General features: G+C 39.9%; 1 protein-coding gene and 1 long non-coding RNA gene across 4 annotated transcripts; one reads left to right on the top strand and one right to left on the bottom strand.

Moving 5' to 3' along the window:
• Positions 1 to 46,662: 46,662 nt before the first annotated feature.
• Positions 46,663 to 494,253, bottom strand: LOC134213159 (uncharacterized). Of its 3 annotated transcripts, none has more exons than XM_062691822.1 (9): positions 493,472 to 494,253; positions 482,462 to 483,033; positions 344,850 to 345,207; positions 344,520 to 344,766; positions 290,243 to 294,719; positions 77,016 to 77,590; positions 74,582 to 74,788; positions 74,340 to 74,515; positions 46,663 to 47,882 (listed from the first exon to the last, which is right to left on the bottom strand). In XM_062691822.1, the coding sequence occupies exons 3-9, from the start codon at positions 345,160 to 345,162 to the stop codon at positions 46,678 to 46,680; spliced, it is 7,200 nt and encodes a 2,399-aa protein (XP_062547806.1). In that variant the 5' UTR covers positions 345,163 to 345,207; positions 482,462 to 483,033; positions 493,472 to 494,253; the 3' UTR covers positions 46,663 to 46,677. The 3 variants fall into 3 exon arrangements, with proteins under 3 accessions (XP_062547806.1, XP_062547807.1, XP_062547808.1); XM_062691824.1 differs by lacking the exon at positions 46,663 to 47,882 and adding an exon at positions 61,961 to 62,824 and having other exon boundaries at positions 493,472 to 494,246; XM_062691823.1 differs by lacking the exon at positions 482,462 to 483,033.
• On the top strand, positions 209,966 to 210,524 carry LOC134217324 (uncharacterized). The gene is made up of 3 exons (XR_009980995.1): positions 209,966 to 210,038; positions 210,113 to 210,266; positions 210,323 to 210,524. It is a non-coding gene; the product is annotated as an uncharacterized LOC134217324 (long non-coding RNA).
• Positions 494,254 to 505,565: the final 11,312 nt, after the last annotated feature.

Here is a 505,565-nt window from a genome sequence, read left to right as displayed (position 1 = left end):
CCGATAACAATCAAAAGCTTTTTTTTTTTTTTTTTTTTTTTTTCTTTATTAGGTTTTCAACTGTAAAAGTTCTTAAACTGTGCCCAGTTGACTATGTAGTGAATACGATAAGTGTAGAGTGTTGTGTATTAAAATTAATTTACTTCAATTGTGATCATTACTTAATAAAGCCCTATTTGACCAACCACCACTACTACCAACCATTGACCACACCTGAATTTACGGCGACATGATGGACATCGTTTAAAGTGCAGCAGACTGGTACCATTTCCCTACCTTGCATCAGCTTAGTAGGAATACCAACAACCTTAGGAGCCCAGATACGTAGGATAATGACTCCGGATGGAGTCCCGCGCCTACACGCGTTACTTTTGATTATCCTAAGGCGGCAACACTGAGACTAATTTGTTTGCGCTTAATAGTATGTTTAGCACCTAACCAACGATAATCGTACCAGCTATATACAGCACGGTTTCTCAATTGAGAAAGGTACTAAAACATACTGAATTGACTAAGATAAGTGATTAAACAGATACGATCTTAATTTTGATTTAAAAATATTGAACGAACGCTCATCTTTAATACTCTGTGGGAGGGAGTTGTATAACTGAATCCCTTTAGATATGACACTATCCCTAGCCATACTAGTTCTTGATGGATGCACATGTAGGTGCGTACGTTGTCGCGTATTATGATTATGCACCTGAGATACTGAAATCAGTGTGAAATTGCATTTTAATCTTCCATTGATAACTTTATAGAAAAACACACAAATCTCAAATTTATTGAGCTGTGACAGTTGTAGCAATGTTTCTGAATACAGTTGATTTGTTGGGAATAGCCTAGGAAGCTTTTTTATAGTTTTTATGATTGAATTTTGAATTCGCGCAAGTGAAAATCTCACAGTAGTTTTAGAACAACCCCATATTGAGTTCATGTATAGAAAATGAGGATGAATATAAGCATAATATATATTCCAGGCTACGTCTAGTGATATATATTTTCGAATTTTTCGCAGAGCAAAAGCAATAGAGTTTATTTTACTTGTGACTTTCAAAATGTGCGTTTTCCACGTTAAACCTTGATCGATCCATAAACCTAAGTAATCAACACTAAGTCCTAAGTCAACTTGAGAAATATTAGTGTCATTCAATGATAAATTGATTAAAGGAGGTGCACCTCGTAAGGAAAACACAACGAAATTTGTTTTTTCTAGGTTCATGGATAATTTGTTTTGCTCAAACCATGAGTTTATAAGATTTAAATCGTGGGTCATAGCATTCGTTAATTCATTGACATTTTCAGCGTCGTAAGTAATAGCTGCATCATCAGCATACAGCTGCAATTTACCCTTCAGTGGTAAATGAAAAATATCGTTTATGAATATGATGAACAATATGGGGCCCAATATCGATCCCTGTGGTACACCATATTTAATAGCGTTGAAGGTAGATTTAGAATTACCTATTTTAACGCACTGAAGGCGATTTGATAAATAAGACCTAATCAAATTTACAGCATTGATGGAAAATCCAAAATTTGACAGTTTATTCAACAATAGTGTATGATTTACACAATCGAAAGCTTTTCGCAGATCAATGAACAGGGTTGATACGGTTGATCCACGATCAATGCTGTTTATGATTGTGTTCATTAAACTGATTGCTGCAGCAGTTGTACTCGAGTTTCTCACGAAGCCGAACTGACTCTGATGTATCAACTTGTTTTGATATAAATAGTTTTCAATTTGATTGTACAGTACTTTCTCGAAGGGTTTTGATGTGGAGTTTAAAACAGATATTGGTCGATAGTTAGAAACATTCGTTTTATCACCACTTTTATAAATTGGAGTAATCTTAGCAGATTTTAGTTCGTCAGGAAAAGTAGCTTGATCAATGCAACTGTTTATTAGCTCAGTTAGTTTTGGCAAAAATATATCTTTAAATTTAATAAGAAATTTGCTAGATATTACATCAATTCCGGTTGCGCTTTGAGGCTTTAATTCTTTAATATATTTAATCAGTGTTTCTTCTCGAACCATAGTGAAATTGAATCGAGCTGTGTTGGTGTTATAATCCATATGTACAATAGACTGTGCGCTATGGGGTACTATAGATTCGACTACATCAATAAAATACTTATTGAATTCATTGCAAACCAATTGCTCATCATTAATAATCCTTCCAGCACTCTTTAAGGTGAAAGTTTGAACTATTGATGTTTTGTTGAAAACTAATTCTTTAATAACCTTCCACAGTTCAGCACAGTTCTTCGAATTAGTGATCTGACGCTCATAATATCTTTTTCTCCCACTTGATGCGATTACTCACGTTGTTCCTCAATAGCAAATATTGTCTACGCAAGGCCGGGTTTACTCTTGAAGCATTGTACAGCTCATTTTACGTTTGATCATCTGAAGTAAATCAGATGTAATATACGGCTTACGCATTGTATGCTGCTTTTTAATTTTGAAAGTTCTAGTGTTTTCCATTATTCTAGTTCTAAGATGACTAGTAAAATCGCCAAAACTATTAACTCGCGAGAGATCTAAAGCTCTCGCGGATATATTTTCATATGATAGAACTGTTTTCAATTTATGATTTTCCGAGATGCAGAATCTTGATTTTTTTACTGAAACCATAATCGTTCTATGATCAGAGAGATCAGGATCACTGTCCAACAAGAAAAATGCATAGTCATGTGAGCAAATGTCCGAAAAAACATGATCAATTAGTGTTTTAATACAATTGGATTCTCTAGTATAAAAATTGCTAATCAAAGGATTAAGGAAGAGGAACCCATTATTTTGTACAATAGATGTGTAAATCGAGACAATATTGTCTGTGCTGTTCAACAGATTTATATTGAAATCGCCAAATACGAGCATGTTTTGATGTGAGTTTAAAATGTTATCCAGTTCATTGACGAATGCTGTCTGTTCTCTACCTGGGTTATAGACAGCAAAAATTTTCAAATTATAGTTTATCAGCTCTACTATCAAATAACTGTTGATACCTTGTTGAGTTTTCAAGATTGTATGCGAAGAGAGAGAATTGTTCACAAATATTGAAACTCCTCCACCGCGATCTGTATCACGGGTACAGTGATAGGAATCATATCCATGTAGATTAAATAATTCTCCTTGGTATAACCACGTTTCGGTCAATACAATAACGTCTACTTTCGTATGTAAAGTGTTTGTGTTTGCTAATAGACATTCAATAGCGTCAAGTTTGTTCCTGCAGCTCCGAATGTTCATATACATGCAATTAAGAGAGGAAGAGCTCAAGGTGTAGATATTTAGATCAGCGTTTACAGATAGATGTGGTTCTACTTCCATTAGCTAGGCATGGGAAATAATTATTGAGGAGGTGTTGTTTGGAGGAGTGGAAAGATTCTGGTGTGGTCGTTGTGGCAGCATTTGTGGTTGGCTTTGTGTTCGAAGTTTTACTCTGAATTACAATTTTGTATGGGCGTGTGAGATTCAAAATGTAAATGTAGACATGATTAATAAACAGGAGTAGGTGCCTTACTATAACGGAAACTCGTTGAATGTTTCTGGGTGGCTGTAGATATTTTTCCTGGCATCCGAGACACATGATCGTTGACGTAGATGCGTCCATTCTGTTGAATTCCCAGGTCGGAAACGTCGACGCGCTGATTTCCCAATGCTTGAAAAAGTCGTTCCTTCGATCGATGAGTGACCAGTTTCACTAGTATAGGTGAAATTTTCTTCCGATTCGTTGATTTGATACGCTTACAGTAGACGACATCATTTGTATGCATCGGTAAGCCTACCTTCTCGAATAATTTCCTCACTATCTGATGGCAATCTTGCGCGGCTGTTCTGGGGACGTTTGAAATGAGTATGTTGTTTTTGCAATTCCAACGTTCTAAGCGATGCAGATCTTCTTCCAAGTGATGTATGCGGTTTGATACTGTTCCGAGTTCACGTAAACGGTCCTCATGAGCCAAGTAACGATCATGTAGCTGCATGACATCCTTACTTGAATTCTGTACCTTCTCGATAATAGATGATTGCATTGATTTGATTCCGTTTATTGACGTTTTGAGAGAATGGAGCGTATTGTTGAAAGTTGCAAACGTATCATCCACTTTCCTGACTACCTCATCGAACACCTCCTGAGCAAATCCTTTGAATTCCTTCATCAAAAATCGCGGTAGACCGCAGTGACTTCAGTCAAAACGGAGTGATCTAGACGTTGATCCATTTCCCAGCACGGTGACCCAACAGCAACAACAGCAACTCAACGGCGTAGCAGCAACACAGTTATCCAGAACGTATGTGGTAGTGATGGAAGCCAAAGCTTGGCGTGGGTGTTCCAAACTTTCCTTGGTATTTCTTAACGATTCGCACTATTAGCCAAAATATAACGATTCTTGTGGTCAGAAGAGATTTACTGTAGCTTATTTAACTCTTAACATATTTTATCGAATGTTTTTCATGAAGAAAATATGGCTTAGACTTTCCGAGTGTTAAGTAGTGTAACCGCTAAAACAGACACTCCTTTCATTTCTGTTCATCTCATTTAGCTCATTGTGCTTTGCCAACAGCAGTGGAGCTTTGTCCCGGTTAGGAAAATCAAAACTATCGTAACGACTTTCCTTTTAAATTGCACAAACTCTGAACAAGTGCCATACTCAAACTGTCGAACACATACATTGCCATGAGATGGCTCTACAGTGTCAAAGGCGTACCTTATTTCAAACAGTTTGAAAACTTTTTCTTGCATCGGCACCGTCAATCGGCAGTAATTGTGTATTTTACTATCTTTCCCAAGAGTAGTTCAAAATATTACAATAACGAAATCTAATTCTGCTATTTCGTTTCGTCAACTCCAGAAAAATAGCTTTTAATATATGAATTAACATTTCGCGGAATTACAAAAGCAAATTATATACAGTTCCATATGTCCCCAATACCCCTCTCCTTAACAAAGAAAACAATACTAGAGATCCCGTTTCTTCACTTGAATGCAGGCTACTGATCGATACCTTTGCCAGCAGCTGTAACTACACTGAAAACCAAAACTACCCAAAAGTAGGTTGTTTGCACTCAAAACAGTGGTTTGGGCCAATAACCCAAATTTGAGTAAAATGACTTTTCTGGCACTAGGTAGTTTGCCTTTAATCCCATGTAAACAATTTACCCAAAGCTGAGTTTAATTTATCCAAAGCGGATCTTGATCAACTCAAAATTGAGAATATTGAATTTACTCAAATTTGGGTTATTGGGCTGAGCAACCCCGGTGAGGTGTTTACATCTTGCTCTAGTTTTGGCAACAATCATGGGAGAGAAAGGGAAAACTACCCAAATTTGGGTAAATTTTTTCTGCGATATTCTCAACAATGCGTATATTGAACTCAAAGTTTGAGTTGATTTATCTGTCCATGTACCTTGAAAAACACCAGGATTATTATACCATTACAACAGAAAACAAAATACTCGACGCAGAGTTCCTGATAAACGTGAAGTAGGTCAATATCAATCTGGAGACAACTCATTGGACGTTAGCTGCAATCAAGTGGTTTCTTGGAAAATTCGAATTAATCTGAATTTTAATCAAAACAAAGTATTTATTCACAAAAATTCTCGAAATATTATTGTATACCGAGTTCGGATTCGTTTTTTACACCTAGTCACGGTACCATCTCTCGATTATTGCGCACGTTATGCACTATATGGGAAAACTAGTTTCCTGTGCCATCATCAGCGGAAAAGAAATAGCAAAAAATCATGATTCATTCCGGGCTGGCAGCTCTCCTCCTCGATGGTGTGGCGATAGAAGCCGCTTCATTTGTGGCTCGCGAGAATCGCATTCGCATCCTTCTTCTACCCATACGTCGCCAAAGCCTTCCATATCCGTATGCCAGGATTTCCGTTTTCCATGATTGCAAGGCGATGTGCGATGATGCGATCCAGTTCAAAGGTATAGGGAAAAGCGGTAGCGGTACATGGAACGGGCAACCGGGAATGACCGGGGCTGGAATGGTGTAAAGGACATGACCATGGCAATGGAAAACTTTGAAGGGTTTGTTTGACCTCGTTTTATGATGGTTTGTCGCTCGTCACTCATGAAGTATGTCAAATCAGGTCAAATCAACCAATAAAAGAACAGTAGGCCATTAACACTAGGATTTATTCGCTAAACTTTCGCGGATACATTCGTGCAGAAAATCGTTGTAAATAAATGTTTAAATGGCTATATGTCCGGGATTCCGCCAAATCGCACCAAGCGCCATCAAAAAATTACCCATTTTTTAGCCCGAGCTTTTGTTTTGCAGATTTATTTGATCGCAAATCGTGTCGAATATATCTCAACTCGATAACTGAGGATATCCTACAACAAATGTACGTATGAATTGATATAAAATGCTTTCCGTTTTTCTTTTACGAACAAAAAAAAATATCACAATTCAGTCAAAAGCTACGGTTTGGCTGAACCCCGACCATATCTCAGTTTTTTCACCAACCTCTTTGCCATCCCTTCTAGTTTCTGGACATTACAAAATATTGTATCTAGGCTTGTTCAATTATTCACTAGGGCTGTGGGAGTAAAGCAACGGATTTAGAAAAATGCGATTTTGGAGATATACTACTCATAATTCATTACCAAAAATGATATCTAATCATGTAGTGATGATGGAAATATTGAAACAACACATTGAAGACATCACCTAGAACATAAGAACACATTTTGAGCATCCCTACTATGCATACGATGATAATTCGGTGCCTGATGGAACCACTTTGTACTACAGGATGTATGAAGCTTCAGAAAATGTTTTCAAGCATGTTGTCTTCTGTGAACATGTTGAAATAAATGATGTTCTAGGATCTCCGAACTGTCCTGGAATTTGAATCAAATGGTCTATCGGATCAACCAAGGCGTCCATGGTGTCCCCAGCCGCGGTATCAACCAAGTTCTGTCCTTCAAGTATTTATCTTTCATTTGCGTCTCAGATCCAGGCATTTGAAATGTTGTAAGATCTCCAAATTGTCCTGGAGTTTGAGTTAAATGGTCTATCAAATTGATCAAGGCGTGCATGATGTCCCCAGCCTCGGTATCAACCAAGTTATGGCCTCTTAGTATTTGTTTTCACTTGCGTCTCAAATCCAAGCATACGAGATGTTGTAAGATCTCCAAAATGTCCTGGAATTTAAATCAAATGGTCTACCGAATCAACCAAGGTTTTCATGATATCCCCTGCCGCGGTATCAACCCAATTATGTCCTCCGAGTATTTATCTTTCACTTGCGGCTCAAATGGTCTACCGAATCTAGCAAGGCTTCCATGATGTCCAAGCCCATGCACATGTTTTGTACATGAAGATGCGAGATGCGATACTCGGAGGACATAATTAGGTTGATACCGCGGCAGGGGATATCATTGAAGCCTTGGTCGATTAGGTAGACCGTTTTACTCAAACTCCAGGACAATTTGGAGATTTTACAACAGTAGGGATGCTCAAAATGTGTTCTCATGTTCCAGGTGATGTCTTTTATGTGTTATTTCGATATTTCCAGCATCACTATATGAATTTTGGTAATGAAATATGAGTATATCTCCAAAATCGCATTTTTTTTCAATCCGTTGTTTTACTCCCACAGCTTTTGTGAAAAAATGAACAATCCTAGATACATATTTTGTAATGTCCAAAAGCTAGAAGAGATGGCTAAGAGGTTGGTGAAAAACTGATAAAATTGGTTGAAAAACCACTAAGATATAGCCATTTGAAAATTTAGTTACAACGATTTTCTGAACGAATGAATCCTAGTGTTAACAATGTTTATTTTTTTAACATGACAATAAAGAACAGAGCAACTAGGCACAAACAATCGGTTCATAATAAAATTGATCCGTTTGTTTGAGGAACTGCATATGTGACATTTTGGCCAAAATGTAATTTTTATATATTCTGATTCCTCGTCCAAAAATACATATTCTGACAAAAAAAAAACGAAAAAAAAAATGTTTAGGAATGACTGAAATATGTTTCCTTTGTTTGAGAAACTTCATATGTGCACCCACTTTGAAGAGCAAATATGGAGTACTGTCTGCGGTTTTCGCGCTGAAGTACCTCAGGGTTTTGTTTTTTGCCAAAAACTATTGATCTGTATAGAAGAAATCGTAAGATTCGGTGCCAAATTGTTCAAAAACATTTTTTTGTTGTTTTATCGAAATTATGTAAAAAAAGACGAACCAGCCCGATCTCGCTCGTGATTTTTTTTTATACAAGGGATCGTTAAAAAGTTAGGTCCATCGTTTCTCGGCATTTTTGACCCCCTTTCCCCTCATGCCACAAACTGTCACAAACCATTGACTCCCCTTCCCCTCTACGTGCTTGTCTCATTTTTATTCTGGCGATTATTTTGGTTTTTCTTTTTCGTACACTATTTTTACAATAACAGTGAGTTATGCCTCTTACTAATAGTTTTAATATGTTTTTAAAATGCAAATTGTTCCTAAAATGCCTTCAGGATTTTTTCTTGTTGATGGACGTCACAAAATGCACACGAATGTCGCGCATGAACGATTGTACCCAATACAATTCCAGAGATGAAGAATCGTGAATGCAGAAAATATTTCTATAGATGTTCTAGGTTTCATAATGCCGTAATCTGAAAAAGTGACGTACACGCCATTTTCTTAAAAAATTGTGTTAACGAGTACTCATAGAGCTCTTTAACAGAAAAATAGAACTTACGTCACTTTCTCAGATTACGGCAGTATAGATGTTCAAGGTTCTCCAAACCATTCTGGATTCCAGAACCTTGGTCAACCAGGTCAATTACAGTTGAGGACGAGACCAATAGCAACCCATAATGCCCATAATCCACGATTTAGTCCAAACCGGATGTTCCAAGTTCTCCAAATAATTCTGGAGTTCAGACCAATTGATCTACCATGTTAACTGAGCTCACTTCATAGTAGGGGTTCCATTTTTCCCGGGAATCAACTTTCCGGGAAACGGGAAATAAAATGTAAACTTCCCGGGATCCCGGGAAATAAAACAACTATGCGAAACTCAAAATCATTACTTGAAATAATATAACTTAGGATAAAAATGTACTCTCGACCTCAGGGGATTGATATTTTCTACATTGTGCTTAAATTATTAAAGAGTTGTTGAAAAGTCTGAGAATTTTCTCAGATTAGTTCGAAAAGCGTTACCTCTTTCTGCAAAACGTTCGCTATATCACGAGCATTAGATGGCAAAGTTTCAGCATCTGCTCTCGTTCAAGAGTAAGATCTGCTGTGTCCAGATGATATGTGCTACATTTCCATAATGTTTGCATTCTTCCTTTATATGGAGGAGAAGACGGCTTTGACAGGATTTGTTCTGTTATTATCATAAGGTTCCTAACATCAAACATTCTGGTACTCGTCCATATATTTTTCTAATACAAAGAATATTCTGGTCAAATTTGGTTTATAATACGAACCTTGATACGACACTTGTGCAGTGTGCACATTTTGCCTTCGAATTTTAGGTATTAAAGGAGATAAATGAAATATTTTTTCGTAAGTAAAAAAAATCCTTTCGGACGATCGTTTTATGGTCGTACCTTACAAATCCAAACTATTAATATTAAATAATTCTTTCTGTCAAACTTTGTTTGAAATTCAGAGTAGCATCAGAAACGCATAAAATTGCATAAGTTTGGCGAGTTTTTGTTATTATTATTGTTAACTTTTGTACTCTGACATGTACAGACAGTAAATTCGCAATAGTTCAATATTATTTAGAAAAAAAAGACATATCTCTAAACAAAAACGAGTGTTTTGAACATGAGTCTGTTTGGAACACGAGTCGGGGTATGATTCAAAAAGTATTGAAGGTCTTAAAAAAACTTCTGACAAAAAACCTACCAAAGCCGTCACTGCCCTTGCCTAAATATCTGCGATCTGGAGAAATCTTGTCGCTGTGCACGAATCTTTGTTTTTGCATTTGAGAAATTTTATCAAACACTAGATTTTTATATCGACTTCGTAACACCCACCGGTGATTGGGCCTACTTATTATTTATAATATGGAGTGTAATCTACTTTGAAAGCAAAATATGCTATTGAACAGAAGTTTCATTATGGGAACAGTGAAAAAATAAAATATAATTGATAGGGACACGGCAGGTATTTCCGTCCATCGTCATAGGGGCTAAAACCAACGAAAGCAACGTACATTTGCTAGAACTCCACTATAGCAGAACGTTTCTCCTGAGCTTACGATTTGGTACGTATGAGTTTTAAAAAAAGGCGTCTCTTTTATTGGTTTTCGAGACTATGACGAACAGACGAAAATACCTGCCGTGTCCCTACTTCCTCATCAAAATAAGAAAAGGATTTTCAAATACTTTAATATAATAATTTCCCGGGAAATAAAAGAAACTAAACTAAAGTGTGCATCCCGGGAATTGGGAATCCCGGGAAAATTGATTTCCCAGGAAATCGTATCCGGGAATGGAAGGCCTACTTCATAGATAACAGCTACCCACAGACAAACAGACGTAACACATTGAACATTCACTCATCATCAGTGAGTGATTGGCCAACTAACGATTATTTTAATTAACCAGTAAATCAGTGAACGATGAGAATTTCATGAGTTTTATGTCTGTTTGTATGTGAGCTACCCATACATACCGTAGATGCCATCTGCATGATTAACGATCTGGATATGTCTGAACAGGATGTTCTAAGTTCTCCAAATAATTCTGGACTTCGAACCAATTAGTCTACCAAGTCAACTGGGCTCAATACAAAGTTAATGGCTACCAATGGCAATCATCTGTGTGGACATCATGAGTTGCCGTGGGCTTTGTATTGAGCTCAGTTGTCTTGGTAGACCAAATCGTCTGAACTCCAGAATGATTGATTTGGAGAACTTAGAACATCCGGTTTGGACATATCCAAATCTTTAATCATGCACATAGGCTCTAAAGGCGTGTATGGACACCATAGGTTGCTATTGGGTTGGCATCGAGCCCAGTTGACGTGGTAGACCAATCTGCATTATTTACGATCTAGATATGTCCAATCTGGATGTTCGAAGTTCTCCAAATCATTTTGGAGTTCACAAAAGTTGGTCTACGGGTTCTTCCACAAATTACTTAACGCTAAATTTGATGATTTTGGACTCCCCTCGTAGCACTTTTTGTATGAAAGGTTTTTTTGTATGGATCGTAACGCTCGGCCTGACCAAGACAACTGGCCTCAATAAAAAGCCAATAACAACCCATGGTGTCCATACAGACCCTCAGATGCCATGTACATGATTTACAATTTAGGCATGTACAAACCGAATATCTTAAGGTCTGAGGGAAGCTCTCTCGCGGTAGAGCGCTATTTTCGTACTAAAATGTCTATAACTCGGAATTGGGAACGAATTTCGCTTATCCCAACTGACAATCTCTTTGAAATTTATCAAGGAATGTTCCTACAAAATTTCATGGACCTACTATTTCCCAAATTTGAATGAATGTCTCAATATTGAGCTATTGTACAACTGAAATTTTCGCTTCTCAGTACCTCTCTCCGATGATTTGAGGCACAAAGGAACCGAATTTCGCAAAACCCAACTGACAAAAGTTTTGAATTTTTCCAACGATCATTTTGATGTAATAAAAAGTATATGTCACCGCAATAAATTTTGCAGGAAGCTCTTTTTACTTCAACCAAGTTTTTTAAATTCCATACAAAAGTTACCATTTCGGGAGAGCAGCCAACAGCACATTTTCTTGTGGCGCACGGCAGGAAAGGAGCGATGAGAGCGGTAGAAAGTCCGTCAACTTTGTATCTAGCGTGACACTAGAAAAAAGCGTATTCCTATTTGGGAACACGAGGATACCAAATATATAAATTGAAATCAAATATTGGAATTTGATGAGATAAATAATCGAAAATAAAAAAAACAAATAAGACAAATAGAACAAATAAGCAAAATAAAAGAGACAAATAAAGCAACTAAGACAAACAGAACAAATAAGATAATCAAGACAAATTCCTCCGGAAGTTCCTCCGTAAATTCCTCCAGGAAATCCTCCAGAAGTTCCTCCAGGAATTTCTTCTGAAGTTCCTTCAGGAATTACTCCGGAAGTTGCTCCAGTAATTCCTCCGGAAGTTCCTACAGTAAATCCTCCTGGAATTCCTCCGGAAGTTTCTACAAAAAATCCTCTGGAAGTTCCTCCAGGAGTTCCTTCGGAAGTTTCTCCAGGAATTACTCCAGAAGTTACTCCAGTAATTCCTCCGGAAGTTCCTCCTGGAATTCCTCCGGAAGTTCCTCCAGTAATTCCTCCGGAAGTTCCTTCTGGAATTCCTTCGGAAGTTCCTCCAGAAATTCTTTCGGAAGTTTCTCCAGGAATTCCTTCAGAAGTTCTTCCAGGAATTTCTTCGGAAGTTTCTCCAGGAATTTATCCCAAATTTATCCAGGAATTCTTTCGGAAGATCCTCCAGAAATTCTTTCGGAAGTTACTGCAGAAATTCCTTTGGAAGTTTATCCAGAAATTCCTTTGGAAGTTTCTTTCTCCTCTTTGGAAGTTCCTTTCTCCAGGAATTCCTTCGGAAGTTTCTCCAGGAATTCCCTCGGAAGTTTCTCCAGGAATTCCTTCGGAAGTTTCTCCAGTAATTCCTTCGAAAGTTTCTCCAGGAATTCTTCCGGAAGTACCTCTAGGAATTCCTCCGGAATTTCCTCTAGAAATCCTCTCCAGAAATTCCTTCGGATGTTCCTCCAGGAATTCCTTCGGAAGATCCTTCAGGAATTCCTTCGGAAGTTCCTCCTGGAATTCCTTCGGAAGTTCCTCCAGGAATTTCTTCGGAAGTTCCGCCAGGAATTCCTTCGAAAAATCCGACAAGAGTTCCTTCGGAAGTTCCTCCAGGAATTTCTTCGGAAGTTGTTCCAGGATTTTTTTCGGAAGTTCCTCCAGGAATTCCTTCGGAAGTTCCTCCAGGAATTCCTTCGGAAGTTCCTCAAGGAATTACCCGGAAGATTTTCCAGGACTTCATTCGGAAGTTCATCCAGGAATTTCTTCGGAAGTTCTTCCAGGAGTTACTTCGGTAGTTCCTTCAGGGGTTCCTATGGGAATTCCTCCGGAAGTGCCTTCGGGAGTTCCTCCGGAAGTTCATTCGGGAATTCTTCCGGAAGTTCCTTTGTGAATTCCTCCGGAAGTTCCTTCGGAAATTCTTCCGGAAGTTCCTTCGGGAATTCCTCCGGAAGTTCCTTCGGGGATTCCTCCGGAAGTTCCTTCGCGAATTCCTCCGGAAGTTCCTTCGGGAATTCCTCCGGAAGTTCCTATGAGAATTCCTCCGGAAGTTCCTTCGGGAATTCCTCCGGAAGTTCCTTCGGGTATTCCTCCGGAAGTTCCTTCGGGAATTCCTCCGGAAGTTCCTTCGTGAAATCCTCCGGAAGCTCCTTCGGGAATTCCTCCGGAAGTTCTTTCGGGAATTCCTCCGAAAGTTCCTTCGGGAGTTCCCCCGGAAGTTCCTTCGGGAATTCTTTCGAAAGATCCTTCGGAATTCTTCCGGAAGTTCCTTCGGGAATTCCTCCGGAAGTTCTTTCGGGAATTCCTCCGGAAGTTCCTTCGGGAATTACTCCGGAAGTTTCTTCGGGAATTCCTCCGGAAGTTCCTTCGGGAATTCCTCCGGAAGTTCCTTCGGGAATTCCTCCGGAAGTTCCTTCGGGAATTTTTCCGGAAGTTCCTTCGGAAATTCATCCGGAAGTTCCTTCGGAAATTCATCCGGAAGTTCCTTCGGGAATTCCTCCGGAAGTTCCTTCGGGAATTCCTCCGGAAGTTTCTTGGGGAATTCCTCCGGAAGTTCCTTCGGGAATTCCTCCGGATGTTCCTTCGCGAATTCCTCCGGAAGTTCCTATGAGAATTTCTCCGGAAGTTCCTTCGGGAATTCCTCCGGAAGTTCCTGCGGGAATTCCTCCGAAAGTTCCTATGAGAATTTTTCCGGAAGTTCCTTCGGGAATTCCTCCGGAAGTTCCTGCGGGAATTCCTCCGTAAGTTCCTTCGTGAATTCCTCCGGAAGTTCGTTCGGGAATTCCTCCGGAAGTCCTTTCAGGAATTCCTCCGGAAGTTCCTTCGTGAATTCCTCCGGAAGTTCGTTCGGGAATTCCTCCGGAAGTTCTTTCAGGAATTCCTCCGGAAGTTCCTTCGGGAGTTCCCCCGGAAGTTCCTTCGGGAAATCCTCCGGAAGATCCTTCAGGAATTCCTCCGGAAGTTCCTTCGGAAATTCCTCCGGAAGTTCCTTCGGAAATTCATCCGGAAGTTCCTTCGGGAATTCCTCCGGAAGTTCCTTCGGGAATTCCTCCGGAAGTTCCTTCGGGGATTCCTCCGGAAGTTCCTTCGGGAATTCCTCCGGAAGTTCCTTCGGGAATTCCTCCGGAAGTTCCTTCGGGAATTCCTCCGGAAGTTCCTTCGGGAATTCCTCCGGAAGTTCCTTCGGGAATTCCTCCGGAAGTTCCTTCGAATTCCTCCGGAAGTTCCTTCAGAATTCCTCGGAAGTTCCTTCGAATTCCTCCGGAAGTTCCTTCGGGAATTCCTCCGGAAGTTCCTTCGGAATTCCTCCGGAAGTTCCTTCAGGAATTCCTCCGAAGTTCCTTCAGGAATTCCTCCGGAAGTTCCTTCGGGAATTCCTCCGGAAGTTCCTTCGGGAATTCCGTCGGAAGTTCCTTCGGGAATTCCTCCGGAAGTTCCTTCGGGAATTCCTCCGGAAGTTCCTTCGGGAATTCCTCCGGAAGTTCCTTCGGGAATTCTTCTGGAAGTTCCTTCGGGAATTCCTCCGGAAGTTCCTTCGCGAATTCCTCCGGAAGTTCCATCGGGAATTCCTCCGGAAGTTCTTTCGGGAATTCCTCCGGAAGTTCCTTCGGGAATTCCTCCGGAAGTTCCTTCGAGAATTCCTCCGGAAGTTCCTTCGAGAATTCCTCCGGAAGTTCCTTCGCGAATTCCTCCGAAGTTCCTTCAGGAATTCCTCCGGAAGTTCCTTCGAATTCCTCTGGAAGTTCCTTCGGGAATTCCTCCGGAAGTTCCTTCGAATTCCTCCGGAAGTTCCTTCGAATTCCTCGGAAGTTCCTTCGAATTCCTCCGGAAGTTCCTTCTGGAATTTCTCCGGGATTTCCTTCAGGGACTCCTACGAAAGTTCCTTCAGGAAGTCCTCCGAAAGTTCCTTCGGGAATTCCTCCGGAAGTTTCTTCTACAATTCCTCCGGAAGTTCCTTCGGAATTCCTCCGGAGTTCCTTCAGGAATTCCTCCGGGAGCTTCCTTCGAATTCCTCGGAAGTTCCTTCAGGAATTCCTCCGGAAGTTCCTTCAGGAATTCCTCCGGAAGTTCCTTCGAGAATTCCTCCGGAAGTTCCTTCGAGAATTCCTCCGGAAGTTCCTTCGGGAATTCCTCCGGAAGTTCCTTCGGGAATTCCTCCGGAAGTTCCTTCAGGAATTCCTTTGAAGTTCCTTCGAAATTCCTCCGGAAGTTCCTTCAGAATTCTTCCAGAAGTTCCTTCTAGAATTCCGCTGGCAGTTCCTTCGGAAATTCCTCCGGTAGTTCCTCTGAAAATTCCTTCGGGTATTCCTCTGAAAATTCCTTTGGTCATTCCTCCGGAAATTCCTTCGAATTCCTCCGGAAGTTCCTTCGAATTCCTCCGGAAGTTCCTTCAGGAATTCCTCCGGAAGTCCTTGGAATTCCTCCGGAAGTTCCTTCGGGAATTCCTCCGGAAGTTCCTTCGGGAATTCCTCCGGAAGTTCCTTCGGGAATTCCTCCGGAAGTTCCTTCGGGAATTCCTCCGGAAGTTCCTTCGGGAATTCCTCCGGGAGTTCCTTCGGGAATTCCTCCGGGAGTTCCTTCGGGAATTCCTCCGGGAGTTCCTTCGGGAATTCCTCCGGAAGTTCCTTCGGGAATTCCTCCGGAAGTTCCTTCGGGAATTCCTCCGGAAGTTCCTTCGGGAATTCCTCCGGAAGTTCCTTCGGGAATTCCTCCGGAAGTTCCTTTGGGAATTCCTCCAGAAATTCCTTCGGGAATTCCTCCGGAAGTTCCTTCGGCAACTCCTCCGGAAGTTCCTTCGGAATTCCCGAAGGAACTTCCGGAGGAATTCCTGGAGGAACTTCAGGAGGAATTTCTGGAGGAACTTCAGGAGGAATTTCTGGAGGAACTTCCGGAGGAATTCCTGGAGGAACTTCCGGAGGAACTTCCTGGAGGAACTTCCGGAGGAACTTCCTGGAGGAACTTCCGGAGGAATTCCTGGAGGAACTTCCGGAGGAATTCCTGGAGGAACTTCCGGAGGAATTCCTGGAGGAACTTCCGGAGGAATTCCTGGAGGAACTTCCGGAGGAATTCCTGGAGGAACTTCCGGAGGAATTCCTGGAGGAACTTCCGGAGGAATTTCTTTATTTTTCTTCTTAGTCTTGTCTTATTTGTCTTATTTGTTTTATTTGTCTTATTTGCCTTATTTGTCTTATTTGTCTTATTTGTCTTATTTGTCTTATTTGTCTTATTTGTCTTATTTGTCTTATTTGTCTTATTTGTCTTATTTGTCTTATTTGTCTTATTTGTCTTATTTGTCTTATTTGTCTTATTTGTCTTATTTGTCTTATTTGTCTTATTTGTCTTATTTGTCTTATTTGTCTTATTTGTCTTATTTGTCTTATTTGTCTTATTTGTCTTATTTGTCTTATTTGTCTTATTTGTCTTATTTGTGTTCTTTCACCGAAATCTCAACAGCAGAACTGTTCGGTAAATAATTTTACAGATTTTCGGTGTTTTTGACAGTTAAACAAAGGAAAAATCGCAGAAAATTTGGTGAAATAATTACCGAACAGTTCTGCTGTTGAGATTTCGGTGAATTGAAGCAAAATTCACCGAAATCTGTGAAATGATTTAAGTGTGTAGGGAGGGAGATTTGATCCCTTTTCTATGATGTCTACTCGATTAATATTTTTTTCGAGTCAACCCCTCATCGAATCTTTCAAATCTACGAAAAATTAGCTGCATGAGGACAAAATTATTCTTCAAATTTTTGTATAGTTGACTAATCAGGGATCAAGTGTCCCCATACCGTGCGGTAAGATGCGTGGCTACAAAGCAATAAGATGCTGAGGGTGGCTGGGTTCAATTCCCGGTGCCAGTCTAGACAATTTTCAGAATTGTCAATTCTCCCAAGCGATCAAGTCGCCCCACCTTCCCTTCTGGAATGCTAATGGCACTGTTAGCATATTTGTTGTGTTGAGAAAATTATTTTGAGCTTTTTAGTGGAATGTCTTCACTTGTCTTATGACAAGTGATATTTGTTGTCACAATATTGGCTTCAATATGTGAAAAAATGTGGCCGTTCATTGTGTGTCTTATTGTAGAGAATGTTTAGTTTTGCCAACCACATTACATAGTTTGATACTTTAAGGTCACTCCTGACGGAATCTAAGTTTCAAAGTCCTCGCGTTTTCGGGGGCACACCACTCGATATGGAAGCAACGCACAACTGTCATTTTTATTATTTCACCCATGCTGCGACGCACCAAAGCTTAATCAACAAAAATGACAGTTGTGCACCGCCTCCGTATCGAGTGGTGTGCCCCCAAAAACGCGAGCACTTTGAAACTTGGATTCTGTAAGAAGTGAACTTAAGTACCGGTACTTTGGCTGTCAGGCCGCGGCAAACTAGATGTTGGTCATGCGATTTGGAGAGACATTAGCATTCTTATGCTTTAGAATGAGCTAGAAAAACGTACCCAGATTTAAATATGAGTTCGAAACGAAGACTAATTAAGACGTAACTGTAGAGCCCTTTTGAGAGACCACTTCTAGTACTGCATTCGGTCCATTGGTACCCAAGTTTGACAGTTCTGATGAAACCCCACTTTTCATCTATCAAGGTAGAGTACGAGTTCTATAAGTAGTAGAAAGTAGTAACCTATAATAACCAGACAAGCTTGTGTACGGTATGTAAGTTTGCTTTCGTTGAAGTAAATTCCCAGCAATTTATGTTTATTTCATTCTGATCATTTAACATACCTATTACCTATTGATTTTTATCGAAGCTAAATGTTCGTAAGAAGATTGGCTACACTGAATATTCGTCTATTCATCATTGCTCCAGATCAATTTGCATCCTCAACCTTCCGCAACTCGCTTCAACTTTCATAACACGAGAACTCGAGTGTTGTAAAAAGTACAACAGTCCGAAAATCCGTTATAGTGAAGCCAATTCAAATGATACCAACGTAATTTTTTTTTAGGTTTTCAGCCCTGGGTTTGTTCATCTCAGATCTGTGGAAATTAGAAAGTTGCCGTCTTCTACACAGTTGTTCGAGGATTGGAAACCAATATGTCGAGAAACTGTTAAGTTTAGAATTCATCCGAAATTCGACGTTAGTGTATATGAGAGATCAGTTTAGTTCGATATCTCGAGATCTGTGAGATTTAGAAAATTTTCGTCTTTTACAAAGTTGTTCGAGGATTGGGAACCAATATGTTGAGAAACTAAATAATTTAGAATTCATCCGCAAAGAGGCGCTACTGCATATGAGATATCGGTTTTTCGAAATCTCTGGATCTGTGGGACTTGTTCGGGGATTGTAAACCAATATGTTAAAAAAATTGTAAAGATTGAAGTTCATCCGTAGAGTAGTGCTAGTGCATGTGAGACCACCAGTTTGGTTATATATCCCCGGATCTGTGATATGAGAGAGTGGTCATCTTCTACACAGCTGTTCGAGGATGAAAACCAATATTATGATAAACTGTTTAATTTGGATTACATCGGTTAGGTGGTGATATATGGGTCAACCAGTTTTGGTAGATATCTCAGGATATGTGGGATTTAAAAGTGCCGTCATTTAAAGTTATTTGGGATCCGTAAACCAATGTGGTCAAAAAAGTGTGCTTAGTAGACAAGCTTTGAAGCCGGCTTCCGTAGATGAATACCTTTATGAAGATCTGCACCTTATTATGTCGAAAGCTTGGAAAACGAGGAATTGTCTGCCAGCTGGTTGGACTCTCTTATTAAGAAGGAGCAACCCTATTTAAGAAAGGTAACAGACTGGAGTACGCTATTTATCGAAGAATAACCCTTCTTAATTTGGCGCACAAAATTATATCACGTGTTCTGATCACCAGATTGACATCGCTTGAAGAGTCCTTTGTCAGTAAATACCAGACAGGTGTTCGTGAGGCCGATCAACGACCGATTGAATGTTTACCATGAGATAATTTCCCTTGATGTAGTCGGGAAGTACATCTTGCAGACATATTATCTGTTCATTGTAAGTAAAATCATTAAATGAAAAGCTAAAAATTTGTAAAACGAATACTAAAACTAGAATCATATTAATTCCACGGTGTGATCATCCTTTTGATTGATTCTCACACCACACGTATAGTTGTGGAAACGTAATCTGTAAACATGCATTAGACTAGATCACAGCTGGACATTGCTGCAGAGGTAGATCCAGAGGTCATGGTGCCGTAGCCTCCATGAAGAAAAACAAAGAAATTATGCAAGTTGAACCTGGCAATAGGTTAAAGGGATAACCTGCAATCGCCAGGACGGAGATCTTTCAAGTCGGTTTTTTGCACCACTCGGAGAGCAAAGGATTCATAAATAAAAGTATAAGCTTTCAAATGCCGCCACTGAAATAGGTATAATGCACAGCACGGCATAATCCTATTTCTCGTCATTTCCGAACAGCCGTAAACCTAAACGTACTCAAATATGTACAACCGGAAATTAAATATAAACGCCAGATAATCCATATCCGCGACGAAATCAATGGGGAATCGTTTTTCATATTTTTTTTTCGTTTCCCAATCCGTCTCATCCGTTGCTCAGCATCCCATCCAGTAGGTGGTGAAGTCACGCGTTCGAAGCAACTGTGGAGTATGGAAAAGACAAACATCGAAATCGTATTTTCGGCGGAAACAGTAGGAGTGCATGGGTATAGATTTGAGTGGTTCCGGAGCGCAATAAGGAATGTGATACCTCACTCAGAAATAAAATTGAAATGGAAACGGTCGTTTCTGCTTTTGGCAATTATTCAACAAGTATTATAATTTTCCCTTTATTTAAATAATAGTAAAATACAATGTTTCTAAATATATCATTGGTTGGATTTTGGTAGCAGTAATAAAATTGGAATATCCTAAAATATATTAAATGTATTGTGTTATTTTTCGCATGCTTAGAGTATGTCTTTTTTCCAGTTTAATTTCATCTAATGTTTTCACTTTTGACCAGTACGTTTTTTTTTTCAATTGGAAATATTTAGTTTCTTATTCTATATGACTTATTACCTTGTTTCTTTAAATTTGTTTTTTTGTTGAATTTTATCGTACGTCTAGTGACAATGGTTTGATCGGCTTCAATAGGAATGATGAGAAGTAAAGCGACTTGAATATTATAATGCTTGATATAGGTGAAGTTGTATAGGAAAGAAAGCGTTTGGTTTCTTACAACTGATTAGCACCACAAAATTAGTTATATTTGATATCCAACAAATTGTCACCACAGTTTTTAACAAATCAAGCGTTTAGAATTATTTTGTTCTTTTTTATCCATTCATATGTTGATCAAGAAAGGCAATATTTATATTATAGAATCTTCTTTTCTCAAAACACACAAAGAAGCTTCACAAAGAATGAGATGGTTGAATGTTTCTTATTATTAAGATTTGAGAGGTGATATCGTTAAAGAAAATTTTACATTTGCTAGAGCGATTAAACCAACTTAAACAATCACACCAATAACTCAGTTTCTGAATGAAGTTTGCTGCACTTTACAGTTATATAGCACACATACCCACGCGCGTTTAAAGCACAAAAGCTCTTATCGTTATGGTGTAGGATAGTTTGTTGCAAGGTAAATGTTCCACTGCGCTACCAATAACGGAAATGGAAAACGGTCGGACTCCTAATTTCGGTGCTACGAGGACGAGCAAAAAACGCTCCAGTGGATTTATTATTTTGATTTCACTTTCCTCTTGTACCACTTGTTGTTTTTCCTGCTTGTTGCGTCTACCAACGACCGGCTAGCATTTGTAACTTTCGGTGACAGTTTTGAATTTAATTTGCCTCACTACTTTGTTGAGTTTTACTTTCATTTTTTCTTTGGAGTTTGTTTTTATTTTTACTGGTGACTCTAGATTTCCTTTTATTAATATTGTTGCTCATCTAGCACAAGCGCATAAAATAAAGTTTCTCTGTTGCGGAAATTATTTGAGTTGCATTATGAGTTCACATTCTTTTCTTGCTGCTTTGCTTTGCTTTTTCTAGAGACACCTCATGGTTATTGTCTATAAATTTATTCTTGCTACAAAAAGTTGTAGAAATTAACTGGGGGTATAGAACTACTAGATAGTGATATGAATTCAAGAAATATCTGAAAATACCTCAATATAAGGTAGGTCCAATTTAGTTTTATCAGATTCATAGCTAATCAACAAATTCAATATATTTCGAACAAATCACTGAAATGCACAGACAAAATACACATTAGAAGTTTAGGGCGTTTTTTTTCATTTGAAATTAAATTAAAAATCATAAGAAGTAAAGTTCTCCAAGACGAAGAAACATTAAACAATGAACTAATAAAACTAATGCGGAGCAATGACAACTGCATGAAACCTACAACCAGAAATTACAGTGTAGGAAATATCGCAATAATCTTCAACCGAACCAGAAATCAAAACCCTATTACTGGTAACGGTGAACATAGAAATAATAAAACATTGTTGAGAAGAAAATGTTTTTACGATGACATATTAAAAAATTAAACGTTTTGTGAATTAATCTTTTACAAAGGATAGATCTTCAATTTGAATAGTTTTCTAATTTTAACGTCATAATTATAATGAATACTGTCCATACTAAAACGACTCCCGAATTGTTGACAAATTTTTATTATGAGCTTTTTAGTAGAATGTTTCAGCTTTCAATAAGATGAATTAGTACTACATATGTATTTCATTTATTTTCTCTAATACATGCCCAATCAAGTGGTGGTTTAAAAAGGAATAGTCTTACTCGTCTTACCTATGACAAGTTCCGGGCGGATGCTATTGATTCGAAAGAATTTCTAATTACAGTCGCCTCTCCACATATCGATATCGAAGGGACCATCGAGATATTGAGACATCGATGAATGGTCCGAAAATTGAAATGGGTACTAGATCCAAAAAAGCTCGTTACTTTGAAAAACGAGAACAAGACGAATGTCCTTCTTATTGTTGTGTTTGTTATTGTCCAAAGATGGTCTAGTAGCCTTAAAATTTGAACATATTGACATTGGGAGAGTGAATCCTGGACTAAATATAACAGGGAGATTATCGAGATGTAGAAAGCCAAAACGTATGTAGATTGAAGGGACCGAGGAAACCATCGACTAGAGAGAGATATCGAGATGGTGAGATGGTCGACTGTTAAAATTCATACATGTGAACACTCTTCAGGCCTTCTTGTTTTTTCAGACTCAACTTCCTTTAGACTGAAGAATCTTCCGAGGAGTTCAAGGATTCTCTAAGCTAAATCATTTTTTATTATTTATTTTTATTTTTAACAAAAAATTTGGAAGAGGGAAAAACCTCTTTGAGTGAATCCTTAAAGAATTACTTCTCAAAAAGGCGCAAAACCTCTTCATCTTTTTAAATAACGTTACAAAATTAAGCTTAAAATCATAAAAGTCGTCAAATCCAAAAATCATTTAACTAAATTATTCCTCGACTAGAAGGAAGTGAAAGGAATGTTGGATTTCTTCATCTCATTCCTTTAATTTGTATGCCATGAATGAGATAGGAATTGACATGTTTTTGTAATAAATATAATATATTTTATAGAGAATTGTCCATGCTTCGAATCGCGATTTGTATCATTGCGTGATTTTTGTGTTTTCTTTTTCGTTAAATTCATCGGAATAACTTTCCTTGCTTAAAAAATGGATAACAAATCCATAACAAAATACGCTTCGATTGTCTATTGACACTTTTTGGAGCCAAATCATTTTTCGGCGAAACGATGCGTTTCTGCGTGAAAAACTCATGCGCGATGCTCTCCATGCAGAATCGCAAACGAGTCAGCTAGTGCATGAGGCTTCGGTGAGTGAGATTTGAGTATGATTCTACCAACACTGAATTTCCTTAGTAAGTTTTGTGTCCGTTACACGTTCTTGTGTATTACCCACGGCTACACCATATGGAGATCATATGAAGTACATACATTTTTTCATCAACATTTATTTTTTACTAGTCGACCCTGCATAGTAGGCGAAAATGCGCGTTGTGAACTGCCTAGGCGAAATGCCCATATGAATCCTAATTTTAATTTTTCACGATTTACTCAACCTTACTCGTTATTTTCGCATAAAGAAATCTCATATAAACCCGTCGGAAACGATAACGAACGTATCTGCTGAAGGAGTGAAGTAAATCCATCCAGCCGTTTTCGAGTTATGCGGATACGAACACAGACCATTTCATTTTTATTATATAGAAGAAGATTATTTACCATCAAAAAAGGGTATTTTTTATATATTAGGAAAAACAAGTTCACGAGTGTTATCGACAACAGTCGCATTTTTAAGTGGTTTTTATAGATAAAACATGCTTTTCAGCTAATTTCAATTATCAAAATATCAATTATTATCCAACATTTTCATATCAAAAGGCGCTTTTCTATGATACCTGACCTGTGCATAGAAGTTATGAATTAAATTCCGTGTTTAAAGTTTAATTAATCATTATGTCCGTTGTTGCCGCGCACACCAAAATTAGTTTGTCATAAAAGCAGCACTGCAACGCGTTGGTCTAAGCCATACCGGTGTTGATGTCATATTCAGAATTTCTAAGTAGAGCAGTAAAGGCATAACTAATTTACATAATAATAGGCTAGATGTACCAGTTGTGGCTATAGCACCAGTTGTCGCACTAGTGCTTTATATGCCAAATGGCCAATCAAATCACCGCAAACCAAGTTCATATCGATAAAGCATATTCATATGATACGATAAAACCTTTGATCTCCTCCAAAACAAGCAAAGCATAATTGTAAAAATTTATTTTGCTTAGTTTTTGACTAGTGGTCCCTATTTGGCCAGTCCCATAAGAAAACAATGGGATTTGCCAAATAAGGAACCAAAATTAAGAATAGTGCCACAACTGGTGCATGCGTTCCTATTATGGATTAATCAATTTTGATGATTATAACAAATTTTATTGTGGTTTTCACAGCTGTTCTAAGGAGCAGGAAGTAAAACCTTTCGCATGATATATAAAGTCCACCCACATGCCTTTTACTTATTTTTTTTTTAAATAGTTGTTCTTATTAGCAACCCTATAACCAGAGACCGGCGGAGTGAAAAACTGACGAAATGGCAACGTATGAAAATGCATGAAATCGTTTAAATTATACTGGCAGCACTTGAACTTTTTGCTTGCTTCTTATGGAAGCCAAAAGTGAACAAGTCGAATTGGAACCGCTTTTGACGGTTCGATTGGAAACAAGATGGCGTCTTCGCCGATCTCTTATTCTAGTATTTCTAGTTCTTATGTATGGCGACAATTGGTACACCCACCCTAGCTGGGAACGAATATCATACACAGATTAGACGATAAACACTACCACGCGTAAGCGCATGTGGCAATAATCACTTTTCCTTTCTCTTTCGTCCTGCCTGAATACAGACCTTTAGCAGGAACGACACAAATGTGTTATCATCTTAGAAGCAAATGTTATGCAATCATAGAAGATAAGCCACGCCCTAAATTGTGAGTAAAATACCAAAAAATAATACCAAAAACTCATATGCAGAATACTTGAGGCATAGCATGCTTAGATATTTCAATACCAAACGAATAATAACTTGTTATTTTTATGGCTGAAGTATTGGGCATATTAATTTTTGATATTATTCCTGTGGTATTTTACTTCTTATGCAGGACTAGTTCATAACAGAGTATGGTATCAATAATCGAATAAGGTATTATTTAGCCAATCTCTTCTGCTCGGGGATCCCGACCAGGCTGTAAGAACAAGGCGTAGATTACTACACATTCAAGAATGACATCAGGCGCAAAATGGAAAGACCACCACACATTAAGAAATAATTGTAATGTTGAAATAAAAATATATTTGTAATTTAGTAACGAAAGCCCGAAAGAGATCAAAGATGTAACTCGAATATTTGCAAAATTGTAAATCACTAATGAATTATGTAGAAGTGAGACCCTTATCCTTGTGAATGTCTCAAATAAGTAAAGTTCGAGTTTTACTCCCGTTTCTTTTATTAACTCCCTGATTGATACGAAAACATCTTTCCATAAAGGAGAAACAAGTAGATTCATAAAGGTCTTTTTGATTTGATTTCTTGGATCGAAACAAGTTTGTCTGTAACAGGAGTAACAAGTAGTTCCTTGGAAAAATAATTGCGGTGTGCATTTGCGAAGGTCATCTCCCTTACCGAAGAAAGAAGTAGCTCATGCATTCAGAAAATCCTCGACAGTCCAGCGCGGTCGTCACAACTTCGTTCCTTGGATCGTCTTGGAAAGTCTCTCCAAATCAGGAGAAACAAGTACAGTCAAACCTCCATGAGTCGATATTGAAGGGACCATCGACTTATGGAAATATCGAGATGAGGAATGGCAAATATTTGGAAAGCAGTTTGAAGGGACCATCACAGTAACCCAGAAAATATTTTTTAATATGACATAATTTGCTTCCTTGAGTCGATATCGAGTCATAGAACATCGACTCATGGAGGTTTGACTGTAGTTTCGAGGATTATTTTTTTAAAATCTGAAGTGTTTCACTTCTTTATGTAAATTTTCACCATAGATCTGTGATGGACCGAAATTGTACAACTGAACTGTGTTAGTAAATTCTCGCTTCAATTTTCCATGATTCAATACAGGAAATTCAGATAGGTTAAAAATTTCAGGATGAAAATGTCATTTGAAGAAAACGAAAAAACCCTCATAACTTCCAGAACCTTCCAGTATAAGATCATTAGTCCGATACCTTAATCTTTGAGAACTTCATGAGAAATCCAAAACTGATGATTCTCTAGCCTGAACTTTAGAGGTACAACTATTGTCAATAAGGCTTCTATGGTCTACTAGATTCAATTTTTTTGCCTTAAATTTAAAGAACCTAGATTGTAATTTTTGAAACTCAAGTCAATTGTTAAAATGTCAACTTGTGAACCATAACCACGAATATAAAGATGAATTTGTTTTAACTCGGAATATTGTTGTCTGGATTATTCCTCTCGACGTCCATCTGCAATCCCATTTTATGTTTTGACACCCAACAAGGCTGTTGACATGGAAACTAGATTTTGGAATTGGTTAGATGCCGACTGAGGGACGAGGAGACAACGAAAGAATCTTCAACTGAGCGCTGTAAGTACTGGAGATGGAGGAGGTGATTTCTCAGGAGCAAAGAGGTATGCGAAGGAAAAGAAAGTTTAATTTTTTGGCTCTACCCAAGATGCTCGCAAGAAATAATATTTTAGTTATAAAATAAAGATTGTCGCTGTCGTCCCTGTCCGGAACATCTTTTTCTGGCGAGGCGAGGATAGGGCGCTAAATGTCAATGAAGGAAAAATCCATATGATTTGACAGTTCTGTATTCAACAGGGCTTTATTCAGGGGCCCACCTTGGCCGTGTGGTAAGACGCGCGGCTACAAAGCAAGATCATGCTGAGGGTGGCTGGGTTCGATTCCCGGTGCCGGTCTAGGCAATGTTCGATCTGGAAATTGTCTCGACTTCCCTGGGCATAAAAGTACCATCGTGTTTAGCCTCATGATATACGAATGCAAAAATGGTAACCTGGCTTAGAAACCTCGCAGTTAATAACTGTGGAAGTGCTTAATGAACACTAAGCTGCGAGGCGGCTCTGTCCCAGTGTGGGGATGTAATGCCAATAAGAAGAAGAAGTATTCAACATGTTCCGGACAGCAGAACAAAGGGAACCAAATTATCTTGTAACTAAAATATCTTTTCTCACAAGTTATCTGAGGGCCCAACCTTTCCCGTAAAACAATGCATCTTTGATTATTTCAATCGATTCTCTCACTTATTTAAGGTCAACTTTTCCATAGAACCCATATTTTCAAGCCTCTAACTAATTTAAAAATCGAAAACAAAAACTGGAAAAATGCTTTACGTGTGAACTGGTCTAAGAAATTGGCGTGATGTTAACATCAGGCAAACGTTAGGCGAAATCCAAAAAACATTACTTTTTCTATTTTTTGTTTTAGTTTTAAAAATATTTAGAGACGTCGAAAAATATGGGTTCTTGGGGAACCGTGAAACAAGTTAATTAACTGGATCTGTTGATCCCTGGTCCTCCGCATGACACCTTCTAGCGCAATATTGAACAGCAACGAAAGCCCATCCCCTTCTCGTAGACCCTGCCGTAATCTTCCCGGGAAAACTGTTCTCGTCCATGTTTTCCATAGCTACTATCGTATACCGTCTTAAAATCGATTAACAGATGGTGCATTGGGTTCAGATATTCAAGGCATTTTTGAAGGCTTCGCCTTACAGTAAAGATCTGACCAGTCGTCGAGCGGCCGTCAACGAAGCCGGCTTGATAACTTTGCACGTACTCATTCACTATTGGTGATGGACGACGGAAGATGATCTGGGATATCACTTTTCAGGCGGCAATTAGAATAATAATCTCTCGATTAAGTTCTCACACTTAAGCTTGTCATCCGTTTTATAGATATGGGGGGGGGGAGTTTTGATCAGTTCAGTTGATATTCGAGGTAGAACTTTCTCACAAAATATGTAAGCAGTATCAAAATTGCCATTTTGTGTCTAGAGTCAGTCTACGGACCGCAGTTGTAGCCGTACAACAAACTGATGACGACATTGTAGAGTCGACAAGATTGAGCGCATGCATCAGCAGTTGTTGGACGAATGTGACTGACCATGGAAAAGCTAAGAGTTTCCGGTGACGTGAGAATGATGCTCGAGGTGTAGTGTCTTGTGAATCCTTGTTGTAGAAGAGAATGAGGCAGAAGGTGGATGGTGTTTGTTCGAGTAATAATGTAGGTATTGACTTTGTGTATGTCAGACGTTGCGGCTTTGTGTCAAGTGATTATGAGCATGAGGGTTTGTTGAATATTAAGCCAGCTTGATCCCTTAACAGCCCTGTGAATGTATGTACTGAAGAGTGAAGACTATTTCGTTCCAGGAAAGAATATACGATCTTTTATTTGTATTTCTCATGAGATTCTCGAGAGCTGGAGGTATCAGACAAATGAATTTTTACACTATTAAATTTTTTCCTCTTTCCGGAGATCCTAAAAGTATCAAAATATGTTATAGTGGGGATTCCGGAAGTTCCTGAACGTGTTACATGGTCGCCGGATTATCAGTGTTTTATGCGTCTATTTCCGTGTTCCGAATCATAACAAGCCATGATAACAAAATTATCAAACTTGTATACAAGTGCGAAATAACAGAATCGGATAGGCAGCCCCCACATAAAATTGGTGATTTTAGCTTTGTTTTCGCTCATTCCGTGTTGGTTGTAGAATAAGTTGAAATGCATCATCAGAGCTAGTCCTCCCTGCATTTGGAGCTTTCTAAAAGAAATTTATCATGGGGTATAGCCTCCCGAATCAATTCTCTATCATGACAACTTGCGAAAAAAGTCTCTCGCGGTATGCTACATATCGTATATGTATACAGAGATGATAAGTGAGAGGCTTGTTCATTCTCTTTAGAATTCAATCCCTGATCTAGAGCCTGTTTAGCGGCCACTTAAATTTTTAATGATTCTTAAATTCCGAGGAAGCCAGAACATTACCTTACCCAAGCCAAAAGGAAGGAAGCCGAAACATTACCGTGATTACCTTTCCAATACAAAACCATGGGAAGTGTTTAATTACTGATGAAATTATGAAAGGTTTGGTGTGTTGGGTGGATGTTTTCCTCCACTACGTAATTTGGAACGGTCCATTAGACTGATGTGCTGGAACGCTCTTTGATCGATACGTTTTCAGACTTTTCAGCACAAAAACATAATAATATTGAATAGGAATAGGACATCCCTTAGGATTGAATCGCTCTGAATAGAAACGTCTTCAAATTATATTGTTCGTAGAAAGTCTTCAAACTGAGTAAAAGTACATTTCAAACTTAGAAGGCTTCTGAATAAAATAACTTCAAATACCTGTCCTTCCTGTCTTAAAATAGTTCGAACATTCAAATCTACATGCATTCACTTCTGGTCAAACGTGTTCCTTTGTCTGTGCATCTACTACAAAAGAAAACAAATATAATATGAGAGCAATTTTGATTAAAATAAAATAACTCGTTCCCTTTGTGGTATTATTGACCTCGACGAACATCAACAGCGAGGTGCGGCAGTCCTTCGCTGCAACGCTGAACTGTTAACTCAGGTAACCACTTAGCTCGTCTATCGGGTTATTAAGCGATATTGAAATGTTAACATAAACATTTAAACTTTATAGCAGCACTGCATTTTGTAAAAAAAAATTTGCTGCTAATTACACGTAGGGAAAATGGGAGGATTACAGACACTCTAAAAAGTAGCATTAACATAATTGTTAGAATGAAATTAGATTTTTAAGGAAAACGCTTTTAATTGATTAAAACTTGTAAATGCAACTTTTCGTATATCTTCATGAAAAGCAAATTTATCAAATTAATTATTATTAAGTAATTAAACTTTACACCTGACTGAGTTACACCCACCTTCCTTTCTCTTGTAATCCTTCCCGTTCAAATGAGGTTCAACCAAATATTCAGAGCCCGAAAATACAAGCATTGTGCTTCATCTGTTTTCTCTAAGTAAACGAATAAATCATTAGCAGCTTTTTTCTTTCACTAAATTACCCGTGTTCTTCATTTGTGTAGTCATTAATCGAAATTTCTTATAACCGCAGCCTTTTCAATCGCCCGCTCTGAAAACGACACCCCATCGAAAATAACTTTCCTTTTGAATTAACTGCTCACCTCACCTGCTCTGCCTCTAACTCAGTTTTCCCAAGATGATCCGAGTTTCCACATTGTTTGTTAACTGTACCTACCGAAAATAACTTTTCCGCTTTTCGCTTGAAATGAATAATTTAATGAAGTTATTACGCCGAACGGTTGCTATTGTTTGTTTCCGCCTGCGAGGACCGACCTTCGACACGTCAAAGCTGTTTTCCACTTGAATCACTTAAAGTTGCATTTTATCATCTCTTGTATTTTTTTTCTTTTTCCCAGTAATTTGGAAATTGCTTTAATTCATCTGGCTTTTCTAGGAAGGTTATAATGAAATCTCATTTTTTAATAAGGGAACCGCTTCGCTCGCCGGATTTCAATCCGCTGTTAACACCTTTGTACGTTTCTTTATCCTCTTCAGCAATCAGCTTATTTTCATACCTTGCATATTTCAGCTCGAGTTAATTTTTTGCCTTCCCAATTGTGGTGGCTTCTGCGGTTTCGCCTTGATTCGCCGTGAAAAAAGTGCTGTTGGAATAATATTTCGCGAAACATTCTATTTGGCTTTCCGTCGAAATTGGATGTCAACGATTTGACAGCGGACGATTTCCACGAACGGCGGTAAGCTGCTGGAAGCGCGTTTATTGACATGTGGAAAGTGAGAGACATATTCGGCCACTTTCAATTGCGACTGAGAATCTAGAGAAATGAATCGATTGGGAATTTACTGTGGAGAAATTCTACGAATTTCATTTTTTCATATTTGTCACAAGCTAACGAATAAAATAAAATTCCTGGGGTGGTTATTTGGGAACTGATAACTTTGATAGCTTCATTTTTTATTCAGATCTACAATTATATTATCTACAGAATCTGCTGTGGTAAATAGTAGTTTGTGCAACTAGTTGCAAAAAGATGATTTTTTCAGCACGAGTTGTACGTTTATCCAACGAGGCTTGCCGAGTTGGATAAATACTACGAGTGCTGAAAAAATCGAGTTTTGCAACGAGTTGCACACGCTATTTTTTGCAATGACGAAAAATGGGCTTTACTATGATAAATATATACCAAAATTGTTCAATCGAATTTACTCCACATGATCATTCATGCCAATAAATTATGTTGCGGCAGAGAACAATAAGATTCCATCTTATCGTGCCAAATTGCATAGCTTGAAAAGCTATGAAGCGATGAATGCAATTGCCTTTGGAAAATTGTGATGTTATGTCCAACAAACCATTTCATTTATTACGAGACGCTTAGAGTACACTATTTAAACACTCACCCAAACTAATTCAGCTAAATGTAGTCAAGTAACTATTGTCCCAATGTAGGTTTTTCATTATAGCACCCAAATGAGTGCTATAATGAATATTATGCAACCCATTTGAGTTGCATAATGGTCATTAAAGCACCCATTCTGTTGGTATGGAAAAGTAGGCCGTTTTATCACTCAAATGACAGCTGTAAACCAGGTATTATGATCAGGAATTGCAAAAATGATATTTTGTTATTCAGTTTCAGAAAAAAACAAAGAAAAAATAATTAAAAATAGAAACATTTTTTTTCCAAATTATCCAAAATCCGAAGTTTGCTTTGAATAATTAGTTTTAATCTTTTTAATGTTTTATAATGCTGATGATCTGAATAAAAAGAAAAAAAAGTAATCGTAGTCCGGCAAATAAATCTAAAGTATTAAAATTCAGCAATTCAAAAGAAAACGTGATTTTCAATCCTACCTACTAGTACAATAAACAAATTTAGCGATTATACTGATAGAAGCTTGTGTAACATTTCGAGACATTACCGCCCGAAGCGTCTCAATAGACTTTTATTCGGTTGTAATCGATTTCTTCAACAACCTTCGTCTCATTTTAAAAACAGAAAGTTTTCTAAATCCATTTTAACCAAAAATAAACATTCTCCAAGTGTTCAATGCAAACCACCAACGCGTGTCACGGGACTGGCCCGAGGACAAATTTTATTTTTATGGTTACAAAAATACTTGTACTTCTTCAATTTTTTTTTATTTTGGGATGTCATGATCATTGTTGCCTCCAACGCGCACTGCCTGCGGTTGGAAGCAAGGGATTCGGTCATAAAGGGAATTTTCAAATTACGTTTGAGTGACGTGCCAAATTCGGGTTTGTGTGGGTGTGTCTGACTCATGTGGCATGTGTGTGCGCGTTCGTACGTGTGCTTACTTTTCTCGGTTGAATGATGTTGGATATGTGTGCCAGCTAGCTCACGCGGGTGATGGATCTGGACTAAGGGAATATGTTTTCTAAATCTACATTGTTTGGGTATTCGGAATAATGGATAAGGTTAAGTGACGAAAAGTTTAAATGAAGAAGAAGATATTGGAACGAGATTCGATTTCAAATGAAGAAAGGTGTACGTTTGGGAATATGTGATGATATTTTTGGAATAGAAAATACTAAAACACTAATTGAAATGGTCAAATTTACTGTGACTAATGAAAGTCATTCTAATTATTTGACTACCACAGTGTGCATCATATCCAGTTCAAAAATATGAATACCTATGAATAATTACATCCGAATTCTGATTGCGATTCACACAATCTACATAGTCATGAGCTACCAACTTAAACCTGACTTACATTATGTATCGTTATTCAAGTTCAAGAGTCACGGTACAGTAACCTTTCGTCATTTTAAAAGCTTCGTTGAATGTTAGCAAAAATTGCTCAAAAGATTGCTGCTTTATTACTATCGATCTAGATGAGTTGAAGTTCAAGCTTGTTGCCCCTTTAATTTAAAAGTTTTGGAACAAAAATGTACTTTAAAGATGATTCTAAATAAGTTGTATATGTTTACAAAATTCTGAACTCATTCTTAAGATATTTTAGATTCTTGATGGAGTTTTGAGATGCATTGGATTTGCTATAATTCCTTTCAGCTTAATGTTTTACATAATAATGAATACCCGTAAAGAACGCCCCTAAAAAAACGAAAATTTTATTCGTAATTGATTGATTTGCCTATGGAATTACCAGAGGAAGTTCTGAGTGAATACTCGGCGAGCTTCTTTATTTAGAGTAGCTTTCAAAGTAGTTACGAAAATCAGTGAGTAGACTTGAAAACTCCTGTTGATGGGCTTCGATTTGCCCAGCATAGTTACCAGACTGTTTTTAACAAGATGAGAGAAATTAACCATTTTTTAGTAAACAACTGTGCCGAAGTGTGAATTTTATATAAAAAGTTTGAATGCTGGATAATAAAAGTTCGACGTGTTGATTCTTGCCTTGCAACTTAATATTCATGTCATTGAGATGTTTGATGATATCTACTAGTAAAGCTGGAGTTGGTGGCCATTTTATTTCTTGAAGTTTGTTGCCAAAAATAGTAAAAGGATTCTTGGGAATGATAGGTATTGATGCCTAAGATAAATTACGGTGGATAAATTACGGGGGCCCTCGGAAGATAAATTACGGGGGCCCTCCTTAGCCGTGCGGTAAGACGTGCGGCTACAAAGCAAGACCATGCTGAGGGTGGCTGGGTTCGATTCCCGGTGCCGGTCTAGGCAATTTTCGGATTGGAAATTGTCTCGACTTCCCTGGGCATAAAAGTATCATCGTGTTAGCCTCATGATATACGAATGCAAAAATGGTAACTTGGCTTAGAAACCTCGCAGTTAATAACTGTGGAAGTGCTTTTTTTTTGTTCGGGATGAACCACTGCGTCCATGGAGGTGCTTAATGAACACTAAGCTGCGAGGCGGCTCTGTCCCAGTGTGGGGATGTAATGCCAATAAGAAGAAGAAGAAGATAAATTACGGTGGGACAGCAGTCAGCACACTAGTAAATCAATTACAAGATTAAATTTTAACAGAGTGAAGAGAGTATAGGAAATAAGGCAAGTGTGGGAGATGATGATAGTCAAAATAGAAAAGTCTTACGAAATGATAATTTTGAAACGAGCCGATCCGAGCATCCGCCGCAAATTGAACAAATTGATTGAAGACGGTTTATATAAACTAAGAATCGCAAAGATCACAAAGAATCGATGCATCCCAAATTATGGCATGAACGTTTTGCATGTGTGAACCTAGAAAAATATCCTGTTTTGCGCTTATTGTTGCGGATGACCGTCGAGTCTGAAAAACTCGCACAAGTCACGACAATGGCAAGTAGAGCAGATTTCGTAACACTAATAACGCCCGCTATGTTAAGTATGTGAAATGCGTTAATTCCTACCATAAATCAATCACAGAGGACGACAATATTCTTAAAAAATCGCAAAAAGTTTGTCCGAAAGCTGCTAAGTAAACTAAGCTGCCCTGTAAACAAGCTCTGTGAACTATCAAACTACGTCATCATGCAGTACTCTATTATACCGCAAGAAAAAGTGACATTTCTCCCATACTTGAGCAACTGTCAAATTTGCTTAAAAAATGAAGCAAATTTTCCTTGATCGCTTGCTTACCTTATAATCCGCGTAGGCTACGCTTTAGCAATCAAACGCTGCACCGCATAGAAGGCCATGCGTCTCCATTAGTTTGCTTACACAATCGCTTTTAGCTGTTTGACGTAGCCGGATAGGTAGTCAAACAGGTATCTGGCACCCCCACCCCAATCCTTACCCACTAAGTTTGATAATAGCCAACATCTTTAAGTTTCCCATTGTTTGGTTGAAATTGGGTTTCCCACTGACAATTCTATTTTGTAAACAAAACCCTATTCCGTTCCGAGTTGATTTTTTTTTTCCAAATATACGTAATTATTTCTCATTATTTTTCGAGATCTTGTGCGAAAGTATGTGTATTTCAACAAGAATTTTGATGCCTTTCATAAATTTTCATATTTTGATCGGCACCAAGTGCTCTTCTTCTTCTTCTTATTGACATTACATCCCTACACTGGGACAGAGTCGTCTCGCAGCTTAGTGTTCATTGAGCACTTCCACAGTTATTAACTGCGAGGTTTCTAAGCCAAATTACCATTTTTGCATTCGTATATCATGAGGCTAACACGATGATACTTTTATGCCCAGGGAAGTCGAGACAATTTCCAATCCGAAAATTGCCTAGACCGGCACCGGGAATCGAACCCAGTCACCCTCAGCATGGAATTGCTTTGTAGCCGCGCGTCTTACCGCACGGCTAAGGAGGGCCCCACCAAGTGCTCTACGTCGCCAAAATAGCATGATATTTAAAACATATTTTCAATGACAGGTTTTCGAAGACTATGATTACGCCTTCGTAAAGTTAATCGATGCTTTTGATGCTGGCATCAGAAACATGGCCGCTTCGCAGACAAACAAATCCTACTATACATGTGCATTTTTAAGAGCTCCACACACGCTCCGACATGTTGTACAACTTTGACTCTGCCGCCAAGTTATTCCAACCAATTCAGTCTCACGCAATTTTCTAACGGCGACGGCGGCTCGGATCGGCGCGTTTCAAAATTATCATTTCGTAGGTGTTGACGAACAATATTTTTTTGGAATATTATTTGCATGTCTCGTGCATTATTGCCAATTAGCATAATTTTTATTGTACGCTGTTGAATAGATCTTCAGGAATACAATATAAAAATGCACCTAGATTCGATGAAAACACATTAAGGAATTTCTTTATTATCTCTCCACGAATTCTTCTTGAAATTTCTTCATGAATGTAACAGTTCGTCCGGAAGGGTTTGTAATTCCTAGTAAAAATACCATAAAAAATCCTGAACTATATTGTAGCAGTCAGGAATACTGTAAATAATTTTGTATGTTGTTTTTACAAATAAGGTAGATTGTAAGAAATTCCGTCTTGCAATCGCCAGTTAATGTAAATAATTTTCCCTGGACATAGGCAAGCGGGCATTTACTAACAAGCCAAGCTCTCCAAGGTCTTATTTTGTGCCAGTCGTAGACTGAAGAGCCATCAAATCTACTAATAGAGCCGCCAAATCGTTTTTCGCGAGTCGGAAAGCCTGCCGACCATCGCTTGGGTCCACCATCACAGACCCGTAAAAATATGCGTGCGTGAGCCCGTTCCACCGCCACACAAAATTAACTTGGGCCGTGGTCTCCCTTGTGGAGTGGTGTTTAAGCCACGTACTTGCTCATACGGATCGCTCTTTGCCGGCTACAATGTCTTTCTTAGCCTGGCGGCCACAAAACAAGGCCATGCTGAAGGAGACTGGAATGCTAACAAAAAAGATCTGATGATACAATTCTTGAAGGTCAGAAAATCCTACATACATTTACAAGAACTGATGATGAAAATTTTCCATGAGTTTCCCATCCAGAAATTCTGGGACACGTTTTATTCATTCCTCAGAATTTTAAAACAAGGGAGTCCCTAAAACTCATAGATAAGAAATTCTTGGAGAGAAATAAAAACTGGGAGTATAAACCAGCCTCCCCCTACAATTTCACAGGAACTCCTGTAGAAGAAACATTTTAGAAGTCCTATCGAAGGGATTCCCCAGAATATAAGAAAAGAAGTTTCCTATAATTCATAGGAGAGGCAGAAATTCCCCAGAGTTATTACAGAGAGAGATAGTGATCTAGAAATTTTTAGGATAGGATTTTAAGGATTCTTGGGAATTGGGTTTTTTTAATTTAAAAAAAAAACATGTTGTTTTTTTTATTTACTCGATAGAACACCTTTTTCTGACCTACAACATATTTTTTTCACATCCATAGACCTTGAATTTGATGTTAAAAATCCATTTTCAAAATTTTTAAAAATTGACTACTTGGCAGTTAGTTTACAGGTTGACAACACGGCTCATCCAGTTTTCCGCGAGCGGTAATGGCCGCCAGCTTCCCTGCAGGTTAGTCTCTGATATGACGCTTCTGGAGGCCAACCGTTCCGAGAATTCTGACCAATGTGGCATATAAGAAGGTGCTGAATCAGTGAATTCAAGCCTTCTTATATACCACATCAAAATGTTTGAATGGTGGGTGCAGTTGACCTCCAGAAACATCAAATCAGAGACTGACCCGCAGGGAAGCTGGCGGCCATTACCGCTCGCGGAAAATGTACAACGATTTCTTGAGTTCTGAAGAAAACCATCCAGCTCAAACTGAAATCGAACTAGAGTGCGACTAAATGATAATCAGATCGAAAATGAAACCCGAGCGAGATCGGGCAGGTTTGTCTAATAAGGTATAAACCATGTATCCTTGAAATATGAGTTTCCCAGAATTTCTGAAGAAGTCATAGGGTTTCTTACCCCATTCCCGGCCTAACATGCGTACGACTGCATTATTTAATTGATATTTATGACAGGAAGCAACTTTTCCTGAATTTTGTGGGCTGTATAATACTGCAATGGGGTTCACTTCTGCTTAAAAAATAGCTATTCGTGCTAAATATCGTTCAACAAAGCTTTTATTTGATTTAAAATAACGAGGTGCAGCACTCATTTCAATCCTACCGATTTCCCATTCCGGCACCCGTAAAACCAGTTCCCGGCCTAAACAAAATTTTACTCGATCTCTCAACATTTTACTCTCATTCTCTCTCGGGACGGTAGAAAATGAGACGTAAACAAAAATATGCACGTTCCACGACAACAAGATGCCAGATGGTATTATTCATAATCATTTTTATTTGGTTGAGAAGATATATTTACTCATCCAAATTTCTTCCAAACACTTAAAAACAATATTCTTTTCACCTTTTGAAATCGAGAGAATTATAAATAACATGATAGCGTCAACGTATTAGATAGTTTTCCTGTTAACGATGAAGGACCATTTTCATACTCCTGGCCTTTTGGCAGCATGGTGCGGCTAGAAGTTTTTGGGCCGAAGTGATTTTTTGTTCGGTTTGAGAATACAATTTCAAATGTATTCTAATATGGTTAAATAAGTTCTAGTGAAACGAACTAATAGGATGAATTGAAGTGCGTGTGTTTAGAATTATGGTGTGGTGATTAACAACTTAAAGCAATGGTTGTATCGAACACTGTGACGATTTTCAGGTAGGTGTTTATTTGATGATACCGTTTTGTAAAAGTGGAAAGAATCACTCCGGCTCAGTGGTGTGACAACGGAGAGCGAAGTTTTGAAATCTACATTTTTATTTTCTACAATTGGTTCAAGTAGGAGTAAAACAAGTGGTTGAAATATATTGAGTATTGTGAAAGATAAATGGGAGACTTTTTAAAAATTATCAATCATAAACCTACGGCTTCCAAACAGTATAAATCATTAGTTTTCTGTGCAGTGAGCCGGGAATCGGGTCCATAGGCCCAAGTAGTGATTTACCCTATAGCACAGAAATGTCGAATTCTTGGAGAAACTTTGAATCTCCAGAACTTCTGCAGAAAAAATCGTTGGTGGCGGAGTGCCTAGAATTTCAGAATCCCAGAAATGAATTTTCTAGAATTCCGGGAGAAGAAATTTCCCAGAAAGGGTTAGTTAAAAATGTATCTGGAGGATTTCTTGGTCTGATACCAGGTGCTCAAAAATATTTCTAGCTCTCTTGTGTGTGGCATGGCTCAAAAGTGGTTTTGTCATTGCCAGAAATGCTATGCTTATCACCGTCTTCTTCTTCTTCTGTGGCTCTGCATTCAAACTGAAACTTGGCCTGCTGTTCTGTAATCAGTTATAAAATCAGATTTATTCAAAAACGATCCTGCAAATTAGTGGAGTCATCAGAAAATTTCGTTGTTGAAGAGAAGAGCGACTTCTTTATTGAGTTTGATTAAGCAACTATGCCTGACTGTGTGTCCCATGTCGCTGAAATACAATGATCCAGAATCTTTTTATTTTCTAAGCTTCTCTAGAGCAAGTAAAATATTAAGCGCAACGGATGGTTTTCCAGTTTTCAAGATAATTAGAAAAAACTCATCCCTACCGATAAAGATAAAACATGCATCCTAGTGCATACGAGAATTGTCTGAAGTATAGGCCTTAAGCTTCTTGAGAGCTGCTTGCTTTATTTATTCGTTCATGCTGACTGTGGTCCATAGAATTGAATTGGATGAGCGTTCAACAATTGTTCCATTACAGTTCATCCAAGAATTCCCTAAAGTTTAGGTATGAAGGTCTGCACTCGTATCCGAACGGCCCACAGTGCTTCGAACGTAAGGAGCTACGGGACAAAAATCATTGTAACTCAATGGTGTCTTTGGGAAAATGGTTTTAAACTAGTTTTTCTACTAGTTGCATTACTGACCTATGTTTAATTGATAATCGCTTAAGTGATGTAAACGCCAATTTTCATAACATATAATATGCTTCGTATAATCGAGATTTATTTGGGAAAATTGCCACGTATAATAAAAACTAATATTTGCGTAATTGACCTATGTTGAATAGATAATTGCATAAATGCCATAAACGCCAGATTTTACGATATTCCTCAAAGAATCAGGATCTTTTTACGAAAAATATGAGGTATGATAACAGTTTCTATTACATCAGTTGACCAATTTCAAATTAATCATCTCATAAGTGACGTAAACGCCAGCTCTAATGTTTTACACTATAGAATCAGGATATCCTTAGAAATGATTTGAGGAATTGTATCAGAAATCATTGGAATTTGTTAATTTTTTTTCCAAGTTCGTTTATTTTGTAGGCTCAGGCGTGTATAACACTTAACGGAGCCATGGTTATTGATACGTACAATCAATATCATCTTATAAAGTTAGTAACAGAGGGGTAGAAGCCAGCGTATTCGTGGAGACTCGAGTTTAAGTTAACAATGTTTAAGGGTAGGGATTAGGATTAGAATCATGGAATCATCATAATCAGGGAATTTAAGCTGCTCATTCGGTCATTTGGCATCAGGGACGATGTTATTAATAGAGCAAATAAGAGCAGCTGGAATCACTTCCATTCTCTTAAGAATACTATAAGTGTGCTCCGGTGCGATTTTCAGAGAAGTGTTTTGATGTACTTTTTTTAAACAGCTGTTTGAAGTTGTAGATTATTTCTTCCTATATAACTTCATGCCCATGACTTGGACGCTTTACTTATTACAATGTTCGAAATATGTCCAACTGAAGCACCTTCAATTGGATCTTACTTACTTGTTTTTACCCTTTCCATATCGATTTTCACAGTGAAAGGTACCGTTCGAAAACTTAGACAATGCAAAAGATGCTTTTCACTAACAGGTGATAAATCGTCCACTTTCAGCGATGGAAATGTTTACAAACACGAATTGTTTTGATCGTCCTAGTGACCTCACAAAGATACTAATGCGCATACAGCAAAATTGAAACAATTGTAATATCATGGTCTACTTGATTCGACGAAATACGAGAGTCGATTTTTCATTTTTGTCCAAGAGACAAAGCACTGTGCGGCTGTTATCTCTTTCTCAAATTGAGTAGTGTGCTTTGCAATTTGGTTCTATAAATTGGATATGCCCTCAAAATTATTTAATTTCATGTCTTTCGAGAATTTCTTTGATTATACGCCCTATTGGCTGTTAGATCTTTCCAAAAATGGTTTATGCTCTATGTGATCCATATAACCAAATTGGAAGAGTCTTAAACAAGAAGTCAAATGCTATATGACCCAAAACATCACTAACAGTATGTTCATTTCAAGAAGGAGCTAATAGGAATTCTTGGATTACCTGTAATAAAACACATGTTGAATGTAATGTCCAATTTGATTCATAAATCGTTAGGAATATTGATATATAGGTCATAAGATATTAAATTGCGCGTGAAGATCTGAAAGTCTAAACTTCAGGCGATAACATATTTAAAAATTTGGGTCCTTCGATTGCTATATATCATTTTTAGATTAATTCGAAGATCTAATTAAATAAAAAAAAAGTAATCTGAACAAAAATTCTTTCTGCATCCTCCCAAAAGAGGCTCTGCACGCCCGTTTCAAATCACTCAGAAACTGAGTAAAATTGCATTGCCCTCTCTTTTTTTCTCACAGAAATCTAACTCATTTTTCGTAAAAACTACTACTCAAACTTTGAGTTTAGTTCCACTTTTTACGAAAATTGAGTAACATATCCTTGTGAAAAAAGAGACGGCAATACAATTTCACTCAATCTCTGAGTGATTTGAATCGGGTGTGTGTATCATAATTAAAAGTAAACATGTATCATTTTAAAAAGAATGCGAAGATCTTATTATAAATAAAAAACAAGAAATCTGAACAAAAATTCTACTTGCATTCTCGCAACAAAGTGACATAAAGAAAGGTTCGAGTGTACATGTTCTTATCAGCGGCGCATAAATATTGTCAGAGGCCGCGGCGCACAGTTGTAGTAGAAGGGAGTGCTAGTAATGGACCCCTTAACGACTAAAATTACATTTTATGTGGCAAAACCCCGACTTATCACTTGCACGCAGCACCAGCGTACGTTTAAGCGTGCCAGCGTTTAAAACACGTTGCAATCGGACGGCAACATTTATCAAGAACAGATTGGTGGACCTCAGAAACAGTGATTTCTCCAATAAGCTCAACGCTCTTCTAGACAGTGTTAAGCCATTCTGAAAATTAACTAATTTAAAAAAAGCAAAGCCATTCAACCTTTGATTCCAATAGATGAGACTGTAGGCATCACTTGATCGCTCCTGAGTAGGTCGCCAATTCGTCAGTTCGGAGAGAACATCGTCACTTCAGATGAAGCAACGAACGACATCCACCTCCCTCCCTACCAAATCCCAACGACTACTTGGAGGAGTTGGAAATCTCAGCAGTCTCATTGAGGCTTATACCACAGCATCGAAAAGTATGAAAGCCCCAGGCTTTGATAACATCCTGAACTTCGTAAACACGGGTGCACAGTTTTTCAAGCTCATTTAGCTGATCTTTAATTTGTATTTCCGTTTCAGCAACTTCACGTCGCCCATGGAATCCTCATCCTCAAGCTTAGGAATGATCCTTTCTCTCCATCAACCTTCTTTCAGGGTTGTCCAAGCATTTTGAAAATGCTATTCACCGTTGGCTGCACCGAGAATCACAACAACTTGTTGGTAACATTCTCAGATGAAGCTTATTTTTCTCCAAAACCCCCACCATGGCCTTACTAGATGTCGAAAAGACTTTTGACAAATGTTTGGAATGATGGCCTGGTGTGCAAACAACAACACTACAATTTTTCCAGCTACGTGTTTAAAATCATCAACAACTACTATCTGTCGACCAGGAGATTCCGGGTCTTAATCAACGGGGCGAGTTCGCACGACATCATCGCAGGCCAGTATAGTCCCCAGGGCAGTATACTTCGAGCCTTTGCTACAGTTTGAACTGTTCACCTTCAACAGGCTAGAATTCTCAGAAGGGCACATTCTGTCTCTGTTCGCTGATGACACCTCTCTCGTCTACAAAGGAAAATCAGAGCACTAGTGCACTAGTTGCAAAACTCCAACGAGGCTAGGATGAAATAGGAAGTTAAGCCGTAGGTCCCGGCCCACGTGTTGATGGGTACGATATATTGGGTCCCGGTGGAGTAGATGTCAGTGGATGTCTTCGGGAGAAAATAGATCGAATAAATTAAATAAAAATTGTGCTTTAGCTCTCCAGTATTGCATTTTTTTTTGGCACGCTTTGGTGGTTCTACTCTACCCGCTACCGAAGAACTCGCATTGATTTTGATATTAAATTATGCCCTCAAGGGTATTGAGGACTGTATCAAAAATAAGTTATCCACATTATTTTTTTTAAATAAAATTGGATGAATTTTAAAAATTTATTAAAAATTGCCTAGCAATATATGTTGAATTTGTTTGTTTAGTTTTATAAAAAAATATAATACTGAATAAATATTGCACCATTCCAACATTTATCCAAGCCTTTTTCTCCTAGTCACAAATCGGTATAAAATTGCTTCGTTTTATAAAACTTATAACTTTTTGGTCCAAATTCCGGTGACTTGATTTTGATTTTTTTTTCTTTTTTTCGACAGGTTAGCGAACATGTAGTATGTCACAAGCTTGATGGCCTTGCATTTTTTCCTTTGCACGGGGTGGATAACGAAACGCTTGGTTAAATTATCCATTTGTTCAAAACTCGAATTACAATATCACTTTCTATTTTCGATACATAGGCAACAACAAATTTTCAACATAATAACAAAATAGAACAAACCAGTACCTCCATGAGCTTTTGAGTAGTGACACTTTGAAAGTGGATAACTTGTTTCAGATACAGTCCTTAAGATAAATAGTATATAAACTTTTAATAAATTTTATTTAAAAAGAAACCCTTTAAACTAAATATCAAAGCTGAAGCTATGTGGCCATACACTTAGAATGTAAAATTATGTGTGAATCAAATACAGTAGAAGAAAACATGAATTTAGAATATTTTGCTCATTTATTACACACTAAGTTGCAAGCCAGAGTGAACGCGACGAGCGATGCGACGCGACACGACTCTCGTAAAAGAATATCAAATTGCACTATCGTGTCGCATCGCACGTCGCGTTTACTCTGGCTAGCCCCTAAGAAGGTTTACACATTATTGTTTACTTTGGACGGAAAAAATGCGTTCAACAATATCAGTTGACTACGGCGAGTACACTGCACTGCCTGAAAGTCTGTGTAAGAAGTATCTGTGTAAGGATCTTACTTATAAAATAGGATACTATCGTCTCATCCTTGTCTTGAAAAGATATTTTAGTTGCTAGATAAAGATTGTCGCTGTCGTCGCTGTCCGGTAAGGGTATGCGATAACACACTTTTTCCTAATGAAACGAAACGAAACGAAATTTAAAATGTCTATGTTGATTCGGATCGAAACGAAACGAAATATAGATTTACTTTCGAGACTTCGAAACGATACGAAATCAAGGTTCATTAATTTCGAAACTTTTCGAAACGAAACGAAATTTTATTTTATTTCCGCGGAATTTTTATTAAATTGATTTTACATTATGTACGCAATTCTGATTTCACTTTTTCGAATTCAAATAGCTGTTTTGCGACCAATAGAGTTATAATAACAGAAGAGGCAGTCTGTGATAAATCGCCGCATTCTTGCCGCATGTGATTGATCGGCAATAAGGCAATACCCCAGCATTTGTGCTGAGCTACGTCAAAATTAAAAAATGAATGCTTCATTTTTTTATTTAGTGGGATACTCAATTATGTATCCACATCTGCCAGGCGTAAACGCAGATAGAGAACTGATATTACTAGATCAACATTTGAAAAGGGCGTAACAGCCAAAACTTATTTCTTCATATTCGTCCACATATATATATAACATACTTTTTCTCATTAGAAGAATCCTGTGCACCTTTCTAAAATAAATAAAGTTATGTATTTCAAATTAAATTTCACAGACCCATAGTCTTATATACAATCAGCTCGACGAATTGAGCTATTGTCTGTGTGTCTTTGGCAGATGAGAACAGTTGTTATGGTCAGTATGAGCTGAAAGCTTTGAGCTTTTAGCAGTTTTAAGGATCTTTCAACCCGTTCTGGATTTTTTTTTGCAAATTCCATGCGAAGATCTAGAAATACCCACAAATCTGCCATGTTCCTTACATTTTGTGCAAATAGTCAAAGAAGAGCTTATCTTGATTAACTGTAAACATCGTCCCTTGGTAAGCGACTAAATATTTATTGTAAAGGAAAATATTTTGAAAACACGAAGACGAAGACTGTGTTTCAAATCAATCTAACGCAAGATCAATGTGCTACGTTTAATAAGCTTTTACAATACTATCGATTCCGCACTAAATAATTTTGGGCTCTTCGATGCAGACATTAGTTTTATCACTTCGCGTTCTCCAACACTAGCTGGCGTGATCAACATCAACACGGTAGAATGTTTTTAACGAATGTTTTAAAGCATTACTGATCAAACAAATTTCTGCTACGCGAGGAAGATTTTTTTCACTTCGCGGACTAGCTGCCGTCCCACGATCGATTCCACATTCATATTGTGCAAATAGTAAGAAAATATCACCAAATTTAAATGTGAATCTTGGAAACACTGAAGACGTTTTATACAGGAAAACTACATACGTATTTGTCGACTAAGAATGCGGTTATGTAGTAAGCGTTAATAGAAAAAATTGTATAACCTTAAGTTTTGAAAACAATTTAAAGATTTCTTTCAGCGGCGCAGCCAAAATTTTTGATAATATAAGGTCTGATTCAAGTTTAAATTTGTTTCGAAATTCCGCGAAATTCCGTTAAATTTCGTTAGAAGCTTGCTTTTTCTAGCGAAATTTTTGCAATTTTACGAAACGAAACGAAATCAAGAAATCAGATTTCGCCATGCTCAAATTCCGCGAAATTCCGCGGAATTTCGTTTCGAACCACCTGAAACGAAATTTTTCGAAATACCGCATATGCTTACTGTCCGGAACATCTTTTGCTGGCGAGGATAGGGGAGCTAAATGTCAAAGAAGGAAAATCCATACGATTTGACAGCTTGGTACCCAACATGTTCCGGACAGCAGAACAAAGGGAACCGAAGCGAAAATCTTTATCTAGTAACTAAAATATCTTTTTTGTCTTGGTCAATCCTTGGTCTGATACTGTGAACAAGGGATAATTCCACCTGAAGCTTCCACCAGGTCCAAATATAAGGTCTGACGGATGATATAATGCTGGAAGCGGCCTATGCGACCAGCATAGTAACGTATTATTGAAAGTTATTCAAAATTTGATTTAGATATGTGCACACTGTGATAGTATAAAAAGTGATTTCCATTGAATGAGAGAATATGAAAGCATTGATTAAATTGTATATTGTGGAAAAGTGTTCAAAAAGTAAATATCCGTACCGAAAAAGGTTTTTGCTATGAAATATCGATACATAAAAAGGATAAGACATTTTCTTATTAAATGCATAGTTTTATATCGACTTTGGGCCGAAAGTGGTCGTTTGGATTACGGTTTGCTCTTGTTGTGGTTTCTGTATATACGCATGTCATCGCTCGATATGGATCAGTAAATTCACGTATTTCGTCAAACGTGGACTAAATTACGGAAACTAATCTATTCTTCTATCTCTTTCTATCTGTCGCTTATTTAAAAAGTTAACTATGCAAATAATGTCATTTATCAACATAACAAAATACTTACATCAAAGGTTTTGTGTTCAAAAGACTTCATGCTTCCTTAAATATGGGCGGGTTAATTTTGACTTCCATTCCTAAACTCAGTTATTTCCAACATTCTTGCGTAATCTAATGTTGTTCGAGGGATGATATCATTCGCACACAGAAAGAATCACAACGAATGACGTTAACTCATTTTCAATGATTTTCAACTATGTAACTCTGACTTATTGCTATATTGACTAGAAAAAGAGCAGCTCAGATAGAGTTATGAGTGGATTCAGGCGAGGAATGGGAAAATAATCACTAGGAACATTCAAACTTACGATCAGTTTTTTTACAGGGAAAATGTACAACTTGTTTGATAGATACTAATTCTTGAATGACAAAAAACTAGCTCGTAATGTTCATTATTTTACATTAACATCTACTGGTTTGAATACCCACCGGATCGAACTATAACCTATTCTACAGAGTATCAAAAATTTGGCGTTATTCAGTTGTTGGTATATACCCTTTTTCGTTTTCAATATCATTATTGTGTAACACTTACCTGATCTTTGCCGTTTTCATTGTAGAGACCCAAAACCCATTCTCGTTGGACATTAATCATTGTTCGGGGTCGAAGCGAGAGATTATATCAGTTCTTAGAACGCGGCCAGTACAAAATCTACGCCAGTTCTTATCATACAACCAATTTGCTTAAACAATGACACGTTCACAGAATAAAAATCTATCCAAACTTACAGATTGCTTGCCGTTTCCATCACTTCCAGTTCCGCCCCGACGTCCATCGTGACCACCCGATCATCTTCGCCATTCTCTGAAATTGGAAATTGTAACTTTTCCGCGTCACCATAGTTGGGCATAATTATGCAAACGAACGGTCGCCCGGTAACGCTGTCCCGTGGATGGACCGTCACCGGTAGAAAGCGATCGGTGGACCCTTCGACGAACGTGGACAGCCGCTGGAAGACCTCGGGATAATGCTTCCGCAGGGTCACGCCCCGCTGGCGCAGCACGGCCTGAATGTTCTGCGACACAACCTCGCGACTTTTTTGAGTGGTTTTTGACAGAATGTTAAACGACAAGATTAGCACGTCGGTGGTGGATTCTTTCTTTGGAATCTGCTTATCGATGGGCGAGTTATTGATTTCGTTGATTACCGATTTGCAAAGTTTAAGCTTGGCGCATCTGGACACCAGCTGGCGTTCCCACTTGACAGGGGCGGTAGCATTACCCGGGGCTTCCGACACGACACAAATGGCCACGTAGATCAACATCTTGGAGTCGGGTTTGTATTCGGTGCTCAGCTTAAGCAGCTCCGAATACAATTCCGGACCCATCTCCGACGGGAGCAAGTCTGGCCAGCGCACGTACGACACTTCACCCAAACACTGAAAACCCTGCTTTATGAATGAGTCCGCGTTCTCTGGACTGCGAAATAATATTCTAACAACACCTCGTCCTTGCGACAAGTAACCGCGCCTGGCCAGGTGGCTCAGATGCCTTAACGTGTCGGGGTCGTCCTTACAGGTGGACAGCACCAGCCTACACAGAGCGGAAATTCGCGAATGCAAGCAAGCTTTTCGATGCTTCTCCCAGTGAGCCCTTCGGCACTCCCGGGAGCAGTACAGATGGGAACAGTTATGGCAGCTTTTGTAGGACTTTTTGGCCTCGGCGATCGTGGCCGTGGCGTCACACTTCGGGTAGCGACATTTGAGCGGTTCTCCGTGGTTTTTGTGAGTCGTATCGCAGGAATCCAACGACACCCGTCGGCTGTGGGCATCCTTACTGCTGGCAGCACCGCTTACCACGCCGGAACCGCCGCTATCGTTGCGTTTCCGACCGGCGTCTCCTTCACTCCGTCTGCGGATCTGTACGGGTTCGATCTGAAGCGTGTGGTTACTGGAAACTGTTGGCGTCAGACAGGAATTAGCTGAATCCACTGCATGGCGAGGGGAGAGAGAAACAGTGGGGAGTTGTTTGGGGGCGGTTTCCAAGAATTTTCGGAATCACATTCATTGTTCGGTGTCGGTGCAGGAGGTAAGTAGTGCATGTGACGTAGACGAATGAAAGCAGGAAGAGAGAGAGAGAAGAAAATTCAAGGTGACGGCGAGGCCAATTGGGGTTATTTGGAACTGATTATATTGCAAACCCGATACAAAGTAATGAACAGCAAAACAAATGAACGTATATGAGATTGTACAACATTTATAAACGGAATCCAGTGTCATTCGAACAAAGTTGTAACCATTAACATATTTCATAAAGCACGTATTGCGTCATTTACTCCTATTTAGACTTACCCTGAATAAATGATCATCACAGTCGAATGTCGAACACAATTTCGCAGTGCGTCATGGTTACTGCACAGTATGGTTATCTAATTTTTCCAAACAATATTTATTTTGAAATACCTTATTTTTATTGGCCTTGCATCTGACAGTCAGCAAATTCGAAAGCCAACAATAAAAATAGTTTGTTTTCATCATCGCCTCAAAGCGTTTGACAGTGCGAAGTTCGAAAACGGGGTGAGAAGGATTATCACAGAATGCCAACCAATTGTGAAAAGAGCAATATATAATAAAGACAGGTTTATCACGCCATCGGTCCTATAAAATATTACAGAAGCATGGTGTCTATACGTCCGAGTTTCAATCATGTTGTCTTGAGCCGCAATACAGATAGGGGAATTGCTCCATTTTCCATCTCACTGAACATATATTCATCTCATCGCAAAACAAAGGAGTACAGCACTAATCTCGTCGCTTTTTTTGCTAACATACGTGCTCATTGCTGAAAAAATCACAAAAATAAGAAACAAATCAACTTCATTTTCATTGCTTTGTTTTTAATGGGATGAACATATGAACTATATATTCAAGTGCCGAACCGTTCCCCTATTTATTTGCGTTTATAAGAAAAGAAAGCTATGACGAAACGTTTTGCGTTCCAACATATTGTACGTTGTGATAAACAGAATAGGGTAAATTATGGCAGGTTTCATAAGGACATAAAAATAAAGTAAGTAGTTCTATGTGCCTTGAGCATTAAAAGAGTCAATACTGTACTACGGAGAGATTTTTCCATGAATACTTGAAACATACTCTTGAAAAAATAAAGATAGTAATTGGGGAATAACCCTTGCACAATTTGTAAATCTTGTAAATATTTTGAAGAATTTCTCGTGGAAAATCCGTTAAATTCCGGGGAAGTCCGTTGAATCTTGTAAAGCTTCTACAAATCCCTAGGGAAATTAAAAAAAATCGAAGGATTTGAGAATAATTTCTTTTAATTTTTTTATTTTTTTTCTAGTTAATGCCGGAAAATAATCAAAAAAGTGGAATATTTCTCTTGAAAATAATTAAAGAAATTTTCTTGAGAATTTCATTCGGTTATTGATTCTTGCCAAGATTACTTCTATATTTTTATTCATTATTAGCTTTCCGTCAAAATTCATCTCGCCCGAAATCATTTGAGACGATGAAGTATTCAGAAGGGGCTAATGCAATCGTAGAGCAAACGTCAATACTTCTATTTTTTCCAGTTTTTGACTTATGCAGAAATGTTTGTTATATTAGTATGGGAGCCCCTTCCCCCTTTAGAGCAAGGAGGGGTCACATTTGGTTTCATTTGCTTGATTAGTTCTCGAACTATGTCGAAATTTGTGCTTCAATTGTATGGGAGCCCCCCTTTCCAGAGGGTCTTGAACCATCATAAGAACCTTCCCCGGCTCGAAACAAAATTTCACGGTGCACCGTTTTGAGTCAAATCCCAAGCATGACCCATATTCCGAACACTGGCTTTATAGCGCGCTTAAACAAATTTTTTTATCGGTTTGTCGTACTGAGAATCAAGATTACTAACGAATTCAAACTCCTGCGGAGAAAATCACAAGAATTATGTCAAAATGGACATTTAAAAGCCAGTGTTTGGAATATAAGTCATTTTCGGAATTTGAGTCAAAACGGTATCAGGTATCAGGTATCAGGTATCAGGTATCAGGTATCAGAACGTCGGCTCAGGAGGCACGTTCCCCTCAATTTGGGAGATTTGTGCCATCGCCTTCACTGGCCTTTCTCATCATTTACCTGACGGAAAAGAAAGTGAAAAGGGGAAAGGAAGAGGAAGTGAAGTTGGAAAGGAGAATGGAACCATTTATAGGAAAGCCAATTATGTAGACTCACACGCATTCAGCTAGGGACTAAAGAGAGGTCACAAAAACACAGAGGATGTAACAATGGACGAACGTCAAAGACGAAACACAGAGTGCACTGTGAAAAACGCATAATGCGAATCCATATAGGTGACAATCACAAAGTACATTGTAAAAAAAATGCATAATGCGAATCCATATAGGTGGAAGTTTGTTGAAAAACTAAGTAAAACACATATTCATAACCCCACACTCACGTTGAGGATGAACAAGAGTAGCCAAAGCCGAACGTCAAAGACGAGACACAGAGTACACTGTGAAAAATGCATAATGCGAATCCATATAGGTGACAATTTGTTGAAAACTAAGTAAAACACGTATCCATAACCCCACTCTTATTTAACCTCACGTTGAGATTGAACAAGAGTAGCCGAAGCCGAACGTCAAGGACTAGACACAGAGTACACTGTGAAAAACGCATAATGCGAATCCATATAGGTGACAATTTGTTGAAAACTAATTAAAACACATATTCATAACCCCACTCTTATTTAACCTCACGTCGAGATTGAACAAGAGTAGCCGAAGCCGAACGTCAAGGACGAGATACAGAGTACACTGTGAAAAAACGCATAATGCGAATCCATATAGGTGAAAATTTGTTGAAAAACTAAGTAAAAAACATATTCATAATCCCACCCTTATTCAACCTCAAGTTGAGATTAAACAAGAGTAGCTGAAACCGAACGTCAAAGACGAAACACAGAGTACACTGTGAAAAGCGCATAATGCGAATCCATATAGGTGACAAAACACAAAGTACATTGTAAAAAAAATGCATAATGCGAATCCATATAGGTGGAAGTTTGTTGAAAAACTAAGTAAAACACATATTCATAACCCCACACTCACGTTGAGGATTAACAAGAGTAGCCAAAGCCGAACGTCAAAGACGAAACACAGAGTACACTGTGAAAAACGCATAATGCGAATCCATATAGGTGACAATTTGTTGAAATCTAAGTAAAACACTTATTCATAACCCTACTCTTATTTAACCTCACGATGAAGTTGAATAAGAGTAGCCGATTATCTCGGAGAAGTAAAAAGTCAACTACGCCATAGCTCCGGTTAGCGCAGCGAGGGCTAAAATACCCTGGGTGCCCTGGTGCTTCACAGGCTCCGTTTGCGGTTAGGTTCTTATTAGACCCCCCTAACCATTCATTCGTAGGCACGGTAAGCATAAAGCCGCATCACACCGAAAATTAGGGGTCACCTGTATGGTGGACTTTTACCACTGGAACAGGCAATCCGTAATGTTATTCTTAGCCAGATAACCAGCTGCCGACACCACACGGCTATCTAGGCTGTTCGTGGAGAGAAGTTGACATTGACTTTACGTCAACTCTCAATGTGGCCGAACAGCCGCCTGCGGAGAAAATCACAAGAATTATGTCAAATGGATATTTAAAAGCCAGTGTTTGGATTATAAGTCATTTTCGGAATTTGAGTCTAAACGGTATACAAAATTTCACGCTAATCGGTTCAGTAGTTTCGAGGGTCAAACAGATAGAAATTCATTTTTATGTGAATCAATTCTGCCTGCTTGCTTCTTTCTTTTTCTTTTTTGTTCTTTCCATATCTGTTTTTCTTTTTACTTATTTGTTCTTCCCTCTTCTATCTTCCTACTACCTTGTTCCTTCTTCTATCCTTTCTCTATCCTTTTTTTATTTTTTTTCCTTCGTTTCTCTTTCTTCTTCCCTTTTCCACCTTTCGTTATACTTTTTCCTAGTTCCTTTTTCTTTCTTTCTTCCTGCCTTCGTCTTTCTTCCTTTCTTCTGCCTTCTTTTTTCTTCCTTTCTTCTGCCTTCTTCTTTCTTCCTTCTTTCTTCTCTCTTTTTTCTTCTTCCTTCCCTTTCTTTCATCTTCTAACCTTCTGTCTTACTTTTTCCTTCTTCTTTCATCTATTTTTGTTCTTACTTCTTCCTCCTTCCTTCTTCCTTTTTTCTTCTTTCTTCTTTATCCCTTCTTCTCTCTTTGTTCTTCCTCCTTCCTTGTTCCTTTATCATTTTTTCTTCTTCCTTATTTCTTTCTGCTTCCTTCTTCCTCTTCCTTCTTTCTTTTTTGTTCCTCCTTGATTTTTTCTTTTTTTCTTCATTCTTTTTTATCCTTTTTTCATGTTCTATCTTCCTTATTCCTTTATCCAACTTACTACTTCCTTATTCCGTCTTTCATCTACCTTCTTCCTTCTCCCCTGTTTCTTTTTAGTTCTTTCCTACTTATTCTTTCTTCCATTTTTCCTTCTTCTTCCTTGTTCCTTTTTTCTTTTTCCTTGTACCTTCTCCTTATTTTTTTCTTTCTTCTCTATCCTTCTTCCTTCATCCTATCTTTTTCCTTCTTATTTCTTCTTCTCTCAATCTTTGTTCATTGCTCTTTATTCCTAATATTTTATCCCTTATTATCTATTCTTTATTTTTATTCTTCATTTATTTTTTCACTACTCAACAACTCAACTTGTACCCCAACTTGAACATCGTACCGTTGGGATTCATTGCATTTCAGCAGTTTCAGCCTATCAATTATTTTTAGCCTTCTGATACTTTACAGCCTTTTGATACTTTGAGCCTTGAAAGTATTTCAGCTTCAGAGATTTCAGCCTTATGTGTTTCAGCCTTTTGTAGGACACCGGCAAGACGTTTAAAGACATTCTTCAGATAACAGGGGAGAACGAAGAACCATCAAGGACCAGGTTTTGCTGCTTACGTCCATGGATAGATCTATCTGCTAAAATTGTAGGCAATTTGATTAGCAAAAAAAGTTTTTTATTTTTATATAATTTTATATTTTTTATTTTTTTAACTAATTTTATTTGCTAATTATCTAATACATGCATTCATCCCTTAGACTAGGTGTTCCGTGTTTTCTTAACACTATCATCCTTATTTGCTATGTCATATTTTTAGTTATTATTAATACATTTCAATTGCCTCTGGCAGTTAGGATTTTTCCTCTGGTTTAATTGAACCATGTAGGAATTACAATGTTTTTAACTTAAACTAAACCTAACCTAATTTATACTAAGGGTACAAGGAGCTAATCGTTGCAATAGAAGATTGCAACGATTTTTGTCTAAAATTGGAAATTATTTTGTTGGACATTTGTTGCAATGTCTCAATATTAGAAATTCTATGAAGTTCATTGGTACTATACCACGGAGGCAACTTCAGAATCATTTTCAAAATTTTATTTTGAATCCTCTGGAGTGCCTTCTTTCTGGTATTGCAGCAACTAGTCCATATTGGCACAGCATACAACATGGCAGGTCTAAAAATTTGTTTGTAAATCAAAAGTTTGTTCTTAAGACAAAGTATTGATTTTCTGTTTATAAGTGGATATAGACACTTAATATATTTGTTACATTTGGCTTGAAGGCCTTCAATGTGATTTTTAAAAGTTAATTTTTGATCTAGCAGAAGTCCTAAATATTTAGCTTCGCTAGACCAATTAATTGGAACCCCATTCATAGTGACAATATGTCTGCTAGAAGGTTTCAAATAAGAAGCTCTCGGCTTATGTGGGAAAAGCAAAAAAAGTATTTTCAGACACTGATCCTTTTAGATGTCAGGTTTGATTTGGACTAGAAATGCCGTAAGTATGCAATGTATGGCTGAAACTCCATTTACGTGTGTTTCATGTGCGGTTACTTATACACGCCATTTGATAACTTTTTCTTGATGATTGGAACTAAACGATACAGCAAAGCTTAACAACGGAAAATTATCTTTATTAAAGTAGTTTGAGTGGAGCTTTGAACAGGAAGGAATAATCTTGCACACTTGTTAATTTTAAGATAACTTCGGTTGCTGAGGAGCCAAGGAGATCATTAGATCATTAGTTTTTTCAATGATCAACATGTAATTATTGTTTATTGGTCATCATGAAGCGATCATGTAGTTCCAAAATAGTTTAATAATTTGCCCGTGGCTCTTCATACCAGAAACGCAGGAAGATGTAGGTTTTCTTCTGGAGATTGTTGCACTCGTGTCTCTTGGATCAATCACAACCGACGGTATAGGCAAAGACCTGGTCACTTGCACAACCTGGTCTGAGGCCAAGTCCCAACATTTAATTTGGTTATCAGCCGATGCAATAAATATTTTACTGCCATCGTCGACCCAGCAAACTGAACTCTATTGCAGAAACTGTATCCTCCGGAGAGGATATCACTTGTTTCATAGGACTCAGTTGGACCGCGGTGGTTCCACCGAAGGCTTAGGTGCCGCCAAGGGTTGGACCGAATATAGTGATCTTAAAAACAGGAAGATTGAAGAAATATTTGCAATAAACTCATCGGAAAAATCACCGCGTTTGAGCTTTGTTTAAAATTTTCTGACGTTCTAGGAGGGCAATCAGTTCACGAGAACGTCCAGGTTCCAAAGGCTTGGTGCATATTGTGCCGCATGATCACGTGGGGAATGATGTTTCACATCTATGTGCATCACTCGTTTGATTTCCGTATTCGTAACCATCGCTGGTCAGGATACTGTGTTGCCAAAGACCCTGAAAACATAGACGCTAATTGATTTTCTATCCTCAGCATTCGATACCCAGTCGGCATCTGCGTACCCGAACAGTGCTTCAGCATCGTCGTTTCACTGGCTGCAAATTCTTCGATCCCTTTACGTAACGGACCATTCTCTTCAATGCGTGCCAATGGGCTTCAACGGGCTAAACTTGGAAGCGCCCCAGGTATCCAACGGCATAGCATATATCAGGTCGGACACATAGAATTGTGTACATCAGGCTACCCAGCCATTGACAATATGGATGTGATGCGGGATTCTCACCTTGGATTGGCCCTGCTCCACTGGGGTCTTGCATTCCGAATTTCTTCAGTACATGGTCCACCGCAGCTTCTTGCGTTAGGAACATGCATCCGTAAGCCACCACACCGCAATCCGTCATCTAAAGCTTCTTGGAAAGTGCACCCTTGATTTCCTTTACTAGCTCCAGCCGATGTCCAGTAGATGATGATGTACACCTCCCCTCGATCGTCGATCAGCTTGCAGTCACCACATCGAGTTGGTAAACATGCATCCTTCGGTGGTGCAAGCTGCAAGAACTCCGAGTAGGGATTTGACCGCACATAAGTGACAGCAACTCGTTTATGACAAATGTGCTGCTTGGGACGGTTTGTATTGTGGCCAACAACGGGAGAATATGTTTCATTGTTGTTGATTCCGGCCTTCTGCTGGAATCCCTTCGCCATCTAGCGCGCCTTGTAACGAACCGGTTCGTCATACTCGCCTGTCTTGATTCGGAAGACCCATTTAGATTTGAGCGGAACTACTCCAGAAGGACGTCTCAGCAATTGCCAAACTTGGTTGAACTCTAGCGACCGTTATAATTCCTCACTGACGGCTTGTTGCAAAAAGGTTTCGTCGGCTCGTCTTTGTACGCTTCATGAACATCGAAGATTAAACGCTTGGCATCATCTCGTCCTATGGAGTCATCGAATGGCAAATCAGGAACGTTTCATACTTCATCTTTAGAATAAGATTTTGCGGTAGAGAACATTTTTTCAAACAGAAATTTTTAAAATTTACCGTTAATTACCGTTCACTGCGCCTCGGTGTTTTCATTTCTAGGTTTGAACCACGGTCTGATTGCGAAGCGAGCGCTCCGGTTCCGTCAACACCGTCTTCAAACTCGTCATCTTCATCGTCAGTCACGATGTCAGCTTGTTGAGGCACCAGCGGTGCATCGGGTTGAACGGATTGTTCAGGAGGCCATACGTCTTCCACGTCTTGATCCTCGTACTCCTACGGAATAACCACCACAGAAGTTTCATCATGGATCTCGGGGGCAAACGGAAAACTACTCTCATCGAACATGGTATCTCTGGCCAGGAATAATTGCTTTTTCTTTTTTTCCTCGAGCAGTAGGCGTTCGGCGCATAGCTGTCCATCCAGCCAGTTTGCTTTTCGGGTTCTATTAATTTCTCTGTGACGTAGGCACCCAAGCAAACGCTTTGCAGCTGAAAACACGTAATTTGCTCAGAACTTGTGTCCAGTTGACATTTCCACAGGAGTCTTCCAGCCAGATACCGAACTGGTTTGACTTATGTTTGTTATGTAAACAGCCGCTGAAACCACTTCGTGCCACATAGTCTTCGAAACTCGGGCTCCAATCAGCATCACATGTACCTTTTCGACGATTGTCCGATTGAGCCATCCAGATACCCCAATTTGCTGTGGTGGGTATGCTGAGGTTGGCTCGACTTTGATCACCTTGGAGCGTAGAATTCTCACTGGTCATTAGAGCAACACTCGCGGCCTTGGTCGAGAGCTAGCTTTGAAACCGAGTGCCCTAGAGCAGCACTGGCTATGGTCTCATACTCTCGGCACTTTTGAAACACCTCTGACTTCTTCTTGATAAGATATGTTACTGCCAAGTGCGTATAATCATCGATAAAGGTGACGAAGTACCGAGAACCATCCCATGCCGCTGGTGTGATCAATCCGCATGTGATTGCACTCGCTGTACAGATCTTGCAGCACGGGGACTAGTACACTAGACGCCGCTTTCCGAGAACATAAACACAGTATCTTCGCGCAGATCAAGCTCGTGAAAATTGTCCCGCGGGGAACATTTCGCAATCAGCTCTCAGGTTCAGGTTGATTTGATTTTCTTCCTTATTAACTCCCTTATCCGTGCCTCGGTGCCAAGAATTTAGGGATTGGTTATCTTTCGCCACGTTTGATGATGATAGATTGAAGGGGACCACATCTTCTTCTTGCGTGACCTCGGCCAATTTTTGGCCTTGTGCCCCTTCTTATGGCAGCGGTTGCACTTTCCAGTGAACTAACTTGGCTTCTGCTTTGATCCTTGAAAAGCTGTAGGGTCCGCAAGAAGTCGCCTGCGAACAACATCCAGCTTCAAATTTTACTCATTCAAATTTCCCAGCGCAGTAAACTAATAAAGATCGAGCGATTTGGGAAGAGTAGCAAACAACTGGGACACGATCTCTTCAAGCTACGCTCCAGCCAGTTTCAACTACCGGATCAATACTTCGAATGTCTTGAGGTGATCTTTCACGGACATAAGTTGCTTCCTGGCGAACGTCTGCGACTATACAGACTTCTTGACGTATACGGCTTCAAGGCTTCTCCGTTGCCCTAAAACAGCGGGATACCGTGCACTGAATCCTTGCTTGAGTTGCCTCTTGATGGTTGGAATAAAACTATATAGCAGAACTTAAGAGCGGAAAAATAATTTATTTAACTAGTTTGAGTCGAGGTTTGACCAATATTGTACACTTGTTCATTTTAAGAAAACTTTGGTTGCTGAGGAGACCTTAAGTCTCGAAGAAAGTCATTACTACACTTCGTTGTCGATTCATTACAACATTTGTCAACAACAACAACCGGGAGGAGCCAGTAAGATCAAGTATCATTGTTGGTATTATTTGGTAATATTAACGATAGGAAGGCCCAAACGTAGCGTGATGGGAGCTCCACATTTCAGTACGACCCGTTTTAAAAACCACCAGAAATACTTGAATCGCGTTTTGACGTAAACTACTTCTAAAGGGAAGACTCGGATACAGGGTGTAAGACGGAAACTTGCAAATTCGAGACGAAATTAGGAGATATTTGAAACGCTAATAGCGCGGTCGATGGGTTGGGTTGGTGAGGCAAATAATTTAAAATAAATCGGTTCTTTTCAGGACCTTCTTCATATTTGTAAAGAAGGTAAAGTTGAGATGAATTTTCCGAAGTGCAACCGCTAACGACTAGCAAGTTCTCCAGTGAATTTTTTCGCATGATTCTGTGTTCGGTTATGTGACTAACAAGTGAAACTTGATTCTATAGGTACTTTTTTTACAGAGCAAAACATAATAGCTTGACGTCGATAGCGGAAACATGGCGTCAGTGTCGGTCCGAGCAGCGACCATCGACGGGTGGTTGCTGAAGTGATTGGAAATGAAATCGGTTTCGAAATAAATTTTATGCAAAGTGCAAAGCATAATCGATTGGCGCTGGCACAAAGTTGCCATCGGTAGCAGAATCTCAATCACGTGTCGGAATGAGACGATGCAATAAATTTATTATGATGACTGAAGATAAATCGATGGCGTTAGTATCGGTCCTAACGTCAGCCGTCATCGGGTGTTTTCCCTCGAAAATGTATTCACTGTGGAGAATCCCTGCAAAAATGTATCCATTAGAGAAGGTTAGTCCGAGATTAATTTTCTTTGAAATACAAAAATTAATCACTTGGCGACGGCAGAATGATGCGTTGATAGAAGAATCTCAAGTACCTGCCGGAAAAAAGGCTTCAATGAACTTATTCGTACAATGACTGAAGAAAATTCGATGGCATCAGTATTGGTGGTCGTCTGAAACTGATTGCTGCAGAACTTTTTTTTCGGACGACATCCAAATTTTGTTCAGTCACCAGGCGAATGAATTTATTGCAACGCTTCTCACCGACACTCTCGTGATTTTGCTACTGAAGGCATCATTACATCCGAACTGTCGGATTAACGAATAGGCTAGATGTACCAGTTGTGGCTATAGCAACAGTTGTCGCACTAGTGCTTTATATGCCAAATGGCCAATCAAATCATCACAAAACAAGTTCAGATCGATAAAGCATATTCATATGATACGATAACACCTTTGATCTGCTCCAAAACAAGAAAACGACGTCCTTTGCACCAGTTGTCGCTCTAGTGGTCTCTATTTGGCCAATCCCGTAAGAAAACAATGGGATTTGCCAAATAAGGAACCAAAATTAAGAATAGTGCCACAACTGGTGCATGCGTTCCTATTATGGACTAATCAATTTTGAGGATTATAACAAATTTTATTGTGATTTTCACAGCTGTTCTAAGGAGCAGGAAGTAAAACCTTTCGATCGATATATAAAGTCGACCCGCATGCCTTTGACTTATTTTTTAAAAAACAGTTGTTCTTATGTATGGCGACAATTGGTACACCCACCATAGTGGTCCTGTAAAATCGAATTATGTTCAATAATGCACACTTTCAATCCCTAATAGCAACAGAACCAAGCTCAGAATATTGCAAGAGAATTTCAGTTTTCACCGAAAAAAGCCAAAACGGATAAAACGTCACCCAACATAGTAAAGACATTTTCAACTATCGTCTGCGATAAAATTGATTGATTCAACAAACTGTCTGCCGTCGCCAAGCGATTGTGTTTTGTATTGTGATGAATATTCGTCTTGGATCAACTTTCTCTTTAATAAATCATGGCCCTGAGCAACAAAACCAAAGTCAGTATCTTATAAGAAAATGTTAATTTTTGCTGACGACAACCAAATCGATGGAGACGCCACTAGCTGCAGCAATCATTCGCTGATTGCCTCCACTCTAACCGACATTAAGGCAATGATTCCGCAACCCTCGCTAAGCGACTTTTTATAGTTTGTCTCAGATCAATTTTCTTGTTATTCGTCTCAATAATACGCACTACACCACTACAGTATATAATGGTGGTCCTGATAAGAACAGTTTTGTTTTCAATAATATCTCCAATCACTTTCAGCAACCACTCATTAGGTTGCTTCCTGCGAGACGAATCTCACTTGAGAGCAGGTTCCTGATCACTCACTTCTTCCACCGATGCAAAAAAAAAACACGAGTGCTGTTACCTGCCCGACTGCTGATTATTCACAGTTCTAACACCAATGACCGCCACTCGGGCCATTGATGCCACTACCGACGCAATCGCTACGTCAAATTTTCTGAAGCAACGACGACCATTACGAAAATCTCAATTGATGCTGCTGCTGGCTGACCTATCGATGATTTACAGTTAAACGGCAGAATGACGAGCTCGCGCGAGATGATAGCTTTCTTGTAGTAACACCGTAAGCCCCGCCCTTTCGACAAACGATGTGGGCGCACATTTTGATTACGCATTTCCACAATCACTGTTAAAGCGAGGCTAATGACCAACCGCTTTCGTTTTCTTTGTGCATAAAAAGAGCCTTGATGCGAGCGCGCGTCATTTTCGTTCAAGATTTCAAGGAGGCCAGTCGACGGCCCTTGGTAGCGATTCTATCCGCAGCAGGCAACAATGTATCAAATTCATTGCCAATAAAACATTCTGGCTAGATTCTGAGTTGTTAGCGATATAAAATGTGTATTGAAAATTAATCGGTCCTTTTCTTAATCTGAGCAAACTTTTTCGAAGTACAAACCATAAGCACTTGGAGCGCATCGGAGCGAGACTCTACAATAAATTTATTCGCATGGATACTGAAGAAAATATAATGGCGTTAGTATCGATTCGAGTGGCGGCCGTCGGCAAGCGGTTGACTAGTACTGAATATGATAGCATATTTATCGATTTGACTGTTGTCCGCGAAAAGTTAAATTGGCTCACTCTGAGTTTGGTTTTGCTGCTTTTAGTAATTGGACAATGGACATGCATATTATTCAAAATAAATTGGTTCTATTCAGAACCACAATTTTATACAGGATATATAGTACAGGATAAGTCTGTAACGGAATTACAAGCCATCGTTTGAAGCCATTGACGCCATGAACATTTTAACGTGTTTAAGTTTCATGATGTGCTATTGTTTCTATTATGTTAGTACAATTCAAAATGGAACCCAGAACATTTTTGAAATCCACGTTATTTTATTCAGCATTGGGCCATCGAAAAGTGAATTAATAAGTGTGCGACCGAATGTGTTTTTGGAATGCAGAACGATCTGGATATATGGACAAATAAAAGTTTATTATGCGTCTGACCGTGTTTTCTCTGGCACGCAAAACGATCACGCTATCATCGAAATGTTTGTCCTGCTTTGTGCGTTCGGTGAAAAAATTACCGTTTTAACTCAAATTTCGAACATGACTCATACTCCAAACTCTCGCTTTTAAATGGCCATTTTAACTTTATTCGCATAATTCTTTCCATATGATCTTGTGCTCACAACTACATACATGATTTTGGGGTCTTTCTTAACCGTGCGGTAAGATGCGCAGCAAGACCATGTTGAAGGTGGCTGGGTCTAATAAATTTTCGGGTTGGAAATTTTCTCGAAGTCCGTTGGCATAAAAGTATTGTCGTGTTTGCCTCATGATATACGACCGTAAAAAATGGTAACTTCGCTTAGAAAGCTCGCAGTTAATAACGGTGGAAACGCTTAGTGTTCAAGCTGCGAGGCGGCAATATCCCATTGGGGGATGTAAGCCAATAAAAAGAAGAAGATGATCGTGAAAAGAAGATCAACCATTGTGTAGATGAAAAATTACATCAAATTAGTTTTTTATTTCATCTTTAAATTTTGTAATTTTGAAATCGCTCTGGTCAACGTTCCACAGAAATCATCTGATTTTCTGGAATTCCTTTATTGTCATCATTCTGAATACCAATGGAAATGTTTTAATTCTGGCAACCTTTGAAAATGTTTGTGGAAGGAATAAGTATGACACTGGAAACCGCATTATTGTAATTATTGTGAACAACACATTCAAAAACAACTTTTTATAATGAAGCAGTAAACATTTCACATAACATGGTTATACACAACTGAACATATTTCATTCTCATAAAGTACTACAGCGCAAATTAACATAGAACAACAACAACAAAATAAAAATAGAACTCATCACACACAAGTCAAACTAAAATAAACATTAACAATCGAGCACCATACAAGATAAATAGAAACTGCTTCGAAGGGAGCAAGCTTAAACGGTTTAAAGAAAACAGCGCTTTTAATATTGCTTAGCTTTTTTCTTAGCTCATAATTAATGCATTTCGGTTTATTGACAACTTGGCATACGATTTATTCTTATACTAGTTTTGTTATGTTTTGGGAAAGATGTTTAACCTTTGGTTTCTTATCACGTAGTTTGATATTATCTTAGTTAGTATGATTTTTAACAATGTGGTAACAATTAGTCCTAGCTCTGATTAGTCTATATTTAACGGATATACATCGAAACATGGAACAAATGTTATTTTGAATATAAAAAAATAATATAAAATTGGTTACATTCACAACTAATTGCTATCTATCTTAAAAGCTACACATGTCTAGAGAAGGTTAATACAAAGTGGTAAAACGGTTTCACGATATCATAGGTATGATGAAGCTCTTTTCATATACTGCATACAATAGTATATCGCATAGGATTCTGATTTCAAGCAACAACATATGAGTTACGATAAGGCATCCACATGATTGACAAAGCATTGATTTTAGAATACGTTCAGAGCATAGCTATAGGAATAAAAATAACGGTACAACATCCAATTAGTACTATCTAGAACCGAACCAAACTACAGCACGATTATTTTAAGATGCATTTCTTAAGTCTTTTGATTTTCTGTTTTTGAAGTTTGTTTTTCTTTCATCCTAAGTACAAAAATCTAGCGTTCGTGCTCCAAGAGGCGAAGCCACGAGTAACGGTTCGAGCGCACATTCACCTAAGTTACAATTTTGAGAGCTTGATTTTTTTTTGTTTGCGTTTAGAATAGTTTAGAAGTTTGGATGCACGTTTAGCGGGTTTGTTTTAGTTCCATTGATAGTTGGAGTAAAACTTACAGGTTCATACCTGAGGACCTGTGTGTTTCGGTCGGTAAGCCCAGCAGCGACGCGAGCACGTCTTCGAGGGTGGCTGATCCGGGCGATTGCAGGTGCTCCGGCGGCAGGGAGAAGGTCGGAACCGTTGGTGTCACTGTGGAACGCGATGCGGGCAGTATTTGAGGGACGAGGTTGGAGACGGGATGGGATATAGGGTTTTAGTGCGGATATGGCGATGTCAATGGCGGTTGCCCAATTTCAGAAACGCAAGTACGGTCGATATCAATGATTGGGAATAAGGTGTTGGGACGAGGGTAAATCGAGAATAAAAAACGCCATGAGTAAGGTGGAACAACGTGAACGAAGTTTGTTGGTTGTTTGTTTGTTGTTTTATGGGTGAAACTTTCAGGTATCTTATCGAGAAAATGAGCAGAATAATCAAACTAAACCAATGCTGGTGTATGAAGCAAATTAAGGTAATTGAGCGAACATTTTAATTGTGAAGAAATCAAGCAAACAAATTAAGGGGCTTAATCTTATCAATCATAGTTAATTATTCAGCTTTCTTGAATTCGAATCCAATCTAATTCTGTAACGCAAACGGTTTTAATTTCATCAGCCAAATAATGTTGTACTGGAAAAAGGTACTCATTTAGGAGGCTGTATTTATTAAAAATACACATACTTTTTTAGCGATTAATGTTTGTTCAGCACATCCCATCGACTGTCCATTTTTAAAATAGCAATCAGTTTTAATTTAGTACCAAAGGATTGATAATTGTTATTATGTTACTTAAACATTCAACCAATCCGTTGACCAAACTTTGAAGAACACATACTACCACGATAATCAATTGTTATGCACCGACCGGTGCTCGTAGGTTACAGGTCGAGGAGAATTATTACAATGAACAGAAGCCGTCGTGGATGAAGCTCTGAAGGAAGACATCCTAGATCTTTAATGCCATCAACACAAAATATAAGCATGTCATAAGATGTCATGATCCTGGAGAAATTAATGAATACGGTAAGCTGTTTGCAGAATCTTGTGGTAATACCGATATGATCGCACTTTCCTCATCGCCCGGTGCACGTAATCCGTGTGGGTCTTTCTTGATGAACATACTGAAAATCAAATCACCACATGTGCAGACGCTGAAAACAGAAACAGAGTCTTCTTGATGTCCGGAATAAAGGCAGCGCTGACATCGGCTATGCATCATTTGGATTCAGCGGCAGTCGAAGTAGTTTGGACAGTGATTCAACACATGCCAACTAGACACGACTCTCTGTGGAAATCTGTGGAACGATCTTTGACGCAAGGGAGCTCCGGGTAGAATCGTCGACAAGTGTTGCATACTGGAGCTCCGTCTGGCCCCATCTGGGTTGTTTGGGCGTAAGATTCGAAGACTGCGGAGAAGTCCAGATCCATGCAATCCAAACACCTACAACCAAAGGACGAATCACATCCACAATTGCCGTATTTTGGACAAACTGCTAATTTCATAAAAGCAATCACTTTTTATTTTAAAGAAGGGACCGAATTCGCAGTAGTGCGGGCAATCGACTACTTTTGAAGAAGGAATCACATCTACCATTGCCCTAATCCGAGCAAGCGCCTGCTTTTAAAGAAGTGATCACATCCACCCTTGCCTTAATCCGAGAAAGCGCCTAGTTTTAATGAAGGGATCACATTCACCTTTGCTTTAATCCGAACAAACGCCTACTTAAAAAAAGGATCATATCCACCATTGCCTTAATTCGGCAGACACTTACTTTTAAATCAGGGATCACATCCACCGTTGCCTTAATCCGGACAAACGCTTACTTTCAAAGAAGGAATCATATCCACTATTACCTTAATCCAGGCAAGCAAGCATGAAGAAAAGATCACCTTCTCAATTGCCTTAATTCAAGTAAACGCCTACTTTAAAAAAGAAGTTACATCCATCGTTTCCTTAATCCGAGCAAGCGCTTATTTTTAAAGAAGGAATCACATCCACCATTGCATACTTCTGAAGAACGAATCACATCCCCCATCGGCTTAACCCGCAAACGCATCTCGATAGATGCTTTATTTCCAATGGAGAAATGACATTTATCATTGCTTCTTACTCGGCTAACACATGCTTTCTTCGAAAGGATTATGTATTTTAATTATTATTATCGGGCTGTGCTATATTCAGCATTCCAGGTTTTTCTCACCACCACTTAGTCTGATAACTAATTTTATGAACAAAATAAATTATGCCAAATGCCCTCACTGTCAATTATACCAGATGTCCGTTATACCAAATGACCTTTATACCAAATAGTGTTTCTGCTGAATGACCTTATGCCAAATGGAGTTATGCCAAATGACTTTATGCCAAATGACCCGCTCCTGCTGCTGGTGAAAAAAATCCATAGATGCTAATGAATTAAAAAACTCAGATTAATTCACTTGACGGCGATTATGCCTTTCTCATGCATCCTAAAATGTATTAAAAAAATCACATAAAAATGATCAAAAAAGCACTTTAGGGGAATAAATCACTTTTTTTCGATCATTTTGCATGTTTTAACAATGCAACCATTCTTGAATTTTTTTTTCAATTTTGATTTTTTTTCCAAGGTAAAAATAAGGACCAAGGAGTTCTTATAATAATTGGAATCCGCAGGAATTTTGTAAGTAATCTGGAAAGGAATTTCTGAAGAAATTCTTAAGACGCAAGTAATCCTTAAGGATTTTTTAGGTTTTTCTAAAGGAATTAGTGAAGGAATATCTTGATGCATTTCCAAAAAAATCTAGATATATCTCCAAAGTATTTCCTGAGAATTTGAAGCCTGTCCACGTTAAATTTCGGACAGTTAGATAATGTACAATTGATTTATCTCCATTTCATCAATTTGGACGAGAGCTAAGATGGCATGAAAGCAGCAGTAAAGCGAAGAGATTGAGCTGTCATGTAAATAGATCGTCTCAGTGGTTGATACAAATGTTTAAAAATCGCGTTGGACGATGGGTGTCCGAAATTGAAAGGGGGCAGGCTTAACTAAAAGAACCTCTGGATCAAAATTCCGAAGAAATTCTTTGGGAATTCCATTTGTTTGGAAATTCTTCCGTCAATAATTCATTTGGAAATTCTTGTCCCAAATCTATTCTGGTTGTACTAAATTCTTCCTGAAATACATTTCAATACTTCTAAAATTTCTCCAGTAAATCCTTCGGAAAATATTTTGGGAACTGTTCGGAACAGGAATAATTAATAAAATTCGATTTGTATCTTCAGGAAATTTTCTAGAAAAAAAATCATACGGCAAATTATGGAAGAATGAAATAGGAGTTCCTAAAATATTTTTTGGAGGAGTTTCTACGGAAATTTCAAAGGATTTCCTGAAGAAACTTCGTAAGGAATTTCTAAAGAATTCTCGAAGAAATTCCCAAAATAATTTCCAAATTAAATTTACGAAGGATTCTTAAGAGAAATTCTAAAGGATTTTCTAAAGAGAGGAATTTACGGCGCAAAGGAAATTAGGAAGGTGTAAAGGAATTTCTGTAAGAATTGCTAAATAAACCCGAGGGAATACCTAAAAGAATTATCGAAAGAAATACTGGAGAAAGTTTTGAAGAAATTCCTGAGGGAAATTTCGAAGAAATTTCACGATTTTTCTTCCTACAGTTTCCGAAAGGAATCGTTGAGAAGGTACTGACAGAGTTCGTAAAATTTATTCCGAAGAAACTCTAGGTACTGAAAAAAAAAATCCTAAAAGAAGGATCTTTAAAAAAATCTTAAAATTACTTCTGTGGTAGGAATATTATAAGGAATATCCGAAGAAATTTCTGGATTTATCTCCGATGCAATTTCCGGAGGATTTTCAGAAAAAATCCCAAAACATTCCGAATAAATTCTTGAAAGAATTTCCAAAGAAATTCTTACAGAAATTCAAGAATGTCGCAAATTTCTACATAATTTTATTTGGGAATTCCGTTTAGAATTTTCTTCACGAATTTGATTTAAAAATTCCTTGGGAAATTCCCTTCAGAATTAATTCGGAAATAGCTATGGAAAATCCTTCGGGAATTCTATCAGGAATACCTACGGAAATTGTTTTAGGAGAATTCATTCAGAAATTTCTTCAAAATATCTTCCGTCCACATTATTTCCTTTAGAAATTTCCTCGGAAATGCTTCTAGAGAATTTTTTCGATAATTCCTTTACAAATTCTTCAAAGATTTTTTTCGAAATTCTTTAAGAAATTCCTTCGATAATTCTTTTAGAAATTTGTAAATTCCATTATATTTTAAATTTGTTTGGAGTTTGGAGTTCCTATGGAAACCTCTTCAGAAGTTTCTTTAAGAATACATACGTAATTTGTTTCAGGAAAACCTTCCAAAATTTCTTTTATGAATTCCTTTGGAAATTCCTGCCGAAATTGAATAAGCATTTCCTTCATTTTTTAAAATGATTGTCATCAGCAATTATTCCAGGATTTCCTCAAACAATTTTTTTCAGTAATTCCTAGCTAAAAAGGAATTCTTTACATTCAAAGTTAATTGCTTATTATTCCAGGTATTAAGCCACCCGGAGTGGAAATTAATGATGAAACTCGATTATGCATTTGCACAACATGTGATAAATTTAGTTCTGAAAAGGGATTGGAGGGTAACCGCGCTCCCTTCGGTGGGGTTTGATCCCACGAAACCAGTACGATAGACAGGTGCTTTCCCTACTTCCCTAAATCCTTCAAAATTCAATCCCAATTGCTGCATAATTTAACCCAGGAATTCATGAGAAAAATTAAATAAAAAATCATCTGGAAATATAATTAGAAATTCCTTAAAGCTTTCGAATATTCCTTCAGAAATTCTTTTGCAAATCAGAAATTAATTCAGACATTCTTTTAGGAATCATTCAGAAATTACTTCAAGAGTTCCGTCGTTAGAAACTTTTCCGAAAATTCGATTAGGATTTTCTATTTCAATCTTTAATAAATTTCAGGAAAAAATATTCAAACAAAATTTCCGAAATAGCTCCTGCAGCAACTTTAGAAGGAATTTTGTACGGTTTTACTATAAACAAAAACATAATTCCTCTTCACGTACCTCTTTACTGTTACGTGGCAATAGCTGCGGTGAAATGCGTCTGAAGATGGTTGAAGAGAAGAAGTAGACCGAAACGTCATGCAGCAATAAATGGTGTTTTGATATTTTTCACCGAAAAACAACTAAATAGTTACATACTAAGTAACGGTGATTAAACCAATTGAATAACTCCTCAATACCGCCTACAAGGTAATCTCCCGAATTCTGTTTAGCAGACTGCGACCGTTTTTCGGAGACCTTTGTCGGCGAATATCAAAGCGGTTTTCGAGAAGGGCGATCAACAACGGACCAGATGTTTACTCCGCGACAAATCCTTGATTAATTCCAGAAATACAGCTTGCGGGCTTATAACCTGTTTGTGGATGTGGAACTGTAACATATAATGCTGGACGGTGGATGGAAGCAAATCAAGCGTCAGAATATCTGGTAAGACATCCGATTCTTTCGTGACGTTAGATGGATTGAAGCAGCGCGATGCGCTCTCTAATCTGCTGTTCAACATAGCTTTGGGAGGTGTAATTCGAGGATCTTGTGTGCAAAGATACGGAACCATCATCAACAAGTCTTACATGCTCTTTGGTTCCGCGGATGACATTGGCATCATTGCACAGTGGCAAAAATCATGTTTTTGGCGCGTTTATTTAATAGTACCTTTATTATGTGATTTAGCGTAATGGCGTCTTCGAGACATTTTATCAGTAAGTCGACGCGCTTCTTTGAAGGTATTTAGCCTTATGATCAACCTCCTTAAAGTGAGATGAAAAATTTATTTTTTCCGCTTTACAACATGAAAGGTGTACGTCTTCGCGAGAGTTGTAGCAAAAGTTCTCTCGAAAAACTTTGTCGAAGACACCAAGTTTGCAATTTCATTACTTTTGGAGATTTGTTGATGCCAACAAGTTTTGAACATGTTCGATGTGTAATTGTACAAATATATGGAGACGCATGGTGCATTGGTTCAACTCCTTGATGGGTGATTTATTTCTACCTTGCGTAGTAGGAAATGGTTTTTGATGAAACGTTCCTTACATTCGCTTATAACTCTACAGCTCAGGTATTAATGTAAAGTTACTCAAAATTGAGTAAATTAAACCTCCGGTAAGGTAAATAAATTTTCCGTTGAGTACTTTTTTAACTTGGGAGTAAAGGCAAACTACTTCGTAGTTTATTTCTTCCGTGTACAGACATGGACAAAACTAGTTCTGCATACATCGTTGATTCGTCCAGTACGGCCATGAAGCATGAACGTTAAAACATGCAGACTATCAAATTCTCGGAATGTATGAGCGGAAAATACTGCGAGTTGTACCAAGTATACATGCACTACATGTATACCGTATGCCGGAAGAAAGATCAGCAAAAGTCATGTTTAGCAGAGAACCTGGAAGAGGACGTGCGCTCCGGGGTAGACCCCGCACTTGCTGATCTAATATAGTGCTTCAGCGATGAAGAAGTACGCGTTTGCTAGTCGCTCCTTGGAATTAGTGCTTCAGCAATTCAAACGAATCCTATGAGTCTCACAACACTAACTCGAAAAGCGATCGTTGGTTGTCCAAAAATCAGAAAAGGTACGACAAATAGTACAGACATATTCTGGGGGAGAAGGGCGGTTGTGCTATAGCAAGGTACCTTACAGAACGCTTTAGACGAAGAAAGAGACAGCAGACCCGCCTCTTTCAGCTAACAGCTATGGCGTCGAAGTGACAAAAGGTCGAAAGACAAAAAGTCGAAAAGGACAAATAGAAAAGTATTTCCTTCTTCCTTCCTCCTTCTATATCCTCGCCCTCGGGTTTATACGCCCCCTTAACAAAAGGCGACAAGTTGGAGCGTGAGAATTTTCGAGCGATCACCATTGACAGAACATACTCGATTGAACTAGTACAGCACCATTCGAAATCTTGTACTGCGACTGAATGAAGTCGAACGAAATACATAACGCCGCATTTTTTTTCGAAACGAATGCAAAAACGTACGAATCGAGTAATTCGATTCGAGATGCGCAATGCCACCCCTGGTTATTTTCTGTGAACGGTTTTTAGAGGAAAGTTACAAGAATTCAATATAATAATTTGTGCAAGCAAAAAAAATTACCAATCCAACTTTCCAATCTCGGCTGTTCGGCCACATTGAGAGTTGACGTAAAGTCAATGTCAACTTCTCTCCACGAACAGCCTAGATAGCCGTGTGGTGTCGGCAGCTGGTTATCTGGCTAAGAATAACATTACGGATTGCCTGTTCCAGTGGTAAAAGTCCACCATACAGGTGACCCCTAATTCTCGGTGTGATGCGGCTTTATGCTTACCGTGCCTACGAATGAATGGTTAGGGGGGTCTAATAAGAACCTAACCGCAAACGGAGCCTGTGAAGCACCAGGGCCCCCTTCACAGTATTTTAGCCCTCGCTGCGCTAACCGGAGATATGGCGTAGTTGACTCTTTACTTCTCCGAGATAATCGGCTACTCTTATTCAACCTCATCGTGAGGTTAAATAAGAGTAGGGTTATGAATATGTGTTTTAATTAGTTTTCAACCAATTGTCACCTATATGGATTCGCATTATGCGTTTTTTACAATGTGCTTTGTGTATGTTACCTATATGGATTCGCATTATGCGTTTTTTCATAGTGTACTCTGTGTTTCGTCTTTGACGTTCGGCTTCAGCTACTCTTGTTTAATCTCAACTTGAGGTTGAATAAGGGTGAGATTATGAATGTTTTTTACTTAGTTTTTCAACAAATTTTCACCTATATGGATTCGCACTATGCGTTTTTTTTACAATGTACTTTGTGTTTGTCACCTATATGGATTCGTATTATACGTTTTTCAAAGTGTATCTGTGTTTCGTCTTTGATGTTTGGCTTCAGCTACTCTTGTTTAATCTTAACTTGAGGTTGAATAAGAGTGGGGTTCTGAAAATGTTTTTTTTACTTAGTTTTTTTTCAACAAATTGTCACCTATATGGATTCGCATTATGAGTTTTTGTAACGAATGAGTTCACGGATAGTGATCAAGCCGGCTTCGTTGACGGCTGCTCGACAAATGATCAGATCTATACTGTAAGGCAAATCCTTTGGAAATGCCGTGAATATCGGGTTCCAATACACCACCTGAGCCGGTTGTAATAACCTGGGTACGATTTTCAACAGTTCAAAAGTTGGACTGGTAATTTTTTTTTGCTTGTACAAATTATTATATTGAATTCTTGTAACTTTCCTCTAAAAACCGTTCACAGAAAATAACCAGGGGTGGCATTGCGTTTTTGCATTCGTTTCGAAAAAAAATGCGGCATTATGTATTTCGTTCGACTTCATTCAGTCGCAGTACAAGATTTCGAATGGCGCTGTACTAGTTCAATCGAGTAAGTTCTGTCAAACGAAATGTAAACAGAGAGAATAAGAGATAGCTGTCTCCGTGTTTAGTATGCCGCCCGCTGGAGAGTGGAGAGACAACCTTCAGCGCATAGCGAATGTGAGTAAACAGAGAGAATAAGAGATAATTTCATCTGCGTGTATCATGTTGCCTGTTAGAAAGGCATCCTTCAGGACATGAATTGGCAGTTAATTTATAAATAGTGCTCAATTACTATAAAAAGCAATATTATTTATTGACCAGTTGCAACCGATTTAAACATTATGCCGATACAATATGTTTTGTAAATTGAGATATTGTTACGACACAAATTATAAGTTTTATGTTCATTCGAGTTTATGCCACAAATTCAATGTTGAGCTAAATAATTGAAAGCTAAAGAAGGATTCAATAATAAATTACTTTGATGTTTCCATGTGTTTTAGATAAATGCACTTAGGTCATCTCTTGCGTGTTTTGTTTTTTATTTAACTCAACTATATTACGTAAATTTTGGAATATACACGTTTTCAAGCAGATTTACCCCATAGATTTTTCACAAAACTGGCTTTGAATGGTACTGATTTGCTTTTATGCAAACTGCCAAAGCCTAAAATGACCACTGGAAAATGGTTGGCGTTATAGTAACCGCAAAATGTGTTACCAACTGAAAACAGATTGTAATTCTATGATTCGTGATGTAAGTCTTAAATGGAACTACTGACAATATTTTGTGGTTCTGAACACACAAACATTGTATTGTATAATTGTTTGATACCAAATTATTCGTCTAGATTTTTTCTGATCGTGAAAAAAATTGAAAATGATATGAAATGAGAATACTTACTAATACAACAATAAGTCAGGGAGTTGGGAAATCAAGAAAACCAAAACACAAAGCAAAAAACGCAAACTCAAATGCGGTAATAAATTGAAAGGCTGTTTCCAATTTTATTTAAATAATAATACTTATACACAAATTACAGCTATCGTTTAAATAATAGTATAATAATTCTTTTTTCTTCCTCTCGTAATTACATGATAATATATTAAAACTTAAAACAATTAGCGCGTACAGTAAGAACTAAGGGGTAAAATATTACAGATGCTTGCTTTTAATGTTGATGACAATAGCAGATAACAAAACTAATAACTAATTTTCAGATGAAAAAAGAGTAATCAAGTCAAATAATAATTCCAATCGATGTTTTAGATGATGATTCAAAAGGGTTAGACTGTTTCATTGGCTACACAGAACGTTCCCGACTCACATATCACTACTTTGCGTATTTCAACTGAGAAATAATTCCAACTAGCTAACTCAACTCATGCAAACGATACGGGGAAAAACTAGTGCCTAGCATGGTGTGTATTTTACGTTCTCAAAATCAGCTCTTCGCTGCTATCCTACTGCTTAACAGTTTAAACACAGTATGTATCAAAAATAGACTTAACTGGAACAGGTTGCTTTTCAATGTTTAGAGTAGCTAAAAGTTAAACATTAACAGAATCTCTACTACATAGATGTTAGGCACTCTACTGTGACTTGATTCCATCGGATTGAAGATGTTCGATCGATTTTCGAATTCGCGGATTCGTTCGTTTTGTCTTATTTTTGCTGCACGCAATGCAGTTCGAAAGTATGCCATTTGACTTCACGCTTGGTGCTTGGCTGGTAAAATTAAGCACCACCTTCGAATCAGATCTGTAAAAAAATTCTCCTTCTAAAGCTTTAAGGCACCGCTGGTTATGTATCACATAAGGACGACTCAAATGATTCGTACCGCCAATCGTCGGATGGATGATGGAAACGTGCGATTAGTTGGAAGTGATGAGGGTTCGAGCACAAGATGAAAAGCGGGAACTCTACACGGAGCTTCGAATGTGTAGAAAAACTTTTCACCATTCAATGAAGTTGCTTTTTATTGCGGAGATGGAAACGCGCGGATGTGGTCCTCTAGCGGTAAAGGACGGCAAGCTTCTGCTGGTTAGTGGCTCGAGTTAGGTGAATTAGTTCCGAGACTGATGGGTGGATGGATGATGTGTCTCGGCTAATGGTGAGTAGGGAGGGCTGTTCAAACTTTTAACTCTAACGATGCATAGGGCACGTCTGACAATAATCACTCTTGTAGGAATTGGGAAGCAAGTTGGAAAAACGATGAAAGAATTTTTTTTTTGTGTCTTTATTAAAGAGACTTTCAGCCCGAGGCTGGCTCGTCTCCGAACAACGATGAAAGAAGTTCCCACAAATCAAAACGCTCCTTAATTTAATTTGTCGTTTAAATAAGAGGAGGTGATTAGTAGAATGATGGAAATGGCAATGGGAAAATCAAAAGTGATTATATGCGGAAAGCCATTAGGATGTTTGTGCTGTGGATTGCCGTTTTCTCTAGTTTCACCTGGTGATGAAGTCAAAAAACACACCTTTTCGTCGTCTACATTATTTCTAAGGATTTATGATCAGAATAATGGTTTATAAAGGTCTATATCAATCGTTTTTTACAATTTTCAAAACGATACCCAATATCGTTTAATATCTGAACCTGCCTTAAAGGTAAAGCTATACAAAGTAATGTTTCAAGTTTCACAATGAGTTTCGAGTGATTGGATATGTTTGATCCCTATAGGTTTTAGTCAATAATCGGAAATGCATTCTTAATGCAAAAACTTGCGTTAGCTCATTGCTTTTTAAATTTTGAATTGCAAAATATTTGCAAATAAAAAGCAGTTATTCGAAAACATACTTGGAATCGTAATGATAGAATCTCGTTCTGACTGCTATATCAAAGCTTTACATGATTCGGAGAAAATAGAACGAAAGTAAGGAAACGCTGACTAAAACGATACAAATCTCAAATTAAACCTAAAAAATATTTTCAATCAGCGCCTCACATCATCTTATTGCTTTTTGCTAAATTATAACCCAAAAATATGATGTAATCGTGAACGAGCGCGCAAACTAAAAACGGAAAATCTAAAGAACCAATATCGCTAAACAGTAGTAACAAGATAGAGAGAGAGAGTGTGTACTAAGTGTATATAAATGTATACAATTGTAGCTCAAACATAAAAGCATAAAACACGAACAAAACTTCAAACGAGAACGATCAATTATAGAGAACTCTATCTCTAACTATCTCTCTCAGTGAGTGTGGTGTATAGTTGTATGTCTAATGTAAAAGTAGAATATCAAAAACTGATCCGTTTTCTGGAAATTCAGATCAGTGTCGACTCACCGACGCCATTCATCCGGCCGGCATTGTACCGATAGTGGTCCCCGGCCATCGTACTACTACTGCTGCTGTTCTGCTGAAGGACGACGACTTGTGCTGGGCCGCTGCTGTTGTCGATCATTGGCGTCTGCGGGGAATCCAGCGGTTTGGTACCAACGAATGAGCTTTCTAGCCAACATCTAAAAAACGGAAACGGTCTGAGTTGATTGAATCTATGGAACGGATTTGATCTGAAGGATGCTCACCTTTGGCTTGGACTAGTGGATCTACTGCGTGAGTGTCGGTTGGTTTGGTCATTTACATAATGTACAATTGCGGAGGTGACCTCTTTGATGGATGACTGGATCTCCGGTGTTACTACTGGTTCTACGTTCTTCTGGTTCTGATGTGGATGTTGTTGCTGCTGTTGTTGCTCTTTGAGCTTCTGCTGGGTGAGCAGTGAAGATGCTAGCCTATTTGTAAATTAAACAAATTTATTCATGCAAATGCCACGAAAATCTTTCACAACTGAACATAACCAATAAACTAGTCTTGAAAAATTTGAGCAAACTCAGTTAAAATTCTTTGTGGATTTCAGATAACCTCTGGGAACTCTAAGCGGAATTCGAGTCGGAATTCTTTGGGTATTCCATTAGATTTTTTTAAAGATTCTGGCTGAATTTCATTCGGAATTCTGTAGAGATTGGAATCTAGTTGGAATCCTAACGGGATTTCAGTCGGAATCCTGACGGGATTCTAGTCGGAACCATGAAGGGGTTCCAGTCAGAACCCTAGCGGGATTCCAGTCGGAATCCTAACGGGATTCCATTCGGAGTCCTGACGGGGTTCCATTCGGAGTCCTGACGGGGTTTCATTTGGATTTCTCAGGAGATTCCACTAACATTTCTGAAGGAAAAATCTTCGGAATCTTCATGGGATTCAATAAGGAATCTTTTTGGGATTCTATCCGGAATACTAACAACCTTTTATTCAGAATCCACACGGAATTTCATTCGAAGTCATTACGAGATTCTATCCTGACTCTGCACAATAAAATCTTGATTCCATTCGGAATCCTAACGGGATTCCATTCGGAATCCAGACGGGATTCCATTCGGAATCCAGACGGGATTCCATTCGGAATCCAGACGGGATTCCATTCGGAATCCAGACGGGATTCCATTCGGAATCCAGACGGGATTCCATTCGGAATCCAGACGAGATTCCATTCGGAATCCAGACGGGATTCCATTCGGATTCCAGACGGGATTCCATTCGGAATCCAGACGGGATTCCATTCGGAATCCAGACGGGATTCCATTCGGAATCCAGACGGGATTCCATTCGGAATCCAGACAGGATTCCATTCGGAATCCGTACAGGATTCCATTCGGAATCCGTACAGGATTCCATTCAGAATTCACATAGGATTCCATACGGAAGCTATACAGGATTCCATCCGGAATCCAGACAGGATTCCATTCGGAATCCAGACAGGATTCCATTCGGAATCCAGACAGGATTCCATTCGGAATCCAGACAGGATTTCATTCGGAATCCAGACAGGATTCCATTCGAAATCCAGACAGGATTCCATTCGGAATCCAGACAGGATTCCATTCGAAATCCAGACAGGATTCCTTTCGAATTCAGACGGATTCCATTCGAATCCAGACGGATTCCATTCGAATTCAGACGGATTCCATTCGAATTCAGACGGATTCCATTCGGAATCAGACGGATTCCATTCGGAATCCAGACGGATTCCATTCGAATCCAGACGGGATTCCATTCGGAATCCAGACGGGATTCCATTCGGAATCCAGACGGGATTCCATTCGGAATCCAGACGGGATTCCATTCGGAATCCAGACGGGATTCCATTCGGAATCCAGACGGGATTCCATTCGGAATCCAGACGGGATTCCATTCGGAATCCAGACGGGATTCCATTCGGAATCCAGACGGGATTCCATTCGGAATCCTAACGGGATTCCATTCGGAATCCTAACGGGATTCCATTCGGAATCCTAACGGGATTCCATTCGGGATCCAGACTGCATTCCATCCGGAATATTGACGGGATTTCATTCGGAATCCAGACGGGTTTCCATTCGGAATCCAGACGAGATTCCATTTGGAATCCAGACGAGATTCCATTTGGAATCCAGACGGGATTCCATTTGGAATCCAAACGAGATTTCATTTGGAATCCAGACGAGATTTTATTCGGAATCCAAACGGGATTCATTTAGAAATCCAGACGGGATTCCATTCGGAATCCAGACAGGATTCCATTCGGAATCCAGACGGGATTCCATTCGGAATCCAGACGGGAATCCATTCGGAATCGAAATTCTCTCAGGATTCAAATCATCAACGTTCATCCTACGGATATAAACGCTTTCACCCTCAATATTTACGTCCGAAAGTTAGCCAGTTAGTTACTTTGTTAAATGTCTTTGAATAAATGCTCAGATAATTTGTATTGTCAGTAAATACCATTCTGTTGTCATTTGTATTACAATTTATTAAATTTAATACAAAAGCAGGCATTTCGATGCGCGATTGAGTGTAATATACAAAATAATGGATAAACTGCAAACCAGGACACAAAACTAATTTCGTTGGCCTTTGAATTTCCCTGTACAAAAGCGCATAAGATTCTAAGAATTATGTACTAATACCCCAACAACATACCTCTCTGCGGGTGTTCGTGGCTGCGCCAATTTTTCCTGACTTCTCCACCCTAGGTACGGCTGCCGGAACGAGTTGCGGATTGCACTGTTGGCCCCAGCCGCGGAGCCAGCCGTCGTCGAAGCGGTCGAATAGCCGGAAATCACACTGGAGTTGAGTCCGCCCCGGGTGAAGGAGCCCCTCGTCGAAACGCTCGGTGACGTCTGGTTCGAGTTCAGGTGCGAGGTGGACCACCGCGAGAATCCCGTCTGACCACCGTGGTGACTGTGCGCCGAGGGGCTAAGCATGACGGGACTCCGATCGGACCGGTGCGAACCGAGCGAGCTGAGCGAGGTCGTTTTCGAGCTGAGGCCGGTCCACCGGCCGACGTCCGAGTTTCGTTTCCGCAGGATGCCACCGGGACCGACGACGGCCGTCGTCGCGTTCGGCATCGTTTGGTTCGGTGCGCCATCTTTGCCCGAGTATTGCTTGTACCAGTCCGGGATGTTCAGTCGCTGCAGGGAGGCCTGCACTCGCAGCTGGTGCTCGCTGAGGTTCGTCCCGGTTTCGTGCGATTTCTGGAGCTCGTTTTCCGGTGGCTGTAAGAAATAGAAACAAGGAACAATAATTAGTCTGAGATAATGCTAATAAATAAGGGTAAAGCCCCAAACGCAATACATCGGAACGGCGACGGAAACGGAAAATTTGACAGTTAGCCCATATATTTTCTGTCTTTCCGTTTCCGTCGCCGTTCTGTTATATTGCGTTTGGGGCTTAAGATGGTATATTGCGCCCCACATGACCAAAAAGGCCCCTTTTGATTTCTACAAAACTAACGAGGGGTAAAACCAGTTGGTGCCTTAAAATATTTGTAAAACCATCAAACTATGTGAATGAGGAAGTATTTTTGTATTACATAATGAAAATAATGGCAAAATACAAAAAGTAACAGTTTTGATGTAACTTTCAATGTTCGTTTGCTCAACATTCTGAAGCGACGCTAGTATACTGTATACAAAACTTGGACTGGAATAATCATTTGGGCAACAAAATAACTTTTCTCAGTGGTTAATCTTCTCCTTCTATATAGGGAAACTGTTCCGTTTTCCATCCCACTGAATATATAGGGGAACGGTTCGCCCCTTCATCTCATAGCTCCTATTTCCATCCCATCAAAAACAAAGCAATGGAAAGGAATTTGGTTTGTTTATTATTTTTGTAATTTTTTTCAGCAGTGAGCACGCATGGAGCACAAAAAGGAGCGACAAAATTGATGCCGTATTTCTTTGTTCCGCGATGAGATGCATATATGTTCAGTGAGATGGAGATCGGAACAGTTCCCCTATATTCATCTAATCGCAAAACAAAGAAATACAGCACCAATCTCGTCGCTTCTTTTTGCTAACACGCGTGCTCACTGGTGAAAAAATCACAAAAATAAGAAACAAACCAAATTGTTTTTCATTGCTTTGTTTTTGATGGGATGGAAATAGGAGCTATGGGATGAAGTGCCGAACCGTTCCCCTACATAAAAATGAATTTCTGTCTGTCTGACCCTTATAGACTCGGAAACTACTGAACCAATCGGTGTGAAAATTTGCATTTGTATGCAGGAGTTTTTGGGGCGAAGATTCTTGAGATGGTTCGAGACCCCTCCCCCCTTTGGAAAGGGTGGCTTCTATACAAATGAAAGAGGAATGTCTACATAACTAGAGAACTAATCAAAGAATAAATCAATTTTAGGCGAAACCAAGTTCGTCGGGTCTGCTACTATGATATAAAATTGATTCAATTTTTTTTAATTTATTTGGTAGGCACTCTGTGTTCTCAACCGCTACTGTGCCGTGATCTACTGTGGTATTCTGCTGCACAGAATCCACACAGAATCTATTTTTAGATATCCCTGATTCGTTATTGTTGTCGTTTGCCAGTTCATCGCATCGTGAGTCCATTGTGTCCATTTGTCCGTATGGTGTATCTAATGATCGTTGCTTTGTCCGGTTGCCATTTATCGAGGATCGTTGGAGGAATGCCTCCGAGAAGAACAGTTTTGTCAGTCGTCATCAGGCAGCCGTGTCGGTTAGGCGCGTCTCCCAAAACGCCACCGTACGAACTGCGCTTCCGGCGACTGACAAGGGTTTTTGTGGAGGGCCTGGGAATCGAACCCATGACCATTCGCTTATAAGGCGAACATGTAGCCAACTACGCTACGGGACCCCCCTAAAATTGATTCTATCTTCAAAAATGTTAAGTTTTTCGAAAATATGTTTCAATGGTCAAAACGCCCTAGCATAGGCAGAACGATATGTCCTTTCCAAATGGACACAAGCGCTGCGAGCCTGCAGCAGTTGCTTCCAAATTTTATGGACACTATTGAAATGTAATTCAAACCTGCTTAATTGGACTTATTTTGGTTTTTTAATGTCAAGCACATAAGGATTTGTACCCTTTTTATTATGGGATTGATGAAATCTAGACCAACATTTGAAAAGGGCGATACAGCCAATATTTATTCCTCCTGATTCTTTGTTCACATATATGTAGACGAAGAATCAGAAGGAATAAATTTTGGCACGGCAAATGCTGGGTAAAGCGTACCATTGGTACTTCGCGTACCTAAAGGAATAAAATAGACCCCATCTCGCGGTCCTTAGCCTCTTACCCAGCAACTCCTATCCCTACCTCCTCGTGGTGCTGGCCGGGATACGAGCAACCTTAGGGAAGATCGGGTAACCAACCCCGGTGGGAACTATGGTCGTATGCTGACAGGAAGGGGGGTTTGCTCCTCTCCGGAGGTGCAAATCTTATTGAGCGTCTGTTCTCCATGTCAGGATCGGCTCACAACAGCGTCTGTTCTCCATGTTAGGGGCGGCTGATCATCGTCCGAGTGCCAGCGAGGGACTCTAAGTGAAACTGTGCACCATGGTCCACCGGAAATAAGGAGGAATGGTCCTCCGGAAATTTAGGGGTTTGGTGTCAGGCCCTGCAAGCCAGCCTTTAAAAAATCATAAGCAACGAACAATCAACAAGAGAGTACGGACCGGAACCATCGGCGAAGACCACTGCGACGAAAAGGGACTAGCGATTGGAAACTCGGTTCGTGGAACTGCAAATCTCTCAACTTCATCGGGAGCACACGCATACTCGCCGATGTGCTCAAGGACCGTGGATTCGGCATCGTAGCGCTGCAGGAGGTTTGTTGGAAGGGATCAATGGTGCGAACGTTTAGAGGTAATCATACCATCTACCAGAGCTGCGGCAACACACACGAGCTGGGAACAGCTTTCATAGCGATGGGCGATATGCAAAGGCGCGTGATCGGGTGGTGGCCGATCAATGAAAGAATGTGCAGGTTGAGGATCAAAGGCCGGTTCTTCAACTTCAGCATAATCAACGTCCATAGCCCACACTCCGGAAGCACTGATGATGATAAGGACGCATTCTACGCGCAGCTGGAACGTGAGTACGACAGCTGCCCAAGCCACGACGTCAAAATCATCATAGGAGATTTGAACGCTCAGGTTGGCCAAGAGGAGGAGTTTAGACCGACTATTGGAAAGTTCAGCGCTCACCGGCTGACGAACGAAAACGGCCTACGACTAATTGATTTCGCCGCCTCCAAGAATATGGCCATTCGTAGCACCTACTTCCAACACAGCCTCCCGTATCGGTACACCTGGAGATCACCACTGCAGACAGAATCACAAATCGACCACGTTCTGATTGATGGACGGCACTTCTCCGACATTATCGACGTCAGGATATATCGTGGCGCTAACATCGACTCTGACCACTATCTGGTGATGGTTAAACTGCGCCCAAAACTATCCGTCATCAACAATGTTCGGTACCGACGACCGCCGCGGTACGACCTAGAGCGACTGAAGCAACCTGATGTCGCCACTGCATACGCGCAGCATCTCGAGGCAGCGTTGCCGGAAGAGGGTGAGCTCGATGGGGCCCCTCTTGAGGACTGCTGGAATACAGTCAAAGCAGCCATTAACGACGCAGCGGAGAACAACGTCGGGTATATGGGTCGAAGTCGACGGAACGATTGGTTCGACGAAGAGTGCAGACAGATTCTGGAGGAGAAGGACGCAGCGCGGGCGGTCGCGCTGCAGCAAGGTACCCGGCAGAACGTGGAACGTTATAGACGGAAGCGGAGACAGCAGACCCGCCTTTTTCAGGAGAAGAAACGCCGCCTGGAAGAAGCGGAGTGCGAGGAGATGGAACAGCTGTGCCGTTCTCAAGATACACGCAAGTTCTATCAGAAGCTCAACGCATCCCGCAAAGGCTTCGTGCCGCGAGCCGAAATGTGCCGGGATAAGGATGGGAGCATCATGACGGACGAACGTGTGGTGATCGAAAGGTGGAAGCAGCACTACGAGGAACATCTGAATGGCGCTGAGAGTACAGGCAGTGAAAGACAAGGCAGCGGAGGAGATGACTACGTCAGTTCAGTGGACGATGGAAGCCAACCAGCTCCCACCTTGAGGGAAGTTAAGGATGCCATTCAACAGCTAAAGACCAATAAAGCAGCTGGTAAGGATGGTATCGGAGCTGAGCTCATCAAGATGGGCCCGGAAAAGCTGGCCACTTGCCTGCACAAACTGATAGTCAGAATGCCCCATCTACAAGAAAGGCGACAAACTGGAGTGTGAGAACTTTCGAGCGATCACCATCCTTAATGCCGCCTACAAAGTGATATCCCAGATCATCTTCCGTCATCTGTCACCATTAGTGAACGAGTTCGTGGGAAGTTATCAAGCCGGCTTCGTTGACGGCCGCTCGACAACGGACCAGATCTTTACTGTATAGCAAGTCCTTCAAAAATGCCGTGAATACCAGGTCCCAACGCACCATCTGTTTGTTGATTTCAAGGCGGCATACGACAGTATAGACCGCGTGGAGCTATGGAAAATTATGGACGAGAACAGCTTCCCTGGGAAGCTTACCAGACTGATCAAAGCAACGGTGGATGGTGTGCAAAACTGTGTGAAGATTTCGGGCGAACACTCCAGTTCGTTCAAATCGCGCCGGGGACTAAGACAAGGTGATGGTTTCGTGCCTGTTGTTCAACATTGCGCTAGAAGGTGTCATGCGGAGAGCCGGGTGTAACAGCCGGGGTACGATTTTCAACAGATCCAGTCAATTTATTTGCTTCGCGGATGACATGGACATTGTCGGCCGAACATTTGCAAAGGTGGCAGAACTGTACACCCGCCTGAAACGTGAAGCAACAAAAGTTGGACTGGTGGTGAATGCTTCAAAGACAAAGTACATGCTTGTGGGCGGAACCGAGCGCGACAGGGCCCGCCTGGGAAGCAGTGTTACGATAGACGGGGATACCTTCGAGGTGGTCGAGGAATTCGTCTACCTCGGATCCCTGCTAACGGCTGACAACAACGTTAGTCGTGAAATACGAAGGCGCATCATCTGTGGAAGTCGAGCCTACTACGGGCTCCAGAAGAAACTGCGGTCGAAAAAGATTCGCCACCGCACCAAATGTGTCATGTACAAGACGCTTATAAGACCGGTTGTCCTCTACGGACATGAAACATGGACAATGCTCGAGGAGGACTTGCAAGCACTCGGAGTATTCGAGAGACGGGTGCTTAGGACCATCTTTGGCGGTATGCAAGAAGCCGGTGTGTGGCGGCGAAGAATGAACCATGAGCTCGGCCAACTCTACGGCGAACCCAGTATCCAGAAGGTAGCTAAAGCCGGAAGGGTACGATGGGCAGGACATGTTGCAAGAATGCCGGACAGCAACCCTGCAAAGATGGTGTTCGCTTCCGATCCGGCAGGTACGAGACGGCATGAAGCGCAGCGAGCGAGATGGGCAGACCAGGTGCTAAACGACTTGGCGAGCGTGGGGCGTATCCGAGGATGGAGAGATGCGGCCTCAAACCATGTATTGTGGCGTCAAATTGTTGATTCAGTGTTATCTGTTTAGATGTTAACTAAATAAATGAAAATGAAAAATTTTGTCTATTACGCCCTTTTCAAATGTTGTTTTAGATATATTCATCTCATCGCAAAACAGATAAATACAACACCAATCTTGTCGCTTATTTTTGCTAACATGCGTGCTCACTGCAAAAAATCACAAAAATAAAAAAACAAATCAAATTCCTAAGGAAGGTATTTTGGACCACCAGTTCGACGGCTCATATTTTGGACCACTGAGTGCAAATTCCTCTCGGTGGTCCAAAATAAGAGCTCCCGTAAGACCACCCTTAAAAATACAGAAGAAAATGTTCAAAACAAAAGCACGTGGTTCTCACGCCGTTTGCTTTCGTCTGACACTTATCGATGTCACAATCCATTGAAATCGACATCGTCACAGTCACACTTTCGATCACAATTTGGAACCGTCACACTTTTAAACTGTGTTGTTCGATTTAGTGTGAATTAGTGTGATTGATATCGCAATCCCAAAAACAGTTTTATTGTTTTGGTATGGCAAATGCGCATTAAAAGCTATTTTTTTTTTTAAATATTGGTGCTCTAATACGTTTTAGCTGGAACAATTGATTTTTAGAAGAGTGCCCTTCTTGCCCCGTAGGAATGTTCATCTTGCCCCGTAGTATACTTGAGAACAAGTCAGAAACAGAATTTCTGTTAAGTAATATTTATTGGGATTTCCGTTCTTTTTGAAATCCGCGTTGTATTCTAGATGTTAGATAAGATGCAACAGAAAAGAACTGCTTGCGAAGTGAAAAGTAGGAATTAGTAGTGAGGAAAACATAAGCAAGAGGTGAAAAGTGATAAATGATAACTGGGATGAGAGAAGCGAGATCCTGAGAAGTGAGAAGTTAGGGAGATATAGGACAGAAAGAGAAGGAAGGAAGAAAAAGTAAGAAAGAAAAAAGGAAGAATAAAGAATAAAAAAGGAAGAAGAAAAAGACGAAGGAAGAAGAAAAAGGAAAAAGGAAGAAGGAAAAGAGATGAGGGAAATAGGAAGATAGGAGGAGAAAAAAATATGAAAACGGGAGAGTGTAGATGGGAGAGGGAAGAAGAAATAAGGAAAAGAGTGAAGGGAGGAGGAAGAAAGTTGTTGGAAGAGAGAATCAGGAAGATGAAAAAAGGTAACAGGTAAAAAAGAAAGAAGGAAAAAGGTAGCAAAAAGTGAAACAAATGAAATTAGAAAGAAAAAGGATTAATTTCACAATTTTCAATTCTCACTTCTCTCCACTTGTTTAAACTTAGTCAATAGTTTAAAAATAGTTGAAAATAGAGACTTTTTGCGAGAAAAAGTGACTTTAGTAACTTGAGCTCGAAAAAAAGATACTTTTTAGTGACTTGCCCGAAAAAATGATTATGTCACTGTTTGAGGTGAACCGGTCAAGGGCCGAAAACCTCATTAATAAAGACAATAAAAAAAAATATTATGTCACTAAAAAGTGACCTGCTATCAGGCCTGCAATACACGTGTAGATACAATCACTGCCGAACAAATTACGCCAAATTTGGGACTCTCAATCGAATGATGGCTGTTCACAATCAACACTGCGAAACTATTGACTTAACAATGTCTCGGCATAACATTAGACAGTATTTTCAAAGAGCAAACATTACAAATTCAGCAATATAAATTCAAAATCAAAATTATTTTTTAATTATACTATAGCATTACAAAAACAAACATGTATATGTATATGTACTAGTCTACGTTGGTTGACGAAATAAAATAAAATAAAATTTTAAAAAAATACTCTTCAAATTTTCCCAAGCAATATTATACAGGGTACAGCGGTTCAGGATCAAGGATACATCGAGATGTGTAACAGAAGTTCTTTGGAATTCGACCAAAAGCATTCTCAGGGTAATAATCGAGAAAATATGTTTAATATGGTATTATTTGTGTTCATTAGTCGATATCGAGCCATATAACATGGACCCATGGAGACCCTCCATGTGAAAGCAATAAAAGATTCTCTGCGCCATGAACCTCACAAACCTAAATCTAGTTTTGATCATTTTGTTTTCGTCTAGTTTTAGCTTTTGAAGATTTATTTAAATAAATTTTTCATAAATAGTGAAAAAATCATGCGCCCTCGGAAATTTCCCACAAAGTAAAAGTAATTTCCCTGGCCCATAATACAACAACACTGCGGGGGATGACTATTGAGCATTGTCCTCCCGCATGATGTACATTGTACACAAGTGCACGAATGCGCCTCATCTCTCCTTGTACTCCCCATGCACCACATGTGGCCTAACACTCACCCGCTTGTGCTACACGAGTAACTGCAAGGGTAAGGATGAAGCCAGAATAAACGTGACAGTTTATAATAATATGTTATAATATATAATATTATTCTTTCGCGTGAGTCGCGTCACGTCGGATCATTTACTTTATTCAAGACCTTCAGCGTCAATAATCAAGCTTGATAAATCATGAACGTTTAAATAACAAACAATAAATAGAATAGATATAAGTATATACTCTTTCGACAGCCGGCTGGCAAGATTTTAAATTAGAAACATATAAACAACATATGCTATGGGTCGAATTGCCAGCTTGAGGCAAACATCCTTGACCTATCTTACCCTACCCAAACACCAACTCCGTAGAACTTATGAGGGCGTCGCCAAGTCGGGAGCCTCTCACTAAGTAAGTTCTACATCAACATTTCCTTCCGTATCCCAAGTTACGGTAAAGATGGGCGGCTGAGCAGTGATCCTCATGCTTTTGTTATTTTGTGTTAGACTGAAATCAAGAATCCTCCCTTCTTGATTTCTGATAGCATTCTACACAGGGATTTCAAAAGAAAAACATGAGTATCATTAGTATCCAATCTACGACGTATACCGTATCAACGCTAACGCTTTAAGACCTTCAGCGTCAATAAAACAATGAGTTAAAAATTCACAAACAATCAAAGAAAATTCAGGGGATATTTAAAAAGCTGTGAAAGTTCAGGTTAACCGAGAAATTAATGAATTCCAACCACGTAAAAAAACCTGGATGTATGGTGGTCACTCCATATTGCAACAAGGTGGCACCACGTGTCTGCCAAGCCGGGCGGTAACTCTAGGGTGGTGACTCTTATGCCAGTCCTAGCTCAGCTACGAGGCAGACCCATTCATACTTTTCGTTCTGTCGTGACCAGACAGAGTGGAGTGGTATCACAGGCTCCGTTAACAACCTGACAATTGTTTCACCTCTCAGGTCATGCATCCCTTCGGCACGGGTTGCTTAACACCTTGGCGTTTGGGACTAGGAACGCCATATTTTCAGCTTCAGTATTGAGCCGAACCTGTCAATACGGCCGGATTTACACCGTTACGCACTACTTCAGAATCCAGTTTTCCGCAAGAGGTAATGGTCGCCAGCTTGCCTGTGGCTTAGTCTCTGATTTGACGTTTGTGGAGGTCAACCTGTATCCACTGTTCCGAGAATTCTGATCAATAAAGTGGTAAATGAAAAAGTGCTGATGAAAGGGATACACGCCTTTTTAATTACCACAATAATGATCAAAATGCTTGGAACGGTGGGTGCAGTTGACCTCCACAAACGTCAAATCTGGAACGCGAAACTGGATATCCATATCCCAGCGTCATGGGGAAAGGGTTGCTATTGTGTGGCAAGTAAATGGATGCACTGCCACTGAGCATCGAATTCGCCATCTCCGAATTGACAATTGCTCGGAAGGCTAACTGGAGACCCTTCAACCATCGGCTAAATAGGAGTGAGAATGGGTTGGTGTAAGAACGTTGTCTTTGAGTCAAAATAGCATGCTGGCGTGTAGCCCACCTCTGGCATTGTTTCCTTTAATTATTATATTGTAAATTAATTGATTGTATCTGAGTATCTGAAAATGATAAAACTAAATTATAAGAAACCTCACCCAATAGGCCCATTATTTTATACCAGAATAACGATATTTTAAAGATTTTAAACTTCAAAATTTGTCTATCTGTCTATATAAATAAAAAAAAGTTGAGGTTTCCTTTGTCACGATTAAGTTAAACTGCGACAAAGTTCTATTGATATTGACATTCTCAGTGTTTATATTGCTCGATTCACTTATAATCTGAACTCACGGATTATTTACACCACTGCTAATAAAACCGCTATCAAATCTTTTTACAGCTAATTGTTTCCTATTTCAGTGATAAACATTTTGTTACAACCCGTTAATATTTTAAAAAGTTCTTACAGATGGAAGCCGAAACAGAAAAGTGTGGACACCCAAAGCGGTCAAGTTTAAAAATTGCGCTTTGGCAATGATTTGGCAAGCAATTTCCAGCTACGGCCAAAAAATGTCTAGTTTGCCAATGGAAATGTCAGTTCGTCAATGGAAAAGTAGCTGAAAAAGTACATTCTACTATTCCTCAAAGCAAACAACAGCCGATGGATATGTCAGTTGTACCGGATTTCATCGAAAAAGTCATGCCACCAAATTCCCTAAAATTTGCACCATTGAGAGATATTGAGCAACTCTTTAGTTGAAGTTGTAAATTACTCTAAAAGTAATTCGGGACGTTGCTGAAATAAAGAGACTGTCGAGTGAAAAGGCCGCAAGTGGACGAACAGAATATTAAAAAAATCACGCGAGTTGTTTCAAGAAAAGTTCGTAAATTTAGCAGAATAAAATGGAATAAGACTGTTCATATTTTGTTCACGAAAGTGCAATAAAAACTATTATTTTGGATACTAAACTTATTTCATCAAAATAATCCAAAGGTGGAACTGATTTCGCGGGTACAATTTAAGTAAATTAAGTTTTGTCTTGTCTTGTCTTGTCTTAGCACATGCACAGCCAGTATTGAAAAGCATTCTGGAAATGTCGGTTGTATTCCCGAGCATTTTCTTGTCTGCATTAATATTTGCAGCATATCATAAATATGATACAAGTATTAAAACGGCCAGGCACACCGTGCAGGCTTGAATTTGGAGAAATCCAAATTAAGTAAATTAAGTTTTATGCACAAACACATTTGTTGAGTTCATCGAGAAAAAATAAGAAAAATCAATAAAAAAAACTTCGTGTTAGCCGTTAAGAAAAACATTACAATTGGGCGGAAAGCACCTGAGCAAGACTGATTTCTTTTCGTTGAATCTAAATTAACAATAAATAAATGCAAAATCGCCCACAAAATAACAAATACACTTCATGTACAGAAAAATTGTTTTTTTTTTAATTAATAAAAAATATAAAATGTGCAATAAAAACGCAAAAAATTCATCAATACAAAGAAATGAAAAATGCAAATATTTCCATGAAGTGATATATTTACCTAAAAAATTATAAAGCCGTAGATGACTTTTTTTTGGAAAGCACCTACTTTGATAAAATTATGACATTGCCATTACTATTTCAATATGGGTGAGTTAAGATCTTTGCCAAGCTTCTGGCGTAACATTTATTGTTCTAATGTACCTATGGTAAGAAAATATATTTTTTAATTTTTTTTTTTGGTTATTTTCATAATTGTTAAATATTAAATTAATGGGTCACTAAAATTTAAAAAAAATGATATAAGATAACACATGACTGTGTATTTTTTATCAAAAACCAAACTTATGATAGGAAGTGTCCCTATTTTGACACTAGAATAAGATGTGAAACTTTAATGAAAACAATTAGTTTATTTATTTTGGAAATATTGAGCTCGAAATTATAAGATTTCAAGACATTTCATGCAACTGATAGTGATCAGGTAGAACTTCGTAGAACTTTTTCCGAAATGCATGTTTTTTTTAGTTTCCTGAATATTAGGCGAAACAGACTTATTTAGTCCTCTAAACTTAACTCGCTTAACTTTTCAAAAGCACCTAAGTAACATTTGTTCATTAATTCATTTGAATATAGCAATCAATAGCTTTCATGTTGTTCTGTTGATTGCGATTGCGATTGTTGATTCATGAAAAAAATGTTACTTAGGTTCTTTTGAAAAGTTAAGCGAGAAATCAATTATACATTAAGACCTAGCAAAGACTGGAAAACATCAATGGTTTGTGGGGAAACTTTGTAATTCAAACATATTTCAAATTCAAGTTGCCTTGTTCGAAGACTAAACAAACAAATCAGATATTGAATTAATCGCATACCTCAAATCGCATCCGCACGGTAATTTGAAAATCACCATCCACATTTTGCTCCCCTAGTGAATCCGCTTCGCCGTTTTGGTTGCCCCTTTCCTTCATCGGTGTTGTTGACTCGCCATTGATTTCAATTACGAAAAGAATAACGATCTTGATCGATGGGCTGCGGTTGGTGGGGGCGGTGGAATCGTCGACGGCTAGAATTTCCACAACGACACAATTCTCACGGATTGTGCTGGTAGCCATCGAGTCGATCCCGTAGGACCCCTCGGACATGGTTTCGACGAAGCGGTTGTACTCGGTGGTTTGCAGCTCGACGGAGACTCGACTGCCCATCAGGACGTTTTCGCGGACCAGCGACAGGACCATGTGGATGAGGCCTGCTGGACCGGTTGAAAACTTTGTCCAGGTGGAACAGTTGATTCCTGTGGGCCGGAGTCATGTGCACAAAGTTTTCGGTGTCAATTAGGCTACGCATCTGGATCCGGTAGGTTTGGTTTTGCAAGCGGAAGTGGATTTGCTGGGCGGTTTCTTCGTCGGACTTCTTGCGGGCGGGTTTAGCTGGCTCTGGTTGGACCTCCATAGGTTTGAGAGATTCGTACGTTTCCGATTTTTCAAGCTGTTGAATAGCTTGCTCAACCTGGTGTTGGTCTAGGAAGGACGATTCTTCCTGTTGTGTTCTGTAGCGGAGAAACAGATCGTTGATGTTACGCACAAAGCACTTGTCGCGTTCGCGGTGATTTACGGACTTGGCCGAGTTTGGGTTGCCGACCGGACGTGGAAGGTCTACCTTTCGAATGGAGTTCACGATCTTCACTGTGGACGACACTCTGTCGGTGGTCTCGACCGGAGAGGTCTCGTTCGCTGCCTGCAGCTTCGGACCGTGATCGATGATCGCGTCATTATCCACTTTCCTCTGAGATTCGATGAGATGGTCAATTTTTTTGCACATAATTGGCGCCTTCCTCGGCGATGGAATTTGTAGTTGATGAATTGAAAAAACTGGCGGTTGCAGCGCCATCTTTCTTTCATTTGGTTGTTGGTTTTCACTTTCGAAAATCTTAAGTAGATTTTTGTCCAACCGGCCAGGAGTTACTGGCTTTGGTTCCGCAAGTGTATTTTTATACAACTCTCGGATTGGATTTTTAATAGTTGCAATCTGCCTCGGAATGATTGCTTTTTTCGGAGTAGGCACTTTCCTTTCACTCGATGCCATATTTTTCCTTAAACCACTGATGAAAGACTCCTCTATTGAGTCGATGGAATCATCGTCCGATCTTATTGTTACATCTTCGTCAAAGTAGGAGAAAATGTTCATCAAACTCGGACGACTACTGATGATTGATTGCTCTTGAATATCAACCAAACTTCGAATATCTGATCCTTCAAAAGATTCCAGCGACGATGAACTTGCAGTGTACAAAGCTTCAGAGCTTGTACCCACATAATCACTGATGCTACTCGTTTTGCTCGAGTGAATCTTTTCATACAGACTATCGTCTTCGGAATCATATTCTTCCGCATCCATAATCGGAGATAATCGACCACCCGAATAGGTCTTCTCCAGCGAATTGACAAACAGATCGAAAGCTTCCGCGCTAAAAGTGCTTGTGTTGATATGAAAACTGAAGTTGGGTATCTTCTCGATCACATCGTAATCCGAAACACTTCGAACTTCGACAGCCTCCATAGTTCACTAATTAGTTCTTTTTGAACGTTCAAAACAACTTGCACCCTGAACAGATCACACTCCAGCCAGTTCAGATCGAAGAACCACAATAAAAGTTCGCGCCACCGAAAGGGGCACGCAGTGTACTGGCTTGGTAATTACTTAATTTCGGACCCCTTCCCTCACGATTCTTTGGGTGGCTTTTAGTGCCCCAGTTCAGCACAAAACGTAACCACCGATTAGACGTTTGCACTCAGCGTGGTGTTCCACAAACGCAATTAACACAGTGAAAAAAACGCGAACAAGTATTGATAACACATTCACTGCATCGCTGCACTCGTCTTTGAGACCACGCCATATAAGCTACACGAAAAAAAACCAACAAAGCGTAATTCCAACAAGATTAATTGGCGCCTCAAGGCACGAGGTCTCAACAACAATTGAAATTGGATTCTTGTTTCTATTTCTTGGGGCCTCTCGAGGGGGGCGATCAAAGGCGTGATCGTTTGCAAATTACTGTTTACAATTGTTGTTTCCCGCACGAATGACAAAGTTGTACTGCTTCGGTTCACATTTAGCGAGCCTGGCTAAGGGCTGGGCAAGGCGTGGTGACGGGACAACCTCCCTGATCGGTATTGGCCGTCCGTGGGATCCTCCGCCGGGTAGACACGAACGACGATCAATTTTTGCGCTGCTTGTCTTGTCGGATCTATCCGGGTCGGCGGGTGAGTGGAGTCGATGAAAGCGAATGTGAGAGAGTCGGGAATTTTGGGCTATTTTCTCAATTGCTGATCTCCGGATTAGGGGAGGATTGAGCTTTGCGGTATGGGGATAGAGGAGGCATTCTTTTGTTTTCGATCAATACTACCTGATTTTGTCGGTCGATGGACGAAATTCACTCGGAGCTGAGCATCTATTTGAAACTACTCTGATCTTCCAGTGTAAAGCATTTTAGACCGTACGGTAGCATTGTGAAGCATCACTGATCGAATGCTACCAGAGTGCGACTCAACTAAGCAACTAAGAATTGCATTGGCAATGGTTTTGAACTCAATATTGATGATTGCTGATGCGTTATATACTTTCAAAATCTCGAACAGCAGCTTGACCGCTGGTTAGTGCCATTGGGTGATCAACTTGGTCCACTTTTCGGAGTTGCTTATTTCTAATCTGCTCTGAGCTAGGTCGATAAGATCTGTTCACATTGAAGTTTGCTTCATTTTTCGTATTCGGAGCGTAGCATTGTGTACATCGATGCTTGAACAGTTGATGTTGACTTCAACATAAGATATAATGGCTGCATAATTAGTATCATAAATACATATATGAATGTTTGTAGATGCGCCAAGTACGACAATGTAAGGTTGTTGAAGTCAAAATACGGGTTAATTATGGGTAGCATTTAATACAGAATTGATGCAGAATCGAATCAAGAAATGGATACGAAATTATTTCAATCCAATTTCAATTTTTTTCAATTTAAACTCCGATCAAATTATTTACTACGACAAACATTTTTTAATTTGATTTAATTCTCATTTAAATTTAGAAGATGTAATTAAGCTAAATCGTATAATTAAATTGTATATTTACTGATAAGCGTATTTTCAAATGCACTTTATTTCAATTCCAATTTCAGTGGATTTATGATATAGGCTAGATGTACCAGTTGTGGCTATAGCACCAGTTGTTGCACTAGTGCTTTATATGCCAAATGGCCAATCAAATTACAGCAAACCAAGTCCATATCGATAAAGCATATTCATATTATACGATAACACCTTTAATTTCCTCCAAAACAAGCAAAGCATAATTGTAAAAATTGATTTTGCTTAATTTTTGACGTCCTTTGTACCAGTTGTCGCACTAGTGGTCTCAATTTGGACAGTCCCATAAGAAAACAATGGGATTTGCCAAATAAGGAACCAAAATTAAGAATAGTGCCATAACTGGTGCATGCGTTCCTGTTATGGATTAATCAATTTTGAGGATAATAACAAATTTTATAGTGGTTTTCACAGCTGTTCTAAGGAGCAGGAAGTAAAACCTTTCGCTTGATATATAAAGTTCACCCACATGCCTTTTATTTATTTTTTTAAAAATAGTTGTTCTTAGGTATGGCGACAATTGGTACACCCACCCTAATTGTAGTTTTATTAAAAGAATTGAAAAATTAGGTCTACAAGTTGTATTTTAAATGCTTAGTAATAGGATGAGATGCAGGTGGACTGGAATTCGATTGGAGCTGGACTGAAATTGGATTGAAGTGAAATCCGAATTTGAATGGATGATTTTTTTGGATTCGAGTATGATTCATTGACATCCCCTTTTCAGTGACGCATGAATCCAACATTCTTCAATTTCGAAAAGAAAAACCACAAAGTTCAACATTTTATTTCCAATGCCACTAACAGGCAAGGGCATCCCAAAAAATGGTCTGATGGCATTAATATCAGAAAAAAACAATCTTAATTCGACCGAAATGTGAAACTTGATTGATTTTTATTTGGATTGTATTGAATGGCACTTCCATTTTGACTAATTTAGAAATCTCTCTGAATATTGAAAAACTGGAATTATGAACTTTCACAAATTTAAAACATTGAAATTCTATTATTTTAGAATATTGAAATTATAAAAACTTTAAAAATAAAATTTTTTTAATTTTGGAATTTGGAAAATGGTTGACATAATATTTTTTCAACTTTGGAATATGTTGGAACATGGAAATACTTGACCCTTGAAATTTTAAAATTTTTGGGCTCGTGAAATATGGGAATGAGAAATCAATAAATTTTGGATTTTTAGAATTTTAGGTTTTTTTTGGGTATTGGAATTTTGAGATTCAGAATTGTTGAAATTTTGAGATTCTTGAATTTTGGAAGTTTGTAATTTGAAAATCGAGGAAAATTAAAATTAAATTAATATCAAAATTGGAAATTGACGGATTTTGGAAGGCTAGATTTTAAAAATTTCGAATTCAGAAGACCATAAAATTTTTCAATTTGAAAATTTGATTGGAGAATTTTAGAATAATGAATATTTTAACTTTGGTAGTTTTGAAATTTAGGAAATGAAAATTTGAAATTTTGTAAATTTTAATATACTGAAATATCGAAATTTTGCAATTCAAGTATTTTAAAACTTGGAAGTTTCGGAATTTCAAAATTTCGGGAAATTTTCAATAGGAATATTGGATTAAAATAAGTTTCAAATATTCGAATTTCAAAATTTTGATTCCTAATTTTTTTTTTTGAATTTTGCTTTTTTTAATAAATTTTGTAATTGTTCTTTGAGAAACTTGATTTTTTTTAAATTTGTTATATTGAATTTTGTAATGAACTCGGGAAATTTGAAATTGTAAAATCTGAGATTTTAAAATTAAAAGTTTTAACTTTTTGTAAATTTAGAATTGAATAGTTTTGATATTTAAGAATTTTTGAATATTGGAATATTGAACTTTTGGAATGCTAGATTTTCGAAATTGTGGAATTTCAAATTAAGAACTTTGAAAAAGTAGAACTCTGAAATTGCTTAACTGTTGATTTTGGAATCCGGGGGTTCATCTTGAAATCGCGATATGCATAATACTTTCGAATGTTGGTACTGTGAATGTTAAGAATTTTATAACATTGGTTTTGGAATTTTGGAAAATCAGTTTTTGAGTTTTTAATACTTTGAATTTTAGGAATGGTAAAATTTTGATATTTGGATGTTTTGCAAAAATGATGAAATTTGGAATATTGGAGTTAAGCGATTGAGGAATTTAGGTATCATGGAATTTTGGAATTTTGAAAATTGGGGAGTGTGTTATTGAATAATTCCTGGTTACAGAATATTTTGAATTCGGAAATTTTGGAATTTGTTTATTTGGTATAATTTGAAAATTCTTAAATCGTGGAATTCGAGGTAGTGAAGTTTAGGAATTTAATATCGATTTTAATTACAGTACCTCAAAATTCTAGAATTCCAAAATTCAAGAAGAATTATTTATAAAATCATCGAATTCGAAGTTTTCTAATTTAAAAAATTTGATGTTTCCAAATTATGGAGTTTTAAAATATTAAAAAATCCGAATTTTTGAGATCTTAAAATTTTAAAACTCCGGAATTTGGAAAATTTGATGTTTTGTAATTAATTTTGAAATAAAATTAAAATTTGGAATTTGGAACTTGTAAATTTGTAAATTTTAAAATTGGGTAATTTCGAAATATTGGAATATTAAAAATTTGAAATTTTGTAGATTTTGGAATAATGAAATTTCGGGATTTGGCAGTTTTGGCATTGTGAAATTTGGAAGTATTGGAATTTGGATTTCAGGGTATTTCGCAATCTAAAGAGTTTGGAGTTTTGTAGTAAGGGATTTTGATAATATTTGAAATTCGGAATTTCTACATTTAATAAAATTTTAAACTTTATGTGCTGCAAAATTAGATTTTCAAAATTTTGTATTTTGGGAAACTTGAAATTTTGTCATTTGAAACATTTAAAATTTTATGATTTAAGAATATTGAATTTTTAGAATTCAAGGATTGAAGGAATTTAGGAATTTTAGAGTTAAGTAAGTTTGAATCGGAATTTTGATGTTGGATGTTGGATCGGATGTTGGGAGTTACAAAACATTCAAAATTTTGGAATAACATTTTTTTTGCAATTATGAGTATTTGTATTTTTAAAACATTAAAAATTAGGAATTGGAAAATTTTGCAAATCGAAATTTTAAAATTCAAAGTTTCAGACCTTGGGAACCCTTGAGTTTAAAAAAATAATTTTGGAACTTTTTATTTATGAAATTTGTAAAACTTGAAATTTTGCAAATATTGCATTTTTTTAAACATCGAAATTTCGGTCTTGAAAAATTTTGGAATTATAAAGTTCTTAAATTGTAAATTCAGAATTTTTTGAAATTTAGAATTGAAATTGTTTAAGATTTTTTTTAAATATAGGCATTCCAGGATATTGACATTCAGGATTTCTGAAAATATGCAATTTTTAGTGTTTGGAATTTAGAAATCTTGGATTTTTGAAATTGTTGGGTTTTGGAATTTTAGAATTTAAGAACTTGGGACTGTGAAACTGCAGAACGGTTAAATTTAAAATTTCAAGTCCTTCAAAGTATGGAATTTTTTGTTCCGAAATTTAGAAATTTTGGAAATGTGAAATATAGGAAATTATAATTTTGAATTCGAATAATTTAAGAATTAAAGAAATGTGAAATTTTGAAACTCTGGAATGTATCAATTTAGTAATTTTGGAATTTCGTAACTAAAAAATTTTAGAATTTCGAAACCGTGGAATTTTAAAAAAATTGTTTAAAAATTTGGAAATATGATTTTTTGAATTGTGAGATGTTTAAATTTAAAGGTTTTAATTTATAATATTAAAGTTTTAAAATGAAAGAGTTTTGAAACCTTGGAATTTTATGATTTTGGGATCTTGGAATTTTGAAATTTAGGAATAATGAAATTTTGGATTTTTGGAATTGTGGAATTGCTAAATTTTGAAATTGTGGTAAATTTTATGACTGTGAAATTTTTCGGAATTCAGGAATTTTTTCAATTTAGGAAATGTAGATTTTTTTCCTGACAAAATTTAGTAATTTTGGAACTTGGGAACCGTGAAATCGAAGAAATTTAGAATGAATAAAATAAGAAAAAGAACTCAAAGGTGCAGCCCAATCGGGTTGTACGCAAAAGTGACGTAGGACTACGTAGTTATACGGAATGGATGGTATTTGTCATCATAGTTTGTGTCTCTCTATTAACATATTTCACTCTTCCTAAAATCTCAGTATAAGCTCTTTTTTCCTCATCAAAGATGGTCCATAAAATGATGGTCCTGAGAAGAACCAATTTTCTTTCCCCAATGCGCCTTTCCAATAACTAACTGCATCCAAACGCTCACCTTGCGTTGAAACTATCCGACCACCACTCGATGATTTTTCGCCTCCACCATTTGTATTCGGAGAATAACAAATTCTAAGAATCTTATGAAATTTTCTCGCAAGAATCTGAATTTGGTTATGAGCTGTTGCTTATCTAAAATGCGTATTGCTGTGAAGAATAACATCAGAAATTTGACTCAAGACGAAGTTTGTTCATATTTCAAAACATTATCTCTTGGTATCTGTCTGTCCGAGCGACGATCGCCGATGGGTGGTTGCTGTAAATAGCTATCACTGAGGAGGCGTCTCCATTGATTTTATACAAAAACCACAATTTTATACAAAATAAGGTTGATCAGACTATCCGAAATAATCTTTCTTCAAAGTGCAAAACTCAATCGTAAATAGCGAATTTGATAGCGCGTCGGAGGGAGATGATGCAGTAAATTTGAATGGATGGAATCACTAACAGCAACCAAGCTACATCGCCAAACCCGATGCCACCGAATAGTCCATTTTCGCAATTACTCTTTCTATCCATAAAATGTAGGTTCTGAGAAGAACTAATTTTCTTTTTCCAATACGCCTTTCCAAAAACTGCATCCAAACGCTTGTCAGCATCTTGCGTTGGAACTGTGCGACCGCCAGTCGATGATTTTTCGATAACCCTCCACCATTTGGAATAAATTTTCAACATTGCCACTGCCACCCACGCCTTCGTGCTGCTGTGTCCGCTGCGCTGCATCAACTTTCGAACCGCTCTTTGTGGAATCACGATCAAAATGGCTCGCGCGCGCCGGACAGCAGCTTTCTTGTATTCAAATTAAGCCCATTAGCCCCGCCCCTTTGTGATCTGATATGGATGTAAATATAATGTGCACTCATAACGATTAATGAAGGGGCGGGGCTAATGGAGTTACTTCATTAGATATAAAAAAAACTGCTTTTCCGCGCGCGCGAGCCATTTTGATCGGGATTCCGCAGACAACGGACCGTTCGGTAAATGTTATTTGCCACTGCCTTGCAAACGGGAGAAAATGCAACAAAAATAAACAAAAACCTTGTTCAAACTGAGGATTAGATCCAAACTCGCAAGTGATTGATTTTTGATGTCTGTGCTAGTGATGCATGCACGTGATTGGTTGGTTTACCTATTTCTAAACTTTTTATCAATTAACGATAATAAATAGTTAAAAATCAGTATTTTCATAAAAATACAAATAAGCGTTGACTCATCCTTGATCGAACGGTCCAAAAAAAAAAAATGAAAATTCACCGAGAAACGGCTGAAATATTAAAGTTTCATGTCTATCGTATTTTCGTGACGGTCCCCGATATTCGCAATCGTTAAGTGTACCCCAATATAGAAAAGACAGCCGTAGTTCTACGTCAAAAATTCGGAATTTTGGCACTTGACTAAGAATTTCAGAATTTTCAAATTTGGGAAGTTGGGAACTGTGGACTTTTGGAATTTTGAATACATGAATTTTGAAATTTTTAAGCAATGGAACCTTAGATTTTTGATATTTGGGATACTTTTGTGTAATTTTATTTAGGAATTAAGAAATCTCATTTTTAATATTTAAGTTCTACATATAATTTTCAAACTTGAAAATTTGAAATTTTAAAATTTTCTAACTTTTCTTGGACATTGAAATTTCAATTTTTAAATCTTAAATTTGTGATAGTTTTAAAACTAAAATAAATAAAATTTTGATATTTTCAAAGATTTTTAAATTGTAAAATTTTGGAATTTTAGTGTTTGAATCGTAAGTAAGTTTGAATCGAAATTTTGTAATTTTGGATCCGTGGGGTAATGGAATTTTGAAGTTAAAACATATTTTAATTTTAGAATTTCTTGGAATTATGCAAATTTAGAGTTTTGAAACTGTGGATGTTAGTATTTTGTAATTTTGAGAACTTGCCAATTTAAAATTTTAAAATTTTCAAACTTCAAAAGAATCTCGAAATATTACATTTGGATTTTAGTTATTTTAAAACAAAGCGTACTGGGGATTCAAAAATTTCGGAACTTAAAATTTTAAATTAAAAATGTTTGTTTGTTGATGACCTCAAAACTCGAGAACGGCTGGACCCATCTTGACGATCTCTTCGGATGATTTGTTCCGTTTCGCTCAACGAAAGAAATATTGAAAAATTGGAAAATTGAAAAAAAAGTGTCTAAAATATACAAATCATTGTTGTGTTTTTTCGTTCTGTTAATTAATTTATTATTTTTAATGTCCAAAATAATGGAAAATTATGGTGCATACAAGAAGCCCAAAAGCATGAAACAGATATATCGAAAAACGGTTGACTGATAATTTTACCTTGAAAAAGGCAGAATACATTCTGCCGAAACGTCGGGCAATTCAAAATTTAGCCGTTTTGATCAACCCAGAGGCTGAGAAAGTCAGATCCTTGATGCAACAATTTTTCCAGTCGTTAATTAATAACAAGTGTTTGAAGGTTTAGGATAAAAGAAGTTGGAAAATTCCCAAGGAAAAACCGGAAAATTGTAAAAATTGATAAAACTGCGTTTTCTATATTAAAATAAATCAAATTTTCAGTTTTGGCATACGAATGTTGTCCAACGAACACTACCAACACCACACAAAACACCACGTAGTAGTAAATATCGAAGTAAAGGTCGAAATCCGATATATTGAATCGATTTTTGAGCATTCGCATGCAATAAATAAATATTGAAAAGGACAAAATCCGTCGGGTCAACTGGTATGAAAATATATGTTTGAAATTGGTTTGAAATAAAAGAAATTAAAATTGGATTGTCAGGCATATGATTGAAATCGGAATGGCATTGGATAATCTGATCTTTCACAACTTTTTAAATGCCATCAGTATTTGATTTGATTTTTAATGATTTTTTCGTGTGGTCATTTTATTATTTCATTAAAGCTAAAAGTCTCAATTGACTCAAATCAAAACGCATAGAAAAAAAAACCGTGTGTATAAAAGATTTTAAATTGGATTGTAACTCGATTAGAATTAGAAATTACAATTCACAATATACAGAAGTTGAATTTCAAAGAAAAAACTCTCATCGGATTGAGTTGATAATTCATCTAAAACATGCTAAAACCCATTATAAAACTAAATGATGCCGTGGTTACACAAAACCCAGCAGAGTTTATGTTATCAAGCTGAAAGCTAATTAACGTGATATCGGATGTGCGCTTTGCCGTGCCTTCCCAATCTGATACGTACGACCCGTTTAACTTTCCACATGGTCAAACCATTTACCGGCAAAAACTGATTACCTTAATTGGAAGACCAGGGCGGACACTGCTGAACTTGACTCCAGCGTCTGTCTGTGCGCTGTCGATGACAGACATCTCCGGAATAATTTACATGTGGAACCTACCTTTGCCACAAACCCATACTCATGCCTTTTCATGCAGACGAACACTTGAGGCAGAATGTGTGCTACCAAAATTTCAACCATAGTCCCAATGGAAATTTACCTCCCTGGGCACCGGCAGACTGTGACTACCCGTTTTCGGTTCGATACCATCACAAAAGATGGGAATGTTATTTCAGCTGTCCTCGAGCGGAGCAAGTCGACCGAAATCTTTCAGTAAAAATTGGCAGAGCAGAATTTGGATTCTTTTGTGTCTTTAGAGAAGTCGAGCAGAATAGAACAAAAGCTGGACTGCCAATGCAGGTTGATTTTCTGGTTACGTGCCATTGGGAATCGAGCTGAAGTCAGGCATAATTCCAGTGGGAATGGAGTGTCTTGAAATTGTCCAAGTTACGTAAGGATGTGTTATATTTGGAGGATGATGACGATGCTATCGTCATCATTCATCCTACACCACCCGCTCTGTCGTGCCAACAACGCGGCGGTGACTGTACGTGAGCCTAGCGGTTGAGTTGGGATAGGGTAGGAATCAGGTCAGGTAAACACTACTGATACTGTAGGGCGCGCAGTGGACTGTGTTTTCATAGTTGTAGGAGTCTAGTCGTTCTGTCGAATGGATAGAATAAGGGGGGCGTGCCGGGTCGGTGCTGCAAATTGCACAGCGCAGATGTAAGATATTGGGGTAGGCTAATAATCCTCAGGCAAAACGGTGTTTCCTTCGAGGATGATGATGTTGACGACAAGCACTAAGTTCTTGTTGTCTCGCTTGAAGCTAGAGATGAATAATTTATTTTGAATTAACATTTCTGGTATCAGGTAAAAAGTTTCGATGTCCTAAAATACATTTGTGAGAGTCGAAAATTAATCTTTGTCTTAACAACTATTATTGTATTGATTTGAACGAAGCGTATTTTCCACATTTTTTTGTGGCAAGGCACATTCGTATGTCCAGAGAATCGAGAATCCTTCTCAATCGAAATGATTGCTAAACCTAGCATAGTCTTTACCAAATCCAACGTCTTTGAATGCAACTTCACTAAACGAACAATCCGTAAGTGTTGTTTTTTTTCTACCTTTAATTTTACTGCATTTTGAGTCACAATATAATACACTTTCAACAAATAACCATTTCTGCTTTTAATTTCACCTCGCCTGACGTCGACATCATCCAGCATGAAAAGTCGCTAGAAATGCAGTTACGTTTCAGCTCAATCCAGGGGCTCCCACTCTCAGCCACACCACCTTGTTTCTTCTCGACCTTACTTTATGTGTATGATGGAGGCGAAAAAAAACTACAACTGCTATTTATATCAGCAACTCTTTTCACGATCCACTTCGCGCACTCGGAAAAGCCACTGCATCTCTACTTGATGGGATATTATTTATGTTTCCTTCTTGTTCCATTTTCCGGGGCTGAACAATAAAAAAAAACAAGGCTGATAAAAAAGAGCATGTTAAAAGCTGCTCCTTGGGCGACAAATGGCATAATCGTGTTCAACAGACGAAGAATGGATGTTATCTCGCACGACCTTCTTCCTTGAAAATGTGACTTTTTATGGAATCACTCATTCCATTCGAATACTAGGAATCAATATTGTCCACATATATGCTGGTTGAAATAGAACAGCAACTACGTAGAATAATGTGACTTATCATCATCATCATTATCCTACGTTTATTGTCCTCGTTGTACATAATGGCTCAATTTGGACATGACCTTCCTGACAGTTGTCGCTGTGTTCTCAGTCAACTGAGTGCACAGAGTATTGATGTTGAACAGTATTCCATTTGTTCAAATAACAGAAGCTTCAAAAGAAGCAGACAGTTCCCCGGCATTTTCGTCTAAATGACTTTTCTGACCATAAGCTTTTCGGCCGCACGACTTTATCACCCAACAACATTTTCGGTGGTCCTGGTCTGGTCTTTCAAACGGCTATTTAGGCCAAACGACTTTTCCGATCAATTATCCACTTCGACCGAACAACATTGTCGGCCATTTCTCCAATCAAATATGGAGCAAATTAAATCAAATGAAAAGGAGTACACAGACAATCCACCATAAACACACCATCTCTCACAGAAATTCAAAAAAGTGAAAAAGATCCGAAGTTTTCCAAAATGGTGGCGTATGTCCAGCTGGAACACCATATTCTTAAATATCTCGAAGAATATTTGAAAATTGAAAGGAGCGCTTCTTAACGATAATCTACTTTGGAAATATTATCTGTCATCCGGGACAACGAGCAGTGCATCAAGCCTTCGTAGTTCCGGCAAGCATTCGTGGTGCTTAGGCATCGGCACTCGGCCAATAGTGTGTTTTTTCGGATATGGATTTTTTTGTGAGATTGTTCAAAAATGTTCCTTACTTTGTTTCAATGCCTAAAACTAAATACTCGCTGAATTTAATATCCTGAAGTGTGCATATGGATCCATTATCCAATTGATAACAGTAGCATAAACAGGCGGAGCTAATTGTTAGCAATAGTGGTCATAAAATACCAGGCACTGATTTAGATTTAGATGATTTAGAGCTAACACTTTCTAAATCCTCTACTAAATCTGACTGCCTTCCTCTTCTTCAATGGCTCTACTTTCCAATTGGAACTTGGCCAGCTTTTCAACTTATTATTCTATTAGCATTTTCTCACTTATTAAATGAAAGTTTTTCTATGCCACTTGTGGACAAGTGATTCGATAGTCGTGGGTGTTCCTATTAAAGTCGCTAGATATAAAGTCTGGCGAAGACACTGACAGGTCACCAATCTAACTGTCATTTTCGGGATCCAATCGAACATGACGCTTCAAATGGGCTTGAAGCAATGGAGAGTATTGAGATAGTGCTGATAAAAATATTGGAAAATTATTCCAAAAATATAAAAAGCTACAAAGTGAGTATCTAGTGACTTTACTGTCAAACGGTATGGATGGGGATACTTTTCTTATAGGAATCTAGCTTGGGGTAACGTCTGGATTATTATTTCTTTTATTGATAGGTCAGTCCATCACGCTATCGCCAACATGATTGTTTTGATTTTATAATTGATGTAAGTAGAAAAAATCCAAGTGCTAATTGATAAGGTTTGCAGTTTATTGCAAACCGTATTGATCAGCACAAGATTGCTAATTTAACCTTGAGCGTATGACATGAAAGTACGGTTGAAGATGGAATGATGTCATTCCAATATTATGCATATGGTTTCCACAGGCTAGTTGTTCAACAAACAGTCAATTTAATATTTTGTTGGATGATTTTTTTTAAACAACAGATACGTCTCTTCTTCATAATTTATGTTAGTGGTGGTTTACCTAAACTTGGAAAATCTATACCATGAAAAAAGGAGAATATTCTACTCAATCAAAAATTAAATTACTTCTACTTGGTTATGAGGCTTCCTTATGGCATCGACGATGCCTATAAAAAACATTAGATTGTTTATTCCTTTAAGTTTTTTTCTTCTTTTTTTCATTCAATCACATTCATTCATCGTCAATAACATCTTTTTATTCAATGGTTTTACTTTACTGTTGAGTGTAGTTTTCAGTTTCAGTATTTTAGAATACAGTGATCGGTAAATTTAACTTTATCAATACTATCTTTTAGTCAATGCATTATTGAAACACAATGACAGAATGAGTCTAAAAATGTCGGGTGTTGTAATCAAATCCGATAACGATAAACGTCATAAGTAGATTTAAAAATTCGAAGCACTCTTTAGCCTGTGGCAGGCTTAAAATTAATAACAAAATTTTGTGTTCGATCCACCAGCAACACATCTTCTAGAACACAGGTTCCCAAACTTCTTGGATATGCGACTCACCTAGCAGAATCCCACATTGCTTGGGACCCGCGAGGTACCAAATGCATTGATTTTTAGAAATTGTACAAAAATGAGTTCACGTTAGAATGAACAAATCATAAAAAAATTGCTTCATACCCCATCATTGTGGTTGCAAAAATCTAGACATTTTTTTTTCTTTTTGAATTGGATTTGGATTGGATTTGGATTGCATTTGGATTGAATTCGGATTGGATTTGGATTGGATTTGGATTGGATTTGGATTTGATTTGGATTCGATTTGGATTCGATTTGGATTGGATTTAGATTGGATTTGGATTGTATTTGGATTGGATTTGGATTGAATTTGGATTGGATTTGGATTGGATTGGTTTTCGATTGGTTTTCGATTAGTTTTCGATTGGATTTAGATTGGATTTGGATTTGGATTGGATTTGGATTGGATTTGGATTGGATTTGTATTGGATTTGTATTGGATTTAGATTGGATTTGGATTGGATTCGGATTGGATTTGGATTGGATTTGATTGATTTGGATTGGATTTGATTGATTTGATTGATTTGGATTGATTTGGATTGATTTGGATTGGATTTGATTGATTTGGATTGATTTGATTGATTTGGATTGATTTGGATTGATTTGGATTGATTTGGATTGATTTGGATTGGATTTGATTGATTTGATTGGATTTGGATTGATTTGATTGATTTGGATTGATTTGGATTGATTTGATTGATTTGGATTGATTTGGATTGGATTTGGATTGGATTTGATTGATTTGGATTGATTTGGATTGATTTGGATTGATTTGATTGACTGATTTGGATTGATTTGGATTGATTTGATTGATTTGGATTGGATCGGATTGATTTGATTGGATTGATTTGGATTGGACTGGATTGATTTGATTGGATTTGGATTGATTTGATTGGATTTGGATTGACTGGATTGATTGATTTGATTGGATTTGGATTGACTGATTTGGATTGATTTGATTGATTTGATTGGATTTGGATTGATTTGGACTGACCTTGATTGGATTGGACTGATTTGGACTGGATTTGACTGGATTTGGATTGATTTGATTGGATTTGATTGATTTGGATTTGACTGGATTTGGATTGATTTGATTGATTTGGATTGGATTGGATTTGGACTGGATCGGGCTGGAATTGGATTGATTTGACTGGATTTGATCATTTGGATTTGATTTTGATTGGATTTGGAATGGATTTTGATTGGATTTGGATTGGATTGGGATTGGATTGAATTCAGATTGGGTTTGGATAGGATTTGGATTGGATTTGGATTGGATTGGATTTAGATTGGATTTGGATTTGGAATGGATTTGGATTTGGATTGGATTTGGATTGGATTGGATTGGATTTGGATTCGATTTGGATTGGATTTTGATTGGATTTGGATTGGATTTGGATTCGATTTGGATTTGATTTTGATTGGATTTGGATTGGATTTGGATTGGATTTGGATTGGATTTGGATTGGATTTTGATTGGATTTGGATTGGATTTGGATTGGATTTGGATTGGATTTGGATTGGATTTGGATTGGATTTGGATTGGATTTGGATTGGATTGAATTCAGATTGGGTTTGGATTGGATTTGGATTGGATTTGGATTGGCTTTGGATTGGATTTGAATTGGATTGGATTTGGATTCGATTTGGATTTGATTTGGATTCGATTTGGATTTGATTTTGATTGGATTTGGATTGGATTTGGATTGGATTTGGATTGGATTTGGATTGGATTTGGATTGGATTTGGATTGGATTTTAGATTGAATTGGATTGAGATTGTATTTCGATTGGATTTGGATTGAATATGGATTGGATTTGGATTGGTTTTGGATTGGATTTGAATTGCATTTGGATTGGATTGGATTTGGATTGGATTTGGATTGGATTTGGATTGGATTTGGATTGAGTTTGGATTGGATTTGAATTGGATTAAATTTGGATTGGATTTGGATTGGATTTTGATTGTATTTGGATTGGATTTGTCAAGATTTGTCTTTCGCGCCCCAGCATTGATCAGCCCACGACCCCCCTGGGGGTTGCGACCCTAAGTTTGGGAACCCATGTTCTAGATACAGTGGTTCTCAACCTGGGGTACATGTACCCCAGGATACATGTAGATGGATTTCGACTGTGGATTTTGTAATTCGCTCTTCGGAGTCTTTCAGTCGTTCGGATGGGAAGCCCTGAAGAAGATCCCATCCACGGATCGAAACGTCGGCGATGAAATAAAATTGTCAACGCTATTTTTTACGACTGAAAGGAGTGGCTTTCAGTCGTAAAAAATGGCGTTGAAAATTTTATTTCATCGACGACGTTTCGATCCGTGGAAGCGAACTTATTGATACAGTTTTGATAATTGTGCAATTTTAGATTCCAATACATTTTATTGTACATAATATACATGGCAAGCAGTTAATATAAACATTTTGAATCCAGCCCATTCTGACGAGCATAGTGTATGAATGTCTCTGGAACAAAAGATCGAAAGGAAAAAAAGTTGAGTGACCAAAATCTAGAATCAAAAGGTTTGTAAGCTTCCATTTGAAAAGCTTGAATGCTTTTCCGAGAGTCTCAATAGCTTTGTTGAAAAAGGCTTGGAAGCCTCCTTCCAAAAACTCGTAAGCTTTCATTCAAGAGACTCTGAAACCTCCCTTCAAGAGGCTCGGAAACCTTCTTTCAAGAAGCTCGGAAACCTTCTTTCAAGAAGCTCGGAAACCTTCTTTCAAGAAGCTCGAAAGCTTTCTTTCAAGAGGCTTGGAAGCCTCATATCAAGAAACTGAGAAACCTCGTTTCAGGAGGCTGGGAATCCTCCTTTCAAGAGGCTCGGCAGCCTCCTTCAAGAGGCCCAAGCCTCCTTCAAGAGGCCCGGAAGCCTCCTTTCAAGAGGGCTCGGAAGCCTCCTTCAAGAGGCCTGGAAGCCTCCTTCAAGAGGCCCGGAAGCCTCCTTCAAGAGGCCCGGAAGCCTCCCTTCAAGAGGCCCGGAAGCCTCCTTTCAAGAGGCCTGGAAGCCTCCTTCAAGAGGCCCGGAAGCCTCCTTCATAAGGCCCGGAAGCCTCCTTCAAGAGGCCTGGAAGCCCTCCTTCAAGAGGCCCGGAAGCCTCCTTCAAGAGGCCCGGAAGCCTCCTTCAAGAGGCCTGGAAGCCCCCTTCAAGAGGCCCAAGCCTCCTTCAAGAGGCCCGGAAGCCCTTCAAGAGGCCTGGAAGCCTCCTTTCAAGAGGCCTGGAAGCCTCCTTCAAGAGGCCCGGAAGCCTCCTTCAAGAGGCCCAGCCTCCTTTCAAGAGGCCTGAAGCCTCCTTCAAGAGGCCTGGAAGCCTCCCTTCAAGAGGCCCAGCCTCCTTCAAGAGGCCCGGAAGCCTCCTTTCAAGAGGCCTGGAAGCCTCCTTCAAGAGGCCCAGCCTCCTTCAAGAGGCCTGGAAGCCTCCTTCAAGAGGCCCAGCCTCCTTCAAGAGGCCTGGAAGCCTCCTTCAAGAGGCCCGGAAGCCTCCTTCAAGAGGCCCGGAAGCCTCCTTCAAGAGGCCTGGAAGCCTCCTTTCAAGAGGCCCGGAAGTCTCCTTCAAGAGGCCTGGAAGCCTCCTTCAAGAGGCCCGGAAGCCTCCTTCAAGAGGCTCGGAAGCCTCCTTCAAGAGGCTCAGCCTCCTTCAAGAGGCCTGGAAGCCTCCTTCAAGAGGCCTGGAAGCCCTCCTTTCAAGAGGCCCAGCCTCCTTCAAGAGGCCCGGAAGCCTCCTTCAAGAGGCCTGGAAGCCTCCTTCAAGAGGCCCAGCCTCCTTCAAGAGGCCCGGAAGCCTCCTTCAAGAGGCCCGGAAGCCTCCTTCAAGAGGCCCGGAAGCCTCCTTCAAGAGGCCCGGAAGACTCCTTCAAGAGGCCCGGCAGCCTCCCTCAAGAGGCCCGGAAGCCTCCTTCAAGAGGCCTGGAAGCCTCCTTCAAGAGGCCCGGAAGCCTCCTTCAAGAGGCCTGGAAGCCTCCTTCAAGAGGCCCGGAAGCCTCCTTCAAGAGGCCTGGAAGCCTCCTTTCAAGAGGCCCGGAAGCCTCCTTCAAGAGGCCTCAAGCCTCCTTCAAGAGGCCCGGAAGCCTCCTTCAAGAGGCCTGGAAGCCTCCTTCAAGAGGCCCTGGAAGCCTCCCTTCAAGAGGCCCGGAAGCCTCCTTCAAGAGGCCCGGAAGCCTCCTTTCAAGAGGCCTGGAAGCCTCCTTCAAGAGGCCTCGGAAGCCGCCTCTCAAGAGGCCCGGAAGCCTCCCTTCAAGAGGCCCGGAAGCCTCCTTCAAGAAGCCTCGGAGCCTCCCTTCAAGAAGCCCAGCCACCTTCAAGAGGCTCAGCCTCCTTCAAGAGGCCCGGAAGCCCCTTCAAGAGGCCCGGAAGCCTCCTTCAAGAGGCCCGGAAGCCTCCCTTCAAGAGGCCCAGCCTCCTTCAAGAGGCCCGGAAGCCTCCTTCAAGAGGCTCAGCCTCCTTCAAGAGGCCTGGAAGCCTCCTTCAAGAGGCCCGGAAGCCTCCTTCAAGAGGCCTGGAAGCCTCCTTCAAGAGGCCCCAGCCTCCTTCAAGAGGCCCGGAAGCCTCAGCCTCCTTCAAGAGGCCTCGGAAGCCTCCTTCAAGAGGCCCTGGAAGCCTCCTTCAAGAGGCCTGGAAGCCTCCCTTCAAGAGGCCCGGAAGCCTCCTTCAAGAGGCTCGGAAGCCTCCTTCAAGAGGCCCGGAAGCCTCCTTCAAGAGGCCTCGGGAAGCCTCCTTCAAGAGGCCTGGAAGCCTCCTTCAAGAGGCCCGGAAGCCTCCTTCAAGAGGCCTCGGAAGCCTCCTTCAAGAGGCCCAAGCCTCCTTCAAGAGGCCCAGCCTCCTTTCAAGAGGCCCGGAAGCCTCTTCAAGAGGCCTGGAAGCCTCCTTCAAGAGGCCTGGAAGCCTCCTTCAAGAGGCCTCGGAAGCCTCCTTCAAGAGGCCTGGAAGCCTCCTTCAAGAGGCCTGGAAGCCTCCTTCAAGAGGCCTGAAGCCTCCTTCAAGAGGCCCGGAAGCCTCCTTCAAGAGGCCTGGAAGCCTCCTTCAAGAGGCCCGGAAGCCTCCTTCAAGAGGCTCGAAGCCTCCTTTCAAGAGGCTCGGAAGCCTCCTTTCAAGAGGCTTGGAAGCCTCCTTTCAAGAGGCTCGGAAGCCTCCTTTCAAGAGGCTCGGAAGCCTCCTTTCAAGAGACCCGGAAGCCTCCTTTCAAGAGGCTCGGAAGCCTCCTTTCAAGAGGCTCGGAAGCCTCTTTTCAAGAGGCTCGGAAGCCTCCTTTCAAGAGGCTCGGAAACCTTCTTTCAAGCGGCCTCCTTTCAAAATGCAAAACATTTTGGAGAGCCATATATTGCGTTAGTTTGCAGATCCGTTTTACATATATCTTAACAGTTATGCTTATTTCCATTAACATCGAACAAATAGGGGGTACCTCAATAAATGTAAAAGTGCGAATGGGTACCTCTTAAGAAAAAGGGTGAGAACCGCTATTCTAGAATAACACAAAGATGACAATTATTCACAGCCCCGGGATGGTGCAGTGCAATTCTAATAAGATACCGTAACGAGTTTTTGTTTTTTTTAATCTAACATTTACTGCTGGAATTAATGAAGTGGTAGATATATGATGGAAGATGAAAACGTTTATGAAGTCCATTTCCAGTTTTAGTGATTGCTAGAACATAAGAAATAGGTCTATGGAAAAGATTTAAAGTAGGAAGAATGGAATGAACAAGAGTTCACCATGTTAGTCACATTATATACGAATTCAAAAATGATGACTTGGCTTAAAATCTCCGTAGTTAACAAGTGTAGAAGTGCCTGATAAAGAGGCCACGAGGCTGCTATATCCCAGTTGGGATGTAATGCCAACAAATAAGAAGAAGAATAATAATCAAGAAGATCAGAGGAAAGTTCATTATAACATCATGGCGAATTGCCTTTCTAGTTGAATCCTCCAGGCCTGAACTCGAACGATTCATCAATGAATAAATTATTTGATTTTCTGTCTAGATTATTATTGGTATGACTGAAGGTTGCACCCTGGATGCCGTGTCTACTTCCTACAACACAATCAATCCATCGTAAACGAGACGCAGCTTGATTGACGTGGAATGGGAACATTAAACTGGTGCACCCATCATCCCTTTCATCACTTCATATCGCAATTATGCATTTATGCTCTTTTTATAAGCACCACAGCACAGCAGCTGCAGCGCCTTAATGTCTATGCATGCAGCGTAGATACATCGATACACACTTTTGTTTGCCACGTTATATAACGATGGGAGCGATTGCATAAAAGCTTTTCCCTCTGGCGTTTGTTGTTCGCTGTCTTGTTGCTCCGAATGACCGAATGGAGACGGATGGTCCGCCAGTGGCGTCGCACTTGAGAAGAAAGACTCTTACTGACCAACTTTTGCTGCTACCGAAATGAACAATTGTATCGCTGCAAGACAAGTGGGTTACGAGGGAAAAGTTTTTGCATTATAAATTTTCACGATTCTCCCCTTTGTTGACTTGTTTTCCCCGCGGCCGTAGTCGTAGGGCTGAGCGCAAACTACTCGACATTAAAGGGACTCAGAGTAGCATTGGGCAGGATTGGCAATGTTCACGGGAAATGAGACAACTTGTTGTTGTCATATTGAACTTAATACTATAAAAGAATTTCCATGAACACGTCACCCATTTGAAAGGAATGTAACTGATTTTTGTATGTTTGTTTCAACTTTATGGTTCAATAAATCAGAAAAAAAATATATTTCAGGTATAACTAAACACGAATGAATGTTCGTGAACATATTTCGGCGGCTTCCAGAAATTTTGAAATATTTTCAAATTTGACAACGCTATTTTTTGCGATGTACCTTGTTTTGGAACAAATATATTTCGGAAGGATTTTGCGAAGCAGTGCTTGAATTAAAGATTAAATATTAACACACAATCGAATAAAAAATCGATCCTCGAAAATAAAATCGCCCAATATGACAATTCCTAACGTCCAGCCGGGAGCAACTACATTTTGTATTCACGTACCTCCTCAAAAGTTGTTGTGGTAATCATGATGGAAACTCGGCTTCTATTTCCGCGCTTTGTCAGCACCGTTTTCTTCTTATTATCTGCGTTTGACGTACGCCGCAAGACGGTACGCACTTCTGCTATTTTTTTTCGTACACTCACACAACCACTCCGGAGGCAGATATTGCACAATTTTTCTTTCGCTAAAGCTTTTCAGGGGCATCGATTTTAGCATTGCCACCGCGGAGTAGCAGCAGCTGTCGCTGGAACTGCGGACCATCGATTCCTTCCGACACGTGATCCGGACGATTGCAGGAAAAGACGCTGACTCATTGCCACCGACGGTTCCGAACCTTTTCCACTAGCATCGGAGGCAGCGCTCGGCATCGTCGTCGACGTCACGAATCAATCGCTGTAAATTCGATTTTTTAGCTTTACAAAACCTTACTTCACTGATATAACACTCATCACTGGAAAAAAGAGGATAGCGAAAAAAGAAGACAGAATAGAGAGCAACAGAGGAACTCTACAAAGGACACAAGAAAGGATATTCACGAAAAGATCTGCAATGATATCGAATAAGAAAATCTAGAAGTAAATCCACAAAATTTCAATATTTTCCAGCCTTCACACTCATAGAGTCCGACCCAAAAATCCTCGAGGGAGGATTTTCACTGCACCACTGCACTGTATTTTGCGATGGACGACGGAAATCAGGAATTTTCACACCGTTTTTCAAGGGAACCGTAGCGCAGAGCACACCGATTACAGCACCGATCCGATTGGAACAGGTCCGAGAAAAAAGACGAACGGGAAGACAAACTTCTTTTGCGAGATGTGTAGTTCGATGGAGACGACGGCGACGATACGAGGAAAATTTCCCGTCCTGCTGGCTGTCACTGACGTTTGAATGACCTCGAGAAAATGTGGAAAACACGGAGCGTGCGAGCCAAGTTGAGACTCTACTCGAACAATAATGGTGGTGGCAGTTTGTTGGGCGAACGCGAGTGCATGGGTGGGCAGCGCACCCCCGTTTATGTGTGGGGCTGAAGAGAAAGAGAGCGTGCCGACGCGGATGCGAGTTTTCGTAGTGTGAGCTTTTCCTCGGCGATGTCTAAACGATGGAGAAGGGTTTGCGACTGATAAGACCGAAGAAGGGAAGCGCGCCCGTGTGAAGGGCATCGCGTTTGGGGCGCTCGAGCAGGCAATGGTTAAGAACAATTACGGCAGGGGTGGGTAAGGCCGTTTCCGAATGTTGTGGAGCATTTTCCAATTTGGGATTTGAACCAGGTAGATAGGAGTTGTTCATCAGAATAGATCGCAGAGCAAACATTGAGAATGAGAGAAAGATTTGGGTGTATGAAAAAATAAAAATAAAAACACAGCACAGTTGTGTTGAAAACGGCACAATCTGAAATTTCAATATTTTTTTTTTTAATATTGAATAATGTTATAAACATTGAATATTCTGGTTTGCTGTTAAGCATTTATTTAGAAGATTTATATTTCATATTCTTTAAAATATAATAAATAAATGCTTTGATTAGTTTTCAAATTATTTCTTCTATTTTTTCAAACTCTTTTTTCAGAATTGGTTGGAATCTTTCTCAAGCATTCGATTTAATTCTTCCCAATGGTTTTTTTTAAGTTCTTCTGAAACTTAATTGAATTCGATCAAATCATTCAATAAGCTAAGTTAGAATGCGTCGCTAAGACTCAGTGGAACCTTTTTATTAATTCGATCGAATTATTTCTTGTGAGCTAGGATTAATTTATTTGAAATTTCGAACCTTTACGTAGAATTTATATGATGTCCCCTGAAGGACTTCTTTCAACTCGTTCGAATAATTTCACCGGAATCGTTTGAGCTTTTAACAAAATTGTAAAATTCTTTTCCAAATTATCGTTTCATCGTTTAGTTTCAGCTCCATGACTGCTTATTTTTCCTATTGATTTTTTCGTAGGTCAATTCAAGCTTCAAAGTTTCACCAAACAAGAAAGTTTTAGCTGTCAAAACCAATGTTCTCGTGTCAATTCACGTTCCTCTCTATGGCTTCCGAAATGAACTCAGCTGTGGCGGGAGGTCATACACACTCCAGCTGACCGTAGAAATGACCCACTTTCGCACTGCGCATGAGCATGGTTTCTCAAATTCCCATGCTCTGGCTCTCTCCAGACTCCAGAACACGGTTGCTCACCGCAGAACGACAACAAAAACAAATCCCCATCCATCGGAAAGAATTGAACTGCTATGCACGCACAGCCGTCATCGTGGAGTTGTGTCCTTGATTCGACTCTGCCGGACGGCTTTGGCTATTGAAGCGTCCGGTGTTGTGTAGGGAAAAGATTACTAACAAAAAGGTCGGTCGGACAGGATCATTAGCCGTTCATTTTATTCTCGAATTCAGACTCATTAGGTCGTATTTTTTTAAATTATTTTCTTCATTTAAAATCCGTCAGCATCATAGCGGAGATACTTTTATGTTTGGTCAACTTTTTCAACGAAGAAACATATGTTGCTGAAAGTCTATCGTAGATACTCCTTTTTGAAATAATGAGCCAGAAACGATTCGGTAAATGAACAAAATACTTTCGCATTGTCATGAATAATGAAAGCATAAATGAAGAGGATGAAGGCTTTGATGAGATATAACTGCATGTGGGCAAAAGACTGAACTAATTGTATGTGGGTAGCCATTTCTTGTCTGGATAAGAGTGGGAGAGCCCACTGGAGTGAGTCAAATATTATTACTACAGAATTGTGTAATTTTAAACAGAAAATTATGTAAGATCATTTAATGTCATCACTTGTCGTAGTACGAGATAGTACTTTTCCATTTAGTTCCACTAATAGCAAGACCGTCTTCAGTATTTTGTACTTGACTCGACCTTTCTAACGCAATTTTTCGCTAAAAAAGACATTTTTGAATTCTGATAGCAGCAATTTTATTCTGAATTTCTGAGAGAAATACTCTTTGGAATTTTCCGTGAAAATTTGTTTTAAAGTTCCATTAAAATTCATTTGATAAACAATTAGAATGCGCATATGCAGAGCATATGTTTCTGAAATGGACAAATTGAAACTTATTTTGTGAAAAAGAATCGAAGCTCTACAAAACCACTTAAAGGTCACGTTTGCGGAAAAGTTATCAGAATTCGAGTTTTTTTTTGTACAGCACATGTTTCTGAAATGGACAAACTGATATGAAAGTTGCGAAGAAGAATCCACGTGTCTTGGAGGGACTCGAACCCTCAATCTCCTACTCTCTAGATAGGCGTGATAACCCCTACACAATAAGACCACTCAAAGGTCACGTTTGCGGAAAAGCCATCAGAATCCATGTACCAACCTCCACCGTGGTTCGCTTTTTTATTTAAAAATTAAATATCTTTTGGATGCTTGATTTGCCCAATCGCCGCATGTGCTTTACTGTTGCATATCCACAGTCAAGCAAGTCAACATTATTATTATTATCGAGAACTTCACACACTATGCCCCCAGCAACGCACAGTGGGAAAATTAAGCAGAAAAATGGATGTTTTACATCCGCCAATTTTAGTTCACCCAAAAATGTGTTCCTGAATCTTAAACAGTCAGATAAGCCTTTTGGAGCGGATTTTGTTAGCTGGAAACAACTGAAAGTGATTCATTTTTCCCCATTTAGACCCGTGTTGACCAAACTCAGCTCGGTTTCGAAGCAATAAAAACGTAACACCGTATTAATAAACTAATTCTGGTGGTGAACAGTTGAGATATGCATGGCAGGTCATTAGCAAGTAACAAAATGGCCCATTTTGCCCAATTGACCGCAAAATTAATAAATATCCAATACTAGTCGACCCGGCAGACGTTGTCCAGCGTAGTAGGTGAAAATGCGTGTTATGAACTGCCCATAGAAAATTTCCATACGAATTTTAATTTAAGCTTTTCATGTATTAGTCAACCTAACTCGTGATTTTTGCATGATGAAACATCATATAAACCCGTCGGAGCCGATAATGAACATATCTACTGAAGGAATGATGAAAATCCATTCAGCCGTTTTCGAGTTATGCAGATACGAACACAGACCATTTCATTTTTATTATATAGAAAATTCTACTAATTCTACTAAAACTAAATTTCTTGCAGTTGTTGAAGTTGAATTATTTTATCGGTAATTTCACAATTGAATAGCTTTTTACGCAATTTTTTATGCGGGTCGTATTTTACACAACTATTTTACCACGGATTTTGGAATCTATGCGGTTTTTACGAAGTTTTCATTTACACGGTACTTTTCCCTCTCGTAAAAACCGACTTCAGTGTATTGTGATTGACTTTGAAATAGAGATCTAAACTTTCTGCGTGACGTTAAAAATTACTGATTTTTTTATATTTGCTACATTTAACTTTCCGAGACTCGCACCGTTGTGTAAAGTACAACACTTTAGGAAAAAGTAGGCTTATCGTTCATAATACAGGCAGAACTACGTGATGCAGAACCATGCGAGTCCCGCATGGTTAAAATAAATTGGGGCAAAATGAGACAGGATATAATACGATTTTATTACCATGTCTGAAACTCGATTTATGCATATGCACAACATGTGATAATTTTTTTACGAAAAATATAGTGGGAGGTAACCACTTCCTTCGGTGGGAGTTGATCGCATGAAACCAGTCGCTGGAGTCCGTCTCCGAGGGTGGTGCGTGAGTGTGGTGATAATTGTGTAATTCTTTTATTTCAATATTTTGTCTTAATATGCATGGCGATCAAGGCCTCAACCTCAACCAGCACAGTGAATGAAAGGCTGTGGGACAAAAAATCAAAAGGACAAAACGTCAAATGATTTATTTATTTATCATCAGACTAAGGCCGGAGTGGCCTGTGCTGCACATAAAAGACTTCTCCATTCAGCTCGGTTCATGGCTGCACTTCGCCAACCACGCAGTCTGCGGAGGGTCCGCAAGTCGTCCTCCACCTGATCGATCCACCTTGCCCGCTGTGCACCTCGCCTTCTTGTTCCCGGATCGTTGTCGAGAACCATTTTCACCGGATTACTGTCCGACATTCTGGCTACGTGCCCGGCCCACCGCAGTCTTCCGATTCTCGCGGTGTGAACGATGAATGCTTCTCCCAACAGCTGATTCAACTCGTTATTCATTCGCCTCCCTCACGTACCGTCCGCCATCTGCTCTCAACCATAGATGGTACGCAACACTTTCCTTTCGAAAACTCCCAGTGCGCGTTGGTCCTCCACGAGCATCGTCCAGGTCTCGTGTCCGTAGAGAACTACCGGTCTTATGAGCGTTTTGTAGATAGTCAGTTTGGTACCGCGGCGAACTCTATTTGATCGGAGCGTCTTGCGAAGTCCAAAGTACGTACGATTTCCAGCCACTATGCGTCTCCGAATTTCTCTGCTGGTATCGTTATCGGCGGTCAGAGCCCAAGTACACGAATTCTTCAACCACCTCGATTTCGGCTGGTCACCACCGATACAAACTCGTGGTGGGTGGCTCACATTGACCTCTCTTGAGCCCCCTCCTATCATGTACTTCGCCTTCGACGTGTTGATGACTAGTCCAATCCGTTTAGCTTCGCTTTTCAGTCTGATGTAGGCTTCCTCGATCCTCTCAAAGTTACGGGCCGTAATATCAATGTCGTCGGCTAAACCAAAAAAGCTGGACGGACTTCGTGAAAACTTTACCACATGTGTCAATCCCTACCCTTCGTATTACTCCCTCCAAAGCGATGTTGAACAGAAGGCACGATAGACCATCACCTTGCCGTAACCCTCTATACGTTTCGAAGGGACTCGAGAATGCCCCTGAAACTCGAATTACGCATATCACCCGATCCATCGTCGCCTTGATCAATCATATCAGTTTATCCGGGAGTCCGTGTTCATCCATTGCTGTTCCCGATCAATTGTATCATATGCGGCTTTGAAGTCGATAAACAGATGATGTGTGGGCACGTTGTATTCGCGGCATTTCTGCAGTGCTGGACGTATGGCGAACACCTGGTCTGTGGTAGAGCGTTCACCCATAAATCCCGCCTGGTACTGCCCCACGAACTCTCTTGCAATTGGTGTTAGTCGACGGCATAAAATTTGGGAGAGTACCTTGTAGGCGGCGTTCAGCAATGTGATTGCGCGGTAGTTGCTACAATCCAGCTTATCGCCCTTTTTGTAGATGGGACACACGACACCTTCCATCCACTCCTGCGGCAGAACCTCATCCTCCCAAACCTTGGTAATCCCCCAGTGCAGCGCTCTAGCCAGTGCTTCACCACCGTGTTTAAACAGCTCTCCTGGTAGTTGGTCAACTCCAGGGGCTTTGTTGTTTTCAGCCGGCCGATCTCCTCCTGGATTTCCTGGAGATTCGGAGCCGGAAGTCGCATGTCCTGCGCGCATGCTCCTAGGTTCATTACCATACCGCCACCGTTGTCTGCCATATCGCCATTCAGGTGCTCTTCGTAGTGCTGCCGCCACCTTGGGATCACCTCACGCTCGTTCGTAAGAAGGTTCCCGTTTATGTCCTTACACATATCGGGCTGTGGCACGTGGCCTTACGAGAACGGTTCAACTTCTCATAGAACTTTCATGCGTTATTAGCGCGGTACAGTTCCTCCGTCTCTTCACGGTCTCGATCTTCCTGCTGGCGCTTTTTCCTCCGGAAAATCGAGTTTTGTCTGTTCCGCGCCCGTTTGTATCGTGCCTCGTTCGCCCTCGTGCGGTGTTGCAGCAATCTTGCCCATGCTGCATTCTTCTCCTCAACTAACTGCTCACATTCGTCAAATGAATCAATTCAAAAAATCGGAAGCCTTCCTTTGAGATACATTGAGGCCTTTTTCCGAAAAGCTCAGTTGCTTCAGCATCCTTCTAAGTTGCTTCAAGCAGCTCGGAGGTTTACTTTCAAAAAGGCTCGGAGGCTCGGAAAGGTCGGAATCCTTCTTTCAAGAGGCCAGGAATCTTCCTTTCAAGAAGCCCGGAATCCTCCTTTTAAGAGACCCGGAAGCCTCCTTCTAAAAGACTAGGAAGCTTATTTTTTCAAGAGGTCCGAAAGCAGCTTTCTAAGAGGCCTGGATACCTCCTTTTAAGAGATTCGGAAACGTTTTTTTTTTTTTTCAAGAGGCCCGCAAGCCTTGTTTTATGCTTTTTTCTTCAAACTTCCTTTCTCTATTCTTTTCTCCTTCTTTCAAAAGCCTTGGATTTTTTCAAGAGGCTCGGAAGGCTCCTTTCCAGAGGCTCCGAAACCTCATTTCAGTTGCACCTCCTTCAAGAGGCTCGGAAGCCTCTTTTTAAAAAGCTTGGAGGCCTCCCTTCAAGAAAAGCTCAGAATTCTTCTTTCAAGGCTTGGAAGCGTACTTTCAAGAGGCTCTGAAACGTCCTTACAAGATACTCAGAAACCTTTTCTAAGTGGCTCGGAAGGCTTCTTCTACGTGGCTCCCTTAAGAAGGCTTGGGAGCCTCCTTTGAAGTGGCTCGGATGTATTCTTAAAGACGCTCGAAAGTCTCGCTTCAAGGAATTCGGAAGCTATCTTTCAAGAGGCTCGGAAGCCTCCCTTCAAGAGGCTCGTAATTCTTCATTCAAGAGGCTTAGAAGTGTCCTTTCATGATATTCAAAAGTCTATCTTCAAAAGGCTTGGAAGCCCCCTTCGGAAGGATCGGAAGCGCGGAAGCCTGCTTTCAAGAGACTCGGACACCAATCGGTTCAAATATGGTCCAAGAAGTACAAAGTTATCATAAAAATATCACTTTTTTTGAAATCACAAAGTTTGATATATTTCATGATGGTATTTTTCCAAATCGACCCTTGAATCTTTACCCGGTCAACATGACTATTCTAATCGGTTCAAATACGATCTAGGAAGTACAAAACTACCATATATTGCCATAACTAATGGAATCATGAAGTTTGATGTGTCGCATGATGGTATTTGCCTATTTCCGTAGAGTGACCCAGTAACAGGTTCCGACAGAACGTCCGGAATCCGGAATACCGGCCATATTTTGGACCGATCAAATTTGGCATACTTTATGCGTCTTTTCAAATAGAAATATCAGAAAAAATAATTTCCAAAGTACGCGTTCTTGAAAATGATCAAAAGTTAACACCAATTTTATTGATAAAAGTTTCGAACAAAAATGTTGAAAAACAAAAAAAAAGTTACATCTAAAAAGATTTTTATTTTCGTTTTTAAAAGGGGGGGTTGGTAACGGTAGGGTTAACGACCATTCGATTTCTACCATCAACATGCTAAAGTTGGAAGTTTATTCCAACCCTAGTTTAGGTCAATGCCAACGCTTCTCCTCCGAGCATCTCTAAGAGGTCGCGATGGCACTATGATGCCGCCGCTAACGCTTCCTGACTTCTCCAAGATCGCCCTCAATGCCACTGGTACCTCTATCCCACAAACCCAGAACATCCCAGAACACGGTCTATACATGAAGCTCTTCATTGGTGGGCGGACAAAACGCGTCGTGTTAAGGCCAATAGGAAGGCCCTCCGAGCGCTCAGAAGACTTCCTCCTAGTCATCCGTGAAAGGTAAATGCATTAGAAAATTGTAAGCAAAACACGACGACAAAGGACATTCAAGATGCCAAAAGAAAGCAGTAAGAGGACTTCCTTTGACTTGGCAAACTGGAGCAATCCGCTCCCGAACTGTACTGTCCATGATTTCATAGTTGACGTAACAACCATTCGCACGTATTTCGAATAATTTAGGGACAAATATCACACATTAAAAACATTTCAACCCGTAAGCACTTAAATGAGGCTTAGAACAAGCAACGTATCGATGTTGCAGCGCTCGAATTACTTTAGTAAGCGCTTCGCTGAAATTTCGAATGGTTGATACGTCAACTATGAAATCATGGGCAGTGTAGAGGGAAGTCAACGCGCTTAGTTGCAAACGTAGATCTTCCCCCATAGCTCTCGACCTGCAAACTACCATTTCCGATACGCCGAAGAATATTTTACATTGCTCGTGTCGGTTAGTGGCTATCCATCCGATTTGCAAAGGCTCGTAACCACTCTGGATCCTTGTAGATACAAAACTTCTTCAGTCAACCAGTCTTTTTTGTTTGCCGAACTGTCCTTCGCCCAGGGCCGGATTTATGGGGGGACGTTGGGGGCCGTGGCCCCGGGCCCCCAAAAATCTTATGTACCAAAACCAACCTGTTTTATACATTTTGGGGCCCCCATAAGCTGTCGGCCCCGGGGCCCCCGGCTAAATCCGGCCCTGCCTTCACCCTTTCCAGAAGTAGCGGAAAGTCTTCTGACCCGGATGGAAAAGGGCCAAAAAATCTTATTCTTTGTATCGTTTAACGTAGCCTGGTCTAATCAAAGCTTTCCCGCCGAGTGACGGCTAAGCCACGTCATTTTTATTCTGAAGAAACATTTTTCATTCTGGAGAAAAAAAAATTCCTGGGACGCTTCCAAATTCCGGGTGAGCATCAAGTAAAGGAACTTCCCACCCCCAAAAGTAAAATTGTTACAGTGCTTGGTGCCTCTAACGACCGGGGTTTGATCTTCCTTCCTGCTGTAAAACCAGGGTTAATTTGGTGCGAACCCTGTCCAAGTCCCACAAGATCAACAACAGGGGGCTCCGCCTGCGAATAGGACAGGCTATCATAGATAGCCTCCTACGATACTCGATCTTCAAACAGTACGTGGGAGCTACTTCTGGCTTGCTCCCGTTCACACTTGCCATTCTACCACCGTTTTTTTGCCGGCCAAAACTGCCTCGTTCGCCTCTTTCACATCCGGAAATCATAGGACCCTGACGATCCACTTCAGCCATCATGAACAGCTACATAGCGCAACGATTCAGAAGCACCTAGATGATCGGTGGCAGAACTCTTGTATGGCGAATCGAATAGAGAAACCATGAAAATAGGTTTGCAGATGGGTCAGTTTCATGCCGTGGAGTTGGAATCGAGGTCACCGGTCCCAACAACACCATCTCGGACAGTCATCACATTTACATGGGCACTGCGGAGTTTGCGACAACTGTCCCCCTGGTGGACGCAAAGACATAGATTGGAAAGGTTGTCTGGGAATATTGGAATCGTAGCTGGAGTCTACTGCGCTGCAGCTTCACAAAATTAAATATTCTATCAAGGCTTGGGCTGACTTGCCTAACCTTATGGACCAACAGATTAACGAGAATCAGGACTCCAGAGAAGCTTACGGATGCTCTCGTGGATGATCTGGACATCCTTGCATCCTCCATCTCTTTCTTCAAAGATGACTGGTTATATCGCCTAATCTTATCATGGGCCTCTCGAGTTTCATAACTTGGGCTGGAACCATCCCCAAGCTCTCCAATCACAGTCTCAACAAGGTCAGCTGGGTGGTTTCCTTCACCAACTTCACCACGTTTCGTATCCATCATTCCGACTTATATTTACCGGCAAATTTCATTTTCATTTCAACTCAAGAAAGGTCATTTTCAGAACATACTACACGTTCTGATACAGTTTTTGGTAGGCAGCGTTCTGAAGTTTTGTTATCGCTCCCACCTTCAACTTAAACTGGCGTTCTGATTAGCGTCATAACAGAAATTCTCCGCTCTAATTTTTTTGACGCTTTGATGTATCCATGCCGTGTGTTTTAGGCTTGGATGCCTTTGTCTGGATACAATTACTCACCTCCGGAGAACAACGCCTTTTTTCATCGTTCGTACTTCCGGAAAATCATGTAAATTCCATTGCTGGCCCTTGGAATTGGGATTCCCCACCTTGGAAAGCGATTATTCATACTATGATTGATGTAGTTTGTCCTCTATGCTAATCAAGCTTCGATTCGCCAACTAAATTTTAATGCTTTTAAAGTATTTAGCTCTAAGTATTGCTTGTTGACTTATTCTGCATTGTTTTTTGTTCCAAGCAAAACTACAAAATACAGGTTGAACCATCAAGAACAACAAGCTTTGAAAGTCGCAAATTTATCAATTTATATTAATCTCGATCGGCGTGAAATTGGATCTTTGTCAAGACTCTTCCCTCAAACGGCGAATGCTGGTTGGCTTGATAACCCCGGCAGGTCGAGTAGCTCCCTGTTCTACACAAGCGCAAGCATGGAATTCAACCGGTTCGTGCGGGCACCCGATGATTCAAGAACTGAAAATTACGACAATGGCGGTTATCAATCGGGGGATGTAGCTACGGGTTGGGGGTCGATGCTGACACAGCTGTTAGTTTCAAAATTGGACGATTTGACACAAAAGGACTGGCTGAAGAAGCAAGATCCTGTGTTCTTGCACGTGATGGAGTTTCTCGAGTTCTGGATGCTATTGCGATCGATCAGTGCTCTGAAGGTAATTGAGAATTAGCATCCGAACATGGTACTAGCAGATATATCTAGGTTTCAACAAGTGAGCTCCTATTAACTGGAGTATTATTGCGAGTTGCTATTCCTGAATGGTGTCTCGACACAAGTTCGACGCGTGAAAGCAAGTCTTCTATTTTTTTGTCAACACCACATTAGGTTGAATCTCACCTGAAAAAATGGATTTGTGTAGCATCATTCCATCCAGTACCGTACCACCATGTATTGGTGGGATCAATGCTAGATAAAAGAAATCGAATGAGAAGTTGCCCGATGTTCACGACGGCCTCAAGAAGAACAGGACAGCGAGAAATTTTATCGAGCCACTTACGAGCCACGTAATTGTACCAAAACCACATGACACTTGTATTGAAGGAGGAGGATTTGAATCAAAACAATCGGTTCAACTGCTACACGATTTTGTTTTTGCTCGTATTTTTGATCGTGTGACATCAATTGACCAACAAAATCTTCGCATCATGTTTCAAAAAATCCTGAATAAATCAAAGAAAAATCACATGATAACTAATATGCGTTGAACATTTAGGATGAGTGGAAAATGTAAATCGTGTAAAAACAGAATCCAGTAGATTTGTCCGGTGTTCAACGGTTCTGCCCAGTGCTGCAAAGTGTCACCGTTCAAGTCACGCAAAGCGTGACAATAACAAAACCCAGGTCATGTGTCAAGTACTCAATTGTGATGCTCAATGTGGATCTCACATGCTTGGTGTAACGATCACCATGAAAGTGACTTTTAGCAACTAGCGCTTGGTCACTCACCATGTCTTCACTTCTTCTGCCTGTGATCACCAGCATGAATGATAGGAAAACTTTCCTGATGTTGTGGTTGTCATATCCATGTCATCTTGACTATCGTGATGATCACTTGACCTATGCGGTGTTTGGTTCTGAAATCATCGCTCGACAGCAATGATCCACTTAGCGGAATTAATGGATTTTGCTGTGATAAAATGCATGAAGCCAAAATAGAACTTTTGGAAACATTTATGTTCTTATTGTTTATATTGACTTTTGTGCAATATTTTAAGAGGTGCTGTTAAAAGAAAAGTCCATACATAGTTTTTCCAAATTTGATTCAACTATCTTTTGAAAGGCCAAATTTTTTAATTGATTTTCAAATGGATACAATTAAAAAACGACGCATCCTACAAAAAAAGTTGTATGGGTGACTATCGCAAATCAGTCAAAGTTTCTAATAAGATATCGAAACAATTCAAATTGAGCCATACACTGAAAAAATCAGTTTTAAAAATTAAAACTCGATTTACGAAAACGCTTTTTTTGATTTGTCTGAAATTGTGTCTCAAGATAGGTGATTATGTTCCCTACCAACCGTCCATACATCGCAAGCTTGACACTTTTAAGGGAAAAAAAGTTTTTCTAATAAAACATTTTTCTTGTCGGAATTGATTTTTTTTCAGTGTCAAGAAGTGTCAGTGGATTTAACATATGCATACATATATTAAAATATTCCTGTACAGCCAACCAAAGTACAATATTTAGGTCGTAACTAATCGCAACGGATAAAAATACACTGAAAATAATTTCGACAAGAAAAAGTTTTTGTTAGAAAAACTTTTTTTCCTTAAAAGTGCGCAACTTGCGATAACATAATCACCTACCTTGAGACACAATTTCATACAAATCAAAAAGCGTTGCAAATCGAGTTTTAATTTTAAAACTGATTTTTTTTCAGTGTAGGGCTCAATTTGAATTGTTTCCGATATCTTAATTAGAAACTTTGACTGATTTTGCGATAGTCACCCATATAACATTTTTTTGTAGGATGCGTCGTTTTTAATTGTATCCATTTGAAAAAATCAATAAAAAAATTTGGCCTTTTTCAAAAGATAGTCTGGATCAAATTGGTAAAAACTTAGTTAGAGCCATTCACAAATACGGCCCATACAAATTTCAGAACCCTCCCATACAAAATACGTTACGAGAGGGTGGGTGGGGACTTTCAGCCCCCAGGTCCATTTTTAGCGTTATGTAATTTGTGAATGAACCCTTAATTTAATCTATTGATTTATCCAATTTATCAATTAAAACGACGTCAGTCCAATCAAACGACAACAAAATCAATCAATAACGGTGCTCACTTGCACTTTTGACAGCTGACCGACCTGATGCTCTGTATGGCTCTCATCTTGTGGTTGTCAATCTGGGTGTCACGCTTACCTAAGGTTCTCACGTGTCAGCTTCTACATGTCACGATGCGCTTGCAGTGATTGTCAGTAAAGAGCATTGTTTAAAAGCGTGGTGGTTTTGTTTTCATATCTGATCATCTGATGATGGTCACGACATTTTGCAAGACTGGTTCTGCCAAGACGACATCTTTCGTAGCGTGAGACTATCGCCAGAAGAGGTGGTTGTGACATAAGAAATGGGTTTCTCGCAACGCGGTATTTCGCATCGGTTAGAAGAATACAAAGGTGATAATAATCCACGCTGCGCTCGTCAATGATTTCTACGTCGATGGTTACATCCATATGTAGAATCCATAGAGAAGACCATATAGCTATGGTAGATTTTCGAGCAGCTGATGCCCAAGAGCGGTTTCAAGCTGCGAAAATGGGTATCCAAGGCTAAAGGTGTATTGGACGGTCTTCCGGTGGACGAATCCACGCTGAATTTCGACCAAGTGCAAGTGAAGGCGCGAGTAAACGGGCGATGAACAAGATGTAAGGTGTGGTATTACGGCTCCAACCATCTCTTGGGCTAAGATACGAATATAGCTGATGTGGGTAGCAGTGCAAGGTTGGAATGACCATTAGGGCTTCCCAAGCAGCACAAGTCAGACGAAAATAGTTGCAGCAACTTGATTGTGACTGAATCCAGTCACATATGAGTTGCAGTAAACTATGAGGAATTTGTGTGCTGCTAGGGTTAGGTGTACATAGTTTTACTCAATAAAAACGACCTGCTCTCTCAAACATCGAGTTGGAAAGGTGTGCTTTCACCAACCGTCCCATGCTAGTCCAGTGTCAAGTCTTCATGGATGCTTTGGAAGCTGCTACCGAAGCGTGTATATAAGACCAGGTTGAATGCATTTAGCAGACCTCGTCTAACGAGGAATGTGCTAACGGATCTCGTCGACAAGCAGCACTAGTTCCATGACCCGTCTTTACTCGATTAGTACTGGAACACCGCTACGCATTTGGAGTACGAGCAGCCATCAGAAACATAGCTGGAGCAGAATAAAAACGTTCGGCTTTCATCTGCGGATAACTGCATACTGTTTGAGATTCATCCGAAGTTTGACTAGAACGAGGCTCGTCTCCCGTGACCCCGAGACACACTATTGTAGAACTGAAAGATTTAATACGATTATTGTAGATAACCTCCTTAGCCGTGCGGTAAGATGCGCGACCACAAAGCAAGACCATGTTGAGGGTGGCTGGGTTCTGATTCCTCGGTGCCGGTCTAGATGTAATTTTCGGATTGAAATTGTCTCGACTTCCTGGGCAGCATTAAAAAAGTACTCATCGTGTTAGCCTCATGTGATATACGAAATTGCAGAAATGGTAATTGCTTGGTTAGGAAACCTCGCAGTTAACAACTCAGGAAGTGCTTAATGAACACTACATGCTGCGAGGCGGAAATGTCCCAGTGGGGGGATGTAATGCCAATGAAGAAGAAGATTGTAGATAACGAGGCTCTGCTAACTGTGGTCTTTAAAAAAAATCTAGCAAGAGATATAAACGCCGAAAACTATCGCAGTAACCTCTATACGGAAGCTTTTAGTGTGCTCTACGAGTCTAGTGAACATTGCGACTCGAACCGTTCACGTTAAATTCACCAACTTTCTGTATTTACTAACCTTGCGAAACCCAAAACGAATCGATTAGGGAAAAAAATTGCAAATCGGTCAACCCGTTTGTGAGTTAAATCGTTAGGAAGGAAATCTCAACTCATTTTTATTATATAGAGATTATTCCATTTTTTCCTGGACATTTGAGTAATATAATTGCTAATGTACGATTTACCGTTACATTCTTAAAAATCAGAAGCTGAACATTTGACATAAATTTGCATGTTAGGATCTCTTAGTTATTCGAACAAAACATAAATCTAAAACATATAATATTTGCTTTTATCATTGAGAGCATCATAGTGAAATCAAAGCTTCTTTGTTGAAACAACTTGTTCGAAGAAATCCTAACGTGCAAATTTATGACAAATGTTCAGCTTCTGTTTTTTAAGAATTCAACGGTAAACTGTACATTAGCAATTATATTACTCAAATGTCCAGGAAAAAAAGGAATAATAATTTAATAAATAAGCAATGATTTGCCATAAATTCAAGAATTGTGTAGAACAACGACTACACAATACCATGATTAGTTTGGATACTTATTTCGTAAATATTTGTTCAAATCATCGCCGAAGAAAATTTTGGATAATTTTGGATAAAAATTTCAAATAACTCGAGAGTATAATAATATTTTTTTAAATATTTCCGGTAGGATGATTTTATAATTTTATTCATGAATAATCATTGAGAGTACTTAGAACAAACCTATTTGAATTTCTGTTTTCAACTTTAACATGGTTAACATGGCCGTGATCCATAACAAAGCATCCTAAATATATGCCCGACCTGCTTGGTTACACTCCGACTAAGCAAAAAAAAATAGGTGATCCGTTAATGCAAAGTTCAAAGCTGCGGTGTGCCCGATAAGAGGGGTAAGAAAATCCCAAGAGGAATCACCGAATCCTGTGACCGACTTCACATGGTTTGCTTTTTTTATCCCCATTAAGCTGGCGGTCGTGGTGCTGCTGCTGGTTAGGAGGAAGCTCTTTCCACGAACCCATTCGTCACTTACTCAACCACGTGTAAGATGTGCGCAAGATGCAAAAACTTGTTTCCTTTCAACGGCGAAGAAAATTTGTGTCATCGTTTTTGTTGTTGTCGTCAGCTTGGAAAGAGAAAAAAAAATCACAGACGAGAAAACAGATTTTTATAATATGTTCTCTATTCATTTGATATTTTTAAGTGTACATATTTCTATGTGATAAGAAACTATTGTGTTTTTAAGGTTTTTTAATTCCACAGAGGTAAATAATTTCTTCGAAAAGTAATAAATCGATAAAAAAACCTATATTAATCTGGCAGTGACATTAAAATATCAATTCAGATAAATTCAACAGCTTCTGTGTTGGACGAGGAGTCCATGTTTCTGCATTTTCTATTCCTTCACAAACTCACAGAATTGGACGTAACGAGATTGCATGATTCGATTTGAGCTCGTTACCAAGATCAACAACAGAATTGTGTTCCATTGTGTTGCGCTCAAACGGAAAATCGACAGAGCACATGGTGGAGGGCAGGTCTCGACAGCTTTAACTTCATGTGGAAAACCTGTCACGTTTTAAATAAATATACTTCGGATAAATCTGCACCCACCGAAACGACTCGCACAACTGTTTGAACGTTGAAAAGTACACAATTTGATTTTCCCCATCAAGAAGGATCGCTCAGCTCGGCTGTCATTCAAAGCTGGAATTTCGCACCCACACTTTATCTTTATGTCTTGGGGCTCTTAAACAGGAGTTACATCGGAGTCAGAATAATGCAAAATCACCTCTTCAATGTGACTCACTCACAGGCACAGGGTACGCGAAAATAGCCTACTCACTCACGAAGTAGACACTGGCGTGGCACCTCTTCAGGTTAAAATTCTGTTCGAAAATTTGATTTGACGACGACGTTAAGTCGCGCTCACCACCATCCATTACGTCAATTTCACTTTCGTTCGGCCCGTCATCTCGCGCTTTCCCGCCATCAATAGTATTACGGATTCCGGTGGTGGTGCTGTGAAACGAAGCCACGTCAATGTGAATACAGAATTTGCAAGACGCGCACTTTAACGATTAATCCAATCAGTACACATGCTCTAGTTGAGTCAGAATATGATCCGAGGCTAAACGTTTAAGCACTTAAAAGTTAGGTGGGTCAGTGGTTGATTCATGGACTATTGAATTGATGCAATTCTATTTTGTTTATATAAATAGAGTAATGGAAGATCCTTGAGTTTTCATTCCCGGCACAGGCTCAAAAACCAATGAGGAACAAAATTCTTCGCAGAACTCAGTGCTCGTAGAATATATCCAACTCAACTAGATTCGTTGAATAAACGTACAAAAAGTGCTGAAAAATAAATCTAGTTGCACAAACTACTATTTACATCCTGTTTATAGTAAAAATGTCGGATAACAACCAGGAGCGAATAGTTTTCGACATAATCTGACTACAATAAAATGAGGCGCGAGATGTACGGCTATATATCGAATGTAATATAAATAACATCTACATACGTCCAGCATATTTCTTTTATATTGTTTATTTGCATTGCATTTATCAACTCAATTATGAGTTATGGAGAAGAAGACAAAATTAAGATATCTTTTATATCGATTCAACCTTCTCTAGTGTCACCACCCGCATAACAAGAACCCGGATCGAATCACTACCATGAATAATGTATTTTTGTGCAGCCGTTAAGTGGCCCTTTCCTTACTTGTTCACCTGTACTTTCTCTCATCTGGTCTGTTCGCATCGCACTATTTCAAAATATTTGCACAACCGTTTGTGATGCGTAAAATGTTTCGAGTGGAATAGGACTTTACAACTGCATTATGGAACCTTTCTTTAGGTGCTGTAGTGCCAAAGCAACTGTTCACAATTGTGGTGCATCATACCAAATTTGTTCCGAGCATGCGAGTGTGCTACTATATGACATATGACGTCACTTTCTAAATTATATTTGCTTATTTTTTATTTATTTAGGCCGTTTCAATTATTTAATCAACATTTTGTCGTACTGGTCTCCGAAAGGTCAAAGGGAGGGGGGGGATTATAAAAAAAATAAAAATAAGATGAAAAAAATAAAAAAAAATCGGATTTGTTAAAGAATGTTTTGAAAATTTTCAAGACAATCCGAATTTTATTTTGTTGTACCCTCAAAATATTAGTTCCTGTTACATGAGTGAAGACATCATTTAGAATAGTATTTTTTTAATTTGCTTTAAGTCATAGAGATATTAAAATGTATTAGTAGAGCTTATTTAACTCTCCAGCTAAATTTCTTACATCCTTCAAATTCCTACCTTGACATCTTGAATTTTTGTTTTCATTTTTATTTCTGTGGCTTTCTGAAGAAACAATTAAATTAAAGTAGGTAATTTAACAAAACAGGTGTAATGAATTTCTATTCAATCACATGAAAAATTTCACTGTCCGGACCCGAGGGACCGCTACCGGATACAGAAATTGATTTTGCGCCACAGCTTCATTATATATCTAACAAATCGAGATCGATATTCAAAATAAGGCTAATATTGACCTTCTTCAACATCGCCACATAATCAGAATGCATTCGATTGATTTTAATATTGTTGATTCAACCCTTCATAAGAAAGGCAGAACATTAAAATTGATGGCATTTTTGTTCAATTTCAAATTTTGTCCAAAGTTTACAACATGAGGATCTACATACACCATACGATTAAACTTTGGCGGGGAATGTATTAGCTGGAAATATGAATTCAATAATTACCATATCATTACACATTTTGGTCTTTGTAACGAGTTTTGACGCCGGACTCACGTCTTTCTTTACTGTGGGATTTGAGTAAAATGCCTTCAGCATGTGTTCATAGATTCACACCTCAGCGTCTCAATCGGCGAGGAGCAAGCAATGATTCTGGCTCTTCCAGTCAGATCTCGGGGTCGGGCACACTCGTCCACGGAGAGTCGCGGTCATATTATTTCGTTCCGGCCATAAATGGTCACACATTTTGGCGATCCTGTCAGGCTACTTTTTGGATCCGGTTAATTATTTCATAAGGTGAGGTGAATTTAAATGGTTAGATTGTAAAGAATTATATATTGGTTTGCAAAATCCCAAGACGCGTCTAGAGAACCGTCGGAAAATAATTTGCGGTTCGCAAAATCTCAAGAAGCGTCTGGAAGACCGTCGGAAAGGTTTGTGGTTTGTAAAATCTCAAGACGCGTCTGGAACATTGTCAGAAAATGAATTGTGGTTTGCAAAATCACAAGACGCGTCTGGATGACCGTCGGCATGGTTTGTGGTTTTCAAAATCACAAGACGCGTCTGGAAGACCATCGGAAAGGTTTGTAGTTTGCAAAATCACAAGACGCGTCTGGAGAACCGTCGGAAAATAATTTGCAGTTTGCAAAATCACAAGACGCGTCTGGAAGATCGTCGGCATGGTTTGTGGTTTGTAAAATAACACGACGCGTCTGGAAGATCATTGGAAAATGATTTGTGGTTTACGAAATCACAAGGAGCATCTGAAGGCCGTCGGAAAGGTTTGTGGTTTGCAAAATCTCAAGATGCGTATTTATGACCGTCGGAAAATGGTTTGTGGTTTGCAAAATCACAAGACGCGTCTGGAAGTGCGTCGGATAGGTTTTCGGTGTATAAGATAATAAGACGCGTTTGGAAGACCGTCGGAAATTGGTTTGTGGTTTGAAAAATCACAAGACGCAAGACCGTCGGAAAGGTTTGTGATTTGCAAAATTACAAGACGCGTCTGAAAGACCGTCGGAAAGATTTGTGGTTTGCAAAATCACAAGACGCGTCTAGTAGGCCGTCGAAAATGTTTGCGGTTTTCAAAACCATAAGACGCGTCTGGAACACCGTCAGAAAATGATTTGTGGTTTGCAAACTCTCAAGTCGCGTCTAGAAGACCGTCGGAAAGGTTTTACAAGATCATAAGACGCGTTTGGAAGACCGTCGGAAATTTTTGTGGTTTGCAAAATCTCAAGACGCGTCTAGAAGACTGTCGGAAAGGTTTGTGGTTTGCAAAATTACAAGACGCGTCTAGAAATCCGTCGGAAAGATTTTTGATTTGCAAAATCACAAGACGCGTCTAGTAGGCCGTCGAAAATGTTTGCGGTTTTCAAAACCATAAGACGCGTCTGGAACACCGTCGGAAAATAATTTGCGGTTTGCAAAATCTCAAGTCGCGTCTAGAAGACCGTCGGAAAGGTTTGTGGTTTGCAAAATCACAAGACGCGTCATAGTTGTCATAGCGAGATAACCTGCGCGATCAGATATTTTGGATTCCGCAAAATAATAAAGTTCATCGGATTTCACAAAGCTATTATACGTAAGTTTAGTTTGGAGTTAATGGCTAGCAGTACCAGTTTACACCAGAGATGGGCAAAACAGATCACTTTATTGAACGGATCTGGTTCAATCATATTGCGTGCGACCCACCAGGTACTAGACCTGTGCGCCGATCTACTTCGAGCCGGCGGCGGCTGGATCGCAATTTGCTAACGGCGGCTGACCATTCATTTTCATTTATTAAGTTAACATCTGAACAAATAACACTGAATCAACAATTTGACGCCACAATGCACGGTTCGAGGCCGCATCTCTCCATCCTCGGATACGCCCCACGCTCGCCAAGTCGTTCTGCACCTGGTCTGCCCATCTCGCTCGCTGCGCTCCACGCCGTCTCGTACCTGCCGGATCGGAAGCGAACACCATCTTTGCAGGGTTGCTGTCCGGCATTCTTGCAACATGTCCTGCCCATCGTACCCTTCCGGCGGCTGACCATACGTACCGTATTTAACGGGACAGTCCCGTGTTTTAGATCCTATTGTGCAGTCCCGTCGTAATCTTATAAATCCTCAATTTGTCCCGTTTTTTCATTGATTCTTCCAAAGAGCTCCAAAATATTATTCAAACCAATTCGATATTTTAGGCAGGAATCTAAAAGCAGGTGAATAGGAAGTGTTTTTTATACTTTTCTTTAATCAACTTTTCTCAAGTTGAGAAGGATTAAGTTCATTTTCGATTATTCTTTTCAAATATTCCAAATTTGTTAATTAAATTTTGGTTCAAATCTGCTTTTACACATATTTTTTTCAATCATTTGATACTTTAAGAAACATTAAGAATCATTTAGTCTTTCTGAATAATTCTGAATGTTTCGAAATCATCCACTGTAAAAAAATAATGTATTAAATAACTGGACAAAATCGAGTTAAAGGCAGTTTCAAACCGAGAGAAAATTTGGTCGTATCAAAGGCTAGATTTAAGGTTCTCACGAACCTTCTAGTTTACACATCAGGTATTTGTCTGCAAATTTCGCTCCCATGTGTTTTAACAGATAAGCACCGAGAGATTGTTTCATAGAGTTTTATTTCATTTATTTTTTTCTGCTTATTCCTGAGGCATTAAAATTTGGCTAATTTCATCAGTGGATTGGATGGAATTAGTAAGTTGGTAAGCAAGTATTTCCTAAAAATCAGGTCACGCTTAAACGACAATAAAATGAAGCGCAGGTACAGACATTCTAATTTCCAGATTAAGTTCATTTTCGAGTATTCTTTTCAAATATTCCGAATTTGTTAATTAAATTTTGGTTCAAATCTGCTTTTACACATATTTTTTTCAATCATTTGATACTTTTCGAAACATTAAGAATCATTTAGTCTTTCTGAATAATTCTGAATACATATTTCTAAATCATCCACTGTAAAAAAAATAATTTATTAAAAACCTGGACAAAATCGAATTAAAGGCAGTTTCAAACCGAGAGAAAATTTGGTCGTATCAAAGGCTAGATTTAAGGTCCTCACGAACCTTCTAGTTTACACATCAGGAACTTGTCTGCAAATTTCGCTCCCATGTGTTTGGACGGAATTTATGCGACTCCGTCCTGTAGCAATTCGGCCCGATTTAAAGTATAAGCCGGCGGACATCCTTCCTAATTTTTCGCTATTGAAAATTGGCCCAATCGACCATTGCGCTTCTGAGTTTAAAAAAATAAAACATTGATTGTTCCCCATTTTTTCCAAAGGTCCCCTTGTAAAAAAAATCAAAATCGATTTTTTTAATAACTGCTGCAATGCATTCAAATGAACGCAAATAAATGTGAATTGATGGAAATAACGGAATTTATTCTCATGAAGTGCAATTTTGACCTCTCTTGTGTGCTTTTCTTGTTACATTTTTTAATACACGGGAAAGGCACCATCACTGCTAGGTGGATTACTCTGGTTTTTTTTTCTAATAATTATTCTCTCTATGTGTGATCTATATAACTAAATTGCATTAGCCTTAAATATTAAGTCAATTGCCATTTTATTCAAATGATCACAAACAGCGATGTCTTTCTTAGCCATTTTTTAAGGTTCGATTTTAAGTTTGGTATAGGAAACTTTCGTGTTGGAAGTTTTCTCAACTTCCCTTGGCATCGAAAGTATTATTAGAATATCACTAACCGCATGTTAATTTCTGAAATATGCAAATAGATCTTTCGTTATGCGTATTGGCCCTTAGACCTGTACTCCAATTCTAGAAAATTTTGAAATGGAACAAGAATTCAATTGACCTTTCCTTATTTAAGGTCAACTTTTCCTAAGAACTCACATTTTTTAACCTTTTACTGTTTTAAAAATTGAAACCAAAAGATGAAAAAGTGCTGCACGTATGAACCGGACTGAAGAATAGAACTGGTTCAAGATCGGGCAAATGCTAGGTTAAACTTGAAAAACAGCATTTTTTCAATTTTTGTTTTCATTATTAAAAATAGTTAGAATCGTAAAAAATGGATTCCTTGGGAAAGTTGATTTTAAATAAATTAAAGAATCGATTAAGCAAATGAAAATTTTTGACCGGAAAGGTCAATTCAAATAGAATGATGAACATGTTCCACATCTAAAGGGGGTGATAGATTTTTCGTTACGTGTATTGACTTTAAGGCCTGTAGGTACTTAAATTCTTGGACTTCTTGGATTTGTTCAAATGAAACAAATGCCAATTTTAATCATAGATCACTAAGAGCAGATGATCACTAGGGCAGTTCACATTTCAAAAATGTTCGAAAATTCCAACTCCCATGTGTCTATTAGCATCATTTTGATAATATAGGAGTCCTGGCAAAATTTCAAGCAATTCGGTGGCCATTTAGGGGTGGCGCGAAGTCAATTTATGTTTATATGGAAATTTGTATGGGAAAAACTCAAAATTTATTCAAGTATCCCTACAACTGTCAAATTGTGATGAATTGAAATAAACATCCCCAACCTCCATTTTTGGAATCTATTTGAGCCCAACCAGTGGGTAACTCATTAATTTTGGTTTATATTTCCACTGCTACGTTGAGACTAATTACACCATTTTAGCCATTTATCTCATATTCACACTGTCAATAGAACCGTTCAATCCACTTATAACTAATGTGTTATCCGCAGGTCTAATTTCTATAGATTCCAAAAAGGGAGGTTGGGAATGTTTATTTGAATTCATCACAATTTGACAGTTGTAGGGATACTTGAATAAATTTTAAGTTTTTCCCATACAAATTTCCATATAAACATAAATTGACTTCGCGCCACCCCTAAATGTTCACCAAATTGCCTGAAATTTAGTCAGGACTCCTATATAACCAAAATGATGCTAATAGACATATGGGAGTTGGAATTTTCGAATTTTTTTGAAATTTGAACTGCCCTAATGATCACTAAGAGGAGCTAATAGATCTTTCCTTATGCATATAGAAGATAAGGCCTATACGTCAGAGAATTCTTCGGTTATCTTGAATGAAACATATGTTGAAGGTATTTGAATTATGAATCGCTAGGAATATTTGTATATGGTCAGCAGGAAGCATTTACCATACCAAAAGGCCAGAATATTTTAGTTTCCGCGTGGAAGTGTGAAAGCCTAATCTCCAGGGAAATCTTGAAAGACCTGAAGCATTTGGTGATAACGAATTCACCACAACGTAGTGGTGTCTTGTGATTTCATAATGAAATTTATTTGTCACATTGATTTTACCTGATTTTTCTGAGGCAATTGTTACTAGCCTTTCTGACGAGATGTGTATAACTTTTCTATTGAAAATTTTCCATTGGATATGTGATTAATCTTTTGAGTGTATAATAATGTATCATATTGTGCCTTGCAACTTTCGTGATCATTTTCCAAAGCTCTGATAGATATGAAAAACTTATCCGCAGTACAAATAGCACGTGTTGTCAAAGCATTCATCGCCACAATGCTCCTCGTGGCGGCTGAATTTTTCAAAAATATAAAAATAGTTTTTTTCTGACGGTATGTTTTTCTTAAGCGACTATCTGGCGCCATTTTTTGTTGCGTTTAAAAATAATCCATACATTAAGTGAAAAACAAGTAATATAAACAAAAATTCTTTGCTAATCATTATTCGTTTTATGTTCTCCCAATAAGTGACGTAAAAAGAAGTACATCAAAATGTTATTTCGGCGGCGCAGCCGAAATTTTTTAATCGTGTGAGGGTTTGAACGGAATTTTTCTTCTTACAAAAAAGGAATATGAACCCCCAAGGCCAAATTATTTCACCGGCTCGCATAAAATTTCCGGGCGGCTCTGTCAAAAAATTGCAGCGTCGCGCCGGTCAAAAATAGCGGCACGCTTAAAAATCGTCGGCTCTACCAGGTACCACATGTAATGATTTTTAAAAATTGGAATAAAATGAGTTCGCGTTAGATTGAAGAAATCAGAATAAATTCCTTCAAACCCCATTATTGTATTTGCCAAAATATCATCAATTTTTAATTTTATTTGGATTGGTTTTAGATTGGATTTGGAATGTATTAGACTTTATTGTACAGTCGCCTCTCCATATCTCGAAATCGAAGGATCCATCGAGATATGGGGAGATCGAGGAATGGAAGGAAAATTGAAATGGGCACTAGATCCAAAAAAAGCTTGTTGCTATGAAAAACGACAACAAAACAAATGTCACTTCTTATTGTTGATGTGTTTGTTATTATCCCAGGATGGTCTAGTAGCCTTAAGGTAAACCAAGAACATATCGACATGAGTAGAGTGAATCCTGAACAAAATATGATCAGAACACATCGAGATAGAGAGATATCGAAATAGAGAGGTTATCGAGATGTAGAAAGCCAAAATTTATGCAGATTGAAGGGATTAAGGAAACCATCGACATTTGCTAAAATCTCGCATAACAAAAGAAGGCCATTGACTACGTAAAATTTGTTTTTTTCTAATAATCTATTCATTAGTTAGATCCTAATCTAAAAGCTTGTATAGATTTATGGGACAGAACAGGGATGAAAGTATGAATCTCGATTTGTTTTGCACCATTGATCAGCCCACGACTCCCAGAAGGTCGCGACCCACAATTTGGGGACCCATGTATTATATTATTGTTCTAGTATTAAAACCATGATGTTGAGACAAGTTTACATATTTTGGTGGCAGTTTTTCGAAGGAGTTAATCGGTTTCTCAAATGCAACAGATATTCACTTTCATGTCATTTACAAAACCCAGGAGAAAAACAAGCATTGCATCCTATGATAGAAGAATGTTCGTATGGTTATTTCATGCTGATCGAGCTACGATGCACACATCATCCTTCACAAACACAGACCGTATCCAATTCAACAACCTTAGCCCTCCCCCGAGCACATATGGGCTCGAACGAGAACCGAAAATGCATCTGCTTTTGCTCAACAAACCCGGTTCATGCCAGCCAGCGACGAGGGCTCCCCATCAGGTTTTGCATTATTTATCTATGCAAAGTGATCTTTTGGGAAAGCGAAACTGTATCGGACGAACGAACGGTCGGGCCCATCAGTGGACGCCGGCGAAAACTGAATTTCAGTGAAACTTTGACTTGCAATTCACACACGATGACGGTTGGTAGGTACCCATTTGATGCCGGGTGAATCCATGTAGCTACTTGTAGGAGGTATAGAAGAGAAGTGTTGCATTAAATTTGAACCGACTATGGAAGTCAAACTGCTTTCATGATACGGGCTCGTGCTGCTCGGGTTGCATACTGAATCATTTCAATTTGGGTTGTCAAATAGGTTTAGAGTTTGGATCCGTGCAGATTTCTCGACTATATGTGATGCAATATCGTAAACACTAACGATTTGAATAAAACTTACAAGATGGAATAAGTTCTCGTTGATTTTTTATTCTTACCTGTAAAGACAAATGGAAAAAGCATGCATTAGTAATGAAGGTGCAATTGACTCTCTGATAGGATTAAAATATCATATAACTACTAGAATTGTATAAGCTGCATTGATGTCTTACTGTGTACTATTGCACTGATACAAACGAAAAAGTAGATTTGAAAAGCTTGAGAATAAATAATTTAATTAATTTAATTTTAATAAATCCAGAATTTATTTAGACGATATGAAACACACAACTGTAATCCTTAAACAATATCCGAATGATCGTTAATCACTTGTTAATATAAGATAAAATATACCTACTACATAAATAGAATTAGTAATTTTACTGAATGTTCCATTTTAAACTTCTTATCAGCCAAAAATCGAAAAAAAAATCCACATGCGCGGTGATTTGCATAATAGATCATTCAAATCCTTTTGCAGCTCTCATTACTATTCGTTGCACTACACTTTTGAACCAACAGAGATAATCTTGACACCATGCCACTTCCTCTGGAGTTTTCAATTAGCAAAATTTGCAACTGCATAGAAGGACTGAGGGTGGTGTTTGCTCAATTACGTGCAGGCTTTGTACAATGAAATATGCGTGGGAAACGAAAATCGTTTCCACTATCATCAACTTGATTGTTGTTGCAGTTGCACAAGCAGATCTCTGAGTGAATAAAAAACAACTTTCCATCCTTGTGCAGCATATCAACGGCTAGCGGGTAGGATTGTTCCATTCTACTGATCCACATTCCGTCATTCAAATCCATCAAGAAACTGTAGGTGGACAGCAACAGCATACTGTTGCATTTAGTATGCTGATATCATCCAACCAACCATGCCGTTGCTGTTGTTGTTGGGTACAGTTGTCATCGTCTTCCGCCGCCACATCGCAGTCCAGTGTGACATTTATCATACAAATTGCGAACATTGAGGATGACACTAATTCAAAGCTTCATCGTCATCGGCTCGGTTGGGTGGGCAGTGCCAGTGGATCTACGCTGGGTCCGTATCCATTGGCTTGCTGCTTGTCATCACGTTTCTGGTTTGCAAATTCCTATCGGAATTACAAATGAAGTCAACGGTGGATATTTTTTTATGAATGGTAGATGTCAGCGAGAAGCAATCGATGGAATCGAATTTCGAATGAAACGGAATCGAAATCAGAATTACTTGTATATTTATAATACCGTTATGGAGGGTTACATTAGCTTCAAAGGGCTCATGTTTTGCTGTAAATTGAAAATAAAGGCCATTCTAAAATAAGTTTTGATTATACCAGTCCTAAAAGAGGTACAAAGTATAAAAAAATAAATGTGCATGGAAAAATATTTGTTTAAAGATGTTCTAGAGCTTCTAAACTTTCCATGAATTTTGATTGTTCATGACCAAAAGAAAGTTTTGGGAGATCGTAGCAATCATCGATGCTAAACTGTCACGTTTTTTTGAAGCTGCAATTTTTTTACGCTGATTTTTTCATTTGTTCAAAACTTAAAACCGAAGATTTTGAAAGTTATTCTTGCGTGTTGAATCTATCAGTTCTCGAAGATCCACAGTGGCTACATCCCGGATATATAGGGAAATATCATGGTCAGCAGTTCAAGCATGGTGGTCATCAATTTGCAAGGGTTAAGACGGCATCGTTTGCAATTTCCCAGTGACAAGCAGAAATCCTTAAATGAAGTTTTGCAGAGTTCTGATATTGAATGTGGTAATTATTTTGGTAATAAGTTTGCCGCGGTATCCCGGACCAGGTATGTTCTTAAATTTTATAACAATTGCTTAGCAAAAATCTATTAAAAGATTTGCTCCAAGTTGCTGTAGTATTCAATGGTAACCAGTTATACTAAGGACACACCTGTGGTACTTGTACCAGTACTTGTCAGTACAACTGACAAGAAAATTATTCCAAGACTATCTTTAATAAAGACAGTAATCGATACGGTACTAATTTCAAGATTCTTGTATCATAGTACTTGTACCACCGGTGTGTCATTAGTAAAGGATAGGATCGAGATAAAAAACACACGTAAACAATTCCAAAAAATATTTTAAATTATGGTAAGAACGGTGAAAACAATTACATAAGAGGCCAGAGAAGAGGACTCGGTTTATCATCAATGTCTTCTCTGAAATAAAATCTAAAAGTAATTCTCCATTTTTCCATTTTTTTTTTTTTGGGAGATTTTTATTTTTGTTTGTTTTCAATACAGCAGGCAAACAACCATATTTCTAGTAATAATGTTCATTTTCTAATCATTACGAGATAAAGAGAACAAAAATCACAATTTTCAAGAAATATATCAAATATTCTAGGATTATAGTATACTATAGCTAGGAAATAAATATACTAGGATTATATTTCAATCCCCCATTTACAGATGAGGGGACATTTGGGGACATTAGGTTTGCGGGCCCATTTTATAACGAAAAATTAATATAATGAAAGTTTTTCTTCTACAACTTTTTGATATCAATCCTCTCGTGCAAAACAAACCAATTACAAATGAACCAAAACAAAATCACAACACAAACTTGAAAAAAACTTGTTGATACTTTTAATCCGGAAAATTCTGAATGAGCGAGATCCGGACTACCAAATCGTCGAATTAGCGGGTAGATACTGCATGTTTTAGAGAAGATGCTGTGCGATGTGAAAATCCCACATGGTAGAATCAATTAAAACATTTTCAAAAAATTGGCCATTTCCAGCAACAATGAGCATTACGTTGCGCGATAGTGTATAATGTGGGTAACCTCCAAGAAATTTTGTGTGCTGCTTCCATTGCTTTTACTAATTAGTTTTGTGAAGCAAATGGTGTTTTTTTTGTGAAATTAGTTTTATTAGTTTCATTTTCCTTGATAATATTACTCTGATTATGTTTGAGACAAAAAGTAAATCCCTGTCATCATTGTTGTCTATTCTTTTATGTGTTTTATAAGTGAATACGTGTTTAAATGGATGATCGAAATGTACCGCGTTTCAATAATGATATGTTTTGTTTTCTCGCGTCAAATTTCAACATAGACCGATTTGTGTTTTATTTTTCATTATACTTTTGGCTTAGACTACGCCACCGTTATTAAAAAGTGATCTGTGTCTAATTCTGCAGTTTTTTTTCTAGAAGATAATCGGAAAACTGATAAAAGTGATTGCGCGTCCTATCGTGTTTTGTTTCTTTATATATCTCGACTTTCAGCCCAAGGCTGGCTCGTCTCGTAAACGTGTTTGGTTGACCACGCAGAACGATCGCGCGATCATCGAAATACTTTGTTCTGCCTTGTGCGGGTGAGTTTATCATTTATCAAATAAAAATCAGGACGCGTCCTACCGTGTTGTGTTGACCACGCAGAACGATCGCGCGATCATCGAAATATTCTTCTGCTTAGCTTTGTGCGGTCGGTAGGTCAATTAATTAGTGCGCGTTCGTTTGTATTTTTTTTAACGTTGATCAAACTACACGCTACACCCCGCATTCCGTTTACCAAAACGAACCCTGCTACAATACCTACCCCATATATCCAACATCCCTGTGATTTATCGTGGAAGTGCAGATGACTCGTCGGCTTCCATCAAAGCGAGTATCACGTCAACATCTTCCTACCCATTCCTTAATTGACCTGCATTCGGACACGGCCGGCGCTGGTATTGCTTAATTTTTGGTCACCAGTTCTTACACATTGAAGATGATGTTAGTCCCAAACTTCATCTATTGGTTCTCTGTGTAATTACAGCTGACCTGGCAATAACGGAGGAGCAACCGTGGGCGGTCAATCATGCTCATGCTCATGCTCATGCTCATGCTCAAAGAAAGTTTTGGTGGATCTCGGTAAGTTGAAACAGCTCCTCGGCAGTGTTGAAAAAAACTCAAAATCTCAAAACTTATGGACGATTCAAATCAAGCGTGTGTTGAAACGCATCCAACTTAGCACTACAGATAACAGATGTTTAGGTTAGAACAAATTTGATTGAAAATCTTGTGTAAGCTTTTGAATTGAAACACGTTGGTGCGCTACTGCCATCTACTCAACTGATTGTGGAAGTAGGTACATAAGGACGCAGCTGATTAGCAATCGTCGGACGCAGCCGATGCATTTGTGCTGCGTTTATCATAACAATGATCTCCAAACGATTGTTAAACGCGTCCCCATTTTAAAATGGCAGCTAATGCACCAACACGGATTTCCGGATAAACTGATACGGTTGATCAAAGCGACGATGAATCGGGTGATGTGCGTAGTTCGAGTTTCATGGGCATTCTCGAGTCCCTTAGAATTGCACAGAGGGTTACGGCAAGGTGATGGTCTTTCGTGTCTGCTTTGGAGGGAGTAATACGAAGGGAAGGGATTGACACGAGTGGAACGATTTTCATGGAGTCCGTCGAGTTATTCGGTTTTGCCGCCGACATTGATATTAGGGCACATCACTTTCAGAGGATGGAGGAAGCCTACATCAGACAGAAAAGGGAAGCTAAACGGATGGACTAGTTGTCAACACGTCGAAGATGAAGTACATGATAGGAAGAGGCATAAGAGAGGACAACGTAAGCCACCCACCACGAGTTTGTATCGGTGGTGACGAAATCAAGGTGGTTGAAGAATTCATGTACTTGGACTCACTGGCGACCTCCGATAACGATACCAGAATAGAAATTCGGAGACGCATCATGGCAGGAAATCGTACGTACTTTGGACTATGCGAGACGCTCCGATCGAATAGAGTTCGCAGCCAAATTAACTATCTTCAAAACGCTTGTAATACCGGTAGCTCTCTACGGACACGAGACCAGGACGATGCTCGTGGAGGACCAGAATTCAGAATTTTGGTCGGCTGCGGCGTAATGATTGTTTAAATATGTTTCTTAAATTTTTTTTTTGCTTTTTTTCGATTTATCTTCAAGGCATAACGAAAGAATCTGCCGAATTTCGCCTGAAAAATATTAATTTGGAAATAATTTTCAGATTTTCCAAGGGAACTACTTTGAAGTTTCAAGAATTATTGTGAATTACTAACAAAAGCTCTTTGAAATTTCCAAAGAAAATTGTTTGGAAATTCGTCGGAATTGTTCAGAATATCCACGGAAAGTTCCTGTTGAGTTTTTTTTTTAAATGCACACAAAAAAAATCTTTTAAATTGTAGGAGAATAAGGCTGTCAGAATGGGTGTTTTAACATTTGGCCGAAAATGTCGTTTGGCCCAACGGTTCATACGGTCAAATGTCAATTACTGAACAGATAATATGGTCAAAATGTCCACCCGTTCGGCCAAATGACATTTACGGTAAAATGGCCTTTTTGTCAAACGACTATTGAACGAAATTTTGTAACCTTTCTAGTTTTAAGTCGATACTGGCCTTCAAGCCAAAATATATCTAACCAAATCTTATTGAGCCGAATTGAACGTACATGAGACGATCCATATTTCTTCTTCTTCTTATTGGCATTACATCCCCACACTGGGAGAGAGCCTCCTCGCAGCTTAGTGTTTATTAAGCACTTCCACAGTTATTACCTGCGAGGTTTCTAAGCCAGGTTACCATTTTTGCATTTGTATATCATGAGGCTAGCACGACGATACTTTTATGCCCAGGGAAGTCGAGACAATTTTCAATCCGAAAATTGCCTAGACCGGCACCGGGAATCGAACCCAGCCACCCTCAGCATGATCTTGCTTTGTAGCCGCGCGTCTTACCGCACGGCTAAGGAGGGCCCATATACCGGCTAAGGAGGGCCCATAGACGATCCATATACCACGTTGATAATCTTTTTTAAAAGACAGGAACACCGTCTTCGACCAAAGGTCGTACAGACTGAACACTTTACACATAGACAACGGACAGGACACATAACACCCAGTAGACCGAGGGAGAATTTTTCGATCACGAAAAGTTTTCTCCTTACCAGGGCGGGAATCGAACCCACGCTCCATAACCCATGCGTCTAGACGTCGCTAACCGCACGGCCACGAAGCCCACAATCTTGGGGGGAAGGGGTGGTTTATGGCAAATGTTTCATATAAATTTTTGAAAATTTATATAAGCATTTATTCACGCGGGGGGGTGGGTATCTACTACTGATCAAAACCTGTCCACGTGGTAATAACGACAGCCCCTATCCAAAACTTCTATCAGATCGAAAATGGTTTATCCGGAAATGTAGTTTGGCCGAAAGCGACATATATTCGAAAGGGACACTCGGCCGAACTGGTAATTTGCCCGAAAAAATGAATAGACCGAATAGATCATTGGATCGAAAATTCCGTTTGGTAGGAATGGTCATTTGGTAGGAAGAGCCATTTGCCCCAAAAATGTCCTTTCTGTAAAACAATCCTTTCGGCCAAACGGCATTTTCTTCCAAATGACCTATTCGGCTAAACGACGTTTTGGCAAAATAATAAATTCAGCCGAACGACACTTTTCGCAGAAAATTCCATTCAGCCAAAAAGGTTGATTTGCAAAAAGGACCCTTTTGAACGCCATTTGGTTTTTCTGCCAAATAATCTGTTCGGTCAAAAGACTTTTTCGGCCGAACGACAATTTAGTCAAATAACATGTAAGGACGAATAACTGTTTCAGTCAAATTTCCAGTTCGGCCGAATGTTCCTTTCGGCTGTATGTCGCTTTCGGCCAAACTACATTTTCGGTCAAATCGTTTTCTGCCTAATGGTTGTTTCAGATAAACGTTCAGTTTGGCTCATCTAAATGGAATTTGGCTAGAAGAATTTTGGCTTATCGACTTAAAAAATAGAGGTTACGGAATTTTGTTCAATGATCATTTGACAAAAAGGTCATTACGCCAAACGAGAGGCCATCTTTTACCATATTATCCGTTTAGTAATTGACATTAGACCGTATGCCAAATGACATTTTCGGCCAAATGGCCAAGCCGCATTTCGACCTAATGACTTCTTCGGCTAAACGACCTGTAAGGGTAAACGACTTTTTCGGTCAAATTACCAGTTCGGCCGTATGTCGCTTTCGGCCAATGGAATTTCTCAAGATTTTTTTATGGAAAATACAAAGAATTTCCTGTAGAAATTCAAAGAAATTACTTTAAAATTCCGAGCAATTTTCCATTGAAAACCAATTTTTTTTTTGTTGAGATCTGCATTTTGAACAATCTTCCGCGAAAACTTTGAAAACTTTTTCGATTTTCGCATTCGCAAAGTGTACCCCAATATAGAAAATACAAACGTAGTCCTACGTCAAAAATACTAAGTACGCCAATAGAACTCAATTCATCAGAAATTGCCTCAGTCAGGATATGGCGCGGGTATTCGATTACAGAGTGAAGATTCAACCAGGCAATAAAATAGAAACCATTCAAAATTGGGAAGATCCGTAAAGTACGTCACGCAAAAAATGGCAATTTTCAACCCCCTCCCCCCTTCGTCACGCTTTCCGCAACAAAGCTCTAAAAATTTTGTATGGATCGTCGCGTTGCTCTGAACACCCCTCCCCCTCCCCATAGAGGCGTGACGTTCTTTGTGGATGGCCCTATTGTGTAGTTTGTTCTTGAAAACTGTTAATAATATCGGGTTAAATGAACTTTTTCATGGTGGTCCTCTTGCAACAGTTTCAGACATTCATTCATCGATGTCAGTCTGTTGAAAAAAGTTTTTGATGAAACCGCGAAACGAGATAATAATGGATCTGTGTTCCACTTCATGCCACATGCCATGCGACTTGAACGAGAATAAAGAGGATCGCTCTCTAAAGTCTTCCGATGACATTGTTGTTAATTTTCAAAGCACTCGGTTAATTGAATTGTTTTCGAATCCGCACACGTCAATATGTCCGCGGTGCGGTAGCAGAATCGGTCACCACGCAATGTCGTCGACATTTATCCAAGATCATTTTGAGTTAAGAAGATGCATGTAGGGTGGTTCATTCACTTGTGGTTTCCTTGCGCTTTTTGCATTTCTTTTATAACAAAAAGTTCTTCCGAGAGGCTATTATTTCTTCCAAATGAAAACTAGGGCTAGTAGAGCCAGCCCTAAAACTGCATGAGAAAATGTCTGTCTGTCCATGTGTGCCTAAAAGATTTTCTCACAACAATTTGCATTCGACGAGAAACGAAACTAGCACTATTGAATTTAATTAAAATGGTGTATCGGGGCTCAAAGGTTGGTGCCTTGTCTTGGATCCAGAAAGGCAGGAATTTTAACGCATTTTTATGCTTCTTGATCCACCCTACCAGGTGTAGGCAACCTTCGAAGAATAGAACACCCAGCGAAACTGTGAGAAAGTCATTTCAAGGTTGAAAGTTCCACTTCTCATTGCACAAGCATACAAATATGTAGGTATACTAAAGAGCATGGAGAATTTCTCGTTAGACACAGGGTGGCAGGCGATATAGGCAGACCAGAATGGGAGCACCCGGAAAAAGACCAGGAACGGAAATCTTCAACAAGTTGATGCTTGAATTGAGGGCATTTGGAAGAGGAATAATTTCTGTACTTTGAAAATTGCTTCGCTTTGCACTTGCTGTTCATATTATGTATAGCGTGGCGTATGGGGTACTGAGTTATAACTTTTACCCGCGCGTAGGAACGGAAAACACAAATAAAACAGATTGTTTCGCTCGTGTGGAGCAGATTAGCAGCAGCATTGTGGTAATCTGCTTGTGGTTGCTCGACTAACGCTCCACTATAAGGTAATATTTTTTAGATAACTAAGGAAACAAATTATGAGAAACTGGAAAAATCAGGCTCGTGATTAGAGTATTGAAATGATAAAATAAAGTCATGGTTGCCATTCGTTGCCCTCTTGCAGTTCTTTAAATTCGATAATTGCGCACGGCGGAACTGCATAACAATTCAATTAACACCAAAAATAGAAATATTTCGAACAAAGTGTGCTGTCATCGTCATAAAAGCATTTGAACTGCTTCGGGAAACTTGTTGCGTCTTTTGGAACCACCCGGCAATTCAAGATGCGGAGTGTATATTGCCTGCATCAGTCGGCAGCACAAATTGCAACGAATGGATTTATGCCACACGCGCGCTCGTTTTATTCCTGGCCTATTGAGGTGTAGGAGTGGGAGATCTCAATAAAATTTCCAACTCGGGGGGTGCAGTTGGATTGTGTATACACAGCAGAATCACTTGTTCGAGCGCGTTTGCGCTGATGTGCATATTTGAATAATAATAATTTCCCCGATGTATATATTTGCTCTTTTCGCAAGTGAATAATGGAAATGTTTTCCACGGGGTCTACGATATTACAACGATGTGTTGAGGTTTCTATGCGTTTGAAACTGAGTAGAAAAAGTAATATAATGTGACGAACGTTGAAGGTATTCGTATTTTAGCACTTAACAACAACACCTGTTATTTTTTGGCAATGCGCTCTTAAAAATTCAGCAAACTAGTATTCCATTTTATTTCAATAAATTTAATGAACATTACCTCTCAACACAAAAATGAGCAAACTGGCATTCCAGACAGATTACGGTATTGTACTGCTCGGTTACGATTTGTGAGATATCGTAATAAACAAAATTGGAATACATCATTTTCGTAATTAAACTAGTCATCTGGTGCTCGATAACCAGAGATCAGTATTTTTAAATGCGTACATCGTGGACCTCCTACATAGTATTCCTCCTTTTAGAAGATGCGAACAATATTAGTTTTGTACGGATCATTGATTTTCCTAGTCGTCATAAGCGGACATGGACGTTGAAAGAAGTAGCGCTTGGAGAAATATTCTACGTTCTATGTTGCAATCATTTTAAATCGACATAGTCGCGTTAACAATGAACTGAACCACACAAATATTGGAAAAAGGAAAAGGCTGTATACTACAGCGGGATAGCCATGTAGTACTAAGAGTGACCAGAGTAATATGTTTAGCAGAGCATCTGGAAACTATTTCCAAGCAGATTTGTTTTGTGTAGTCCAGGAAGACGAATTGGTTGGTGATTGGAGGCCCAGAAACGAACAACCTGATGAGCAACAATACATTCCGTTTCGCCCCAGTCTACAAGACGATTCTTAATAGGCAACGTTTGTGAATTATGCTTTGGACCAAAGAGCTGCTAAATATGAGTGTTTTGATTGCTTATTTATTTAATAGAATCATGCTTTATTAGACTTGACGGAAAATAATTTACAAGCTTCCTGATCGAACCAATAATTTATATTTGGTAAGTCATGTCACTAACTGACTGACGACTTCAATATTCATTAGCTTCTTGGCTGCACAGTACAATGGCTTACCTATACGGCCGTAGTGAAAATAGTTTTCCACTAAATCTGGCTCAACCGACGACCGCCGCGGTACGACCTAGAGCGACTGAAGCAACCTGATGTCGCCACTGCATACGCGCAGCATCTCGAGGCAGCGTTGCCGGAAGAGGGTGAGCTCGATAGGGCCCCTCTTGAGGACTGCTGGAATACAGTTAAAGCAGCCATTAACGACGCAGCGGAGAACAACGTCGGGTATGTGGGACGAAGTCGACGGAACGATTGGTTTGACGGAGAGTGCAGACAGATTCTGGAGGAGAAGGACGCAGTGCGGGCGGTCGCGCTGCAGCAAGGTACCCGGCAGAACGTGGAACGTTGTAGACGGAAGTGGAGACAGCAGACTCGCCTTTTTCAGGAGAAAAAACGCCGCCTGGAAGAAGCGGAGTGCGAGGAGATGGAACAGCTGTGCCTTTTTCAAGAAACACGCTAGTTCTACCAGAAGCTCAACGCATCACGCAAAGGCTTCGTGCCGCGAGCCGAAATAAGGATGGGAGCATCTTGACGGACGAACGTGTGGTGATCGAAAGGTAGAAGCAGCACTACGAGGAACATTTGAATGGCGCCGAGAGTACAGGCAGTGAAAGTCGAGGCAGCGGAGGATATGACTACGTCAGTTCAGCGGACGATGGAAGCCAACCAGCCCCCACCTTGAGGGAAGTTAAGGATGCCATCCAACAGCTAAAGACCAATAAAGCAGCTGGTAAGGATGGTATCGGAGCTGAGCTCATCAAGATGGCCCCGGAAAAGCTGGCCACTTGCCTGCACAAACTGATAGTCAGAATCTGGGAAACCGAACAGCTACCGGAGGAGTGAAAGGAAGGTGTTATATGCCCCATCTACAAGAAAGGCGACAAGCTGGAGTGTGAGAGCTTTCGAGCGATCACCATCCTTAATGCCGCCTACAAAGTGATATCCCAGATCGTCTTCCGTCGTCTGTCACCATTAGTGAATGAGTTCGTGGGAAGTTATCAAGCCGGCTTCGTTGACGGCCGCTCGACAACGGACCAGATCTTTACTGTACGGCAAATCCTTCAAAAATGCCGTGAATACCAGGTCCCAACGCACCATCTGTTCGTTGATTTCAAGGCGGCATACGACAGTATAGACCGCGTAAAGCTATGGAAAATTATGGACGAGAACAGCTTCCCTGGGAAGCTTACCAGACTGATCAAAGCAACGGTGGATGGTGTGCAAAACTATGTGAAGATTTCGGGCGAACACTCTAGTTCGTTCGAATCGCTCAAGGGCCTAAGACAAGGTGATGGACTTTCGTGCCTGTTGTTCAACATTGCGCTAGAAGGTGTCATGCGGAGAGCCGGGTGTAACAGCCGGGGTACGATTTTCAACAGATCCAGTCAATTTATTTGTTTCGCGGATGACATGGACATTGTCGGCCGAACATTTGCAAAGGTGGCAGAACTGTACACCCGCCTGAAACGTGAAGCAACAAAAGTTGGACTGGTTGTGAATGCGTCAAACACAAAGTACATGCTTGTGGGCGGAACCGAGCGCGACAAGGCCCGCCTGGGAAGCAGTGTTACAATAGACGGGGATACTTTCGAGGTGGTCGAGGAATTTGTCTACCTCGGATCCTTGCTAACGGCTGATAGCAATGTCAGTCGTGAAATACGAAGGCGCATCATCTGTGGAAGTCGGGCCTACTACGGGCTCCAGAAGAAACTGCGGTCAAAAAAGATTCGCCAGCGCACCAAATGTGTCATGTACAAGACGCTAATAAGACCGGTAGTCCTCTACGGACATGAAACATGGATAATGCTCGAGGAGGACTTGCACGCACTCGGAGTATTCGAGAGACGGGTGCTTAGGATCATCTTTGGCGGTGTGCAAGAAGACGGTGTGTGGCGGCGAAGAATGAACCATGAGCTCGCCCAGCTCTACGGCGAACCCAGTATCCAGAAGGTAGCTAAAGCCGGAAGGGTACGATGGGCAGGGCATGTTGCATGAATGCCGGACAGCAACCCTGCAAAGATGGTGTTTGCTTCCGATCCGGCAGGTACGAGACGACGTGGGGCGCAGCGAGCGAGATGGGCAGACCAGGTGCAAAACGACTTGGCGAGCGTGGGGCGTTTTCGAGGATGGAGAGATGCGGCCTCGAACCGTGTATTGTGGCGTCAAATTGTTGATTCAGTGTTATCTGTTTAGATTTAGACTAAATAAATGAACGAATTACTTAAAGTGAGTTGGGTATCTTAATCTAAACAACTTTGTGTTGAATGAAATTACCTTCGCCAAAGTTTGAATAATAAAAACAACTTTGACCATCTCAGACAACACGACTTCAGTGTGAACTAATCATCATCCGATTTGTCAAAACCATCATGCTTGTCCAATGTTTACGTCATATTCTATGTAGGATTTTTTTTTCAAATAATTGATTAAAAGTGGATGAATGAATGAAATGTCTCGTAAGTATGTTCCGCGTAATTTTGTTGCCCAGAAATCATAATTTGAGGGGGCAATATTAAAATGTTCGGAAAGTTTTTAGGATTTTTTAAAACATTCTTTATCAAATCTAAGGGCTTTTTTTTTTAATTTCATTTTAATATTCATTTTACATTCAAGGGATAATCTTGACCTTAATTTTTGTTATCCCTTGGAAGGCCCCTAAGATGTTAGCAACAAGTTTACAGAATAACAGCCTTATACTTTCTACACGTACTAGCACGAGGCTATGTCACACCGTTCACGACGTCATATAGCCGGATGAGTAGCTGAAATACCGAACATCTGGGCTGCGAAATGGTGAGTTGACATCTGGGAAGGAGCGACCTACACAGCTCTGGTCCTCACAAGTTCCAATCTCACGTTTCCACGGGTCTTCCGATAACAATCGACCGCCAGCTAAGGGTTTTGTACTTAGCTGGTAGTGCAGCCTAGGCACTGTTGTCCTTCTGACAGCAGCTAGAGTGAGTGGGTGCGACCAAGGGGACCATCGTCCCTAACCCCCAATCAAAAGGCGTCAAGCGACCCGTGCCGAGGGGATGTATGGCCAGGGGGGTGAAATAATGAGCTAGGCCTTTAACGGAGCCTGTGGGGTACCTGGGCACCCTCCACAGTAATTGTCCCTTACCGCGTCATGCTGGGCTCTGGCGTGGTGGACCTCTTTTCCCGAGCAACTCGTGGGACCAAAATGGAAAAACAAGTCAATTCTTCAATTAGTGGTAGTAGTGTAGGCGACAACCCCTTCGCAAGAGGTGGGTTGTTCAGGTCTCCGTCTAGGAGGCCAGAAGCAATAGTCGGCAGCTCGGTGCGCAGCGCCAGCGTGGCTCACTTAACCATCTCCCAGGCTACGCCTCCGAGTAGCACACTTGTCACATATCAGTCACTGTGACTCATATGCGACCAAGTCCAGTCATATTGGAGTTGCTGCAACCGAATCGATCTGAACTGTGCTACTAGGGCCCCGGTAGAGGTTATAGACGGCCCATGGCTTGTGAAGGCGATGAACCGCAAACGCGATGGGCTTTCGGCCTTCGAGGTGCGACGGAACAGCTGGACGCCATCATCGACTTTGCGTCATCGAAGCATAATATCAGTAAGGACCTCAAGAGGAACTTGCTGAAACTTCAAAAGTCGATGTTGGACGCCAAGCTGAAGAGGGTGGTCGAGACGGCCAAGTGTAAACCCGTGAAATCCGTGGAGTCGAGGACTACCCAGACTGAGGCCCAAATATTCGCGGACTCGGGCAAGGTCGAATCGACCGAGGGCGTGCCAGCGAAGACGGTGGTGCCAAAGTCTACCCAGACTGAGGCTCAAGTATTCGCGGGCACGTCGGGGGTGACTGCTCCAACGGAGCAGACACAAAAACGGGGGAGACAGTCTCCAGGGGATGAGCTCCCTGGGGGCCGCTCCAAAACGCGGAGGGTTACTACCCCGGGCTGGGAAGCTGAACACCGGCCAGGTACCTCCCAAATCAGGGGAGGAAGGACCTGGAAAGGTCCGTCCACCCAGGAAAGATGTTGGTAAGGGGATACGGCTGGCTGAAAACTCTCAGCCGCCCCAGACCAGGAAAATAGAGGGGGATGACGCCTCCTGGACCCTGGTCAAGAACAAGAGGAAATCGAAGACCTCAAGGGCCGAAAAGAAGGCTCAGGCGAACGAGGGTAGCAAGAAGTCTAGGGTAGGCGCCAATCGCTCCAGGGGCGATGCCTAGTCATCAAAACGGACGAGGCTAAGTACTCGGACGTCTTGAAGACGATGAGGAGTGACGTCAAGCTCGGTGAACTCGGCGCCGACGTACGTCGAATAAGACGTACCCGGATGGGCGAGATGATCCTCGAGCTAAAGCGGAGCGTCTCGCAAAAGGGCGCCGCCTACAAGAAGTTGGCGGAGGAGGTCCTAGGCGAGACGGTCAAGGTGAGGGCATTCACGACGGAGGTGAATCTAAGGGTTAAAGACCTGGACGAGATCACCGAAGTCGAAGAGCTCGTCACGGCACTGCGGCGACAGTGTGAAGTGGAGACGTCCACCGTAGCCGTTCGGCTACGGAAAGGTCCGGCAGGGGCACAGGTAGCATTGGTTCGGCTATCTGCAGCGGATGTCTCCAAGGTAGTCAAGTTAGGGAGCGTTAAGGTGGGATGGTCGGTGTGCCCTGTGGGCAGCCCGAAGTTTGCTTCAAGTGCCTGGAACCAGGGCACAAGCAATGGGACTCCGAAGGCCCTGACAGAAGCAAGCTCTGTCGACGATGCTCTGTGTGTTGGCGAACAGCCCTCATCGCAGAGAGGTCAATTTGGGGTGCACGCGGCATTTTCATTCTTGATACCAGTCGTGCAGAGGGAAGCAGGCGCAAAGTCTACCCTTCCCACCTTCCGAGGACATAGGGCGTGGTAAGGCCACCTGGAAAGCCGGCAAAGCGCTGGCACGATACCATGGTGTTCTTCTAAAAAAGCGAGTCACGGTGTTCGATGCTGCAAGGACACGCAGCTAACCTATAGGGTGCGTCGTGCACTGGCCCCCCTTTGAAGCATTTATTTCTGGTTGTACCGAAGGGACTATGGGCTTGGCGGCAATGGAAACTGTTTAGCGGGTCGGGGATGTAGTCCTGCCTCCCTCGTTTGCTGTTGGAGGTGGTCCCTAACCCCGCACTTCCTGGACAACCCAGGGTGTCTATTGAGCAGATTCCCCCTCCATTGCTCTGGAAGAAAAAAACCGAACATCTATATGCCAACCCCGTCCGTCCTGAAGTTACGTTATTTTCATCGACGAGAGCACACTCATACTCGCCGATGTGCTGAAGGGCCATGGATTCAGCATCGTAGCGCTGCAGGAAGTGTGTTGGAAGGGATCAATGGTGCGAACCTTTAAAAATCTGGCCGCTTGTCTGTACCGGATGACAGTTAGAATCTGCGAATCAGAACAGCTACCGGAGGAGTGAAAGGAAGGAGTCATATACATACAGTGTTGATAGAATCATACTTAAATCTCCATCATCGAGGCTTCATGCACAAGCTTACTTGCTTGCGATTCTGTTGGTATCGCGCTCGAATTTTTCGGGCAGAATCACATCGCTTCGCACATACGCCGAAAAATGATCAAAATGCAATCGATGCGTAGTTTTGTTTACATAAAATGTTGTGGGCGAAAAAAGATAATGCATCCAATAATGAAGAACACGTGTAGATCACGATTCGAATCATGAGCGATTTACTGGGCCATGATTCTGGTGGGATTACGCATGATTTGAATCGCCGATGAGATTTGGAAATTTGATATTTTACCAACACTGGGCCCCATCTACAAGAAAGCCGACAAGCTGATGTGTAATAACTTTCGAGCGTTCATCATTCTTAATGCCACCTACAAGGTGATATCCCAGGTCAGTTACCAAGTTGACAACGGACCAGATCTTTACTGTATGGCAAATCCTCCAAAAATGCCGTGAATATCTGGTCCCAACGCACCATCTGTTTATCAATTTCAAGGCGGCATACGACAGTATGGACCCAGCGCGTAGAGCTATGCAAAATCATGGACGAGAAAAGTTGTCCCAGGAAGCTTACAATGGATGGTGAGCAAAATTTTGTAAAAAATTCGATCGAGTTCTCCGGTTTATTCGAATCATGCCGGGATCTACGACAAGGTGATGGGCTTTTGTATCAGTTGTTCAATATTACACTAGAGGGTGACATGCAGATAGTCTGATGGGTGACATGCAGAAAGTGTAACTGCAGGGTACAATTTTCACCCAGTCTAGTCAATTTGTTTTGTTTCGTGAATAATATGGACAATGTCGGTCGTACAGCAAACCTGTTAAGTTGGAACATAAAGCGCTTTGGCATAGTGGGTTGCTGAAATCTGGTATTTTTCTCATCATGTTGAAAACATTTCCATTTTTTAACACCCTGTAAAAGGAGTGAATAATTTATTTTATAATGGATCAAATATACGAAAGCAAAATAAATAAAAAAGATCGTTTGAACGCAATAAAATTGTGTTTAGTTTTTCTAGAAAAATAAAGAAAAACATATTATTTTGAGAATATTTAAATAGTTATGTACCGAATATTTCCTGGCCCGCCAGCAAGTGTGAATTCTAATATATTGGCCCGTGGTTCGAAAAGGTTGGGCAGACCTAGGATCAGCTGATCTAGAATATAAATAGTTTCTATATTGATTGGCATTAAAATAGGTTTGCTATTTGCCCTTTCTTAGCAGTTTGATTGCAAACATCAAAATGTTGTCCCTTCTCAAGTTTTTCTTTTTATATTTCCGAATACTCTCTTGGTTCAAATTTCATGATGACCAAATTGTGGTTTCCGCTCCTCCTCGCGTTCATTAAAATAAAGACATAAAGTGCGTATGCAATGAAAAAGGTGTGATATCCGATGCATGGCACGGAAGAAATTTATGATTCTTGCTTTGAAATATTAACTCCATTTGCGCCTCCTCCGATGCTACTCCGCGACTGGGCTCTGCACCATCCGAAATGACTGTTTGGCGTTCAATCGCATAAATCATTACTGAAACAGGAGACTGTTTATGTTTTATTTAAAACATTCCTATTTTACATCTCTTTGTGGTGGCGTAGAGGCACCACCATAGATTGCACACACATCGAAATGGACTCACCGCCATATGTGAAAGGCTGGCAGCAAAATGAAAATGTGTAAATTATATCGAAATGGGTTGTGGCTGTGGGTAGAATGGGATGGGCTTGATTTGTGATGAATACATAATTTATGCAGTCAATTGGTTTTACAAAATTGCGCCTCGTGCTGCGTTGAAGGGCTAGGCGAATGTTGGCACCAACAGAGACGTTAACAAGTTGTTATTAAAAGCAAATGCTGACACTTTAAACGATTTGAATTTCAATGAAGACAAACGAGGTGTGCGAAAATTATATGTTCGGTTAGTAAACCTTCCAGCCACACACAATTTAGTGAACAAACTAAACACTGGTGAACTGCCTCGCGAATGTGTGAAATAATATTGAAGAACTACTGATTCCGTCATACAATCTATAGAGTATATTTGAGCAAAATAAAAAAATACTGCAACCCGTATGTATTGTTATTTTGAGAAAATGTAACAATGTTCTGAAGAGATTCATGGCAGTTCAAAATCTACCTGTGAATTATTGCCTTCTTCTTCTTCTTAATTGACTCTACATTCCAACTGGAACTTGTCTTTCTGTTCAACTGTTCTTTTAGCACTTTCACAGTTAATATTGATTGCTTTTATATGACTGCCAACTGCATGAATATCTATCTTGTGTTCCAAATATAATGGATACACTATGCCCAGGAAGACGAAAACATCCTGGGCACGATCGAGAACCAAGCTCGTCATCTCCGGATTAGCAATCCTAAACCTTTGCTAACAAGCTAGCAAAGCTAACAGAAAAATAATTCACAGCATTCTTCAAATATTGTTTGATGCTCAAATAAGTAGGGGTTTAACGAGTCTATTGCACATGCATTAAGGTCACTCCTGACAGAATCCAAGTTTCAAAGTACTCGCGTTTTCGGGGGCACACTACTCGATACGGAGGCGGCGGACAACTGTCATTTTTGTTGTTTCAGCTTTGCTAAGTCGCAGCATGCGTTAAAAAATAAAAATGACAGTTGTGCGTTGCTTCTGTATCGAGTGGTGTGCCCCCGAAAACGCGAGCACTTTGAAACGTGGATTCTGTCAGGAGTGACCTTAAACGCAACTGTGGAGTATGTTACCATAGGGGACTATTCACAAAGTAGGTCATGGTTTTTAGGGGGAAGGATGGTGTTCGAGAATCGTGACAATCCGTACAAAAATTGTGTTTAATACAAAAAGTAAGAAGAAACGGGAAGGGTTAAAAATCGCAAATTTTGACGTGACGTTTTTTATGGATCATTTCCGAAGTACGATTCAACGCCAAACCATGTACAATATAAAGAATGTGCACAGCAAAAAGTAGTCACCGAAAATTGCTCAACACAGTTTTGTCATTGCACACAAAGCTAATACCAACACCACAATATGAAGATAAATATATGTGTTAAATGGTAAAAATGTCTATTCCAACAAGCCTTTGTTGTTCTGAAAAATGGCGTCGAATCAATAACACGTGCGCGAACTCATTTTGCACAGGAGGTGGAAAATCCGGGTATGTCAAACGACGACATTGCAAAGTCGTTGAATATCGCTAAATCAGGGATAACTGTTTTATACCTCGATGCAAAGGGGAGAATTCGCAGAACATTTTTGACAAAAAAAAACTGTCTTAGCGCCAAAAAAAATGCTCGTATGGGAAGCAATATGTGACTGCGGTCTCAGAAGCGACATTTTCGTTACAATCGGTACAATAAATTCACAAATGTACATTGATGAATGTCTGAATAAACGACTCTTGCCATTTATTCGGAAACATTAAGGTACAGTGCTGTTCTGGCCAGGTCTAGCATCTTGTCACTACGGAAAACTGGCTCAAAACTGGTACGCTGCTATTAATAGCGTTAATGTTGACCCGCAAAAGTCCAACCCCCCAAATTCGCCGGAGCTTCATTAGATCGCAAAGTACTGGGCCCTGGTTAAAAGATATCTCTAAGAAACGAATAATTTAACAAATGATGGGAAAACCTTCAGACGTAACTGGCAAAAGGCTGCCAAATTAGTGTCGGATGTTACCGTGCAAAAGCTCATGAATGGTGCCAAGAGAAAGGTACGGGTATTGGCATACAAAGCATCAAATGCACTGAATTTATTAAGTATTACAATTGTACTTTGATTCTCTATGAAATAAACGTTATGTTGCTGATTTTTCTTTAAATTCCTTCCTGTAACGCTATGATTATGGTGACCACTTTTTGCTGTGCACATTCTTTATTTTCGGTTTCTTATACATTTTGTTCCCATTAATAGTGGAGCATTTTGATCCAATAAAATTGAAATTGATTAAGAATCTTTTACATATTTACCACTATTACTTTTAGACACATCACTCATAACAACAGTTAAGTTGCAGAGAATTGTAAATTTAAAATTAATTTTCGAAGTTTTTGGAAAAATGCGTCTACTGTAACATTTACTCAATGTGACATGTACCACTTTCACTGGCACCGGCTCATGTAGAATTAATATCACCATTTTAAAGATCGATCTGCATTTTATGATATAAAATATCCAATGAATAAGACTGTGATCATATTGTTATTTTCATAGAACTATTAGGTAATGAACTTATATTTAGAAAAAAATCACATAAACGCAGTTTAAAAAAATCATAGAACTCGTGTCTTACGCATAAACATCCGACATAACTCCGCTTTTCCACGCATCTATTTACAAACACTTGATGAATGTATGGACAGATTTCGAACCCGCGCTACTTCAACCAATCCACATAGCCAACCCATCAAATGTCACGACACCGACAATCCTGCTACCGCGACAGGCAGCCGTTCGGTTGCTCAACCCAAACACCAGGCCGGATGAACTAATCCAAGATCCACCGGCACGTCGCGTCGCGTTGCCGGACAGGCGGCGGACGTCCGACATAATGCACTTTTAATTGAAAGTACTGAAGCGGATCCAATGAATGACGGAGATTGATCGACGAGTACACCGGAGTTGGCATTGGCATTCAAACTCCGTTAGATGCTCCGCCAAGCTGGGCGTTTTGTTTTGCTATTTTCACCCAGCCCACACTTGCATACCTGTGTGTGGAAACACCCATCAACTCGGGGCTATGATTAGACAGACACTCACGGGCGCAATCGATTCGCAATTGCGTTGCGTTGCGTGTGGCCAAGCGATAAACGCGCCGATGGAAATTGATACCGCCATTGAACTATTGCACACGCTTGAGAGGAAGTCTTACCTGGAAAGGAAAAAGAGAGAGAGCAAAAAAAAAATCGTTAGCAAATATTTTGGATGCGTAGGGGAGAAGTGTGCAATACGCGCTTCTCGACTGTTCCGGGTTCACACCGTTGAGGTAAGAACATCATCGGTAAGTGGGATATTGTTGTTTTGTGGACCATGCGTCTCCATGTTCAGCCAAATTTTCAAGCAATCAAAATTGTATGGTAAATGCGACGTTAAACGTTGCAAGCAAACCACTCGCAGAGAGCATTTTGCAGAAAGTATGACTTCAAACTTCAGTTTGTAGAGTGCATTATGCACCACTTTCCCACAAGTAAAACCAAACCAATGGAAGATGCGCAAACCGTTCGCGATCGCGGTTTAGGTTAGGAATAAACACGAAAATAAATTAGCGAAATTAGTACCATGCTTAGCAGTATTTTACTTTTGCGTCAATTATCTTTTTTCTCCAATACGTAACATTAGTTCATGATGGATAGCACTGGCAGCACAATACTGTTTACGTTCGAGAGAGAAAGTGAAAAAGTAAAATTTAGTGAATAAATAAGTTTTTATAAACTGTTGGCAGAAATGTTCGCTTTTAACTCCATGGTGAAGGCAGCCGTCGTGTTATGAGTCGGTTATGAAACTGAATGTATTGCCCATTAGTGTTGGCAAGTTTCAATCTCCATTTCAGTCAATATGAAAGTTCAACGGATTCTATGCAGTCCAAATGTACCTTCTGGTATAATTATATTTAATTTACACATTAGTGATTGAAATAGGAAAATTACTGTGAAGAATGTTAATTGCCTAACAATAGTTATTTTCACAAGAGTTGGTCGTCTTGAAGCTCCAGATGTTGTGAATTGGCTTTAACCTATGCCTTCAAACCGATAAAGATGAAAATGTCCAGAATTCAATATATGCAGTGTTCTTGTGATTTTAATCATAGACAATATAATAGATGAAAAAATGTGAAGAAGAAGATTCCTAAATAAATTTTAAAGCATGATCTTGATTATCTTTTATCAAAACGTACTTAAAAACCCGACTTAATCCACCTACAGTGAACGCAACCCTTCTTACACTTTTGAATGGTTGTGTGTGCCCAGTTCATATTACAATTTCTATGCATATGACCTTCAATTGAATATAAAATAACTAATATTATCATGCTTTTAACGATTTCAAAATAAAAAAAGGGATATTTCTGGAAATTTAACAATTTTTAAAAAATACAAAAAGACTGCAGATTTGATTTGCCGCCTTAAATGGCAATATTACAGCTTCTAATTAAGCCCAAAAGAGTTCAAATCGGGTCATAGACGGCTGAGATATTGGTGTGACAATTCTTCATTAGTAGTCTGAAAATATGTCTCATATTCGTATTTCACAGATATCTCTGAAACCGAATTTCCGATTGCAGAAAAAATTAATGAGTCCAATGACAAAAACATAGCTTTCGTTTAAAGATAAAATCGCACAAATCGGTCCAAGGACGATTGAGATCTTGTTGGGACATATTTTACCAATGTGTGAAGTTGATACGTCTAATGCTTTATGTTCGTATTTCAGAGATATCTCCGGAACCCAATGTCTAATTGCAAAAACAAAATACAATGGGTTCAATGGCAAAATCATAGCTTTCGTTTAAAGATAAAATCATGCAAATTGGTTTACAGACGGCTGAGATATTCATGTGACATTATTATGTTAGTTTTCTGAAAATGCACTTCATGTTCGTATTTCTCACATATCTCTGGAACCAAATGTCCGATTGCAAAAAAAAATTGAACTCGTACAATGACAAAGTCATAGCTTTCGTTTAGTGTTAAAATCGTGCAAATCGGTCCACGGACGGCTGAGATCTTGATGTGAGATTTTTGTAACGCACACACATACGCACACACGCACACACGCACACACACACACACATACATACATGTGCTCAGTTCGTCGAGCTGAGTTGATTGGTATATACGACTTGGGTCTCCGAGCCTCGGATAAAAAGTCGGTTTTTCAAGCGATCTTTATACCCTTCTTAGGGTGTAAGAAGGGTAAAAAGCATGTAAAAGCAAAATAATGTTTGGTGAAAAAGCCCTTATAGCTTGTAAGTCTCAAGGCAGACATAATTTTAAATAAATCCTGAAGATGAAGAAAAATGTTAGAACCTTTTAGGGGCACACAACTCCAAGAGCAAGCGACAGGCAATAGCAAAAAGCAGGTTTTTCATCTTTGCTTCAATAAATTAACCTTAGTAACACCAAAAACACAAGGTTTAGTAGTCCAACATTCTATAAATACTCACGCTCACTCTAATGTGTTTGTGTACAACACATATGTGGAAGTGTTGGTTTAGGGAGAGCGAAGCATGCTGTGGCCGTGAGCAGACGTGTCAATAAAAAGAAAAAAAGAAATTTCAACGAAAATTTAAGTTTTAAGAGGTTTTATGTGTAAATAGTGGAGTAGTGCAAACTGGTACATTTTATGCCTCCGGAAAAGTGTCAATTCAACTAATAAAGGCGTCGTAGGCTCCTGCTATGTACAATTACCGGAATATAAGGTACATAAACCGGTGTCGCAAATCTTAAATCCGGCACGGATCGCGTTGGTTTTCCTGAATACCTGAATGTAGTAGGTAACAGCAGCTGATGATGATGATGTCCCGCCACTTACCCCTACAGTTAGAAATGACGAATCCCTTCGAAAGAAAACAGGAGCGGGATGATTGAGGTTTGATTAAAAACAGATTTTGCTAGGAGTATGCATTACAACTTCGGTAAGTCCGTTCCTTTTTTAATTGATGGTTGTGCTCTACACAGTTTTTAACATATAATCATCGTACAAAAATGTGGTTTCAATGAGATTAATTTTGTTTCCTCATCTGGATGTTTATGCTGAATTCATTTTATGGAAGCAGACAGGAACGACGATTATTCCAAAACTTATCCACTTCCTACTGTGTTGTACCTTTCGAACTAAGTATTATTTTTTCTTTGGCGTGTTTTTTTATATCAGAAACCAAACCTTATCGACCGAGTTTATACATTTCCCTGATAAGTTGAATTTTATGAAGCATTGTTTACAATGTTTGAAGGTCCATTAATGGCTTACGACACTTACGTCCACTTCGTATGATTTTAACACTGCTAACCGTAGTAGCGCTTTTGTATCGTGGATAAAAACCAATTTGAATTTTTCATCTGTTGACAAAATTTTTAAGTTATTCGATCAACATTACTACCTAACGTACTGATAAGTCTTAATTAAACTTACTACATTTATTTTTAATAGAAGCATCAACAAAGATGGGCCTTGAAAGGGCTGGCTTAGCAAAATCGTTAGCGGTAATTTTAGGAAAACATCATTTTCAAAGCAAGAATAACGAAAGCTGTACCATAACCAGCTAATAACGGTGGCATATGAGTCAATTCCCCGTATCCATCGAATCCTACTTTAGCAATATTTCACAACTTTTCTCTCTACCCAGCTATGTGTATCGATATTGAACAACAGTCGATCGCGTTTGAATCTCAAACATGTGCTTCTGCCTGTCGTATTGAGGCGGGTTTGCTTCTGCTACGACAATAGAGGCTTGTTTGCAGCCGTTTGATCATTTATTCATCCACTTAGAATTCATTTGTTGATCAAAATCATTATCATATCAGGGGGGAAGGGGAATTTAATTTCTTTTTGCTCTTTTTTCGTTTCAGAGAGCGAGCAAAGGCGCTTAAACCTAGGCTATTAGCCAGGGCAAGGCTAATACCTTCGCCCCATCCGAGGAAAATCATCGGCAAGGATAATGGAGTGACATAAATTTCTTAGCAAAGTCACTCCCAACGTATTTCCACAAATTTTCTATCATTTGCTTATAATGATACTCCTAAACCACATACCCTACCCACCATCCAATTCCTTGACATCTATGAGGGCGTCGGTGAGTCGCTGGCCTCTCGTTAAGTAGATGTCATATCATCATTTCCTTCCCTTTCCTAGTAACGGAGAAGATGGGCGTGGCCGGCAATGATAGCTTTCATGTTTTATCATTTTGGACCCCCAATTGGATTTCCATTGAATCCCAAATGGAAATCCATAAGCAATTGGGGTAAGAAAGGTAAATAATATACATGACAACTATCAGTATGCAATCTACGAAATACTCCGTTACAACGCAACGCAACGCAACGCATATGTGGAAGTGTTGGTTTAGGAAATGGATTATGAATGCCTCGACCATGCGTCTGATTTAGGAATCTCAAGTCCATTGAGTAGCCGCTATGCTGCGAAGGCCGATGGAGGTCCTTCTTGGTTTAATTGGTTAAAAGCACCAGTAACCACCGAAGTGGTTACCTGCAATACATTTTCCAAATGAAAATCTTCCACATAATGTACATATACACTTCGGAGGTTTTCAGAACATTGTACATCATCTTAATATACCCATGACATGGAATAGGAGAGTTCATACTTCCCCGTAGTCGGTATTTCAGAGTAAATATAGATAGAAGTATCAAAAACGATGTGAGGTAACCTGATGTTGTACCACGTACGTTTCACTCTCCAAACCAGGCTAGAAATTGTTTATCCATCACGGTTCCGTCACCAGAAGGGCTGCTAGTACCAACAAAAGCTTTGTCAATCTGAAGACATCATTGTTATGGAAATATAGTTTCTCTGAAGGGCATTTTGACAATTAGTTTTTTTTTTCATCCTGAAGTCAAATAAAACATCAAAGCTTTTAGAACAAAATACTTTTAGAGTGAGATAAGAAGCGGTACCATTATCACTAGGACGCACGGAAAAAAATATTCATGAATTCGTGAACTGAACCGGTTCCAGCAAAAGTGGTACATGTTACATTAAGTAATTTTTTCAGAAAACGCATTTTCCCAAAAACATCGAATAATAACTGTACTGAACCAACATGTTGACAGATGTGCTTAAAGATAGTAGTGAAAAATAAGCGAAGTTTATGACAAATTTCAAGTTTATTGGAACAAATTGCACATGTACCACTATTAATGGGAACAAAAGGAAACAGAAACCGAAAAACGTTGACAGTAAAAGTGGTACATGTACATTTTTAAAATCATTCTAAAACTAGTAAACAGTAAACTATCTTAAATTCAAAATAGGATTAAAATCTGTTGTGAAAACAGTCATGTTGCCAAATTTTCTTTTAAATAAGCTGATTTTAGTGGGTGGAACTGTACATGTACCACTTTTTCTGGCAACGAAATGGCCATTGTGATATATACCAGAAAATAAAATGTGCATATCTCCAGATTTAGTTGCCAAAAATCAATTTTTCGTTATTCCCTTACTAGATCTTTGCAAATTGAAGCCATTGGTATAAAAAACTCAAAATTGACAAAAATGGTTCACGGTGTATTTTTTCGGGAACAACAGTCATGGACTCGGGAATACAGTCACGTTTTCTGGAACGTTCTGGAAAACGTGACTGGTGTTGCCGAATCCATGAATTAAATAACGGTGTATTTTTGCTGGTTCACGAATTCATGAACGCTTTTTTTGCTCCTGTGCTTTGCGAACGACATCAATATTATCGGGGTTAGAGTGGTCGGTATTAAGCATTTTCGACAAATACAAGTATTCGGTATTTGGTGGAGCCAGTATCGGTAATACTGGTAAAATACCGATATTTGTAGAAATACCAGAAATGAAAAGAAACTTTTGGTTTGGGCTTTTGAGTGAAAAACCAAAATTTATTACTTGTCAAGTACGAGACATTGAAGACTGGTTAGCTGCGGATAATGCCCTCTCTGGTTCAACCGAAGTAGGACGAATTGTTCCAAGAGCGCTGAAAATCAGAGTTAAGTACTTGCCCTTAATACCCTCAGATTTATAATATAAGAATTCTTTGCGAATTGCTTGCAAGTATACTGACATCAACCAAAGATGGCAAGAAGCAACAAGATAACCGAATTCAAAACTTTTCATACATCTCACCGGAGACACTGAAATCAATGAAAGTGCTTCCATCTGTTGCACAAAAACTCAAGCATTAATACTATTTTTGAAGGTTTTTGTTTATCGTGTATCGAGAATGTAAATATAAAAAAGAACACAAACGTCAGTTACACGGCAACACCATCTGTGTTTTTTGTTTCTGCAACGAGATTGATTCGTGACTTCTGTTTAGACATATTTTTCTGATAGTCTCTTACTTTTTTCTTTAAAACTCTGTTCTCCTCCTCCACAATAACGAGTTATTAATTCACTCGATAGAATTAATAACTCGTTCCACATCCAATGCGTAATCATGATCATGGACCAAATGATTGTCGCTAGTTTTCCACGTATTTTCGTTAGTAAGGTGTGTTTCCTGATCGATGTTAACATTTCCCAATTCAACTTCTCCAGCAACATCAATTTCGTTATTCTCATATTCGTGACCTAAATCCATTGGAGTTGTTTCTTCGTTCGATGAAACATATATTTCCATCGGAGTTGATATTACTGCTGCAGGATTGATTTGGAAAAGCGATGGAGCTGCGAAATGCCTTAAGCTAAAATGGATTTAATAGCTGGACTTTGCTATTATTGTTCTTTATGATCGTACCCTTGAGGTTTATTTCTGTGATTTGTAAAAGCAGAGTTGGCAAAAAGCTTCGAGCAGATTTGACTGCTCTTATTGATACCCGGGTTTTGACAAAACTCGGTCCAGGGTCTCACATCCTTAAACATAATTTAATATACGCACTTCATGAAATGAAAATAAGATTGGTTAACATCTTGCCAGCTCACCTTTAAAGAAATTGTTTATCGCCATCGCCTTTTATGAGTTGTTTGCATGGTGCAATGGCCAGCTGTTATTGTTTTATTTTATTGACATTTCTTCAAAAGATGATAGATTAAAATTAACAGTGTACTAGTTCGGTTTTTGTTCACTTGGGGCGCTTATCGTGTCTCCGTAAAATCATAGAAATCGGGTATCTTGTTGCTTCTTGCCATCTTTGCATCAACGTAGTTGTCACCAGCAACGCAAGTGTTTTACTCTGCTGCTGCAGTCTCTTCACGAGTTATTATTGAATCGGTAAACCAGAAAAATCATCCATAGAGGTATTCTTTTCATACCAATCGTCAGGTGTGGTAGTTGTCTCAACTTCAACATTCGCTTCAGGAATCATCCGCTTGCTTCATCAAAGTCCCTCTGAATGTCTTGAAGAAAATGCCAACATCGTTTCGGATCTCTGCGGCAAAATTATTCAAAAACGCAAGAAAAGATCGGTGTATTCTGTTCTGATCACCCCTCTTGGATTCTTCGAGAGCATCGAATAAGTTGGCGGCAATCTCTGTAGCTTGTTATGACAATTGCTCCAACATAAATTGGAGCGCCATGACGGTTTTTTTTATTGAAAGAAAAAGTTATTGGCAATTTGACAGAAGATGACTAAGAGAATGAGGCAACACGTACGATAAATAACGATGGTGGTCGATTACTGCTGTAGCGTGATCATTGATCTATTTGAGGTTTTTTATACTGACAGCAAGATTTGAAATACCGGGTATTACCGGTTAGACCACCCTAATCGAGGTTGAACGCCGTGCCGTGGAAAAGACGACAGTAAGAAGTATATTTGGAGAGCTCAATCTTTTAAGCGATTAATCAGATGAAACGTAGTCAGTTTTAAATATTAGGAAATTTTCATTGTATTTTATTGTCTCGAAATAGTTTGGTAATTTATATAATTCTTTGAAATGCTTCTTCAAAAGTTTTCTATTTTTGAGAATATCCGAATCAGTATGATAATGGATCGTTGTTTCAGGGTCAACTCTCGGCTTGTAGCCTTATTACAAAATCAAAACAGAGTTTCAATACTGTGCGGGACAGTAGTCAAACAAAACCTTATTTTGACCCTGGGATTAAGAATGCATGTCAAGAATACACAATAAAATATTGAGATTTCATTCATTTGATTCAGACTTCTTCGAATATTCTCAGGAATTCCTTGGAAATTTACTTCAGGGGTTCCTTAGAACATTCATCCAGACATTTTATTTTTGTAAATACATAAATAATTCTTTAGCAAATAAGGGAACTGTTCCGATCTCCATCTCACTGTACATATATCCATCTCATCGCTCAACATAGAAATACGGCACTAAATTCGTCGCTTCTTTTTGTCAACATGTGTGCTCACTGACGAAAAAATCACAAAAATTAAAAAACAAACCAAATTCCTTTCCATTGCTTTGTTTTTGATGGGATGGAAATAGGAGCTATGAGATGAAGTGGCGAACCGTTTCCCTATTTCCAGAAATTAATTTAGAAAGTCTACAGAAATTCCTTCAGGCATAACTTCAAATATTTCTTTGAAACATCCCTCAGGAAATACTTCGGAACTTCCTCTACGGAAGTACTTCTGGAAATTCCTTGAAGAATTCTTCTTCTAAATTTCTTTTAGAAATATCTCAATCAAAAATATTTCCAATGCCTCCAAAAATTCCTTTGGGCATACCTCCAGGAATACCTTCAAAATTTCTTCCAGGTATTGCTTCAAATGATCCTCCGGAAATTATTTTGGGAATAATTTCAGGATTCCTTTTGAAATTTCAGAAAAAGATTAGAAACTGTTCCTTTGGCAATCATTCAAGAAATTCATTCAGAACAAACTCAGGAAATTCCTTTACAAATTCTTTTATGATTTTTTTCGGAAATTCATTTATAAATGTCTTAGAAAGCTTCTTCGTGAGTTGCTTCAGAAATTCTTTTCAAAATTCCTGTAGGAATTCATTCGAAAATTCCTTAAGATATTGCTTCGGAAATACCAACGAATTTTTGGAAAGAGAAATTCCTTCGGAAATTTCTTTGAAAACTCTTTTGGAAAATCTTTTAGGTTATTTTTTTGGGTTTAGAAACTACTTTGTTAATTGCTTGAAAAATTCAAGGGAAATTCTTTTGGGATTTTTCATAAATTCTTTCGGCAATTAATGCAAGAATTTTTAAAAGTTATTTCTCTAACCCAAGTACTCCTTTAGATATGCCTCCAGAAATTTCTCCAAAAATACGTCCAGTTATACTTCAAGAAATTCTTTCGGATATTCTACAAATTACTTGAGGATCAGAAACTCTTTCAAGATTTCCATCGGAAATTTCGTTTGTAAATTCCTTTTGGAATTTTTCGAGAATTTCATTATAAACTAGTTGACCCGGCAGACGTTCTCCTGCATAGTAGGCGAAAATGCACATTGTGAACTGCCCATGCGAAATTTCCATACGAATATTTTTTCAAGCTTTTCACGATTTATTCAACCCTACTCGTGATTTTCGCATGAGGAAATATTATATAAACCCGTCGGAAACGATAACGAACATATCTGCTGACGGAATGAAGAAAATCCATTCAGCCGTTTCCGAGTTTTGCGGATACGAACGCGGACCATTTCATTTTAATTATAAAGAAGATTTTTTTCTTTTTGCCTCCGTTAATTCCTTCAGGAAATATTCATGCTTTGATCAATTTCTGAGAAAATAGAATAATTACAAATGTTTTCCTAGAATGTTCAAAGTATTCATGGCGGACAAGGAATGTAATTGTCGCTGAAAAATGCGAAAAACAAGCGACAAAAGAGAATAGCGATAACTCTTTGTCCTCCTCTGCAGAGGATAAAGACATTATTGCGTTCCATTTTATTTGCAACAAACATGGAGAGGTAATTGTTGTGAACTTTTCAAACTGCGATAACTTGTTTATTTCAGAAGTAAAACACAAATCATGTGTACAGATGGTTAAGTTTATGTCTAAGCTATGAAAACTGATACTGACTTAATCAAAAACATCATCAGAAACCGACTACTTCTCAAAATGAGCGGCAGGCGATCATTGTCCTATTCTGTTGCAGTTTGGGACAAACGCTTATTGCGAGTTGAGTTTGTCCCAACATTTACAAGAGAGAACAATGTTGTTGTCATTGGCAATGTTGTTATTTTACATTCCTTGATGGCGGAACATCCAAACAAATTTCTGGAAAAATTAAAAATGAATTTACGGAGGAGTTTTCCGAGAATCTTAGGATTACCCAAAGGAGCTGGAGGAATTTTCTAAATTATTTTTATTAGGACTCTTTGGACTTTGACCGTTAATATCTTAGCCGTTTTTCGATGGATTGTTAATTTTCTTTAGGCCATTCGATCAAAAAAGAGTCGATTACGATTTTTACAATGAATTCTGTTTTCACACGATTTACATTTTTTCAATTTTGAACTTATCGTAAATGTTAATCACATTCTAATTACCATGTAATTTTTCTTTGAATTATTTGTGATTTATTATTTTGGTGGCAAAATAAAGTCACACGATAAAAAACACAGTGTACAGTGTACTTTAAAACTAGGTTTGGGAAGACGTTTGGTTGCTGTTAGTAATTATAAACCGTTTCGATAATTAGAAATACACTAAGAAATAGTCGGCAATTGGAATGGCGCTTGATGTTTCATGAAAATGTCGATTCCTCTTACAGATTACATCCGACTCTTTCACGTGATACATCCAAATTTTTTGTTGAAAATTAAGAAAGTATGAAGGTTTCATTTTCGACCAAAAATTTTGTTTGCTCAAAATGAGCTATTTTGGAACGTGTGTTTTGGTAATCTACCTAGAAAAAATCGTATGACTGTTAAATCAATATAATTTTCAATACAGATACATAAAAATCTCTGTCTTGTCGCGTTAACGACGAGATCTTGTTAAAAAATAATTTCAATGACCTGAAAATTCCGAAAAACCTCAAAAATTATTTCGAAAATGATATAATCCTCACTAGTACGGATATGGCTTGAGAATAAGACGATTTTCAGGTACGGTATATCTTGGGGATTGATCTGGACACTAATAACACAGACTTCATTGCTCCAAAAAGTAAAAAACTGGTTGCATTAGTAAAAAAGAGAGCTCGAAATAATGTTTAATATGCTAATCGCGGTTAATTAGAAATTGTTCTAATTCTCGTCCCATTGCAATTATTTGATTTTCAAAATTCATAGTTAATTCAAAATTCAAAGTTAAAAGAGTGCCAAAAACAGATCGTATGAAGTAAGAAGAAATACCACAAAAGTTCAATTAGTGGACGCAGTGGTTTCTCGCCTTAACAAAAAAAGAAGAAATATTTATAAATAAAAATTGATTAATAGATGAAAAACATGTTGTGCAAAACCTTCAAAACAATGGGAAGTGAAAATTCATAGAACATAATAAATATTCAAAACATTCTCGAATACCCGTTGCTATATAACCATAAAATAGTGCATTACTTGAAAAAATTGCAAGTATTCAATAAACAAAGTGTATTTATTATAATCGGAATTGGCTATATAAAGGTGAATGTTTTGGTTGTTTAGGCTATTGTTTGGTTGCTGTTAGTGATTGAACAGGGGCATGGTTTAAAGCAAATCGGTTTTTTTTTCAGAACCACAGTTCAATAAAAGAAAATGATGGTCCCAGGTTCCATAAATGTGATTCTTTGAAGAATCTGGAATTACAAACATGCATAAAGTAGTGTAGAAAGTCACAATAATTCAAGACAAAATTTTCAAAACGACTCATCTGCTTTTGTAAACAAAGATTCAAACGGCGGTATTACGAATCTGATTGCTCTCCCACGCAAACGAACACCACCAATAGGTAGGTGAAGGTTTCCGCTACCTGCTGATAATGTTGGTTTGCGTGGGAGAGCTATCAGATTCGTCAAATCGTCGTTTGAATCTTTGTTTACAAAAGCAGATAAGTCGTTTTGAAAATTTTGTCTTGAATTGTACTTAAATCAATATAAAATATTTAACATTTACAATGCGGTGCTACAATATTTAACATTTGAAAAGAAAAAAAATCGACACCGAGCAACGCAGGATCCGATCTGCTAGTAACAAATCCATTAAATACAGTTGCGTAGTCCTACGTCACCTTTGCTTACAACCCCATTGGGCTGCATCTTTCAGTTTTATTTTTTTCCCAATCTTAATACCTTGTTTGAACGATTATTCGTAATGGAACTTTCATGTTTTATATTTGATTTTATGAATCGTCTTGATTATTGAATACCAAGTGTTCTCCCCAGGCTCTTATGTAGCGTAGGGGAGACCGGGACTGGTTGGCCGAAGGGGCAGGTTGACCGAGTGGCTTTTGTGAAAATGTTTAGAGGCGCATTTAAGGCTCATTATAATGATTTGGGTGTGGTATCCTACAAAATCTAAAATCCTACATCTACATCAATCCTAAATCCTACAAAATGGTTTAAATATTTCTAGGGTAACATCACTTTTGTGTTTGTAAATTGTGATTGTTCTCAAAAACATCTCGTGGGGTAAGTTGGCCGACTTTTGTAGGATCTGTTTGGCCGAGTTGAAAACTTAATAAATACCAATCGACACATTTTTTTTATCGATTCCTCAATAAAAGCAGCATTGAAACAAGAGAAAACGCTCGAGAAAATTATATCAAATGTAAGTACACTCTGGCAGAGGAAATGAAAGTAGCGAGAGTTTTAGAAAGTTCACTAAAAATGTTTTAAAAAGACTAAAAAGTAAAGAGTTAAGATTTTTTTACGTGCCCAAATATTACAAAACCAGGCATTGCAATATCATCTGAGCACAGGATATCATCTTTGCTTGTGCAAAGATATTATCCCTAATCAAAGAGCACTCTGGAAAGATATTATCATTTGAGCATTTGATGATGATCCTGATAGCCAGCGCGGTTCGGGGTTTGTTCACGTTACGAGGGCGTTGCTACAACAATAGCAGTGAAAAAACTTTTCTCCATGGCGAACATTGCACTTTGTTTACTGAGCAGATAGATAACTAAGATCGATATCCCAGCATATCATCAGTATCTTTGCTCAGAAGATCGAATGATGGGATAAATTGCAATGCCTGTACAAAACTAAAAACACTACATTTTCTCCACTTCTAAACATTGTCCACTGATTGATTTGATGTGTTTCACTTATTTTAAAAAACTCGGTCAACCTACTCCAGCCCTGGGGTTGGTTGGCCAATTTTTTCCGCCGCATTTGTTTTGTTATAACTTTTTCCTCAATATTTGTTCATCGATGAAAATATGTCACAAATGTGCTCAAGACTTGTATATTTATGACAGTGGAAATCGTTTTTTGAAAAGTCGAGCCAGAATTAGTAGGTACAGACATTCCGGTCTCCTCTACACAAGCTTAGACACGCTGGACTAACATTGACTCCGCCCCAGAGAAAATGCTGCGGACGCTGCTTTGTTTGACCGTGTGTGAAGTTGTTCGAACAATCATTTGACAGTTGGCGACTCGGTTGGAAAATCGCCAAAGCCATCGGCATTAACCATCTATATGACTTTGTCAATATATGCTTCAACAAGCAATATTTGGCTGTTATGCATTATGTTGTCGAAAATAATTTGACCTTGTGGTATTTGAAATGTTTTCACCATAACCGATAACTCCATATGTAAAACAAAAGTTCTATACGTTCCATTTGATTTAATTTGACTAGGCCTTTGGCCATCGCTAACGGCATATGTTGTCTCTAAAAGAATAACGAGATAACCCTTTATACTATCATAACTGAACTGACCTTGAAATTTTCTTCTCTTTTCTTGAAGGAAATCATCCAGGAAAGTATATTTGTAAAATAATAATAATAATAAATTAAAACGCTGTGAAGAACACTTCAAACGATGTGAAGATATTATTAAATTCCATTTAAATTTGAAATTACAATTTGCATAGCCAACACTAGTCATGTAATACAGTGTTGACCCGATTTTGTTTCTCCCCTATTTTGTCTACCCCCAATTTTGTCTGTGCCCCATCCTATCACGTTTTCGACCCCAAAAAAATGAAAATTTTAGTTTTTCTTTTTATTATTGTAACAACAACGCAAACAACAACGATTTTCATGAAAAACAGTGAGGAACCTAAATCTGCTCACCTGTTGAGATATTAACAATTAAAGGGAGTTTGAGGTAATTAATTTATAAATATTTTATCTTATCCTGCTCATATAGGGACACGGCAGGTATTTTCGTCTGTTCGTCATAGTCTCGAAAACCAAAAAAAGAGACGTTTTTTTTTTGTAAAACTCATACGTACCAAATCGTAAGCTCAGGAGAAACGTTCTGCTATAGTGGAGTTCTAGCAAATGTACGTTGCTTTCGTTGGTTTTAGCCCCTACGACGATGGACGGAAATACCTGCCGTGTCCATACTTGACAGTAAGTATTTAAGCCAATGAGATAGACAGTAGGCTATGAAATTAAAACAACATAAATTTAAAAACATTACCACCCATCAAACTCGGAGTTTTTGGCGCCATTTGTTTGCGTGTAGAACATAATTGTACCAAAATTAACTGTATTTTTATTGCAAATTGCGAATCGTAAAGTAAGATTAGCGGAATGCAAATCGAATGGATCGCTTCTCAAGGTGCGTATTGAACTGTTTACAGAGGTAGTTCAGTCAATCAGTCTGCCTCAATGTGAATATTTACTTAAAAATATAGCCGTACTGATTTTGATCCTTCTTTGATCCGAAATTCGTCCACGGTGGACGGTGTGAAGGATTCTGTACGCATTTTCAACGAGAAATAACGGGTACTGTTCACGCGTTTTGTCTGAATAAATGAATAAAATCAGTGAATAAATAAAATCAATGAATAAATTAAAAAATGAAAAATATTTTTTCCGATTTTGTCACATCACCCCAAAATTCACCAGAGGGGTGATCAAATCGGGATATTACTGTAATACAAATTACGTGCCAGCATCAATACGATTCAATGGAGGATTATTTCATTTGTCATGAGCCATCATGTACCCAATTATGAGATCACGGTAATTCATCTCTAATGGTGACTATCGCCGTCAATATAACAATACCGCCAATTAAAGTCGTGTTTCTCGCACGAAAACAATTTTACAGTACAACTTCATAACTACGAGTAGTACACAAATTTACTGCGCTACTACTCCGCCGAATGCATTATTGCGCTTGGAAGCATGAAGGTGCCGCACCTCCCGCCGTCACAGTTGAGTGCATTTTCCCATGATGCCATGTGGTATACGATGGAGAAGGCGTCTTACACGCGTTGTGCTGGGTGGTATCATGCTATTTTATTATTTATCAAACTTGTCCAATACCGGGCGATGACAGAATCTATGCATACATTAAATATGGATGGAGCCACTCAATGTCGAACCGATATGATGGAATGTGTACTTTGCTTGTGCTTTTGGTGTTTTTTCATTGATACAGGAAATCCAATTTGGGAAGGTTCGAACGGTTTTTGTTGATTGCATTTCCTTACCTATTGATACCGAATGATGTGAATACACAATCACATTAAATTATTATTGAGTTCAATGTGCAGTATTTGATGTATGTTGCAGTATTTATAAAATTGAATTTCTGAGATTATTTTAGCCTGACTCTAAAATAGGGGTCAATAATAAATAGTTTGAAACACAAGTACAACGATTCCAATTCGTCAACCAATCGATATGATATTCAGTATCATTTTGATACCATGCTTTGCCACGACACCACTTCCAAAGCAGGAACCGATAGGGCAGAACTCACTTCCTGACACATTCACATAGAAACCGCCCGGAAATTAATGGTATGCAAAATTATTCAACGAACTTTCGATAACGTCGTCTTCGTCAACTGAAGGTTACAAAATCAATAGTTTATGATGTGCTCAACAGGAGCCATCGAACAGATATGGCACTGACTTCCTTCGGTTGTTCATTTACCTTTCATCGCGAGCTCTATTAATTGGTAGCACAATAACGCATGGTTCTACTTGTATACGTACCATAGGAGATAGGGAACAAAAATGAGAAACAACATGCATTTGGAAAGAAGCATTTCATGAAGGATTTCCACTTTATATGCCAGGAGGGATGCAGCCGGAAATAGTTATAATTTTACCCTGTTGTTGGAATACAACATACTTCAGTTGATCAATTTTAATGAACGATTGTTGTTGCGGTAGTCACTTTTGCACAAACGAACCCCCTTTGAACACACATTTCGGCGAGGTAAAACGCCAAATGTACTACGCGTCTCCACGCACGATGCATACCAGAATGCTGATTCGCCGACACGTGGTGCGTTGTTCCCAAGAGCTGCCAGCTAGAAGGCGCTAGCGTGAGTTTTCCGGCTAAGACATATCACCACTTTTTTTACACATACAAAATTTCAATACGGGTGACTTGTCAATTTTCCATCTCCGCTCAACTCTCAAGCTTATGGAGAATACGAGAAAGAACTGCATTGGTACCACTCCTGGCTATTTAAAGCAGTTATCGTTGTACTTCAGTCCCACTACCACTAAATCATGTCTGAAGAGTGCTTCAAGAAACTGCCCATCCCAGGCTGAGTGTTTTTTACTACCACAAGACAGTTTCCAAAAGTTTACAAAATGTGACACAATTAGTGAAGGGGGCTGCCGGGTGTACGAGTTCGGGGTACTCGCAAGAGTGCGGAAGCCACCCCGGCAGTAATAGTGGAGTGACCAAATTGGGATAAATTTAATATGCAGCAAGCGCACCAATAATGACGGCAGTTACTTTATTGGTAGAAAAGTGCCAAGCTGACTGAGCGCTGAAACTTTGATTCTTGTAGCTTGGGGCATGAAGTTTGTGGTTGAGAAACAAAGGCGGTAAGTTGTGCAGCGAATAGTTATTAAACTTTGCCGCAAGCTAGGAGATCGAGTTCAATTTAAAGGAAGGTGGTCAAAATTTATTTTTTTCATCCCTTGTATCGTTTTGCATCAGACCATATTTAAACACCTTTTTCTGTAGCTTATAAATAGGGCTGAAAAGTAAAACAATCGGGTCTCCTCTTGCAGACTAGGACACCATTTTTCTTCCTTTAGGAGAATTGCTACCGACACAACGAAAAAGCAAATGTTAACGAGATTAGGTTTCATGTTTTAAAAAAATCAAAATAAAATTTAGTAAAATCGAAGTATTTTTTTTTATCTGGGCGATTATTTTCCATTGGTGCATTTTTTATATTTCCTCCAGTACAACACAAATCGGTACTGTGAGGGATCGGTTGATTCAATTATACTGCCGAAGTACGATGTTATGTTATCTATGTCGTGACTTCAATCAGTTATTGGGAAGCAATTGGTTTGAAAGTAAATAATGAGCTCGTAAAAGCGTGCTTCTACAAAAATGGATTAGAATAACTGTTTCTGATCGAATTAAATGGATGAGCGTATTTTTCAATCGGAAATGCCATCAGCAAAACAAAAGAGAAATTATTGAATAAACACTAAATAATTATCAGTCAAATGTTGTTAGGTACTTCTACATCAGCAAGAAAAGTACAGCAAAATGATAGCATCAGTGTTTTTTTTACCAACATTAAAAAACAGTTTGGAATTTTTATGCTACTTTACAAAACTTTTAAAAAGAACGTTACATTCTCATAAAATACACAATTTGTATCGAAAGAACTTCGCAGTTTTTTACAATTCATTTTCACTTAAAATTGAAACTTTAAAAAGCAGTCTTTATTTGGTTTGATGTACAATGTAACCAGTCAGACAGCATAAGCTGCAGATGCAGCTGTACGTAACGCTCCCTATAACTCGCTTCACAGCCCGAACCATCTATTTCCATTATCATTTCAAAGGAATTCCATCATCAACGAGCGAACCATTAAGTGGATGATGATGAGACATTTGCTATTTTTACATCTCGTAATGGAATGTATCAACCGATATGTGAGCTCACGCTGACTGACTGCATGCTCGCTCATTTCAGCGCAAACTATACGAATCCGAGCAACGACGACGACGACGACGACGATAGAATTAGATGCATCCTGCACTATAGGTACGTCCTGACATCGCGCGCCCGCCAGAGCCAAAAGTGCTACAACACTTGATTATGCAGTTGGATGTCGACTTTGTTTGTCTATTTGACGATTGAACGTCTAACGACGACTGACTTTGATGGCGTTCGTTTGTTCGTTCTTTGTAGCGAGTTATAGCCGTGCTTGACTAAGAAAAATACTAAAGCGACTCCGGGGGGATAGAACTGACCCCGATAAAAGTCAACCGAATGACTCTTCAAATTAACCTCGAGTTGGTTATTAATCATGATATGTGGCTGTTGTTTGTGTTATGTTGCTGGTTAGTGGGAATGTGGAGCAACTTGAAGACAAGCTTACAAGTTAGAATAGATGAGTAGCGTTACGACGACGATCGTTAAAGGAATACAATACAAATTAGCGTCCGTATATGCGCTAATAATAATTTAGGGTTCGTTTCTTATTTACTGAAGAATTTTAACCGATGTTTAGGCTGACCATACGTACCGTATTTAACGGGACAGTCCCGTATTTTTGACTTTATTGTGCTGTCCCGTCGTAATTTGAAAAATCTCCAATTTGTCCCGTTTTTTCATTGATTCTTCCAAAGTGCTCCAAAATATTATTCAAACAAATTCAATATTTTAGGCAGGATTTCAAAACTAAATACATATCTATGCGGTTATGTATTTTACATGGATCGACTTTTCTTGAGGTTATTACCAATCAGTGACAACAAGCGTTTATCCGGCAGATTTTTTCATACAGTATTATTCCATACAGTATTTTTTTCTACTTATTCTGAAGGCATTAAAATTTGGTCAATTTAATCAGTGGATTGAACGGAGCCGATTCTCTGGCAGGCAAGTATGTCCTGAAAATCAGGAACAATAATTTCATATATTGAGTTCATTTTCAATTTTTTAAATCTTGCGCAGTAGATAACTCTCAATAACTTCACCACATATTTTTCAATTATTTGAAAAATTAAGAATCATTTAAAGTCTTTCTGAATAATTCAGAATGTTTCACAATCATCCTCCAAAAACGACAACATAAAAAAATAATTTATAAATGAGCTGAACAAAATCGAGTTTAAGGCAGTGAAACCGAGGAATTTTTTTTCCGCCTCCGCCTTTTTGGAAGCGCATGGGATCAAAATCAATGGACAAGATTCCCGAGGTTTGAAGCTTTTAGCCACCTTTACATCAATTTCGATCAAAAAGGATTGTGAAATGATTAGATTTGACATTTTTTCACATGCGCCAACCATATTCATGGAAGTAATCAAAATTATAATGTTCTTTCCTTGTTGAGATTCTTGTTATTCTTATCTGCAGATTGAACCTCACTCATATTAATTGAGTGCTGTTTTTGCTGTTTTCACATTTGTCTTTTGACATTTTAAAAAAATATTTTTTCTTATCTCTATAATGCCCAAGCCGGCTTTAGGCAGGGTACTTTGGCTAATTTTTGTTATTTTCAATTGCTCAGAAATGTAAAAGTTTTTGTTACTGGTCAGAAATAAAATCCTTAATGCATGTTTAAGAGTGGATTAAAATAAAATTTCAAAATTCCACATTATTATTTAAATATTGAAGAAATGCAAACATTGTTCCATCGGGTATTTGTCCAAACACCTTTGAAGAGTAAAAAAAATTGTAAGGTACACTGAGGGAAGTGGAAAAAGGGGGTAAGTGTAAAAATCGACTCGAAAAATTGGAATTGTACATACTATACAGTTTTTACCACATCATAACTTTATGCAAGAATATACTTTGATGCTCATACTAATACTATGTTGAAATTTGTATAACACATACACTAACACGGTTAACGCTTAAACTGTAATTTCAGGTTTCGCGAAAAAATGATTTTTGCATTCATAAAATCAATTCTTATTTGCACCAATTGTTCTTTTTTCAAGTGAATTTATATTACAGGTGACCATTATAATACAATTAAACTAATCCCATTCAATTGTTAGTGGTTTGTACCAAGAAAGCAAATAATTCAAAGATTTTACACTTACCCCAGGTATCGAACACTGCGGGGGAAGTGGATAATGTTCCAATTAAGCATTTTTTTTCTTCCCTCCAGGGTTTATTTCGATAGCTGTGAATCTTAATATGTTCCTTCTTTGATATCATTGTGATTCCAGTGGTGATTGGTCTCAAATAAATGAGAAAATGCCTGATTAATCCAACTATTGGTACTGATGCTTTTCACATGTTTTACATATGAAAAAAATATATAAGAAGGTTAAAAATAGCACTGATAGGTAAATATATTGTATAATTCACATTAATTTTTATTCATAACAAGTTTTGCCGTTGAATGCAATTTTTTTGCGAACAAATTGGTTAAGGACAAGTGATTAAGAATAGCTGATAATTTTGTACGTGCTTTACGCACACACATACATACAAATACGCACATACAGACATCATCTCAATTCGTTAAACTAAGTTGATTAGTTTATAACCCTGTATAGTCCCATTTTTTCTTTAAAAAGTTCATCTTTGGGTGAACTTATAGACTTTACATACACTTAGTGTTCGAGAAGGCAAAACCAGCCCTAGTTCTATTGGAATTTTGGTTCAAAATTATTTCAGAATGTCATTTGGAATTTGTTTGGAAATTGAGCAGGATTTTGTTTCTGGAGTTTCCTTATAAACTTCCTTCGAAAATACTTCTTCTAGAATTTCTCGTGGAATTTCTTCAAGAAATCTTTTTTTATTAATAAGTTTATTTGAGAGGCTCAGTCGTGTATTTACACTTTGCGGAGCCGCAAGCTTAATGTATATAAAAATTATACAAAAATCTAAACTAATTATCAATGTAAAATTCAAGATCATCTACATTTACATTCATAGCTTTAGCTATTGATGAATGTTGTCGCTTTGTTTTTACTTTTATTAATTTAGTCTTTTGTTTGCTGCTGCCGGGCTCGGCTTGAGTCATCTCAGCGGCAGCTCTATTTTTTTCTCCTCTTTCTTCAGCTTCTTTTGGTGTAACATCACCTTTCTCTATCACAACAGCTTGCTTTTGCACACTTTGCCGTTCCAACCTATTTGGACATGACTTCTTTTTATGCGTGTCCTTACAGGCTAAACACTTCGGTTTTGGTACGTCATAATAAATTCTCCCTTTCAAAGTGCGGAAATAGAGAATCTCCGGTATCTCCTTCTCTACTTCCATGTAAACACCACGGACCCCAGTGAATATATTCAGGTTATATTCTGCTGGGAACCGTTCACGTATCGTGCGTCTTATTTTTCCAAATTTCGCCAACACAAATGATATGTCGGAATCCGAAATTTCCGGCGGCAGGCTATTACCACCAGCCACAGACATCTGCACCATTACCGCTGTACCATTGCTGTAGTTAAATGGAAGCATTTGTTCATTGCTTTCGAAAGCAAACTTCATCACTTCTTCCGATTTGAAACGAATAAATACGGACTTTTCGTCCGATATTTTGTATGCTGTTTCCATCATTGTCTGGTCCCCTTTCAGCGATTTCATGAAACCAGTCATATCCACTAGATTTGGCTGAGTTGCACTTTCGGGGAATACGAAAGCCAGCGTGTTTTTTACTGCAACCTCACGGAACATTGCGATCGGTATGTACATACCACTTTCGATGAAAACAACGTCGAAAATTAACCTACGAGTAAACAAACGCGTGTACTCACATCGAGGTGTGATCGTCCACTGTTCAAGAACTCTTTTAGGACGTCATTCGAGGTTCGGAAAATCCCCTCGAAATTCCTTCAAACATTGAGACAAAAAAATCTACAAATTCATGGAGGAACTGTCGCAGGAATTCCCGGAGGAATTCCATATGGCCGCAAGTTATTTGACCGAAAATACCATTTGGCCGAAACAGACATATAGCCGAAAATGTCGTTCGGTCGAATTTATTATTCTTGTTCTTTATTTAAGAGGCTTTCATCCTTTTGCTGGCTCACCTCTGGGCACCGTCGAACTTGTCATTTGGTCGAAAATGTCCTTTGGTCGAACAGGTTATTTAGCCGAAACTGTCATTTTACCGAACCACCGAAAATATCTTTTGCTAAATGAATCATATGACCGAAAATGAAGTTTAACTTAGCTTAGTTTTGACTTAGAAAGTAGTTTTTGCTATTTGAAGACCGTGTTTAACTTTATGTCTTCACAAACACTACAAGAAGGATTATCAGTTAGTATGTAGGCATCGTTGGATCTGGATTCACTCTGATAAGAGATGCGACCATGCCAGGTTTTTTTTACACAATGATTTTAACGAACCATTATTTGGCCGCGTAAAGCAGAACGAACTAACTAATTGCCCATCGAGCAGGAACACTATCAATCGCGCAAAAAATGTTATACTTTTGACCGCCCAAACCACAAGAATTCCGGATTGTATGAAGTGGTTAAAAACCAAGAATGAACGCGATCAAACGCGTACTTCACACCATGCATGCCTGGTTGCATATGCAAACTGTGTAGCATCGCGCATTGAACGGCCGAAACGACGCGTAACACTAAAACACGATCCTCCAAAAACTAATCGCTTTCACTCGACGAGAAAAAAAATCACGCCAAATTGTGGAAATGAGAAATGTAAAGTGGAGAAACAGAAGTGGTAAATGAGAAGTAAGAAGTAAGACGTCTCACTTCTCAATCTATGTAAAGAGTGAAAAGTGCGAAGTGAGAGATGAGACATTAGATGTTAAAAATAATTAGTGAGAATTAAGACGTCCCACTTCTTATTTTTCACATCTCATTTCCTGATTCTCACTTCTCATTCCTCGTTTTTACTTCTGATTAATTATTTTTAACTGCTCACTCGTCACTTCTCATTCCTCACTCACGCTATGGGTAGCGCACTTTTCATTATTCACAGTGACAATTCTTTTAGTTTTGAGAAGTGAGAAGTGAAAAGTGATGCAAAATGCTTCTCATTTCTCACTTCTGTTATTCAATTCTCATTTCTTACTGCTCAATTAGCAATCATTTCACAATTCATTATTGTTCAGCCAAATAACATTTTTGGCCGTATGACTACTTGTTCGAACAAATGACGTTTTTGGCTTAATGTCTTTCCAGTCAAACGATTGTGTCGGCCAAATGGCATTTTCGGCTAAAGAACTATTCCAGTCAAACGATTCTTCCGACTGAACCTTAAGTTCCACTAAAGAGTGCGGATTGGTCGTTTTTCCTAAAAGTACGCAGAACGATCGCGCAATCATCCAAAGTCATTTGTTCTGCATGGTGCTGCCGACAAATAAATTAATTATTGACTATGAATAAATATTTAATTTAAATTTTAAATTATTGACTAAATTATTAGGAATATGGATCCAGATATTGGGTTGGAATCAAGCAATTTCTTTGGGCTTACTAAGTTTTTTCAAAATTATCAAAATCTTCAAACATTCACGATTTTTCTTATTGGAATCTCCAAAGTTTGTGCAATTTTAAATGCTCAATTTATCATCAGAACCTTTTTAGGAAATTTTTCAAATTGAAGTGAAGTCATTTTTTATATTCCTTACAGAAATAATATTCAAAAAAAATACTGTGTACCATTCATAAATTCCATTCAAGTATTATTTTTGGTTTTGTAAACCTTGTAAACCATTATTTGTTCTACATGACTTTATAAAACCAGCAGAGAGGTGAGCCAGCTAGCCATTGATCCAAAATTTTATTGGGGAAAGAAGCAAATTTCATCATTTTGATTCAAAACTTGATATTTTATGATACAAAAGTTTTGTGCTCGACGAAGAAGATAAGAGCAGTTAAGGTGCAAAAAAATTGGACGAAGGAAAAAGGTTTCCGATCACACACCATCGACAGTGTGTCGTTTGTCACTTTCCGCCTTCTGCAAAACCGAGCGGGGAGGCGACCCCTTGTGGATTGCACAGTACCAAGAATAATGTCCCCGTAATCATGAATTATAATCACGATTTCATGAACTGATGAATCTTATGATTTCATGTTTCTATATTCATGATTAAGGATACCTCACGGATCTTCACGGATACAAGGAAGGCGTGAAATGCGGTTCGGAACTCATTCTGAAGTCGAAAAACTCTATGCATTCCTTCTACTATAATTTCCTCAAAATGTTTTCAGGGTCTCGTCCTTGACTCGACTGTTTATTATAAACCGGGATCGTGGACAAAATAACGCGTCGAGCCGCATGGAACTAAGTTTCAGAAGTTTCTTTTATCTAAAATAATAAATTTCAATAAAAGTGAAGACGCAATAAACTTCACGTATGCCATAGGGGTGAAACTCACTCGTCCTTGGTTAAAACTTTTATTGCTGCTCTGTTAGTTTAAGTGCAATAAATTTGACTATATATATTAATTGATAAAAATGGATAGTACGATCATTGAATCGCTCACGGCTTCACAAGCAGGAGATAAGAAGCGCAATAACATTCATCTTGCAAATATTCGATCGTTCATTTCCTAGGCTCATGGCCTCAATAATCATTCGCTAACTGGTTGAACCACGATTTTGACATCACCATCCCCCGGCTATGAAGTCTATAAATTATCGCCTCTTCGCTGACTTCAGCCGACTCGAAAATTAAAAAAGCATTCAATTCAAACAACGCATGACTCATCGCATATAATAATGAAAAAAAAATATTCACGAGGGTTCCCTATTTCGCTCGACGGCTGCTCTTGCAAATCGAGAGCCACGTGATCATCATCGTCTTGTTGCGATGAACACCCGATCCACCACTGATCCGGCACCACGACGGGTGTTCGCGTTTTTGCATTTCAAGTTTGCTCGGCCATTGATATTCGGAATGCTGCTATCGCTGGTTGCGACCTCCATGGCCTCCTCACTACGCCACTCCCAGCAGAGTGGTAGGTACGAAAACAAATTGCAGAGTTGGCGGCATAGGCAGAGTCGTGTAATGGGACGGCTTGAAATACTTAACATAGTAGGACAAACATTTTAATATTTAATTTAACATAATGAAGCTTATTTCACTATTGGTATCAAAAGGAATTACAAAAAAGAATAAAATTTGTATTTAAACATTTAGAATGGTCAAAATTTATATTTTTTTGGCTTGCTTGAGACAATTTTGAAAAACATATTGGTGAATTCCGTGGCAACAGTCTAAACTAAATGAAGAAATGTAAGGGACACCCTAACAAACAGGTTGTATTTTTTATATATATTTTGCTATTCTGAAACTGGTTTCTTTTATTGCATGCCGTCCCGACCTACTACCACCACAATATTATTATTATTATTGATTTTTATAGATGCCGGCATATTTTAACGCCGTTCTCCTCTTATCATCATAGTGCGTTGCGTCTCTATACAAACAAATTGAGTGGTGGAGTCAATGCTGAAATGAGGGTTCTATTCACCAGTCTGACCAACCAGCATAACTGGCCAATAGTAAATCAAACGGACTGAGTGCTAGCGCGCTTTTTGCGCGCTGCGTTTTGCAATTCAAACTACCCGCCATCCTAAAACGATGACCGAGAGAAGCCACAAAGGGGAATATTTTTGGTAAATAAATCTATTCGACCTTGACACGGTTGGGTAATGGTTCAAGATTGGACAAACTTCAATCCCCACGGAGCGTTGCAAGTGGCGATATTAACAGCATTCTTGTATTTTAGCAGTTTGACTTCTCTAGCGCAGTTATGATCAAAACAAAAACTGCTGGAAGAAGTAGTTACAATGTAATGAATTTCATTGTGTAAATGTAACGTAAACTATCTAAGACCATAGTGGATCCATAAACAAACAATATGAAAAGATGTGTTGATCAAAGATGTTTTCATCAAAACCAAATGAACTGATCCAATTCGACAACAAGCATTATTTTTTATCGGTTTGCATGCGAGATTTGGTATAAAATACTTAATTTAAAAAAATGTTATTACTTTTTTACAGTACAAATCAATAACACAGATGGGTGTGCTGAACAATAAACGGGATTCTCTTGGAACAACATATAAATAGACCAAACTTGATCTAAAGTGCGACGCTGCAATCAACTAAACGATTGATAGGTTAAAACAACCCGAGCAAGATCGGGCAGGTTCTACTAGTTTTTAAACACTTGTCATAAGGCGATTTCTTATCATTCCTTTTAATTCCACCACTTGATTGTACCTTAACAGATACGTATTTATACGTCTCGACACACTAAAGACGACCTTACTGTTGAGGTCGAAATACGTATCTGTCAAGGTACAATCAAGTGGTGAAATTAAAAGAGATGATAAGAAATTGTCTTATGACAAGTGAAGACATTCCACTAAAAAGCTCAAAATAATTTTCTTAACAAAATAGTTTTTAATATTTTTTAAAAATTCATCTACCTAATTTTATTCGAAAAAAAAATATTGTGGATAGCTTATTTTCGATACAGTCTTTAACAGTTGCAATGACACAAGATTATGGGTACATTACGAAAAGAAATCGAAATAATAATGAACCTATCATCATTTTTTCAGCTGGATATTTATCTATGGAGACATCAGAGCGAAGTGCCATTTGCTTGACCGCAACCGATAAATTGATTGCATTTCATTATACATCTATCATGTTTCTCGAACCTATCGTTCTAACTTCGTTCGGGTACGTCTCACCTTCGACCACCGACCATTGAACACAAAGGACAACCAACGGTCAACAGACAAATCCATCTTCGTTGCGTCGTTGTATCATGTGATGTAGGGGAAACTGGGGTAATATGCACCCTCGGGGCAAAACGACCCTTTGGCATTTTTGAGTGCATTTTCGGCAGTCTTTCGATAATATTTACTACAGAGCATGTAGTTCGAATCTCGAACTACCAACTCAGTAGTAATCATTCTCGAAAATATTCCTGGAACACTGCTAAAAAAGCCAAAAGGTCGTTTTGCCCCGGGGGTGCATATTACCCCAGTTTACCCTACATATGGAAGGAAATCAATTCTCCCAACAAGCAAGCACAATGTCAGCAAGGAAGCCGGAATCTATTTTCATCAGATTATTCTTTCCAAGGATAGGTAATGGTTCCTGGAAAATATATATAGGGCTACTGCTCTTTGAATTGAAAAAAATGTTTTGTTTCTTATGCATTGATTTTTGTTTTCAGCATTACCGCAAAAGAAAACCAAACAAATTAGGTCAAATATTTTGTGACAGTACATATACTAGGTATACAAAAAAGCGTGATGGAAGGTGGAGGTGGTCTAGAAATCTCAAAAAGTAGTGGACGTCATATTTGAATCACCCCTAAGGAGCTTAATATTCATTGAATCAGAATTACTAACGGGTTTAATTCCAAATTATTTACTGCTTGTAGCAAATATGTAGCAAAATCGGTCTTCCTATCTCGTAAAAAAATCAGGGCTTTCATGAAAAAATATAGGTTATAAAATTTTCATTTTTTATGGTTTTCTTTAAGTTATGGAAAAAATGCTTCATACAGACGTAATTAGTACCCAATGAAATCCCTGCAAAAGGTAACAAATTTGCATTATCATTATCATGGGTCGAGAAAGAGAAAATACTAACAGCAATCTGCTGTGGGGAAAGCAGACGACAACATCGATGAGACTGGGATTATGTAACAATAGGCCGGTTTTGGTTATCGTGGTTTGGAAGACAGTCAATGCTCCAAACGAAGCCAATACGAGTTAGCTGAGCAGAATAATGGCGAGAGGCGAAATCGATACTTTCTCACTTGATTTTAATTTCCGCTATCAAACCGATGAAGGTCAGGCTCCGGATCGGGTAAACTTTTTAGCTGTTTGGAGATAGAAACACATCAATCGGTCAATTTGATTGATAGATCGGTCGATTTAAATTACCAAAATTCTTATTAGAGTATAAATAAGTTGGATTTCAAATGCTTTTTAAAATCAACATATTGCAATGGAAACTTCAAATTGTATCAAAATTGTTGAAACTCATGCACGAATGGAGAAAGTTACATTGAATATAGGAAACAATATTTTTCATCGAACGAGTTCAATAGAGTGCAAAGCTTTTCATGAAGTGATTTATTTTTTCGAGATGGTGTCTGAAGATATTTCTCGGAAGAGCGACGACCATTAGTGATGCGGCCTCAAAATTGGTCAGACAATTAGATTTGTGACGCTTGTGGATCTGGAATTTAATTCGATTAAATGGAAAACGACCCTAATTACTGTCGTCGAAATTAACTATTAAAATGGGTGACGGTAATTTTGGCTCATCATCTCATGGGCTAAATTCAAGGCGAAAGCGAAAGTGAAAGTTTTCTTTATCAGTCAGTTTTCTGGTGCCCAGGCCCACGGAAATTTAGTTAAGCTGATTCGGACATTGTTGAAAACTCGAAGTGGGATCCCACCGAAAAATAGTGATTCCCTTCAATACATTTTTTCTTATTTTGCTCACTGTGCATATGCACATCGAGTTTCGGTATTAATGTTATTAGTGTCCAAGTCGGGTAGTCAATATCAGGCGGTGTTGAACAAAATTTTAAAGTCAAAAAAATAAACCAAATAAGATTTTAAAAAGTCAATACCCAGAAAATAAATAATTAACATTGATTGAACTGATTTGACCAAACATGATTTTTGTTCAAAATGTTTTCGATTATTCCCAATTAGTGGATGGTAAATTTGAATACAGTTTTACATTAGAACCTTATAGGAACGCTTTAAAATTTTGACATGTTTAATTTCAGAAGATTTTAATACAACCGTTGTATAGAAATCTGACAATTTTGTATTAAAGCCTGTCCACGTTAAATTTCGGACACCCATCTTATGAAGCGATTTTTCAAAATTTCCACAAATCACTGAGACGATCAATTTACATGACAGCTGAATCTTTCTGCTTTATGTGCTGCTTTCAGCATGTTTTAAACACGCCCAAATTGATTAAATAACGACAAATCAATTGGACATTACCTGTCCGAAATTTAACGTGGACAGGCTTTATTTTGCTACAATATCTGTATAAAAAGCTTTCCTCCACCCGGCTTAGCCTAAGTTCATCAAAGATTTTATCCGTCTTCGTAACGTCAAACGACGACAATACTAGAGTACTGGCCAACCATTCTAGAAGGTTGACAATCCCATGACTGAAATCGTGAGGGCCAGAATGGCCAGAAATAATTTTTCCTATAAAATCAGCGCTCTCCCAGTCTGTGGTAAACCGTTCTGGAAGTTGACTAGCTTTTTGAGAACCAAACCTCGTCTTTTCCCTCCGTTTATCTCACTTGGCCACAATGATATATTTAAAAATATATTGCATTTCCCTACATTTTTGGAAAATAAATTCGGTATGTTTTGAAGATTCAAAATGATAATACATATCTAAGTTAAAACAAAATCGTGAATAATCGTATTTTATTTGAGCCTCATTCAAACATTTGACTTATTTAATGTTTATTTTCCCAAAGAATCCATATTTTGAAGCCTCTAACTATGTATTTCAAAAATCGAAAGATGACCCTAAATAGCGAATAAAATTTTTTGACGAGAAAGGTCAATTGGTTTTCTATGTATCAGCATTGCGTGACGTTGTGTATCTGTCAATATGTTGGCTTCCATCTTCTCCAACACCTTCATGTCCTTCATTCCTAATCCTTGGTTCTTTGTCTCATTTCTATTTTCAGTTATTGATACTTACTGTACCCTGAGCAGGTGTTTTGGAGTAGTGAAACATAATTGATTTGTTTATTTCTTCTTTTGTTACACATCCTGATCTTATTGTGGCATCGTACTTCATTATTTATGCCAGTCCTTTCTTAATTCAGTTCACGGCCAAACAATGTTCATTAATCTTAAACATTTCTCCAGTATAGCGTTACCATGTGATTGAATGAAGATTTTAACAGCGAATGAGTAGATTGTTGAGTTGTCTGCCTGGAATTCTACATAATCGACAGGAATCTACAAGCTGCGAGGAAATGCTTTTAGCCTAGCCTGTCTTGGCACGGCGGTTTCCATACAACTAACCAAGCCGTCCATAACCAGGACGTTAGACAAGAACATTCACGCTTCGATTTTGTGATAGTCAATAGATGGTCTCTATGCCTCCCTTTTACACTCTGTCGCTTCATACCATTAGGCCGAAACTCATCTGGTCGAAAGCCATTTAACCGAAAATGTTATTTGGCCGACATGTCGTTTGCTGATCTGGTCGTATAGGACATTTTGGTGAAGAATCGTGGATGTGGCTGTTGATAGGGACGTTAGATGCGCCAGAAAAACAGCCTGGGGCTTGGCAAGTTTTTCATTCAACGATTCCTTTGTTCAACACCTGGCCAGGTCCTTACCGTCAGTGGGGATTTGGGTGGGAAGTGTTGATTAGATACCTACTTAAGAAGATGCGGAGAACTCGCGCGACCTTCATAGGTATCTGGAGTTGTAGTTTGGATGAGTTACTAAGGGGTGCTTTTCTTGGCAAAAAAGCGTAAATATTATAATTGGTATTGGTATTGATATTGTAAAAGGTGATGTTTTGTTCTTGAATGTAAAATGAATAAATAGATTTTGGCAAAACAATTGCATTGACTTTGCAATCTGCAGCATATTTCTGAAATAATAAATTGTAGTAATATTAGACTTTAAAGTGTGATGCTGCTTCAGAATCTTCGTCATGATTCTAAAAGTATAGATCAATAATTTTCATTTGGCTATGTAAATCGTTTATGACAAGATAATAGTTTAAAAATATTTATGCGAGATTATTTGAAATATATGGAGCTCCGTGGTAATTTAAGAGCCAGTTCGTGAGAGCCTAGTTCGTCTGTTCACCAAGGAGGTGCGGCTCCAACAGCGTCTGTTCTGGCATCCAGCGGCTGAGAATGAAATGCTATTCCCCGGAAGCTATACCTAAGATGGCAGCCCCATCCCGGTGGATAGGGAACCTTGGGCCTTGGGCCCGAAACATCAATTCGTTCGAAAATCCGATAATGAAAGAATACGGACTGATTTTACGGCGACGACTCTTAGCGCGAAACAACGGACATGAATAGGAACATGGAATGTTTTAACCCTAGCCCAGCAGGGTAAATTGGCACAACTTGCCAATAAGGCACACCGCATGAAGCTTGAGATCCTGGGACTGAGTGAAGTCCGTTGGCCAAACTTTGGAGATCACAAAACGCCGTCGGGACAAGTTCTGCTATACTCTAGTTTACGAGGTGAACACGCTCCCCGGCATCGCGGAGTTGGCTTCCTACTAAGCGCTTCCTCTTCGCTTATGAAGTGGGAACCTATAAGTGAAAGGATAACCGTTGCCAGATTTAGAACACGGGTCCGAAACCTTACCGATCTGCAAGATAAAGAGAACTTCTTCTAGATAAAGAGAACTCGAACCATGATCGCATTATGGGACGCCATGGTCTCGGAAAAATGAGCGAAAACGGAGAGCTGTTCGCAGAATTTTGTGGTAATAACGACATGGTGATCGGGGAATCGCTCTTCGCTCTTCACAAGGTCACGTGGGTCTTCCGTGACGGATTTACAGAAAATCAAATCGACCACATCTACATCAGCCGAAAATGGAAACGGAGCCTTCTTGATGTACGGAATAAACGTAGTGCCGATATCCCGTCTGATCATCACCTCCTCATCGGCGAAATACGCCTGCGCATTGCGCGGATTCATCGGCAGGAGGAAAGAGTTGGACGACGATTCAACACACGCCGACTGCAAGATGCCACGGTAAAACGGTCCTTCGTTGAAGAACTGGAGACGCGTGCTGCAGATATTCCGGAAGGTGGCAGCGTGAAAGACCAATGGACCGCCATCAAGAATCCCTTCATCGCCACCAGCGAGAACAATCTGGGCGAACTGCGCACCCAGAGAAAACAATGGATCACAGATGAGACCTGGAGGAAGATAGAGGAGCGAAGAGAAGCCAAAGCCGCGATAGAGCGATCGAAAACCAGAAGAGCCAAAGTCTTAGCCCGTCAACGATACGTGACTCTTGAGAAGGAAGTAGAACGCTCATGTCGACGGGACAAGCGAGCGTGGGTAGACTCTTTGGCCGACGAAGGAGAGAGAGCCGCCGTAACCGGGGACATTCGCCTCCTCTACGATATCTCACGACGCTTAAGCGGGGCGAAGATGAATGCAACGATACCTATGAAAGACGCGAATGATCAGATATTGACCGACCCAACTGACCAGCTGAAACGCTGGTTCGAACATTTCGAACAACTTTTTCAAGTGTTAGCCAGGCCATCACCACCTCAGCATGATCTGCCAAGAATCCGACGTATAACACGCGTCAATACCGAAGCTTCATCACTGCTAGATATTCAAACAGCCATCCAAAGCATGAAATCGAATAAAGCCCCAGGGGTCGATCGCATATCAGCCGATCGCATATCGTGATATCTGGGACACCGCAACTTTCCCGGTCGACTGGATGCAAGGTATCTTAGTGAAGGTACCCAAAAAAGGTGACCTGACTGTATGCGATAACTGGCGAGGCATTATGTTGCTGTGTACCGTTCTCAAAGTTCTATGCAAAATTATCCTAGCCCGGATTCAAGAGAAGATCGATGCGACTCTCCGGCGGCAGCAGGCCGGATTCCATGCTGGAAGGTTTTGTGTGGACCATATTGTCACGCCCCGCATCATTCTGGAGCAGGTCAACGAATTCCAAAAGTCCCTTTACTTGGTATTCATTGACTACGAAAAAGCTTTCGACCGTCTCAATCACGGGATTATGTGAAGCGCCCTGAGACGCAAAAGGTTCTTGAGAAAATCATCGGCCTCATCGAGGCACAGTACGAGGCCTTTTCGTGTAGAGTGCTGCACAATGGGGTCTTGTCCGACCCTATCCGGGTCGTAGCTGGTGTGAGGCAAGGATGTATTCTATCACCGTTACTGTTCCTCATCGTAATCGACGAGATTCTGGTAGGTGCGATTGACCGTGAACCAAACCGTGGGCTGTTATGGCAGCCTATAACCATGGAGCACCTAAACGACTTCGAATTGGCTGATGACGTTGCACTCCTCGCGCAACGGCGCTCTGATATGCAGAGTAAGCTCAACGACCTTGCCGAGCGCTCCTCTTCGGCAGGTTTAGGCATCAACGTCAACAAAACCAAATCGTTGGATGTAAACACGGTGACTCCTTCCAGATTCACAGTAGCCGGGCAACCAGTGGAGAATATTAAAAGCTTCCAATATCTTGGTAGCCAAATGGCGTCAGACGGCGGTACCAAGATCGACATAGGCGCACGGATCAAGAAAGCAAGATCTGCCTTTGCGAGTTTAAGAAATATTTGAAAAAACAGGCAGATAAGTGAACGCACTAAAATACGAATTTTCAACTCTAACGTGAAATCTGTGCTGTTATACGCTAGCGAAACATGGTGTGTATCAGTGGAGAACACTCAACGGCTGCAGGTGTTCATTAACAGATGCCTGCGGTATATAATTCGGGCCTGGTGGCCTCACAACTGGATCTCAAACAACGAGCTCCATCGTCGTTGTCACCAGAGGCCGATAGCAACACTCTACACACTCTACGTAGGGGCGGAAACGAAATCTGTAAACAAGCATTAGACTGGAACCCAGCGGGACATCGCAGCAGAGGCAGACCCAGAGGCTCATGGCGGCGAAGCCTCAATAAAGAAATAAAAGAAGTCGACCGAAATCTAACCTGGCAACAAGTTAAAGTGATAGCTGGGCAACGCTCAGGATGGAGATCTTTCAAGTCGGCCCTTAGCACCACCGGAGGTGGAGGTGGTTTTTTTTTATTTCATTATTTAAGAGGCTTGCAGCCCAAGGCTGGCTCATCTCTACCTATAAATAAAATAAATAAAAACAATACAAAAAACCACACACACACAAAATTATACAAAATCAAATAAACAAGTAAAAATATAAATACTGGTGTCAAAAAAAAATCTTTAATGGAAAATAAGTGGCAGACGTGTTGGCTTACTGGTTTTGTAAGGTAAAATAACCAGCACATTATTATAAAATTCGCAAAATAAAAAACTTATTTTCTCAATATTATAATTGCAGCTCCATACTGATATCTAAGACAGCCTAATCATTAGAGCCACGGTATTTTAAATTCAGCGGTACCGTCGTCGGGGGTGACAATGGGTCAAATGGGGGTGAGAATGGGTCATTGTTTCAAGGCTTGTAAAATGTCATCTGCATGTCATTTGGCTAATTTGTTCATAACTTTCTTTAGAAGCCAAATTTATTCCATAATTTTAGATGTACTCATAACGCTTGAGTAGGGCTATATTTTTGTCCAAGGGTACATTGCTCTGAACATAACATCTGAGGCTGGAAAGTGAAAACTCTCCAAAATGTCACGTGTCATTTGACATAATGTCATTTGAATGACATTTTGCCTCCCACGCCCCAGATAACATATTTACAGCATGTTAGACAAAGTTGTAGGCACATTTAAGCGCTATAAGTTCGTCATACATCATGAATCGATATTTACCTTCTGGAAAAAGTTCTGGGAAAATTATTCCAACGAATGCAAATGACATTTTACAACACTGGTTTCAACTACTTAGAATGTTTGTAGAATGAATTGAATGTATCTGAGGGCAAGAAGACTAAAATATAAGAGACCTTTTTGAACGGTTTTGCTCTACGACCTCTAGGATGCCGGTGAGAGCGATGACCCATTCTCACCCCCCAGACCCATTGTCACCACCGATGGCGGTAGCAGGTCAAATACCCAGTCAGATTGAAGAAATATCTGGGATTGCAAAAATTCCCGACTTCTTTGGTCATTGTTTGGCATCGAAAGCTATTAAACAACAACTCATAAAGTGCATTTAGAGCCAACTGTTGATAGTCGACTTTTATATCATTTTCATAAGCTTGCATAAGCTCCAGAACAATAAGACATATGAACTTTAATTTAAAAATTTAATGCTAAGTTTAGAGTAAGTGACTTGATTAACAAATTAATTCTCAAAGCCCCGGGACAAACCGTTTTTTTAATGACTGTTATTCTATCCAGTATTTTGCGCTCGATAATGGCGGCGTGAGTTACCCTCGATATGACATTCAAGAGGTAGAAAATATTTACATATTTTAATCAATGTAGGCTTTGATTCATTAAAAAATACTGGCACTCACCGAAGTTCTTAAAAACAAACAAACGTCAAGCATTTTTCTTAAGAATTATTTTCTGATTTTTCCGTTCCAATTTTCTGTTTATTTATTTAAATTATTTTAATTTTGTTTTTAGGAGGTAAAAAACTACAACACATAAACGAAGCAATGTGTGGCGTCACATTGTAGCGGGACAGTGAAAACTGCTGATGGGTTATCCGCAAAAATGTATGGAGATTCTGAGATGTATAGAAGGTCTTGCAGTACCAAACACCATCCTGGCCATCTCTTTGATTTTCAAAATGCTTTGAGTTGTTGTTAGTTGAGTTGTGTTGTTAAATGTGAATATCAATTTTTTGAGCTAGTTGTCCCTCTTTAATTGATTTTTGTTATCGTATATCATTATATTGTTGGGTGGAAGATTAGATCGTGTCGAATTCGCCATGAAACTACTCCGATCTCAAAGTTCTCATGGACCCCTATGAATAAAACGTTCAGCAGAAAAAATGATGATTTCTTTTATTTGAACAAAAAGATGTTTTTTTCACTACTATGAACAGCTATACGAAATTGATAGAGATGAAGCTTATGAGATTTGGAACGGATCAAAAAGAAGTTTATTAAGGTTTTCATTGGTATATTTGCACGGCATGGCTCGCCAAGTGTGACGGATGGCAGCTCACCTTTAAATTCGGGGAAAACAAGGGATCATTGTAATGAAAAGCACTCAATATCATCCTCAGAGTACTGATAATAGTAAGTTGATATTCACTCCAACGATGACGCGCATTTGTCTGCCATATGTAGTGCAACCCCACCGCTTTTGATTTCTTTTTGTTTTGATGTAGTTATTATATGTTTCATTAAATTAGATATTATGTCCACCGAGGATTACCTATCAGCAGTTTTCACCGTCCGCTACAACATGACGCAGTGCATTACATCGTCTAAAACAAAATTAAAGTAATTCAGAAAAATGGAACGGGACAAATCTGAAAATTATTCTTAACAAAAATGTTTGACGTTTGTTTGTTTTTAAGAACTTCGGTGAGTGCCAGTATTGTTTAATAAATCAAAGCCTACATAGATTGAAATATGAAAATATTTTCTACCTCTTGAATGTCAAATCGAGGGTAACTCACGCCGCCATTATCGAGCGCAAAATACTGGATACCTAATGCATTAAATTCTTCGCGATTCCCTCGTGATCAAAGGGAATAACGTTTTCGGACAATGTCGTGATCAAAGGGAATAACGAGGCGGCAATGTCCCAGTAGGGGATGTAATGCCAATGAAACAAGCCATCCAACAAAACAAGCCATGTAGTTGCTGATACTTCACAAAATGACAAATAACTCGACTTGACTCGCTAGGATTTTTCCTAGAGCTGGATTTAGTCACAACGGATGGCACAGAAGTTGTAAATTAAATTTCAATGATTTTGGCATGCGACTGTTCAAGTTCTACCGTGGGGCATCAAAATGGGTACACTTAGGCACTTTAGTATACGGAAAAGTCTTTAGAATTTGATTTAGAAACATCAATACGGACCTCGAAGAGTGACTTATTTTGTTCCATTCCGCTGATCTTACTTTATTTACTGCGATTTGCAATTTGACATATACTTATACGTATACTTTTGGTGCAAGGGCAACATGTGAACAAATGGCACCCGAAACTTTGCCTATCTGGTGAGCGATTTGTTTTTGATTTTTGTTATTTTAATTTCAAAGCCTACTTACCATCTCAATGACCAAAAAGCTTGCTGTCAAGCATATAAACAGGATAATAAAAATTATTTTAAAATTAATTCATTAAACACTTTATAATTAATTGATATCTCATGAGGTGGACGGATTTCGGTGCTTTACGCCCCCATGGTACAAAATCACATCAGAAGCTCAAAAATGACAATTAATTAATCATCTTCGAACAAGTTTCACTGATAATTATGATACGAGAAAAACGTCTTTGAATACTTACAAATCCATCATACTAGTTAAAAACGCTTACCTGAAAAAAGAGAGAAAAACATTATTATTATAACATTGGCTTGCAAATGAATCCTTCAAAAGTGAATTTCGCATAGATTTTGGCCTTAAAAATTTTTTGTAAAGCTGTGACGTCTGGTCACATTATCAATAATATCAAATCATGATAAGATAGAAAAATGCGATATGCACATGATTGATATAAGAGATAAAAGGTCGGACGATAATATCAATATTTTGCACTAAAATATCATGAGGAGATCAAGTTATGTTATTTGTAAGAAGTGATAATTATCATGTGGTAATGGCTTGTTCATATCCATAGCATATTTCGATATTTAAAAGATATTTCGGTGCAAATGTTTGATATTGTTGCATATTTTGGTATAAAATATAGAATAGATAGATAGATAGAACATTCAAGTCCTTATCATATTTTATTATGCTGTTTAACTGCTTAGCCTATATGTCTTTTGCTATCACAATTAACAAACACTATTTAATTTATAGCAGAACTACAAAACTATTTATTACCTATCTCACAAACAATAAATTTAATAACCGAAAAAAGGTTTCCTATCATCAAAAAACAGTTTTATTGATTGTTCATTACGATAGAGGGTTGCCTATCGTCCAACATGTTTCGCATCTTTTCACTCTTCCTCACTAGTCGATAGTCACAGCACTATAGATTGTTGATCCGCATAAACTTCCCTTTTCCTATTTTTTTTATCTCGCTGAAAATCCGAACATCATTGGGCTGACTCATACTCTAGAGAAAATTCTTGGAAACAGCTGGAACCAATTCTGCGAAAGTACCAATATCACAGCCGTGGTGCCGTGGAAGTGTTTGATCTAATTTTGAAAACTCGTTACCGGGTTTGGCACTGTAAACACATTCTGACGGTGGATGATGGTACCACTATTTACAGCTGCCGGGGCATGCCGGGCGAATGCTCAGTCACGAGGCACTGAACTGAAGGTGTGCCAATAGAAAAGTACTTTCAACGTATGGCTCAAGGTGGGATTTGCTCACTGACCAAACCACTGCTTTCGACGGATGTTGGGCTGACTCAGTGATGGAAAAGTTTCCTTTCGTTCTAGCGTGATGCATGGAAAAATACTTTTATTTGATCAAAGTGGTAAATTTTATGAAGCGTTTCGAAGTGATCCATAAACATAATATTGATACTTCCGTTTTTTATTGCAGATACGTGAACAACATCCGCCGTGATCTAAAATTTTCAAATATCTATTTTTACTGAGCTTGATTCAGCAGCCTGCTTACAGCCTGTAAACCGCAAGTCCACAAGGCATGTTTCACGCGAAACTGATACCTTCACCAGTCAATAATAGTGCGCTCCGACAAGGTTGACGTTCCCGAGAAAAAAAAAACGTTGATTCCAGCTTGGCATGTCGTGATCAAGTTCGCAAAACACAAAGCTATTATTTAGCTTTTGTATTCGGTGTATCGTGACAACCATTGGGAACTGGAATTCATTCATGATGACATTGACATTAATTTAGGGTACACATAGGCATAGTAAGGTAGCTTTTTGCAAAGAATCAGGGACAAACATTCAAATAGCCTTGTAATTATTTAGTTTCAAAAGAACGAACGCAATGAGATCCTCAAAATATCTGCACAACAAAAAGTAATAGATTGCATATAATAGGCGCTAGCGTTAAAGAACATCCAAGTATTATAAGGTGCAGCATGAATAAATAGTTTGATCGGTTAATGGTTTCATTTTGTCATGCATTATTGAAGGATAAACTGAAATGTGAATGAAAGGGCATAAAAAAGAAATTCTTTTCATTATTAATATTATCCGAATTAGTCAAAAAGGGAAAAATTGCGGATTTGATCATGATTTGTGTCTTATTTTCAATATTTTCTTGCCTGCCTCGTTAATTGTACTCATGCATCGCTTTTAACATCCAAAACATTCAAATAATAATGTGAAAGATGAGAGCCAATAATATGCCAAGTATAAGAAGGGAAAATAAAAATTCCCTGGATACTTTTTTTTTCAACGAAACAAAATTGCAAATAATGGAACGTTTTCATGCTGCAACTTATCCGTCAACTCGCTTCAATTACGCTCCTCACACTATCGAAACCAGCAAATCGAATCATCATCAGTCGCAGGCCCTGAGACGTATGTATTCGCTTCGATAGTGCAAAAGCAAATATAGCACCGAATTCGCCATAAATTTCCTGTGTCGGCAATTCGCTGTCACTCTTGGGAAGTTTCACTTTCACACACATCCGCATTGAAATTAATTTTACCCCGCTGTCACTACTTAAATACAACAAACCAACTGTATCCGTATGCATCGGATTGGATTTGAGTGAAGCGCCGCACCACCGCACACCGGTCGTGAGTCGTCTTTATTTTTAAACCGTCGCATAACTCTTCGCCCCTAAATCTACCAATTGGTACATGTCATTCTGGGATGGGAATTCCTTCGCCTTCACGGGACGCAACATGTGGACGAATTCCGGAGAAAAGTGGTCAAAACAATTATGCCCGCAAGCCTGCAAAACAATAATGCCCTTTCTAAGCATCACCCAAACAGCGGATGACAGATTAAAGTTTTGTGTTAGAACTTTGCAGAATTTGGCATACAAATTTATACAAATTTAGAAGATTTTAATACAATCATTGTATTTTAATACAATCATTGTATTAAAATCTAACAACTTTGTATAAGGAAAATTATTTAAAGCTCTTTTATTGGTCTTCACCTGTCCTAAGACGAGCCTAGTACGAAACAACTGCCTGAGATCGAAATATGTATCTATAAAGATTACAACGTGGTGGAATTAGATGGAATAGTACTAAACTAAACACGTCTCATGACAGGTGAATTCTGTATTAGTTTAATAAATTTTCTCTATAAAAAGCTTAAATTTTTTTTTGTGTTTGACCCATGCAGAATCTGATTATGCAAAGATTTTATACAGAATTGTAAGATTTGTTTTTTTGTTTGTTTTTGGATCATTGCTACCGTTTTTAGCGGGCACTGCGAAGATTCTATGTGATTTGTCGGTTATATGCTGGTTTATTCGGGGGCCAACACAACAAGAAATGACTTTTTTGTTGGATTCAAAATACGTATGCCCAAAGCTACAAAGTAGTGTAATTATATGAAATAGTCGTAACTCGTCTTATGACAAGTTAAGACATTCCACCACATAAGCACTTAAAGTCCTAAAACACTAAAACTGTTTTCTGATGATAAAATAACTTTTAGGTGAATTTGTTATTTTTCTTATAGATCATTAATTAACGGCTACGCAGTCTCATATGATTAAAACGAGTTTTTATTCGTTCGACGTTTCGACACGGGATAAGTGTCTTCTTCAGGGGAAGAATGATTTGTTCGTTTTTTGTCTTTTTGTCTTTTTTTTTGACAAATCATTCTTCCCCTGAAGAAGACACTAATCCCGTGTCGAAACGTCGGACGAATAAAAACTCGTTTTAATCATATGAGACTGCGTAGCCGTTAATTAATGATCTATGATTAAACCCCACAGTCGTTTCCCAAAAAATTGTTATTTTTCTTGAAAACATTTTGACCAATTTATTTTACCACACTTTAAGCGAGCAGTCTGGAATTCTCGCTCAAACAACGAAGACGACCGCCGCGCCGCTTCGCACGTGGAAGAGGAAACAAGTTATTTGCACGAGGCAGTCGGGAACGGGCTTATAAATTGTTCCTTACAGGAAAATTATTTGCTGAATGTCGCTCAGCTGCTCTCCAAGAATGGCCCAAGTTGTATACACACAGCATCGTGTTCCGTACCGTTGTGCTTTTCTGTTTCATATGGTCGCTACATCTACATAAACTTCTGGTGGCGGCGGTGAGTACCGACTGGGAACAGCCGGCGGCGGCTTGTGAACGATTTTTGGTTTATATGATTCGGATTCCATTCCGAAGAAGAGAAAAAAATGAGGGAAAGTACTCGAATGGCACATGTTGGTTGGAAATGATTCAATAGGACATTTAAATATATGCAGGTACTTATTCGTATGAATGAATGTTAGGAATGTTGCGAGAGTTCCGTTCAAAACAAATTTGATGCGAAGAAATTGGTCCTACGCAGTTAACCTTCATATATAGCAAATCCGACACAGAAGTAAGTTTCCTCAAGAAATTCTTCTGAATTTCACGAAACGTTCTTTTGAATTATTGAATAATTTTTCTAAATTTTCTCGCAATATTTTTTCAAAGAACCACAAGAATTTCTACGATTTTTTTTCCAAATATTTTTTTGACATTTATTTCGGTAATTTTCCAAAAGTTCTTCAATGAATACTTTTGAATTTCCTCGTGGAATTCTCTTTCATTTCTCCCCATTTTTTTCAAATTTACTCCACCCAAATAGAGAATATACGATTTTCTTACAATCTTGCATGAATTCTATGCACATACTGTCATAATCGGAGGCCCATTCACAGATTGCGTTAAGTCAATATCGCATTGGGACTAGGAACAATGCATAAGGAAACGAGAAAAAGGAACTAGGTATGTGTTGTTTATGCCTACATATAATCTATTTTTAAAATTCCATCGAGGAATGAATCTTTATATACAAAAACATGCTTACAAAAAAAATCGCCCGTAGACGAGAATTGAACCTGGGCCCTCTCTCCACCACGTGCTTACCATCTCTCGCGCTTAGTTTCATAGGCGCGTTGCTGTATTGATCGATTTTTCTTCGTCGATGTTTTCTTTTTATTATTGTACCGAATTGTGCTAGTTTGTCGATGATTTATTGGTTTGGTGTGATAAAGGATGATTGTATCTTGCACCAGAATCAATAATCACGGTTGTAGCTTTTGAAACAATTGAGTTATTAACAAAATATGAAATCGATTAAGAGAAACCAATCAATACAGTTACAACCCTATAAAACTAAGCGCGAGATCTGTATCATATACCAAATGAGAGAAGACTATTAGACGCTTGGCAAGTACAATTCGCTGGTGGGTGATACAGATATCTGCCTCTTGGCATCAAAAAAGGTAAAATTCAAATCGCTTTTGTGTATATTTTTGTATCAAATAGGGAAATTGCTCCATGAATTCATCTCATGACTCCAATATTCATTCCATCGAAAACAAAGAAGTGGAAAGCAATTTGATTTGTTTATTGTTATTGTTATTTTTGAAAACGTCGTATGTCCAAATGAAAGACTCTCTTTCATTACGCTCTCTTTCACTAATATCGGAGTTAGTTTTGCATTTATTGCAATATTTCCACCGTAGCACGCTAGACAAAGCTACTTTCTTCAGATCTCTGTGAAAATATCCGATGTAAATGTTAATATGTCATCGTAATAATCAAAAGAGTCGGAACAGTTCCCCTTCATCTGTCTGAAAAATTAGGAAAATAATCCCAACGATAATTCAGGTTTAATCAATTCATTTTTGCTCATTTGAGCACATAATTCTAACTAACTCCTCAACTTTGGAACTCTAAAGAAGGCCTGTTGCGGCCTCAGCGGGAAATACGCTGCACTGGGAAGGCAGTCCTTCGGAGATGGTCAGGCCGTTCTCGGATACAGCTTTCCCGACACCTCGGTGCAACAGGGACCTGTGGGAGAAATGACGCTGGAATCTGACGAAGATGGTAGCCAGAAGTTACTTTGAAGAACCTGGAGGAAGAGTTCAAACGAGAGGCGCGAGACCGGTGCCGGCAACCGTGCATAAAATCCGATATCTTGCAATCTCAGGATGTGACGAAAGCTTACGTAGCAGATTTGACATATGGCTGACAGCATGAGATGTCGATATAAAAAAAAGCCTACTTCAGCGCAAACTATGGTCCACGGTTGTACGTCGCCAGCCACGCAGTTTACAGAGGGTCCGTAAAGCGTATCTCACCTGATCGATTGACCTAGCTCTTTCTGATTTTTGGGGTGTGAACGATGACTGGTTCTCCCAACAGTCTATGCAACTCGTGGTTCATTTGTCTTCTCCACGTACCGTCTGGCATCGTACGATTTTGGACCTGCAGCCAATTTTACCCGCTCTAAAATGATGTATGAAGTTCAGCCCTCGGTTGAAGGAGACCCTAAGGATCTTAATACGTTTCTGGTTGGAGTTTCTGGTCTGGTTTCTGGTTTCTTAATAAGTTTCTGGACAATTGTGTGACCTCAGTTTCCTCCAGGTCACATTCAGTTTTTATTTTTGCAGCTCGGCAAAAATCTGCACAGCTGTATGTACAGAAAAATAAAAACTGATTTCCCAATAAAAATGACGTTTGATAGATGTTTTTCGGGAAATTATTTGCTGATTTTCAGCAACTTTGACAGAAAATTCGATAAAAAATATGATTGCTGTGCATCGACTATGCGAATCTTGGTAAACATTTAACAAATTTCTGAGATCACGGTAAAAGAAAATTATGTATGTAGCTTCTGTACGCAAGCGTTTGCGATTAGGACTTGAAAGACCGGCGAGAGAGAAAATTGTGGGCGACAGGTATAATATTCCCGGAGAAGCTTCAGTCGATCAACTGTTTGAGGACCAGTCCCTTCTGGCGCGATAAAACGCCTTCGAAATATTCAATGAGACTAGGTCGGCGAATTTCCGTTGTTAAAGACATTCTGGAGTACGTCCCCCAAACTAACAAAGTAAATAAGTACTGGTTCCATATAGCCCGGACGGAACGCATGTTGCTGGAAACCGAATCATCCGCCAACTTCTCCCGGAAACACCGGTTGACAAGTCTTTCGACTACTTTTGAGAGGCAGGAGGCAAAGAAGATGGCCTGGGAACTGGCATTTCGGGATCGGGATTGCCATACATTTTGTTGTCTTTGGCAAAGTTGTAGTGTAATTTACTATTTTTTATTTCTTCTCTCCTCCTTTGGACATGTTAGTTCTAACCCGTATGGTAGCCTGCCATCGGTCAGCACCTTTCCGATTTGGTACCAGATGGTCCTGTTCTTGATCATATGCGATTTTTAAAAGGCTGATCCTAAACCAGCAGCCAGCTTCAACCGCTCTAAAACGAGGTATAAAGGTCAGCCCCAAGCACCTCAAAAAGTTTTTGGTTGAAAATGAGTTCATCATTTAACTTGGGGCTAGAGCCAGAGAGACGGTGTCGGCCATTGCGAACGCTTTTTTTTGCCGAAATCTTCTTCTTCTTCTTCTTCTTATTGGCATTACATCCCCACACTGGGACAGAGCCGCCTCGCAGCTTAGTGTTCATTAAGCATTTCCACAGTTATTAACTGCGAGGTTTCTAAGCCAGGTTACCATTTTTGAATTCGTATATCATGAGGCTAACACGAAGATACTTTTATGCCCAGGGAAGTCGAGACAATTTCCAATCCGAAAATTGTATAGACCGGCACCGGGAATCGAACCCAGCCACCCTCAGCATGTTCTTGCTTTGTAGCCGCACATCTTACCGCACGGCTAAGGAGGGTCCCCGACCGAAATAGTGAAGCTAATTGATGAAGCCCAACGATGAACAGCGCTAACTGCTGCTTGGGTTCGGATTCGCATTCTGGCTGAAGTATCTTCGACGACCACAAGCAGGATGTCGTTAGCGTATACAAAAAAATGCCTTTGGAACGACCGTTGAAGACCCCGTTAATGGCGATTAAAACAGGATCACCGCTAGAATGGAACCTTGTGGGACCCCAGTTTCCATCAGACAGGTTAAATACGCAGAATCGCCGTTTAAAACTTGAATACACCGAAGGGAAGACACTCACTTCATATTTTATTGATTAGGTTGTGAAAAGTAGTTGGGATAACCCGCTTAGTCAAGCCCTGAGGATTTCCCTTTGCGCCTAGAAATATCAAACGAAAGCTTTTCGATCGAAAAAGGCTGGTTTATGTTAATAAGAGTGTTTTGATGATCCGGTAGAATCCGGAAGGGAAAGGTTTCCTGAAAAAATTGACCTACTGAAGCTTGGGGATAGCCGTTTGGGGAGACTAGCGCGGCGAAATATTTTTCATGGGTATCGGCTACTTCAGAACGATCGAAGACAATGCTTCCATCGTTCTTCCACTTTCGTTTATAGTTCCGGGGTTGTTTGTACATTAATGGAGCTTAAGCGCGTCTATGGCACTTACATTAAGGGGTCGGTTATGTGGAAGCCTCCTAAGCACACACCCAAAAAACAAATCTGACAATTATTGTATAAAATCTGGGCATATACAATTCTGTAAGCTTTTTATACAAATATTGTTATAAAATAATACAAATCTGTATTATTTCACTACAACAATTGTATTAAAATCTCCCGAAATTGTATATGCCCAATTATTATACAGTTTTTGTAAGGTTCTTATGCAGAACTGTATTAAAATCTGCCATCCGCTGGTTGGGTGTAGAAAATGTCTTTCTTCAGGCTTTCACAGCTCTACGAGAGTCTTCAAATCACTATCTGAGAGCTCGATGTAAGGAACGACGGCTAGTTTGCAGGATAAAAACTGGGGTGGCATGAAAGATGAAATAAATGATCTCGGGAAAGAGGCTGGATTTTTCTTTCAAATAACCACGGAAAGTTCTTTCGAGTTTCCTCGGTAAATTCTTCCACATTTCCTTCTTCCGATTTTCCATGTGAAATTTTTCCGAATTTCTATGTGAAGTTTGTTTTCGAGCTCCGTGAGAAATTCTTTTGTATATCTTTGGAAATCGAATTTTCTTAGGAATTTTGTTTCGAATTTCCTTAAAAGTGTCCCTACAATTTTCTTTCGAATTTCTTAGGAAATTCTTTCCACATTAAATGAACTTAACTCGAATGGTTTTCCTCTTCGCTTATCTGGTCCGGTTGTGATCTGACGACCAACTGGCACAACCTCACACAAACCTTCATCATCGAGCGCAGTTGCTTATGAAGCAAGTGTGTACACCCAAAAAACAAATCTTACAATTATTGTATAAAAACGTGGCATATACAAATCTGTAAGGTTTTTATACAGAAATTGTATTAAAATAATACAAATCTGTATAATTTCAATACAACGATTGTATTAAAATCTACCGAAAATTGTATATGCCCAATTATTATACAGTTTCTGTAAGGTTCTTATGCAGAACTGTATTAAAATCTGCCATCCTCTGGTTGGGTGAGGAGCCAGACTATACTGAATAGTCATCCTCCTTAGTTGGTTGGTTGGACATATGAGAAAGAGAGAGTAGGTTCTGAAAATATATTGCGAGAGTTCGGCTATGCGCCTGGTACTGGGAATTTGGTTTCATCAGTACCCGCTATGCTGCGGAGGAAGATGGAGGACCTTCGTAGCTTAGTAGGCAAAGCACCTGTCCTGCGTACTGGTTTCGTGGGATCAAATCCCACCGAAGGAAATAATTACCCTCCAACACATTTTTCGAGCTAAATCATGTGACAGATTTGTGCATATGCATAAATCGAGTTTGAGACATAGAAACTAATAGGGTAAGGGAGGTATTTTGGACCACTTTAGGAGATGGCCGAACTATTTTGTCGAATAAAAGTTAGATTTTGTAATAATACTTGATCAATTCCCTATGCAACTAAAAAGTGGTGAATGCTAAGTAGGATTTGTAGGTAAAAATGTTGTAAATCCCACCGAAAGAACCAAACTACCATAAATTCTGAAGATATGTAAGATTTAATTTTGGACAACCTGTTTTTATTTTGGACCACCTATTGAACATATTTTGGACCACTCGAACAATTTTGTATTGCTTGCAAAGTTATGTTACTATTGGATTAAATTAGCGATCTCCAGCATTTTCGGCGTTTTCATTCTGAAAGTCCTTGTGAAGCAATACATTTTTATAGGCATTCAAAGCTTAGAACAATATCTACAAGCTTAGGGTATTGAAACTAATTTCAATGTCAGTACCACTCGGTACAGCATCATCAAAGCAAAACAAACTTGTGGCCCATTGCCGTGATGTATACACCTGCGTACATACCCTGCATATTTTTTATGTAGTTTGTTAGATCTGTTCCATTTGCGCCATTGATAGTAGTGGGTTGCCTGGTTCTTCCTTGCTCATTGCATATTCTTTTTCAAAAAGAAACATAATCGTAGAACGCGGAACTCTGTTGCATTGGCAAACAGCACGGACGGAAAGCTCTAGCAAAGATTGGTTCTTGTCGTAGAGATTTCTCAACTATTCTGCTCACAATCGCATATTTGTCCCATATGGATAGGAATTACAGCAAAAGTGGGACTGATATGCGATCATAATCATGCGAAATAATAAAAGCAGTTACATGTTTCGTTAATAGACATTTTTCTAGGGCTTACATCAATAAACGGTAATTTATAAATGCGGTATGAACACTAATTTATGAATGGTTTGATACTAGAGAAACAAATGGTTCCTAAAAACAAAAGTTTAAGAGATCTAGAACTTAAAAAGAAGATATGTCGAAATTATGTTCGGTTTAATAAAAAATGAACCTATTTTGGACATGCCTCAGAATACTGTTTTTAAACTTACAATGTTTCGTTCGAGATATGAAACTGCTTCAATTAGGTTTTAATGAGTCAACAACATCATTCACGTGGTTCAAATCTATGTACAAATAAACTTACAGCTTTTGAAAGTTGACTTCAATTTTACAATGTCGTCTTAGTTTTGGTCTCATCCAGCCGGCATGGGTAAATACGTGAAAATATTCTTAATAATTGCAATATTTTATAAGAAACAAATGTAGGAAATACCTTATGGATAGTTTCTTTGTGCAATAAAATTTAAATATTGCACGTTTTATTTAGTTTTGTGTGATATAAATACAAAATTCAGCTAGGTGGTCCAAAATAAGAGCCCGGTCCAAAATACAGCCGTTACCCTAATCACTTCGGATAGCTTAAAACACGGAAGATATTCAATCAACACGGCACGGCAAATGCTGGGTAAAGCGTACCATTGGTACTTCGCGTACCTGAAGGAATAAAATAGACCCCATCTCGCGGTCCTTAGCCTCTTACCCAGCAACTCCTATCCCTACCTCCCCGCGGTGCTGGCCGGGATACGAGCAACCTTAGGGAAGATCGGGTAACCAACCCCGGTGGGAACTATGGTCGTATGCTGACAGGAAAGGGGGGGTTTGCTCCTCTTCGGAGGTGCAAATCTTATTGAGCGTCTGTTCTCCATGTCAGGATTGGCTCACAATAGCGTCTGTTCTCCATGTTAGGGCGGCTGATCATCGTCCGAGTGCTAGCGAGGGACTCTATGAAACTGTGCACCATGGTCCACCGGAAATAAGGAGGAATGGTCCTCCGGAAATTTAGGGGTTTGGTGTCAGGCCCTGCAAGCCAGCCTTTAAAAATCATAAGCAACGAACAATCAACAAGAGAGTACGGACCGGAACCAACGGCGAAGACCACTGCGACGAAAAGGGACTAGCGATTGGAAACTCGGTTCGTGGAACTGCAAATCTCTCAACTTCATCGGAGCACACGCATACTCGCCGATGTGCTCAAGGACCGTGGATTCGGCATCGTAGCGCTGCAGGAGGTTTGTTGGAAGGGATCAATGGTGCGAACGTTTAGAGGTAATCATACCATCTACCAGAGCTGCGGCAACACACACGAGCTGGGAACAGCTTTCATAGTGATGGGCGATATGCAAAGGCGCGTGATCGGGTGGTGGCCGATCAATGAAAGAATGTGCAGGTTGAGGATCAAAGGCCGGTTCTTCAACTTCAGCATAATCAACGTCCATAGCCCACACTCCGGAAGCACTGATGATGATAAGGATGCATTCTACGCGCAGCTGGAACGTGAGTACGACAGTTGCCCAATCCACGACGTCAAAATCATCATAGGAGATTTGAACGCTCAGGTTGGCCAAGAGGAGGAGTTTAGACCGACTATTGGAAAGTTCAGCGCTCACCGGCTGACGAACGAAAACGGCCTACGACTAATTGATTTCGCCGCCTCCAAGAATATGGCCATTCGTAGCACCTACTTCCAACACAGCCTCCCGTATCGGTACACCTGGAGATCACCACTGCAGACAGAATCACAAATCGACCACGTTCTGATTGATGGACGGCACTTCTCCGACATTATCGACGTCAGGACATATCGTGGCGCTAACATCGACTCGGACCACTATCTGGTGATGGTTAAACTGCGCCCAAAACTATCCGTCATCAACAATGTTCGGTACCGACGACCGCCGCGGTACGACCTAGAGCGACTGAAGCAACCTGATGTCGCCACTGCATACGCGCAGCATCTCGAGGCAGCGTTGCCGGAAGAGGGTGAGCTCGATGGGGCCCCTCTTGAGGACTGCTGGAGTACAGTTAAAGCAGCCATTAACGACGCAGCGGAGAACAACGTCGGGTATATGGGTCGAAGTCGACGGAACGATTGGTTCGACGAAGAGTGCAAACAGATTCTGGAGGAGAAGGACGCAGCGCGGGCGGTCGCGCTGCAGCAAGGTACCCGGCAGAACGTGGAACGTTATAGACGGAAGCGGAGACAGCAGACCCGCCTTTTTCAGGAGAAGAAACGCCGCCTGGAAGAAGCGGAGTGCGAGGAGATGGAACAGCTGTGCCGTTCTCAAGAAACACGCAAGTTCTACCAGAAGCTCAACGCATCCCGCAAAGGCTTCGTGCCGCGAGCCGAAATGTGCCGGGATAAGGATGGGAGCATCTTGACGGACGAACGTGTGGTGATCGAAAGGTGGAAGCAGCACTACGAGGAACATCTGAATGGCGCTGAGAGTACAGGCAGTGAAAGTCAAGGCAGCGGAGGAGATGACTACGTCAGTTCGGCGGACGATGGAAGCCAACCAACCCCAACTTGAGGGAAGTTAAGGATGCCATTCAACAGCTAAAGACCAATAAAGCAGCTGGTAAGGATGGTATCGGAGCTGAGCTCATCAAGATGGGCCCGGAAAAGCTGGCCACTTGCCTGCACATACTGATAGTCAGAATCTGGGAAACCGAACAGCTACCGGAGGAGTGGAAGGAAGGGGTTATATGCCCCATCTACAAGAAAGGCGACAAACTGGAGTGTGAGAACTTTCGAGCGATCACCATCCTTAATGCCGCCTACAAAGTGATATCCCAGATCATCTTCCGTCGTCTCTCACCATTAGTGAACGAGTTCGTGGGAAGTTATCAAGCCGGCTTCGTTGACGGCCGCTCGACAACGGACCAGATCTTTACTGTACGGCAAATCCTTCAAAAATGTCGTGAATACCAGGTCCCAAGGCACCATCTGTTCGTTGATTTCAAGGCGGCATACGACAGTATAGACCGCGTAGAGCTATGGAAAATTATGGACGAGAACAGCTTCCCTGGGAAGCTTACCAGACTGATCAAAGCAACGGTGGATGGTGTGCAAAACTGTGTGAAGATTTCGGGCGAACACTCCAGTTCGTTCGAATCGCGCCGGGGACTAAGACAAGGTGATGGACTTTCGTGCCTGTTGTTCAACATTGCGCTAGAAGGTGTTATGCGGAGAGCCGGGTGTAACAGCCGGGTACGATTTTCAACAGATCCAGTCAATTTATTTGCTTCGCGGATGACATGGACATTGTCGGCCGAACATTTGCAAAGGTGGCAGAACTGTACACCCGCCTGAAACGTGAAGCAACAAAAGTTGGACTGGTGGTGAATGCGTCAAAGACAAAGTACATGCTTGTGGGCGGAACCGAGCGCGACAGGGCCCGCCTGGGAAGCAGTGTTACGATAGACGGGGATACCTTCGAGGTGGTCGAGGAATTCGTCTACCTCGGATCCTTGCTAACGGCTGACAACAACGTTAGTCGTGAAATACGAAGGCGCATCATCTGTGGAAGTCGGGCCTACTACGGGCTCCAGAAGAAACTGCGGTCAAAAAGATTCGCCACCGCACCAAATGTGTCATGTACAAGACGTTAATAAGACCGGTAGTCCTCTACGGACATGAAACATGGACAATGCTCGAGGAGGACTTGCAAGCACTCGGAGTATTCGAGAGACGGGTGCTTAGGACCATCTTTGGCGGTGTGCAAGAAGACGGTGTGTGGCGGCGAAGAATGAACCATGAGCTCGCCCAACTCTACGGCGAACCCAGTATCCAGAAGGTAGCTAAAGCCGGAAGGGTACGATGGGCAGGACATGTTGCAAGAATGCCGGACAGCAACCCTGCAAAGATGGTGTTCGCTTCCGATCCGGCAGGTACGAGACGGCGTGGAGCGCAGCGAGCGAGATGGGCAGACCAGGTGCAGAACGACTTGGCGAGCGTGGGGCGTATCCGAGGATGGAGAGATGCGGCCTCGAACCGTGCATTGTGGCGTCAAATTGTTGATTCAGTGTTATCTGTTTAGATGTTAACTAAATAAATGAATGATATTCAATCAACTTTAAAAGAACTGAGTTATTCCGAGTTTCCTGTGGTAATTCTCCTGAATTTTCTTGGGAAAATCTTTAGAACTCCTTGGAAAGATTTAGTATTTCATTAGGAGAATCTTTAAATATCTTTGAGAAATCCTTCCAAATTCCTCTAGAGATTCCTAGATAAAGATAGATAGAGATTCCTCAGATAAATCTTTCGAATTCGTTCGGTAAATTCCCTCGAAATTTCTCGGGAAATTTTCCTAATTTTCCTCGGGTAATTCTTTTGAAATTGATAGGGAAATTCTCTTCGTTTTTCCTCGAAAAGTTCTTCCTATTCTAATTGTATTTTTGTCTAAATTTCCTCGGAAAATTCTGCTGAGTATTCTAAGGGAATGCATTTGATATTTTGTAGCTAATTATTCCTATTGTGCTCAGATTTCTTTTGTAATTCCTCGAACTTCTGAATTCCTTTAAATTTTTTTTCTGGAATTCCTTGAATATCTTTCTTGGGAAATTACTCTATGATTTCTCGGGAATTTTCCCCGAATTTCCTCGGCAAGTTCTCCGCGATTTCCACGGAAATTTGTTTTGAATTTCCTTTTAAAATTTTACTGAATCCACACGGAAGTTTCTTCAGAATTTTTACAGGAAATTTTTCAGCCTTTCCATAGAAAATTCTTTGGAAAATCTACAGAAAACTTTCCATGGATTTTTTTTAAATTTCCTCGTTAGGCGCTCAAGAATTTTCACGAAAAATGCTCAAAAACCTGCGTCAGGACAGGAATCAACTTTTCAAGAATTTTGTGGGCCGTGAAACTGGCGATTTTTTGTGGTTCCTGTTTCGCATGTTATGAACGATCTTCGGTACCCAGCAATGAAATCTCGCTTAACTTTTCAAAAGGTCCTAAGTAACATTTTTTTCTTGAATTAATTTGAATAGCGCAATCAACAGACCAATATGAAAGCTTTTGATTGCACTACTCAAATTAATTAATGAAAAAAATGTTACTTAGGTCCTTTTGAAAAGTTAAGCGAGAAATCGTCGCTTCAGTACGTAATCTATTGATGCCCCTTTAGAACAAGTTTTAGAACGGCTGTCATAGCAACATTTTTGAAAGTTTTTTCTTCAAACAAAAACAAACTTCGAAAATGGAAGCGTTTGGTAAGTAATTGTTACAATTAAAAAATGAAATCCTTGTGATTTAGTCAAACATGCTCTTTTTAAAAAACCTACAGCAGGCATGAAAACATGCCGTTTCCACAGCTGCTGTTATTTCTGAGAAAGACTGGCCAGAAATATGTGGGATTAAATTAACTATTGCGGGGCTAGCGGCTACATTGTATGACCTTACACTACTGGTAGGAGTACATGAATGCAAACTTCAAACAGGTACACTTTGCTTTTTCCGTTACTAATAATTAAATATTTTAATTTTTATCATACAGTTCCGGTTGTCGTGAAGATATCTCACAGGAGTTTGTCATCGCGATTGGTTTTCTGCTATAATATACCTCTCACTAGGACCTACCAGATGCAATAGTCGTATCCAAGCCTCTACGGCAGCCAGACAACGCAAGGTGAAGTGACGATTTCGATTCTTTATCGATGAGAGTTCCGGAGGGAACCGTTGGGACAATGCGGTATACAATCGGCAAAAAAAACGACAAAGCCTGCACAATATATGCCGTCTTTTTCGGGATATTTGGACTTGTTTAATTTCTTCTTAACCAGCAGCGAGCATGCTGATTTCCAGTTAAAGGTAGCCGCACACCTCGGGAAAATTTTCCGCCGGATTTTGGTCCCAGTTCATTTTAAATTTTGATTTTCCGTGCCCAAATTCCCCAAAAAAAAACGCTTTGTGTAAAAATACATGGGGGGAAAATTCGAGGACCAAGTTCCCGAGGAGTGAGGCTGCCTTGCTATACCTTTAAAAGCACGGAACCAAAATCCGGCGAAAAATTTTCCGATGTGAAAGGTTGCCCTAAACTGTAATTAGCTCATGTCACAAAGGAACAGGAGGAAAACGGATGGATATACTTTGGAAATACACAAATCGCCATTACCCTGTGCGAAAAGCTGGATAGATATCAAACATAAATGTTCCTATACATCTCGTTTTTGTTGTAAATGCCAAAAATAAATTTATGCCTAATCATAAAAGGTATAGTCCCACACATAATACCGTTTTGACTCAAATTTCCAACTTTACTCATATTCCGAACATTTGCGTATTAGCGCCCTAAAATTTAAGTTTCCATTGGGTCTGGGTACGGAGGACCAAGATTACAAACAAATTCAATATCATATGGAAAGAATAACGCAATAAATTTAAAATGCAATTTGGAAGCGAGTGTTCGGAATATGAGTGAAAATATGAATATGAGGTACTGATTTTCCAAAAATATTATGGACAGTCTCCATCAACATTTTATGAAACGTTGAACGTTCGTTCGAGGGTTTGAAGAGGGTGGCAAAAAAGCCAAATCCACCATCAAACGGCTGCAAATGTATCAGAGGGTCAGATTTGTTGGCCAGGGACTTCGACGTTCGAAGCTAAGACACAGAGGAACTGACCATCATTGAAGTTACGTGATTTCGAGAATTTGACTTAGAATGTGTATGCGTTGGCAGATCGGTATGATCTGATCGATATAAGATCGTTATCTGGAGCGGGAAGATGGTGGAGTTGATGATTAGGTGCGTAAGTGGATATTTGCTGCCCAGCAGAGTAATATCTGATCTGACCATCGCCTTAATGTTTAATGACGCATACGTTCGTTAAAGAGCATTGATTACTCTCATGCGGCAGTTGCATGTTGATAAAAAATATATTAGACTTGTTTTCATCGGACAACCAAATAAAAAGAAATGTGATCGTTATAAATGGCATGGGAAGTAAAAAAGTCTGCATAGTGGTGCCATTTGCCGGCAAAACCAATGTGTAGCAGCATATTACGCTAATGAAGAAAAAATTCCTAGTCGATTGTCCTAAGGTGGTTTATCTGACGGCTGATACTGATATCGAGGAAGTTTTGGAAGGACAATGGACTTCTGAGCTTTCAGAAGAAATTCTATTAAATTTCCCCGGAGTCAAAATCCATATTTCCCCGGGAACACTTTTTTGATTTCCATCAAATATCGATCGAAGGCTCATCCAATCATCGATCCATGCAATCCATCAATCCACAAAATAGTCGATATGCATTAGTAAGGAACCCAAAATTTAAGGCGTTGATCTGAAAAGCAAATAAAGATATGAGTGAAATCAGGAGTGATTCAGTTTCATTCCAAATTTTCGACCACTATTCTAGTTTGAATCTGGAGCCAAATAGAACAAACTCGCTGGTTTCCCCAGCAGTGTTCTATTCATGTTTTTCAAATTTTCAATTAAATGAAATCATCATGTTGGCGCCAAGAAAGGCGCCGTAATTGCAAAGTGGATTGATCCGTAGATAAAATGACGCATTCATACACCAAAACAATTGAAAAATATTCGAATCTCGTGATTCAATCGTGGTTCAAATCTGCCGAAAATAGAGCGGAGCGTTATACCAGTTTTATTTTTTTGACATTTGACTGGTATAAAAAATGAATCTAGAACAGCTGCTGGGAAAATGAATGTTTCAGATTCAAATTCAAACTGACAGCCCCGAACGGTATGAATCACTGCTGATTTTACCCTAAAGATACAGAGAATAAACCAATCGTTTTCCTTTCACCTCCGCCAACCATAGGAAAACAGTAAATAAACAACCAAGTTGATAACCTTGACAACAGTACAAAATTAGAACAATGAAAATTTATGTTGAAGCGTTGCTTTGTTTCACTGGGTACCGACATCTTAGTACATGGAACCATAAAATGAGTACTAATTTGCTCTGACTCCAACATCTTGATAATTATATCTATGGTAGTACTGCAATGGGGTTCACTTCTGCTTAAAATAGTTATTCTTGCAAAACATTATTGTTTGAAAAAGCTTTTATTAGATTTAAATAAGAGAGGTGTAGCACGCATTTCAGTCACAGCGATTGTTTTTCCGGCATACTTCAATTCAATTCCCGGCATAAACGATTTTCACTCAATTTCTCAACATCTCAATCTCCCTTTCTCTCTCGGGACGGTAGACAATGCAACGTAAACAAAAATATGCCCGTTCTACGACAACATGATGCCAGATGGTATTATTCATAATAATTTTTAGTTGGTTGAAAAGATATATTCACTCATCTAAATTGCTTCCAAACTCTTGAAAACAATATTTTTTCACTCTTTGAAATCAAGAGAATTATAAATGACATGATAGCGTCAACATATTAGACAGTTGCAGCTTGGAGTTCTTGGACCGAGGTGATTTTTTGTTCGCTTTGAGGATAATTTTTTGAATTTATTCCAATATGTCTATATGATTTCTAGTGATATGAACAAATATGAAGGATTGAAGTGCGTGAGTTTAGCATTATTGTGTGGTGATTCACAGCTTCAAGTAATAATTTTATCGAGCACTGTGACGATTTTCAGGTAGGTGTTTATTTGATGATACCGTTTTGTAGAAGTGGAAAGATTTACTCCGGCTCAGTGATGTTGCAAAGGAGAGCGAATGTTTGATATCTATCTTATTTTCAATAATTGGCTCAACTAGGAGTAAAATACATGGTTAAAAAATATTAAATATTGTGCGAGATAAATGAGAGACTTTATCAATCATAAACCTACGGCTTCCAAACAGTATAAATCATTAGTTATCTGTGCAGTGAGCCGGGAATCGGGTCCATCCAGCTTTCCACGCTAGCCATAATGACGGATGCTATAACAATTTTGACATTAACTGCTTCCCGACACTGAACTGGAATTTTCATCTTAGCAAACACTGTATGATTTCCGTAACCAACAACAACCTAATGTGTTGTTTGTTTATTATCAACAAGAAAATTGATAATGAAATTCATTTGGGAACTTCTTTGGAAAATACTCTGTTATTTTATATTATAGGCACTAATGTTTGTTTTATTTCAGATATTTAGATACCCTTATAACTATTTATGGGGCCAACTCATTCATGGAGTGGAAATCAGGATGTAAGCGCAAACAATTCGAATGGACATACATGCATACATGGACATACTCTTCCGTGAAATTATCGTTTATCTATACACATGAGGCACAAGTTGTGAATATCATAGTCATACCTTCAGTTCTCAGATGAATCCAGACATTGTGAATGGCTTAAATTTAAATGATTCTCAGGTGGCTTAAAAAATACGTGAAGAATGATTTGACTTGACCTCGAAAAGACTACAATTTTAGACAATGGACTCCTCACCGTTATTTTTTCTCACTTCACTCGCACGGAATGTTTTCTGCTCATCGTACACTGAATATTCCCGGGATTTCGTAGATAAAACGCTAACAAGTTCTTTACCCAACTTCAAATAATTTTACTCTCAATCGCTTTTCAAACATTTTCATTCCAAAACTCTTTTCCCTATTTTTGGACCGGATCCTGGAGAAACATCACCAATTTTAAGGCCTCCCGAGAAAAGAGTATGATGATTTCAGAATTACATTCAAGTTATCATGTAGATCAATAGTGCAGGAAGGAACCTTCTTGACTAGCAGGGTTAGTTTTGCCAAGGGAAATGACACACGTTGTCCCTCGCAAAAAATACGACACAACCCGCGTAAAATATGCCGTCTTAGCGTTATAGACAGTCTTTTGGGAATTTTTCGACTAGGAAAAACTTATGTTGTTCCCATTGGCTCAGCCGAATGTTTTGGATATGGAAAACCCTTGGCGTATGTAGGTATATTTAAAAAATGACAAACGTTTGCAATTGTTAGGTTTCAAATTTCTAAATATATTCCATAGCTTTCCAAAGTAGGTCGTTTGGGATCCCTTTTCACAAGATTTACGCAAACCAGGAGGTCTCAAGAAAATATGCCTGATCTATAGGAAAGTGAATAGTGGAAAGCCAGAGGTGAACCAGCCAAGAACTTTTCCAAGAGGTTTTCACTCTGTAATAAAAAAGAAAAAAAGAAAAAAAAATAGTGGAATGGCCGACTTAATATTAACAAAATTCTTGTAATTGAGTACAATACACTGCCCTATAGCTTCCGAAGTTTAAGGAAATCCGTAACAGTATTTTAAAACATGCGATTTAAAACATTGGTTCCGTGCTTTACTTTAGAGATGAGTATGTAGATGCCACCCTTTGAGGCAAGTTTCGATTGAACATCAGAAATTTTCATCAATCAGAATATCCACAAATATCAGAATATCTGAAATAATATAAAATATAAGATTAGTTAAAATTTATTGAAAATATGAAAAATGGTAAACATAATATCGTATAGATTGTTGACATAAAATAACAAACTTATGGCTGTCATCGGTGACGAAATGATAAATGCTTGCTTAGATGAAAATTTCAGTTCAGTGTCGGGAAGCAGTTACTGTCATTTTTTTTATGGCATCCGCCATTATGGCGAGCGTGGATTTATGATTTATTCTATTTGCTCAGTACAGTCATACCTCGATATAACGTAACTCAATTTTTATTTTCGTTACGTTATATCGAGGTTACGTTATATCGAGGCAAATTTTTTTTCCCAAATTTTTTTTTAAATCTTTTTTTTATAAAAGAATTTTAACCTAAAACCAATGTTATTCATCCAGCAGGGTGTTCCAACCTTTCTTACTTAACTTTTTTTTCAAACCAAAAAAAAACATTTCTGTTTTTTCTTAGATAAGCAATATATTTTTTTTTATTTTTTCATAACCATTTTTTTCATTTCTGTTTTACTTTTTACATATTTACTTTTTATCTTAGAATATTCTAGATTACCATTCTTTATTCATGAAAGTAGAACTCAAGTTCATAACTATCCAGCTTTCCACGCTCGCCATAATGGCGGATGCTATAAAAAATTTGACGTTAACTGCTTCCCGACACTGAACTGAAATTTTCGTCTCAGTAAACGATGATGTCTTTAGTTACCTTGGTAGCTTAGTTTATTATTTTCTGTCAACAAGAAAACCTGTATAGAAAATCGTATCTTTGAAAAATAATTCGCTGAAAATCTTCTAATATTTGATTTATTTCAGGTAATAAGTAACTAGAATTACTTTTCATGAGGCTCAAGAGCTAATAGAGTGGGCATCTAATAGCTAATCGAATCTCTGGGACGAGGATAATGGACAGATATCGCATTTGTTCCATAAGGGCAGTGATAAGCCGAACTCAACTGAACCTCGATGTGGCCAACAATCGTACTCAGAATCAACATATATTCAACACGATTTAATTTGACATTCTTTCTACTCCTACACGGCTCAAGCTACGACTGCGGTCCCGTAGATGCAGCAACAAAACTGCATCGACTTAGTTTCACATTCGCTTTTTTTGTGAACAGTAACATTCGAATGTGCGTGTTAATGAAGCGTTGAAGGTGGTTGAAGATCTTCTATAAGAATACCTACCTATGGACTTATGTTGAGCTTTTGAAACGCTTATTAAGATAGCGCAATGATCGTTATCCAAAACGTATTGGCTGAGTTTATATTTTGTTATATTAGTTGCGTCCGGAGATATTTTTACAGGCAATTAAGTAGATGGCAGTAATATCAATGTAACATGGTATCATTTCAAAGTTGTTCTGACCTAAATATAAGTTATCTGTGGTTTAATTTTGTTAGTTTTAGATCGGGATTTTGTTCGTTCTTTATTAGTTAAGCTTTTCCTGAATTCAACCCAATATTTTGAGGAATACAAAAGTTTTGTCAAATCTTTTAACTTAAAATCTTTTGGAAAAAGAAAGAAAAGGAAGATCAACAGTAAATCGACCAAATTTTTAGTAAGCAATAAAATATGGAGTGATGTTTTCAAAGCATCAAGCAGAGAGAACCACATTCTCCTTAGATGATAATCCGTGGTTCTTTTTCCTTAGTACTAGATGATAATCTGTGGTCATTTTTTCATTGTGCTCATATACCGAGCAACAGTACTTGAAACCTAGGTGAGCTGCATTTCTTTACAGTAAAGCTTGCCAGTGTCACCGTTCGTTGAGTTTCGCAGCAATATCTGGAAGGTATATCTTATAATAGTATTTGTTAAAATGTATTCAATTCCTTTTTTAATGGTAAAGATGAACAGTTTTGATCATGCAGTAATTTCTTGTTGGCAGAAATAATAAACTTTGGGGTGCCATTGGTAACGCTTACTCAGATGAAAATTCTAGTTCAGTGTCGGGAAGCAGTTATTGTCAAAAAAATTATAGCATCCGCCATTATGGCGAGCGTTGAAAGCTGGATTCACAAACCAGTTCGAAATCGCAAAACAACATTTCTGCACTGAAGTCTTTTTAGTGCTGTTTTTTTTTTAATTACGATGTCCATGATAACTCGTTTACATATTCGTTATCATTTCCAAAACTCGCAGATTGTGATCCCAGTGAACACAAAATCGTATATGCTGCATTATACGATGCTAAAGTGGAGGCGATATACGTATATATTTTATGGGGAAGTACCGATGAGGCCTCTACTTTAGCATCTTATGTGACATCATATACGATCTTGTGTTGACTTGGATGCTTCTTCCTGCGTTGACATTGACTGCCTTGTGTTGTCACCGGCATAGTGTCGGTATGTTATCTTCTCATCAATGCTTCGCAGTGTGCCTCTTAAGACTGACAGTGGTACATCATCCTCATTCTCGACTTCATGGAGCATTGTAAATAATATTGTAAGATTTGCGAATCGAGTCAGCTGGAACAACCTCCCACGCTTTGGCGACCAAAAGATTTTCTATGATGATCTTCTTCACAACCACAGTAAGATGTCCCTTACATAAGATGGGCTATGGTATGTTGGTCAGAGGAGGTGCCCGCGGACTCGAAAATATACGAAGCCACTCTGATTAATCCCCAAAAACGTGCTGACCAACCATGTAGAGATGGGGAGCACCCAAATGGGAGGCTTTATGGGAGGCCTCCAGACCTCTCAAACTCGTAGTGCGACTCTTAAAGTGAGTAAGGTTGTGCATGATGGTGGGAAATGGCCATCCCTAAAAAGCCGAAAATGAAAACAAAGTGGGCCGTAAAACAAGTGGCAGAGGAGGTAGCTGCGGCAAAGAAAGAGGTGCTTGTAGAAGTAGGCTATTATGACGGAGTTACGCGGATGTCCCAAAGGCCATGAGAGGAGAGCAAATACTCTCTGGTCAAGTAGAAGATGTCAACTGCATCCATAGGGCAGAAGGGCCATTTGATTTTCTTGACCATTTGAAACTTGACTGTAGAGGGGCTGGTTGATAGGATTCATGTCGAAGCCCTATGCCCGGTTGAAGTTATGTAAGGGTTTGGATGAAATGACTGAAGCCGGTGAACTGGTCGATATATTGAAAGATCAGTGGAGAGTTGATATCCAGACCATAGATATTCGTTTACGAAAGAGCTATGCGGGCACGCAGGTGATGAGCCTTTATGTGTGCTCGCCAGGTACGTCTGGCGGCAGCTAAGAAGTTGCTCGATAAGACCAAGTTGAAGGTAGGATTGATGGTATGTTACGTGATCATACACCAACCATTTGTGGTCTGCTACAAGTGCTTCGGCTACGCTTAAGTCATTTTATAATTGAACTTCGGCAGGTAACGTCGTTTAGTACTGATTCTCAGCCAAATATTTACTGTATCTCAGCAACCGAAACGTCACTTTTACCGAGATCTCGGCAAAAATCATGTTTATTGAAACTCGGTGGTACCCACCTAGAGAAAATTCGTAGAGCTGAAAATTTCTTACTTCATCGAAAGCACACGCATACTCGGCGATGTGCTCAAGGACCGTGGCTTCGACATTGTAGCGCTGTAGGAGGTTCGATTTATGAGATCTATAATTGTGCTAACGTTTAGAGGTAATCATACCATCTACCAGAGCTTCGGCAACACACACGAGCTGGGAACAGCTTTCATAGTAATGGCCGATATGCAAAGGCGCGTGATAGGGTGGTGGAAGATTCATGAGAGAATGCGTAGGTTGAGGTTCAAAGGCCGGGTTTTCAACTTTAGCATAATCAACATAAACATCCACATCCGGAAGCACTGATGATGATAAGGACCCATTCTACGCCAGCTGGAACGTGAGTACGACATCTGCCCAAGTCACGACTTTGAAATCATTATAGGAGATGTGAACGCTTAAGTTGACCAAGGGAATAAGTTTAAAGCGACTTTTGGAAAGTTCAGTGCCCACCGGCTGACGAACAAAAACGGCCAACACAGCCTTCCGTATTGGTACACCTGGAAATCACCACTGCAGACAAAATCACAAATCGACCACGTTCTGATTGATGGACGGCACTTCTCCGACATTATCGACGTCAGAACATATCGTGGCGCTCATCGACTCTGATCACTATCTGGTGATGGTTAAACTGCGCTCAAAACTATCCGTCATCAACAATGTTCGTTACCGACGGGATATAGAGCGACTGAAGCTAGCTGATGTCGCCACTGCATATGCGCAGTATCTCGAGGCAGCGTTGCTGGAAGAGGGTGAGCTCAATGGGTCTCCTCTTGAGGACTCATGGAATACAGTTAAAGCAGCCATTAACGACGCAGCGGAGAACAACGCCGGATATGTGATACAAAGTTGCCGGAACGATTGATTCGACAAAGAGTGCAGACAGATTCTGGAGAACAAGGACGCAGCGCAGGCGTTCGCGTGGGACGCTATAGACGGAAGCAGAGACAGCAGACCCGCCTTTTTCAGGAGAAGAAATGCCGAGATGAAACATGTGTGCCGTTCTCAATATTCACGCAACTTCTGTCAGAAGCTCAACGCATCCCGCAATGGTTTCGTGCCGCGAGCTGAGATGTGCAGGGATAAGGATGGGAGCATCTTGACGGACGAACGTGTGGTGATCAAAAAATGGAAACAGCACTGCGAGGAACACTTGAATGGTAAGCAGCTGGTACGAATGAGCTGAACTCATTAAGATGGGCCCGGATGGGAGGGAAGTTATCAAACCGCCTTCGTTGACGGCCTAACGACAACGGATTAGATCTTCACTGTACAATCATACAAAAACGTCGTGGATACCAGGTCCCAACGCACCGTCTGTTTATCGATTTCAAGGTGTCATACGACAGTATAGCCCGCGTAGAGCTATGGAGTATTATGGATAAAAACAGCTTCCCTGGGAAGTTTATCAAACTAATCAAAACAATGGTGGACTGTGTGCAAAACTGTGAGAAGATTTCAGGCGAAAACTCCAGTTCATTCGGATCGCACCGGGACCGCACATTACACTAGAAGGTGACATGCGGAGAGTCGGGTGTAACAGCTGGGGTACGATTTTAAACAGATGCAGTCAAAAAGAAAAATTGCAAAGGTGGCAGAACTGTACACCCGCCTAAAACGTGAAGCAACAAAAGTTGGTCTGGTGGAGAATGCATCGAAGATAAACTACATGCTAGGTGGCGAAACCGAGCACGACAGGGTCCGCTTGGGAAGCAATGTTACGATAGTCGTGGATACCTTCGAGGTGGTCGATGAATTCGTCTACCTTGGATCCTTGCTAACGACTGAAAATAATGTTGGTCGTAAAATACAAAGACGCATCATCTGTGGAAGTCGGGCCTACTTTGAACTCGAAAAGAAACTGCGGTCAAAAAAGATTCACACCGCACCAAATGTATCATGTACAAAACGCTCATAAGACCGGTAGTCCTCTACGGACATGAAACTTGGACCATGCTCGAGGAGGACTTGCAAGCACTCAGAGTATTCAAAAGACGGCTGCTTACGACCATCTTTGACGGTGTGCAAGAAGACGGTGTGAGGCGGCGAAGGATGAACCTTGAGTATGCTCAGCTCTACGACGAACCCAGTATCCAGAAGGTAGCTAAAGCCGGAAGGGTACGATGGGCAGGACATGTTGCAAGAATGCCGGATAGCAACCCTGCAAATATAGTGTTACCTCAGATCCGGCAAGTACAAGAAGGCGTGAAGCGCAGTAAGCTAAGTAGGCTGACCATGTACAGAACGACTTGGCGAGCGTGGGATTCTTCTTTCCACCCTATGTCTGTTGAGGATGGTCGGTCATATAATGGCCTAGAGTTGAAAAAAATATTTTTATACTCAATGAGTCACGTTTAAAATTAAAACTGTTAAAAACGGGAGCGAAAAAAAAGTTACGTTATATCGAGGTAAAAATTACGTTATAACGAGTTACGTTATATCGAGGTTACGTTGTATCGAGGTTACGTTATATCGAGGTATTACTGTATTTATTTTTTATTATTATTTTATTATTTTCAAGTTTTTATTGAATTACATTTGCAACGATTCTGCGGAGCTACAAAGGAAAGATCTACGAAATTATTATAAAAACACATTCAAAATTTTCATGGGAAATTCGAATTGCATTGCATTCAAATTCATCTTTCAACTTCTTAAAAATATTGATTTAGTTTTTGAGTGTATTGCGAAATATGTATCTTCATAAAAGATCGTAGCAGTCATTGCCCGTTGATAGACGTGTTTTTCATAAAAGCAACTTTTTTCTGTTTTGCAAAATCCGTTGAAACGTGTTAAGGCCGATATTTTCACGTTGACGCGGAGAACCAAGTGCTCAATGTTCGAAAATAAATCGTAGATAAAGTGTAGCTCCAAATCCGAAGTCGATTCCCGGAAGCCATCAACACACCCTCTACTAATATGCAGATAAAAGTGATGGACAGTGAGTTTCTAAAATGGACCAGTATTTCTTCCACAGGGCGCACATATGTCAAGCTGTAACATCCATCTTTCTGAACATCTCAAGACTTTATCTAAGCGAGGAAAATCGAATGAAGTATATTCTAATAAAAGTGTTGATGTTGAATCATTATTTGTTCCGAAGTAGAACAAATTATTCAACCATGAAGAGGGAACCATTGTAGCGCTTGATGATGACGGTCAGTGTTGAAAAAGACGAGATAAGGACATCATTGAAGGACCAAACCTTGTGTTTTTTTTACCTATTTACAACTTTTTTTATATTTCCTAACTTCAACCGTTTCTATATCACATCTACAAAAGCTAGTTCAACATCGCCCTCATGAGACCGTTCGTTCCCAGGACTCTTATGTGTAGTTCTGCATAGTCTGCATAGACTGCCTTTATGCCTTACCTTTAATGTTTTAATGGGTTTTTCTACCTCATGTAAAAGTTAGACAATATAGCTAGCTGATGCAACATTAAAATTGTAAAATATCTCAATAATATTGATAATATTCACATTTCAAAAAAGAGGTGATATTTCGTTGCCGGAAAACTCATGAGGCAAAACACCTTTTAGCCGGCAGCTTTTAGGGAACAATGCACCACGCGTCGGCGAATCAGCATTCTGGTATGGACAGTGCATGGAGGCAATTCCACAAGAGCGTTTTGCCTCCCCGAAATGTTAGATGTTTCATCAAAATTAGGAAAACTTCAGTTTTTCCTACATTCCTTTATATTGTTTTGAATCTATTTTCGCCTAACCTACATAATTTTACTTCTAGTTTTGTTAAGGGTATCTCAAACATGGTAGATATGAGTGAATACCCAAAAGTCGTTTTGCCTCGGGGCGGCGTTTTGGGGCCTCTTGTTCTACTCATGTTATTATGTTTGATACGGTATTTCGTCTTCTTACCTCATCTTTTCAGAATTCAAGAATCTCATTTCAATTGAAACAAAAACCTATTTCCTGATTTTTTCAAAGATAATCTTCGACGGACAATTTATTTTCCCATCTCTGAAGACAGTTAATTACAAAACGAACTGGTGTTTAAAAATGTTTCGCCCATCCAGGACAAACGATTTGAAATTTGGTGAGATAATTCCATTGTATTTATTATTAACGTATATTGAAACTTTATGACTATATATTAAAAATAAGCCATCAGGGCACCCGATTGAAACTATTTGGATAGAAAGAGTGGGATTCCAAACTATTGTTAACATTTCGTGGATAAAGGGCGGGCTCTTTTTCCCATCTATTATGGATCGCACGAACTTTCTTCTGGAAGGAGATTCTTTACTCATCCCTTGGATTTTGCATAAGTGTCTTTGCTTATGGAACTATCTCACCCAGTTTTGACCCTTCACACAGAAGTTTGATGGAATGCATTCAATAATATAAAAAGGATCAAATGGTTTGTTAGATATGACCAGTGCATTCGCAGGTACCTTGCTACAATAGATGGTAGTATCATCATCATTGCGAAATATTTATCTTCATATACTGCCGCTAACCGCAAGTTTTGCAAATCTGTAATCCATATACATATCGAGCACTTGCAGTTAGCGGCATTATAGTTTAAGACATGAGCTCGACTATCCTATCGAATAAAAATCATTTTGGTTTGAATTGATGCAAATCAAACCGAAATCTGCCATGCAATTTTATTTTTATAACGAAACAACAACAGTACGTTTTAGAGTAATTTATTATTGTTGTAATTGTACAAACATTTACCTCCTTAAAAGCTCCATGGCAAGGGGAACATTATTTTTCACTTTATATGGAATCTTAATCCTTTGCAGTGCATACCGAGAGTGCTCGTTACACTAATTAGCTCTTACAAAGGCACAACATCTAAATACACAAGCCCGGAATGGCTCTTTCACCGTAATATAGCCTTTCTTCGCGGGTTTCAGCATGGAACAGTTACCTCCGGAGAATAGCACACCGTTCAAAAAAGGTAACCTGTGGAGTGTGCATGACAATGCATTGGGCACCGTACCAGACCAAATTTTCATAAAGTGATGTGGGAGTGTTACGTTGTTTAACAAATTTTACCTTCCGAACAAGCAAGTGAAACCAGTTTAGTGTGAACTAGAGTCTATGCTCGCAGGTAAACGGGTCCGTTCCGGTTCATGGCGCACCGAAAAGGTCAATCCCATTTCATTGCATGCACTAATTTATTGTGACACTGATAGTGATACGATGTGATGCTTGGGCACGGCATATTATCGGTCAGGTTGCGTTGGTCATCGTCCAACACAGTTCGGTATTGGTGAGTTGGAAATAGGTGCTAACGTCCTTAGTTACAATCCAATCACAATGGGTTTATAAAATGTAGATCAGCTTGATGATGCGATGAAACCACTGTTGGCTGACGGAAGATAAACCTACGTTTGAAGTCACGTTAATGAACGGAAGCAGAGACTGAGCTCATTTTCATTCGCTAGGAGCGCAAACATCAGAACGGAAGATCGGTTCGACTCTTCCTGGCTGGTTGAATTTTCCTCGCAACATATCCATCACGTTTTAATGTATGACCTTCATGCTTAAATATGTGACCAGGGTCGTACGATTGAATTTTTGAGTTTAGAAATTAAAAATAAATCAGGTTTGTTTCTACAGACAGATATTCCTGAAACTACAAATCTAATTGTATCTTCGATACTGATGGACGTATTCCTCCACGTTGTGTTATTCAGTTGTCCAAGGGTAGGGCCGGTCCTGCCTCTGCCGCAACGTATATTACACGAAATGATCGAAATGCAAACAAAAACAAACTCCCAACATCAACTGCCTCATGGAAGTAAATAGACTTCGGGTCGAACTGAAACATAATTCCTTTCATCTGGTGCGCATTAAATCTTGACTTTGTGTTCTCACTTCCGCCCTTCCTGGGACGACAACCAAACTCATCACGCTGTTTGTGTGTCGAACAAAGTATTCTGTTTGTGTCCAACCGCATCTCGTTCCATCGCTACTCTTGTCGTCATCATCAGCATCATCATCGTCATCAACATAGTCATCAATAGCTTCGCCACTGTAAGCTAGCCCAGACCAAACAGAGCTGGATGCAAACATTCATTTTCTTAGGAATTCCTTACCATAAACTCATCATAACAAAGTCGCTGAATAGCCCCGTCTGCAGTTCGTCGTCCTCTCGGCGAATGTCTATACATATCACGCTGTATTCAAAACAAAGAAATAGGTATAGCAGCAAATGCCCGGTTTGATAAATTGTCCATACGGGGAACGATCTAATAAATTGCTGACATACTCCGAACGGTTATAAACGGTACGGCACTCGTCGGCACACAACAAGTCACATGGACCTGCCGCGCACGTTGTCGTCGACTCGTGGTCCTCAGCCTTTGTTCCACAAACAAAACAAAAAAAGACCTTCTTCGGATGCTGTCTGGCGGCAGAAGGGGCTATGGCGGAATTGGAATTTTCTTCGTCCAATGATTTAATTGACTGCCATTTCGAGACCCGATCAGCACTTTTCCTATAAAGAATGGACCGTCTATGCGACTATCTGAACGGGGTCCACAATAGCTATCGATGTCTTCTTGTAGTGAATGGGTCGCGCGCCACCCACGATGGAATGTGGTATCCGGCTTCGTTTGTCGAAAGTATTGAATCGATTCAGTTCAATAGCGAAGAGAGGAAGCTGAAGTGTAAACGAGCGGAAAAAACGGCACACATATGTTGCCGCTTTCCGTTGATTTGTTAGTAAACAGTTTCATTCAGCTGAGCCGGATTTCACCTACCCGACTCGAGGTATGTTGACCTCAGTGTGCTTATGGTTTTAAATCTTCAATCATTTGCTGCTGCTGGAATTAGGGTTTGGGTAGGCCCAACATAATTAAGGTACAGTGTTATTTTTGATCGAGTAAACAGACGCATCTACGTGGATGTTGAAATCAGACATGAAGTATGATTTTCAAACATCGCCGCGCCGTCAAAAATAAATCGGAACACATACCGAAATTGACCATTCCACCAAATATTTTTTACTACTCCGATGACTATAAAATGATAACTAAAGCAGTAGGATAATAAGATAATTTTGTTTTCCAAAATACATGATTAACTATAAAATTTAGTTTTATCTAATTTTATTGTAAATTACTAGTCATTATTTGGAATGGAATATCCTGTTGGAAATACATATTTTTAGCCTAGCTCTTATGACAATTATGTACTTACAATTATAAAGCATTTATTTTCATTTCTGTTCAAATCTACGAATCGAGAACATTTGGTGACCTAGCCACAACCCACAACTGCTAGTTTCCTGACTAAAATGTAATGGAAAAAAATTGCAAAGCCAAAACATAATAAAAATATTTTTTTCTAAGAACGACATTAAATTTTTCAAAATTGTTCTATCTATCTATCTATCTATCTATCTATCTATCTATCTATCTATCTATCTATCTTTTTAAAAATTTCTACGGGAAATTGTTCAAAAATTTCCACGGGAAATTGTTCAAAAATTTCCACGGATAACTGTTCAAAAATTTCCACGGGAAATTGTTCAAAAATTTCCACGGGAAATTGTTCAAAAATTTCCACGAGAAATTAATCAAAAATTTCCGCGGGAAATTGTTCAAAAATTTCCACGAGAAATTAATCAAAAATTTCCGCGGGAAATTGTTCAAAAATTTCCGCGGGAAATTGTTCAAAAACTTCCACGGGAAATTGTTCAAAAATTTCCACGGGAAATTGTTCAAAAATTTCCACGGGAAATTGTTCAAAAATTTCCACGGGAAATTGTTCAAAAATTTCCACAGGAAATTGTTCAAAAATTTACACGGGAAATTGTTCAAAAATTTCCACGGGAAATTGCTCAAAAATTTCCACGGGAAATTGTTCAAAAATTTCCACTAGAAATTGTTTAAAAATTTCCACGGGAAATTGTTCATAAATTTCCACGGGAAATTGTTCAAAAATTTCCACGGGAAATTGTTCAAAAATTTCCAAGGGAAATTGTTATAAAATATTCAAGGGAAATTGTAATAAAATTCCCCGGGAAATTGTTCAAAAATTTCCACGGGAAATTGTTCAAAAATTTCCACGGATAATTGTTCACAAATTTCCACGGGAAATTGATCATAAATTTCCACGGGAAATTGTTCAAAAATTTCCAAGGGAAATTGTTATAAAATATTCAAGGGAAATTGTAATAAAATTCCCCGGGAAATTGTTCAAAAATTTCCAAGAGAAACTGTTCAAAAATTTCCACGGAAAATTGTACAAAAGTTTCCACGGGAAATTGTTCAAAAACTTCCACGGAAAATTATTCAAAAATTTCAACGGGAAATTGTTCAAAAATTTCCACCAGAAATTGTTAAAAAATTTCCACAGGAAATTATTTAAAAATTTCCATGGAAAATTGTACAAAGATTTCCATGGAAAATTGTTCAAAAACTTCCACGGGAAATTGTTCAAAAACTTCCACGTAAAATCTTTCAAAAGTTTCCACGGGAAAATGTTCAAAAATTTCCACGAGAAATTGTTCAGAAATTTCCACGGGAATTCGTTCAAAAACTTCCACGGGAAATTGTCCAAAAATTTCCACGGGAAATTGTTCAAAAATTTCAACGGGAAATTGTTCAAAAATTTCCACGGGAAACTGTTCAAAAATTTCCACGGGAAATTGTTCAAAAATTTCCACGGGAAATTGTTCACAAATTTCCACGGGAAATTGTTCAAAAATTTCCACCGGAAATTGTTCAAAAATTTCCACGGGAAATTGTTCAAAAATTGCCACGGGAAATTGTTCAAAAATTTTCACGGGAAATTGTTCAAAAATTTCCACGGAAAATTGTTCAAAAATTTCCACAGGAAATTGTTCAAAAATTTCCACGGGAAATTGTTCAAAAATTTCCACGGAAAATTGTTCAAAAATTTCCACGGGAAATTGTTCAAAAATTTCCACGGGAAATTTTGCAAAAATTTCCACGGGAAATTGTTCAAAAATTTTCACGGGAAATTGTTCACAAATTTTCACGGAAAATTGTTCAAAAATTTCCACGGGAAATTGTTCAAAAATTTCCACGGGAAATTGTTCAAAAATTTCCACGGGAAATTGTTCAAAAATTTCCACGGGAAATTGTTCAAAAATTTCCACGGGAAATTGTTCAAAAATTTCCACGGGAAATTGTTCAAAAATTTCCACGGGAAATTGTTCAAAAATTTCCACGGGAAATTTTTCAAAAATTTCCACGGGAAATTGTTTACAAATTTTCACGGGAAATTGTTCACAAATTTTCACGGAAAATTGTTCACAAATTTCCACGGGAAATTGTTCACAAATTTCCACGGGAAATTGTTCACAACAAATTTCCACGGGAAATTGTTCACAACAAATTTTCACGGGAAATTGTTCACAAATTTCCATGGGAAATTGTTCACAAATTTCCACGGGAAATTGTTCACAAATTTCACCGGGAAATTGTTCACAAATTTCCACGGGAAATTGTTCACAAATTTCCACGGGAAATTGTTCACAAATTTCAACGGGAAATTCTTCACAAATTTCCACGGGAAATTGTTCACAAATTTCCACGGGAAATTGTTCACAAATTTCCACGGGAAATTGTTCACAAATTTCCACAGGAAATTGTTCACAAATTTCCACGGGAAATTGTTCAAAAATTTCCACGGGAAATTGTTCAAATATTTCCACGGGAAGTTGTTCAAAAATTTCCACGCGAAATTGTTCAAACATTTCCACGAGAAATTGTTCAAAAATCTCCACGGGAAATTGTTTAAAAATTTCCACGGGAAATTGTTCAAAAATTTCCACGGGAAATTGTTCAAATATTTCCACGGGAAATTGTTCACAAATTTCCACGGGAAATTGTTCAAAAATTTCCACGAGAAATTAATCAAAAATTTCCGCGGGAAATTGTTCAAAAATTTACACGGGAAATTGTTCAAAAATTTCCACGAGAAATTAATCAAAAATTTCCGCGGGAAATTGTTCAAAAATTTCCGCGGGAAATTGTTCAAAAACTTCCACGGGAAATTGTTCAAAAATTTCAACGAGAAATTGTTGAAAAATTTCCACGGGAAATTGTTCAAAAATTTCCACGGATAATTGTTCAAAAATTTCCACGGGAAATTGTTCAAAAATTTCCACGGGAAATTGTTCAATAATTTCCACGGGAAATTGTTCAAAAATTTCCACGGGAAATTGTTCAAAAATTTCCACTAGAAATTGTTTAAAAATTTCCACGGGAAGTTGTTCATAAATTTCCACGGGAAATTGTTCAAAAATTTCCACGGGAAATTGTTCAAAAATTTCCAAGGGAAATTGTTATAAAATATTCAAGGGAAATTGTAATAAAATTCCCCGGGAAATTGTTTAAAAATTTCCACGGGAAATTGTTCAAAAATTTCCACGGATAATTGTTCACAAATTTCCACGGGAAATTGTTCATAAATTTCCACGGGAAATTGTTCAAAAATTTCCAAGGGAAATTGTTATAAAATATTCAAGGGAAATTGTAATAAAATTCCCCGGGAAATTGTTCAAAAATTTCCAAGAGAAACTGTTCAAAAATTTCCACGGAAAATTGTACAAAAGTTTCCACGGGAAATTGTTCAAAAACTTCCACGGAAAATTATTCAAAAATTTCAACGGGAAATTGTTCAAAAATTTCCACGAGAAATTGTTAAAAAATTTCCACAGGAAATTATCTAAAAATTTCCATGGAAAATTGTACAAAGATTTCCACGGAAAATTGTTCAAAAACTTCCACGGGAAATTGTTCAAAAACTTCCACGTAAAATCGTTCAAAAGTTTCCACGGGAAAATGTTCACAAATTTCCACGAGAAATTGTTCAGAAATTTCCACGGGAATTCGTTCAAAAACTTCCACGGGAAATTGTCCAAAAATTTCCACGGGAAATTGTTCAAAAATTTCAACTGGAAATTGTTCAAAAATTTCCACGGGAAACTGTTCAAAAATTTCCACGGGAAATTGTTCAAAAATTTCCACGGGAAATTGTTCAAAAATTTCCACGGGAAATTGTTCAAAAATTTCCACGGGAAATTGTTCAAAAATTTCCACGGGAAATTGTTCAAAAATTTCCACGGGAAATTGTTCAAAAATTGCCACGGGAAATTGTTCAAAAATTTTCACGGGAAATTGTTCAAAAATTTCCACGGAAAATTGTTCAAAAATTTCCACAGGAAATTGTTCAAAAATTTCCACGGGAAATTGTTCAAAAATTTCCACGGGAAATTGTTCAAAAATTTCCACGGGAAATTGTTCAAAAATTTCCACGGGAAATTTTTCAAAAATTTCCACGGGAAATTGTTTACAAATTTTCACGGGAAATTGTTCACAAATTTCCACGGAAAATTGTTCACAAATTTCCACGGGAAATTGTTCACAAATTTCCACGGGAAATTGTTCACAACAAATTTCCACGGGAAATTGTTCACAACAAATTTCCACGGGAAATTGTTCACAAATTTCCATGGGAAATTGTTCACAAATTTCCACGGGAAATTGTTCACAAATTTCCACGGGAAATTGTTCACAAATTTCCACGGGAAATTGTTCACAAATTTCCACGGGAAATTGTTCACAAATTTCCACGGGAAATTGTTCACAAATTTCCACGGGAAATTGTTCACAAATTTCCACGGGAAATTGTTCACAAATTTCCACGGGAAATTGTTCACAAATTTCCACGGGAAATTGTTCACAAATTTCCACGGGAAATTGTTCACAAATTTCCACGGGAAATTGTTCACAAATTTCCACGGGAAATTGTTCACAAATTTCCACGGGAAATTGTTCACAAATTTCCACGGGAAATTGTTCACAAATTTCCACGGGAAATTGTTCACAAATTTCCACAGGAAATTGTTCACAAATTTCCACGGGAAATTGTTCACAAATTTCCACGGGAAATTGTTCAAAAATTTCCACGGGAAATTGTTCAAATATTTCCACGGGAAGTTGTTCAAAAATTTCCACGCGAAATTGTTCAAACATTTCCACGAGAAATTGTTCAAAAATCTCCACGGGAAATTGTTTAAAAATTTCCACGGGAAATTGTTCAAAAATTTCCACGGGAAATTGTTCAAAAATTTCCACGGGAAATTGTTCAAAAAATTTCACGGGAAATTGTTCACTAATTTCCACGGAAAATTGTTCAAAAATTTCCACAGGAAATTGTTCAAAAATTTCCACGGGAAATTGTTCACAAATTTCCACAGGAAATTGTTCACTAATTTCCACAGGAAATTGTTCACTAATTTCCACAGGAAATTGTTCACTAATTTCCACGGGAAATTGTTCAAAAATTTCCACGGGAAATTGTTCAAATATTTCCACGGGAAGTTGTTCAAAAATTTCCACGCGAAATTGTTCAAACATTTCCACGAGAAATTGTTCAAAAATCTCCACGGGAAATTGTTCACAAATTTCCACGGGAAATTGTTCACAAATTTCCACGGGAAATTGTTCACAAATTTCCACAGGAAATTGTTCACAAATTTCCACGGGAAATTGTTCACAAATTTCCACGGGAAATTGTTCAAAAATTTCCACGGGAAATTGTTCAAATATTTCCACGGGAAGTTGTTCAAAAATTTCCACGCGAAATTGTTCAAACATTTCCACGAGAAATTGTTCAAAAATCTCCACGGGAAATTGTTCAAAAATTTCCACAGGAAATTGTTCACAAATTTCCTCGGAAAATTGTTCACAAATTTCCACAGGAAATTGTTCACTAATTTCCACAGGAAATTGTTCACTAATTTCCACAGGAAATTGTTCACTAATTTCCACGGGAAATTGTTCAAAAATTTCCACGGAAAATTGTTCAAAAATTTCCAAGGGAAACTGTTAAAAAATTTCCTCGGGAAATTGTTCAATCATTTCCACGGGAAATTATTCGAACATTTCCACGGGAAATTGTTCAAAAATTTTCACGGGAAATTGTTCAAAAATTTCCACGGGAAATTGTTCAAAGTTTCCTCAGGAAATTATTCATAATTTTCTTTTTCTTTTTTCGGAATATTCTTTGTAAATTTGGAAATTGTTCAGAATTTTCTCTGGAAAATGTACAAAATTGGCTAGGGAAATTGTTAACAGATTTCCTCGGGAAATAGATCAAAAATTTCCTCGAGGTATTTGAAAAAAAAAAATGCTCAAGAAATTGTTCAAATTCTCCTCGGAAAATTCTTAAAAATTACCTCGGGAAATTTTTCGGCTGTTCCTTGAGAAACTGATTAAAATTTATTCGGAAAATTCTTTAAACATTTATCGGGCAATTCTTCAAAATTTCTTGGGGAGATTCTTCAAAATTTCCTTGAGAAATTGATTTAAAAAAATCCTCAAGAAATTATTCAAAATTTCCTCGAGAAATTCTTTGAACCTCCTTCCAAAATTTCCTCGGGAGATATTTTGGTTGTTCCTCGAGAGATTCATCGATATATCTTCGGGAAATTCTTCTTTCTGGAAATGTATAATTTTTTCGACTCTCCACAGTCACTTCTGTCTGTTTCTCCAGAAATCTGATATATTCAATATGTTCTTGAAAATCAGTCCTCCCTGTTTCCCATAATTTTGTTATAATTCTTTAGATTTCGGTAACTAAGGGAAAAGGGAAACTGAATGAGTTAGTGAAGGCAGTTTATTCACAGCCCCGAAGAAACAGCACAACAATGAAAACTCAAAATTTTGATTTTTCTATTAACATTGTAATCAAACATTGCGTGTTTCGTTATCAACGTCACAAAGCGTTTCATTTGATGATAAAGTATATCATCAGTGTAATTGTCATTGTGGCAGTCTTCAAGAGTAGATATGAATGGAGTTAATAAACAAACAATTGTCTGAAAAAATGTTTGCCTGTGAATTTTCAAAACATGAACAATGAAACAGATAAACACAATGCATCCGGGCGATAAACCTAGAATTTAACTTCTCGTGAATGAACTGCCTCGACGATCTAAGCAAACAAACTGCCATTCGCCGTAAAATAACACTCCACATGAAAAGCATACAAGTTCATCTACTCGTACCATTTTTGTGTACATTTGACCAGCACCAAATTGCACGTCCCACATCGAAGCACCCAAATGTCTTTCGTGGCTTACCGGTAGGATGGGCGGATTCAAAGCAGACTGAAGAGATCTGGGTTCGAATTACAATCGGCATAGGTAAATAACACGTGCGAAATTTTATCAATTTTCTTGGACACAGAAATGCATAAGCGGAAACTTCGTAGAAAATTAACTTTAGAAGCGGAGGTGTGGTGATGTCAGTGATAAAAGAAGAAATTCGAGCACCCACCATTCGAATTCAAATGAATTCGTTTCAAACGATTCTCATTTCCATTTTGCGACCACGGGCAAGCATGGCTGCACTTCAGGGTTAAGGCCTACGCTTTCCATTCAAATTGAATGAAACACAAACGAAAGTATATACGGTCGGTAGGTAGCATCATCAAAATAATCAAAAGTTTCACGAGTCCTCGCAAACAGAAACAGACTATGGCTGGCTGTTGCATCACCGCCACCAGCCAGGGAGCCATCGTCTGTTTTATGTGAAACGAAACGGTTGATCGACGATTGGCGCTCGCTGCCAATTGGCGTCAATCGCAACACAAACGCGTAACCATTTTTGCTCACCGCCAGCCACGCACCTGATCTTCGCGGGGAGTCGGAGCGTAAAAAACGACTCATTCACTTGTGGGAGTGTTTGACTTTGTGTAGCATTTTTCACATTTACTATTTACAATTCTATTTGATTTATGAAAATTTTAATATGTGAGATTATTATTGGTACAGATAATATCAAAATGAAAACGTACTGATAAAACTTTGGCCCGTTGTAAAAAGGACTTTCTTGACTATTTGTTACTATATGTGATGGTGGTCTTTCTTGTTTGTAAGAAATGCACACAAACAGATCTGCTAATTGATGGTACAGTTTTTATTGCTTGCACTGACTGGTCGACTGCGTTCTCGCCGTGGCGTTGCGTTGGTTGATGTCATACATGGCCGGGTTGGAGTTTGAATGAATTAATTGCGTCTAGTTGTTGCCGGCACAAGCAGTCACCGTTGATGCACACTCGTCGTCTAATAATAGCCATTTGTGGGATATTTTCCCCAATGGCGGTGACCGAGTGGCAGTCGATGGCGATTGCTCTCTAATGTCCATATAGAGAGAGAGTACCTGACCGACGCCGATCGACCTACGATCGTATACGCCGATGGTTGTTGCAGCGGTTATCCGCTATTGGGATGGTATTCGTCGCCAGTAGCACCGCATTATTGTATCAGGGTCGGTTTGAGGTGAATCACATTTGAATTCAATTTCTCATCTTCAACACGATTTCAGGGGCACATAACTCTAAAAGCAAGCGACAGGCAACAGTGAAAGATAGTTTTCACATTTGCTCAGTGGGAGCATGTTCAAAAAATGATTATCAGATTTACCAATCACCTTTAAATTGATTTAAGTTACACATTAGTGGTTATATTTTCTTAGAAAAATATAAAAAGTCAATAAATCTGAGCATTTTTCCATAGATAACCACTTATAGTTTAATACTGTTAAAATTACTAGCATTTTTGTTATTTTTTTAAACACCCCTATATAAGGGAATTTAGCATTATTTTGTGAAATTTTATAATAACCTATTGCTCTTGCCCTGTTTTATTTATTGACAAATCCTAAATTATTCATGGGAAATTTCTAATTCCGTTTGGAAAATTTATTTAGTTCCCATTTGATTGCCTAGTCACTATTACTTTATTCATCTTCAATGATTTTTCATATTTAACCTCTAATCTGTATCCCTGAACCTATTCTCCAAGTTCATTCTTCAAATCCAATCAACTTCAAACTCTAAATATGCTCCATATTCGAATATCAAATTGTCAAATTTTATCTCCAAAGAAGTTCGTTAATTCTGTTTTTGAAATGGCTAAATGGGTGAACGTGACCGCCTTCCGTCCCATAAAACTCTGGCCGGCTTTATCGTAACGACCGCCCTAATCTTGCACTCAGTGCAGCGTCAGCTAGGCTTAGACGAGTCTTCTTGATTGCTCCAATCCGGCTCTGGATACACAAGTACATATCCTCGTATGACATCCATACACGTTTGCATGCATAGATAATGATGGGATCACGAATGCTAATGCTCCAGTAAAGCTCGCTAGCCACCGTGAGATGAACCCATAGACATGAGCATTGACCTTATCAAGTGAAGGGGGACGTTGTAGGAACCGAGAGTGCAGAGTACGATCCCTTTTACGAAGGACTGATGATGTCTTCCCACCTAAGAGGATGGCGATCCCTTTTACGAAGGAATGATGATGTCTTCCCACCTAAGGAGAGGATAACGGAGGAAACAAATCGCACACAAAGCGGTATCGTCAAAGGCCAGGTTCTGAACACGGCTTCTGCTACAACCAGCGGACCCACACCAAACGTGAGGGCAGTGATTGAGCAGCTCAAGGCCGATATTTAGTTCATAAGAGGCAAGAACAAAATCAGCAAGGAGAGGGTTTGTTTAGGTCGTGAAGAAGGAACAAAACGTTGTGAACTGGATGAGAAGGGGAACAGGATGCCGGACAAAGGTATCCAACCAGATAGTTTCGCCTTCCGTGGGGCGAAACCATGACGTGAGAGTAATGCTCAGCCGTTTGGAGCCCACACTACAACAATGATGTGGAACGATTGAAATTCGTTCAGTGACGTTTTCTTCCTTTTCCGGTTTCCAAGCTACGAGAGCCAAGAGGCCAAGACACCATCATCGTACAAACTACGGTCAACAAGCAGCTTTAGGCGGTAGGCACCGGATATTTAACTGATATTCCACATTGTTAGATTTTCATTTTTCCCAAGAGGTTAGAGGTTCCCAGGATAATTTTATTGTTTCCTAATGGCCAGGCTTATTGGTTTTGTTCCCTTTGGACAACTTGACTCAGGCAAGGAGAAGCGTGTAAAGAGCTCATACAGACTATGCTAAAATTGAACGCCGCACAGAGTTCAGAGCTTCGAAGTCCGATCTCAACAAAGTATTTGAGGATAGTAGAAAAGCTTACTTCGAAGGCATCTTCAGAACACCAACACCAACGCCTACAGGGTGGTTATGATATGAATTCATATCAGTCCCATGTAGATAGGAAGTCAAGCAAACATGGGACTGTTATGAATTTATGGGCAGTGTAGGTCAGCATAGCGCTCAAATCGCTATGTTAGGTATGAGGCTTAGACTCCCTACAATAATCAAACAAATAGGCTTTGCAGATGATGTAGCGCTTACCGTGTATGGGGCAAGGAGGTCGAACTAACTCCATCTCACCCAGCCACCCACCCAGAAGCCGAGAGGTGGTATAGGTCATTTGGTATAATGTTATTTGGCACAAGAGTCAATCAACTTGTCGCTTGGCTTCAAGCTCTCGAGATATGGTTGACACGAAACACATCAAATTAGTTGTTGTTGAGCGGTTTTTCATATATCTATGCTGGCAACTCGAGATAATCGGTGCAGTGGCTCTATACAATCGTGCGTGAATCAGCTTTACGAAAACTCTGCTTAAACAACAGAGGATGGATATTCCCCGATAGTTGGTGATGCAATTTTGGCTTCCAGATTTATGGATCGGTATTATAGACGCGGTTTTCCAAGCAAATGGAAACATTCTGTCTGTGAGCGAGCAGTGGAACACTACAGCAATTGGAGTCGCTAACGTAGCAATTCTTAAAAAATGCAGGAGGAAGATGGTTTGTTCCTGGAACTTTGTATGTGTCAAGATCATTCAATGCTGTTCAAATCTCATTAGATGAAAACTGAAAGCATGGCAAGCTGATGTTGTAGGAAGGTATTTGACCAAAACAAGTCTGGCGACGGACAAGAGATGATCTACGGAAACACTTTCAAAGTAGGCCGCAAAAGGGTTAGCTGCTTCATTGCTTGTTCCTGAAGTAGTTCCATTCTATTTCCCCAAACTGGGGATGCAGTTGTCATTCTTCCTCTTTTTGTTGTATGTAGTTTCAGAAACGGGAAAGATTCTGCTTCACAGAAGCTTGAACGTTGTGTACATAGTTTTCGTGGGTAGCAGAAAGGGTTGCTTTATATTCCAGCTCAAAATCACGAAGTCTGTCCCTCTGTCAGAAACGTTATTTGTTACGAAGTATCGGCTACGCAGCTTGCGAAGATTGTTGCGAAGGTTATATAAACAAATATGACAAATATGGAACAAAAATTATAAATATGACAAATAAGATGGATTAGACAAAGAAGACAAATAAAATAAGTTCCTCCGAAGGTTTTTCCAGTAATTCCTTCGAAAGTTTCTCCAGGAATTCCTTCGGAAGTTCCTACAGGAATTCCTTCGGAAGCTCCTACAGGAATTTCTTCGGAAGTTCCTACAGAAATTCCTCGGGACGTTCTTCCAGGAATTCCTTCGGAAGTTCCTCCAGGAGTTTCTTCGGAAGTTCCTCCAGGAGTTCCTTCGGAAGTTCCTCCAGGAGTTCCTCCGGAAGTTCCTCCAGGAGTTCCTCCGGAAGTTCCTCCAGGAGTTCCGAAGGAATTCGAAATTTCTGGAGAAACTTCCACAAGAATTCCTGGAGGAACTTCCACAGAAATTCCTGGAGGAACTTCCACAGAAATTCATGAAGCAACTTCCGCAAAAATTTATGGAGAAACTTCCAAAAAATTCCTGGAGGAACTTCCGGAGGAATTCCTGGAGGAACTTCCGGAGGAATTCCTGGAGGAACTTCCGGAGGAATTCCTGGAGGAACTTCCGGAGGAATTCCTGGAGGAACTTCCGGAGGAATTCCTGGAGGAACTTCCGGAGGAATTCCTGGAGGAACTTCCGGAGGAATTCCTGGAGGAACTTCCGGAGGAATTCCTGGAGAAACTTCCGGAGGAATTCCTGGAGAAACTTCCGGAGGAATTCCTGGAGAAACTTCCGGAGGAATTCCTGGAGGAACTTCCGGAGGAATTCCTGGAGGAACTTCCGGAGGAATTCCTGGAGGAACTTCCGGAGGAATTCCTGGAGGAACTTCCGGAGGAATTCCTGGAGGAACTTCCGGAGGAATTCCTGGAGGAACTTCCGGAGGAATTCCTGGAGGAACTTCCGGAGGAATTCCTGGAGGAACTTCCGGAGGAATTCCTGGAGGAACTTCCGGAGGAATTCCTGGAGGAACTTCCGGAGGAATTCCTGGAGGAACTTCCGGAGGAATTCCTGGAGGAACTTCCGGAGGAATTCCTGGAGGAACTTCCGGAGGAATTCCTGGAGGAACTTCCGGAGGAATTCCTGGATTCCGGAGGAATTCCTGGAGGAACTTCCGGAGGAATGCCTGGAGGAACTTCCGGAGGAATACCTGGAGGAACTTCGGAGGAATTCCTGGAGGAATTTCGGAGGAAATCTTGTAGGCAATTCCAGAGGCATTCCTGGAGGAACTCCTGGAGGAATTCGTGGAGGAACTTCCGGAGGAATTTCTGGAGGAACTTCCGAGGGATTCCTGGAGGAACTTCCGGAGGAATTCCTGGAGGAACTTCCGGAGGAATTCCTGGAGGAACTTCCGGAGGAATTCCTGGAGGAACTTCCGGAGGAATTCCTGGAGGAACTTCCGGAGGAATTCCTGGAGGAACTTCCGGAGGAATTCCTGGAGGAACTTCCGGAGGAATTCCTGGAGGAACTTCCGGAGGAATTCGTGGAGGAACTTCCGGAGGAATTCCTGGAGGAACTTCCGGAGGAATTCCTGGAGGAACTTCCGGAGGAATTCCTGGAGGAACTTCCGGAGGAATTCCTGGAGGACCTTCCGGAGGAATTCCTGGAGGAACTTCCGGAGGAATTCCTGGAGGAACTTCCGGAGGAATTCCTGGAGGAACTTCCGGAGGAATTCCTGGAGGAACTTCCGGAGGAATTCTTGGAGGAACTTCCGGAGGAATTCATGGAGGAACTTCCGGAGGAATTCCTGGAGGAACTTCCGGAGGAATTCCTGGAGGAACATCCGGAGGAATTCCTGGAGGAACATCCGGAGGAATTCCTGGAGGAACATCCGGAGGAATTCCTGGAGGAACTTCCGGAGGAATTCCTGGAGGAACTTCCGGAGGAATTCCTGGAGGAACTTCCAGGGGAAATCCTGGAGGAACTTCCGGAGGAATTCCTGGAGGAACTTCCGGAGGAATTCCTGGAGGAACTTCCGGAGGAATTCCTGGAGGAACTTCCGGAGGAATTCCTGGAGGAACTTCCGGAGGAATTCCTGGAGGAACTTCCGGAGGAATTCCTGGAGGAACTTCCGGAGGAATTCCTGGAGGAACTTCCGGAGGAATTCCTGGAGGAACTTCCGGAGGAATTCCTGGAGGAACTTCCGGAGGAATTCCTGGAGGAACTTCCGGAGGAATTCCTGGAGGAACTTCCGGAGGAATTCCTGGAGGAACTGGCAGGAGTGGCAATTTATACATTTTACGAAATGAGAATCACATTCACTAACTTGATGGCCCTCAGCACATTTCAGACAGCATGCAGTTTTCTTGCACCAAACAGCTTTATGTCCGTACTCGGAACAATTGAAGCAACGCATGACATCAGTTGCTTCGATCACTCTACAGCGTTCCCAACCAATGTTCACTCGTTGTCTGTTGATGAGATCTTCAAATCCATGGGCATCGGTCTCCAATGTAGCTGTGGTTCTGTTTTTTAAGTTTCGGGATGAGCTCGTCCGCATTCATATTCTTACAAAAACCGATTATCCTGATTCTTGGTATTCACGGCTTTTGTATTTCAACGTCGTACTTTGTCTTGAAAACTTCAGAGGCAGAGCTGGCTTTTGATATCTGCTCGTAGCCACGTTTCCGTAAAAACGAGCCCGTCGTAGTCACAGCTGGAAAACGAAGCTGACTTATTTTTGTGCGCAACCCTTTCACATTCTGGTAGCAAACAGATATCATGAGGTTTGAGGAATGTCGAATGCTGGTAGGCGTAACTGGCAGAGGTGCTGAATCGTAGTTCGGAGGCTTGCTGGCTGAGATGATATTCGGAGGGGCCTGAAGTTCGCCAATCACACTACGGCTGGAATCACGTGAGATGTTCCTGGAGGAACTTCCGGAGGAATTCCTGGAGGAACTTCCATAGGAATTCCTGGAGGAACTTCCGGAGGAATTCCTGGAGGAACTTCCGGAGGAATTCCTGGAGGAGCTCCCGGAAGAATTCCTGGAGGAACTTCCGAGGGAATTCCTGGAGGAACTCCCGAAGGAATTCCTAGAGGAACTTGGGATAAGCGAAATTCGTTGTACGGATAAGCGAAATTCGTTGTATGGATTTCGGTCCCTCAGGGTACTTTTGATATCTGCTCGTAGCCACGTTTCCGTAAAAACGAGCCCGTCGTAGTCACAGCTGGATAACGAAGCTGACTAATTTTTGTGCGCAACCCTCTCACATTCTGGTAGCAAACAGATATCATAGGGTTTGAGGAATGTCGAACGCTGGTAGGCGTAACTGGCAGAGGCGCCGAATCGTACTTTGGAGGCTTGCTGGCTGAGATGATATACGGAGGGGCCTGAAGTTCGCCAATCACACTACGGCTGGAATCACGTGAGATATCAGGCCATGAACCGATCCTTCTAAGAGTGTACTTGCCTGAAGACGGTTGCCGGATGACCCTTACTCCTAATTCTTACACAGGACCGGGACGGCTGATGAACGTAGACTGGAATGGCTCGACTGTGACCAGCGGATAAGGGCCTTCCTCAAAGCTAGCGGCAAGTGTGCGTCCATTTACGGGCAGATATGCGTCTCGGTAATGTGTTTGTCAGTTCGTGATCGGTGTAAAGCGTGGCGAAGTCAGATGTCAAGTTAACAGTTTCAACTGATTGCTATGTTGAAAAATCTATGCGTTGGCGAGCGGACTTGAGGCGCTTGACAAAGATGGGACAGTCGATACTCCAGGAAGAGTGACACAAGTCGATTAGTTCATCGTATGGTGAGGTGCGACTAGTACTCAACAGGTGGCAATTGATACATTTTACGAAATGAGAATCACATTCACTAACTTGATGGCCCTCAGCACTAAACAGCTTTATGTCCGTACTCGGAACAATTGAAGCAAAGCATGTCATCAGTTGCTTCGATCACTCTACAACGCTCCCAACCAATGTTCACTCGTTGTCTGTTGATGAGATCTTCAAATCCATGAGCATCGGTCTCTAATGTAGCTGTGGTTCTGTTTTTTTTAGTTTCGGGATGAGCTCGTCCGCATTCATATTCTTACAAAAACCGATTATCCTGATTCTTGGTATTCACGGCTTTTGTATTTCAACGTCGTACTTTGTCTTGAAAACTTCAGAGGCAGCGCTGGCTAGCTTCAACGCGTGTTTCCTCGACTCACACCTCACATAAACTTCACCATGATTCCTCAAACGTACGTCCTTCACTCAATGTTCCACTGGATTGAGTTTCGAGCAGATATCAGCCATTGTAGATACTGCGGCTGCTTCTCTTTTGGCTTGAGAAGATCCGTGTGTTCTATTTTCATGACTGTGTTAGACTTGCGTTGCGATGTGACAGGAGCCGGAGGTTCAGCAGGTGGCCGAAGAATCACTGGAGTCCTGTCTGTGTTGAGATTTTTCTCAATTTTGCGTCGCTTACCGGAATGGAACAGACCGCCCAGATCGGAAATGACTGCATCACGTATGGTTGAAACATTGCCCGAGTTATCTTGCGCTTTGTTTGCTTCGAATCTGCGAAACCTAAGCTGAAAGAACCACACTTGCCAATGTTGGGGTATTCGCACAGGGTGATTTACAGGACTAATATTAGTTCTGCGAACTAATTCTCAATTGTTTATGGAAATTTTGTATTATTTAAGGAAATTTTTTATTTACTTATTGTCCATACCCTGAACCCTGATTTTTTTTATTGGAAATTTCCTTTTCTGTTAATGGAAAATTTCTGATTCATCATGGATATTTTATTTTGCTGCCAACTCAATTTGGTCTACCGAATTGAAATGTTCAATGCATCCTGCAAATCCGATTTTTCAAACCTAATTTGCTCATTTCAAGTAGAATTGAATGTACAAATCTCATTCATAAAACCATCCCTTTAAATCTAATATTCAAATAAATACTCAATTAGTATGTTTGACATCAGGTTTCCACTCCGAACAATTAAAATAAAATTTCAATATCCTGAATATGTGCTGAATTTCTTTGAATTCAATTCCAATATCATCAATTCATCTTGCTAAGTCCAATCTACGAGACCAATCCGCGCTGACAATAAACCAGGTAACGGGAGGTTAAATCCGACTCTGTGATGCAAGTGCCATGACGTCGTCGTCCACTATCGGTCGCCGTGATGATTTATGTGGAACACACCTAAGCGAACGCTCAAATTGTGGCTTTCTTCCTCGTACAGGTGGGGGGGACCCCGTTACCACGGAAGGAAGTGGAAAACGTTCTAAACGTGGGGAAACTGTAATTATCCCCCTCCAGCCCCCGTGCGACCGGGGAAAGGGGCAGCGATTGGGTCGCACAGGAAATTGCATTAAAAGCTCGAGTGTGTGTGGTGTGGCGGTGATGACAGTGATGATACTGTCTGTCAACAATAATAGAACCGCTCACCGCGCTCAAACCCATCGCAGAGCAGGTGTTTTAGTTTTTTTGCATATGTCGAACAGACAATTTGGATTACCGTAATCCGGGGGAACATTGATCAGCGGGGTAACATTGATCAGTTGAACCATTTTCAAAAGATGAATAAAGTATTACTTTCTGTTATTACGATTACTTATTATGAGTTAGGTATTTTAATCTTGACTAAATTTGCTACCGAATAATATAATCTCCACTAGAATTTGCATTTAATTTTTGCCATAGTTTGAAAAATAAAATCAACATCATTTTGTTAACTCACAGTAAGCTGCCAAAAAGCACTCAAAACAAGCATAATAACAAAAAATTGAGATCGTACCTACAATTGGATGATAAGTAATCTTATTTTCTTTGTTTATCCATATTTTTGTTTCAAAATTTTGATTTTTATTGTTGAAAAACCAGATAATTCACCTAGCGGTCATGATGCCTTACTCGAAACAATCAATACGCTTCGCCTCAGTATAAGGATTTCAAAAGTAATTGTTTACCTTAAGGCGTTTACAAACGCTTGCTTTATAGACGTAACAAAGTGAAATGATTGATGATCAAAGTTACCCCAAATTGGAAATTCGAAATACTAGACAAAACAGATTTTTAAAACAATTTTATAATTATCAAATAATCAAGAACAATAGCCTCAAACGTTCTACACGTAGCAGTACTCGTTTTAAAAATATGAAAAAAGCAATCATTTAATTTACGGAGGAAATATTTACAAAACATTGAAAAAATTGATCAATGATACCCCGGATTACGGTACCGTGAACTTTCTGGCTAATGGGCTTCACATCGGCAATGCACACGTTATTTCCTAATGGTGGCAACGTGATATATCAAATTAAGGTCAGGAGAGCCTTGGTTTGGTTTCGTAATTTGAATACTGCTACGTTTCTGCCATAGACGTTTATCGTCATCAGTCTGGTGGAACGGGCTCATTAATTAAATCGTTCTGATATCATAAACCTTTGTCGGATGTAGTACCACTTGAAAGTCATAAAAAGCTAATCGTAGAAAAGATATGAGGATGTCCAATTACTTACGGACAACAGAGTGGACAGTGCACGATGACTTACCTGCAAATAGAAAAGGAAAAAAGCGTTAGCATATATGTGGATACATAATAATAGGTGAAATATAAAATTTTAAAACTCTTACAAGTATACTGTTGCAGGTAAACAGTCAAGTCAATAAAAAAAGTAGTAAGCAATGTAATCCTATCTCTGATTTTGGTGAATTCTAGGGTGAATCAAGATGCGTCTCGAAAGCACGCTGATGCACGCTCACAATCTCTATCTTATCTTACAAACGTAATATTTACACAGAATATATATAATTAATTCAAATTGTGTCACTTACGAAAAGCCGCCAACTTTTATGCTATAAAAGTCCAAATTAATATTGGATCAAGTTATGGTGATGTCAAAGACGTATCAATCAGTAACTCAGCATCAATCACTAATATTTCCAATTATCCATTTCACGGAAACGGATGCCGACGAAAGACGATAACAATCGACAGCCAGCTTTTACAGGAGCTGCTTTTCCCAACGATCGTAACAAAAACGGAAAATCATTTCGAAAAGTGTCGCCATCAAATAGAGTGGAAGAAAAAAATCAAACGAAAACAAATACTGTGGCAGCAGCGGCTGCACCGACGACGCAGTATTTCGCAGGTCTGATTGAATTAAATTTCGCCGGAAGTTCGGTGTGAATGGCTAACCAAAGAAATACAAAAGAGCCGTGACAAACTTTTGCACAGAGGCGCGAATATTGTCGTCGAGATTTTGTCCCGAGTGACCTGCAGAATCGGAGCCTTGATTGGCGATAAATTTTGCACAGCGGAACGTAAACGGTGGTAGATTAGTGTTGATTAAATTTGTTTCGAAGTAATTCAGACATATATATATTGAATTAAATTATATTTTGGTCTGTAAGCAGAGATACTGATTTCTTTTTCTAAAGCACGATGACGAAATTAAATTCCCTATGGAGCATCCGTGCAATGCATGACATCATATGAATTATCGAAAGTCTCATGCAACACTGGAAAGCAAGTTAAATGATTCCGAATAACCAAAATATTTAAATTTTGAATATTTTAAATTAGTCAAGCATTAAAATTATTTATTTATCAGGGAAAAAATATTGTTTTCTACGAAAAACGAATTATTTTATGATAGTTTTAACCATTTTGTTATTTTCTATTTGACTAAAACGTGTATAACCGACCCCAATCGCAATGCTATTAACACTGCTTTACATTTTGAGCTCGAGCAAGCCCAATCAACACGTTTTCATCTAAAACAAACACCGAACACGAGGATTGAACTTGCTCTTGGCATGCAGTTGTTCGGCCAAATGTCAACAAAGAATGGAAGAAAATAATAAATTTGCAGTCACACTGTCTATGATTCCGAACGGAGGCGGTCGAATCAAGGTCGTCATCAGAGCTGCTTGTGCGCTGAGGTGTCATCCATCTCTAGGGAGAGATTTATATAGGTTTTGTGTGAGTCAAATCGAGGTACATTTGTTTACGTATAATTCAATGTGAGGACTGTAATAATCGTGCAATGCATCCTGTGTGTGAGCAAACAGCAACTTTAATTTTAGACCCCAGTACTGCTTCCTTGAAATATTGTCTTTTCTTCTTGAAAAACCTGAACCAAGCAATGAAAATAAAGTTGAAACAGACGTATCTGTCAATATACTAATAAGAACGGCGGAATCGAATGGAAAACTACAAACATGTCTTCCGGACTCCTAAAGCAATTTTGCCTAATAGGTTCATATTTATTTTATCGTCGCTAACGTTCAATTACAGCGACAATAGACTTATTGCAAAATTGTAAACATAGCTTAACTTCTTCTTCTTTTTGGCATTACATCCCCACACTGAGACAGATCCGCCTCGCAGCTTAGTGTTCATCAAGCACTTCCACAGTTATTAACTGCGAGGTTTCTAAGCCAAGTTACTATTTATGCATTCGTATATCATGAGGCTAACACGATGATACTTTAATGCCCAGGGAAGTCGAGACAATTTCCTAACCGAAAATTGCCTAGACCGGCACCGGGAATCGAACCCAGCCACCATCAGCATGGTCTTGCTTTGTAGCCGCGCATCTTACCGCACGGCTAAGGAGGGCCCCCTATAAATATATCTTAACGGGAGCACGAAAGCTTTGGAGAGAAAAAAGGAAAGATCTGAACAAATTCAAATTGACGAGAACGAGAAATTTATTTGTATTACCTAATAGCAATATCTACAAAATACACAATTAATCAAAACCAAAATAGCACCCAAAAGCTCACTGGAAAACTATCCCCCTTCCAAATGTAAATACTTTTGACTGATTACCCTCGTTTTGTTGATGGCTGAAGCTGAGCGGACTAAATTTGCCCTTTTCTTCTTATGAAAGAGATGAACACATCATGCTTGTGCACAGTAGTGGGTACCTATATTGCGTAATTGCAATACATTTTCTGCCCAGTAAAGACCACCCACGCATGAACAGAAGATAAGATAATAGCACGGTGATGGTGTAGAAACCAAAAGCAGCTTGATCGATTTATGTAGCTACGCGTCTTAGGATTATGATTGGACGAAAGTTTATTGTGGAGTAATGCTTTTAGCGTTATATTTCCAATTCATTTTATTGGGTTATGTTATGTAAAAAAATGGAGATATGTTTTTTTTTATCTCTAGTTTTACCAATTTCACTAATGTCATTTTTTTTTCAAATAAATTGATATAACCGGACAACGGAAAAAGATACAGACGATGTTCTGATAGCAAAACATGCGCCTTAAAAAGCCCCAATAGTCTTCAGAAGGTGACATTCATAAAAATGGAAAATAAAAAAATCTACAACTAACACTTTTACAACTTTCAAGTTTTATCATTAGCACCTCATTGCAAGATTATCGTGGAAAGATGCATTTTCGGCCAAAAATACTTAGGGTCTGTCTCATTTGGAGAATTAAACTTAATAGTGACAGTTCGAAAATTAAAAAATCACCCCGTTACAAGAATGGCTGGTGCTACCCAGCAATTCCAATAGGACATCGATAGAAAATGATTCGATGTCTGTCAAAAGTAATCTTGCTCTGCGTGCAGGGTTATTCGATAATTATAGAAATGTCACTTTTAAGTTTAATTTCAGTTTAATTATCCAATTGAGACAGACGCTTATAAGAAAAAACAATTTGTTCCAAAAAGTTGGTTCTGGTTACTTGGGCCCTTGCAGTGTTGTGCTTAATCATTATCAGACGATCATGATTGCAATTTTCATGTGAAAACTTCTCACGTGAAAACAGTAGGCGAGTTGTCGCCGGCGACAACTTCTCAAATTTTGTACTCAAACGATAATAAACACAGAATTTTCATTCAATCATTAATCTTCCCTAATAATAGCTAATTGTCAACAGTCCCGTTTTATCTTCTATTTGGCGTTATAGCTTCATGCTAGTAAGGAAAAAGAGTTCAAAATGTAACGGTAAATGATTCAAATCAAGATTCGATTTTCAAACGATTCTTAATCGCTGGCGACTTTTAATCACTCGATAATTTAAAAGTAAAATCGCGGGTGAGTTTGATCATTCTTGATTTTTTGAAAATTTGATTTTTCCCAACCCTGGGCCCTTGTTAAAGAGTTTTTGAAAAATATAATGGTTCATTTTATAAGAAAGTGAAAAATATGTTTTTATTTTGCGAAATATTAACATAAAGTTATTGACAAAATTGTAGCGCCGATTTCTTTAATCAACTTTGCTATATAACCTTTTTCTGAAGTTCTTAAGCTCACTTATTTAGAACAATTATACTTACTAGGATAAGGGTGTCCCTAAAAAATAATGTTTGTGATCTGCTTATTTTTTTCTCTCGAGTGTCAACTTCTGAGAACTTTTGAGGCTTTTTAAAACACGTGTTTTGCTATAAGAACATCGTCTGCATCTTTTTCCGTTGTCGAGTTATATCAATTTATTTGAAAAAAATATGACATAAGTCAAATTGGTAAAACTTGAGTCAAAAAAAATAACATATCTCCATTATTTGACATAATAAAGAATATGAGTTGCTGTTTTCAAATTCCGTGTAAACATATTTTTACGTTTGCCCAATCGGAGATATCAACTTTAAAAAAAAAATAATTTTGACGGAAAAACGATTATTACTTTTGATCAGCCAAAGATATTGAGCATATTTATAAATTAAAAGTTGCATTTTTTGAGCTCTAGAAGTCATCCAAAGACAACTTTTCCGAAAAATAGAAAGCAAAAAAAAAGACTAAAAATACTGTTTTTTGAGGGAAACCCTAATCTAAGTAAATAAAATTGCTGTCAACTTCAGAGCTACTGATTTTTTTTTAAAGAAAAGCTTATTGGAAAAAGCTGTGCTGCAACTTTGTAGAACATTACATGTCAGTAATCCGTAAAATAACAAGAATATAGAATATTTTTCATTTTTTTTATGTAGTTTTCCACCCTATTTTTTGATAGCACCATAATGATGGCCTTATTTTTCCGAACAATTTTGTAGAACAACATTTTTTTCAAAAAATATAGTTTCGGTGTAGAATGCATCTTTCCGCGTAAATCTGTATCCTGGACCAAAGTGCATTGAATCCACACGCATCAAAGTTGAATACAATTTATAACCAGTATTATATTAAAATTCTACAGTCGAACGCAATTCAATTGTTTTAGATTTTCATTTTTTTTTAATCTGGGCTTTTTTTGAAAATTTCAAAAATTGAAATTTTTGAATATTAAAACCCTAAAAATTCTTAAATTTAAATATTTAGGCCTAAGTTTTTCGTTCTATAAAATTTTCAAGATTTTAAATTGTCAAATATCCAGCTTCATTTTTTTTTTAAATTTCAAATTTTGAAATTTGGAAAAACGATGTAAAAAATAAGTTTAAAAAATATTCAACCCAGAAGATAACATCTACACTCAATCAGAGGGTGTCAGATTTCAATATAATCATGCATTATTCTCATAAGAAGTGAACATACCCAAGAATTGTATAAAGACCGCAGTATGTTGCTTTCGAGAATTTGAAAAGAGTATCCACACTCTTATTGGTGAAATTCATCATGCATTAAATTCATGTTTTTATTTATTCAACAAAAAAATTACATTAATACAATCATTCGTTATCCGCCGGGTCTAATTAAATTGCTTATAGGAACAATGGTCTAAATCCAACGTAACACACAAGGGAGAACAGTCTATGAAATGCATTGTATCAGAGATGAGAAAAATCAAACTACACTGGCTTGTTTTCACTGGAATGTATTTTCAGCGCTCGCGCTCCTTTGGCTCTGGCGTGCATTTTTTTGACAGTTTAACATGACATTTTGGAAAATTCCAATATTCCTCTATCAGTTGAAGTTTCTTAGTTAAGACTATAAAATCGTTTAGATGGAGTAAAATCAAAGAGTAGAACTTTTTGCACTGAATGTAGGACAACACTGTAGGTTGGTATCCATATGTTATGTTGCTGATATTCTCCTATGCTTGGGTTTGCGCATCAAATCAAACATACACTGATAAGAAATAAATAGTAGAATTATACACACAGTTCTGTTTAAGCTTACCATGCATGATAAAAGTCAACTCAACTTCAATATTGTTGAGATTTACCACATAATTGTCGACGTTACTATATTGTTTGACATTCTCGCAGTACTACATCCCATAGTAAATTCAACTATAGCTCTGTTACCACTCTGCTACTGCTATCACTTCTATCAAATCAAAGTTTTTCACTTCGCCATTGGCATCGAAAACAAAAATTTCGTCATAACGTTACCAATAAAAAAATTCTAATTTTTTCTCAATTATGTATACTTAATTAATTTATAATGGCAAGAAGTATATTATATGAAGAATACATTTTATTTAGGTAGGTACAGTTTATTGAACTTCTGTGAAAGTGGATTGAATTGAAAAACCGTTTTTTACATTTCCAGAAAGCGAGTCGAGCAGTCGAGAAAAAACTTTGTAAATGATGTGGTATTGAAAACAGAAGCCGGAGTGTTCCGAAATTGATTTTCACATGAAATTTTTGCTACCTTAAATAACGAATTATGTGTGATAGTATCATTCAATATCGTTTGCGGCAACCGAATATGGACGGCAGCAGCACCATCAGAATTCAATAAACAACATCATTCTAGTGGAACTTTGAAAATTAAAATTCCAAAATGCTCTTCCGCAATACTGGAAGCTGTAAAATGAGTGACCTAGTGTATCGGATGCCATTCCCCGTCTTTTCGTTCGGTTGTGGATTTGGTATGTCGTAAAGTTGGCAAACCAGAATGATGTCACTGATTGTATTCTGCTAGTACTGCTGCTCACATTCAATTAATCTGAAATAAAAATAATGAATATGTCGTACAACCTTTTCCCATTGCGAAATGGATTGGATTAATAAATATGATTGTATTTTGAGCTAAGATTTGTTTTTGTTTATTTACAATATCCCAACAGCATGACGAAAGCTACAGGGATTACTATGCTACCACGAGAGAATAGTACGAGGAGACAATCTACACATTTAAATTTACTATGTTTGGAGTTGGCACGCGCATAGTGGTAACGACAAAAATATGGTGAAATCTGCTATACTGCCTAGCTCAAGGAGACATAGTAAAACTTACCGCACGTTGTAGTCGTTTCAAAGATTTTTTGCGTTCTACCAAATTCAAGTGGTAAAATGTTTTTACTTCCACCTTCGATATAGTAGGCATTACCATGCCGCATCTTTCAGTGTATCATAGCTAAGGTACAAAAAGCCCTCAATAGTATTAAAAGTACAATCAAAACCAACTGACGTGCAAATAATAATAATAAAATAAAATAAAATGTTTTTTATATGTTACTAGCTTTATGTACCCGGCCTCGGAATTGCCAGTTTGATTCGCAGCTTTTTTCACAATCGGAAAATGAATAAACCAATTGGTCAACAGGATAATTGTGTTTTCTTATTGATACTTATTCAGAAGGCAGATTTCATTTGAAAACATTGACTGATTTTGAAGAAGGGAGCAAACCCATATTCGCCTTATTCCGGGCAAACGTCTGTTTCTAAAGAAGGAAAAACATCCACCGATGCCTTATTCTGGGCAAACGTTTTTTTTCTAAAGAAGGGATTACATTTACCACCCCTTTTCCCAATGATCATCCCACCCCTTCGTTATTTTCTTCTTAGGATATAGAATGTGTGTACCAAATTAGGATGAAATCGGTCTAGGGGTTCAAAAGGTACACTGAATTGCACGTTTTCTGAACAATACCCCTCCCTCCAGACCCCTCCTCTCTTTACAAAATTACCCTTCCATATGATCGACTACTCTTAGTGAATTAGTGAATATGTGTACAAAATTTGGTTGAAATGGGTACTGGGGGTTGGGAGATACACTGAATTGCTCATTTTATAAAGATCACCCCTCCCCCTATACCCTCCCTCTTTTCACAATGACCACCCTACCCCCTTTGTTATCTTTTCTTTGAGATAGAGAATGTGTGTACCAAATTTGGTTAAAATCGGTCCAGGGGTTCATAATTTACTCCCGATTACCCGTTTTCTGAACAATACCCCTCCCTCCAGACCCCTCCCCCTTTCACAAATTATACTCTTATATAATTGTCTCCTTATAGTGAATATGTGAGTTACCAACCAACCCACCACGTCACATCAAGTTGGCAACGATAAAACACCAAACATCCTACAAACACTATTTGGCCCGAATCATCAAAAAGCATCAACCCCAACAACCACGTGAGCGACCGGCAAACGCATAACAGCCTACAGCACATTTACCTTTTGACGATAAACTGCGGCATCAACAAAATAACATCCGGACAACGACGACAACAGTGACCGACCCTTGGACAGGCTTCGGAAAGTGTAGGTCAGCTAGTATTCAGTTACATAGGTTAGCTCTAAGTAGAATTGAATATAATTATCATTCTTGGTTTAACAGTGATTTAGAGTAGACGTTCTTTTTTTAAAAACTCATGTTCGAATCCCCGTGATTTAACTGGCGCAGTCGGTAGGATCCGCGTCCGAGTTCTTAGTTCGCGAGTGAGTGTGTTCGTCGAAAAGACATCTTCGAGGGAATATCGAAGACTTGCAGCACATCCCAGAGAAGAAAAGGCCAACGCGGATAATCATAAAGAACCAGAATCTGTCGAAGGAATATCGACATCCCGAGAGAGACCAGCATCGACGGATAATCGGACACGTCCTCTCTACTATCGAAGGAACATCGATAACAAACTTAGGTAAGTGAATTTTAATTTCTTAAAGATACAAGTGTAAGATAAAAGTGATTCAGTGCTTAACAGTGTTAAAATAGTGCGAAAATTGCCCGAAGAAGTAATAATCGGTTTGATATGGCGAGAAATTTGCAAGACCAACAAATTGAGGAGCTGCAACGGCAACTCCAAGAGTTAGCTCAACACGTGTCTAATCGCGACGAAGAGCTAGCGCACGTTCGAGCTCAAGCCGAACAAGCGCTCCACCAACATGCGAATGTGCCCCAGCACCAACCGTTGGTAATATTGGGAGAACAGAGAGCATTTTAAAATCTCTCCAAACCCCACAAATTATACGGGATCTTCCCTGTTTCGATGGGAACCCAGTGAAATTAAACTCATTTATCAGGGCAATCGACAACATAATGCCTTTACTAAATGAAGCGGAGGGAAGTAACGTGCACAATGTATGGATCCAAGCGGTTCGCAATAAAATTATTGGTGACGCAGACAACATACTCGAGTTGTATGGCACCAATTTAAATTGGAACGAGATGAAACAAAATTTAATTACTCATTATAGCGATCGACGAGACGAAGTGTCTCTAACTCGTGATCTTTTCAAAATTTATCAAACAAACAACGTCGAAGAGTTTTACAGCAAGGTGTCCCACACCATTTCATTACTGATCAATAATTTAAACATTATTGAAAATAATGCAGCAGTTATTGCCTCGAAAAGGAGTTTTATCAACAGATGGGGCTAAAAGTCTTTTGGCTGGGTTAAAAGAACCCTTAGGTCCAATAATTAGGGCACGCGGACCAGATACAATGAAGGATGCCCTTCGATTGTGTCTGGAGGAACAAAATTATAATTATGCGAAACCAAATTTCAAGCCGTTACCACCAGTCCCAGCCAAACCAACATTTGCTCCGCGCCATCAAACACATACTCATTTCAACTCATCTCAAAGATTTCCACCGTCACCAGGACCACGTCCACAACGACCACCTTATCCCAATAATTACATGCCTCAAAGATTTCCTCCTAGAAATGTTTTTCCACCAGCGATGGCCCCAAGACCATTCCCAAAACCAATTCCAAAAGCCGTCCCGATGGATGTCGACCCCTCTACTATGAGCAAACATGTCAATTACATGAATCGACCCCTACCTAATTACAACCAATTTCCCCCACGAAATCATTTTTCACCTCAAGCTAACAGATTTCATGTTGAAGAATTAAGAAACATCGAATTAGCCAACCACTACTATCCATATGAACAATATCAGTACCCAGAAGAATATTACCTAGAAACAAATCCATTTTATTCTAACGATGTTAGCAACCATCTCCACAGTGATAATGAACAAGGAAACACCATTGATAACTCTGCTTGTGTAACCAATGAATCATCAGAATCCTTTGCACCCAATGAATCGTCGGAAACCCCTGTTGACGACGTAAATTTTCGAATAACTTCCGACTTAATAGAAGAAAATAGGAAGCAACAACTTTCTGCCTTATATCGAACTTAAAACAGAATTTGGTAATCTTAAACTCCTCATCGACACGGGCGCCAACAAACATCATATTGATCCATCATTAGTAGGTACATCATGGATAAAAATGTCAAACCCATCGGTAGTAAAGAGCATCAACGGACATCATAAGATAGACAAATACATAAAATTCTCTCCTTTCAAAGGGAGACTTCCATTAACTTTTCACCTCCACAAATTTCACTCCTTTTTTGACGGACTTATAGGGTATGAATCTTTGGCCGATTTAAAAGCTAATATTATCACCCACTCCAACAAACTACAGTTTCCAAATTGCACTATACCCTTGAAAAAGAAATATCCTGATTCATACACAGTTTGCGTTAATTCCAACGAACAAATAGGTATTACATTGTCCACTGATGTTACAAACGGGGATTTTTTCATTGACAACGAACTACCTCTGACTGATGAGATAGTTGTACTCCCGGGAATTTACCACGCGAAAAATAACAAAACGACAGTGATAATAGAGAACAAAACGGAGGACATTGCCAAAATAAATCCAAACAGGCTTGTGTTTGGAGAATTGAATAATTTTGATACAAAACCCATTGGGACTAAGTTAGTCAGGAAAAAGACAGAGATACAGTTATCTAATCAACTACGATTAGACCATCTCAATACTGAAGAGCGTGAAAAACTTCTAAAGATTATTCGTAATTTCGAAGATATTTTTCACAAAGAAGATAAAACTCTTACGTTCACTAATGGCATTAAACACTCTATCAAAACCAAAGATGACGTACCCGTACATTCTAAATCATACCGGTATCCTTTCTGTCACAAAGAAGAGGTACAACGGCAGATCATGAAAATGCTTGAGCAGGGTATTATCAGACATTCAAATAGTCCTTGGTCCAGCCCAGTGTGGGTAGTTCCAAAAAAGATGGATGCCTCTGGTCAAAAGAAATGGCGTTTAGTAATCGATTATCGAAAACTGAACGAGAAAACTGTTGAAGACAGATACCCTATTCCTAATATCAACGATATATTAGATAAGCTAGGGAAATGTCTCTACTTCACCACCCTCGACTTAGCCTCTGGATTCCATCAAATTGAAGTCCAAAAAGAGGACATTGCAAAGACAGCATTCAGTGTCGAACATGGGCATTATGAATGTTTACGTATGCCCTTTGGATTGCGAAACGCTCCATCCACCTTTCAGAGGGTAATGGACAATATACTTAGAGAATACATTGGCAAAATATGTCTAGTTTACATGGACGACATAATTGTGTATTCTACTAGTCTCCAAGAACACTTGGAAAACTTAACAAAGATCTTCATTTGTTTGCAAAAGTATAACATGAAGATTCAATTAGATAAAAGCGAATTCCTACGCAAAGAAGTCGCTTTTCTTGGACATGTCGTAACACCAGAGGGTGTTAAACCAAATCCAAGCAAGATTAGTGCAATCAAAACATGGCCCATACCCAAGACCGATAAGGAACTTCGCGGGTTCTTAGGTATTCTAGGTTACTACCGCAAATTTATTCAAGATTTTGCTAAAATTGCAAAACCACTCACCAACTGCCTACGAAAAGGTGAAAAATTAAGCACACTGCTGAGTTTGTTAATGCATTCGAGAGATGCAAAAACATTTTGACTAGTAGTAGTATCTTGCAATACCCAGATTTCAACAAAAATTTCATACTAACAACCGATGCTTCTAACCACGCAATTGGTGCAGTAATCTCCCAAGGTACTATTGGAAATGACAAGCCAATAGCGTTCGCATCACGAACCCTAACAAAGTCAGAAGAAAACTATTCCACCATCGAAAAGAGTTATTGGCTATTCGATGGGGATGCAAATACTTTAGGCCATACCTTTTTGGTAGAAAATTTGTGTTATACACAGACCATCAACCTTTAACGTATGGACTAAACCTCAAAACTCCAAATAGTAAACTTATCAAATGGAGACTCGAACTTGAGGAATATGATTATGAAATTAAGTATAGACCAGGCAAACAGAATATTGTCGCAGATGGTTTATCTCGAATTCCGCATGAAGTAAACTTAAACGAAGAAGACGAGTCAGATGACGAAACCGTTCATTCGGCAGATACAGATGATAGCGAATTCGTTCCAATGACTATACGCCCTCTCAATGTACATTCTAATCAAATAATACTCCGTATTAGTGACCATGATGAAAATAAGGTAGAAGAAATCTTTCCACGCATCTTTAGGCGAACAATTTCGAGAATCACGTTTGGCGTACCTACTCTAATCAACATCTTCAAAGAATACATGAACCCCAAACAGGTGAACTGCATTATGTGTCCAGAGTCAGTCATTCCTACCATTCAAGTCGTGTACAAAAACTATTTCAGCAGGAATAAAATTCTTAAAGTCAGGATTTCTCAAATTTTACTGGAAGACGTACAAACTTTGGAAGAGCAAAACGAGTTGGTTAGAAAAACTCACGAACTTTCACATAGAGGAATTTGGGAAAATTTTAAGGAACTGGCAGGAAAGTATTACTTTCCTAAAATGAAGCAAAATATTAGAAAATTCATTTTACTTTGTGAAACGTGCAACAAAAATAAATATGAGCGTAAACCATACAAGATTAAACATGGGGAATCGCCCATTCCAAAAGCACCTTTAGAAATCATTCATCTAGACATACTAATATCCCAACCAAACATGTTTCTATCAATAGTAGACAAATTCTCCAGATTTGCAGTCATATTGCCATTAGCTAGTAGGAATATCCAGGACATCAGGAAAACGCTTTTAAAATATTTCAGCACCCACGGTAAGCCACAACTAATCATCTCAGACAACGAACCAGCAATGAAATCCATTGAGGTTCGGGGACTGTTAGAAGATTTACGGATTCAAATTTATTTCACACCAGTAAATCGTAGCGAGACTAACGGTATAGTCGAAAGATTTCATAGTACTCTCGCTGAGATTTACAGGTGCATCAAGGATAAGTATAATGACTTAAGTAGCAAAGAAGTTTACATGATTGCTTGCACTCTGTATAACGGAACAATCCACACGGCAACAAAATTAAAGCCCAGAGAGATTTTCTTTGGTATAAAAGATGGTGAAGAACGCCCACTTGATATGGATCAAATTTTGGCAAATAGAAACAAGATATACGATGACGTTGTCATGCAATTGGAACGAACCCAGAAAAAGGATCTAGATCAACACAATCAAAATAGAGAAGAGGAACCTGAATTGCAGGAGAACGAGAAAGTGTTCCACAAAGTGCAAGGAATCAAATGTAAAACCAAGAAAAAATTTGACGCGGTTCAAGTTATCCAGAATAGAAACAAAACATTCATAGATAACTCGAATCGCAAATTACATAAAAATAATCTAAAAAGAATTCGTAAATAACGCTTACTAATTTCTATTTTTAGGAAAACCATGCTGATCTTAACCATCATAATTCCACTGTCCATTATGAAGACCACGCAGACGCAGACTATACAAATACAGGACCTTTCGAACAATCCAGGACTACTGACAATAACAACAGGACATTGTTTCATAACCAAAGGACAAGACAGACTATATCATGAAATAGATCTCGACCAATACCAAAAGTTGTTGGATAACATCGACAAGATTATACGAGGACTCACGCATTTCGACACCTTCAAAGATTTGACTATTTTGCTATCCAACAAATTTGATGACATTTTGAGGCTCTACGAAAACTTACTGCCCCATAGGAGATTAAAAGAGGAGCATTTAACTTGTTAGGGTCAAGTATTAAATTGTTAACAGGTAACCTTGATGATAATGACCTTGTAAAAATAGACCAAGAAATCCAGAATCTGAAAGTTAGTGGAAATAGTTTAATATCTCAAAACAATCTTCAGATTAGGTTAAACAGGAAATTCGAGAATCAGATAAATAAAATGATAAAAACATTTAATGACCAACAAACTATTATAACCAGAGAACTTATAAATATTAAACGGGGCATCAATAATAACACAGGAATTAATCACGTATCTTTTCTCATCCAAACATTCAAAACAACTTACCAATTAGAGCAAATAGAAAAAGAGCTAGAGTCTATTTTTGAAACTTCTCAATTAGCAAACCTTAACGTAATTTCTAAAAACATTTTAGGAAAATCAGAACTCAGCCTTATTAGAGAAAAACTCGAGAGTCATAACATTACCTTTCAAAGCACTGATCAAATTTATGAAATGTTAGGGATTAGCTCAGTATTTAGGAACCAAAAGTTATACTTCATAATCTTTATTCCACAGTTAGAATCTACTGTTTTCAATCGAATCCTTATGGAGCCTATACCAATCGACGGAAGAATCATCGAATTGCCCTCATCATCTGCACTCATCGGACTCAACAAGACTTTTCTACTCAAATCGGAATGCCGTACTGTAGGACAAAACGCTTTATGCGATAAGGATAACTTAGCGGATGTATCTCAAGATGATTGCTTTTCCAAGATACTCAGAGGAATCCCAGGTAATTGCTCATTTACCAAACCCACCAAAAACTACAAGGATCTTAAAAGGCTTACTGAAAACTACATTGTCGTGAAAAACTCATCGTTAACCGAAATGTCAACAAATTGCAACGTTTCCAACAGAACCTTGAAGGGCACATTTTTGATATATTTCTCCAACTGCTCAGTGACCCTAAATAACTGTACATACAGCAATTCAGCGTACAGCTATAAACCACACCAAACTATTATCCCATTGGATGGAATCAAAATCGAGCAATTTACCTCGAGCCAGATATGACTATCAAAAAGCTACATGAGTTGCATATCCATAATCGTCAGAAACTTTCTGACTTAGAAAACGGGAATATCAAATACACCTACACCAGTGTAGGCCTTTCAACTTTTAGTATCCTTTCAGTGCTCCTTGTTACCTCATACATCATTATCAGGAGACGTTCAACAACCATTCCAATAATCGTATCGGGACGATACGATCTTAAAGGGGGAGCAGTTACCAACCAACCCACCACGTCACATCAAGTTGGCAACGATAAAACACCAAACATCCTACAAACACTATTTGGCCCGAATCATCAAAAGCATCAACCCCAACAACCACGTGAGCGACCGGCAAACGCATAACAGCCTACAGCACATTTACCTTTTGACGATAAACTGCGGCATCAACAAAATAACATCCGGACAACGACGACAACAGTGACCGACCCTTGGACAGGCTTCGGAAAGTGTAGGTCAGCTAGTATTCAGTTACATAGGTTAGCTCTAAGTAGAATTGAATATAATTATCATTCTTGGTTTAACAGTGATTTAGAGTAGACGTTCTTTTTTTAAAAACTCATGTTCGAATCCCCGTGATTTAACTTGTGTACAAAATTTGGTTAAAATCGGTCCTAGGAAATGAAAGTTACACAGAATTGTTCGTTTTCAAAACAAAACCTCTCCCTCTTTTGCCCACGATCCTCCCACCCCCTTTGTTAACTACCCCACAAAAATAAAAAAAAAACCCAACTTAATTCACCGATTAGTGATACTGCCTTTCTCGTATTTAGTCAAGACACCAACCTTATATGGCGCTTATATAATTCGGTTCGATATACCATTTTCTTTATAGCTTTCAAACGCAACGGTCGATCTTCATCAAATTTAATAGTGATCAACTAGGCTTTGTCCTCTGTCGAATCGGGCAAGGATTACTTTATGAAAAGTTGTCTAATGTTTTTTTTAGCTTTTGTGCACACACATACACACACATACACACATACATACACACGGACAGACAGACAAGTGCTCAGTTCGTTGAGCTGAGTCAATTGGTATATAACACTATGGGTCTCCGGGCCTTCTATAAAAAATTCATTCTTGGAGTGAAATGATAGCCTTTCGGTACAACTTTGTTGTACAAGAAAGGCAAAAATAAACAAATAAAGTACCTTTTCATTGCTTTGTTTTTGATGAGTTGGGGTGGGTGGGGATGTAATGCCAAAAAGAAGAAGAAGAACTTTCCTACATTTCCACAATGTGGTGATATTTTCATACCAATGGAAGCCTATAGGATAGACATAAGCTGGCGAGGAGTTTTGATTTATTCCATCTCTTAGAAAAATTTTATTAACAATTTTGCTAAGCGTTGTTTTTATGCCATTCTGAAAAAAAGTGGTTGATTATCGGCACCGCCAAAAACTAACTCAAATTTTAAAAATATGAATTGAGGGTGTTTTGGCTGAACATGTCGAGATCTATTTTGGCAATAGTAATAAAATTTATTGCATTTAAGTACATTAGACACATTTTATCAAGATTTAAAAAAAAATGTTTCTGCTTGCAACTTGGCTTATAGCCAGAAATTAGGCAATAAACTGATAATTTGCCTTGATATTTCACCGTTTCCACCTGGGTGCCGACAACCGAAATTAGTAACCTTATAGAAAAGTGAAAATGACAGTTCGACTGTGACGGCTACGGAGGAATGCATTATTGAATCACAAAAAAGAGTAAATTTGCTTTGTGAATACGTAAACTTCGATTTATGACCAGATAGACAATATCTATTTTCTGTTAAAAGTTACGACGGGGTGCCGACAACCGACCAGTGCCGGCAATTGACCACCTTCCCCTATTAATGGTAAATTTGGCTATTTTTTGCTATTTTCTTCTACCCGGGTATGCATATGATGAAGTTTCAAATTATAAATAAAAAACAAATTTTGTTATGATTGCAAAATTTGTTCGTTATTTGTTGTTCTACTTCTTTTTCAACAACACATAAAAAACAAATTTTTCTATCATAATAAAATGTGTTGTTGGGCTGTTATTTTATGTTATTCGTGAATAGTGGTGTAATAATAAATTTTGATATATTTTGGCTTTTTCAGTCTGATATATTCAAACGGGTTTATATTCGCATTGCCAGACGTTTCGGCCCGTTTATTGAGTCTTTTTCAAGGGAAAAGCAGTCTGCCGTTCTTTTCCCTTGAAAAAGACCCAATAAACGGGCCGAAACGTCGGGCAATGCAAATATAAACCCATTTGAATATATCAGACTGAAAAAGCCAAAATATATCAATAAACACCCCAGTCGAACTGTAATCAATGTAATAATAACAAAACTTGATATAACAGTAAAATTTGTTATTATTATGTTATTAGTTGAATATTCACCTCTACTCGGGAAACAGACTAAACTGTGAGGGTGTCCAAAATGTACACATTTCAGGGCCCTCAATATGTTACACTGTCCAAATAAGAATATTTTCATTTCTGAAAGTTGATTCCATTTTCAAATCTCTTTTCATAAATGAGACTCCCATCTATAAAATGGTAGGACATTTGCTTATAACAAATATGTCATTTGATGGATATAAACAGATATCTGTAAGTACTTCCTTTAGCGGTCCAAAATCAGAGAACTGCACTGATATACAGACCCCATTCGATGTTAGCAATACGTTCGGAACATATATGTTGCCAAAATTGAATAGCATAGCATATGTGATTGTACAAATCGTGGGTGGCTATACAATGCTCAATTGTGCAATCTACTGTATATTGTCGCAAATTGGTACTTGGGATTCGTACCTATACAGTAGCAGTTGTATACCTGGCCACGTCCTTACAATCACGGAAGGAAGGGAAGGAATGTTATTTCAACATCTACTAATGAAGATGCAGGGAACCCATACTACCTTCATAGATGTCTCGGGAAGGAAAATTTGTGTTAGTGGGAAAGGTGAATAATAGGGAGCTCTATTCGACAATATAGAGCGTTTGTCAATAACAGTATATGCTGTAAAAATAATAAAATATATTCATCAATTTACTTACGAACTGTCCTAAGGAAAAACAAAACACAAAATTTCGACAAATCGCGCGATCGTTCTGCCGTCCGAAACAAGAGCTAACACGAGCTGAACTAATTAACTTTATTATCGGCCACGCAATGCAAAACACAAAATTTCGATGTTGCCAAAATTGAATGTTCCCAAAATCGAATGGTTTTTGTTTTCTCATGATACTTCAACATTTCTTAAGTTTTTTTGACGTTCGACACACTGTGACCTTTTTTTACGCAAATTTTGAAATATAAACGTTTACACTAAAAACATTTTACGCATTTCTTTGATTTTTTTTTCGTCGGTTTTGGGGATTTAACCAATTTCTTCTATGAAAATTTCGATATTTAGGCGCTTATGGAGATGAGTGTTCGACTGTGTCCTTTCTAAGATTACTACCGAAAGAACTTCCGAAGAACACTACAGACAATTATCTTAGCAAGGACCCTTAACGACGAACGAAGCTCATGAATTATCCCCTGAAGATGGTACTAAACAGTGCCGAAACGTAGGGACGAACATAAAATTATCGTTTTGACCGAGTTCTTAGACTGCACAGCCGAATATACCAACATAATTTTAGGCGTTTATCTTGAAAAAAAAAAGCATTTTATCTTGTTCTACACAGCTGTACGGAAAAAATGGTTCCAAACACAAAATGAACCTTTTATCATCACATCTTGGTTGGGCTGCCTATCCGATTCTGTTTTTTTACATTTATGTACAAGTTTGATAAGCTTGTAATGAAATCAAAACAGTTTTTGCCTCTCCTTTATCGTTGTTGGTGTTCGTTGGTGTTGTAGCTTGGTTTGGTTGGTGTTAGTGATTGAAAAGGTGATGCAAACTATTGCTTGGTCAGCTAGTGATCGGAATAGCGCTTTGTTAAAAACAAATCGGGTCTTTTCAGTACCACTATTGAAGAGAGGGAAAGGTTGCACCTATATGAAATTTCTCAAAATTACAAAACACAATCGCGTTTTCACACAAACTAGTGAAAATCATATATAATCAATGGGGTTTGCCAGGTGTTGGTGAAATAATTTTGTTTGAATCAATGGCCTTTTCTTCGATTTTGCAGTAAATCTTAAGGAGCTGTTGTCGATAGCAGCAGCACTCAAGTTCTATTTTCTCGCATCATGCGAACTTCGTTTCGTTGCTTTTCAGAACCACAAATGAATAAAATAAAAGCTGATGATCCGAGGTGATCTTCCATAAATGTGATTATTTGAAGAAATTCACGATGTTAAATCTGAAAATTACAAAAATGCGTAAGGTTGTGTAGAAATTCAAAACAATTGTACTTAAGGCAATGTAGAATGCGGTGTTGCAATATTTGTTTGTCATTTGCAAAGTAAAGTGCCAATCCCGAGCAACGCAAGACCCGAGCTGCTAGTAACAAATCCATTACATACAGCTGCGTGGTCCTACGTCACCTTTTCGTACAACCCCATCAGGCTGCACCTTTGAGGCTTTTATCAGCAATATAAGTTTGAGAAGAACTTGTGGAACAACATATGAAGTTGCGGATTTGGTTTGAGAAATTACAAATTTATTTCAGTATTAGAGAATCTGTAACAGTCAACTGTAAATTTGGTCAATATAAATAAAGAATGAAATACAGAATGTTTTACACAAAACCATTTATGGGGTGTCCAATGTGCTTCAATTAGAACTTTCTGATAGAACGACTGTGAAGTGTGAATCTTGAATATAATAAATTTTTCCCATCTTTCAGTATTATTAGTTTTCTTGAACGGGGTTCATGGTCTCTACAATCGATAACACAAAAGTTTGTTCACAAACCCATGTGAGTATAAGTTCGGATTTTTCTCTGCTTTTTCCACAACACTTATCAGCATTCGTAAATACCGCCATCATTAACATGTTGTTTAATCCGATATTGTCAATCTCCGTGATGAGTTCATGTAGTCCAACGACCCATCAGCTGACTGAGCAAAAAAAATCCTTCTTCCGTTTTAGTGCTTCTTCCTGTGCGGCTACATAGCCGCTTACATTATCGTGGAAAGTTAGTCATGCAGCCGAACGGAGTACCTTCTCATATACGTACATTCGAGGTGATAACGAGGAACAAACCCCAGTTGACAACGTAATCACTGACTTCCGCCCTCTTTCACTGATTCTAGGCTTGTGCAAGTAGGTAGCGACGACGAAATATGTCTATGTGCTTATGATGTGCTGTGCTGATCACAGACAGGTCACTACAAGAGGAATATTTTTAGTGAAAAACCCTACGCTGACATTGTATGCAGGCCATAGCACTTCGGCACATCGCTCGAATAAGGGATTTTATCCTCAAACTGTATCGTCGATTCATGAGCTCCCATTGCAAAAGTGCATTGACTTTAAGTTTGTGTGAATGAGACAGCTACAGAGAATAGCCCTATTTCTATTTTTTATCTATTATTTTTATCGAAACAAACCAACCTAAATGATGTGAACAACCACAAAAAAGCAATCGATTTTGCACTGTGTGATATTTTGTCACAAACCATAAGCAAAAAGTTCACAAAAAAGCATCGCTGGGTACATTTACTCCTGTGTACATGCAACTGTATAGAATAAACGGGTAACGACAATGGATGGTGTCCAAGCGTAACCTTGGAGTAAAAGGGCTGACTAATTGAATTACCGCGCTTGGTAGTAAACGGGAAAAACTTTACCGTTGATTTTCCTCCATTCTCACTCGTCCACTGTACGTTGGAGATTTTTACTTTTGACAAGGAAGGCACTAACTTGTTCAACTGAATTATGCACGAACCAATTGTGGAATTCAATTTTCCTCTATAAAAGCATCTTCAAAAGATTGTTCTTGCGCATAACAAAATTGCTCAATTGGGTTAATTAAAATCCATATTTTGGCCACAGACTACCGAAACACATCTATTTAGTTTATTCTTCGTCAGAGCCTCAATACCGTTTTGACTCAAACTCCGAACATGGCTCATATTCAGAACACTCGCTTTTAAATGGCCATTTTGGCTTGATTCGTGTAATTCTCTCCATAGGATCTTGAATTTATTTGTAATCCTAATCATCAGAACTGAAAACCGATGAAAATATTAGTTCAAGGGTGCCAAAACGCCAGTGTTCGGAGTATGAGTCATGTTCAAGATTTGAGCCAAAACGGTATGTGTTGTGTTAACAAAATTTAATTAGTAAAATACGACGGGGCCCTCCTTAGCCGTGCGGTAAGACGCGCGGCTACAAAGCAAGACCATGCTGAGGGTGGCTGGGTTCAATTCCCGGTGCCGGTCTAGGCAATTTTCGGATTGGAAATTGTCTCGACTTCCCTGGGCATAAAAGTATCATCGTGTTAGCCTCATGATATACGAATGCAAAAATGGTACCTCGCAGTTAACTACTGTGGAAGTGCTTAATGAACATTAAGCTGCGAGGCGGCTCTGTCCCAGTGTGGGGATGTAATGCCAATAAGAAGCAGAAGACGACAGAAAAGCAGATCCAGAATACATTTTTTTATCCAAATATTAACATCAGTAAAAATATAATCATACTATCATACATAGCAACACATGAGAAGAACGGATCTGTGATTTTTACGACACAATGTTTAAAATCCATCAAAATTTCTCCTATAACTATATCAAACAGCGCAGATGGCCGCAAAAATTTGCATGCTGCCGGAAGTTTGCTCTCATGCGAAACTACTTCCAACCACACTTTCCAACCGACACGGTCCCATTTGGCCAGGGATTGAGACGGATGGTGATGGTGCATTTGGCTCTGTTCCACATTTTTGTTCCACTGAAAACACACCCGACACAACACGGCCGGGCCCCAAATCGGTTAGGGTCGATTTGAAGCGTAAAATAATCACAATTATTATTATGAAAGGGGTCATCCATGCGTCCATCCGTCTCGTCATCGCCGCTAAACTCAACACGTTATACACACACACGTACTACATGTACTGAGACTGAGCATCGATCGTCCCGTTTGGCACCGCTCGTCGCTCGACTTTGCATGAAGGGGGATGGCACGTTGCATCAGACTCCCGGCTTGATTGGAGCATGGCAGAGGAAAAAAAAGTGTAAACATTATACCAGCCCGCAACCGGTGCAACGGCGCTGGATGTGCAACTCATAAACGGGGTTGTAGCAGGCGGGTGATGTAAATCTAAATGTTTTGCTTGTTCCGTTTGTTGCGCTGTTCGCTCGTTTCATCAACAAACAAGCCATCACTTTGTGTATACTCGAGAAAAAGGGATCTTCACCGTTTTGCCTTTCTCGTATACTAAGTATACGTAAAGGCTATAATTTCACTCCAAAACCAAACTTTTGATAGAAGGCTCGGAGACCCATAGTGTTATATACCAATCGACTCAGCTCGACGAATTGAGGTGATGTCTGTTTGTGTGTATGTATGTATGTGTGTGTGTATGTGTGTATGTGTACAAATTTTGTAGACACACTTTTTGGAACTTAGCATTACCCGATTTACTCGCAACAAGTTGCATTCGACGGGGAATGCGGTCCCATTGTTTGCTATTGAAAATTGGCCTGATCGGACATTGCATTTCGGAATTATTGAAAAATCATTGTTTTTTCCCAAGGGTCCCCCCTTGGAAAAAAAATTTCGAAATCGAAAAAAAATTTTTTTCAAGAATGGTGGAAATGCATAGTAATTAATGCAAAAACATGCAAAATGATAGAAAATATGCGATCTATCCCCCTAAAGTGCTTTTTTGACCTTTCCTATATGATTTTTTCAGTACATTTTACGATGCACGAGAAAGGCATCATCGCCGCTAGGTGGATTAATCTGGGTTTTTTTGTTTATCAATTGATTGTAAGAAGGGCGGTGGGAAGCCTCTTCCGTGCGAGCTTCTGCGTCACACGTGCGTGACTCACTGTTTATGTTTTATGGAATGGCAAAACGGTCGTCATCACGCCATCCGTGCCGGCAAACCGGGTTGGTTTTATGGAGTAAAATCCGCTAGCGTAATATTTTTACGACTAGTTGTGGCCGGTGTAGTTGTAAAATAAAATGACAGCAAATACTTGTTGGTCTTTTAGTTGTTGGAAAATTAATATGAAACTCTCAACCCCATGTTCAACGAATATAAGTGAAACACTCCAAAACTGGAAAAAGAGGTGAAAAGCCTAATGTTTCATTCAACCTCAGTCTTGGCTATGTGGTGCTATGGGCCTTGTGAGAATGATTTCAAAAGAAGATTATTTCCACTTGTCCGCCTTTTTCCACTTTGAATCTTGGATGACGCTCTGAATGAGACTCTTGCATCTGAAAAGTCATAGGCCTGATTTAACCTAAATTAGTTCTGAAGAATTTGCTTTTGTGACATTGGTCTACATTGAATCATGTCTGCATTAACTTCAACTTCACCATCCGGGCCTTTAATTCAAAATTCATCATGCGTTATGTATATATTCTTTCATATTCGCTTAACATTGTTAATCAATATAAGGAGTAAAGATGCAGTTTGCGTAGAGGCGATTATAAGCTGATCAAGCTGATCATTGCAGCGAATCTCCTACAAAACAAATTAAAGGTCGATAATAAATTTCCATAATAAAAAAGAGATGTGAATTTTCCCGATTAGTTATTATTTCATTGATTATGGAGATGCGAAAAGGCGGATCGAAATTCATGACGGCCTCTGTACGGACAACCAATTTGACCTGAAAATATGCAATCTGGATATAAGGCGGTTCAAACAATTTATTTTGGTCCACCGCGTTCATTTGATTTTGTCTCATGTTCTGAGTGCTCTGAAAATTTAAGCTGATTTGCATATAAAATGACTTAGCACAAGCCGTTTCAACTTTGTATAAAAATTAGTATGAGGAAATATAATTTTTCATTATACATACTGGTCATAGCTCTTCCCCAGGTGAAAAGAGAACCCAAATAGCTATATAATAAACACAACTACTTTCACTCAACGAAAATAGCATCTATATTTTAGCAATCGATTTAATTCCAGGATGCAAATCTTATATCAGCAAATTACCGAAGAGCAGCACTGAAACATGCCGTGCAACATAGAACCTAGCCTGAATTCGTCTGTGCTAGGGTATATGGCACAAACCTTAGCCTAATGTGCCGTTTTTATGAGCACAATTATCGTTGCAAAACTTCATATAATGGAGCTCTAACCAACATTTTGTAACCAGACGGCTTGCCTACTTTTGGTTGTAACGCCAAGCAGTCAAAAACAACATTGATTGTGCACAATCTCTTATTTAAGCCATCAACAACACTCTCGAGCGAAATGGACTTTATGTTCAGCAAATTTCCTGATCTGGTGGTGGATGCTTTTTCAGCCCATGAAAAGTTGATGCATTATTCACTTTAAATCGTTTAGAAAAGCCGTAAGACAGGCAATTATAATTTGCTCCTTCAAATAAAATCGTTAGCTATAATTTGGCTACGAGTGCTCCTAATATTGTTCCAAAAGCTTTTGCTTAATTGTGTCGCTATATTAATGAAAATTGTGAGTATTCGATATGAATGCTAAAATCAAGATACACTACTAGGTGCTCCAATCAGCCAAGTTTAAGGAAGAGAAGAAGGCGGGGGTGAAAAATTCATTCTCAGTGCAAAACGGAAACAAACCCGCTGCGCTAGCTCTCCCATACTAAAATCCAAGATGACTGAATCGTGAATTTGGCAGATTGGAACACCTAGTGGTGTATTCATCTTGGCCAAAATAGTGTGATTGTTATCCGTTCATCTCATGTCCGAAAATAGATAAGTCCATTCAGAAAACTATTTTATTGGGCTGAAGAAAAAAAAAACCTACACAGCGTGGTTGCTCAAAAACCAAGTCAAAGTGTTTTTCAAGTCAAGTCAAGTCAAGTTATTCAAAAGGACGTAGGGTTTCTGCTACTGGACTTCATCTCATAGCTCCGATATTCATCCCACGAAAAACATGATTTGTTTTTTATGTTTGTGATTTTGTCAGCAGTGAGCATGCATGTTAACAAGAAGAAGCGGCGATATTGGTGCCTTATTTCTTTTCCTTCGCGATGAGTGTGATCAATAAGTACGATTTGTCAAGCCATTCAGTTAAGTTGTTTCCACCATATGGGTAATTCATCATAATTGGAAACAGGGTTATACGGCGTGGCAAATTAACCATAAAGAACCTTTCTGTAAAAAAGGGGAACATTTCAAATATTGCTTGAAGAGTATGTTTGAAACTCTACCATTTCTGCCTTTTATTAGGAAACGAATTCGTATTTTCTCATTCGTTATGAAAAGTTTTTTTTTAAGAATCATATTTTCGCGCTCTCCCAAAATGCTCATACATGCAGACATCACTTCTATTTGTCAAGCTTAGTCTATTGGTATATTATTATTTGCTCAGACTAATGCTGTATAGCAGGCCTTCTTTCAGGTCATATATTCACTTCCTAGACAGGCACAGGACTGACGCATGCTTTAAAATAAAGAATCAAAGAGGAAAAAGGCCTTAAATGTAGCAAATGCATCCTTTCCAAGAAGGGATTATATGTCTTTTTGCAATGAACCGAGCAAATATTTGAATTGAAAGAAGGAGTCATAGCCTCACTGACTTCTGCTGGGTGAATGCATCATTTGGAATGGATCATTACTTCCCTTTCCTTAAACCGAACAAATGCTCAAAATCAAAGAAGAAACCATGTCCTCTCTTTTATTCTTCCGGGCAATTGCATCCTTTCAAAAGAGATAATATATTCCTTTGCCTTAAACCGAGCAACTGCCTGAACTAAACAAAGAAACCATTTTATCTGTTATCTTCTGCCTTCCTATAAATTAAGGAATCTTATTTTCCCTTCCCTTGCCTAACCGAGCAAATGCAAATTGAAAGAAGGAACTATATCATCTTCTGCCTTTTGCCGGACCTTCTGCCATCCTTTGAAAGAAGGGATCTTATCTTTCCTCGGCTTAAACCAAAAAAAAATGCTGAATTAGAAGAAGGAACCTTGTCGTCTTTTGCCATCTGCCGGGAAAATGCCTTAGAAAGAAGGAACCATTTCTCCTCTTGCCGTTTTCTCGAGAAGATGCATCCTTTGAACGAAGGAATCATATTCTCCTTGTCCAGGGCCGGATTAAGCCGGAAGGGCTCCCGGGGCCGACAGCTTGTGTGGGGCCCAAAATATACAAATCAGGTTGGTTTTGGTACATAAGAATTGTGGGCGCCCAGGGCCACGACACCGCCCTCCCCCCGGCCCCTTCTTAAATCCGGCCCTGACCTTGTATTTAACCGAGTAAATGCTTGAATTGAAAGCAGGAACCATATCGTCCTTTGCCTTCTCTAGCCTGCAACTGGGCAAATGTTTGGGGCGGTCGGTATTGGCCATTTTTGACAAATACCGGTATTTGGCGGAGTAACAATTCCAGCAATATAAAAAAAATTAAAAAACTTCAAATGGTAAAACCATTGCTAGTTGAGCTGGGAGAAGTGAAACTTAAGTGGACATAACATACTGAGTGATTTATCTCCCAATCTGTCTCGAAGTCTAGAAGTTCTATGTGATAAATTACTTTACTCATTTAAAGCGTGTTCAGATTTCAGATAATTTATCAATTTGTAGAATGGGCATAAATATTCAATGACTAATATTCAACTGAATATTGACTGTCCAGAGCCGACTATGAATGTGCCAGGAAGTGAGCTGACAAGTGAAGAAAGGTGGACTCACCAAAAAAAATTCGATTATTTTACACTCTGCCTCGTGGTAAGCGACAAAATATTTATTGTATACGAAGTTATTTATGAAAACAATAAGACGAAAACTGTGTTTCAAATCAATCCAACGCAAGATCAGTGTGCTTCATTTGATAATCTTCTATAACACGATCGACTCCGCACTAAATAATTTTGTGCTCTTCGATGTAGACATTAGTTTTATCACTTCGCGTTCTGCCACACTAGCTGGCGTGATCAGCATCAGCACGATCGATTACACACTGGTTGAACAACAGTCATATTGTGCAAATAGTAAAAAAAAATATCACAAAATTTAAATTTGAATCTTGGAAACACTGAAAACGTTTTATAGAAGAAAACTACATACGTATTTGTTGACTAAGAATGGAATTATGTAGTAAGCGTTAATATAAAAATTTGTATAACCTAAAGTTTTGAAAACAACTTTACGATTTTGTTTAGCAGCGCAGCCAAAATTTTTGAAAATATAAAGTATGGTTTAAGTTTAAATTTGTTTCGAAATTTCGCGGAATTCCGTTAAATTTCGTTAGAAGCTAGTTTTTTCTAGCGATTTTTTTTGTAATTTTACGAAACGAAACGAAATCAAGAAATCAGATTTCGCCAGGCTCAAATTCCGCGAAATTCCGCGGAATTTCGTTTCGAACCACCTGAAACGAAATTTTTCGAAATACCGCATATGCTTAGTGAGTACTGCTCTCTATATGAAACCGACGAGGGGCTCTAAGATATCCAGACGCGATCTTGAGCAGTTAAGCAGAGCAAAACAATTGAGATGCCAGTGGCAACTACGTTGACACCAGGGCTCTTGCAAGCAATCCGTAAAGAATTCACCTAATATATATCTGAAAGGATTAAGGACAAGTACTTGACACTGATTTGCGGCGCTCTTGGCAACAGTGGTCTTCTTCGAATCTTCGAAAACTTCTTTCGAATCAGAGAGGGCATTTTCAGTAGCTGTAAACATTACCAACAAAATCCGAGACGGATTGGGAGATAAATCCAATATTGACTATAAGCACGTGACCAGCATCGTTATTGGTCATGAATTGGAAACTTCGAAGCAATCTATATACATAAAAATGAATTTCTGTCTGTCTGAACCTTATAGACTCCGAAACTACTGAACCGATCGGCGTGAAAATTTGTATGCAGAGGTTTTTGGGGCTGGAGAAGGTTCTTAAGATGTTTCGAGACCCATCCCTCCTTTGGAAAGGGGGGCTCCCATAAAAATGAAACAGAATTTTCTTCACAGCACGAGAACTAAGCAGAAAATAAAACAATTTAGGGCGAAACAAAGTTCGTCGGCTCTGCTAGTCTATATAATAAAAATGAAATGGTCTGTGTTCGTATCCGCATGACTCGAAAACGGCTGGATGGATTTTATTCATTCCTTCAGCAGTTATATTCGTTACAGTTTCCGACGGGTTAATATGATATTTCCTCAGTCGAAAATCATTGGTAAAGTTGAGTAAACTGCAAAAAAACTAAAATAAAGATTTGCATGGGAATTTCGCATGGGCAGTTCGCAACGCGCATTTTCGCCTACTATGCAGTACAACGTCTGCCGGGTCGACTAGTATACAATAAAAACAACATTTATCCCAAGAATATTATTTAATTAATGTGCTGTGCATATTTGCTGTTTTCGGCCAATCATGATTAGCAACTACGATGTGTATAATTAATCAAGCTAATAAGCTCTTCTATGACCATTTGCACAATATGTAAGGAACTAAGGGAGATTTGTGGGCATTTCTAGATTTTCGCATGGAATTTGCAAAAAAAATCCAGAACGGGTTGAAAGATCATTAAAATTTCTGAAAGTTCTTTACTTATGATTGCTTTCAGCTCATACTGACCATAACAGCTGTTCTCATATGCCAAGGACACATAGACAATAGCTTAGTTTGTCGAGCTGATTGTATATAAGACTATGAGTCTGTGAAATTCGATCCGAAATACATATCTTTGTGCTTTTTAGAACGGTGCACAGGATTCTTCTAGTGAGCAAATGTATGCCATATATGTATACAAAGAATAAGATATTAATTCTCTATCTGCTTATTAGCCTGGCAGATGAGAATACATAATTGAGTATCCCACTAAATAAAAAAAAAATCAAAGCATTCATTTTCTAATTTTGACTAAGTCAATACTGTAAAACCACGCTAATTCTTAAGTGAACTAAGGTTTTAAACGAAAAAATCCGTATATGAAAAATCTCACAATTTCTTTATTTTTATATACTTACTGATATAAAACTGATATGAAATTGATCAGATTCGGGAGCACACGCTGCACGATGAGTTTCTTTGAAAGCGGCGTACATAAAGTAAAACCAATTTAATAAAAAATCCGCGGAAAAAATTAAAATTTCGTTTCGTTTCGAAAAATTCGAATTAAATGAATCTTGATTTCGTATCGTTTCGAAGTCTCGAAAGAAATCTATATTTCGTTTCGTTTCGATCCGAATCCACATATACATTTTAAATTTCGTTTCGTTTCGTTTCGTTAGGAAAAAGTGTGTTATCGCATACCCTTAGTACTCACAGCAGCTTTTACAGGTTCGAGGGCTTGAATCATTTCACCTATCGAATAATTCGGCCAATGCTAAGTTCCAAAAAGTATGTCTACAAAATTTTTTGCGCATACTAGAGTGGCTCAAATTAGTATGGAAAAACCTTTTTTTTATTTTTTTATGGCCGCCCTCATATTCGGTTCTTTTTGATGTCCCGATTCCTGATGCTCTGTACAAAATATCAGCCAAATCGGCCAACGTTTAGGCGGTGCTAAACTTGTTGGAAATTTATATGCAAAAAATGTAAGCAGAAACATCGAAAAACAGTGATTTGCAGTTAGACGGCACAATTTACAATAAAGAACTAGGATACTCATTCAGATCTTGAAGAATTTAATACAGAATGTTATGCTGAACAATGCTGTGCATTCTCTTGGACCAGCATTTTATGAGAAGGAAGGAAAGAAAGAAGTTGCCGTCGGTAGCAGAATCATGAGCGCTCGTCGAAGGGAGACACTGCAGAAATTTGGCGTCTATCGCTTTCAAGCGGCAAATCGTCGAGCGGCTGACGTTGGCGTCAGCAGCAGTCAAGTGAAATTTTCTTCCAGAGTTCTGATTTTGTTACGGTTTGTGATTGGAAACGCGCATTATTGAAAACAAATCGGTTCTATTTAGAACCTTAATTTTACACAAGAAAAGGTTCAGCTGAGACGAATTTTCTTCGAAGCGCAAATTATAATCGCTTGGTAAAGGCAGAAATTTACCGACCGCAAGTGCTCGTTGGTGGGAGACGCTGCAAAAATGTATTAGCACAGAGAAACAGACGTCGCACTCAACACATGTTCGATCGATCACCTTTTAACGGTGGATTCAATTTTTTGTAGGTGGTCAATCGGCCACCGATGGCGCTTCCATCGATTTTTCTTGTGTTTGACGTTTGCGCACTACCGCCATCTGGTTGCCGCTTGGCCACACACAGTGAATTTAGCATTGGGCGATAATGTTATCGTGACGAAGATTTTGATTGCATTTTGTTCTAAGTGAGACGTCTGTTTCTCTGTGGTATTAGGATAGATGACATCGTTTCAGCGGCAAATCGTCGAGTGGCTGACCTGGTCGTACACACTATTTTTATTTCGCTGGAAATAGGCAAAATTTTGCTGTTTCCCAATGAATTGATGACATATATTCATCGAATTACAATGTAAATGTTAAGGGGTGTGATGTGATATGCATTTGGTACACAGTCAAAAACGATCCCAACCATGCTTTGCTCATCTATATAGATTATGTTATCTATAGTACTCGTCCCTTCGGCAAAAACAACACATATTCAACAGGAAATTCTAGATCGATATAAACCGGTTAGGTTTAAGACCAACTTTGCTAGGATATGCAGCAAACCACTCCATCGAGCTCTTAATAATATTTATTTTAATTTTTGTGCGAACTAACGTTTTGGAGAACCGGCATTAGGACCGCGATAATTGTTTGAAGAAAAAAAGCACGAGAAAGTTTCGTACCACTCAAATATTTGATAGGAAACTTCAGAAAACCCCTGATCTTGCAGATTTTTCAGCAAGCGAAACTAACTTTACTGAATCTCTAGTGAAATATTTTTTTCTGAACTGTTTCCAGCATTGTGTTTTGCTGAGGCGTAAAATCGGATTTTGGTGTGTAAGTAACAGTCTAGTGAAATTTTCTCACAAGACTCTGACTTAGATTTTACTGTTGTTAGTGATTGCAAATGCGCATTTTTGGAAATAAATCGATTCTTTTTTGGACCACCATTAGTGGAATTTCCATCCCAGGACATCCCGGGGTTCAGTAAAATTCGGGATTTCTCGATTCCCGGGATATTGTTTTTTATATCCCGAAAATCCCGGGCTACCCGGGACCACAAACCTGTTCTTACTTCAGGTATAGTAATACACAGTGTACTGTTTCTATTCACATTACATTCTTTTAAATTCATTAAATAACATCTTTTTGTCATTAGTTATTAGTCATGAAAATATTGGAGATAAGAAAGAAAATATTCACACAGAAAACTAAATACTAGAGTTCTCTTTACTCCATGGCGGGCTCTTTTATTTTAATACAAGTATCCACAATATCGTTGACAATATTTCTAATTCCTTAATATACAAAAGACAAACTACATCTAACTGGCACCTGCTTCCCCCTTTCGTCTATGAGGTGTCGCATACCTGATACATATTGCAACAATCCTTCTTAGTGTGCATATCTTGCTAATCTCATCGCTCCTCCACACTGAACCAGTCATCTCCAAAACAAAAAATAAAAAGATCTAAAAATCCCGAGATCCCGGGGATTCGGGCCAACGGAAATGGCTGGGAAATGAAAACTCTAACCATTGTATATACAAGACAAAGTTGAAGGAATTTTATCAAAATCTGGTGGGATTAGACTCACGCATAAGATTTTAGAATTTGAGTTTTTCCCAACAAGGGCTTGAATTTAGAGATAACTTAATTAATTGCATTTTCTTAAGTCTACTCCAAACTGAAACGTTTGTATGGTTACAAATAAAGTGCCCTACTACCGAGTGCTCAATTAAAATAAAAACAAAGAAACAACGACCACTTCGTACTCGAATATGGCAAGTGCACAGTCCAAAACAAGTCTGGTAGCAGTAGGATCAATTATGAAATCATTTCCATTGTCCCCTACCAAATAGAGGGGGGGAAGTGATGACAATCCTCGACGAAAGGTCAAGTGGCTCAGAATGAGACCGGAGTTTACTGCGGATGAGTTCAACAGCCACTTCACTGCAAACCAGCATAAAAGTTTAATCGGTCTCATTTAGATTTTCAGTGCCAATATCGGTCGCTTCGTGAAGATGGAATTTCTGTCCGAGATTGTGAAGAAAGAGCAGAGGAGAAACAACGACCTTCCCTACATCTCCCAGCGCTGCGGCGGTTAAACAACGAATAATTCAAACACATGTTCGCTCCGGAATGCAGTGAGTCCTTCCCGCTAGCAGTGAAATATGTTCTAAGAAGCGCCTTGCTAAGGAGAACAGGTTAAGGGTGATGAAAAAAAAAACAAAAAAGTAAACAACAATAAAGCAGCCACACTGAGCTTGAAATTTGTTCGGCTAACCGTGAAACGAAGAAATCCACCGAACGGTTTGGATGGAATTGGTTTGACAAAGAAACCTGCCTGAACAGGATCGGTCGAAGACTGGTGCGGCTCGGGTTGGTCCTTTGTTGGTAGGCTATCGAAATGATGAACGAAAAGCAAGACGGAATCACAGTGATAGGCACCAAATAAATAATCGAATCCTCCTATTTTTTGTGGCTCAGCGATGATGGTTGCGTATGGGAAAGTGAACTTGCGTTCGAGGTAGGGGATAATAATGCAAACGCACCCACGGGGCACAATGGTCTTACTCATAAAATCACTCATATAATCTTTTGAAGGACATTTATAAATGAATATTACCACTACAATTCGAAATTATTTACTCATTATTGAATTGCAGTGGGAAAAATGAGCAAAATCTTTTCATTTTCATTGAAATTTAACGATTAATAAATCTTTCACGTTTCACCTCACCCGTAAGATTGTCGTTCAATCCATTAAGACAAAACAAACAACCATGCGTTTACCGTTAATTTACTAGCAATTGCCATTATCTGGGCGTTTTGGCCCAGGCCCATTTTTAAAACTTATTTCAAATGCGTTAGAAAGTCAAAAAAACCTTTTTGTTTTGAAAAGAACATCATTGTGAAATGTGGTATGTTTTGAAAATTTTGTATCTGTACATTGAAATGGTTTTATATTCTATGAAAACACCGAAAAAGCTTAAGAGGTGCATTTGAGACTGTTCTCCCCTACCTAGTTGAGGAGAGCGCTTTCTGTAGAAGGTGGAACTGTTGTTCAGGATGAAGAAAGGCTAAACAAGTAAGACGTGGTGATGACGAAAAACTGCTGCTGGGGAAACGCAGTGTGTGTAAGTGATAGGCTTTCCGGTTGGATTTGTGGGAATCGAACATCATATCGGTTTGATGCTTTCGAGCTTAGTTTGATTTGAGTTAACACGGGACAGAAATTGTGCCAACGGAAATTTGGCGGAGTTTACATTTTTTGAATTTATATGATAACGTTATTTGTTCGCAACAAGTTCATTACGACGGGCGATGCGTTTGAAATCATGTTCACAATCGTGTTTTGAAACAGGGGATTTTCATAGATGTAAAGCCTTCAAAATACAGAAACCTATCGAATTAATAAATATGTTGATGATCAATACTTGTTAGTCTCAAAACTTTTAGTTTTTATTTAGATAAAATAGAAAATTGTTGAACAATATAAATATAAATTATTCCAGCAATGTTTCATTTCGATAGCTAGCAGAAGAACGTGACTTTTGCAGAACACCATGTCATGTCAAAATGTTTTTTTTTTTCTTTGAAATAAACTGCCGTCCTAAATATAATCATAACAAATATGAACAGAGCAAACAAGAACAGGAAAACTTAGTGTAGTGGCAAGATCGATAAATCTAAGGCAACAGATATCATGGATGGAACACGACCAGAAATAAAGCAGCACCCACGCACTTTCCTTTTCGCGGTGAAGGATGAATCCAACAAGCGAGCAAAAAAAAAACGAACGGGAGATTGAAAAGGTCCCAAGAATATTGCTGCAAATTGAGGGTTAAATTATGAAAAGTGAATGTAATAAAAATACATAACCTAATAATGCCAACAAAAATTGATTTATGAACCAGACCGCTCTCATCGCGAACCGTAGCACTCTCGAGCATCCTTCTTCATAAAAGTTTCGCTTATATGCTGCGAAGGCGAGTCCGTTTCTACTTCAAACAAACGGAACAAATAAAATTTGAGGAAAAGTCTTTCTTCGGTCGATGTCAGAATGCACATGAGGAAACAGAATGCGATATGAGTTTGCTCAATATGTTCCCACTCTCCGGTTCGAACAAATTCAGACAGCAATTTAAACTTTGTGCCACCACTTCCTGTCGCAACAGATGGTTTCAATATATTGGTATGCATCTACCTAGCACAAGTATGTTGCCAGAAATACATTTGGGAAACAACAATCCAGCAACGTATTGCTTCCTTAGAAGGGTGAAATACCTGCTTGGCTTGCGTTTACATTTCCAGAAGTGGTTCTAGAAGATGATCAGCAGAACCATGCGCACGAATGCCAACTGTTGATGTGCTTCGAATGTGTCGGTATTTAGATTAATTGATGAGATACAAGCGCTTGAATCGTGATATATTTTATTGGGCTCTTGATAGTTTCACGTGAGGCCATTAATTGTATTGTCCATCCATCAGTATACAAACATTTTGTCAGGAGAAAGATCCTTTTATTTATGAAAATGAGAACAAGAACAACACGTGCATGCTTTTCGCCCTGAGATGCATTTACATACAGTTCTTGGTGTTAAACGAATTGCTCAGGACGTGCTCAAGATACTGCGAGGTCTTAGCATATGCAAAATAAATCACCCTTATGGAAGCAAATTGTTGATCCACTGGTGCAGGTTTTTTTTTCATGATGGGCTTTTCTTCATGATGGTGCAAACTTCACACACACGCCCGTCGAAAGGGAAAGGATTGTACATTTCTGTTCTATGATGTGCTTGATGAAGCGCAATTTTGATGTTCCGTTCGGGTGAATACAAACAGGGGGCTGGATTCCCGCTTCAGCTGGTCGAACAAGGGGTGGTGGTCGGCTTTAATTTCAACACCAACGTTGGGAGGTTCCGCTGTGTGGGAATTTGGAAATTGGGCTGCTGAATTCATTGCACGGTAATTAACAGCTGTGTTTTGTGTTTTCAAAATTGGTGGGCGTCGAAGTTATGCTAATTGGACCAAACTCTGATGTAAACGCAAATGTTAGAGGAGTAAACGGAATATCATTGCAGCTTTGGAAGTGGCATAATTACTTACGCTAGTAGCAGCAACACTCTTTCCGTAGAAACACGTTTCTTTCATCTAATTTGATGAATCAATGATATTTCAGAGACACTTTAAATAAAGAGCAACAATATTAGGACGGAAACGGAAAACCATCATCACAAGCAATATATGATAAATAGGTATAAACTGTTCAAACATTTAGCATCTTACGATTAAACAATGCAATAATGGGGAAAATCACAGATAAGAACATTAATATTAGAAATAAGAAAACTGATATACAATATATCTATTTGGACGGTTCTGATTTATGACCTCCCCATTGACCCATTCTAACTACTTGAACATATTCTGAGCTGCGTGTGTAAATATGAAAACTATGCTATTTTTCGCTGCAAATGAGGTCATTTTCCCTTAGGGAAGATCCATTAATTACGTAACGCAAAAATGGGCCATTTTCACCCCCCCCCCCTTTGTAACATTTTTTTGTATGACCTATTATAAATTTTTGAATGGATTTTCACACTTCGGACACCCCCCCTCTAAGCGTTACGTTATTTATGGATGCTCCCTAAACCGATTTATTTACAGCAAGTTCCATTCGACGGGAAATTCTGTCCCATCGTGTTATGGCCACATTGTTCAAAAGTTAAGGACTCGACAGTTATGGCTAAAATGCAGTTTTATAATGCACTGGAGGATCCATTACCAGAGAGAGCGAGAGCGGCTTCAAGCTAGCCGTCGCTCGTAAGGCAAACCTTATGCAGCTCTTCTCAATTTGATGAAATTGCAAAGTGCGAAACAGGTATCAGAGAGACTAAACTGATGAAGTATTCTAAATTCAGTTCTACGAACCTAGAAGGCTTCTACTACTACTTTCCTTTCTACCCTGCACTGCAGGAACTTACTGTCTTTTATAAACTACTAGCTTTATGTACCCGGCCTTGCTCGGAATTGCCAGTTTGATTCGCAGACTTTTTTTTCACAATCGGAAAATGAATAAACCAATTGGTCAACAGGATAATTGCGTTTTCTTATCGATACTTCATCATTTGATCAGAAGAAGGCAGATTTCATTTGAAAACATTGACTGATTTTGAAGAAGGGAGCAAACCCATAATCGCCATATTCCGGGCAAACGTTTATTTCTAAAGAAGGAAAAACATCCACCGATGCCTTATTCCGGGCAAACGTCTATTTTTAAAGAAGGGATCACATTCACCATCCAGAAGGAAACACATTAATCATTGCTTGTCACTGGGCAACCATAATTTCGATAAATGGTTAAATTGATCGATAACTAAACAATACAATAATGGGTTCAGAAGTTAGGCTGGAGCATACACACAAACATACAAACATTGAGTTTATATATCTCGGGTACTTATTCAAAGGACGTATGTGATTTTGTAAACAAAGATGCATACGTCGATTTGTCAAATATGATGGCACTCCTACGCAAACCAACACAACGAACATGTAGCCGAAACCTCCCCTACCTGTATGTGGCGATGGTTTGCGTGGGAGTGCTATCAGATTGCAGAAATCAACGTTTAAATTTTTGTTTACAAAATCACATACGTCACATACGTTGAATAAGTATCCGAGATATATAGATAGCTAATAGCTATATGTATTCGGCTTTGCTAGGGACTGAAAAGTAAATTATTCAATTAAAATTTCCAATGCTGTAGCACAAAACCCACAGAGGTAGATCTACCGCTCATAGAATTGTTCCTTTGTATCAATCTATTTTTATATATTTGTTTGGCCCTTCTACCTTTTCAATAAACATCTTCCAAAAATAGAGAATAAGTGTACCAAATCTGGTTGTAATTTATCCTGGGAGTTACACTGAATTGCTCATTTTTTTAAAGACAACCCTTCCCCATAACTTCCCTTTTTCCCCAATGACCCTCCCACCTCCTTTGTTATCTTCTCCTTGGGATAGAAAATGTGTACACCAATTTTGGTTGAAATCGGTCCTGGGAGTTAGGTGTTACACTGAATTGCTCTTTTCTAAATACAACCCTTCCCCTTACCCTCCCTTTTTCCCAATGATCATACCACCCTTTGTTATTTTCTCCTTAGGATAGAGAATGTGTGTACCAAATTTGGATGAAATCGGTCCAGGGATTCAAAAGATACACTGAATTGCTTGTTTTCTGAACAATACCCCTCCCCCAGCCCCTCCCTCTTTCCCAAATTACACTTCCATATGATCGACTACTCTTAGTGAATATGTGTACAAAATTTGGTTGATATGGGTACTGGGGTTGGGAGTTACACTGAATTGCTCGTTTTATAAAGACAACCTCCCCCATACCCTCCCTTTTTTACAATGACCGCCCCACCCGCTTTGTTATCTTTTGTTTAGGTAGAGAATGTTTGTATCAAATTTGGTTGAAATCGGTGCAGGGGTTCAGAATTTACTCTGAATTACCCGTTTTCTGAACCATACCCCTCCCTCCAGACCCCTCCCCCCTTTCAAAGATTACACTCTCATATGGTTGTCTCCTTATATTGAATATGTGTACAAAATTTGATTGAAATCGGTCCTAGGAGATGCAAGTTACACATAATTGTTCGTTTTCTAAACAAAACCCCCCCCCCCTTTCTAAATGACCCTCCCACCCCCTTTGTCAACTTCCCCTGAGGATAGAGAACGTGTGTACCAAATTTGGTTGAATTCGGCCAAGTGGTTCAGAAGTAGTTAGCGAACATACATACATAGATTGATTTTTATATATATAGATAGATGAATGAATCTTGATATTCCAGATTAAATTTATTTCGAAGTCGGTTACCTAAGTTGAGCCCGCACAGAGTCCGATGTGCGGACATTCAGAGGTCCGAACATTGACTCTGATCACTACCTCGTTGTCAGTAAAATTCGATTACGGTTGTCGACTGTATTGAACGAAAGATCACAGCGAACGATGCGTTACAATATCCAGCGATTGTCGGCAGAAGGAGTATCGGCCGAGAACCGCCAGAAGCTCGACGAACGGATAAGTGCAATCAAAGTTAGCGACAACATCAACGATCTATGGGAGTCGATCCATGAAGCGGTGAGCACAACAGCACGAGAAGTGGTAGGCACTTCACAGAGGCGACCCAGAACGGGTTGATTCGATGTGGAGTGTCAGAGAGTGACAGACGAGATGAACGTTGCAAGAAGCCGGATGTTGGTGTCGGGTACCCGATCGAATATAGATCGGTACAAGGAAGCAAGAGCAGCCGAAAAACGAACCCACCGCAGGAAGAAGAAAGAATTTGAAGAACAAGTGATTAGCGAGGCGCAGGAAAAAATGGAGCAGAACGATATGCGGAGGTTCTATGAGTCTGTCAATGGCGTGCGGAGAAAGACAGCTCCATCTCCCGTCATGTGCAACGATCAACAAGGGAATTTGCTGACAGATAAAACCGAAGTGGCTGCCAGGTGGAAGCAACACTTCAAAACTTTGTTGAACAGTGGAAGTCACGGTGCATCGGCGAGCAGAATAAATATTAGCGACGATGGACAAGCTGTGGAGTCGCCTACACTAGATGAGGTTAAAAAAGCTGTTAATGAGCTGAAAAACAATAAAGCGGGGAAGGACCAGCTCCCGGCTGAACTTCTCAAACATGGCAGTGAGCAGCTTTATGAAGTTCTGCACCATATTATGTCGAAAATATGGGAAGACGAGAAAATGCCTGCTAGCTGGTTGGACGGCCTCATTTGCCCTCTCTTTAAGAAAGGGCACAGACTGGAGTGCGCCAATTACCGAAGAATAACCCTCCTGAATTCGGTGTACAAAATTATGTCCCGTATTTTGTTCAACAGATTGAAACCGCTTGAAGAGTCCTTCGTCGGTGAATACCAAGCAGGTTTTCGTGAGGGCCGATCAACGACGGATCAAATGTTTACCCTGAGACAAATCCTTGATAAATTTCGGGAGTACAACTTGCAGACACATCATCTGTTTATTGATTTCAAGGCGGCGTACGATTCAGTGAAACGGAATGAATTATGGCAAATTATGCTTGAACATGGTTTTCCGGCGAAACTGATACGGCTGATTCGTATAACGTTGGATGGATCGAAATCAAGTGTAAGGGTTGCGGATGAAATATCGACGTCATTTGTTACCTTAGATGATACCTCGAATCGAGGGAGCGATTAAGAGAGCTGGTGTACAAAGAAGCGGTAACATTATCACAAAATCGCATATGCTCCTAGGATTTGCGGACGATATCGATATTATCGGGATTGATCGCCGTGCCGTGGAAGAGGCTTTTGTGCCTTTTAAGAGGGAGACAGCGAGGATTGGACTCTCGATCAATACCAGCAAAACGAAGTATATGGTCGCTGGCAATCAACGTGGGTTCATTAGTGGTGGTGGTAGCGAAATGATGCTGGATGGTGAAAAGTTTGAAGTGGTAGAAGAATTTGTGTATCTTGGAACATAAGTGACGTGCGATAATGATGTTACCCGCGAGGTGAAAAGGCGTATTGCAGCTGCAAATAGGGCTTATTACGGACTTCGTAACCAGCTTAAGTCCCGTAGTCTGCAAACGAAAACAAAACTCGCGCTGTATACTACTCTGATTCTTCCGGTGGCTTTATACGGCCATGAAACATGGACGTTAAACGAGGCTGATCGGAGAGCTTTCGGAGTGTTTGAGCGTAAGGTGCTGCGGACAATACTCGGTGGTAAACAGGAGAACGGTATCTGACGGCGCCGCATGAATCACGAATTGTACCAGGTGTATAAAGGGCAGGATATTATCAAGCTTATTCAACACGGCAGACTACGGTGGGCTGGTCACGTTGTTCGTATGCCGCAATAACGTCAAGCGAAGATAATATTTAGTAGAGAACCCGGAAGAGGCCGCAAGCTTCGTGGAAGGCTGCGTACGCGATGGCTTTTTGCAGTTGAAGAGGACCTGAGGGCGCTCAATGTTCAGGGCGACTGGAAGCGATTGGCCCAGGATTGAGTCCAGTTGAGAAGGATACTCCATTCGGCGTAGGTTCCTCGAAGAGCTGTAGCCCATCAAGTACCAAGTAACTACCTAAGTTGAGTGAGGTTAACAAAAGATCCGACGAGTTCATAGCTGGAATGAAAACGTCATGTAAAATTTTCTCTCTTGATGTTTTCCTGTCATGATGAGTCTGATTTTTTTTTTCAATTGCTTACCCGGACAGAAGCCATGAACAGAATAATAAAACATTTTACACCAACGGCTTTTATTTGCAAAGATCTAGTAAAGCAGCGGTTCTCAACCTTTTTCTTGAGGGGTACTTCGAACTTTTGCATTCATTAAGGTACCCCCTATGTTTATCGTCAAAATGAAAATAAGCGTAACTAATAACTTTATTATTCACATGGATTCTATCCAAAAAGTTGTTTTTCGTTGTTTCGTTCCCAATTTAAATTAGGACGCTTCCGAGCCTCTTGAAAGGAGGTTTCCGACCCTCGTAAAAGGAAGGCTTCTGAGATCTTGAAAGGAGACTTTCAAGCCCTAAACAGAGGCTTACGAGTCTCTTGAAATGAGGCTTCCGTGCTTCCTGAAAGGGGCTTCTGAGCCTCCTGAAAGAAAGCTTCCGAGCCTCTCGAAAGGAGACCTCTGATGAAAGGAGGTCTCTAAGGCTCTTGAAAGCAATCTTCCGAGCCTCTTGAAAGAAGGCCTCTGAGAATCTTGAAATGCTTCCAAGTTTTAAAAAAAGACATACGAGTCTCTTGAAATGAGGTTTTCGTGCTTCTTGAACGGAACTTCCGAGGCTCCTGAAAGAAGGCTTTCAAACCTCTTAAAAAAAGGCTTCCGAGACTTTTTAAAGGAGGCCTCTAAACCATTCGGAAGGAGGTCTTTACGGATCTAGAAAAGGAGGCTGGGAAGGACGCTCTTGAAAGGAGGCTTTCGAACATTCTGAAAGAAGGCTTTCGATCCTCTTGAAAAGATGCTTCCGAGCCTAAAAAAAAAAATCTAACCCTCTCGAAAGAAAGCTTCCAAGCCTCTTAAAAGGATGACTTTGAAACATGTGAAAAGGGCCTCTAAGACTTTTGAAGAAGGCTTCTGAATCTCTTGAAAGGAGGCTTTCCACCTTCCTTAAATGATGCTTCCGAGCTTCTTGAAAGGGGCTTGCGAGCCAATTGAAAGAAGGCTTATGAGACTATTGAAAGAAGGCTTGCGAGTATCTTGAAAGGAGGTCTCTGAACCATTTGGAAGAGGCCTCTAAAGATCTTGAAAGGAGAGCTCTGAGCCTTATTGAAGATAAGCATCCGAACCGAAAGATTGCTCTTGATTTTCTTCAAAGGAGGTTTCGTAGCCTTTGGAAAGGAGGCTTTTGATCTTCTCGAAGATGGCTTCTGAGAATCTTGAATGGCGTACGAGTCCCTTAAAATGAGGCTTTCGAGTCTCTTGAAAGAAGGTTTCCAAGCCTCTTGAAAGAATGCTTTCGGGTCTCTTAAAATGAGGTTTCTGAAACTTTTGAAGAAACGTTTCCAAACCATTTGGAAGAAGGTTGACGAGGCTCTTGAAAGGTGGCTTCCGAACCTCTTGAAAGAAGGCTTCCGAGTCTCTTGATATGAGGTTTCCAAGCGTATAGAAAGGAAGCTTCTGAGCCTCTTGAAAGGAGACTTTTGAGTCTCTTGAAAGGAGACTTTTGAGTCTCTTGAAAGGAGACTTCCGAACCTCTTATAAAGCCAACGAAACCTCGTGAAAGGCCTTTTGAAAGGAAGATTCCGAAGCTCTTGAAAAGAAGCTTACGGGCCGCATTAAAGGGGGCTTCCAAGTCTCTTGCAACGTATAGCTATTCTGCTTTTCAAGAAAAAGTACTTTAAGGATTTTTCTTACCTTTAGATTCAGGATTTTAGTTCGAATGCATTGTATTAATGTATGTATTGTATGTATGCATTGATTTCACTTGCTGTTACGATGCACTCGATGGTAAAAGCATACAGACATATGGTGCATTGAACCAAATTTGCAAGTCGTTTGTTGTAAGCATCAAATATTATCGAAAGCCAATGCTTCTTTGTTCGAATAACTTGTTAGAAGAAAACCTTGTGTGTAAATTTATGACAAATGTTCAGTTTCTGATTTTTAAGAATTTAACGGTAAATCGCACATTGACGATTATACTACTCAAATGTCCAGGGAAAAAAGAGAAGTAATAATATATCAAAATAAGGAAATGTCCAGGGGAAGCAGTGTTTTTAAGCACTTACAAGCTTGAAAATCACTTTAACATGGTCAAAACGTGAACGAAACGAATTGCAATGTTCACAACACTTGTAGAGCACACCAAAAGCTTCCATTCAGAGGTTGTTGCGATAGTTTTTAGCGTTTATATCTCCTGTTAGATTTTTTTCAAAATTGAAAATAGCCCAAAAACACTAAATCGACTTGAGCCACCTCCAAATTTTAACCGAATTTTCAGAAAATTTGACAGGAGGCTTATTTTAGCATAAAAATTGTGATTTTGGGCTCACCGGTTGAATTTTTGAAAACTGTCCACATCTGCACCCACAATAAAGCCTCAGGAATACAGAATAAGGTCCCCACTACAATATAGACTACGAAACTTGGCCAAAAAAAAACATTTAGGGGAACAAGGGGCAATATGGACACCCTAAGGTTTTAATCAATATAAGGTGATTTAAATTGAATATAATTCGTATTTCTAGCAATTACATGATACTATTACTCGTTGACTACCAGTTCTGTTTTGAATCGTATTGAAAATAGCGGGAAGATAGGGAAGATAGCGGGGCAGATTGGACACCCCGATGGGGCAGTATGGACACCCTTATAAAATTTGAAGAAAATTTTCTTTCTCGTAATTATATGCCTTCGTAACCTATTTTATGAATCATCCAACAAAAATATTACCCAATTGTTCATCTTCCTGTCATGTTTTTGTATGAGATACCTAAAATTGTTTTTGGATCATCAACATCCGAAAATCTATTTCCCTCTTCTTAAGCGAGGTCACATATGGTCGTTTTCTATCGTTTTTCAAATCCATGGTGAATAGAAGAAGATTGATTACGTTCCGCAAAAATTTGCCACTTTCAGCCGGCCTCATACATGTATGTCGAACTTTTTGTATGAAGCATATGATTTTGTTTATATGGATCCTCACACTTATCCTTCCCAATCGTCTCTCCTCTAAGCATTACATAATCTATGCATGCTCTTATCCACCTTACTGGCATCGCCAATCCTTCCAATGGGTTGTACCGATCAACTTGCCAACGAGATTCCCAAATCTATACAAAACACTTCCTTTTTGGTGGACTTTTAGCGACTTCTATGGTATATATGTCATGTACTGGAACTTTTATAGCGAATTATAATTCCGCACCATGATAACACAAAAATAACACGATATGAAAGCCTAGTTCGATGAGTTTGAGGTTATGTTTTTAATTTTTAAGGTGCCAGTTCTACCCCCATATAGAGTGTTCAGTTTTCCCCAACAGGTGAACGTATTTTAAAACTGTTGGAAATTTTCTAAAAATCAAGGAAACTTCTCAGAAATACATGCCAGAGCACTATATATAACAGAATTTTGTTATGGGATGAGGATGACCCATAATTGAGAAATCATCTTCTATGGTAAAGTAAAGCTTATTTTTTTGGAGGTGAAACTTATAATTTTTAATCATTCGGAAGACATTCTAACTGTTTTGTCAAATTTATGCGCTAAGAAGATAAAACAATGACTTCTACGCTATAAATTAGTTGTTTATGAAAGGATTATAAAGTTCGATGCATTGAAAGTAGAAAAATGATTGAATTAACAAGAATATTGGGGGTGTCCAATCTGCCCCGGGTGTTCATAATGCCCCCTGGTCCCCTATATCAATTTCATGGCCTCTGCCATTTAGGGGGTCAGTTTGGGAACATTCTCCCCTACCAACTGAATCGATCGATACTCGAAATCACTGTCGGACCTATTCGAATCAAGGAAAATCTGGAGTGGTTCTGACGCCAAAATTGCGCATAATGAAAAAAAAAAAGGCCGGAATCGCCATCGGGGCTATCCGGACCAAGAAAACTTAGTTCTGGAGTAAGTCTTTGGATGGTTTAGAGATACCACTGGATGTAGTTGGGTGAATGAAATTCAGATTTGAAGCATGTTGATCGATGTTCGGAATCTCTATTGGACCTAATTGGATAAAAAAAATCTAAATGTAGCATGATTTGATCGATAGTTTGAAGGAACTAATGGACTTAGTTGGGTAATTTAAACATAAATCTGGTATGAATTAATCGATAGTTCAGGTCTAATCAGTATTAGACCTTCTCGGATTAAGTGGGTCACCATCGAATCTATTCGGATCAAGGGAAATCCAATTCTGGTTTGGGTCTGTTGGTGGTTTGGAAACATTTATGCACATAGTTGAGTCAATAAAATCTAACTCTGAAGCGGCTTGATCGATGAACGGAAACGCTATCGGAGGCAGAAGGGGGAAGAAAAAAATCCAACTCTCTAGTTGATTAATATTACAAGAAAAGGAGGAGAACCCGCAATGAATACTTCTAGACATTAAAGACGTTTTCTCCAATCAATTATTGCCCTACTAACAATTTCAACAAACCAAATAATTATGAGTTACATGTAACTTAATGTTATTCGAAATAGATACAAGTTATTCTTAATTGAACGAGCAAATTTATCTCAAATCAATACAAACCCATACCAATACATCCTGGTATCAATCATTGAAGCAAAAAAGCCCTTCGAGATTTGGTCAATCGTTTGGATATCGATGTCATCCTTGAAGGAATCTACATGGAAAACCTGATTCATTTATTCACTATTTATTGCTCACTGTTGTTAAACATTACGGTTTCGGAAGACTCTCGTTAGCCGTATTAGAGACCAAAATTCAACAAATCGCAATGTGGGTTTTAAATTTCATGATTTTCAAAAAACCTTTCAAATAAGATACTGTCAGATTATTCTTATCCTATAGGTCCGTAAAACCCGAATAGCAGTCAATCAGTGGCGTTTCCTAACCTCAATCTACCTGTGCACTGGACTTAAATTTAAGGAATTAGTGTGCGGAAATGCATAGAATCACTAGATTTTGATTAGTTTAAACGACTCTGATAATTTTATTTTCCCTTTGGGCTGTCAAAATATCAAAATTTTCATTTTTTGGGTCAGTGCACAGGTAAAAAGTGAGGTTACGCGACGCCACTGCAGTCAATATTATTTGTTTGTTACTCAACACATCACTACCATAAACTCATAGACCTTTGGACCAATCCATAGTCGGTTTAGTTATTACATAGCCCCTAGATTTTAAAATTGTTCTATTTCTTATTAGAGTAAACAGTGATTTGAGTGATTTTGGTGCCCCCTGAAGGCTGACGTCCTTGGCGAGGGCCAACCACACGCTACGGCGCTGCATAGAAGAGATCTTCAGCACGTCTGGCTATTCTTTGGAAAAATTGAGAACTTCCAGTTGTTAAATTCTTTTGGAAATTTGTGGAAGCTATTGATATGTTTTTGGGGCCCTCCTTAGCCGTGCGGCAAGATGCGCGGCTACAAAGCAAGACCATGCTGAGGGTGGCTGGGTTCGATTCCCGGTGCCGTTCTAGGCAATTTTCGGATTGGAAATTGACTCGACTTCCCTGGGCATTAAAGTATCATAGTGTTAGCCTCATGATATACGAATGCAAAAATGGTAATCTGGCTTAGAAACCTCGCAGTTAATAACTGTGGAAGTACTTAATGAACACTAAGCTGAAAGGCGGCTCTGTCCCAGTGTGGGGATGTCTTGCCAATAAAAAGAAGAAGATTGATATGTTTATCTCTTTCGATTAGCTTCTTTATTGTTTTTTTAATGCGTAAATCGTCTAAGGATGGGTCCTAGTTGTGATCCTCGAGATAACATAAATGGACTTAGACTTGCCTTTGTTGAATCTAACTACAAGCTTGCTGTTGATCTATCAGATAAGATAAACTAACGAGTTACGAGAATATTTCCAAAACATCGTAAACCGTAACCACCACTATGGCTCGTCATTGTAGCAAATACAACTCCATGAACCAATCGGTTCCAACGTTTATGTCATACCTCTGATATATCGTGAGCTACAATATTGACAAAAAATAATTGCACATCATGTAACGTAATTGTTTTCTCGGAAGCTGACTGCATGTTAGATAAGATTGAACTGGGAAGGAGATATGAAAAAGTTGTTAAAAGTTTATGATTAAATAACTAGGGAAACTGATCCCCTTTACGTCTCACTGTAAAAAAGTCATCTCATCCCGAAACAAAAAAAAAATATTTCGCTTATTTCAAAAACATGCGTGCTTACCGCTGAAAAAAAATACAAAAATGAGAAACTAAACGAACAGTTACCCAATAATTATGTTAATATCAAAAGCCACGACTCCATCCATTAATTAGTGTTATCAAATGAATATGTTAGGAATAATTGAATAATAGAAATAGTTGTAACCCTTCTATTCGTGCAATTTATAGTTGGAGAAAGTTAGGCGCTGGGTATCCTCACTTCCAATTCATAATTCTAGAGAAACATTATCAAATAAATCAGTCTTACATTTCCACTTTCCAGCTACATTGAGCATGGGTTCATGTGTTAATAATTTAAATATCATTTTAGTCACATAAATATACAAAGTACACAATTGCCACTTCCAAACATTTACCACATCTCCTCCGTGTATAAATATGGAGAAAATGTTTTAAGCCTTATTTAAAATACACATCAGAAACATTGTTTCCAAAGTTTATCCAACAACAAACTTGAACTTGATTATTGTTCCCACCGGACAGTTTCTTTGTTGTTCACTTTCCCCTGATTATAGAAACTGCACCGAAAACAATCGAATCAAGTGCACACGGCTCGCGTTCACTATATTCAAACGTCCACATGGGGCGTCCGATTTTGTGGTTCGAGTCATAAGCGCGCACAGCAAAAGTCACTTGCCCCAGGTTATTCCGCTGGAACTAATCAATTCCGGTCGTAAAAAAACCATCACCAAGGCCCGTATGTGCGAAGCACACACCTCAAAAAATATGGACAAAGGAGAAAAAGTAGGTGCTAACGGTATATCTCACCCAATCAATCTGAAAAGTGTTGTTCCAAGTGGGAAGAGAAAGAGAGTCCATGTCGGTGCACTTACCAAAACATTTCGATGATTTTCCTTATCCAGCAGAAACTCCATGCTCTTGTGTGGCCTTCCGGGTTCGCTGGCAACGGCTGCCGTCTGGCGGTCCTTAATCCCATTAACGCCGCCGCCCAGCCGCTTCGAACCCCGTTCGCCGCCACCACCACCACCACCACTCATCTGATTTCCTGCACCGCCACCGTGATGCACCTGCAGCTGGTGCATGTGAGACGACGGACCGCCTAGTTCCATCAGCGAACGGGTCTTGCCCGAGATGACCGTCTCGTGGGTATCCAGATTCGTCTCGATGAGACCAATTTTCTGCTCACTGCCCATGATGTGATTGAAGTAATTAGCGTTTTCAGCCACTAACTGATTCTTCTGAAAGCTGGTTCTAGCACTGCTGTACCGACCGACGGCCGAGGATAAGGATCCTTCGGCTGTACCACCACCGTTCGAGCCCGTATCAGTGTCGTTAGTATACTGATGGTAATAGGCGCTGCTGCCACTGCCGTGGCTCTCGTCCGGATCGATTTCCGTCCTCGGTGGAGTCGACGAGGCTCGGTACTGCTGGGCATGCGCATATCTCCCCGTTGGGGTAGAACGCTTCGCACTTACACCAACAACCCGTGGGGGCTGCTTCGGCAAGGGTGGTTTCCCGCTCAACACGTGGTTTCGTTGTCCACCAACACCCCCACCAGCAAGGTTGCCAGTCGGGGTCGAATTAATAATCGACGATGAATCGGATCTGAATGTAACATCACTATCGCCCGGACTGTTATAAACCCTATCAGTCTGATCCTGACCCCGACCAAGCTGACGCAAATAGTACTCTTCTGCGTCCAAAACATCTTCATCACTGACCCCACCACCATCAACACCATCTGCTTGCTTTTCGATAGGATCCTTCAAGGGGATGTAAATAAAATCAGACGACACCACTTTATCATTGCCGGAATCCTTCACTTTCACTGCAGACAACGATTGTCTATTATCATTACCAGGGGCAGTGCTGCCAACCCTCCCATTAGTCGCACCCACAATGACACCATCTTTGTTTTTCTTCGATTTACCACGGAACGAAAAGCGAAAACCAGACGACAATCGCGAGAGGAATGTTTTTCCTTTCTTCTCTGCCTTTCCATTCTTGAAGTTCTTAATCAAATTGTTATTATTGTTAACGAACTTCTGCTGCGGCGGCGATGGTGGCGGCAGCCCATCATTCGCTTCAGGTACGGATACACTTTCCGCGTTTGCTGCTGACGAAGACGACTCGGCGGCGATCATGTTTCTGCTAGCGTCAACCCCATTCGCGATCGCGGACGCCATCGTGGAACCTTTCTCGGCGGTGATCACTTTCGCACTGGCTGCGACGTCGTCACAGATCGCATTGTTTACGCTGGCGCTGCTGGTGCATCTAGCGCCGTCTCCCTCTCCCCGATCGACGGCGCTCTCAGTGCGCTCTCCCGTTGGCTGTTGTGGGAGCGACTCATGCGGGCTGACGTCATCAAGCACGAAGCGATCGTACTCGAAATCCGGTGTCGGCACCCGAGGCGGTTGATGATGATGACGATGATTGCTGCTCTCGGCATTCCGATGATAATTGACGAATGATGAATCAGCGTGATTTATAAGCTCGCATAAGCCCGTTTCCACGCTGTTGGAATTGATGAGGGTGTTTGTTTGGGTTGCAATCAGGTTGGCGTGATCGTAATCGTCCTGTTCGAAGTCTTCGTCATCGATATCGATTTCAAAGTCTTGATTGGAAATGACACTGGCATTGTCATCCGGATCTAACTCGGACGAATTGTCTTTCCAGATGATCTCTGATACAATCGGACAGAAGCTAACTCCTTTCGATAGGCCACACTTTGAACTGGAGGCGTTTGTGAGAATGCCAATGCTTCTAGAGGACAGATCTCCGGTTGCACCAATTTCAAGGCAGCTGACATTCTTCAGCGAGTTATGGTGGGCGTTCAGGCCGCCTTCCTCGTCGCTGCAGCCGTGGAAATAGTTTAAATTCGGGGTGCTCGAAACGAACTCTCGCTTGGCTACTACCACCGGGGCGTAGTTGCGCGCAGTACTCGGATGATTAATATTCAGATCACTTGTGTGGTTGATTGCGCTACTGCTGCCGTTATATAAGTTGAGGGTGGATTCAGTCGGATCGAACGTGCAACGTTCTAGGCTGGCAGCGTAGCAGGTGACCAGATTGGTTGGATCCTGATCGAATGTCCGTTTACCATGGGTGGCTTCCGGTGGGGTCGGTGGGGATCGCACTACAACGGGTGGCGTAGAGTGGTGGGGGTTTGTTTTGATTTGCGTTCGTCGTGGAGGAGGTTGAGGCGGTGATGCGACCAGCGCGTTGAATGACGATGGCTGTGCCGATGCCGAACGTTGTTCGTGTAAAAATGCTGCGATTGGCTCGTACGCTTCGGCTTGATCATTGATGATCGATAGATTGCGATCGAAATGAGCGGATATTTCATCCAAAAGCGAATTGAAAACGTTCTTTTCGTCGCCATCGACCGGAAATATCCTCTCCTCCTCGTCGTCTTCGTCGAATGTTTTCCTCTGGTCCCACGATCCCGATGCCATGTCTCGCGCCCCACCCAGTCTTGTTCCACTACTCGTTCTGAATGTGTTCCTATTTAAATAATACTGATTGCCGTCTTCTTCGTCACCATAATCCAGCGCCGTCAAATTGGCGTAGCTCGCACGAATGTTTACCCGAGGTCTCGCCACCGGCTCAAATGTCACCGTTTTCGCACTTTTCACAACGGTTGGAATGACCGGCTCTTCACGAAAGTCGTATAAATTAAAGTTCTTACTCGCGATCGATTCTTGTCCCTGATTCCACGAACAATAATTGCCGGAGCTTGTGGCAGATTCACTTATTTCGAACGAGTCTAACGATTCGGTATGTCTTTCCGACTCCTGAGGGCGACTCCCACATAAATTTAAACACTCGGGCACACTGGACACCGTGAAATTAACTCCACCGTACTCCAGGAAGTCGCTAACCTTCCGTTGACTTTGCTTCCGGCCACGAGGAGCGCCAAAACACTGCTGATCACTATTGAATAGATCGGGCGAACTGGCCGAAATGATGGTCCTACGACGCCGGTACTGCTGCTGTGGTCGCGGTCGCTTTCGTGAAACGGCAAACTGGTGCTCTATGTCATCCCTCTGCTGGCGACGATGATTACTATTTTTAGGTTTCGGTTCGGCACGATGGTGACGATCCAGAATTGTTGTCGCTGACGACGACGTTGGATGTCTCTCGAGTGAATCTACGGAATTACGCCGTGACGAGGATGTTGATTCTGACGCTGACGCTGCATCAGACGAAGAGGACGACGGGGGAATTACTTTGGTCGTTACAACGAACGGCAGCTCGCCAGCACCCGTCGAGCGCGAATGTTTACTTGCGTCTAAATCTATTTTTGTACAATTATGAATATTGGTTTTCGCGGCGCTTGCGGCGAGCCAATGTTCTGGCTTGTTATGGTCGTACTTATTGGATAGACTTTCCTCGCTGTTGTAGTGCGGTTGCAGTCGGTGCACTTCTTGGCCTTTTGTGCTCATTTCGCCCTGCTCTTCGTGCTCCTCCTCGTCGACGTCGCATACCGTAGAAAGGCGATTTTCCTGGTGGAAAGAAACATGCCGCTGGTCAAAATAATCCACCGGCTGCACCGGTTCCATAAACATGTTTACATTTTCAGCCGAGCCAAAGTTAGTCCAGCTTTTGGACTTTACTCGTAGATTGTTCATATTGAAATGCAAATGATCGCAATAGCCACTGTCTTCACTCAAACTTTCGATTGAATTTTTCGTTCGAAGTTGATTCAAAGATCGACGTCGCTCTGAGCACCGTTGCGGACACCGAACCAATCCGTCCGCTTCATCTGAGGAACTTTTCGCCACCTGCGACTCACTAGGGCTCGGCGTATTATCGTGGTTGTTCAAATCGCACTCGTCGCTCGCATAGTTGCAACTACTTCCACCTCCGCTGCTGGCAGAACTGCTCACACTTGACGACGAGTAGAGCTCAGAATCGCTTGTATTCAGCGCAACTTGTTCTTGTTCACCCACCCCCACGTTCTCCCCTCCACACGACAGCTTTCCCTGCTGTTGACTTAGATTCGATGCCGTAAGTAGGTTGCCGCCTTTCTTGCCTGGGCTGCTGCTGCAGTAGAATCCAACCGTATCACTGCCCACTGGCGTAATCGCGTTTCGAAGACCCTCGCCAGCGATGGGGGACCCCGTCGTATCGTCGGCCACCGCCCCTACACCAGCGCCCACACACTGGCTGTGATACAACGAGGGGGTCGAACCGGACAGAGGCACCGAGGCGACGGCCACCGATTCATTCTGCAGCTGGCGCTCCAACGATTCGAACTGGATTAGCGATGATGATCGACTCAGCGACGCGTACGACAGACTATCGGAATCGGTAAACAGATCATGGCCGATCTCGTCGAACCGCAATCTAAAATTAGAGAAAGGAAAAATTAGGAAATTAATTCACCGTGCAAATTTCATCCTAGCGGGGCAGGGGATTGCAATCGTGGGTTCGCGAATCAGTGAAATAGAAATGGCAAATATCCACAAAATAATTTTCTTTTCTATTATTAAAATTTAAAAACTTCATAAACAGAATGATGAAAATAATGGAAACATGAAATATATAGAAAAGAAGAAAACAGTTTAGACTCAATAGTCTAGATGTGTAGACCGCAACCGTCGAGTTTAAGATATTTTTATTTTGAAATTCCTTGATATGTGATCTGTAATTAATACAAAGCAGCTTTGTTCAGCAGAGAAAACGCCTTTCCCGGAAATAAATAAGTTTATTTTGAGAAAGGTCATAAAAAAAATGAAAAAAATCCTAACAGTTTCTCGTGTAAACACGTGTGTGGTAGGTACAATTGATAACGTACGCTCATAAGCAGCCGAGATTTTCCCACCCTAGGCCGGACTGAGAATCGAATTTACCATCTCTGGATTGGCAATCATACGCCTTTACTCGAAAGACTAACTGGAAACTATTCAGAAGAATCCCGACTGACTATTTGATTGAAATCCGACTGCCTATTTAAATCAACCCTGACTGCATATTTAAGTGAATCCTGACAGATTATTTAGACGAATTCCGACTGATTATTTTGTCGAGTTATTCAATCACATCCCGGCTGACTATTTATTTGAATCCTGACTGACTATTTAGTTGAATATCAACTGACTTGTTAAGTCAAAAACCGTATTCAGTCAAATTCCGAGTGTTTAATTAGTCGACTCCCGAATAATTATTCAGTCGAATCCCGCCGGACTGTCCAGTTGAATTCCGATTAATTTTTAAGTCGTATGACAATTCAATCGAAATCTCACTCATAAAAATTATTTAAACTCTTTTAGAGGAATGTCTTCAACTGTCGAGTTTAGTACGAGTTTAGTAATTTCCATTTATTTCCACCACGTTTTGTTATCTTTACAGAAACGTTTTTCAACCTCAACTGTGACTTAAGTCGAGTCGAGTACGAGACACTGAAGACGGCCTCACAGTTGAGGTCGAAATACGTATCTAAAAAGATAACAAAACGTGGTGGAATTAAATGGAAAGCTCTAAACTCGTCTTAGACAGTTGAAATCCGACTGATCATTCAGTTGAATCCCGACTGGGATTCAGACGCATCCCGACTGGGATTCAGACGAATTTCGACTGGAATTCAGTCAAACCCCGACTGGGATTCAAACGAATTCCGACTGGGATTCAGACGAATCCCGACTGGGATTCAGACGAATCCCGACTGGGACTCAGTCGAATCTTGACTGGGATTCAGTCGAATCCCGACTGGGATTCAGTCGAATCCCGACTGGAATTCAGTCGAATCCCAACTGGGATTCAGTCGAATCCCAACTGGGATTCAGTCGAATCCCGACTGGGATTCAGTCGAATCCCGACTGGGATTCAGTCGAATCCCGACTGGGATTCAGTCGAATCCCGACTGGGATTCAGTCGAATCCCGACTGGGATTCAGTCGAATCCCGACTGGGATTCAGACGAAACCCGACTGAGAGTCAGTCGAATCCCGACTGGGATGCAGTCGAATCCCGGCTGGGATTCAGTCAAATTCCATCTAGGATTCAGACGAATCCCGACTGAGATTTCGTCGAGTCCCGACTGTTATTGAGTCTAACCCCGACTGGGATTCAGATGAAACTCGACTGGGATTGCGTCGAATCCCGACTGTGATTGAATCGAATCTCGACTGGGATTCAGTCGAATCCCGACTGGGATTCAGTCGAATCCCGACTGGGATTCAGTCGAATCCCGACTGGGATTCAGTCGAATCCCGACTGGGATTCAGTCGAATCCCGACTGGGATTCAGTCGAATCCCGACTGGGATTCAGTCGAATCCCGACTGGGATTCAGTCGAATCCCGACTGGGATTCAGTCGAATCCCGACTGGGATTCAGTCGAATCCCGACTGGGATTCAGTCGAATCCCGACTGGGATTCAGTCGAATCCCGACTGGGATTCAGTCGAATCCTGACTGGGATTCAGTCGAATCCCGACTGGGATTCAGTCGAATCCCGACTGGGATTCAGTCGAATCCCGACTGGGATTCAGTCGAATCCCGACTGGGATTCAGTCGAATCCCGACTGGGATTCAGTCGAATCCCGACTGGGATTCAGTCGAATCCCGACTGGGATTCAGTCGAATCCCGACTGGGATTCAGACGAATCCTGACTGGAATTGAGTCAAATCCCGACTGTGATTGAGTCGAATCCCGACTGGGGTTCAGTCGAATCCCAACTAGGATTCAGTTGAAGCCCGAATAAGATTCAGTCGAATCCCGACTGGGATTCAGACGAATCTCGACTGGGATTCAGTCGAATCCCGACTGGGATTCAGTCGAATCCCGACTGGGATTCAGTCGAATCTCTACTGGAATTCAGTCGAATCCCGACTGGGATTCAGTCGAATCCCGACTGGGATTCAGTCGAATCCCGACTGGGATTCAGACGAATCCCGACTGGGATTCAGTCGAATCCCGACTGGGATTCAGTCGAATCCCGACTGGGATTCAGTCGAATCCCGACTGGGATTCAGTCGAATCCCGACTGGGATTCAGTCGAATCCCGACTGGGATTCAGACGAATCCTGACTGGAATTGAGTCAAATCCCTACTGTGATTGAGTCGAATCTCGACTGTGATTGGGTCGAATTCCGACTGTGATTGAGTTGAATCCCGACTATGATTGAGTCGAATCCCGACTGAAATTCAGTCAAATCCCGACTGGGATTCAGTCGAATCCCGACTGGGATTCAGTCGAATCCCGACTGGGATTCAGTCGAATCCCGACTGGGATTCAGTCGAATCTCGACTGGGATTCAGTCGAATCTCGACTGGGATTCAGTCGAATCTCGACTGGGATTCAGTCGAATCTCGACTGGGATTCAGTCGAATCTCGACTGGGATTCAGTCGAATCTCGACTGGGATTCAGTCGAATCTCGACTGGGATTCAGTCGAATCTCGACTGGGATTCAGTCGAATCCCGACTGGGATTCAGACGAATCCCGACTGGGATTCAGACGAATCCCGTCTGGGACTCAACCGAATCTCGACTGGGATTTAGACGAATCCCGACTGGGACTCAACTGAATCTCGACTGGGATTTAGACGAATCCCGGCTGGGATTCAGACGAATCCCGACTGGGACTCAACCGAATCTCGACTGGGATTCAGACGAATCCCAACTGAAGTTAAGTCAAATCCCGACTAGGATTCAGACGAATTCCGATTGGGACTCAATCGAATCCCGACTGGGATTCAGACGAATCCCGACTGGAGTTAAGTCAAATCCCGACTGGGATTCAGACGAATTCCGACTGGGATTCAGACGAATCTCGACTGGGATTCAGACGAATCCCGACTGGGATTCAGACGAAGCCCGACTGGGATTCAGACGAATCCCGACTGGGATTCAGACGAATCTCGACTGGGATTCAGACGAATCCTGACTGAAATTCAGACGAGTTCCAACTGGGACTCAGACGAATCCCGACTGGGATTCAGACAAATCCCGACTGAAATTCAGACGAATCCCGACTGGGATTATGTCACATCCCGACTGGGATTCAGGCAAATTCCGACTTGGGTTGAGTCAAATCCTGACTGGGGTTCAGACGAATCCCTACTGGAATTCAGTCAAATCCCGACTGGGATTCAGACGAATTTCGACTGGGATTTACCCGAATCTCAACTGGAATTTAGCCAAATCCCGACTGGAATTCAGCCAAATCCCGATTGGAGTTCAGCCAAATCCCGACTGGAGTTCAGCCAAATCTCGACTGGAATTCAGACGAAGCCCGACTGACATTTAGACAAATCTCATCTGGGATTCAGACGAATTCCGATTGGGATTCAGTCAAATCTCGACTGGGATTCAGTTTGGCAGTCAGTAGAACTTCGATTGAAATTCAGCCGATTCTAAACTGGAGCTCTTAGTCAAATCTCGACCTAATTCAGATAAATCCCAACTTAAACTCAGTCGAATACTGATTGGAACTCAATGGGATCAAATCACTACTGGAACTCAGACTGCAATTCAGCCGAATCCCGAGTCGGATTCAGTCGGACTTAGGCAAACTCAGGCGATAAACGAATGCCGACCATAACTAAAGTGAATCCTATTCGGATTAAGTTTTAGTCAAATTCTGATTGAAATTCAGCGAAAAAATCGAAAATTTCTGTAGAAAGTTGAAAGAATTTTCATGGAAATTAGGAGTAAATAAGTACAAAATTTCGTTGAAACTCGTAATTACATGGAAATTTGGTACAATTTCCCGTAGACTTGCGAATTTTTTTTTAGTGGAAACTTAAGAGTCAGTTTCGTTGAAATTTCGTATAATTATCTATGGAATTTTCGAAGAATTTCCCGACGAAATATGGAAAAAGTTTCTGTGGCAATTTGGAAGAGCAAATTCAAAAGATATTTTTGTAAAAACCTATTTTCCAACGAGAAATATCCTAAATTATTTCTTGAATATTCGGAAAAAAATTGCTGTAAATATTTGCAATATTACTTAAAAAAGGTGAACAATTTCTCGTAGTATTTAAAAAATACAGTGAAAATGAATCCCTTCCAAACTACCTTAAAACTTCGAATTAATTTCTCGTAGAAATTTGAATGAATTTAACAAAGATTTGAAAGGATTGAAAAGAATATCCGATTTCGACCAAATACACAAAATATCGTTTGGAAGTTAAATGTACCTACATCACAAGGAAATTTAAAAAAATAATGCGGAAATATGGTGTATGGTAGAATATGAATTACGTGCAAGTTTAGAGAATTTTTAGTGGGAATTTGAAAAAAATACTATAGGAAACTCGAACGAATTTTACGTAGAAATTTGAAAACAATTCTCTGTATAAATTTCAAAAAATGCCATCATTCATAAATCATAAAAATTCTCCGTGACAACCGCGGATATTCAAAACAAAATTTCAATGAAATTTAAATTTTATTCTTCATGGAAAAAGCAAACAATTATCCGTGGGAATTGAAAAGAATTTCTGCTGGAAAATTTGTGTACGAAATAAGTTACGCACAAATCGCAAAGTAATCCAGATATAACCACTCTGATTCATGCTTCCGAGCAAAATTGCCTTCGCCACAGAGCTAAGCCAATCAAGGCAAACGCCATCAGCTACGGTCTTCGTACTGGCGTTCCTTTACCTCTTATTTGGATTTATTGCATTTTATATTAAAAATATCGCGATTTCACTAATATATTGTATTACAGCCAGGTTTTTTCTTACACGATATGGTTTTAGTCGAATATTAGCGTCAATGAAACAATGAGTTAACGAAAAAAAATTTACAAAACGTCTTAAAAAATAGTAAAAGCTGTCAAAGTTTAGGTTGACCGAGAAATTAATGAATTTCAACCGTTTAAAAAAGCATGGGTTTCAATTATTTATGATTTTATAGACGAACGCAAAAGAACAAAAGGAGTTCTCTTGCTGAAGTCTACTTCACGAGTACTTCAACGCATTAACATGGTTACACGCTGAGATTTATCCGTCTTCTGACTTATGCAAAACTGTTGTTTTTTTAATTTTTAAATAAGTCCTAAGCATGCTACTTCAACCAAATATGCCTGCAAACCACTGTCCTAGAAGTTTAGCATGTGAATCGATCACACAGATGATCCGCTATCATCCCTATCCCTACCCCTGCCCCATGAGGTCCCTTCCACTCCGTCAATGAAGTCAATATATTGCAATCTCCCTCTTTCTCTCTCCATCATGCTTGAGACCCAGATTGGGCAGCTGTGCAACACAAAGATCAGAATCGCATTATTACGGCGACTCAACCGACTCAGCCTAGCATGACTTTTATAAATGCCAGCCAACCAGCAACAAGCAATCTCCCCGCCAAAGTGAAAGAGAGATTTCAGCAGACACCGCCGAATAGTGTAAGAAACAAACCAATTCGCCTACAGTGAAGCTAGATTCTCTTTGGATTTGCTAACAAGTGCGACATTTTGTAGTAACTGAATCAGGTTTTCAAAAGAGGACTATGTCGAACATTTCCAAACAGTAGGAATTGGAAAAAAGGAATATCGCAGCCAGCGATGATGTCGCCTTCCTAGTATAAACATATGACTAAGTCTTTATGGTTTCATAAGCCGCCAGAATAACTTTTACCGAGAAGGTGAGAGCGTTTATTTACCCACATACCCGTACCAATCGCACCAAATGAATGGTGGTGTTTTCCTCATAAAAAAATGATCGCGTTGTTCGCAGATGACGTCAAAGTCGATGTTTCTGCTGGTTCCAATACTCTTCCAATGGTCAAGAAGGCTAAAACCACAACAAAGCACTTTCACGCGCATCGCAGGCGTGCGCTTGTTCGCTCACCGCACTTCACCTGTTTTGTTTCACTTTCTTTCGATTCGAATTTTCGCGCGTTCGTTCGTTCAGCATCTTCTCAGTACTTACTTTGATGCCACTCCTGGGGGATAAGATCAACACTAAATCTGTTTCGTAGAATCGTATTCCGTGTTTTTTTTTCGTACCAATGCGCAATTCTACTTAATCACAGAGAGCCACTCACTCACACCCGCGGCGACCGATCTAACTTGTTCGGTATCCCGACGATCACTATTAACTGTTATTCACCGTGGGTATTTACGTACGAACCTTAGCTGCCTTGGCATAACCCCCTGTCGGGCAGTGTGTTATAATTAAGGCACACACAGTCCGCGGAATTGTATAAAATCTTACAATTCCCCAATCTAAATTGCTACACGTTCCAGCAGTGCGGCGCTGTTCGACATCAGCGTCTTGAGTAGTTTCAGGCACGGTACTACGAGTAGCAGATTGACACGGCGTCCAGCGTCGTCTTTGTTATTGATGGCGCGGCCAACGGCGGCGCGGCACAATCATCGCGTTGTGGTGGTCGTCGGTTCGTTTGGATGGCGGAGCAAAATAAACCGATAAAATCCGCGACCGAGGAGAGCTGAGTGTCGACTAGCGTGCCTTCGCCGTCTTGTGGTAGCTGTAGGTAGGTATATCGCGAAGCTACAGACTATGGATGGCGGATTTTTACTAAGACGTGTCGAATGAACGCGAGTGTTTGTCTTGGGACGGACGTTGGATGGACGTCGTCTTCGTCGTCGCGTGGTCGCGATTGTGAAGTGGTATGAGGAATGTTTGAGCGTCTCGCCTCAGTAAGGTGGGTTGTAGTCTGTGAGTTGTGTTTAGGTGATTGGCAGATGCATAGAAAAAATCAACTTCGTTTTTTTAGGCTGTACCAACTGAACACAGTTTAATTCAGTTTCGGAAGCCTCTACACGAAAACTTGAACAGTATGAGTTGTTTTGCTTACGCTTGAAGCGATTCTGCAGAACACCGGCCAGCCCTTTTATTTCGCTTCATAAATTTGTGGAGGTTTTCAGATAAGCTATATAATAAATTGTTTGGACGTACTTAGGCTGAGAAAGCCATACAATATTAGCTCTAGCTAGACACCAATACCTTACTGAATAGTGGTCCGAACTAAAAAATAAAAATACTAGCGTGGTTGTCGCTAACAACATTAAACAAATGACTGTAAAGTAACGTTACCAAAAGTGAAGGTAAATATTAGTGATTCGATAAAATGACTATCTTTCACAAATTGATTAAATTGATAAAATGCAAAACAAATTAATAAATTTGCTTATTTACATGAGACTTTAGTTACTTAACGTTACAAAAAAAATCTTACATCTCTAATGAGTACACTGTCCTGTAGTGAAATCAAAAGTGAAAGATCCATTTAATTGTCGTGATACTTACTATTGGTACAGTAATTCTATTATAGGTCCAAGTTGGTCAATTTTATAAGGAAATTTAGGAGTTTTTGTTTTCAATAGTTTTTTGAGCGAAATATTGTATAAATAGCAGAATTATAACATGGCGCATTAACTTAATTAATCGTATTGTAAAGTGTGAAATTGTGGACAGTTATACTCGAGCTTAGCTTAGCTTAAACTGACTGTACATATTAATGGTGGCTACTCCGTGATTGATCGTACTGGTGTAACTTGCACTACGATCCAAACCTTATTCGCATGTCAACTGGCTAACTAGTGAAGTTACTTGCTTGACTTTTTTACGCAAAATAGCATTGTTTAGCCTTTTAGCTTAGCTTTAGCTTAGCTTTAGCTTAGCTTTAGCTTAGGCAAAGCTTTAGGCTTTAACAAGCAACAGCTTTAACTTAACTTTAGCTTAACTTTAAACTGGCTGTAAACAGCAATGGCTTAGCTGTAACAACTGGCAACAGCTTTAACAGCTAGGCTGGCTAGCTTCAAACAGCTGGCAACAACAGCAACTAAAGCAAGCTAAACAGCTTCAACAGCTTCAAGCTTCAACAACTTCAACAGCTTCAGCTTAGCTTCGAAAGCAGCTTTGAGCAGCTTCAGCTTAGCTTCAGCAAGCTTCAACAGCTTCGAAAGCAAGCTAACAGCTTCGGCAGCTTCAGCTGAGCAGGCAAACAGCTTCAAGCTTAGGCTTCGGCAACTCAAGCAGCTTCAGCAACGGCAACAACAAGCTAAACGAGCTTTAAACAGCTTTAAGGCAGGCTGAGCAGGCTTTGACAGGCTGGCGACAACTGAGCACAGGCTTTAGGCTGAGGCAGGCAGGCTGAGGCAGGCTTTAGCAGGCAGGCAGGCTGAGCCAGGCAGCTGAGGCGGGCAGGCAGGCTGGAGCTGAGGCTGAGCCAGGCTGGCGAGGCAGGCAGCTGAGCCGGGCTGAGCGGGCGGAGGCTGGAGGCTGAGCTGAGCAGGCTGGGCAGGCTGAGCTGGCGGGCTGAGCAGGCTGAGGCTGGGCTGAGGCAGGCCGGAGCTGGGGCGGGCTGGGCTGACGGGCTGGGGCGGGCAGGCGGGGCTGGGCGGGCTGAGCAGGCTGAGGCGGGGCGGGCGGGCAGGCGGGCTGAGCAGGGGCTGGGCAGGCTGAGCCAGGGCTGGTGGGCTGAGGCCAGGCTGAGGCAGGCTGAGGCAGGCAGGCAGGGCTGGGGGCTGGGCAGGCTGGGAGGCTTTGAGGCAGGCTGGGCGGGGCAGGCAGGCGGGGCTGAGCGGAGGCAGGCAGGCAGGCTGGGGGCAGGGCTGAGCGGCTGGGCCGGAGCAGGCTGGGGCGGGGCTGGGGCAGGCAGGCGGGGCTGGGCCAGGCTGGGCCCAGGGAGCTGGGCACAGGCGGAGCTGGAGGCGGGGCTGGGACGGGCTGGGCAGGCTGAGCTGGGGGCAGGCTTTGGGCAGGCAGGCTGGGCCCAGGCTGAGGCTGGGGCTGAGGGCGGCAGGCTGAGGCGGGGGCAGGCTGGGGGAGGCAGGGCCCAGGCAGCTGGGGCCAGGGCTGGGGAGCTGGGGCTGAGCCCAGGCTGGGGCGCAGCTTAGGCGGGCAGGCCCAGGGCTGGGGCTGGGGCCAGCTGGGCGGGGCTGGGCTGGGCTGGGCCAGGCTGGGCCGGGCTGGGCGGGGCTGGGGCTTTAACAGCAGGCAACAGCTGGGGCTGGGCGGCTGGCTTAGCTTTAGCTTAGCTTTAACAGCTTTAGGGCTGGGGCTTAGCTTTAACAACTTAACAACTTTAACAACTTTAGCTTAGCTTTAAGCTTTAACTTTAACAACTTTAGCTGCTTAGCTTAACAGGCTAGCTGCTTTAGCTTAACAACAAGCAGCTTTAGCTTGGGGCTTTAAGCTTAACTTTAGGGGCTTGCTTTAACAGCTTTAGCTTAGCTTTAGCTTAGCTTTAAACAGCAGCTTTAACAACTTAGCAACAGCTAGCTTAGCTTTAGCTTAGCTTTAGCTTAGCTTTAGCTTAGCTTTAGCTTAGCTTTAGCTTAGCTTTAGCTTAGCTTTAGCTTAGCTTTAGCTTAGCTTTAGTTATCTACTTCAAGTTACCAACAATTTGCTTATCCCACCTAAATAAGAATGGGCGATACCGATACGATATATCGGGAGTCGATATTTTCGCTCCGACTAATCGATATTTTGTACCGATTTTTTCATGTTCGATATTTGACCGTATCGATTTTTTGTAGCTGATATCGGATTTTGATTTTTTTAAATTCCGAGTCATTATCCGTAATATAACAAAAGTAAAAATATAGCACATTAGGCACAATCTGTTAAAAACAGTGAAACTATGATGTGTGATTCGATGACCTAAAATAGAAAATCTAAAGTTACTATTTTGTTTTTTGCTCGTGCTATTAAATTTTTGGACGTATCGATATATCAAAATATCGATTTTCCAACGCCGATATTTTTCGGCATCGATATTTCGACAATAAAAACATCGATTCGGCAGTCTCGATATTTTCCCGTAAACACCCATTCCTGCTAAAAATAGTGTGAATTTGATACCTTATACTATATTATTGCTAAAACCTATAAATAATCGTCGAACAAGAAAAATAGTGCGGCAATTCTGAATCTTAGGTTAGTTTCATGCAGTCCTTAATTATTGCTATAAACTAAAGTGAACTTACTGTACTAACGCTTATTGTCTAGATCTATTCTAAATCCTACGGTCCCATAAAGGTTATATTACATAAAACAAACATAATTCACATCACGACAGGTAAAAGGTATACATAGAATGAAAACTGAACTTAACCGCCTTATTGTATTGTATCATTTCGATCCCAAATTCTAGAACTAAAAACGAAGGAACATACAAAAGGAACATTAAACGTAAGTCTGCTTATATCTATACTTATATTGCTACAAACTAGGAATGAAACTATACTAAACTACATCTATATATTTAAGGAGTCGACTGTGATTGAGGTTATGTAGACAGTTCTTGGCTTTCAGTCTGAATAAGGATCATAAACGGATATCCGTTCTAAACCTAACGTTTCGGTCACATTTATTGTGCCTTTTTCAAATGATAGAACACAATAAATGTGACCGAAACGTTATGTTTTGAACGGATATTCGTTTATGATCCTTATTCAGACTGAAAGCCAAGAACTGTCTACATACATCTATATATACAACTAGAAACACATTATGTACAATGAGTGCTAATCTACCGCATTGGACCCTTTTTCTGGTAGAAAATTTTTAACGTCGTCATCAGTATATGCAATAATATTTGTAAATTTTTAAAATTTCGTTTACGATCGGGGGCTTGATATGTCAAAAAAAAGTGACGGTTAAAGCAAGCGGGGAACTTCTCCAGCGAATAAAGATCATCTGCCGGCAGTTAGCTGCGAAATATGCAGGAAGCCGGATGACAGCCGTATGGTAGCGTGTGATTCCTGTGGACACACTTTTCGTGTGTTGGTGTAAGTCAAAATGTACAGGACGAAGATTGGAGCTGCAAGAAATGTCTTGATGTAGAAAAACAACTTCCAGCCGGCACGTCTACACCTATCACCGGTTGCGGAACTATACCGAAGTCTGGAACCAGCAAGCCAATGATGCAAAAGATGTTCGAGAAGATGTTCAAGGAGAATGATGACCAGCGTCCATCTCAAAGATCAACGGGAGCAGTATATTCATAAACTGAATGCAACAGAGCAACGCTTACAGTATTTGGAGCAGCAGCATCAGACCGCTAGTTTGAACGTGGGTGGTCCGACGGCGAGTTCGTCAAGCAAGCATCCCACACAAGCTAGTGCATGAGTTGCAAGAAAATTCGATTGACCATAGTCCGCGAATGGCGTTCGGCGATGGATTACCCGGGAGTTTAGGTATGAAACAACTACTAGATGTGGCCAGTGGTGGGGCAGCAATGGATAGTACTGTGAACCATCCACTATTGAATCCTGCAGCAGGACCAACTGCTAGTTTAATCGGCATTCCTTTACCTCAAGTGCAGGTTCACGATGCAATCCAGGGCGATAAATGTTTAGCGCAGGAGTTGAAATTGATGGAAGAGAAACATGCATTAGAGAGAAGGCAATTGGAAGAACGAAAACAGCTCCTACAGTGGCACACAGCGATCGACAGAGGTGTAACCATAGGGCTGAATCCTCAAACGACCGTGTTCCAGCCAGATCTGAGCAGTGTCTTTGGTATTCCTTTGCTGAATCAAAGCCAAGTATCAGCGTGTCAACGTGTTACGAGCACTCGACTAGAATTTGTGGATATAGGGAGGAAGAAACATGCTAAGACTCCAACGAAGCCTTAAAGGAAAGGTCTTGGAAGCGGTACGTCTGCTAGTCTGCCTGGAGTGCTAGCGACACTCAAGACCCCTTTTGGAAGACCAGAAATCATCGTTCATTCGCTAGTGAACAAAATTCGTGAGATGCCGTTACCGAAAGCAGAGAATCTGCAAACGCTGATCGACTTCGGAGTTGCGATACAAAACGTCTGGGCCACTATCACTGCTTCAGGCCTAAATGAGTAGATGTGCAACGTGGCTCTACTGCAGGAATCGACGGAAAGTTTGCTGCTGGCTATCAGATTGAATTGGGCGTTAACAGAATTTGGAGATTGCTTGGGGAAGTTGGTTGAAGCTGCGAGCATCTTCACTATTCCATTCATAAGCGTCACAAAACCAGAGAGACATGGACAGAAGCGGAAAAATTACATCAACATCCACACAGAAGGCGATCTTAGTGTCGACGTCCCTTGGTATGATCGACCGGCTGCTGATCCTATGAGGTGTCTTATTTGCCGGAATGAATGCAGCGGTCCTGAAAAGTGCCCAAGGTTTCTCGATAAGGATGTTGGATCACGCTGGACAATTGTTAAGGACCAGAAATTGTTCAAAAAATGTTTGCGGAAGCACTTTGGTGCTTGTCAAGTCAAAACGCCTTGCGGAAGAAACGTTTGCACATTCATGCACAACAAGCTGTTGCACAACGACAAGCGGTACAGCAAGCCTTCCACAATGGAATCAGCGAAACCATTGGTCGAGATCGACGCAAAGCTGTAACACGCATTCGAAAATGGCGAAGAAAATTTTATTCCGCTACGTACCCGTGACGATATACGGTAAGGGAAGACAAGTAACAACCAATGCATTTCTCGACGACGGTTCTTCAGCAACCCTGATGGAGAACAGTCTGTTGAGAGAATTAGGATTTAAGGGGAAGCCTTACCCATTGTGCCTCGATTGGACCGGCGGCCACCACACCAGCGAGAGGAAAACGAATCCGTAGTGCTGGCTCTGAAGATATCTGGCACGAGTGGAACTAGTGAAATATTTGAGCTCCCAGAAGTCCACACAGTCCGAGATCTTTCTCTGCCTAAGCAATCAGTATCGGTATCAAAATTAGCTAGCAAATACAGCTTCCTCGATGGACTGCCACATGGAACCGTACGACCATGTCTCTCCCCGAATCCTTATTAGAATGAACAACTGTCGACTGGGCCATGCCTTGAAAGGCATAGAAGGAGGCGAACATGAACCAGTGGTGTCAGAACTCGTCTTGGATGGATGATTTACGGTCCCTGTGCTATGGAATCTGGACCGATCAACTCTTATTACATCTTCATAGCTTTCATTATATGCCCGTGCATGAAAGAAAAAGGAATTTTCGTAGCCTTAAAGGAGTACTTTTCAGTAGAATCCTTGGAAATCAGCGGCACGTCTAACACAAATCCATCGAAGGACGAAGAGAGGGCATTGACGATTCTGACAGGTCTAATTGGAAACCGCTTAGAGACCGGCCTACTGTGGCGTTTTGATCAGGTCCAGTTGCCTAACAACAAACGAATGGCTTTGAAGCGTTCTGTTCTGCCTGCCTCCAGAAGCGGATGAGGCTGGAACCAGAACTAGCTGCTGCGATGCGTGTGAAGATGCCCGAGTACGAAGAAAAGAGGTATATCCGAAGGCTATCGGCAACGGATAAGGCGGAGAAGCGTCAAAGCGATTGGTTTCTGCCTATCTTCCCTGTCATAAATCCGAACAAACCCGGTTAACTACGGATAGTCTTCAATGCGGCAAAAGTCAACGGTGACTCGCTTAATTCATTCCTCCTGACCGGGCCTGATCAACTGGAATCGCTTATAACAGTGCTCACAAATTCCGTGAATTTCGCATCGCGGTTGTAGAAGACATCAGATAAATAATGTTCTTCCAAGTTCGAATGAAAGCGCAGGATCAGTGAAGCCAAATGATTCTATGGAACGATTGAAATCCGGAAAACGAGCCTGAAGTGTATGTTGTTGTGCACACTACGTGAAGAATCTAAACGCTGATAGGTTCAAGGATAAGAAGTCCATCAAGTGCGAACACTATGTCGACGACATTTTTTTCTTTTTGCAAATGACTTTACACTATGTAGTTGGATCGCTAAACTATCAAAAACAATAATTATAGCTTCAATTTAACGGATTGTTTTGAAGAAATATCGATTTTTAAAAATGTGTGGCATCTTCAAAACCAAGAGATGTATCCCTCACGCTTCAACGCTGCTTTCAACTGATCGATTATTTTGGAAAAATATTTATTTTTCAGGGTTGGTTAAATTAGGTACTAAGTTGGCCAAAACCGGTGCACTTCTCTTACTTTATTTATGTGCTAGAATGAATTCTAATACATTTTTTTGTGATTTTCAATGAAACCGATATTATTGTTAATCATGAGAAAAAGTTGTGGTACAATTAAGTTTATCTCTCTGAATACAGCCTGGCTAACTACTCAGAATTATAAGCACAGTCGCGCTAGCGGTACCTAATGCATGCCTGTATCTTAGTCATCTTTATTTAGTTTTACTTTGTTTCGTTCACACCTACAGCATGACTGCTCGCTAATCATTCGTAACGAAAAAAGAGACCTTCTAAGTGCTATAGTTAGTGGAACGATCGCGTTGCCACATGAGTCACATCCGAACATTTGTCTCAATGTTAAAATTGCTTAGGGATACTGTTCCCATCTCCATCTGTAACAAATTCGTCTCATCTTGAACAAAAAAGAATCATAACACTAAACTGCTTTCACTTCTTTGTTTTTCATTTTTGATTCTGAAGTACAATAGTTTAGTGAGCAGATGCTGCGATTGCAAACGATGTTTCCTATTAAGGCGCTTACTTTCTACGGTTTGCCTTTTTCAAGAATTTGTAGCCTTAATAATATGTACACCAGGCTTTACAGTTCTCGTTCTGCAATAAGAATCAATACCAACAATGAATAAGGAATGAAATCTAAACGTAGTATTTTATATTTTTGACAGACATCTTATTCAGCTGTGATTCATGTAAAATGTCTGTCCCTGATATTACCACCAGCATCTAATGATTAAAATTCTCATCTGATCACGCTAATATTGCGTTTTCGGGAAAACAGTTAAACAGCTGTCACAACACAACCCCACGATCCCATGATCTAACGGCGTTGTCGATTACAAGCGTGAACACGTCGTAAATAGCCTCACGAGATGCCGGAGAACACAACTTGCGTGCACCTACACGCGTAAGCGCGCAATGGTGGCGCAATTTTGTGTATTGAAACCACTTCGCCACAGAAGCCGCCAAAAACTAAACAACTTCTCTCGATGGGAATGTAGGTAAGCATGTTGGTAGCACAGACAGTTTGTTTCCCCCAAATTTCTAGGTCAAAAAGACTGTTCAAGTAACTGCTGGCTGGTTACAGGGGCGTAAATTTTCAAGTGTTGATAGGTCACTTATTCAACTCACAATGCCAACCGTGGGCGGTCAATTGGCAAAATACTTCCACGGCGTCCAAACACGCCCTGGCTGAGTTTCACACACGTGTAAACAACGAACACTAACCAGAAATGGTGATTGTTTGCATTTTTTTCCGCTGCTAAACAAAGTGCTGTTCGCGCTCGGCGCGTTATCGCGTGTTGTGAATTTCTCCCGAAATTGGATGGCGCATTGACATTACGGCACGACCTGGCACACAGTGGGACAAATTCATACTGAAAGAATCAAAAAGCCGTATTTTTCTAATGTTATCCGTGTATTCCGCGAAATTCGATTTTAAATGTGATGTAGTACTGTCTTCAACTCAATTTAAATAAAGTTGATTTTATATACATTATTATGAAGGTTTCAAACAAATATGGGTAACTGATTGTAGTCAAACATGGCAAAACAATGGTTTGTTACAATAGTTCGTCAGAATGTCTATGCCTTAATAAATATGATAATTCGCGAACAACATCCGTAACATTTGTACGAAGCAAAAAACATAGGGAAAACACAATACTTTTCTTTATTGGAATGCTTATTGGTTACTCACGACAAGCAGATATTACGCACAACGCATATATTTGTTTAGCTTAGTGTATCGGCGTAATTGGTTTGAAGCCTAACTGATGGATCGAAGAGATTCTATGTAAAAGGCAGTAAAGAATAAAATCCATACATTGCTCTCTGCATGGAATAATGCTCGTACTGTGGACCATCTTCTGCGAATTCATCCCGCTGTTCAAAAGAGCAAACGTTGGTTGGTTCGTTTGTCGGAATTTCGAGTGGCAGATTGGAGTCGTCTCGATGCATCGCATTGATGGTAGTGAATATCACTTTCAAATAATGATCGGCAATAAATTGAGGCGAACCAACGAATTTAATGGTGGCAGTTACTTTGTATTTGATTTTTGTGGTTATCGAAACGCTGGGAAACAAGAGAGTGAAGGTCAACCAACGGGATTTGTTGAAATCGATTTCCATTTTGCTGCCTCTTGTTTTACGTAAATGATAGTAAATTTATTGGTAATCTAAGTTTAAAATTAAACTATTCAGCCTAATTTCCTAATGAACTTGATTAAGAAGAAACAAGCAATTTTCCGTAATAAAGTTGTAATAGCGTTTTTTCATTATCGACCGTGAAAAGTGATTACAAATTAAGTAAATTACCAAATTTGCAATTTGCAATAAAAATATGTCCTACTGGTCTTCGAAAGGTGCCATCGAAAGAGGGAATAATAAAAATAAATATTATAATGACAAAACAAACTCCTCGGATTTGTTAAAAAATGTTTTAAAATCCGGAAATTATATTGTTGCCTTCAAAAATATCATTTTTGGGCAAAAACTCCGAGGTGAAGAGGAAGTTGGTTGACATAATTCTTTTTAAATAATCTTCAAGACTGTTGTAAAACCAAAAGTCAGAAAAAATATTTTAAGTTCTTTTTAGTGGAATGTATTCAACCGTTGAGGACGATTTTAGTACTTTCCATTTAATTCCACTACGTTTTGTTATCTTTGCAAATACGTATTTCGACCTCAACTGTACTTGTACTTGACTCAAGTCGAGTCAAGTACGAGACACTGAAGACGGCGTCACAGTTGAGGTCGAAATACGTATCTGCAAAGATAACATAACTTAGTGGAATTAAATGGAAAGTACTAAACTGTTATTTGGTCTTTTTATAGTTGATATGAGTTTCGCTATGGGCTTTGCTTAGTGTTGCTCACTATGTCAGAATCAGCATTGCAAAGAAGCCGACATACATATTTTCACATACTGCTAGAGCGTACGGCACAACAACTAAATATGTATAGCAGATCTTAAATTTATCGACATTCTTCACCCTGCTGGCAATTAGTGGTCGGTAGTGCTCTGCCTCTGCCACGCTGGATATTTATTAGTGCGTTTCTTCCCACTGCCTCTTTAGATGGCAATTGGTGCTGATTAAAGTTTAAACCAGTCGTATCCATACCAGCAACGCTTACAAACACCTTCAAACCGACGACGAGGTCGTGACTTGAATAAAGAATTGATTGTTATCATGCTTCGGCCCAATTGCGATTGGTACAATCAGCAGCAGACTGTGCTTCTGGTTTGGAAGCTGGAGTAGCTGACTAAGACAGAACCGTAATACATGCGATGTCTTATGGATGAGTGGCGCGATTTGATGCCGGTCAGTCGTCATTGCCAGCGATAAAGAATTTGCCTCACGCTGGGACGCAGACAAAATTTTCAAAACGACTTATCTGCTTTTGTAAACAAAGATTCAAACGACGATTTGACGAATCTGATAGCTCTCCCACGCAAACCAACACCATCAATATGTAGGTGAAGGACTCCGCTACCTGTTGATGGTGTTGGTTTGCTATCGAATCGTCAAATCTTTAAAAACAGATAAATCGTTTAAAATTATCTTGACTTTCAATCGTTATTTGGAATTGTCTACCAGAGCAACTTGGGTGGAGTAAATATAGTAGTAGGGATGATGATAAAATAGGTAAACCATATTATAACAAATAGCTACCACATTTTAGCATCAATACCAAACACGGGTTAAATCCAAATCATGAACAATGTAAAACAAAATTGAATACGACATTTGACATTATTCCGACAAATTTATGGCCAGACCTTCGATATTCGACGACAAATGAACCGAAACAAATTCACAGCATAAAATTAAAATCTTAATGGGTGAATTCAAACGCAGTGTTGGATCAACGTGTAACGGTTTTGTTTTTATTCTGTTAAAATGTTCCCTCAATCCAGTGATCCCCAAAGTGCGGCCCTCCAAGCCTTTTCCTGCGGCCCGCGTAGGGTTTCAGAGAATACGCTACATGTATCCCATTGTTGGGCATTACATGACGAGAGAACAGGGATTGAATCCTAAAGAGAATGAGCAAGTCTCTCACTTATCATCTCTGTATACATATACGATATGTAGCATCCAGCGAGAGACTTTTTTCGCACACGCTTAAAATGACTTACATATTTTTGTGTTCCGTTCACACAAAACGGGCCTCTCCTGGAACAACTCATATTATGAGTAACTACGATGTTACTTGTCATAAGACGAGTTTAAACAATCCCATTGAATTCCACCACTTAATTGTATCCTGACAGATACGTATTTCGACCTCAACAGTAAGGCCGTCTTCAGTGTCTTGTACTTGACTCGACTTGAAGAAAATGATCGCAGCTTACACTATTTATACTATGCGTAGGTATAATAATTTATCTAGGTACTTATCTTACTACGGTGCTTATTTCTACTCGCTTGATGCGCTTAATGCTTAGGTATAGACTTGAAGAGCCAGGAGCTACCATTTCCTTGATCTTTATTCAACAACCGCGTTTGTACCTGTCGGTAGATTTCCAAGCTCTCAGCAACATCAAGTTTCCACGGAGAAGAGACATTTCTTAAAATTTTAATGTTTGATGTCGTAATTGAATGATTTTCCTGATATACATGTTCAGCTACCTTAGACCTAAACTCATAATTTAATCCCTTATCAGTTTTCCTCTTAGCCTTACTTACTTCTGCAATATGTTCTTTGAACCTTACATCTAACGATCTTTTTGTTTGACCTACATATACTTTATCACACTGTGAACAATTAATTTGATAAACCCCGGCCTTATTTAACATTTCTACTCTATCCTTTGTGGAGCCCAACAGTGTCTTCAGTTGATTGCTTCTGCTGGAGAATACTAAATCGATGCCGAATTTCCTCAGTCGATGGCGTAGCTGGTGGGTGATGTGTCGATCATAGGGGACCGATACCCTCTTCAGCGGTTCATGGATCGGTGTTAGTGTTGTCAGTTCGTTTTTCCGTAGGTTCCTCTGCTTCTTGTTGATGATTGCTTGTATTGTTCTTTCCTTGTATCCATTGATCCTTGTATCCGATGATCGACACATCACCCACCAGCTACGCCATCGACTGAGGAAATTCGGCATCGATTTAGTATTCTCCAGCAGAAGCAATCAACTGAAGACACTGTTGGGCTCCACAAAGGATAGAGTAGAAATGTTAAATAAGGCCGGGGTTTATCAAATTAATTGTTCACAATGTGATAAAGTATATGAGTCAAACAAAAGATCGTTAGATGTAAGGTTCAAAAGAACATATTGTGAAGTAAGTAAGGCTGGAGGGAAACTGATAAGGGATTAAATTATGAGTTTAGGTCTGAAGAGTAGCTGAACATGTATATCAGGAAAATCATTCAATTACGACATCAAACATTAAAATTTTAAGAAATGTCTCTTCTCCGTGGAAACTTGATGTTGTTGAGAGCTTGAAATCCAATGACAGGTACAAACGCGGTTGTTGAATAAAGATCAAGGAAATGGTAGCTCTACCTTCAAGTTTATACCTAAGCATTAAGCGCATCAAGCGAGTAGAAATAAGCACCGTAGTAAGATAAGTACCTGATAAATTATTATACCTACGCATAGTATAAATAGTAAGCTGCGATCATTTTCTTCAAGTCGAGTCAAGTACAAGACACTGAAGACGGCCTTACTGTTGAGGTCGAAATACGTATCTGTCAGGATACAATTAAGTGGTGGAATTCAATGGGATTGTTTAAACTCGTCTTATGACAGGTGAAAACATTCCACTAAAAAGCTCAAAATAATTTTCTTATTACGATGTTACTCATTTTTGTGTAACCGATGGCCGATGATTTTCGGTGAGTTCATTTTACACAGCGAGAGAGCAGTCGGAAATCGAACCTAACCTCAATTGTATGTTTTCAAATTAATGTTTAAGTAAGCCAACTTTTCCATACTTATTCGGAGGCTTCTCCAATCGTTTTGATCAACAAAACAAAGTGCGATGATTGTATTCGCACTTTTTTGTTTCGCCATCAAAACAAAGGAAAAACCTCCGAAAAGTAGGATTTCTTGCAGCACATTCTGCACACGTTCGCCATCATAGCGACCCGAAGGGACTTTGACAGTTCGAGGCAAACTCACTTACACATATCATGCACATGTGAGACAGTACACAGCGACTGCTTATGTTTCACACAAAATTTTCACTCATAGTGAGAGTTGGCCAAGGCGTCGCCGGGATGTGTGAAAGCTATTCATGCGATGTGTACTTGACTTTAAGCGTGCAAGTTGTCATGATAGAGAACTGATTCGGGAGGCTAAACCCCATGATAAATTTCTTTTAGAAAGCTCCAAATGCGAAGAGCACTTGCCCTGATGATGCATTTCAACTTGTTCTACACAGCTGTGCAGTAACCACCACGAAATGAGTGAAAACAAAGCGAGAATCACAATTTATCTGTGGGAGCTGCCTATCCGATTCTGTTTTTTCGCACTTGTATACAAGTTTGATAAATTTGTTATCATGGCTTGTTATGATTTGGAACAGTTTTTGCCTCTCTTTTATCGTTGTTCGTTATCTGTTGAGAGCGATTTCTGCAAACCCCCCAGAGACAAAATTTTTTGAAGAAATTTTTTTTCGAACCTTCTCGAAATTAAAAAATGTTAAGAAACCCCCCCCCCCCAGACTCATTTTCTGGCTACGCCATTGTCCCGGGCTATAAAAATAGCATATCAAGCTCTATCTGGTAAAAGGGCGAATGTGCAAGAAAGGATTCTCTTCGTCGACTTCCCCTCTTTTAAATAAAAGTGACAAGCAGAGGATTTCTTCTAGGTTTAACACCTCAGAATGCAAGTTTTCATTGTTTTCTTTCGTTCTGAGGTAATAAATCGTGAAGAAAATTGCTGCTTGTAACTTCTATTTAAAAGAGGGGAAGCCGGTGAAGAGAATTCATTCTTGCGACATTCGCCATTATTCCAGATAGAGCTTGATATGTCTGTTTTTTTTTCACAGATTTAAACGAGCTTAACGTTGAACTTCATGTAAGAATAATGTTGCCTTACACTGGCACTGTTTCATTTTATTCCTAAAACAAGTTAGGGCCCGGCGAAATTTAATTAAAAAGTTACTAGAAAGGAAGTTACTCCTGGAAAAACCGTTTGCTATCAACTATAATGTCAACTAACTTAAACCTACGGAAAATATAGAACGAAATCAAGATTTTTTGTTCAAGCTCCAATATATATGAAGAAAATGTTTCAGAAATTGCAATTGATAGGAAAACTTGAAAGCAAGGTTCAGAATGTAGATTTTCTCGATTTCTATTCAACACATTTATTTGCGCTACAACTTGTAGTGGACATAATTCCGAAAAATAAATGCATAAGGTCATATGATCATTAGGAAAAATAATTTAGAATACTTTCTGTACTGAACCGAAAAGACGGTGTCGCAAAATTATTTTCTCTTGGCAGGTCTTGAAGAGCAAAAACAGTCAGTCGACTCATAGTCAGCTACGGCGATAAAACCTGCAGAATTAAATGTTCTTACAAGTTTGTCATATGAAAAAAATCACAAGAATAAAATATATTGTTGGAATTTTATTCATATTCAAAATTTGGTACTATGCTTTAAAATTCAGTTTGAAATTAAAAACAAATATTGAAAATATACTGCGGCCCGCTTCAACAGTTCAAAATTGCAATGCGGCCCTCGATCGTGAGCATGCTGGGGACCACTGCCTCAATCTAAATACTTTCAAATCTTCTCTCATCTGACAGGAGGAAGTGGTGAAAAGGTGAGTGCCTCGCTTGCGCATATTTACTCAATTATTATTATTGATAACATGAGTTGAAACTTCGAAGTACATCGCTGCCAAGAAGCGATAACCACCAGTGGAGTGGAGATGAAAAGCATAATCATTTATCTATTACTTATACGGAACGCTTTACAAAGTATTTATTTATTGAAATTTAATGATTAAATGACATTGTGCCTCATATTTTTTATCTGTCTTTTCTATATTGGGTACACTTTGCGATTGCAAAAATCGGAGACCGTCACGAAAATATGATAGACTTTGAACTTTAATATCTCAGCCGTTTCTCGATGGATTTCCATTTTTTTACCATTCGATCAAGGATGAATGAACGCTTCTTTGTATTGATCTGAAAATACTGATTTGTAACTATTTATTATAGATAACTGAAAAAAGTTAAGCAAGAGGTAAACCAACCAATCACGTACATGCATCACAAACACAAACATCAAAATCAAGCAACTTGCGTGTTTGGATCTAATCCTCAGTTTAAACAAGCAGTTTGCAGAGCGGTGGTGGTCGGTAAATAATACCTAATTCTGTTATTGAAACCATACTCTGTTATGAACTAGCCATGCATTAATTGCATTATTATGCACAATACTTGAGCCATAGCATACTGTGTTATTAAAATCTATTTCAATACCAAATGCATAACAAATTATTATTAGTTTGGTATTGAAATACAAGTATTTTGCATATAAGGCTTTGGTATTATTTTTTGGTATTTTACCTCTTATGCAAGGCTAGTTCATACCTGGGTGGTGTGGATAGAATTGATTTGCTTGTCAAACTGAAGCCAAAATTTTCTATTGTGCCGGAGCCAAACATTGAAGATTGTGGTTATGTTCGTTTTAGATCTTATATTGAGAAGTATTGTTATTATTTGGGGAAAAAGTAAAAATAAACTTAGTTTGAGTTTTGTATTCTTTGTAACAAATATACATTATATTTCGAGTGGATAATTAGTAGGAATGCAACTAAAAAGCACTCGTCACGAGATTTCACGAGATTCAGCAGCTGATTAGAGCAGAAATGTAGTCATGTTGAGTCTCGCGCATTCGTGCGCCTACATGCAGCATGGAAAGAGAAATTCGAAGAGCGGGAAATGTTTGACAGCCGGAGAACTGCAAAATAATTCTGCTTTTAGGATTGATTTCAAAATATCCCGCTACTCGCTTGAGAGCAGAAAAGCGGCGCTATCCGTAGCACCCAGGTTCATACCAATTTCTGTTATCGAGGTCGTGGCTCCTGCTCGGGATATGAAGGATGGGTGGACTACAAAAATAGCACTGTTGCAATTTCGCGCCGTCAGTGGCGATGCCGAAATTTTTTTCAAAAATTTGGCGTCAGTTATTGGAAACGCACATTGAGAAAAGAAAATTGATTCTTTTCAGAACCAGTACTTTCTGGAAAGAAAGGGTTGATTGCGAAAATGGACTGTTTCGGTGGCATCGGCGTTTGCGTGGTCGCTTGGTTTCTGTTAGTGATTCCATCTATTCAGAATTATTGCATCATGACTCTCTGATGTGCGCTTGTGATTCTGCTACCGATGGGCAACTTTTTTTTTTTCTAATTTGAGAGGTTTTCAGCTCTAGGCTGGCTCACCTCTTGAAGAAGGGCAACTTTCTGTCGCCGCCAAATGAGTATTTTGCACTTTGAAGAAAATTCTCGGATCTGGCTTCCCTTGTGTAAAATAATGGTCTAACAAAGAATCAATATATTCCTAAAATACGACTTTTCTAGCCGGAAAGCAGCTTTCTTATAGCTAAATGAATTAATCCAAATTAGCCCCGCCCCTTCATTAATCGTTATGAGTGCACACTATATTTACACTCATATCAAATTCCTCCTTAGCCATGCGGTAAGACGCGCGGCTACGAAGCAAGACCATGCTGAGGGTGGCTGGGTTCGATTCCCGGTGCCGCTCTAGGCAATTTTCGGATTGGAAATTGTCTCTACCTCCCTGTGCATAAAAGTATCATCGTGTTAGCCTCATGATACGAATGCAAAAAATGGTAACCTGGCTTAGAAACCTCGCAGTTAATAACTGTTGAAGTGCTTAATGAACACTAAGCTGCGAGGCGGCTCTGTCCCAGTATGGGAATGTAATGCCAATAAGAAGAAGAAGAAGAAGAAGAAGGAGGAGAATAAGAAGCAGATCAAATCTCGAAGGGGCGGGGCTAACGGACTTAATTTATTTAATAAAAAAAACCGCTTTCTGGCACGCACGAGCCATTTTTATCGGGATTCCGCAAAGCAGTGGAGAAGACCAGTGGGAATGCTGAAAATTTATTCCAAATGGTGACGTCTTAGCGAAAAATCATCGAGTGGCTGTCGGATAATTTCAACGCAAGGTTCCGACAAGCGTTTGGATGCAGTTAGTTATTGGAAAAGGCGCATTGGGGGAAAATGGTGCCGTTTCGGTGGCATCGGCCTAACAAATTTGCTAGTTACGATTGAGTTTTGCACTTTGAGGAAAGTTCATCTCGGATAATCGGATCAACCTTCTTATGAATAAAATAGTAGCCTTTGTATAAAACCGATGAAGACGCCACCTTGAAAAAACTATCTCAGCAGCAATCGCAGGTGCAAACTGAGCGGATGGAAATCCGCCAGCTAATTGCAAAGGGCCTCAAATGCACGTTCCAGCTTTGCATCGAGGGAGTCAAGGTGATGCCTGCTAAGCAAGATGCGTGACGTGGCACAGTGCACCAAATGTTACAACTTCGGGCATGACACCCGGAATTGCCACATGGCCGCGCGCTGCAACGATCCAAAGTGCGCCAACTGTGACGAAAAACATAGGGCCACTATAAAAGGCTGTCCAAACGTGCGGAGTTCCTGGAAATCCAAAGGAAAGCATCCACCAAAGCTCATCCGAAGAGGAACCGTGTTCCAGTGATCGACGAGATGAACCTTCCTGCTAATAGCTGCTATCACGGCTCCCCGATGAGCGGTACCAGTACTACCACCGTTGTATCCACACAAGCGACTGGCCGCAGCAGCCGCATCTATTTAAGCCCCAGCACCACCAGCTCCAACCTCCAGCGAATGGCCCCGCTTCCTTCTCCTGGATTCCATAGGCAGCCGGAGAATCAAACTGACCCGCCGGAAGAATCTGATCCGCTCCGGAGCAGCTGATGCCGATCTTTGCAAAGCTCGCCACTTAGCTGCGCGGCTGCACAACCCGTTTCGACCAGGTCTTCACTCATGGCATGTTCATTATTGAAAATGGCTGCTAGGGTGGGCTTGGTAAACTGAAACGCTTACTCGCTCAAGAGCAAAAGCATCGAACTGGCTGATTTCCTCGAGGAGAAGGAGATCAACGTGGCGTTTATCACTGAAACGCACCTTAAACGGAGGTGAGCGTCTACATCCCGAACTTCCGCATCGTGCGACTCGACCGGCCGTCCAGGCGGGGTGGTGTGGCCATCGCACTTCGATATAACATCAACTGTCGCCTGCTGCCAAGCTTCCAGCTGAGTATAATCGAGGCCATCGGTGTCGAAGCGTCCGTCGGCCCAATCACGCTCATCGCGGCGTATTGTCCAACGCAAGCCAAAGTCAGCAAAGGATCATCGGCTGCTCTTCGGAGGGACCTCATCAAGCTTACGCGGAGGCCAAGCCAGTATATCATTGCCGACGACCTGAATGCCAATCATCAAGCCTGGGGCAACAGTCGCGGCAATCTAAACGACACCATCTGGAGCAACGACATGGAGGATGGCCACTACACGATCTTAAGCTTGGATTCCCCCACTCGGCTGAGTCGGTCCTCGACCTATACATAACCAACATGAACAACCACGTCTCGCAGCCGGTCGTCTACCAGGAGCTCAGTTCGGATCACTATCCGGTGGTGGTGGAAGTGGGCTCCTCGGGCAATCGGCTGTCGGTCAGTCGACTGGGGCCGGTTCCAAAGGTGCGTGGACAACAACGTCGACTACGAGGTGCGGCCGGTAACGCCTGAAGCAATCGATCAGCAGCTGCGCTCCATCGAGGAGGCGATCTCGGTGGCCCGAGTGCAACATGTACCGACGGGTCGGCAGGTAAGCAACTCCCTAAACATCGATACACTCACCAAAGATTTGATCCGATTGCGGAATGTTACTTGCAGGCAGTTTCAGCGTACTGGACTGCCGAGCTTAAGGCACGCTGCAATCGAATCACAAAAATTATCTAGGCCAGAATTGCAGACCTCAAAAATGACGATTTCTCGAATAAGATCCGCACTCTTCCAGATTATGCTAAGCCGTTCTGAAAAATGACCAAAATACTAAAATCCAAGCCTTGGCCTATTCCACCTTTGATCCCACTAGACAATAATGGCTCTAAGAATCGCTTGATAACTCCTGCAGAGAAGGTCGCTGAAATAGGTCGTCACTTCGTCAGCTCACACAATCTTGGGCAGAACATCGTCAGTCCACACGAAGCAGCCGTCAACGAGCATGCTAACAACATCCATTTGGTTCCTAACGACTTCTCGGAGGAGTTGGAGATCTCAGCTGGCGAATTGACGTCCTATATCAAATCGTCGAAGAACATAAAGGCCCCAGGCTTCAACAGCATCCTGAATCTCGAGCTCAAGCACATCTGTGCTCCGTTCTTTGAGCACTTCTCGCTAATCTTTAATCAGTGTCTCCGGCTCAGCTACTTCCCATCGTCCTGGAAGTCAGCGAAAGTCATCCCCATCCGGAAGCCTGGGAAGGATCCTTCCTCCCCCAAAAGTTATCGTCCCATCAGCCTTCTCTCAGGATTATCCAAGCTATTCGAAAAAGCTATTCATCACCGGTTACTTGAGTCTGCCGAAAATCTCAACATCTTGCTCGAGGAACAGTTTGGTTTCCGACGCGGTCGGTCAACTGTACACCAACTGACTCGAGTTACCAATGTCCTCAGACGGAATTTGTCTCAAAAACATCCGCCATGGCCTTACTCGATGTCGAGAAGGCATTCGACAATGTATGGCATGTTGGCCTGGTGTACAAACTACAACGCTACAATCTTCCCAGCTACCTGGTAAAAATCATCAACAATTACCTGTCGGCAAGGACATTCCGGTTCTCAATCAGCGGAGCGAGTTCCAATGCGCACAACATCGTCGCATGCGTCCCCAAAGGCAGTATCCTCGGGCCCCTGCTCTTCAATCTGTTCACCTCCGACATGCCAGAACCTCCAGAAGGCGGCATTCTGTCTCTGTTCCCCGATGACACCTCCATCGTCTACAACGGTAGAGTGATCAGAGCGCTAGTGGCAAAACTCCATCGAGACCTGGATGCCCTGACAGAGTACCTCACCCGCTGGAAGATCTGTATCAACGCGGCGAAGACCTAGGTCATCATTTTCCCCCACTCTAAATCCCCTAAACATGTTCCGCCTGGGGACAGTAAAATCATCCTCAATGGCACGACTGTGGAATGGGCCAATGAGGCCGACTACCTTGGCTTGACCCTCGACAGCAAGCTTATTTTTAGGCAACAGGTTGATAAGACGGTGACGTCTCGTTGAAACTACTGCATCCTTTGATCGACCGTCGGTCGTCATTGTACCTGAAAAATAAGCTTACTGTCTACAAGCAAATCATCCTCCCTGTGATCGAATACGGCATGCCGGTCTGGGAGAGCTGAGCTAAAACCCAGCACTTCTAAAACTTCAACGAGTCCAAAAAAAATTCCTGAGGATGATCCTCAACACCTCTCCTAGGACAAGAACATCCGAGGTCCACCGTCTGGCCGGGATAAAAACCTTACATGAACGTTTGTACGGAAGGAGAAAAAAATCTCGACTCCACTCGGAATTCCAAAAGTATTCCTTTCGAAAGCGTAAAAGGATTTCGTTTGAAAGTAAAGTCCAAAATAACGAACGAAATCCAACGCAGTCCAACAAGGTACCCAAAAGAATTATTTTTTGGAGGTCCAAAAGAACTTCGTTCAAAAACCAAAAAAATCGTTTCGAAATGCAAATGATTTCGTTCTGAGACCCAGAGAAAAGGCTTGTTTAGGGTTTACGAACCGAGATTTTTTTTGGTTTTCTGAACGATGCTCTTTTTGGCTTTCGGAAGGAACTCTTCTGGGTTTTCGAATCGATTCCTTTTGCAGTTCCGAACAAAATTCTTCTTTCAGGGCTTCGGTAGGAAATGATCGGAATCCTTTGTCCAGAAGCAGAAAAAGATTCCGTTCATAAGCCCAGAATGCTCCAATCGAAAATCCAAAAGTATTTCTTTCGAAATTCCAAAAGGATTCCGTTCGGAAGACCAAAAGTATTCCGTTCGGAATTCTAGAATGATTTTGTTTAGAATATTATCTTAAATTCGTTTGGAAGCTCAAAAACATTTCTTTGAGAATCCCTGAGTGATTCCTTTCGAAAGTCCAGTAGTTTTTTTTGTCTTTATTAAGGAGACTTTCAGCCCTAGGCTGGCTCGTCTCCGCAGGAGAATTTCGTTCAGGAGCTCGACGAGATTCCGCTAGTAAACCCGGTAGGATTACGTTCGGAAGTTCACATAACTCTGTACGGAAATCCGTACGAACGGATCAGCTTTCGAACGGGATCATTTTGGGCTTCAGAATGGATTAATTTTGGACTTCTGAATGGCATCTTTTAAGGTTTCCGAAAGGAATCAAAGAATCTTTTCGTTTGCAATTCCAAAAGGATTCTGTTAGAAACTCAAAAGGAACTACGTTCAGAAACCTAAAAGGCTCCGCTGGGAATTACAAAATGATACCGCTTGGAATTCCTTACGAAATCCCCATAACAATTATGTTTCAAAACCCAAAATGGTTTAATTGGAAAGCCCAAAAGGATTCTGTTTGGCAGCCCAAAATATTCGAAAACTGAATGTCTGTGAAAGTCTGTAATTTCAATCAAAAGTCTGTATTTTCTTCTTCTTCTTATTGGCATTACATCCCCACTCTGGGACAGAGCCGCCTCGCAGCTTAGTGTTCATTAAGCACTTCCACAGTTATTAACTGCGAGGTTTCTAAGCCAAGTTACCATTTTTGCATTCGTATATCATGAGGCCACGATGATACTTTTATGCCCAGGGAAGTCGAGATAATTTCCAATCCGAAAATTGCCAAGTCCGGCACCGGGAATAGAACCCAGCCACCCTCAGCATGGTCTTGCTTTGTAGGACGGCCCCAAAAAAGTCTGTATAATGTCTGTAATCTGTATGAGGTCTGTATGCAAGACCAAATGTCTGTATGTCTGGTATACCTGCTTACAAGATTTAGTCATTTGGTTGATATTAATGTTTGAAAAGGCGCATTATAAAATTTAATCTGACCTAGTTTATTCGGATCGTCACGACAAACTCGACAGAAGTGCAAAAAGTAAAAGTATTGATTAGCAAGGAAAGAATAATTTTCAAATTTCTGGTATTCTGAATTCATTTTGAATTCAATGAACCCACTAAAAATCAGATTATTTTTCAGCTGTTCTGGTGTTTGCAAAAAAAGATTTATTTTCAATAATGCGCATAAATCACAAACGTCAACAAACCCAAAGTCGGAATCTTTTGAGAAAATTTCACTTGATGTTTCAGTCTTTTGGATAGAGAATGTGTAAATCCAATACAAACATTTAGAAATCGATTTAAAGTGAGAGATGAATCGGTCAAAGGCCGAAAATCTCTTTAATAAATGAAAAAGGATTTAAAGCTCCGCGATGCAAACAATAGACATACCGTAACACTTACTGCCAGTCCCTAAACAATACAGGGTTCTTTCTGTATAAAATCTGTAGACGAGGCTACGTAGTCCTACGTCACCTTTGCGTACAACCCAGGCTACGGACTATGTCTATTGATGATGATGACACCGCGCTTGTCACCGGCTCGGTACAAGCGATTGAGTTGCACATTTGAGTTTTTTTTCGTATTTTTTGCCAGAATTCGTATTTTTTTACGAGGATTCAGCATATACAAAAATCTCATTTTGGTTGAAAATGTTACACAGTTTGACGAACTAGTTTGTGCAATCTAGTCAAACCTTAATAACAAAAGAGCGGAACAGAGACAAACTTTAAGCTGAAGTACAAACTGGATCGATTCAAATTGTAAACAATATGTATTTCCAAAACAAAAATGTTGTCGAAATAATTAATCATCATTATCAATTTTTTTTTTAAACTAATTTTATTTGCTAATTATCTAATACATGCATTCATCTCTTAGACTAGGTGTTCCGTGTTTTCTTAACACTATATCATCCTTATTTGCTATGTTACGCTTTTAGTTATTATTAATACATTTCAATTGCCTCTGGCAGTTAGAATTTTTTCCTCTGGTTGAATTGAACCATGTAGGAATTACAATGTTTTCAACTTAAACTAAACTTAACCTATTTTATACTAAGGGTACTAGGAGTTAATCGTTGCAATAGAAGATTGCAACGATTTTTGTCTAAAATTGGAAATTATTTTGTTGGACATTTGTTGCAATGTCTCAATATTAGAAATTCTATGAAGTTCATTGGTACTATACCACGGAGGCAACTTCAGAATCATTTTCAAAATTTTATTTTGAATCCTCTGGAGTGCCTTCTTTCTGGTATTGCAGCAACTAGCCCATATTGGCACAGCATACAACATGGCAGGTCTAAAATTTGTTTGTAAATCAAAGTTTGTTCTTAAGACAAAGTTTTGATTTTCTGTTTATAAGTGGATATAGGCACTTAATATATTTGTTACATTTGGCTTGAAGGCCTTCAATGTGATTTTTAAAAGTTAATTTTTGAACAGAAGTCCTAAATATTTAGCTTCGCTAGACCAATTAATTGGAACCCCATTCATAGTGACAATATGTCTGCTAGAAGGTTTCAGATAAGAAGCTCTCGGCTTATGTGGGAAAATTATAAGCTGAGTTTTGGAAGCATTCGGGGAAATTTTCCATTTTTGCAAGTAAGTGGAGAAAATATCCAAACTTTTTTGCAATCTACTACAAATGACACGAAGGCTTCGCCCTTTGGCTGAAAGGCCCGTGTCATCTGGAAACAAAGATTTTTGACACCCTGGTGGTAAATCAGGTAAGTCAGAAGTAAAAATGTTATACAATATGGGCCCCAGTATGCTGCCTTGGGGGACACCAGCCCTTACAGGTAATCTATCAGATTTAGTATTCTGATAGTTTACCTGCAGCGAGCGATCTGATAAATAATTTTGGATCAGTTTAATGATGTACAGAGGAAAATTAAAATTCATCAATTTTACAATCAAACCTTCATGCCAAACACTGTCAAATGCTTTCTCTATATCAAGAAGAGCAACTCCAGTCGAATATCCTTCAAATTTGTTATGTTCGTAACTCTTAATAACTGATGAGTGGTTGAATGCCCATGGCGAAAACCAAATTGCTCATCAGCAAAAATAGAATTGTCATTAATATGAACCATCATTCTATTTAAAATAATCTTTTCAAACAGTTTGCTTATTGAAGAAAGCAAACTGATTGGGCGATAACTAGAAGCCTCAGCTGGATTTTTGTCCGGCTTCAAAATTGGAACAAGTTTGGCGTTTTTCCATTTATCTGGGAAGTATGCCAATTGAAAACATTTGTTAAATAAATTAACCAAAAAGGATAAAGAGCTCTCAGGAAGTTTTTTGATAAGTATGTAGAAAATACCATCATCACCTGGGGCTTAAATATTTTGAAATTTTCTAGTAATAGATCTCACTTCATCCAAATTAGTTCTTGATTGAAAATGTCTTCGAAGCTCCGTGTAACCTGATCCTCAATTGGACTGGTGAGACCTAGACTAAAATAATGGGCACTCTCGAACTGCTGAGCAAGTTTTTGAGCCTTTTCGCCATTTGTTAATAAAATTTTATTTCCCTCTTTAAGCGCTGGAATTGGCTTTTGAGGTTTTTAAGAATTTTTGTTAATTTCAAAAGGGTTTCGAACTGGGATCCAACTTCGAGACATTATTCTCAAAGTTGGTATTTCTCAGAATAGCGAAACGTTTTTAATTTCATTTTGCAAATCTCGCCAAATAACTTTCAACGCGGGATCGCGAGTTCTTTGGTATTGCCTTCTTCTCACATTTTTAAGACGGATCAGTAGCTGAAGATCGTCGTCAATAATAATGGAGTTGAATTTAACTTCACATTTTGGAATTGCAATGCCTCTGGCTTCGACAATTAAATTTGTCAAAGATACGAGAGCATTATCAATATCACTGTTGGTATCGAGAGGAATATCAACATCAATATTCCTATCGTTATACGTTTTATATAAATCCCAATCAGCTCTATGATAATTAAAAGTAGAGCTGATTGGATTATAAATGGCTTCTTGTGAGATTTCAAACGTCACAGGAAGGTGATCAGAGTCAAAGTCAGCATGAGTTACCAATTGGCCACACAGCTGACTTGAATCCGTTAAAACTAAATCAATTGTAGAAGGATTTCGACTGGAAGAAAAACAAGTTGGTCCATTGGGATATTGAATAGTATAATATCCCGTAGAACAATCTTCAAATAAAATTTTACCATTGGAATTGCTTTGAGCATTATTCCATGAACGGTGTTTGGCATTGAAGTCACCAATTACGAAGAATTTTGATTTGTTGCGAGTCAGAATTTGAAGATCAGCTTTCAACAAATTCTTTTGCTGCCCATTGCATTGAAAAGGCAAGTAGGCTGCAATGAAGGAAAATTGTCCAAAATTTGTTTCAACAGAAACTCCCAAGGTTTCAAAAACTTTGGTTTCAAACGAAGAAAATAATTTATGTTTGATACGTCTATTCCGCACTAAACGTACTAATCTAACAGTAACTCCATTGGTAGAAGTTGGAAATGATTCCATTAATTACACCGATGTAGTAAAAAATTTGGGACTTCTAATGGATTGTAATTTGAATTGGAATTCTCAAATTAATTCCGTTTGCAGTAAGGTTTACAGTACCCTACACTCACTTGTTTTGTTAAGACACTGTACTCCACAACATACTCGGTCCCAATTGGCCAAATCACTAATAATTCCATTGTTTGACTATGGGGATGTTCTGTTTGGTCTTGTTTCGAAAAAAAATGAAAAAAGACTTAATTTAGTTTTCAATGCTGTCACCAGATATGTATATAATCTGAGGAAATTTAACCACTTATCAGTATATAGAGAAGCCCTTCTAGGATGTAGTTATACTAAACATCTTATTTCAAGAATTTGTATTCAAACACACAATATTCTGAGCCGACCACCTGTTTACCTCCACAACTTTTTCACATTTACTCGATCATCCCGTACTTGCCTGTTAACTGTCCCTAGGTATCGCTCGAATTATTTGAAAGAATCTTTTCGTCATCGTGCAGTTAAACATTGGAACGAATTGCCAGTTATTTGCAGGAATGAAAGAAATTCAACTGCTTTCAAGAACAAGATCAAGATTCACTTTAATCGGTATTGAAATGTACAATGGTGTTGATCAAAAGACGTTGCTATCAATATATAGTTTGCTCATAGCCACATATACATTGAAAATCGTTAGAAGATTACTTATGTAGTTATGAATTATTATTGTTAAATAAATAAATAAATAAATAAAAATAAATAAAATAAATATTAATGACACTGGCGACCCCACCACAGGCGCTGTCAAGACGATCATTTCTGTAGATAAAATAGTTTGGATCTCTTTTAATGGAGAGTCTTGGTTTTAAATACGTTTCAGTTATAATGGCAATATGCACATTATGAACTGTTAGGAAGTTGAATAATTCATCTTCCTTACCCTTTAGAGAGCGGGCATTCCAATTTAGAACTTTCACACAATTATTTGGATCCATTGAAACGGAGTCCGATAACAATTTTTTGTGTGTACTTTATACCAACCTGAACAGCTTCTGGTATGGTATTTGCTTTGAACATTGCATCAATCGTGTGATGCAATTGTTCAGTTAAAAAATCAAAATCGGAAGCTGTCATGCTACCTGAATCGGCAACATGACCGTTATTTTCCGTTGGGACATGGGTATAAACCTCATTTTGAGAAGAGAAATTTTGTCTACCAGCAGCGATGTTTGCATACGTAGGTACATTCGAAAAATTGGAATTTACTGAAGTGCTTGCTACCCGTTGACGAGCGGCAAAATTTGTTTGTGAATTGTGGTGGGTATGAATTGCTCGACCGGGAACCGCTTTCGAAATTTGAGCGTTTGAACAACTTCTACCCGTAGAATCTGGGATCCGATTGGAATTTCCCGTCATCAATTTTGCACGGGAATTCAAAACTTTTTGCGTGAAGGGCATTCCCAGAAATTGGATTTATGATTGCCCCCACAGTTTGCGCACTTAAATTTATTGGAATCTTCTCTCACAGGACATGCGTCCTTGGCGTGAGAGGTTCCACCACAAATCATGCATTTAGCATCCATGTGACAATGTTTGGTTCCATGACCCCACTTTTGGCACTTACGGCACTGGGTAGGGTTTTGAAATTTCCCCAGGCCTGCGGAAATGTTCCCATGTAACACGGACATGAGACATAATACAGGCCTTTTCCAAACTTTTCATATTATTTAGTTCACTTTTGTTAAAATGAACTAAATAAAATTCTTGAGAAATGCCCCTCTGGGAAGTACCAGAATGGGATTTCTTTTTCATCTTAATTACTTGGACTGGTGAAAATCCAAGTACACCCAGGTTTTTTTTTACACGGTTTGGTTTTGGTCGTTTAAGACCTTCAGCGTCAATGAAACAATGAGTTAACCCCACGAAAAAAATCACAAAAAATCAAAGAAAATTCAGGTGGTATTTAAAAAGCTGTAAAAGTTCAGGTTAACTGAGAAATTAATGAATTCCAACCGTGTAAAAAAAAACCTGGGTGTAATTGAGAAATTTCAATTTTAATCTCATCCAGTGATTTGTCATCACTGGGGAGACCTTTCAAGACGACTTTGAACAATCGCTCAGTTTTGTCGTCGTATGTGAAGAATTTATGCCGCTTCTCAGTTAAATACTGAAGAAGACGTTTGCGATCGTCAAAGGATCCCGGCAAAACGCGGCAGTCACCCTTCCTAGCAATCTGAAATGAAACCTTGATCCCCTGAAGGTTACTCAAAATCTCATTCCGGAAGCCAGAAAACTCGGCAACAGATACCACAATTGGCGGAATCCTTCGCTTTTTCGCATGAATCGAATCACCTGGGCTAGAGGTAGATTCGATTTGCTCAATTTCATCATTAATTAAATCGAACTGATTGCTCAGTTCGATTGGAGAAGAATTATTTCCGATATTAGAGTTAGAAGGAATATCTGAATTCTCCAGCTTCCTTCTATTTTTTCCGCGCTTTGGCAGGACGGTCTTGAAACCTTGTTTCTTTGAAGGAAGTGGAGAATTCAGAGACTCCCCCTTCCTCTAGTTTTTGTTAATACTCATTGTTGAGCGTGGAGACGTGACCTTCTAAGAGGTTTTTTCCCAGAACGGTGTCCCTGCAGGATTACCACCGCTTGTCGGAATTTTACTTCCGCAAACGGGTCCAACGTAAAACGAAGGCACGGGTCCTTGCAAAGATCGTAACGGGATCAGTGGGTACAAATAGCGCTAAGAAGCACCGTTGAAATTAAAATAGCTTCGGGCAGTATTAAAAACTTCCTTCCGCAAAGAGAGAAAGAACCGCACAGCACGAAAGCACGATGCGGTCTGATCATTATCAAATTGTTTTTTGTTTTCGCCTATCACATTATTTACTCGTGTATATTTGATAGTCATTGCGATTTTGGAAAATATCCCTTAATTTTCATTTCGGTAGCAATATTTCCAAACCAATATTTTGAATTCAGTTAATACACCTACATGAATAGCACACCATCGACATGCCATGATGGATAGCTCCGGTCTCGAATAGTACATTAACGCACGTGACAGAAATGTTGAAAATACTCGATTTCGCCTCCGCCAAGCAAAAAATGGAAAGGGAAAGAACCTTCCTTGACCAACGCCGTCCATATTTCCTGACGGACAATCAGTTCCTGTACGCGTACGTTGACTGACGGCTGGACGGCTGGCCCGTTTAGCTGACTAAGTCCACCCGATGATGAAACACAGAAGACGATTATTTACGGAATTGCTTTTCGTTTGGACACACGATAACGAAACGCGACATAAATACGGTAATGAACGGTGCACGCTTCTAAGGGTTCTTCGTCGGAGCGTCTTGACTTTGAATTTCGCCATCGATCGGTTTGTGTTATTGTGCAGAACCACACAGTGGCGTAACTTCTTTGAAGCCATTTTTGTACTGAGACGAACGAATATGGGTCGAACCGAGGAGGTGAAACCACTTGACAGCGATATATGCCTACGATTGATACACTGGTAAGCAAATGTATCGGCTTATTATCTGGTGACCTACAGTTGTACATGGACTTAATAGATGGTAATGCGGATTTTCAACAACAACTACCGATAAGCAAAATCCAACAAAAACTGTAAACCGTGCTGCTGAAAATTTAGAACAGTGAAACAACGATGGACGCAACGAACACACTACACGGGATGCCGTTAGTGAACCTCCATTCGCAAGTGATCACCGGCCAACATACTCGATTAACGTCAATGCTTGTTATGCTGAAACCTAATATCCGTTGACATCGGAAACATACAACTGGAGGCGACGGCGATGCTCGTTATTTCCCAGCCACGTAGAGTTGCTTCACTTGATGCTCGTTGCGTCGTTGAATGCACGGGGCGGCGGCGGCACATTTGATGGACTGGACACTGCTCGCCATAACAATACCAAACATGACTGCAAGTGGGAACATCTCTTCAAAAATAATGAGCACGGCGACGTCCGAAAGGCTAGTCTTGTGACGAAACAGTTCGTGTTAAAGTTCAACTGAAAACTCGCACGAACAACAGCACTTGTGTTCATAGAGATGATGTTCCAATACGTCTTCTATGAGTAAAATGATGTTTTTTTTTAGCTTTTATTTATGGTTGAAAAACGAAGAGGTAATAATCATTAAAGTTTGAAACTGGGATACAACAATGTGTACCAACCTATTGCATTCCACCCTTTTTTGAAATTCGTTTTTATTCAATATAAGAATAAACAATATCAATGTTCTTTATTCCGAGCATCAAAGTTAGGTCTTTCTCCAAAAACGCGATATTAAATACAATTGCTATTGTTATAGATTTAACTGCTAGTGGACATATTATCCCCATCACCCCTGGACCCTGTTGCAACAACGCAGAGACTGACTGTCTCGGAAGCGACAAATTGCATCGTACCGTTTCATTTGATGATCGCACTATAACGGCGCTGAATGGCTACTGCCAGAGCATAACAAGCCATCAAAAGGACCAGCACTCGAAAACTGAACTGACAAGAAATGACAACAAAAAGCGGTCCCGTGTTTCTTTAAGATCGTGAAAACTATCTGCGTTGCTCGAATCGGTACTCAAGAGATGATAGAGTTAAACAACGATGTGGGAGAAAATAAAATACATAAATTATAAGCCTGAACAAATCCAGAGGTGAGACAGTTTAAGTGGGGGCTTAAGTATATCGGGTTTGAATTAGCTTATTTTGATTGTTTGTCTAGCTTTGAAGAGCTCACGAAGGATGTGAAGTAACAAGATGGCTCAAGCATTGGATTTTCTTTGCTTTACATCAAGGGTGTACTGAAAAGTTAGGCTGCATCAGTGCAGCACGGACATGGCGCTTCTGTGCCTATAAAACATGTTTTCGATGGATATAATTTTATTCAATTTCACCTAAGATGCCTGCCGATTCAAAAAGTGTATCCAGATGTAATTCTGCTGTCATTCATTGAAGGTTGTGCATTTGTGCAATTCCGAGTAATGTAATAACGAACTTTTCTTGAATAACCTCGTGTGATTTTTTTGAAAGTCTGTTTGTCATCTTGCGGTCATTTAATTCGATTATTTCTTCATTTCAACGATATCTTTAGTTATTTCTCCTATCTTTTACAGTTTTCGTAAAAGAATTAACCAATATTTAAAATTTAGGCGACAATTTCGTGAGTAGATGTATTTTTCGTTGAAATCCACTGCATTGTCACGATTCATGGTTATACATTCCATTCGGTTCTAGTCTAAACTTTGGGATTATTTTGATAAAATAAAATATAGTTCATTAGTCACAATACAGATTTTGTATTGTACTTTCAAAGAAAATAGTCTAGTTCAGTACTGAACATTTCGCGTAATTTTTTGACACTCTAATCTTGATTTAACCATTTCAGAAACATCCTGAGCTATTTTTCCAGCCTTTTACAGATTCCAGTGTTTTGGTCGGTTAATTACGCTTGGAATTATGACCGAATAAGTTTTTTTCTGTCACTTTTCTATGTTTACAAACTATAAACTTATTTGTAACAAAAATTTGGCGTTAGCTGCTAATCGCTTGCCAGATAACACAAACAAGGAATATCTACTCGAGTCATGGATACTACAAATTCTTACCAAATTTAAGCTAAAATTTAGTTATTGCAAAAAATTTTAACTTGGGTACGCTGAATTTTTAACGGGGGTGCTAAAAATATTGTTTTTCTTTGGAATTTTATGATATAACTTTTTTGAACCTTAGCAGATCGTGAAAAAAAATTTCACTAATAAAATAATAGGGCTTTCTAAACATACGAGTAAGGATTACTAGGAGCGTTGTAAAAAAAGCCGTGTGCTTAAATTTTAATTGAAATAAACTCCATGTGCATTAACATTAACGTAAAATTATAAAATATTTTAGGTTGTATAATACGGTTTTCGAGTTTCGACATAAATGGTTATGGGAATCTATAAGGTGAAACTGTTTAGAATGCAAATAATTTTCACCTCGCATTTTCAAAGAAGAAGCAACACATTATTTTAGATTTACTACGTTGCAGCAAGCGTAATAAAAAGCTGACAACCACAAATCAGCTGTCTTGGAAACCATGCTATTTTTCGAAAGATTTCGAAAATGTTAAGCCAAATTGCTTCATCACCCACTTCCCTTTGATTATTTGCTCACTTATGCTTAACAATCGGCTATAATTTCAGCACTCTGAATAAATTATTTCGTCCGATTTGTTGAAAATGTTGAAAATAGGAGTAGAAAAACGTGTGGTGAATTTGAAATTCTCCACGGGATCGATTGTATAATCACCTTATATTATATTCAAAACACAGAATACGCACTTAAACAATACTTGTCTTATTCAAAACTTATTTCCAACCTGCAACAAATTGTTTCCGGGCAAATTCAATAAATGATTATCGATAACACCATCCTTTATTCGTCGCGACCTGAGTTCAACCGTTCCATCGCAAACGCTTTGCAAGTAGAATGCATAAAATAAAATAGGTGAGTATTGTACATGTTCTTAAAATGGTGCTGCCACCTAACTGGCAATAGCGCAAGCAAGTAAGAGGCTAGTATTTGTTTTGGAGATGCTCAAAATTTAAGGTGAATATAAAATTCACCACACATTTTGCTAATCGTATTTTCAGCGCTGCCACTTTGAAAGGCTACCATTTTTTTTAGTTTTCAACCGATTCTCCTAATTTTTGGTAGTTTGGTAAAACTCGCCGAGATCTGTCTCCCAGGTGCAAATTCGCTTGAAAATATGCGCTACAGTGTACTTTTTTCAAAAAACTTACGTTGTCTTTGCTCTGGGGTCAAATTGACCTTAAATTGAAATTGCTATAACTTTTTTGATGTTTGGCCAATTTTGGATTTTTGGAGCTGTTTTGAAAGATAATTTAGGTGGGTGGGTACATCGCGGGGAGGGGTTTTCGTAAAAAAGGGTACAAAAACAGTGATTTTTCATGCTTATTTTACTTATATCTGAAAATCCTACCCATTTTAAACTGCACCTTTTCCAAAAGGTGATGCAGGAAGGCGTGTGGTTTGACATGAGGCATTGATTAGTTTACAGCTTGGTCGTTAGGTGGCGGTATATTTGAATTCATTATATAAGGAATTTCCCTCATTGTAAATATTCTTATCGCACAAATTTGAAATTTGTAAAGATGATGTCTTTAACAAATTTCGTCTGGTAGGAATGGACTGTCATGTGACGGAATAAATAATTAGGAAATTTACAAATAGGCGGCGCTAGTGTACTTGCTATATTCTTGCATATTTGAAATATTGCTTTAGCTTGAGATCCCTCATACCTACACCCAAGTTGTATTCGGCAACATTGTTCAGGATGTCCAGGACTACAAAGCGGTGCTCAATATAATAAGCACTTCTTCCAAGATGCGGCGCTAGTGAGCTGTTATATTTGAGTATATTGTTCCATGTGAGATCTGATGTATGTATTTTGGTTTGTATCATTTTTTGCAAACATGAATGTTGTGGTAGAGTTCATCAAAAGTTTTCTTTGTATTCAACCTGCTCCAGCGATGCTGCAAATAATAGAATGTGTTCACAGAATATGTTTTAGGTCATCCATGAAATTAAGGCCTTTGGGTCTACATGCGTAGCCAGGGAATCAATATTCGGGCAACGCCTAACAATATACTCTTTGTCACCAACCGAGTTTGGTATTGACAAACGCACCTAGCGACAAACCTTTATCCGAACCCGAACACAATATGACAAGAATCATTTGCCTTGCATGCTCTTATATTTCCGAGAATACGATTCTAATTTTGTAATCATAGTTAGATTCTCGAATATTTCCATAAAAGCAGAAACTATGATAGCATAAAACCGAAATTTGCTCTAGAAATAATGCAAAATAACGAGTTGAAAAGTTAGCAACAAGATTGTCTTCTTTTTTTCGCTGACAAAAATTTTCGGATCTTCGTCATTATTATCTCCGACAAAAACAAAGCTTTGTCGTTGATTCGCTTATTTCGCTTGTTTCGCACGCGCATTCCAGAAGAATTGATTCCCTGTGCGTAACCAAAGATAAGCCAATTTGCCGCCTATTTGTAAAATTCCCAATTATTACTTCCATCACAAGACAGTCTATTCCAACTAGACGACTTTTGATCAAGACGCAATTTTAACAAATTTTAAACTTGTGCGATAAGAATAATTACACTGAGGAGAATTCTATATATCGGAATATCTTGAGTAGTCTAAAATAATGAATTCAAATATATAACCACCTGGTGGCCAAGTTCTAAACTTATCAAAGCCTCATGCCAAAGCTCAAGCCTTCCTGCATAACCTTTTTAAAAAAGGTGCAGTTTAAAATTGATAGGATTTTCGGATAAAAGTAAAATAATCATGAAAAATCACTGTTTTTGTACCCTTGCTCACTAAAACACCTCTCCGGGATGTACCCGCCCACCAAAAATCAATTTTTGGCAACGACCTGAAAGATTAAATTATCTTTCGAAACAGCCCCAAAAATCCAAAATCGGCCAAACAATAAAAAAGTTATAGTAATTTCAATTTGGGGTCAAGACAACGTAAGTTTTTTTGAACCCAGACAGAAAGTTAAACAATACTTACTTTAAACTGCCCATTTTTTTTTCCTGTCCGGGTGTGCCACTGCGACCAGTTATTAGATCTATTGTAGCATTCTCGTATCCTTAAGAGCGGAGCAGAATGGATACGTTTGCGTGCGTTTTGACAGTTTTTCCATGGAAAAACTGTCAAATCGCACGCAAACGTATCCACTTCTGCTCGGCTTCTTCTTCTTCTTATTGGCATTACTAAAAACAAGACAGAATCACCGTCTTCGACCAGATGTCGCACGACCAGATACGTCTAGACGATTGACGTCGCTAACAGCACGGCCACGAAGCCCACATTACATCCCCACACTGGAACAGAGCCGCCTCGCAGCTTAGTGTTCATTGAGCACTTCCACAGTTATTAACTGTGAGGTTTCTAAGCCAAGTTACCATTTTTGCATTCGTATATCATGAGGCTAACACGATGATACTTTTATGCCCAGGGAAGTCGAGACAATTTCCAATCCGAAAATTTCCTAGACCGGCACCGGGATCGAACCCAGCCACCATTAGCATGGTCTTACCGCACGGCTAAGGAGAGCCTGCTCGGCTCTTTAGTGTTTAAGTGCATGTCGAATTACTCCATTACTATTGAGAAGCAATAAAGTATCGGTTTCGATACAGTTCTTGTTTTGTTTTCCCAAGAGTACATGACACCGTCCCGCTATTTAGACCCTTCACAGAGAACAATCTCATTGAAAGCGCGCCCCTTATCAAATCTTTCCTTGAGAAAACAGAACAGTAATCAGAGCATAAAATATTCATCTTCATGAAGCAACTTCGGTCCGAATTTTGACAAACATCGCATGAATATTCAAAACATAGAATGACATAGTCAGACGACCTACTCCACGAACTCATTCATTCGACTGTCACTGAATGTGTTTACTATGTGCAGAAAAAAACATAATTAGCATTGTTTATGTTGATGTTTACCGCTGAAAGTGCCTCGCGGATGAAAATCGGATTCAGTCCTGTGTGATAAATCACTTTACTCATTTGAAACGTATTCAGATTTCAGATAATTTATCAAATTGTAAAATGTGCATAAATATTCAATGACTAATATTCAACTGAATATTGACAGTCCAGAGCCGACTATGAATGTGTCGGAAGTGAACTGACAAATGAAGAAAAATGGACTTCACTAAAAATTTTCGATTATTTTACACTCTGACAGTAATACTGTTAATTGGCTATGCATCGGAGCCCTAGCCACATTCTTGTCTTGCTTCTAGAATATCACCAGTAAAGCTACAAACCTGGGATTAAGCTCTATCTACAAGACCATTTCAATCTAGAGAAGAATTTCCGCGTGTTCCTCGAACTACCATTGTTTACCAGTTCATGAAGAGTTAGTACATCCATAGAACCCTAACTCGAACTTTTTCCAGCAGTTAATTCAGCCTAGGTCAATGGGCCCTGGTTTTATAACTAATTGCTAGAAAATCTGTTTCCGCTGCATACAATTTATCCTCAAATGAGAGGAATTTGAGTCTTTCAACCATGTGCAGGGTAAAGTTAATTTTGTTATAATTCAAAAACTGCAATTGGTAGAGAGGACTAAATACGATAAATTCTTGAAATGCCACAACTTATTGCCCTGGCTTGAAAAATGGATTAAGCTAGGGCTCGGTTTGGTAGATCTTACATGTAAAACACTACATACAAGTGATCTACCAGCTTTACGGGAAACTGCCCATGAACGCATATTTGTAACAGTAAGGTAGCAGTCAAAACGATTAATAAAAGAGAGGGCGTTTTTTTTCAATGGTAGTAAAATCGAAATTTCTTCACTATAAAATTACTAATCAGTGCAAACTAAGTGCAGGAGATAATCCTTTCACCTCATACTTAATTCATTATCACTACTTTCTTCTAAAACACCACCATTTGCAAAATACTCGATTTTCCCATACTACCATTCTTACCATATTATCGTTTTCCAACTACCATTCTTCCATGAGCTCATAGTGAAAATTGTGAAAATCTCAAAACATAGAGTACCAGGTTCATCTAAAGTCACAAGATTTAAAGTTTTGGCGAAGGAAGACACTGACAGGTCACCAATCGAACTGTCAATTGCGGGATCCAATCGAACATGTAGAGTCTTGGGATAGTGCTGATAAATATATTTATTTTAATTTTGAGATTCTTCTATGATTCTTTGGATTTTCTGATCGATAATTACCTAAACTTATCGATAATTACCAATATTTGAATGCGGAATGTACAGAATGTCTTCAACATCGTGCAATAAGCAGATTTAATTTGGATAAAAAAATTCTAAGTCCGAAACGTAAACAACAGGACCAGTACCTGTCAAAATAGTAAGGTAAGGTTTGCCGCGCGAAATGACCTGATAGGCCACTCGGCGACGAGTACCGTGAATATGGTGCACGGGAGGTTGTTGTCTACACTTTTTACGGCTGCTGTACCCTGGAAGTAAATGTCATCGAAGTAAACAGTCGGTCCCTTATTGCAAGTTTGTCGATTTTGAGATAAGCTCACGAATCAGTTTCAAATTAGAGTGATGATCTTTATATCAATTTATGCTAGTAAGCTGGTAGAATTATGAAGTTTAAAAAAAATCTTCGAATGCTAGTTCTTCCAGCTGAAATATGAAAGTAAACTCGAAAAAACTACCAAGTTGTTTTGTAACGTTAATCAAAGTGACGCCATGTGCTGTGTACAAATTTTTTCGCAATATCAAGTAATGGAAAGGGCTTTTCTGGATAAAGTGTTTCTGCAATTTGTTACAAATATGCGATCATAGGTTGTTACATTTCGCACCCTAATGAAATGACATTAAATAAAAGATAATTAAATGTACGCACACCTATTTATAAATCAGTAGGATTTATATTCAAGAACATGACAATAGCACTTATTATTGAATTGGTGTGGAGGTTCTGTCGGCAGGACAACAATTGGTTTCAGTCAAATCACCGAAATTGTAAGTAATATACTAATTTTTATTTATGTAAAAATCTATTACTGCTTTTTAGCTAATAACTGACAATAATAATGTCTTTTGTTTGCTGTAATCATCGGTGCGGGGCCGCCAGCTGACACCTTCCGCAACACTAAAAAGAATTTCGACACATCTGCGCCATCGAATGCGGCGTAAGGCGATATGTAGTGTTTCATTTAAATGGCTGGATCAAATTAGATTTTCACCGCGAGATGCACGGCAATCTATAGATCAGAAAGCCATTGTGATCTATCGCATGTTATCGCAAACAGTAAGCTAGGAATGACGAAGTGCTAGGATGCAGTCGACAACGCTATCAAATAATGTGACTATAGGCTTTTGTACCAAACATTCATATTGGTACTGATTGATTCGCCAGTTAGCAGGAAAAACGTGTGTTAACCACCAAAGATTAACGTTCATCACGAACTTCTTGAAGTGCAGGTTAATGTATCCGGGAAATGTTCAAGGAAACTGGTTCAAGCAAATCAAGCATGAGTGTTTTGGAAGCACGTCGTTTGTGTCTAGAGAGTTGTCGTTCAATAGCTCTGCGTTCGTATTCATTCAGAAAGACTAAATTTATTTGTGATGTGTTTTAGGTATATATTAAAGTACATTAACAAATTCAATAGTCGACTAGAATCGCAATTATTATTAATTTTCATGTGTTCATGGATCTACAAGTATTAGGGCGATATGTATGTGTTACATTTCGCATCCTAATGAATTGGCATTAAATCGAAGATAATTAAATGTACGCACCCCAAGTTATAAATCAGTAGGATTTATATTCAAGAACATGACAATAGAACTTATTATTGAATTAGTGTGGAGGTTCTGTCGGCAGGAAAACAATCGGTTTCAGTCAAATCATCGAAATTGTAAGTGATATACTAATTTTAATTTACGTAAAAATCAATTAAAGAATAAATATTACAGCTTTTTAGCTAATGACTGACAAATAATGTCGTTTATTTGCTGTAAGCATCGGTGCGTGGCCGCCAGCTGACACCTTCCGCAACAAAGGTAGTAAATAGAGTGCAAAAACTCAAGTTGATTACACCCGGTTCTTTTTTTACACGGGTGGGTTTTAGTTGATTACGACCTTTAGCGTTGATGAAACTATGAGTTAACCCCATGAAAAAATTCACAAAAAATCAAAGAAAATTCAAGTGGTATTTCAAAAAATGTGAAAAATCAGGTGTATTGGGAAATTAAAGAATACCAACCGTGTAAAAAAAATATTGGGTGTAGTCATAATATGTGAAGCAAACATCATGTATGATCAGACTTGAGTGAATATCTCAAAAGAATGAGAGCGTGTTTGGATAAAGCAATTTTTTTCTGTCAGTTAAGTAGCATGGTTCTAACCAATGGCCAATCGAAAAATGGATTATAAGCTGAATTGTTTCAATTACCGCGTGATCACACTTCTGAGCGCTACCTATAAAGGTGGAAATGCATCTAAAATACTTAGATAAAAAGCAGGTCAAGCTCCAGTTAGCATGTGTAACCAATGAAGAAGGAGACATATCATTTATTCATCGACACAATCAATCATGGCATATAACGCATGAACATGGATTTCCGAATAACCTGACATGGTTAGACAAAGTGGAATGAAACAGCCGATGTGCGTAAGACGGATTTTAAGGACTGTTGAAACACGCAGAGCGTTACAGCAGGTTGTGATCTGTTTACATAATTGGAAACTGTTCACTTTAAGAAGATCAAGTATGCCAACATCAGACTGGAGAGGAGGGCGTGGCGGACGGGACAAGTTATCAGTATGTCGAAGACGAAGTACATAACAGGAAGATACCACCATATCAGCCACCCTCTACGATAAGTTTTTATACGCTTTTTCGCCAGCGCCAGTGGCTACCAGCTTGCCTGTGGGTTAGTTTCTGATTTGACGTTTGTGGAGGTCAAGCACATTGCATGACACAGTATGAGCAGTTGACCTCCATAAACTCCAGATCACAAACTAACTCACATGCAAGTTGGCGGCAAATTGCCGATCGCCGAAATCTGGATTCTTGGGCTCATTTCGGGCTATCTCCACTACTGCTCCACGTCGTAATCGATGGAATTTAGGTGAGTGCGATTAATCGTACAGTCGACTTTCTACATTTCGATGTTCAATATTTCGATTTCTCTCCCTATGTCGATAGTCGATAGGGCCCCTTAAATCCACATATATTTTGGTTTCTACATCTCTATGACCTCCTTATCGCATTATCTCTCTCTACCTTGACTTGTTCTTGTCATATTTTATTAAGGACTAGTTGACCCGGCAGACGATATCCTGCATAGTAAGCGAGAATGCGTGTTGTAAACTGCCCATGTGAAATACCCATACTAATCTTCATTTTAGTTTTTACGATTTATTCATCTTTACTCGGGATTTTTGCATGAGAAAAGACCATAAAAACTCGTCGGAGATTATATCAAACCGATTTGCTGAAGGAATGAAGAAAATCATCCGGCCGTTTTCGATACGGGTATAGACCAACTCATTTTTATATATAAGAAGGTTGACTCACCCTGTGTCCCTATTAAAATTTCTAGGCTACTGGACCATCTTTGGGCAATAACAAATCCATCAAATACCTTTGAAATAACCTTTGTTTTGTTGTTGTTTTTCACAGTATCAAGCATTTTTAGAGTTCCTATTCGATGCTTCTTCCATTCTACGATCTCTCCCTATCTCGGTGAACCACATAATTTCAAGAAGTAGAGAGTCAAGTGTGTATATATATAAATAGAGTGCATATATAAGAACACTCGTTCAACAACCTGACACCACAGCATCAACCCACCGTCTGTCTCCGCAATCACCAGCTCCACCCCACCTATCATTAATGCTTCCCTTCGACCAGTTGGACCCGCCACTATGATCGTCAACTCATTAGCAATTCACCCAACTGTAGTGAACACACTAAATAGTGACCTGTGCAATACAAAAATCCACATGGTTTTACATTTTGAGGGAGTATTTTCTCAAAGTTATTCTCACATACCTAATGTTAAACCGTAATTAGCTGCTGAAACGTGCACTTCGAGAATAGTTGGTAAATCCCAACCACTATTCACTTGGATCGTAGTGCAATTTGCACCAGTTCTGATCAATCACGGAGTAGCAACCATTGATATGTACAGTCAGTCTAAGCTAAGCTAAGCTAAGCTAAGCATACCTAATGTTAAACCGTAAGACATACATAATTAGCATCTTTTCTGAACTTTATTAATGTTTCATCCATTTAATTTATAGTACCGTCATATGGGGAGAGATGCTCATTGGGGCCGAGATGATCATTTGATGTGTCTGTCAAAAGTGACTATTTTTTTTTATAAAACGGTGGTCTAGTAGATCCACATTATCCACATTATCTGTTCAAGTAAAGTTACTGCTAGGTAGAAAATCCGAGTTTTTCGATCATAATCATGAAAGTATAGTTCGTGGAATAAGACCGACATGGGAGCATGGATTATGAAGACTAGGCCTGCTTTTGCGAGTTAACGAAATATAGGTATCAGATTAGTCAACGCACTAAATTACGAAAATTCAACTCTAACGTGAAATCTGTGCTGTCATACGGCAGTGAGACTAGGTGTTTGCAGAGATCACGCAGAAGCTGCAAGTATTCATCAGCTGATGTCTACATTTTATAATTCGGACCTTGTGGTCTCACAACTGGATCTCGAATGCTGAGCTCCATCAATGATACTATCAAAAACCGATATGGGTCGGCCACACATTGCGAAAGAGCGGAGACGAAATCTGCAAGCATGCGCTAGACTGAAATCCGGAATCGGACATCATAGCAGAGGCAGACCCAGAGGCTTATGGTGACGTAGCCTCAACAGGTATAAAAGAAGTAGACAGGAATCTGATCTGAGCCCAGAAAGAGGTCCCGAGAGCCCCGGCCGCTCAGGGCGACTGGAAGCGATTGGTTCTGGATCAAATCCAGTGAAGGAGAGTACTTTTTTCGGCGTAGGCTCATCGAGAAGGTTTAGCCCATCAAATATTAAGTAAGATCGTTCTTGTCAAAGAACAATTAGTGCAGAAAACCATAAGTTTCCATGTTATCGAGCAAGGATATATAGTTTGAACACTCACCCCACCTAATTCAATCATCTGTACTTATGTTACGGAGGATCAATTTTGGGTTTTCTGTGTAGCACCCTAATAAGCGTTAAAATGATTTTTTTTGACGACTTCAAAAGTCGAGTCAAGTACGAGACACTGAAGATTGTTAAGGTCGAAATACGTATCTGTCAAAGGTACAATAAAGTAGTGGAATAGTACAAACCATTGAAAGCTTAAAATTATTTTCGTATCAAATTCTATGCTATCGTACCACATTGCATTGCTCGACAAGCCTTGAAGCGATAGATAGACTAGCCTTTGGAAAATTCTGATGTTAGGTCCATCAAGCTATTTCATTTATTACGCGACGCAGACAATACACTATTTGAACACTATTCCAAGATAATTCAGCAAAATGTAGTCATGTAACTACTGTTCCGTTGTTGGTTTTTAATTATAGCACCCAAATGAGTTAATGGATTTTATGCAAATCATTTCAGTTACATAATGTTCATTAAAGCACCGATTTTGGTATGGAGAAGAAGGCCGTTTTATCACTCAAAGACAAACTGTTAACCAGCTATTATTATCAGGAAATGCAAAAAAAAAAATATTTTGCTCTAAACATCTAAAAAAAATGGATTTTGCATTTTATCGAATTTTTAGATTCCACTAAAGCTTCCAGCTTAAAATCATCGGTTTATTGTCACTTGCAGTTGAGAACAACATCAGGATACCCTCAAGGTCACATAACCAAACCGAAATTTTGAATCAAATTTACTGATCATGCAAACATGGCGCGATCGAGATTTTTTTGACATAGTACCATAGACGGAGTTATAAATGACCCACACTTCGTAGCTAGAAGCCCCTAAATTCAATCACAGTACGGTGCTGGGCCAAACAAAGAAATAACATTTTTTCTTTGATACGATTTAGATCCCCCACTAATAATTCTCAGACTTTTAACTTCCCACCTACCTTGGTTCATTGTGTCGCTTCATAAAATATTCATTAACTTCCAGTCCATCCAGCTCGTAAAACCGGGGCTTTCTATTGTTGTGCTCATGGCTGCCCACGACACCTGCATCTCCTTTTCCGTCATTGATAACCACGGTCAGCTCTCCGCTGCCAGTGTCATTGCATAGGAATTCTTCTTCCTCATCATTGTCCTGCTTCCTGCGCTTGGGCGGACAGATGAAGTCTCGCTCGGATAGCGCATCTTGATCTAAAAATGTCAAACAAAAGGTCATTCACATTCCAAAAAACTCGGTCGCAGATTGCAGCGCCAATCAGCTCTATGATCGTTACCTGGAGGTGTATCAACGCGTATCACCGAACCGGTATCGGACCCAGCCGAACTCCACACCTGATCGAATTGAGACCATCCTTGGTGCTGCTGCTGCTGTGGATGGTTCGGTCGGTGATCCTCCAGCGAGTTAAGTTTCGATTCCCCCCGGCCGTCGTCATCGTCCGATGATGTTTCCTCCACAATGGTTTCCAGCATCCGACTCGTCGAACCGGCCGACAGGGGACCCGTCTCCGGGACGACGGTGGTCTCGGCATAGGCCGGTAACCACGGGAACGAAATGTCATCCGCTACGTCGAAGATGTTTTGTTCCATAGCGCACCTTCTGCCGGTCGGGTTTGGATCAGCTACATCTTATAACTGTTGGAAAGGAGTGGAAGAACAGAAGAAGGAAATTTATTAATATTTAAGGGTATGTGTAGTTAGAATTAGGATACAAATTCTATTAATTGCAAAATATTGAATAACATTAGCGACGAGAAAAATTACATGTTTTTTGTTCATGTACCTTGGTGAAAAAAGTAAATATGAAATGAACAAATATCAGCTCAAAATTCAAAATACCATCATCATTTTATCCGTATTATCGACTAAATATTTAAGGAAAATCTCGGATTAATCCAAATTCCACCGATTCGCACATACCCTTATTAGAAACAACTTAACATTTCAGGTGAGATCATCAGCTCGATCGCGCGAGCGGTAAGGCGGCAGGTATCACGGCATGGCTAAAATGTCAAGCAGGGAAGGTGCAGCACGTAAAAGTACATTTTTCTTCGGAGAACGGACCAGCCACTTTTTTCCCCTGCAAAATGTTATACAAAACGAAAGCTTTCCACCATAATCGCACGCGTGCATTGCTGTACGAGCCGGAGCCAAGCGTTCGTGATCAAGATGATCTCGCCCGGTGTGGGACCATTAAAGCGACTCGTTTAGACACATTTGTCGCGAAAGAGCTCGGGCTCGGTGCGGTTGCGGTGGAGGTGGTGTGCATTCATTTGCGCGCAAATTCATTCAGTGAAACCAAACGGCACTATGCGATGACGTGATGACACAGTTTTACGCTTTGATTCGTACGATAAACGACAAAACGGAACGGATTAGAGGCACATCACCGAGACGATGTGTGGTTTACTGGAAAGAAGCTTTTGAGTTTAATCTTGGCGAGGCATAGCTGTTTCTATTTCCAGTAAATTTGTTGATAGTGAATCTGAAAAAATGGTTAAACACATGATGGTAAATTTATTTTCTTATGATCATAGTTAGTTTGTTTTACAAAATGCTGAATATAAAATAACTTCTACTGCAATTTCGAAATAGGCTAGTTTCACTGATCTCACACTTTTGAACAAATCTTGGAGCATGTTTACGATTCGCACAATTGCTTTGCCTTGTTGACGGTGAGTTCCCTAGACAATTGACACAGAAGAAATTTGTGTTTCTGTAAAAGCCAGGTAAACCTCCTAGGGATCTTTTGGCATACATGCTGACCTTTTTGCTTTATTTCATTTCCACTGCAGAAACATTCCCGCCACCAGAACGGTTAAAATGGCATGCCAGCGCAACAGTAGTGTCATCTAGTACTACCTATTGACCACTTTGAAGGTTTAAATTCGTAAACAAAGCCGTTAAATACAAACAGTCATGACATGACGCGACATGAAATCCATTCCGCGTCAATTCCACGCGACCCACAACTAAGTTCTAAGAAAATACACGTGAAATATCAATTTTGTTGTCACAATTTACTGACCGTCTTCTCTTAAAGTTCTTTTTATAATATTTTTTTTTCTTCTTCAATGGCCCTACATTCCAACTGGAACTTGGCCTACTTTTCAACTTAGTATTCTATTAATATTTCCAGTTATTAATTGAAAGCTTTTCTATGCCCGCCATTGCATGAGTATGTATCTTTTGTGGCAAGTAGAATGGATACATTATGCCCAGGGTGTCGAGAAAGTTTCCAATCCGAAAACATCCTAGACCGGACCGAGAATCGAACACGCCATCTCCGGATTGGCAATCCTACGCCTTTTCTCACAAGGCTACTAGAGACCCCTTTTTATAATATTACCGATTTCAAATACGATTTTAAACTGTACATGTTTGTACCAAGTTGAAAATAGAACTAAGTAAACCGCTAACTAAGTATTTTTATGAGCATTGATTTTTAGATGAGATGATGGTTTTCGCATGTTTTTGTTCTGTTATTGTCAGAGGATAATTTTGTTGAGCGAAATAATGAAATTCGGCACAAGATGTATTGATATATGTACAAAGAATGTTCAGGCCAGATTTGATCATAATTGATTATAGATAAACTTGACAAATAATAAAAAATCTTCCACAACCGTAACTTCTTCTGAAGCAATAAATTATGCAACATTTTTGTAATTATTGATCATAAGACAAACTTGCGTAGATATTAAGGAATCAGATAATGCAGCTCCGTTTTTTAAACAAAACTTCTGTAAAACAATTATTTGAATTCGAATCAAGTAACAAATAATGCAAAATATAATACATAAGGTCATGCTCCGTGGAAAATTTCTTCGGAGATTCCACAGGAATATTTATAGATATTTCTTTGAGAATTTGGCAGAAGAAATTGCGTTAACTCTTGAAAAAATTAGTCCGATATTCCTCCTTCAATTATTGTTATAATTTCTCTAGCAGTTCATGCAGAAACTCCGACATTTTAAGTAGAAAATTTATTTGCAAAAATATCTTCCGAGAAATCCGAGAAAGAAAATTCATCATTTGTGCCCAGGTTCAAACCCACAAATTCCTGTAATTAATCCTTCGGGAATTCTAGCGGTAATTTTCCTGCAAATGTTTGCAGAAATCCAAATTCTTCCATCACATCTTTCATCCGGGTATTCTTAGAAAAGTTCCCCAGGGAAATTATGCGGAAATTCTTTTAGGAATTTGGTCGTAAAACTCAAGTAAATTCTTCAAAGACAACCTTGAGCTTGAGCTTGAGCTTGATTGACTGCTCGTAGTTGCTACTCCATTATGACCAGATCAGCTGTTCTTGCACAGGGAACCAACAGATGTTTGCTTGGGACTAGCCCACATCTTCAATGTACAAGTACTGGTGATCTCATTTGTTAGGTCATACTGGCGCCTGCCACGTCGGAATGCAAGTCAATGTAGGGAAGGGGGAGGAAATGATGATGCAATCACTCGCCCACTGCAAGCCGAATATACCTCTGCACTTGCCACGAGTTCATTCGGAATTTGTTGTTATTTCTGGGTTAGGTTGGAGAGGCAGAGGTCCGTCTTGGTTAACGAGCTGCCAATGTGATAGATAGGAGAAGGTAACTGATGGAATTTCTAATTGGATGTAGGAAACGAGCTCTATAGTTCATTTCCAATTCTTGCAGATTACTGTTAGAATACTCAAGTTGAAGGTATAGGAATAGTAATGGAAACATTATGGAAGTCCATTTCCAGTTCTAGCGATTGCTAGAACATGAGAAATAAAGAGAAAGATACAAAGTAGGAGAATGGAACGGACCTGGAATTGAACCCACGACCTCCTGCGTATGAGGCAGAAGCAGTAGCCATATGACTACCAAGCCCGCTTCGAAACAAGAGATATCACGCACCGAACTGATTAATTTTATTACCGGCCACGCAATGCAGATCACAATAATTCGGCCGACCGCGCGATCGTTCACAGATAAAAATATGTTGTGATTTTAAATGTATTTTAATGCACATATTTGGAGCATGTAAATAAACGTAACATTCAATCGATCTCACTAGTCTTTTAAATCGAAATAAATTTAAACTGTGCTTGCTTGTAAAATTCAGTCAAATTTAATTGAGTATCGAATGTTAATTCGTGTGATGGGATAAGCAGCAATTTTACACGTCGTTGAATTTTCAAAATTATTTGCTGTGTTCTGCTGTCCGAAACAAGAGAGATCACGCACTGAACTGATTAATTTTATTACCGTGCGCTGCCGAGATCACGCACTGAACTCTGTAAATTCTTCAAAGACAACCTGCGGAAAATCTCCACAGCCTAAAAACTTGCAGAAATACCTTTAGAAATTCTCGCAGAAATTGATTGGTGACTTTTTGCGGAAAATCTCCCGGTGCAACTTTTCACAGACAACCCTGTGATCACCACTTTAACCAGATAACCTTCTTATAATTTGTTTGTAAATTCAAGGCGGCATTCTTACGGTTTTTTTACAGTCATTCTTGCGGTCACCACTCCAAGAAATTCCGCGGAAATTCTTCAAAATTTCAATAAAATTTTCCGAATTTTAAATGCTGCAATCCAATCCTCAATCCTCTTTAGATTGTTGGAAATTATTAACAAAGAAATAAAGGAAGGATCCTCATAAAATCTGTTGGTAATCCTGTAAAAATACCATCGGAGTTATCCAAAAATATCGCAAAAAAACTCTCCAGAAATAACTTTTGAGAATCATTTTCTAATTTTTGAACAAATTTCTGTGGGAGCAATTCATAGAATGAGGCATTATATCAAAGAGCATTTTTGTGTTTGCAATTACTGTATAGCCCCTTATTCATTCCAGATGAATGCTATGAAAGCAATATAAAATGTTATATAAAAACACTATAAAAGAATTCCTGAAGAAAAGAACTTTTGAAAAATGATATGATATATAATGCTAAGTGGTTGATCGTAAAAGAAATAATCAATTTGAATCTGACAAAATTTGTCAAAATTTAATGTCTCGGAATCACAAAGAAATTGACGAGATGAAAATAGATGTTCATGTCCTTCAATAGACATGTTTTGTGTGCGTCATGTTTCAGAATGGATTAAAAATGGCAACAAGCGGTGTCCCTCTGCTTATAACATTTGTTTAGAATGCTTAAGAGTGTAATGCATACCCAGAGCCGTAGCATGGACTCTCAGCGCCCTTGGCGAAACCTTTTTGGGCGTCAATATAAACTGCATGTGATCTAATTTAATAATTTTTATGTGATGTACTTTGTGAACTCGTTCAAGTTCTATCGCCTCTGTTCGAATATAGAAGTAACTAGAGGTGGGCTAAACAACTCATTGCAGTGAGCGGATCTGATCCGTTAAGCTCATTGAAAAGAGTCAGCTCCTTAGATCAGCTCTTCAGTTCTTGCTATATATATTTAAAAAAAAAGTTTAAAAATTTGAAGCATTTATGTCATTTATTAGGGTCTATCTATTTGCCTCAAATTTAAATTTTTTAAATGTTAAGCTATAGTGATGTAATAATTTCTTTGAAAAACCGACAATTTTAAACTAATAACATTTATTACGCTTTTTCTGTCCGTCTAGTTCTGAAGTCTAGGAGTTGATTTAGAACCATCACATTTATTTCTTAGTTGAGGAGAAGACTGCAGCATGGGCGAGATTGCTGCAACACCGCACGAGGGCGTACGAGGCATGATATAAACGGGCGCGGAACAGACAAAAACGTAAGTTCTATGAGAAGTTAAACCGTTCACCTAAGGGCCACGTGCCACAGCCCGATATGTGTAAGGACTTAAACGGGAACCTTCTTACAAACGAGCGTGAGGTGATCCAAAGGTGACAGCAGCACTACGAAGAGCACCTGAATGGCGATATGGCAGACAACAATGGCGGTATGGTAACGAACCTGGGAGCACGCGCGAATCTCCAGGAAATCCAGGAGGAGATCGGCCGGCTGAAAAACAACAAAGCCCCTAGAGTTGACCAACTACCAGGAGAACAGTTTAAACACGGTGGTGAGACACTAGCTAGAGCGCTGCACTGGGTGATTACCAAGGATTGGGATGATGAGGTTCTGCAGCAGGAGTGGATTGAAGGTGTCTTGTATCCCATCTACAAAAAAGGGCGATAAGCTGGATTGTAGTAACTACCATGCAATCACATTGCTGAACGCCGCCTTCAAGGTACTCTCCCAAATTGTATGCCGCCGACTAACATCAATTACAAGAAAGCTCGTGAGGCAGTACCAGGCGGGATTTATAGGTTAACGCTCTACCACAGATCAGGTGTTCGCCGTACGTCAGGTATTGCAGAAATGCCGCGAATACAACGTGCCCACAAATCATCTATTTATCAACTTCCAAGCCGCATATGATACAATCGATCGGCACCAGCTATGGTAGCTAATGCAGGAAAACGGATTTCCGGATAAACTGATACGGTTGATCAAGGCGACGATGGATCGGGTGATGTGCGTAGTTCGAGTTTCAGGGGCATTCTCGAGTCCCTTCGAAACGCGCATATGGTTACGGCAAGGTGACGGTCTTCCGTGTCTGCTATTCAACATCGCTTTGGAAGGGGTAATACGAAGGGTGGGGAACAACATGCGATTTTTACGAAGTCCGTTCAGTTATTTGGTTTGACCGACGACATTGATATCATGGCACGTAACTTTGAGAAGATGGAGGAAGCCTACATCAGACTAAAAAGCGAAGCTAAACGGATTGGACTAGTCATCAACACGTCGAAGACGAAGTACATGATAGGAAGAGGCTCAAGAGAGGTCAATGTAAGCCACCTACCACGAGTTTCTATCGGTGGTGACGAAATCGAGGTGGTTGAAGAATTCGTGTACTTGGGTTCACTGGTGACCGCCGATAACGATACCAGCAGAGAAATTCGGAGACGCATTATGGCAGGAAATCGTACGTACTTTGGACTCCGCAAAACGCTCTGATCGAATAGAGTTGGCCGCCGTTCCAAACTGACTATCTACAAAACGCTTATTAGACCGGTAGTTCTCTACGGACACGAGACCTGGACGATGCTCGTGAAGGACTAACGCGCACTGGGATTTTTCGAAAGGAAAGGGCTGCGTACCATCTATGGTGCAGTGTAGATGGCAGACGGTACATGAAGGAGGCGAATGAGCCACGAGTTGCATCAGCTGTTGGGAGAACTATCCATCGTTCACACCGCGAAAATCGAACGACTGCGGTGGGCCGAGCATGGAGCCAGAATGTTGGACAGAAATCCGGTGAAAATGATTCTTGACAACAATCCGACGGGAACAAGAAGGCGAGGGGCGCAGCGGGCAAGGTGGATTGATCAAGTGGAGAACGATTTGCGGACCCTCCGCAGACTGCGTGGTTGGCGACGTGCAGCAATGGACCGAGCTGAATGGAGAAGACTTTTATGTGCAGCACAGGCCACTCCGGCCTTAGTCTGGTGATAAATAAATAATCTACCACACTGTGCTCTAGTTCTTACTATTCTTGTTAATACTTATGAGTGATGGTCGGAAGAGTATGGAACGACGATAATTTGTTTTTAGATGACCCATTTTTTGCGCTGTTTTGGATGGAGTCAATGGAGTAAGTTATAAAAACATAACTCAATCTTAGGCTGGTTTCGAAGCCGACGACATAAATCTCCAAGCTCCAGAGCACTGATTAATTAAGGAAGAAGCGGATTCGAATTTGGTGGATCTGCTGAACCCTCTGACTAATTAGAGTTCTGTGTAAATGTGAGATTCAGAAATGCCAAACGCAATGAAATCAGATCTCTATACAAAAACAAAATTCGGAAATCAGGATTTTGAGCACCCATGAGCAATCATGTCCGTAACGTAACGTTTCAAATTCGATGAAAAATTGTTTTCGCCATTAGATTTTTTTTCAAAGTCCCAAAACAGTCGATTTTTTTTCAAAAAAAAAATTTTCAAAGTTTCATGCATTTTGAGTCCTTCGGCATCAAAAAACAAAAAAATATTTCCCCCTTGTGAGAAAAAAAAAAAGTTTTGATAATTTTGAGAACCCCTAAATCATCTCCGATTTAGCTCAAATTTATCCATTGGGGGATATTTGAGGCTACGAAAACGTTTGCGTATCGTCCGGTGTTTAAATTCGATGAAAATTTTTTTCACCATCTGGAAATTCCCAAAGTTGGGAAAGTCCCAAAAATGTTCTCAGAGAAAAAATTGATTAAAAAATTTTTTTTTTAGGTAGCATCAGATCTCGACGTTTCGGGCATACATAAGCATTACATAAGCACATATGGAGGGAGGGGGGGTCTGTCAATATCTTACGCGCCATATAAATAAAAAATCTTTTGTATGGAAAAAATCTTACATGGGGGGAGGGGGATCGAAAAACATAGAAAAATTGCTTACGTAATAAGTGTACGGCCCCTTTTTAAGTCATTTGACATCAAAAACAAAAATTTGGTTTTCGACTTTTCTTTTGGTCCCCCCTTGGGAAAATTTTCATGGGTATCGAAGTTTGTCGGTCGTTAGTCGAATCGCTATCAGACGTTGTCGAATCAAGAAAATCCCTACTTTGAAAAAGGATTGGATGAAATTCTGAATCGCCATCAGATGGATGAATAAAAATCCAACTCTAGAGTGACTTGGTCGGAGCTTCTGAGCTTTCATTCAAATTGGGAGTAAGATGGCCAATGATCGAAATAACGATTGGACCTAGTCGGATCCAGAAAATCTTAAATCAGTTTATTCGGATCAAGATGTATCCATTTCTGGAGTGTTCAACGGCTCTGCTTTTGTTTCTCACATATATATGAACTCTTACATGTTTCTGGTATATTCAAATCGGATATATCATTTGATTAAATGTGGCAATAATGTTTTTTTTTTCGAAACTCAAATACATAGTTTGTCTAAATAAAATGAGGAAATTTATCCCCAGTTTATACGCACTTCTTTCCACTGTGCTTGTGTATTAGTTATTATCACGGAAAGGGCCTTCCGAAACTGCGTTGATTACGGTTATAGTCCTCGAGTAAATCGCATGAATCTAAATCACTTTTTAGAGAATTTGAAAATCAATAAATCTCTGCTGTACAACATTAGCGTTCCGAAGGACTCTCAGTTACCGGAAAAGTTCCAACAAATCAGACTAATCGATTTGATGTAGAATATATTTTTTTTATATCTTTATTAAAGTGATTTTTAAATCTATATACATAAAAATGTATTTCTGTTTGTCTGAACCTTATAGACTCCGAAACTACTGAACCGATCGGCATGAAAATTTGTATGCAGAGGTTTTTAGGGCCGGGGAAGGTTCTTAAGATGGTTCGAGACCCCTCCCTCCTTTGGAAAGGGGGGCTCCCATACAAATGAAACAGAAATTTCTGTATAACTCGAAAACTAAGCAAAGAATAAATCAATTTTAGGCGAAACGAAGTTTGACGGCTCCACCCCACTATCCCGAATGCCAGTACCCCGAATGCCATTACCCCGAAGGCCACTACCCCAAATGGGACAGTACCCCGAAAGCCATCACCCCGAATGGGACACTACCCCGAAATCCATTACCCCGAAAGGCAATTTCCCCGAAAACATTTAGAATCTGTAGTATTCTATTATTATGTTTAACACCAACATATATCGATGAATCGCAACAGTTTTTAACCAACAATTTTGATTTTTCTTCTAATTAGTTTTAATTGTCATTCCTGTCATTATGGCCAGGAAAAGTACTATTCTACGAAATGGAGTAAGAGATCCTTTTTTCCAACAGAACGCGTTTTACCGGTATAAGGTAAACAGAGGAGATGATGCCTTGTTTAAATGAACAAGTTTGCCCGGTATAAGGCAGACAGAGGAGATGATGCCTTCCTTAAATGGACGCGTTTGCCCGGTATGAGGCAGACAGGGGAGATGATGCCTTCTTTAAATGGACGTGTTTGCCCGGTATAAGGCAGAGAGAGGAGATGATGCCTTCTTTAAATGGACGCATTCGCCCGGTATAAGGCAGACAGAGGAGATGATGCCTTCTTTAAATGGACGGGTTTGCCCGGTTTAAGACAGACAGAGAAGATAATACCTCCTTTTAATGAACGTGCTTATACCTCGATAAGGCACACAGAGGAAATACTGCCTTTTTAAAAGTAACGTCTGATCGATAGAAGGCGAAACGAGATGATGCCTTCTTTAAGTCAACGCAACTTCCCGAAGACAAACAAGATCTCCCTTTCTCTCACTCTCATACACAAACCCCCTTACTCACTCACTTCCTCTGTCTCACTAATTATTACTCATTCACCCACTCTCATTCATTCACCCACTCTTACTTACTTAACTACTCTTACTCACTCATCCACTTTTACTCACTCATTTACTCTCAATCATTCGCTCTCTCTTTCTTGCTCACTCTTACTCACTCACTCTTACTCGATTACTCTTGCTCGCTCACTAGATTTTATTCGTTCACTAAATCTTACTCACTAACTTAATCACTCACTCACTCTAACTCACCCATTCACCCCCTCGTCGATTCTGAGATTTTGACCACGCTTCAACCAGAATCCGTTGCTTTTACTACAGCGATCAAGGAACAACTTCTACCTTGTTGCCCAAGTAGCCACGCAGTTGCCTTCAACTCTCTGCATTGTGCATGAAAACGTGCTGCATAATCTCCCCCTGCCATTCAGGAATCTTGAAGAGTGCCATACGAAGTGGAACGGGATCGTACGGAGTAAGAATATTTAGTTCCATAGTGCATTGAAACAATTTCAGTTCCAATTATTGTTCATTCATATGAATTATGAATAAACTTTTGTTGAGTAACATTTTTTTCATTGAAATAAAGTATAAACTTGAAATAATGACTAATTCGGGGTACTGGCTCATTCGGGGTAGTATCCCATTAGGGGTAATGGCATTCGGGGTAGTGACTCATTCGGGGTTGTGGCGTTCGGGGTAGTGGCCTTCGGGGTAATGGCATTATGGGTAAAGGAATTATGGGTAGTGTCGTAGAGTCAGTTTGACAGCTCTGCTAGTTATAAATAAAGTTCATCACTATCTCAATGCAAAATAATGATATATTTTATATCTATACCATAAATTAAAAATACTTTATGCTTTGTAGTCGACAAAGGGTTTTACTAAAAAAATAAGGACAGAAATCGGTAAATTTATTTGGCATGGTCAAACGCTCCAGCGTGTAGCATTCAACAACTTAACGCTTCCAAAATGTAGAGGTGGGCTGAACCTTCATTGCCCCGAAATCAAATCTAAAGCTCTGCAACTCAATCGTTTGATTAGTCTTGTGGAAAGCCTCCCATTTTTAAGAAGCTTTCTGGTTGACCCAAACTCCTATATTCCGCCAACGTATAAGCACATAACGCTACTGAGAGAAGAACTGCTCATACTGCCGGAACAACTGAAAATCAATTCATCTTCTCAAGGAATTCTTCAACATCTTCTTTCATTGAAACCGGATCCTGGAATTGTATCTGCAGCCCAACGAGAATGGAAAGCTGTCTTCAAACAACTTCATGGTAGGACTTTAAATTCATCACAGCGCTCAAATTGGTACATGGTCATGCATAAAAAAATTAAACATCGGGAATTGTTGTACCAAAGAGGCGTCGTAGATGATGACTACTGCCTAATATGCCCAGGAGAACCAGAAACTATCACACACAAATTATTCCGTTGTCAACGAGTCAGAGATGTGTGGAGCTACCAACGAAATCAAATGTTGAACTACGAGCCCCGTCTACGGAGTTACGAGCCCGAAGATTTTGTTTACCCCAATTTTCGTAACATTAACCGTAATTCCAAACAGTACATTATCAAAGCTCTAGGAAACTACTTTAGTTACATGGTAGAAACGCCAGAAGACTCTATAAATGTAGATAACTTCATGTTTTATGTTAATGTAAATTATTAGCCTAGTGACAAATAAAAAATTTTACAAAAAAAAAATTGAAAAGGTAATGGTGCGAGGGAAGTTGAAGATCGGCTGGTCAGTATGCCCAATAAGCAAACTCCAGCCACTTTCAGTGGACAGGTGCTATTGGTGCTTAGAGTCGGGGCACAAGTCCTATAACTGTAAGGACCCAGACCGTAGAAACCTGTGTCATCGTTGTGGTGAGGAAGAGCACAAGGCGCGGGAATGCGATAAGGCACCAAAGTGCCTCACCTGCGCCAGCAAAAATCAAGCCTGTAACCACGTTATGGGTAGATCTACCTGTCCCATCGGAGAGACAAACAAGAAGAGGTCGTGCAAGTAACATACTTACTTACTTATGGATCCTGTACACCTCCGGTGGTGCCAAGGGGCGACTTGAAAGATCTCCATCCTGAGCGTTTCCCGGCTATCGCTTTAACCTGTTGCCAGGTTAGATTTCGGTCGACTTCTTTTATTTCTTTATTGAGGCTTCGCCGCCATGAGCCTCTGGGTCTGCCTCTGCTGCGATGTCCCACTGGGTTCCAGTCTAATGCTTGTTTTCAGATTTCGTTTCCGCCCCTACGTAGAGTGTGGCCGACCCAGCCCCACTTCCGATCCCGAATTTCTGTTGCTATCGGCCTCTGGTGACAACGACGATGGAGCTCGTTGTTTGAGATCCAATTGCGAGGCCACCAGGCCTGGATTATATACCGCAGGCATCTGTTAATGAACACCTGCACTGCCGTTCTACGCATAAATGTCCCATGTTACCTTTGATGAAAAAATCCAAACTCGAGTCAATTTGTCCCACTAATTTCAGAATCGATTGGATTTTGAAATCAACCAAATATTTTTGGGATATTAGGAGCGTAGGCAGCACTTTTCCAGGACATAAAACGAATCACTACTTATTTGAACGGTTTTCAGTCGCAATTATCATCAAACAACATCTTCATTTTTTCAGTGGGACAATGTGACTCGAGTTTGAATTTTTTCATCAAAGGTAACATGGGACAATTATGCGTAGAACGGCAGTGCAGCCGTTGAGTGTTTTCCACTGATACACACCATGTTTCGCTAGCGTATAACAGCACAGATTTCACGTTAGAGTTGAAAATTCGTATTTTGGTGCGTTCACTTATCTGCAAGTAACATAGCTGATTCTTAACCACTGTGCAACTGCCCAGGAGCTGCTGTGGCAGTCGGTCTTGAAGTCGAGGACCGATGTCGCCCTCCTGTCCGACCCGTTCAACGTTTCTGTCGATAACGGCAATTGGATGGCGTCTATTTGTACGACGGGATGGTACCCGGTCCAAGAGGTAGTACACTCCTCTGCTGAGGGTGTCGCGATAGCCAAGATCAATGGTGTGTTCTATTGTAGTTGCTAGGCCCCAACGAGGTGGCCATTAGAACAGTTCAACCGAATGATCGATAGGCTATCGCCTGACCAAGTGGGTCATAAGCCGGTCGTAATAGCAGGAGATTTACCCCTTGGGCAGTGAAGTGGGGCAGCCGCTGCATCAATCGAAGGGGTCAAGCGTTACTAGAGGCGCTAGCGAAGCTCGACGCAGTGCTAGTCAATGATGGTTCCGCTTGCACGTTCATAGAAACGGGGTGGAGGCATGGATTGACGTAATGTTTGTCAGTCCTTGTCTGGCACCAGACTGGGATTGGAAGGTCGTTGAGGGTTTCACTCATAGTAATCATCTAGCATTGGATCCCTGCCAGGTTCGTGTACCAATCACTTCGACAGAAAATTTTTCTCCGCAGCCCTGGTACTGGAAGCACACTCTGAAGGTCTAAGCGGGGATGCGTTGGTAGCTGTCATATCACGCGCGTGCGATGCCACCATGCCGAGGAAAGCCCTGCCGAGAAATGGCAGACGCCCGGTATACTGGTGGAGTGCCGATATTGCGGCCCTTCGATCAACCTGCCTCTAGGCTAGACGAAGAATGCAGGGTGCCCGCACCGAGGATGAAAGAGCGGACCGCCGTGAAGTGTTTCGAGCTGCGAAACTGATCTTTAAAAGGCAGCAAGAGAGCGTGTTTCGACAACCTATGCTAAGGAGCCAACGCGAATCCGTGGTGTGACGCCTACAGGATAGTGATGGCCAAGACAAAAGGGTGCTCTTCACCCCCCGAACGGTCCCCGGATAGGTTGGCGAGGATTATCGAGGTACTCTTCCCGTCCCGAACCACAAGTGCCTGGCCTCCTGCACCGCAAGGCAATATGGGTGCGGACGAAATGATGGCTCCGGTGATGAACGAAGGGTTACTCGCGTGGCCAAATCTCTGGTAACGAACATTGTTCTAGGGCCTGATGCAGTTCCGAACAACGTTCTCAAGGCACCAATCATGGGGGCAGCAGGGACAGCAGGGACAGCATGGACCATGTCCAAGGGCTTGACGACCCCTCCCCAGCTGTCTGTGAGTCAGCGAGAACTGCCTAGGGCGTGGTGGGATTTAGCAGTGGGCTCTGCTAAAATCCCTCCCAAAAAACCACAAGTGCCCGTAATCAGACTCTATCAAAGCGACTGTGTGCCGCTTCAAAAGCACAAGCCCAGGGAGTGCCAATTGGCATGGGGAGTGTCCCTACTTCGGTAGGGTAGCGCGTGAGCTGCTTCGGCAGGGAGTGAGTGATCTGTTTGTGCTGAGGCAGGAGTGTCATAGCGCGTCGCCGCTATTGTCACCTCGAAGCGCAGCAGAAGTCTGAGTTTGGACTGCACATGCTGAGGTAGGAGTGTCGTAGCGTAGTATCGTTGATTGGTCCCTACATACCGCTATCGACACCTCGAGGCATGGCAGTGGAGTGTTAGAGTGAGCACCTGAATAAGGGTCACATGGAGCGAATGGTCTTTGGAGAAGCTGCTTCGGCGGCAGGGTAGCAGTGGGTTGTACCCACACACCTACAGTTGTGCACATGTGGTGCATGGGGAGTGTCCCTGCTTCGGCAGGGTAGCGTGTGGTCTGCTTCGGCAGTGGTGTGATTGATCTGCTCGTGCTGAGGCAGGAGTGTCGTAGCGTAATATCTGTAGGCCCAGGCAGTTACCGCTATTGACACCTCGAGGCATGGCAGCGGAGCGCCCGGGAGAGCATCCAAGTAAGACTCAAATGGTGTGAATGGTGTGCGAGCACCCAAGTCAGTCTCGCATGGGACGGGTGCCTGTGTGAGCGATAATGAGCGAGTACGTTTAGTACCATCCCCCAGAAGTAGTACTGCGAGGTAGTTCCTGGGGGAAACGATGGTGGAGCCCAAGGGAGTTTAGTCGGTATTACCGGTATGGTCGAGTCCGACACTCCAGTACACTTCCGTGCGGTAGTTTGGCAACTACAATGCACGTGTACTGGGTTAGTGTGTAAATGCATTCTCCCCAGTAAAAAAAAAAAAAAAGGCGCCGATCATAGCGAACCCGAACATGTTCAGGCTTGTTATGCAGAGATGCCTTGATGAGTGTAGATTCCCCGAAAGAAGGGAAAGGCAGAAATTGGTGTTGTTGCTAAAGGCCGGGAAGCCGCCTGGCGACCCATAGGCGTATAGACCCATCTGTCTTGTAGACATGACGGGCAAGTTGCTAGAGTGGATCATCTTCAACAGGTTGGCCCCGTACTCAGAGAGTACGGACGCCAGCCAAGCAATCACTTCGGTTTTCGTAAGGATAAGTCCACGTAAGTTGGACGCCATTATCTCGGTGCTAAATACCGCCAAGATAGCGATCCAACAGAAAAGGTGAGGTATTCGACACTGTGCGTTAGTGATACTTGATGTGAAGAACGCATTTAACAATGCATGCTGGGATGCCATCGCGCTCACGTTACACCGGCTTACCCTGCCGGTGGGTATGTACCGGATTTTGAAAGCCATACGAGAACGATGCCTCTCAGAGAAGCGTTCCTATAACCGCACGTGTTCCGCAAGGTTCAATACTGGACCCGGTATTATGGAACCTTATGTGCGATGGGGTTTTGAAGCTAATGTTCCCTCCTGATGTTAAGGTCGTCGGCTTCGTCGATGACGTAGCATTGGAGGTCTACGGAGAATTAATTCCCGAGGTAGAACTGACTGCATCACACGCGATCAGGAGTTTTTCGAGCTACGAGGCACCAGAGGAGCCCGCGAACGCATCAGGGTGACTTCGGTTGCCAGATCCAAGTTAGTCTCACATGGTGCGTAAAGGGTGAGCAGTGCAGCCAAGAGCAATACGCAAACAACGATACAGCATTAGTTCCAATTTGATTAGGAGGCAACCAACTGCTGAGAGGAAGCAGTACTCTAAAACATAGAGAATAGTTGTTCTATAAAGTTTGATGAGGTCTTCCGGGTTAGCACCCCATCCATATTCCGGATAGAAAATGGATCCTTTTCCGACATTCCTTTAATGTCATCTTTCAACAGCTTGAGTTTCAGTTGAGCAGGGTACCGTTTCTTAGTAAACATATCCAACTGAGTTTTTTTTGCGGCGAAAACTCGATCCCTTAATATCTGGCCCAAACAGTCAGATTATTTAAAGTACTTTGCATTTTTCCTTGCAGGACTTCTGCACATGCGCCTCTTAGAGAGATCACGGTACCATCTGCAAGGTTTCTAATCGTGCATTGTCCTTCCAAACAATTGTCAATATCTTTAACATAGAAATAGTAAAGCAAGGGACTTATACATGAACCTAGGAGAGGCACATGTAGCAATTTCTGGAAGTTGACAGAGTGCCGAGTGTGAAGTTCATTGATTGAAAAACTGAAAAATAATATCCGAGATCATTGAAGCCAATTGCTCTTTGTGCGCTAAGGCCAGTTGTATATCTGAAGAGAGCAACGCTAGACAATCGTTTGTTCCTTTTCCTTTTCGAAATCCAAACTGAGTATTTGAAAGCAATACATTTTCTTCGACCCAATCGAATGAGTTTGAATGAGTTGATTTTTATTAGTTACCATTTTTGCATACGTTTGTTATGATGCTAACACGATTATACTTTTAGCTCTAGTAAAGTATATAAAATTTTGCCACACGGCTAATAAGGCCCCAAAAGATTGCAAAAGATTCGTTAGGTTCATTAGGTCAATCGTCTCATTGGAGTGGGCAAAGCTGGCAGCAACAAATCAGCACTCATTTGCCACCTATAGTCTTATTCGGCCATTCCCTTCTAAACTTATTTCACAATATCACTAACGAGATTAGCATACCGAAGCATTCAGCAATTGTTTTGCTCTTCAGGTCACGCGTTTCGAAATCAAACATGCATGTCGTCCACAAGCACCCACCTCACGTGAAAGTCAAAGCTTCTCCGACACGAATATGGTCATTTGTCCATGATGAACCGAAAGACGAGAGCAGCACCGAAAGTGAACGTGCAAGTGGGCTACCCTTCTTTCAATACCAATCGTCAACGACCCCAAAACTAACAACACGAACCACATCGCAGAGTATATGGCCAGCCGGTTACATACCTTCTTGCAACCACCCCGTCAAACGGTGTTTCGGCGATGATGGCATTGCAATTCGCGCATCAAATTCCACTTTGGTACAGCGATTGAAGAAAGAGCATCACCGCTTTCGAAATTGCATCCATTGCCACCAGTCAGTGGGAGAGATGAGGTCATGCGGACGATTGCACAATTTGAGGTGTGAAATGTTTGTTTGGTAGAATTTCAAGACATCCGCGCAGCCAATCTTCCTATCAATCATAATAAGCGGCTATTGCTGGAGACCATTTCATACTTGATGGCGACGATAAAAAGACGCTTATTGCCACTCGTACATGGACTGTTTAAACTGTATCACAATGTTGCTGCCGGTCTTAACAAGAGCACGGTACTTAACCCTGCCGAGTAGCGTATATAGCTACTCAACCCGCGTTGAACTTAATCGTTTCAAAGTTCCTCCACTGACCATGGTTGGGCTTCACTATGCATATCGGTCATATTATGGGCAAGCAAGGTCGACTAAACACACGAACCAAAGAATATACGTACCAAAATGAAGAAATTTCGTTTCTATTTCCATTAATAGCAATAATGGAGAACATTAACTGTAAATTGAAGCTCAACTATTATTATTGTTTTATGAGGTGTCTAACGATATGAGGAGGTTTAATTTGTTCATTAATTGTATGCCACTTGTTATTCCATGACCAGTGTGTAAGCTACTTATCAATATTTTCTAGTTCATCAGTTTTGCTGCCAAAGAACACGTGCGTTCTTTTTCCACTGTTCGTTACGAGTAGCACACTTGAAGTTCTTTAAATACGATTTCAAAGCCAATCTGAAGTGGTTCCGTTGAAAACCAACAAGTGTCGCGTGTCGATAGTTCTTCAAAACCGTGACCACGACCATTGTTTGAATTTCCACGTTTTGCAGATTCGAGAATTGGTTGGTTGGCGTGCGACTTTCCTAGTTCCAAGCTTATTTTAAGATGATTCCATAGATCATCCATCTTTTAGCACGTCGATGGGTAGAGATGATTAGCAAGTCGCCTTATTCAAACTCGTGACATTTGTTGTCAATACAAGTGGAATTTCGCACCAACGCATGAGATTGTTTGTGGTTGGCAGCTGACGAATGACACGCTTGAAGTGGAAGGAAAAACACAGCTATGATGTGATCAAACCCAATGAAGGCAGTGTTCATGAAATTAAGATGTTAGCTTGTATGGTTTTTTGACACTTTCATGCATCGGTGATTGATATAAATAGCGACAGTATTGTTTTAGTTTCGCTGTTAATATTTGAAATAGAAGCAGAAGATTTAGCCTTGACCTGGGCTCTGATCAGATTCCCATAGACTTCCTTAAGGCCCAAGTCAGTGACGCATCCGTGGCGCACCAGACCAAATTAAATCATATTTAAACAAGATTATCGGGATTCCAAAAACACTTGTCGCAAAAACATAAATAAATGTTTATTATTTTTTGTGAAGAAGTCACACTGAAAAGTTGAGAGTTGAACATATGACTCTCTTATACATGACCTAGAGATCATACAGAGCCATATTTCGAAATCCAAACGAACAATTTGGTGTTATAAATTATCCAAAGTATTCAGGCAAACTTAAAATGACTTTTTATAGTAAAACTAAAATTATCTCTTTTAGATCATAAAAGTAGCTATCTTTATAAAATGGCAATGCATGAACTATCAAAATGAACATGATGAATTCTCGGACTCATCCACAGTACAGGGTAATTAGGTATTGCTTACGGCTGAATTCTAAAGAAATATCAAATATTTTAAAACTGAAATAATTTTCACAAAATTGATAAAGCAATCTTTGTTCGGATAAGGTTTAGTTGGACGAACACTACTTCACGAATCCTATTAGCAGGCGTTACAAACCATCATTTGATCTTCTGAGCAAATATACCTAAGAAATGGTGGGATATTGATATGGAGAAACATTTTCCATAACTTTTGTTGTAGCATCGCCTTCGCAATGTGAACAAAACTCAAACTGCGCTGGTTATCATCAAATGCTGAAATGATAATATATTTGGGATAATATCTTTGCAAAGCAAATATAATATCCTGTGCTCAGATGAGATGATATTGCAATGCCTGGCTATTAGGGTAAAATGATAATTTGATCAAAGTCCGTCTGGAATGTGTATTTATTTTTCAAGATGTGTGGAATAAGTGGTCGGTGAAAAGTGTAAAGTAATCAGCCAGAATAATATAACTCAGAATCAACGTGATGTTTGGGGGGAAGCAAGGTTTGTCATATCACAACGGTCAAATGTACAAATATTGAAATAAAAATGTCCTACAATTGAAAAATGTCTTTAAATGGAAACATAAAACCTTTTCAAAAACGAGGTGAGAAGTGAAATAAAATAATTATATGTTCGATTGACAATAATCGCTAAATTTAGGTATAAAAACAACTATCTGTTGTCATGATTTCAGTTACATTTCTGAAATATACAAATCATTTCAGTTTGAACAGTAACTCACGATATGTGTTGCAGTTGCATATCAAATTGAACGTAATATGGCCTCATCCTCTGCAGTTAGGGATAAAGACATGTTGCTTGTTCTTGGTATTTTTGAGCAACAAATACACTCCACAAGCACAATGAATATGGCTAAATGCGAAGATCCACCCTAACCTTTGGACAAATGAGCAGCATTGATCACATTTGAAGTGCGGTATACGTATATATGTATAGGTAAATATTTTCGTCGAATTTCCTTCGAAATGCCGAAAGTACTGCAGTTCAAATCCTGAGTAAATTTCCGTTAAAAATTTGGAAGAGCTTCCGTGGAATTCATAAATAATTTAGGTGCACATTTTAGAAAATTTCCCGAGGAAATTCCTAGCAATTTCCCATGAACATTAAAAAAATATATCCGTGCTAATTTTGAACAATATTATTAAATTTTCTGTGGAAATTCTCAAGGATTTTGATATTGATATCCAAAGAATTTCATTTTGAAATCAAATTTTTTTTACAGGGAAGGGTCGTTTGGTCGAAGGCCACAATGCCTAAAGCTGTTCGGCCGAACATGTCATTTGGCCGACCTAATTATTAGACCGAAACTCTTCTGATCGAAAGTCATTTGGATGAAATAGCCATATTGCCAACAATGTCGTTCGGCAGAACAGGTCATTTCGTGGGAAAAGCAGTCTTATTTAAAAGGTCTTTTAGCCGAAAATGCCTTTTGGATGAAATTGTCAATTGGAAAAAGGGCCGTTTGGCCTAAAATGTTATTTGACCGAAAGGTTATACGGCCGAAAGTGTTGCTTGGCCGAACTTATCATATTGCCGAAAAAATAATTTGGCCGAATAGATCATCAGTAGCAAAAAGGCCGCTTGATCGAATTGATCATTTAGCAGAAAGGGCCATTTATTTGAACAAGGTGACATTTTTGTCCATTTGGTCATGGAAATTACATTTCAGTCTTATGGCCCGTTCGGTCTAGCGACATTTTCAACCAAACGCCATTTTTGGACAAATGATCTGTTCGGGAACACAACTTTTTCGGCCAAATTAGAGTTCGATGGTATAACTCTTTCAGCCAAATGACATTTTCAGCCAAACCGTTTTCAACCGTTATAACTGTTTCGTCCTAATAGAAGTTGGCTAGGTAACTCTCGCCTTAACATGTTATTCGACCAAGTGGCATTAGAAAAAAGGATTTCCACCGAATGACTCAATCAACGAGAAGGACCTAAAGACCACAAACCCATATGGTCGACATTTTTGGAAGCCTCCTTTCAAGAGGCTCGGAAGCCTCCTTTCAAGAGGCTCGGAAGCCTCCTTTCAAGAGGCTCGGAAGCCTCCTTTCAAGAGGCTCGGAAGCCTCCTTTCAAGAGGCTCGGAAGCCTCCTTTCAAGAGGCTCGGAAGCCTCCTTTCAAGAGGCTCGGAAGCCTCCTTTCAAGAGGCTCGGAAGCCTCCTTTCAAGAGGCTCGGGAAGCCCCCTTTCAAGAGGCGCGGGAAGCCTCCTTTCAAGAGGCTCGGGAAGCCTCCTTTCAAGAGGCTCGGGAAGCCTCCTTTCAAGAGGCTCGGAAGCCTCCTTTGAAGCCTCCTTTCAAGAGGCTCAGAGCCTCCTTTCAAGAGGCTCAGAAGCCTCCTTTCAAGAGGCTCAGAAGCCTCCTTTCAAGAGGCTCAGGAAGCCTCCTTTCAAGAGGCTCAGAAGCCTCCTTTCAAGAGGCTCAGAGCCTCCTTTCAAGAGGCTCAGGAAGCCTCCTTTCAAGAGGCTCAGGAAGCCTCCTTTCAAGAGGCTCAGAAGCCTCCTTTCAAGAGGCTCAAGCCTCCTTTCAAGAGGCTCAGGAAGCCTCCTTTCAAGAGGCTCAGAAGCCTTCTTTCAAGAGGCTCAGAAGCCTCCTTTCAAGAGGCTCAGGCCTCCTTTCAAGAGGCTCAGGCCTCCTTTCTAAAGGCTTGGAAGCCTCCTTTCAAGAGGCTCAGAAGCCTCCTTTCAAGAGGCTCAGAAGCCTCCTTTCAAGAGGCTCAGAAGCCTCCTTTCAAGAGGCTCAGAAGCCTCCTTTCAAGAGGCTCAGAAGCCTCCTTTCAAGAGGCTCAGAAGCCTCCTTTCAAGAGGCTCAGAGCCTCCTTTCAAGAGGCTCGAGCCTCCTTTCAAGAGGCTCAGAAGCCTCCTTTCAAGAGGCTCAGAAGCCTCCTTTCAAGAGGCTCAGAAGCCTCCTTTCAAGAGGCTCAAGCCTCCTTTCAAGAGGCTCAGAAGCCTCCTTTCAAGAGGCTCAAGCCTCCTTTCAAGAGGCTCAGAAGCCTCCTTTCAAGAGGCTCAGAAGCCTCCTTTCAAGAGGCTCAGAGCCTCCTTTCAAGAGGCTCGGAAGCCTCCTTTCAAGAGGCTCAGAAGCCTCCTTTCAAGAGGCTCAGAGCCTCCTTTCAAGAGGCTCAAGTCTCCTTTCAAGAGGCTCGGAAGCCTTCTTTCAAGAGGCTCAGGAAGCCTCCTTTCAAGAGGCTCAGAAGCCTCCTTTCAAGAGGCTCAGAAGCCTCCTTTCAAGAGGCTCAGAAGCCTCCTTTCAAGAGGCTCAGGAAGCCTCCTTTCAAGAGGCTCAGAAGCCTCCTTTCAAGAGGCTCGGACGCCTCCTTTCAAGAGCTCAGGCGCCTCCTTTCAAGTGGCTCAGGCGCCTCCTTTCAAGAGGCTCAGGCGCCTCCTTTCAAGAGGCTCAGGCGCTTTCTTTCAAGAGGCTCAGGCGCCTCCTTTCAAGAGGCTCAGGCGCCTCCTTTCAAGAGGCTCAGGCGCCTCCTTTCAAGAGGCTCAGGCGCCTCCTTTCAAGAGGCTCAGGCGCCTTCTTTCAAGAGGCTCGGGCGCCTCCTTTCAAGAGGCTCTGGCGCCTCCTTTCAAGAGGCTCTGGCGCCTCCTTTCAAGAGGCTCTGGCGCCTCCTTTCAAGAGGCTCTGGCGCCTCCTTTCAAGAGGCTCGGGCGCCTCCTTTCAAGAGGCTCGGGCGCCTCCTTTCAAGAGGCTCGGGCGCCTCCTTTCAAGCGGCTCGGGCCCCTCCTTTCAAGAGGCTCGGGCGCCTCCTCTCAAGCGGCTCGGGCGCCTCCTTTCAAGAGGCTCGGGCGCCTCCTTTCAAGAGGCTCGGGCGCCTCCTTTCAAGAGGCTCGGGCGCCTCCTTTCAAGAGGCTCGGGTGCCTCCTTTCAAGAGGCTCGGGTGCCTCCTTTCAAGAGGCTCGGGCGCCTCCTTTCAAGAGGCTCGGAAGCCTCCTTTCAAGAGGCTCGGAAGCCTCCTTTCAAGGGGCTCGGAAGCCTGCTTTCAAGAGGCTCGGAAGCCTCCTTTCAAGAGGCTCAAAAAGTCCGTTTTTCATATATCTCATGAGCTTTGCTTATTTTCAACCACAGCTAAAAAAATGGGGGCATCTCAATGAATGTTATAGTTCGAAGGGGTACCTCATAAGAAAAAGGTCGAGAACCGCTGGTATAAACGAAAAAAGTGTCATCAAATGATGGCCGAGACAGCAATTATGTTGATGGAAATCATTTCCGCACTACGAATATTTTTATTATTTTCTGAATACCGCATGATTTATTCTCGCGATTTCAACAAAAATCAATATACGTCTCCGGGCCTTCTATAAAAAGTTCGTTCTTGGAGTGAAATGATAGCCTTTAGGTACAACTTTGTTGTACGAGAAAGGCAAAAAATAATGGAATTTCCGAAAAACTCGTACTGGAAATTTCGATCAATTTCTCATAGGGCAGCAGGGACTATGTCCAAGGGCTTGACGATCCTTCCCCAGGCCATCTGCGAGTTGTGGGCCTTGCCTAGGATGTGGTGGGGTTTGACAGTGGGCCCTGTTAAACCTCTATAAAAAGCTGCATGTATCCGCAAGTAGGCCCCACCAAAGCGTCCGTGTGCCGCTCAAAGCGCACAAGCCCAAGTCCTGGTGTTAGGTGGGACGCTAAACAGCCCTGACACGACGGCCCTCCGACGAGACAGGAGGTTTGCGCTGGCCCAATAAGCCGCCTAGAAAACCAATCATTACGAACAATATAAGAGATAATGCGACTCGATATAATCGGCAAGGACCTAGGCGACGAATACAGGATCACGATTGGAAGCTTGGAACATGGAATTGCAAGTCGCTAGGTTTCGCAGGTTGCGACAGGATGATCTACGATGAATTACATCCCCGCAACTTCGACGTCGTGGCGCTGCAGGAGATTTGCTGGACAGGACAGAAAGTGTGGAAAAGCGGGCATCGAGCGGCTACCTTCTACCAAAGCTGTGGCACCACCAACGAGCTGGGAGCCGGCTTCATAGTGCTGGGTAAGATGCGCCAACACGTGATTGGGTGGCAGCCAATCAACGCAAGGATGTGCAAGCTGAGGATTAAAGGCCGTTTCTTCAACTATAGCATCATCAACGTGCACTGCCCACACGAAGGGAGACCCGACGACGAGAAAGAAGCGTTCTACGCACAGCTGGAGCAGACATACGATGGATGCCCACTGCGGGACGTTAAAATCGTCATCGGTGACATGAACGCACAGGTAGGAAGGGAGGAAATGTATAGACCGGTCATCGGACCGGATAGTCTGCACACCGTATCGAATGACAACGGCCAACGATGCATAAACTTCGCAGCCTCCCGCGGAATGGTAGTCCGAAGCACCTTCTTTCCCTGCAAAAATATCCACAAGGCCACATGGAGATCACCTAACCAAGAAACGGAAAACCAAATCGACCACGTTCTAATCGACGGTAAATTCTTCTCCGACATCACGAACGTCCGCACTTACCGCAGTGCGAATATTGAATCCGACCACTACCGCGTTGCAGTATGCCTGCGCTCAAAACTCTCGACGGTGTACAACACGCGTCGAAGTCGGACGCCGCGGCTTAACATTGGGCGGCTACAAGATGGTAGACTAGCCCAAGAATACGCGCAGCAGCTGGAAGTGGCACTTCCAACGGAAGAGCAGCTAGGCGCAGCGTCTCTTGAAGATGGCTGGAGAGATATTCGATCCGCCATTGGTAGCACCGCAACCGCTGCACTTGGCACGGTGCCCCGGATCAGAGAAACGACTGGTATGACGGCGAATGTGAGCAGTTAGTGGAAGAGAAGAGTGCAGCATGGGCGAGATTGCTGCAACACCGCACGAGGGCGAACGAGGCACGATATAAACAGGCGCGGAACAGACAAAACTCGATTTTCCGGAGGAAAAAGCGCCAGCAGGAGATCGAGACCGTGAAGAGCCGGAGCAACTGTACCGCGCTATTAACACACGAAAGTTCTATGAGAAGTTAAATCGTTCACGTAAGGGCCACGTGCCACAGCCTGATATGTGTAAGGACATAAACGGGAACCTTCTTACGAACGAGCGTGAGGTGATCCAAAGGTGGCGGCAGCACTACGAAGAACACCTGAATGGCGGTGTGGCAGACGAAGATGGCGGTATGGTGATGGACCTGGGAGAACGCGCGCAGGACATAATTCTACCGGCTCCGGATCTCCAGGAAATCCAGGAGGAGATTGGCCGGCTGAAGAACAACAAAGCCCCTGGGGTTGACCAACTACCAGGAGAGCTTTTTAAACACGGTGGTGAGGCACTGGCTAGAGCGCTGCACTGGGTCATTACCAAGATTTGGGAGGAGGAAGTTTTGCCGCAGGAGTGGATGGAAGGTGTCGTGTGTCCCATCTGCAAAAAGGGCGATAAGCTGGATTGTAGCAACTACCGCGCAATCACATTGTTGAACGCCGCCTACAAGGTACTCTCCCAAATTTTATGCCGTCGACTAGCACCAACTGCAAGGGAGTTCGTGGGGCAGTACCAGGCGGGTTTTATGGGCGAACGCTCCACCACGGACCAGGTGTTCGCCATTCGCCAAGTACTGCAGAAATGCCGCGAATACAACATGCCCACACATCATCTATTCATCGACTTCAAAGCCGCATATGATACAATCGATCGGGACCAGCTATGGCAGCTAATGCACGAACACGGTTTTCCGGATAAACTGACACGGTTGATCAAGGCGACGATGGATCGGGTGATGTGCGTAGTTCGAGTTTCAGGGGCATTCTCGAGTCCCTTCGAAACCCGCAGAGGGTTACGGCAAGGTGATGGTCTTTCGTGTTTGCTATTCAACATCGCTTTGGAAGGGGTAATACGAAGAGCAGGGATTAACACGAGTGGTACAATTTTCAATAAGTCCGTCCAGCTATTTGGTTTCGCCGACGACATAGATATTATGGCACGTAACTTTGAGAAGATGGAGGAAGCCTACATCAGACTGAAGAGGGAAGCTAAGCGGATCGGACTAGTCATCAACACGTCGAAGACGAAGTACATGATAGGCAGAGGTTCAAGAGAAGACAATGTGAGCCACCCACCGCGAGTTTGCATCGGTGGTGACGAAATCGAGGTGGTAGAAGAATTTGTGTACTTGGGCTCACTGGTGACTGCCGAAAATGACACCAGCAGAGAAATTCGGAGACGCATAGTGGCTGGAAATCGTACGTACTTTGGACTCCGCAAGACGCTCCGATCGAATAGAGTTCGCCGCCGTACCAAACTGACTATCTACAAAACGCTAATTAGACCGGTAGTCCTCTACGGACAAGAGACCTGGACGATGCTCGTGGAGGACCAACGCGCACTTGGAGCTTTCGAAAGGAAAGTGCTGCGTACCATCTATGGTGGGGTGCAGATGGCGGACGGTACGTGGAGGAGGCGAATGAACCACGAATTGCATCAGCTGTTGGGAGAACCATCCATCGTTCACACAGCGAAAATCGGACGACTGCGATGGGCCGGGCACGTAGCCAGAATGTCGGACAGTAACCCGGTGAAAATGGTTCTCGACAACGATCCGACGGGCACAAGAAGGCGAGGTGCGCAGCGGGCAAGGTGGATCGATCAGGTGGAAGATGACTTGCGGACCCTCCGTAGACTGCGTGGTTGGCGACGTGTAGCCATGGACCGAGCCGAATGGAGAAGACTCTTATATACCGCACAGGCCACTTCGGCCTTAGTCTGATTGAATAAATAAATTCTCATAGAAATTTAAAAAACTGTGAAATTCCTATGGAAATTCTGAAGAGATCCCTGTGAAATTCCTGAAGAATTTTCTTAAAAAAATTCTGAACTATTTTCCGATGAAATCCAAAAAATTTCCCTTAAAAATTTGGAACAATTTCTAGGGGAAATATTAAAAAAATCCATTTTTAAATACAGTAATATCCAGATTTTATCTGCAGGCGGTGAAAGTTATTTAATGGAAATGAACGTTGTTGGCGGTATTATTTACAAAAATAGAAAGAATGATCAAAAATTTCAAAATTTTTTGGGGGACAAAATCGGGTCTAAATCGTGATAAAATCGGGTGTGACAAAATCGGGTCAAAACTGTACCAACTTTTATGTGGAAATTCTATAAAATCTGCTTTGGAAATAAAACTCTAAAGAATTTCTAAAAAAAGAAATGGGAAACTTCAGAGTATTTCCTGTCAAAACCCGAAAAACTTGGAAAAATTTCCTACGAATTAAATTTTTCAAGCGAAAATAAAAAAATCTCCCGTTAATGTCTTAAAAATATTCTGAAGAATTCTTTAAGTTACAAACGCAATAGAAAAAATTGCCACGCCGATTCACGCCGCCGCGTGACTAAATGGTATTTGGCTTGACGCCGGAAATGCCGCCGACGATTTGCTGATCGGCGTACACTTTTAACGGTGGTCAAAACTGTCATAATCCATGCACGAACCAACGGGATATTTTCTAAGCTTTTATTTTACTGAAATAAAGATTATTTGAGCAAAAGTTATATTTTCAGCAACAAAAAAAATGGCTCGATTTTCTGGACTGGCTTCAGGCTACACCAGAGTACTGAAACTTGCTCCCAGATAAACTTCATTTTTTTGCTTTAAGGTCTGTCAGAAACCCTAAAACACGAAGCATTTCCTTGTAATTGCAAAGTGTGTTGTTCACGAAACAAAAAAAAACGATGTATTTCATTATCCAACGCTTGTCAGAAGACGCAGCTAAACAGTACCGCTAACATCTGGATGAGAGGATAGGAGATGCCAACAGCTCTGACGATGTCAACTACACTGAAAAAAATAATGAAAAATAAACAGCGCGTAAAACTTGACATGCGAAAATTTACGCTATTCTACGCTGAAATGGTTCTCTTGCCAACAAGATTGCTTACAACTTGTATGCAATATTGACGATTCACGTCGAATATTGTATACAGTCAGGCTATATCCCGTATGGAATTACGCTAATAATGGCGTTCCATTTATGTGCATGCTTTTTAGCGTAAATTTCAGTGGGTTTTTCTATCTGTGTATTTGTGGAAGAATATCCATGAATAGTGTCTATATGTGTTCTATAGAACAACTCAAGAAGTGATGGGCACATGGGCACTATAGGTACTCAGCAAGCTGCATCAGATAAAAAAGGATGGATTTTCATCGTGAAGCATCACTTTTCCGTCATGTTGTCATATCCAAAAATGGTGTCCATGTTCAATTTACCCAGATTTGGGTACAAACGGCTCAGATTCATTTTGACGTTTACCCAGATTTCGATAACTCCTCAGAGGTTGTACAAATGGGAGAAATCTATCAAGTCACTGGGTAGTCTCAGAATAGCGGGCGCAGAGTTGCACGGGATATTCAATTAAATTTAAAAAAATAAAACACTGCAGAAAAAAAGACAACTTGCTGATAGCTGAACGATAACAGTTCCATTTACCATCCAAACAAATTCATCAAATAAAAAAAAATGTATCCACCAAAATATACACAGGAATGAATTTCATTGCTTCTTTTATTGCCATGCATGCTCAATGATATCTTGACATCCATAATAACAACAAATACCGCACAGTAATAAATATTTCATCCAAAATAGTTTCATTACCGTCGGATAAATGCCGCAAGCGCAAAGTCATGGAAAAAATACAATCATCCGCCAATCAAACTCAGTTTACAACTCATAGCGGTTTTCAAACAGTGTATTGGGCCATAAATACGACCATTTGTTATTTAATGCACTTTCGATCACCAATTGTGATGATGATGGTGGTGATGATGAGGACGCTAAAAGTGAAAGAAGAATCGATCGAATTTCTGACGGTCACTATTGCAGATTTAACCGCTATGGTCAGTCAATCATAACTTGCTACGAACTTGAGAAGTGAATGGTGGAATGTAACATCAAATGTTTGATTTTTTTTTCACCAGCGCTATAATTTATAACAACCTAAATTAGGTACATTATGTACCGTACATACACTCATTACCCATTCAAAATATATAAAATATAAATATAATAAAAATAAAATAGAGTGAATGTGATTTTCAATAGAATTGCCGAATTTATCAAGTTCAAGTTCATTATTCATAATGTTCTCAAATTTAGCTTAAAAAAATATTGAAGTTACTGATTAATACAGGCTTCTTCACATTTATTTACTGCACTGAACAGCGGCGCTTCACGAATCCACCTTCTATTGGAATTGCGTAAGATGGATAGTTAGACGTGTGATGCAAGCGTATCTGCTTTAAGTTGGAGATAGCCCTTGAAACTGTTGCACTCTCTTACCGTTGCTATAATATGTTGTATTGTGTAACACACGTCAGGTCAGTTGTTGATCGGAGTTATTCGATGTTATCGAAAAAATCGATTAATGAGCGTATAATGATCGTAATCGAATTATTGGAATTTTAGGTTCAAATAACTCAGTCTCGTTACTGCAATAAGTACACTATACTTTACAGCCCAAATTCGACACCGGATTCCATTCTACCGCGCTAATTGCCATCTCATTTCTTCACAAATAGCCACCAATCATCAATCACGCGGCAGCGGCAATATCACCCATCTCATTATTCCATTTGTCCACGTAGCAGTTCACACTCCGGAAAAAAAGAGTCTGCCGTAGCAGCAGCGCGCGGCTTCATTGGCCACACCGGCACCTTGTTGCGCCGGTGAGACTCTGACTCGCACGCAGTTCGCATAATGGTACATCATTAGCCGCAGTTAATTGCTCTCGCCACAAAGCATAAACCGATCTGGCAGCAGCAGTTCGGCCGACCGACGCGACGACAACGCGTGCATTCGCGAGGAAACCCCTACAGCGTCACCTTCGAGTCATCGCGGCGGGACGTGCAGAGTGGCGAGCGTCCGATCAAATGACGAAGAATTAATGAATGGTGAAGTAGTTCAACTCTTAGTAGGAACAGCATGTGATATTTGGAACATCAAATAAAATTGATTTTATTGGAAAGTGAATAACCACGTTCTCCCGGGAATACAATACCAAGAACTGCAGACATGGTTATGATCTTGATGTTCAGATGATCAGAAGAAATATTTCTTGTGACTGATACGATCTACAAGCCCTTTTTTCTTCAATCATATGTTGATACGACATAAAGAATGTTTGCCTCAAAGTTCCTTTTTTAATTTGAAGTGCTTTGTACTGCATTCCTTTAGAAGACAAACAAGTTGTAATATTATAAGTATAAAGAGAGCCCTCCTTAGCCGTGCGGTAAAACGCGCGGCCACAAAGCAGGACCATGCTGAGGGTGGCTGGGTTCGATTCCCGGTGCCGGTCTAGGCAATTTTCGGATTGAAAATTGTCTCGACTTCCCTGGGCATAAAAGTATCATCGTGCTAGCCTCATGATATACGAATGCAACAATGGTAACCTGGCTTAGAAATCTCGCAGTCAATAACTGTGGAAATGCTCAATGAACACTAAGCTGTGAGGCGGCTCTGTTCCAGTGTGGGGGTGTAATGCCAATAAGAAAAAGAAGAAAGAGAAATAAAACAAAATAATTAAGGGATAAGAGGTACGGAAAGGATTATATATTCAGTTTAATAACTGATACAAACTAAATATTCAAAATAACAAGATAAATAAATTAACAAGACAAGATAAACAAGATAAATAAATAGAAAAACCGATGGTCTGCTCAACAAAGAACCTTTTCACCGTCGAATCACTATTTCATCGTACTGTAACCAGTCGCAGATGTTACTTCATCACCTAGGGATGATTGAAATTTCTAAGTAATTCAAACAATTCTAAGCCAAAGTATTACTCGTTCTCCGGCCACTGTGCCCTGGTACTTGCTTACCGTTTGCGTTGGATCAAGTTGCAGCGATCGTAGCGTCTCCTCTGCGGTTGATCTGGGAGTGGATTTGATTTCTTCAGCGCATTGTTGGTACGGATAGATAAACCGAGTAAAAGTGATATTCACTGTTGTTCGTTTGAGTTGAATGTTCACAAGATTGGAATCTTTGTGAACAGTGGTGTGAGAGGGAGGATGAACAACATCCGTTGAAGGTTTACAAAATGCAACAGACAGCATGCTGCGAATTCGTTACGGTGGACGTTTATATGAAAATGAGAGCATAAATCAGACCGTAATGGTTGGAGAGGAGATATTTTCAGGGTGATTGTTTTGTATTCTATTTTAGATTGAGTATAAAGGCATGGTTCTTCTTCGAGGCATTTGCAAGCTTATGACAATTAGACGACTTTCAACATAGTATTTCAGCAAAAGGTGAATTTTAGTTTTAAAGAAGATGATCGTTATAGGGAGGTGTTCGAATAAGAAATAAAGTAACACTCGCAAAATAAAGCGTTCCCGAATTTATAAACCAGCAAAAATACACAGTGATTTAACTCTTGGATTCGGGAACACCAGTCACGTTTTCTAGAACGTTCTAGAAAACGTGACTGCATTCCCGAATCCGTGACTGTTGTTCCCGAAAAAATACACCGTGAACTCGTTAGTTCACGAATTTATGAACGCTTTTTTTGCGTGCAGCCTGCCAGAATACCGCAAATCATATAGAAGGAGATCCCCCAGTACCGGACACCTATACCATTTAACGTGAAATGCTTTCTTGGTTATGTAGACTGCTTTTACTTAGTAAACTTGGAAGTGTTTGAAATTTTCACATAAAAATTGATATTTCTAAGGAAAGTCTTTCGGCAGAACACCATTTAGCCGGATGCCGAATAACACGTTAAGACGAAAGCCATCTAGCCGAACTCCATTTGGCCGAAACGATCATTAGGTCTAATTAAGGCATTTTACCCTAGTATTTAGGCGAAAATATCGTTCTCAATTGTGCAATTGTGCATACCAATCTCAAACGTAATCCCAAAAGCTTTTGGAAGTTAGTCAATAGTAAAAGGAAAATCTCATCTATTCCGTAGAATGTGGTGTATGACAACGCTGAAGCGAAAACTTCTGCAAAATGTTGTTAACTCTTCGCTAGATTTTTTTAATCCGTATTTAATCAAAGCTCTACCACCGATGCCGAAGCTGCATTCGCCTCGCTAGACGTTCCTTTGGACTTGATTAGCCTAACAACATTCGTGGTCACCCCCATAATTTTCATCGTAGCCCGTAGCCAAGAAGCTGAAAAGCTCTCTGTCTCTGGGATTCCATCTGTTTTATTCTATCGCTGTGCTACTGTTTTTGGCATGCCTCTCGCTTCAATTTTTTCCCGCTCACTTGATGATTTGGAAGCAATCCTATATGTTTCCTGTCTTCAAAAATTGTTACAGAAGGGAGGTCAGAAACTACAGGGGGATAACAAGCTTATTATATTAGGTGCGTCCAAGCTATTCGAAATAATCGTTAATGAGGTGATTCTTAGTAAATTGAAGACATACATCTCAACAGATCAGCACGGTTTTATGCCAGGAAGGTCGGTCACTACGAACTTGCTAGTTTTTACTAACACCTGCGTGAATACCATAGAAAACAAGGCTCAGGTAAATGTTATCTACACCGACTCGAAGCAGCATTTGGTGAGATCGCCCACAGCATACTGCTGACCTAACTTTTTCGTCTCAGTACCTCCACAAAATTTTCATCATGGTTGAGCCCTTGCCTAACTGGAAGGGATCTTCGAATGAAAATTGATTCCTCTGTTTCAACGTTCTTCTGCTGTGCTCCTGGTGTACCCCAGGGAAGCAATTTGGGACCATTGTTGTTCACGTTATACTTCAACGACGTCGCTGCAGCACTAGGACTTGATTGGAAAATTATACTGACGATCTGAAAATTTATTTGGCGATTCGATCGGCTGATTACAAAGTTTGCTGGATATCTTTGTTGCCTGGTGTCATCGGAACTGACTTATTACCAGTGTTCCGAAATGTTCCGTGATGACGTTCCATCGATTGAAGGAGCCAATATTGTTCGATTACTGGATAGAAGGCACGATACTTGAAAGAGCTGAGATGGTTTCCGATCTTGGAGTCATGTTGAATCCAAAGCTGACATTCAACTCTCACTCTCACGATAGTTTCCAAAGCAAATCGTCAGCTGGGCTTTATTGCTAAAATTTCCAAAGATTTTACCGATTCATATTGCTTCAAGTCTCTGTATTGTGCGCTTGTACGACCTATTTTTGAGCCCGCTTCTGTTGTGTGGACGCCAAATGTTGTATCATGGTCCCCCTAAGGATGGAACGTGTTCAGCGGATTTTCACTCGGTTGGCATTACGCAGTTTGCCCTACCAGGCCATACCGTGATCTTATGAATCGCTGTAAGCTTCTTGGTATGGACACCCTAGAAAGAAGAAGAGTGCGGCATGCAACATTCGTTGCCAAGGTACTGAACAACGAAATTGATTCTCCGCAGTTATTCAGTCCAGTAGCATAGACTGGTACGACCATTGCTACAAGGCCGATTCCTCATTCCGTGCCGATAGTTCGAACGAGCCAGACGTGTGTGCTGTGTCTCATCGCGGATTGTGTTCGGTAGTGCGAGTGCTATTGTGTGGTGCGTATCCTACCTACGGATCCAAGGCGATCACTGTCGGCGAGGGGAAGTAGCTGCTTCTGGCGACGCCAGTGAAGCAGGCTATTGTTACTGCTGCTACCTACAGCAGCAGCCGCAGATAAGTGGCAAAGATTGTTGTATTGTTCTCCCACAGAGTGGGTCTGATTAGAATAGTTTGAATTAGTTTTTTTTTATTAGTTTTTTTCTAATTAGTTAATAGTTATTAGTTCTTAGCTTGTAATAACTATACTTCCAACACCTTGCGAGGTGATAATGGAGGCGGAGACTGCGGAGGGTAGTGGGCCTCCCAAAGATGGTGGTCGCACACGATTCTACCATGCATCTTCTTCTGGGCCTTGGGTTGTTTACTTTCGGCAAGAAAGTGAAAAGCCAAGATTTTCTCGGCATTAAGCGAGATTTGACGCGTCGTTTTCCGAAAACTGATTTCCATCAGGTAAATCGGAACAAACTACGCATAACCGCACCTACATACAAGGATGCAAACGAAATCGCTAAAGACAAGGCCTACAATGTTGAATATTTGGTTTATGTCCCCTCGCGGGAGGTCGAAATCGAAGGTGTGATCAACGCAGCGAGCCTGACTTGCAAGGATGTACTTGCGGGAAAAGGCCGCTTAAAGAATGCAATGGAGTCTACTGTGGATATTCTGGATTGCAAGGAGTTGCATTCAGCTGCCATGGTAGATGGTAAAAGAGTGTATTCTAAGTCAGGTTCGCTTCGGGTGACGTTCGCCGGTTCGATTCTCCCAAAATATGTAGATATTGAAAATATGTTATTTCCGGTGCGTCTTTTTGTGCCGAGGGGTGTTCAATTGTACCAACTGCAAACAGTTGGGGCACACTGCCGAGTTTTGCGACAACAAGCCCCGTTGTGGCAAATGTTTTGAAAAGCATAGGGAGGAGTCCTGTCAACAACAAGCTACAAAGTGCGCTTATTGTGGCATGGATCCTCCCCATGGTTTGCAAGAATGCCCGGTGTACATAAAGCGCACCCAAAAAGTGAAGCGCTCGTTGGTACAGCGCTCCAAGCAGTCATATGCGGAAATGGTTAAGTCGCAAGACACATCCGCCACAACCACCGCCACGGCTGCTATTTCAGCTGCCGTTCGATTAAGTGATTACTACGATTCCATTGCCACTGATGAATTGGACTCCGACGTAGCTGATATGGATGATTCTTCGGAGGTACACGTGCCCGAAAAGAGGAAGCAACCGTCTTCCCCGGGATCACGCCGTAAGAGAACAAAAGTCATCCATAAAAGCTTGCCAAAATCTGAAGGTAATGGGGGATTATTTAAAATCCCGAAGCAATCTGTCTTCACTGCTCCTTTGAATCCTAGTTGCAGCAAGACATTCCCGCCATTGCCTAAAACCGATGTAGCTTCAGTGTACATTCCTCCAAATGCCTCTATTAATCGTCGACATTTTTGGAGCGCAGTCTCCCTTCTATCATCTCCAGTATTGATATTGGGTGATATGAACGCACATGGTATTGGATGGGGCGAAACGTATGACGATTATAGAGCACCTATTTTCTATGATTTGTGTGACGATTTCAATTTGAATATTTTGAACACTGGTGAAGTAACTCGAATAGGACCAAATGGTCAACAAAGCCGTATTGATCTGTCTTTATGTTCAAATTCACTATCATTAGATTGCACGTGGAAGGTAATTCAAGATCCCCATGGTAGTGACCATATGCCGATAGTCACCACAATTAAGAGTGGCTATCAACAATCTGAGCCAGTTAATGTTCCTTTCGATCTCACGAAGAACATCGACTGGCAAAAATTTGCATCGGCGGTAAAAATTGGTATTGAATCAACTGATACTCTTCCACCTTTGGATGAATATCGATTCCTTACTGAGTTGATTAAAAAAAAGCGCACTAGAAGCTCAGAAACGACGCGTTCCAAGTACATCTGTCATCAGAAGACCAGCCACTCCTGGATGGGATGATGAATGTACTAAGTTGTATTCTGAGAAATCTGATGCCTTCAAGGCCTTCCGTAAACATGGAAGGTCCGAGCTTTTTGAAGAGTATTTGAGGCTCGAAAGAATGCTCAAAAATCTTCTTAAGGCAAAAAAACGTAGCTACTGGCGACGTTTTGTCGAGGGACTATCACGAAAAACCTCTCAATGGCAACACTTTGGAGAGCGGCCCGCAACATGCGGAACCGTATTTCCACGAACGAGACTGGAGAATATTCCAATCGATGGATATTCAATTTCGCAAAAAGGTTAGCCCAGATTCCGTACCAGCAGAGCCGGTATTTCGAGAATCAGTCAATGATCCCGGTTCTTTGGGTGGACCATTCACAATGCTGGAACTTTCTATGTCTCTTCTTTCATCGAATAACTCTGCTCCGGGATGCGATAACATCAAATTCAATCTTCTTAAAAACCTCCCAGATATCGCAAAAAGACGATTACTTGACCTGTACAACTGTTTCATGGAGTACAACATTGTGCCACCTGAATGGCGACAGGTCAAAGTAATAGCTATTCAAAAGCCTGGGAAACCAGCGTCTAATCACAATTCATACTGACCGATTGCCATGCTATCATGCATGAGAAAATTATTGGAGAAAATGATCCTTTCAAGAGTCGACCATTGGGTCGAAGAAAATGCATTGCTTTCAAATACTCAGTTTGGATTTCGAAAAGGAAAGGAACAAACGATTGTCTAGCGTTGCTTTCTTCAGATATACAACTAGCCTTTGCGCACAAGGAGCAGTTGGCTTCAGTATTCTTGGACATTAAGGGCGCTTTTGATTCAGTTTCCATAGAAGTACTGTCAGACAATCTGCACAGTAATGGATTACCCGTTATTTTGAATAATTTCTTGTACAATTTGTTGTCAGAAAAACAAATGAACTTCACACTCGGCACTCTGACAACTTCCAGAACTAGTTACATGGGCCTTCCTCAAGGTTCATGTTTAAGTCCCTTGCTTTATAATTTCTATGTCAAAGATATTGACAATTGTTTGGAAGGACAATGCACGCTCAGACAACTTGCAGATGATGCCGTGGTCTCTCTAAGAGGTCCATGTGCAGCTGTCTTGCAAGGACCATTACAAAGTACCCTAGATAATCTGACTGTTTGGGCCAGACATTTAGGGATCGAGTTTTCACCGCAAAAAACTCAATTGGTTGTGTTTACTAAGAAGCGGTATCTTGCTCAACTGAAACTCAAGCTGTTGAATGATGACATCAATCAATCTTTATCTTCTAAATACCTTGGGGTCATGTTTGATTCCAAATGCACCTGGAAACTCCACATTGAGTATTTGATACAAAAATGCCGGAAAAGGATCAATTTTCTACGTTCTATCTCCGGAACATGGTGGGGTGCTCACCCGGAAGACCTCATCAAACTCTATAGAACGACTATTCTCTCTGTTTTAGAGTATGGCTCCTTCTGCTTCCTCTCAGCAGCTGATTGCCACCTGATCAAATTGGAACGAATTCAGTATCGTTGTTTGCGTATTGCCCTTGGCTGCATGCATTCAACGCATAACATGAGCCTGGAGGTGCTTGCTGGAGTCACTCCTTTAAAGCACCGTTACTGGGAGCTCTCACTTAGAATACTCATCAAATGTGGAACAAGTAACAAACTTGTTCTAGATAACTTCAATAATATGCTTGAACTAACTTGTCGTTCAAGATTCCTGAGAGTTTATCTCAACTACATATCATCCCTAGCAGCACACATGTTCCACATGGGTTACTGTAACTCATATGTGACCAGATTTAGTCACATTCAAGTTGCTGCAACCATTTTTGTTGACCTTGTGCTGCTCGGGATCAGATCTTTGTCTTCCGTGTTATAATCCCCCTCGAGTTCACTTCACCAACGACAGTTCCTCAATTGTATATGATCTGTCCATGAAACATGCTATTCAAGGAATACCAGATCATCTTCGACAAATATCTATTCCCTCACTTTTTTCTGAAAAATATGAACATGTCAATTGCAACAACAGATATTTCACTGATGGTTCTCGCATTAGCGGATCCACTGGCTTCGGTGTTTTCAATGTAACTTCAACCACCTTCCGAAAACTTCAGGAACCGTGTTCGGTTTATGTTGCTGAGCTGGCAGCAATTAACTTCGCTTTGGGGATAATTTCCAATCAGCCCGTAGACCATTATTTCATCTTCTCGGATAGTCTTAGTTCTATCGAGGCACTCCGGTCGATGAAACCTGTTAAGCACGCATCTTACTTTCTTTCAAACATAAGAAAGCAGATGCGTGTTTTGGTCGAAAGATCATTCAAGATTACCTTTGTTTGGGTCCCATCTCACTGCTTAATCTACGGCAATGAGAAGGCAGACTCGCTTGCAAAGGTGGGCGCACAGGAAGGTGAGGTTTATGATAGACAATTCTCGAGCAACGAGTTTTCCCATTAGTCCGTCAGAGTACTCTTCAAAGTTGGCAAAAGAATTGGACACACAATGAACTCGGACGGTGGCTATTTTCCATAGTTCCAAAAGTTTCTGGGCGAGCGTGGTTCAGAGGTGAGGACTTAAGTCGAGGCTTCATTCGCGTGATGTCGAGACTTATGTCCAATCACTATTCACTAAACGCACATCTGTACAGAATAAACCTTGTCGATAGCAACTTATGTAGGTGCGGAGCCGGTTATGATGACATCGATCACGTAGTTTGGTTCTGCTCGGAAAATGACGCCTCCAGAGAGCGACTATTGGATACCCTAGTGGCCCGAGGTAAACAACCCTTCAGGGAAATTCGAGGTGTTTTGGGGGATCGTGATGCGGTCTATATGCAGGCCATTTATAGTTTCATTTGTGATTCTGACATCAAAATCTATTTTTTTTTTCTTCTGTCAAAGTTTTTTTTTTGTACTGTCTCTGTCTCTATGTTCCGTAGATCTCCGTTACTCCGCCATCCGGAAGACGCTCCCAGTAGAACCAATCCTCGAGCACGACGACACGCCACATCGTCCCTTACGCCAAATGCCCGGATGAGCAGCCGAAATTCCTTGATTCCGAATCCTAAGCCTCGTCCATCCTTAAATATTGTAAACTAACCTCGAGTCACCACGAGTACGCTGGCTCCTATCCCTCTCTTACTAACTGAAAAAATGACATTGATTGTATATATCACAAAGAAATATGGCTCCGTAAAGTGTTATACACGCCTGAGCCTACCAAATAAACGAACTTGGAAAAAAAAGGCCGATTCCATCAAACGGCGTTCGGCTAAAATGAGCCGCTATGTCCAGATCATCGGGACATTCGTGGTAGTTGAAGATCTTTACGATTTCGATCAAACAAGTACGCGCTTCAAAAAAAAAGATTTGGACTACCAAATAACACAAAGTTTGCATAAATTGCGTTGAAAAATAATAAATTATTTAAGTATTTCCTTAAGGGGGGCATATTATACCGTCTTACCCTAATATTAAAACTGGTGAATAAAGCAGCGTTGGGCAGAAAATATAGGGGACAGTGCATAACGCACCCACGTTGCAAAATGGCCTCACTCGTAAAATCATATAATTTGTATTACTATCCAATATTAGTTCTAGACCAACATTTGAAAAAGGCGTAACAGCCAACATTTATTCTCTCTGATTTCTCTTCCACGTATATAGCTATACATGTAGACGAAGACAAAAAAAATTATTTTGAGCTTTTTAGTGGAATGTCTTCACTTGTCATAAGACGAGTTTGTACAATCATACAAACGGGATTGTACAAACTCGTCTTATGATAAGTATTTCAGATATTTTGATTGGAAACGACGTATAAACTATACCAAATTTGATCAGGAATTTGATCGGTCCAAAATATAACTTGTAGTGTGGATTCCGGATATTCCGCCGGAACATGTTACGGAATCACTTCACTAAAATACTCGCATATGCGAACTCGCTTATTTTCGTAGTGACCCAGTAACAGGCCATATTTTGTACCGCTCAAATTCCTGATCAAATTTGGCATAGTTTATGCATCTTTTCCAGTTAAAAATATCTAGAATAGTATGTGTTCTGAGAAATGGTCAAAAGTATAGATAGTAGAATCTATAGATGAGCGAAAGCATGGCTGAGTCGATTTTTTTGCCCGTGCACACGCGCGTATGACGTCACAGCCCTTAACGTTTCCATTGAAATCGTGACGTCATGCTCGTTTGGAGACACGTTTGACAGTTCGTTTGGAGACAGAGGATTTATCTTCGCTCATCTATATATTCCACTATCTATAGTCAAAAGCTAACACCCATTTCAAATCTGGAATAACTAAGTTGCCAATCCTGAAAATCCTGCCAATCCATAAAACTCCTGAAACTTGAACATATTCAGTTTCTTCTGGTGGAAGCAGCGATAATTTTTTTTACTTTATTTATGTGCTTAAAAATAAAAAAATGTTAAAACACAAAAAAAGTTACAGTAAAAATATTAATATTTTCGCTTTCAAAAATGGGGTTGGTAACGAAAGGGTTAGAAAAAATAAACAACCTTGCGTTCCCCATTATTTTACATGCAATTGAGCCATTACACACCATCAGACGAACTCGGTGGTCTAGCGGCTACAGCATCAGTCTTGTTAACAGGAGGTCGTGGTTTCATTTTCAGGCTCGTTCCTTTCCTACATTGTATTACTATATTAGTTATTCCTGTGATTCACCTTCTACCAAATCGATTCCTACTGTTATATCCTTTCACACTAACAATTCCCAAAACTTCCGTGGCACCTACGTGTCCAACTAACCATCCTTCCTCTTCCTCAGCATTCGCAAGGACATGGCCAGGGCAGATATGGACTATTGGAGAGTGCAATGCTTCCATTTATGGTGATTAATCCCAAATCAATATCTAAGGTAACGGATGAAAGTGATGCTACTCTCATACAATAGCGTTGGCTTGTACCACCTACGTTTGTGCGAATTACTCAATGCTAATGCTAAATGAGTCATTTTACACCATCATTCGGGCGTTTTACCCCGGGCCAAGGTTGTAAATATTCGGCAGCACTGGATGAAGGTGATGTTTTTTTATATCATTTTTTTTTATTTTCTTCCTGCTTTGAAATCAACCTCACATTCCTGGAGAGGCAGAAAAGTAAACAACAAAACTCACATCACCCACTGCGCCGCGAAGATGAAATTTACCACAGCAAAATGTACACATTCACCCGGCAAATTGAAAAAAAATCATCACGCGTTTAAATGGGCCACTCACAGTCATACGGTAAGGCGCGAACTGAGCAGCCTGTCAGAGCGACTTGTGAGTGGCTGCAGGCTGAATGCGAAATTGAATGGTCGGTGTTGAAAATGATTTTTCGGCTGCACCCAGTCGTACTCACCACGGCGGCGATGAAGGTGACTGCAGATTATACTGGGATCCATGTTTTTCACTGCATTGACTGTGAAATATTTCTACCCTGCCCCGGGCCCATTTTGACGTAAGACTACGTCTGTCTTCTATATAGTGGGGTACACTTTGCTATTGCGAAAATCGGAGACCGTCACAAAAATATGATAGACTTTGAACGTTAATACCTCAGCCGTTTCTCGATGGATTTCCAATATTCGACCAAGGACTATTCAACCAAGGATGAGTCAACGCTTCATTGTATTGTTCTAAAAATACAGATTTTGTGGGTTGATTTCAAAAGTTGCCTGTTTGGTTGCTGTTAGTGATTTCATAAATTCGAACAAATTTTTTGCCTCATCTCCCTCCGACATGCACTTGTGATTTTGCTACCGAAGGGTAACTTTTTGTCGTCGCCAACCTAATCGGTAAGTTTTGTGCTTACTTAAATTACTTAAATTACTCTCGGATCAATCTTCTTTTTTATAAAATAGCGGACCGGAAAACATCGATTTCATTTCCAATGACTATCAGAAACAAAATCAAATATTAACAGAAACAAAACCAAAGAATCTTGCCAGAAAAGTTCACTTTCTGCGGATGACAGCCAAATCGATAAAGACGCTACTTTAGAGGAAAATTTCTTCAGCATCCATCCACAGGCGACCGTTGTTCAAACCGACAGACGCCAAGCGATTATGTTTTTTACTATGAAGAAATTTCTCAAATTTATTTTGTTACTCTTTTCAACGAACACCCATTCGTTAATCGTTATGAGTGCACATCATATTCACACCCATATCGGATCACAAACGGGCGGGGCTAACGGGCTTACTTTATTGAATACAAGAAAGCCGCTTTCGGGCGCGCGTGAGCCTTTTTGATCGGGATTCCGCAGAGAGCGGTCGAACAAGATTTCACGCAGAGCGGACGCAGTGGAGCAGACTCAGCAGCACGAAGGCGCCAGTAGCAGTTTCAACGGAAAATCATCGCATCCCGCGCTCGAAGTGGAATTCCAACGCAAGGCTCCGTCAAGCATTTGATTGCTATTAGTTATTGGAAAGGTGCATTAGGCACAGAAAATTTGTACTTCTTTGAACCAGCGTTTTCTGAAAAGAAAGGGTTGATTGCAAAAGTGGACTGTTTCGGCGGCATCGACGGATAAATTCGAAAACTTAAGTCAAGTAGCCTGTTTGTCTGGGTGAAGATTTTTCACAACGGTCAATACCTCTTCTGGGATAAATAATTTTAGTCCTGAAAAGGACTGTGTGTAATTCCTCTCAAGCCATAGGTGCCATATAAAACGATACACGTACGCTTCATCGCGGGTAGAAACGGAACGTTGCAAATAAAAAACGAGCAATGGGTAATGTTTTCAACATAACCGCGAGTAGACGTAGGACTTGTATAAACGTAACGTATTTACATTTAACTTCTAACTTTTGGATCTATGGAGTTTGATTATAGGTATTGATATTGGAAACGACAACTTCCATGCTGTGTAGAATTATTAGCAATTTGTTTATTCAAAACTTCTGGAAATAAAACTAATAATTAAATACATAACTAGAATTGCTTTGTTTCTAACTATTAAGCCCTTATTTACTCAAGCAAATGCAGGGCATTTATTGATTTCTTATTGATTTAAAGTTTAAAAATTCTATTACTAAAATTTTCAGAATTGGGCAAAATATGCTATTTAGGGGAACTGTCCCGTTTTCCAAACAAAGAAATACTGCACCAATTTCGTTGCTTCTTTTTGCTAACATGCGTGCTTACTGCTGAAAAAAATCACAACAATAAGAAACAAGTCAAGGAGCAGTAACCCTACTAATATAGAGGAGGTAGTGCTAATACGTCAACGGAAAATTATTTAATGTTTTGATTCCAAACTCCGGGTCTACGTCAAGTTTAATAATACAATTTCTCAGAAGATGAAAAACAAAGAATAAGATAAAGTTTATTTAAATATTCTTCTGGAAATAATTTTTTGCGGACTTTTTTAAAACATTTACATGTAATACAGCGCAATTTTCTAATCTAAAATATATTAACACTATTGCTGATTGTGCATCTTTAATTGCTAATGCCTTCTGCAAATGAATGATAGTAATTATTTTAATCAAATTTTTATGTTCATCAGTATAGTTGATTTGTTTTGATGGGAAATCAGAACCATGTTTTAATGTAAGTGTCGTACCAAGTACCAAGCACAACCTAACATATGGTCAGTCATATGACATGACTCGTACCCATCCCGGGATCATGTGGATTATGAAACCAATGACCTGGATGAGCAGACCAAATCTCTCTAATTTTATTTTTCTTCATTCACCACCGCTGCCCTCCTCAGCCATCATCGGCCTCTAGCCGTGAACTCCGAGCGACGCGATGGGCGATCCCATAGCACCACTGCATCCGACCATCATAAAGCACAGAATGACAAACAAATGCGTTTACTTCTTTCATGCATATTCGCAGACCCACCGGCAGTTCTACCGCTGGTGACTACATGCTGTCGCTGTGTAGGTAAACACAGCGAACGAACGAACGAAACAAAAAAATGCACAAGCAGAAAGCACGTCAGCACGCGCTGCTGTCACAAATTTTAATGACTCGCACACGGCAGGCACTGCTTCTTTTATACACAAAGAAAATCTTCCGGTAGACTCGAAGGCCCGTGACATACCGCATTCTGATGTCCGTGTTAGGAATGCACGGGATTGGTTACATATAAAATTTTTACTGGCTTTGACAAGAATTGAAATTTTCAATAGCTTATCGTTAATAATCTTAAGTTTCAATGAAATAGGCAAAATGGTGGAGAGTGTCCGAGTCGATTGATATATAAATCTTTAAAATCCATCGAAAGATAAAGGCGCTAGTAACGTTCAAAATCTTCCCTTCAAGCGTAACTCTCTCGATTTCCAAAAATCTAAATGACACCCAGTATAGTAAAGAAAGACGTAAGTCCTACGTCAAAACGGGGTTTTATGTTTTCATCCATGAATGAATTGACCCGGCTCGCAGAAACTTTTGGTGCACTTTTCTATTTGGCGCCACTTTTCTTTGATGTGATGTCCTTCACTGAAAGCCAGTCGAGTGCCGATGAGTCATGTTAGTCTCTTTTGGTTTAATTGGTTTAATCGCTGGGCTGCATGCTTCCAATGGTTTGATTGAAAGTTCAACAAAACCACTACCTTTAGAGTTTTAAAATGCCAACGCTAATGCCTTTACAGGCTAGTGTGCACCTAAATACAATGTCAGTGCTCGTAAAACACTCAACCATTTTTTAAGAACGAAAAGAACGATTCTAAAGGCTAGAACGTAGGAATGAGTTATGATTACGAAAATAAATATCATTGGTAATTCACACATGGTGTGAATGGATGTGTCTTACACTTAGAATACAGTAGAAACAACTTGGCTTTCATAATTTCCATAAAAAAGCAAAAAATGTCGATTTAAACAAAAAGGCACAGAATTTTTCGATTCTATTTATACAAATCAGTAGTTATAGACTAAAACCAACGCTAGGAAGAAGCAGTGGCGAGAATTATTTAGAACGGAACAATTTTAAGGTGATGATTGAGCTGAAGTGATTCTACCACTTTTCCTACCAATATGATAAAACACGCAACACCATCTGACACTGCGATTTCGTAATCGCAAACAAGTCGCACCTAAAAAGACAAACCAACGCGTCGGCGACGCAAGCTGCTTCTACCACGGGTTGTGAATATTTACATTTCTTTGCTTATTATTTCCTATTATGTGCTTACTCAACAGTGAAATTTGCAATTGGAAACTAGTTTGCAGGGCGGCTCTGTCGCTTGGCACCAACAACAGGGGACCGGAACGCCCGAACAAATTTCAGCAATTGCAATGTTGCATGGTGCAGCGAATTAATAAACCCACAAAGGTCTCACCAGTCAGTGCAGTGCGGTGCAGTAGTGGGCCAACTCTTTCAATTGGGGAAGCAACGCGCCCAGTCAGAAATGTCCATAATATGCAAAACACAACGCGATCACCGACCACGATCGCGTTCGGTGGCATAATAATCGATAGCGCAAGTCATTCGGTGGGCACTTTTACCGTCTGTGTTGAGTTTGGTGGATCATGGTCCAAAGTAATCGACATCGATTGGTTCTCGGTGATCTAATCTGATTGGGTGGTACAATGCAGAATTAGAGCCAGCTTGTTACCTAAGTTGGAAAGCACCGCCTAAGATACAATGACCCGTTAAGTGTATTCTGCGCTTTTTTCAAAAGCCGATCTAGTTGTGGGGATTGACGGAGAAAATTATAGGAATTTGCACGAATCGGTTTAAATTTTGCACGTAGCTATGAATGCGTGATTAGCATGGGCTCAGTAATGCATATTCAATGGTAATAAGATGATTTATATGCAATTTGTTGATTCGACGGAATCGAAATGTGGGTCCGTTAAGAAAAATGTTTTCCAACTGTGGTTGAAGCTACACTTTAGCGTGCTCGGAATGTACAATCTTGATGAATTGCAGTACTCAATGAATGACAAAATACTCACTTCGCTATTAATGTGGGGAGCAACTTCAAAAAGCTGTGAGGTCTTAGAGAGCCCTGTACCTTAGAGAATTTTGTCTGTGCACAGGATTCTGTTTTTACACGATTTTTTTTCGCTCGTATTTTTGATCGTGTGACCTCAATTAACCACCAAAATCTTCCCAACATATTTCATAAAATCCTGAATAAATCAAAGAAAAATCACATTATAATTAATATGTGTTAAACATTTAGAATGAGTGGGAAATTGAAATAATGTAAATTGGGTAAAAAACAAAATCCAGTGTATCTTGAAAATAGAGTACCAAAATAAACGGATTTTCATAAAACATTACCTTCGATAATTATTTTCATTTGTTTGATAACATTCCTTCAGTAAATTCATCTGCTACTATGTCCTGTTAGGTTCGTTGCTAATATCGAGTACCACCAAAACCAAACGTTTCCAAATCGAATAACTCTGGAAATGTAATTTTTAATAAATCCTTGATAGAGGAAGGGAGGCAATATGCCCTAGCTAAGCAAAAACTGCTTCAATGTCTTAGCTGTAACGATTTTTAGCGCTTGAAACAGTCAAACAATCTAACTAATGCCATCTTAAAATAGCAGAAAATCGCAATCATATTGATAATATTCACATTAAAAAGAAGTGGTGATATTTCGTTACCGGAAAACTAATAAGGCAAAACGCCTTTTAGTTGGCAGCTCTTTGGGACAGTGGGACAGTGCATGGAGAGTACATTGTACATTGTTGGTTAGTCTAACTAAGGCCGGTTTTTTCTACCTTCCTATCTATTATTTTGACACTTTTTTCGCCTAACCTACATAATTTTAAGTTTAGTTTTGCTACGGCCATCTCAAACACGGTAAATATGAGGGAATACCCAAAAGGCGTGTTTACACCGGGGGGTTATTTCGGGGCCTTTTCACCTACAGCTTTCGCTAAATTAATGCATATTTGTTTCAATTCAATCTGGTTATTGCTTTCCACCCAATCGTAACAAATTTTACCTTGAGATGTCTAATTGAATTTGACAGCCTCATCAAGACAACAAACAGCGAATCGTTGATGGCCGAAATAGACTGAAAATATGATTGATACGGTAATTTGTTCCAACAATGAGGGTACCTTGTCAAAAAAAAACGTGAAAGTAACTAAAAATATTCCCATCCAAGCACCATTTGGGCCATATGCCGCGTGTGGGAGTCCCACTTGACTGACAGCCTCTGGTTGTTGGCCAACGAATAACTGCCTCTAAAGATGCGGACATCAGACAAACAAGCGTTTACTTTTGGCGTTGTTGGAACTAAAACAATTTCGATCATTACGTGTTTTGCAATGATTCACGCTTAATCGCATGCCGTGACATCATTATTCATTTTTTTGTTTGCGAAAAGCGATCCAAGCGTGTGATGGATGAATGAATGAAGAAAGTAAGTTCGTAGCTACCGTAAAACGAAAGACTCCCACGCGTTCTCCCTATGGTTGCAGGTCGGGGTTATGCCGTCGCTTGTCAGCTGATAGAGTTTTATGGCGGCGCCGGGCACTGAACTTGTTGAATAAAGTTATTCAAGTAGCGCTGGAACGCAGAATGTAACACTAGCATGATGTTATCGCGAATAATTTAAATGGATCCGATAAGCATAACGACTGCTGGAAACTATTCGCAATATTGCATCTCATATTGTTATTGGACAATTTCTTGACCTACATGGACCATACTAACCGATCAATATTTCACAACGAAATCAAAGCGGTCAAGACACTTTATTGACTTTCATGGCTAATATGTAGTTGCAATCCGATCAGTTCTTGATTCATCCGGCAAACGCCATGCTCCAATTAATCCCAGATTGACCTCCGCCGAAAAGTACCTCTAATCCACCACGCACCGACAGCAATTCACGCACTGTTTGCCACTAACTGCACGATACCCATTTATCATCAACCAACCGACTGTTTGCGCTGACTTGGAAGTTTTTGTTCGCCCCAAAACAGCTTCGCATGCAAAACCGCACCGAAACACTGTCAGCAACGCGGTGCGGCGGTTTCCTCTTTGCTTCCATCCGCGAAAGTAACATCGAACAACAACATTCGAGCAACAACAACAGCGCCAGCGTACCAACCACGAGAACATTGGCCGATTACGTTTAAGTCGCTGGGACGGACACGGGGTTGGTAATTAAAATGCCGATTCGGTAGTGTTTCCCACTATTTTTGGCGCGTTGCTTTTCCCCATACAAAGTAGTGCGAACGTGCGGCTTCCACGCGACCGCGGCGACGGCGACGGTAGTCCACGAAAGCAGATTCGCTGAGAAAAAGAAATGCATTTGTTTGCGTACTTGTTGGGGTGAGGAGCTGGAGGAGCTACTCCCTGGGGGCTTTAAATACATGGTGAGATATGGTTTGCCATATTCCTCGGACAGGGGAAGATTTGCATTAGCCACTTTGGCGGAAGAGGAGTAACAGGTACTAAGGGATTTTAGGTGAGGCTTTCCCGGTGGTGGGAAGGTCGGTCGGTCGGTCGGTCGAACGATGGACGGGACAAAGGCTTTGTTTCATGGTACCATGCTGATTTTGATGTGAAATCGAGTGAAGTAGTACGCTGAGATGATTTCGGCTGAGGTGTACTTTCTCCTATTTCCGTTAAAATTTTGTGGTTGAGACGGTCGAGTCATGATACATATTAGTGGAAGTGGATAGCGTGCGTTAACTGACCTTATGCTTCTACAATATTCAATACTTTCTAATTGTCTGACAAAGCTTTGTAATTTAAACAACTGCAACATCAAACAATTTTGAATTCGACCTGTTTTTCAACTTAGTGTTCTTCAGAGTATTTTTCTGTTTGTAAGTGAGATGTTCTCCTTGGCTATGGTTCAGCATGTTGCCTTTAGCAAAACTTTCAAGAGTATAATCGGAACATTTTCATAAAATTATAATTTAAAACCGGTTTGTCTAATCGTTTCGATGTCTTCGGCAATGATTTAAGTACTGTTGACCAAGATCAGAGATTGTTGCTACTGTTTTCCAGTTTCTCGGTTTATTTATTTATTCTATATTATAATTATAATATATAATAATATATAATATTATAATAGGTGTGTGGAAAAAAATCCCAGATGGAAAATGAGCAAGACTGAAGCGTTTTATCATAGCCTATTAGGTTTTTTGCACTGATATACAAGTTCGGTAATAGTAGTTTGTGCAACAAGTTGCAAAAAGATGATTTTTTCAGCACGAGTCGTACGTTCATCGAACGAGGCTTGCCGAGTTGGATAAATACTACGAGTGCTGGAAAAATCGAGTTTTGGAACGAGTTGCACACGATTTTTTTGCAATGACGAAAAATGGACTTTAATATGACAAATCTGTACCAAAATTTTACTTGTACTTGTCTAATTCCTTCCAGAACTTACTGCACATGATCATTCTTGCCAATAAATTATGGAGGGAGATCGCAGTGTGCGCTGTAAGAGAAGGGACGTGGAATTTTCGCTGTGTCAAATAGCTAAATTTTTATTAAACTCTCTATGTTCATAAAATGTGCAATGGCAAGTGAAACTGGCAAGCCTCCCCAATATTACTAGTACTACCTGGACATCGATAATGCTGCTTAGAAGAAGATTCAGTTCCAGCTGCTGCGAACAAATGATGACCAAATGGACGGTGTTCAAGTTAAAGGACGTAAGGACAATGCAAAGTACTAATTCTGCGATAGTTGTTGGCGATACAATTAAGAGCTGAAAATCATCATCATCCAATGGGTAAAGCGCGTCAATACACTGCGAAAGATCACTACGCTGAAAACCGCTGGGCGCTGATTCAAACGTTCTTCTACCTGTAACAGGCAATACAAAGTGGATAAGGAATGGTATTCGTAAGTTCAAACTACATTCGGTGAGTACTTTATATTCATCTTCTTTTGCATATTGATTATATTTCATACTCGAGCACGCGAATGTGTTCTGTACATAGCAAACCATCAATAGTATTCCAGGAACCCGCACGTACTGAAAGTTTGAAAACGATGCTCTGTAGGAGATAAGTTCACTCTGCAAAGTTTCACAAATGGTTAGCTCCTTTTTTGGCTCATACATTTTATAGATGTAGAACGAGAAAAAACAAAAATCGCAAATAATTACGTGAAACAAAATTAAGTAAATTTTTATTAGTATAATTGCTTTCTTGCACGTTTGTTGTTCGTTTTGTGTGTTAATGACCCGAGATAAATTGTTTTTTTTAACTGCGTAGAAAGTAATTGAATAACAATTTCAACATTTTTCTTCAATACTAACAATATAAAAACCACAAAAGTATTGCTTATTTTACACAGTGGCAGTGACTTTGAATAGGTAAGTCATTAATTAATTATGATTAAGGTAAACTCGTTAAAATTTCTCATATCTTGTAACAAAATTAGTTTTTTTTTTCTCCAATTATTTGCACAACGAAGTGCAATACTGCATACTCATTCATTCTCTGATTATATTGTGAATGGTAAGAAATATGTATTTAGTGTGTTGAGCACTAGTGAACATATATGATCAATATCATCATTGCATTTAATTTGTATTTTATAAAGCTGATTTTTACTTGTCATAGGACGGGATGGTGATGTTCCCTTTAATAGACCTTTCCCGTAGGAAAATATTTTTTGCTCAAATGGTTCTTTTTATTTCAAATGTATTTTTTAAATATACAAATCTGTTCAAGAAACTCAAAATAATTTCTCATGACAGTTAGGGATGCAGGCACACACTCGCTAAATCAATTCATGCTCTCCAATTTTGTGTGATCCTAAGTAGATTATAACACATTGCTTCGTATAACGTAGGGATACCCAAAGTTTTGGTAATTCTTTTGGGATTTTCAGGCAATGGGCGGAATCCTAGGTGCAGATTTTATATTGAATCTGATTTACTTCAAAAGAAAGCGCGGAGAATACGATATTGAACAAAACAGGGTAATTGTAAAATTATTTCAAGATGTATCTAAATAAATCCTTCCACAATACTTATCAACATACCACCATTAATATTTACCCAACTCTATGGTCTTCATGACCAATATTGGCTTACTAGCAAATTAATTGTACATTAGTACGCATGTTCGCGGTGATGTGACGTTCATGATGCACTACGTGTCTAGTTACATGTTTTGAATCTCGCTCATTACAAAAACATATACAGATATCAATATTTCCCTAACAATTTCAATTAGAAACAAAAAGGGGGAAGGGATTTAAATATTTAACTTTCTTTCTCGTTTCAGAGAGCGATCAATGGCGCTTAAACCTAGGCTTATTAGCCAGGGCAAGTTTAATAGCTTCGCCCCATCCCAGCAAGATCATCAATGGAGTGACATAAATTTCTTAGCATGGTCATTCCCAACGTGTATTCAATCTTATCATATCATTTGCTTATGATGATACTCCTTGACATCTATGAGGGCGTCGGTGAGTCGCTGGCCTCTCTTTAAGTAGATGTCATATCATCATTTCCTTCCCTTCCCTAGTAACGGAGAAGATGGGCGTGGCCAGCAATGGTAGCTTTCATGCTTTATCATTTTGGACCTCCAATTGGGTTGCTATTAATTCCCAAATAGTAATCCATAAGCAGTTGGGGTAAGAAAGATAAAGAATATACATGACAGCTATCAGTATGCAATCTACGAAATACCCAACAAACATTCACTAGTTCAACTAACATCAGTGTGATGATTCAGTTCAGCACTGTGTTGAATTACGTCTGTACTATTTCTTATCGCAACTTCTATTCAGGCTTTGTTCACACAATTTTGGAGAAGTTATACAGCCACAACATCTCATTTTGAAAAACAACTTTATTACCTGATTCGTTAAACCTTTAATAAGCATTTTACTTAGCCTTAATTCAGCTACATGTAAATTCTTCGAAAATAATAACTCATTGAGAGAGAGTAACATCATCAAGATCTCCATTGAACGTATTGCAATTGCTATTTTCATATAATCATTTTAAAATTTTCCTAAATCGGGTCTCGAACTGCTGACATTTGATCATCCGCCGGTAACGTTGCCATCCGCGCCATCCTTGATTTGTAAGTTATGGCTTACTCAATGCAAAACATAAATAATCGTATGGCTGAATATGAATCATAATTGGACTATTAATCAACAAGTCAATCTGTCAAACTACAGTTTGTTAATAACTGTACAAGATTTTTATTTCAACCATTGTTCAGCCAGTCATAACCATTTAACACTGGGAAAAAATATAAGAAAATAATGTCAAAACGATAAAATAAAATTCGTCTCCAATGATGGGGTTTATGAAATTTTAATGAATTTATGTTCGACCTTGCTCGGATTTTCTGAATAATCGGTTGCGATATTATTCTGCCATCAATACCACACATGCAGCGAGTAAATATAATGAAAAAATCTAATACATAGGAAATCTGTAACAGACAATAATATGGTCGATTTTTTTTATGAATTTGTTTATGTTAGTTTCCGCACAACTTTACAACAACTGCATGAATTTTCTTCATTGCACCAGCAATTTTGTTCGTTATAATCTCCAACAGCTTTTTCCTAGATCAGGAATTAATTATATATCACGAAACAATTATGCATTGCACCACGAATATAAAAATCCTGAGTGTTCTTGACAATGAATCCAACAATGTCTTGGAAATAAATTATCATTTTCCTATCCAAATATCATCAATTCAAGCCATCGCGATTTTATTTCAAACGGAAAAAGCATAAACTATTATGATGTTTTCTTCCACTGTGCGATAGATCCGGTAAAGGTGAAATCCAATGGTTAAGAAGGACAACGGTTAAGAAGGATTTCTAATGCTTGCTTATTAATCTACTATTCAAACTCAATTCGACCACCCTTTTAGAGCATCACATCATAGCCGAACAGCGATTTTTGAAAATCATTAGTTCAGCACATTGATAAACTTCACCAATGTGCAGAAATGTGATAAAACTAAAACGTTAATTAGACCTCAAATAAAGGTGGTAAACAAATAAATATGCCAAGTCGAATATTAGTTGGATCAAATGCTGAGATGAAATCTGTCTAGCGAATTATTCAGCATCCATTTTATTCAGCTATGAAGATTACAAATAAACAATAATTCAACTTAGATGCTTATTTGTAGCTTGTCGTTGTTTGTTGGGTACTCCGTTACAACGCAACGCAACGCAAATGATCATTCTTGCCAATAAATTATGTTGCTGCAGAGATTCCATATTGCCGTGCCACATTGCATAGTTCGATAAACCGTGAAGCGATAGATGTACTTGCTTTTGGAAATTTTTGATGTCATGTTCATTAAACTATTTCATTTATCACGCGACGCAGAGAATACACTATTTGAACACTTACCCAAGCTAATTCAGCAAAATGTTGTCATGACAATATGTAATGTAATAAATGAAACAGTTTGATGGACATGACATCAAAACTTTCCAAAGACAGGTTCATCAATCGCTACATGGACACAGAAGTGATGGACACAAAGGTTTTTATATTTTAAAAGTTGAATGTTCGAAAACATATTTTTCATACATTTTTTGTTCCTTTGGAAACGAAATACGTATTTATTGATTCAAACCTTGATTCAAACGAATTAAACATACAAGAAGTAAATGAAAGAATTAAAAACCGGAGACAAGCCAGCCTAGGGCTCAAAGTCTCCTTAATAAAGATAATAAAATATTAATAATAAAAAAAAGAATTGCAATAAAAAAATTTCTGGGGAAATGCTAAATTGACTTTTGCTCGAAAATGTCAAAATAAAATATTGTTATTGTTTGTAATTTTAAAATATTATTAATTTTGCGCGATAACATAACATAGTGATAAAGTGTATCAACTCAAATGAATGAGAGCAAGTACTGAATCTGTACACAATTCTACATATATTTGATCACTTCGGTCAAAAAATCTTGTGACAAAATTCAAGAGCTGTGAAAATTTTAAAATTTATGGGCTTAATATTCATTTTCCGTGTAAGATGTTGGAGAAGAATTTTTAGAGCGAAATTCGTCATCATTACCTTCTATTGTATTAAACTAGTTGTGGAAAAATTCTAAACTACAAATATTCCACTCTTCAAAGGAGCGCGGACAAAAGCATGAATGAACAGAAAAGTACGCATTTTTTTCAAATATTTAGAAAAAAGTGGAATTTTGGAATTTTATTTAAATCCACTGTTAAACATGCATTTAGAATTTTATCACTGCGCAATATAAATCAACTTTTCTAATTCTAAACAATTGGAAATAACAAAAAATAGTCCAAGTACGTTGCCGATCTAAACTGATTTCGGCGTTAGAGAGCTAAGAAAAAATAATTTTAAGAAAGGGTGGGATTATTGATATTGATATAGATAGCATTCTTTTAAAATTTTGAAATTTCTATTTATGATTATTCTTGCATTCGTTTGACTAGTAGAGCTTGCAGGGGAAACAGGGTTTTCATTGTAAAATTATTCAAAGAGTCGATAGGATGCAATCGATCGTCCTTGCGTAAGATTCCGGACAAGCTGAACTGATTTTGGTGGATATGCAGCTGAAAAACAATCTGCTCGGACGTTGCTGCTTTTTAAAATTTGTGATACTGACATGATACCGATTATTTATAAGGTCATTTTATAACAGTGGAACAAATTAAAATTCACCAGCTTCATTGGCTATATTCTTAAGACGCACCGTAATGCACCAAAACATAACTTGGGCTCTACATGTATGCTGTTAAACAGGTAAAAGACTTCTGCTGCATGGAATTATAAGTTAATGAGAAACATAGAAGCATCATTATGAATGGTAAGGCAAGGTGAAGAGACTTGATCCTTTGGACGATTTGGTCCTCCATCCTTCACCGAGAACCAAACTACTTTTGTTCTAGCGTATTTGTTTAGGATAGATCCTCTACCCCTGATAGTACCTTCGTTGGCCACGAGAGGTACCTCGAACAAAAATGCGTAATGCTGGACGTTTTACAATTCCAATCAAAACTTATTGATAAGGTTTTGATAATTCTAGATTGCTTTGAGAATAAGCCGTATGTGCAATAGATGCGCTCTTTTTCTGCAATAGAAAGGTTATTTGTGCATGTTTTGTTACATTTTTACTTCAACATGCTAGACAAAACTATTTTCTTCAGATATCTACCAAGAAATCCGAAGTAAACTTTAGTATAGTTTTGTTATAATCGAAAAAGAAAATAATCATACGACCTATTCTCAAAGCAATCTAAAATTGTGTACTTTTTGTATTTCAAAACTTCATCTTGTAGGACATAATATACGTGACGATCAGTAAATCAAAGCTAATTGAATCCAGCCCTCCACAATCAATATATCAGTATACAGTCTATCAGTGTACAATCAGAAACAAAAGATCAAACGGGCGAAACGTCGCGCCGTATTATAATAAATTTTAAAAGTCTTTAATGCCATGTACCTACCTACCTACCTGACAAAATGTAAAAAATAAGCTTCTGAACTAAAATCTAAAATCTAAAGAAACGGAAGCCTCTGTTTGAGAGGCATGATCATTTTTTGACCCTTCCTTCGGAACCCAAGTAACACCAAAAACATCTATTTTTTAGACAATTGTTGTATTTAAGTTATATTATTGGCGAGAAATACCTCCCTGGTTATAGGAAAGGTTTAAAAGTGTTTGATACAAACATTTCTAAGAAACATTATTCAGTGTTGTATTTCTGTTAATAAATAAGACCTCATTATAACATTCACTGCAACTTACATTGTGGATGTTTTATTGATGTTATATAAATGCGATGGCACACATGATATGCATTCATTGACGAATATATAACAAGTTTAATATTACATTAATTTCCGCAAGACGAGTATAAATACGAAGAGATAATAAAAACCATATAGCCTTTACGTATACTTTGTATACGAGAAAGGCAAAAATACATGAATGAAAAGGGGACATGGGAAAAAATGGGAAATTGTCATGTATGAAAAAAGTTGAACTTAGTAGTTATTCAATCATGTAAAATTGTTCTGGGAATACAATCCACTCGATTTGTAAAAAAAGGTATAGACTAGAATGTACAAAATACGAAGGGATTATTCTGCACTCAGCGTACAAAATTATGTCACGTATTCTGTTTAAGAGACTGAGACCATTTGAGTTGCTTGAGCATTACTATGTCAGCGAATACCAAACATATTCCATTTGTTATGTTTTATCGCTTGATTGAAATATTATCATCTTCCTCAGTTCGTGGCTAATTGGGAACTGATTGCAAAATCTGTCAATTTTGAAAATATGACTTTTTTCTACTATCTGGAGGTACTAAAAACGGTTATAACCAGGGTTTGGACTTTTCGTTTCAATGAGACCAAAGCAAGCGTTTTTCGGGCCAAGGGAGAATCTTTTTTCTTTGTTTATGTTGAGGATCATCTTTCACCCATCAATCTTTCTCCAGAATTAACCTGGGAAGATAAACGAAAATCTTGCCTATTAGATGAAAATCCTTTTTCGTTTCATCACTTTTACCCTATCACTCACTTTTCGCGAGAATTATCGCAGAACAATTACAAAATTGTATGACCACGCCGGGGTTCGAACCCAGAATAGTAACAATAATGGCTGTGGGGATGCGCTTACTCTAGCCACATCACCACGATATCTGTATGAAAGCGTTAAGTTATTTGGTCCACATAAGCTACTACCATTTGCATTTATGGTGCCACGAAAAGACTTGAATATGAAAGAAAAAGAACAAACCAACGTTTGGCGGCAATCGAAGTGAGCGAAAAATGGTTATCACTCTCCAGGCTGTTTTTCTTTCCCGAAAAGCGATTTCTCCCCGAAAATTTTGGTGAGGGAGCATCCTGTGCTCCTGAGATTGAGTGAGCATTACGAACCCTGGTTATAACTATATTGAAATAACTCACTCATAACAACCATATAGCATGTTTTAAATATGTCATAAAGCTGCATCCGTGGTTATTATTGAACTTAGTTACACCATCCTTGTGTAACAAGGCAATGATTCGAATTGGAAGAAAAAAAAACAGTGTCGGCTGAAAAATAGTGATACTTTACCAATAAATATTTCTCGTTTAGAGTGAATTTGGTGAAAAACAATTCTTTTAGCCTTTTCCATACAGGAAAAATTATGTAGTAGGTTTTCAATAGTGATGTTTTACCAATCAATTGAGCTCTACAAACGCAGTATGATCTGTTGTGGGAACGGTGATTTGTATCACGGAGAAATGACGATGAATTGACATTTATTTTTGTTCTACCAGAAAAAAGTAATGTAAATATATTAACTCAAGCATGTACAAATAATGGGGTTTTCAAATGAACTATATTATTGTTTATGTGCTTTTGATTTAAGTTGACCGTTTACTATAAGTCTATATAGAAGGGAATCATCAAGATATAAAACTCATTTTTACGACCTGTACCAATCATTTTGATTGGCACTGTGATGTCTTCCAGAAAGAATCCATTGCCATGTTTTCGCATATTCCACAGAATATTATGTCGATAAATAAAAATTGTTGAATGCTTTCTTTACTTTTGTAAATGGCGCAAGAATTTACAGCAAGTATAATGAAAAGTTGCACAATGAACCTTGAACGGCAAGGAAAAACAGCATTTTTCTACTAAGTACGAACTCAGTATTTAATTCAAATAAACTTGATGTAAATTCACTTTATGTGCATAATGGATGACCATTAAGTTATCAAAATATAAATATATAAATGAAATAAGATTTCATTTTTCTTATGCCATAATTATTGCGCAGCTGAAAACTTGTGAGCAAACGCATATTTAGAACATTTGTATAGCTCAATAACAACATATTAATATTAGTAATATAAAATATAACCAATATATAACATATAAATATGCACTATAAAAGCATTTCATAACGTTTTCATCACTTCATTTGTTGTAGTATGTTATATAATGCTCATATAAGACATATATATTAGTTATACAGATGGAAATAAGGCTCGGAAGCCTCGGAAGCCTCATTTCAAGAGGCTCGGAAGCCTCCTTTCAAGAGGCTCGGAAGCCTCCTTTCAAGAGGCTCGGAAGCCTCCTTTCAAAAGGCTCGGAAGCCTCCTTTCAAGAGGCTCAGGAAGCCTCCTTTCAAGAGGCTCAGGAAGCCTCCTTTCAAGAGGCTCAGGAAGCCTCCTTTCAAGAGGCTCAGGAAGCCTCCTTTCAAGAGGCTCAGAAGCCTCCTTTCAAGAGGCTCAGAAGCCTCCTTTCAAGAGGCTCAGAGCCTCCTTTCAAGAGGCTCAGAAGCCTCCTTTCAAGAGGCTCAGAGTCTCCCTTTCAAGAGGCTCAGAAGCCTCCTTTCAAGAGGCTCAGAAGCCTCCTTTCAAGAGGCTCAGAAGCCTCCTTTCAAGAGGCTCAGAAGCCTCCTTTCAAGAGGCTCGGAAGCCTCCTTTCAAGAGGCTCAGAATCCTCTTTCAAGAGGCTCAGGCCTCCTTTCAAGAGGCTCAGGAAGCCTCCTTTCAAGAGGCTCGGAAGCCTCCTTTCAAGAGGCTCAGAAGCCTCCTTTCAGAGGCTCAAGCCTCCTTTCAAGAGGCTCAGAGCCTCCTTTCAAGAGGCTCAGAAGCCTCCTTTCAAGAGCTCAGAGCCTCCTTTCAAGAGGCTCAGAAGCCTCCTTTCAAGAGGCTCAGGCCTCCTTTCAAGAGCTCAGAAGCCTCCTTTCAAGAGGCTCGGAATCCTCTTTCAAGGCTCAGAGCCTCCTTTCAAGAGGCTCAGGAAGCCTCCTTTCAAGAGGCTCGAAGCCTCCTTTCAAGAGGCTCAGAAGCCTCCTTTCAAGAGGCTCAGGAAGCCTCCTTTCAAGAGCTCAGAAGCCTCCTTTCAAGAGGCCTCGGAAGCCTCCTTTCAAGAGGCTCAGAGCCTCCTTTCAAGAGGCTCAGCCTCCCTTTCAAGAGGCTCAGGAAGCCTCCTTTCAAGAGCTCAGAGCCTCCTTTCAAGAGGCTCAGGCCTCCTTTCAAGAGGCTCAGAGCCTCCTTTCAAGAGGCTCAAGCCTCCTTTCAAGAGGCTCAGAGCCTCCTTTCAAGAGGCTCAAGCCTCCTTTCAAGAGGCCTCAGCCTCCTTTCAGAGGCTCAGAAGCCTCCTTTCAAGAGCTCAGGAAGCCTCCTTTCAAGAGGCTCAAGCCTCCTTTCAAGAGGCTCAGAAGCCTCCTTTCAAGAGGCTCAGAGCCTCCTTTCAAGAGGCTCAGAAGCCTCCTTTCAAGAGGCTCAGAGCCTCCTTTCAAGAGGCTCAGAAGCCTCCTTTCAAGAGGCTCAGGCCTCCTTTCAAGAGGCTCAGAAGCCTCCTTTCAAGAGGCTCAAAGCCTCCTTTCAAGAGGCTCGGAAGCCTCCTTTCAAGAGGCTCAGAAGCCTCCTTTCAAGAGGCTCAGAGCCTCCTTTCAAGAGCTCAGGAAGCATCCTTTCAAGAGGCTCAAGCCTCCTTCAAGAGGCTCAGAATCCTCCTTTCAAGAGGCTCAGGAAGCCTCCTTTCAAGAGGCTCAGGAAGCCTCCTTTCAAGAGGCTCAGGCCTCCTTTCAGAGGCTCAGAGCCTCCTTTCAAGAGGCTCAGGAAGCCTCCTTTCAAGAGGCTCAGAGCCTCCTTTCAAGAGGCTCAGAAGCCTCCTTTCAAGAGGCTCAGGAAGCCTCCTTTCAAGAGGCTCAGAAGCCTCCTTTCAAGAGGCTCAAGCCTCCTTTCAAGAGGCTCAGGAAGCCTCCTTTCAAGAGGCTCAGAGCCTCCTTTCAAGAGCTCAGAGCCTCCTTTCAAGAGGCTCAGAAGCCTCCTTTCAAGAGGCTCAGAAGCCTCCTTTCAAGAGGCTCAGGAAGCCTCCTTTCAAGAGGCTCAAGCCTCCTTTCAAGAGGCTCAGAAGCCTCCTTTCAAGAGGCTCAGGAAGCTTCCTTTCAAGAGGCCTGGAAGCCTCCTTTCAAGAGCTCAAGCCTCCTTTCAAGAGGCTCAAGCCTCCTTTCAAGAGGCTCAGCCTCCTTTCAAGAGGCTCGGAAGCCTCCTTTCAAGAGGCTCAGAATCCTCCTTTCAAGAGGCTCGGAAGCCTCCTTTCAAGAGGCTCGGAAGCCTCCTTTCAAGAGGCTCGGAAGCCTCCTTTCAAGAGGCTCGGAAGCCTCCTTTCAAGAGGCTCGGAAGCCTCCTTTCAAGAGGCTCGGAAGGGGGCAGCAGGGACAGCAGGGACAGCATGGACCATGTCCAAGGGCTTGACGACCCCTCCCCAGCTGTCTGCGAGTCAGGGAGAACTGCCTAGGGCGTGGTGGGATTTAGCAGTGGGCTCTGCTAAAATCCCTCCCAAAAAACCACAAGTGCCCGTAAGCAGACTCTATCAAAGCGACTGTGTGCCGCTTCAAAAGCACAAGCCCAGGGAGTGCCAATTGGCATGTGGAGTGTCCCTACTTCGGTAGGGTAGCGCGTGAGCTGCTTCGGCAGGGAGTGAGTGATCTGTTTGTGCTGAGGCAGGAGTGTCATAGCGCGTCACCGCTATTGTCACCTCGAAGCGCAGCAGAAGTCTGAGTATGGACTGCACATGCTAAGGTAAGAGTGTCGTAGCGTAGTATCGTTGATTGGTCCCTACATACCGCTATCGACACCTCGAGGCATGACAGTGGAGTGTTAGAGTGAGTTGTGGAGTGTACCTACTTCGGTAGGGTAGCGCGTGAGCTGCTTCGGCAGGGAGTGAGTGATCTGGTTGTGCTGAGGCAGGAGTGTCATAGCGTGTCGCCGCTATTGTCACCTCGAAGCGCAGCAGAAGTCTGAGTATGGACTGCACATGCTGAGGTAGGAGTCGAGGTATCCCATCGACACCTCGAGGCATTGCAGTGGAGTGTTAGAGTGAGCACCGAAAAAGGGTCACATGGAGCGAATGGTCTTTGGAGAAGCTGCTTCGGCGGCAGGGTAGCAGTGGGTTGTACCCACACACCTACAGTTGTGCACATGTGGTGCATGGGGAGTGTCCCTGCTTCGGCAGGGTAGCGTGTGGTCTGCTTCGGCAGTGGTGTGATTGATCTGCTCGTGCTGAGGCAGGAGTGTCGTAGCGTAATATCTGTAGGCCCAGGCAGTTACCGCTATTGACACCTCGAGGCATGGCAGCGGAGCGCCGGGAGAGCATCCAAGTAAGACTCAAATGGAGTGAATGGTGTGCGAGCACCCAAGTCAGTCTCGCGTGGGACGAGTGCCTGTGTGAGCGATAATGAGCGAGTACGCTTAGTACTGCCGTCCCCCAGAAGTAGTACTGCGAGGTAGTTCCTGGGGAAACGCTGGTGGAGCCCAAGGGAGTTTAGTCGGTATTACCGGTATGGTCGAGTCCGACACTCCAGTACACTTCCGTGTGGTAGTTTGGCAACTACAATGCACGTGTACTGGGTTAGTGTGTAAATGCATTCTCCCTTGTAAAAAAAAAAAAAAGAGGCTCGAAAGCCTCCTTTCAAGAGGCTCGGAAGCCTCCTTTCAAGAGGCTCGGAAGCCTCCTTTCAAGAGGCTCGGAAGCCTCCTTTCAAGAGGCTCGGAAGCCTCCTTTCAAGAGGCTCGGAAGCCTCCTTTCAAGAGGCTCGGAAGCCTCCTTTCAAGAGGCTCAGAATCCTCCTTTCAAGAGGCTCAGAATCCTCCTTTCAAGAGGCTCGGAAGCCTCCTTTCAAGAGGCTCGGAAGCCTCCTTTCAAGAGGCTCGGAAGCCTCCTTTCAAGAGGCTCGGAAGCCTCCTTTCAAGAGGCTCCAGCCTCCTTTCAAGAGGCTCAGAAGCCTCCTTTCAAGAGGCTCAGGAAGCCTCCTTTCAAGAGGCTCAGAGCCTCCTTTCAAGAGGCTCAGAAGCCTCCTTTCAAGAGCTCAAGCCTCCTTTCAAGAGGCTCAGAAGCCTCCTTTCAAGAGGCTCAGGAAGCCTCCTTTCAAGAGGCTCAGAAGCCTCCTTTCAAGAGGCTCAAGCCTCCTTTCAAGAGGCTCGGAAGCCTCCTTTCAAGAGGCTCAGAGCCTCCTTTCAAGAGGCTCAAGCCTCCTTTCAAGAGGCTCAGAAGCCTCCTTTCAAGAGGCTCAGAGCCTCCTTTCAAGAGCTCAGAAGCCTCCTTTCAAGAGGCTCAGAAGCCTCCTTTCAAGAGGCTCAAGCCTCCTTTCAAGAGGCTCAGAGCCTCCTTTCAAGAGGCTCAGAAGCCTCCTTTCAAGAGGCTCAGGAAGCCTCCTTTCAAGAGGCTCAGGAAGCCTCCTTTCAAGAGGCTCCAGCCTCCTTTCAAGAGGCTCAGAAGCCTCCTTTCAAGAGGCTCAGAAGCCTCCTTTCAAGAGGCTCAGAGCCTCCTTTCAAGAGCTCAGAAGCCTCCTTTCAAGAGGCTCAGAAGCCTCCTTTCAAGAGCTGGAAGCCTCCTTTCAAGAGGCTCAGAGCCTCCTTTCAAGAGGCTCAGAAGCCTCCTTTCAAGAGGCTCAGAAGCCTCCTTTCAAGAGGCTCAGGCCTCCTTTCAAGAGGCCTGGAAGCCTCCTTTCAAGAGGCTCGGAAGCCTCCTTTCAAGAGGCTCAAGCCTCCTTTCAAGAGGCTCAGAAGCCTCCTTTCAAGAGGCTCAGAAGCCTCCTTTCAAGAGGCTCGGAAGCCTCCTTTCAAGAGGCTGGAAGCCTCCTTTCAAGAGGCTCCAGCCTCCTTTCAAGAGGCTCAGAAGCCTCCTTTCAAGAGCTCAGAAGCCTCCTTTCAAGAGGCTCAGAAGCCTCCTTTCAAGAGGCTCAGAAGCCTCCTTTCAAGAGGCTCAGAGCCTCCCCTTTCAAGAGGCTCAGAAGCCTCCTTTCAAGAGCTCAGAAGCCTCCTTTCAAGAGGCTCGAAGCCTCCTTTCAAGAGCTCAAGCCTCCTTTCAAGAGGCTCGGAAGCCTCCTTTCAAGAGAGCTCAGAGCCTCCTTTCAAGAGGCTCAGAAGCCTCCTTTCAAGAGGCTCAGAGCCTCCCTTTCAAGAGGCTCAAGCCTCCTTTCAAGAGCTCAGAAGCCTCCTTTCAAGAGAGCTCAGAAGCCTCCTTTCAAAGAGCTCAGAAGCCTCCTTTCAAGAGGCTCAGGAAGCCTCCTTTCAAGAGGCTCAGAGCCTCCTTTCAAGAGCTCAGAGCCTCCTTTCAAGAAGGCTCAGAAGCATCCTTTCAAGAGGCTCAAGCCTCCTTTCAAGAGGCTCAGGAAGCCTCCTTTCAAGAGGCTCAGAGCCTCCTTTCAAGAGGCTCCAGAAGCCTCCTTTCAAGAGGCTCAGAGCCTCCTTTCAAGAAGGCTCAGAAGCCTCCTTTCAAGAGGCTCAGAAGCCTCCTTTCAAGAGCTCAAGCCTCCTTTCAAGAGGCTCAGCCTCCTTTCAAGAGCTCAGAGCCTCCTTTCAAGAGGCTCAGAAGCCTCCTTTCAAGAGGCTCAAGCCTCCTTTCAAGAGGCCTCCTTTCAGAGGCTCAGAGCTTCCTTTCAAGAGAGGCTCAGGAAGCCTCCTTTCAAGAGGTTTGGAAGCCTCCTTTCCAAGAGGCTCAGAAGCCTCCTTTCAAGAGGCTCAGAATCCTCCCTTTCAAGAGGCTCAGGAAGCCTCCTTTCAAGAGGCTCAGAAGCCTCCTTTCAAGAGGCTCGTAAGCCTCCTTTCAAGAGGCTCAAGCCTCCTTTCAGGAGGCTCAGGAAGCCTCCTTTCAAGAGGCTCGGAAGGGGCAGCAGGGACAGCAGGGACAGCATGGACCATGTCCAAGGCTTGACGACCCCTCCCAGCTGTCTGCGAGTCAGGGAGAACTGCCTGGGGCGTGGTGGGATTTAGCAGTGGGCTCTGCTAAAATCCCTCCCAAAAACCACAAGTGCCCGTAAGCAGACTCTATCAAAGCGACTGTGTGCCGCTTCAAAGCACAAGCCCAGGGGTGCCAATTGGCATGTGGGTGTCCCTACTTCGGTAGGGTAGCGCGTGAGCTGCTTCGGCAGGGAGTGAGTGATCTGGTTGTGCTGAGGCAGGAGTGTCATAGCGTGTCGCCGCTATTGTCACCTCGAAGCGCAGCAGAAGTCTGAGTATGGACTGCACATGCTGAGGTAGGAGTCGAGGTATCCATCGACACCTCGAGGCATTGCAGTGGAGTGAGAGTGAGCACCCGAAAAGGGGTCACATGGAGCGAATGGTCTTTGGAGAAGTTGTTTCGGCGGCAGGGTAGCAGTGGGTTGTACCCACACCTACAGTTGTGCACATGTGGTGCATGGGGAGTGTCCCTGCTTCGGCAGGGTAGCGTGTGGTCTGCTTCGGCAGTGGTGTGATTGATCTGCTCGTGCTGAGGCAGGAGTGTCGTAGCGTAATATCTGTAGGCCCAGGCAGTTACCGCTATTGACACCTCGAGGCATGGCAGCGGAGCGCCCGGGAGAGCATACAAGTAAGACTCAAATGGAGTGAATGGTGTGCGAGCACCCAAGTCAGTGTCGCGTGGGACGAGTGCCTGTGTGAGCGATAATGAGCGAGTACGCTTAGTACTGCCGTCCCCCCAGAAGTAGTACTGCGAGGTAGTTCCTGGGGGAAACGATGGTGGAGCCCAAGGGAGTTTAGTCGGTATTACCGGTATGGTCGAGTCCGACACTCCAGTACACTTCCGTGTGGTAGTTTGGCAACTACAATGCACGTGTACTGGGTTAGTGTGTAAATGCATTCTCCCTTGTAAAAAAAAAAAAAAAAAAAAAAAGAGGCTCGGAAGCCTCCTTTCAAGAGGCTCGGAAGCCTCCTTTCAAGAGGCTCGGAAGCCTCCTTTCAAGAGGCTCGGAAGCCTCCTTTCAAGAGGCTCGGAAGCCTCCTTTCAAGAGGCTCGGAAGCCTCCTTTCAAGAGGCTCGGAAGCCTCCTTTCAAGAGCCTCGGAAGCCTCCTTTCAAGAGGCTCCCTCCTTTCAAGAGGCTCGGAAGCCTCCTTTCAAGAGGCTCGAGCCTCCTTTCAAGAGGCTCGAAGCCTCCTTTCAAGAGCTCAGAAGCCTCCTTTCAAGAGGCTCTGGAAGCCTCCTTTCAAGAGAGCTCAGAAGCCTCCTTTCAAGAGGCCTCAGCCTCCTTCAAGAGCTCAGCCTCCTTTCAAGAGGCTCAGCCTCCCTTTCAAGAGCTCAGCCTCCTTTCAAGAGGCTCGGAAGCCTCCTTTCAAGAGGCTCAGGAAGCCTCCTTTCAAGAGGCTCAGGCCTCCTTTCAAGAGGCTCAGGCCTCCTTTCAAAGAGCTCAGGCCTCCTTTCAAGAGGCTGGAAGCCTCCTTTCAAGAGGCTCAGAGCCTCCTTCAAGAGGCTCAGAAGCCTCCTTTCAAGAGCTCAGAGCCTCCTTTCAAGAGGCTCAGGCCTCCTTTCAAGAGGCCTCAAGCCTCCTTCAAGAGGCTCAGAGCCTCCTTTCAAGGCTCAAGGCCTCCTTTCAAGAGGCCTCAAGCCTCCCTTTCAAAAGAGCTCAGGCCTCCTTCAAGAAAGCCTCCTTTCAGAGCTCGAAGCCTCCTTTCCAAGAGGCTCAAGCCTCCTTTCAAGGAAGCTCAAGCCTCCTTTCAAGAGGCTCAGAAGCCTCCTTTCAAGAGGCTCAAGCCTCCTTTCAAGAGAGCCTCGGAAGCCTCCTTTCAAGAGCTCAAGCCTCCTTTCAAGAGGCTCCAAGCCTCCTTTCAAGAGGCTCAGAGCCTCCTTTCAAGAAGGCTCAGGAAGCCTCCTTTCAAGAGCTCAGAGCCTCCTTTCAAGAGGCTCAGAGCCTCCTTTCAAGAGGCTCAGAAGCCTCCTTTCAAGAGGCTCAGGAAGCCTCCTTTCAAGAAACAGAAGCCTCCTTTCAAGAGGCTCAGAAGCCTCCTTTCAAGAGCTCAGAAGCCTCCTTTCAAGAGGCTCAGAAGCCTCCTTTCAAGAGGCTCAGGAAGCCTCCTTTCAAGAAAGCTCAAGCCTCCTTTCCAAGAGCTCAGAAGCCTCCTTTCAAGAAGGCTCGGAAGCCTCCTTTCAAGAGGCTCAAGCCTCCTTTCAAGAGGCTCAGCCTCCTTTCAAGAGGCTCACTCCTTTCAAGAGCTCAAGCCTCCTTTCAAGAGGCTCAAAGCCTCCTTTCAAGAAACTCAGAAGCCTCCTTTCAAGGCTCAGAAGCCTCCTTTCAAGAGCTCAAGCCTCCTTTCAAGAGGCTCAGAAGCCTCCTTTCAAGAGGCTCCAGAAGCCTCCTTTCAAGAGGCTCAGAAGCCTCCTTTCAAGAGGCTCAGAAGCCTCCTTTCAAGAGCTCAGAAGCCTCCTTTCAAGAGGCTCAGGCCTCCTTTCAAGAAGGCTCAGAAGCCTCCTTTCAAGAGGCTCAAAGCCTCCTTCAAGAGCTCAGCCTCCTTCAAGAGGCTCAGAGCCTCCTTTCAAGAGGCTCAGAAGCCTCCTTTCAAGGCTCAGAAGCCTCCTTTCAAGAGGCTCAGAAGCCTCCTTTCAAGAGGCTCAGAAGCCTCCTTTCAAGAGGCTCAGAAGCCTCCTTTCAAGAGGCTCAGGAAGCCTCCTTTCAAGAGGCTCAAGCCTCCTTTCAAGAGGCTCAGAGCCTCCTTTCAAGAGCTCAGAAGCCTCCTTTCAAGAGAGGCTCAGAGCCTCCTTTCAAGAGGCTCAGAAGCCTCCTTTCAAGAGGCTCAGAAGCCTCCTTTCAAGAGCTCAGAAGCCTCCTTTCAAGAGGCTCAGAAGCCTCCTTTCAAGAGGCTCAGGAAGCCTCCTTTCAAGAGGCTCAGAGCCTCCTTTCAAGAGGCTCAGAAGCCTCCTTTCAAGAGGCTCAAGCCTCCTTTCAAGAGGCTCAGAAGCCTCCTTTCAAGAGGCTCAGAAGCCTCCTTTCAAGAGCTCAGGCCTCCTTTCAAGAGGCTCAGAGCCTCCTTTCAAGAGGCCTCAGAGCCTCCTTTCAAGAGGCTCAGGCCTCCTTTCAAGCTCAGAGCCTCCTTTCAAGAGGCTCAGGAAGCCTCCTTTCAAGAGGCTCAGGCCTCCTTTCAAGAGGCTCGGAAGCCTCCTTTCAAGAGGCTCAGGAAGCCTCCTTTCAAGAGGCTCAGAGCCTCCTTTCAAGAGGCTCAGAGCCTCCTTTCAAGAGCTCAGAGCCTCCTTTCAAGAGGCTCAGAAGCCTCCTTTCAAGAGGCTCAGAGCCTCCTTTCAAGAGGCTCAGCCTCCTTTCAAGAGGCTCAAGCCTCCTTTCAAGAGGCTCAGAAGCCTCCTTTCAAGAGGCTCAAGCCTCCTTTCAAGAGGCTCAGAAGCCTCCTTTCAAGAGGCTCAGAAGCCTCCTTTCAAGAGGCTCAGAAGCCTCCTTTCAAGAGGCTCAGAAGCCTCCTTTCAAGAGGCTCAGAGCCTCCTTTCAAGAGGCTCAGGCCTCCTTTCAAGAGGCTCAGAGCCTCCTTTCAAGAGGCTCAGAGCCTCCTTTCAAGAGGCTCAGAAGCCTCCTTTCAAGAGGCTCAGAAGCCTCCTTTCAAGAGGCTCAGAAGCCTCCTTTCAAGAGGCTCCAGGCCTCCTTTCAAGAGCTCAGAGCCTCCTTTCAAGAGGCTCAAGCCTCCTTTCAAGAGGCTCAGAAGCCTCCTTTCAAGAGCTCAGAAGCCTCCTTTCAAGAGGCTCAGGCCTCCTTTCAAGAGGCTCAGAGCCTCCTTTCAAGAGGCTCAAGCCTCCTTTCAAGAGGCTCAGAGCCTCCTTTCAAGAGGCTCAGAAGCCTCCTTTCAAGAGGCTCAGAAGCCTCCTTTCAAGAGGCTCAGAAGCCTCCTTTCAAGAGCTCAAGCCTCCTTTCAAGGCTCAGAAGCCTCCTTTCAAGAGGCTCGGAAGCCTCCTTTCAAGAGGCTCAGAAGCCTCCTTTCAAGAGGCTCAGAAGCCTCCTTTCAAGAGGCTCAGAAGCCTCCTTTCAAGAGGCTCAAGCCTCCTTTCAAGAGCTCAAGCCTCCTTTCAAGAGCTCAGAAGCCTCCTTTCAAGAGGCTCAGAAGCCTCCTTTCAAGAGGCTCAGAGCCTCCTTTCAAGAGAGCTCAGAAGCCTCCTTTCAAGAGGCTCAGAAGCCTCCTTTCAAGAGGCTCAGGCCTCCTTTCAAGAGCTCAGGAAGCCTCCTTTCAAGAGCTCGGAAGCCTCCTTTCAAGAGGCTCAGAAGCCTCCTTTCAAGAGCTCCAGAGCCTCCTTTCAAGAGCTCAGAGCCTCCTTTCAAGCTCAGAAGCCTCCTTTCAAGAGGCTCAAGCCTCCTTTCAAGAGGCTCAAGCCTCCTTTCAAGGCTCAGAAGCCTCCTTTCAAGAGGCTCAAGCCTCCTTTCAAGAGGCTCAAGCCTCCTTTCAAGAGGCTCAGAAGCCTCCTTTCAAGAGCTCAGAGCCTCCTTTCAAGAGGCTCAGAGCCTCCTTTCAAGAGGCTCAGAAGCCTCCTTTCAAGAGCTCAGAGCCTCCTTTCAAGAGCTCAGAAGCCTCCTTTCAAGAGGCTCAGGAAGCCTCCTTTCAAGAGGCTCAGAGCCTCCTTTCAAGAGGCTCAGAAGCCTCCTTTCAAGAGGCTCAGAAGCCTCCTTTCAAGAGGCTCAGAAGCCTCCTTTCAAGAGGCTCAGGCCTCCTTTCAAGAGGCTCAGAAGCCTCCTTTCAAGAGGCTCAAGCCTCCTTTCAAGAGGCTCAGAAGCCTCCTTTCAAGAGCTCAGAGCCTCCTTTCAAGAGGCTCAGAAGCCTCCTTTCAAGAGGCTCAGAAGCCTCCTTTCAAGAGGCTCAGAAGCCTCCTTTCAAGAGGCTCAGAGCCTCCTTTCAAGAGGCTCAGGCCTCCTTTCAAGAGCTCAGAAGCCTCCTTTCCAAGAGGCTCAGAGCCTCCTTTCAAGAGGCTCAGAGCCTCCTTTCAAGAGGCTCAGAAGCCTCCTTTCAAGAGCTCAGGCCTCCTTTCAAGAGGCTCAGAGCCTCCTTTCAAGAGCTCAAGCCTCCTTTCAAGAGGCTCAGAGCCTCCTTTCAAGAGGCTCAGGAGCCTCCCTTTCAAGAGGCTCAGGAAGCCTCCTTTCAAGAGAGCTCAGAAGCCTCCTTTCAAGAGGCTCAGAAGCCTCCTTTCAAGAGGCTCAGAAGCCTCCTTTCAAGAGGCTCAGAAGCCTCCTTTCAAGAGGCTCAGAGCCTCCTTTCAAAGAGCTCAGAGCCTCCTTTCAAGAGGCTCTGGAAGCCTCCTTTCAGAGGCTCAGAAGCCTCCTTTCAAGAGGCTCAGAGCCTCCTTTCAAACTCAGGAAGCCTCCTTTCAAGAGGCTCAAGCCTCCTTTCAAGAGGCTCAGAAGCCTCCTTTCAAGAGGCTCGGAAGCCTCCTTTCAAGAGGCTCAGAGCCTCCTTTCCAAGAGCTCAGGCCTCCTTTCAAGAGCTCAGAAGCCTCCTTTCAAGAGGCTCAGAAGCCTCCTTTCAAGAGGCTCAGGCCTCCTTTCAAGAGGCTCAGATGCCTCCTTTCAAGAGGCTCAGAAGCCTCCTTTCAAGAGGCTCAGAAGCCTCCTTTCAAGAGCTCAAGCCTCCTTTCAAGAGGCTCGGAAGCCTCCTTTCAAGAGGCTCGGAAGCCTCCTTTCAAGAGGCTCGGAAGCCTCCTTTCAAGAGGCTCGGAAGCCTCCTTTCAAGAGGCTCGGAAGCCTCCTTTCAAGAGGCTCGGAAGCCTCCTTTCAAGAGGCCCTGCACGGCTAAAGAAGGCTCCCTCTGCAGGTTGCTGCAGAAAATTTGTTCACTATGGTGGCGTCTTCATCAATTTGGCTGTCGATAGGCAAGTTTCTTACTTTGGTTTTGTCGGTATTAGTGATTCATATGGGCATTATTATATTTTCAGGAACATCATTTGTTGATCTGAGACAAATTTTCTTCACAATACAGACCACGATCGTTTGACGATGGCAGACAATTCAATCGTAATGATGGCGTCAGTAGCGTAATTATAAAAGCGCGGATATAAATTATGATTTTGATGCTTATAGAGATTAAATTATTAGAAGCTAGCTTACCCGGCGAACTTTGTCTCGCTGTCTATTCTTGAGTGATGCGCGATTGTACAAATGCCAACTTTGTTTTATATATAGATAAAACGGTTCAAGAGAAAATTGACGCGAGAAACATTTTCATCATAGTACAAAACATAGGTAATTGCTTGGGCAACGGCAGAAATTTAGCGTCAGTAGCGGAATCATAAGCGCAAGTCGCATGGAGACTGAAGAAAATTCGATGGCATCAGAATCGGTCCGTAGATGTTCGAGAGCGATTTCGACCATGGACTGACTCATTTCAGTGTTAGATTTTATTGACCCAACCATCTGAAATTTGTATATGATATGCAACGATTTTCAGATCCTCCTTCTCTGTGATGTGCTTTGAAGTACGTCGATTCCATCAACTGAGTGCAAGAAACATCCGCAATAGACAGTACGAGATGAAAGTTTTTTTTCTTTATTTTTGAGGTTTTCAGTCCTGGGCAGTGTTGTAAAATGTCATTTGCAATCGTTTATATAATTTTCCCAGAACTTTTTTCAGAAGTTCGCTATTGATTCTTGATGTATGACGAACTTATACCGCTTAAATGTGCCTACAACTTTGTCTAACAAGACATTGCTGTAAATATTTAATCTGGGGCGTGGGAGGCAAAATGTCATTCAAATGACATTATGTCAAATGACACGTGACATTTTGGAGAGTTTTCACTCTCCAGCCTCAGATGTTATATTTAGAGCAATGTACCCTTGAACAAAAATATAGCCCCACTCAAGCGTTATGAGTACATCTAAAATTATGATGTGAATTTTACTTCTGAAGAAAGTTATTAACAAATTGGTCAAATGACATGCAGATGACATTTTACAAGCCTGGTCCTGGGTTGGTTCACCTTAGTGAGATGAAAGTAATTATAAGTAATGAGCGTTTAGTAATATTTATATTTTTTTTAAATAATCTTTCAGCTTGTTCGGGATTTTTTTCATGTTTGATAAGAAGATTTAGAAACGGCCACGACTGCTCAAGATTTCTTGCATATTGTGCTAATGGTCAAACATCATCAAAAAAATTTAAAACTTCGTTATCTACATTTCACTCAATATTAACTGTTATTTGAAACAGCTTCAATCTCAGCTAATCTTTTTAGTCAGCCAATCAAAATCATCAAATCTTTTAAAAGTTCTTTTATGTGAGTTTCAAGTTTTTCTATACCCGCCAATGTATGAGTAGGGAGACGGCAGGTATTTCCGTCCATCGTCGTAGGGGCTAAAACCAACGAAAGCACCGTACATTTGCTAGAACTCCACTATAGCAGAACGTTTCTCCTGAGCTTACGATTTGGTACGTATGAGTTTTACAAAAAGCGTCTCTTTTATTGGTTATCGAGACTATGACGAACAGACGAAAATACCTGCCGTATCCCTATGTATTTTGTGTGGCAATTACAATGGAGTCGACAACGTTTCCTACCCGAATACATCCTAGACCAAACCGAGAATCGAACTCGTCATCTTCAGATTGAGAATCCTACGCCTTTGCTCACAAGCCTAACGGAGAGAAAGGCATTACATACTTATTATTCAAAACTTGGCAACAGCCGAGAATCCCTCCAAAAAAATACCGAGCTTTGTAAACTGTACTGAGTCATCGTTAATCCCGGTTAAAATATCTTTTGCCGTACTTTGGCATATAAAAAAATGGGGGAAGGGGAAGCCAAAGAAACACCGAATTTCGGTAAAACATTGTTGTTGGATTCTTGGCAAAAGTTTGACTGAGGTTGCAACATGATTTAAATGTGTACAAAGTCCGATCTTGGATGATGTTATCGGAAATTAACTGAAAGTGTACATTGAACTAATAGACCATAACAATAGGATGCAGTATTAGTAACTACAAAATTAATAGTAAATATATTTTTGTCAATCTATCTTACATGTTGTGAGCAAGCGATGATTCCTCGATATCTGGTAAAGTGACATTGTCGCATTTCATTACCTGTAAAGATGAGATACAAGAATGTATTAGTTTAACTCACAACGGCATCACTCGATTCAATTAACTATAGGGGAAGGTGGGTAGACTTGATCCCCGGGGAGACTTGATCACCCCCTGTTTTATCGAGAACTAAAGTAGTTTTGTTCTAGCGTATTTTTTAGTATAGATCCTTTAAACAAATGACCTTTATGTGGTGAGTTATTTTTTGGATTGACAACCTTATTTATTCTGCAAGGTGGTTTGTATGTTTTGACCATCACAAAGATTTTTTTATTGACCACGCAAAATTTGAACAACTTTTCATAACAATGACCAAATGCTTTCGTTTTTTCACAGCACAAAGCCATAAATATGCTTAATGATCTGTATTGATGAAACTGTCAACATTCCATCCAAGTTTTAGAATATTTGGATTTGAAGTTATTGCCTCAATATGGGGACACTTGATCCCCCATTAGTCACCCATACCAAAAATTGGCGAAAAAATTCAAAAAAATATAAATCTGTATTCAGGCTTCTAATTTTTGTAGATTTGACAGATTTGATGAAGTTTTGGCAGGAAAAAATATAGATTGCGTAGATATCATAAAAAGGGAATCAAGTCTCCCCAAATTTAAAAATTGCATGTGCTGTCGAATTCAATAACAAAAATCGTTCATGTATACGCACAGCAATTCGAAAATTCTGCGTATTTTGAAGAAAAAATATTTTAAAAATCCGAGGGCATCTTTTTAATTTTATAAAAGCAAGTTCTTGGAGAGGGATCAATTCCCCCCGAAAATTTAAAAAGTCGATTTTTGACAGCACTCCAAAAAATCGATTGTGTATCAATAACAACAATAATTTAAGGACTGTCATACATCAGTAAAGTTAAATACTATATTTCTTAGAGAGTCTGTGTGGAAATCGCGTATGTTCATTTATTTTTGGCTGTGATTAATCGGAAATGAGAAAAATGGATCAAGCCTCCCCAGTCTCCCCTATACCATAATGTGTGTCGCATAACTGAATTGAATTGCAAATACCTAATTATTACGGAACTCGTTGGAAGTTCCGCCTCTATCCTGTCTGACGAGATGGCTACATCGTAAAGATACCGCGCAAAGTGACGTCAACGAGATGACAAAACACTTTCAATGACTACACCCAGCCATAATACCTTAATGCTGCGCACAGTCGGTCACCTATCGACGAGTGGAGAATAAGTCATATAAAATGTGTATTGTTGCACTCCATTAACTGTGGGGGTTATTGTCGGAGTACAACTCGGGCGAAACAGACAGCAGAGCTTATATTAGGGAGTATGATACGAAAATGATTTGATATTTTTCCTATGATTTATAAAAATGCGGTCCAGATTTTTGTTGTTCGAAATCTAACACGAACTAGTTGTCTCCTTAAAACCTATTTAAAAGTTTGTTTTGTCATTCCGATTCAGACTGGAGATGCATTTTAAACCATCTGTCCCTAATATTTATTGGTGAACTAATGGTTTGTTAGCTTGATTGTTATAAATGCGCAAAACAAAATTTGTCAGTGTCAAACCGAACACTGATTCGAACCGCTATGCAATCAAATAAGCTTGGCAGAGTGAGAACCGGTTAGACACAGCGTCGCTTCTTAGCTCTGTGGGCGGTAGGGTGATTCAACAATGTCGTTCACTTTTATTTTCAACTGTTCAAACCCTGACAGTCCTTAGTAATTGATAACATATTTAAAAAGATACATTTGCCCAGCCGTTAATTTTACAACACAAACAAAATTGAAAAAGATTGAATATTGTTTGTGCAAAGTATCCAATTCGACGGAAAATATCTTTTGACGGAAATAGCGCTACTCCCTACACTAGTTCAGGTGTGGTGGAAGAGAACGGAATAACGCTCTCAAGGATTAGGTGACATCTGAGGGGTCTTTAGATAAAATGTAAATGTTAAACCAAACAGACTAGTATGCATAAGCAATATTGGATGAGTAGTATTAAAACGGAAGGAAATACTGGTGATGAACAGTATTGGTTCGTTTCGATTTGTGACTCAGGCGAGATGACCTCAGCAATGATGAAACTGAATGATGTAAGATGTTAAGTTGCAGTCATAGACCAAGGTTACTTCTTACAAAAGTGTTGGGCGGTAGGTATCGTCAGCTGTGCTATCCCATTGATAGTAATAGCACACTACTACCGACTTATTATTTAAGAACCAGAACTTTGCTACAGTATGCAAATACACAGGATTTTGTTTTTACACGATTTTTTTTCGCTCGTGTTTTTGATCGTGTGATTTCAATTGCCACCAAACTGTTCGCAACATGTTTCAAAAAATCCAGAATAAATTAAAGAAAAATCACATGATAATTAATATAAGGTACACCGGGGCAAGTTGAAATGCGGGGTAAGTTGAAACGGAAGCTGTAATTTAGATCAGCAATGACCGAATGCCCTGATTATTTTTTTCAACAAATTACTCCCCTAAACGCACCTTCTGACTGCCATTCCCGGAAGATTGTAGCTACAAAAAGCAATCCCTGCCATTGTTTATTTTTCGCCCTTTGCAAAATTCGAACCAACTTTTTGACGTCCCAACGAAACAGGTATTAAAATGATGTTTGACAGCGTTTTTCATCAAATTTTCACGGTAGGTAATCATTCAATGTTGATTAAAAAATCGATGGAAGATACGTTTTAATTTTTGTATTTTGGTAGTTTGATATTGCTCCGTATTTTAAACCCATCGGGGCAAATAGAAATGCGTGGTGCGGGTCAAGTTGAAACAACGATTCAAAACGTCACCCTCGCAATTAAAATTTCCAGAATTCAACATGGTTCGTAAATACATTTGGAAAACGAAAATTAATAGAAAGGTCCAAAACTCTGAAAATTAATTTAATAAATTTCTACCCAATCCGTCGTGAATGCAACCCTCCTACAATCTCAACTGAAGAATAGAATAAAAAGAGGCCATGTTTAAGCTGCATGGTCTAGTTTTGAGATTCTTAATCTACTTTGCCTCGCTGTGAGCACTGGCTCTCAAAAAATAAATCATAGAGCATGTAAACATTTCGTTAACTCCACCTTTCACTTCCCCAGCCCCCCTTTCTCCAATCGAGGGTCTATGAAAGATACGCTGGTTAATTAATGTGAATTTATGAAGAAGCCACAGCCGATTTAATCAAGCGTACAATTCAAAGAAAAGAGTATAGAGTATCAAAATATGGAATGTGACTTTTATGCGAGTAAATATCAAGATGAGACAAGTGGGATTTGATTTTCAAATTTCTAGAACAAAGCCTACTATTTTATCAGGGTTTTAGGAGACAATTTTAAGCTAATTTTTGAAAGATAATCAAAATCGTCAAAAATATACATGGGACTATTATGCGAATTTTGGCACCTTTACAACCTCGTGCATCTTGAGTCACACTTCATACATATATTTTATTTTTGATACGGTACAGTTAGTTTATTTTTGTATACAGCGCAGTGTTTCAACTTACCCCGATATGCGGGGCAAGTTGAAATGGAGCATACACAAAAATAATTTTAGTATGCAACATATTTATAAAAAAGTTTGGTAAGGTTGCTTATTTTTTATGTATAATCTTTGGCCCGAACTAGCAAACACCGCAAACGGACTCAAAATTTACCAAAGGGTGATTTTTTTACAGCACTTCAAAGTTCAACTTTCAAAAAACCGTTTCAACTTGCCCCGGTGTACCTTACGGTAAACATTTAGGATGAGTGGAAAATTGAGAAAATGTAAATCGCGTAAAAACAAAATCCAGTGTATGTAGTTCTTTAAGAGAATACCAGTTTGCGTCGAGTCGAGGCAATAACGGTTGTTCTTATTCAGAGTTCAACGAAGCTCAAAACTTTCATATTATTATTGTCCATTCCCAATGAAGCTTACTACTTTCTCATCAACGACTTGCTACCGGTTTGCAACTGTCTTGACTTGAGCCAAAATAAATTTTCGTAAGCTCCAGTGTATTTGCATATTAACTTTGCTCAACATGACGTTCTACATGCTCCTTTCCTTCTTCATGCTTGAGTGCTGTTTCCATCATGCATATTTTCATTTCGTAAAAAACAGGCAATGGCCATTTTCGAGCTTGCTGCGGGCTTTGGGTTCTAACAATCTTGCCCTGGGTTATTTTTATACTTGTCATCTATTATTAAGTTACGGCATCGCATAAACTAATTAGATGCTCATGTGCAGCTTATTATTAAAAATAAAATGCGGTTTGATTTATACTGCAAGGTGAATGTGAATGTAAGTCGCTCCCCTAACGTTGATGCATGCATGCAACCTCGAGGTATGACGGTCATGAAGCGCAAAAAGTAAAACTCGAAGATTGCAACAGGTTCTCATCATCGGTGCCACGCTCGCGGGCGGGTTGGTCTCGCATAAGAGAAGCAGTCGATGTGAGACATGATGACGACGATGACGACGACGACGACGAAGAGATTATAAATACAGTAAAGGTAGCTGATGTTGTTGAACTTGGAAGCCAGGTTGGTTTGTGAATGTCAGAACCGTGGGATCCGAGATGCCACCGTCGAGCGGCTCCGACTAGAATGACAACTGTAGCGCTGACTGCCAGTCGACCAATGCCAAACCTGATGTTTTCAGGCGTTTCCCGCAAAAACTATTCCATTCAGAGGTACATATTTCTGTTTGTTCACTTGGATAATAGTTCCACCTTCACCGAGTGTCCCCATTTTGGTTCGTTAGACAAGTGTTGAAAAATGACACCCCGAAGGTGCTGGAGGGAACACGAACCGTTAGTGTACTGAATTGGTTTTACGGCTTTGGCCTGGCTACGGAAAGATTCCTGTTAAGTCGGTAATCAGCTTGCGAGTCAGAGCTTAATGACAAGAGATGTTAAATGCATGAAATATCGGAAGAGAAAAATAATAGAATTTAATAGTCCATTATGATTGAAGGTTGTGAATCAATTAAATGATTACTTCGTAGACACGCGATAGAGGCCCGGATGGTCGGATTTAATCAAAATGTTTTACATAAACCTTGAAAAATAAAAAGCAATTGTTTACTAAATAAAGGATTTACATTGAATTGGAAATTACTGCGTCTTACCGAACAGCTCCCTCATAAAGATGACAAAGTAGTTCTTAGTTCCTCTTCGTTCAATCTTATGGAACATGGTTTCAATTATAAACTGCCATTCAATTGTTGGCGTGAGACTATGATCCAAGCAGAATAGTTTTGAATATATTTGCTCTCAAGTACACGGGTTTTGACGACAATTGTTGCACTTTTTCAGCCAATTTTATACGACTGCTTGAGAGAGTCCTTAAGTTGAAGGTTTGTTCTATATGATTGTTCAGGGGAAGATTTCCCAGCGCCGCTTTTCTGCTAGAAAAAATGAAAAGTGAGAATAGCGTTCCGAAGTCATGTATGGACTTTTTGACAAACAGACGGTTCACGTTATACTAAACACAGACGACAAACAACAGAAATATTTTATCCTTGAGAAAGACACAATTCCCGTGTCGAAACGTCGCGTTGGGTAGATAATAAACTCCTTGTGAAATTGTAAGACTGAGTAGCAGAAATCATAACTTCTGCATTTATCAACCCCTCAACACAATTGTTCGGATCTCATTTATGAAGCCTCGCTTGGGACGCCTCGAACCTTATGATTTTGCAAAACATGTCGAATAACTAAAAATGTCGTAAGCGAGGTTCTATAACTGATCAAATATGGCTACTTCCCCCGAGGGCATCAGTCCGGGAGATTTGGGAACAGGCCCAACTTGTCCAGAACCCTCAAAATCAACTCCATTGGATGTGCAAAATCATTCAGTTTGATATGTCGCAAGCAAGGCTTCATAAATGATCCTCGAAGAAGCACCATTCTGGAAAATTCCGAAACATGTCTCACTTGTCCAGAAACTATTAGCAGAAATGAAGCTAATTCATTGATTTTGTTTTCCAAAATCGTGAACTTTGAGATGTCGCGAGCGAGACTTTATAAATGTTTAAAAATGGTTATTTTCCTCGGGGCCACCATTCCGGAAGATTCCGAAACATGTCCAACTTGTTCAGAATACTTTAAAATGTGCTTAAATATGGTACGGTGTTCCAGTGAACATAATTCATATAGTTTAAAAAATTTGCGTTAAATGGCTTAGGTGTTCGTCACTGGAGGACGTGTAATAATTTCCCCTGCATGTTACAAAACCGGACAACGTGAATTCCGAATGGTGATCTCATTGCAAGTACTTTGTTTAAGTACCATGTATCTATTGGCTTCATGGTGATCGGGAAGCAAATGAAGCAAGTTATCCCATGGAAGCCGATAACCGACAGCATTTGCGTGTTGAAAATGAAGGACAATTTCTTCAACTACAGCCTGATTAGCAGCCATGCCTCACCGAACGACGAGCCTGATGACGTCAAGGATGCATCCTATGAGAGCCTTGATAAGGCCTGCGGAGAGTGTAATCATCACATGGTGTAACGATTGTCATAGGGAATGCAAAGGCACATTATCGGGAAAGACAGCTTCTACCAAGGCATTGGTACGGAAAGGCTTCATTCCACTGCCAGCGATACCAGTCTGCGACTTGAAAGGTTGATAGAGAGATGTCATTCAGGAACGGATTGAATGTCTCGGATCACTATCCTGTAGTTGCCAAAATTCGGGCCCGACTATAAAGTGTCACGAATTTACGAAATAATAGAACGATGCGTTTCAAACTCCAACAACGCTTGGCAGTTGAAGGGGCTCTGAACAGATTTGGCGACGTCAACAGATTGTGGGAGAATATCCACAGTGCTGTGACTACAACAGCGGATGAAGTATTAGGCACTGCCCAGCGATGCCAACGAAATAGTCGGATTGATAGAGAGTGCCAGCGAGTGACTAAGATCTCTAGCACCTGACTGCTAGGAGTCAGGTGCTAGTGTCTGCTACTCGATGCAATAGAGAACAAGCAACAAAGGCAGAAAAGAATTCACCACAGAGAGAAAAGGCAGCAATATGAGATTGTGATAGTTGAAGCACAGCTGTGTAAGATAAAGCACAGCTATCTTCTAGGACAGCGGTTTTCAACCTAGGGTACATGTACCCCTGGGGTACTTTCGCTGGCCTCAGGGGGTACCTCAGACAAAAATTCGTAATGGATGTGTAACAATTCTGATAAAAACTTAATGATAAAGTTAATCTTGTCTACCACAATCATGGCAGCCTATGAAAGGCTGTAGGCCAAAAGGTCAAAAGAACAAAACGACAACGGAAAAAATGTGATTAATTTTAACTTGATCTATCTGATCGAGACAAAAAAAAAGTTGTATGATATGTTAAAAATATGTAGCTCCGTAGCCCCCTCCAAAGCAGCTCGAAAGCTCCTTTCAAAAGGCCTCCCTCAAAGAGACTCGGAAGCCTCCCTCCAAGAGCCTCGAAAGCCTCCTTTCAAGAGGCTCGGAAGCCTCCTTTCAAGAGACTCGGAAGCCTCCTTTCAAGAGGATCAGAAGTCTCCTTTCAAGGTGCTCGGAAGTCTCCTTTCAAAAAGCTAGGAAGCCTCCTCTCAAGAGGCTCGGAAGCCTCCTTTCAAGAGGCTCAGAGCCTCCTTTCAAGAGGCTCAGGAAGCCTCCTTTCAAGAGGCTCAGGAAGCCTCCTTTCAAGAGGCTCAGAGCCTCCTTTCAAGAGGCCCGGAAGCCTCCTTTCAAGAGGCCCGGAAGCCTCCTTTCAAGAGGCTCAGAGCCTCCTTTCAAGAGGCTCAGGCCTCCTTTCAAGAGGCTCAGAAGCCTCCTTTCAAGAGGCTCAGGCCTCCTTTCAAGAGGCTCAGGCCTCCTTTCAAGAGGCTCAGAAGCCTCCTTTCAAGAGGCTCAGGCCTCCTTTCAAGAGGCTCAGGAAGCCTCCTTTCAAGAGGCTCAGGCCTCCTTTCAAGAGGCTCAGAAGCCTCCTTTCAAGAGGCTCAGAAGCCTCCTTTCAAGAGGCTCAGAAGCCTCCTTTCAAGAGGCTCAGGAAGCCTCCTTTCAAGAGGCTCAGGCCTCCTTTCAAGAGGCTCAGGAAGCCTCCTTTCAAGAGGCTCAGAAGCCTCCTTTCAAGAGGCTGGAAGCCTCCTTTCAAGAGGCTCAGAAGCCTCCTTTCAAGAGGCTCAGAAGCCTCCCTTTCAAGAGGCTCAGAAGCCTCCTTTCAAGAGGCTCAGAAGCCTCCTTTCAAGAGGCTTGGAAGCCTTACTTTCAAGAGGCTCAGAAGCCTCCTTTCAAGAGGCTCAGGCTTCCTTTCTAGAGGCTCAGGAAGCTTCCTTTCTAGAGGCTCAGGAAGCCTCCTTTCAAGAGGCTCAGAAGCCTCCTTTCAAGAGGCTCAGAAGCCTCCTTTCAAGAGGCTCAGAGCCTCCTTTCAAGAGGCTCAGGCCTCCTTTCAAGAGGCTCAGAAGCCTCCTTTCAAGAGGCTCAGGCCTCCTTTCAAGAGGCTCAGGCCTCCTTTCAAGAGGCTCGGAAGCCTCCTTTCAAGAGGCTCAGAGCCTCCTTTCAAGAGGCTCAGAAGCCTCCTTTCAAGAGGCTCAGAAGCCTCCTTTCAAGAGGCTCAGAAGCCTCCTTTCAAGAGGCTCAGAAGCCTCCTTTCAAGAGGCTCAGAAGCCTCCTTTCAAGAGCTCAGAAGCCTCCTTTCAAGAGGCTCAGAAGCCTCCTTTCAAGAGGCTCAGAAGCCTCCTTTCAAGAGGCTCAAGCCTCCTTTCAAGAGGCTCAGGAAGCCTCCTTTCAAGAGGCTCAAGCCTCCTTTCAAGAGGCTCAGAAGCCTCCTTTCAAGAGGCTCAAGCCTCCTTTCAAGAGGCTCAGGAAGCCTCCTTTCAAGAGGCTCAGAAGCCTCCTTTCAAGAGGCTCAGAAGCCTCCTTTCAAGAGGTTCAGGCTTCCTTTCAGAGGCTCAGGAAGCCTCCTTTCAAGAGGCTCAGAAGCCTCCTTTCAAGAGGCCTGGAAGCCTCCTTTCAAGAGGCTCAGGAAGCCTCCTTTCAAGAGGCTCAGAAGCCTCCTTTCAAGAGGCTCAGAAGCCTCCTTTCAAGAGGCTCAGAAGCCTCCTTTCAAGAGGCTCAGAAGCCTCCTTTCAAGAGGCTCAGAAGCCTCCTTTCAAGAGGCTCGGAAGCCTCCTTTCAAGAGGCTCGGAAGCCTCCTTTCAAGAGGCTCGGAAGCCTCCTTTCAAGAGGCTCGGAAGCCTCCTTTCAAGAGGCTCGGAAGCCTCCTTTCAAAAGGCCTCCCTCAAAGAGGCTCGGAAGCCTCCCTCCAAGAGGCTCAGAAGCCTCCCTCAAAGAGACTCGAAAGCCTCCTTTCAAGAGGCTCGGAAGCCTCCTTTCAAGAGACTCGGAAGCCTCCTTTCAAGAGGCTCGGAAGCCTCCTTTCAAGAGGCTCGGAAGCCTCCTTTTAAGAGGCTCAAAGGCCTCCTTTTAAGAGGCTCCGGAAGCCTCCTCTCAAGTGGCTCGGAAGCCACCTTTCAAGAGGCTCAGGAAGCCTCCTTTCAAGAGGCTCAGGAAGCCTCCTTTCAAGAGGCTCAGAAGGCTCCTTTCAAGAGGCTCAGAAGCCTCCTTTCAAGAGGCTCAGAAGCCTCCTTTCAAGAGGCTCAGAAGCCTCCTTTCAAGAGGCTCAGAAGCCTCCTTTCAAGAGGCTCAGAAGCCTCCTTTCAAGAGGCTCAGGAGCCTCCTTTCAAGAGGCTCAGAAGCCTCCTTTCAAGAGGCTCAGAAGCCTCCTTTCAAGAGGCTCAGAAGCCTCCTTTCAAGAGGCTCAAAAGCCTCCCTTCAAGAGGCTCAGGCCTCCTTTCAAGAGGCTCAGAAGCCTCCTTTCAAGAGGCTCAGAAGCCTCCTTTCAAGAGGCTCAGAGCCTCCTTTCAAGAGGCTCAGAGCCTCCTTTCAAGAGGCTCCAGGAAGCCTCCTTTCAAGAGGCTCAGAAGCCTCCTTTCAAGAGGCTCAGAAGCCTCCTTTCAAGAGGCTCAGGCCTCCTTTCAAGAGGCTCAGAGCCTCCTTTCAAGAGGCTCAGAAGCCTCCTTTCAAGAGGCTCAGGAAGCCTCCTTTCAAGAGGCTCCAGAGCCTCCTTTCAAGAGGCTCAGAAGCCTCCTTTCAAGAGGCTCAGAAGCCTCCTTTCAAGAGGCTGGAAGCCTCCTTTCAAGAGGCTCAGAAGCCTCCTTTCAAGAGGCTCAGAAGCCTCCTTTCAAGAGGCTCGGAAGCCTCCTTTCAAGAGGTTTGGAAGCCTCCTTTCAAGAGGTTCGGAAGCCTCCTTTCAAAAGGCTCGAAAGCCTCCTTTCAAAAGGCTCGGAAGCCCTTTCAAGAGGCTTGGAATCCTCCTTTCAAGAGGTTCAGAAGCCTTATTTCGAGGGGCTCGGAAGCCTCCTTTCAGGAGGGTCGGAAGCTTACTTTCAAGAGGCTCAGAAGCCTCCTTCCAAGAGGCTTTGAATCCTCTTTTCAAGAGGCTCAGAATCCTCCTTTCAAGAGGCTCAGAATCCTCCTTTCAAGAGGCTCAGAAGCCTCCTTTCAAGAGGCTCAGAAGCCTCCTTTCAAGAGGCTCGGAAGCCTCCTTTCAAGAGGCTCGGAAGCCTCCTTTCAAGAGGCTCAGAAGCCTCCTTTCAAGAGGCTCGGAAGCCTCCTTTCAAGAGGCTCGGAAGCCTCCTTTCAAGAGGCTCGGAAGTCTCCTTTCAAGAGGCTCGGAAGCCTCCTTCCAAGAGGCTCGGAAGCCTCCTTCCAAGAGGCTCGGAAGCCTTCTTTCAAGAGCAAAACAGCAAAATAAAATGTCGAAGAATAGCACAGTCGATTCCTCCGAAGCTTTCTTATCATGAGTTAAACGAAATAAAAACAAAGCATTTTGCATCATATTGAATGAATGATGGGTAGGCGCATTAGCCATCTCTTCAGTCCCTTGGGATCTTGACAGTGATTTGATTACGGTCTGGAAACTTGAGCTGAAAGTGGATTTTTCAAATCATCTCCGGATAAGGATAAGTGAAACCCGTTTCTGATGTTTGGGGAGGACTGTATGCCTTTAGAACTGCAGGAAGTTTGAAAACATGTGAGGGAGTGGTGAAGCGGATTTAGCGTTCGAGCTTGGACATGCGAAGTAAAGCAACAATATATATTCGTTCGAGGTGTGTCTAAAGGATGAAACAGTATTTAATGACTGTGTGGACGAATATTGAGAAGAATCTGCCTGCCGATTAGAGATGTCGCAAATTAATCGATTACTTCGATTAATCGATTAATCGTAGTGATAATCGATTAATTTTAAATCGATTACTTCCCAACGATTAATCGATTTAATAATCGACAAGAATCGATAGTAATCGATTAGTTGCTAATCGATTAATCGGGATTTTACGACAACTTTAAGATGTCGATTACTTCGATTAATCGATTTGTTGTTGCGATAATCGATTAATTTTGAATCGATTACTACTCAACGATTAATCAATTCAATAATCGACAAGAATCGAGAGTAATCGATTAGTTACTAATCGATTAATCGGGATTTTACGACGACTCTAAGATGTCGATTACTTCCATTAATCGATTCGTTGTTGTGATAATCGATTAATTTTGAATCGATTACTTCCCAACGATTAATCGATTCAATAATCGACAAGCATCGAGAGTAATCGATTAGTTACTAATCGATTAATCGAGATTTTTCGACATCTCTATTAGCTCGAGCCATTTGATGCTGGGGTCGGACAGACAATGACGCCCATCACTGACTTGTCCACGGGCATAGCAAAGCCCATAGATGACGCCCAACGAAGTACTGGGTTAAATGTTGCTTGAGTCCAAATTAACGTCCGAGCAGGGAGTCTCCGATCACCATAAATAAATTTAAAATTTTTTTTAAGGAGCCTACGTTCATGACGATGAAAAATAGGGTTACTGTCAAAATATATCCTTGTAGATCCCCAATATGGCATGTTTTGCAAAGCTATTAGTACCCGAAAGAAACGTTCCACTGATTGCCTGAGGACTAGGGAGTCCAATTCCGGTTAAACATCTTCGAAGTGTTTAAGAAAACAGGTCTGCGTGTTTTCCTTGTTTTATTTTGACGCACGTCAAATAGGGCAGCAAAATATGATTTTTTTTTGTCCATGGCTGGTTGACGAAACCAAAATCTACCGTCCTCCTTCAGTTTCGCACTTAGGCGTCGATTGACCAATCTCTCAACGAGGGATCCTGATATCGTTGGCAATGATTTGAAATTATCAACATTTTCATGTGACTGAAAGCCGTAAATCCTGAAAATTAGCAACTAATTCAGTCGAAATCTCCAAAGATCCTGCTATGGGAGCCTCGTTTTATGGGGTTGGAATGACAAGATCCGGAAACTATTCAGGGTCAGGTTTGCAACGGTAATGGACCTTATTAAATCAGAGGAGTATCCGTTCACAGAGAATAGTTACTTATGATGCGTAGTATTCCCCAAGAGAGTCGCAATTTTTAGAGGATTGGATATAATCCCGTTTAGATCGAGGTGAATGGGGGAAGATCTTTTCATTCCACTGAGGGCGTTGACTCTCTTCCCACTTGACCCCTGATTTTTCAAGGCAGCTTTGATAATTGTCAGTCACTTCCGATGCTTCACTCTGTCAATCCGCGACGAGACTTTACTTGAGTCAGTTTGGTTCTGAAGTGGCTATCTTCTACAAAGTTTAAAGTTGTTCGAAGCCATTATGTTGAAAATCAGTTTGGGTTTAAAAATAACAGGAATGTCAATTTCCATGGAAGAAATAGATGGCTGTTCCAATTCCGATAGTTGGTGGTACTGTTATTCTATAGTTACTGTAGGGACTTTACCAGTTGGAAAGCTAATTCAGAATTAGTGAGAATCAAAATCTTTTCCCCAATGACCCATCTTAAAATCATCCGCTTGGCGGTGTTACACATTGCACATAACACTGTCAGCATTGAGAATTCGTTAGATTTGGAACCCTCTTTTCAGAAGTTCTTTCTGTCTGGTAGCAGTGACTACATTTGGTTGTATATGAGTTATATTGTGTGCTGTTGGGTCAGTGGCGTAGCCAGAAAATTGGTCTGGGCGGTTTCTGAACTTTTTTTTTTCGAAAAAAAAAAAATTCTTCTAGAAATTTTGTTTCTATGTCCAAAACCAACCCCGTGGCTACGCTACTGTGTTGGGTAGCTATGTTCTGAACAAATATTGTGCAGAGAATATTTTCCGCCACCAAATAATGCTTTTAATTATACACTCTCAAACATATTCAAACGTGACTAGTACGATTAGCATCCCTATAACCAGTCACAATGAGCTTGTAAGAAATTATAGCAAAGGCATTTATTTTATCACTTAAGATACATTATTATGAAAAAATATTAAGCTCTTTTAGTGGCACCTGTCATAAGACGAGTTTAGTACTATTCCAGACGTGAGACTGAATACGGCCTTACAGTTGAGGTCGAAATACGTATCTGTAAAGATTACAACGTCAACGTCAATTAAATGGAATAATACTAAACGCTTCTTATGACAATCATTATTATTAACCATTTGTAAAACTTTAATAAAGATAAGATTCAATTGCATTGATGTTACAGTACATACTTCAGATATCCAATGTGGGGTAAAAACGTGCGATTGTTCTACCAGTGCCGCAAGCTATCGGCAAAAGATAATTCGCACACTTGAACTTAACTCAAGTGTTTCTTCCCTCATCGCTTCTGCTGCGTGATTTTTACTTCGTTCCACAAGGCGGCATTGAATCGTTACGGCTGCTGGCGCAGTGGGCCATATCTAGAAGATTACCGTTGGAATCTAGTTTTGCCTCCTCCTATCTTTGGCATGCTGGTCCAGCACCACCAGCTCACACCAAACCGGGATTGCGCATGGGACGTGATGACAGCTCGGCTTTCTCCTAAGGCTTCTTCTTGGTCACACCGTGTTTATTTCGCTCTCGTCATCTTGGTTGGTGTTGTAAAGCAGAGAACCGGTAGGGGGGAGAATCGTACCAAAGCTCACCGGAAACATGAAACGGAGAATATGGTTCATAAAAGTAATCAAATCAAATGATAAGCTTAGGAATATTCTCCAAACACATAAAAACATTCGATCAGTAAGGAATATTTTGAATGTAAATAAATTTGAAAAGCAGCAATTTGATCTTGAATGCAAAGCATAAGATACTAGAAGATATTTCATCGTTTTCAATGAGAACCTCTTTAATTATTTTATTCGAAATCAAAACTTTTAAAGAAAATTACATCGTATACCACAAGTGACTCATATTAGAACATTGCTCCCCACCGTACGTACATATTCCATACAATAAACACAGATTTATTTTACCGGGTCGTTGACGTAGTCGTCGTTATTTTTTATATTTTGTTTTTTCCATTTTACCTTCCAAGCGATGGTGTAGCGATAAAAAGTACACATGGCGTCCGCTGTTGACTGAATCAACTAATCAGAATCGAGTTCCCTTTCGAGCAATTTCACAAGACTAAAACATAAAACATAAAGATTTCAATGTCAATCGTTGTTCATATAATTTTGGACAAGTTTATGCTTTTTCATCTTCCGACAACAACTTATTCAAATTCCTGCATCAGTCTAATACGCATGAAGGCGTTGAGCAGGTGCCTGGCAAATCGCGCAAAATGATTCGCCACAGACGATAAAAAATTTCTTGTAAGGTCTGATTAAGCTATGCCAACGGAACTGTTACCCCGTGCGCAACAACCATTCGATAATTTAGGTCAGGTACCTATCTGAGCGCTCGGAAAACGTGACTTCAACCGACGCACGTAAAAATCCAAAACAAAAGATGAACGCAACCGCTTAATCGAAACGCGTGTGAGACTTTCCGCAAGATACGGGCGGAAGAAGCTTTCGGACCTTCACTTTGACCACTTTGCGCAGAGGGTGAGAAAGTTCACTTTCGAGTGATGATGACCCGCCCCGGATTGGACCGGACCGGGCGGCTATGCGTTGGGAATTTTTCCATTGAATGGAGAGAATGTAAGTTCTCACATGTCCGGACCCACGCGCGGCAGCTTGGGACCGCCGGCCGGCTGACCGGTCGGCTGCATTTCCTCCCTCGTGGGGGCCTGGTTCGGGGTGGAGTTGGCGATGCCCACAACAAGACTACCGTGAAAGATGTTATGTGCTTGACGATGTGTCAGCATTAAAAGGGAAATCATCAGCATCATCATGGGGAAACACAATAACACCTTCTATTGAGACCAGCGAAGACGTCTCCGTACCATTCAACAAGATGTGGTCATATCGTTCGTTTTGAACGTACAGTGACCGGCATTAAGGTTTGCCTTGGTGAATGAAACCTATTGTCGGAAACCCAACTAACGAAATAAACAATGTAAGAGAGTTATTGCTTGGGAAGCATACGAAAATAAAATAAGCAATACTTTGCCAATACGTCATAGCGAATGCAGAGGGTTGGTGAGGGAGTTCACTGTTATTAATGAGAACATAAACGGAAGGCATAACTAATGTCAGCAACATTATTTCACCAAAATTTTACCTCAATCTTTCTTGATTACGATTATTTAAAACTCAGTTGATTAAAACTGAACAAAATTGTAAAATGTTGGAAAGGGTTCGACTGATTGCTACCTAGTTTTATTATCTTATCTTATTTGACTAGGCTGACCATACTTATCGTATTCGACGGTACCGTTTTTCAGCCCTTTTAGTACTGTCCTGTCGTAATCTAAAAAAATCCTCAATTTGTCCCAGTTTTTCATAGAGCTTCAATATTTCATTCAAATTAACTCAACATTTAAGCAGAAATACAGAGAAGCCTTAAACGTTACAACCTCGAGAATTTCCGGTGCTATTGCTAAGGGGCGGGACTGACGAAATCCCGCCTTTTTGGAAACACATGGGAACAAAATCAGTTGACAAGAATCCCGAGGAAGCTAATTTCAATCATTTGAATTAATTTCGATTACACAGACTGTAAAGAATGTAAAACCCATTTGCATAGAATTATTAAAAATTCCTAAAGGAATGGGATTTGGCACAATAGACCGTATTGGGATTTATTTTTTTACGTAAAACTACTTTGGAGTATAAACACGAGCTTGGTGGTCTAGTGGCTACCGCTTCTGCCTAATGAGCAGGAGGTCGTGGGTTCAATTCCTGGCTCGTCCCTTTCCTACTTTGTATTTCTATCTTAGTTATTTCTGTGTTTCACGTTTTACCAAAACGATTCCTACTGTTATAAACCCTCCACACAATTCCAAAACCTCCCGTGGCACCTATGAGAGGTCGTAGAGTTCTCTGCATCTTTCTTAAGTAGGTGTCCAACTAATCATCCTTCCTCAGCATTCGCAAGGACGTGGCCAGGACAGATCTCGACTATTGGAGAGTGCATTGCTTCCATCTAAGAGTTAGTGATTAGTCCCAATCAATATCTGTTGTAACGGATGAAAGTGATGCTACTCTCATACAATAGTCTTGGCTTGTACCACCTACGAATTTGTGCGAAATGCTCAATGCTAAAACTACTACCAGACATTGCCACAAAGTTGTTTGACATGTCCAATTTTGGAATAGCGTTTGTCCCGTTTTTTCCTCGAAATTATATGGCCAGCCTATATTTGACATTTGAAGAGAGATAAGTATGGGCAAACATACGGGTTGCAATTCGGCTCTTGAAAGTTTGAATTCATTTAAAATATGTGCCCTTATATCTTCTTCTCTTCTTCTTCTTATTGGCATTACATCCCCACACTGGGACAGAGCCGCCTCGCAGCTTAGTGTTCATTAAGCACTTCCACAGTTATTAACTGCGGGTTTCTAAGCCAGGTTACCATTTTTGCATTCGTATATCATGAGGCTAGCACGATGATACTTTTATGCCCAGGGAAGTCGAGACAATTTTCAATCCGAAAATTCCCTAGACCGGCAACGGGAATCGAACCCAGCCACCCTCAGCATGGTCTTGCTTTGTAGTCGCGCGTCTTACCGCACGGCTAAGGAGGGCCCGTGCCCTAATATACTTTAGTACAATTTGAAGAGATAAGCTCGGTGATCTAGTGGCTATTGACCCTGCCTTATAGGCCGGAGGTCGTGGAGTCAATTCCAGACTCGCCACTTTCTCACTTTGTTTCTCAATTTAGGTTTTTTCTGTGTTTCACGTTCTACCAAACGGTTCCTACTGCTTTAGCCTTCACACTAACAATTCAAAAAAAAAACTCCTGTGGCACTTATGAGATGTCGTAGAGTTCTCTGCATCTTTCTGGGGGAAGATCCATTAATTACGTAACGCAAAAATTGGGTATTTTCAACCCCCCCATCCTACTATGTCACACTTTTTGTATGAAACATCTAAAAATTTTGTATGGTTCATCACACTTCCCAGAATGCCCCCCCCCATGTAAGCCTTACGTAATTAGTGGACGCTTCCTTGCAGGTGTATTCGTAAGGACTTGGCCAGGACTGAGTTTAAACATTTTATAAAAATAAAAAGATTAAATAATTTTAATAAATTAAAAAAAAAAAACTTTGAAAATTTAAAAATTTAGAAATATAAAAATTTAAAAATTTAAAAATTTAAAAATTTAAAAATTTAAAGATTTAAAAATTTAAAAATTTTAAAATTGAAAAATGTAAAAGTTTAAAAATTTAAAAATTTGGAAATTTAAAAATTTAAAAATTTTAAAAATTAAAAACATAAAAATTTAAAAATTTAAAATTTTTAAAATATAGAAATTTAAAAATATAGAAATTTAAAAATTTGAAAATTCTAAAATTAAAAAAAAATTATAAATTTAAAAATTTGAAAATTTAAAAATTTAAAAATTTAAAGCTTTAAAAATTTAAAAATTTAAAAATTTCAAAAAATTGAATAATTAAATAATTAAAAATTTAAAAATTTAAAAATTTAAAAATTTAAAAATTTAAAAATTTAAAAGTTTAAAAATTTTAAAATTTTAAGATTTTAAATTTTTAAAATTTTAAAATTTCAAAATTTTACAATTTAAAAATTTAAAAATTTAAAAATTTAGAAATTTCAAAATTTTATAATTTAAAAATTTAAAAATTTAAAAATTTAGAAATTTCAAAATTTAAAAATTTAAAAATTTAAAAATTTAGAAAAATTAGATTTTTTAAAAATTTTCTTAGATATAATTAATTAGATATAACGGATGCTAGGTGTAATGGACGAAAGGCATAATAGGCGTTATGAAAAATGCACTTAAGAAAAATTGAAAAGTTGTCGGAAAAAGTGGTACAGGATCAATTTTTGACAATTTTAAATTTTTTTAACAACAAAGGTCTATATGTATATGCAAATAACTAGTGTGCACATTTTATTTCTTTTATTTTTAAGTTTTTAAATTTTTAAATTTTTAAACTTTTAAATTTTTAAATTTTTAAATTTTTAAATCTTTAAATTTTTAAATTTTTAAATTTTTAAATTTATAATTTGTAAAATTTTTAAATTTTTTAAACTTCTAAATTTTAAAATTTTCTATCTAAGGTCTATATGTATATGTAAATAACTAGTGTGCACATTTTATTTCTTTTATTTTTAAGTTTTAAATTTTTTAAATTTTTAAATTTTTAAACTTTTAAATTTTTAAATTTTTAAAGTTTTAAATCATTAAATTTTTAAATTTCTAAATTTTTAAATTTTTAAATTTTTTGATTTTTCAATTTCAAATTTTTTAAATTTTTAAATTTTTTAAACTTCTAAATTTTTAAATTTTTAAATTTTTAAATTTTTATTTCAATTTTTAATTTTTAAATTTTAAATTTTTAAATTTTAAAACTTTTTAATTTTAAATTTTTTTAAATTTTTAAATTTTAAATTTAAAAATTTTAAATTTTAAATTTTTAAATTTTAAATTTTTAAATTTTAGATTTTAATTTTTTTTTTTGAATTTTTAAATTTTAAAGTTTTTAATTTTATAATTTTAAATTTTAAAATTTTAAATTTTAAATTTTTAAATTTTAATTTTTTAAATCTTAAAATTTAAAAAATTTTAAATTTTTAAATCTTTAAATCTTTAAATTTTTAAATTTTTAAATTTTTAGGTTTTTAAATTATAAAATTTTAAAATTTTAAATTAATTAAAAAAAAATTATTAATTAATTAAATTAAAATTTAAAATTTTAAAACCTTAAAATTTTAAAATTTTAGAATTTTAAAATTTTTTAATTTTTTAATTATGAAATTTTTAAAATTTTAAATTTTTTTAGTTTTACATTTTTAAATTTTGAAATTTTGAAATTTTGTAATTTTGAAATTCAGAAATTTTTAAATTTCTAAGTTTTTAAATTTTTAAATTTTTAAATTTGTAAATTTTTAAATTTTTAGATTTTTAAATTTTTAAATTATAAAATTTCAAAATTTTAAAATTTTAAAATTTTAAAATTTTAAAATTTTTAAATCTTTAAATTTTAAAATTTTAAATTTTTAAAAAATCTAATTTTTTTTAATTTTTGAATTTTTAAATTATAAAATTTTAAAATTTTAAAATTTTAAAATTTTAAAATTTTAAAATTTTCAAATCTTTAAATTTTAAAATTTTAAATTTTTAAAAAATCTAATTTTTTTAAATTTTTAAATTTTTAAATTTTTAAATTTTTAAATTTTTAAATTATAAAATTTTGAAATTTCAAAATCTTAAAATTTTTAAATTTTTAAATTTTGAGATTTTAAAATTTTAAAATTTTGAAATTTTAAGATTTTAAAATTTTAAAATTTTAAAATTTCAAAATTTTATATTTTAAAAATTTAAAAATTTTAAGATTTTTAAATTTAAAAATTTTATAATTTAAAAATTTAAAAATTTAGAAACTTAAAAATTAAAAAATTAAAAAAATTAAAAATTTAAAAATTTAAAAATTTAAAAATTTAAAAATTTAAAAATTTAAAGATTTAAAAATTTTAAAATTAAAAGATTTAAAAATTAAAAAATTTTAAAAATTTAAAAATTTAAAAAAATTAGATTTTTTAAAAATTTAAAATTTTAAAATTTAAAGATTTAAAAATTTTAAAATTTTAAAATTTTATAATTCAAAAATTTAAAAATTTAAAAATTTAAAAATTTAGAAATTTAAAAATTAAAAAATTAAAAAATTTAAAAATTTTAAGATTTAAAAATTTAAAAATTAAAAAAATTAAAAATTTAAAGATTTAAAAATTAAAAAATTTAAAAATTAAAAGATTTAAAAATTAAAAATTTTTAAAAATTTAAAAATTTAAAAAAATTAGATTTTTTAAAAATTTAAAATTTTAAAATTTAAAGATTTAAAAATTTTAAAATTTTAAAATTTTAAAATTCAAAAATTTAAAAATCTAAGAATTTAAAAATTTACAAATTTAAAAATTTACAAATTTAAAAATTTAAAAATTTAAAAATTCAAAAATTTAAAAATTTAAAAACTTAGAAATTTAAAAATTTCTTAATTTCAAAATTACAAAATTTCAAAATTTCAAAATTTCAAAATGTAAAACAAAAAAAAATTTAAAAGTTTAAAGATTTCAAAACTTAAAAAATTAAAAAAATTTAAAATTTTAAAATTTTAAAATTCTAAAATTTTAAAATTTTAAAGTTTTAAAATTTTAAATTTTAATTTAATTAATCAATTTTTTTTTTTAATTAATTTAAAATTTAAAAATTTTATAATTTAAAAATTTAAAAATTTAAAAATTTATAAATTTAAAAAATTAAAAAATTAAAAATTTTAAAATTTTAAAATTTAAAAATTTTAAAATTCAAAAATTTAAAAAATTTAAAAAATTAAAATTTTAAAATTTTAAAAATTTAAAATTTAAAAATTTAAAATTTAAAAATTTAAAAATAGAAAATTAAAAATTTAAAAATTGAGATATTTAAAAATTTAAAATTTAAAAATTTAAAAATTTAAAAATTTAAAATTTAAAATTTAAAAATTTAAAATTTAAAAATTTAAAATTTAAAAATTTAAAATTTAAAAATTTAAAATTTAAAAATTTAGAAGTTTAAAAAATTTAAAAATTTAAAAAAATATGAATTTAAAAATATAAAAATTTAAAAACTTAAAAATTTAAAAATTTAAAAATTTAAAGATTTAAAAATTTAAAAATTTAAAAATTTAAAAATTTAAAAATTTAAAAATTTAAAAATTTAAAAATTTAAAAATTTAAAAGTTTAAAAATTTAAAAATTTAAAAATTTAAAAACTTAAAAATAAAAGAAATAAAATGTGCACACTAGTTATTTGCATATACATATAGACCTTTGTTGTTAAAAAAATTTAAAATTGTCAAAAATTGATCCTGTACCACTTTTTCTGACAACGGTTCAATTTTTCTTAAGTGCATTTTTCATAACGCCTATTATGCCTTTCGTCCATTACACCTAGCATCCGTTATATCTAATTAATTATATCTAAGAATTTATGCGTAACAGAGTATACCTTCTAACTTAGTTCGTAGCACCACAGCGAAGAAAAATATTGAAATAGTCCAATGGCGACAACGCCAGAGAGCGCAAAGTGCATCCTAATGGAATTGCGATTAAACATTGAATATCAAACGATTTTCCACTCATAACAAATGGGATAATTAACAAAACATGTCACAACTGGAACAACCTACGTGACACCCAGGTACAATAAGAAATTCATTTGTCTAATGCTTTTTATTATGCAGTTTATCGTACTTACCACATATGACCAAACAAGTTAAGTTGGTATCATGTTGCACAACATCTTCAAGATTCCTATGCATACAATCCTAACGGTAATCAATCAAATTCGAATCGCAAGACAGAACAACTTCACAGTTAAATTATATTGATTTGTTCGCGGTACATTTTCCTATCATCGCGTTGTTTCTCGTACGCCACACCACTCAAAGTAGGGTGCTCCAAAAGCAATCAGACATCAAATTGACGAAGCGTTTTATTATAGTTTGTCCGCGAGTCGTATTTTGAGTTGTATCAACTTGTGAGACACTTGATTGTGTAAAAATATATCACTTTTTAATCGTCCATCGTTATTAATTGAGGGCCAATTCTGCAACTCATTCGTATGTAAAGATATGCAAGACATTAGATAAATTTACTTTTATTCGAGTTTTCAAAATACGGAATTTATTCTTCCGCACACAACAGTCTTCATTTTCCACGTGTATAGAAAGACTGAAATATTCAGACATCTCCCAATAATTGTTTTTTATTTTGTATTTTCAAAATGGAGTAGTTATATAATGCACACCCTAACTCGCATGCTAGCGTACCACAACGGCTTCAGTTCCCTCGAATTAGGGATAATTCTTTCCAACTATGTATGCACATATCTACATACAAGGGTGTCGCGAGGTTTGTCTCGCCGCTGTCGTTTTCTTTTCAATCGAATTGCACCGAACTGACAAACAACTTGTCTGATGAAACAGCTGCAAAGTCAGTGCAAATAGGGCTCGACGTGTGTCCATTATTGTAATTTGAGCACAGCTGTTGAATCCGAGTTTAGACAACCAGGAGAGCTCACACATACCTAGTGGGCCGAACTGGAGAGAAGAGTGAAACCGAGGTGAAAGCATTCCGAATCGTTTTTTTTCTCCCGATTTGAAACAGATATCTCACTATGCCTAATTAGACAAGCTCCATGGGCGCACGTGGTGATGCCGCGAAGGATTACTGGATTAGATTGAAAATTCTCGAGTACAATGATTCATTTACTGTGATTAGTTAACACTTAGCATATTTGTTTTTTTTCTACTATTCGACGTTCTTTTTTTCGCAGCTCGCACCAGATGTACCATTGCACTTCAAAACAATCAATAATTACTACATCGTTATGCGAAAAACAATTGTGCTGGTCATGCCTGAAGCACGGACGTATAACTGGTCAATCAGTTCAAAAAGCTATTAACTTTATGAATGGAAGCAATTTCGCCTCCTTTAGAAAATTAATACAAACTCTTAATCATTTGGCGTCGGTGGTTGTTGGAGTTGATCAAATTTGGTTTTTCCATTTATTGCCTTCCACCAAAACAAAATTGGAGACCACCTACTGATACCAATGCACTTATCACCGATATCCATCGGTCAATCAGGAAGTTGGCCAGTTGCATCACTGTCGGTTCCGTTGATTACTTTTAAACCAAAGGCATTTCGGAGCGGTCTTTAGAGTTAATGGAATTCTGCTCGAATGTTGTTAGTAACAAAAATGTGTTATTTTTTTCATACCGTCATGATGCGTGGCACGCTGCACTGCACCATCCATCGTCACTCGCCAGTTGATTCGGTAAGTGGAATCGAGTTGGGCGAAATTAGACGTTCAGTTGGGATGTGCGCCATGGTTGAGACTGAAAGTGAGTGAAACAAAACGGCGAGGCTGTACCGTGCGGTATCGAAATGCAGACACCTGTGCACTTCGATAGTTTTGATAGCAAGCAGAAAATGAATTTTCAAATAACTTAGGACATTTGACAGTTAGTCGCGTTTGCCCGAAATATCTTTTTTTTTTCAAGAAACATAAAATTTGTTGGAAATATGAAAAACATGATATCTCTTGATTAAAATTTAATGCACTCATTTTTTTCTTGCTGAAGCAGGGCAAAATTCCAATACCATGTATTTACTAAATTCGATATCGGCAAAAAATGGCGACTGCGACTGTCAGTTATTTTGACGAGACTGGAAGATTTCGAAAATTTCTTCGCATAATAAAAACCAAAATTGTTCGAGTAGGTACTTGAAAAGCTTTAACAAGTTCAATTACGTAAGTTCTTGTGACCAAAACAAAATGTTGATGAAATTTTCTGCTATCATAACTATATTTATCAAGACTTAATAACTGAGTTGTAAGAAAAAATTTGAAATTGAATCCAAGCGACCCATCGTCATCTATGATTCATAAATTCAGTACAATTATTTGTGAGTTCGGCAAATGGTTGTCATAATCTAACTTTTGTGGGGCGCAGTTTTGTTTTTTATTTTATTTTAAATGTGATTAAAAATTGTTCCAATTACTTACATATGATTGGGTATTCAACATTCATATTTATAATCACTTATCTTTTCAACTATTACCTCGAATCATAAAGCAGGTGCATTCCACTGTACGGAGCTCGGATCCTCACGGTAGCGCCATCCATCATTCAGCAGGTTGCATCCGATGGATAGAGTATAGGATTTGTGAGCAGGTAGGTACGTGGTAATTAGCTAATAGTGATGGCGAAAGTTGTTTTGAAGATCGATACGCAACTGTTTCCGAAAAAACTGAGCAACGAATCAACGGCGAATCCGGAGGAAAGGAAATTAAAAAAAAACATAGCTGAAACAACGTTTGGCAATGGCGAGTACAGGTTTACTGTGGGGTATTAAATCCTTAGACGCAACTTCTCATGTACTGCGGTATCTAAAATGCAGTTCGAATTTCAATACCACGTTCGAAGTTTGTCTGTAAATCGTTTTTTAAGTTCTATACTTTGAGGTCTCTTTCATTTGCGTGGACTCATCGAACAAACTATATCCTCTGATGTAGTCGTTTCATGTCTTGATATACAAATTATTCCTTGTTTTGCATGGATTTCAATTCGTTGAGGTTGAGGTTCGTGACTTTCTTTATTCAAGTTCCTCAGATTACTCACTGATTATGTCCAATTCGTTCCAATATGGAACAGTTGCCTTTTTTAGGAAACTCAAGTTGATTACAGCGGTTAATTATGAAAGAGTTTGATGCGTTTAGTAAAAACATCCTAAACTTCATCGCCAATGCAAAAAAAGGTGTCCGAATCTATCGGAAAAAAGACCCGAAACGAAAGCGTTCGCTCATCAATGAATGCAAATGCCCATTGAGAAGCTGGCAAGACGATTGTTGATAATGATCAGTAATTTTAAAAAATGGTGATGCATTGGAAGTTGCTGCTGTTGTTGCTAGTATTGCAGCTGTTTTCAAGGTGCAACGAGTCTTACGTTTATGGTCTAATTATTTGAAGTTGCGATGCTGCTTATTTGCATGGTAGCAGAGTAGTGGTTTATGAGAAATTAAAAATCGCCCTAATTTGAAAATTGAACTAACCTTAACCCTCAATAATTTTGTCTTGGAGTCAAATCAGAAAGCAAGAGTTTTTTGGTTCGGAAAACAGAGGCAATTAAAATACAGTTATCTGTTGAATAGACCATTCTATGTGTAGTTTTTATTGCTTGGAAACATGTTGAAACTTTGACGGTGGAATATTTGAAGTACTCAAGATGTAATATAAATAAACCTGTAACGTATATTTGAATACTAATCATCTCGAGAGCTGTTTGATACTTTTAATTGTTAATGATCAAAAAATCATTGATTTCATGTCAGACATTGACCTTTTACATTCCAAATCAGTTACAGTTAATTGGTCGGGGTTTAGACAAATCGCACCAAGCGCCAACGAAAACTTAGGCAATTTTCTGCCCAAGCTTTCGTTCAGCAGATTTAATTGATTGCAAATCGTAACGGATATTCCTCAACCCCTCAACTGAGGATATCCAACAACCAGCCTACAACAAATATACGCATGAATTGGTATGAAATGATGTCCATTCCATTGTTAGTGTACGAGCAAAATATTACAAGTCCGTCAAAAAACCGCTTGGTGCGGTTTGGCAGAACCCCGACCAATTGTGGAGCGGCGTTCGATAAGCGAAACGTAAACATGCTGCTGTTATCAGAAACGTCACGATTTATTGTGGAGCGGAGTTCTAAGAATCGGTGTATATAATTAGGGTTAGCTGTTTTTGGACATTTACACAACCAGAGGAAAAAATTTCGCTTTATGAAAAGTTTTCTCCATACTAGGGTGGAAATCGAACCACACTCCAGCACACAAATGCGCTTAGACGACTGACACTGCTAATCGCATGAAGCCCGTATTGGCGATGATTGAGAGGAAGGGACGAAAGTCGTTCGGGAAAAAGTCGGTCATTAGGCCAAAAGTTGTTTGACCGAACAAACCATTGGGCATAAACCAACATTTGACCGTATTGGTCATTTGCTCAAAAATGTTATTTCGCCAAAACGGTCATTTGACAGAATGGACCGAAAATATAATTTAGACGAACGAGTCAAATGTCGCTCAACCGTTTCGGATAAATGGAAAATGTAATTTGGCCGAAAAATTTGTTTGGTCAAATAGGTTATTTGCCCGAAAACTCTGTTCTCAATCATCATTCTCACTTCTTCTCACTTCGCACTGTGAAAAGTGAGAAAAAAGAAGTCAGACGTCACACTTCTCACTTATCAATCACCATTCTCACTTCTCGCTTCTCATTCCTATTTTCTTCCTGGTCACTGTGAAAAGGAGAAGTGAGAAGATAGAAATGAGAATTTAAAATTGATGATCGAGAAGTGCGAAGTCAAAAGTGAGAAATGAGATGTCATTTTTATTTCTCATTGCAAACTGCTTTCTTTTCTCAGGAAGTTATATACCAATCGACTCAGTTCGACGAATTGAATTTCCTATTGAAAATTGGCCAGATCGGACTATGGGCTCAAGAGTAATGGCCAAAATACTATTTTTATAATGCACGAGAAAGGCACCATCACCGCTAGGTGGATTAATCAGGGTTTTTATACGTTGTAACAGATAATGTATTATTTTGCACTATGGGCTATAATGGAAAAATGATGGACAAAAAAGTTAGATTTTTTTAAATAAGTTGGTTTTTTTAAAACGGCCGGATTTTTTTTCCGTTGGAATCAATTCGATTTTATGAAAGTACGTAAATTTTCCAATAGAAAAGGCATATAGTAATTTTTTTCTAAACAAATTTTTATGCGTTCAAAATGTGTCGTTGATTGATGATAGGCTGCTGAACTTATAATTGAGCGCCAAAAGGAGCGTAGGGATAAAACACGCTGATAAATTATTACTCAATATGGACATGAAAAAAGTTTTTGTTAGAAAAACTTTTTTTCCTTTAATATGTCACAGGAACAATATTCCCAGAAAAGTTAGATAATTAAAATACCTATCTGCAGAAAAAATTTCATCGATTTCTGAGATTAGTTTTTTTTTTATAATATCAATTTTAATTTTTAAAACTATTTTTGTTTCAGTGTAGAAATCGGTTTTTTATTTTTTTTTATATTTTTCCAAAAAAACTTCTGGGAATTTCCGGACAGTCCGCCATACCACACTTTTTTGTAGGTCTTGTCATTATAGAGTTACATCGAATAAAAACAACCAATGAAAAAAAATAGGCCCTCATCAAATGTTACTCTTGACAATTTATTAAAAACTAAGTATGCAGAGTGGCTTAGAAATACCATATCTTCATGCCCTCCAAGTTTCATTCGATTCTGAGATGGTGCTGCCAACCGTTGGTCGAGCTGGCGCGAAATTCGTCCCTTACTAACTGTTGATAATAAGATGACATCGATTGTAAATATCATAAAGAGTTTCGGCTCCGTTAAATGTTATACACGCCTGAGGCTGTCAAATGAATGCAATAGATAAAAAAAGGATTAAGTAAACGTGTTTTCTGAGAAGAACGATTTAGAAATGTTTCCGATTTCAAAATTAGTTGCTGTAGTTTTAGATTAGCCAGACAAACGACCCAATTTTGTGGTTATGATTTATTGACTAGTGGAGAAGAAGATGTTAGAATGGTTGATCACAGCCTGGAGCATCCATCAGCATAAAATATGAATTCAACTATTCCAAAAGTACCTCTGAAAATATTCCAAAAATTAATGTTGAATACAAAAGACAGATTTAAGAAATACAAAACCGATAATTTCTATGATTGTTTAGCGCGTGCGCAGTCGTGAAACGCTCATGCAGGCACGGTCGTGTTATGTACCACGGACGATGTTGGTATGCTGTTATGTTGTAGAAAATACAACAGCGCGCGGTTTAAATAATTAAGCAACTACAAGAGCTATCAAAGAAATTCACAGTTCATGGTAAGTAATACAAATTCATATACAGGAATGAATGTCAAAAGGTTCAAAATGCAAACGGCGACAGCCTAGGCTTTCTTTTTATCGTAAATTTGTCATTTTTCAAATTTCTTTTTAATATTTGTCTATCGATTGTCCATCCTGATCCACTGTATGATTTGAATTTAAGCCTTCCGCCGTAACATATATCGCAATTCTTTCCCAAGATAGTTTGTTCTGAGGTTGTACAAACTATTTGACTTTTTCGAAGTACATATTATTTTTGCGTAAACTTTTACCATGAAAATAATCTATTGCTGCTGCATTACTAGCATTTGAGTCAAGAAAATCGACCCTTTCATCGAAAATAGAACAAATCAGTGTAATTTATTTCAAAACCGTTGTATCTCAGAAACAGTAGCATTTAGAAAAAAAAATTATCGTATACCTTTTCCATTGGAAATTTTACATACTTTCATAAAATCAGACTGGTAAAACGTAAAAAAATATTTCGGCCATTTTTGAAATATCGAAAAAAAATTTCTGGAGAAAATCGATTTTTAAATTTTATTTTCAATGACTGGGATTTTTTTTTAGCAGTGTTCAATTTTTTTTTCACATAGCCCAATTTATTACCTAAAGTAGAAGTCACTAAAACAATCAAGCCGTTTTCAAGTTATATTCTTTTGAAAGTATCCAAGGTGACAAGGGCTCTTGTCAAAAGTTAGCTTAGAATCAAAATAGCAAACTAATGATGCAAATTATGTTTTATTATCATAAAGAATGTAAATGCAACATTTCAGGGATATAAAAAAATACGAAAATAAATCGACCTTCGATTTCATAGAGAATTGCACAGAAGTGAGAAGTGAGTCGTCTTATAAAGCATTGCTTTATCTCCTTCCTTTTTTTCACTTCACATTTTCAATATTCACTATTATTCGGCCATATGACGGCCAAATTCGACCAATTCGCCCAAACGACATTTTCGACCGTATGACCCGATCTGCCAAATGTAATTTCGGGCCTTTTCTGCCAAACGCCCAATTTGGTCAAACGACCTGTTCGGCCAAACGGCTTTTCCGATCAAATGGCCTATTTCGCTAAATGAACATTTCGTTCAAACATTTTTGGCCAAATGACTTTTTCAGCCAAACGACTTTTTCGGACATGTGAGCGGGCTTGGTAGTCATATGGCTACTGCTTCTGCCTCATATGCAGGAGGTCGTGGGTTCAATCCTAGGTCCGTTTCATTCTCCTATTTTGTATCTTTCTCTATATTTCACATGTTGTAGCAATCGCTAGAACTGGAAATGGACTTCCACACCGTTTTCATTACTATTCCTATACATTCAACTTAAGTATTCTAACAGTAATCTGCTAGAATTGGAAATGAACTTATAGAGCTCGTTTCCTACACCAATTAGAAATTCCATCAGTTACCTTCTCCTGTCTATCACATTGGCAGATCGTTAACCAAAACGGACCTCTGCCTCTCGGAACCTAACCCAAAAAATTCCAACATATTCCGTATGAACTCGTGGCAAGTGCAGAGGTATATTAGGCTTGTAGTGGGTGAATGATTGCATCATCATTTCCTCCCCCTTCCCTATATTGACCTGCATTCTGACGTGGCAGGCGCCAGTATGACCTAACAAATGGGATCACCAGTACTTGTACATTGAAGATGTGTGCTAGTCCCAAGCAATCATCTGTTGGTTCCCTGTGCAAGAACAGCTGATCTGGTCATAATGGAGTAGCAACTACGAGCAGTCAATCAAGCTCAAGCTCAAACGACTTTTTCGGACATGTGAATATTCTTTTCTGACAAACCGATTTTTGGGTCAACAATCGTTACGGCTCAACCCCAATTCCCGGAGCGTCTGTCTACCAAGGGGATTCGGCTCACAACAGCATCTACTCTCCATTTCAGGGGCGGCTGATCATCGTCCAAGTGGCAGCGATGGGCTTTAAGCAGCGCCGTAGTGTATGGTTGGCCAGGTTGGCCCCCGCCAAGGGCGCCAGGCCTTTAGGGGACGCCGAAATCCAGAATTGAACTATAGGAAATGATGACAAATCTCATCAAGGTTTTTTTTACGCGGTTGGATGGATACCACTTGAATTTTCTTCGATTTGTTTGTAATTTGTTTGGTGAGGGTAATTCATTGTTTTATTGATGCTGAGGGTCTCAATCTAAAATCAAACTGTGTAAAAAACCTTGATAAATTCTCTAATTTATCGGTTCAAAGTGTTTCAGATTCAAGCTTTTAACAGACATTTTCCTCGGGGACTACATCCGCAATCAACCGATTGACTTATTTTCGAAAGGACTTTTTCCGTCAATAATTGATACAGGTAACAGAACGTAGGCTCAGGGAGCATCTTCACTGACTACTTTTTATAATTTACTTGATGAAAAAGGAGGTGAAAATAGAAAGGAACAGGAAATATAAATTGAAAGAAGATTGAAACAAGTTTATGGGGAAGAAGCCCTAGATGAGGACTTCAACACGCCAAAGGCAAAACATAGAATAGACTTAAAAAAACGCGTATAATGTTTGTTCGTGATTAAGAAATCTAAGCCGTTTCCAAGTAATAGATACTCGGATGTAGTGATAGGGAGTTTGTTTCAATTTGAGAAAAAATCGGACCATAACGATCACATTTGATCCTGTGAAATTTTCGATTCATTTAAACAGACAATTGTATAAGGGTGAAAATTTATTGGCCTAACCAATTCAACCAATGCCACCAAACTACCGATAGGCCCACTCTAGGAATTGATATATTTTGATCCGAATAGGCCCGAAGTTGTCTTTTTTTATACGACTTGGTCAAATCGCTATTCTTACCTTACATTAATTCTCTCTGTCTGAAGAATCAGGACGATGTTTTTTTACTTGTCCGACGTTGCAGCTGATGTATGTTAGAAAATAAACCCAATCTTTAAATTACTTTTCAAAATTTTACAGAAAGCTAGCATGAAAGCACCCTCTCTACCACTGATCGAATGTGGTTTACAATTATTTACGATAGACGACAGACTATACCAACCTTCAAAATGGCTACAACTCATCGGCCGAAACGTCGGGCACGTAAGAAGAATATCATCCTGATTCTTTAGACTGAGAAAGCCAACTTCCAAGCATTACATCTTATCCAGTCGAAACATATCCTACCCAACCACTGTAAGTCCAGTAGAGTAGTTCTTTCTAGGGACGTTCCGATACTTCCGATATATCGGAATATCGATATTTTTGTTTCGATATCCGATATTTTTGTATCGATATTTTGCTTTCAATATATCGGTCATATCGATATTTTTGCTTTCGATATCGATATATTGAATCAGTACAAAGTAACGCAAAAATAACAATTTCATTGTATTTTGTGAAAGAAAATACTTCAAAATGGATCTGAAATGCCATATTTTTAATGGTTCAGAGGATTTTTCTCGGTAGCGCGGATGATGTGAGGTGTGCGCTGCCATCACAAGTAGCTTTGGAAACTAGACACTTTGCATTGACGCGCGTTGTGCAACATTTGTCATGCCGCTGGTCCTGCGGATAAATTTTCCACATTTATTCTCCACATTAATGATTACGAAAGTTGTCATTTTGTTGCAAGGCACAATATACAAGTTTGATAAATTTGTGTTCATGGCTTGTTATGATTCGAAACAATTTCCTTTCTTTTATTGTTGTTCATTGTCTATCGAGAGCGATTTGTGCAAACCATGCCCGTAGGATTTATGAGAGTTTCCTTACAAAATTTTACAGGTTTTCTGATGTTAATTCTGATTTTTTTTTCTGATGGAACTTTTTGCGTAAATTTTGAAAAATGCCCGTAAAAGTTTAAAAGAAATTCCTTCTATAGTTGAGAATATTTCAATGGATTTTCTGAAAATTTTCAATCTTCTTTGAAAATTAAATTGAAACTTAAAAAAAAAACATCCGTGGAAATTCAGAAGAGAGAATTTTCTGTAGAACAGCCCGAAGATCAATACAATAAAATTGAAAGCAAATTTCTCGAAACTCGAGTAATCGATTTTTTTTTTCGAGCGAACGGAAAATAGTGAGGTCAATATCATGCCGAAAACGCCACCGCCACCGGCTAAAACTGCGACCAATGCTGCCGCCGATGATTGTTAGACTAACACACTCTAGAGGCAGATTGGGTTAAGTAATAGAAAAAAGTTCTAATAATTATGGTAAAGAGGTAATACGATAGTTATTGAATAACAACAACAAATATATTCTAAATATTTTCATTTTTGAAATATCATATGATTTTCCGATATATCGATATTTTCATTCCAATATATCGGTGATATCGATACTTTGATTCGATTATCATATCGAATCAAATATCGATATTTTGAAGTATCGGAACGTCCCTAGTTCTTTCAAACCACCGACCAAGGTCTAATGGTCTTCCGAAGGTCTTTCAATCCACTCCAAAGTAGGGTTCTTCTTGTTGCGACTACGTCCGAAAGTGATCCAACCACTGATCGGCACGATTGAGATGGATTTTATTGGCCTAGCTAGATCCACTAGTGCGTGAATTCACAACAAGGAAGTCTGGATTTTGTGTCGGTAACACACGCACTACTGGATCTAGTTTTTTTTTTATTTGCGTGGGTTTATTTAATCTTTAAGAAAATCGTTGAAATTTCTATGAAAAGGATTTTTAGAAATGTTCTGGCCATTTTTATAATCCTTACACCTATTGGGACACATGGAAGTTATAAGGACTTAAGGAATTCATAAAGCAAACATTTATTAAATCCACCACGCAAAACATGTTGATAATGAAATAAAAACAGCTCCTATCATGCCATTTGTTTTGAACATGCATGAAAGTAAGGGGCGCCCAATAACGGTTTCGCCAAGGGCGCTGGGTGTCCACGCTACGGCTCTGGCTTTAAGCAAAACTGGACCCCGGAAACTTAGGCAAGCCAGCTTAAAAACATAAACAACGAATAATTCACAAGAGAATAAGGACTGGAACAATCGATTAAGCCCTCCGTAACGCTTCACGGCAAACGAGCCTTCCAAATAAACGAAAGATAAAAGAGGAGAAAGACGCACCGTGGGCGATCGCAGCTAGGGATCCTTCAGAACGTGAAATGCTACAGACAGAAACGGAGACAGTAGACCCGCCTCTTTCAGGAGAAGATACGCCGGCTGGAAGAAGCGCAGTGTGAGGAAATAGAACAGTTCAATACCAAATTTTCAAAACGACTTATCTGCTTTTGTAATTTATGGACTTTCTTATTGGCGCTTTGATGTTGCATGAAGAAGAAGAAGAAGCAGAAAGATGATAATCGAAAAAATCTCCACGAGAAAGCATACGAAGAAGTTTTCAAAGCTCTTCTCAAAAAATCTAAAAGTAATTTAATTAAAAACGGTAAGCAGTACGTTGGGCTTTGGACTTTTTTTATACTGTGTATTAAGTGTAATATCACAAAAAAAAAATTCGAATAGAAATATTGTACCGTCTAATGGAACGTACACACGGTCAAGCAATTCGACCAACATTGACTCCACCTCCCGTTTATTCAAACATTCATCAATTTTTATCAACACCGACACGAACAATCAATTCATTCGACCAACAATATCACACACGAACGACCGAAGCACCAACTCGAGCACCAACCATCAAAAAATATATGGGGGTTTGTGCAACTTCACTACAAATGCTCAAACATGTTCGGCGAACCTTGACTCCACCCCCGACAACTCAAACCAAAATCAAACCGTTTTAATTTTTCCCAACCGAGCCGCCAACTGTCAAATGGTTGTTCGAACAACTTCACACACGTTCCAACAAAGCAGCAACCGAAGCGTTTTCTTGGGGGTGGAGTCAATGTTCGTCGAACTGCTTGACTGGTGTGTACGTAGCATAAGACGAGTTTAGACGGTTGAATACATTCCACTAAAAAGAGCTTAAAATATTTTTTCAGAAATTTTTTGTTAATTATACAGTAGAGGAAAAGTCCAACCTCTTACTGCTTACCGTTTTTAATTAAATTGATCTTAGAATTCTTGAGAAGAGTTTTAAAAACTTCTTCGTATGCTTTTTCGTGGAGATTTTTTCGATTATCATCTTTCTGCTTCTTCTTCTTCTTCATGTAACATCAAAGCGCCAATAGAACTTGCGGGTTTCTTGATAACAGAACAACTCAATACCAAATTTTCAAAACGACTTATCCGCTTTTGTAAACAAAGATTCAACGGCGACACTGCCACGCAAACCAAATCGACGAAACACACAAAAAAATCCATTCGAATACCGAAAAAAAATCCTTCCGAAATGTCGAAGGAAATACTTTCCAAATTCCCAAACAAATTCCTTTCAAATTCCCAAAAGTTTTCCTTCCCGAAGAAATTCTTTCCGAATTCCGAAGGATTCCCTTTTGAGTTCCCAAAGAAGATTCCCTAGAATTTTTGAAAAATTTCGTTCAAAAACAAATCTCTACCCACCAAACGTGGAGTTTGTGCCGCCATTTTGTTTTCGGGTAGAGCATAATTGCACCAAAAGTAACTGTGTTTTAATTGCTAATTGCAAATCATTACATAAGATAAGCGGAATACAAATCGAAGGGATCGCTTCTTAAGGTGCATATCGAACTATTTACAGTGGTAGTTTAGTCAATCAGACTGTTTCAATTTAAATATTTAGTTGAGAAATAGCTGTACGGATTTTGATCCTTTGATTCGAAATCCGTCCACGGTGGACGGATTTCGAGTCAGGAGTAGTTGATTTAATTCATTATTTTATCATGTTTTTCTTAGTTTTTAATGAGTAAATGTGAAACACTTCAAAAGTAGAAGCCTTCATGCGCCTGTGTCAATGACAAACGTTTTATTTACATTCGATTCCAATTTTCTAATGACTTTTCATATACTAAGGTGCCTTAAGTGTACGGATTTCGATGCCCCACGGTACTGAAGGAATTCCTCCTGATTTCCCCAAGAAAAGTATTCCAAATTCCCGATGGGGTTACTTCCAAATTCCCGAAGGAACTCCTTCAGAATTTCCGAAGAAATTCCTCCCGATTTTCCGAAGGACTTTTTAACGATTTTCCGAAGGAATTCCATCCGAATTCTTGAAGGAACTCCTTCTGAATTCCCGAATGATTTCCTTCCGAATTACTAAGAAGGAATTCCTTCCAAATTTCTGAACGAGTTCTTACCGAATCCCCAAAGGAATTCCTTCCAAATTCCCAAAGGAATTCTTTTAGAAGTAATTCGTTCCGAATTCCAAAAAAAATCTACCTAATTCCCGAAGAAATTCCTTTAGAATTCCTGAAAGATTTCCCTCCAAATTTCCAAAAGAAGTTCTTTAGAATTCCCGAAGGAATTCCTTCCAAATTCCTGAAAAAATTCTATCAAAAATCCTGAAGGAAATCCTTAAGATAAATTTTCCTCAAAAGTTTCGAAAGATGATTCCTGAAGGAATTCCATTCAAATCCAATTCATTTCAAATTCCTAAAGTAGCTCCTTCTGAATTCCCGATTCAAATTCTTTCAGAATGTCCGAAGGAATTTCTTTCGAACTATCAAAGATATTCATTCCAAACCCCCGACAGAATTTCTTCCGCATTTACTAAGGATTTTTTTTTGCAATATTACACGGCCCACGAAATTCAGGAAAAGTTGCTTCCTGTCATAATTATCAATTAAATAAAGCAGTCGTAAGCATGTTAGGCCGGGAATGGGGTAAGAAACCCTATTTCGCATTGCCTATTCATCGTTTCGAGGGGTAGGCTCACAGATTTCCACCACTGCCGAGCACGGCACTGCGACAAGGAGATGACTTCGTGCAATATGTGGAAGACGGGCCTATTGCGGCCTCCAGAAAAAACTGCGGTCAAGATACTATTTTAATCCATTATTTTTAAAATTAATATTCTAATACAATATGTGGAAAATCTACTACAAAATCGAAAGACTTCATTACCGCAATGACTCGCAAATTCACTCTGACCACGTCTACCAAATCTTAACACCATTAATGCTCTTAAACAAGATTTGACTCAAAGGTAGTCTCACTGTCCCAATTCGAAGGGAAACCCACCGTGGCGGTCTTGGCGTCGCTCGAGAGCTTAAATCGACCGATTAAGTGCGCTACAAATCGCACTTGTTTCAGCACATTTTCCACCATTCATCCACTTCCTCCGGCACTCGAAAGTCGTATTGGCTCAATAGCTAGGTACGTACGTATATTTCCCACTCGACTAATTTGCAGCTGGTCGAAAAAGTGAAACAGACCTCAATCGCACTCAATTGGTCCACCAGCAGCCCCACCATCTCCTCTCTGCTCATGTGCCAGCAGCCAGCGTTTCCATACAGAATGGTAACCGGCTGCGAACACGCTCCACGCTGAGACGAATGCCAACCGGCCCGGAGTGTGCGAGGCGCGACCACCTTACCTGCGCCTCCATCTCCGGCGGATGACGATGGCATCATCAGAAACTAAGAAAGGGTCTCTGCGCCGTTCGAATTTGGCACACTGGTGCCACAATCATCATCATCACCACCCGTTCGAGGGGGACTCTTTTTGGCCACAGTTATTTGCGAATCCGTGCAAAGCCTCGGCCGGCATCGAATTCCAGAGCACTTTGGTTGGCACTAGGGTGTGGCAAATCCGAACTAAAAAGGAGAAGCCACTCTTATTTCTTGTGTGGGTCGCAAAGATACCAGTTCACCGATTTCTCTTCAATACACTACATATAACCTTCTATTTTGGGTAGAAAAGATTTGTGACACCCTAGTAGATACCGCAATTAAAACTAAACACGAATGCACGGTATTAAACCTGTTTTTGAAAGGTTTGCCCGAATCGAGAAGTTGTTTGGTCCACTCGCACGTTCCTTCACGCAGATCCAAGCGGGAGACAACCGCTCCTATGATGTGGGCAATCCGGATTGGGTTACTTTCGGACCGGGTGCACCGGCGATGGGATCCCGCCATGACCAATGCCCCGTGAATATGAATTAAGGAAAGGGGTAGTAAATCAACACGATTAAGGGTGTTTCGTGGTACATCTCCTGTGAAGAATTTACGTTGCCCGTTTAAAAACCCAGACCTTAGCACATTAAGCTCCACAGGTGGGTATGCGTTGCGCACCGCACCGCTGTTGTGGAACCAACGCGATGAAGGTTAAAGGTCCGCGAAGTAATAAGCCACCGAAAATAACTGCCAGCTCTCTTAAGCCGCTTGGCCACTTCGCTGGAAATAGGGTCACACTGTCTGCGGGGTCGGAATTCGTTCCGGGACTGTGCGAGTGTCGAGAAGAGGGAATAATAAAACAAGTCTTGGATATTAACTGCTTTCGAAGAACTAGTAGGAGAGAAACTTGCTTGTTCCGATGAAAGTCCGCGTGCGTTCGACGGAGAAAGAGAAGCAATAATTCTCTATCAACTCCAATGATGGAATGAATGCGCGGCGTTGATTGGGCCAATTAAATTGTATTGTTTTGATTGTGGAGGTTTTCACAACTCTTTGAAATAGATCCAGATTCTGCTTAAATGAGTTAAACAGGTTGTTGGGGCCAATTTGCTAGAGAACATTATCCAATATTTATCCCATCATATCAATTGATGAAGTATGAAGAAATATCATAGGGAGATGCAGCGAACTAAACTCACAGCGTCTACATTATTTATTTTTGGACCACATTGTAAGTAGCTGAGATTGAATGTTCCAGCTTTCTGAGTGAGAGTAAAGTGAGTAAAGAGATCAAAAAATCTTAAGAAGTCTTGCAATAGTATTAAAGCTCTAGCAACTAAACAACAAGTGAATTAACAACGGCTATGGGTCCATGTAGATATATGAATACATAATTAGCATATGTACCCTATTTTCATGTATCTAGTCAAGTCGAGTCAAGTACGAAACACTGAGGACGGCCTCACAGTTGAGGTCAAAATACGTATCTGAAAAGATAAAAAACGTAAACGGACATTTGGCATAATTGAGAATAGCAATAAAAGTGAGGATCATTTGACATAATGGCTATATGGCATAATTTTTTTTTGTGTTCATAAAGTTAGTTACTAGACTAAGTGGTGCTGAAAAAACCCGGAAGGGTGAATATAACTAAGCTTGATAATAATATTAAAGAGACATAATATTTTCGAAGAAAACAAGTATGAAGCAATAATAAATGTTAATCGAAGCAATAATAAAGGATGTGATTCCTTCTTTGAAAGTAGGCGTTTGATTGGATTAAGACAATCTTGGATTTGATCCATTATTCAAAAGTAAGTGTTGTAGGTGTTTTCCGGGATTAAGTCAATGACGGATGTGATCCCTTCCTCGGAAGTAGTTCTGCCGCTTCGTTTGTCCGTACTTCCGAAAAATGTCTATCATCAGTCTAAATCTATCAGAACATATCCTCGATCTACTCTAACTATGTGAAAAAGCACATCAAATAACCTTTTAACCTTTTAACCTTTTAACCTTTTTTTTCCTTTTAACAATTCCAAATTATGCCAAATGCCCGTTATGCCAAATGACCCACTTTTTTGTTGTAGTTTTAAATTATGCCAAATGTCCGTTATACCAAATAACCATTATTTTGTTTGTTTTACTTTGCGTAACACACAAATTAAAATAAAATATCTCGAATCGCGCGACCATGCTGCGTGGTAGTCGAAAAACGATCTATCGTGCAATCAACACAGAACAAAAGCCAAGCACCCGGATGCACGCCCGATACGAAACTTATACACACACGAACTCTTTTTATTCGTCCAAACTCGTCATGAATACTAAAATTTTCTACCATTCCTAAACATTGAAAAAAAGAGAAATTATTTCATAATAGAAATATGATGGCAACAGAAGTGGAAAATGAGTAACGCAAAGCGAAAAATGAGAAGTGGGAGGTGGAAAGTGAGTAATGAAAAGCAACGAGTAAGAAGTGAAAAGTGAGACGAGCATAGTGAGAAGCGAAAACTGATAAATATAAAGTAAGAATTCAGAAGTAAAAAGTAGAAGTGAGTAGTGAAAAGTAAGAAGTGAGAAGTGAAAAGTATGAAGTGAGAAAAAGGAATTGAATATTGAGAAGTGCTAAGTGATAAGTGAAAGTGAGAATTGAGAAGTAAGAAGTTAAAAGTAAGAGATGAGAAGTAAGAATCGAAAAGTGACAAGTGCTAAGTGAGCTTTGTTCTTTCTTATTCCCTCTTCCTTCTACTTTCTTTCTTTTTCCCTTATTTCTCCTTCTTTCTTCCCTTATTCTTCTACTTACTTCCGCTTCCTCCCTTCTTTGCCCTTCTTTCCTCGTAAGAAAACAGTGGGGAGAAAAAATTTAATAAGTGAGAAATGCGAACTGAAAATTGAGAAGTGAATAGTAAAAAGTGCTTAGTGAAAAGTGAGTAGTGAGCAGTGAGAAGAGGAAAATGAAAAGTGAAAAGTAAGATGCGAAACTGAGTAATGAGAAAATCGAGGCGAGAAGAGAGGATTGAAAAGTGAAAAGTAAGAAGTAAGATGTGAGAAGCGTGAGCTGAGAAAAGAGCAGTGAGAAATGCTAAGTGATAAAAGAGTGAGCAGTTAGAAGTTAGAGTGGTTAGTGAAGGTGATAGGTGAGAAGTGAAAATTGAGAAGTATGAAATGAGAAGTGAAAAGTTAGATCTGAAGACCGAAGAGTGGACTGTTATCATTCTTCTTTCTCCTTTTATCTTCCTTATTCCTTCTTTCTCGTTCCTTATTTCTTATTTCTGTCTCTTTTTCTTCTTCTTTCTTCCTTTTTCCTCCGTTTTTTCTTTTTCCTACTAACTTCTTCCTCATTCCTTTTGTCTCATCTCATCACTCACTTATCAGCATCTCGCTTTTCATATACCAACTATCATTTCTCACTTCTCTTCTATTGCTTCTGTTTTCCTCACTACTCACTTCCTACTTTTTATTTAGCAGCCATCGCATCTCACTTCTCACTTCTCATTTTCCAATTCCTACTACTCACTTCTCATTTGATACTGCACGCTCTCTTTACTAAGTACTCACTTCCATTTCTCAGTATTCACTTCTCACTACATTGTACTCACTTCAAACATCTAATTTCTCACTTCTAAGTTCTCATTTTTAACTGTTTACTTTGAAAATCTCACTTCTCTCTTCATCCAATAAGGAAATAATTTCAACAATTTGACCAAACGACATTCGGTCAAATGACCTTTTCTTCCAAAAATTACGCTTTCGGCCAATTGACCTTAAACCATATTTCTTCATGTTATGAAAAGTGTTTGCTATTTTGTGAAAAAAATATAAATGTGTTCCCTATCTCGTTACCTCTCTAACCCAGCGGTGCTCAACCTTTTTCCTGAAAGGTACCCCTTTGAATTACTGTTGAAAGGAGGCTTCCTAACCTCTTGAAAGGAGGCTTCCGAGCCTCTTGAAAGGAGGCTTCCGAGTCTCTTGAAAGAAGGCTTCCGAGCCTCTTGAATGGGGGCTTTCGAGCCTCTTGAAATGAGGCTTCTGAGCCTCTTGAAATGAGGCTTCCGAGCCTCTTGAAAGGAGGCGTCCGAGCCTCTTGAAAGGAGACTTCCGAGCCTCTTGAAAGGAGGCTTCCGAGCCTCTTGAAAGGAGGCTTCCGAGCCTCTTGAAAGGAGGCTTCCGAGCCTCTTGAAAGGAGGCTTCCGAGCCTCTTGAAAGGAGGCTTCAGGCCTCTTGAAAGGAGGCTTTGAGCCTCTTGAAAGGAGGCTTCAGGCCTCTTGAAAGGAGGCTTTGAGCCTCTTGAAAGGAGGCTTCCGAGCCTCTTGAAGGAGGCTTGAGGCCTCTTGAAAGGAGGCTTCTGAGCCTCTTGAAAGGAGGCTTGAGCCTCTTGAAAGGAGGCTTGGCCTCTTGAAAGGAGGCTGAGGCCTCTTGAAGGAGGCTTCTGAGCCTCTTGAAAGGAGGCCTGAGCCTCTTGAAAGGAGGCTCTGAGCCTCTTGAAAGGAGGCTCTGAGCCTCTTGAAAGGAGGCTTGAGCCTCTTGAAGGAGGCTTCCAGGCCTCTTGAAAGGAGGCTTCTGAGCCTCTTGAAAGGAGGCTTCTGAGCCTCTTGAAAGGAGGCTTGAGCCTCTTGAAAGGAGGCTTCCTGAGCCTCTTGAAAGGAGGCTTGAGGCCTCTTGAAAGGAGGCTTCTGAGCCTCTTGAAAGGAGGCTTCTGAGCCTCTTGAAAGGAGGCTTCCAGGCCTCTTGAAAGGAGGCTCTGAGCCTCTTGAAGGAGGCTTCCAGGCCTCTTGAAAGGAGGCTTCCTGAGCCTCTTGAAAGGAGGCTCGAGCCTCTTGAAGGAGGCTTCCGGGCCTCTTGAAAGGAGGCTTCTGAGCCTCTTGAAAGGAGGCTTCTGAGCCTCTTGAAAGGAGGCCTGAGCCTCTTGAAAGGAGGCTTCCTGAGCCTCTTGAAAGGAGGCTTCTGAGCCTCTTGAAAGGAGGCCTGAGCCTCTTGAAAGGAGGCTTCCGAGCCTCTTGAAAGGAGGCTTGAGCCTCTTGAAGGAGGCTTCTGAGGCCTCTTGAAAGGAGGCTCTGAGCCTCTTGAAAGGAGGCTCTGAGGCCTCTTGAAAGGAGGCTCTGAGCCTCTTGAAAGGAGGCTTCTGGGCCTCTTGAAAGGAGGCTTCTGAGCCTCTTGAAAGGAGGCTTGAGCCTCTTGAAAGGAGGCTTCTGAGCCTCTTGAAAGGAGGCTTCCAGGCCTCTTGAAAGGAGGCTCGAGCCTCTTGAAAGGAGGCTTGAGCCTCTTGAAAGGAGGCTTCTGAGCCTCTTGAAAGGAGGCCTGAGCCTCTTGAAGGAGGCTTCTGGGCCTCTTGAAAGGAGGCCTGAGCCTCTTGAAAGGAGGCTTCCGGGCCTCTTGAAAGGAGGCTCTGAGCCTCTTGAAGGAGGCCTGAGCCTCTTGAAAGGAGGCTTCCAAGCATCTTGAAAGAGGCTTCCAGGCATCTTGAAAGGAGGCTCTGAGCCTCTTGAAAGGAGGCTGGAGGCCTCTTGAAGGAGGCTTCCGAGCCTCTTGGAAGGAGGCTTCCGAGCCTATTGAAAGGAGGCCGAGCCTCTTGAAAGGAGGCTTCCGAGCCTCTTGAAAGGAGACTTCCGAGCCTCTTGAAAGGAGGCTTCCGAGCCTCTTGAAAGGAGGCTTCCGAGCCTCTTGAAAGGAGGCTTCCGAGCCTCTTGAAAGGAGGCTTCCGAAGTCCAAAGGAGGACTGTTGAAAATTATTATTCGTTTCTCTTTCTGCATGGTGAATATTTTGAAACCACGTTAGTTGTGAGAAGTAAACTGTGAGAAGAAATATACCGAAAAGAATGGTTTACTAATTATGAAACGCTGTGAAAAAAATGCATATCCGATCACCAGGAACGCCACTATCTCTAAAATGAAGTGCCCCATTTCTAAATGATCTAGGCTTTACTTAGACTCTAGATAGATCTATTGAACACCCATCTTCACAGGTAAGCAAATGAAGATGGGTTTACCTAAGGTAGAGCAAAATCTATCTCCTTATCACAGTGCTACATATTAGTGCATTGTGGTCATTGACATCATTGACGTCAATCACTGCTGAAGATCTTGCTAAACTCTTTGTCTTCCAATTTTATTTTTGAATTATGCGTTTGGTTTCAAAGTAGAGCTGCGGTCGGTATTTCGGCCAGGAGTCTAATTCTTCGCTATACATCCATCGTATGTCCCCTGGGATGACGTTCTGACACGATGGAGTTAAAGCAGAGAATAATTCCGCCAATAGAATTTATAAGATCAAAACTTGGAGTTAAACTCTAAACAGAAATACCGTAACCCTATCGCAATCATGAATCAACCATACTTTGTACTCCATCTCAACAGTGCTACCACCGCAAAAAGTGACTGACTTAGGCACGCAACTTTGCACTGGAGTTCATTACTATTCATCCCGTTTATGCACCTGTTAGGGTGGCAATGCCGGCAGCCGCATCTTTTCATCAACAATCTTCACCGCAAATCAACATTCAACAATCAACATGCATGACATGGTGTCTTCTTTCACCGCATGCATGATTCAAATCTTTCGGAGTCCAACGACCAGCCTCTGAGCCCAAACGAAGAAGCCATTGTTTTTCAAGTGATCTAGTGGAAGACGTGCCTCCACGTTTCAAAAGAAATGCAAAACCAAATCGACTGTATACGTTTCGTTTGGTATGAATTCTCCCCGAATAATGGGATCAAATTTTTCACTCCTCATCAGAGCGAGCGGCGCGTTTCACGGGTGACTGAGTTCCATGGGGAGGCTTATTGTTTCTAATGGGCACCACTTCAAATTGGAGCCACAATGGAAAACTTTTTAGAACGGTTTATTCACATGACCACAAAGGGGCAGCGATTTCTTCTTTTTTTACTGTTTTAGAGAGGTAAATGAATAATATGGGAATTTCATGAGAAAACAACGGTTTAATTGTGAATCTTGTTTACTCATTGTGGGATTTTTTTAATATTCTCAATTAGTTATCAATTAATGTATATATTGTGGACGAAACAAATTTTAATTTCTTTTTTCCGTGTGTTCGATAATGAAGGGGATGGGAATTAATAAAATAAATGATTTATTCAATTTAAATCGAAAAACTTATCAAGCTTCTTAGAAAAATGTTTATGAAACGTTTTTTTTTGTTTTTACGATGAAAATTTAAATTTTCCATCTCAAATATTCAAATTTGGCTACATAATTTATGGTGGTGTAAAAACAGAAGAAGATAAAAAAAATGTTGGCCACCTTGTTGCAAGCAAACCGGTTAAAAGTAAGTTACATTAAAATGAGTGAGTTTTTAGTTGCGCACCCACATAATAAAACTTGAAAATTGTATAGATGGGACAGGGAATTGAACCCAGCCATCACCAGCATGGTCTTGATTTTTAGCCCCACAACTGAACGCTAGACCATGTAATCCAAATGGGCATCAATCAATAATCTTGTCCAACTGGATTTTTTACATAATAGCTAATTTTTATAATCTCTCAGCCCTCAAGCAACTGCAACACAGGGCAAACGATTTCCATCGGCACCTAGATTTTTATCTGCACCGGCGATTCATCACCTTATTATTTACAGCCGTTATAGATACAACTCCACCCACTTGCCAAGGCAGTGAAACGATCGCGATGAATGCAATCATTAGGTGATTCGTTTTGCTCCTCACACGCCCTCAAACTGTTACCTCATAAAACTAATCTATATTCATAACGTTTCGGAAAGAACCTCGTCAATATTTGTTACAAGTGCTAGTCGTTTCACTCGAGTGTTTTCCGCGCTCGGAAAGTTCAACTAGAAATAAAAAAAAATGTATAAAACAAGAGCCTAATCGGAGGTGTCGAAAAGTTGCTACCGTTACACTTTTGCTCGGTGAAACGCATAGTTTCCTCTTTTACAAAGCAGGAAGAGCCTTTCCAACAACGATCAGTTTCGATATCAATTGTCCAGTACGGTGGAAAAAAACCTAACCTGGCAAATAAACACTGTAATAACGCGGTAGGTTGGTACTTGTTGCACCAGTAGTGATCGAAGCCGTTTGAAGTCGTACATTGATTAGCAGTTAAATAGTGGAACGCTTCAATAGAGGCAATGCGAAATAATGGCATGAAAAAGAGTCTCACTAAGTGGTCATAGAAATCCAGCTGAACAACTAAGAGGCTTGTTGTTTGTTGGTACTGCATTTTTCCGGTTTCCATGAGGTATGTCTGTTCGCCGTGCCGCTGCGCTGTTGCGCCGCTGTTTGTCCAGTTAGCTCGTGTGCACATGATTGCCGCACGCATAGATATGAGCTTGACCGACCGACTGACCATCCGGAGGTGCGAGACTGGATGTGGCGTGGCGTGGTTCACGCTCGTGTCGGTACATATTTATGATGGAATATCTAGATCCACTATAATAGCCACAGTAGCATTGTAGACAGAATGGTATTGAATCAGCCGTGAATTACGGTATCGTTTTGTGATGGAAAAAAAGCCATCGGCAATTGGTATAGGTCATGGTGCAAGGTGCTATACTTGTGTGATGAATGGGCGATTAGGTTTGTTCTTAAGTAGGTATAAAGTAAATTTGTTATCGCAGAAATTATGGAAATTCAATTATCTTGAGAACAAGAATTCTTTCCGGAACATCCGGAGAAATGAAAGATTAAAGGTTGTGATATGCTGCATCAGCATGAAAATCAACATGATTTTCAAAAAATTGTCAAAAATTACACAAAAATCATTTTGCTCATTGTTACAATAAAACTTGTTTTTTCATAAACCTGTCGATTTACTGAATCATCGAAACTGAATGATCCAACAATTTGGATATGATTCATTACCTTAAACTAAAAAAAATGCAAATGTTATAAATATGCAATCAGTATCTTTCAACTATTCAGTATGTTTTAACTATTCTGAGTTAACATACACATATTTTAGTTATCCCAAGGTTGTTTATCATTAAAATAACAGAAATTTTTCCAAGATTCTGAGATATTAGTCATTCTCAAAATCTCATTGCTTCCAGAACGTCGTAATTTTGTTTCGAATTCTTGGGTTATTGTTGTTATGGATGTTGTCATGTTTTAACGCAATTTTCAGCGTAGTTTCAATGTCTGCAGAATTTTCTGTGGAAATTGCAAAAATTCATTGGAATTTTCGTAGAATTTTATGATTGATCCCTACAACAACACGTTGCAACTAGAAATACTACAATAAGAGATCGGCGAAGACGCCATCTTGTTTCCAATCGAACCGTCAAAAGCGGTTCCAATTCGACTTGTTTACTTTTTGCATCCATAAGAAAAAAAGCAAAAAGTTCAAGTGATGCCAGTATTATTTTCACTATTTCATACCTTTTCATACGTTGCCGTTTCGACAGTTTTTCACTCCGCCGGTCTCTGGTTATAGGGTGGCTAGTTGCAACTCCAGAGAATGTTTCGAATGTTTTGAATTGTATGGAACTTTTTCGAAAAATCATCGATTTTTCTTGAAAATTCCATGCAATTTCTTGTTGAAATTTGAAAAAAAAAACTCTCCGTAAAAACTAAGAAAAAAATCCTGTGGAAATTGCGAAGGATTTCTCGTTGAAATCCAGAGAAATGGAATTTTTGAACGGAGAAAAAGTCGTTCGGCAGAAAGCCATTCAGCCGAAAACCAAATTATTTTTAGATTTTCCATTAGAACTATTTTGAAGTTTCGAGAAATATTTGGAATTACCCAGAGTAGCTCTTTGGATTTCCCAAGGAAAGTTGTTTTGAATTTCAGCGGAATATTCGTTGGATTTTACATGACAATCTTTTCAGAATTTTCACGGATTATCCACTGAATGTTCCTGTTAAGTTTCTGTTGAGCCTTCTTCGAAATTTAGACAGAAAATCCTTCATAATTGAGTTTGTAACTGGTAGAAGGGATGCTTCAACTTTGACTCGAAATCTAGACTAATTGGGTCCTAAAATGAAGAAAGGATAATCTATATCCGATGATGAATCTATCTATCTAAAGCGCGTCAGGTTTTTTGTACTTAAAAATCAAAAAGAACATTGTTTGAAAATTAAAAGCAGATGTTAAATGCTTTCTCGATATTTTCGGTTTGTTTGACGTACAAAATAAAGTGGTTTAATATGGTTTCAAACGCACAAACGCAAAACATCGCATGGTACTTTATTCCAACTTTTGTCAGTTAATAAGGCTTGCTAACGTTTGATCATCTGTTTTTTACACGCACACAGAAAAGATAGGATTTGTTTTCATCGGGAAACGCTTCCGATTTTAAAGGAATTTCCATAGATTTCTACAGAGCATACTTTGAATTTCCCATAAGAAGTTCTTGGGAAATTCCATTGGCCGGAAGCGACAGACGACCGAAAAAGCCATTATCCCCTAACAGGTTGTCTGGCCGAAACGATCATTTGTCCGAAGAAGTCATTAGACCGAAAATGCCGTTTGACCATTTGGCCTGAAATTTCATTTGCCATACGGTCAAATGTCAATTACTGAACGGATGATAATCAGCAAAATAAAATTTCCATAAATAATGCAAAATTTACATAAACAATTAAGAATTTTCCACAATACACAAATAAATTAGCACTTTTTAAAGCAAAAATTGCAATTATAAAAGAAGAATTTTTCATAAAGAGATCAAAACGCTCCATCGAGAAAACACAAAATTTGCACAAGTAAATCAATACAATCAATATATCAATTTCCACAAAATAAATATTTTTCCCATAAAAATAAAAACTTTCCACGAGAAAATCAATAAATAACAATAAAAAATAAGAAGATTTCCATTAAACAAAACAAAATAGCAATAAAATTGATGAAATTTTTAATAAACATCAAGTGCTAATTTAATTCAATTTTGTGGAAAATTCTCAATAGTTTATGGAAATTTTGCATTAGTTAGGAAAAATTCGTATTTTTTTATTGCTTATATCTTGATTTATTTATTGGCAGTTTCCTATTTTTATGGAATATTTAAAAAAAAAATCGGAGCGAGTTTTCATTTTAGTCCGGATAATATGGTCAAAACTGGCCATTCGTTTGGAGAAATGGTCATAGAACAGAACCTCTCTACTTTTTAAGCTGATACTGTCCTTTAAATCAAAATTAATCTCGCCAAACTCCATTAAGCCAAGCCAAACTGAACGTTTGTCTGAAACTGTTCAGCCGAAAAAGTCGTTTGACCGAACAGATCATTTGTCATTTGGCCAAGCGGATGGACATTCTTGACCATAGTATCCGTTCAGTAATTGACATTAGGCTGTATGACCCGTTAGGCCAATCGACATTTTCGGGCAAATGGCCATTTCTGTCAAACGACCATTTCGGCCAAACGGCATTTTTGGGCTGATTACCTTTTCGGCCAAACGACCATTTCGATCATACGACCTGTTAGGAAAAACGACTTTTTCGGCCACATTTCTAATTCGACCGTATTTTTTTATCAGCCAATGGGATTTCTAAAGAATTTCTTATGAACAATGTAATAACTGCAACGCATTCTAGACGTCATACGGTTCTCAGTCGACGTCAGAAGCAACGAAAGAGTAAAAAATTGTGCAGCGTAATGCAGCTATCATCGACTTTGACATCGTTTTCAATTTCAACAAAACTGTGTTAAACGAATTGCAGTTAAAAAGCATTGCAGTTATATAACTTTTTTTCCTGTTATATGACTTGCAGTTATCGAACGTTTACTGTGCAAATAATTAGTTGAGAAATCCAAAGAAATTCTTTTAAAATTCCGAGTAATTTTTTGTTGCAATCCAAAGGATTTTTTTATTGAAATCTACATTTTGAACAATCCTTCGCGGAAATTCTTAAGAACTTTACGTTGAAATACCAGAGAGTTTCTTGTGAATTTCCCTTGAAAATTATTATTCTAGACTGAGAAAGCTAACGTTAAAACACTTATTCTACAAACCGCATTCTTTTATAATTGAGAAGAAGTTTCTGTGTGTATTTAAAAAAATACTCAACAGAAACCCAACAGGAACTTTCCGTGGATATTATTCCGAACATTTTTCTGTAGAATTTTTGAACAAACTCTCGTGGAAATTTCCGACATTATTCCTTCTTTTTATTGCGAATTCCAAAGAGCTTTTGTTGGTAAATTCAAAGAATTCTCAAAACTTAAAAGTAGTTCGCGTGGAAAATCAAAAAATAATTTCTGAACATTTTGGAAAAACCTAAAGAATTTTTTGGAGAAGTTCATCAGATTTTTCAGGCGATATTCGATAGAATCTTCCGCTCATGTCATGAAAATATCCCGAAAAAAAAACAGAAAAAAAACTTAAAGAAACGTAATAAAAAAATCGCCACGCCGATTCAAGCCACCGCAGCCGCCGACCAAAATTTTGACGAACGCCGCCGCCGAATATCGGACCGGCGCACACCTTTAATGGCAATAAGCAGTACCTACTTCGTACGCAAGAATATTAGCAAACAAACCTGGCAACAACCGAGTGGAGTCACTTGCTCACAGATAGACCACGTGCTGATCGATGGACGACATTTTTTGGATGTTATAGATGTAATGTCCTTCAGAGGTCCGAACATTGACTATCGGATCACAACCTTGTAGTTGCGCGACTTTCCAGCGTCGCGAATTCACGAAACAACAGAACGATGCGTTTCAATATCCAACGCTTGTCAGCTGAAGGAGTTGCTGAACAGTACCACCGGAGGTTTTATGCAACTTATGTATGCGCGCGGCATAAGACTGCGCCAGTGTCCGCCATGTGCAATGGCCGAGAGGGGAATTTGCTGACAGACAAGACTATGGTGGCAGCAAGGTGGAAGGAGCACTTCGTAGATTTGTTGAACGGTAAAAATGAAGGTGTATTAAGCTACTGCTACTGAACAGGACTTTACTGAAAAACAGTAAAGCTGCTGGGACGGACGAGATTCCGGTCAAACTTCTCAAACACGAAGGTGAGCAGCTGTATCAATAAATCCACCACATTATCCAGAAAATATGGGAGGATGAAGAATTGCCTGCCGGCTAGTTGGATGGCCTCATATGCCCAATCTATAAGAAGCACAGACTAGAGAGTATCAATTACAGAGGGATCACCCTTCTGAACTCGGCGTACAAAATCCTGTCGTGTGTCCTGTTTGACAGACTGAGTCCGCTTGAGGAGTCCTTCGTCGGCAAATACCAGGCAGGTTTTCGTGAGAGCCGATCAACGACGGACCAGATGTTTAGCCTGGGGATGATCCTTGATAAATTCCGGGAGTACAATTTGCAGACTCACCATCTGTTCATTGATTTCAAAGCAGAGTACGATTCAGTGAAAAGAAATGATCTGATTAGACTGATACGTGCAACGCTGGACAGCTAGAAATCCAGTATTCGGATTGCAGACGAAGTTTCAACCTCGTTTGTGACCTTAGACGGATTCTGTGTGGTACTAGCTCAGAATGAATGAATGAATAACTTGAAAGAACACTCAACGTGAGACTCTCCATAATCATCCAAGCAACCTATGTGTTACCTTACCCCAATCAGTTTCTAAACGTCAAGCAGACAAGACGTACATAAATAGTGTCGGCCCAGAGTGATTCCTTTTCGTTGGTATTTAGGCATACACAGTGGCGATCCTGCCAGGAGTTGCATTTTTTTACGACAGCAACTCAAACTTAGAACCTTTAGAGAAATAAAAATGAACAACTGAAAAAGGATCACTCTGAGTAAAAGTGTTATTTTAAGTGTGATATAAGACAAGTTTGGTTTGATTTATAGAGTTGACTGAAATAAATATTCATAGAAAATGTTGAAAATAATGTTTATAAGCGATAGTATCAGCGGGCCGTCAGCACGGCGCACAATGCGGGTCGATGAGGACCGCGCTGAGAGCGGGTCGATTAGGACCGCGCTGAGAGCGGGTCGATTAGGACCGCGCTGATAGCGGGTCGATTAGGACCGCGCTGAGAGCGGGTCGATAGGACCGCGCTGATAGCGGGTCGATAGGACCGCGCTGATAGCGGGTCGATAGGACCGCGCTGATAGCGGATCGATTAGGACCGCGCTGATAGCGGGTCGATAGGACCGCGCTGATAGCGGGTCGATAGGACCGCGCTCATAGCGGGTCAATAAGACCGCGCTCATAGCAGATCGATTAGGGCCGCTTTCATAGCGAGTCGACTAGTTCCGCGCTGAAAGTGGGTCGATTAGGACGGTGTTAAGAGCGGGTCGATTAGGACCGTGCTGAGAGCCGGTTGATTAAGACCGGTTGGTTGATAGTTAATAGGAACAGGAACAGCGGACGTAAATGTAGAACTGTATACAGTAAAACTAGTCGTCATTGTCGTGCACAATCCACTGCGTAATAGAACCGAGCAAAAAAAACTGAGTTATCAATCTAGCCGATGTTGGTACCTTACCAACGATTTAAAGAAGATAAGAAGTGTTCGGTTTTCCGAAGATTTTTCCAAATGAAAGATTTCCTTCATACTTGCTTGCTTGAGCTTGAGCTTGATTGACTGCTCGTAGTTGCAACTCCATTATGACCAGATCAGCTGTTCTTGCACAGGAAACCAACAGATGTTTGCTTGGGAATAGTACACATCTTCAATGTACAAGTACTGGTGATCTCATTTGTTAGGTCACACTGGCGCCTGCCACGTCAGAATGCAAGTCAATGTAGGAAAGGGGGAGGAAATGATGATGCAATCACTCGCCCACTGCAAGCCGAATATACCCCTCTGCACTTGCCACGGAGTTCATGCGGAATTTGTTGGAATTTCTGGGTTAGGTTGGAGAGGCAGAGGTCCGTCTTGGTTAACGAGCTGCCAATGTGATAGATAGGAGAAGGTAACTGATGGAATTTCTAATTGGATGTAGGAAACGAGCTCTATAGTTCATTTCCAATTCTAGCAGATTACTGATAGAATACTCAAGTTGAAGGTATAGGAATAGTAATGGAAACGGTATGGAAGTCCATTTCCAGTTCTAGCGATTGCTAGAACATGAGAAATAAAGAGAAAGATATAAAGTAGGAGTATGGAACGGACCTGGGATTGAACCCACGACCTCCTGCGTATGAGGCAGAAGCAGTAGCCATATGACTACCAAGCCCGCTTCTAAATGAAAGATTTCCTTCATACTGTTGATTAAGCATGTTTTTCTGAATATCAAAACTCCGAAGCACAAACCTCAATATAGAGAAAATAAGCAAAAGTAGACACAACATGTTCATGCTTTTAGTTGTGATAATGAAGAAATTTGCGTTTAATACAAATGGATGGCAATTGAATTGCAGACTAAGAAAAGTCAATGACTGGAGATGAGGATCATGAAGATTGGGACTAATAAGGGACACTAACCTGGCAGTTTTGAACAAGGCAGAACTTCAGCAGCACTCTTCGTAGATAAAGTCAGCGATTTTAGGAAAAGCCGTATTGTGAGCTTTTGGATGTAGTTGTCCATTGGACAATAAGAAAACACATAAATAAAGATAAAAAAAACTGCACAATCCATATTTCCAGACTTCCGTAGTTTTATTGTAATCGTGTTTATAGAACCCGCATTACGTAGTCTAGGGCGTGTAGTTGGATCAGCTTCTCGTCAAAGAATCTGCGTGGACAAAGTCTCAACAGATACATAGCAAAAGAGGGAGAACTCAAAGGAGAGAAGGTCATTGTAGAGCAAAGAAGAGAACACTGTCAATCCACTGACCAAAATGGAAATCAAGATTTAGACTTTTCAGAGCGAAGGATTTCAGAAAAAAAAACTGTTTGGAGCGGAGGGTTCCCGCAAAAAAAAATACAAAAATTATCAGAACCTCAGATCGCAGTCCAACAAAAGGTGAATTATTGTAGGCCCACTCTGAGAGCGCCAGTTTTCGTGTTCCTGAGGAAACGATGTTAGCGAAGTCAGTAAGAAAAGCCCCTCCAGCTGACCTTGTTATGATAGTTTAGGAGCAGAGGACTTACAACCCGGGTTAGGGTGCCGGGTAGCCTGGTCACTGGGGGAGGGACTTACAACCCTGGAATGACCAGGGAGGCCCGCATACCTCAGTGGGTGGAACTTACACCCGGGTTGGAATACCCGGAAGGCCCTGTATAGTTTATCCGTCTTTGAATGAATTTGATCTCAGCATCCAACAGATGAAAATTCACAACTGCACGATTCAGCTTGTTGTTTTTTTTTTTTCGAAAAGTTAGAATAATTACTAAGTACAGCATGGTAAGGTAAATGCAGCGTATGCGAATTATTGTGTTATGAGCAGGGTTTGTACTTTTCGTTTCGATGAGGCGAAATCCAGCACTGGTGGTGAGGGAGAAATGATTATCTCTCATCAGACCTTTTTTCTTTTCCCTCAAATTCTCGGCGAAAATCAGCGTGAGGGAGCATTCTCTGCTCGTGAGAATGAGTGAGAATTACGATCCCTGGTTATGAGTTTTTTTTACCGACCAACTTTATTAGTTACGATATAATACCTACGGGGTCTCCAGTTAGCCTTGCGTACAAAGACGCAGGATTGCTAATACGGAGATGGCGAGTACGATTCTCGGTCCGGTCTATGATGTTTTCGAGTGGGAAACATTCTCGACTCCCTGGGTATAGTGTATCCATTGTACTTGCCACACAAGATACATATTTATTCGATGGCGGGAATAGAAAGCTTTCAATTAATAACTGAGGAAATGCTAATGACATTCTAAGTTGAAAAGCAGGCTAAGTTACAGTTGGAATGTAGAGCTATTGAGGAAGAATAAGATAATACCTACATACCTCTACATACATGTGTGTTGAGAGGATTGCGCAGCTGACGAACGATTTTCAATATGTTACCATCTTTTTTAGATGACGATAAATTATGTTGCTCTGTTAGAGAGGGTTATGCACATAAAACGCAATTTAACCTCTACACTATTTCAAATATTGGCTGATTAAAAACCATGTAGATATCTGCCCAATGCAATTTTTAGCGGGAGACAATCTCCGAGAAAAAAAAAGTTGGTTGGGTTTCTCTTTTTTTCAGCGAGAATGTTACCGTGGATAGGTAAATTCACGAAAGTGTGTATACCCTGAGACAGTTGATCACGAGAGTCTCGAAGGTGCTTCGGACAGTGTCCGAATTGATAAATCATTAATCAGCAATCCAATGAAGATCAAGTATGAATGGAATGCTGGACATATGCTTATTCGATTAAATTGGTTTTTGAGTCACAAAAAAAGGGAATAATTTCACATGAATATCAGATTGTAACCGTGACGTACACTTTTTTTTCGAGAGGAAGGTGGATGTGTGGTACTAGCTCAGAATGAATGAATGAATAACTTGAAAGAACACTCACCGTGAGACTCTCCATAATCATCCAAGCAATCTATGTGTTACCTTACCCCAATCAGTTTCTAAGCGTCAAGCAGACATGACGTACATAAATAGTGTCGGCCCAGAGTGATTCCTTTTCGTTGGTATTTAGGCCCACACAGATTCCAGCATGGTGATGCACTTTCGAATTTATTGTTCAACATTGCACTCGAGGGCGCTATCAGGAGATCTGGCGTGCAGAGGAACGGCACTATCATCACACGGTCGCATATGCTCCTGGGTTTCGCGGACGACATCGACCTTATTGGAATCGATCGCAGAGCAGTAGTGGAGGCTTTTGTCCCACTGAAGAGGGAGACGGCGAGGATAGGGTTAACTATTAACTCTACCAAGCCAAAGTACATGCCCAGTAAACCACATATCGTATAACAAACAGCAAATAAAGTCGCATTTACGTCCATCAAAAATCTGAATCGCATTGTATATCGAACTCTGACAGATTGTTGTCGAAGGATGTTGTATTGAATGCATCGTATACGATAATTTTTACCGTAGTGAAAATCTATCGTAATTGTGTAAATAAAAACTCGTAATGACTTATACTCCTTGCACCATCTTATATCAGTTCGAATGAATGTCTATATGAATCGTAATACAATCGAAACCAATTCAGTCCAAATGGCTTGTAGAAGTTTCAAGCAGTTGTAAAGATATAAATTGTGTAGCTTATGTTGGACAAAAATCCGAATTACTTCAAGATGTGCAGTATGGTGCAGTGGTAAAGTATCCGCCTGCAAATCCAAAGATCGTATGTTCGAGACTTGGTGTTGGTAAGATTTTTTTTTATTTTTCATATTTTTATGTATAATCGTAATACTGTTCTTATGATGTCGGAAAAAATTGTATAATAAAACTCGTATGTACCTATATCGCCTCCACTTTGGTACGTATATAGCCAATCTGTGCATTATATACGATTAAGTTGGTTCTTATAAAATAACCTATATCAAGAGATATAGGTACCAAAATGTTGACTGGGTGGTGGCAGGTAGAGATAGGGGAAGACATAGTGGTGTTGGTGCAGAGGTAGTGCTTGATGGGGTGTGTTCGAAGTTGCTGAAGAATATGTTTCCCTTGGAACGCTTGCGACATGTGACAATGACGTTTCCCGTGAAGTAAAAAGACGTATTGCTGCTGCGAATAGGGCCTTTTACGGATTACGTAACGTAGCTTAGGTCCCGCAACATGCAGACGGAATCGAAATTCGCTCTATACAAAACTCTGATTCTACCAGTGTCCCTTTATGGACATGTAACATGGACGTTAAAAAAGGCTGACCGGAGAGCTTTCAGAATTATCGAGCGACTCTTTTGCAACGTATAATAATCGGAGGGAAACTAGAAAATGGTGTGTAGCACAGACACATGAATCATGAGCTGTATAAAGTATACAAAGAAGAAAATATTGTGAATCGTATAAAATACGGCAGACTTCAGTGGGCTGGTCACTTAGTGCGAATGTCAGAAGAAAGAATAGTGAAAACAATATTCAACAGAGGACCAGATAGGGGCTGGTGACTTCGTGGAAGGTTACGAACACGCTGGCTGCACGCGGTGGAATCGGACCTGGGAACCCTGAACGTTCGGTGAAACTGCTTCAAAGAAGAGTGCCGAAGTGCAATAATTTGCCGAGAATACAGGTCGATTCTCCATTTGCTTCAATCTTGAGAGTGCAAAAACGTGCTCATTCTTAATTCGCCATCAGAAAAGTAGTAAACTATAAGTCTTTTGAATCATTCATGTGGCTAATGAAGACACCATGCATTGCATGCTGAATGTTAATGTGCCGATGTCGTGCAAATTTCCCATATAAATGGCGTGCGTGGGAGGGAGCATTACCTTCCAAACAGGTGCATAGTCGGAATGAACTGTGATGATTTTTAGTGCAAAGTTGCGAGTATGAACCAGTGATTTGTTATGTAAAAGGTGGATGATTCATGATTACGTCATTAGCATTAGCATTACAAGCCTAAACTTGAATATGAGTACAGTTCCCCACACACAAGGCTCACATATAATTATTAGTCCCTTTGATAAAGAAAAACCACAAATTGTCAGTTCATTCATAATTTAGCTCCAAATACACCCAGGTTTTTTTTTACACGTTTTGGTTTTAGTCGTTTAAGACCTTCAGCGTCAATGAAACAATGAGTTAACCCCACGAAAAAAATCACAAAAAATCAAAGAAAATTCAGGTGGTATTTAAAAAGCTGTGAAAGTTCGGGTTAACCGAGAAATTAATGAATTCCAACCGTGTAAAAAAACCTGGGTGACACCAAATATACTTTCAACATTTTTCATTTGTAAACAAACACGCACTGACTTATAATCGCGACAAGATTCGATTCTGCACCCAATTGTGAGTCAATCAATGTTTCCTAGTAGCTTCGATTTTCGTGACTTCAAATATGCGAGATAAGATTGTTTAGATAATATTGTACTCGGTTTAACCAAATAAACACGGAATAAATATTGTGCACCTTCATGTAACGAGCAAATCCATATTCCCGCTCCGCCTTGGGAAAAGTGACTCACATGTGTGTTCTAGACTCGTCGAGAATTTTGACTTTATTTGAAATAGGAGTGATAGCCACTAGATCATCAAGCCCAGCTGGATGATTACGACAACGCATAACTAAAAAAGGTTTGTAATCTAGGGGCAAATTGATCAACACATTTCATTTCATTTATTTAGTTAACATCTAAACAGATAACACTGAAACAACAATTTGACGCCACAATGCACGGTTCGAGGCTGCATCTCTCCATCCTCGGATACGCCCCACGCTCGCCAAGTCGTTCTGCACCTGGTCTGCCCATCTCGCTCGCTGCGCTCCACGCCGTCTCGTACCTGCCGGATCGGAAGCGAACACCATCTTTACAGGGTTGCTGTCCGGCATTCTTGCAACATGTTCTGCCCATCGTACCCTTCCGGCTTTAGCTACCTTCTGGATACTGGGTTCGCCGTAGAGTTGGGCGAGCTCATGGTTCATTCTTCGCCGCCACACACCGTCTTCTTGCACACCGCCAAAGATGGTCCTAAGCACCTGTCTCTCGAATACTCCGAGTGCTTGCAAGTCCTCCTCGAGCATTGTCCATGTTTCATGTCCGTAGAGGACTACCGGTCTTATTAACGTCTTGTACATGACACATTTGGTGCGGTGGCCAATCTTTTTCGCAGTTTCTTCTGGAGCCCGTAGTAGGCCCGACTTCCACAGATGATGCGCCTTCGTATTTCACGACTAACGTTGTTGTCAGCCGTTAGCAAGGATCCGAGGTAGACGAATTCCTCGACCACCTCGAAGGTATCCCCGTCTATCGTAACACTGCTTCCCAGGCGGGCCCTGTCGCGCTCGGTTCCGCCCACAAGCATGTACTTTGTCTTTGACGCATTCACCACCAGTCCAACTTTTGTTGCTTCACGTTTCAGGCGGGTGTACAGTTCTGCCACCTTTGCAAATGTTCGGCCGACAATGTCCATGTCATCCGCGAAGCAAATAAATTGACTGGATCTGTTGAAAATCGTACCCGGCTGTTACACCCGGCTCTCCGCATGACACCTTCTAGCGCAATGTTCAACAACAGGCACGAAAGTCCATCACTTTGTCTTAGTCCCCGGCGCGATTCGAACGAACTGGAGTGTTCGCCCGAAATCTTCACACAGTTTTGCACACCATCCACCGTTGCTTTGATCAGTCTGGTAAGCTTCCCAGGGAAGCTGTTCTCGTCCATAATTTTCCATAGCTCTACGCGGTCTATACTGTCGTATGCCGCCTTGAAATCAACGAACAGATGGTGCGTTGGGACCTGGTATTCACGGCATTTTGAAGTCGTCGGTACCGAACATTGTTGATGACGGATAGTGTTGGGCGCAGTTTAACCATCACCAGATAGTGGTCAGAGTCGATGTTAGCGCCACGATATGTCCTGACGTCGATAATGTCGGAGAAGTGCCGTCCATCAATCAGAACGTGGTCGATTTGTGATTCTGTCTGCAGTGGTGATCTCCAGGTGTACAGTAAAGATCTGGTCCGTTGTCGAGCGGCCGTCAACGAAGCCGGCTTGATAACTTCCCACGAACTCGTTCACTAATGGTGACAGACGACGGAAGATGATCTGGGATATCACTTTGTAGGCGGCATTAAGGATGGTGATCGCTCGAAAGTTCTCACACTCCAGTTTGTCGCCTTTCTTGTAGATGGGGCATATAACCCCTTCCTTCCACTCCTCCGGTAGCTGTTTGATTTCCCAGATTCTGACTATCAGTTTGTGCAGGCAAGTGGCCAGCTTTTCCGGGCCCATCTTGATGAGCTCAGCTCCGATACCATCCTTACCAGCTGCTTTATTGGTCTTTAGCTGTTGAATGGAATCCTTAACTTCCCTCAAGGTGGGGGCTGGTTGGCTTCCTTAGTCCGCTGAACTGACGTAGTCATCTCCTCCGCTGCCTAAACTTTCACTGCCTGTACTCTCAGCGCCATTCAGATGTTCCTCGTAGTGCTGCTTCCACCTTTCGATCACCACACGTTCGTCCGTCAAGATGCTCCCATCCTTATCCCGGCACATTTCGGCTCGCGGCACGAAGCCTTTGCGGGATGCGTTGAGCTTCTGATAGAACTTGCGTGTATCTTGAGAACGGCACAGCTGTTCCATCTCCTCGCACTCCGCTTCTTCCAGGCGGCGTTTCTTCTCCTGAAAAAGGCGGGTCTGCTGTCTCCGCTTCCGTCTATAACGTTCCACATTCTGCCGGGTACCTTGCTGCAGCGCGACCGCCCGCGCTGCGTCCTTCTCCTCCAGAATCTGTCTGCACTCTTCGTCGAACCAATCGTTCCGTCGACTTCGACCCATATACCCGACGTTGTTCTCCGCTGCGTCGTTAATGGCTGCTTTAACTGTACTCCAGCAGTCCTCAAGAGGGGCCCCATCGAGCTCACCCTCTTCCGGCAACGCTGCCTCGAGATGCTGCGCGTATGCAGTGGCGACATCAGGTTGCTTCAGTCGCTCTAGGTCGTACCGCGGCGGTCGTCGGTACCGAACATTGTTGATGACGGATAGTGTTGGGCGCAGTTTAACCATCACCAGATAGTGGTCAGAGTCGATGTTAGCGCCACGATATGTCCTGACGTCGATAATGTCGGAGAAGTGCCGTCCATCAATCAGAACGTGGTCGATTTGTGATTCTGTCTGCAGTGGTGATCTCCAGGTGTACCGATACGGGAGGCTGTGTTGGAAGTAGGTGCTACGAATGGCCATATTCTTGGAGGCGGCAAAATCAATTAGTCGTAGGCCGTTTTCGTTCGTCAGCCGGTGAGCGCTGAACTTTCCAATAGTCGGTCTAAACTCCTCCTCTTGGCCAACCTGAGCGTTCAAATCTCCTATGATGATTTTGACGTCGTGGCTTGGGCAGCTGTCGTACTCACGTTCCAGCTGCGCGTAGAATGCGTCCTTATCATCATCAGTGCTTCCGGAGTGTGGGCTATGGACGTTGATTATGCTGAAGTTGAAGAACCGGCCTTTGATCCTCAACCTGCACATTCTTTCATTGATCGGCCACCACCCGATCACGCGCCTTTGCATATCGCCCATCACTATGAAAGCTGTTCCCAGCTCATGTGTGTTGCCGCAGCTCTGGTAGATGGTATGATTACCTCAAAACGTTCGCACCATTGATCCCTTCCAACAAACCTCCTGCAGCGCTACGATGCCGAATCCACGGTCCTTGAGCACATCGGCGAGTATGCGTGTGCTCCCGATGAAGTTGAGAGATTTGCAGTTCCACGAACCGAGTTTCCAATCGCTAGTCCCTTTTCGTCGCAGTGGTCTTCGCCGATGGTTCCGGTCCGTACTCTCTTGTTGATTGTTCGTTGCTTAAGATTTTTAAAGGCTGGCTTGCAGGGCCTGACACCAAACCCCCTAAATTTCCGGAGGACCATTCCTCCTTATTTCCGGTGGACCATGGTGCACAGTTTCACTTAGAGTCCCTCGCTGGCACTCGGACGATGATCAGCCGCCCCTAACATGGAGAACAGACGCTGTTGTGAGCCGATCCTGATATGGAGAACAGACGCTCAATAAGATTTGCACCTCCGGAGAGGAGCAAACCCCCCCTTCCCTGTCAGCATACGACCATAGTTCCCACCGGGGTTGGTTACCCGATCTTCCCTAAGGTTGCTCGTATCCCGGCCAGCACCGCGGGGAGGTAGGGATAGGAGTTGCTGGGTAAGAGCCTAAGGACCGCGAGATGGGGTCTATTTTATTCCTTCAGGTACGCGAAGTACCAATGCACAGTGTTTTATTTCGTCATTTTCACGATCGAAATACAAAAACTCAAAAAGTATTGATTTTGGATATAGGGTTTGTTCACAGAAGTTTCTAGATATTTAGGAGCGCATCTTTTGGGAAAAATTGTTTGATGATTAATCCCCCTAAAAGTAAGTTGCGAAAATTATTTTTTCACTCGAACGAGACGGACCCGTGATGTCTTCAGCAAAGTTATTGCAAATTATATTACAAACAACTTTGCTGAAGAAGCCGAGTCTCTATCTCTTATATATAACAAACTTAATACGTTTTATATGGAAACCCCCTTAAAATTCTTATTTTTTATTATAACTATTTCAATGATTTTTCACATTTTCGCATCTTCTACAAAGTTGTTAACCGAACAAAAATACATGTTTTTGCTGAACATTGTTACCTTGTATCTCTCATACAACAAAAGTTATATTTAAATTATCAATATTTTTAGAGGTATTTCCATTTGAAATTACTCCCTTAATTGCAAAAACTCGCAAAATTCACCACGATATGCTGAAAGCCGTGTATTTCTTCTTTCTACTCACGATAAAAACTTTTGTCGACAAGAGTCTTCTCGATTGCTGTGTTAAAAACTTATCAACCCTTGAAAATTGATAATATTTGAATAACTTTTGTTTTTCAAGAGATGGAGAGTAACAATGTTCAGCAAAAACATGTATTTTTGTTAGGTTAAACATTTTGTAGAAGGTTCAAAATATGTGAAAAATCAGTGGAACTAGTTATAATAACATAATACTTGATTTTATGTTTTTTTCATAAAACGTGTTAAGTTTGTTATATACAACAGTTAAGTTTGTTATATACAACAGATATATACAACGGGCATCTATAGCAAAGCTTCCTGTAATAGTTTATGTTATAATAGTATTTATTAATGTTTTTCTCTTCAATTATAAGTGTCAAGTTTTCTGTAATATGCTGTACAAAGGGAATATGTATTAAACAGTCAGTAAGTTCTTTCCAAATTCAAATGCATTTTCATTCGCTGTTCTCTTCTTCATCGGTTTCATAGTTAACTAAGAGAGCTTTGGCATCTTCCGAAAGCGACTTTATGCGACTTTTCGGCCATCCTCGAGCTTCTGTTACGACTGGATCTGACGATACCAGCAACCAGTGCAGCAGATCCTCGTTTGCGCACTTTCGTGATATTTTCTTGTGTGATGTTCTCGATACCTGTATGTTAAAATATACGTGAGATGCAAAATTAGAATACAATATTTCATGCTAAATACAAAATATTACCGCTTCCATTCTTTATTTTTGGCTTCTTGGGCTTCTTCAGAAAGCTGCCCTATCGGTACCAAAAGTTCTCCATCACTGCTGATCCATGTACAAGTATTTTATGTATGCTTGCCGGGAGATAGTACCATGGATACAACCGGACCAACAAGCGAGCTGTTGCTTCGCAGTAGTCACCGAAAGCAGTAGTGTTAACTTCATGTCCTGATGCCATCACTTGTAGTATAGTTCCACAGCGTTAAATGGCGCATAAATTCAAGCCCGTAATTTTGGCAACAACTTCCGCGTTTTCAAAGAATCGTCGTGCTACGTTGCCAGTGTTCGATGAGCCACTCCCTCCTGCGCGTGGCTGATCAACGTGCAATCCCATCTCTACCTTGAAACGCTTCTGAATCATTATTTTCCGTTTAAGCATTTCCTTCTTAGGTTCACCACGGGAGCCCATTTCTTAACTTCTATTCGATATGAAACTTTTAAGAAATACTCCAAAATCTAATCCAAGCGTGAAGAGTGCTCAGACCGAACTGGAATGAGCTTTCATCAATATGAAGTTTTCGTACATTATCAATATCGTTCATTTCAGTTGGTTTAGCCTGGCATATATAGCATCTTGCCGCAGATTTTGTTCCAGTCAACGCCGAACACACCTTTCCATCCACCATCGTCAGAAGCATTTTATATGTTATACGAATCTTTCGGCCATTCCTTGTTAACTCCGTCGGTTCCAGAGATTGAATTTGACGGGCTAGGTGATCTTTCTCACGGGTCACAAGTTCAACCGTTTTAGCCGCCATTTGTATGTGGATTGGCCTACAGAGACGTGTTGATGATGGACGTGGGTTTTGAAAAAGGACATTCTTTTTCGAAGCGGCTTTGATGGGTACAAGTGCAGACATGAAAATACTTGCATCACTTTTAGAGCCATCATCATTTTCAAAAACTTGATGATACTCAGAATTACCAGTGCTACCGTCCATTCCGTATTTCACTGTCATCTCAATTTCCATAAGCTCCGCATCTGAGAAATTAATCAGCTTACCCTCATTCACCTCAACAATTCTTTCAGCAGTTAAATCAAGTAATTGCTGAAGCTTGATTTCAATATCTGTTTCGAAACTACAACAAATTCATCTGCAGGGTAACAATTCTTTTTAGCAGCTAATACTTTGTAATATGGAGGGTAGATATCCGCGTTTCGAATCTTAGCTCCCGATTGAATCAAATTGTATTGCGAGACAGATAAGTCGCTCTCTACCATGAGAGCAAGAGCTTCCATATCCGTATAACGATAAACGGGATTAGTTTCGGATTTTCTCCATGAATCTCTGATTTTGGTGGCCCTCGAAAGAGTGGTTTGGCTGACTTCTTTAATGATTTCTGCTGCATCTGTTTTTTTCTCCTCTCGAAACTTCATTTGCGTAGCAAAAGCGAGCTCATTTGATCTGTAGAGATTGCGAATGTCAGCGGTTTTCTTCCTTTTAGTAACATTACTACATTCTTCAAAAGTAAGCGATTTTCTGCCAACTGTACCCATTCTCAAACATGAAAATTCTTCTACAGGTAATGTAAATGGCTTCTCAAAGAAATTTGAGTAACGCGTTAAGATGTATTGCTTTGAACGACCATGTCTATTCCAAAGCTTGTTAAAATAGCTACAAAGATATTTAACATGTTTTCAATTTTGAAGCCATATGCTTAGGAATTTGATTCAAATCAATGTCATGCGCTTTAGACACGCACAAGTAAACGTTTCTCATTTTATTTTGAAATTTCCGTGTGTTTCAATCCACAGTGTAAATAGATGCCGTTTATCAATCTCCACTGTAAAAAACGGGTAATAAACACCATGTAAGACACGCATTTTTTAATTACTAACTGTTATTCATTTATGCCAAAATTTACCTGTAGCAGATGTCTCCGCCATTATAATTAGATTGAATTTATTCAGCGCAGGTTATCCACTTTTGTCGGAAATAACACTTTTGTTTTCTTGTCCCTCAGAGTAGACCAGTAGACCACTGCAAACTATCACATAACCTCACTTATTTTGACAGATCATGGAACTTGTTTACAAGATGTTAGGCAAAAAAACGATGAGCAGAAAATTAGAATTATAATCTATCTTCTATATAATAAAAATGAGTTCAGGTGTCCTTCCTGACGATTTAACTCATGAACGGGTTGACCGATTTGCAAGATTTTTTCTATTATCGATTCGTTTTGGGATCCGCAAGGTTTGTATATACAAAATTTGGTGAATTTAACGGGGAAAGGTAATAACTCATTAGAATACAATAATGGGTCAGCTGTTGAAGAAAGTAAAACAATCGCACGGAGATTAATCTAGAGTGCGGTGCTGCAAATAGTTCAATATGTGACATTTGCAACATAAACACCCGGGCAAAGCTGAGTACTTCACGCTAGTTCTAAATAAAAAAACCACTATAATACGAATAATCCCTATGACGTTCCTTACATTTACATTTAAAATTAGATGGATATGTGGCGTATATGACAAACTTATAACAAATACTACTACAAAGCTTAGCTAAAATACCCAGTCTTTATCTAAAGTTTTATGTAAAGAAAAAATTTAAAATTCATCAAGTATTATGTTATTATAACTAGTTCCATTGATTTTCACATATTTTGCACCTTCTACAAAATGTTTAACCTAACAAAAATACATGTTTTTGCTGAACATTGTTACTCTCCATCTCTTAAAAACAAAAGTTATTCAAATATTATCAATTTTCAAGGGTTGATAAGTTTTTAACACAGCAATCGAGAAGACTCTTGTCGACAAAAGTTTTTATTGTGAGCAGAAAGAAGAAATACACGGCTTTCAGCATATCGTGGTGAAATTTGCGAGTTTTTGCAATAAAGGGAGTAATTTCACATGGAAATACCTCTAAAAATATTGATAATTTAAATATAACTTTTGTTGTATGAGAGATACAAGGTAACAATGTTCAGCAAAAACATGTATTTTTGTTCGGTTAACAACTTTGTAGACGATCCGAAAAATGTAAAAAATCATTGCAAAAAGTTGTAATGAAAATAAAGATTTTAAGGTGTTTTCCATATAAAACGTATTAAGTTTGTTATATATAAGAGATAGAGACTCGGCTTCTTCAGCAAAGTTGTTTGTAATAAAATTTGCAATAACTTTGCTGAAGACACCACGGGTCCATCTCGTTCGAGTGAAAAAATAATTTTCACAACTCACTTTTAAGGGGATTAATCATCAAACAATTTTTCTCAAAAGATGCGCTCCTAAATATCTAGAAACTTCTGTGAACAAACCCTATATCCAAAAGCAATACTTTTTGAGTTTTTAAATTTCGATCGTGAAAATGACGAAATAAAACACTGTGCAATGGTACGCTTTACCCAGCATTTGCCGTGCCATTGATCAACACACTAAATGTATAAATCGTAAACACTTTGGTATAAATCGTATCCCTCTGCTGATAATTTCGCAAACGATAATCACACGTGAAACTGTCCAGTATCCAAATAAATTATGCCTCGCGTTTTCAGATAGTTGGAATGACGGCTTTGGCAGGTTTTGTTCTATTATTGGCAGGGGGTTTTCTATGACTGACTCGACTGACTATGCTCAAATTTGGCCTAAACATTCTTTGCATATCAAAGAATATTGTGGCCAAATTTAATTAAATTTGGTCGACAAAAAACCCCCTGACAATAATAGAACAAAACCTGCCAAAGCCGTCTTTCCCCCTACACAAATCTTGATAAACAAGCAACGAAAAACTGTCACATTCTTATTTTGGCTTTGCTACGTCGAAGCAAGCGTAAAATAAAAAGATGACAGCTCGTTGCTTCAGTACTAATAGTGGTGCCCTTGAAAACGCAAAATGGAACAAAATTGGATTCCGAAAAGTTTGTCCTTAAATGGCTTTAGGTGCTATGGAGTCTTTTAGTCTTTTTAAACTATAAAAACATATTTTGCCCCTTTAAAAAACATATTTTGCCATAAAAAATTCAAATTTTCCTTTTACTAGCTTGATAAAAAGGCATTTTCAGACATTCAAATACGATCGATGATTGCATTAGCATCGATTGTGGCAAGCTCATATATTGTTCAATGAAACTAATATCGTAATCTCGCAGTGTTAAAATCCTTGGAGTTTTTAAAGACAATCCAAGCTTTCAAATATTTCATAAAATTTTCTTTATGATATTCGTGCGATGGTGATTAGGGTCTCCAGTTAGCCTTGCGAGCAAAGGTGTAGGATTTCCAATCCGGAGAAAGCGAGTTCGATTGTCGGTCCGGTCCATGACGTTTTCGGGTGGGAAACATTCTCGACTATGAAGAAGATGATGAAGGAGAAGGAGAATGGAGAAGACTCTTATATACCGCACAGGCCACTTCGGCCTTAGTCTGAATAAATAATAAATAACAATAACATTATCGACTATCTGGGCATAGTGTATCCATCGTACTTGCCACACAAAATATGGTGGTTTATCAATCTTTTGGTCGGAAGATTCAGCAGCTAGGATAATTTGTCATCTTTCTTAATTTTCTAGTACTGACTAGTTCAAATGGAAAGTTGACTTCTCTTTCTGCTATTCTTGAATAGTTGATGAATAATTATCAATATTACTTGTCATAAGACGAGTTAATACAATCCCATTGATTTCCACCACTTAATTGTATCTTGACAGATACGTATTTCGACCTCAAATGTAAGGCCGTCTTCAGTGTCTGTCGTATCTGTCAAGATACAATTAAGTGGTGGAATTCAATGGGATTGTATTAACTCGTCTTATGACAAGTGAAGACATTCCACTAAAAAGCTCAAAATAATTTTCTTATCATTATCAATATTAATTAAAATTAGATGTATTATTAAGATTGGTATAGAGATTGGCAAGTAACGGGATTGATAGAAATTTATTTGATAATATTAGCATTACCGTATATTTTTCAATTTGCGACTGAATTCACGATAGATGGTGTTTATTATAACATGTAGAAGATGTTTAAAGTCATTGTGAAACGTGCCCAGTTATTGATAACACAATGGAATTCATCGTTGCAACAGAAAACTGAAGGATAGTGTCCATATTAACGTCACATGCCATTTTTTTGGCTGAATTGGTCGTGTTAGCCATCTAATAAATCCATCATCGGTTATAAAATCTAGCACGGCGTGAGGATGAGAATGTAGGATGACTTCAATTCCAAATATGTAAATGTTAAATTTGTTCATATCCAGTAACATTTTCAAAATTAATAATAATTTCTACTGACACAATGCATCAATTATAATACAAATGGAAACCTAATTGTGGTACGTTATATGTCTCTTACCTTGGAAGCATGGGCCAAAGTCAGTTTGTGCTGCTTCGGTCTGCTGCAGCTGTGCTCCGACTTCGTCTATCAGCTGCACGTTCCTTTCAGCCAACCAAAAACAATCCCACCGGGTATGTATTGCGTGGCGTAACTCAAGAACGAGGCAAATAGAGAGAACGGATCCCTCCCCGGTATTACTGACTGGTTAAATCGGCGTCGCGCTAGATTCGACTTTACACACTGCAATCCACACTTTTATGCACACCACTAACTGCACACTGACTGACGAACTGCTATTCTATTCTATCCAACACTCTGCACGTCCATTAATTCTCCGATCCGCTTATGCTATCCATTCTTAGTACAACCGGCTTCTAGGAACAATAACACGAACGCACGCACGGTGCCAAGGGACGGCGCGGGCGGTGGGACTTCACCGCCTTTCAGCAAAGGTAAGGCTGCTTTTTTCTCCTGGCTGCTTCCTCGGAGAGATCACTCGCATGGAACGAGAACGGACGCTGCTGCTGCTGGCTGCTCGCCGATCGGACCGTTTGTTGAATAACACCAAAGTAGCGCGCCGTTCTGCTTGCCTGTGTTGAAAGTTATGCGGTTGAATGTTAGGGTGGTTAGCATACATATGTGGCTGAACATGGAAAATTAATGTTGTCATTTTGCTTCTTAGGTCATTTACACTTCTTGGCAGGTGAATTTCATTTAGAAGGTCGTATATGAAGTGACAAAACAAGGTAATGAAAACAGTGTATTGATTAAGAGTGTCATTTATAGAGGAAGGTGAGGAGTTTTGATCCCTTGGGAGACTTATTCCCCCCATCTTTTACCGAGAAACAAAGTACCATCGTCGGGGATGAGAATGGGTCACTGTTTCAACCATACAGAATGCTTGTAGAATAGATTTAATGTATCTGAGAACAAGAAAACTAAATTATAAGAGACCTTTTTGAACGATTTGGTTATCCGACCTCCATATTGTCGGTGAGGGCTCTGACCCATTCTCACCCCCTAGACCCATTGTCACCCCCGATGATGGTAGCTTTGTTCTAGCGTATTTGAGTATCGATCCTTTAGTCAAATGATCATTATGTAGTGACTTATTTTTTGGATTGATATACGTACTAATTCTCCAGGACGGTTTGTATTTTTGAAATACATAACATTTATCAAATGCCATATTTTTTCACAGCACAAAACTTTACATATACAAATTGATTTGTACTGATAAAAATGTGGAAATTCCTTCACAATTTGTTGTTAACTCAATATGGGGACAATTGATCCCACATTAGTCACCCATACAAAAATTTGGCGAAAGAATTCAAAAAATATTATTGTATTATAAGACGTCTAATTGTTTGTAGATTTGGCAAATTTGTTGCAACCCTTCGAAAAATTATTTATTCAGAAGATGTCATAAAAAGGGGATCTAGTCTCCTCAAAATCTAAGATTATACGCACTGTTCAATTCCATAGCAAAAATCTACGCATATTCCATAGCAAAAAATACGCACAGCAAATCGGAAAATATACATGTTTTGAAGGAAAAATATTTAAAAAATCAAAGAGAACCTTTCTACTTTTATTAAACCAAGTTTTTGGAAAAGGGTCAATTCCCCAAGAACAATTTGAAGCTCTATTTTTGACAGCACTTCAAAAACTGATTGTGTATCAATAACAACAGCAATTTACATACTATCGAACATCAGTAAAGTTGAACTATATTTTTCTCAGAGAGTCTTTTCGAAAACCACGTAAATTTATCTATTTTTGGCAGATATACATACGTAAGAATTGAGAAAAGGGGATCAAGTCTACCCAGTGTCCCTTACTAAGGGGTCGTACACTAATTACGTTATGACCAATAATGTGTCCCGCTAAAAAACGCGTAAAAAAGTTTGGCCCAATTTTCAGGCACTAATTCTAAACCAATTTGCTCACAATAGTTGCAATAGTTGGACCATGGGATCGAAAGTTATGGCCAAAGTACATTTTTTTTGCGCTAAAAACTAATAAAAAATCCAACCACTTATCCTCGACCAATTTGCTCATTACATTCGACACTCAACATACAAGCACTGCCGAATCGAGTATAAAACGTACAAGAGCGCAATACTGGGATTTCTACCACAGCGGGTCGCGTAACTCATCAGTAGGTATGCCTCAGGATAAAACCAAGCTATCACATCTAATGATTAAGCGGTATTTCGAAAGAAATCGTTCCAGAGCATTCGAAACGAAATTCCGCGGAATTTGAGTAGGGACACGGCAGGTATTTTCGTCTGTTCGTCATAGTCTCGAAAACCAATAAAAAATACGCTTTTTTGTAAAACTCATACGTATCAAATCGTAAGCATCGTAGCGACATCGTAGCGCTGCAGGAGGTTTGTTGGAAGGGATCAATGCAATGATGCGAACGTTTAGAGGTAAGCATACCATCTACCAGAACTGCGGCAACACACACGAGCTGGGAACAGCTTTCATAGTGATGGGCGATATGCAAAGGCGCGTGATCGGGTTGTGGCCGATCAATGAAAGAATGTGCAGGTTGAGGATCAAAGGCCGGTTCTTCAACTTCAGCATAATCAACGTCCGTAGCCCACACTCCGGAAGCACTGATGATGATAAGGACGCATTCTACGCGCAGCTGGAACGTGAGTACGACAGCTGCCCAAGCCACGACGTCAAAATCATCATAGCCAGCCATTGAAGGCTCAGGTTGGCCAAGAGGAGGAGTTTAGACCGACTATTGGGAAGTTCAGCGCTCACCGGCTGACGAAAGAAAACGGCCTACGACTAATTGATTTCGCTGCCTCCAAGAATATGGCCATTCGCAGCACCTACTTCCAACACAGCCAACCGTATCGGTACACCTTGAGATCACCACTGCAGACAGAATCCCAAATCGACGACGTTCAGATTGATGGACGGCATTTCTCCGACATTATCGACGTCAGAACATATCGTGGCGCTAACATCGACTCTGACCACTATCTGGTGATGGTTAAACTGCGCCCAAAACTATCCGTCATCAACAATGTTCAGTACCGACAACCGCCGCGGTACGACCTAGAGCGACTGAAGCAACCTGATGTCGCCACTGCATACGCGCAGCATCTCGAGGCAGCGTTGCCGGAAGAGGGTGAGCTCGATGGGGCCCCTCTTGAGGACTGCTGGAGTACAGTTAAAGCAGCCATTAACGACGCAGCGGAGAACAACGTCGGGTACATGGGTCGAAGTCGACGGAACGATTGGTTCGACGAAGAGTGCAGACAGATTCTGGAGGAGAAGGACGCAGCGCGGGCGGTCGCGCTGCAGCGAGGTACCCGGCAGAACGTGGAACGTTATAGACGGAAGCGGAGACAGCAGACCCGCCTTTTTCAGGAGAAGAAACGCCGCCTGGAAGAAGCGGAGTGCGAGGAGATGGAACAGCTGTGCCGTTCTCAAGATACACGCAAGTTCTATCAGAAGCTCAACGCATCCCGCAAAGGCTTCGTGCCGCGAGCCGAAATGTGCCGGGATAAGGATGGGAGCATCTTGACGGACGAACGTGTGGTGATCGAAAGGTGGAAGCAGCACTACGAGGAACATTTGAATGGCGCTGAGAGTACAGGCAGTGAAAGTCAAGGAAGCGGAGGAGATGACTACGTCAGTTCAGCGGACGATGGAAGCCAACCAGCCCCCACCTTGAGGGAAGTTAAGGGTGCCATCCAACAGCTAAAGACAGTGATGGATTCGTTTACATTGCACATGCCCGACGAAATGCAATGTATGCGCAACGTGCTCACCTTCCCGTGGGAACCTAGCGTAGTCAGCATTATTGAGGATATGCGCAGTTTTAACGAACCACGCAGAACAGCTATTACTAACCATAGCAATAAGACAAATGTAGTACTAACACGAAAGGCAATAAACCAGTCTGGTACGAACAGTCGAAAGTCGCGGTCATTCGTTAAGCTACGATGACAATCCTTTTCCTTCGGTAAACTACATATCATGGCGACCAGTGCCAGAGTGAATTAGAAAAATAACTCGAGCCTAAGTGAATCAACCCATTAGTGAAAAATTATTTTTTTCAACGGATTACTAGAAATGGGGAAAACAAGCTCAAAAAACGTAAAAGTGAGCGGTGATCCGCAAGTGATGATTCTCAATCACTTAGAAGAAAATTCGGCATTGCATGCTGAAAACGATTTGAAACTATCAGTAATTCTAGCAATTATCCTGTACATACTGTGGAAAAGGCATATGCGACTACAAGCATTGAAAGCAGCAAAAAGTGTCGCGTCGCTGCAACACGTATGAAAAAAAGTGCCAGAAAAATAATGCGGCTGCAGTGAAAGGATCCCGACTAACTGCGGCCAATAATAGTGGAATAAAATGTTTTCGATGTGAAGAAGGTGAAGAAAAACTGTTGATTCCAACAAAGTGAAATGCCTCCGAGTTAGAGCAAAACATATCATCATCGTCAAGAGCGGTACAAAATCTTATTGATGTGAAGAAAATTGGCCTATCCTAACAAAGTGCCAACACAGACTTCGATTTATTACCACCGTCGTCGTCAAAAGTGCCATCGATATCTGGCGAATAATACAGTGAAAAGACTTAGACTACAACATTTACCTGCTATCGGCATGGAACGTCATCATCACTCAAAAATGGAAAGCAGTTCATAAGCTTCGATGGAAAGCAAGGTAATACAGAATGAGATAGATATACGAATAAATGAACTGAATAAATTACTGAAATTTTTTAAAAAATCTCCAAACCGTAACTATAAAAGAATAACCCTAGAACTAAAGCTGAAGGAGGCTAAAAACATTTATAACAGTACTATCCATACATTATCAACATACGAATCCAAATTTTCTCACACGGAGTTAGATTTTTATTCTAAAGCAGCTCGCGAAATCTACAAAGAAATAATCATACTTATTAACAACAAACTTTATACCGCCTTTAATTTTTAATAATAAACAACAAAATAACAAACTTTTTAACGCTCCTTCGGTGGGGTTTGATCCCACGACCCCAGTTCGCATGACAGGTGCTTTCCCTACTAAACTACGAAGGACCTCCGTCGTCCTCCGCAGCTTAGCGGGTACTGATGAAACCAAATTCACAGCACCAGGTACCAGCCGATCTCTCGCAATACATTTTCAGAACTAACTCTCTCATTTGGACTCAACATAAGTCCCAATAGCTTTCAGCGGATGATGACAATTGCACTAAGTGGACTACCACCCGAATGTGCATTTTTGTACATCGATGATGTAATAGTGATAGGATGCTCCATAAACCACCATTTATCAAACCTAAGGAAACTATTCCAACGTATGAGACATTTCAACTTAAAATTGAATCCTGAAAAATGTCAGTTCTTCAAAAGTGAAGTGACATTCCTAGGGCACCATATATCAGCCTACGGCATACAACCAGATCCGTCCAAATTTTCAATTGTAATGAACTTTCCCATACCAAAAAATCCAGATGAAACTCGACGATTTGTAGCATTCTGCAATTACTACCGTCGATTTGTTCCAAATTTTGCTGCAATTACAAATCCGCTTAATAAATTATTAAGAAAGGATTCAAAATTCATATGGGATGACGCCTGTCAGAAATCGTTCGATAAACTAAAGCATGAATTGACTTCACCTCGCATATTACAGTTTCCAGATTTCAAGAAAACTTTCATACTCACTACCGATGCATCGCAAGTCGCATGTGGTGCAGTACTTGCTCAGCAACATGGAGATTTCGAGCTACCTATTGCATTTGCCAGTAAGGCATTTACGAAAGGTGAAGCTAATAAATCTACAATAGAGCAAGAGCTTACAGCCATTCACTGGGCGATTTGCCACTTTAGATCCTACCTGTACGGTCAGAAATTCATAGTAAAAACTGATCACCGACCATTAATATTTTTATTTTCCCTCAAAAACCCAACATCGAAACTTACTCGTATGAGGCTTGATCTCGAAGAGTATGATTTTGTTGTTCAATACATAAAAGGCAACAGCAATTCAGTTGCAGACGCCTTATCGAGAGTAGAATTAGACACTGAATCGTTGAAAAACATGTCTATAATAACAAGGTCTATGGCCAATAAGAAATTGAATCAGACGGATATTGACGTTTCAACACAGGAGCCTGATCAACTCCACGTGTTTGAAGCGGTTAGTAACCAAAATGCATTTAGTATTCCTAAGATATCATTTATTCCTTCTAAGAATGCTTCAAATCTTTCTATGGTCTTGTTTAAGAAAAATTACACTAAAGGATTAGAGTTAAACCTAAATTTTAATGGCCAGAAAAGTACGAAAACTGCACTTGAGCAGATTTTCAGAATACTAGACAAAAGGGATCCCAATTTAACTAAGAACGGAATACGTATTCCAAGCCAAATAGCAATTGCAAAAGATGATGCGTTATTCAAATTTGTCGACGTTAATATGTTTAAAAGTCTGGGTAATCACATTCTTAGGAATGTAACCTTAATTATATTTGAAAAGCCGAAGATAATAACAAGCGCTAATCACATACAGAATCTTATAAAAATATACCACGACTCGCCTGTTGGTGGTCATATTGGTATAAATAAAATGTATAAAAAGTTGAAAGCTTTATATACATGGAATAATATGAAGCAAACCATTGCTGACTATGTATTATCATGCATTCACTGTAAACTTAATAAGCACTTCATACCAATAAAGACTAAAGCAGTTGTTACAACTACCCCGATAAAATCTTTTGACGTAGTATCTATCGATACTATAGGCCCATTTACACTATCAGAAAAAGGAAACCGTTACGCTGTCACCTTGCAGTGTGATTTTTCAAAATACGTATTAGCGATACCTACACCAGATAAATCGGCTCCCACTATAGCTAAAGCAGTAGTCGAAAATTGCATTTTGTCGCATGGTCCGATGAAGAACATAAAAACGGACCAAGGCACTAAATATAAAGGAATTTTCGACGAGATCTGTAATTTACTGAAAATCAACCACATATGCTCTACGGCATACCACCCCCAGACAATCGGCGCTCTTGAAAGGAACCACAGGTGTTTAAACGAATATCCGCGGATTTTTTCAAATAAACGAAGAGACGACTGGGATACTTGGCTTTCTTATTATTGCTTTTGTTACAATACCACACCAAATTTAACACACGGCTTCACACCATTTGAATTGTTACACGGAAAAAGAGCAAACACTTTTGATTTTTGTAATAATAACACACGTCCTGATCCTTTGTATAATCCAGAATCCTATGCTAAAGAATTAAAATATAGATTACAGACTATCCATGCAAATGTACTACAAACAATAAACAATGAAAAATCTAAACGAACAGAAAATTCCAATATAGCAATATCACCATCACTCTTAAAAATAGGAGACATAGTATATTTGAAAGTTGAAAACAGACATAAATTAGATGCTACCTACAACGGCCCATATAAAGTAGTAGGACTAACACCATCAAATGCAACCATTGTAAATCAGCAGAATAAAATATACGAAGTGCATAAATCAAGATTAATAAAATAAACTTTTTTTAGGAGGGAAAGGAAAGTGTTACAGATTTTCAATCAAATTTTCTATAGGGGTAAGGTGTGATGGATTCGTTTACATTGCACATGCCCGACGAAATGCAATGTATGCGCAACGTGCTCACCTTCCCGTGGGACCCTAGCCTAGTCAGCATTATTGAGGATATGCGCAGTTTTAACGAACCACACAGAACAGCTATTACTAACCATAGCAATAAGACAAATGTAGTACTAACACGAAATGCAATAAACCAGTCTGGTACGAACAGTCGAAAGTCGCGGTCATTCGTTAAGCTACGATGACAATCCTTTTCCTTCGGTAAACTACATATCAAGACCAATAAATCAGCTGGTAAGGATGGTATCGGAGCTGAGCTCATCAAGATGGGCCCGGAAAAGCTGGCCACTTGCCTGCACAAACTGATAGTCAGAATCTGGGAAACCGAACAGCTACCGGAGGAGTGGAAGGAAGGGGTTATATGCCCCATCTACAAGAAAGGCGACAAGCTGGAGTGTGAGAACTTTCGAGCGATCACCATCCTTAATGCCGTCTACAAAGTGATATCCCAGATCATCTTCCGTCGTCTGTCACCATTAGTGAATGAGTTCGTGGGGAGCTATCAAGCCGGCTTCGTTGACGGCCGCTCGACAATGGACCAGATCTTTACTGTACGGCAAATCCTTCCAAAATGCCGTGAATACCAGGTCCCAACGCACCATCTGTTCGTTGATTTCAAGGCGGCATACGACAGTATAGACCGCGTAGAGCTATGGAAAATTATGGACGAGAACAGCTTCCCAGGGAAGCTTACCAGACTGATCAAAGCAACGATGGATGGTGTGCAAAACTGCGTGAAGATTTCGGGCGAACACTCCAGTTCGTTCGAATCGCGCCGGGGACTAAGACAAGGTGATGGACTTTCGTGCCTGTTGTTGAACATTGCGCTAGAAGGTGTCATGCGGAGAGCCGGGTGTAACAGCCGGGGTACGATTTTCAACAGATCCAGTCAATTTATTTGTTTCGCGGATGACATGGACATTGACGGCCGAACATTTGCAAAGGTGGCAGAACTCAGTACACCCGCCTGAAACGTGAAGCAACAAAAGTTGGACTGGTGGTGAATGCGTCAAAGACAAAGTACATGATTGTGGGCGGAACCGAGCACGACAGGGCCCGCTTGGGAAGCAGTGTTACGATAGACGGGGATACCTTCGAGGTGGTCGAGGAATTCGTCTACCGCGGATCCTTGCTAACGGCTGACAACAACGTTAGTCGTGAAATACGAAGGCGCATCATCTGTGGAAGTCGGGCCTACTACGGGCTCCAGAAGAAACTGCGGTTGAAAAAGATTCGCCACCGCACCAAATGTGTCATGTACAAGACGTTAATAAGACCGGTTGTCCTCTACGGACATGAAACATGGACAATGCTCGAGGAGGACTTGCAAGCACTCGGGGTATTCGAGAGACGGGTGCTTAGGACCATCTTTGGCGGTGTGCAAGAAGACGGTATGTGGCGGCGAAGAATGAACCATGAGCTCGCCCAACTCTACGGCGAACCCAGTATCCAGAAGGTAGCTAAAGCCGGAAGGGTACGATGGGCAGGGCATGTTGCAAGAATGCCGGACAGCAACCCTGCAAAGATGGTGTTCGCTTCCGATCCGGCAGGGACGAGACGACGTGGAGCGCAGCGAGCGAGATGGGCAGACCAGGTGCAAAACGACTTGGCGAGCGTATTCGAGGATGGAGAGATGCGGCCTCGAACCGTGTATTGTGGCGTCAAATTGTTGATTCAGTGTTATCTGTTTAGATGTAGACTAAATAAATGATAATGGTAGAAATATGTTGAGCGATCTAGAGCAAACAAAAATTTTTTTTTTCTACAACGGCATGTTATCATTGGCATGTTTTTTGCCACTTTTACGGTTACCGAGGGGTTTCCGAAACTTTAATACTTAAATACAGTGAGGACAATTTACTTTTAATTTAATTGGTTTGAAATGATTAAACTTTCCTTGGTAGTTTACTTTAGACATTTCTTTTGGACATTTTGGAACTCACGGAGTAATTCCCGTAGAAACTCCCGGTTTAAATCCTGGTGAAATTTCCAGGTGAGCTCTCGGAGAAATCCTCAAAGGAACTCCCAGAGGAATTTCTGAAGAAACACCCGGGGGAAGGAATTCTTTCAGGATTTCTTTAGGAATTAATCTAGAAATTCTATTGTTGATTCCATTTTCGGTACAATTTCTGTTTAAATTTTCGGTTAAATTCCTAGAATTTTTTTTTGAAATTTTCACAAGAAATTATTCGAAACTTTCATGGAACATTTTATGGAATTCGCGAAATTCTCAGGAATATTTACTGGCAATTCTGCGGAATTTCCACGAAATATTCTTAGGAATTCTACGGTACAATTTCCCAGAAATTTTTATGAGAAACAGCACGAAAGATTTATCTGAAAAATATCTTGCAGAACTTATGAAGGAGTTCGTGGAAGATTTCTTGGAATAAATAATGGTGGAATTTTCGGATCGATTCCCGGCGAAACTAATGATGGAATTCCTGAAGACATTGCCGAAAAAGTTGCTGGGGGCGTTCCTAAAGAATCCTTAATAGAATGCCTGGAGCGATTGTCGAAGGAATTCCTGGGGAAAGCTTGCATATTGTTTTTTCTGCCTATTTTATAATAATATTATTTCAGAGAGGATTTGTTTAGAAATGGTATGGTTCTAGATGTATGGTTCTAGTTTTCTAAAACTTATAGAAGAATGCAGGATTTTTATAATAATTCTTATAGCCGACTTTATATTCTTTCTTAAGTTCGTTAATAATTTTCTCACTCTGTTTAAAAATATCTGATGAGCAATATATCATGCATTTTTAAATCCATTATCCTTTGAATCATTATTGTTGTTAAATAAAAGCACAACGCGAACGTTGCATTGTGAACGTGAATGCGTTTTAGTACAAAACGCTGAATTCAACGCGCGATGCGGTGTGCAACGCGTAATTGTGACACAGCCTTTACTGTTGGTTGTGAATTTGGTTTCAAAGTTTTTGGAACCAGACCCAAAACCCAAAGACCTAAAAAAGTTGCCCCCCTACTCGAAATCCGGGCTGGGCCATGTTCGTAAACACCAGTATTATTTGAAGCATCTTTGAACAACTTAACCTTTTAATCTTTTAGGTAAGATTCAATCTTCTCTATATATTACATATAATAACAATTATCGTTTGATTTTCGATATCATAGTGAATGTAACCTTCCTTATTTATGAGTTAATTAACATTTTATGAAATTCTATTTGCAAGTTAGCGAGTAGATACCATTCAAAAACTAAATAACTAACGAACTCCAAACGAAAACCACCTGGTTAGAATTTATTTGACCTGCTTCTAAATGACATTAATTGTCTGATTTAAGACCACCCTTGCCAGAGAAAAATCGTTACCTTGGCTGCCGCACACCTTGTCGTACAAATGTTGGACCCACAAAACGTTAACGCTTCGCGCCGCCTTGTTCTTCTCTTCCGATGATGCTTTATCACAACTCTTGAGGGAATCTTTTTGTTTTTCCCCTTGCACTTGGAACAACAACGTAGAATCGGCTTCTTCTCCTTCACTTCAGAGTTGTTGTTATTGAGCAACACACTTGAACGTTTCTTCACTTCTTTCTGCTTGCTTTTATAATTGTAATATCACGAGTAGACGTGGAGGACTCTCCTGCGGTTTTTTACACTTCTCTAAACGCTAATGCACCGAAAATCTCCCATGAATGCACCTTTAAAATCGCAATTGTTGATTGAAACCATCCTCTGCTTTGTCTTATAACAGTAATAATTCTAAGGTTTTACTAAGAACATAAATTCACTTCTGATTTACATCGACTGAAGTGCCCTATTTAGGACAATCATCACCATAAAAGAGCACCGTAGCACACTCGTAGCATCTTTCAAAGCTCCATTGCAGAATCGGTACTTCTTGCTGTTGTCGTCGCACCTTTGGAATGCACCCCGCTTTATCTGTTCTTCAGATCAAGACACAAGTGACCTAACCAAACCACTTAGAGGCACACACAGGAATATACATCCACCAAACATGCAGCACAGTTTCTCGAGAAACCAGTAAATATCCAGCGAGCACCCTCCTCTTGGTCCGGTTTTTTCCTTCGTTCGCGATCGCAGCACCACACAACGCTTCCAGCTTAAACTCGCAACTAACGGGTGAGTCGTTCGGTGCAGTCGGGCCAGGCCCCGGCTTCGATGAAGGTGGAAAGACACTGCCACCAACAACGCCAGTGTGGTTGAGTAGTGGAATAGGACGTGGAAGGCATCAAGAGCAAAGCAAAGCGTGATGCGTTCACCCATCAGGTCTGTTTCTGGTTCTCTCCGGGTTTCTGGCGATTCAGCTGCGCCGATTCTCTCGATTTTGGGCTTCCAGTGTTCAAGCTGCGATGGGCATGTGGTTGTGCTACGTAAGCGCGGTAAAAATTCATCCATAATGCGATACGAGGGATGATCAAAGCATGTTACCTGTGTAATGCATCCAATTGTGCAATAAACCTGGCTTTCCTAACTAGAAGGACAAAACAAAATTGCATAGAAATCTTGATAACTTTAGATATCATAACAATATGTAATATGTCCTTGCTGAGCAAATTCTGCTATAAACATTCAACTGTAACGATTTTCATGGACATTTTCATCCTATGCGTCAGTTAACAATGTTACTGGCAGATATTTCCGTCCATCGTCATAGGGGCTAAAATCAATGAAAGCAACGTCATTTTGCTAGAACTCCACTACAGCAGAACGTTTCGCCTAAGCTTACGATTGGGTACGGATGAATTTGGCAAAAAAGCTTCTATTTGTTTGATATTTGAGACTATGATGATAAGACGAAAATGCCTGCCTTAACCCTATATAGCCTATTAGGCGCTCTTGTCTCTCATTTTGGTATGGGCAGTGCGGCGTGGAGGCGCATTGTACATCACAGATTAGAGTTGCTAAGATGTTTTTTTGTTCGCAAAATCGTTAGATGTGGAAAAATGCAATTCTCCATAACTTTCAGTTTGCTATTTGTTTATTTTTTCACTGTGCCTAGTTATATTATTGTAAAAACCACGAAAAATCAGCAAATTTATCTGATATATACACAAAAGTCCATACCACTATTCCGGGTAAGCCCTGCCGAGAAATGGCAGACGGCCGGTATACTGGTGGAGATTGCGGCCCTTCGATCAACCTGCCTCAAGGCTAGACGAAGGATGCAACGTCCCCGCACCGAGGATGAAAGAGTGGACCGCCGTGAAGTGTTTCGAGCTGCGAAACTGGCCTTTAACAAATCCATCAAGAGCAGTAAGAGAGCGTGTTTCGACAACCTATGCGAAGGAGCCAACGTGAATCCGTGGGGTAACGCCTACAGGATAGTGATGGCCAAGACCAAAGGGAGCTCTTCACTCCCCGAACGGTCCCCGGATAGGTTGGCGAGGGTTATCGAGGTACTATTCCCGTCCCAAGCCACAAGTTCCTGGCCTCCTACACCACAAGGCAATATGGGTGTGGCCGAAATGGAGGCTCCGGTGATGAACGATGAGTTACTCGCGGTGGCCAAATCCCTGATAACGAACAGCGCTCTCAAGGCAGCAATCATAGCGAACCCGAACATGTTCAGGCTAGCTATGCAAAGATGCCTAGATGAGTGTAGATTCCCCGAAAGATGGAAAAGACAGAAACTGGTGTTGTTGCCGAAGGCCGGGAAGCCGCCGGGCGACCCAACGGCGCATAGACCAATCTGCCTTATAGACACGACGAGCAAGTTGCTAAAGAGGATCATCCTCAACAGGCTGACCCCGTACTCAGAGGGTACGAACGGCCTGTCCAGTTCGATTTTCGCAAGGGTAAGTCCACTACCCGTTACGTTGGGATATGGATACTTGGAAGTAGTGTGTAACGGTGTAAATCCGGCCATATCGTCAGGCTCAGTACAACACTGAAGCTGACAATATGGCGTCCCTAATCCCGAATTCCAAGGTGTCAGGCGACCCGTGCCGAGGGGATTAATGACCGGGGGGTGAAACAATTAGCCAGGTCGTTAACGGAGCCTGTGGAGGTTCCACAGAGTGAGGGCTGCTTCGGCGGCAAGTGTGTGGCAGTGGGTGGTACCCACACACCCTCAAGTTGTGCACATGTGGTGCAAGCGAATGGGAGTTGGGGGTGTTACTCGTAATACTCCCACAGAGTGAGGGACCAAGTGTATGGGTGAGCACACAAGTAAGACTCGCATGGTACGCATGGTCGGTAGTGTTAGAATGACTGAAGTCTGGTGAGGCCTGGCAGGAGTGTCGGGGGGCAGATACCTCTGCGGCACCTCAGAAGTAGGGGACACGAAAGTCTCGCTACGACTGGCAGGAGTGTCGGAGGGTTGATGCTTCTGCGGCACCTCAGAAATCGGAGACATGTAAGGTAAATGGTAACACCCGTTGCAGGATGGGGAGACCACCACACTGACTGAGGACTATCTATGCTTCGAAATATCAATAGGTGGGTGCTGCCTGCAAAGTACATGACGGGTACCTATTGACAGTATCAAAGCCCGGGTAGGTGAGTGTTAGGCACGCGTGACGCCCAAACGATGCACGAGAGGTGCACAGAGTGGATAAAAATGGGAGATGGGGGTATTACAACTAGAGGTGTGCGCCGGTCCGAAAATCGACGGCGGCGGCGTTTGTCAGAATTTTGGTCGGCGGCGGCGGCGTTTTCGGCGTCACGCCGAAAGCCATTTTAACCGGCGGTGGCGTGAATCGGCGTGGTGATTTTTTTATAACGTTCTCGAAGATTTTTTTGAATTTTTTCGAGATATTTTCAAGACATCAACGGGAGCATCTTTTCCAGATATTTTTTTTCCAAAATATTCATTATTGGAAATTATTTTCGAATTTTCCACAGGAACTACTTTGGAGCTCTTTGTCATTCCCAAGGAAAATTGTTTGGAATTTCAGGGGAAAACAATTCAAAATTTGCATGAGGAATTTTTTAGAATTTTTATGAGAAATTGTTCTAAATTTTGTACTCCAGAATACTCAGCAAAATAATTTGTGATATTTACACTGAACATTTTTCGGAACATCCACGGGAAACTCGCTGTAGTTTTCACCAGAAATTTTCCACGGGAAATTTTTCAAAATGAGAAAATTTTTTGATTTCAATGGAAATTGATAGGAGTTTTCATAGGAAATTTATTCTAATTGGCACGAGATTTTTTTGAAATTGCCATGGAAAGTTCTTCGAATTTTTTTAAGAATTGAACACGTATGGGTCGTTGTTCCGATCTATGGACAAAAAAACGTTTATCGTTAAAGGAATTTCTGATTAATCCCCGAAGCAATATCTAAAGAGCAGGGTTTCGACTTTTCGTTTCAATGAGACCAAAGCAACCGTTTTTCGGGCCAAGGGAAAATCTTGTTTCGTTGTTTATGTTGAGGATCATCTTTCACCCATCAATCTTTTCGCCAGAATTAGCATTGGAAGATGAATGAAAATCTTGCCTATTAGATGAAAATCCTTTTTCGTTTCATAACTTTTACCTGTCACTCATTTTTCGCGAGAATTATCGCAGAACAATTACAAAATTGTATGGCCGCGCCGGGATTCGAACCCAGAATAGTAACAATAATAGCTGTTGGGATGCGCTTACTTTAGCCACACCACCACGCTATCTGTATGAAAGCGTTAAGTTACAGGGTGTTCAATAAGTTCGAATACACTTTCAAAAAGTGTTTAAAAATTGAGATTAAATTATTTCTTTTCCCGGTTCCATTTAATTGAAAGTATTGTTTATAAGGAACGTTTGTAACATTTCTTTTGGAATGGCCTCTATTTTGTACTTCTTCACGAGCTTCAAACGTTTCTAAAACCCATCGCAAGCGGCACGCACGGTCTGCATCGGCATTTCGTTCCAGATTTTGAGAATTACGTCTTGAACTGGTCCAAGTTACTGACCTCGTATTCGTACAGCTTTAACATAACAAAAGACCAAACAAGAAAGTGAAGAGGGTTCAAATCCGATAAGCTGGGAGGTTGCAAAGTTTTGTCCAAAAAGTCGATGAAATTGTCCCCATATAAGGCTTAAATCGCATTTTTCGTGTATAAAAGGTTATCGTCCTATTGGAACACGCAGGGCTGGTCACCGTCTTATCACCGGGCCACTGGGGGCATTGATCATCCCCAAAATCTCAGTTTTGTAGATCGCCGCAATGATTTCGACCTTCAAAAACGGCTATTTACGATGCCCCAATCCATTTTCAACGCGCGTAATAAACAAACAAGAAGAGACAGAATGTCAACACCACACACATTCGTTAGCATATATAAACCGCTAACCGACAACAAAACCCACCCATGAGGAAAACAGCTGGTATCAGCTACAGTGGCCAAAAAGGTCGGGATAATACCCAAAGACTTTCCCACCGTCCAACTCACTACAGCCCAGCTAGACCTTCTACAAGAAACACTCCTGCTCAGAGTAGTTCAACAGCGAAACGAGCCAATAAAACCCAAATTCAACAACCTCATCTACAAGTCCGGTTACATGGTTCTAATCTGTAAGCATCAAGAGACTGCTGAGTGGTTAAAGAGAATATCCCCATCCATGAAACCCTGGGAAGGTGCAGAGCTGATGGCAATGGACGAAGTGGCGATTCCACGTCCAGAGATGATCCGAGCATTCTTCCCACAAAGCTCCAACTATGATGACGACCGAATAAAGGCTCTCATAGAAAGCCAAAATGACATCACAACAACTAATTGGCGTATTGTGAAACGATCCATTCTGAAAGATATTCATGTTGAATGGATCTTCACAGTAGAGGGTGCGTCGATGGAAGAGTTGAAGAAGTCCAAATACACCCTCAACTACCGATTTGGTGAAATCCAACTAAGGAAGATTACAGATCAACCGACTGCCGCTATCGCCAATCCGACTGGAAGGCCGACCCAAGAGCAATCTGAGGAAGCCTCCTGTTCGGGCGAGGTTCGGCTAACTGGAAGGCCGACCCAAGAGAAATCTAAGGAAGCCTCCGGTTCGGGCGAGGTTAGTAAATCTCACCCCAAAAGCACCATAAAGGCTAGTCTGTCCGCTTCTAAAGGAAAAGCTCGAAGCTTACATGCGACCCCCTGCTCTAGTGGTACCAAACCAAAGGTATCTAAACAGGGCAAAGGGGGTGCAAAAGCGACAGTTTGACCACAGAGGCGAAACTGGCGGGCCAGGTTGCTACAGGGAAGAGAGAAAACCTAAACTGTAATATCAAACGACATCCTGATGATCCGCAACATCCAAAGCCGGACAGTCGTCGTCCGGAAAAAAGCGGGAACCCCGGAAATGGCGACTAAAGTTCTGCAAGTGAACCTCCACCATGCTGAGAGCGCCACGGGTGTGCTCTGTCGGAGGTTCACCAAAGAGAATTTAACCGTGGCCCTCATTCAAGAGCCATGGGTCAATAAATCCAGAATACAAGGTATTCCACAACACTCATGTAAGTTGGTATATGATGACAGCCATCTTTCTTCCAGAGCGGCTATTTTATTACATAACAACTGTAAATACTTTCCAATTTCAGAATTCATAAAAAGGGACATCGTAGCGGTCAGGATGGAGGTACCTTCCGCCAGAGGGAGTAGAGAGATCTTGGTGGTCTCGGCATACTTCCCAGGTGACGTGGACGAAATCCCTCCTCCAGAAATAGCTGCGCTCGTAGCCTACAGCCACCGACACAACATCCCCTTCGTCATAGGGTGCGACGCAAATGCACATCACACCGTATGGGGAAGTACAAATATAAACACCAGAGGTGAGTACCTGTTACAGTTTCTCTCTTCCAAGAACATTGACATTTGTAATGTTGGTGACAAGCCCACGTTTGAAAACTCCATTCGTCAGGAAGTTTTGGACTTGACTATATGTAGTCGGTCTATCTCTGATAAAATAAAAACTGGCATGTTTCTGAAGAAATATCAATGTCAGACCATAAACACATCATCTTCGAATGGGAAGGGGTCTAACGATGGAAAAACGTTTAAAGATCCTAAGAAAACTGATTGGGAATCCTACTCAGCTATCCTACGATCCGAAGAGTACATCATAGAAAGTCACATCAAGTCCATAACACAATTGGAAGATGCGTCCAAATCCATTAAAACAAAATCCTTAACGCCTACCAAGAGAGCTGTCAAACTAAATCAACTAGTTCGAGTAGAGACGTTCCATGATGGAATAAAACTCTTAAGAAGCTTAGGAAAACTGCGCATAGGGAATTCAACCGTGCTAAGCGAACCGGCGATTGGAGCCTATACAGAAAGGCCCTGACGAACTACAACAAAGAAATAAGGTCAGCCAAACGGAAATCGTGGATTCTAATGTGTGAAAGCATAGAGAATACACCCGTAGTGGCCAGACTCCAAAAACTCTTTCAAAAGACCACTCCAATGGTGTGGGTAGCCTCCGAAAGACGGATGGTTCGCTCACTGTAGAGCCTAGCGATACACTGAGCGAATTGTTAAAGATCCACTTCCTGATTCAATCCCTGAGTCGAGCATCGGCGACCAAGGCACTGGAATTGTTGTCTCAGATCCACAAGAGATCCAATCATGGGTTTCTGGATCTAAAAAGACGCAATAAAGGTTGCAAAGGAAGCTTTCACTCGGGTCAGGGTTGAGAGGGCTGTGAGATCTTTCGAGCCATTTAAGTCTCCTGGCATGGATGGAATATTCCCAGCGTTGATCCAAAAGAGGAGAAAACACTGGTTCCACCCTTGGTTGAGATTTTTAAGGCGAGTCTGATTTTGGGGCACATACCTAACGATTGGCGTCAAATCCGGGCTGTCTTCATTCCGAAGGCAGGCAAGAGAGATAAAACCAACCCCAAAGCATTCAGGCCGATAAGTTTATCCTCTGTAATGCTCAAAATTATGGAAAAGGTACTATGCGAGTACATAAATTACAAATTTATGAAAGCAATGCCTTTGTCAAAAAACCAATTCGCTTATCAAAGTGGAAAATCTACGATCTCGGCACTACATACGGTAGACACTTAATGCAAAAGAAATTGCTCTTGTAGCATTTCTTGATATTGAGGGCGCATTCGATAACGCTTCTTATTCGTCTATAGGGTCAGCAATGTTGAGGAGAAAATTCGACCCATGCATTGTTACCTGGGTACATGCTATGCTAGCTAATCGGAAAATCTCCTCTGAGCTTAGCGGTTCATACATCACTGTTAAAGCAACAAGGGGTGTCCGCAAGGCGGAGTGCTTTCTCCTTTGTTGTGGTCACTGGTGGTGGATGAGCTTCTAGACAGCTTAGAGAGAAGAGGCTTCGAAGTGGTTGGATATGCTGATGACGTTGTCATTATTGTACGAGGCAAATTCGAAAGTGTTATAGTGGAAAGAATGCAATCTGCCCTAAATCACACTTTTTCCTGGTGTCAAAAGTATCAACTAGGCATAAATCCTACAAAAACTTCCATTATCCCTTTCACCAAACGGAGAAAGGTACAACTGAAACCCCTTTTTTCGAATCAAACACAATTAGTTTATTCAAGTGAAGTAAAATATCTAGGTGTCATACTCGACGCAAAGCTTAATTGGAACTCTCATCTCCAATCAGTTGTGCAGAAAGGTCTCAATACACTTTGGGTTTGTTCAAAAACCCTTGGTAAAAGATGGGGCCTAAAACCAAGTATGATCATGTGGATATATAAAACCATTGTCCGTCCCAGGACAACTTACGCTTCCCTTGTCTGGTGGCCTAAAACTAATGAGGCTGCTGCAAGGGCTAAGCTCAACAAAATCCAACTCACCGCTTGCATAGCCATCACTGGTGCAGTTCGTAGTACACCCACTTTGGCCCTAGACGCAATGCTTCACCTGCCCCGGTTAGATCAATTCATAAAGCTGGAAGCGGAAAAAAGTGCTCTAAGGTTAAAGAGAACAAAAACACTGCTGTCGGGAGACCTTACGGGTCACCTCAGCATATTAAATGAATTTGCCATAAATCCTGCAATAGGAATTTGTAGTGACTGGATGGAAACGGTAGTCAATTATGACTTACCTTACGATGTGTTCATTCCTTCCCGCCAGGAGTGGGAAGGAGATGGACCTAGCGTTCCAACAGGCTCTATAAATTTCTTCACAGATGGTTCGAAAATGAATAATCTGACAGGATCCGGAATCTATGGCCCTACAACAAAAATTTCTGTCCACTTAGGACAGTGGCCCACAGTATTTCAGGCGGAAATATATGCAATATTAGAATGCGTGTTATTATGCCTGAGGAGAAAGTATAGATTTGCAAAAATATGTATTTTCTCTGACAGCCAAGCGGCACTTTAGTCGCTCAATAACTACACTTGTAACTCAAAGCTAGTGTGGGAATGCATTCTGGCTTTGAAAAACTTATCCATACGCAATCGAGTCTACCTATATTGGATCCCAGGACATACGGGTCTAGAGGGAAACGAGATTGCTGATGAGCTAGCCAGGAATGGATCTAATGAAAGGTTCATTGGCCCTGAGCCCTTCTGCGGGATCTCAGACTGCTCTGTAAAAATGGAACTGAACAAATATATGGTCAGTCAAATCACATCAAACTGGAATGCACTTCCCCATACGAGCCAATCCAAAAGGCTCGTAACGATTAACCCCAAGAAAACCCAACAACTATTAGGTCTCAACAAAAGGGATCTCAACATCTACACCGGTCTAATAACTGGACACTGCCCCTGCAGATACCATCTACAAAAGATCGGAGCAATCCAAACCTCAAATTGCCGCTTCTGTGACGAGGAGAGAGAAACATCAGAACACATCCTCTGCTATTGCAGTGCACTCACCCAACGTAGGTTCAAAGTTCTCAGCAAGCCCTTTTTAGGGCCTGCTGACATATGGATCTTATCCCCCAAGGACGTGGTTGGCTTCATAAAGCTAGTCTCGCCAGAATGGGGAGTCACATACTGTAACTCAGGATCTCTATTCATCAATAATAGATGGTCTTGAGTTCAGTCGATACCAAGGTATTTCAGTGACAAACATGTTACCGAGATAACTTGCGTATTTCACAGCAAAAGGGTATATCACAATAGTCCTAAAATCTGGACGCAGTGATCTTCACCCGACAAACGAGGAGAAAACCGCTAACGCTGACACCAATACTAATACAGAATATATACATTGGGCTTACAAAGACGATGATCAAACATTTGTATTCGAACTTATTGAACACCCTGTATTTGTTCCACATAAGCTACTACCATTTGCATTGATGATGCCACGAAAAGACTCGAATATGAAAGAAAAAGAGCAAACCAACTGTTTAGCGGCAATCGAAGTGAGCGAAAAATTGTTATCACTCTCCAGGCTGATTTTCTTTCCCGAAAAGCGATTTCTCCCCGAAAACTTTCGTGAGGGAAAATCATGTGTCAAGAAAATCATCAAGAGAGCTAAGCATTTATTCGGGAAATCAATTAGGTTTTGCTTGTAAAATCTTCAGAGAATTCGCTCGGAAATTCTTCATGAATGTATTAAAAAATATATAATAATTAAAGATTTAAAGGCAGTTCCTGGAAGAACTTACGAAGAAATTTCTGGATCAAATTTCAAAAGAATTTTCGGATGGTTTTACAAAGGAATCACGAGTCGAATTTCACGAGGGAATTTCCAAGATGAGTCCCCGAATGAATACCTGGAAGAATTTGTAAAGGTAATTCAGGTCAGGAGAAATTTCCGAAAGGATCCTTTAAAGAATTCCCGCGATAGAACATGAAGAGATTTTTAAGAAAAAAAAAATCTAAAGGAAATTGTGAAGGATTTCTGCTAAAGGAATTTTCGATAGAATATCGAATGGATTTTCCAAGGAATTCCCAGAAGAATTTTCAAAAGAATTTCTAAAGGTATTCTCGAACTAACTCTCAAAAAAAATTCAAAGCATTCGTCAGAAGGATTCCAAAATGAATTTATGGATAGATTCCCGAAGAAATTTCGAAATCAATTTCTATGGAAATTTTAAGAGAATTTCCGAATGTTCAAAGAAATTTGTAGAAGAGAAAATCTCTAGAAATGACCGAAAAAATTTCCGGAGAAGTTACTCGAGGAAATCCTCAAAATAAATACCGAAAATAATCTCCTCTAGGAATTCTAAAAATAAATTCCAAAGAAATTTCCGAAGGAACCTCCAAAAGAATTTTCCTAAGAATATCCATTATCGTAAAATTCCTAAAAAAATCCCCAAGGATATCAAAAAAATCCGAAGTATTTTCCGGATGTATTTCCCGTAGAGCATACAGTGACCGGCATAATAAAAAGCCCACTAGCCGTTTTTCATACAAAATGGTCAACTTTGGAGATCTAGATCTCGATTGCGTGTTAACCAATTTTGCTGAAAATTTGACCAGAGCTCAGATATAGCTTTGTTTTTCGGAATTTCGGAATTTCAACTGTAATTCTCAAGGAAATCAATGATATTTTGACGAACAATTCTCTGGGGTTCCAACGTGATGATGTGGGGATCATTCGGGAAATTCTACGGAAATTCGACCGAATCTTAGAAATTTCCACGGAAAATTCTGCGGACTTCTTCAAATTTGAATCGGCGTGGAAAAATATAGATCAGCGGCGTGACAACATTTTAAACGGCGGCGCGCCGATGCAAAAATGCCGGCGGCGGCGGCGTGCCAAAAACTGTCGGCGGCGGCGGCGTGGCGCGGCGGCGCACACCTCTAATTACAACCCCCACCAGCCCTGCCGTCCTTCTTAGTCACACTTGGTCGACAACTAAGAAGCTTTGCCCAAATCCAAAAATTTCTATTAGTCTCTTTAGGCTATATGTGTGGATGTGAGCGTGTATGTGTGTACAAAAAATAGTGTGCCGTACGGCCGAACACCTTTACAGTCTCTTTAAAATGCTCCCACAGGTGCGGATTCGCACTGCTGCCGCCCTCATGGGTTCCAATGATGCACTGTTGGTTACTATCAACTCCCCTCAAAGCCAACATTTTGTGCTCCCGCAGGTGCGGATTCGCACTGCTGCCGCCCTCATGGGTCTCAATGATGCACTGTTGGTTACTATCAACTCCCCTCAAAGCCAACATTTTGTGCTCCCGCAGGTGCGGATTCGCACTGCTGCCGCCCTCATGGGTTCCAATGATGCACTGTTGGTTACTATCAACTCCCCTCAAAGCCAACATTTTGTGCTCCCGCAGGTGCGGATTCGCACTGCTGCCGCCCTCATGGGTCTCAATGATGCACTGTTGGTTACTATCAACTCCCCTCAAAGCCAACATTTTGTGCTCCCGCAGGTGCGGATTCGCACTGCTGCCGCCCTCATGGGTTCCAATGATGCACTGTTGGTTACTATCAACCCCCCCAAAGCCAACATTTTGCGCTCCCGCAGGTGCGGATTCGCACTGCTGCCGCCCTCATGGGTCTCAATGATGCACTGTTGGTTACTATCAACTCCCCTCAAAGCCAACATTTTGTGCTCTCGCAGGTGCGGATTC

This window comes from Armigeres subalbatus, chromosome 2 (assembly GCF_024139115.2).
Source record: "Armigeres subalbatus isolate Guangzhou_Male chromosome 2, GZ_Asu_2, whole genome shotgun sequence".
Classification (NCBI taxonomy): domain Eukaryota; kingdom Metazoa; phylum Arthropoda; class Insecta; order Diptera; family Culicidae; genus Armigeres; species Armigeres subalbatus.
The sequence above is the reverse complement of the archived record's forward strand: the minus strand, read 5'-3'. Positions and strand labels throughout refer to the sequence as shown.

Coding starts and splice junctions, on each gene's coding strand:
- LOC134213159 (XM_062691822.1), bottom strand. CDS start 345,162: ATGGAACAAAACATCTTCGACGTAGCGGATGACATTTCGTTCCCGTGG. Junction 77,591..290,242: donor AAAATCATCGAAATGTTTTG/GTAAGTGCACCG, acceptor TATTTCTTACAG/CCACCGGAAAACGAGCTCCA. Junction 47,883..74,339: donor CGGCCGGATGAATGGCGTCG/GTGAGTCGACAC, acceptor CTCGCCATGCAG/TGGATTCAGCTAATTCCTGT.